This window comes from Dromaius novaehollandiae, chromosome 1 (genome assembly GCF_036370855.1).
Source record: "Dromaius novaehollandiae isolate bDroNov1 chromosome 1, bDroNov1.hap1, whole genome shotgun sequence".
NCBI lineage: Eukaryota > Metazoa > Chordata > Aves > Casuariiformes > Dromaiidae > Dromaius > Dromaius novaehollandiae.
The window spans coordinates 120,497,393-121,074,108 of NC_088098.1; the positions used below are offsets into that span (position 1 = coordinate 120,497,393).

At 39.3% G+C, this 576,716-nt stretch overlaps 1 protein-coding gene across 1 annotated transcript; it reads right to left on the minus strand.

Moving 5' to 3' along the window:
* Positions 1 to 12,184: 12,184 nt before the first annotated feature.
* On the minus strand, positions 12,185 to 401,754 carry DSCAM (DS cell adhesion molecule). Its single transcript, XM_064525230.1, has 31 exons — positions 401,613 to 401,754; positions 196,507 to 196,653; positions 192,328 to 192,606; positions 189,644 to 189,919; positions 186,827 to 187,123; positions 185,732 to 186,007; positions 173,396 to 173,674; positions 161,758 to 161,877; positions 157,566 to 157,739; positions 125,232 to 125,428; positions 121,897 to 121,993; positions 120,367 to 120,495; positions 113,475 to 113,642; positions 109,385 to 109,455; positions 102,001 to 102,241; positions 100,135 to 100,281; positions 98,147 to 98,302; positions 89,491 to 89,624; positions 74,598 to 74,751; positions 66,653 to 66,770; positions 65,651 to 65,814; positions 62,219 to 62,317; positions 61,458 to 61,646; positions 59,095 to 59,385; positions 53,549 to 53,725; positions 46,780 to 46,810; positions 40,986 to 41,101; positions 38,133 to 38,282; positions 33,849 to 34,046; positions 29,597 to 29,899; positions 12,185 to 13,206 (listed from the first exon to the last, which is right to left on the minus strand). The coding sequence occupies exons 1-31, from the start codon at positions 401,713 to 401,715 to the stop codon at positions 12,866 to 12,868; spliced, it is 5,622 nt and encodes a 1,873-aa protein (XP_064381300.1). The 5' UTR covers positions 401,716 to 401,754; the 3' UTR covers positions 12,185 to 12,865.
* Positions 401,755 to 576,716: the final 174,962 nt, after the last annotated feature.

Consider the following 576,716-nt stretch of genomic DNA (forward strand, 5'->3'; position numbering starts at 1 on the left):
TACTTGGATTACGCTATGGCCTCAATTTGCAAGCTGTACCACCACCAGTAATAAAAGAGAAATGGAAATGTCACAGAAGATTGTAACCTTTAAAATGTATGTGTATTAAAAAAAAGAAAAACATAACAAAACCACATCCATGCACCAGCCTCCAGCAGCTTTTTTTTAGCCTTTAGTGATTTTGCTTTTGCAGCATGCAGTCCTATAGCTCTGTAGTGCTACCTGCCTGGGGGAGGCAGTGGGTGCAGGGCAGCCAGCAGCAAAGCTCCTAGTGTTTCCCCAGAAGGGACCAGCAGGCACCACGGGAGCAGCTTGGCACTGCTGCCTTCACCTCCGTCTCTGGAGTACCAGCTAAAACCCAGCCCAGCAGATCCCTGAGCTCCCGGCATAGTTCACCAGGAGGATGAAATGATTCATGGAGCCATGCATGAAGGCAGCATGCTGAACCAAGTGCCTGCTGGAGCAATGGGACTGTGATGGGCACAGCAGTGAGGTGAACATCTGACCTCCTCTGAAATGTAAGCACTTCACTGGAATATGCCAGGAGGCAAAGCTGCTGTCCAGAGGATGGTCTTCAAGCAGCGAGGCTCTCCCACCTCTCCTTCCTTCCCCCTCCACTACACACATCCAGCTAGATTTCTACGTCTTCAAGCCTTAACGTGGGACCTGTTATTGTGCTGAGGCTGGGAGAACCCAGGCAGCCACCTGCTTGCCCACCCTGAACCCATCAGCTGACTGCATGGCCACCCCGATTATTTATAATGATAGATCATAATTACAGTTTTGTCTTAGTGATTGGAAAGCATTTTGGTTGCATGTGTCACAGAATTTTCCATATTTGTCCTTTTTGAATCTCCTTTTAAGGGACTGCTCAGCTGCCAGAAGAATTAAGGTTACACTTGAAGTTCTCAGACGTGGCCAATACTCTTACTTCATTAAAATTCTGGAATATTTTCTACATGCAAGGAAATGTTATTCTGAGAACAGAGAATGTTGGAATAAAGACATTTTAGAGTAAAAACCCACTGACCTTCTGGATATATACAGAGAGCATAAGAAAAGTCCCACACATGGAGTATAATGTCTGTAGGAACAATGTAACAAATACTGTAGTAGAAAAAGAGGGATGATTGGTAAATAACAAGTTTTTTCTAAATGTATACCAAAGATTTAAATTTTTATAAATCAAATAACTTTGCACGTTTCTCTCCATAGTAACATGTTCTGCTATTGGTAGTGGTCTTATTTTTTTTTCTTTTTTTGTAAACATCTATATGTATGTATTGATTCAGCAGATATTTCTAGCACTCTGGAGTATTTTGAGATGCAATTCAAATCTTTCATTGTAAACCTGCAAAGGTATTTTTTTTTAGACAGTTGACACTTCTTCAGAGAGAATATATTTAGGTTTGGACCCAAGGGTATCCTGTTGATAGAAAACATCAGCTATAAAAGTTATTTGAAAGTTATTAAAAACTCATACATGCTCTTTTCAGACAAGGTCATTGGTGAGCAAAGCTGCGGAAAGCTTCTGTACACAATATATCACATAAAAAATCACTGGTTTGCGAAGCCAACAGGCTGAAATTAGGAAATGCCAGAATTAGATACCCTAGCAATAGTAATGGTATTCACACTTCCTTGATTAAATGTGCTATGACACAGGCTTTGACTTCATAAGCGTATCACCACCCCCACCCCCTGGCCTATTCCTGTTTCTATGAACGGGAAATTAATCCGTATGTTCTTTTATACCAGCCATATTCTATTTAGAATCCACCATTCAGATGCTGAATTCAACATAAAATTATTTGTTGGCTCTCTGGAGATTTCAGGCTTTTCATTTCATCTCCCATACTCTGTCACCAGCGTCCAAATGCTCCACAAACATTTCTGAGTTTCTCTGCACAAGATCACGGTGAGATGGAGTAATTGCTGGCACCCTTTACCACAGGAAATCAAGGTGCCAAAGGAGGTCCACCTTTCATCTAATTTTTAGGAACTCCGCATACGACCAGATCTGGAACACATCTGGAGCATCCCATAGGCGTAAAGCAGAGCTGTGCTGCATCTGCATTGTGGCTAGGAGCCCTGAGCATGACGGTGGAGCCAAGAGGGAGCACAACCACAGACAGTGGGGCACTGCAAACCTGCGCGTGGCTCAGGAAGCGCAGGAAAAAGAAAAGGGCGAACCCTAGGAGGTGGCTGGGCAACAGGGCTCAGTTTCTTCCTTGCAGCAAGGCCCGCAGTCGGCCTGCTGTGACCCCGCGAGGCTGCCGCAAGCAGCAGCCACAAGCAGCCCTTGGCCGTCAGCGTGGCACTGCAGCCGGGCACTGCCCAGTGCCCCATGCACCACCAGCCTGTGCTGAACAAGGAGCAGGCTGTCCTGCACTTAGGGACAGGGTCGCAATGCCAGCAGCTGAGGGAAGGTTTATATCTAGCATTTCTCAACATGCGAGGGCTTAGTTTTGCACCCTGCATTTTGCTCAGGGGCACGTGTTGAGGTCAAAACAAGAGGCTTTCTCCTGAACCCCAGGAAGATGTGCAACTGAAGGCCAGGTTTTTCGTGGTGAGAGGAGAGAAAAGCTAGCGTGGCAAGCCATTACTAGCAAAGGAAAAGCTGATGTCTACAGCTCGGTCACTCAGGGTGCAATTCTGCTCTGGCAGTAAATTCTGTTTTGAAATCACAGAAAAATTTAGGGCAGAGGAGACTTAGGGGTCATGATCATCCCACTCCTGCTCACAGCAGGGCCATGGTAGCTCAGGTGGCTCAGGACTTGAGTTTGGAGTATCTCCAAGGATGGAAACAGCACGACCTCTCTGGGCAACCTGCCATTGAGCTTGGTTGAGCAGAATCGAGCCCTGCATGGAAACCAATGAAGGCTGAAATCTGTATCTACTGAATGACCTTGAAGAAAGCATCTGCATCTGATCCCTCCAACCTTCCTTTCCTCATAGGTATGATAGAGGGGATATTAAGGCTGCTGAGGTGTTTGGTTACACACATGATGTGTGCTGCAGAAGTGCTAATGAAAGATTATACTAGCAGCTTTCCCCACCCCATAGGATACGCAACTCATGATTCTGTAGTGTTAGAAATGTTGCCTGTACCCTGTTTAGAGGACAGAGCCCTGTTTTCTCAGCGGTAATAAGATTAAGTAATAAGAATAAGCTCAGAGACACTTTACTTTAAAATCTTTGAGGTTACATCATGTCACCATCAGATACACGATAATATTTGACATTGCTGCTGTTGCTAAATGCTTAAGTTTTCAGTTTTGATTAAAGCTGCAAAAGGTTGAACCTGTACTGTCAAGCATCATCTTGACACAGATACCAGCTATGGATAACTGTCTATGTACAAGATATGGTGAATTTAAAGCTGTGGCATATTTTGTGAAGGTGTTAGCTCTTGGTGTGTGCCATTTTTTCAGCTCTGAGCAGACTGCTTCCTTTCCTTATCGCAGACCTACCTGCCTGCTTCTCTTAAACCTCTACTAAAGTCTTTCGGACTTCATTGGCTGTAAAAACAGAGGAGAATCTGGCCTGTCTGAATTGAGTAAGTGTTTCACTGAGACTATGCAGAGTTTGGAGGCTGGTGTCTGTTGCTGAACCGTGTAAGAAACAAGTCAGTGTATTACTAGGACTAATAGAATAAGGTGTGAATGGGCAAGATTGCTCTTTCCTCATGTGGTCTAGTCTAAAGTTCTCAGCATACTTAGTGAGCTCTTCAGACTGCTTCAGAGTTCATATGCTCAAAATTGTTTTATTCACGTGCAGGTAACGTACTACCTTCTTTCAGGAACTGTCCTTTGTTAGTGTACTTGGAAATTGCCCTAGGGGATGTGATATATTCTGCTTCCCATGGATCTTGAGCTCTGTGACAAATTTCTTCGCTGGTTCAGCTCTCCAGTCAGTTGAGCAGTCACTAATTTACATGACAAAATTTTAAGCCTTTTTCAGGCCCAATTCACACAGCTAAAAGGTGCTACATGGGAGCCCTAGCTGAAGAGGTAGGCAAACTTTTTACAGTGTGCATTATATTGGCTAATTTTATCAAGTCTGCTGAGACCCAGTCCTTGTCCAGCTCCTCCATTTTTTAGAAAGTGAAGCAAAAGAAAACATGTCAAAGCGATAATCATTAGATAGGGACAAATAGCTTTCCACTCTTTGGATAATGTCAGAGCACTGAAAGCACTTTCATTTCTCTTCCAGGGCAGAAAAGGGAAATGTACTGCTTGCCAGGAGAATGGAAATTCTGAAATTTGCCTTTTCTTATTTTATAAGATTTAAAAAAGGCTAAATGTTTCCTTTCTATTTCCAGCCTATTGTGGCTGTAGAGCGTGGTTTGGGCAGCTTCCAGGCAATAGAGGAAAGCGGCCAAGGTCATCCAAAGTGTAGTGACCTCGCTAGCTATGGGGAAGAGACTCTCAAAGCCCCAAGACCATGGTCCAGCTGCAGGTTGAAATTCTCACCCAGAAGCCGAATCCCTGCAAACATCTGCTAGATCCTATATCCCAGAGAAGGAGGTTACCAACAGTGAGATGCTCTGGGAGACCTCCTGCCCTGATTTGGTATATGGTTGGATGCCCTCCATTATGATATTGTCAGTTTGGGCCCAAAGCTTCCTGGGTGTTCCTGAGAAGACAGACACTAACCATCTCAATATCTGCTCAGGGTGCCACATAGGGGAGCAGAGGTACTCATGCCGTACTGCATGAGGCGGGCTGTGCGTGAGGGATGGGACTGCACTGCATACGGTTCCCAGGGTCCTCCTGTGTGTACCAATGTCTGGAAAATGGTTCACAGCCTGTTAAGGGTGATCATGGGGTTGCTGTACTTTCAAGGTAGATGCTCTCTAGCATTCAGATCACATCCTACCTTTTTGCTTCTTTTCCAGTCTTAGTCGCATGTAAATGACACTCTGCATGTAAATGACACTCTGCACACTGACCTGAGCATTTGCCTCTGAAAGACTCTAACTCATACTGTTGTGCTGGAAAGATTAGGCAGCTCAACTTGTTGCTGTGAGGAGTTATATGAGATTATCTAAAATAAGCAGAAGGCATTGTCTCCTGAATAGGACAACATCTGCTAAAGCATGGGCCATAAATGGTTAATATTTGACAAGGCACCCACCCATAGCCAAGGCAAATGCTTGAAAGTGCTGTGGCTGATTGCTGTGGTTTCATGATGCTGTAGCATCTTTCCCTCCTCCCTTCCATAAAGTACAATGCAGTGGTAGTGAAGTGATTGTGATAGTTCTCACATCATCTTGTCGCTTTTGGTACAGTTGACAAAGAGCGTGTGTGCATGTCTGTGTGCTGTGATCATGGATAACCTACTCATCACACACATGACAGCTGCATCTGCAATGCCAGGTTGACCAGCAATGACTTGCCATCCCATTCGTTACCAACACACCAATTCCCTCTTTTTGATCTGGCAAACTGTGCCCAGCTTTGCTGTACACCTGCCCTGAGCTGGCATGCTGGCCGTGCACCACCAGAAAAACTCAGCCAAAATCCACAAAATATCCTGCATGTCTCAAGCCATGCACGGGAGCAAATGCACAATGCAACTATCATATCAACTCTTAACCACTGTGACCTGCACTGGAGTTCAAGCAAAGCTGGGGAGTTGTTTATTAGTGAGACGTAACAAATGCTGGGCCAGTGTGTTCAGTGTTGGCTGTCTGCAGGCCATCAGGGCTTCTGGCCAGCTGTCTCACTGCTGATGGAAACCTGGCCAAGTACTGAGACCAGGGTTTGGTTTTAGCTACCCATCTTTCAAAGTGTGGGTGTACAGGCTGGAAAAAGACCCTTGAATACACTCTGTTTTTCCAACTTAGAAGTCCGATTCCAGTTTTGCTACACCTACTAAAGCCCCAGGCTTCTCCAAGCCAAGGTTTCCCTGACACTTGCTTAACCTCGTTTTTTTTAAGTTCTGTCTTGGCTTTCTTTGAAATGAAGGGAAAACTGAACAGTTGTCTTTTACAGCACAGCATCAATTCTGTATTGCCCATTCCTTTCATTCACAGCTACTCCACATTAGGTGATTCTGCTTTAAATACTGTAAAGGGATCACCTTTAAGGATGATGATTTAATCAGAAGTGCAAAGAGCTATGGCCCAACATGCCGGAGAATAATGAGCGAGTTTTTGTGGTTGGTGGAGAGAGAGCTTGCCAAAGTATCAATTCACTTCTTTGGATGGAGGATGAAATGCAAGTGAAGCTGTTGTCATTAAAAAAATCTTGTTAAAGTCCAGGCAAGGATACCAGAATAAAATAAATGGCTTTTAATGCTTAATCTGTTTGTATGTACGTTCAGGTGTGATTATGCAGTCTGCCATCAACTTTAATTAAGCTTTCTCTTTGCTCCTGACCTTGGGGCTTAAATGTAATTTGTTCTATAGGCAAAACAGGTTGTATGAGCTCAGTACTTTAAAGTTCAAATTGATTTAGGTTACATTTAATTTAAATTTCCTCATGGAAGCATATAATTTCACTATTACTAATGTTGGAGTAATTACGCAGAGGTAGAGAAACAAGTATAGAGCAGAGCCTTAGAGCCCCTATAATGCTTTTCTTCAGCAGCTCAGGAACAAAAGTATCACTGCCTTGTGCTTTTAGGGTAACTTTGCTTACCTCCAGCACAGTCTCCACGAGTCCCCAGTTTCCCATGTGCTTCTGGTTGCTCAAACGGATGGGAGGTGATGGTCAGACTTAATTACCAACATTTGTGCGTGCAAAGGCTCCAGCGGGTCTGCTGCCGCCTGGGAACAGAGGTGAGCCCCTTAATACTACCTGCGTATTTAACCTTCTTAGTTCTTAGAGGAGCCCCTTTGGGATGTTCAAGCCCCCAGCATACCTCGCATGCTTTCATTGGGGAAAAGCAGCAGACACATCTCTAGCAAGGCTCTAGCTGGTTTAAGATCCTACCACAATCCATGTTCCAATGCATGCTTTTTATTTCCAAGCCCCAGGCTGCAATGCTCCCTTCACTCCCTGCTCTCCCCAAGGCCTCCAGCTCACTAAAAATAGCACAGAAACCACTACTTTCAGCTTCTGAATCAGGATAATTTTGTTATCCCACTAGGACTGGAGCTGTTGAAAAACATACTGGTATGTGCAAAGATGTAGCTTAATCAGACTTGGATGATATTCCAAAATCATATTACTGTATGTTACAGTTTTGATGGCAAATGCCCTTAATGACTGAATTTCTCTGGATTTCTCACCTTGCTTTCCCAATGCATTGTGAGTTTCATGCTGTTGTGTGATGTCCTTTTATGAGACACATTTCTCTGCTTTAAATTAGGTAATAAGAATCCAGAAGTTTGAACTGTTTTGTTTTATATTTTCTGATTGAGACTCAAATAACAAAAAGTTGACAATTTCAGTGTAAAACCTGTGGCTTCCACAATTTATCTCAAAGAACATTTTCTTTTTTGGTACTCTGATAAATTGGTTTTGGCATTACTCTTCCATGGGCAAGGGAAATGATTGTTTTCTTTCACATTCAGTCCCAGAGATTTCAAAATCTTAGCTATAAATAAAACTATATTCTAATTATTATTATGTATGTAATTTTCCCATTAAAAAAATCATTGGCTAGAAATTTTGTTTGTTTTTAAACTACCAGTGTCAGAACAAATACCACCAGCAGCATTCCTCCTGAGAAGCATGAAAAGCACATCCCAGAAGGAAAGATGTTCATTTTAAGTTCAAACAATTACTCTTAAAGGTCAGGAAGCTGGTGGCCCTGTCTGTGGACCTGCCCCTCTCGCTGCAGCTGTATGTGGTCAGCTCTGTGCTCAGAGTCATTCCTGATGCTTGTCGCCTTGCCCACCTTCAGGCCTATGTAGTACCAAACACCTTCAGTGGTTGCCTGGGAGGGGAAAAACCATACATATTGGATGACTGAGTAATTAAAATATAGACAGGAGTAGGTTAGCGCAGCGTTAGAAGCCAGCATACAAATACTCCAGTTAGGAAGTCTTGCTGGAAAATTTACAGGCCTTTATAGACCATGAGAATATTTACAGATCTCTTTTTGTTTTATTTTTAGCTCCTTTGTGCCCAGAAAATAGCATGCAAAGGAGCACAACATTCATTTTAAAAAGAGGAGGAATAGTTTAGAAACTGTATTTAAAAAAAAAAAGTCATAGAAGTGCGCTGTATGACCCTCTGGCAGTGTTAGGTGTGTTCACTGGGCCTGTGCACTTCCTACAGAGGCATTTTCTTTCTGGGAAGATGGTGAGATATCCCTTGGGAGCCTCAGTCAAACCCAGAGAAAGTTAATGGTGAAAAGCATTTTCTTTTCCATGCTGGAATGCCTCACAGTCAGCCACAATAGTCCATTAAGCCACTGCTGTGACCTGAAGTAACTCAGAAAACACTAAAACTATGAATGGACTGTCCAAACTGTATGTTTGATTATTTTTCTTCCTTTCTTCCCTCTTTTAAAAGAGAGCTCCCTTCCATTCCTTCCCTCACAAATATCCCTTGGCTCTATTTTTTTAAGCCTAAGTATCCAGGTTAGCATTTTTGGCAGTATGAGCTGCCACAGTTTTGTTCCAGTCAATTGAGCAACTCCGATTTACACCGGGAAGAAGCTGCTCTGTTTCTGCCAATGAGGAAGCTGCATCCTGTGCTCAGGCTCTGTCTCCCTCCAGCCCTCTGCCACTCCCAGGGAAAAATGCCAATATCTGCACAGGTGCGGTGGCTCTAGTTTGAAGGAAGACGTGCACAGTGGCTTTTCAGAGTGGTCAGCGTAAGGTGCAGCAGCAGGTGCTCCTGGGGGAAATGAGGTGCTGGAGAAGTCCGCCTTTCCAGCTGCCCCCTTATCCCACCTGTTTGCCATTCATTTCTTCAGCGTAAAACAAACAAACAAACAAACAAAAAAACCCTACAAAAACACAGGGTTGTCCAGGAAAAGGTTGTCGAGAGTCCAAATCTGAAGCCATTTTTCCAGAAATCCCTTAAAACAGTAGCACTCAGGCACATGCAAATTTCCATCCACTCACCTGAGATGGCTAAAATCCCCCCATCACCTGGCAAAGTGGGAAACCTCTTTATACAAAGCTCCTCTGGACTCTCATTGTCCCAAGTAGCAGTCCAGGGGGCTTTTTTGTTTTTTTTTAATTTGTTTTCCAACTATATTATTTGGTCTAATAATGTCGCATCTTGCTTGTAATTCCTAACTCCTCATAGCTATAACAACATCACTATGGATCTTGCCCAGTTAAAAAAATAACCAACCAATAGACAAACTTTCAAATGTTCAAGACTTTCTTTGGTTCTGAATAGGAAAAGCAACCTTCAACCTAAAGACAAGCAGAGGGGAAAAAAACGTATCAAGTTTAATGTAATTGTGTTAATCAGACAATTTAAGAGCAACATTAATGGAATAAGGTATAAAAGGGTTCTTAGTAAAGGCAGGAGTGAGGGAGTTGCTAATCCATTTGACACAAAAAGGCAGTGTTAATTATTATCTGTGAATCATTAAAAGGTTAGCTGAGGTTGGGGTGCGGGGAAAAGTATTTTGTGCGAAAGAATTAGTCTCTCTGAGGAGCTATGGTTTTTAGTAGACAGGAGAGATGGAAGAATTTTAGTTTCTAAATTCATATTTTGCAAGTCTGCTATCACCCTCAGGTCTAAGATGGAGTCACTGTTTTCTGAATTATGTGCTTGCACTGGTAACTAGATGTTCCTGTGCTTTAGGGCCTGTCTTTTGACATCTCATGCTGGTGCCTCCTGGTTGTTTCATTTACATGACTGGTTTCCAAGAGGGCATGAGGTGCAACGGGGGCAGCATACCACCTGCTGGACGCAGACATACAGGATCCATGGATTTTGACGGCTCTGTTGCAGGGAAGTGTTCGCCATGGTGTTTGTAGGGATGCAGCAGCAAGTTTTCTGTTGTCTTGGCCCCATGAGCCAACCCAGCCTGGAAGGACTGGGCTGCTCTCAGCTGTATTAGTCTGATAAGAGAGATTACTTCCCCCTCCAAAGCTTGACTAGGTGAGGGGAGGACAGGCATTTCTTTAAAGGCTCTGCTACGTGTTTAACAACAGCTCCATTTCTGTTTTGAAAATTAAAAGCCAATAAAGCCCTGAAGCTAAGGGGACTGCGTGCATGTTTACAGTTAAGCGTGCTGAAGAGCTTGCTGGGTCCAGGGCAGGGAGCCAGCACCCTGCAGGCTGAGCCTCTGCTTGCTAAGCAACAGCCTGAGCCACTCTGATTTCAACCAGCAGGGCACTTGCCATGAATTTCTTTGAATGTGGGGCCCCCAAAGGCCTCTTCATTTTATAAGGAGGATGAATATTACCAGGCATATTGTATACAAATGAGGAGGAAGTCTCATTAAGTCAAGTGAAGTTGGCACTTTCCGGATCATCGGCCAAATGTAAATTTAGTGTGATATATGGAATATTTCCACTATCAGCAGTCACCAGGAGCTAAAAAGGTAAATATTCCCCCCCTGCGCCCCATGCTTGTTCTCATCTGTCACCGAACATAGGTTCACATGGGGAGCTCTGCCCCTGTCCCCATGCTACCCAGCCATGGGACCTGGGATCCCTGCACATGGGGCAGCAAAGAGCCACTGGAACAAATGGATGAAAAGTCAGTTTTGCCCCAAAGCTTTTCACCTTTCTTCAGAGGATGAGAAGGAAGCTGGAATGGAAGGTGAAAGTGGCTGGAGACTCAAAGTCCTGAATACTACCAAAAAAATCAATGTTGATATGCAAATGCGGTACTAATGCCCCATCCAGCTCAAGCTGAACACATTGGAAAGATTCTTGTGGGAGTCAGAAAGAGTTGGATTGCCCAGAAATGAAATCTCCAGTAGAATTTTCCATGGAGTTTTTTAATGAGAAATAGTAAAAGGAAGATTTTTCTTGTATGTATAAATTAGGTTCTTATTAACAAAATATCTCTCTATGGAAAAAATCCAAAGCAAATAAATAATTACATCTTTCTTCAGCATATGCATATTTTCGTTTTGTTAAAGAAAGGTTCATGGATAACTCCTAAATATAAATCGTTTTAAATTTTTTTTTAAGGAGGCAAAAGGTGTTTTTTAAAAAACTGCTTTAGCAATTACCAATATAGATGGGCTAAATAAGTAATTGACATGGGGAAATGGTTCCTTATATGACTGAGGTCTCAGCATTTTGCTCTAGGTCTGTAATAAGTACATACCTCAAGGATGTCTTCGTTTAGCTGCTTCTTCCAGGATTTCAGAGCTAAGGATTCAAGTGCAACATCACTCATTTCAAGACACTTAAGTACTTTGTTAAGCTAGTTCCTTTATAACTACTTAATTGCATTAATAATACTAATGAAACGATTACACATAACTGTGCATTTCTCTCTTTTAAAAGCACTTGAATTGAGCATGGTGCACAAATGTTTGAATTTGCAGTGCCCACACTGTCACCAGCTATGGAAATTGCATGAGTCTTACAGTGTGCTCAGGCTCATACCGTTCCATTGCTCTTAGACCCCAGTTAATATTTCCAGCCAGTGTCGAACAGTGTGCCCATATTAGCACTAATTTGGGATGCCCTGCACCATCCAGCAGAAAGTGGCGGCCAGAATAAAGAAAGCACAAGGAGGCACTTGGCAAGACGGTGCAAATGCTGTTGTGTTAAACCCACGAACTGGAGTGAGTATCCAATCACTTACATTTTGTATAAAACAATATTCTCTCATGTAATCAAAAGGTGCAATAAAGTAGTATGAGCTGACAACTCCCCCCCAAAAGATTTTTTTCATCTAAAGAAAGCCATGTTGATCTTAGAACTGGGATAACTTTTTATTCCCTTTTTCCTATTGTGGGAGAAGCTGGATTTTTTTCAATCCTTATGTAAGCAACTAATTTCTGTGAGTGCTGCTCCCAAATGGACTAACAGTCCATTGTTAAGAAATAAGTAAGGTAACGTCAACACATCTTTTGTTATATAAAGACTCTGATCCAAAAAATACTGAAGTCGAATGAAAGCCTTCTGCTTTCAGATTAAGGGAAAGCATGGAGTCTCAAATGTTCGATTGTGAACACATCTGTCTTTGCATCATTCTGACTCTCTTCCCTGTGGCGGCAAGAGAGGCTGTGAGTAGGTGAACCCCAATTATTTTCAAAAGCATGACCCCCACTCCTCTTCTCTGATCAAGATGCAGCAATACATTATTCAGAGTATGGTACTAACATAGCTATTACACTTTGAGAAAATCAAGCACAGCAGAAGGCGATAGAAGCAGACCTCACAAATAAAGGCAGAAGACCCTTTTATTTCGCATAGACAAAATGCAAAGAGTGTCTCATTAAATTAATATTAAAAAAAAACCAAACTGATCCCCTCACTCCACTGACAGCACTCATCCTAATTAACAACAAAAAAAGAACAATCAAGGACCCATTTTCTAATTTAAAAAAAAAGTGCAAACATGACAAAAGACTTTTTGTTTTCCCAAATCAATGTTCCTGTTGAATTCACAAATAGGTGATTTTTCCCCCCCTTTTTAATCTTGTCTGATGGAACTTCCAGTTAAAATGTTTTAGTTAAGTCTCCATGCACTTCGTACAAAATCAGTAAAAACACAAACGCTTGTGAAGATCAGAAAACTGGACTCTTTTACCCAAAAATTCAGATGTCCAGTCAGATGAAGCTCACACTCAGACAGAAAAAAAGCAAGAGAGTCTTTGCACTGTCTGTCATTCATATTTTTTTTTTGTCAAATATTTTGGCAATCTTCTTCTTTAATTATAAATATTGGAATTCAATAAAAAAAAGGTAGCTTTCATTGGATTTTTTTTCATTGTAAGTATTTACAGCCACTGTCCAGCCATGCTCTTTTTGTTATACCAGGGTGTAAGATTTTGCGTAGGGATTGTTGCCTTTCAAGTGGCCCCGGGAGTCCAGCAGGGATTCTTGGGAGCTGCTCATTTTTGCTGCCTGTCCTAGCTCAGCTCCTTCTCGCTGAGGTAAGGTTGCCACAGCACCAGGTTGCCACGACTGTACTTCCCTTGTGGAGGATGTCTCCATCGGTATTGGCTCCAGGACCGTGGGGCGCTTCAAGGTTCGGCTTTTCTGCGGCTCCAGGCAGGCTTGCCCCAAACCCAGGTCTCTGCTCGCACCCTGCACGCCACGGTTTAGTAAAAAGTCCATTCTAAGATAGGGTGGCAAATGCATGAGATCACCTGGGGAGGCAAAAGCAAAAAACAAATCCTCACTTAAAATTGTGCGCTATGCTAAACTTGCCTACTGGCTGGGGGATTCAAGAGGATGGGTTCAGCCAACAAATATGGTTCCAAAGCAGAATATCTGTAATCCAAGTGCAGCATTTATCACAGATATATTGCTTGTTGGCTGTTTACTACACTGTGATCTTACAGAATCAAAGTTAATGGGTCAAGGAGCTTCTTTCGGGCTTGTTCCTAAGAACTGTATTAGGATTAATATTACCTATCATAAGAGAATGACAATAACAACTGCAATTTATTTACATGCACTCACAGCATGAAGAAGACAAACTGAAAAGTCTAGGGAGTTTTTCTCAAAAGCTTAAAACAAAAGGTCTTGATTTTCATTTGTCAAACCTGGATAATGCGGAGGCTTGGTACATTTCTTATTTTCCCTTTTAAATGAAAACATTCATAATTACATTACTGGCTCCCAATCTAGAGTAGAACGACTGAATTAATAAAAAAAGCATGGACGGGTGTTAAGGCTACAGATTTAGAGATACTTCTAAATAAAACAGAAAAGCATTCTTATCCTAATATAAAACACTTACCTGCCATCCATCAAAGTTGTATTTAAACCACCTAATGATTTTCTACCCCTGACAGTCTATGGCTAGCAAGGTGCTGCTGTTTCCATTCGTAAGCAGGAAATTGAGACAAAGAGAGACAGGGAACATTTTGTGGCAACAAAATGTGCTGGGGATGGCACCCTAACTCTTGTACCAACCTTTCTCCTTTCTGTCAAGAAGCCCTTGACAACAGGCATATACTGGTGTGCACATGAAAAACAGACCATGCGTGCAAGAGTCAGTTAGCCTTACAGGACCCCTAATTTGTCATTTCCCCTGATTCCTGGGCATTTCGCATAGCAGTCTGCTCAGTCCAGAGGATTTATCATTGCAAAGATCTTACAGTCCTTTCCCCAGCACCACATAACCCCTCCTAGCTACTGACTACAAACTGGTGCCTCGGACCTGCTGTCTGTAATTAGTTAGGGGTGAGCATTACCTTCCACATATCTCTACATACATTAGACCTGCTACACAAATCAGATTAACTTAGTTATATAAGTTAGTTAAATATAGTTATATATAAAGTTAGTTATATATAAAGGTGCCTCAGGAAAATTAGGGGCAATCAGGAACATACTGGTATTCCCTTCCAAAAATATTTGATGGTGTATCCTCACATGTATATGAAAAAGTACTGCTACAGGTGCATTCAAGAATAATTTTCATTTCTCTACCGAACTCGGCAAATGTATAGCTTCCTTCTTATGGCTGTTATCAAAACCATACAGATGGGATGCATCCCAAGTGTTTCAAATAGAAGCCTCTTGCAGCAGTAGAAATAAAGGCTGATCTGTGCCAGTAGTATAAACAGTAGACCAAGAAAGCACTTCTGGATACAAGGTCATGTTAAAACAATGTACTACAAAGATTTCATTTTTCCTAACCAAGCTAAAAGCTGCCCAATACATTAAAATAAAACAGGTCTTTTGCTTTCTCATGTAAGTCAAGGCACTGCAATTCTTACCTAAAAGACTAACAGCTTGTGCTCTGTCCCTGATTTCAGGTCACAGACAGAGAATTGCCAAGCAGTTACATTTGGGCAGAATCACTGTTTATTGCTGCAGAACTCCCCCAGGCCCTGTCTGACACCATATGTTTTATTCTAGTTCCATCTCCAACACAGATGCACGGTATACTCTATTTAACCCCCACACAGCAAGATGTGCGTATCTCAAGATTAGGCCGACATATGTACCATAGCAACATTTATGTAAGGCTGGAGAGAGAGGGGGAAGTTTGTGCTTATAATCCTGCCGATTATCACTTGAAAAATGAATTAGGATAACATCAATTGGTCTTACTCATTTACCCCATTTTCCTGTGGTACCCTTCATGCCAAAAACATTATGCATATAGGACTTTCTTCAGCTGAGACAGCAATGTACCTACCACTCGTGTAAAGTACATAGCGATATAGGCACACAAACTGGCAGACACAGCTAGGCGCAGATTCATTCCCCTTAATTATAGGCATCTAACTGAGCTGCCCAAGGGAATGTCTAGGCTGTCCAAAAGCTCAGCTGCACAGTGTGCACCTGCATCCTGATCCCCTGACAGCCCCCGCTGCACATAAGTTATTTTGCTTCTGGATTTCCTTTTGGAGTGAGTCCTTCCAAAACGCAGCCGTGGGGCTAGTTTGCTCCAAAGACCTTTCTCTATAGTCTGCACAGAGGAGGTGGTAAAAGAAGGGGAGCAGCCCTCAGCAGCGAGGATGGGAAGCATTTTTCATTGTTTGGTGTTGCTCCCTGTGGCATAAGTCTTTGGCAGCACAGACATATCCTAAATTAGGAGCCTTATTGCTACCCATGCCCCAGAGTCAGTGGAGAAGGACAAATGCAGGAGGGGTGGACGGGCCCTCCTGTGTAGCCCTCTCAGTCTGCTAATGAAGGTGATTAGGGCCTTTGCTTGGTGCCTCTGGCAGGTGTTTATAACCATGTGGGCCCCAGTGAAGGCGAACAGCAAAGAACGTTTCTGAATGGGTTTAGTAGGTAGAAAATTTTATGACTAGCTATACACCAAAGTAGTATCTTTCCTCTTGTCCGAGGAGCCAACAGATACTTTGGGGCTGCCAGGTTTAGAGAGGGGGGGTTTCTCTTGTGCTCTGATGGTTGCCCACTTGGCAGCACAGGGGGTCCGTCAGCCCTGGCAGAAGAGTACCACTTTTCGGCACTGAGTCTCCATCCATATCTCCCACACCAACAGGCATTTTCCTCAAGGTCTCCGTCATCCTAATCCCGGTTGTGAGAGGCTGTGCCAGATGGTGTAACATGCATTGCTTTATTAAGATTAGCCAGGTCGTACACATTCCCTCTTACTGCTTCATTTCATGTTTTACAGTCTGCTTTCGGCAGAGGAACTGATGCAGAGCAGACTCCAAAGCATGGCTCATTGGCAATCTCCAACTGTCATGCTGGATAGCCATTTCAGTATCTTGATGCATCACTATGTCTCGAGAGCAATGGGTATGCACAGACTGTGAAAAAAATAAGTGCTGAACCTTAAAGAGATGAAGGTTTGTCTGCAAGCTACTGCCTAGACATTTCTCACATGTATTTAAGAGCTTCAGGCCATAGGAAAAAAAGACCTTTTTTTCTCCCTAAATCCACATAAGAAGGCATAGTCAATAATCTGTGTAAACAATAGGCAGACATTTTACTGTAATTGTCTAAATGAGTAGGGGCAGGGTTTTAACAGGATTGTACTAATGAGAAACTGGAGAGTGTAACTTGTTCTCCAAAGCTAGATACACAGCGCACAAATATCTGACATCATTGCTTTACACAGAACACTGATTATTTGGTATGACATACACATTTTCATACCATAAAAAGTGCCAGTACTGTTTCTTATCTCCAAGAAGCATCTTTCCCTGCAACTGCTTATGAAATAACTGGATGATTAAAATCACTGGAAAAGAACAATTTTGAGAATGTAACTTTCTCTTCTTTGCTAGGATTGAAATGGTATCACAGGATGTGAAAATTATTTGATTTATATGAACTAATGTGTTTCTGACTAAAAACATATAGTCTTTGAAATATAACCACAGCGGTTCATTTTTGGCATTCCTACATCAATTCTGAAGGTATTTAAAGAAGATTAAAAGGCTCTCACCATAGCTGTGGAGTTACATGGAAAGATTTCAGTTCACATCCTTCTGGACACAGCAGAATAGACATTTTTCAGTTTCTTACTATTCTGCTAAAGGATAATTCAGCCAAATGATAAATTTTTCAGGCAAAGCATTATGAAGTTTCAGGATGGTTCATTGCCTTTGATGCTCTAATTACCTTTTTTCAGCGGTGTGTGTGCCTTATTAGTAATGAAAGCAAACCTTTCAACTGCATGAGCACTGCAAATGAGCATGTTTAATAATTCATGCTCTTAGGCTTAATTAGTACAAAAGCCATTCAAAAACTAAAGTTTTCTTATGCATTTTTTTAAAAGGAGAAATTTGCTGCATTTAGAAACACTGAGTTTGTACACAAATAATAATCATCCACTCAAATGAATGCAGTAATTTAAGACAGAGCTACCTCATTCTTTTTTTTCTGACTGGCCAACCCCCTAAATAAATATTTAACAATTAAAAAGTACATTTTAAAAAAGTTTTATCTTCAATACATGTTTGTAAACACATGCTAAAAGTCAGTTACTGTTATATTTACCATAAACAACACACTCTACCAGAAAGAGTGCATTTTCTAAGTTTATGCAGCACTGGGCAAAAATGTCGAGCCTTTATTTCTGTACAGCTAAGCTGATGTAAAAAAGCTTTGCAGAAACAATGTATATTTTTATCTCTCTTTTGGAGGACAGCTCCAGGTGTAGGAAGGTTTGGGATGAGTCTGGCAGGTTACATTGAAGAAAAAAATACCAGTGCTCATCTTTACTAAGGTTTTATTCAAGATAGCTATCTTGTTTGCAGAACTAAACGAAACTGAGATGCGCTCCATTTTCACTGAAGATTTACCTTATATCTCTTTCAAATGCCAGAAAGTTTGCATGGGTTTCTGTTTCCATCTACTCTGGAAAAGCTAAGCATTTCTACTATATTCAATACAGGGATCATCACAGACTGCAAAAAAAGATACTCTTACCAAGTTGTCATGTGATAGCTATATGCATTTTTTCATGACTCATAACTCCTACCAAAACGAAAGCAAATTTTCTCCACTATGCTCCAACACAGATACCCCCAGTGATGATGACTGCCTGATGATTTTCAAATTTTGATTGTCATGTGAAGAAAATTCCATGTTAATTTGAAAGATTATTTTAGAAAAGTTTATAAGGTAGGACTTGTGAATATGGCAGAATATTTTACCAGAAGTAAGAAGATAGGGAAAAGACGGCATTTACCCTACTAACTTGAAAAGGGGAATGGGCAAAAAAAGATCTTAAAGCATCTCCTTGATTGCTATGAGTAATATGGAGCATACAGGAACATTCGTGCTGCAACACCTGCGATCATGCCACAGCTGAATCCCTTTATCTGTGGTAGCACAGACAAAGTGCCATGTCAATGCATGCTGGTTTGGGATCCGAACACATAACTCTTCACAACACTGTGCAGTGTTGGGTGCATGTACAAGCACTGGGCTGGGCATCTCTTGCCATGTTCTGTGTTGGGAAGTGGAAGCACTCTGTACCTCACGGGACATTGTGTTTTCATCTGAAAGTAAGGAAAGAAGGAGAGTAGCTGTTGATAGCTAGCTTTAAGTTCAGGTTTATGCTAATTAAAAGAAAAGTTTAGTGGGGCTTTCTAACTCACCAGCACAGTAAATAAATCAGTGTAGTAGCTGCTGATACATGTAGGCTGGTTTGTCACGAAAAGACTGCCAATAGAAGAAGCTAATTTTAGAAATCAGGACAGGACAGAGGGTTTGCAAGGCCAGGGTGAGAAGTCTGATGGAACAAACAGCACCAGTGACATCCAGAGATCTTTGTCACTTCACAAATGACACCCCACTGAAAGGCAGCAAGTGAGACTTTCTTAGCCAACCGCAGCTTGAGCTAAAGCCGGACTGATAGCAGCAATAACATATTTACAATTTCTGCTGTCAGTGCTTGAAACCAGCTCTTGCTCCCTCCCTGTCCATCTTCTGTCGCTGTATCCCGCACTGAACCCACAAAATAGACTGTGGTGCATCGCAAGCATTTCCATAGCAACAGGCTAAGAATCTCAAAGCACACTGCCAAATCAAATATAAGCACTCTAAAAGAGTGATAAAGCCTTTATTAACACACCAATTGCTTGGCCAGCTTTTTCCTGTGCCCTGCTCAGCCAAGCACAATACTAAAAAGGGTCAGTCCAAAAATCCTGGCTTGGCTGACACATGTCTCAGCCTGGTGCTACCTCAGGGAGGACCTAAGACCTCAGCTTGAGCTCTGCCGTGCTGCCTTTTTGGCCTGGGTAAGTGACCGGCCGCAAGAGGGAAGCAAGCTGCTCCCTTCCAAGAGCTGCACTCCTTCCTGCCCTGTGCATGTGAGGTGCATGGGGCAAGAGACAGCTGCTACTGGAACCATGGGTTGGGGTGCATCCCCTTACTCAGCACTAAGGTGAAGGTTCAGTTCAAAACTTGGAGGATAATGAAATGTAAAGATCCAAAAGAGTAGGCAGGCTTTTACTGAGGCCTGCTTTTTCTTTTTTTCACAGGATCCATCCACCATGGAACTGCCTTCCCCATGCCCTTTATTTTTAGTAATCATTATTTTCTCAGAAATGTTGTAGCGAAATACAGTCACCACATAATGACAAAGTTCTGAAGGATGTTTTAAACAACAGGGACTCGCTCTCTGGAGCTAGCATTGATCAGTAGCTGAAATGCAAGGGAAATTTCCCCATGCAAATTGCTGATGCTTCAACTGGGACCTTCTGCTCCCTCTCAGCCCACAGGAGCCCACCATGAGCAAGTTCAGGAGACCACAGACTTCTGAGTCCATTGGTAAGCTTCAGTAGGAAAACCAGATTTAATAAATTCTGCAGCCCTCCCAAATGCCATAAGAGGCAAAAGGTCCAAGTGTTTGCTTAAATTATAGCTTCAGTGGACAGCCAAACAGCAGAAGAAACAGGAAGGAGAAAGGAGGCAGGACACAGCTTTCTGGTTAGAGAAGAAGCTATAGTGAAAACAGGCACACACTCATTGCTTCTTCATAATATCTTCCGCTTTTGCTCAGCTACCCAAGAAAAATGATCAAAGTGCTCAACTTTCAGGATATATTTTTAAGCTAACTAAATGCATAATGTTGAACAAGGCCAACAAGGTGTCTGGATGCATTCTTGTTGTTAACTTGCAGCTGGCTAGCGGCTTGTCAGGTTCTCTTTTCCGTGCGGGTAATCACCGCAGGCTCGTGCTTCATGGCTTTATGACTCACTCCATTACATATTTTGTGCTTCTCACAGTGTTTAGGCAGATGGAATAAAATCACATTGTTATCTTGCACAAGTGTGTGATCCTGTAGATAGGAAACAGCCGGAACCCTTTAGCAAAATATGCAAAGTTTCCCATTTCTAGACTGAGAAATCAGAACTCCTTACCACTTCTTCAAGACTGTATTTTATAACTGGAAAGTTTCGTTTTTCTTTCTATATGAAAATTGCACCCTCATAGATGATACGAAGACCTTTAATAGTTAGTTGCATGTGGCAATCTGCTAAAACTGTCATTTTCATAAAAGCAGTAAAAAATACCAGTTAAGTTTCACACAACAAAATAAAAATAACAGCTGCTGTTCACTACAATCATTGCAGTTACCTGTTAAGAAACATCAGGATGTCAGTAAAGCTGTAGTTCAGGAGCCAGATTTTCTACTGGCATAAGTCAGAGTAGCTATATTGATTTCAGAAAGACTATAAATTGATTTATACTTACTAGAGATTAGGTTTAAGTGACTGAAAATGAGAATTCTAACTAATGTGGATTTTTTTTTAAAGATGATTCATTTTGTTATTTAGGTTTAAGCCTTCTAATTCCATGAAGAAGTTCTCAATCAATGTGTCTTCAAGCAAAAAGCATGACTACTATAATTTAACTGAGTTCATACATTTAATATATCAGGGTAACACACTTTAAAATGGCTCATTTGTCTGACTAAATGCCAGGAGACCTGATTACTTATATTGTTGCCTGGTTTTGAAACTTCTAATAAAACAGGAAATGACGCAGCACATTTTTGTTTCTTATTTTGATAAGCAGAACTTTGGCCTTACATACAGTGCTGCACTTCTAAATGACTCTTTAGATGCTTTGTACCTTTCAGAAGTCGAACTAACTTCAATATTTAAGGCAAAGCTGACATTTTTACAGGCCTCCGCATTGCTGAACCAGTGATATAAGTAAGGAAGAACTGATTAACTCCAGGGATTGGATAGATTTAGACCCTACAGAGATGCCATGTGGATGTTGAGTTTGACAGCACTAGTGCAACTATAGATTTGAGGCCTTTCTGTTTCAATTGTAACACCTAAGTTATAAAAATTTGTAAAATGAACCACTCCATGTAAATCAATAGGCACTACAAAACAGAAACTTAGAAAAAATATCTATAAATAATGAAAAGGTGATAGAAAAGCAAAGTATGGGAGTTCTCTGTTCTCATCTTCAGCTTGTCACGCAAGCCACTTCATACATTTTTAAGGACACTCTAAGACAGTGCTCTCCTGTCCACTTGCTGAGCTAGAAAAGATGCACCATCACTCAGGTGCCTATAGTTAGTAACACTGGAGTTTGAAGACCAGTTGACCAGTTTGCTGATCACGGGTGCAGTGAATGGAAAGTGTTTAATTATGCATCACTTCAGCTGAGGTTTAAATCAGTTGTGACATTATGGAAACTGGCATTCTTCATGGGTTTATTCCTGGGATAGCCTTGGAGCCCAGACTCAGCACAGAAGCTGGAGAGGTGAATAGTTGGAACCTGACCCAGAGCTCCCTGAAATCTGTAAGAGCCACTCTGTTGACCTCAACCTGCATCATGCTCATGTGATTTGCAGCTAAAACTGAAAATTTAGAATTCTAAACATTGAGGTTCTGACTGTAAGAACATGAAAGTAACTGAAAATTTAATCATAAATGTAATCCTTGCTTTAGGCATAAAACACTACACTAAGTAGAGTTGAACCCAATACCTCCAAACCTATAAAAAACATTTGATTGTTACATCTGAGGAAAAAGCCAACAAACACCAAGAAGCAAATAATCAGCTTTAGAAAATTAAATGAAATTCAAATTAAAAAAAAATCTCACTTTTAATAACCCAGAATTTGTTGGTACTACAAAGATAGGGAATGGGCATTCTTGAAAAGGGTTTTCCCTTAGTATGCAACTTCTAATCTAGAAGAAAGCAAAAAGTATTACGAACGAGCACAGTTTGGAACAATGTACTTTTCCAAAGTCACCATTAACTTTCAAATCAAAAACACAAAAAAATTAGGGAACAACAGGAAAGGATAATTGTGCTGTTAGACACTCCTGCTAGAATCCTTGAAGAAGGCACCAGTTGTTTCTTTCCTGTAATTAAAAAAAAATCAAATAAACCTTCCTTACACCAGTATCACTACTTCATCCATGAGAGCTGCAAATATAATTTAAATTATTTTTATTATCACTGAATTAAGTTTAGCTTTCAGGCACCTTATATGCCACTTAAAATGGAATTTTCACATTACAATTGCATGGAAACTTTGTATTTGTAACTAAACAGCTGCCCTATTTAAACTGAGGATGTACACCAATGTATTTTTCCTTTTTGATCTCATAGCAGTTTAGCTTCTGATCTGATCCTGCTGAGGTTCAATTTTACTGTAGCAGCAAGGTTACAAAAACTTGCAAAATGAACCTTCCTCTGTAAATCCACCAGAATAATAATGCAAATCAATGACCTTAAGTATGTAGTCATGTCAAATTAAATGCATAATTAAATGATTTCATATCTGCAGAACATTTAGCTTTTCATAGCTGAAGGAAGAAAAAGCTCCTGGTATTCTACAGAAAGAAAAGCTGAGAGAGGATGAAGAAAATTTATTCTCATCATTGATGTGCCCTTTCTGTGATAAGAAGCAAGCAGCACAGTCTGTCTCTACATGAAATATTACCAGTTTTCCAGTAGTGCAATACAAGCTTAAACCAAGGGGTATTCTAGGCACAGGAAAATCTATCAAGACAAAATTTGAGATGCTGATCTAGGGGAGTAAACTCAGAAACAGATGATATGTATTCATATCACATATATATTAAGAGTATATGCTAAAATTAAAAAGGTAGGCAAGAAGTTATTTCTCCCATTTACAGCTGTTCTGCCTATTTTTCTATTTGCCTGCCTGCCTACTTTGATTAGTTCCTTTAAGCTGTTTTCTGAGTGCTGGACCTCGGCCTCCAGCTGTGGAGCCAGGCTGATGAGTTCGATGGTCTGTATACACAGTACATACAGTATGTGTATATACATACATGTATATATATTCTATTGTATTTGAAAGGATACAGCACAAGTGGAGACTTGAAAAAGAAAATAACCCATACATTATCCTTTTTATACTTTGCTGCTGGCTTCCTGAACAAAAAATGTCAAATGTAGGTCTCAGGTATCTTCAAGAAATTCAGTTTGGGTCTGGAAACTGCAGATCTGTACAATTCTATTTTCAGTCAGTGCAGAATAAAATAATAGGCCAGGGAAAAGGAGGTAGAAGGTACATTGGAGGCCCTAAACCAAGAGTCCCAACCATTAGTGAATCCCCAGTGGCTGAATTCATATAGGATTCAGTTACGGCCGCAGCTTATGGAGTGCTGTCAGCAACATTTCAGGAGAAAGGTAAGTCTCTAAATAGATTCCATCACTATGTTGCACTTGTCTTCATCAGGTAGAAGAGAAAAACAACTCCTTCACCTTGAACTCATGTATCAGTGGAAAAAAGTTCACACTTTTTTTTCTCAGGTTACAGAGCTGATGTAGGAAATATACTGTGCTTACTGTGTACTTCATATTTTCCTTATTGTGCTAAGCAGCTTATTTTTAGCTGTAGTGCCTCAATACTGGAAAAGAAGATTTGTTCCTTGATCATAAATTTTACCTTGCCGTTTGGTGTTTAACACAACATTCATGTACTGCAGGTGATGACTAGCCTCTATTTTAAGGGATTCTTGTAAACAATTATTTAACAAAGTATTTGTATTCTGTAGCTAAAGGCTTCTCTGTAAGCCAAGACTTTGTCACTCAAATCTTCAGGATTAGTCAAATCAGCAACAAATTTGCAAATTGGGTCAACAGTGCTAATTAAGGCACCTTAATACTGAAAGAACAGTATCATTGTTAGTACTTTATTTCTTGTAAATGTGCAGGGAGCTGGGGAGACCATATCTACTCTATCAGCAAAGCCATAGAGGTTTGTGTCTTTTGTAGTAAATGTGCAATAGGCTTGGGGAGAGACTCAGGCTGTTGACTTAGATGCCCACGTGAAAAAATCCTAAATCAAAAATGTGCCTTATATAGTGGTATTTATACAGTCTTTGGGCCTCTCTGGGTAACAGCTGGTCTGCGCTGCCTAATACTTTCTCCTTTAGGCAGTAGGTCAGTGAGAGGTATGTTTCTGCAAATTGTAAGAGACCTGACTGAAGTTTGTAGATATTTCCTATTCAAGCACCAGTGCTATATTATTTCTTCCAAGAATGAATTCCATTGTCAGAGGATGCAGGTAAATGGTTTGTCTACTAAATCGATCGAGCACTTGGGAAGCACAGCATTATTAAAATATCGCCCAATTAATAACTATTCTTTTCTCAGGTCCAATAGTTTAGGAGGAAAGGGAGCAAAAAAAGAGGCATTTTAGCTGAGGCTATTACCAAGATTTAAAATTATAATAACAGAAATCTATTTTTAATAAAGTCTGCTACTGTAATGTTTATTGCAGTTAAGAATAATTGTTATGATAATTCAATTTGTGGCTAATATTTTTGAAACAAGAGAAACCTTATTAGAAAATTTTTTCAACTTCTACAATTACCTATTGTTATCTTACATTGCAAACTCTTTTATGGCACAGTGGGAGGTAGGAACAGGGTATATTTCTTTCTAATTTTTGTCCCACCCAGTTTCTGAATGCAAGATTTGAGTGACAGTTTTGGAGGACAAAGGACTGACTCATTTATCATCTTATCAGGTAAACCTTGGGTAACAATTGTTGAAACTTCTGAATATTAATACGACAATGTGCCTCAATCTTGATCTGAAAGGACCTAGTCTACTGTTGAGATGATTACCCAGCACACCAATCCCTTGAGGACTTGATCTTGCTAAACAAACTCCCAGTTAGTGACAACTGCGGTGATGGGAACAATAGTAATAAAATAATTGTCCCAAACTTTTTGGAGCTTTGATGTTGAGAAAGATATTAGATGCAATGCTAACAATACATTGATATGACTTTTATACCATGAAGAACATTAACACTGCAGCGATTTTAGGAACTGGACACTTTCTTTTCTAAAGGGTCTGATTCATCCCCATTGTTTAAAATACTACTGTACTATCTCTGCTTCTCCAGTTTTCTCTTCAAGATGCTTCCTAGGTCACATCACCATCCTAGTGGCTTACTGAGCAGGGTCATCCATCTCCAGCGGGTCACCTGCAAGACCTGCTGAGATCGGGTCTGCCAGCTCAGTGAAGTCCACAAAAATCTGCATGCTGCTCTTTGCCTGTAGATCTGCAGGAAGTCATGTTTTCCAGTGCAGTGAGGGGCAGGGAGATTCCACTAGCCTCCACCTTCATGCCTTCCTGTAGATGGATCTCCATCCATGCCTTCGCATTTGGGAAGCTAAGGAAAAGATGTTGTTAGGCAGCAATTTTATTTTGATCTGCCATTCAAAACGTGTGATTCACAGTTATTATAAAAGTAAAATAATGATGATTCCATTGATGCAGAAACAAAAACCTACAAATAATCTGATCTCTTTCCAAAAATCTGGCTATGGTGTTGTAAAGATCAGAAAATGATACTGCTTAAGACATACTTTAAAAACACTGAATCTGAGAATCCATATAAATCTTATTTCTCCCCTTCCATTTCTGGTAGCTGTGACTTTTCAAAAGTTGAAGAACAATGCAACTCCTGAAACTCCTTGAATATTTTGTGTTGCAGACTCTCTAATACCACCTTCTCTATATACTTGAAAGTGTTGGCCTGGGTCAAGACAATGATGCAGTAACTTCAACTGAGATGTACAGATGTGTACTACAACATAATATGTTTGGCAGTCTGAATTTTAGAATAATAACCGTGCCAAATATTCAGATGATTCTGAAGTGCTGGTCCATGTCTCAGATTTAGTATGCCAAAATCAGTTTGTTTCCGCATTTTCTAGTTGCTGTTATATTAGGTATAATTGGTCTTTTTTTCTTTCTAGAAGTGTCATTATACTTCTAGTTTTCATAGTTTTCATGGCAAAATCCTTGCTTTCTTTTGCATCCACGTTTGAGGTGACTTCATGAAACTGCTTCTTGTGTAGACTACATTTCAGGAAAAAGATAGAAGAAGAAATCCAGAAAAAGTCAGAAGCAGTTCTAAATGCCACCTCAATGAGTATCTGCGATACAAGCTGACTGGGTGGGAAAAGGACTATTAAAAGACTTACAGTGGGCTAGAATATGAGGCGGTCATCTACTATGCATTATTAATTACAGAATTAGGGCTGTATGCAATATATAGAAGTTCTGAAAAGACAGTCCTAATTCATAGTTATAGTACTAGAAATCATCAATTTCTAAGCTTGCCTAGACATCTGATGAACCATCCAAATTTAATTCCAGCTGATGAGGTGGCTAAAGACACAAATGTTTTTATTCTATTTCTGAATGAAAGTGAGAGGGAAGTTGGGAACATTACATCAGGTTGATTTCACCCCCCAGAATACAAGTCATTGAATCTGGATGACAACTTTTTTCCTCCAACCAAAAAGTACTCAGATTCCCTACTCCTAATCAGTAACTACCTCAGTGTGGAGTAACCTGAAGTCTCAAATGCTACCTTTTGGATAAAGCAGATAATTCAATTGGCAGGCTTGACCCTACAGATGCAAAACAGTCCTGTGAGATGCTAAGGAAAAGCGAGGAAACTGTCAAGTAACACAAGTCAGGAAGACCTCAGAAGCTCATAGGAAGGCCTTCTGAAAGCAGGCTTCAGCTGGTCTAACATTTTGCTTGCTTATAGGCAAACCATTATGGTAGCAACAAGCTGTGGCCTTACCTTTGGGTAGTCCCATTTTTCCAAATGTCTCATTTTTCCAAATAAATCTTTGTTACAATCTATCTGAGACTCTTTTATGATTGTTGGGGATCAGTTTTGAAAAATAAATACTATTTTTTGTAGACTCCTAAACCTTTATTGCAACCACAGAAGTTACAGCAGATAGCATTAAGGAAGCTAGATTTAAAAGTGAGGTCAGAAATTAGATAGGAGGAGGCATAGATTATTGAAAGTGACATTATACAAGAAAGAGATCGAGCAGGGGAAAAGAAGAGACAGGCACCGTGAAAACAGACAGGTAAAAGTGTCTTGAAAAAAAACCCTGAATTCAAAGAAGAATAAAGACAGGCTGAAGAAGCACAGTCAGTCTATCTTAGATGTTCTCATCTGCTTCATCTAAATGGTTTAACTTTATTATTTCTTCTCTATATTCCCAGATGTACAGATAACTTTGAATTATTATATTTGAATTATTAATAACTTCTATAGAATTTCAGAAGTTGTGGGTAAAAGAAGAAATATGCCCCTTAAGTCTTTCCTCACTGATTTGAACACTAATAATACTGGTTTGTCTGCTAATACTGAAGATTATTTCTACCCATATGGTTTTTTTTAAAGCTCTCCAAAAAGTATCCTTTAAGAACATATCACTCAAAATTTATGGGCCAACATTCAAGTTGCTCCACTGGAACATTAAATTTTCTTCCAAGATATTGAAACTATTTATTAGGTTCATGGTATAGTTCATCTCCTTACTGCAAAGAGAAGTTAAAGCCAATCAGGAGGAACAGGTACAAATTCAAGCCATTTTAACTAACAGAGCTAAAGATGGCTACAAATCTGCAATTTGCTAAAGGGGCTATGATGATGTCCTAATCCCAGGAGCTTTTAAGCTAAGAGCAGAGATTGAATTAAGTGCTGTATGCTTTCAAGATCATCATTATATCAAATATATTAGAATATAATCAAATACTACATAAGCATAAATAATGTATTTGGGAGCATCAAAGAAAGAGAGTAACCTATTTGTTTAAGAAATAGTAAAAAACATTTGTTGACTAACTGGAAGGAGATGACTGCAATTTTGACTTACCTGTCAATATGGATGCTTCCTTTTAGCAGAGCAAGTACAAATATTCACCTTACTTTTTTAGAGATAGAGATGAAAATTATTTCTATCTGTATCTATTTCTACAGCTCCTGGGTTTGTGATTCTATTCTGTGACTACCCAGGAATCAGTCATATCTCTCACTGTATTATTTCCTACTTATTTTCCCCCTTATCTATCTGTGTGGTGAAGTAATTTCCTGCCTTGTCTATTATAACTTTCTACCTTCTGCATGGCCTTGATCTTTTCATGTTCTTCTTTTAGCCTTTTCTTGCGAAATCCTTTATACCTTTTTTCAATGTTGGGTCCTGCTTTTGAATGACCTTTTCCGATACCACTGGCTATCTTCCATTCCTCTGTGCTCAGAACAACCATTTTTCCACTGATGCTGTATATTAAACAAAAGACCATGCTCCACTCGCTACTGTTTTTTACATATATAAGTAGTGCTGACTGTTTTCTGTGTATATAAGTAGCCCCACACACTGTGGCAAATGTATGTACTAGATATAAAAATTTATCATAATAAACTGTATCACGTTTACAGCAAGCAAACATAGTTGTGTCTTTTTCCTATTTGAATACTTCTCCACAATGTCATATCATGTATTCTCTAATACAGAATGGCAAATCTTCTGAGAAGAGTTTATAACACATTTGTACTCAGAGCCTCACAAATAATCTATTTATGCTATTGGATATAAGAGTATCACTAGAAATAGCATTCTTTGGGAACCAGAAATTTGATTGACCCAAAAGGTGAAATGTCCCTCAAGCATCTTCAGTAAATAAGAAGCTGGGGTGGATTTAGATTTGTTTAAAGGTAGAATGCTCCACACCCTTTGAACTACTGTATTGTTCTATTTTTCTCCATTTTTATCTCCACCCTGCCCTGGTAATCCTATCTTGATATTCGGAGATGTCAAAGACAGAACATACAACTCAACAACATCACTAAAAGGATATTACATCTTCTACAAGCTACAAAGCAGAAAGGATAGTACGTTTTCTACAACTTGTCTTCATGAAGCATTCTGCTAGTAAGCCTTTGCTCTCAGGCAGAAAGTATTGCTGTAAGACAGATTTTGTTAGTGGGTGGCTTGAGTTGGAGACGGGCATATGTATCCCCATATGGTCCTATTTAGCCCAAAAGGGTCTATTACCCGATGGCTGCAGAGGAATAGATTTGATGGCCTAAGTGGTTCCTTTCTGTTCTTAAATTTCAAGTTCTTTCTCTTTCTGTGTATGGGAGAATAGACTTACTCAACTACAGTATAAGCTAGGATGAAAGACAGCTATCACTGTTAGTAGTTACAGGATACACTGAGCACCTTCTTTCTTCCTTGTGATATTCCCTCTCCTGTTAACTAACTAACATGGTGCAAAAAGTTCACCCCAAAGATCAAAATGTTACCTCTATCTTCTTACCTGGCCGATGAGCCTTTGGAACTGCCATGTTCATCACTCGCCCTCCATCCTGAGGTTTGGGGGGGGATGCAGTAAACCTGCAAATCCCTGATTCTGATGGCGTACTTGAGGTCAGACTGTCTGTGTAGTCATTAGTCCCTGCCGTTAACTGTTCCGACGACGTGTCTGATATGAAGCATTCAGTAATGGTGAACTTGGCATGTCTCAGCTGCTCTTCCATTTTTGCATGCTCATATGCTCTTGCTAGCTCTTCGTATGTTGAGGAGGCACTTTCTGTGGAGACCATGCTGCTTCTTGCTCGATCTAAATACAGACATAAGTAATGGAAGAAAGAAAAAACCTGCACAATCCTTTTTGGAAGAAAAGCTATGAATGTGACAGTGTTTCTTAATGATATGCAGGAATCTTGAAATTACCAAGGTGATTTAAATGAATCTGCTTCACTATAGATGCTTGCAAAACTTTTAGTTTGGTCAGTTACTTGATAATTATGGATAATCTAAAGTACAGTCCTATTCTGCTAGCAGTGTTAAGTGACTCAGCATTAACTTGGGTTTTTACAAGAAATAACCTTTAATCCATGAAAAAATGTGACTACTTCTTACAAAAAAAATCATTTTCTTAAAAACAAAATGCTTTTAAAATGTTAGAAACCCACAAAACAGATTTAGCAAAAACAGAAACAGCTTCTTTACATTGTCCTGTTAATGCATCTCAGACATATTTCTGAGAGGTGACCTCCAGGGGAAAAAGGAGCGTCCATTTTCTGTATCTGTTCGATCTTATACCTTTCTGTTGAGAAAGCCCTGAGAATAAAAGTCAAATATAAAGGCAGTGCCTCTGAGACACTGATGTCTGGTCTAGACGCTGGGCAAAATACTAACTCATTTCATATGGAACAAATAGTCATAAGAAAGGAATATTTTTTAGCAGCTACCAGCCTGCTGTTATTCAGGTGCTTTTTGCAACGCTGCTGAAGCTAATGGGGGCTTCTTATCTGACACATAGGCTATTTTGACCTACAAACTGTTCTTTTCTGATGATGACTTTCTGAGAACGTCAATATGCCTTAAACAACTATTGTTATTCTTGAAGATGAAAATGGACACTGGTACATTAAAAAGTGTCCTGGAAATACAGCAGTGGTTTCTACACAGTTAAGGGGAAAAAGCACCGCGCTGTTACACCTGTCACACTTCTACTTCAAGGGACTGGAAGAGTGGAAGACTTTCAAAAATTCCTCAGGCAAGGGTCATGTTTCCTTACAAGATTGGTACAATTCCAGATATTATTGGTGATGTACAATAAACAGGCACACTCTAATAGCTAATTCATAAAAATTGAAATCCTATAGCAGCCAGAGGCAATTCTGTTGTTATTGCTAATCTTTATCATTTTTATTGTGTGCTAGAATCCTTGTTTCAGTTTTCATTGCACACAAAGAACAATACCCCTGCCACTTGTAAACAGGACCATGCATTATTTAAAATGACAAGTATTCCTACAGTATGCCATAACTTGCGTAAGATTTTGAGCTGGCCAAGACTTGAGCACAGTGTTTGTTCACAGGAAACATCTGTAAATCAGACCAAGACACTGTCTTTCCAAACTTCTGGTGAACTGGAAACTCCTGGAAAGCTGCATCTGCTCAGTGCTGTAAAGTGGTATCTGTAGATTTCATGGACATGCAGAGGTCCCAGTTTGCTTCATGAACCTCAGGATCTGCAGCTCCTCAGATCCCATGCCCTGGGGAGACCAGGAAGGATCTACTTGAAGACCTTAGAACTGGTGAAGGTTCATCTAAGTCCAGGATGAACTTGATGAAATCTAGTCTCATCAGAAAATTTCTAACAGCCTCTAGTTAGAACATTTGAACTTAGTTACAGCTATGAATGGCTGCAATACATTTCTAGTATGCTCAAAAACTATTGCTTTGTAACCCTCATACACTTTTGCTAAGAGATGCCAAGTTCTGCCACATATCAACCACATCAACTAGATTGAGAAATCTGAACCCCATACTATACACTTTATACCCCAAAATACACACTTTAGTTTGATTGATTCTTGGACATGTAACTTGGCTACATCTATTATGGTTGTTAGCTGGAAATTACAAACTTCTGAAGTACTTAGATTATATTGACTAGCAATCAAGTAGCATAGTATAGCTACCTTTTTGCCACAAGAAATCCTATCCTGAGCATCTTTCCATGATATAAAGCATGATATAAATATCACTTACATTAATCAGTGTGTGTCAAAGGGCAGACAGAGAGTAGGAAAATAGCTGTATTAAAATATAGGTTATGAAGCCTGCCTAAAAATTATATGTAGTTTGTCTATTAAATCACATAGCAAATCTAATTCCCTGCCCTTTCCAGTGCTCACTGGAGAATGAGAAATATAACCCCAGTGATACTTGTCTGTGAAATAAAATAACCTTGGGTGAACAAATGTTGGAACACATGCAAGTGCACCTGAAATGTAGACTGGCCATAACAAGGGTTTCTGAGATAACACTTGCTATTCATATCTGCATAGCTATCAGAGTTAACCCTTAGGGCTTCATGATCTTTATATCTAAAGAAATCAGGCCTGTCCAGCAGCATGAAGCTGGACAGAAGTATTTCTTGAGTGGCACCACTCTATGGAGACAACATGAGGAGTCTGCATCCAGCTCTGTATGGACCACTTTTTGTTCAAGCAAGGATGTATATATACTGCTCTATTTTTCCAGCTCTCCTAATTATCACTGGTTTATAACAGGATCATCTGGACTTTTCTGGAGCTTCCCAAAACTCCTATCCATACGCCATCACTGTCATTTTTTGGAGGGGGAAGGGGGCAGGGGGAGGGGATTGAATCTGTTCCTTATTGGACACAATGTTCTTTCCAAGGAACAGCAAACATCATTATCCGTAATGCTGACTATACACATATGAATCCATTATAACAGAAGAAACAGCACTTGATTCCTAATTCAATAACTTACACTAATCTTTATATTCTGTGTTCACTCATCCAGTGATGTAAGTTTCACATGATTTGATTTTACTTATTTAGTGCTGTAGTTACAATAATGAAAGCAAAGTTAGGCAGGTTCTGACACAACGTGCTACATAGTGCATGTTAAGTGATGGTTAGATGCCACTGCAATTTTAAAAGGATGAGTTCTGAAAAGATGAGAACTTCAATGTATAAATTATTGGGTGTAAGGGAAGTCAGATGCCTGTTCTTATAGAGAGAATAAACACAGTCATATTAGTTTTCGTATCAGAAGGCTAATCACACCTATTGCTTTGGCAGTTCATGTAAGTTAAGGCATAGCTTTCCCATGGGATCTCTGCTTCCCAGCCCCCCCATCAGGATAGAATACAGGCAGTTCCTCCTGATGTCAGCCAGGATTTGCTTCTGTCAGGTGTACCTTTGAATAAGATTTTACCTTTCTTCAGATTTAACCTTTACTAGATTGGCTTTGTGACTATTCCTCTGCTTAATCATTTAGTCATTTGTGTGCCATGTATTTTTTTGTCACTTGTTCAGAGTAGGACAGAAAGAGAAAGCTTTATTTTTCAGTTACAATTGCACTTATAATGTGAAGACATCAAGAACAGTCTAACGCTGAAGGCAGAAGGTATATTCAGTGTTTCTGCAGTTACCATCTAGAGGAATAAAGCCCATGTTATTTCTCAGGAAACTCGAAGCTATCTGCTACGGTATTCAGCAATATGAATGGATTTGGGCTCGAACCCTGATCCCAGATTTTCCCCTCTCTTTTTTTCTGGTTAGAAAAAACTCTTACGAACATATATTACACCATTGGGAAAAAGGAGAAGCTTACCTCATGTAGCTCAAAGCTTAAAACTGCTCTACCTTTGACTCAGGCATATTCCTGGTTGCTAATACTGCCCCTTCCTGGTCAATGCCATTTCATACAACGAATTCTCCTACCTTTTCCTTCAGATTCAGGAAGTACAGAACTTCAGCTACTAGAAAATTATGAACATATCCTTCAAAGGACTCCAGAATGCGTGTCCGGTGTGAGAAACCAAAGGCACGATATTTGTTATCATTAGAACTGTATGTACTTGTGGAGTCCCTTACAAACTGTGTATTTAAAAACTTTCCAGCAAGGAATAAATAACAGCACCTAATTTGAGAACCAAAGGAAGTAAATCAGGGAATGAGAATGTTTTTGCAGCTACCGCTGTCCCGTTTGTGCAGTGCAGCTCTGCAGAGAGCACCATACCTGTGTCCTGCGAGGGGCTGACGCTGTAGCTGTCGCTTTCCTTATCTACTGATCCTGTAGGTCTGGGGGTGGGCAGCCTCCAGTCTGTGGTGAGAGTATGAGCTGATATGGTGGGGTGAGGTCTGTTGAGGGTCCACTGACTAGCATAGCGGTTGCGAGCTGTGGGTCCGTTTTTTGCACTCCTCCTTGTGGTAGGATCTGTGATGGGTAACAGAGAGGTTCTTTGCCGCTAGGCTCTTGAACAGACAATGAAAGAAGTCCTGTAGCCACTGAAATCATTGCCAAAAAAAACTCTCCAAACATTAAAGAGCAAAAGCCAAAAACTTTGTGAAAAAAATTGAAAGGTGAAAGTGTGGTTTAGTACAAAACAGCTAGCACTTCTTTGAAATATCCTCTTTCTAATAAAACCATACATTTTAAAAAGAGTGCAAGCGAAGAGCTGAGAGACCCAGCCAACTTCTCATTGACATGTAATCCTTGCTGGTTCATTATCCCTATACTCCAAACATAACCAGTTCTCTAGCACCAAAACCACCTCAAGATCCAAAAGAGCACAAAGCGGGTAGGCCTGATCAGGGATTTCACACCACATTCCACACTATTTAGAACCTAAATTAGCAGTCTAGATGTGCCCTCAGAAACTTCTTACACCACTCACCTGCTCTCAATTTGTAAAAATACATGGGAGAGAGAGACAATAGATTGCTCAGAAATGTGTGGGTATAATTTCCTATTCTGGGCTTTTTACCAATAATTTTACCATATTAGGATATTAATCAGCTACAGATTCTGTATTTAGTTCGGCAGGTAGCCAAGATGTAAGATATAACCTATATTAGTGCCCTTAGAGTTTCAATAGTAACAGGTCTCTAATGATTTGACAGTTAGATTTTAAAAAGTTTGTAAATAAATTAAATCCCGTCAGCATTAATAAATCACCTGCTACTCAGCAATATGTTCTTTATTCCCTTAGAGATGATCTGGTGACCAAGGAAGTGAAAGTGAACTATCTACCAAAACTGACCTCTCTGATTTTGTTAATGATTAGTAATTCTTCTGTAAAAGTGAGGCTTGAATTCCCTAATAAAGCTGGTAGAATAGGAAAATCATTATTTGGCAAATAGAAAGTGACTAAAACAGCACTGAAAGATTTCTCTTCAAAGTTTCTAAAAGTATACTATTAACAACAGAGAATAAGAGCACTAGAAAGAAAAATTTCAAATCTATTCAAATGTTCTTTCACATTCAAATGGTGACATTGTCACTCTTTGAAGTGAGAGACTTTAGTAGAAGTAATTTAAAGAGAAAACAATACCTAGATAATGACTCTGAGCATTACTTCTGCATAAGCATTCCCTGTTAAGTATTCGTATCCTGTTGCTTTGAAGGAACAAGTTATTTATTTACAGATAGCAGCTATGGCCTGTTCCCTCTCCTATTTCACATCTGCCCACCACAGCAGTGGAAAAATATGAACTCAATGTCATGAATAATTGATCCTGTGAGTAGTGCAACAGACAGCAGTATCACATGAGTAAGATCCAAAAAAGCACTTGGCACAAAGTTACCAGTCTGTCAGTATAAACTGCTGATTGTACCAACTGTGGAAAGCTGGAAAGTGGCTTTGGGAATCCAGAAGTGAGCCTGCTTACCTGCCTGGAAGGAAGACAAAAAGGACAGAAAGAGGATACCGGTAGGAAAACTCAGGGCACAGTGCTGCTTCCCTTGCTGCTGCACAGTGCAGGAGGCAATGCACCTGCATGTAGACAATGCTTTTCCATAGTGTCCCCATGCCTACTTGCAGAATAGGTGCCATTGCATATGTACAACATTTACTCTTCCTGCTATACAGCAGTCGCAGTGGTTCAAACTGCCAGCAGCCTCCTAGGCAAAGGGGCTGGGCCGAAGGCTGGCCAGCCCACAAAATCCACTGCTCTGTAGTGTCCACAGCTTTTTAGGCACTGTAGCAGAGTCCAGAGGAGACTTCTGCTGCTTGAGTGGCCCCACTTTCTATGATGTTCAATCCACCCTCCTGCAGCATGCAGGAGCAGCATCCTGCAGGGGCAGGTCCAAGCTCAAACTTGTAGGGCATCACCACCTCCTTCTAGGCCAGAGACTTTCCATTCTCCAGCTTCCTAGCTTCCTTCCTTCCACTTTCCTTTTTTCTGGAAAGTGAGCTAGAACTTTGGCTCACATTTTTGATCTCACCTAGTCGAGAAGAAATTTGTTGGTCTTATTTCTAGAACATTCTTCCTTCTGATTGTTTGGAGAGGATGGCTGGACTCCAGGAGAACCTTAGGATAGTGAGTCACGAGGCTTCCACTCACAGTTTGAAAGACAACCAGGGAGCCTTCTGTCAGGACACAGGTCAGTGCTAGCCCCGCCGAGCATGTGCTGATGAGATCTACATCAGCTGTACTGCACTTGCATAAAGAACTCTATACCACATACTCCGAGAGCTCTGCTGCCCATAAGATGGAAAACAGCACACACATGGTGCCCTTGTTATTAGGGCAGCACTGCTAAAATGAAACATAGGCTTAGAGAGCTGAGGCGAACAAGAGGAAGGTGCATTCGGCACACCTCTCCTATAAATAAATATAAAATGATTAGATGACATCTTAGGGCTGTTGGGTCAATTTGACAATCCCAGGGTGCGAGAGCACTCAGAGACCCTTGGGGTGAGGTAGGGGGGGATGGGCATTTCCCCAGCCTCTGAGCCACGAGTCCCCCACAAGCAGCTGGGCATTACTTCCCTCTTAACAGAAAATAGTAGACCTTGACAAAATCCCATAGCCCAGCTTCTATTAAAAAATTAAGGTCTTAAATTCAGCGAACATTACCTAAGAGTCTTCAACCCGGCCCTGTGCCCTGTTGCAATCAGATCTTTACTGAATAGTAACATGAACGGTGGATTTGCTGTCTCCAAAGCCAGGCTGGACACAGATCATACTCTTAGACCCCAGTTTAATGTGAGGAAAGTCTATCATTGACTTCAGTGGGCTGAAGCACAGAACTGCACACAGAAAAGGGATTTGGAATGGAATATGCTGGTTCACTGAAACGCTGTCATACAGGACAACCAGGCAATTTTGTGGTGCTACCTCTTTCCTTAATAAATAGATAGGGTTTGAAAACAACAGAGTCCACTGTTTACTCAGATAACCTCAATCTACCAATATGATAAAAAGCCAGGTGATATTTTTGCTCTCACCAGGCAGGCTAGCCAGTATTTGCATGAACTGAAGGAAGGAGTAAAGAACAGTACCAGAGAGAAAACAAGTGTTGTATCTTGACTCTTCTAATTCAAATGCCATAACTGTCCATAGATGAGAAAGGCAATACATATGATGGTCATAACCCAGTCTTCAAAAAACAACTAACCATAACTTAAAACTCTCCCGGAATTAGGAAAGCAGCAAGGTCAGGACTTGAACAGCTAGTATTTAAAAAGACTAGGTGAAAATCAAGATAAAATGAAGATTTTTCAAATAATCTGTATTCCAGGTGATGCACTACTTAGCTTTCAGCATTTACATTCACTAGACTCACCAAGTAAACAACTTCTGAAACTGTCATGGAACAGAGATAATCTGATAGAGCTTAGAAATTGCAGTGAACTACAGAAAGTTAGAAAGTTAGTGAACTACACTCCTGTAATATTCCTACCTCGTAAGTATTCCTTAGATTTGGTGAATTTCTTTTCCATTTATAAAGATATGGCACATATTCATGAGAGAAATTAAGAAGAATGGATTGCATCAGTATATTTATTATAGCATTTTAATCATTACAAGAATAACTCAGCAGGAAGATATCTGGGAAAAGTAATTTACCATAATAACTAAAACTAGAAATACAACTTTTTCAGAAAAGCAATAATCAGAAATGTATTTCTGTACTGATGGAGGAGTAAGGATAGAAGACATTTTGAAATACAATAAAGATTAACCACTGAGAAAAAAATATTAGACATTAAAAGCCATTAAGCTAATTTACTCAATAAATTACAGAAATTAAAATCTAGCATGCATTTCCTGTAATGAAAGTTGAGTATGAATTATTTCAAATTACACCCACATTTCAGATGCATATGCAATTTTTTACCATATTGAATCAGTAAATGCAATTGTATAAGAAAATATTCTCTGCTGACTTAAATAGATTTCTCACAACTTTCAGACTGAAGAAAAAAAAAACATGAGAATGTAAATGCAGGAGTAGAATATTCTTTTTTTTTATAGCTTTCTCCTCTGCAGATAACATATTCACTTATATGCTTACTTGTTCCCGGACGGGCATCAGAAACATCCACCAGTGGTCCTGTAGCCTGTGACACAGATTGGTAATGTACTGTATGAGTGACAGTTAGTGACTTTTGCTTAGACGTCTCTCCAAAGTCAGCATCGGTTAGTAGAACCGTTGATCTGTCATCTATAAGTAGTAAAAAAACCCAGATATTGAGTAACAAATTTCATTTTTGTCTTCACAACATAAAATAAGTCCCCAGACTTTATTTTTAGCTGGGTTCCACCATGACAGTGGCAATCTCACAGTTTGGGAACTTCTGGTTCATTTTCCAAGTTCACAGAAAACTAAGGAATGACTGTATCTTTCATGTCTTTATTTCGTCTTATAGATCTACAACAGAGACAGGCCATTCAGTGTCCTTCCAAAAAACTCAATTGTGCATAATTATTTTTGGCCCTAACTACATCCTTCTTTTCCATTGTTTGAAAATTACCTTCTCCCCCTTCATTTTCATGGAGCTTAGCTATGCTCCTCAGCAACATACTCAATTCTTTTCTTTTTATTAGCATAATTAGTGATGTACTCAGTGATACCACCCACATCCTCCCAAAAGGAGGCTATTAGGTAATGTCTGTATCCTTCACTAGTTAGCTTTTTCCCCCACAGTCAGAACATTGCAGAATGATAGCCAAGACCCCAGAGTATTCTTAAGGACCTACTTAATTTTAAGCACCTGAGTACTCCTAGTGACAACAGTGGATTTATTCTTGTGGAACAACTAAGCCTAAGTTTAGTGCTTGCTGTTCTAGAAGCTAAAGGCTAAGTCCTACCAGCTCTCTCTGCACCAAAGAGTCCATCCTGCAACAAACCTCACCATATTAAGAAGCTCTGGGAAGCCTTATGCAAGTGATAAAAGTTTCTTGCAAACTAGTCAGTTCTGCTGATTGTGGGCTTTCCTCCAACTGCAGAAGAACAGCAGGAGATGAAACTGGACCTTGGAAAAGACTGGAAAGAAAAGGTGAGCAGTGACTCTTACTGCTGCATGGCTTTGCTGCCTATTGCTTCCCTTCAGAGTAGGATATATTCACCAAATTTCTGCACAGACCTTGCTCCCTGCGGCAAGCCAGGGCACTACCGCGTTTACTTTTTTTCAGCTGGAATCCCAGTGTTGTATTTCTTTCTCTCCAAAAAGGGATCTAGAGAGAGTATGTGGCCCACTTGACTGTAGGAGGTTTAACAGCAATAAATCTTCCACTGATTTTGTGCTAGAGAACAATTAGTTGCATGCTATCAGACTTTCTTTTGCATTCTTTGCAGTTTTTTTCATCTATTTGCGATAGCAATAAAAGCCACAAGAACTTTCCGCTATGCTATCCTGTATAGCTTTGAAATGTATTTCTAAGGGACTGGCATAAATGGGGCTTCTGCACATTTACTAGTCAGCAGAGGCTGATCCACTTCTTCTAAGCATTCCATTTTTTGTGACTTGACAAGAGACCATTAATGTGAACAGTTCTGCACAATAACATAACTAGCATTTTTTACCCAAAGAAGGCCATAAATAGAATGAGCATTATGAAATCAAATTAGTCTGTCTCTGGCAAAAGATGAGCCCTTATTCAGGTTGAGAATAAAGCCTCTTGGCAGTAAACTATGTCAAAGCCTGCCAAAGTGCCTGCTTACTCTGACTGGCTTTGTGTAGTGCAGGCTATTACCAAGGCACTGATCACATTGCTATAGTTAAGGCACTAATGGTATTTCCACTATAAACCCCTATTGCCCAGCAACTATAACTCAAAAGTAAAAACTGTCTTGAGGATGAAGCTTGGCACAAAAGACTGCATCACAGAAGCAAACTTTAGGAAGCTTGAAGCAGGATTAAAGTAAAACTGTCTGTTCTTCAGGTGAAGTGTAAGTCTCTCCTTCAAATTCACTGCTATAAACTGTGAATTGCATCCTGTGAGGCCGCCTGGCAGCAGGCGTGACAGCATAGGGGGCGAATGCAGCATGTTCCTCCCCAGTCACTGACATGGCCAGGGACCCAGAGATGCTCTGTGCTCCTCCTGGCTTGCCAAGGCTGCACCAGCCACAACTTCTCTGGGACGCTAGGTATGTTCTCCACCATCAAAGGCTGCTTCTACGCAGATTTTGATTGAAAAAAAGTCAGAAGTATAACTAGATCAATCATCCTGGAAAGTCTTGCTGCAGTGTGCACCAACATAGTCACCAGATCAGCTTATATTTTTATTCTGTTGAGATTTCAGCCATCTTGTGTTGAAATTTTTTGAAACAAACAAACCAACCCATTTTCATGACATTTCAGCTATGTGCCAGCCACACAAGAAATCTAGTTATCTGGCATATGCAATGTTTTCAATTTGAATTTTGCATAGATGCACAAAAGTTAGAAACAGACCAAACTGTTAAAATACAGAATATAATTTGAAATAAACAGGTGGATAGGATATGTAACATGTAAGTTTTAGAGGATGGCTGTTGCAAATCCTTAAATACTAAAGTTGTAGCTTCAAAATTTCATTTTCCTTTTAAATAATACTAATGATCAAACCATCGAGTCAAAGCCAATAAAGAAATCAAAATGAAAATCATAAAACTACCAGTCTTCATTTACATTTTCATCAAGCTGCTCTTTCTACCAAGTTCATTTTCCTGATGTCCTGCATTATTTTAAATATCGCACTTAGATTACTTAAGGAGGAAAATGATCCAAAAGGGAGGAAAAAAAATTCACTTTTCAAATGTGACAAATTACTTCATAGCTCTTTTTCTTGGTGTGTGAGGTGGGGGGAAAGTGGTGAAGTAAAAGAAGCCCACATAAAGTTCCTTCTACATAAATCAATGAAAATAAGCCCAGTGAGAGTTTACCAATGGTCTCCATCGTGTCCCTCTCCTCAATCAGGAGCTGTGCTCTGGGAATGTCTATGTGCATCCGCAGTGTTTGCTGCTGCTTATTAAGTGTATCTGATGTCCTGGTATTCTTGCTAAAAACAACAAAAAAAAGCAAACATTAAAATTCACCGTGGATGAAAAAGTACTTGAACACCTCTTCATTTCAAATCCATCCAGCTCAATCTAAAAATAAAATCAGAATAATCAGCAAAATTCTCATAGATTTTATTTTCCCCTCTCCAGAACAAATACATGGTATTAATTTATAGCACATTACAAGGCAGATAGATGAAGGCAGAGTGTTAGGTCTAATTCTTTTTCTGTAGGGATCTGCTGAAAATTTCTTGTGGTTTTCTTCAAGCATTGTCACATAATGAAATTGATAAAAATGCTTTGTAAGTCTGGTCTCTTCTTTCATTCCACTTGAATGTGAGTAAAGAAATATGTAATAAATGAATAAATAAATAAAAGAGGTTGGTAGGAAAATGATGTCTTGCAGTAATTTACTGTAGTCACTATTTTTTATCGGATAAATTCCAAATATCAGTGACATCGATAAATTAAAAAACAAATTAACAACTACGGATTCCATTAATACTAATAAATTGCATAAAAATAAATAAAGCTTTTAGTTCCACTGGCCTTGCAAGAGCAAGAAATTGAAAGTCTTGTTTACATTCATGGATTATTTCTAATTGATTGATGTAATATTCCAAAAAAGGAATATAAAACAATTACTGTACCATCATGCAAATTGAAACAATTTCATTTTGAAGTTTGTGTACCAGAAAATTACTTCTTAAATGAGCTGTCTACAAAAAGCAAATGGAAACAGATAGTAAAACTGAGTGCTACAATCATTTCCAGTATAGAGCTTTTACCAAAAAATCTTCAGACTGCACTAAAATTACAGGAACTTTTTGCCCCTTCACATGTAATTACTCTTTGGAAGAGATAAAATAATTACTCTTTAGAGGAGATAAAATATTTGCAAATACATGTTTATGCAGGGAGGCTAAGGAAAGTTAAGGCAAATCAGTTAATGGTCTGATCTCAATATTCACACATCAAAGAGCTTTAAAATCCAAATGGAGGTTCATTTTCTAGTGTAAAGTAGCTGTAGATCATTCAGTTTAATCCTCCTTTGGCAATGAATTATTGTTATTAATGGAATCATCAGAGGACTATTAAGCTGCTTGAGGATAAGTTCACTTCTTTCCTGAGTGAGGACCACTGCACAGCAGTTTAATGCACTTTGATGCATGTATGTTGAGACCACGTCTAGATAATTTGCCTTAGTGGACGTCTCCATGCAATCAAGACCTAAGGACCCCAGGTTTGGGAGTTCTCCTAGAGCCCCTTTTAAGAGGAATCTCCTTGTCACACAATGGTCAGCAATCCTGCCCCAAATCCAAGAGAGCCAGTAAGATCAACAAGGCACACAGGTACACCTATCTGGCAGATTCACACCTTCCGTCTTCCCCTGCACTTGCGGTCCCCAGCAGTACCGCATCTGTGCCTCTCATAGACTTTAAAGTCCCTGTCTTTACCTAGAATGTCAGGCAGTACTGTTGCCCTGATAGTACAGATGGATAGCTAAAACACATTCAAACAGCCTACAGCTGGTGCCTTGTTTAATCATTATGAAAGCAAAATATCAGGAGAGCTACCCAGGGTTGCCAGACTTGTCTCCATATACAATCAGTGGAGAGCAGTGGTCAACGTGTCTTATTAATTACATAAATTTTCAAAGACATTTAGGATCCTAAAATGCAGATAAATTCTGCAAAACCGACTTTCTTGAAGTCTCTGCACAGGTTAGATGCCACTCTTCTGTTGGTTTCCATGCAAGTTGCTGAAATGTTAAGAGAATCACAAATTGATAAGTTATATGCATCTGATATATGCCTCAACACAGACCCTCGAACAGTCAGGGTGCACTGGACTTGCCCAAGATCATACAGCAAATCTGTGATCAAATAGGAAACTGAATTTGTGGAGATCAATTAATAGTCAATAAGCCAATAGTTGTTGGATATATGCAATCACGTATGCATACAATATGTGCAATACAGAATTGAGTCCAATAACTATGCCTTTGCATCTCCTCTTCTACTCACCAGGGATGAAGGAGACGGAGTGATCACATTACATAGTTTGCTCAGAGAATTCAAACCCCAGAATCCTGGTTAGAGCTAGAAGTTTTTCTGCAGTATGAACATTCTGTATTCTTACTACTGCAAAGTATTCAACTGTACAGAAAAATTATTACGACACAGAGAGCAAGAGGACGGTTCCCTGAGTTTGTGATTGTATTACTCACCTGCAAAGACAGAATTTTGAATTCCAGTCTTTGCTCCAAGAACGGTTTAATGCAAAATATATGAAAAATCCTTCAAGGCAGAACTGAACTGCAGAACTCTGTATTCAGGAAAATTCCCTGCTAAGTCTGAGAGTTTTACTTTGTCTTGTATGATATCACTCCTCCTTCCTACTGGCCTAATTAATTATCTGCACAGCAGCATAGTGACATGGAGTGTCCAAACACAGAATAGGCACTGGCAGTAGCAAGCAGGCTGCAGCTTATTAGAATGCTATCTCTTTCTGGCTCAATGAATTTTGAATTATTTTCTGCAGACTACAATAGCTCAACTTTAAGGTGAAAGAGCCTAAAGTGCCAACAGTAATTAAGTGCCTCTTGGACTTAGCAGTGAAGCAGAGGTTTTTAGGACTGCAGTTTTGAAGTTTGGTGTCCAAGAATTTTCTAACCTAGGAAAATCCAGGCACATAAAAATATGTTGGATGAGAATTCCAATCATTAATTTTTTAAAAGGAGAAAACACGCCCACCTATATTTTCCTTAACCTACAGACAAAATTCTAAGACTTAATTAAACGTGTGCTATGGCTGCTTTTTACCCATCAGACTTTGTAACGATCTGTGTATAATATAGCTCATTCCCTATGGCTCAATAAATCTCTCAGATCCAAATTGTTAGAGACTGGCAGCCTGTCTGGGGAATGAGTCAGTATATGCTTGCTGTAGTCTTTTACTCTACCCAGGTGTCTGGTTTTGGCCACTGTGAGAGACAGATACTGGGCTATATAGACTTTTGGGTCTGACTGAGTAGAGCTTTTATTCATAGTCTGTAGATAAATATATCTTTTTTTTCCTAAAGCAAGTACAGTGTATAATGCATTTTGGAAGAGTGTGCATAGTTAAAAGAATACCCCTCTCTTTAAATAATCTTTCTAGATCTTTCATAAAAAATAAAGTTAAACCTACCAAGATGGTTATGTAAAGGGATTAAACATGGTGCCCTGTAAATCCAAAGTCATTCTGAGGGCTTGGCAGAGAGTCAGACCACCTCATTACTTCCTGATGTCTAAGCTGGTAAAAACATATGGAAGACTACATCTTGTAAATAATAGGCCAGGCAGAGGGTTATTCATGGAGAAAAGATTCCTCACCCTGTGTTCAAAATTAGAAAGCTGAGTCAATTGCTATACTAATTCACAATGAGCTATCACAAAGAAGTTAGCTGGATCTGTGCTTTGACCCAAAAGAAATATCAGAAAGCTGAACTCATACCGCAGTAGGGATTTTTATTTGCTAATTTAAGGTATCAGCAACAAGTTGTGCAGTTCCCACTAAACTGCTAACAACTGGGGCTTACCCTGCTCCCCAGACATTTGACTTGAACAGCTGAAGCCAGGGACTTTCAAAGCAAAGACTGAAGCTCCATTCTTAATCCTCTTTACACACACTCATAAAAATCTCCTTAAAGGGGAAGTTATACAAAGTTCTCCCCCTTCCCTCATTGGCTCCCTACTAAGCAGGGAATCGTATCTTTTCTGCTTTCTGTCCAATGTTTAAATGACAAGGCACAGCCTAAAACATACCCTCTTTCTTGGTATTTATATCAGCAGATTTCAGTAAAATCTAAAAGATATAAAGTATCAGGAGCTTTATATTACTATGACTTTGGAGCGGGCTTATTATCCTTTGATTATTAACATGCTAAATCTTCAGGAACATCTAGACATCCAGAGATGGCGGATGGCTGAGGTTTTGGCTGATGATATTTCACAGGTTTATCAGAAGTAACTGAGCATTTAGCCTCTGGAAAGCAGGCTCCCAAAAACAGCATCACTTTGAGACCTTTGAGGCTTCTGAAAATGTAGACCTGTATTGCCTATTTCCTCCAAAGCCCTATTTTAATAATAACTTGCCTTTTTCCTCACTTTTAGAAAAGAAATATGAAATATGAGTATTTAAAAAAACAGCAAGATATTTTGTTAAATAAATGAGAATGGGGGAAACTGACTTCATTAAATTTCAATGCTCATGAAATGAAAAGCTAAAATAAACAGTTGCAGATGAATTACCTAGAAAACCAGCTCACAGCTAAAGGCTGGGACTGCTCAGGCAGGGGTGGGGAAGGGAGCTCTTTTGAAGGACAGCATTGGCAGAGGAACAAATGTGCCAAAACCAGCCACTTATGTCAGTTTGATAGAGTTTTCTAACGGTCAGAGTACTGAGATTCTGCAATGGCTTTCCAGTGGCTGTGATAAGACCAGTAAAGTTAACCAGGCTTAGGACACTTTAAACTTCACCGGTTTTGTGTAGGTGTGTGGTGGTTACCAGAAGAGGGACTGAATATGGTGATCCAGGAATTTCATTCCAGGTCGTACTGCATTTCTTTAAAGAACAGACTTACCACATATGTTAAACTGTGCCATTTTCTGTGACATGAAAAGATATCAGAGAGTATCTTCTTGAGTTTGTTTATAACTGCAACCTACTGCTAGCAGGGGTTTCTAACCCAGAGATACGAACACTATGACTTGATCTGGATCACCAGTCTTGCTAAAATCAGTGGGACTATTCCAATGTATCTGCATACTGGTAATTTAGAGCTGAGTTTACACTAAATTCATCTGTCACTATGTCTTGGATAAGTATAGTTTTACAATAGCAAGTGAAGTTTACCATGGGTGAGGAGGTTTAGAGTCTAGTTCAGTTGGTAAAATACCTATAACTTTCTCAGATTTGTTGCTTAAAAATGAAGAGATTTTCTAGCAAACCAAGGTTCATTTGATCTTAGAAATAACCCCTTGGTGATCCCATTTTCAAATAAATGCAGCGGTTTTAAAGTTCAATATTTTCCCCAGACAAAACAATAAACATTGAAGTTATGAAATTTCCATCTTTGAAAGAATTGTGATGCCAGAATAGTCATTCTTTTGCGATTCAACAACAGAATTAGATTTCTGGATGATGATCTGATGGAACAAACCTGAAAAATAATAAATGGATTTTCCTGCTCTCACATACCTTAGGGTAAAAGCAGCTAGCAATAGTGAATTACAAAAATATAACTATAAAGTTTACAGATATTTGCTTCCAGGCACTCATTGCTTTCAATCAGAAGATCTCTGAAGAGCAATTACTTTGGTACATATTATGAAAACATTTTTGTGAATAGGAAAAATGTCCAAATGGACCTACATATGTTCTGTAATTTAATCTACTAATATAAGAGTTCTCAGTTTTTTATCGTTGTATTCCCTCACAGATACTGTCTCACAAATTGTCTCATTTCTCCCATTTCCAACCAGTGATGTGTCCCAATTCTTAACAAATAGTCAAATGGTGTGCTTTGAGAAAGGATGTAGGAATAGGAGGTTTTGTCCCTATGATCATTTTTAAATATGATGCCATAATTGACACACAGTTTTCAATTTAAAAATATTAAATTTATTCTTACCTCATAAGCATTTCAGCCAAACTCTTTGCATCTAAAAGAAAATGGAATAAATGTCAAGAGTTGGTATTGTCTGAGTTATAAATGAAATTCTGTTTGATAGATGGATTATTAGGAAGCAAGTGATTTGAATCAGACATGCATAAAAGACTACTGTCATTTCTCAGATCAGTAGCAAAGATAAAATAGTCTCTAAAAGTCCCTACTTTTGTTGAAACTGCGTTTGACTACATTATATCTTTCTGCCCCAGAGAGCCCTGATCAGTTCCCCAGTAGCACCAAAAATGCTTAGAGGCATATAAACTACTCTTGGCTTTGAATAAAAGTCATCATGGAATAAGACAGAACCTGAAAAAGCTACAGAAACTCCCTAGAAGTGAGAGAGACAGTGTAACAAATAATAGGACTCTGTTCCTTCAACACCATAGTTATCAAGTGAGTGAGCAAGGAAGGAAAAATACAAAAGAATACAAAAAGATGGCATCCATCTCTGAGCAGGAACAGAACCAGAGCTGGAGAAGCCACTGCCAACCTGCCATTTCTAAACCAAACCTGAAGTCTCCAAGGAGTCAGCTTGCTTGGCTCCTGTGAAATATGAATGCTTTTCCACTAGCAATAATGCAAAAATACTTTTGGGTCTCCAGAGGAAAGTCTATATACAAAACAGGAGGTAGCTTATTCCCATATGGATCAGCCTTGCAAAGCGAGGCACTATGGAAGGAAAAATATTCCTGTTGTTGTTCTTGTTGTCATTACTGTTATTATTAACACAGAGTCCTTTTGGGATATCATTATTCTGGCAAATATCAGATTAAAGGACACAGGTGAAGGCTGGTAGATCAACCTGGTTCTTCAGGTAGCTCTTTTAAACCTTTATCAACATAAATCATTTCTGTGGGATTATTCAGCAAAAATAGACAGCTATACCTTGTCTTCCTGCAGTCCCCCCTAAACAAACTCATTGAAGAATGCTGAGTCCGAAGTCCTTAAGTATGCAACACGGCACACAAAGCACAGCAACAAAACAACTTTTTGTGTAATCAAGTGAAGCAAATCTGAGCAGAAAACAACTCCAAGTTTCAAGTCTTCAAGGAACTCTCCTATTACGTGGAACTTTAAATTTCTTCTCGTATCTTCTGTTTGTAAATCTACTGGCATCTAGGACATTTACTGAATTTGTCTTTATCTCCTCTGTGTCACTTCTGAAACCCTTTTCATTTCTTAATCACCTCTTGGGTCTCCTACAACTACTAAAGTTTCCTTGCTTGTGATCTTATTAAATATCTTGTCTTTAAATTCAGCAAATGTAGGCAGAAACAAACCACCATCTTAATGTGTCACTCTGGCTACATCTGTATTCATTTTAAAAGGAATGGACGAAGGGCTCTTTTTATTTGTAAAAAATACTTCCAAGGACTTTCTACATTTTGTTTCTCTGAAATTCTGCCAACTTGTCTGTCTTAGGCTTTGTTCCTCTCCTCTCACAATCTGAAATTTTGTGCCTCCTCTGAGTCTGTTTGTTCCACTCCTTCAGTTTTAATCTTCCCCCTACACTTTTCAATGCAAATCACAGCATATTGCTAGTGGAGGGAAGGATTCTTCATTTGAGATGTCCCATCTAATCCAAACAAAGTTCTATATAGACACTGAGCCATTCTATTTTTCACTCAGTTTGGGACTGGCTTTTGAACAGTCTTGTAACTGGCACTGCATAATAATATTATGTCAAGATGACAATGTCTTATCTTCCACCATAAACTAAACTAACAGTATATTCCTGCTCTCAGGTGACATCAGTGATAGTTTTCGCTACTGATTTGTAAGGATCCAGGAAGGGACTTAGCTATTGTCAAGAATACCACAAAAATGAAGTTTTGGTTCAAAGTCATGGGTTTTTTTCAGTAAATATTTTGATGCTACTTGTTATTCTCGCAGCACCAGGATCACGAAGAGACTCAATGCACACATTGTCCTTCCGGCACACTTAATAATGGTGATTTAACATCCACCTATTTCTTTCACCGTGGTTGCAGCTTTTGTAAAGCAATGATTACCTCCTTAAGTGAAGACTAGCGATACTTGAGCAAGTAGCTCAGCACTCACGAAAAGTTATGTGGACACAGTTGAAGGCTGATTGACCCAGTGTCTTTCAGTTTGTTCTTTTGTATTTGTTTACCAGAATAAAATAACAATCTTCATGGGATTTTTCAGCCAAAAATGCTGTGAAATGCTGGGAGCCCTAAGTTCTTAAATGTATCACACAGCAAGAGACTGACTTGTGTAATCAGGTAATCATTTAATCCTTCCTTCCCCTTTTATTTTTGATGCACTTTTCCTACCCCTTTACAACATAGACTTCATCTCAGCTACCCTGTGCCAATCATTTGAAATGGGCACCTGTTATCAACGAATCAAAGACTGGGTGCCCTCAGAGTAGATACTTTTTCCCCCCAAACTCCCTTTATCATCAGCTAATATCTAGTCAACAGTGAAGGAGTATAGGACATGATTCATCTGACCAAATGAAGGTATTTACTCAGGCTGGGGTGAATCCTGCCCAGCACTCCACTGACTGTATTGACTAGATTACCAGAGTGCCTTGGATGACCAGCTCAGATGCATGTATTTAGTTTGATGAATCTCATCCCAGGATGTATCACACACAGATACTCACTCTTGTGCCTTTTCCCTACAGTTCAAATAACGCCCCCCCCCCCCCATGTTCTCAGGCATTGCACAGCATATTGTGATGTTCCATGCTACATCTAGAAAAAATACTACTTTCTCATCATTAAACACATGTGGCTTCATGTTCAAAAGCACATTTACATATCCTGTAGGTGGAAGAGATGCAAAGCAGAGAGTTTGCACATCTTCAGCAAAAACACCATGAGTGATGATGTGTTGTGTCAAAAGGTGAGTGAGAAAGTACTGCAGAAAATAAAGTAATTGCAGCATCAGGGTTTAACATACCAGTTCATCAAACAGTTTGTTACAATGGACAATAGCATTACTATAACAAATGATAGCTGTACTGAGCACACAGTTTAGTATATGACTGGACCAAAATAAACATCCTGGGAAAATAAAGTATCATATGCATCTGTTAAAGCAAAAGCCAGAAGTCTAAGGTAACTGAATATGACAACAGTGTGTCCAAAACATATCTACAGAAGAAATGCTAGTTTCACAAACTAATGAGTATAGACTGCCAATTCCAGTGTGCATTTTGTACATAACACTTTTCATCACTGAATTGAGAGTACTTCATAAAATAAGTCAGATTCCCAAGCAGTGTCCTATTTCCCAGCTTTCTGGTGGAGAAAACTGGCTAAGAATGACATAGTAAAGATGACCGTCATCTGCCATGGCCAGGCACACATCCTTTAGTGAAAAGACAAGCTTCCCTTCACAGTGGCTTTGACACATGATTGCACAGAGGGATACAGACCCAGAGACAGCCCTCACTTTCATTTGCTGGTGTAGCCTTCTTTAAAATTCTTAACACATTTGGCTTGCCACCTGGGAAATCAGAGGCTGTGCTCCAGTTTTAAATTGCATGCTGCCACTTTTGAACTATCGAGCCGTATTAATACTTTCTGCTTGGGTTAAGGTGAGTTGAAGTTAAAAACAAAGGGAATGCTATTTCAGTTGTAGAGGAGCTAGGTTAATAGTGGAGAGAAAGAGTGGTAAGTCATCAGATTTCTTTGTTCTAATACACACTGACCTACCGAATCGCTGTGTGAACACCAGCAGTCAATTGTCCTCCTTGTGCCTCACCAGTAGAACTACTAAATTGGGCAAAGATCAGGGCTCTGCTGAAAACTATGCTGTCCTTCTAAATAGAGTATTCCTGGAGAAATAAATCATACTAGGTATGACATGGAAGGAAGACAAATGGTTAGCTGTCTCTACACACTAAATCAAGCAGTAAAATGACTAAGAATGGACAGCATGCTGCTCTGCTCCTACATTTGCCTCACAGAAACTGGAACCATGTTCTCATTGTCTACAAACATAGATCCAAATGTTTACATGCAGAATGGACTGCAGATAAGTCTACAAGTCTCACTCTTCTTTCTCAAGCAAGTTCAATGAAAACACATCTCCTGGGGCCACAAGAGGAAGAATTACATTGGTACTTGTATAAAATCATTTAGAAGGTTCCACTATGGGAACTATTATTTCCTAGACTACAGAAAAGTCACTAATGGCTTTAGAATCACGATCTAGGAAAAATGTGTCTTCTGGAAAAAAAAAACAAAACAGGTAATATATATATATCATAACATGTAATAATGACAGTATAGTTTCCCTTTCAAAACTAATTCAGAAGAATGTTGAACACAGCAACAAGTACAGCAAAGCACATTTTTATTTGGAAAACTTTCATATAAGGGCTTTTTAGAGAACTTACTAAGGAGGTCTCCAGAACAGTAATACTGATTGTCAAGACTTTTAGAACATGAAGTAATCTCCACAAGAGCATAAAATAGTTGGCATCGGACCAGTCTTTAAAAAAGTTTAACAAAAAGAATCTGAATTACTACTAGCCACAAGCTAGCAATATATATATACTTTTTAATGTAAGGTCATACACCAAGAAACACAGAATACAAGCCACAGTTCCACAATGGGGAACATTATCTTGTACTGCAGTGAGAGAATTCTCAAGGGATCTCAATGGATAAGAAGTTAAACACGAACTCTTAATATAATGCTGTAGCCAAAAAGGTGAACCTCACAGGTTTGAGCAGAACATGAAGAAGAAGATGAAAGTCTGTAACCTCTCTATCCGAGACGGCTGTGTCTACTGCTGGCATACTAAGTTCATTTCTACAATACACAGGTCAGGGGAGCTAGATTGCAAAGGGCCCAGAGAAAAGCCATCAAATGAATGAAGGACGGGAAATTTACAGTGAAAAATTCAAGAAGATGCATTTGTTTAGTTTACCAATGAAAACACTAAGTAATGACTTGGTCAGTGCCATATAAGAGAGAAATGTGATACAAAAAAAGAACTTCTTCCCCTGTACGGCAGACAGAGGTATAACAGGACCAAATGACTGGGATTTTAAAATTTGACAAATTCTGAAAAGACATGAAATGCAATTTTTTGCAGAAACAATAACCACCAATGACTTTTATCAAAAGTAGTGATAAATTTTTTGTCATTGCATATGTTCAAGTGAAGATCAGATATTTTTCCAGAGTCCTGTGATCTGACAGGAACTAATTCAGAGAAGTCTTACGTTATGCAAAGGTCACAGTAGCCAGTGATCATCAGTATTCCTTAGGACGTTATAACTCAAGAATCTACAAATACTTGTAAATTAACAATAAAAACACTAGAGGTGCACAACCAAGATTTCCTCAAGCCAAGGAGCTCAAAATAATCCTGCTCATTACTGTAGGGAATTCCACAATATTTCTGAGATTATGAGATAATCACACTTTTTTAACCTTGAATCACACTTTCACCTTCAACCACCACTTTTTTGATGATAAAAAAAACAAGTGCAGAGGGTTAAATGACTTAACAGACCTTGAATGAGAAAGTTAGTATACAGCAACCTACAGAATACAGAGGTCTTGATTTCCAGAGCTGTCTCTGAACCATTAAGTCTAGCTGTCCTCTTCGACCTGTGAGTCTACCCATGCCTAAGGGCCCTGTACCTCTGTCTTTGTCTCATAAACATCCAAGGTATCATTATATAAAGACAAACGAGATCCAAAAGAGAACAGAACAGATACTAAGGTGAAAAGAAACTGTACTGAAGGAAATGCATACACAAGGATGGCCCTGGTTTTAATATCAGGATCATCCTTTGGTTAAAATATAAATAAATAATCATTTAGGTAGGTCTTGGAAACTATCAGACACATTTTTGTGGATGACAAATTGTCTTGCTATTATTATTCAGTGTGTGATGTGAAAGGCTTTTTTATCTAAATACCTTCAAAGAGGGGCCTGCTATCATATACTATCAACTCAGGCATAGTGGAAAAGCTGCAGGACCAACTGCAAAGTGGCAGAGTGGCAAGGGACCAAAACCTTGTTGTGGCTCAGCTAGAGCATGTACTAGAAGGCCAATAAAGCTGAATAAATTCACAGATCTAAAACTCGCTCACATAGCAAACACCTGAATTTCAATAAAGATTAGAGAAAAAGACAGGTTAGCAACAAAGCAAATGAGATAAAGACTTGAATAGATGATTTGAAAACCTTTTCATTTGCAGTGAACAATGAAACATCATTGTGATAGTTCCGCTATAATGCATCATAGGGAAAAAGATATGGTAACACATCTGAGAATATCTGGATGCATTTTCTACCCTACTAAAATTTGGCTACTTTCATTTTATAACTTTAGAATCAGGATTTGCATCTACTTGAAAGCAGAAATCCCCCCATCTTCAGAACATCTGATTTAGCCCTTTGAAAAAATAATGATTTTAGGTTGTTGAGACCATTCACAGGGAGAAAAAAAAAACCAAAAGCGAACAAACAAACAGCAACACGAGAGCTATTTTCTTTTCTCTTGTGCAAAATCAGAACAGAACGCATAAGACATTTTTAGAAACTTATTACAAAATGAAAAAGAAGGAATTTCTGTAAAAAATACATATGCTTTACCTCATGTCTGTAAAGTACTACAGGAAAATGATGTCAGCTGGTGTTTAAACCATTTTCTTGTGTGCAGCCCCACTTGCCCTTTCATGTTAGGGGAGTATGCATATGTAGGAATAAGTGCCATAGTTCTCCTCTTACCTCGCAGCCTCTTCAGTCTCTGCTCCCTCCTCCTCCTCCGCACAATCAGCAGCATCACAAAAAGCAGCAAGACCCCAACCAAGATACAGGAAATGGTCACCAGCATCTTTAGCCCTTCGTTGGTTGCCAGCCCTTCCTCACTTTGCACAACTGATTTAATGAGTGGAGGGATTGTACCTGGAAACAGTGTCATGATATTAGATGCCTATTAACGAAGACAAAAGATTGAGTTCTCAGGGACAATAGCATGTTACCTGTTTCAACCACATGCAAAACATTAAGAAGGATTTGTCCTGTTCAGGGTGGATGCTATATTTGTATGTGTAATGGCCATGCACAAATAATCAGTCACGCTGATAACAAGCCACTGATTGCAAAGAGTCGCAAATTATCAGAAATTGAGAACACATGCATTTATTGAACATGCTCTATTTTGAAGGGGCAAAATCTGGGAGGGAAAGCCATGGCCATTACATAGTCAAATACTACCATTACTTTTAAATCATATTAAATCATTATAAAGCTGTAAGAGATCTCAGACCTACTATCTATTTAAATTACTCTCTACTATAGAAAATAGCACTGCTGCAACAGATTTATGCTCTCTGCTGGGCTGTTCTTTTTAAGGAATATATTTGACAATGTACATTTTGTGCTACATATATCAGATGAATCCTTTCTACAGAAACATTTTTATATTATGTCTCAAGGATGCAGCAGTGATATTAATCTTAAATTCAGATATCCAATCTGATGCTAATTCGCTAAAGGCTGTCTGACATTATACTCATCAGTAAAACAGAAGAGTAACACTGGATGGAAATGATCAGATTTTGAGAGTGAAATGAGGGAAATGAATCTACAAAGTACTGCCATTGGAAGGCAGCTCACTTTTTCATTTTGAGACATATTTGCATTTTGAATATACCTGGCTTCCTGGTGATATGTAATACTTGAACTTTTCTATTCCTTTTTTCTTTCCTTCCAAAGGACATGAGAAGAATATAGTACTTTCTTTGGAAGGCTGTTTAGTTATGGAAGGCTTCTCACTCATTTCCTGATTACTATTAAACTGCTGCATGCAATCACAAATGAGGCTATAAAATGCAGATTTCTTTGAAATGAGTAGAAATATGCAAGTATTGTGAACTGTGATGACTATTGATGGAAGCTATTCAATTTTAACCAGCTACTGAAACATAAAAGTGGCTACTTACTTGCTAAAAGGATAGGAAGGTGAGATAGAAAAACATGCACATCCTTTTTTACATTTTAATTGCTGTATTGTTTGATAGAGTTATACCTCATTATACAGCATACAGTATCAGAAAAAAATTAGGATACGATGCAGTGCAATGTAAGTGCCGTAACCACCGTGAAAATGTATAATTCTATGCTATATATTTTCAAAAGAGCTACTTGAGTTGCATGTAATGAGAAGAATATTTCCCTAAGGAGACTGAGATAAGCAAAAAAGTTATAACTATCGAAAGCTATCTCAGGTACTTCAGAACATTTATTTTCCTAGAATTGCATTTTGAATCTTTTTCTAATTTTCCATTGCATTTTTTCCCACAATTTTCCATCTTTTTCTAATTTTCCATTGCAGGTTCATATAAATACACAGCAGTATTTTTTTCTTCTGTTTTAACTCAGCTACTGTTTTTGCAGTAGATGAAGAAATGGAAAGAACTGCAAACTCCCGAAGGAAATGCTAATAACCTTCTCTAAATCCTCCTAAATACTGAAGTACTGAATTTTGCTCTCAGTTAAAGGTACATAGACCATTGGCTAAGGACATTTAGCTTCAATCTGACCTAAAATTATGCCTTGCTCTCCATCACATTTTGATGCAAGTCAAATTAAAAGAGTAGCCTCATTTTTGTTAAATCATAAGTGTTTAGGTAAATGATTATCATTTTCCATAGCTCTTGCAAGTAAAGTGTAAACTTCATAACACCACATATCAGCACTGTACATTTAATTAAAAAAAACATACTGAAAGTTTCATGCAGTTATGTATCCTTCACATTATTCATGTGTGGATATTCAGCAATTAGCAATTATCAAAACCTAAATGTGTTATCCACTGAGAAAATATTATTTAAACATTTGCTGTCATTCTAAGTTGTGGTTATGAGTGGAAAAGTCAAAGCTTTCCCAAGAACAAAGTCCCAAACAATCTGGAAAGGTTTTATTTCAGGCCAATGCACCACTAACCTGTGGTGCCCTGAAACACACTGGTATTCAATCCTTCATAGGATTTTGAGCATCTCTGACTCATTTTTCCCCTGTGGTGCAGTCCATCCAGCATCTCCCATTACACATGGTGATTTTAGGACTGTTGAGTGTTTTCCTCTGTTTTAACTGTTCTTCAAGGTAAGAAGTTCCTTTGTGGACTAGAATCAATTAGCACAGTTCAGAGATGCTACCACACTGATTTGATTTAATGTCAGGGCTATTAAGGAGCTGATCTCAGAGTCAGGAAGCTCCTCTGCAGCACTACCTACTACAGCTGTACATAGCTAAAAATATCTCCCTAAGTACTGAGTGCAAATGTTCTGAAAAACAAGGGGCAGGAAGGTCACAAATTTCTGCAAGCTTAAAGTGGTTAGCTGAAATATGGAACGCAAAGAGTTGCACGTAGATCTGCCATTAACCTTTTGACCTAACTCACCATGAAGAGATTTAAGATAGAGGATTCTTAACCACCATATTTCTCAGGAACAAATCAGTTATTGCAGTTCAAATAAAACAATTGACAGACCACAAAACTCAAGGTTTTCTACTAGATTTACAAAGGATTTATCTTAAGACTATTAATACTGCTAAGCTTGTTCTTAGCATTTTGTACCTAGAACTTTTATATAAGTATTATCAAATCTTCAAAAAGTTATCATTATATTTATTTTACCCTAAAGGGCAGCTGGAACCCCAAGAAGCTGGAAGGGACAAATCTCACATCACACAGGGAATTAATGGTAGAGGTACAGTTAGCATTCAAAAGCAGAGATGGTCAGAAGCTTTTCATTGCCATGGTAAATGAAAAATTGGTAAATTAAAAATTGGTAATTTAAAAATTTACTCCCTACAAAAGCAAAAAAATTGCAGGAAGTATTGATAGAATATGTTGATTTCTAATCAGAAACTATTTTTCAATGCTGAAGCACCTTTAAATCTGCAAAGCCTACTACTGAATGAATGAGGAACTGACTGTGTAGGGATAGCTTTTGTTCAGAAGCATTCAGATAGCTCTTCTGTGAAATCCTTTGTGTGGAAATACACTGCAGTTTCGATTTCACTGATGATAATAATAATCAGTTTTTGGTTTTAGTTCTCCATCAAATGTAACAAATTCAGAAAACCTGAAAACTGACATGTGTTTTTCCAGCCATATTTTCCACTCTCACTCTTGCAGTCAATATTTGAGACCATGCTGCCTCTCTAAGGTACAATCTAGTTTTGGGAAAGGTCACTTGACAAACAAAACCATCAATGACATAGGTGAGAAATTTTCTAGCTGACCAGAAGCAGTGGCCCAGTAAATTTAATACTATAAACATTTTTACTGCTTCATTTTCTCACTTTTAAAGATGTCATACAGCAACACACAAAATCAAATGGCATGCAGGTCACAGTATGTGAAATCAAGTTATGTATCATCACCTAACCAAAAAGCAGAGTCTGACAACATTTAAAATCAGTTCTTTATAAGAATATACTTGAGAATATATTTGATTTCACTGCTATAAGTAGGAGTTTAAGGCTCTTGACCTGCATTTTCATATCATCCCATTTCAAGATATGACTTAAGACTGCTTGCCCCAGCCATGTATATTAATATATAACAATAATTGTGAATGTCAAAAAGAAAGGATCACTGAAAGTTGGATGCTGTCTGTAGAAAGATACTGATGAGGATGAGCTAAGTAAAGTGCCAAGAACTTAAATCATAGTACTTGAACAAGTTATTATTGACAATGTCTATACTGCTCAATAAAACAAGCCTGAGGACAATTCTCAGGCCTTACGGCCATCTGGCAAGACCTGACAGCATTCACACAGTAACTACTTGGGTCTTGGTTTCCTATGGGCCTCTGTAGTGCTAAGACAAAATCTTTTTCTTAACTTTTTGGAGTTAAATAGTAAATGGAGTGAAATAACATGAGGACTGTGTAGCAGCTCACCAAGATGGTAATTTCACAGCCCAAACCTGAGGGCACGTGCTGTTTGCAAAAGTGTGGGCCATGAGGACATACGTTTCTAGTTATCTGCAAGAACTGATGGATATCTATCTACTGCAAAGGCGAGGATAGCACTGGAGGATGTGTAAAATGGAGGGATTTAAATCTTGCCTGTTTCCTAATCTGCACTGGTGACTGCGAATGGTCCCTTGTTGCCTGCTCTTCCCTGAGCCATACATAGGTGTTGTCTTGGAGAGTGCTGGTTTACATGGATCGAAACCTTGCCAGGGAGATGTGTTAACAATACAGAATCATGAATGAATAGTAATTTGGTGCTTTAGCTGGGCAATTGTCAGTTCAGTGTTTCAACTTGCTCACTAATCCTGTTGTTTTATTTACCTGTATAAAGGTAACTAATTGATTGCACAATACAGCACAATATCCTTGGCAACACAACAACATATTACACTGGATGTCTCCAGAAAAGCTCTGGCAATTCACGTTAGAGAAATTTAAGAGACTGCCATCTGAAGCCATCTGTCCCACCTTTTTGCCAGAAATACTGCCATTTCCCACCACAGAGTCAGCAGAAAAACACATGTGCCACCATCAGTTTCAATAAACAGTATACGAGCTACAGTGGCTGACAAATTGGTGTATTTGCTCTTGCCCTCTTATTCTGGCTTTTGCAGGGGTAGGCAGTAACCTCTGGCAGAAGGGCAGGATGTAACAACTCCTTCAACCCCCTGCGTCCTACTGCTGGGTATGACAGAGCCATCTGTCACAACCATTAGTTTCACTCTTCCCTATGTGTAAAAAGGAATAATAGCATTGCCATTGCTTTGCCTTTGGAGGATGCTGTCCTGAGGCTCTCCTGCAAGACAAACTAGTTAGCTGCTCCGTTGTGTCATGTAAAGGGTTTTGAATTGTGTCACAAGGACATCACATGGAATAGCAATGAGGCCAGTCACATTCGTGAATGGCTACAGGAACCAATTGTAAGGACGACAAAAATTTCATGGAAGAGATGCATGAAATACTAGCAAATGCTTCTCTGAGCACTGCAACTAATGAAACCTGGTTTCCTATAGTTACTTGTCTCATGCTTGACTGACTTTGATGTGGGACTTCTCATCAGTGAGGCCAAAGATATGATTCCTCTTTTCTACCTTGCTGCCTATTGTCATGAAATCTGTAGGCATTTTACATTTTTGAGACTCTTACCGCTCTATCAGCATGGCTAGCAGTGTCAAAAAAGGGTTTTGTGGAAAAATATAAAGACAGAAAGACATGAGTAGCACAGTCATGCAGTAAACAACCAAAAACTGTATCTCAAACAAGTAAATTCAAAGGTATACTTACTGCCATCATAATTGAGTGTTGCAAATTTAGCTTGTTTTTCTGCACAGCCAGCGCTGTTGCATACTCTCATTTGCAGTTCATACCACGTTGCCTCCTGGAGGTCATATAGTATGTAGGACTTTGAAAGGGATGTCCGCTGAGCAGTTGTCCAGACCGTTGTCCCGAATGGCCGGTATTCCAGAGTGAAAGAGGTGATGGGACAGCCACCATCATTCCAGCCTATAAGGTTGAGTCTCACTCTTGTGGTGTTGATACTGGCAAAGAGCTCTTGTTCTTTAGAAAACTGTGGCTCTGAAAACAATGACATATTTTAAATGAAATGCTTCTGTATTCATAGATATCAGACTCTCAGAGGTATAAATTCAAGAGAATAATTGCTAGGACAGTTCTAATTTCATTTTAAATTTCACATCTTGCTAGTCAATATATTCTATGCCTTTTTCTACCCCTTCCTAAATGCTTCTTTGTACTTTGTACTTTGTGCCAGACTCATATCCAGATTTCCAAATCTATATGTAGAAAAATATCCATTCACCTTTGCATGGACCTGACCCATTCTCATGGACTTGCATGAGTCAGCTTGAAAATCTAGAGCAGACACCTTATACTGGCAAAAGTCCCTGCTCGTTGCTATGCAGGAAAGAAAGGATTCAGAAGGGTGTGTAAAAATAACATACAAGACAAGTAAATTTGCAGGTAACATGAATTGTCCAATAGTGTCCTAGCCTTCTTTTGAAGTGGATTTGGACACTATTTGTTTGAGAGTACATAGGCTTTCATTTGGGGAAAAATGTCAATTTTGAGGAAAACACAAAGAAAAATCAAAATTGTTGAAACATTAATATACTGAAATTAAATGTGTTATATTTGAAAATACTTTTACATATATAGAGTTTTGCATTTATGAATTAAGATATTTTCATTCAGAAAGGGGTCGATGTTTCAACATCCTTTTCCTGCTTTGGGATCAAATGTTGGTTTCTGCTGATATATACATTAAAATTTTTTTGACAGTTCTACTTAATACAGGGATAATGATAGCAGGACTGACATCTTAGAACTGAAGAGCTGATAGTGCAACTCTCATATGAATATGAATAATTTGTAATATTCTAAAACACACAAAACCTAGTTCGGTCTGTAAACCTTACAGTGGTGGTTTCCAGGCATATATATCAAGTCCCAGAGAAACTCAAAAGGTTAGGAGAATTGCTTTCCCATGAAGCATGTTACCTGAAGCATGTGTAAGCCTCCCCTCATCCCTACATTTCACGCAAAGAAAACCAGAACATTCACATCTCCTCTAAACATCCCTTTCTGTAAAGTCAACAAATCATCCTCCCTGACCACCAATAATCTCAGCACGCACGCCAGTGATCTGCAGGCCTCCTGAGCTTCAGCAAGTCACACCAATCACATCTACTGCACACCAGGGCTTCCTTATGCCACTGAGTGTCAGATAAGACGTCCACACTGCTGCGATACTTTGGAGATCAGCAGTGGGACAGGTCTGATGAAGAACATGAAGAAGGACAGACATACCTACCACAATAAACTGTCTTTATTATGATAGAGCTCCCAAATCAGAGCATTTCTTGCAACCAGGGTGAAGAGATGCAAGATGAGGTAACCTTTAGGGCATTATGCAAAGCTTCTCTGCTCTGTGGACTTACTGGTGAGACTTTCAAAAATGCCTCTTTAAGTCTCTTGCCAAATTTGTTCAGAACTGTGACACATATACACACTGTGGAACTGTACCCTCAGCAACCAGCACGACAGGAGCCACTAAAAGTGCAGAGGATTCGTGATTCTATGCCACTGCATTCCTTATGAATCCTGCAAATTTTTGTTGCTTTTCCTTGCTGAACTTTATGCAATTGTTTCCTTTATTTTTAGCAGTTATCCTGTTCAAAGTGTGCTACTTGTATGGCTCCTGCAGTACTAGCTTGGAGGGGAAATGAGATATTGGCTCTATTTGCACCATGCATGAATGTACTCCCCATCTTCTTCAGCATTCAGACAAATAAAACGCTACATTTTTATATCAGGAGAGGAAAACAGTTCCTCCTGGCAACAGCGGTAGTGGGAATTGCTATAACCTGTAACAGTAAAGACCTCAGCTTCCTGCCTCGAGTATCTATCAACCTATCTTAGAACAAAATTATTAGAGAAATAAGGAAAAGATAACAACTGGTTTGCACTCTGAGTCCCACAGAGACAGCTTCTTCTGTCATCATATAGAAACAATCGAAATGCTTTTAAAGCCAGTATTAAAATAGCCAAACCCATATTCTAACCAAGCCAAGATATATAGCAGAGTGCATGAACTTTAGGCGGGAAAAAGAGGATGGAAATCAACATACCTTTTCCAAGGGTTTTGGCCTCAATGATCTCACTGATGCGTCCTGGCCCCACTCCATTCTGAGCAGTTAACGTAAACTTGTACCAAGTGCCACATTTCAACGTTTCTAAACGGTAGGACCGCTCACTAGGGCTAATGGGAAAACTACCCCACTGCTCACTGTTATCTTCAGAGTACTGCAAAATATAACCTGCAGGAAAAGCACAGATGGCAACGATAAACCAGATGCAAACTACAAATTCTACAGGTAATATGACAAGTCATTTTAAAGACCTCGTAAAAACAGAAAAGTCCTGTGCAGAGGAAGAAATACAGCTCTCCCCTGACTAAAACATACCAAGCAATACATATAATGCCTACCCTTACAACAGCTTAAATACCATCTTTATGATAACTTCAAAGGAAAAAGAAAGGGATAGACATTTCTAAATGCCTTTCAATCAGCAGCAAAGACCAAATGATGAACCTGGACCCTCAAAAAATGCCTGGTTAGAGATTACATGTCTAGAAAATCAGCCAGAGTAACTGTCATAACAACTGAGGGTACGCTGGAAAAAACGTGATTAAATCTGTGATTAAACCACAACAAAGAGAAACTGCAATTTCCTGAAAGCTATTATCACCATGATAGTACACATTAGGTGCTGTCAGCAATACAGATTGCTTTGTTTCTCTTTTTTTGTAGCCATACATAATTATATATTAATCCTATCAACATATGATAATTTAGTACGAAGTTGCAATTAACCTGAATTCTATTACCTCGGATAGAACTGCCACCATTGTCTCCAGGTATCCAGGAAAGAGTGATAGAGGAAGATGTAGTTTTGGATACAGTAAGTCTAGGCTGGTCTGGTGGAACTAGATGGGAAATAGTTAAAAAGAGAGAATAGATCCAAATGATTATGCGAGATCTTAATCCCTTCTAACAATCATTTATCAAATAATTGTTTTGAGTTGCAAAAAATGCAAATGATTTCTGTCAAAGTGTCTGTTTAGCTGACATCCTTGGTTACAACAGAGCAGACAAGTTCTCATTTTTATATTTCAATTTCTACACAATTTTGTCTTTCAGTTCTTATCTGTTGCTTTTTTCTGAAATTTGATAGTCTGACCTACCAAATCTCCTTCTAAATGACATACTGAGCTACCCAGCCATTGTTTTCCACTATTTTTCATGTCTGTTTTGAGAAAGCAAGCTAAATTTTCAGTGGTGGGAAACGGATGTCCACTTGCAAAGGAATGCCATACTCGTGTGGCATTTACACTCTTATGGGAAAAGCAAACATATAAGTGCATAAAGACAGTTTGTGCAAGTGTAACTGTGAGTGTTAGTAAGTCACTCAGATCTGTGATCAGAAACAGAGCCATCGCTCCTCCAGATTACACCATCCATTCACTGAGGCTATCGGCATAAAGAAGACACAATTCTATCATCAGGAGCTGAACAAAACCGGAAAAACTTCAGTTCTGTTGCTTCCTATAAACATTGGGGTTATATATAATTTGTGGGACATAAGAACCTCACAGTTCCCAGGACCAGCTTCTGAGTGCAGAGATAACACACAGGTCTTATCTCCTATCCTTTGCCCAGTGCCTGGTTTCCTTTGGAAGAAAATCCAGCATGAAAGGGCAGAGAAGGAGCAATGCTATGTTCCAGCAAGTCCACTAGACCTGGGAGAACTGCGTGTCAGTGAACTGGAACTGAGAGGAGCTCAGTGTACAGTTTAGACTCAGCATAAGGGACCCCATATTGCATCAAGATATAGCAGCTGAGTTTGCAGAGCTTGGTGCTCAGGGGTACAACCATGGAAAAGTAGCCAGCCTTCTTTTCACTGTGACAAAAATACCTTGAGTCTATCATATAAATGATGTCTACTGGGTCACTATCATAATGTTCTATTTAAATTCAGGAGAGATCATATTGACTTCTACCTGAATTGTTCAGCTAGTCCTGTAGTACTAATGAGGGAACCAGAATCATGTCACAAAACCAGTAGGGCAGCGGAGGTTAACGTTGTTTGTTAATAGGCAAAGAGGTGATTGACAGAAGAAATTCTAAGGGGCTAGTCAAATTAGTGTTACAGCCTGCCAAAAGGGTAAATATTTACTCAGAGTTTACCCAAGTGCTTTATGTCTGCAATTCTAGATTCAGAAGTTGAGAGAAGTTCCTATTTCAAATCCTTTACACTGTTCTGGCAATACACAGCAGCACTAGATCTGGCTTGTCTTGCGGATTGTTTTCATAACAAATGTTACCAGAGATCTCTGAGCTTCTCAGAAATGTAGAGAAGATTGAGTTTTGCTGCCTCAAGAGCAAGGAGCAAGGCATGGAACATGACCATCATGGGAATGGGATCCAAGCTGAGCTGGTAGGAAAGCCAGGGCAAAGAGACTCCAAAACAGTCACACTTACTGCTGTTCCTGACACCTCATGTGTGGGAATAGATGGCGGGTGTTGGTGGATGCTGATGACAAAAACAGCCATTTCCCTTCCCATGTTACTGCTCTACGGACTCCAGCCCCACTTGCAGCTCTTCAGGCCTGGGGCATAGGCAAGGCAGCACAGAGGTCACAAATGTTTTGTCATGTGTAGCAGCCTGCTGCCAGAGGAAACTGCCTACTTTTCCTATGTTTAGAGGAAGCTTTTTCAACAGAGTATAATTCAGAAGAGCTCTTAGCCTCTGCTCACATTCAAGTCATCAGATTGTAAAATAATGAGTGCAGCTGTTAAGCCGAGGCTCTTGCTTTACAGCTAAGGACTAGTTCAAAGAGATGTTGATTCTACTACACTTACAGGGTTAAATAATGGTGAAGAAAACAACAAAGACACTTTCTATTTTCAAGGAAAATTCCCTGCATGAGATGGATTTATACCATTATTCTGACTGGCTTGGTTGATTTCATGCAGAGAGACTGCACAAACTACACTGTAAAAGATTTATTGTAAAACCTTTCATCGGAGCTTCATCTTACCCACATAAGATGATGGTCCCATATATTAAATGCCAGTCTTGCTCTGTCCCGCAGGGAAGTAATATTGATCTGCTTTTAGTTACTGTAGTTCAATAACAGCAAGAGTATGTGATTATGAAAGTACTTAGTGAACTATAAATATAAGATTTCCATTTGATAGTGTTTCTCTCCTTACTTCCTGTTGTGGTCATGCTTCAGACATTGCAAATGAGCATCTTTAGGCTCTCTGTTGGATTTTAGATAAGCTAATATACACTGTGACATTGTTTCAAGGCTCAGTGGATTGGTTTATGCAGAGAGAGTTACACTGTGGTTGAGATCATCTCCTTCTGTATTCAAAATGCAGGGCTGCTTGCTCTGAAAATTTAGATTGCCTGTCTAGGGACAGGAGAGAGACTGGCCACAGAATGGCCCACATTCTCAACTCAGTTGTTTGCTTCCCTTTGGCATGACAATTTGCTGACAATTGAAGCATGTTTAGGGTCTGAGTATTTGTTCAAGTCTTGCTATAGTACAGTGAGCAAGAAAACCTAGTGAGTCATGAATTCTTTTTATGTAAATGCACATGCTCTGGTTCACATTATTTTTAATATGCATTCCTATATTGTCATTGCTTTTATACATGTCAACACCAGAAGAGATATATTATATACATTCCACAATGCATATGAAAAGTAGCTGGTACAACCAGCTAGTTGAAGTTGTACCGATACTATTTTAAATGCTTCCTCACATGTACCATCAATAAAATTCTGCTCTTGCAGAATGAAATTTTTGTCCAAGGTCTCAGTAGAGAGGCAAATTTCTGTTGATAGCTTCTTGGAAGTTAAAGAAAAGGCCTTCAGTTCTTTCTGAATTTTACAAAATGTAAATGAATACAGGTACTTTTTACATGGAAAAGGCCTAGGATGCTATTTTCTGTGTGAAAAAATGGAAAATAACTGAATGCAAAGACTCAGTTCCCAATCTTGCAAAAACTTACATACAGACTTAACTGAAAGTGTGCAAACTGTTCCACTAAAAGCAAATATTTACTATATCATAAAATATTGATAACTGAGTCAGAATGACCAGCATAATCTTTTTTTATTTATTAAATTGGAATCATTAAAGTTATATTAATACACATTAATATTTTACATATACCTGCAAACACATGTACGCATTACTAACTCATATCAATTAATAACAATTATGAGATATGTCAAAAAATCTTACCTTGTACTTGCAAATTCAAAATTATTTCATCTGATCCCCAGTTGTTACTGGCCACACAGCTGTAATATCCAGAGTCTTCTGCTTTCACAGTTCGAATGACAAAGCTGCCATTGCTAAAGATGCTTCTTCGCCCATCAATCATCACTAGACTGGGTGTCCCGTTACTACCTCACAGGAAACAAAGTGCATACATTAAAGAAGTTACAATCAAAATTACTCAGAATTGGGTTACTTTCAAGCAACTAAGAATGGAAATGAAGAAAGAAAGGAAAGAGAATGGGGGTCCTGTTTAATTAAGATAGTATAGGAACATTTTCTGCTGGTAAACAGCCGCCATTTGCTTAAAGAAGGCATATGCCCCAGCCCCAATTTGAGTGGAAATGAGAACTCACTCCTTCCTTAACTATCTGCTATTTCTTAAGAGTACCAATATCAGGGTAAAATGTAGTCTTTGGCTGCAATGTCCATCCCTATAAAATAATAGCTATGGGCATCAATGCACAAGGTAGCCTCATAGCACTGCAGTATCACTGTTGATCCACCACTTGGATGAAAATTTTTGTCCATGTGTTTCCAACCGCCTCTGTCCAACTGTGAAACTAAAGATCAAAACAGAATCATGCAAAACAAGATATGTGCAAGAGACTTGCCTATATTCTGCACTCTACTGCAGGATTAAAACACATCACACATTTTGCTTTCCTGGACTAAAACTATTTTGTGGGCTTAAAGTTAAAGCAGAAATGACTCCTAGATTTAACATTTTGAATATTTACCTTTCCTCTTCCTAATTTTTCGTGCTTTTTGATACTTTCTAATCTTGACAGCCAATCAATTTTAGTTCAAGATTTTTTGAACTCCTTCTTTACTGTGACTGTGTGCAGTCCTTGCAAACAACTCTTCTCCTTCCTGACACAACCATTCAGGATCAAAGGCACTGCCACCTTCAGGTTTTTAACCAAATGGGTTAACCAGATATTTGAGCTATGAGGTGCTGGTTACCTATCCTTCATCCATTTGACTGTCGGAGCTGGGTCTCCAACGGCTTTGCAAGGGAGGACAATGTCCTTCATCCAGGGAGTTGTGACCGTGCCACTGAATGTCAAAATTCTGGCAGGAGCTGAGCAAGAGACACAGAAAGACTGAAATGAAGTGCTCATTCATACAGACCTTGCAAGGGAAACATAGACATCCAACGTTAAATATTGAAAACGAAACCAATCTGCTTCAAGCTGTGCTTTTAGGAAACTAATTCCTTTTAACTCATAATATCAGCTACTCATTCCAGCACAAATATTACATTTTTAGTGTCTGGAAGACAAGTAACTGAAAGAGAGACTAGGAGCAGGACTGGAAGAGTCCTTCTGGGGAAAAAGGTAAAAAGAGAAATTGATCTTTTTTACTGATCTTCATATAACTCTCAGTAGAAATTATGCACTAAAATTACATCAAAGGGATACTTCTCTCCAAACAAACTTCTAGCATGAAATATCCACAGCAGACAGCTATCTTACGAAAGCTAAATTATTGATATATTGCTCTTGCTATGTTAAGGCTTGGATTCACTTAACAAAAGCTTACACACTTGAGGTGAAAGTTACATGTTTTGTTCTCAATTTCTTAATTGGGTTTTGGTAATTTGGATAACCTCTTTAATGATGAATCTGTGCTTCCATTGGCTCAGTAGCTACCTTCCATTGGCTCAGTAGCTACCTTTGTTTTAAAATCCCCTCTCCTCTAAAATATGCAACATCTAAAAAGCTCTTTCCATGCCTCTGTTATAATCTTGCAGTCATAGCTTCTCCTGTTCTCTGCTGTACTTCTGGATGATTCTGGTTACCTACAATCATGGACTATATCAGGCTCTTTGGAAGTGCTCTTTGCCATCTCCAGTCCAAACTGGTCATTATTCATGAAAAAACAGACATTACCATGAATGATATGATGCCATCCTACAGTCCAGTACATATTATCTCCAGCCACAGGGTGGTGGATGTCAACATGTGAGACTAAAATTACAGATAATCTATTGTGCCAGCTACAGGCTGGGACAGAAAGGTTATCATAGAGTTTATTGGGCTGGTGTAACCGTGATTACAAAGAAAAGATCCAAACTGCACTAGCATATTTTCCAGCTCATTTTTTGGACAAGATGGCTCTTTTTCACCATTTTGGGCAGGGTGTGGATCTGGCAATGAATATTCAGCTTTTATTTGCAATGAAAAATTAGAGCCATCCTGACAGCTGGGGATTACCAGAAATGAGCATGACTCTGGTTACAGAGCAGCTTATATAATGCTCCAAAATATTGGATTGAATATGTAAAGAAGTTTTTAGATGCCTGAGAATTCATTCATATGAGAGTGTAAATATGTCCTCAGAATGATAAAAGCAATCACACTCAGTGATTTTTGAAGACTTTACTGTTTTTCACACCAGTTTGGACCCATTAAGTTTGTACTGGGCTTCAAAAGAGAACTCCAAATTAATATTTCTGTACATTATCTGTCAGGTATTTTTGTAGAGACTAAGCTATACGAGAACACTGAGTTCTAATGTGGAAAGTAGAGTGAGCTCTCTTTGGAAAATGTGCTATGAAAGACCTCACTGTAGAAGGTACAGATCATTGCATATTTTTCACTTAAGACTTCTATATTCAGTGAGTTCAATACAGGTCAATAAAAGGTTCTTTTGTATTTTGCCAGGAAGCGCAGATCTAACATACTGCCTGGAAATAGTCTTTTCTTTTTTATTGAGAAAGCTCAATTTATTTTTAAGTACCAAAACATGGTGAGATTTTGCTCATTTTTAATACATCCCTTAAGTGCTCCAGAATTCAGAACTATTCTTTTGAGTATGACATTTTCTAACTAATTGTAAGAGGGACAGGCTTTTTACAATAGCTAGGGAATTAAGCAAAATAAACTTACATGGACTAACATGTTAGTACATTGCAAAGAGCCTATCTGGAATCCACAAATGGGAACAAACTCTTAAGTCAGTTCTATTCCTATCAGCACTCACTTCACTTAAATATAGGAACAAAAATGTCCTGTAGTTTCAGTGCACCAGTAAGATCATGTTAGAGCTTCAATGTACTGTATTACTCGAGAATGACCCTTGATAGAATTAGAATTCTTATTGGCCTTTAATTATACATTTCAGAGGCACAAATGGAATGCAGATACACCAAATGCTGTATTTTTAATCCTGATCTACTTCAGTTATGCACGTTGATCAGAATGCACACTCAGAAATCCATTTTGCACCAATTAGAAAAACATGAAAATGAGAGCCAGCATCAAATATAACTGGGACATTTCATCCCAATGGCTTTTTATCCTCTACAAACACTATTTAAAATAAAGTCATGCATAAAAGAACAAGCCTTGAAGAGTGACGGGAAATTACTTCAGTGGGCTGCAGCGGGACTTGAGATAGTCATAAAAAGAGATGATTCCATACATTATACAATCAGTTTGGATTGCATTTCCTACGTTCTCTTTAAGTGTTGTGGAAGACTAAGCTTCTCAAGAGATTTTCCCTGGTTAAAATTTTAATTGAAAACACAAGAAATAGCTGTTGTAGTGATTTAGGGTAACAGACAAAGTCAAGGTTAGGTCATGGGACAACACTACTTTCCTAACAGTGAAAAACTGAAGTGTCCATTCCTAGCTAAACAGCAGCTAAACACTACTTGCTCCCTCCTGGGAGGTCTGACGATTAACTGTGGCAGGAGGGTGCTCACAGCTTTGCTTCCTTGAGGAGGTGGTACAGCAGAAAGGCGCAAAGACACTAGTCGCTCATTACGTCTAACGATACAATCTTATTTTCCACTGCAGCATTCTTAAGGGCATACGTTCTGGAAAAGATCTACGTAGGCCTATAATGCCACAAGCCATGGACTAATTAAACTAACTGAAACAGAAAAGTGCTCAGTCTATCCAAGGATTGCACATACAGTGTGAAACACTGACTCCACTGAAGTCAGGGTTAGAAGGCTCATTTGTTTTCAGTGGTGCCAGGATTTCTTTGCAGGAGATTTTTAATGCTACTCATGCCATCTTTAAAAGCAGCAAGAGATGCTGTCAGCTATGACTGTCTACAAAACACATCTGTAAGCACCTGGACTGCTCCTAGTACCAGCGGCACTTTCTGAATAATGGTGGTTAGAAACGTTAATTTCTGTTCCATGCAGTGTCTTTAAAAACATGGATCAAAACAAAATGAAATACGAAATGCAGACATTTGCTCCATAATATGTAGTCTGAAATCTTATCTAAAATGAGCTAGTAACCCTTTTCTCCCTGGCTCACCCACCTCTCCAGTATTGCTCAAAAGGTTCGGCTATTTCCAACTGCTGCCAGTTACCTTAAGAAAATTTTTTTTTACTGTAGGAGTCCTACTGAAGCCTTCAGCATGACATGGCATCATTATTGCCAAACATTCTGTGATTTCCCTTTATTTTTAATAGTTATCTCAACAGTGAACTCTTCCTTATGTTATAGGCTGGATACCAGATCTCCAGAGTACAGTATTTCTGTTGCAGTTCTTACAGAGCATGGTTTTTAACATTCTGTGTGTTTCATTTTCCCATGATGTGCAGAAGTAACACAAACTTCACAGACGCATAAGCCAGTGGTCACAGAACACAACTCAGAAGTGCGTATTACAAAAGCATACAGCATTTTTGTGAAAGTACCCACAGCTTTCTTTCCATTATCTGTTCCTTTCATGTACCGAGTGCTTGTAAAAGAGTTGGTAAAATAGCATGAAAATTCTTAACATCAATTTGCCGTATACTTTAACTTCTACTACTCTTCTGAGACTGGTAACAAGTACACAAGCAAAAGAAAAGAAAACTAGAAACAAATTAAATCCTAAGTGAAATTCATTTGAAAGCAATAGGTTTGAAATGCTAATAGGCATTCAGGAAGTTAAATACCTTGAGTCTCACATACCTCTCCCTTTTGAGCCAAGAGAGCTTTACACAGCATGTAGGCAATTCAGCTACAGGACTTTACGTCATCATTATCAAAACTCCCCAAATGTCTACAGGCTACCTACCATCCTTATGTTGGATGGCATGGCACTGGATTAGGACTATGTCTGCTCCTATATACTGCAGATTAACCAGTCACTAATTGAAGATAAAAAGGTACCTTCACTGAACAGCACACTTTCTCATGCTAATGTGGTTTTCTGCATGTTTGTTTGCTTAAATTATGAATCCTATTAACTACACCCACTGCCAGAACAGCCAGAACTTCTTAGCACGAGGCCATCACACACTTGATCTTTTTTTCTGGAGGACAGAATCAAATTTTAAAGGTAAACCATACAAGGAAATTCCGAACAAGGGCTATGGCAGTTCACTGCAGCTCAACTTAATCAGAATACAAGAGCTGTCACTGAATACCATGGCTCAGGAGTTTCTTTCACTTACTGTCTGACAGAAGAATATAGAGTGTACTCCAGCATGATGAATCATTAAAGAAACAGACTGAGGGTGTGTGCATGGTATCATGTTAGACCCATGTGTTTTTTAAAATCATCAAATACATAAAACACCATAGACTAGGAGGCAAGTCTGTTCAACATTAATGTTCAAACAGGCAACAAGAGCCGGGGAAACTCAACATTAAAGCAAAGTCAAAGCGTTCTCCCAAAAGGATCAGATGACCATAGGCCTAATTCTGTTGTCTTCATGTCACTGGCAAATGCCATTCTCCATTAGTTGTGGTCAGTAAATAAGAGGAGCAAAGTGCATGTAAGATTTCCTGTCTTTTAGACATATTTGATAGGCTAAAAACAAACATTCCAAGTCAACAATGAAGTGTGATTCAGTGATGCAGAGCGTGCTGACATCATAGAGGCTGAATTTTGCTTGCTGTGCTTACTTCTTTTTCTTTTTTCTTTTTTTTTTTTTTTTTGCTTACTTTTGTCAGTTAAATACAGGGAATCACAATATGTTCTAAGATATGGAGATACTAAAGAAAGAAATGTTAACCTGGATTAAGCTTTAATTTAAATTGGACTAGCCATTTTATATCAAACGCCTATCTAGACATTCTCATTGAGGGTTATAATTACGTTGACATAATTCAGTTCCAAGTTAACTCTCATTAGCTGTCATGGTGGTATCACTACATGGACAGTTACTGTGAAGTAAGTGGAAAAGAAAGGAAACAAACACTTCACGGTAACAGTCCATAGGATGCTTTTGCACTGGGGACTTCTTCCCCCTGTAAAACAGCTTTTTGTGTTTCTTGGGGCAAAATCAGGCTTTAACTGCTTCTAACCCTGTGATGTGTTACATGTTTTAGATGTTTTGGAGAGAAAGGTCTTCAAGACTACTAACTCTGTCTCTGTGATGAGATTCTTCATCTATGTGTCCACTGTCCTTATCACTGCTCACCGCTTTCTCCTAGTTCTCTAAAAGGTTCAGTTGTGCACTCATACAGGAAATCTGATACACAATATAATAACTTCTAACCTGGCTATATCCAAGGTTCATAAAATTGCTAGGTATCCATATTCCTAGTGTCGATCACAATTTCCACAAACGGATTATTCATTACTTTTTCAGTCCAAAGAGTATGCCTGTAACAGGCTTGTCTTGAGCATTATCTAATGCAGATTTTATACTGGAGCATCATTACTAGCTCTAATATTGGCTGGATACATTCTGTTGTCCTTTAGAATAAAATCTTGTGTACACTGACTTGTCCATATTGAAGTAATTAGTTACTTTTCCTTAAAGTCCCCCAGTCTTTTCATACAAGATATTTTTAAGTTGATTTATTTGGCATCATGGATCATATTAGTAAGCTTTGCTGGGGCAGGTTTAATTCCAGCTTGTAGAAGGCTTGTCCAGTTTAGGTATATGTGGATCAATTTGTAACTTCTCTATTTTTGGCAGTCCTCGAGCTATCATATCCTGCATTTCTTCACAACCAGATCAACTCATCTGGATATCTGTGAACTTTGCACTGGTCTGTAGTCATCTTGTTTGAACACTTTCTTTCCTTTTAAATACATAGGAGATGGAGAAAGTGAACTTCTGGTGCTTTATGCGCTGGGGTCCCTGCACAGTACGAGGACTGTCTATGTCCCTAATCTATTAGTATTACACCATATTATTGTCTAACTTTTTCTGATTTTATTCAAGCATCAATGTATTATGTCTACTTTTGTTGACTCCTATATGAATGCATCACAAATTCATTACACATAAGTAACTGCCAGCCTCGAAAGAGAAGCATGTTGAAACCTTTGCCCTGTTTCTTTGAGGCATTTTTCAGAGGCTTCCCTTTCAGATGTCCCTTATGCTCCCTATCCACCTTTTAACACCCCAACTTTGGTCTCACAGATGTTCAAAATGCAGTAGGCAGTTATCCTGTGAGGAATATAACAATGGAAAACCTGCAGACTTTTCATAAGGTCACTACACTAATGTTGTGTAGCCACAAAGAAAAAAGCTCTTCTGAAAGATGCCAGATGTTAAAAGAAGCAGAAACTAAAGGTGAGTCTACCCAGTTGACAAAAAGAGACTGTCATGAGGAGCAAACATTCCCCTGTTTGTTCCCACTGAGGCCAATTTACCTTGCTACACCCTCCCCACATTAACGCTGATAAATCTTCTACTGTGAGCCAAAGTAGTAACATCATAGTTACTACAAGTTCCCTGTAGTAATGCTGAAAAATACTCATCCCATATGACAAAATCTTTGACCTACAGGAGAGGCAAAGAAAAGGCATGGAAGTCCCCATCACAAGCCTAATGAATCCTGCCTGCAACTCCTACACATTAGAAAGCTATTTCACATGTTAAAATTGTATCTTCCAAATACCATCACCTGATAGTTTACCATCAAACTGGCTAGCTACCATTTAGGTAGCTAGGAACAGCATGTATCCCCATGGTAATGGTATATGCTTCTCCATGCAGAAAATGCATGTTTTTCGTGTTGGTGGTGTTTGGCTGAAATTCTGCAATGCTTTTTAAGAAAGTATCTGTCATCATAAAGCACTAGACGCTTTCTTTTACATTACCACATTATTAGCCACATGATTGAAGCAGCAGCAGCCTTGTGAAACTGTAAAGTCAATCAAATGGATCTACCTTCGCAACTCCAGGGACAAGTGCACTAAACCATTCATATTGGCAACTGCTGTGGTAAATAAATTTGAGTGGAAAAAAAAAAGATCATTTATGAAGACCCCATGCAGAAACTGATTACTGATGAGATTCACCTTGCCTTGCTATCTAAAAAGTTAGGTGTCTATTTCCAAGCTAAGGTGATAGAGTCTTGTAAGTATGATGTCTAATGGTACAGGTAAGGCAGAATGTATGGGCCCAAGTAATATTTTTTATTAGGACAACTAATATAGGTGGAAAAAAATACACAAGATTTCAGGCACATTATCCCTTCTTAAGATCTGAAATAGAAGCAGCAAACTTCAAAGCTAATGCAAGTTGAGAACAATTGCTCAGAGTTTAGATATGTTAATCAGGTCATTTGATACAGAAGATAGTACCTGTGGAGTACACAAGAGAGATCAGTAAGGAGAGGAATGATAAAGAAGTTATCTTGCATGGCAAAAAAAGAGAGATACACTCTGCAGGGGAGGGCATCACCTAAAATCTCTCTGTATCCAATAAAAGAAGATAAAAATTGCTCCAAAAAGCAATTTATTTCCTTCTAAGGTAGGTGGGATGAATTACCCCCTAGAGGAGTACATCATTCTTTCTCTCTCTGCTGACTACAGCAAAACCTTGGGCAATTAGCAAAGATCTGGTATCTAACTTTTGGAAACAACTGAAGTTACTCCTGACAAATCCCACTCTTAGTAAGCAATGAGATATAAAGAAACCACATGCCAATTATAACAGTGATTAGCATTCTAAAGTTTTGGATTACTTTAAAAAGTGCTGTCATCATACCTTTAGCTAGCGGTTCTACAGTGATAATTTCACTGCTGTTGCCTCTTCCTGCAGCAGTCACTGCCACCACCCAGATGCTGTACTGTCGATTCCGACTTAGGTTAGGAATTCTGTAGGAAAATGAGTCGGGAGAGGCTTCAAACTCGCTGATTACCTGTGATGAGAGAGACAAATGTTTCCAAACTAAAATAAACAGTAGCTGGAGAAAGACTGTTAAGTGTAGTGCTACAAAGCCTATCACTTCAGGGTACTTTGAATGAGTATCAATTACTTCAAACAGATGGCAAATGGCAATAAACAGAGCAGACACAATAACTTGTTGTGATCAATTTATATTCAGTGAATTTGGGCCTATATGTTGTTTACAAATTGTTTTTATTCAGATTAGAATTTTTATGAGTCTGTTTATTTTTACAGGCTTGGTAAATGAACATATTTGACAAATCTGTACCATGCATAGTTCTGACATCCAATTTTATTTTAGACAGATTTTCCCAACAGAGGATTCAGTCCTGTGTCTGATATGAAATCTGGAGTTTATTACTTTAGATTTGTCATTGGTCACCTAAAACCTTTGTGGTGGTGGTCCTTATCCCTGGGTTGGGTGGTTTATTCCTTTAGTAAATGGAACGAGTCAAGGATAAAATTTTATTATTTTAATAGACTACTAAACTCACCTCTGAGACTAGCTTTGTTTAATCACAAAATTATTTTCATTCAAAGGTTCCCTGCAGAAGGCCATCTCAGCTATTTAGCTGTGTTAGCGTGGCATGACAAGCATTGCAGGAAATGTCAGTTCAGTCTATTCTGGCACTGCCACTTACGTGCCTTGGCTGTGGGCTGCAACTAAGCCGACAAGCTGCTAAGCAAGACAACTGCTTAGTGGTGAGACATTATGCAGTGTGCTTAAAGTGACCTATGCAAGGAAAAGTGGAAAGGAATATATAGATTCCTCCATGCGACATAGACTTTGTGCCCTTCAGCACATACTCTACAGGAAGCTTTACTCCCTGGAGGATGAGAAGGGAAACTTCATCAGTCTTGACCAATATTACAATATTCAGCATAGCCAGTTTTATTTCTGACACAGGCTCTGTGAACTTGTACGTAAAAATAGTGAGGAAACTAACCATTAGAATGAATAATGAACATTAGCTTCTCTGTACAATACTAAGCATGGCAATGGCTAACTAATACTAGGCTAAAAATAATAAAACATTAAGTACACAGAAAACATGATTTTACTGGGAATCTACATTAAAAATACATCAGTGTAATCTAAACTTGATTTAGATTGACAGAAGGGGTGCAAGAAAGCTCTTTGATATACAAGTATCTGCTGATTCTTTCAGTTGATTAGCATTTCAAAAGGTAGTGAACCTGAAAGCATTTTGATATACAGTCCTTCAAACTGAATTCCAAATAAATAAGGGTTGTTTCTTCGGTATCATTAAACACCTCTCCAGTATGAACTGTTAGCCGGTCTCAGCTACTGGATGGGCCACTGCACTTCTCTGTTCTTGAGCTGGCATTTCCTACAGCAGGAAAGATGATGGGGAGGGGGGAGTTCCTCTCATTTCACTTTTGAACTCTACAGTGAAGATATCTGTGTCTAAGCTAGTCACCTTGACTCCCTTCAGAGACCATGAAAAGAAATGGTCACTTCTAAGGCAAGGTTCATCAGCCTATATATGGGACACATGCAGTACAGTGGGATGAATCATGCCCTAGAAATACTTGTATTTCTCCACAAGCTATGAAAGTGTTCAGGTGACTAGCTCAGGCATAGATGTCTACTGGAGACATCTAAAATTAAGTAAGCTAATTAACAGCTTAATCCATTAAGAGATGGAGCTAACTCCATCACATTAATGCACTTGTTGACTAAAATACGTAACTCTCTGCTATATAGAAATGTGTGTTACAAGCAGATTACCAGTCTAGTTAATTTGAGGGTCCTAGCTGATATTTTTAAATGCAACTTTGCCTTGTCTTGACCTCATGTTGACCATACTGTGTTAACTTATATACTTTTTTAAAAAGGTTATATTTTCCAGGTTAGATATGCCATGATGATATCAATAACAAAAGCATCAGTAACAATAATGAAATGCTCTTATATGAAAGCATTGCTAGGTTAGTCTTTTGTTCTGCAGGAGAGTTCATTCCTCCAAAGAAGACCTCTATATCAGTGGTACTCAACCAACGATATATGGGGCAATTCTGATTTATAAAACAGCAGGAAATGATCCATTAAAAAATGCAAATCAGTGACTCAACCCTACGAAGTCCCACCCATTCCCATCTAACACTAATGGGCAGTGAGATGTTCCATTGTTTCTTTCTGTCCTCAGAAGATCAGTAGTCCTTGAAGCAAAAGGGACAAACGACCTCTCCTGGAAATTAACCTGGCTAATCTGCCAGGCTGTAGTTCATCCAGCATAAATCCCTCTCTATCTGCTTCTAAATACATCCTGTGTCTTCCACGGAGACTAACTCTCTTGGGGGACTGACTGGGGGACAGCTAACACTTATCTTGGCTCAACACAAGCCCACATAGGGGCCTCCCTGTACGTTCTAGCCAATCTCATTTCTACTGTCATAATGCTAAGTCAGTTTGTCCCATTTAGCAAGCATTTGCCTGGGTTTACATTGCTGATACACAGAGGTCAGTGCAGGCAGACACTTCCATTATTATGTGAAATATTACGGAGAGCTTTGAGAACCATCTGTCTTGACATTTACACAAGAATATTGGACAAATGCCCATGGCTTGACAGGCTGGATCTTGGTGAGGTCACACATAAAAATTAATATATTGATCATAGCACAGGAGGCTGAATTTTAATATTCATGAGGTAGCATTTCTGAGGATTAATTTGAAAGTCGCACAGGCTAGACTGCCTTTGGCACTTTGGCTCTACTTATTAATATAGCTATCAAGGCAATCTATTTCTAAAACACCTACTAACATGGAATGGGGATACAGCATTTAGGAACAGCAAACCATCATAGACCTCCTTATTGCTCAATGATCAGAAATAGCCAAGATTTCTTTCCAGTGAACACAAATCCAGTTAAATTTACAATGACTTTTCCAAGCCTCCCATGGTCAATGAAAGAAATACACAGCTGCCTTTGGGAGCCATTCCAAATACTGCAGATCTGCTGGAAGTGCCTCAACTGTTCAGCTCTGCAATGGCAGTGTCTGGGACAGTCAGGCACTGACATACAGCTTCAGCATTTATCACCAAACACAGCTGGGGCACTCTGGTTTGAGATCGTATGGTTGGGATAGAGTGAGCAGCTGAGCAGAAGACAAAAGCCTCAGCCTTGAAGCTGCAGCATTGGCATTAAGCCCTCCTGCTCTGAAGACGAAAGCTGAAAACAAAACCAAAAAACAACCAGTTCTCCAAAATTCCTCTGGTTGCAATGTGTTCCTCTCTTTCTCCCACAGAGAGTCAGCATTATTCATACATTTGCAACTGTAGCTATTTCAAATATAAATTCAATTATTCATTGAATGTATTTATTAATTTGATCTGGTAAACATATCTTCACTCAATTAGTGCTTCTTATTTTCTTAAGGCAAAGTGCTATAGCAAAAGATTTTGGTTTCTGACTGGTTAACACACAACTCCTGTTTCCTCAGCTAACATTTCCTTTCAAACACTTAGGGATGCTCCAGTGACAAAGAATCAATTTTACTTTTAACTTTTGCCTGTCATTTCAATTAGACAACATGCCAGAGATTTTCATTACACAAGGGGAAAAAAGGGGAGCTTTGTCAGCAAAGAGAAGGTTAAACAATTGAAATAAGAAATATTTGAAAGTAATGACACCTTGTAACATATTGGTCTTTGCATGTGCCAGTATAAAACACTTTCTGCTGCTTTATCCCAAAAGCAGTAACATACTTGCTCAAGGGCTTTTTTTCAACTGTTTTTTTATTCATCTTATAGATGATGGGTTAATTTTTCTTCTCTCTTTAGCTCATTGTCTAAGAAGCACAGACAGGGCCAAGACTCTAAAAAGCCAGCAAGGGCCGCATAGAATAAAATGAAATCAAAGGCTCTTCTTAGCATGCAGTCAATCTGCTTCACAGAACCAGATAAGGGCAAAAGATACTGAGGAACAGCCACTCCAAGTAGGATCATTTTTCTTGATGCAACTTCAGCTCTATTGATGTATATTGCTTTAAATGCTTTGAAACAGTGTGCTACCTCCTGGTATTTCTGACTCCTTTAGAGAACAATTAGATAGATGAGGTGCACAAATTCAGAACCCTCAGGCTGATTTTTGTTTGTTTGCTGTTTTTTAACCCAGGCTGGAAAAACTTCAGAAGGATCCTTTAGAAGAAAAGTATGTTTGTAACAGTTTTCCAGGCAATCAGGGAGTTAAGGTAATGGGCAGCTGTATCCAGCTGTGAACTGGAAGATGATTGGCTTTCTTATCCCACCTAGAACTGCATCTATGTAATCTCTGAGATAAGACAGCTGCACTGAAAATCTCTATCTCCTGGTTCTCTGCAAGTTGTGAGGAAACTTGGAGGTCAGCAGAGAAGGCCATATAAAGACTTTAATGACAAGAATGAAAAGCAAGATACACTTTAGATTTATGGTCTGTATAGTGAAGTAAGAGAGGATACAGGATGGCTACGTCATATCATGTGTCTCAGCTTGAAAATTAAAAAAACTATTTTAGCTAGAGTGATATGTATATTTTCACTATGAATTTGGGTGTAAAATATGACCATAGAATCATCTAAAAACAGGACTGGAAAGACACTGAGAGTCGACCAAAGTTTATCCTCCTTCTCCAAGCCATGTTCAACTATGTCAGCACAATTTCAGATATATGTTTCTCCAGCTTGATCTTAAAGACCTGTAATAAATGGAGATTCTGCAACTCCTTAGGCTGCACAGCCTATTCCAACGCTTAACTAATCTTACCATTAGAAAGCTTTCTTAAAGTCTAACTTGAGCATTTCATGCTGCAGTTTAAACCCATATCTTCTTTTCCACTCTGCTAGAAACGTGGAAAATAGATTACTACTTTCATCTTTGCACCAATCTTTAATCTGCATGAAGAGTTCTCTCTCCTTTTCCCACTCCAGTGCCCTTAACTTTTTCAGACTTAACAACAACGCTTTCTACTTTTCCTAGAAATCATGTTTTCTCTAACAGTTTCTCTAATAATATCTGTTGCTATCCTTCGGACTGCCTACAATGGGTCCACAGTGTTCCTGAATGCAATTTCCAAACCTGTATTGAATAATCCCAGAGTGTGGCGTTTGTTTTTTTTTTTACAATAGGATTATAAACTAATTTATATTCATCTTGGGATAAACAATAACCCCAAATCCTCTTCTTAAGAATCTAGGCAATTTTTCTCTACCCTGTATCCGAGCAGCCCATTATTCATAGTATTCGTCTCCTTGCACTTATCCATACTAAATTTTATCTGACTTTTTCCGGACTACTTTTTCAGTTTGTTGGGATCACTCTGAATTCTAGTTCTGTCCCCAATGTAACTGAAATCCTTACCTTGTGTCTGCTGCAAATTTAATAGGCACACTCATGCTTTCATTTTCCAGACCACTAATGAAAACACTGAGCAAAAGTGGACTTAAGAGAGATACCTACACTTCTCCTTCCCACCCACAACAATGAACTACTAGTTTCATAGCCTCCCACAGAGTAGCTATCAGTTTTGTATTTATCCTGAACTGTCTCAGTGAAATGATGCTTGATGAACTAGTTCTCTTTCAATAAGCATGTTCCCGATAGGCTTATCTACACTGCTAAGTAGGAGAGAGCCAGGAAGTATATTGAACTCTCTGCCCCAGATGGTGCACATTGCTTTTTAGTTTAATTTCCAATTTAGTTTTGAACTATTCTAAATAACTCTTTGCAAAGCAAACCTGCTTTAGAGCAGCTTGTACTAAGCAGTATGGACATGAGTCAGCTAATTTTAGGAGAGCCAGCTCCCTGCCTTTCCACCTGTGCAGTTCTCCAGGTAGCCCATGTAGTCAAGAAGGTCAGGAACAACCCAGGTAAACAGCCTGCTCCTCCATTTGGAACAACCCACAGGAGCCAGAGAGTCCATCAGTCTTCCAGGGCTCATGATGAAGGAAGCAGCGTGTGGGGTCATAGGCAGATTACCATGGGAAGTCAGACCAGCAGACTATCAGCTGGGCTGCCAGCTGGCCCTCCTGGCTCCTTTGCTGTCCCCAAGTCATCAGGCTTTTACATAGCATTTGAGTAAAATCACAGATTGTGCAACCCCATCTAGTCTCTTATACCATACAGAAGGGAATGTGATGAATCCACATCTGCTGAAATACACTGAAACCAACGCCAACGACTTAACTCCTAGACTATATTGATATACCTACACATGAAACGAGGTTGTGAGACAAGACCAGAGTTTTATGAAAAAATCAATACCAAATGGGTTTTAGTAAAGCTTTATGGGGAGACCTTTTAAAAATTATATCAAACAGCACATCAGCAGCACCAAATTTATATCCTTCACTTAAAACTTCTCTTAGAGATCTGTACCATGACAAAAAGAAGAAAAGCAAAAATGTAAAGTTGACAAAGCAATTAAAAGAATGAATCTGCTACATTTTGGAGCCAGTAATAAAGCTGTGAAATATCTATGAAAAAGCTATAAAGAGTACAATTGTGGCATATTAAAAAGGACATATTTTAAATACCATTCAAAATAAGTTTTTCAAATAACAAAAAAGACTATAAAATAGTTCTGTGCTATATAAAGAACAAGAATTCATAAACATAAATATCCTCATGCTGTAAAAATTACTGTATAAGCAAAGTGATAAATACTATCTGTAGTACTGAATCAATGAACATAGATTTTAAACTCTCAGCCTTACAGATTCTGCTGACTCTAAAGAGCCTTCCATTCAATGGTAACTTTATTGGCTTAGCCCACTTCTAATAGTTACCTTTTCCACTCTTCTGAGAGACTTTCAGCATACCTTTAATCACTGAAGTCTCTACAATGCAACAAAAACCCAGTTCCTACTTACAATTATAAGCTTTCGCACCATTTTCCATGAGTTTCATTCAAGTCTTTAAAAGTGGAGAGAGATTGGGGACCAGAGAATGTGATGCAAAGCCTCCTTACATTGAGCAAAAATTTGGGCAGATCCTGTGCAAAACCAAGACAAAACTTGAGTCTGTCTGAAAAAACTGCTTGGAAAATATCTGGATGCTGGAAATTGATGTCCGCTAATTCTGGTTGTTTAAAGATTAGATATCTAGTTCAAGACAACTGCATACACTGTCTCCAGAGTGAACAGAGAGAAGAGACACTTTTGGAAGAAGATACATCTGGCTTCTCTCAGATAGACTAGGTATATCTCTCTGAGATGGCTGAAGTCAGCTGAGGTGAATCCCACCTTCAGCGTACAAGCTGGAGAGAGAGTGAAAAGATGATTTTCTTCTTCACAGGGCAACCACCAGAGTGTACTGCGTATGCTTTTGATAGGATATCAATAATAAGTGGCAGTGAATGTCCTTCTGGTGTTTTGTGGGATAAGATCTCATTGAGATTATGAAGACATGGTGGGATAGCTCTCATGGTAAGTGTGCTGCAATGCAGCGATACAGGCTGTTCAGGAAAGATGGTTAGGAAGATGGGAAGGACAGGTTACACTGTAAGTAAAGGAGTGGCTTGAATGCATGGAGCTTTGCCCTAGGGCATGAGACAAACCAGTAGAGAGCTTGTGGGTAAGGATCAGAGGACAGACCAACACTGGTGATGTTGAAACACGTGTCTGATATGACCTCCTGATCAAGAAGAGGAGGCAGATGAAGTCTTTAGGGAGCTAGAGAAAGCATCACAAGCACAAGCTTTGGTACTCATGCATAACTTTACCACACTGATATCTGCTGGAACAGCAATATGGCTGGGCACAAGAATCATAGGAGATTTCTGGAAAGTATTGAAGACAATTCTCTGACTATGGGAGATGCTCTGTTGGACCTGATACTCACAAACAAGGAAGAACAGGCTGAAGATGTGAAGGTCAAGGATAGCCTTGGCTGTGGCAACCATGAGACTGTGGAGTTTAAGATCCTGAGGGAAGTGAGCGAGACAAACAGCAGAATTACAACCCTGGACTTCTGAAGAGCAGTTTTTGGCTTGTTCAGGGACCTATGTGGCAGGATTCCATGGGAAACTGCCCTAGAAGGAAAAGCAGTCCAGAAGGGCTGGCTAATCTCCAACAGCATCCTCAGAGTACAAGAATGGTCTGCTGCAACATATGGAAAGTTGAACAAGCACAGCAGAAGGCATTAACAGGTGAACACGGAGCTCCTCACTGAGCTCAAACACCAAAAGGAAACACACAGAAAGTGGAAGCAGGGACAGGCTACTTGGGAGGAATACGAAGACATTGCCCACACTTGTAGAAATGGAGTTAGGAAAACCAAAGCTCAGCTGGAGTTGAAACTAGCAAGGGAGGTAAAGGGCAATAAGAAAGGTTTCTGTAAGTACTCTTGCATCAAAACAAAGGCTAAGGGGAGTGGGGGCCCATTGGTCAATAAGGCAGGTGACTTAGTGACAAGGAACATGGAGAAGGCTGAGATACTCAGTATCTTTTTTTGCCTCAGTTTTCACTGGTAAGGTTTGTCCTCAGGCTTCCCAGGTTCCTAAGCCTCCTAGCAGAGTATGTGGGAATGAATCTGTACTCACGGATGAGGAAGACTCAGGGAGCACCTAAGAATGATTTAATTAGATATACACAAATCCATAGGACCAGATGGGATGCATATGATTGTGCTGAAGATGCTGGCTGATGTCATTGCGAGGATGATTTCTGTCATCTTTTAAAGGCCATGGCAATGGGGAAGGTTTCTGATAACTAGAAAAAGGCAAACACCACACCCATCTTCAAGAAAGGCAAGGAGGAGGATCCAGATAACTACAGGCTGGTCAGCCTAGTTTCAGACTCTGAAAAGATTATGGAGCAAATCCTATTAGAAATCATTTTAACCATATGAAGGAGAGGAAGGAACAGCCAATATGGATTTATCAAGAGCAAACCATGCCTGACCAACCTGATTGCTTTCTATGAGGCGATGACTGGTGCTGTGGACAAGGGTAGACCAGTGGATATTGTATACCTTGGTTTTAGCGAGGTCTTTGACCTGGTCTCCCATAGTCTCCCTACCAAGGTATGGGCTGAATAAGTGGATAAACATGGAAACTTGGCCAGAATGCAAGGCTCAGAGAGTTGTGTTTAGTGGTGCAAATTTCAGCTGAGACTAGTAACAAGTGGCATCTCTCAGGGATCATTATTGGGACCAATACTATTTAATGTCTTCATTAATGACCTGGCGGAGAGGACAGAGGGCACTCTCAGTGAGTCTGTGGATGGCCCCAAATTGTGGGGAGCAGTTAATACACTAGAGGGCAGGGCTGCTGTTCAGAAGGACCTGGACAAGCTGGAGAAAAGGGCTGATTGAAATCTCATGAAGTTCAAAAAGAGCAAATATAAAGTTCTACATGTGGGATGGAATAACCCACATACCACTAGAGGCTGAGAGTCAGCTGTCTAGGAAGCAGCTCTCCAGAAAAGCAGCTCTGTATTAGCAGCACGGCACTAGCAAGAGTGTTTCCAGAAGGTCCAGGGAGGTGATCTTTATCCTCTATTCTGCACTTCTGAGACCACACCTGGAGTACTGTGTCCAGTTTTGAGCTCCCCAGTACAAGAGAGAGAGTGACATACTGGAGCGAGCCCAGCACAGGGCTATCAGGATGGTCAGAAGGCTGAAGCAAGGACACAATGCAAGGAGAGGCTGAGAGAGCTGAATCTGTCAGCCTTAAGGAGAGAATGCTCAGGAGAAACTTTTTATTGCCATGTATATACATTTGATGAGACAGTACAGAGAAGGTGGAGCTAAGCTTTTCTCAGAGGTCCACAGTGAAAAGAGGCAATAGGCACAAGTTGCAACACAGGAAATTCTGATTAGATACTAGAAAAAACAATTTTACCACGATACCATGATCAAACATTGGAACTAGGGACCAGAGAGGCTGTGGGATCTCCCTCCTTGGAGTTGCTCAAGACTGAACTAGACATGGCCATGAGCAACCTGATGTGATCAGACTTGCTTCGAGCAGGTGATTGGTCTAGATAACTTCTGTAAGTACCTTCCAACCTGTATGATTCTATGAAAGTTTAAAAATGGAAAACTATCTAGTCAAAATATGCCTACAACAATTGAAACCAAACACTGGTATAGCTAATGTGCACCTCACAGAGAAAAACAAACGTGTTAGAATATCATCAAGATTTTTCCTTAGTTAGACAGGGGGAAAGACTCCAATAAAATTCCTAAGACATTTTAAGCCACTGGCAGAATTGTATGTCTTTCACATCTCAACACTTTCTATGCACATTTGCCCAAATGAGTTCTGCTTTTAGCTTTCACTATCAGGAAATCAGAGAGCGATAGCGAGGTCATCTTATTCCACATCTTAATATGAGTGGAATGAAGACAAGAACCAACTGACAATATCCTGAAAAGGAAAATCACTGAGGAAAGTGTTCTCCATTTATTATCCTTATATAGTGCAGGTTTACTCACATGACTCCTTTCTATTAATCTCCAGTCATTACATAGAGAAAGCAGATGACTGATACACAGTTTAATGACCTGCTTCATCAGAAACAGCAGGATAAGCTGTTTTAATGTTTGCTCCTGTCAGGGAATGACTGGCTGACCAATGGATCACTGCTTGTTTAACACTTCCTGCTCTGCCTGCAAATACTCCAACAACAACTGCACTTTTCTAATCAAGAAAGCAAAACAGATTTTAACGTGTATTGCTGACTGAGTGACACCATCCTGTTCACTGACACTTGAATGATGTAGTTGCTCTACCTTTCCTCATGTCTGAACCTCTCACTGTGCTTTCCCTACTAGTTCTAATGCTTTCTCAGCCCTTCATGTGGCAGGAAATCCTGCTTCTTAACCTTCATTCTCATACCTTCAGGACACACTGTGTTTTTTTCTGTGTTGCTTTTTACCTGTCCTCAGATTACAGTTTCCAGATTGGCAAACCATTGGATGCTTGGTGTCATAGTGACCTATTCCAGGCACTTACATAGTATACTTACCTGAACGCAACAAGAAGTTCCTTTTCAGGAATCATCTAAACCTCATATTCTACAGCCCTTTTAAAAGTCCTGGCAATATACATTTACAACCTAAGGCAGATGGTGCTGGAGCATCTGCCAAAGAAGGCAGCTCCCCCGAGCGCCAGGTAGGAGCTAAACTACTCTACCATCTTTAGCAGGAGTCAAACCATGAGTAGATACAGCCCCACTGGTCCCTGGAAAAACCTATGTTGCTGGGATGGGAAGTTCACGCTGTAGCAGCTAGCGCTGCCCATTGCCTTCATCAGGCCTGAGCAGAGTGACTGTAGCAAGTGTCCTGTAGGCATGTCCTATATCAGGTTTGTGTTGATGAACAGCACATATATGATAAGTACACCCAGAGGGAAGCAACTTGTGGACCATCATGGGCAGCCATGAGGAGCTGGGTCATGCACGGAGTTGGACATGGATGTAGGAAGAAGTGGGGTCATGTACAGTGGGAAAGTGGGTTATGAGTTGGCTCAGAGGATGATTTTTTTAACTTCAATTATGGTATGTTTTCTTTTATTTATTTGAAGAAGGACCAATTAAGTTCACTCTTTTTTCAGACCAAGATTGGAAAGAGAAATTTCAACTAGTACTTTGGACTAGCTGACAGGTAGTCAGCTTTTCAGTGAATGTGTCAGTACCCACATTTCTGTATTTTTTTCTGTATTTGCAGAATAAAAAAGAGAAAGTTCTGCACATAACATAGGCACCGCAATTAAACATTATGGCAATGGATCCTCGCCCTCTATCTTGCTTAGAGAATATATGTCAGTGGAGAACCATTTGTCTTTTTTCACACGTTAATCATATTTGCATATTTGCATTTTGCTTGAAATATCTCAGCCAGATACTGTCCTTGGGAACTGAAGCAGTTAAGCCAGAAATGACAGTATCCTTCTGTCCAGGATCAGAAGTTTTCCCAGATTCTGCCTTTGCAAAGCAAACAGAACTGTGCAACAAGCAGCAAATCTTCATCTCAGAATATCTCAGGTTCATAGGAAGGTTGTGCTTTGTAGTAAAAATGTGTACAACATGAACGACAGAGTTAATTTGTCTTCCTGTTGATGACTTACTACACTTTTAAATACCATAACAGTGTCCTCATAAAAAGGAACTCTGCCTTGTTCGCTTAAGAGCATTGTCTAAAATGCACTGTATTGAATTCTTCTCAGTATACACATACTGCTTGTAAAATGCAATCTGCAAAGAAAATAGCCACCAATAAGTTTACCTTCACCACTCTCCTTTTCTCTTTCTTCTCACTGATGTTTAAAAACTCAGTTTTATTCTTAATTGTTAAATGGCAGATTTTTAGCAAAATTATTTTGCAACAAGGGCTTTGAGTGTAGGAAGTTTGAAGTCTTTTCAGGAAGTTTATATGGCTCCATACCTCCAACCAGTTACAACTTATGGTGGCAGAAGAATTGATAAAGACAGAGCTTTTCTATTTATTCCCCTTCCCCTCCCTAATTTAAAACCATTTTCTCTGCCAACTGCTTGCCTGTGCCAACAGTGAATCATACAAGAACTTGCCTGAGATATGCAGAATGTATCTGCACAGGAGTATTATCATTCAAGCACTTCTGCGACAGATTTCTTTCACCGCAAAACTAGCTCTGAATAAAATAACTTTCTATTTAATCATTCTTTTATGGATAAAAGATAGCAATGCATTTTGTTAGAAAAAAAGTACTGGGGTTCCTATGTTGACATGGTCCTGCAGTCTTGCACTTATCTAGAGATACCCAACCTAGCTTCTGGAAACTGATAAATTAGTGTGGTCACTGTTTTGCTCAAGACACAAAACGGATACAGAAGACATGTTCTGTAAGCTATAATTAATATTGATCTGCAAAAGACTATGGAGAAGTGGTACAGAGCCTGTCCTCATGGAGCTATACATGCATATATACATATGTATATATGTATATATGTATACATGTGTATATGTATATGTACACATACACACACACACCACACATAAACCCCCTTCATGAACACAGGTAACAACAGAATAAATATATATGTATACATTAACAATTCATAGAAAACACGATCACTCCAAGTGCTTCTGCCTTGGGCTAAGGTATATGGTGATATCTTCACCTCATGCTACAATGAATTTCACAAAAATATAGCAGTCAAATTCAGCACAGACCAACACCAGCAAACAAGTAATTGCTTGTCTATCACAATAGTTATTTTTTTACAAGGAACTCTAAAATGTACCTATGCAATAAGCAGCCACGAAAAGATAGTTTTGTGTATGAAAGAGCAGCATATTAGTGAGAAACTTGTGTAACAGTGGATGTTTATTTTCCTGCTGATATAAACACACAAAAAATGTTTATAGGAAAGAAGCCTGGAGAGGAAATACTGCAGCTTTGTGCATGATAAGTAAATAGAAAGAGCCAGCAGCACCACCTGGTGTTCCTTCCAAACCCCCAGAGAAGCACTTTGTCCCCACTTTCTCCGGAGAACTGCACTGCTCACCAAAGCCATAACTGCAAGGTTTAGTTCTGTTGAATTCAAACTTCTTAGGAAATAATAAACCCACTGTGTTCCATAGGAATATATGGTCCATGATGAAAAATCTCCATCCAGTTTATATTTAAAGAGTATTGTCAAGATATTTTGCTTTGCATGGCTACGATTATTAAATTGAAACAGGAGTCACAGTCCCAAAGCATAAAAGAAGCAAAGAGCTCCAACCCCCAGTTTCAGATGTGACTAATAAATTCTGCTTAGAGCAGGATGTATCAGTTTGGGCTTAGGTATCAGTGGACACATGGCTTTTGTCCCGTCCCCCCTTAAGTATGTGCAGAATTAGCTCATTTGCTACAACAGTGGGTTAGGTGAGTCTGTCTGCTTTTGAAACAGTCTGAGGTTTGTTTGGAAATCTCCCTATCAACCTCCTCCTATTTCTGGAACAATATTTTCCTTGCATATTAAACTAAGATTGCATTTTGCAACTTGAGATCCTACCTTTGATGGGAAGCCCTATTTAAAAACTAAATCAAACCTTGGGATAAAAAAAAATAAAACCATTTTCATTGTATATTAGAAAAATATGCATTGGCATTTAAAAAGAACAGTTGGCCCTTGTGTTTAAAAATAGCTTTCTAGAAATAGATTTCTTCACAGCTCAGAGAGAAGGATATCTAATGTTCAATTCAATTTTTCTCTTGTCACATTCTCAGCAAGTCATAGCATGTAGACCTAGAGTGGGCAAATGCTCTTGGCACAAATGTGCTTCTTCACAAGCAAATAGGCCTGTTCATAAGTCATTTTGCTTCTTCACATATGAATATTCATATGTGAATGTTAGATCAAAACACAAGTTAGATTCAGCAAACAGATGCAGGAATACCTGCTTCCAGCTACAACAGAGCTGTAGAGAGCTTGCAACTGGTCCTGTAAAAGGCAGCTGTGCAAATTCTTAACAACCGCGACTTTAGAGACACTCACTCTGGATTGTGGGTTTTGAAATGATTTATAAGCCAGCACTCTGCAATAGGTTTTAAGTACTGTAGAAGTTTGATAGGTGGGAAGAAAAGAAAAGAAACCTCAGCCAACCCCTTAGTCCCAGAATCCCCCTTTAAATGGCAAGAAACACAGGGAGAGCATTAAGCATTAGGCATCTGCAAATACACAGTTTGAGTTTTGAGAACCAATGCTGTCCTTCTGCAGTTGTGTTGTAGGACTTACTGTGGGATATGGGTGCGAGCAGAACACAGTATATTTCCGGATGATGCCATTTAACTTAAGAGGAGGGAGCCAGGACACAAAGACAGTGGAGGCTGAAGCCGCAGCTGCTTTAACACCAGCGGGAGGACCTGGAACTGGAAAAGCAACATGGGTAACGGTTAAAGTGGACTAAAGAAGATGCCTCGTCATCCTAGTGCAATGGAGGAACAAAAAAGAAAAGACAAGCCTGCTGCTGTGGTAACCCAGGCCTCTTTGGAACAAGACAGAAAACCTGCATTAGGAGGAATGAGATCTTTTGGAGAGGGTCTGGAGGGCTGTGCTCCCATCTGCAGCAGGAGAAAGGCTCCACTTCAGAAGGTCCCAAAGTAGCTATGACTGACTGAATGGTGCTCCCCAGTTAAACTTTCATGAAAAATCACCCACAGCCTGTGTGCATGAAAATATGTCAGCTGTGGCCAGTGAAAATAGTCAAACAATAAATTATAAATGTTAGACTGATTTTGAAGATGTAACATGAGCCAAATGGTAATTCTCTGTATAAATAATATGCATTCAAACAGTTTAATGAACATACACAGTACAGCTGTGAATTTCATGAACTGGAGAGCAAATGAGCTGTAGCCCCATGCAATTAGCACTGCCTGATGTGACCCAGGTATTCCTAGTAGTGTGATGTGTGAGGAGACATATGGCTGCACAGTCTCCTTCCCCCCAGCCTTGCCCTCAACAGCTCAGAGCTGTATCTGGCACTGCAGTATATGAACACATATTTATTTCTCTAATTACAGTAGCTATTTATATAAGCTATCAAAAACTGTCACAGAAAAAGAGAGAAAAAAAAATCTTTAAAACCACATGGAAAAAAACTTAAGCCAGGAAATGCTAAAATCTTGGTACATGAACTTAGCTGTATTTCTTCATGCACTTGCACCTTGAGAAAGACTTTAATTACATGAGCATATGTTATTTTTCAGACACACATTATACTGTATAATGTTGTCCAACTTTGGAGGTGGTTTTTTTACTAACATGAAAAAATTCCTGCATGCTAGATTATCCACAAAGTATCTCAAACACTTAAGCTTGTTCTTAGACAGAAAAGCATGGGCTAATTTCAGCATTAGACTATGCTTGTTTAAAGTTTCCTGAAGAACCAAATTTTGTCAACAGCAAAAATCTTCAGAGATAGGGTAATTTAAAAACACATAAATAAAAATATTTGAAAGTTATTTGCAATATTGTACATGGAGAATATTTCTGTTATATTATTACAGTCTCCATAGATATGCTGTATTAAAAATGACTATGGTATTAAAGGCAAAATGAAATATTTTGATGGATTCTGTTCTGTGCAGAACTTTTGGTTCATGAGGAATTTCGTGTTTTTTTCTAATTTCAAGGAAAAACCATCAAAAATGTTAGAATTTCCAGTAAAATGATAGTTCCAGTGCTTTTGCAGCTCTCTTAACTTCCACAGAAAACTTTCATTGCTTAATACATACAGACAAACCCTTGTCCAGCAAACTGATCTTCATAGATGGATCCTTAATCTTAGTTCTACCTCATTTAAATAGGTAGATATTATGGTGGTACAAGAATCGGCCTATAAAGAGAAGCCAGACAGTCTGGGACCTAAACTTGCTTAGCTTTATAGCTAACTACTTCAGACGGAAAAAGCATCTATGGAGAACTTCAATTTTGCATCTGTACAGATAGTACTGGAAGATGTAAGAAAACTGATAGATAAGCATCACTAAGTGCAACATTTTTGAATACACATTTTCTATTTATAGTGTGTTGAGAAAGCTAATAAGGCATCAAGTGAGAGTGTCATGATTATAATTGCACGCAAACCCCGCCCCTTGCTGCAAAGCAGCTAATTCAGTTAGCAAGTGCTATCCAGTGAAGAGTAAATATTGATGCTTGATAGCATTCAGCTTGTTATTTATATCCAACTCATTAGAAACACTATTTGTTACTGCCGCTGAACAGTGAAAGCTAGCTCTCCAGGGTAATTACTTAACTGACAGGAGGATTCCTTTACAGTTTTCTGGAAATCACTGCAAATAGATGTATGAGGTTAAAGTAATTTATTGTTAAATTAGGGTGTTCTCTATAGGGGCAGATTCTGAGGGTAACTGGTCATGGCTGTCAACTGTTGAGGGATTAACTCAGAATTCATCTAGTGTTTTCCAGTCAATGGACATATGTGGAAAATCTTACTTGTCATTGGACTGCTGTATTTCTGTCCAGTATATAGACCAGCAGAGAGAGGGACTAAAATGGAAGTCAAGAAGTCATCTAGTCAAATTTCTGAATATTTTTTAATCCAGGGACCCCATGACGTTTTCGGTGGGGGGAGGCAAAATTAGGCAACATCTTTTGCAGTGCTACCAAAATGATTCTTAATGTCCATTTACTGCTTTTCTTTTTGCTACATTGCCTTTGTTTACTGGGTTGCATATGTGGAAATGAATGTGTGTGAGGAAGTATTTACATTTTCTTGGCAAGAATTATGCACTGTCATCTGATGTCAGACCACCACTGTCCTATGTCCAGAGGGTAAATACATTGGCTCAAATTCATTCCCTGGACCAAGACAAGATTATTCTAACTTATCTCAGTATTAACTGGAACATTTATTGCTAAACATGGGTTCCTCGAATATTCTTAAGAAGTTTGGGGGGGGGACAGACAAGGCAATGTGGTGCCTGCCTTATCTTGGCAAGGAAAGATCTCAGTCTGACCATGCTGGCACAAGATAGCTACAAAATATACGTATCTTCCACTGTCATCACATTCTGTAGCCTTACAAGCTTCAGTTATTACATGACACCAATATCACAAGAACTGTATTGTCTTGCTGAATTCTCCAGGCATTTTACTTAGAACACTGATTACTACAGATCTTCATAAAGACAAATAAACATGCACTATTTCATAGAGTCTTTTTTTCCATGATCATCAGTGCTACGACAATGGTAAGAAGCTTGAGGAAAACCAAGGCTGAACACAGAGAAGCTGAGAACTGCTTCTAGTAGTCTTTGGGACTTTCTAGGGATCAGATTCGGCAAATTTAAGATCAAAGATGGCCTCATTCTCCAGCTAGCAAGGCTTTAAAGGATACAGAAATAGCATGCTGCTTTCATGTAGAGGAGAACACTTTGTATTCTTGACACTGTAAATGAAATGCTAACATGGAGAAGGCACTGATATGACTAGTCTGGGAAATGGCATTTAGAAGTGCGGGATCGTGGGGAGGAGCTCTATGAACTTCCTTGTTTCCTTTTTCATAAGCAGCGAGATTATCACCATTTTTCTTCACAGCACTGAACAGTAGGGAGGCAAATGCACTGAGTGTTGTACATTTAAAAGCAGTATCACCTATACATCAGAAAACAGAACCCTGCTCCACAACAGGTTTTCAATTCTGCACTGTACAAGACTATTCTATTGACAGGTACATTTATGAAAAACAACAGAAAATAAACCCCTGACCATTGCCAGTGATGCCTTTGTTCATGTAAATGTCCCATCTGCAATTTAGACCTATGCTAGCCATAATACATTTACAGGAAGTGTCCACCCATAATTCACATCAAGCTGGCCTCCTGTTAATTAGATAATTTCTACCAAATCCTGCCACGTTCACGTGGGGAACATTTTTTCTTCGGAATCTTCTCCACTTATTTGAAAAGGTAAAATTGGAGATCCATGACAAATAAAATGTTTTAAGGGTCACCAAGGGCAATTTGCCAACATAGCATCCAGGTTTAAGCCATACAAATCTTTCAGGACAGAAATGAACTACACAGCCATTCTTACCACTTGAAAGAGCCCAAGCAGAGCTCTACTCCAAACCTTACTGAACACACTCTTGGTTGAATTTATGCTCATTGGTTTTAGAATAAACATAAAGCTTGGTCAGATGGTATCTGTATATCTATCCTTCCCATGCCAATCACCAGGAAGCTTGGAGTCCAGGGAGAGAAAAGAGAGGAGGAAAACCTTTCTGGATTCAGGCACAGTCTTACAATGAGGCTGGGAAAGGGGGTTAGTGTTCCTGCTTCCTCCCTCCAGCTAGTCCCCTCCTGTTTCCTTGCTGCAGCTTTCCCCATGCTCTGAAAGCCTAAGGAGAGCTGGAAAATCAGCATGGCTGCGCTGAGTAGGAGAAGTCTTCTTCTGTGATATACGAACAGCATTTTGTGTGTAAGAACGGATTTTCTAAGAAGAATCTAAAATGAGAGAGAAATACAATTTCCTGCATCATATGAGCCCCAGAAATCTCTGCCAGTTGCTAAGTAAAAGCAGCCACACCAGGCCAAATCGCTGAGAGATAGAAAGCTTTCCCTGAAAGCAGGGCCCAAGCAGCTGCATCCTCAGCTAGTCAGTTCTGCCGAAGACCAGGGGCGCTGCCACCAGCCAAGGTGCTGGGTAGTGTGTCTGGCTTGTGAGGGGAGCAGATTCATTGTCTCAATTACAGTTTTATAATATCGCATTTCCAGCACAGAAACAGAGGGGGAATACATAAACCCCAATTGCTACCAAGTGATGCAGCTTTTGAAATTGTACTTGGAACCCAGCAAGCAAGAGAATTTGAAGAATGATTTTAATTTGTAATGATTACTAAAATGAGTCCTCAGGTAAAGAAGAGAATCAGCTTATAAGAAACTCTATGTAAAGTGGAAAGGATAGGGGACAAAAAACACAATGAATTCTTAAAACTGAATGTTCCTGCTTCACTTATCTTTCTGCCAAAGGGACCATTGAGAGGAGCAGTTTCTTTTTCTGAAGGCTCATTGAAAAAAAAAAGGCTAAGTTAAAACCCTAAATGTGATCACTTTGAAAGGAAAATTCATTTTCTATTATTTGCTAGCACTGCTCCTCTTTCCTAAGCTGAACAGCAGTGGTGTCTGACCTCTGGTGTCTAAAATCAGTATTAAACATTACAAGAAATTGAAGTATCAGCTCATTTCATCCAGGAAGATTGCTTTACTCCATGGGATGCTGTTTTCTTTTGTCACATTGGAGACAAAAGTTTTGCTTACTTCAGGCCTGCTAAAGAAATTTTGGGCTGATGTCTCTGAGCTGAACACCAACAGGGACATGACAGGACACCATCTGCCTTTCAACGGTGATAATAGAACACGCTGCACCATTGATTTTGCAAAGAAAAGTTTCTGCTAATGCAAAAGAAATGAAAAAAAGAAGAAATCAATGGCATGGTACGGTCCCATAGTAATAATGATGTGGAGGGCTTGGCAGCCATTTAAAAATATCTCAGATTTTATAACGGGAGAGAGGAATACCTAGCATCATAATTTTAACTAGTGAAGCTCTGGGAGCAGGATATGAGGTATCCAGATCAAAGCTCTGTTAAGATTGTAAGTATTTGTATTCCACTTGCTGGGAGGGTATTCAAACTAACTTTATAGCAGGATCTTTTAGCTGCACTGAAACTAGGTGTACTGAATTATCTTCTGTAGGACCCTCTTTTCCTTATAAGATTACAGAAGAAATGTCTCTTCTTTCTGAGGAATGAGACACCTTTTAGATGCATACAGTTTGGCAATGTGAATACCCTTTTCCAGTCTAATGTCTATTGCCTTCAGATTTAGACCTGGGACTTTGGTTTGGGCTTATTTTTAACTGCAGCCCTTTATGTATTCCACTCCAAACCTTTAATGCCCTTAATAAAAAGTTGTGAAGCTGGTTTGAAACATGAAATCATTGTATTTTCTGGAAATAGCTTTCAGTTTAGTTTTCTGGACAAAAGATTTAATCAGTGGGACTACTGCAAGGCATCACAAAACGTCTGGAAAAGTTAGTTGCACTGTCTCAGGGTGAGTTATTGCTGAACTGCTCTGTGGCTTCATTGCCAGGAAGATTAAAGATGACAGATGAGCCTTTGCACAGCAGCCAAACACAGTCAGAGCCTATGTGTTTCCTAGATGTCAGGGCCTGTCTGGTCTCAGAAACAGGGAGAGCAGAAGAGCCACCAAGAATTAGGGAGAAGCAAATGAGGCAGAAGTAGGTTGGGGCGGGGGGGGGGGAGATTTGGGGCTTTCAGTATTTCAGAACGGATGCAAGTTGGAGAAAGGCCGGAGGAAATGTGAGTGTACATGTGGTAGGGGTAGGGAGCAACGAACACAGTAACCCCTCAAATAGGAAACAGTGTTAGCAGCAAGTGATCCATTGATCTCCCTGTCCAGTGGCAGCAGGGTAGATGAAAACACCCAGCCCACTTGGCAGCAAAGAAGACTGCATTATGGTGGATCCTTAAACACTGGTACACATTACCTAGGGAGGCTACAGAGTCCCCATCCCTGGATGTTTTGGAGAAAAAGTTAGCAAACATCAGCCGACAATGGCCTAGACATATCTGATTCCCTTTAGATCAGGAAGATAGGTTTGGTCAGGTGTCAGCACTCTTTCAGGAGCAGTACACGGGTATTTTGCTGTCCCTAGTGAGAGACAGATGTACTGCTGGCATGGCTTCTACCATCTGATCAATCCCAAAACTGAAGGAACCTCACACAGAGACAAGATGTCATCTGCATCCAGGCAAGTTTCATTAGCTTATGGCTCCCTTGAAGTTTTTGACTGAGGAGGAACCTGGACATGACATTCCCAAATAGCCCTCATGACTTCTTTGGCATGCATGCCATTAGGCACTGACCCTGGGGGTCAGGGGAAATCTCTGCAGCTCGGCTTTTGGAGGATTTCTCGGAGTGCATTGCTGATTGTTCCTGGTGATTCGGCACTGGCTGCATGCTGTGCAAAGGCTTAGACCAGCAAACACATTCTTGCCATCATTGGAGATGCTCTGACATTTCTGCCTTCCCGAGACTGGACTGCTCCTGAGTTTCTGGAGCAGTGTGGGACAATCTCCCTGTCTGCCTATAGTTTAACTCCCAAGTGCAAATGCTCTGGGGTGACAGCCATTGTATCCAGAGTATTCAGAGAAAACTAGCCACGTTGGGATCTACATGCAAAAAGTAATTTGAAAGTGCAGCAGGTGATCTTGCAATTCTCCATGATTTTTTAGGTTTTTCTTTGAGATAAAACCACCGTAGCTCCAGGCACTGGGTGTTTCAAGAGCATCTGACTCAAGCTTCAGGTAGTCCAAAGTAGTTAAAAGACATCAGGGTAGATCTGCACAACCGGTATGATTCAGTGTTTAGGATACATATGTCTATGGCTGAGCTCATTGTCCTTGGCAGCTTCAGAATGGGTGCAGTATCTTGAGACAGGTTTAGACAGAGCAATTATTGCAAGTTGATTCAGGATCTCAGTGATTCGTACTTCTACTGAGCTCTAGAAGCAGACCTACATTCACTCACATTACTATATGCCTAAATTTCCTCACATTTCTTAGTTATAAGGCATTCATTTATTTTTTTTGTTGTGAATACAACTTTGATCAAAGTAATGGCAAGTATTAAGAACCGTTTTGAAAACATAACAAACAACAAATAGGACAATAGATACTGTGAGAAAAAAGCTTTGAAGTCCTATTCTCATTTACACTGCATTCCCTGGGCACAACTACAGCTGTGGCCAGGTGGCCTTACAACGGATGTAAATTTTAGAATGAGTCCCTTAATATTTTATTGTGAAAAAATCATAACATTCATCAAGTCAGTTAATCCACTGAACCAACTCCCTTAGGCACTTTTGTAAATCTCATTACAAATGAAAAAATTGACAATATATTCATATATTCATGAGTGACCTGTAAACTGGATGAGTAACAAAGACAAATCCATTGATTAATTTCCTTGAAAAAATATTGCATAATTCACAGGAGAATTTACTAATCAAACATTATTCATGTAACTCCATTCCTAAGACTGTGGAAATTTTTATTTCTGCCAAGAAACTTAACTATTGAACTACTAGCATACAGATTTTCAAAAGTGTTTAGGGATTTAAAGATGCAGTTGGGCATCTTGTTTTAAAGGCATCTCATGAGGTTTTCAAAGGCATCTAAACATGTTAGGGACAAAACACCCACTGAATTTGAAATTCTGGTTCTTGAAAACTAGATCAATATGTGGCATCCTACTAAGACAGCCTGAAGTGATTCCCACAGTTGAAGTTATAAAAAAGTGCTTATGAAACCCTTTTTCTCTTCACGTGATTGAAAGTTTCTTAAACTTTCTGCACTAGGGCTTAAATTTTCCATGCTTGGTCTGTGACCAAAGGCAAGAGATTTCTGTTGTCATTTTCTTTTTGAAGGAAGAGCTCTTTGGAGAATTCTTTTTTCACACTGAAGAAAATCTTCTTAGAAACATACAAGTTATAAAAGAGCATCCTGAAGTTCTCTCTCCTCTTTTCCCTATTTTCAATCACTTTGAAAGAATTAACCCAAAAACTCTCAAATAAGATCCTGAAGTATTTGAAAACAAAAATGAAAAAAAGACAAACTGGATTGATCATTAGAGTTACCTACAAACTTCCAGACTAACCAGAATTAGAGTCTTGGAAACACACAGATTATTTCAAAGCTGTGGGCATGCACTCCTCTCCATGTGCTCCTAATGTAAGGCCTTCAGACAGAAATCTCACTTTGTATGCTCATGTACAGTATTTGAAAATCTGAGACAAACAAGGGTCTTGTGGAAGTGGGAATGGAAAATATTTTACTCCTTACCATCTTCTTTCGTGCGGGTGAAAATTTGTTCACTTCTCACTCCATCCCCAGCTCGTGTGAAAGCCAACACCTGAATGCTGTAGTTGGTGTATTTTTCCAGGCCATCAAGCTCTAGTGATGGTTGGGTAGTAGTGACATTTTTTATCTCTCCCAGCTCTATGAAATAAAAACAAAATTAAGTTACTGGCAAGGTCAGTCTTTTTGCAGCTATCAGTGCCTACTGTGGAAATCTTGGGAATTAAAGAGTGTATCAGAGAAAAAAAAGTTGTTATAAAATAATGATACATGTACTAATACTGAAATATAGAATTAGAATAAAATTAAAATAGATTTCTTTGTGTTCCAATTTTTTACAGCTCAAAGTCAACCTTGTTTTCAATTTCACACTTTTTTTGCAAATTTTTTAAAAACAGAGCATAGAATTGAAATATTCTATAAAAGTTATAAGATTTTTGATAAAGAACAGAGAACAAGAAGATATTATTATAAAAAACTCCTTAAAGCAAAAGGAAAAAAAAAAGTCAGGAAAGTCAGTTAATTATCTTCATAAAGATTTTCACTTTTTGAGAAAGATCATTTCTCATACGAAAAAACAAAAACCTCTTTGTTTTCAGAAGCGCAGCAAGTGCTGCTGCAAAGCACTTGATGGCAGTAATGCCAGCTAACAACAGATTTAAACATAGTAAAACCAGATTTACTTGCAGAGTGATATACATCATATGAATCCTTTTGCAGCAAGCTAGGAAGTATCATACAGAATCCATACAGAAAAAATGCTTAAAACAGATTTAGAGCAGAAAATAAAGCCAAGCCAATGAAAAAAATCTCAGTTTTAAGCACTGCATATCTATGAACATCATCCCATGAACATCATCTCATGTAGTAGGACAATACATAGGAGCTTAGAAGAGCACAGATAATATTCACATAAAGGCACCATGAAAACATTTAATTTTATGTCAGTCAGGCCTACATTTTTAAATTTGTTTCTCATACATTTTTTTATCTTTATTTTTAAAAATTACAAAGGAATTGAAGTTTTTCTTTTCCCCAAATGTTTTCGACTCAGTCATCACCAGCAGTAACAATGGGCCTCAGGGTTATATTTCTGCTTTCAGATACACCTGGCCACACTAACAGAGGCCAGGATTTGCAAGACAGTTGCACATTAGAGTGTACTATGATGCCAAAGGATGAATAAACAAGAAGAGAGACAACACATTGCCATAGAGCTGTGAAAGTTCAACTGGGCTAATAACAATGAGGGTATGTGCATATCAAACTTACTAGTATTTAATTTTACAAGAAAGGACCATATGTAGGATTATCATCATATAATAAGTTGCAGATTAGTAAAGTATGTCAGTTCTTCTCTGATCATTTCATTCATTCATTCACTGCCCAGGATTCTATTTCCCTAGTAATTAGCTAATGGTTCAAAACATAAGCACAACAGAAGAGGTTAGCATTAAAATAGCAAGTCTGTTTCAAAAGTGTTTCCTTCTTTTGCCCTCAATGGTGGAGATAAAATTCATGCTATCAAAAAAAAATCAAATACCTCTCAACCAGCCAACCAGCTGACCAAACAGATAATCAACCAAACTAAAATAAGACATAGGAAGCAAAATTATTGGGCAGATAAGTTCTAGGTTTATATTGTTATTCTTTGGAAAAGACCAGATATGCTTTGTTACTGAGATGAAATATGTTCAAGTCATTTTGGACAGGGGCCAGTCTACAAAGTGTTGCAAATTCAAGCTGGAAGCCTTCCCCCAACACCCCTTCAGCTGCTCTAGCAGAAATCCATAATCAGTTTTGCAATGCCCACTACTGTGATAAACCTCTAAGCAAAATAGTTGCCTGACAGGTAGGTGAAGCATTCTCTAGACCAATGAGGAAAGGAAGTATAATGCCTTCACAGAGGCGTAAATGATACACATGGCACAAATTGCTTGTTACTTGGTGATAGCTTGAATAAATTCTCTTACCTCCATCCAAGAGATTAGCCCAGTAGATAACCCTGAATCCCTGCAGAATCCCATTCAGGGCTTCTTTTGCCAATGTTGACCAGGAAATAGAGATAGTTTCTGGTGATGTGGCAGTGGCTTGCACATTCCCTGGAGGGCAACTGGGCACTGAAACAAGATATTCACCAGTTTTAACTTGATGAATAAAACTGAATGTTTATCATGTGCATCTATGCCATTTAGTAGCAATATAGACAAAAGAACACTCTTCCACACTTTTCAGAAGACTCCCCTTCAGCTACACTTTCCACTTCCAGTGCTATTCCACCACCCTTTATATGAGTTAGCATTTACACACAGTTAACAATGGAAAGCCTTTTTTCTTGCTACACTCCTCATGTTTCCCTTGGTGTAGCTGACTTCCCCAGAATGACTTTTGACATACTCCTTTCCCTCTTGCTAACTAGTCTTTCAATAGGCTTTGCTCTCTTCTACTGATAGAGAAATACATCCTAGGGCTGAAATACGCAGAACATATTCTGTAAGCATTTTAAATACATTTTTATAAATGTGCAGCCAAATTGCCATCTTTCTGAACAATTCGAACCTCCCTCTAAAATGGGAGAGGGGAAAAGCAGGCATTTCTTGAAAAAAAATGGAAAAAATGTTCACAAAATCTTTGCACAGGCAATTAGAAAAATGAGAAAAAGTCAGCCAAATCTGACGCATTTTCTGTTGGCCATTTAGTGACAAAGGCAATAACTGCAGTACTATTTTCTGGAGTTGCTTTTAAATTCATGACATCTTTAATTCTGGTAATGACCCAAAACTAAACAATGACCTAAAAAATGTTGCCAAAAAAAGCATCTAAGCATGCCAGATTCTGAAGAAAAAAACATTATGCTTGTTATAATACAAAATATATGCATGTTTGAGTGTACTGTCTTCTGACATCTTGCAGTGATCTGTCTAGGCCCAGAAACATTTAGAGTAAATGAAAAACACCAGTTTCATGAAGCATAGGCCTCAAAATCTGTAGCTCTCAAGAGTTTTAGATGTGTGCTACTCCATTTCCCACACACAAAAAGTCAGATTCCTAGCTGGCAGGGGCTTCAAAACTTTACAGTAGCTGAAAATCTGACCTACAATATCTTTCAGGATCATGTTAGAATTTGGTGTTATACTTCTCTAAATTATAGAACTGTTTTTTGGATATGGAGTCATTCTTTCTTCCACTAGAGGACTCCCTCTCATTGTTTGAGAAGTGCTTTTTATGCAGTTTGGAAAAAAAATAATTCTGACTTGTTCCTCTGATTAGACAGGTTGAGTTTGGTGTGAAATAACAATGATTTCTCTCTCATTAGTTTGGATATCCTTGGAAAAACACACATCTCATTTTAGGCTGACAGGATAAAGGACTGTGTAATAAAAGAGCTCGAGGTTTCACAGCACATTCATTTAAAAACAAAACAAAGCCAACAAGATTAACAGTATGACTTCAGCTTTCAAAGTTTTTCTTCTTAACATCTCAAAGTGCACTACAAAATTATCATGAGATCATAAAATTTGCAAATATATCAACATTACAGCAATAGGCTTCTTCATGAAAGCTATAGCTTCAGTCAGTATCATTCACACTAGGATATATCACACCAGTATATTTATATTTATTTACTTGCATAATACTGCCTCTCTTGCAATGAAAATTGTACATGCCCACTGACCAACCTCTTCCCATCCAGCTGTCTACTATATCTAACATCTGTAAAGTCTGGTCTTCAATTATCCCCTCTACAATAATCATTAATTAAGCAGTAAATGTAACAAGGTAAAAAGAAATAAAGAAATAATAATGTGTCCCATGACAGCTGTTCGCCAAGGACCTACCATCCTCTAGGGTAGTAGTGATGATTTCCTGAGAAGAAGGTCCTATTCCAGCCCGGTTACAAGCCTGGACTACCATGCCATACTGGGTGAATTTTTTCAGGTTATTCAGGGTATAAACTTCACTGTCCCCAGTGGTATCAATACTGATGATGTTGAACTGGAAATTGCCCCCTGCACTGTACTCCCGATAACCTATCTGGTATCCACGAATAATTCCATTTTGCAAGTGCTTCTTTGGAGCCTAAACGGGATATGAAAGATTACACATTAAGCATATATCTCCAAAGTCAAGTAGTTCCCCTTAAAAATTTTGAAATATACAAAAATTCAACACTTTTTTCTTACTGAATACAATTCTGTTCTGGGGTAACAATTCAGAGATACTCCTTGCCACATGAAGTGTTAATTTTTATCATGATATATAAATTTAAGGGCAGGTTGTTTTAATAGTGCATTCCTGTGCTAAAAGAAAAACCTTAAATGGTTCTTACACAGAAAAATCTAATAAGGAAATATTTTTGAGATGTAATTTAGATTTATAATGTTTTGTTCTTCTTTCAGTTGAACCAAACAAAGTTGAGTTGATAAGGGTATGTCTGCATTACAGGCCTACCATATACTGCTAATAGCATTCTTGCCAGAAACCCCTGTTGTTCACTCCCTAAATCTTTAGTAAGGCATTTACTGATCTGTTGAAGGCAGTCACAGTTTATTCAGCTAGATGTATTAGGAAAATTTTACACTGTGCTTTAAAATGTGGTTCTGTTCAGTGTCTAGTGTGGAAAGATGATTAGATGAGTGCTGAAGGCAACAATGAATTGAAAAGCAGAGATTTGCATACTGAATAGCTACTAAAACAAGGTGTACAATATCTAGCATTCAAAAATACGGACATTACAAAATTGGTGGCCATAATTATGTATCATAGTTCTCAGTCTCAGTACAAGATTCCCTGAGCTTTGACTTGTGGAAATCATTCAATCCTTTGTACTCTGCAATATAAAATATAGTCTAAATTAAAAACAAAGATTGGCAACTCAGGGAGAGAGCCCATTATTGACAGAAATACCTGTTATGATTCCATCTAAACTGTACCAGACTAATTTAACTACGTGAATCTGTTCCTGTCTATTTTTCTACGTACATGAGGTATAGCTAGTTTTCAAACACAATTTATAATCCACAGAGAAAAAGCTCTTTCCAATCCTCCGAAACAGTTTCAAATTCCAAACAGATGCCCCCTAGCTCTTCTATTTCACTGGCCCATAAAAAAATCTTTGTGATACAGTTTATTGGCTAGTAGCTTTAGACCCACTAAACAGGCACAGGCAAAATTTCTATTTTTACCATACCCTGCCAAATCTCAAGAAGCATAGTCTTTTCTGTCACAGAATCTGTCCATTTCAGCAAGAGTTTGTCATCTACTGGACCAAAGCCTTACTGGAACTAATAAAATCCGTATGGAATTTGCCTATCATCCACTACGAACAAATTATTGATCTGTGAAAACCAGCACCCTCTTTATATTTAAAACATATAACTGGATGGCCTGAATGACTGATTTTTCTTTTAAGATTATTTATTTTCTTTCACTCCATTGTCTTCAGAAAAGAAGGCAAAACCTGAAGCAAAAATACAATGTCAGGAACATACTGCAGGTCCTCTAGTACTAGCAAGTTTTCTGCAAGAGTAGTGCTGTCCAGTCAGATGTAGATGTCTAAACTAGGATTTAGCATGCAAAAAACTTCACATTTAGGGCTGGAACTCCTTCTAAGGCACACTACAGGGATCAGTACTGTGTTTTTAGAATCTTTTTATTTTTGGTTCTTCTCTGAATATTTCTGTGTTTTGTAGTAAAAAAAAAATCTTTTAAAACATGTAGGTCCTTTATTACCAAAACACTTCAGTTGTCAGTGCATTATCTATTCTAAACAATCCCACAGTTTAATAATCTCTGTATGATTGCCAAAGCTTGTATTTTACAGCTGCACTGTAGGATAGAAACTGAGGGTAGAATTTTTTTGTTTGAGAGTCAGATTTCTTTATCAGAATGCAGCTATTTTATCCCATCTGAGAAGAAAATTTCTTCATCAAATTGAAATCAATAAATATTTCAGTTGTGAACGGTTTCATTTGTTGAAGGATTTCAAATTTTGTTACTAACCATAGCATTTTGCATAACTCATACATTTTTGTACGTGTCATCAGTGTTAATGGAAACAAGCAAAAAGACTGAACTAGCATCATCTAGACATTTCAAATTGACTAAAAGACAAACAGTTTGGACAAGGCAGCGGACAATTCAAACAGTGTTATTAGAGAGGGGAGCGCTTTCAGGCAATGTTGCAAGTTGCCATCTTCTTTCTAAATGAGCAAAAGTCTGGAGGCACCAGTTTAATCATTGCAGGATATCACTTCTCTCCATCAGTGCTGGATTCCACCACAGCTCAGAAAATCCTTAAGAGTCTGTGCGGAGATTTCTTGTCTCAACCATCAGCGCGTGCTCTGCTGCTGATCTCAAGATCTAAAGCATTGTCTAATTAAAGGTGGCTACTGGAACACTCCAGAGAGTTACCGCGGGGGACTTTGGAGCAAAAGTCATTGTCACAAACACACCTTGCACACTGAAACCACAAACAACATGCATAACACACATGTGCTATACAATGAAGTACATTTATTATTTTGTGAATGGTATACACTGCCTACTGCCACATACAGCACACATTAAAATACTGTATGCACACACACTATATACCATAAGGCATACACTGCATACCAAGAAAAGTGAGCATACATTTTGTGCATAATAGTTTACAGAAACATACGGCACATATATTTGAACACATATATCATATTGTAAAACAGATGGAACATAATTATAAAACTGAATTATACATTTACTATATACTGAAATGTTCTGAGAGCAGGACTACAACCAGAAAACCCTCATCACTGGGAATTCTGTAAGCATATACTTTTTCATTGCGAAATGGAATAAAATGGCAAATTTTGCATTTTTCCATAAAATATTTTTATAATTGTTTCAGGTCAAGAGAATTTTTTAAATAAATATAGACATTTTACTTCAATTTTCTTTTTTTTTCCCACTTTGAAACATATTATACAATATAAAACAAAACAAGCTGAAACTCACTTCACAATGAAGCACTGAAACGTTCTGCTCCACAAAACTTCAAATGTTTCTCTTTAGTATTATCTAAATATTTCATTTTGGATGGACTTTTTGCACACATAAATCATATGTGATATATGCACCTTATTATATATAGACCCCCTTTCTGCAGAAAGTTCAATGAAGCAACATTTGTTCATGGAAAAATGTTCATGGGAAAATATATTGTTAACCTTCTCAGTAGTCATAGAACATTATGAAAAAGTAAGTTTCAGTCCATGATCTTAGCTGCCTGTCTCATAAAATCCATTTTTCTGTAGAATAAGGTACCAATGACTTTTGTAAAGTATGACATTTTGTAATTGCATGCATGTGTGTGTGCATAAAGAAGAGAAGGAATTTTTCCCATGCCTAAATTTAATGAGTTCATTTACCTTGTAAAGTACGCCAAGAAAAAATAATGAATATTATCATGATTTTTCTAAATGAGAATTCCTGTTTAATTCCTCTTCTCTCTGCACCACTTTAAAACATCAGATTTGCTGAATGTTATTTAAAAATTGAATCTGATACCCAATCTTCTATGTGGACACATAGAAATAGGATTAAATAGATCACAGACCTATAAATCTTTGTTTAACTGGGATTGTCAACAAGTGGGCTAAAAAGAAACTCTAAAGGAAGATTAATGAATGTAGCAAGCTGCAGAAATAGAACTTAGTACAATATAAAAGATGACTGATCTGTTATTCTTGGCTCCTTTTCCTGTTAATGACAATGTCTATATTTAAACAAGGTTTGTCAACTTTAAACATATCTGTGGTTCTCAACACAATTGCTTTTATATGATGTCATCATATGTTTTCATGGCAAAAATTCCCCATGCCTCCAAAATAAAAACAATCAAGATTTATTGGGTTTATTTTCCTCCTTTTTTGCCTCCATGACAATATAGGATTTATCTCATGGGAATATTTCTTTATTCTTAAGGTCTGTTCACACAAGGCACCAAGGAGAGCCTCCTGCACAGCACTGCTACTCCCCACTACACCGCATCACAAGAACCTACCCAAAACCCAGGATTCAGCATGGGACCATACTGCAGTATCTCAGTGGGACCTGCTTAAAGTACCTTGCTGAGTAATGGACTAAAACTGCTTTGCCCTGGGAGAGTTCAAACGATTAAAGGGAAATGAATGGCTCACTCCTAGTCTTGGACTTCTCAGTTAGGGGACAGTTATTACAAATTGTCATTCAGAAAATAATTTTTGCAGTAAAGGTAGGGCCACATGAGCATTCACCCTTCAGGAAGATAGCTCAATGACTCCACCTTTGGCTACAAGGAAGATTCCAAGGCAAGGAAAAGAATTTTGTTTCAGTTATGTCCAGCACCTCAGAGAAACTTAGCACCTGTCAGATGAGCTACTCTACCAGCAACAGTAGAACAATGATTGCAAATCAAGGCAAACTGCTTTCAAGATGAGCATGCAGGGACTTCAGAGCACAAAGATCACAATGAGCAGAATTTCAGTGAAGTGCAAACTCTGTCTTTCACAGTCTGTCCTTTCACTCGCAGACCTCCTGAGTTTCCTCTGCTTGTGAAACAGCACCTCACGGGGTCCTGTGGCATGATGGGGCCATAGGCTATAGCTGGCTAGATCAAGTGCCTTCCTAGCCCTTTGCTAGAGGACACGCTATTGAGAGCAGCTAACTGTCACAGTGCCTCTCATGCTGCTTGACCACACTTCAGACATGGCTGATCAATCAATTACATTAAGATCTGCCATCTTCCTCTATCTGGCAAAGGAAGAGACACTGTGGCGCTGCATTGTGAACCCATGGCCCAAGTTGTGAAAGAGCAAGAGGCAGGTGGCAATTACGTGCAAGCTCAGATTTAACAAAAACTAGGTCAATGGAGATCAGATCTTGAAGGCTCCCAGGACACTGGATGTTCTTTGGAGACTCGGTGTGCAAGCTGGCATGCTGTTCACAGCAAACCCCAAATGTCTAGCCAGCATCTGCACAGTATGTGGCACCAGGCTGGCTTTGGACTGCTCAGTTCTGGGAGCTTGAACCCATCTTTTCTGGCCTAGATAGGGTCACACATGGGCACAAGTAGGGATTTCCAAGCCATGGGCAGCTCACACCTTAACTGACCTGACTCCAGCTGTGTGACTCCACCTCTACACTCAGCACATGAGACTTGTCAGGGCAATGGAGTGTATATTTAATATATAGCTCATTTCTGTGATTATTTTGGTATATGAGGCACTGGCCATTACTTGGCAAGTGTTCACAAACCAGGTGAATTCCAAACATGAAAATTATTTATACAAAAATACAACTCCAGCTGCTCTTTTTATACACTTTTACTCCTCAGACAATACCTAGACACCAGGACACTAGGCTGGACCTGAAGTGGCCTGGAAGTATGAATTTGCACCTGCAAGATTTTAGGCAAACTTTTTGAAATGTAGGTGTGGAAATTTCATTTTCATAGCTTTCATAGCTATTCACACACATCTTCATCTATGAAATTTAATGGCTAATTTTCAGAATCACAAATGGCAGCTATAAACTCCCACAGTAAACCAATGATCTTCTCTTGTTGCTTTTGAAAATCTTCCCCAAAGTGAACTTTTAAAAAACAAACGAAGCCTTTAAATCTGCCTAACCACATGCACAAAAGAAAAAGGGAATCTATACACTGTAGAATAAGCTGACATTAGGAACTTGGAAGTTGTAGCTGACTGGATCTGATGGGAATGACACTTTCTGAATCCTTTAAAAGCAGCAACACACTAAGCATCTCTTTTGGTTGTTCAGAATCACTGTACACTCTATGTTACTTCACTGGCCACTTCATTTGGTCTAATACCTGTATGCTGTATTTTAGTCAGTGCTTCATGTATCCCGTTTATAAGTATGTTCTTGTGTTTCACCTTATCTACCAGGTAAGCCTGTGGCAAGTAACAAACTTTTGGGTTTTGGAAACCATTTGATGAAAACCAATGTTGATATAAACTTAAGATGTGAAAGAGGTATCAGCACTGTACTTAGGACCTTTACATAAGATGCCTGATAGAGATGACTACTTTTGGAGCTTAATACTGAACTGTTTCATGGAGACAGGATTTTTAATGCACTGTTTTTAAAACACCATTTAACTACTCAAGAACGGAGGTTCGCTGAGGTCCCCCAACAAACTATTTGGCCATCTCAGTAGTTATATGTCCACCTGCACTGTACAGAGATTATGCTCTGTAGAAACTGGTCCTTTCGGGGCCTGACTCAAGACTACCACTAGATTGTGATGCTGTCATAAAGATTTAGCAGCCCACAGTTACTGTCCTTACTTTCTGGAGGGTTCATATCATGGGGCACAATACATATTAGCAGCATTTGCTGGAATTAAGCAGTATCACTCTAGAAATTAGTGACTCTAATGCCACCAGCCTGCTCCAGCACTTAATACTACATATTTCAGAATTTAAAATACAGGAAATTATCAGTATAATTTGGAAACCAACATTCATACTGAGATTACACTACTGTAATTAGACAGCTTTATTCTGTCCGCTATTATGTACAAGCACTATATAACACAAAACTGTTTAAAACATGGTTTAAGTAGCCCCCGATATCATACTAAAAGCATTTAAAACATTCTGTGGTTATCAGAACACTGAGCAAAATCTAGACAAAATGAACCACATCATAAGACTTGCCAGATTTTTTTAATAATAACAGTTGCTGATATTTTTAAATCAGTTCTGTGAGTCATCAAGTCTCATGAACTCTATTGAGACACCATCTTACTAAAACCATTCCAGCCTCTCTCTGTGCAGACATTCCTGCAGTAAGGCTCTGCCCCAAAGCCTAATGCAAAGGAAAACCACAGGCTCCAAAAGTTTGGGAGAATTTTGGCCAAAACCACACTGAAATTCTGTGAGTGTTCATTTTCCAAGCAGATAGCCTTATCTCTGAATTTAGAAGGAAATGGAAAATGTTATTCCCACCGGTAGAAGCAAGCATCTGCTGCTATTACTCTCCATGGAATCTTCTTCCATTGAATAATGCCCCAGCCTTAATGGCAAATATTATAAAATCTGTTGGCAAAGACATTTGCAGAGTTTCTCCCAATTAAAATAACTCTGCTCTACAGTTGTTATAATATTCCTCTCAAGGAAATTCTCTGAATGCACAAAAATACTGCCAAGGTCTATATTCTTGGCTGTGTGTATTTACCTTCCAGGTGACCCTAATGCTTTGTGAGGATATAGGCTCAAGCTGAACATCCTGAGGTGGGCCATCAGGAGCTGGAAAGACAGAAGAGATGAATATCAAAACAGACCATCACAGTACACAGAATTCAGCACTTCATATGGTATTTCAACATCTTAACCCACTGGCGTAACATAAAGATTTGTGTTGATTTAACGTCATATGAGAAGCTGAAGATAGCACTTCGATCAAAAAAAACCCAGAGCCTAGAACCTTCCTTATTCAATCATCATCTCTGACCAACAGTGAAGTACAACACGTGCCGAAATTTAGCAACCTGGCAAACAAAATAAGAGTGAATTATGGCAACTTTTCTTCTTTACTGATAGCTCACAATACTGTTTCCCTTTTGTAAATATGCAAGATGTATTTTAAGCAGTCATAACCCCCTGCAGGTAGCAGCAAGAAAGGCAGCAGAACCCTTTTAAAAGTAGGTAACACAGGAGCTCTTCAGCCAGCCTTCAGCATAGCGCACAGTTTCCTGTGGGCTCCCCTTTGTTCATTGGAGACTGAACACATTCAGTCAAATATTGAACATACTGTATGTAAAAAAACCCTCACACTTTAAAGTCCCTCTCCCCTGCCCACCATGTATGTATCCCAGCCTGCAAATGGACAAAAATAACTGGAAAGAGCATGCTACAGCTCCTGGTGAGGAAAGAGGAGTTTCATTTACTACTTATAAACTGCCAAGGGTGTGCAGAATGCTTTAAAGGGAAAGAAAAAAAGAAGGCCCTGAGTCTAGAGGAACTTACTTGTCAGCTGGACAGCTAACTACAAAGCAGATAGGTTAGAACTGAATGGAGAGTTGTAAAGTAAATTACTTTCTAAGCAAGGTAAATCATTGTAAAGGAAAGATCTGAACAAAGAAATGGAGTATTCTTCAGCTGTTGTGGGGAATTCCCTAGATGCAGAATATGGCCTCAATAAAAGGTACTAAATTAAATTTAATAACATGACAAAGGAAGTAAAGCAATAAAAAAGGTGAGATGGAGCTGCTAGAGGTGGAGCAGCAGTAAATGACAGCTGCAGTGAAAGGAACCAGAACATTTTGCTTACACTGATGAAAGCAGAGAGACCCAGAATACAGCTTATAATATGTTTAAGTTATTAAATATGCCCTATACTGTGCCATTCTTGACTGTCATTCATAGCAGAAATTTTCAAATGTTGAAAGAACTTTATTTCCATTTCCCTTGCAGTAATGTACAGGAAAGAGAAAAGAGTAAGACCAGTGGCAAAAATGGGGTCTCCATGAATTTTCTGAATCCTGTCCTTGATTCTGTCCCCTTATTTACAAACATGAATGTCATTTCTCCAGGTACATTATTATGTAGTGGAATTTGAGCAAAGCATTTTATCCTTAAAATAAGCTTTAAAATATGGTTCTTAAAACCTTGGCTTTTCATTGAAAGATCCAAAAAGCTTTTATAGACCTGTGTGGTTAACCATTCCTAGCATACTAGTGTGAAATGTTAATGCTGTTATTCCTGTTGTACTGGCAAAGAAACCGATGAATAGATGGGATAAATAAGTCATTTATTTTACATACTTAATGTTGTACAGAGTTTGTGACAAAGACATAAAGAAAAGCCAGATATCCCAGCTTCCTCTATTGATTTCAGTATTAAACAACAGCTATATTGCTTTTGTTTTCCTGACAAGCATTGATGCAACTGGATACTTATAGTCTATTTTCCAACACAGGAACTAATTGGGGTTGTATGGAAGTAAAGGCAGAATCTGCAAAAGCTCTGAAATCAGTCCTAGCTGTGTGTAAAAATACAAAACTACATGCTTGATTATCCTTTTGCCATAGGGACCATTTAGTCTCCTTTCTGATAGCTAGTGCTGGCCTGTTCAGGTTACAGTAAACTGTGATATGTAATCTGAGCCCTTGCCAATGGGATGGTTTGGGTTGTTCAGTTTTTACATTGCCTTTCTTGGTCCTTTATTTTGCTCTCTTTTCATTACCACCTCCCTCATTCCCTGCACCCCACACTGTTTTCCATTTCCTATAGTAAAAGCAATAAACAACAGCAAACAACAACCAAAAAATGAAACTCCTGTACATTGGCCACCACCTGAAATCAAAACCCAGGAAACAAATGTCATATACTTTGCCTAAACCTGACCTTCCCTCTTCCAGTGAATTGTTCCCAAAGTAAATCAGTGACTTTTGAATGCAGTTCCACATTGTTGACCTTTCTCTCCTAATAGACAGCTCCTTAAGATAACAAAGAAAGGATCAATTATTCTGAAACTAGGTTACAAAGAACTGAATAAAATGTGACATTAAGGTTCCACCCTGTTAATGGGGAAGCTGGTTTTTATTTCAAGGTCAGCTGCTGATCCTGACAATTTAATTAGCAGTCAGGATAAAGTCAGCAAGCAAGGAATATTCCAAGCATGGGGAATAAGAGAGGTTGAGTGAGTGGATCCAAGATCCACCCCACTACTTTGATGATTAGGGACAAGGAACAATGTGCATGTTGGGCATATAGATGATTCAGTCTGGGAGAATGGATAATCTGTTCACCCTAGTGATTTCATATTTTCATTGAATAAAGAGAAAAACCATGATCAAATGATAAGTATTTTGCAAACAAACTATTCATCCTTAATAAAGCTCTTCACTGAAGGCCCATAAAAAATGTGAATTCTCTTCACTCCCTCCCTCCCACTAGGAGGAAAAAACACACCTGGTGAAAAAAGAAATGCAGCTCATGTTGTCTTCTCTTTATTCCGCTTTGCACTGTGAGCTCTTGTGTCCTATTCTTACTCAAAAAGTCCCTTGGAAGAAAAAAACATGCTCTCCTGAGAGGCAGCAAATTTTCACTGTAGTAATTTCCCCCACAGTGAAAATGAGTGGGAATTACATATTTGTATTCATAAGAACTAGACTGAAAATTCAAGTGTTTGAAGTCTAGGCCAACATGGATCTTCAAAAAAAAGTAGGGTTTTCACTGCCAGGACACTGTCACCCAGATACTTGCGTTATGCTTTTCCTCTCAAAAATCTAAATCTCCAAGGAGGTAAGCATTAATGACTTCACATAAGAAAATAGGAAAAGTTAAATTATCAAGATAAAAATATGATTTCAAATACAAATTGGCCAGTTCCTGTCTCGTGATGATTTTTCAAAGAAACTCCACCCAGTTTCAGTGGCCTAATGGTGTTGAACCTGACTGGGTTACTTTTAAATGTACAGCTATGCTGGATATATCTGGGGGACATATTTACAGCCACTCAACATTTTCATTCTTAATTGCTGAAACAGAGAGAGCTGCAGTCCTCCTCCTTTCACCTCTAAATCTTGTTTGGTGTCACATGAAACATTCAGGACTTGTGGCATGGTAGCATGCAGGAGGCTATGCAGCCCTTATCCCTGCTGCCACATCTGCTAGCCCTGAGAAATAAAGATAAGAGGGCACTGAAGACATCAATTAGAGTGAAGAGTGGCTCCAGCCATTAATGTGAAAATGCTGGCACAGCCCTCCTGCTACAGAAACCTCTAATGATGATGTAGAAGACTACATGGAAACAAAAAAGCATGTGGATGACACTAATTAATGACAGCCAACTGACTTACAGGGTAATCAGAAAACTAAATGCTGCATGGTTTGGGGGGTGGAATAGTCAACAGATTTGATTAATGTAGATCAATATTCTCAAATAGGGGCAGATTAAATTAGTTACTTATACTAATACTTGGGCATCTAAAGAAAGACACAAGACCCACAGGGGCTGAACCACCACTAGAAATAGGATGCTGTTGATTGAAATGCCTAATTGTAGGTGTATGTGTGCAGTTTCCGGTAGTCTAGGCTGAAAATTTGGGGCATAATGTCTTCTTTGACCACTAGATGCCACTGAACAGCTTTAATTACAGGCCTGTATGATGAAGTTGCAAAAGTAGCAATATTTTCATGGAATATTTAGCATTTTCTTTGATGCAACTGCAGCAACATAAGCAGCATTTCAAGTAGAGATTCCATGTGTCAAAGCATGTCAATTCCCTGTAAGATTTAGACATTGCAAAATTGGAACATACCTGCTTCATCAGTAGTGATGGTGAGCTCATTGCTGGCCTCGCTCTTGCCAATGCGATTCTTGGCATACATGCGAATGTTGTAAGTTGAGGAAGGGTGGAGGTCAATGATAGTGGCTTGGTTTAGCTGAGGGGAAACATCTTTGGTTCTCTGAACAGAATCCCAAGAGTCTATTTAATAAGATTAAAATAAAATGGACAAATAAAAAACAATATTAGTGTTGCTAATGCAAATATTTTATTAAACCATTCCATAGAAAAAGATACTGCCTTTGTAGAATTAGCCCAAATAACACTTGCTACTACAAGCAAATTGATTAATCACTTTTCTTAACAGCACTCCTGACTGCTCAAAATGTGGTGCTGTTGAGCACAGGACCTCAGCCATCAATGGTCATCAATGATTCTCAGACAATAGCTGCTCCTCTGCCTTTTCTGAGAGGGGTGGAGAGCATGGGAAAGATTCTCCAGCTTTGTGCATGTATGTGTTTGTTTTTTCTTATTGTTATGTTGGAACAACTGTGAAAAAGGCATGAGCTGCTGCCCCAAAGGAATTCTTCCTCAGAGAGCAGGCTGGTTAATCTCACAGGAAAGGGTGGACAGGAAGTTCATAAATACGAATTAGCAGGGACGAGACAGCAAGTTTGATCCCAAACTGCAGGAGCTCACGTGCAGGGCACTGTGGGAGCATTGCTAGAGCCCCTGGTGAACAAGAATTTTGAAAGCTCTGATGGCTTGGACCTGACACTCAGCACCTGCCCGGTCTGATGCTATTTCCCTGACTTGTGTTAGGATACAGGAGCAGTTTAATATAAGAGGACATAAGGATCCTTCTAGTTGTTTGTATATATCTGTAAACGCAGGAGCACATTGTTATTTTTCAGTTATCACTCATCTGCCCATTACATTTAAAAAAAATCATCATCCAGACATATAATAGGAAAAGGGATGGAAACTGGCTATATACAAATCCCTCATAACCCCCTACATAACCCCTCCTTTTCATAGTAACATTCAATCACTGCAAGAAAATAATAGCATCTATTTGTTTAAAGCATCTTGATATCTCTTACGAGTTGCCATCCATCATCTCTTTCTTGCTGCATCCTATGTTCCTTCTTTAACCTCTGCAGCATCCTATGGGGGATGTCACTGGGGGCTCTGCAGTAGTGTTTTACAGCATGGGTCACTGTAGGCAGGACATTGGAAAGCTCAACAGACAAAAAAGGCTAGTTTAAAAATAGAAAGCTCACTGGGATACAAAATATTTGCAGATACTGTTTAAATCTTTTTATAAGTAGCTTGTTAAAAGATGTGCAAGCTGTCACAATGACATCTGCAGCTTGACTGGTAACAGGGCCTTTTTTGTTTGTGTGGCTCCATTTTCCCAGAAAACCTTTAGGAATCAAATGTACTTGAATTTATTTTCCCTTTGTAAATGACTTTGCCACAACTCCCTTTGCAGGAGTTCTGTCAGATGTTCTAAAGGAGTTATCTGCATGCAGTCCTGGTAGAATTTGCTCTCTTAAACTTTACCAAATTTCTCAAATGTCCTAATGGTCATGTATTGCCAATATCCAATATTAGAACACATAGTGGCTGACACTCTTCTTTAAAATGTCACTTACAAAGTGCCATAATAAACCACTTGCTCATTTAGTTGGTCACACCTGAGACTTCTCAAAGCCAAAAGCTTCACAGCATAGAACAAAACCTCCACATTGCACCAAAACAAGAAGATTTCAGACAATATTTGATCTAAGCATTACGCAGAAATGAGATGATCTCTACTGATATTGCTGGTGAATTTTACATCTCTGCAGATCCTAGGAAATGGGAGAACCTGCAAGGAGGTGATAAAGCTGGTCTAGGGTGCAGTGGTGCCCAGAGGCTCTCCTCAGCTGTCAAGAGAGACCTAGAGCTAGCTGATGCGTGGCAAAGAAAGCAGGGACCAGGAAAAGATTTAGGGAATGTTGAACCCAGTCAGCAAAGCTGCAATAAAAGGATATGGTCTCAACTGCAGCAGTGGTAGTAACACTGATTATTTTTATTTCTGTAGCGCTGGGGAATCTTGACCAAAAGTTAGCCTCATTGTGTTAAACGTTATACAAATACAGAAGATCACAGTGTCTATTTCAATGTACCAGGCCATAAAGGACTTTAAAAAAAAGACTCATTTGTTGTGAAGAATGAGTTAAATTTCTCTTGATGTGGATGATAATTTTCTTTAATATACTTCATATATTAACAAATTGTTTTTACTTGCTTGCGTGAAACACCGATCTCACTGACAGAACTCTTTATTACATGTTAACTGCTGAAACCAAATAGACAAATCTGAAAAATCCTTGTGATTCTTAGTAGATTAAATAATGACATACCATGGAGGAGAGAGATTAAAAATTAAAACTCACAATCTTCCGTACTAATTGTACGTTTCCAATGTAAAGTTATGACTAATACATAGACTTCAGGGTTATATTTTGATACATGTTTATGAAGGAGAAAACAAACCAATGAGAGCAATCCCCCCAAAAGGGAGCCACTCCAGAGAGAAATTAATCAGTTTCCATCCCAAACTGTTTTCAGTAGGGATAAGAAAAATTAAGTGTTCATTTGTGTTCTTCTGGCAAATCCTAAAAATAAATGCTCTTATGCAGGTGGTAAGTAATCATTAAGAGATATTAAAATTGACTATTAGCTCTTCCATTTTTTATTGCCATTCTGGAGTTTTTTTTAATCTATTTACTTAGCAGGATTAAAAAAGTATAGAAAACAAGTAGCAATAGTCTATCAAAAATGTTAAAAAAAAAAAGCCTGGAGTTTTTATTGTATTCTTTATTCCACTCACAAACTGTTACATCCAGGCACTTCTTGGTGTTATACAAAATGTACACTGACAAAGTAACCTATGGAAAACAGCTACATTTTCACAGACATTTCACCAGTTCCTAAAATATTGTCTGAACCTTTGGGCTTAGCCTATAGTGCATGGTTGGGCCGCCCAGTTGCCCGGGTCAGATCTGAGGAGGTGTCAGCCCAGGGCCCTGGCCCAGGTGACAACCAGTCTGCCTTGGCGTGTGGTGCCATCTCGTGACACAACCTAATGCTAGACCCCAGCAGCACCCTGTGCTGGTTTCGGGCAGTTTGGGGTAAAACCCCCACTTCTGCAGAGGCATCCACACGCTGAAGGTAACAGGAGTTTACATGTGAGCACACGAAAGCACAAAACACGGCATTCTGTCTTCAGATTGGGACGTAAAGTGTTTCCTCCTAAACTTTCCCTAATTACATCAAAATGAAAAGGATGGAGAGCCTAAGGAGACATCTATGCCTCATTCCTGTGTTCAAACCTCTCTGTAGACCTCAGATGGAAAAGTCTGCTGACTACTCATCACTGGTTTCTATGAAAGGCCAGTCTGTGTGCCACAGGTACATTTCTACACAGACAGGAATTATAACCAAGTGTTGAAATGGCCTGAAAGGCTGAGCTCCCAATATTCACATTGCTCCTGCAGGGCAACTAAACCCTACAAATCCCATCTACCCACACAACAGGCAACACCATGCTCCTTCTAGAGACAACTGAATGTGTCTTTTTGGTCTGATGACATTGCAGGGGTAGATGGGATAGATGAGGGCAGCCCAGTGTAGCAAAGGAGCTGGCCATGCATAGATGACATATGTTCACTTAAACATTCTCTGAAATGGAAAATTTTTGCAGTTTTCCTTCTTGAGAGGTCTAGGAGGTGTATTGTGCTGTAAAGCCATTTCTGAGTCCTCAGAGCAAGCAAAAGAGTTAGATGGAGAATTTATGATTAGGCCTAGCCTTGAAAGCTGCTCATTAACAATGAACCTGTAATTGTTTAAAACAACAGAAATTTCAAATCTGGAAAACTTCTGAGGCAATGAATGAATGGGACGTTTACTAGAGGCCAATAAATGGATTGAAACAGCTTGCTTCACAAACATTTGAAGCTATTTTGATCATGCAGGAGAAAGCAGTGAGCTTGGCTGTTCTTTGAGATGAGTTGGGTTCAGCAGGGCCGAGAGAGTTCACTGGAAGAAACATAGGCTTCATCCTTTGTTCACACAGGATTCATCCCAAACAGTGCTTCACAATGCCAGTGCTTCCCAGTCTTGCTCCTCATGTCTCAATTTATAAGGCCCAGTATGCGCCCTGTCCAGAATCATGCTCATAGTGAAATAATAGCAAAGTGAATAAAAAAGGTTAAAAATGTTACACTGGACTGGAACTGAGTAATTACTGCTCTTTAAATTAGATCGTGAAATTCTCTTAAGAATAACACAGTCAGAAAAGACTAATACATACATTCATACTGGAAATAACATGTATGACCAGAAACTACAGGCAGAAACAGTATCCTCAAATGTTTCTGTGAGTTACCTTTAATGCAGGAATACAGGAAAAGGAGGCAAAAGGACGATTTCTTCAATGTTTGAGTCACTGAATCTATCCTGTACAATTATCAGAACCCATATGGATCACCATGACCAGTTGGCATATGTCCCAGTAACATGAAATACTCTTTCAAAAATATCTGATTCTCACTGAACACAACTGTTCATATTACAGTTTCACTTTGGCCTTGACAGGACATTGCCTGAGCTTACCATCTGGACTGTGGATGTTTTGCCTATGTTACCTTTTGTCCCTTTTAATATCTGAAAACTTCAGTGACAAATCATAATTCCCTTTTCTCCAGCCTAACTTCCCCCAACTACCCAGTGCAAGTTCTTTAGTAACTGTCTTTGGCCAGTCTATCTTCTTCATGATACAATTATGACAAAAAATGTGTGCAAGAATTCAAGTAACTGATCCTAGTTTCTCATAACATTCAGCCTCAGATTCTGAAAAACAATGTTTCTGTTGTTTGCAGTGAGACAAGAATAATCTGTTCTTTATAGGACATGATCTTCAGTATTTGTCTTCATGTACAGACAAAGAAGTATTTTTCCTACTCCAAATCTGCCACCCACTATTTTTTCTTTCTTTCCATTTTTTGAACCTTTTTCATTATGTTGTGTCCTGATCTTTTCATTCAATCTGATGGTGTCTCATATGCTGTCTTGTTATTGATTTATCATGCAATATTATGGAGATGTAACTTCACAATACAAGTTCACAGTGATTACCTTAATCTTTGCCTGCATTCAGTATTATCACTTGAGAACATTGAACTAAATCTAACAAAGATGTTTTAGAGCTTTGAAGTGCCTTTCCAGAGCTCCTCCAATCTTAGAGCAAAATAAAGCAGCTAAATCTTTGTTGCCAGAGGTTATGATGAGTTATACGCTTCCTTGAGAAGCGTAAGTGCTGTTTTAGGGTCAGAAAGTAGCCTAACAGGCAAGAATGACTTTCAAAAAAGATTCTGGAACCAGTGGGCAGTTGTCAAGAAAGGAAAAGGCTGAAAGAGAAAACAAAGAGGCGTCCTTGCCTAGTCTGTATCTCCAAAGCTGTGATTCCTGACCAGAAGATCAATGGAGAATTTTACCTTTAATCTTGCAGGTATTGTGTTCACTTGTACATTACCAATGTCATTTAAAAAGCTAGTGCAAAAAGGTGATGAATGAGTTAACAGCCTTGAGTGTATTATATCTAATAATAAAAACAAAACACTATTTTTGCCTAACAATTAAAGTGCAAAGGAAATACACCATGTAGACAAATGAAGATAGGAAAGATGTGTAGTAGTAGAATACATATATTTTTTAATTTGGTAAATTTTAGAATTTTATGAACAGGTATATTCTTACATCTCAGAATTAAAGGGAGAAGGATATAAAAATACTATAGCTGGTTTCATCAACAGAATGCTTTCACTGATAATCTCCCATAGAGCATACCTATTAGTGGACTATGTCCCTTTACAAATAGTGTAACGAACTCCAACATAAAGCAATACAATATGATTTCTCAGTGCCTTTTTTCATGTTTAAAATATGAAAATATCATTCAATTGTAATTTCTTTTCTAATCCCTTCTCAAACCATGGTTCAAGGACAGTGCTTATCTATGTATTTCATTTTCAGTATGATCTTATGTCACAAACACAGTTCAACCGTGCAACTAGAATATTTTTAGATTTCAATAGACAGTAAAAATTTCTGGGCATAAGAAGAAATTATTTTTTAAACAGCTTTTAGAATACCTTTAGAATACCAAGAACATACAACTGCCTAATTCAGGAAAATACTCTTGTGCCTTGGCTTTGCTTATTAGATGCTCGTTGATATGACTATATGGTGACCTAGCAGAAAAATATCTGCTTGCGTTGGCCTGCCAGTATGTGCCAAAAGTCTTTTCCCTTGGAGCCTTTCCAATAGGTTACTGAAAACTCATGGTACTTCAGCAAATTACCACACAGCTTTCTTTATCTAGAACTTCTTGTGACTACTGCTTTGGCTCCTAACTTTCTGGGGAAGATGCCATATACTCTAATAACAATAGAAAAGAACTTCTAAAAATAAGCACTACAGAAAAAATAACTTGTAAAGGCAGCTATTCTTCTATAGAGAAAAATGGAAAATGAGAAGAAAAAAATCAAAATGGAGAAAAAGGTAAAAACAGGACGAAGAATCAGCTAGTAAAATCATCAAAACAGCTATCATACGGAATGGTTCACTTTACAACCAAATCCGTCTTTCTTACTTGCAGGCATCTCAGGTAAAAGGGAAAAGCAGCAACCGCTAAACATAATATTGTTACCTCAAAAATACCCCAGCAAATGAAGACAGATCTTACTGTGAAATATTAAATAAACTGTGGTAAAAATTTTCATCAGGAAGTTTCTTTTACAATAGAAATTCCATGATGAATGACTAGAAGAGAGTTATGAGACAGCGATTGCTTCAGAGGAAGATTATTTCTTACCCGACTTGTTCTTGCATTCAATATCGTAGCCTGTGATTGGGCTATTTCCATCAAATCCCATGGTCCATCTGAGGGCAATACTGCGTGCCCTCACCTCTCGGATTTCTATTTCAGGAGGGTCAGGGGGCTCTGAATAAACACACACACTCAGTTTTAGTCAAAAGAAAGCCCATATTGTTAATAAGATACATTAATGAGCATGGCACTAACGTGACTTACTGGTGGTAAGCTCTCACACTGTTTTCTCCAGTCACTCATTAATATCCAGAGTCATTTAATCACTCATTGAAGAACACTCAATAGAGGAAGGACAAGTCACTTTTAAACTAAGAGTCACTTATGTGATCTTGAATAACTAACTTCTCTTTAACCTTCATGTATACAACATATCCTTAAAAACATTCCAGATAGATTGATGCATTCATGCTAGGGGAGATTTTTGCACTGAAATGCAATGATGGTAGAAACATGAAAACTAAACTTACAAGAGCTAAATTTGGTGGGAGGAGGGAGTAAGAATTCTATCTATCTCTTTGAGTATGTATATAGAAAAGAACAGTTAGAAAGTCTTAATTACACTAAGGCCTCTTTATGCCTCTAGAAAATTAAGGATGTAAATAAATAGCATTTATACCACTTTAAATTGTCAGTGCAGTTTAAAGGAGCATTGGTGTAATTGAGAACCTGAGAACTGTCACCAAACTCCACCTGAATTTCTTGACAGGGCTGCTTTAGGCACTCACTGAAATCTGCAGTTTTGTGAAATCAAGGGGAGAGAGAAAGAATTTTGCAAGTCCTAGAAATTTGTTATGTGCACGCTCAAAGGCATACAAGCACTGGAACAAGCATCACATAAAAATAAGCAGTGGCCAGCGGCTGAGTCCTGCCTCTGCTCTGCATCTCAAATACTGTCATCACAACAACTCCCAAATTTGCTGCTGTCTGCTTGAGTGAAACCCTGAGGGAGGGGAACCCCAGCCCCAGGTAATACAGGCTCCTAGAGTTTGGATTGAACAAGCATATTATGGTTTATTTTGACTGATTAAACTTGAAATATTTTGTTTACAGATACACATTAGGTTTAATTTTGCTCTAGAAAAAAGGTCAGATTGCTTTTGCTTTATTTCAGACTTTGGTTTTAAGCATGTTCATTCTTTAAAAAGAAATGCAATCTCTTCCCTCCTTCCCTAAAAAAAAAAACTTACCTCCCCTCTTATCCACTGTTCCTACTAAAGATATTACTGTTAAGTCTGTTTAGTAGACTGTCAGCTAGCATATTTAAGAAAAACTCTCCTTATTCATTTGCACAGCACTAGAAGGACTCTGGAGATTGTCCTTCATTTTGATTTAATTTGTGATGCCGGAAAATAAGCGCTTGAGCATCTTAATGAAGCTTCTCATTTCTTTGACAACTAGGAACACGTTAAATTAGGACCTAGAACCTCCCTCCCCCAACAGATTTCTGAGCATGGCATACACTTACTGTACTACAATAGCTGTGTTTTTTTCCTTATGTTGTCCTCTTCCTACCTTGCACAGTGAGCTGAATTATTCCGCGATCCTCCCCATAGGAATTGATGGCATGGCAGGAAAAGAAGCCAGAATCTTCACGCACAGTTGGCAAAATCTATAGGTGGTTTGAAAAGAAGTGACTGATTGAACAGCATGCGGAGAAAATAAACAAACAGCTTTTCTGTATTGTGCAAGAAAAATTACACTAACTGCTTTACTTGACAGTAATAAATAGACATTGCATGTTATACATATAACTACACATAGTCTACATAGTAAAACATCCAAAATACAGAGATTTATCAAGACTAGAAACACCTGGGTTGAGGAAGCAGGCTACATGTGTAGTCAGGAGTTGGAGCACCACCTATTCCTGCAGTTTCTCATTAGGAGCCTTGCTTCCAGTTACTCGTAAGTTTGCCAAGTATTTAACAGTTGGCTGAAATTTTCCATACAAAACGGTGCCCCTGCTGCCTCCAAATTTTTCCAGTTATTTCTGAAAATAATTCAAATGGCGGAAGTCTGTGTGGAGGAAATAAAGGTTCAAACACTGGTGATGAACCCCGTAGTACTTAGCATGATGCCTCATAATAAATTTTTGTGCTTTTTCTTTTCAATTTTCTATTTAGTAACATATAAAATTAGACACAGTCTTTAAGTACATGGTCATAATGATATTTTTCTACAGGACCACTGCTTCATTCAATGTACAAGAGGGAGAGGGATTTTTTAAAAGAGCAGATATTCAAAATACAGTTTTCCTCTCATCGTTCAGTGTGCTGCTCCACACTTTATTTACTGCACACAGTTCAAACTGTGCCCTGAAGACAGACTTACTCATTTCCTTATAGCCTTTTCTGTGGCATTCACCTATGCAATACCCATTTCAGAAACATTACTGAATTTATTTTCATAAACCCTGACATCATGAGGAATATTACTACCATTTCATATGGGGAGTTAAGGAACCAGACATATGATAATGTTAGTGGCTGCCTGCAAGTTGCCACATGTTAGCTAAGCCATGGTAACTCTGTGTGCTCTTTAGTCCTCAGCAAATGCAAGGTAAGATGAGCATAACTCTCATTCACCACCAGAAAAGATAAATAGATTTATTTCGCACTTGCCACAAGCTACAAGCATATTGGAGAGGCGCCATCTGAGACATGGTAACCTGTCAAGCTGTGGTAAGTTGCACATGGTGCTGAGCTTTAAGATAGAAAGAGTAAGACAAAAAATTTCAGAGCCCAATTTGATACATCTAAGGCCTTCTTTCCCCCCTCAGAGTCCTTAGCAATAAACATTTCATGTTTCATAACATAGCTTCCATTGAGTTAAGCTGCAGCTATGAGGGCTTAGTACTTCTGCAAATCAGACCCCAAGGGCTCAAGGCAAGTACCTAGAAAACAAAGAACACACAATTATTGGCCACCTGTGAAAAGTTTAGTTTCAATGATCAGCCTTGCATCACACAGTGTCTTTCATTACTCAACCCTAATTCAACTCCAGAGAAATTCCAAGTCATGCCTGACTGAGGCAGGGGTCCTGCAGAAAAAATAAAAGCTGAGTATATGACTAAAGATTACATCATCATGCATGCATGCAAAAGGCTTGACTTAAAAGCTTAAGAGACAGCCTTAAACCTGGCATTTTCTAATTTTTTGAGCACTTTATCTCTCAAAAGTCCCAATTTTTATATGCAACATACATATGGATGTAGAATTCCACTACTGTATCCAACTGCTTCAGAACATAATTCTCCGAGCAGGCCTTCAGCCTTCCAAACAGAAATACTATTGTGCATCCAGACACTATCTTATTAAAGTCAGTAAGACAACTGAGGGCAGAGAGGTCTAGGGATCTATCCTATGAGTAAATATTATTCATAACACAAATATGCTAGTACGCACAAATTCACACGTAGAACCTATCCTTCCTCTGAGAAGTCAATGACAAAGCTCTCTTATAGGAAGTGAAACCAAATTTTTACTGGATATCATCCAATATAATTTTTGGCTAGTGAATAAAGATATATACTTTAAGATTTATATTAGAATATAGTCAGAATTGCCACAGAGATAGAGAATTATTTCCCTAGGCCTGATAAAAACATATGTTCAGTGTGAATGAAAAATGGAAATCAAAATTTCTGAGTGAGAATCCATGTGATTTTTTATTTTAATTTCTTTTAGATTTCCTAAAGGCACATGCAAAAATATAAAGGAGTGGACTGGTAGCTTTTTCTTATTGACGAATTTTAGATTTGAGTGGAAAAGAGTGGAAAAAGCTACATCTTCATACAGCGAGGGCAACATCATAGTGCCACCCATTTTAGATGAAACCAGAACAGCATGAGGTTCCTGGGCTTCCATGGTGTCTGGGGGATATTGAAGTGCCCAAAATAGCAATGCCAGTCATGTAGCGCCTCAATCTAATCCAGGTCAGCCACTTTGGAGTTAACTGAACCCCACATACTGATTTGCTAGGCAAACCAAGATGCGTGGCTGTCGCACCGCCAGACCACTGCCTGTCACAGAAGTAAAAGTGAAGATGCAGGCCATGACTACCAGCCAGATGGCTAGGTGACTTCTGTTGCAATATACGGTGTTTCAAATGCTACTGGATGCTGTAGATATACTATTTATGTGTCTACATGTGCTCTTTCCTTATACCTCACTTTGAATCTGGTGACTAATCTGACTTTGTAAAATGGTCTGCATATGACTCACAAGCACCAGTGAAAGGGAGGGAGGAAAAGTACTTTAAAATACAGCATTTTTCCATTAAAATTGCTTACTAACTTTGATGCAGTTAAGCCTGACTCACAGCACACCTATGGGTTAGATATTCACTCAACACTTATCACCGGCATACTCAAAACTGAGCCATGCTGCCCCAGCAATGACAGGCCAAGGCATGAGCCTGAGACAAAACAAAACAGTGGAGGGGAAGAGAGGCAGGCTTGAGATGAGAGGCAGGCTCAAGACAAAATGAAACAGTGGATGGCATGAGAGGAAGGCCCACTTGCTGTCTCAGGGGCGTGGGAAGATGGAGAGGGTGAATGCTTTTTGTGGGAGGGAGAGGCAGAGGTTTCCTCTACCTCCTCTTGGTGGCAACAGCAGCCAGCCCAGCTCTCTGGGGCTGTGCAGCAGTGGTGGGGCTCTGGCCTCCTGCCACCTCCGGTCTGCTCTGTTAGGTAAGTGCTGCTTTGCCAAAGCCTTGCCCTAGCCCAGGCTGCACATAGTGATGTTGGGATCAGGAAACATAGGCGGGGTGGTTGGACACCCTTACCAAAACCAAACAACGCCACGCTCACACATGTAGCTGAGTTGTGGGTCACTCTGTCTTCTTACCTGCAGAGTAGAGATCACTTCGTCTCCCACTTCCTTGGTGGAAACAAGATAACGGGACATTTCGGGGTTAATGATGCGGTCTTCTTTTTCCCAGCGGACTATGATGGGTTTCTCTCCATGGGCTGTGCAGCTCATCTCCTTCTTTTGACCCTGTGTTGCCAAGGTGGTGTTTGGATAGGAAGTTATCATAGCTGGGACTAGAAACAGACAAAACAACAAAGACCATTCTTCAGTGAGATGACTACTCTGACGGCCAGCCGGCCTTCAAATCTGGAACTAATTCAGTCTGCTCCTATTTGACCAGATAGCTAAAAATGTGGGAAATAAATACATTTTCATTTTTATCTCAGAGGATCTTCTTAGGAGTGAGGATGGACCTCAAGGGGAACTTAGCAGTGAGAAGCTGGGACCAAGCAGCATGGTTTTAGAGGCAGAAGGTGCAAATCCACCAGAAGCCTGTCTCCATTTGCTTTGCTGCACACAGCACAACTTTTAACATAAATAAAATATGCACAGACACGTAAAGGTACTGTAAGCAATAAAAATTCAGCTATGGGACCAGTAAGGAACTGATAGACATCTTTTATTCTTTCTGATAAGCTAGTCATCAGATCATATATTCATCAGACACATGCACAAAGCTAACAGAAAGTGCTTTTACGTGCTTTATTTGCTGACAGATAAATGCTCTACCATTGTGTATGATAGTAATGGCCTATCAAAATGAAGGCCCCATTAAACCAGGAGCTGTACAAAATTAAAAGAAAGCCTCTGCACTGAAAAGCTTACAGTACATGCATGTGCCGAATGTACAATTAAACTGTACTGAACTGAAAGTATAATTAAATTGACAATAAACATAGTTTGATTTGTGTTTAAGATATTCAATAAGTAGGTGCAGAATGCTTTGACTGTAATTGTCAACCTCTTTATTAATTATTCAGGACAAAAAAAAATAAAAATTGAAAAAAACCCTCTCCTGCTAACAAGAATTGGCTGAGAAGCCAAGCATTTTCACATTTTAGCATGAACATTTTCTGAAAAGAGAAATAAAAATTCCTCACTGTGTTTTATTGCAAAAACCCAGAAACACAGCATTTTTGGTGTCCTCAGTAGTCAGTCTTTTCCTTTGCTGTATGATTTGTCCACCAATGAATAGTTAATGGGAAGAATCAAAGTGTGTAAGGCTGTCTTTCAGTTATGGCCACTTCCCTACTTGGGAAAAGCTGGAAAGCCCTGGAGAGCCTACAGAACTGCTGTCTGAATCAGTCCACTCCTTTCAAAGCATATGAGGTGGCAATAAAGAGTTCCTTTGCTAAGCTTTTACACTCCAGGGCTGCCTCCTGCAATTGTCCCTTCTCCTCATTTTTATGCATGAGCACTTGCCTCTTCTTATCAGAACAACTTACTCACTCCATTTGAACTTCTCTGGGCCTCAATTTTAAGAAGATGACATTGGCACAGAACCTGGTTTGAGGCCTTCTCAGTCTTTTCTTCCACAGAGATTGCATCTATTGCTATCGGACAACAAAAAAATCCTTATTTAAATGAATTACTATGATTGCTATTTTGAAATGTTAATGTTTGGTGGCATGACCTTTTCACATGTCAGAGCTATTGATGCTTGGATATGACAATATGTCAGGATGCAGCCCTTTCTGTTCAAAGGATTCCTGAACCATAACAAACTGATTTGAAAATTAACAGGGTTGGGGAGCTGTGGGTTAGAATTACCAATGGGATCTAATTACAGAAACAATTCTTAGAAAGGTCTTGTGTGAGACATGAAGCTCTTCAAGCACCGATATGCATTAGTGACGATGTACGTCTTGTTTAACTATTTGGATATCAGATAGCGATGAGTTTTGTCACAGGGAAATATTCAAAGAGAAGAAATGATGAATAACAGGAATAGAAAATTAGGATGAGTCATATTCCAACTTCTAGAAAATGAAAATTGGTTCAGCTTTATCTGGAGTCTTTTCAGGTACTGAGACCTGAAATCCCTCCAGCCTCCCAAGTTACCTAATTGTCTCTTCAACTGCAGTCCTCTTTCCCATCAGTATCTCCTATTTCAAATTTCCTTTCACCCTCCAGTGACAGAGAGAGCATGCATTTTGTCCACCCAGGAGCTGAAAGATAGCATGTGCTTCCCTATGAGGTGCTTGACTGCTCTGGGTGCACATGCCTCCAGGTTGGAGGGCTCAGTAGTCAGAGCATGTGAGCCTAGTGGCTGGGATGTCTACCCTCCTCCTGCTTTGCTGTGTATCAGCACATAGTGTACATCCACATACAATAGGAAGTTTGGATTTGAAGTTAAATCCACAGATCTCAAGGAGTCTGTCTCAGAGACTCCTTCCTAGTTTTTGCTGTCCTAACAAATATCTACCAAGAGTCCCCTGATGGGTAACAGCGTCAAATACCGTGAGCATCTTTGCTTCCTTTCTAAAAGCAGGGGCTAGCTTATAAAGCTCAAATTTTCCAACAAACTTTCTTAATAAGAGCAGTATAAAACTGTGTAAAGGAAGATGACTTTATTCTGCAGATATAGCTTTATCCCTGCTTATCCTTCCTTTCCTCTCACATAATCTTCCACACTGATTCCCTATTGCCATAGCAATGCCTCACAGCTAAATATTTCCCCTTCCTCCAGAGCTGATTCTTTACTCTTCACAATTCATCTGCAATTATCCTAAACCATAAGCTCTTCTTTTTATCTTCCTTTATGTCATAAGATTTCTGGCAACAAAGTCACATTCCCAAGGATATTGTAGGGACTGTATTTCTTCATCCTCTATTTTTAATCAAATTACTGATGCAAATAGCTGAGTTAAATATACTGGCTCTTTACTGACAAAATAACCTGGAAAACTGTATATAAACTGAATATATACTACATATACATATAAGATGTTCTCTTAGGATGCCCTGAAGACTAAAATTCAACAAGATTCAAGCAAAGGCATTTAGAAGTATATCAAGATCACTCAGATGTCATAAGAAGTGTATGTATCCTCTTATATCCCTTCAAATATGCATTATATGTACACACACATTAAAATATATTTATAAAGGTGCATTTTGTAAGGGATGAGCATGTTGCTGTGCATGTTCAAGGAACACACAGCATCATGCTCCAGGATTTAGGAGCAGGCTTTCCTGTCAGACAAATGAATACACATCTCTTTCCTGTAGAGTTCTCCACATCTTTCTGTGAAGCATGTCATGTAGAGCTTGCCAATGTCAAAGGCAGCATATTGGACAAAATGGTAGCTACAGTATGTAGATTATGGCAATTTCCATTTCCAAGGAATGAGTAGTGCTGCCAGCAGCATTAAACTAGGAAATTTCTCTGTTTAAAGTTGGGCTTCCACTTGGAAAGCTGATTTGTTTACTTCTTTTCCCAGGCCAACCCATTATTTTCCCCTTTCTTCATGTTAATCCTGTAGGGAGTAACTTCATTGCTCTATACAATTTTATTAACAACTTCACCCTTAAAAATCAAAGTGAAAAATTCAATAGTGGAGGTTACTCTTAGGAATCATGGAACTGATTCAGACAAAATAATCTTTCATCTCACTCTTAAGGAAAGCTGAACCTGTACCTTTCCTGAGATTCAGTAAAAATTAGTTAATTTGGCTTTCTTTGCTCTGCTCCTGCTGAATATTCCATCAGGAACTGAGTGCAAACAGAAATGAAAATACTTTAATTATCTTGACGAAACTAGTCTCATTATCCAGACTAGGGAAGCATAGATGAAGCTTGAGCAAACTAAGAGAAACTTAAGAATTCTTTTAGAATAACCCTCCATAAATTACTAGTAAATAGCATCACAAATTACTAGTAAATGGCAATTCACCTATGAAAATCTCTAAAAATAATTTGAAGGACATTTGCAAATCTTTCTCTCTCTCTTTTTCTTCCTCCCTCCCTCCCTCCCTTGCTTCTTTCCTTCCTGTTTGAGATTATGTAGGGAGCAAGGGGGATGGAATCAGTAACTTTTCTCTCTTTTGGCTCATAGATTGAAACTACAGATGGCAAAAAACCAAAGGGTTCTACATTTTTGAACTTGTAATTAAACTCTAAATATCCATGTAGATCCTTAAATGATTCTAGGACTAACTGAAGTTCTCAATATGGTTAAGAACTACTACTATCTGTAGTCACTAAATGATATTTTCCTAGCAACCTGGCTCTGGTGAGAAGAAAGGAATAGACACTACCCAGCCAATAACACTATTGATGGGGAGATGCCACACAACGCTGTACAATGTGTTTCAAGCTGTGTTAAAAGTTAGACTGTTGATCATATCCAAACATTAAAACAGATTTAAATTGCTCTTGGGAAATAGAGTGGAAAAGATGCAGCACAGAAACAAACCCAATGATTTAATGACATGGAGATAACTAAACACCATGAGGATTTGAGAGTGTGCTCGATATCAGAAATATTCTGGCATGTGTCAGTGGTGCATCTCCAGACATGTCCCTTCAGCTCTCCATGTCTTCACCTCCCTTGGTCTGAAGATCTCTGCCCTGGCAGAGTGTTGTTCTAGCGTGACTTGTCTCCTTGACTGGAACAAGCTTGAACAGACCAGTTTGGGGCTGCCTGTACACACTGCGTAGCAGATATAGGCCCTGCTCTGCAGTGCGGGAAATGCCTGTCACTATGGGTGGACCTCACCTTGCAGGCATCTAATACCCAAGCTAGGCATCATAGACTTCCTCCCTAGAAAGACAGCAAGACTGTCTTTTCTGGCAAGATTGTGACCTGTCTAGCAGGTGAAAATATTGCTCTTAGTCCTCATGTGTTCCTATTATCAACTGCTCAGGAGATGCCGCAGACTAGAAAACAAAGAGTACTACATGTCTCAAAGGCTGAAAGCTAGCACATTAAGTATCCCATTTTTAGAAACACAAGTTCTTCTCACAGAAACAAGAGATATATAATTAACTTATTTCCTCCTGTTTTTCTTTAACTTCTGTTATCCCTAATGGAATAATGAAAACTAGCAAAGCAAGTAATGAAAAATATTTTCTATCAACATTCACTAATTTTGAAAATGAACTTCATGTTTGCGATCCACTCGTTCATTTATTGTGAACCTTCTCACAGGAACATTCTTTTAGGATAAATAGTTTAAAAATCAGTATCTCAAATATTTAAATATTTCATTAAATGAATTCTGAATGCATATTTTACTGTATTGCTTGGAATTAATAATAAATTTGTTATGTAAGCAATGCAATTGTCAACTAGAAACAATACTGGATGACTTGTATAACTAATCAATGTGGTATGAATTTCAAGTTCAAAAAGCAAATTTTTTGAAATTAATTGCTACCAAGGTTCCAAACTAGGGAAATAATTTCAAACCTATAAACCTGAGAAGAGAAGAGAAGCATCTTTATAATTTTATTTAGTGAAGAGTCACATCCATGACAATTATGGCATATAAATAATGGAGAGAAAGTAAATACAAACAGGATCAGTTAGTGTCCCAGCTAAGTTCACCTTATAAACCCATATCAAAACCTGAGAGTCAGGACATCCATACATGGTAATGTTTGAAAAAAACTTCTTTTTAAAAGAAATCATCTACTGGGAACGAATAAGTATTCTGTATGCTCTAAAATACCATCTCAGCTACCTATTCCACTGATATAAATGAAGTTACTTTGATTAGAAGTATTATTCAGACACGTGTTTCCAAGCTAGAACAGGCCTTGTTTGATGCTAAGCTTTAATAAGAATGACAGTGTCTTGAGTATTTGGCAGCTTCACCAGCGCCTCATGATCTGATTGAATATGTCAGGGTAAAGGCTGTGAACATTTAGGGTTCATATCTTATTCACTCAGAAGTGGTTTCAGGTCACATTGTAGGGAAAGAAGTTGATTTATTTTGCATGACAACTACGAATTTTAACCAAAAGACACATTAATAAAATAAAAAAGGTCTTTTTTTCAATTCGCAAAGGCAATTCTTTCCCTCTTCCTGAGCTCTTTTCTTGCTTTAGGTTTATGTTTGTACAGTGCAAACTGCTGTCTTCAGATGATTCATGTGAGACCAGCAGCTGCTTATATTTCTTGGTCTTTCTTTTGACTTCGACGTGGTTCTGAAATGAATATGACTTTCTTTTGCATTGCCGTGCAGCTTCAATTCCCATTTTGTCTAACTGAACCTCCTAATAACCAAGAGAAAGAAAATGGAAAATGATAAGCTGACAGTTTTGTTCCCTGCAGTCAGTTATAGTAAAAGCCTGTGGAAATTTGTGACAAACTACAGTAACTCACATGAGGCACTGGAAAATCAGTATCATCAGTTTGGCTAATTGTCAGTAGGAAAAATAAGTGATCAAAGATCTATAAAAAATTATAAATACATTAGCATCTGTATTATTGTGATTTATTAAGACTTAGACAAAGATCACTTTCTACAAGAAATTAATGGACAGTATTACTGTTATTAGCTGTTATTAGCACATTGCTGAAAAGTTTAAACGCCTAAAAATTAGTATTAGAAATGTGTACCCATAAAGTACAAATTTCTTGGGCCACTTTCTTTTCCAAATCAATTACTATCTTTCTTCACTCTGTATAAAAGTCAAGCTGGACTGCTATAATAGTTTAAACTAGCAATATATAATTTTAGATATCTCCTCCTATGCTTTGATCTTAAATTGAATTCAGTCTGCCATCAAGACAGCATCAAGTTTTAATGCTAAATGAGAGGATTACTGCTATCATAATTGTAAAGTACAGTGTTCTAATTTTTTGTGACTTACTGAATGCAAATCAGTGAAAATCAAAGACTATGGAATCATATGGGAGAGTGCTCATTTTCTTACAGGTTTTTATTCTTTACATTTTCTATTTGTGCCCTTTGATTAAAAATACTCAGATTATTTACTCTTTTTTTTTTAAAAAAAGTGTAGAAATTCATTGAAAAACACAACCTTTAATCAGGATATATTTTATGACCCTGCAGTTCTCGTGGATCTTTTAGATTTTGGAGGCTGTGAAATGACATGTGTAAATGTCCCTCCCAGGGGAAGAGAAGCAAGCACTAATTGAGGTATTGACGGGTTTAAATGAAGCAGAAACACACTAAGAAACCCTGGCTACAACAAAAATGAGTATTGGTGAGCAGTGCATGCTGGGACATTAATGGTTTTCATTCGCTGCTCATTCATGCAAGTAAGTATACTTTTAAGCTGGGTGACTTGGGTCTATAACAGCACAGTTCTGAGCTAAAAAGCCATGAAATAGGATCTGCTGATGTGTAAGAAGTAGAGCTCTGGTAGAACTAGTCTAGTCTAGCCTTTTCAGTGTGAATTATAGTTTTATTGTCTAGATAGATGCAGATAGAACAATAGCATCTGATGCTCTGATGATGGGACCAGAACTCAAATATATTAGACTCAGCAAGATAAAACTATCTATATATATTTATGTAGGTATTTGCTATATAAATACATTTACACAAAACAAATACATGTTTTCTGCATATTAATACTAGCTTAAAAGTGCTATTGTACTGTATATACACAAAAAAGCATTCATGTGAGAAGACGGAACCAGACAGTGGCATTCATCTCCACCTAACTTCAGATGGCTAAAAATTAGTCATCTAAGCCTTCAGCTAGTCAGATTAGGACTTCTCCTGCAGTGGTCTTTGGAGGGAAGCTAGAACTTCCAGGGGGCTATTTATCTTTCCTTGAATAGTATGAATGATGTTTATTGATTACAAACGGAGCATAGGCTGAACAGCTTAGACTCTTACTACAACCTGTAGAAGTCTGACAATGTCAGATGAATCCAATATTAAGGGTCTAATCTTAAATTCCACATTCTCTAAACTGAAGAGATTTGGGATGTAAATATATGTTACTATTTCAGAAAAGACAGGAAAGGAGGCTCAACTTACAAGAATAAGAACCTAATAAAAAACTCTGAATACATTTATTTTAATGGACATTAATCTGGTTTCTCCAGTCAAAATCCTAATACTTGTTCCTTGTCCCACAAACCATCTGGGGATGGTCTGACCATCTGTTGAGTATTAGCTCCATTTTTTTCTGAAGAACAACAGACTTGAATCCTGATCTACTCCACCTTTTATTTTCTCTTACGAGCCCTGTTTTCTACTTTGGCTGCTCAGCATGCCAGCAGTTTCTGTGAGGAGAAATGTCACTGAAGTTGATGGGTAAAAAGAGAAGATTTCTAGAAGAGTGGAGAACTGTCTTAGAGACTGCTCACTCTAGAAATAGCTAATAAGTAATTTATTTGCTTAACCACATTCTTTTGAATACATGTCTGATAGGAGGAGGGAAAATCACACATTAAATTATTAGCCATAACAAACAAAGAGAGCTTAGATAAACACAATATTTGTAGAGTAATGGTCTGCAGTATAATAATTCTGAGTTATATGTACCCATAAATAAGCAGCAGCTCTGAAAGCAGAAGATCACGAAGGAAAATCCTCACTAATTTTGAGTAACTATAAAATTAGGGCCCTACTTGGGAGTTTTTTTGTGCTTTGTAAATTTATTTCTATCATGTCTATCACTCTATTTGTGCAGTGTTTTATCAAGTCTAAAGACTAGGCCTTCAACGCACTGAGTATTTGGGGGCTATTACACTAAACAATTAATAACGCTTCATGACAAGAGAACGGCTGGCCACTTGCACTCTCAGGTAGTATTCCTACATGGTTTTGACCCTTGGCTCTAGTATCCAAATGCCTGAGGCCAGAGGGAGTGGATCCAAGTGGTCCCAGTGGACCAGTGTTATGGCTGTTCTGACTCATTCAGAGGGACCAGTATGCTCATCCAGTCATGAACCAGAGAACAGCTACAAAGGAGTATAAATTCACATTTTACACTGCTGTTCCTGATCTGCCAAGCCTCCTTCTATATTATTTGGGTCAAGGGCTGTCTGTGTGCGCTTGCATGTGTGTGTGAGAGCGAGTCAGAGAAAAAAATGAGTTATTTTACAGAGAGTCAGATAACCAGGAGATATATTTTGATTATCTGGAAAAGAAGACAAAAGAACCCTCATCACCTCCTTGCCTTGACCTTCAGCTATCCTGTAGATTTTGCTTTTCAATACACTCTTAAAAAAATGTTTCTGTTTCTCTGGAGACCGAGTTTACCCCTTGGCCAGGGAAAGGCATCATAAATATTAGTGTTTCAGGCAAGAGTAAATTATAGCCATCCATCTCATGAACAAAGCACATGGCAAGGGGCTGGAGGTCACTTCACCCGCCCAGCACCTTCCCACAGCACAAACCTTATAAAGACTTCAAGGTGCTTGGTTTAATTTTTTCCTTTAAAATTCTGTTTCAATGAATAGGAACTCCCATTCCCCCTTGCACATAAAGAGTAAACATCAAATAAAAGAGGCCAAAATGGCAGTGATAATGTAACCACCAGCAAAGTAAGAGGAAAGTCATGCCTCTGAGTATGGTTTAACATTGTATACAACAGGCACTGGATATCATAAATGAAATTGCTAGTTACAGGGACAATATGAAAATATTGTAGTTTGATTTTTTTACCAAAAGTTGTCAAACATTTCTGTTTTAATTACAGCCATAAAATACATCAACAAAATCTGCACTTAGATCTAACTTTGCTAACTAAATTATTAAATTCATTATCTTCATACAAAGAGTTTTCCTTTAGAAAAGCCAAGAGTTTTAAAGTGCAAATTTGTTGTCTTTTTTAATTATATTGCTTTATGAAATAAATAATCAATTACAAAGGAATAGTGTGGGTTTATGCACTATATAACAATGTTCCTAGTCACTTACAGAGCGAGGTCTTATGTCCAGGTTTTATTGGGGTGGTCTTGCTCTTTCTATAATGCATTTCAGGGTGTCTTGTAAGTTAGAAGGAAACTTCTCAGCACCATTCCTATTGGGGTTTGGACTTTCATTTATTTGTCAGAGAACAGCTGATTTATTCAACCCAGAACTTCTTATTGGAATGTGCTAGCTCTGACAAAAAGAATTACTGAAAAGGGTATATTAGGCTCAGCATTCGATTGCTGAGAAAAAATATGAGAAAAATAGAAATATGAGAAATAGACACCAAAAGCACTCAGGGTAGGTAATATTGTTAAGATTACTGCCCATTTTGGAATACAACCTTGATGCTTCAGCTATTCCTTCCCTGTTCTCTGCTTTTCTAGCATGACAGATATTTAACTATCTATACAAATTTGGATAAGGTCAACAACAAAAGATTGAAAGAAGCTAGAATAAATCTATTAGCTCATTATCTTCAATCATTTTAATTAATATTTTCTGATATCTGCAAAATGAAACGCTTTCAATAACAGAGGCTAAGCAATACTCATCCCACTATAGCTTATAACTTGGGCATAAAGAGACCAGGAGGTAAGAATGGCTGAGCAAGGCTTTGGATTTAATTTCTCTGCATTGGAAGTGATTGCTCCAACCACTATATCTAGGTCCCTGAAAACTGGACAATGCTGTAGGCTGGTGGCTCAGGCTCAGAGAGGAGTGATCAGGGCTTTCATGTTCCCAGCTATGAAAGTAGGATGCCCTGAGTTTTCTTGGTTCCACAAGAGGTAACCTGAATACTGAAAATCCAGGCTTAAATGAAGGCTCTGATGACTTCCAAGCTCCTCGCTATGCAGCTGAGGACCTGAAATCTAGCTGTGGTTTCACGCCACAGATGGGATCACCCTCCTACCTCCACAACAACTGGTTCAGCCTTTACTAACGTCCTCCTGAGATGTCTGGGAGGATTTCTAGTCAGCCATGACTGAGTCTGGTCCTTCAGATCTGGGTTCCCAGATCTTATTTTATTTGTGAAATCTGCTGGTGGGGAGGGAATGGATTGAACTTTTCTTTTTAATTTCTTTTTAATTTTTTTCTGTTCAAATATCTAACATTTTATTTTTCTGTCCACATTCACATTTGAAATTACACAAAGATATGAAATCATAATTTTTAACAAGCTGTAATTATTATTCCCTTATGATGCAGAAATCTTCTATTTATTTTATTCATAAACAAATGCAGCATCTATCAGCTGCTGTGCAAGCTTCCCTTCATGCTAATCTGGCTGTACTACAAAACTGGATTGAGAGTACCCAACACTTGTTAGACACTAGTGGTTCTTCATTCACCATAAATCCAGACAGATCCCAAATAACATCTAGGAGGCAAGACACTGCTTTCCACTATCGGCTCCAAAGACTATTCCATTCCTTGCATGACTTGACTACTCAGACACATGGCCAATGGCTTAACCACTTAGATAAGCCTGTCTTTTTTAATTGTAGAAACCGTCTATTAAGCAATATTGATTACCAAATAAAAGCTGTTTATCTTACAAAGATGATGATATAAGCAGTGAAATGGTACCAATTTGGTTTAAAACTCTGTACTGTGGCTTCACCTGCTCCAGGAGCTAAAAAGGAACATAGCTTTCACCAAGCAAGATAACTCTGCCTCCTAGCTAGAGACAACTGTAAAATTGTGAATGCAACAGAAGACAAAAAAATATGTATTACAGTTTTGAAGCTGTCCAAAAATCAGGCCAATAGGCTTACAAAAATCTTCAAATGCAAATTTTGAAAAAATCTTTAAAAAATTGAAAATTTATCAAAATCCTCAAAAATGAAACTTTTCTTAGCCAAACACAACACTAGTATAATAGCTCAAACTCATAAAACTAATATCATTTTCAGGAAAATGTTTTTCCTGGTAGTCAGCTAGGAGCACATTCTTGACTTTTTTCTTTCCACCTATGAGGGACAGAAAACTTAGTTTTGCAAAGTGAAATATAACGCACAATGATGTCACGGTATTATTGAGTCGGTGGCAAAATTTCTCTTTTCTACAGTGGAGTCGTTTTCACTAATTTCTGGTCAACTTCTAGTCCTCTTCTGGTTTAATAAATTTTCACAAGGATAAATGCCTCTGGGTTTCTTGCTAAGAACAGATTGCATGACTGATGGGCAGAACACAATCTAGCATTGTATCCACATGTACTTCTCCTCTGCAAATAATCACTCAAACCCAGCTTCTTTTGGTAGCTGCTTGTAATGAAAGATTTATCATATTACCTCAGATCCCATCAAAAACATCCTGAGACTTTGTCTTGAGAAGCTCTTGCACTTCTGTGCTCTGCTAATTGATAGACCATCTGGCTGTTCTTTGAAATTTGGCAGGAAAAAGTCTTATTGCTAAAGAAGTGCTACATCTTTGTCCCATAATATTTCATTAAGATTTAGCAGTTAAAAGATGCTGAAAAATGGCATCTCCTTTTCATCAGTGTTGTTACTAGTAAGATAAATAAAAATGATGACAATATCAGCATGATGCCAAAATAATAACTGAACATGAATGTTCTAAATAGCTAGGTGCTGCCACTGTCAAAACAGTTGCAACTACAGTACTAAACTGGGACAAGAGCATAGATTCCCATGTCATCTGAACTATTTATGCAAGGAAAGGGGTAATAAAAGCAGGTGGCTCATCCACCCCAATTTCTTTTTCTTTTTTTCCAGTAAATGGATCCCTGATCACGTTGCATGTCTTGGGGACACCTTGGTGACAACAGTTTCTCTCAATTCATGGGAAAGAGAAAGGGGGAGTATCCAACCAGGCTGCCTTCTCTAAGTCTCCAGATCTAGCAGTTGGCTGGAGAAAGACTTTACTCCATCTTCTGTTAGTAGTTAGTCCTGCAACTTGAACGACAGAGGTCTATTTTAAAGATTAAGTACTCAGACTACTGATGGCTGATTTTAATAATACCTAACTTTAAAATATATATATAGAAAATAAAAAATTCTCTCTGGATTCATTTTGTACAGATTTTGAAAGAACTTTTTAAAATGGCAAACTCAAGCACCCAAGATTTCAATAAATGGAAAAACTGAAACTTCAAAAGCATTTTTAACTCACAGTCTCCAACTTTGTTCTGATTATGTTTCATGATATAGTCTTTAATTACAAAAACATTACTTTCCCACAAGATCTAACATCCTTTAGTACAGGGGGTACACAGTGCTCAGGGCTATGCAGTCAGTGAATGATGCTACTTCTCCAACTTCTGCCTTACTTTTGCCAATGAGCTTGATTAGAGAATAGTAAATGAAATGAGAAACATTAAGAAAGCAGACTGGTCTTTTGGCTAAGCCTGGTGAATGCCACATAGGATAATTTAATTTAATTCCATTTGCTCTGACAAAATTCCAGTTTCTTAGAAAGTGACTTCCCACAGTCTTTGACAAATATTGATATGCTCCTTTATATCTAGGTGTTTGTGTTGCTTTGCAAAATTGCTGAACATTCATGAATGCAACTGAAGTCTTCCTAAAAAGATGCCCTGATTATCTAGACAGTGAAGTATTTCTACAGGCCATCTGGAGAGAGACATATGTTTGCTTCTTTTGAAGTAGTTACACAACTAGCAAAGAAAAGATTCAAACTCAGATTTAATAAAGTTTTTCCAGGGAGAACTTGCAGACTTCTTGAAGTTGCTTAGTGCCTCAAATGTATTTATACGGTGTGTTTGACTCAGTTATTCTGTATGAGCGGCATCAACCAAGAGACAGAGTCCAAAACTAGTCTTACAACGAACAGCTCATTAGGATGCTGAACTCTAGTGAACTGTGGAAAAAAAATGCAGTCATATCTGCAGCATGGAAGAAAGTAGAAGCCTTCTCAGCCCTGTGTCAGTTAAATACATTTTTAATACTGCTGCTAACAAATAATAATTCTTTGATTTTCTTTCCGAAAGCTTTCAAAGTTGCTGGCAGCTCCAGTAACTCTTTCAGTTGCTATTGTCAGCTCTGCCAGTCTCTCCTAAATCTCACTACTCTCTTACATCTTTCTATCCAGAGCTTATATTTCTTGCCTTGGATTTGCCGTAAAATATGCCTACAATGTCACATAGGATTTTTTTTTCCCCCAAATCTACCCTCCTGTCTGAGCAGGCCCCTGTTGTGTTTTCTAATTAGGTAGTGTCCTTTGTAGAGAACTGGACTTTGAGGTAAAGGGGTGAAAAAAGGGTCACTGGTAATTTATTGCATGTATCAGGGCTGAGCTAGCTGGTAACTGTAAGACTGTAAACCTGAATAATTAGTTCTGTAGGAAACATCAGACGATTTGGTACTTCAATTCAGGTAGAAAGACAGAGGAATCTGAATCATTATCTCAATCTTATCCAACCCTCTCAGGGAGGAAGTGTTATAAAAACAGGTCATCTGTCAAAAATTCCCATGCCATTAATACTGGTAAGGAAAAGCATAATTCAAGAGCAGTCTCTGAGGTGGTTTTCTCTTCCTCTTTTGGGTTCACCTAAAATGATAGACTACAAAAATATAAACTAAAATGTTCCTTCAGAGACTAACCTTTCAACTTTAAATTTTCCAAAAGATTTGCTTGTCAGTTACCTTGGACTTGCTCCAACCAGATTGGTTCATTCATATGTATTTTCCTTACAAAATAGCATCAGTGTCATGAGTTCATTTATTGTCATGAGTTTCATTTATTGAAATCCGAAGTTTAGAGAAAGCAGATGGAGGGACAAAGTTTGGGTAACTCCCTTCATCTCTGTTGTTACTGAAAACTAGTTACTGAAGTGACTAACAAATACAACACTATTGTTATCATCAGAGTATCTAAAGTCACAATCCCATGTACAAAAAATCCATGCCTCTGGAAGATGATGACATGAACAGCTTTTCTGCAGAGCTGTTTGTCAGCAGGTCTCACATAACCCTACAGAGGAGACCAGCGCATTATGGAAGAAGTGCTACCAACAGCCCTGTAACAAGCATCCTGTGCAGCCTGGGGAAAATCATTCAATTTTTCTGTGCCTGGTGAACCAATAGTTCCAGGGAATTTTGCACAGCTTACTTCCTGAAGGAGAATACTGATGTTTCTCAGTTCGGTAAAAGAAAAACAGAAAAATCAAAAATATACAACTCAATAAATTGCAACATTACAGTTCAGAAGGAAAACTTGAAAAGGCAGTAACATAGTAAAAGTACACAGATAACAAAAAGAAAGTGTTCAGTCTCTCATTGAACTAGGCTGTGCAAAGGGAAACAGCAAGCATTTAGGATTGCCAGTCCACCATGCAGAGAGAGTTATCTCACCTGACTGCAGACATCTGCAAGTGAGGGTAGTCTTGTGGAGTCCCAGTACAGACTGAGGAAGACACCACCATTGTGCAATTCATCACAGCAGAGTTAGACACCTTTCTTGCAACAGGATGACGCTCCACTGACCGTAGGAAGACCCTAATGACTAGCTGAGATTAGCCTGAAGCCTGGTGAGCTTTATCAACTCTGGTTATGCTGTCCATAGACAACTCCTCGATGGAGCCAGTTTCCTCACCCAGTCCACAACTGTTTCCAGGGACTTACTGGCATAGGTACAGGGCTGTGTGCATGCCCCCTCTCAGTTCAGATCCAGCACCACCTCTCAAAGTGCTGAGTGTGCTAAAGTGGAGGCAGAGACTTCTACTAACTCTGCAGGAAATGTCTTGGGTCCAGCAAGACCAACACCAAGCTGGAGCTATCAGCCTGCTAAAGCTAAACCAGTGCTGTGCAGAAGCACTGAGGCATCTCTGAACTTTCTAGGCTGCAGGAGAACATAGTTAAGTGCTGTGGGACCCTTGCTGGCCTCGCTGCCTCAGGTAATGGAGCCAGCTCTGCTCCCACCATTGTCAACAGGAAAGACCACCTGCCTACCATGGGCTTAAAATTGTTGGTGAATCAGGGCCCCAATGCAGGGGTGAGACTGCTTACACTTTTAGAGCTCCTTAGACCACTTGGGTGAAATTTTGGTTTTGGAGAAGTCCAGCAGAGCATTGTTACGGATTTTTACACAACCACGATTTCATTTGCTGAAATAAGAGTTATACTGGAAACTTTCCTACAATCTTACTGCTCAGTCATCATGAAAGCTAAAATAAAGGTGCTAAATCTTAACTAAACTGTAGAATATTTAAAAAGTTAATTCTTTTCTGTATATGTTTAACAAAAACAAGGGAAAAAATCTCCCAGCTCCTTAATATTACCTATTACTATGCATATCTTCAATTCATGACTAACGTATTCTGATTCAATCACAGGGCATGTTTTAAACAATTCACTGCTGCATTATGTGCTGCACTTAAGATGTTCAAGATCTTAATTGTTTGTTCTCTTCAGTATTCCACACCCAAGAAGCTAATGAAAAATTCAGTCATGATGATATTGTTTATGACATATATAGCGGTGACACATGATAATTTCACAATCATTTCAAGACACGATGTGGTTTCTTTTGACATTTTGTGACAGGCTGTGTTATCAAGCACAACTGTTTGCATAGGAAACAACTGTAACATGTGGTCCTTGGGATATTATGTTATCTTCTGATAATGATGTCATTTACATGTGTACGCTATAATTAAAGACTATGAGAGTGATTCATTTGAGTAAGACTTATGAATCCCTTTCATCTAAAAAGGACAAGAAAACCTATAATCATTTGGGCACAGATCCTGAAAGCTACTTACAACCTACTGCAACTACACTGGGTGACCCATTAATTGAGGCATATGAACCAAGAAGCATTTATTTCTCAATAATATTACAGAAGCTTCACTTAAAATCATTATAATAATGATTGTTCTCATAGACATCAATGAGAGAAACAGGAATCTAGCAGTGCTCCAAAACCCTTTGTCACCCTGTCTCCTACTGATAGCATCCAGAAAACAATTACATTTCACCTGTCTACTTGACTAACCTAATGAAGCTGAAGACATGTAGACAGCAAAACCACCCCAGTTAATGCAATTCCCCCCCCCCCCCCCCGCCCTTTCTCCTAAAAGGCAAAAGACAGAAAAATATACTTCTAACATCCCGGCCTGCACGCCACAGGCATTATGAAGCAAACTGTCTTAAAGGCAGTCTCAGACACATGAACCTTTCTACATAACTGCAACAGTTTCTACCCCGCACTCTCTTATAATGGGCATTCTCTTGACCAGGTAAAATATAACCTAAAAATTACAAGATCATTACATTTTTGTCAGTGTTTTTCATTGTTGGAGACTTTGATATTAGCCATACTGCAGTTTTAGTATATCTGCTGTGCTTTTTTTGCAATCTCTATTCTATTTTCCACTGCTTATAGCTTCCTGAAAATGATACATTCAGACTCTCCCAAACTTGTTTTCAAGCCCAATGTTTCACTGCCCTCCCTTAAGTCTAGCAAAATCCCACAGAGACATTTTTGATTTACTTGAATTTTCAGAAGAATGTGTTTGGGCGCAGAGATTATTTTTGCAGAGATATTTGCATTGAGAAACAGCTACACAAAAATAGCTGGGAGTGAGGGACAGTTCCAACCTGCCACAGATGCAGTCCTCAGGAAAACTGCCTACGCTATGTCTAAAGAGATTAGAATTAGACTAGGTCCCACTGAAGACATTTGAAAACAAGCTGTTTGCATAAGCTAGAACTGATAAAGGCTGGGCAATTCTGAATTCTCCTAATGGAAGAAAACTCAGGGCAGCTACATGTAGCTACAAAGGCATAGAAATGAAGAGGAAATTCTGACTTCACATACGCCCTGCTGGCCCCTTCTTCTGTCTCTGCTCCAGAGACCCCCAGAATTGCCCTCTTTGAAGCAAATCAATGCGGCTTCGCAGCTGCTCCGGGCACGGGGGGTGGCGGCAGGACAGGAGGGAGCTGGGGAACCATGAGCGGGGCCATTGCCTGCCTATCCCTGCAGCCCCTAAAGCACAATTTCTGAACTGGACTTGGCAAAGCACTAGCTAGGCTTTTCTAGAATCAGAGCGGAAGGATATGTCCCTGCAAAACAGAACTGATAAACTGTTTTTTTGAGAAATACCACTGCCTTCAAATGATTCATTTTCTCTTCATGTGGAATTGGGAAACGAGTTTGGGAGTCCTGACCATACCTCTCCCATCCAACCACTTCAAACCTATACAAGGTCAATCTCATTAATTTTTCTGCTGCCTCTAATATATTGTTTTCATACAGTGACTATACACATTGTATACATATATTGCATAAGTAATGATTTATACACATCATTAACTTTGCTCTGAGGCTTGTAACACTGAATATGTATGCGCTAGCCCTTCTTACTCTGTAGCTCTGGAATAAACATCCCTGAACCTATTTCAGTGTTTTACATTTCCCCTATTTCATTGTGCACTGTAATTTTTTTAAGTGGAAGTGAATAAAATAACAATATATATTTGGATGGTGTAAACAGCAAAATGCACCAAAAGTCAAGAAATTCAAAATTAGAATTCCTAGAACTAGGGCAGTTTTAGCACCTATTAACATGAGACACTTAATTAAGGAGCCTACTTTAGGAAGTCATTCTCTCTACCTAATAAAAGTTTTATATCTATAGTCGTACAAATATATACCTAACCGTATCACTGCACTTCCATAGTTCATATATTGTTGTATTTCAAAAATATTATTGTGATTGTGTTAAAAATAAGCAATATACAATTGTTCCTCCTAGGCAAATCTCCTGATTCAGAAGAGAACACAGTCACATTAGCCACAGAACACATTAATATGAATCATATTAATTGTAAAGCCCTTACTATTGATCTACAGGAAAATTTTACAAGTCAAAGTCTATAATCTACATGTTATTCATCTAACCTATTTGAAATATTTTTAATAATTATTGATTATATCAATCCTTATCAAAACATTTTAAAAGAAAACACTTCCGGGAAGAAAAATAAAGTCTATATATCCACACCAAAACCACTGGAGCTGTAGAAGCAATCACTTATTACTTCCACAATATTTCAGTTATGAAGTATTATACCAAGTATTTCAAATGCAAGTAGATCACAGACTTAATTCTGAAAAAGCAAAAGCAAATGAAAAATTGTCACATTGTAAAAACGAAGATGTCAGAGTTTATTGTAAATTTGCAACCTTCACTTGACTCAGCAGTTTGAGGCAAACATGCTGATAAAGTTTTATTCCCAGCACATGAGATCTATGCCTTATAAAAGTTCTGCAGATGGGCTTAGCATTTAACACTGTACAAAATTTAGCTGAAAAACATATTTTTCCTGAAAATAATCAATAAAAACAATATGTCAAGTGGTGCTATAAAGTTACTTTTACATTCAGTATTCATGTTTATGTATGTGCATGCATGTGGATATTAGTTTTATACATATACAGAGAGAGTGCATGCATGCATACATATGACAATAAGAGACACCCAAATTTAAACATTTGTTTACCCACACACTTTGCACAATCATGCTGTCTTCTTCAACACAGAAAATCTGTGAATGTACAAATACTGATTTTTTTCTCCCTTGGTCTCCCTGTGGAAGGGACATATAACGTGGGTTTCTAATGTATTAAAAAAAACTTTTGCCTTTAAAGGAATAGTATGAAATGCCAAATAAATCAGATTTACAGCAAACAAATAATTTTTCCTGGAAAAATATCACAAGGTACACATATAGCATGCCAGATTTAATGCAATTACATGACTTGCATGAATGCTCTGAAAACGTCTCACTTACTATCTTGCTAAAACATACAACAATGTAAATTAAGTGGATACAGAATCCACATCTTAAACTTCTTGGGAGTATAAGAATTAAAGAAACTTCCCTACCTTCCCAAATCATTATCTCACCAATGACAAATTCTTCCAGCTAGGTATCTGAAGGATTCTTGAGAGAAAAATACCTCCACTGGGTTTATGGAAAGAGGCAGGGAGCAGAGCATCAAAAAGAGTACAGAACCTCCCTGAACCAGTTAGATGATTTAACACATTCCATATAGTGTGGCACTCTTGTTTCTGGGCACATTCCCACATTCATACAAGTAAAGTATTCTGGCATAAGGTAAGCAGAGAGAATCTGAAACGCATAAGTATTCCAGTATAGTTCCCCTCGAGGTCACTCTCATTTCAGCATAAACATAATTTTCACTAGGTTAGCTTCTGTCTCGTTGTGTGAAGAACAGGTTAATTCAGCGGCGAGTCAAGCTGTCTTGCCATAAGGAAGCTGGAAGTACATGATGTATCCCCTAAAAGTACTACAACTCCTGCTTGGTCCAGGCTAAAGTATCCCTGGATGACTCTGGGTTAAATCTGTTGTGCTTTCAAGTTCCTATGTTTCATACATACAGCTTCCTCATTCATATGCAGGAGCCAGGGCATTGCTTATTTCAAGCTTATGCTTTGGCCTTCATCTGTCCATTCTTGTGTTCTCTCCCTTTTAAAGTAATTTTAACTAAACTGCAAAAAGTCACTCTTTGTCCAGAAAAAGTGTCTGCATGAGAGAAGTATTGTAACACAGATAAGTAATGTTACTATTAGAATATACTAGAATAATTAGCAAAACCAGAAATAATCTTGAATATGGACAAGATACTTACTGGGAATTACAGAAGACAGCATTCATATATATTGGTATATACATGCAAGTACATAAGCACACAGTCTAATTATAGTGGCTGAAGAACTTACTGTGTATGAGCTAAGCCATGCTAACCGCCCAGGTTCATATGCCTGCCCACAGCTAATGGGAGGAAATTTAACCTCTCAAACTGTTGAGCAATAGCTTTACATTTGTCCCATGCTAGGCGCACACATGGATACCCACCACAGCTCAGCAGACGCCAAGCCACTTGCTCATCCATGCTAACCTGACTGCGTGTTCCAGCCCCTTCTTCCAGAAGGGAGCCTGATTTATTCTGTTACGGTACTTTAACAGGTGAAATAACTGGAGAGCAATGGCTTAGAGCAGATCACGGCAGCAAAAGGAGCCCAGTCATCCCAGTCAAGCTAAACAGAGAGTGGTGCCAGATGGTTATTCCTTCTGGCTAGGTTGCTTCTCTCCTTTCTTGTTATTTGAATTCCACTTTAAGTGCTTTGGGAGTTCTACCAGCTTCCTAGTAAAGGACCTAAGACCAGAAAGTGAGAACTGTGCACAATAGCACCTCTGTGCAATGTGTTATTCTGCTGGGAATCTCTAAATCAGGTCAATCCAGAAAGGCAAGGACACTATAAATATTCAAAACTCCGAACTCTTATTCGCATCAGTCAATCCACTGGTATGTTCCTCAAAAGATGGCTGAGAACAGACACAAATGCTACCTGTAGTCAGCAAAAATCCTGAGGGCACCCAGGATCATTATGCACTCCTCTAATGGTCTTCACCATTTAAATGCATGCTGACTTTTCTTAAAAGCTAGGAACTTCATTTAACTATTATTTAAGTCTCAGAGATCAGCATTTAGCAAACAGTAATTGGATTTTCAACAGCAATATGCAACCACTTATGAAAAGTCTGTTCTTTATTTCAGCTTGGCAAGTCACCACTTAAAAAACTGATAGCAGGAGTTTTTCCTTGATGAAAGTATGGGTTTCTGGTGTTAAGTGCATGGCAAGGAGCCAACTTTTACCAGTAGCAGGTGCAACAGTGATATGCTGCATCGCAAAGACAAAAATAGCAGAACAATGCTTTCTAGTGGAACATTTACAGTAATAGGCAGTCATTTAAAAAGACAGTTTCAAGATAAGACCAGAAATGAAATCTTGCTGCACTATTGCGTATGTGCATGTGTGCAATTACCAAAACCAATGACTAGTAATTAAAAGTCAGGAAAAAATACCTGTCTATGAGATGATCTTTCTACTGCTCTGAAGAGATGCAACAAAATGTATTTATGTACTAACTTCGTTGCAGTAATTTCTGTCTGTCTGTCTGTCTGTCTCTTTCACTTTTTGGTCACAATTTTATATCAGCTAACTTTCAGAAAAGATATTTCATCCTTTGAAAACCTTTGTCCTTCATGAGGAGAGAGACAGAGGCAAGAGGAGGGTTGTTTCTCAGGTACTTGCAGCTCAAAACTGTACATCACTTAGCAGAAAAATGTTTTTCAGTTGCTGTCAATATGACTTAGGAATGTATTTTAGCTAATTCAAAAAAATTTCAGAAGGGGAAGATTGGACTAAAAAGAATTTGCAGCACTGACTGAATGCCAGACTACTGATCTTAACTGGTGTTTTACTATTTGTTTATAAAGATTAACTACAACATTTGTTAAGCACATTCTAGTAACACTGGAGCTCGATTACACGTACTTACAGAGTATGGCATAAAACATATATGCATAAACTTTTCCTTAAAAGTTTAAGCCAAGTTTAAAAATAACAACAAAACCAAACCCAAAAGCAACTCCTCCCATCATATGCCGAAATACATAGATGTTGGTAATTGAAATCATTAATTTACATAAGTCAAAAAGAGAAAGATAGCTCACTGGACTTTTACAGGGTAATGGCATCACACGACATTTTGCAAAACACAGTTTGGAAACATCTGGCAAAAGTTTCAATTGTAAGAGCTTAACCTCTTTGCCAATACTCACCTATGCTGGGCAACTTCCCTGATTACCCTAGAACATACACATCTGCTTGCATAAGGAAATACATCATGGTGAAGACTCACAGCTTCCACAGTTAAAACAATTTCATAATAGGAATCATATGTACCCACTTCTACTGCACAAACTGCTCCGTTTTAATGTCTTGATAAATGTGTACAATAGGCAACTTTCATAAACATCTGAATTCCTAACTGATAACATTGTTTACTCTTTCACAAAGTCACCAGTAATGTTTCCAAATTTCAAAGTAAGGTAAACACTTTAATGGAAAATGCTATTCCACAAGTCAAAAACAGCCTTCACCATCTTTAGTGAAAGATTTGGAATACAAGCATTTATTTTCTCACTGAAAAATCATTTTTCTTTTGTAAATTGGGTTGTGTGTATCTACATCCATACATTTACATGATTCTGCTTCCTCAGGGGCTACCAAGAATTTGCCAGATGGAAGTTAAATGCTGAATAAATGATGCTACAGAAAATAAAATGAATTTCATAATGTTGTACATAATGCTGGGAGAACACACTTTCTACAAAGTAAATGGAAACAGTCAATTTTCTAACACAGGATGGAAATGAAAAAGAAAAGTGAATGTAAGACTAATTATTCTGTGGAGACAGTTAAAAAAATTGATTGGGTTAGATTAATTATAAGTAATTAGGATAACAGCAAGAGCGCATTCTTTCATTAACTCCTGGTTGGACAGACCTAATCGATTCATTCCTTAACCCTGCAGGCTCCTAATAAGATTTATCTAAAAATGGAGGCATGATTCTTTAGTTGTCTATACTGTGAAGACTCACCAAAATCAATTGCTGTGGTCAGAAGTGGACACAGAGATTTCTTTTTCCTTAAGGAATGTAAAAGCGACAGATTAAGATATGTTCAGGCATCACATATTGAAAAAGTATCTGAAAGAAGGGTACGAATGAAAGCTCACATGCTGATGCAGAGGTGAAATCCTAATGGTTAGGAATATAATTTAGGGCCAAGGAAACCTATTTCCCCGAAAGCAAATACATCTAGGCTGCTGAAAGAAAATCTGCATTTGCAAATCTTTCAATCTGATTGTATCTGATGAATTCACAGCAAGAAGGAGTATAAGAAAAAATGCCTTAAATTCTTTTGTGTACAGCATCTTCAGGTTGTTGACAGCTCTTCTTTCTACCTTGAATTTTCTGTTCCTTTTGTGTGCCTCCAAATGTGAACTTAGTTTTTGTTTTTATGTTGATTATCACAGAATCTACCCACAGTATTTATACTGAATATCATCATAGGATTTTCGAGGAGAGTTATGATCAAAACTACCATGTAATTCTTGAAAAACTATTTTTTGAAGAGAAAAAGAAAGTACTACAAAAATGACACTTTTCTTATATTTCACTTCTCTTGAAGACAAAATTGCCTCCTTTAAAAGAAGCTTGAAATTGCTCTGATGGAAGCAGTTGTATGAGATTGTCTTTGGCTAATAGTGACATTTGATGTGATATTTAAAAAGAAATACACTCTTCTCACCGAAAGCATAAAATATTTGCATATAAACTACCATTTTTACATTTTCCTTTTGCTACAGGAGAATTACACAGCAAAATATATGTAACTGATTTGGTATCTGTGTCACTTGATACTCAAACCAAGTATATATCCTATGAATTTGTTTAAGATACTGCAAATTTCTTAAATTTCCGTCTTACAACTCAATGGCTCTTTCTTTCCTTTTTTAGGCAAAAATTAATTTTTACACTAAATTGAAGCCATGGATAAATAATCAGCTATGGAGGAAAGATACTAATACAGATATTAATTAAAGAACAAAACCACAATATTTGATGGAGAATAAAACAAAAATCTTATTAATGATCCTAAATTCAAAATAAATTAACTAAAATAAGTATTGCAGTTCTGGTTCTAGGACAACACACAATAATCAAGAATAGCCAATAACCTTCTGAAACATAAGTCTTGTGCTGAAAAAGACTGTGGTTAGTTCATTCAAAGTACAGAAGAAATTTAATAATTTAAGCCTCTGACCATTATTGTTGCTCTTTAAATAGCATTCTGCAAATCCTGAAAACATCTAAGAATAAAAATGGAGAGCTCTAAAATGGACAGGGAGCTGTAAGAGCATCCAGCTAGAATATGGTTACAAAGATAAATGACACATGCCCTAAAGTTAGCATGGCTAAACACAGAGAAAAGAAATGAGCTGAAATGGAAGAGAAAAGAGAAAGGGAAAGGAAACATAGGACTATAACAGCTAGCTTTTCTGAAGTGGAAATAGTCACGTACACTGTACCTACCTGCTAAATTAATTTGTGTCCTGCTATTGCTTTACAATGCTCTCTTGATTTAAGTATATTTAATCTTTGTTAGAAAGCTAGCCCCAACTCATGATGACATTGCTAATATAAAAATAAGAATGATACCTCATGAGTGCATTTCCTCTTTTCAGAATGGATAATCCACTAGAAGCCAACTTTATACCCAGCAAATGCTCTGCACGCACACGCCCTCTCCCCCAACAAAACTAACATATTCACAGCTTCACCTATATTTTTAAATATTACTCAGTAAAATTGTTCAGTTTAGTAAAACGGGGTCACAGAAATCCAGGGACTTAACCTCTTAAAGTAAATATTCAAGAAAAATAAACCTGTGTACCTATATATGTGCTGCATTTGAAATCCATCCGACTCTGTGTAAATCAGTAAACACCACTACTGAATTATGGGCATGGGTAGTGATTAGCCATTATTCCTCTACCACAGGGATTAAAAAAAAGAAAGAAGCTACCAGAACACTGTCATGACACTATTTGTGTTAAGACACACTACGGTGTAGCTCACTTTGAAGAGAATTTAAAACCACTCTGTAATTTGCCTGGTTTACTATTTTAAGCAAACATCAGAAAAGTGTCTTTGCTGTATAAGTGTGGTGCATTTTGACGAGAATTTCTCAGATAAATGCTCAGATTTAATTACTGTGCCTACTCATTTCTCTCCCCATCTTCAGATTCCACATTCATTTGATAAACATCACTAGAACCACTAACTCCCATTACATCCAGTTCCAGACGCTTGGGACTTCACATCTGCTACAGAGATGCTTATCTGCTTCTGAACACCGCTTTTCTGACTTTGCCATTGCTCCCGAAGGAGCCAGCTGGGCTGGTGCCAGCGGGCCAGCCCCTCTTGCTCCAGGGGTATCTCCCCACTCTCCGAAGCAGGCTATGTGAGAATAATTTCCAAAATATTTCCTTTAAGAGAACAGCCTTTCAGGATTACCGGTTTATTATATTCTAACACTGCAAAGTTTGCAGTATTGTGGCAAATACCAAACACCGAAATATGAGGTCTTACTAGCTTGATGAAGGTTGTTATGAATGGAATAGCTGTGTAGCTTGTATCTACCACTGTAACACCAGCATCTCCAGTGGAGGAGGAGAGTGGAGCAGAAGTAAATTTCTATTCTTGTTTCAGCAGCTCCTAAACATTCAAAGGCAAAGGAGCTGCAATCCTTGATCCGAAATGAGCTCTGCTGCTCGGAGGTCTCCTGACCACAGTTGGCCAAACCTGAATGTGAGTTCATTGCAATCTGAGAGCCACATAACACCTTCTCTGAATAAACTGGTAATTTAATAGAACACAAGATGTATTAAGATGGAGGAAGGAGGGCATGCCGTTAAAATATCTATAGTTGTTATCTGGTCACTGTAAAGCTGAGAGAGGCAAGAGAGGGAACTATCCTGAGACAATAATAAATATGATACTATTGATACAAATGGAAAAGATTCAGCAGGGCCTATGTGCACCTTCTATCTGCCTGGCTATCTGGAGAGACATTTATGTTTCACCTTCCTGCTAGCAACATTGCTCTGCAGCTGGCCTGCAAGGCAAGAAAAAGGGCTGCTATTTTCTTTTCCTCCTTACATCCAATTAGAAAAAGGTTCTTAAAAAAAAAAGAGAGACAGAGACAGAGCGAGGGAAGTCCTTCCTCACCTCCCTTTTCTTAAGTGAGAGTATTGCAAAGATTTGCATACAAAAGCACTTGAATATTTGTACTGCAGTGCATCTGGCAATTATCTTACAAGAGAGAGCATTCGTTTTAGCCAGTTGCCACAGGCTTGGCATTACTGAGAGAAGTAGAGAGCATTTGAATGTACAGGAAAAAAGAGGGATATTCCAGCTTTCTACCAGCTACCTTGAACATACTTCACGTTTAATTTCACCCTGTTGCCACAGGCGCTGTGTTGTTATGACAGCTGATCTGCCATTGAATAGCTGTAAAGGAAAATCAACAAAGGATCGCTTCAGCGATTTTCAGTGCAATTTATTGGAGCTTGTATCTTGCGGCTGCTGCCGCCTGTCGGGGTAATGACACATGATGGGTGATTAAAGTGCAAGTCCTTAAATCAAAGCTGTGCCAATGGTCTGAAAAGGCAGAAAACAGCATTCAAACCTTGTTCATTTCTCATAGTGGGAGGACCTCATCAGGAAAAAAATGCGCTGTTATACTAACAAGAGAAAGTACTTGTGTCTAGGGAACATTTTCATGTTTCCGAGATTTACTGTAGCTTTCCTACAGCTTCTTTTAGACTGTGCATTTAAGGAAAATAAGTAAGTAATTAAAACAGATAGAGGGTATTACCATCCATCACCACTGACTTGGAAATTAGAACAGAGCTGTACTGCAGTTTGTTCATATTCTCATCATTTAACAAGGATTTTGTCTTTGTTTGCTAAGAAATAGGTGATAAAAGAGAGAGCTGCCTGTGATGGGAGTAAGGGCAAAAATAGGTAAGGGCATTTGGCCAGCTCATGAGAAAGACTTTGGGATATACGAGCACTTTTGGTTCACTGAGCTTATTTTTGTTATTCTGTACCTTTACCTACCCCTTAATTCTTATCAGATATGCAAGTAATCCAGCTAGAAATTTTTGCCCAATTCACCCATGGGCAAAAATGCAGTCTACCTGTGGCAGCTGTAAAGTAGTAGTGAATAAGTAAATAAATAAAAAAGCCCTTTGTTTAAAGATGAGAGAATGTTACAAGAAGAAAATAGTAAAACAGATTACACAATCAGACTAGGGGATTTGTTTTGTTTTGCTGTGGAAAACAGTATTTACAGACCATGGGACTGTGAAAAAAGGAACATGGCCATATTAAGGAGTATCAAAATAGCTGGGCTCAGGTGAATTTGACACAGTATGATTGCTGTTCTTCCTACAAGCATTTTCTGAAGGTGTTAGGGATGGTGAGTTTTATCTTCTTTTACAACATATCACAGGTAATCTATCTCTGCAAATGCAAAACAGGCAAAACTACCCTTGTCCATGTCTGGTGGGATATATGCCTTTTGGATGAGAAACTGGACATAAATGAAAGGCCAGCATCTACATATAAATGCTATTCTTTTCTTGCACAAGGAAAAGCAACAATTGGTCAGATCTTGACATTCTTGTATTTTTACCCAGGAATTATGTTCCCAAACACTCGGATGAGTATTTAGAACCACCCTGCTGAGCCAAGCACACAAGTTCTCCATCAAGGTGCACTGGCATTGCTGCAGGCATTGCGGGTAAAGCAACTTCGTTTAACCAGCCACCTGGGAAGTGCACCTTTATCGAGCTCAGAGAGTTTCACAAGAGGAAGTCACACATAGACTCCTATCCATTTTAATAAATAAATACTGCAGGGCTTCAATAATGTGGTGAAACAACTGTTAGCTAGCAGTGGAAGAAGCAGCTTCGCTACATTCAAAATGTCCCTTCATAAGCATCTTCCTTGGGATTTTGTTTGTGTTTATAATTACTATTATCTTTTATTTCTTGTGCAGCAGTAGCCACTTTTACAATCAGGGCCCCATTGTTCCATGAGTTGTATGAAGATGGAGAGCAACAAATCCCGCCTGGAGGAAGTCATGATCTAAACAGACAAGAGGGATGAGGGGAGGCAGAGGCAGCGGAGACACAGTGGGGCGAATTGCCTCAGTGGAGACCCAGGGCAGCGGCAGCAACACAGCACTAGGCTCCCTTTTGCACTGTAACCAGGCTTCCTTTCCCAGACAGCTTTTTTTCGGTTATTCTACCAAGCTCTTGTCATAGCTAACATTTTAAAAGAGGGTTTTTTTTTTAAATGTGAAAGTGGTAAAATTTATCATTAAAAGTATTAGCTGGGATTGCTATGTTCCTGCTGGAAGGAGATGTGGGTCTGACTGAAGCATATAGCTTTAGGTTTATGTATTAATCATGTATAATGCAAATAGTTAAGAAGTATACTTGAGAGGAAAGTGAATGAAGCAACTCTGTTTTATTGGCAGACAGGATTTGTTGGAAATGTTTTGGTGATCAGATTAAAACTTCTCAGTCTCCATCCTGACATGGAAATAAGTGATGGATTCAGGAAGTGGCAGGACTACCATGACTGCCCCCAATGGATTATTTACATAGGAACATAACAGACCTTACTGAAAGCTTGCTTTTCATGAGGGAATTTTTTCACAATACTGTTTTATCATATTATATATAGCCTGTAAAGTGGAATTAGGAAGTGTGACGTTTATTCAGATGAAGGCAGGCAGGCAGTCCATTTTAAGGAGACATCTCTTCCCCTGTGACTCCCAGGCAGCCTTTGAATAATTTTAGATCTTCCCTTCATGTTAAAGGCTCATTATCTTTTATAGGAATTCTTTAGAAGTCTTCTGATCCCAAACATCAGGAGTCATTTCTCAAGACAGCACTAGATTTCTTATTCCAGGTCTCTCTCATGGTTTTCTAATATTCTGTGTCTTGCTGAATATGGTATTCAAGAATTGTGTATCTTTTGTTCAGAATAAAAGAAAAAAATCACCAATCATGATCTTTATGTCCATTTCTTACAAGAAAAGGAGAAGGATAACAACCGCTAAGTGCCGATTCTCTGGTTTCATGGCTCCTGTTCTAGCACTGTGGTTCCTGATTCAGCATTGACTCCGGCAATTCTTTCTCTTCACATTTCTTTTAGTATTCACATCTCTGTCTTTCATCTTTTTCCTTTGTCCTCCCTCCTCAAATAATCTCTGATGAGCAAAAAGTTGGAGCATTTCTCTGAGGTGAAGGTGTCATGAAACAACACCATTCTGAGACACTAAATAAAGGTATAGTTGGAATTACTACCATTTCCTTCATAGCTTTGAGTCTTAGTAAGTAAGCTAAGTTGTTTTTTTTAGCTTGGATGAGCTGCATTTATATTCAGAAAAAGTCAGTTAGTTTTAGAGGCAGAAAGTCATGCAAGTATGCTAGGCCAGTGTTTATTCTTGCCACCCCTGAACTACCAATAAAAAGTAATCTGTCCTCTTTTGACAACAAAGGTAAATAGCTTTTCATTTAACATATAGAGGGTACTGGAAATGCAAGAAGGGTAAGGCCACCAGTCTAATTTAAGAGAAGATTTATCACAGAAACTATGGAAAGCAGAAATTTATCCAGCACTGTTACCAATAGAGTAGGTAGAATCTTTCTTTAAGCATGGAGGAAAAGAATCACCTGCACATAAAAGTGTTCATTTTAAGTTGATAGTAATGCCATCAGTGGTGAGCATCTGTATACAGGAAATATCAGTGTTACAAGGGATGGTTAACAGCTGGAGAAGAGGGTTTTAAGCAGACTGCAGTCATGTCTTTCTTACTGGAGAGGCAACCTAGTTTCAAGACCAGTGACTAAGTCTGTCTAAGCCACTAACTTTTTTTTCAAGTGATTTGAGCTACTGCTGTATGGCCTGTGCATGGACAATCTACACATAGACCGAAGGAAGACAGGAGGCCAATATATCACTAGGAAGTCACAACGACTTATTTATGTCAATCTTCGTTATATTTTGGAAGGCTGTTTCTTACCAACTTTGTCACCTAGGAACAACTGCCTGGGGTAGATTTCATCACCTTCTGCCTCTGAGAAAAGGGGGCATTTGGGTTGACCTTGTGGAGCAAAGCAGCACGTTATGCAGGATCAATTAATTGCTAACACTGTGACTTTCACAGAGGAAGCCTGAGGCTTTTATCTGGCAGTAGGGCTATCCCTGAGGGCTATCCCTGAGGATGAGTCTAGAAACCAGCTTGTGAGAGAGAGGGAAAGGCAGCCACTGAGAAAAAGAAAATAACAAACAATAGAGCTCATGATACAGTATTGGGGAGAATAAAGGCAGGTACAGGCCCGTAGTTTGGAGTCACTTCACCTGCTTAAATGCCAGTCATAAAAATGCTACCAGAACTGAGGATCAAGCTATACCAGAAGCCTACCATGGCCCTCTTCTGCTCAAGTCATTCCCCAAAGCAGCTCGTCTTTAATGCGTGCTTGATTAAGGCTAAGGCTATGCCTCTTCTATGCACACCTCAACACCCCAATAGCATTTGCTCTAATAGCTATGCTGACAGCAGTACGTGTGTTAGTGTGGATGTACGAGAGTACACATACACGTGTGCCCGCTATCTCAGAGCCAGAGGGGTTTTCATTAGATTCAAACAGCAACAGACTCTCCAGGGAAGCTCCTGCTCTTATTTGATAAGGGATGCTCTTTCATCACACATGAAACTGCATGCAGTGATCAGACAGGCACTGTGCATAGCTGCCAACAAGAGGAAAGCTGTTTTTCTGTAGCATATTACAGCAGCGTGTCACTGCTGCAATTGAAAACTGGTCCGAAAACGGTCAGTTATGGAAGCCACAGAAACTGGTACTTTTCCTGATCCACTAAAAATCTGCAATTATTCATTTGCTAGAGAGATTTTGAATATCATGTTATTTTTGAGAAGATCGAGCCAGTTATGGTAGATCAGAGTGGAGAAGACATTTTTGCTACTGGAGCTCACAAATCTAATACAGGTGACACTCTTCCTTTCAAAGAACTTCCAGTCATTCATTCTCTGACATTAAAACAAACAAGTGAACAACACCTGTAAACACAAATGTTAGTGGTCTAAAATACAGCTCTCCAAAGAGAGTAAGTTGGATTTTCCTTCCTTTTAGAGAAAAAATGTCTTTTTACTTTCAAGGGCAAACCTTTGCCAAGTTAACTGACATCCCAAAACTTCAAAGCACTCAGTCAATCTGCAAAAATCCTACAGGCATGAAAGTGCATGGCTTGGTGACCTCTGTCAGCACTGGTCTAAAAAGCCACCCAGGCACATCTGGTGTGCTGGCATGTCAATAGTCTCTTCTTCACTTTCTAGTGAGAAATTACATCATCTCTATGGCTTCTTTCATAACGCTTTCTCTATATTCTCTACTATGTTCACATTTGGGGGAGCTGTAGCTAACACACACCTTAAAACTGAATTGTTTTGTCTCTTGAGTCTAGAAAGTAAAGAAGACAGGTTGCGTTTGTGTATACATCCCAGATCCAACAGAATTAGGAGATGTGTTTTGTGAAAGTTATCTGCCAGTTGCCAAGTTAAAGTGACTACTGTAATTGCAACTTAGAGTATCTTGAGACTTGATTAAGGGATTTTTTATCCATATTTTACTCCACTTCTGGGATTTTTTAACAGATGCTGGTGGTATTTCTCTTTTGTTAGTTGTTTTTTGACCTTGACCAAAGAATTTTCTTACTTCCCCTTCATTACTGAACTGTAGCTCATAAACATGGTAAAAATATTTGACACTAGATGTTAACCCTTTTCATCTTTAAGTCATCTTTTCTCTCTCTCCTAAACAACATTTTTTATTAACCATACTGACTTTCCAGGCACTATGACATGCAGCTGAATGCCAATATTAAATTAAAAACAACAAAAAAACAACCTTCCCCCCTCCAAACTAGGGAGGCAGTAGACAAGCCTTTTTCACTCAGTGGTAATGTCTGGATCACAGAGAAGTGTTTTAGTTCTTACTTTTAACAGTGAGGTACATGGACTTGCTGACGTCTGCTCCCACATCATTGCTGACCTTGCAGAGGTAGTATCCACTGTCTTCTTCCAACACATGTTTAATCAGCAAGGAGCCATTTGTGAGAAGCTGGATACGACCATTCAATGCAATCGGCTGGAACTGAGGAACCCCGGCACCTGGAACAGGACCCCCACAAAAACAGGATAGTAAGGAAGGAAAGGGTCTCATTTTTTTTTTGTAAATAAGGCAGAATCAATAGCTTCCTATTCTTAGAGGCTTGATTCAGCTAAAATGCAGTTTGTTTCTGGGATCACTAGAACAAATGGTATGGTCCTTGCCAAACCTGAATTCATTAAATGGAAAGAAAAGAAGACTTACTGAACATAATGGTAGAAATAATTTGCCCATTTTGTTAAGGAACAGAGATAAAGGGGCAAAAGAAGTATGAAGTGGAAGTGGAGGAACCAGGAAGGGAGAAAGAGAGAATGAAAGAGATTTATGAACAGCTCATGGGTAAAAAGGCACATTTGTTGTACATTTAGAGGTTGATAAATTATTGACAATTACAACTGAACAGTCACAGAACTATGCATCCCTTATGCATACACCAAATTAATTTCTTATGACTAAGAGGGATGTCTGTTGTAGTAAACATAGAATACTCAAGGGACCTCTAGGACCTTGTTTACTAAACTCTGGGTAACGTCGAAAAACACATCAGGGACTGTGTTGCCTGTTTCCTCCTACAGCTGACTGACTGATGACACATAAAATCTCTGTTCTGCCATGTCTGGGGCCAGTATTCATTCAGACTGATTTAAAAAAAATTAAAAGAAAGAAAAAAAACAAACAGAAAGCTCAAAACACTAATCAAGCATAGGTGCCACATTTCATAATAATTGAAATTCTATAAAAACACAGGAAGCCAAAGGTTTCTGCATCAACTTTAGTTTTCAGGAAAAAAAATCGTAACACAAATTTAAGATTGAAACAACCTTTTAAACTCCATGAATCATACACATGTAGACACACACCCAAACTTCTTAAAATACAGAATTTCGGCAGAAATGGCAGCTCGATGGACACAGCCACATGGAACTGGCATATTTGTTTTCTCTCACATGTTCACAGACGACTGATTTACAAGTGTATTAGGCACCACCTTTTTCCTCCATCCTAGAAGAAGGTTCAGTCATGGGATGAGTCTTCAGTTTCCTCCCATCCCTGCTTGCATAAAGTAGGTACGAAATAGAAATACAGAGAGTGGCCATTTTATCCTTTAATATTGTAGCTGGATGCACTGTTCCTTTCCACCACAGAAAACAAGCGGAGCAATACTCATTCAGTGGAGTTACCAGACATAGTATCTGATGATTCTTGAATTACTGTTGGAACATTAATCATAATCCAAACACAAAAGATCCCAGTCTCTGTGCCAAACGGTTGTGTTAAAGCTACTTTTACTTAGAATAGAGCCACTAGGTGATCTAGGGAATAAGGGAGAGCTTTTATTCAGCTAGCTTATCATAGTAGTATAATGCTTACATTGTCATACTGTCCAGCGGTCCACCACAAGTTCAGGTTCTTCTAGCATTAGGAATTCTCCTAATGTATATTAAGATACAGTTCTTGCAACAGGGATTTTACAACACAGTTTGGCAGCAGGAGAGGGGATTTTTCAGAGAAATCATAAGGGATTCTTCAAGGGAACTCTCTTTTACTGCTTTCTGTACATGAAGTTGATATCTGTCAGCATTAATTACTATATGCAGTTGGCTGAGTCAGCCCAGGAGGAAATACAATGAATAAATACTATGGGGAATGATTTAGTATAAAATAGCAAGCTATAACAACCTATGAATATAACATCTGGAATATTAAAAAAAGACTTGACATGCATAGTAAAATTCTTCTAGTCCTAAAAGAATTTGCTTTGGGGACTGACAGCTACACTGAAAGTTCCCAAGGCTGATACTGTGAACTTAGAAATATTAGAGATAATGTTTTCAGAAAAATCAGCTGCAAAAATTATCTGATTTTTCAGCTATTTTAGTCACATGCATAGCACCCCTCCTCTTTATTTATTTATTTTTTACTTTTTTACTTTAACTCTTTAGTCATTTTCTGTCATTTAGTAGGAAGGCATAATTATGTTTCACTAATTTTACCTGTCTGCAATAGAGGGGCCAAACAGTCTAATACAAACACTCACTTTTATTTCTCCACACAAAAAAGTTTTGGGACAATTTAGTGTTCAAAGAAAGGAAAGGACCACTTGTCCTGTGCATAGGCAGGATTTTGCCTATCCTATGGATAGTTCTACGGATGGGCAAAATGTGGCACAAAAGTTTGCAAAGGCATCTTATTCCTTATGCGCACCTTTTCTGATATTACAGCCAAAGTCCTTCTGGAGCAGTGACAGCCACTAATCACCAGCAACTGCATGGAGGATTCTGTGAGGTGACTACATGCTCATAAAAGACTAAAACAACACATTCTTACTGATTAGGGGGTCTCTGTATTGATCTGTGTCATTATTTTTCAGAGACAACATGTCTGTTACGCGTCTATCCCAATGCACAAGAAAGCAGACTCTCCTTTTCCTCTTTTTCACTAACATTAAAAGCCTAACTGCCTTGCAGGTGTACAGATGCCCTTTCCACTCTGTTGTGGCATCTACAAATGAGATAGGACCTAATTGCTCCACTCCTGCTGACCTAACCGCAATAATTATTTCAGAATTTGGTACAAACCTGGCCCCTAAAGCAATTACACAATGTGTCTCCTTAAGGCAAGATGGACCATATAGCGCACAGATATGTACAGCATTTTAGTTAGACTAGCTATCGAAACTGAAGGCATGCATTAGCAAAATGCAGAGACAGAATAAAAATACTGACCTTTTTCACCTAGAGTTATTTTGACCGAAAACTGAAAGTGCAATTTGACAGCTTTGCCTATATCAAGTGCCTAAAACTTTCTCTGACTTACAAACCTCAGAGCTGTTAAGAAAAAACCTTTAAAAAATGCCACTTGAGAGCAAAGTATCCCTGAAATCAAACCACTGTCCTTTTCTCCTTTACTAACGTGGGCTGCTTGTCTCATCACGGTTAACTACAACTCAGCTAGCCTGACTTGGCCTCTTCCTTCAACACGCAAACAGAATAAAATAGAACTGCTTCTTTGTGACCTACATTCGCAATTAAAATCCCATGTACCACTGAGATCAATGGGATGTGGAGTGCTGCACCCTTCTTGCCACAAAACAGAATGTATCAATGAAAGCAATAATAGCCTTTAAAACGAACATTTCTCTTCCCCTCTCTTTTTCTCCAAACGTAACTTAGACTTATCCTAAGGAAACTGAAAATGACATGAAGCATTAGATAAGGATTTATTCTCAACAGCACCTGTTTTTGTGCTTGTCCGTATGTCATTTGGGGCACATTTAAAGATCTCTAAAGAGCTGACTCATGTGCACAGGATAAAGAGTTCGGAGAGTTTGGTTTTTTTTTGATAACACCAGCTAGAAGATAACTGGCTAGAAGACACAATCTAGCAACCAGCATATTTTAATTACAAAGCTGTCAATTTCATATGGTTAGTTAGGGTCTAGTGGGGCCAGTTTTAATGCTCTGTTACATGAGAAGAAAATGTTAAAACATTATGTAAAGTGCATACTGAATTACTGCTTATGCTAATGCTACCTGACCTTTCTTCTTTGCTGAAAAGATATGATTGGCCATGTTATCATGGATTTTGAAGGAAAAAAAGGCAGCCAACTGCTACCAGTGAACCTTGTTCTAAGGTTGTCTCAATTAAAGCAGCATTTCTTTTCTCTCAGGCTTACATTTCATCACTAGTCCCACTGAGAGCATATCTAGCACACACACACATGCGCGCGCACACACACACACACATGCGCGCGCACACACACACACACACATTCACAACTCCAGGAAGCATACTAAGCTAAACCAAAGTTCATCTAGCTCAGCCTTGTACCTGTCGCAGTGGCCAATACCACACGCTAGGGAGAAACTATAGAAGAACAGTGGAAACATAACTGATATATCCCTTGCTGTATGCTGCTAGCTTCTGACAACCTGAAATTTTAACCAGTAACTTACTGGTACGTAAGCTATTACTAAACCACAATTAATCCCTCCCCAGTGATCACAGGAGGAACCATACCTTTTGAATACTTCCAGACAATGGTAGGAACAGGATAACCCTCGGCAGAGCAGTTGAGAATTACAGCTTTTCCGTATATGCCATCCTGGTCACTCGGCTGAACCACAAATCTAGGGGGTACTGCGGGAGGAAGAAGATGAAGCCGTGAGAATTTGTGCAGCTGATCAGATAGTTCAAAATGGCAGAACAATCAAAGGGAAAATAAGAAGGCATGACATTTCATAATCAAAAGAAAAACTGAAAACAACTTTTTAAGGATGCAATCATATTGTGAAGATGATTTTATGTGATTTTTTAACTTACTGTGCACAAACTTTATGTATATCTTACCAGGGACAATAAAAGCACTGGTCTTGACGGGATATAAAAATAAGGTAATAGAAATCTCTCCATGGGAGAGGTTACAAAATAGATTGAAAAATAAACAAAACTGTCATGGTCAGAAAAGAAATTCCTGCTTACAAAGTGAAAGGATTAACAGGTGTCTAAGAACGTCTAAATATTTCTGTGTTTCTTTGTTTTTTGTAACAGTGAGCATATATACTAGCAGGTTACAGAAAAAGGAGATTTAAAAAAAGATATGTACCCTATATAACCTTAAAATAACCACAGTTCTTAATTGGATCATTTCATATTTAAACAATGGTGTCTGAACCATATTCTGACAGGATTTATCATTCCAAATACAGCCATGGAAAGTTTCAACACATTTTGTTAGTATCAGAGGTCTTACTGGAAACAGATGTATGTGCAACAATACATATATATTAATAGAGTTATTCCAAGGCATCATAAAACAACTGCAGAGACTCTTCCAGATACATGCAAGTACATATATAAAACAAAAGCTGTACATGTAAAGCTGTACATGTTCCAAATACAAATACACAGCAAAGAAAACAACTTCTTGTGACAATACTAGACCAACAGTTGACAACAAAGGACAGATACTAAAAGTCAACAATAAAACCTGTAGATTTGACAGAAGTTCAAATGAAAAGCTGAAAACCGTGAAGACCTTTCAAAGAGCCACAAAAATTACAAAAAATAAGAAGGGTGCTTAACAAGGTTATGGCCTTATCAAAAAGTCCATTAAAGTCAGAGGTTTTCATCAATCTCCTGTGCTTTGGTTCACAGCTTGAATAAGTAAACACTTGAAAAAAAGAATTATTTGTGCCCTCAGTCCATAAACTCTTCTTTTTGTGGTTTCTTAGAGTGCTACATAGAAAACGTAGTAAGGTGACCAAGCTTCTGAAAGACTTTTTCCCCCCCTCAAGCTCAGTACGGTAAGAAGCTCAGATTTAACACAGTAAGGAGAGATACTAACAGGTCCTTCCTTTCCTTGGTCCACTGCAGCATATGCACACTGGGACACATGCATGTTCATGGATTCACAACTTCCTGTTTGACCGAACTGGAAAGTCTGTGCTGAATTTGTCTGCAGGTACAGATGCTGAAAGTCGGAGCCTTCAAGAACAGAGGGCCCAGAGAACCCTCCCCGCTCTGATGCAACCCTTCGTCCCAAGTGCCCATCCAGCCTCATCATCTACCTCTCAAGGAGTGCCAGAAATGAGAAAAGGAAGCATGAGAGAGGGCTGTAACACAAGGAAACATAAGGCAGCATAGAAAGGGATCATCAGTACTGAGATGGACTATTCTATTTTCCCTAGGATATGAAACAGCTCTTAGGGAGTACAGTACTATGTATATACCTGAAACTTCAGCTGTCAATGATGGGAACAGCCAAGGACTGCTCAAAGCTGGAGATACCTAAAGAAATTTGCTCCCACTGCAGAGAACCCTCCTCACAATGGCTTGAGCCTTCTTTCCTCTGCCTCCATAATCCAGTGCTCCCCTACCACCTTTTTCTTTCCACCTTCACAGCTACAACTAACTTTTAGAAGATGAGTCAGCAGTAACTGGAACAACCTTATAGTGAGCAAATGATCTCTTTAACTGGACCTTTTGCTCATTCAACTCTAAAGCTATAATGTAAAGCTGTTTATTAACTAAATGCATACTGAGAAGTTTTACTTCTGTTTGGAACATGGTTACAAGTAACACAGGGAACCATCAGCAAGGGAGGAAAGTGCCACTTTTGCTCTAGGAGAGATCTTGCTTCTCCTCCTTCTGTAATGGACACCTTTACTATATTTATTGCTGTCAAACTTTTCAGCTTTCTAAACGAATGCCACACTGACAAGTTTAGATCATATGTTGTGTTAATTCATGATAGGTATGCCCCAAACACTCAACCCTGGCAACAGCAGTCTTGGGCAACTATACACCCTGTTCTAATTATCTACACATTGGAAACATTTACTTCATTAGTTCAGTTCCAACTGTTCTATGTTCATTTTGTCACCAGATGCAAAAGAAGTCCTAAATACTTATTTTCCAAAACAGGCGAAAAATATAAGTAGTTGCACAGACATGTTTGATTTCCTACCACTCACAGTTCATGAGCTTGTTTCACCTGGAGAACTGTAAATAAATTTATCTTCACATCTTCCAACAAATCAATTATGAGCTGCTTAGCTTCTAAAGAGAATAGACCAAAAAAAAAAAAAAAAAAAAAAAGCCCAAATTATGGGAAAAAACACTGTCATTAAAAGATATTATCTAAATAAAAATATTTGAGTTTACGGTCTACGGGAAGTTCAGAGAGACAACACATGCTCAGAGGAGGACAGATATGAGAACGGACATGTTTTTGCTAAGGAACAGAAAGTGCATTAGCACTAGCAAGAACTGTCCTACTGGGTCAGACCGATTGTCCATCTAGCCCAGTATGCTGGCTCTGGCCATGGCAAAGGACATAGTAGTTACAGAGAAGGTGTGGGGCTGGCCCCTTTCTGCAAGCCCGTTTCCTTCACACTCTCACAGCTTTTGCATGAGGTGAACCCTAAGAAACACGCCTGATCAGGATGCATTGAAAGACCTCTTGTTTACTGATTCACCTCATCACCTTTTAAACCTGCTGATGCAGACTACCTTCAAAACCTCCTTGGGCAGCAAGCTCCAGAAGTTCACTACCTTCTGTGCAAAGAAGAATTCTCTTTTATGTGTTTTAACAAGCCCTCTCATTAGGTTAATTGTGTGCCTCCCAGTTCCCGTAATGTGGGATTTGGTGAAGAACTGCTCCATGCTCATCTTATCCACCACCTTCTTGATACTACAAATCATACTACACACCTCGGTGTTGTCTAGGAGTGAATGCAAATATGCAATATTCAGACAGAAAGTTACAGAGATTAGATTATAGCCAGCGGATAATGGCTCAATCCAACAGTAGAAGGGTATTCAGAAACTAAAATTCTAGGCAATATATGCAGTTTCTTCACCTGGGATTATGCAAAGGAAAGATTACTGTATCATCCACATACTGATAATGTAATTATAAAGATACGACTTCATAAAATTGCTCAAGTTGAATAAAAATCTAGCCTCCCCTGAAACTGGAAGGACCCATGCTTTTACCCATCTCCTCTATCCTGAATAATTCACCTCAGTTGTACTGGTCTTACAAATGATGCAATGAAATGATTGATAATTACTGGGCTCCTTTGCCACTGAAAAGCATGAAGAGTATAATGTCTCTTATAAATATCTCTTACAGTACAAAAGTTTTGTAATTTATTTGTTTAATTTCCTTTCTCTTTTATAACATTTTCTTTAGATTCTCCAGAATTCTCTTAGAATCTCTTTTTATATTGCTCTAGATGATACTAACAAGAACATTAACAAGAACTGATGATTTTCCAGGAAATAATTTGCCACTGTTGTATCAATGGGCAGGCATATGTAGAAAGTTCTGGATAAGTTAGGCAAGATTGCCCATTATGTAATAAAAGCAAGCAACCTTTCAAATACTATTTGCATTTAAGTTATCTATAAAAATAACACATTTATCCAATCCCTTTAGACACACACAAAAAAAAACCCATATGGTTGTCATGTATAAACTTTGTTTGACCCTTTCTAGGGAAACATCTCCTTCTATGTCTTTTATGCAGACAGTATATATATCCTTGATGCATTGTGCCCTGATCGCTGACAAGCTCTGAACTGGGCTTTGTATCGTATCGATTTCACTGTATTTTCAGTATATGTAAAACACATGGTTTAGGCTCAGATATTCTTGGCCATGATTTTTCCTGCTTAGGCAATGACCAGTTCAGTGGTTCTATACACAAAAATAATTTTCTATCCCAGTTAAGACCACTGGCCCTTTCCAGTCCAGTGTCCTTCCTCAGACAACAATATTTCATGAATGTGATACTTAAAAAGACACAGGGGAGTCAGGAATCAGCAAATAGCTGGCTAAGTGTGTATAAGATGTGGTGTGCAAGGGAAATATATGAAACCTTCAATAATCACTTGATGGTTTGGGGCATGATATGTGATCATTCAGGTTGGGAAACAGTGGAATCATTTTCTAAAGTGGTTTGAAAATCTTCAGGTGCTTGTATCTGCTCCTTTAATTTATGGTATTATCATTTTTTAATCATTGCTCTTATTACAGAATTTGATATCAGAATGGTAACCCTGGAAATTGAATTCACGTCCAGAACAAGTGTATGATTAGCAACCATACAAACATAAACAGAATATGTTCCAACCTTACTTGGCAAAGACTCTGCCCACATGCGGTAACAGAAACAATTTCTATGTTCACTGAGACTTCAGCCTTCCTTTAGGACTACTTATAAAAGTGCCAACTGCTGCTGTGATTTTTGAGAACATGACTTCCTGGCTCTTAGTCTTAAGATTGCCATTAGAAACCAGAAGTGATGCTACAGCAAAACAAAATTACTCATTCAATGATCTTTCAAATGTTTCTATATTGTTGGCTAGGTAAAACCACGTGATTTTTCTTTTTATAGAAATGATTGGAAAGTAAACAGAGGACACCTTTCCTCCACCCCCCCACTTGTAGTTTACTTCTCAGTTTTATTTCAAATGAATGAATTCTTCAGTGCTATATGCTACCATATTTTGGAAGACAATGCAGTTGACTACTCAATCTAGATTTTGATATTTAGATTCAGACTATAAAGCTACATTCACTTTTTCATTATCTTTAAATAATTCATTAGCCCTTAAACAAAATTTGCTTAGTAAGAACTTCTCCAAGTTCATTTGTCTGATGTGCTTAAGTAGAGTTAATGGAGAAGAGAAAGCAATTAGTTTTCCTCCTCTCTCTGTAGCTATAAAGGTGTGGGCCATCCTATGCCCCTTTATAAATGAAACACCCTGAAATAGCTCATGAATATGACTGAACAGTTCTTCTCTTATTATCACCTTTGTTTCAGTAGCACAGTCCCTTGAGCCTATAAAGGAGGGCATTTAAAATTGCTTTAACAGTAAGTTTCTTTCAGGCTCTCTCATTTAATGCAGCCCACGGATCTGCGATGAGAAATGAGCTGTTGAATTGTTTAGTTTAACAGCAATAAGTTGACAGATGCAAACTATTTAATGGTTGAACTCAAAGGACCTAAAAAAGGTATTTTCTCTCAATATTATGACTAGCAGTCTCAGGCTTTCATGAAGGGAAAACAAAGGATGAGGGAAATCAGAATAGGGTGCTGAAGATAACATGAATGCCACGGTGACATTTTAAAGGATAGAAAATGCTTTTATTATCTAGTTCTGTGAAACAATCCTGAGAAGAGGAGAAAAGATGAGAAAAGATGAGTTGGTAGCCTAACAAGATGCCCCTTACCAGTGTCATCACTGTTGACAACAATGGACTTTACAAGATATTATTAAAATTAATTCGTAAGTGCATTCTAATGTTCCCTAATTTAATTTTGTTTTACGTAAATCCAAGAATCCTTTCTGACTCTGTTTCAGGCCAGAGACCAGATGACAAATTCAAACATTCCTTGCCGGTCTTAAAATCTCTGGAAGTGCCTCTGGCTCCCAAGTATAGTGATTAGTACATTACACTAGAGAGTAATTCTGAAGGCTCCTAACACGAGCTCCTCTGGTGGGCTACTGGAGTGAGTTAAGAAATAATCTATGACATTGGCCCAGAATACAATGTTTCATTTTTACATGGAATATTTGTACTTTACATTTAGATCATACTGTCAAAATGATGGAAGAAATTTAATCAGCCAAAGCAACCACTGATGTATTAATGAATGAGATCATTAAAGACTGTACTTTAGCAGAGATGAATAGTTATTAAATTTGGTCATTGGACCTAAGGGGTCGATTTAGCTGGTTTAGTGAAACCATTTGCTATGCAGTTCAAGAAAAAAAGATGTACTTTTAGAAAATGAGAAAGTGCCCAGTGGTTTGTGTTGATCAGGTTTGCCTAATGAGAACGTTAAATAGGAAGCAAATCATTCAAGAATAACCTTCAAAGCCAGAGTGTAAACACCAGCAAAGAAAGTAAATGGGTTTTGACACCAACTGTGACCATAAACCTTTTCCCCCCACTTTTCTATCACAGACTGCATTTACTGCATCACACCACCACCACAACCAGACGCCAGAGAGCAGAGAAGAGAGATACTTCCTGGAAGATTCAAGGCTCGGGGGCTCTTCATTGGGTACTTAACTATCTAACGATATAAGACATACCTGGCAAGCACAAAACGAAAACACATTTACACTAAATGCATTAAGGGGGGTTATTAGGTATTTAAAGACCTTATCTCAATTTAAACACATGATGTGTTCACTAAAAGGAATTTTAAAATCATGATTTATGCACCCACTGTTATCTTTGAATTCTCTGTTCTCATAGTGTCTGAGAATTTTGAACTCATAATACATTCATGAGCTTTTTCCTTTTGGTTACCAATTAAAATCTTTTTCACCACTCTTTATTTCATAATTATTTCATTCCAATCTTAGGAAACTCTATCAAAATGAATAATACATGATAAAGTGTCTATAGATTTTTAATCACTCTTTAGAAGACAGCCTTAATTAATAAAGCTTTAATTAATTCCATACGGTGATATAAGGATTTGATATAAGGATTTGACAGAAAAGATATTCTACAGTTTTCATTACAGGATCCTATTCTTTCCTTTCTGTTAAAGACATTGCTAGCGTGTTTCCTTAACAGAAAGGATGCCTATCTAATCGTGAGTGCAACAAGAAATAAAATAATCAAAATAATAACAATTTATGGGTTTTTGAGAAACCTCTCTCTCTCTCTCTCTCTTTTTTTTTTTTTTTTTTTTTTTTTTTTATGCATTTCCAGAGGAACTGCAAGGAGCCAGTGCAGCACAAGCTTCCAAAGTGAAAGCTCCGTTTTCACTCACCTGGAATGCCTACCTGCAGTCCCTGGATGCAGTAAAGAGAGGATGGCCTTCTCCTTAAGTAATGACCTCTTTTAAAAGATATTCCATAAACATTAGGACTAACCAAGCCTCTTTTTCTGTGGATTTGTATTTCATGGCTGAGTACAAACTCCAGTTGGAGCATTTCTTGTGTTTGCAGAAAGGTTCACCAGAGTAGATTCTCTGGTGTCTAGCATGCTGTTTTCTGTTGTTTCTAAACAGTCTACTCTTTTTGTTAACTTTTTCGGCTTTCGGTTCCACTTGAGGCATTTTCACCTCTTCAGATTTATCTGAATTGGCCAGTAAGTGGTGGAGAAGAGAAGTACTAGCAGACCTATGTCTAGGGCATGTGACTACAAAGTCTCATCTCCAGCTCCTTACCAAGAAACCTATGACAGGAAAACCACCAGAACTGGGACTGCTCTGAGAGCTTCCTACCCAGGGCTGTGCAACTCCTCAGAAGCTTTCTGCTCTCATTTTCTTTCTCTCAGCAGGCCCTTTCCATCTCCTGTGCGATGTTCCTCTGTGAGGAAGCTCTGTGGAAGCAGGTCATCTTCCTTTGCTACATCAGGCAAATTCCAGCATTGCTTGCCAGGTATTTTTAGGACTCCTTATTACCATTTGGTTGCTTTTATACAGCCCAAATTAACAGGAACAACAGTGAGGATGTACTGTAATGTGCCTACAAATTTTAAGAGACCAGTGTTTGTTTTTCTTTTGCCATTTTATACTCCTTATTTTGGAAACATGATAGTCTTCATTATTTTTAAATCTACTTTTAAAAAGGAAACAGTATAAATAGAAAAAAAGGAACTTCGTGGGGAACAGTCATATTTGCTTTACTTTCCTCTCTCACTCACTGTCTATTGTCATATCAAAACCCACACACTTCATATAAGACATTCCCAGAACCCATTCCCTGACATTTAGAAAAGCCAATGTTTACATTTAGAGCACACTGCTGAGAAACCATCACACAATGTGGATTAGAAACAAGAGGAACTTAAGCACCATTTAGTCTCCCTTCATTTAGAGGAAAACTCCTTAGCTGACTTAGAAAAATACTGTATTTCAGTTATATGGCATTCATAATAGGAACTGGTGAGGAGGAATCAGAAAGCTCAGAGAAGAAACAGAGAGCAGGAAATCTGCTCTTTACTTAAATGAGGTCATGTTGGATGCAGATTAGCAGTGACCAAAAGTAGCCCTCTAATAGCTGTCTTCTGACCTATGTGGAATGAGATATTTGAAGCAGTTCAATGTGAGGGGAAGAGATCAGTTCCACGTTGGGCAGAAAATTCAGGTCTAATATCAGATTTTATTTCCCCCCTCCCCTCGAGGGAGAGCTATTATCCCAGATGCAGAACGAAAACTGATTAAGTTATTACCATTTAAATTGACAGAGATAAGAGAGGAGAGGAGCTTAAAGAAGGCTGCTGCAGAGCAATAGTCATGGCAGGAGGGTAAGTATGAGGGGGGAAAATGAAGTAGCCCTCATAGCCTTGTAAAACTTCGCAGCACTAGGACTCCAGAAAGCTTTTCCTGGCCTCAGGGGAAGTAGTGTGAGAAGCTACCCTCTATCAGGCCCATGGGCTTTCTAAGGACTCACTCTAGGCATGCACATTCAACAGCAGTCACCCCTCCACCAACTGGGGCAGGGCTTTCAGCAGGAAGGGCAATTAGGGCAGCAAGGCACCTGGGGAAATCAGCCTTCGGCATCAGCAGCATGAAAGTGTCAGCTAGAGCAAGCTCCCTGAAAGCCCTCGCTTGGAAGGGGAGATAAGGGAGAAGGCAGAAAAAAGTGCAGGGGAAACCACGTTAAGGCCAAATAGTGGCAGGAGGAGAGCAAGGGGAAGGGCCTGCCTGTTGCAGGTAGGCTGACTAACCCCAGCAAGGCTCACCCCTATCAGTGGGGCACAGAGCAGAAATACCTGCACTTGGGCTCACACAAGCTTTTATCACCTCATGGTTCTTGGTCCTGAAAACAGGATAGCCAATGTCTGCAGCGGAAGAGTTTTCAGTGATACAACCTGTGTCAACTTCTTATTTTGAAGATCACCCTACCATCTATGTTTTGATGAAATGCCTACAGGAACTCATGCAGAGTTGCTAAAATGATTCTTTCCCATCACTTGCAAAACTTTGCAGCACTGAGTACAACTGCAAATCAGGTAGTAACTCGGCTGTATTAGGTGGGGCATCTCTGCACAGGGCAGACATATTCAGTGTATTTTCTGCTATGACAGGAGGTTCCCTTGCCCAGGAAAAGAGAAGGTGAGGAAATTCTTCTTTTACTATTAGAATGATCAATAGGGTTAAAAGCCAACAGAATGGTGTAGGAAAAAATAATTAAGCACATGCAGTTAGTTAAACTACTTCACTTAAGAATTACTGGATAGGTGGGGAAAGTAATAAATGTCTATACTGAGTAATGCTTAAAAAGCAGTTAAAAGTAGTGAAAAATTAAAAACAATCATTAAAGTAATATTCATATCAAAACTAGTGAAAAAGCAATAGGCCCATTTGCAGCTGAGTTGTGGGAATACCAGCATAATGAAAGTCAGCATACAAATTCTGTAAGTGCAAAACTAGGAATATTTCATTAACGATGGTCCTAGGACAATGTGCAGATTTGACCTAAAAGGATTCAGAATGTTTTGCCTCAAACGAGTTTTTGAAAAAAGACCTGGCAGAGGTGGCAAAAAGCCCTAAGTGGTTTTAAGAATTATCTTGGTAAACTTATGGAAGGGTATATAAGATGTAGTGGTCTGCAACAGCCACAAATAACTAGGGTGCCTTGCAGTATTATATCTCCAGTATGCTCCCTCTTTCTCTGAGCAGTCTAATGGCTTGGTAGCAAAAAGGAGATGGTGGGGAGGGAAGAGTATTGCAATCTTATTTAAAACACTTTGAAAAATTTTCAGAAGAAAGAATTTTTTTGGTAAAGTTTTTCACAATAATTTTGAACATACATCCCAAGGCATAAATAATCCCATGATGATCCTAGGGAAGAGTCTTGGCTAAGGTGTGATTGAAAAGGCAAAAGCTAATGGAGATGAGGTATCTCTCTAACAGGTCTTGTCCACATAAAATGTTTCCTTATGGAAAGTCTATATTCAAATCTGTTTCAAGGCAAAATGTGATGAACTAAGCATGAGCAAATGAATCATGCTAATTGAGTAAAAAACAAATTAAAAAACAACAACAAAAGAACAGGAGAGTATCTTTTTCCTATGAAGAAAACATCAGTGCGTTCTTTTTTGCTGATATTATATGAGAGGATGTTCTAAATTAAAAACAGGGATAATCAAACTAGAACAGTAACAGAGAGGAATTTGATACCATTTGTAAGAGACCATTAAGGACATGCGAGTTGTTAATGTCTCAAACATCGTCACAAGACAAATTTCAGCAAACAACTTCTGCATGGCAATGACAAACCATAAAGGAAACGTGCAAAAAACCACAGCACGGGCTGCCCCCGCCCGGGAGAAGCTTCTGGAACCTGGCAGCAGCAGCACAGCACAGGACGGTGTGTGTGGGGGGGTGCCGTAGGGCGCACAGTCTCGCTTTCTGATTGGCCCTGACATCGCAACGGTGGGGGCGGAGACCAGCAGAGACCCCGAGAAGCCCCTAGACCGTTTCTGGAAGGTTCCAGGAGGGTGCACTGCACATGACAGCTAACTTGCATAAGAAGCGAGGAAGCGCTCTCACAGAAGCAGGGCAAGAGCCTATAAAAACCGCAGACTTCGTGACGCACGCGTGCACACCACTGAAGGATTGCCATGCCCATCATCGAAACCAGGGGATCCAAGGGTGGTGGCTATCTCTTCCTCTATCTTTCACCCCTCTTCTCTGTTTCTTCTCATAAACATTTCAATAGAACCCATTGCCGACCATTTACACTTTCCAGGTTCAGGTAATGTTGTTTCTAAGTTCATGTTAATGAATAAAGCAAGTAACGGATCATTTGGTTTCACCTTAATTTAGCCCAAGGGAATCACAAAACTTGGATCTCTATCACCCTGGGTTGTACCACCATTTCAAAGGCTTGATCCCAAAGGATGAGTGAGCTTGTACCTCACAAAATTTTCCAGAAAGTAAGTCCTGTGGCTCCCTCACCTGCCCTGTGCATTCCAGGTTGTTATGTTCAAGGTTCACTACTTTCAGATAGAAAAGTCTTATTGGTTTCTGTGCTCTCTCGTTCTGTGTGTTCTTCGAGAGGGATTAACATGTTTTCTGGTATTTTATACTTCCCATCAAACAGATGTCATTAGAAAATACTGATGAATTCTGCTCAGTTGGTGCCCTTCAAACTAATTACATCTACTTACCTCTCACAATTAATTGGCTTTGGTGCTCCACAGCTGCTGCATCATTTCTAGCTATACAGGTATAATTCCCATTGTGCATCAGTGAAAGATTAGAAATCCTTAAGGAGCTGGTGAAGTCAATGTTGTCAATCGTCACCCCAAGACTAGCTGGAATAGGTCTGCCATCCTTCTGCCAGGTGATTGTGATGGGCAAATCCCCAGAGACCACAACGCAGGGAATGAAGACTCGCTGGCCGATGGAGAACCTCGGGAACTCAAAAGGTTGAATAAAAGGAGGAACTGAAACAGAAGAGAAAAAAGGAGTTATTGCAGATACAGACTCATTTCTGCAAATAATGTAATGGAGCAGATATTTAGCATGTGCCATGCTGAATATGCAACAGTAACACCTTTGATAGCTATAGGGAATCTTTTAGCTAAAAATCACATCCCTTACAAATACCTTTCTGGTTATTTTTCTCAGCGACCAGATGCATAAGTGGAGAGGACAAGCAGTGAAATCCCCGGTTTCCAGAGATACCAAATGCCACCGATTCCTGCAAGAATTCAGCACCTCTTAAAAAAAAAAAGCACAAAATGCTAGCTCTTGATTCTTCAGATCTTTTACAAGAGAGATTGCCTGGAGAGTCCAGGAAGAGCTCAGCAGCTTTCAGGATCTGCTCTGAGGGCCTCGCTTAGGATCATAGAATAAATATGGAAGAGTGTTCCAGCCGTGAGACACCTTTGTCTCTGGGACAGGATGAAATAGAGTAAAAGCTTGTAGAACTAGTCCTGAAACTTTTTTCTTAGAGTTTCAAGGCACAATTTTCAAAAAGATTATTCAGAGGTATGAAGTCAAGGGCATACATAGTATTGTGAATATCAAACTTATGGTAAAACTGATTTCTAAGTAGAGGCCCAGTACAAGACATGAACTTCCAAGCTGGTCTCATTCAATTCCTGCTAATGATTTGGAGGACTTTTTCTTTATTTGGCCAATAGTCTCTCTTTTTTTAACTTATTCTGTGGCTTACCCAACACACAGTGGAAAGAAATGCTTTCCATTTCTGCCATAAACAAAAATTCCACTTTTAATAAAACTTTTGAAAACAAAGTGAACAGTAGACTGGTTTCAATAAAAAGTGCAGGAAGTAATGGGGGTGCCTCAATTTCACCCAGTTAGAGCTGGAACATTTACTGACAATGCAGCAGATTGAGAATCATACACCTACCCCAGTTGAAGGAATTTAAATCTTCTCCCCTTCTCAGGGGACTCTAACAACCATGGCATTGATCCAAGATTAGTTTCTATCCATCACTCCTGAAAGGACTATAAAACCAACTTTGCAAGCAATACTCATTTATTAATGTTCATTTTTTCATTTATCAGAAGAGATAAACAAAGGCTAATCAAAAGAGATAACCAGAAGAGGTTATGTACTTCAGAAACAAGAGTGCATTTTTCCATTCTTGCCTATAAGAGCACTTAAATATTGTCTACAGTACGTCTGAACACCGCCAACAGGAAAGATCGAAGGAGATCCATGGCAGAACATTCATATTAGCTTCATATGTTAGTGTATATTAGCTTCAGGAGAAAATGGAGCTGCTGGTTTTATCTGTGTTTCTTTTGACCTCTCTCCCTTTAACAAACCAAAAGTTGGTTGTTCCTCAAAACTGAGTGCCAACAAGCAAAAAGAATTCTTCAAGATGGTTTCAATGTGTGCCAGCCCACTGATTTCCTTAGTGGTATTTTTACTCCCTCACCAGTGTCTTATTTCTGGATTGCAAGGACAGGTATCATGATAGTTAATAAGTCAGTTTAATGCATTTCTTTTTATTGTTGCACATGTTGACTGCTCTTGTATCAGGATTGAGAAAGTTGATCTTTAAGGAAGTAATACCGACCCTTTCCTAAGGGCAAAGGCATTGGTCAAAGGTATAATTTTGTCTACACGCGCATCCCGGAGCGAGAGGGAGAGACAAACCAGGTATGAAGTCCCCTGTTTTCGGAATAGCCATTATGCCATTTTATGAGGAGAATTCACAATGAGCAGCTGTCACAGAAAAGTACCATCAGGCCACAGATATAATGATGCAGGATAGAACAACTCATTCTTGCAGGCTTTCTGGTGCTTCTTTCGAGATTGGCTAGCTGTATACAGTTGTGAAAAGTGCCGCTGCAATCAATTTTTCTCACACTCTGTAATGTCTTTTCCCGACTGCTATCTCTCAAATTGGTAAAATCTGTCTTGTTGCATTTTGAAAGTCTAGTAGATCAGGCATACAGAAAAAAAGAAATTCAGTGTATATTACTGTGTTTATTTGAACTTTGAGCACTGGAAATTAACCACTTTTCCACTTGGGAACTAATGGCACAAAATGAGGCAAAATGTCTGCCAACCTCTTCTAATTATCTTAGTGCAGCTAAGACAGTCACATGAGATATTTTGAATTCTTTGAGTGTCAATAGAAAAAGGCCAAATTTCTCTTAGCATTTATTGACGCACAGTTTATAATGTAAGTGGGAACGAGAAATTTTTAGGAGACTGTGAAAAAGTTTTGACATAACCTTTCCCCTTGATGAATGCATATATCTGCTAAATGCCAAATGGAAGCCACATACTTAATGTGTTGGCTAACACATTTATTCTCAAACCCTTCTCTTAGTCTGAGGCAGCATTACAGAAACATACGCTAAAATTCAGAACAACGTGGCAAATTGCTTCTGTATTTTCTGCCGAGGACGTAAGAGATTTGAAACTAATCATCTAGCGACAAAATGATATAAACAAATCAGACAATATATTGCTCTGAGGATTATCAAATGCATCCTCACTCTCCACCTCCTTGACAAAGAAAACAGGGAGTAATATCAGTAGGTCCTACTGAAGCATTTTTCACAAAATATTGATTTGCAAGGCTGAATTTACCATTTCTAATATTTAAGTAGCAGCCTGCAGAGCACCTCAGAGATTGTCTAAAATACTTACAGACAGCACATTTATCCTCTACTCAGGTTTTTAAGATATGGAGGAAACCAGCATTTATTTTGTACTTCACAAAGTATAATGTATATTCAACCTGAAGCAGCTTGCAGTCCTGACAAGGAGCTTAATTTAAAAAGCAACATGTAATTTAAAATCAGTGCTTTAAAAAAGTCAATAGTCTACCAATAACTTGAAGGTGTCGAAAAATGTTTTTGAGCTACAATATTTAGCAGTTTGTGCTGCTAAAGACAGTTCCCAGTGACCTAACATAGCAGGTAAATTATCTCCCTGTTAGCCCAGAGAAAAGAAGGGAACAACTACCAAAAATCACTTATTAAAAACTTAGGAACAGAGTAAAACAAAGCTGAAATCAAGCTAATCATTTATGAAATGCAAAAATTTCCACATATATTTCTGAAGTTCAAAGTTGACATATTCCCAACAGAAGAAAATAGCAAGCTTGACTGACTAACATGGGTTTTTTTGGTCCAGCAATGGTACAGCTTTAGCTTACAGCACTAAAAGAGTAAGAGAGATGTATACTGCTATAAAACTGATAGAAAGGTTATAATAGGACAGATGTAGTCAAAATCTGCTTTAAATACTTCAATATGTATTACAGTATTTTCCTTCTCTAGAAACAGCTTTGGTTTGATCAGACTTCAGAGCTCATATTTATTTTTTGTTATGTTATGCTATTTTATACATAAAATATTACATGTCATATATATAGAGAAAGGGCGTAAGTGTGTATGCATGCATGCGTGCATACATGGAAGGGATGTTTCTCCCTCTACCCACAATGGGCTAGACAGTGAAAATCTCTGCTCTATGCTGTAAAATACAATGGCTTGGGAATGCTTGATCGATGAGTGCTTCTTGAATTAAGTGTCTCTTTAAGAAGAGGATCATGGGCCAGTCTCATTAGTGCTAATGTAGGAAGACTTAAATTATGTTTTCTTGCCCTAGCAAGGTCTTCTGTACCTCTGGGAGATTATTGTAAAGGAGGACAAGGAGGGCTTCCACACTGCTCTCATTAGCAGAGGAACATCTTTAATTTCTTGCCCTCTGTTCCATGGGAGTTACATTGGAAGAAACTGCTGAGGCGATTCACTAAAACAGCATTGTGCAGGTACCTTGTCTTCTTCAGCAGCTCTGTGAACACAAAACAATGCTGCTCTCCTGTGGCTCCCCTAGTAAAATGAAAGTTTTCCCCTTTTTTTCTCATTGGACACTGTGGATTTTCCTGCAATGACGCTGTTGCAGGAACTGTGCCAACATTGTAAAATACTTTTAGCAAGGAATACATAAAGTCCATAACCAGTGAAGAATTTTGTAGGTACCAAGGAATTGTTGCCATGCTTGCACAACACAGATCCATTGGCTTACACAGAGTAATAACTACCAAACTACGTAGCCTCTTGAAGAAGCCGAGTGACACCAGGTTTCATGTACTGAGAGTGAAATGGCCAAAACTATTTTGTCTTTGCACAGACCCTAGCCACAAGCTAGCGATTTGTGCATTTTCTGATCCATCTATTGATTGTTTCTCCTAAACAGTTCCACTACTTTGGATGATGGTCTGAACAATTCCACATAGCCACTGAAGCACTCACTTTTTCTGCTTCTTTCTTCTCTGTATTGAGCCTTATCACTAGGGCATGTCATTCATTGAACTATCCATTAATGACATTTACTAGTCTGAGCCACAGGCCCTGCTGCCTTGTTGTGTGCTAATGCATCCCGTCCTGAAAAGAGAATACTGTTATATTCTTCAGACTTTTCTAAGTGCATGAATTGAAAAGAAAAGAAACAAACTAATCGCTGTAATGCCTCTGCTGCCGCAGAACATTTCCATCTACTTGTAAGCTCATTAGTTGCCAAAATAAAGCTTATACTCAAAGAATTTTGAAGTCTCATGACAACAAGCAATGGTATTTTATTAGTAATTCTGCCACTGAGTGTGGCAGAGCAAATGCTCTGGTGCATAGTAACCAGGCAAGCTTATGAGATTTTACTTTCCACCTCAGTCCCCACTCCCCCTTCCTCCAATACAACACTGGCAGCTCACAGGCTCTCTGATACTATACTGGAAGCTCCTCCAAAATCAGAGATGACTTAAAATGTCATGTAGAAACCAGGAGTGATTTTCTGTCATGTCACATCCATCTATTGAACTGCCTCCTTTCAACCTCCATTGTGAGGGAAAAAGTGCATGCCCTTATCATACGAATCACCATGCAAACATAGGACGGAGGGAAGCTCAGCTCCCTTCCCAGGAGGATGCATTTGCCTCTGCTTTTTACAGAAAAATCATTCCTGATTCAAAGATAAGATAGCAGCTGCAAGAGGTATATTAACAAAGCAACAGTTACCTTCATTGTTAAAGTGTTGCATGATAAAATGCCTAACTTGCATGTATCCAGAAGCATTCTCCCAATTGATTACATAGCCTTTGGAACTTGGTCCTCAAATTCTGTCCCGCAAATTCTGTGGTAACCTTGAGTTGTTGTGTGTTGAACGGTGAGCAGTTTACACAGACCTATCAAGTCTCGCATACTGAGTGCCAAACAGACTGTTTTAAACCCTTCTTCAGGCAACTCCCACCAATTAGGTGCTGTGGTTTTCACATGGGAAATATCACTGTCAAAGTGCATATTTCCTCAAGGCAGCCTCCTGCCACTGCCTGCTCCCTGTAGCAAGTCCCAATTATGTGACCCCAGAATAACTATTCAGGGTCTTTTTGCAGGATCTTTCACAAGACAGGTCACCTGTTCTCAACACATGGCCCATACATAATTGTTGCATAGGACAATTCCAGTCAGTGTGGCAGGGCTGAATATTTCTTCCTGGAGGAGTTGCAACTGGCTTGGAGAGCTCCGAAAAGATACTTCATGGGAGCATGAGAGAAGATAGGCAGGAAGAGATGTTAATTAAAGAAGTATCTGAAGGTTCCATCAAAGCCAGAAGATTTTTCTCACTCAAATCCTTGGCAACATTCATTCAGTAGGACTAATTAGAAGTCAAGTATTACATACATGCATGAAACTAAATTCATACTTGCTTTAATCCATACCACAGATTGAAACGAGCATAAAAGAATCAGCACATTGTTTGATCACAGCATGCAGCATGGTCCACAGAGCCCTTGAAAGAGTCTCCTTGAAAGTTTTCTCCTTCTGTGCCTGCATAGTTTTCAGTATCTAAAACAGCCCACCTTGAGCTGATCTGCAATGCGACTCCATGAATAGTATTTTTTATATTAGAAGAAGCTAGATACTTCCCAGAAAAAGCAGAAGAGTGTCTATTTAAATAGTTGCAAGTAGTCCCTGTTTGTTTACGTAATTTCTACAGAGAAACAGGAATTTCTAAAAAGCAAAAGGATGGCAAAATTCTTTTATCCTGTTCACAAGGGGTGAAGGGCTATCATTTCAGGATAAGGTAACAAGAAGTCTTCTAAATCAATGAGATACATAAGATCTTCTACAAGATCAGAGACAGGCCTTTTGAACACTGCACTTCTTTTTTTAATGATACTGCACCCTTCCCTGTCTGGGGCTCCTTTTTCAATTAATTTCTGTAGGAAAAGTGTGAATAGCAGCAGGCTGTTTACATGAGAAGTGTGTCCCATGAGACTGATGGAAAGAAAATCATCACTTAGTACTGATGGCTTTTACAGTAGCTGAGAAAACTATTACTATAAATTACATAATAAAAAAATGAGATAATGACTCAATCCTGTTTTAAAAATGCTTTGCAATCTACTAAAATGCTGTAGAGAAGAAGTTGCTATTATTATTTTACCACCTTGATACTTGAAGGTTTGTTTTTCAATGGAAATATGGAACTTACAGATGGGGTGGATAATACAGTCTCTTACTTTGTTTGCCAACACTTCCATTATAAGCTTAGTTTCATTTGCTTACAGTTTGACTTTTGTTTGGATAGTATTTTTCCAGGCCAGGTGTCTGCCTCAGGCAGAATCATTTCAGCTGGATAGTTTCAGTTACAACTGTTTGGCCATTTCCAAGAATAGGCGGGGAGGGTGGAAGAACAGGGACATAGTAGGTTTTGCTCCTACTATAAAGGAAAAAAAGCGTTATGAGACTCTGAGAGGTTCCATCAGCACTATGATTAGCAACATGGATTTCAAGTTTGGCAGGTGATGGCACTAGTATCAGGCATTCTTCTTGCTGTTCCAGTCATCACAAGGCTGCCCCAATTCTGTATTTTTTTTCTGTATTTTGAGCAAAAATGAATCAATAAATAAACAAACCACAGTTATCCTCAGAATACATTTTTCAGGGATTAAACCTAAAAGCTCCCATGACTCAAGCTGCACCGAACGCATCCTAGTACTCCCTCTAGTGGCTGAGTCCATTACAGCTACGGGGGGCAGCTGCAGTCCTGCAGAGATGCCAGAAATAAAAGTGGACAGAATTTGCCTCTCTAGTGTTCATAGTGCTCCTCATGTTTGCCCCAGAATGCATGGAGAAGAAAGTGATTTGAATGCAGAGAGAAAGAAAGGAGATAGCAGGGCCAAGGGAACAAAGTGGGAGAATCAGCCTATGTTGCTGGATGTGCAGACAGCAGCAGCGAGTGGTGGAATAGGAACTGGAACTGGTGCCCAGAAGGACAAAAGAGAATCATAGCATTGGGTTTAGGGGCAGTGGAGGAAAGTTACAGGTTGGGAGCAGGCTAGCAGTAGGAATGCAGAGGTGATGGGGAGGTAAAGTAGGATTAGGAAACTGGCTAGGGGTGCGAGACTAGGACAAATGAGCAGTGGGATGGGATACAGCCTGACTCTGAGTGAGGAACCATGTGAAGGGCACAGGGACTGAAAGCCAGTGGAGATGGGCAACCTGAAGAGGGGCAGAAAAGGAGGAGTGTAATTGGAGGCTGGGAGGAAGGTCGAGAGCTCTGAATGGGAAGACTGGTTCTGAGTCATGAGAGCAAGACACCATGGAAATAAGGACTGAGGTAGGAAAGGCCTGGAGCACAGATTAGTTTTGGAATTCTAAGCAGAAGAGCCAGAACTAGGGCAAGGATGAGCTGGAGAAGACAAGAGAAGAGGTCATACTTTGGAGAAATGAACACAAGAGACTCTACCTTCTAAAGAATATTCTTGTCCTGAATCTAGGATGTCTGACTTTTACTAGTCCTCTGCTGTGAGCAGATGCATGTGAACCCCATTGGCAAATCACTAGAGCTGGGTCAAATACAGAATAAGAACCTAGTGCTGCTAAGATTAATACTGTTTTTGGCAAGGTCCTTAACAAGGCTAATCTTGATGATTACTTATGTGGATGACAGTAAATGCTGTTTGCATTTTGCAGGAGTGGGAGGAAAGTGGGTTCAGTTTGCTTTAGAAAAAAGGTAAAAGTAAATTGCACTTAAAACAGGCCAAGGCAAAACATGTTGAGAGAACGCTACTAGAGTTGTGAAGGCAAGCATTCATCAGGCATAAAGTACCAGAAATTAAGCATGAAAGCACAGTCATTGCTTGTCCCTATGTTATGTATGCGTTACAGGGTGGCTAGATTTCATGGCTGTTGTCAGAACTGTCCAATTCATTTGTCTAAATGCAAAAAAAAATTTGCCAAGATGGCTGCATTTCAAAAAAGCTCAGTCAGAACTCAGGCACGGTTCCAACAGAGGTATGTCTGCCAAACAGAAACCTGCTTATTTTCCTGCCAGCTTATCCGCTCAGCTTTTCAGCAGCCAGCTTAGGGGACAGTTAGCTTCAAAGATCCAGAGCCTGAGACAGAGACAAGGGACAGGCAAGGGATGTTTGGGGGTGCTGTGCCACATCTCCGTGGGCCAGGGTCATTGGGATCTGCAGAATTCTGAAGTAGGTGGCTGGGCAGACAAGGACATCAGCTCTTCCTAAAAGCGAGGCAACTGATTTCACATGTTGCTTGATTCCTCTGACCAACAACACAAGGAAGTTGCTGGCTCGAAGTCACATAACATATAGATGCCCAGTTCCCAAGCTTTTGGCTTCCTGACAGCCTGCCAGGTGGGATGCTGCCCAGCAAGGCTCTAAAAGTCCCACTCGGGTTCTCTGACAACCAGGATTTCCTTCTGAAGTTATTGCCAAGAGACATTCAGTTCTGCTATCTAAAATCTTATAGAGATTTCTGGAGAAAGCCCTCAAGATTTTGCTTTCATTTGAATATTCAGAAATCTTAAAATACTCTACAGAATGGGCAGCCCTCTTGTATTTAATTACATGTTTGAGCTGTTGCATATCTTTATTTGGATGTTACATTTCACACGTCCTCATTCAAGATTGAACAAGGATGCTTCACGTATTGAGGAGAAAGGAAAGTGGACAGTCAATGAGGCAGAAGATTGAAAAAGAGAAAGACCAGTTTTATGGGTAATGCAGATAAATGCTGCCCTGTAGAGCCAAATTCTGTACCTACCTTTGGCATAGATCTCTCAGTTAATACTAATTCAATGGCTTAAATCTCTTTCCCAGGGGGTTGCTAATCTGGGTAATGTGACTAATTTGTGGAAGGACATAGCACTCTCAGATGCAACTTCATTTCAATGGCAGAAATGCTCTGAACATACAAATGATATATAACAGCAGATGAACTAGAAAAATCAAGCTGTAGGTTTCTGAATAGAACAGATAAAAATTTGTGGATACTTTTAAGTTTAGTCTTTCTGTGCCTTACTCACCATTTGCCAAAGAGCTCCTGATCACCCAGGTGGGTTTTGAGAATGAACTCATAGTTTCTGAAAACACTCTGATACCACAGAGATTATCATCTCAAAAAAGCTCATGAGGAAATTGATAATTATGTCTTCAGAACAGAATATGGAAACAAAATACCAAATAGCAGCTCATAAAGTACAATCTATTCTGAATCACTGTTCAGATGGCTGGTTTGAGGTCGCCTGGGAAGCCTGCAGCAGAACTGAGAACAAACTAAAGGACACATGATGTTGGATACGGGCACTAATCACAAACCCTCCCTCTGTTTCTCTGGCAAATAAATAGTGGACTGATTGTATGAGAAACTGAACTATAAATAAGGAGATTCAAGCACTGATATTAAGTCCCTTTATGATGTCGTATGTCAGGGTACTCTTAGCTTCAGTATGCAAGCTGGGACATATTTTATATTTCTAAGAATCAAACATAAGGAAAAAAGGCAGGACAAACATTAACAGTATTTTAAAACAACAGGCCACTATTGACTATCCTCTCACTACTAACTCTCCAAGAGACTATCCATAGTATGCTGGATAAAACTTCTATGTAGTTACAGAACAAAACAACATATAGCCATCTAGAAACACAGTGTGGCCTTGCTGACCTCCAGCTAAGATAGCATAACCATGGGAATTGTTCAGGTCTGACATACAAAGCTCAACTTTGACATTTTGGGCTTAACATATGAGGACAGAATATGAACCTTTTTTTCAAGTAACAATCTCTTGTCAAGGCCAGGGTGTTCTGAAGTGGCTAGGACACTTTCTCTGCAGTCAACACTGGCACTTCCAAAACGATGACTACGACGACACATCTACTTTGCACATGCACTGGGTCATCATTCATACCGCAACTTGCACAGCTCCGATGCATCTGCCTTGCTGAGCGTATGCAGGGCGATGTTGTATCACAGGCACAGGAGGGGCATCTGAGCCCCCTGGCACTCCTCAAGTGCACCACGTGTTTATGGCAGTCATGCAGAGCATATGCAATCATCGTTTGTCTGAAATTTCTGACCAGTCAATGGCCCCAGCAGCTGAATATCCAGAAATATAGCAGCATACTTTCAAGCCATAAGATTTCAATTTATCGATAAAAACTACAGTTCATAATCAAAATTCGTAGGGATGACAAATCTGCTTTCTGGGGCAGGAATTGTCAAGTTTGAAATCTGTAATCTGTTGGAAGGAAAAACAATATTGCGCATGAGGTATTGGCTACCATTCAAAGTGGCCATTAATGTTTTGGCCTAAATGCTTGAGTTTTAAGGACAGACTGCTGGATTTTTTGTCTGGTTACATTCATTTTCCTAATCTTGAAGAGTGGTATCATTTAAGAGGTAGCATTCCCCAACAGATTTACCACAGCAAACAGTTACTGCAGTAGCAACACAATTACTAATTTGCCGTTCGTTGCCTAAACTGTGTCAACATATCTGCGATATTATTGTGACATCAAACAAGGTACCACATATGTAAAAAGAAAAAAAACATGCTGAAATTAGCTTTTTATTTCGCATCACATAAACAGTGCCACTTCTGGTCTCAGGAGTGTGAGACGTCATGCCTTTCAGAGTCTAAATTGCTAGTGGCTTAAAGCTAATCCCCTAACCTCTTGAAATAATAAGCAATTACTTCACTCTCGAATGAAAACAAGAAGGTGCTAAACAAACAGAACAGAAAGAAGATAAAAGATCAAATGTGTGTAAAAAGTCATTTTACCTCAGTATTCTCTGTATCTTATCCAAGAACACACACAGAAATCAACTCTCCTTCCTTCCTCACTTCCCCCCACCAAAAAGCCGAGGAAAAGTTTCTAAGGACATCAGGGAAGGTGAAATTTTATTTCAGTTCTTCCTACAGGCTCACATGAAGTGCATTGGTTAATGGCTGCATTGCTCAAAACTAGATGCTACTGCAATCAGGTTTTCTGTCTTTTGTGTCCTTGTGAATGGGTCTGAATATCAGCAATACAATGCTAGAAAATTCCTATCCTCATCTATTGCTGAAGTCTTTCAGGTCCATCTGAACATCCTTGTTTGGTATTATTTGCATTGATTTTAAACATACTGTTAAAATTTCAAGTCACCTTTATTTATAGTTCATTTTAGTGCTACCTTTTTAAAGCACCAGGAACACTCAGAAAAGAATACTTAAAAATAATAAAGCAAGGCTAATGCATTTAGCTGCTGTCTCTGCCTATTGACAGAAAGGCATACTTTAAAATTCTCATTTTATTTGTTAAAAGCTGAGAAGTCACGGGCTAATGAACATGTGGATTTAGCCATCCAGCAGAGATACAATCAGCTGTGAAACTTAGGTGACAATTCATCCACTCACTGAGTGTGCGTAGTAAAAACAGGGCTCTGGAGTCAGCTCATAAAAAGCTTGTTTTTGCAAGGCTTCTTTTTAGAAAGGAATACTTTGCTTTGCTAATTGAATGAAGTAGACTACAAGTCAAGAAAGCACAAGACACAGTGTATGATTATTACCTATACTGTCATTAAAAATAAACAAAAATCTGGATTAGCGTTCTTAGAGTTCATTTACTGATGGCCAGTACAATTCTATGTGTGTAATTCTGCATTTCTACAAGCCCCACAGCCATTAGCTTGGCTTTTGTTTTCCACGTGAACCTTACCTTTTACTGTCACATGAACACTCTGGCTGGTAGACAGCTGGGGTTGAACTAGGACGTTGCATGTGTACTCGCCCTCATCCACTTCCTTCTGCACGTCTGAAAGCTTCAATGTCCCATTGTTTTCAAATGCCACTTGGCGATGGTTAAAGGGTAACAGGTTTGAGTTCTTGTACCACTTGATGGAGTAATATGGGTAGCCAATTACACGGCAATGGATGTAGGTGTCCCGGCCGGCTATTGCTGTGATGTTTTTCATTGGTCGAATGCTTGCTGGCCCTACAAAGGTAAACAGAAACTCTTGAAAATAATTTAAAGGCACATTTGCTTGAGGAAATATGCATATATATTTTCAGAATATACAAACATTAACAACATTTAGAGATGCAGACTGCATGACGCTTCTTCTCAGTACCTGACAGTTTTTGCTTTTAAGAACCACTTAAGCAGACTCCCTAATCTTTATATGCTCTAGTTTTTCCTCACCCTACAGCATACATACTAATTAGGTGGGGGTATATATTTGTATTATCAAACACTTGCCTGATAAAATCTTTTCTGCATTCCAAATTAACGGCTGAGGATGATTTAATTAATGTGGAATACTAAAACTGATACTAAGCTAGAATCCTGTTACACATGAGAACACTGAAAAAGTTAGCATTTATTTTGACATATATAAAGTGTAATACCATGAGGATGGGTATTATGCCATGTACAGCTAGAAATGCAAGCTAAAGTACTGTATACATGAATAATTACAATGAATGTTGAACAAGTAAAAGAGTAAAGGAAAAGAAAATAAAAACCATGCACAGCAGGACTAAAGTAAAGAAACAATGAAGTAATAGAGATGAGTATAGGAAAAAAGACTGCAGAACACAAGCCAAAGGTTATCTTCCAACGTTTAACCATACCATACACTTTCTAGATGGGGCTCAAGAGGCAGGGTGGGAAGGGGCCGGGGGGGAGGAAAAGGAGAAGAAAAACAGTAAGTTGGTTTTGGCATTCCAAGACTCAGTTCAACACATGCAACAATCTCCTTCTCCACTACAATGAGTTATGTGTGTTTTTTTGAGGAGCTGATTTGACAAGCACCTCTTACGTTTATTCGAGCCTGGTACAGGACGACTCCGGCAGAGTTGTTGGCAGTACAGCGATAAACTCCACCATCTCGGACCTGAGTGTTAGAGATATTCAGGTAACTGACCACATTCCCTTCAGAGGTGATAATCTGGCTGATACGATGACTGCCATCCTTTACTATGGGATCTTCATCCAGCGTCCAAGTGATTGTAGGCAGAGGAGTCCCCTTCACATTGCACATAAGGGAGACCGGCTCTCCTGGACTCACCACTTTCTCACTGAAAGCAGAAATGATTTTGGGAGTTCCATCTGCCAAGGGAAAGAAAAGCAAGAGAATAGTATATACGTGCCATAAAGCTGTTCCCTCTATCTTTGCCTATGACATGAGCCAGGAGTTTCTTAGAAGAGATAAAAACAACTGTACTCCAGGTGAGGGAGGGAAATAAATTTTCCTTGTAGACTGCTTAATTGATGTTTTCCTTTCTGCAGGTTTTTTTTTTTTTCATCTTCTAGGAAATCTGTTACTGACCCCTACTGAAGAAAGAGCACTTGAATGGATGGGCCATGGCTCTGCAATATTAACTCTCAGGTTCCTGTGGAACATAGACTATGCACAATTCATCACTAAAGACATACAGCAAAACCTTATCACATTTGGAATTTTACTTCTGGTACATTTCAGCTCGTTTGAAAGTTAGGGATGGGTTCTGTTGGCAAGAGCCAGGCATAACTTGCACAGGCTAATTTCACACAGCTGTGCCAATTCAGTGTCACCCTGACCTGCACTACCCCTTTTAGAAAAGTACTAAATTAAGCTTTTTCCTGAATACAGAATTGCCAGTAATAGTGGTGATGCCAATTTCTTTCTGTGGTCATTTTGTACTGCAGATAAATATCCCTCTGGGATGAGAGCACTCAAACACTTTCTATTGTGATCCATGTCATAATTTACTCAGCCTCTACCAAGCGAGCGAATAAAGAGAATGGATGGAGACACAAACTTCGAGATTTTCAGCAGGGAGTAGAATTAAATAATTACCTACCCAGAGAGTTCAGAGGGGTAATGTTTAGGAATGCTGACACTCTGCTATTAGTAAGAAAGTTCTTTCTGAGATCATGCAATGCCTGGTTGTTCTTCTTTGAAAATTATACTTTCAAAGCTGTATCTAGAATGGATTTCAGTATAATTGGGAGTAAAAGTGCAATAGGCTATACATCAAGAGCAGCATGCAAAATAGAGAAAGTAATCCAGTCAGAAGTTTGGGAAACAATGCTGTAGGCTACTGTCTGATTTTTAAAGAACCAAGTGGCAAGTGAACTAACTTCAGTGTTCCTACAGTAACAGTGCCCATAAGAAACAGAAAAAAATTGCTCTGTGTGACATGGAGAAGGGCTACAGACATCTGAAAACTCCTCACCTTGTGGATGGAACCCTTTAAGGACAAGTCCTTTCAGTTTCATATAGGAGAGAGGAAGTTAGCAGAGGACTGACAAGTCTCATGCTCTGTGCTGTGTACTATCTGTTCAAGGACACTACGTACTTTCTCTGCATGTACACTGGGCTATAAGTACCCACAGCTTAGGGAGGCTTCAACCACAATGATCCCCCTGGAAATCAATATTCTTACATTGCAATTTCAGTGCAGCATCACCCAGGAGACTGGTGAAAATGGCACAATGTATACAAGACCCCCCACAAAATGTGCTGAATCATAGCAGGGTCAAAAAATAGGGCTGTAATGTTCTCTCTCTTGTCACATAATCAGAAACATATGGCACTGCCATTCCCAGAATGCTGAAAGCCCTCAGCATCCCAAGAGGGGCATTCAATTTGATTTCATAATTTTCTCCTCTTCCCCCATCTCCCCTTCATTTCTGTCCCACTGGCTGTGTGACAGAGTTCTAAAATATTTATTTATTTTCACCTTTGAATTCCCTTCATTTCCTGTGTATTTAGTGTTGTCATCTGTCAGAAAACAAAACAACAACAACAAAAAAGGGCTTTTTATCCTGAAAGGAAACTGACACAGGACCAATATATCTGTGGGTGTGTACAGTGTGTACCTCGGCCACTCCCCCGCTCCTTTTTTTCTTAATTCAAGTGACAGGCTTTTTTTGGAGATGAAAGCAGATGTTATTTTCCCAGCGAGACCCAAGTGTCTTTGAAATCTTTCCTGCTGTTGCTCTCTGATAACCTGCACTCTCTTGACATCATGATAGATTATCAATATGCTTTTTAGGCTTTCTTAGTTGCAGGAGATGGTTGCCGAGGTAACTAGGTCCAAGCAGGTAATCGCCTCTTTTTCTATGAAGACTCTAAAAATAGTGTCCATGCTGCAACCACGCTACAGCCTCATTAGTGAACTGGCTCTGTACAAATTGATTATTTTCCCCACTTGATTATCACGTGGAACAGTGTGCCAGTTACTTAATATGGTCTCCAGGCCTTCAGCCAATACGTCCAACCAGAAAAGCCATGCCAAGAGGAGGTATTTGGAGCTGAATAGAGACATCTTCTCTCTTGTCCTGCGGAAAAGCTGATGTAAAAAATCAGCACTCAAAAAAAAAAAAAAAAAAAAAAAAAACCAAAAACCGGAAGGACTGCTCAGGAAGAATATTTTTTTGAAATGATTTTTTTCCTTCCATTAGCTTTTCTTCACTGTGGGAAGGCACAATAAATCCCACTGAAACCTTATCAGAACCCTCTTTTGTTGTTTAGGGTCCTCTATACCTCACTTTACAACAATGACACCAAAGACAACATATACATTATGGAGCTATCATACTACTTCACAAAAAACAGAACTGCGAAAACAGGTGGTGACTGACCTTCTAGTACCACCTGAACATAGTCTTGAGCGGACATCTTGTCTTTGCGCACAAAGCACTGATATGCGCCACCATCACTCTTGGCCATGCCATCCATAATTAGGTTTTCCCGGTTGACTCCAGTGATCCGGACATTGTTACCAGGGTTGATGATTTCACCATTACGGTACCAGGAGAGCTCCTGGTCCTCAGTTCCTGTCACACTGCAGGACAAGGACACTTGACTACCAACACTGCTTTTTACTTTCCGTGGACTGATTGTGGCTTTTAGTGGTTCTGAAGATTTAAAACAAAAAGAAGGAAGGAAAAGGAAAGGGAAGTAGAGAATGTTAAGTATAGATGTACATTTATGTGTGAGTAAAAAATTAACTCTCAACTATGGAAAACAACATAAATCACACCCATACACCTGAAAAAAACCAGATGGCTGTGTTTGATTTATCAAGGATTTCCCCCATCAGCATTCATGATACAATGCTTAGATCTATAGGAATAACCCTTTCATCACATGGTATAATCTTCTAGACTATGCCTAAATGAATAGTAGCAGAAGACCTACAGAGTAAAATGTTTGGTGCTGAGGGCATACCATCAGCACTACACACGTTTTGGGAAGGTGGGACATTGCTTCAGGTTAGTTTAGCCTGGATCTTTGAGGTGCATTAGAGGCATTCCTGAAGCTCATCTTCTGGTTCAGTTTCATCCAAAAGGAATCTAGTTCACATGTTCCAAAATCACTCCCTGATGTGAACATGTGCAGCGAATGCCTATTGCCAGGAGATGTACTACTACAGAGTGAAAGATCCGCACTAAAATGTTAAGATAGATGAACCCATAGACATCAGTGGAATCTGTCCACACGTAACAGTTTCCTTGTGTGGGCTCACTAAATTTTCTGTCCCAACATAATAGCACTACAGTATTTTCAAGTCAGCCTTAAGAAACAAGATATAGGTTCCTAAAAAAAAAAAAAAAGGAAAATTTTTAATTGCAAAAAAAAAAAAAAAAAAAAAAAAGAATACACAGCGTGGAAAAAAAGTAATAAAGATAAATGCAAATAAAACAATCTTTATCCTGTGACCTAACAGTTACTGGCATTACCGGATGCAGACCTCCATCCACACTTTGTTTGTTTTGATTTGGCTTCGTTATAAAGATAATGGATTACTTTGAAGTGTACATTCAGACTGGATTCTGATGCAGGTTCAATACTGCCTCTACCAATAAGGACAAAAGGCATAATACATTTCCTTGTCTATAACCAACACTGATACCATTTCTGGTACTAAATACATTGTGTTCTATCCTATTTACTTCTTACTAACTTACATACACACATATACGTACATCCAGATGCATAAAAACTTCCTCAATTAAGTCATTCACTATGTAGAACATTTTATAACACAATTGTTGGAAGAAATCTTTACTGCTTCTCCACTACATTGCCAAAAATTACTAGCCCACTGGGGACAGAGGCCTGGGGAAGAAAATAGGTCAGTGGCTCCAGTCATTCCAGATCACAGATATTTTATGTAATATACTTCCTTCAAAATGGTCCAGAGTAATATTTAATCTATGCTCAAATGCATACTACAAGTCATTGAACATCTCCAAGTTTCCTATACAAAAGACCACAAAGGCTCAAAACTGGCAATGACCCATTAAACAAAAAAAGGCATACCCAAGGGCACCACCAGTATCTCAGAGCCAAGATGATTCAAGAAAGTGGACCACAACCTCCACTACAGAGGAGGGTAAAAGTCATCCCAACTGTTGCTTGCTGCCAATCTGATCCAGAAGAAATCTACTGGCCAGATGATCACTGTGTCCATAAGTAAAACATATTGCCAAGCACTGGGAATACTTTTGATATCACTAGAAATATTACACCTTCTCTCTGCGAGTTTTGACTTTGTATCATATATAGTAGATTGAATTCAACTAATTTTTAAAAATGTATTTAAAAAGCAAAGGTCCTCTCTGTTATAATTCAAAAATTATTGACCTATGATCTCTGTTTTATTTTGCCCAAATCTTCTGTTGTGTGTAGTTAATGGCAAAGAAATTTTTATGGCCTGAACTGTTCACAGACTTCTCCCTTTTGCAGTGTGTGAGTCGTGCGGTATAGACGAAAACGTTAGCTCACTAAGGATTATTTCTATTCTGGGAAATCTTTTTTTCTTTTCTTTTTCTTTTTAAAAACAATAGGAGAATAACTCTTTTCCAGCGCAGAGCTTCTGAGTAATAATTACCTTTGCTAGAATTTGTGAAACATTCAGAATATTCACACATGAATACTCAACTTAGCAGAGGCATGAGTATTCAATATTACTGAACAGCATGAGTCATAGCAACGAGAGTTTGGCAGCTTTATTCATGAGAACATTTGCAATTTCTTTCTAAGCACTCAATTCAAGCTTCTAAATTACATATCCTCTATGTGATAAATTATATAGCCACATTATAAATTGCATCTATTTGCACTTCTGATCGCTCAGTTGTCTAACTAACCCATCTCCGTAGAGTCTACTTTCTGATGTTGCACAACTTTGAGAAGTTTAAGCATTGCTAATGTTCAAGTAACAAAATGAAAGGTATAGTAAGGCACGACGATTTTTTTCCCAGGTGCAAATGACCCTGCAAGAAGTGGACCAAGAACTTAACTTAGTCCAAGGACTTACGTTTTACATATAATCGCCCTATCATCTCAGCAGTACCATAGTTGTTCCACACCTCGCAGACATAGTTGCCTGTGTCCGAGGGACGCGTGTTCTCTATCAGCAGACCTGTAACAGTCTGCCGAAACCTGCTGTCAGGCTCCCAGGGAACATTGTCCTTCAGCCAACGATACTTTGGTGCGGGGTGCCCTGATGCTTTGCAAGGCAGCTCCACTTGCTGTCCTGCCATGGCTTTACGATGGTCAAACCCATCTAGAACAGATGGAGCTGAATTCGCTGGATCTGAAAAAGCAAACAGAGGGTTTCAATAGGAGCATTAAAATTATTTCATTCACTGAGAAATATGCCAATATTTATTCTCCTCTGTTGTTTGACTTGCTACCCAGTGTTTTATATACTACAGTTTCCTACTGTGCCCCAGCCATTAGTCTGTAATATCTCAGTAGTGGTGGCTGAGATCCAGTAGCATGTACTAATGAAATATCTCATGACTACTTGGAAACTCTCCCACTGGATTTTTCCCAGGTGGCAACCATTTCTCTGATCATCCTTCAGGTCTCCCTTTAGAGAAATGGAGAGCCAGAAATGTGTTGCCTTAACAATTATTACTGCTGTCCCTACACTACTCGACTAGATATTCTTCATGTTTCTCAGTGGTCAGAAGGTTTTGAATTAAGAGTGATTTATTCCCTGGTCAGAAAAGAAATGGATAAAGACATGGGAATCACTATCTGTAGACTACCCAGCAGACAGGCCTTTTCTTCTCTGGAAAAAGAACTTGAGGTGGCAAGAGCAATTTACAACTTAATACTCCAACTTTCTGTGCTCAACTTACTGAAAAAAGCAGCTCTCAGCTAAACACACTTATGTAGCAGCCAGGATGTATGTGTCTCACAGAAATCTGGCAGAGTCCCTTCACCAGAGGCGTGTGTACCTCACTAAAGATAGTAAACTATTTGCGAGGCTGGGTCTTTTAGTTTGAAAATGCTTGGGGAAAGAGACTGATATGATTTAGTTCTGTGCAGCATTCAGCGCAGTGGAAGCCCATCCAGTTAAGACATCTTGGAGCTACTGCAACATAAGTACTAAATAATAAGTCAAAGAATTGTTGATAAATAAATAAGTAAATGATAAATATATCAAAAAACTATTTCAATAGTTATTCATCATACATCTTAACCCACTTCGCTAAGATTCCTGTCTCACAGAGAAAATTCACATGATGATCAACTCCTTTTACTTCTGTCTAATACATTGGTCTCATTTGGGGTATATTGACATGGTAGTTGACTAGATGTAGGTGTGATTGCAACCACTTGGACATTATTAGGTGGGTTTTAAATTAGTTAGTTCAGGTACTGCTCACAAGGCAGCTGCAGCAGCTCCCTGCCATTAACTGGAAAATATTAAAATGAGCAGTCTGTGCTAAATTGAAGCTACTCAAGTTACAATGTAACCAGTATCTGAGTTACTTGGCTTAAAACTATCTTAGATGTATCTTCATAAACTACTGTCACACCTGGAAGGATACACTTGAGAGCAAAATAGGTGTTCTGTGTTAGCTAGAGGCCCTATGTAAGTTATACTATCAATCCTAAAACAAAAATTTTGTTTCTAAACAAATGGAATAAGTGGCCAGTCCAGTAACTTTTGTGTCAATATCTAAATGCCAAGTTCAATGGAAGATGACCACAGAATTTTTTCTGCTCTGTACACACCAGCAAAGTTGAGCCATTGAAGGCAACAACACATTCTTTTTACAGCAGCTTACTGTCTGTCTCATTAGAAACACATCAGCCAGTAGCTAAACAAATGATTTTGCATGAACTGATAAACAATAATGAATATTCACCACCAAACACTTCATCCCCAGGTAAGCAAAGACTATTTAATGATGTAAAAGGCAAGCAAAAAGTGCATGTAAAATGTATGTAGACCTTTCACAGCTATATTCATGGATTCTCTGATCTCAGTTCTTAGAGGACTCACTATTCTTAGATACAGAAAGATCCGCTAAAGGAAAAGAAAACCTGTTAGAGAAACATTTAGAGACGAACTCTGTCCATAACTGCGATGCTTGTTCAGTAGCCTCACAGGACTGGAAATGAGAGCACAGTATAGCTCCATGAGAGAACAATTAACTCCACAAAATTCAAAAATGCCAGCTATTGCACACTGGGGCAGGAAAAATTTTCTACTCTGATTTGGTCTGTGGAGGAAAATAGAAGAGGAAACTCCACATAGGGCACATCTTTTAGGGTGCTTGCCATGAACTATGGAAGAGACAGAGCTTTCATTTTTTCCCCCTTTTTCAGTGCAATAACTAGAAATTTTCCTGTGGTAACCAAGATACAAGCCCAATTTTATTTATATTACCACTGGCTCAGCCTTAGCATGATTTCATACGGAAACAGACCATAAAATTGAGCCAGCTAGAAGGATAAGAGCCTGCCTTTCCTTGTAAGACTAAAGCAGGCAGGTTATTGTGCAGGAATAATATTTCTTCATCTGGCTGGGAAAAGCAGAGGCACGAGTTTTACCCACAGGGGACACATATCAAAGGAAGAAGCTCCTGGATCTGACTGGTAAGTAATTCTAACCTGAACAATCACACTATTTTTAGCATTAGTATATTTAAGTACTAATTTGTGTGTTCAGAAGGCTTCAAAATCCTTCAGCAATGCTCATACTGGGCAAGAAGTATGTTGCTAATGCAGATCTTTGTGCTTACTTCTGTCTCCCTTACAGCTCTCAAAGAGAGGATGGGGAATTGAGATCTAATCACTAATTTTTTCTGATAAAAAGACTGAAAGACAAAAGCACAAGGACAAGACAAGACAAGAATGATACCTCTGACTGTTAGCTTGTAATGGTCACCATACCCTGAGGGATCTTTAGGGCTAGGGTTACATGGCAACTTAGTAAGAGTGAAAAGGAGAAAAAGGTCCATAGGGTATTCAATGGGTAGGCGGACATGCCTTCTGTAAGGCAAGGACACAGTGTGGGAAAGCAGAAAGTCTGGGATATGCTGTCAGCTAATTCTACTCATTTGGGAGCACAATCATAGATGTGTATACATTGAAACATAGAGCGCAGTTACAGGCATCCAGCAAATGTGGGAGGGGAGGAGAAATGGGGACGGGCTAATCCTGTACAGAAGTGTTCAAGAACAAGCTCAAAACCCAGACCTAGAGTCTGTTCCTCCTTCTCATCTCACCCACAATTGCCACCTCCTTTCCCTGACGCAAAATGGGGAGAAGAGGCAATTGGAGAAATACAGTACTGAAAACCCCCAAGTGTTGGGGCTGAGGGGAGGAGGTCAACAATCCAGGACACACACTACAATCATGAGATGATCTGCAAATAGAAAGAAAAGTGAAAACACCCCACCTACTTGCTGCCTTACAGTTTTCATACCTGCTGTACAAGGCCATTTGCCCCACGACTGGTAGATCTGCCCATGGGCAGCAGCCTGCTAACCCTCCTGCCTACCTGCAGCACCCTTAGTGGCCTGGGCCTGGTCACATACCCTTTCCTGTCTGGAGCACCCCTCCTGTAAGCAGGGGAAAACACTCTTTACCCTAGGGAAGGAGTGTGGTGAATGAAAAGTAAGACTGAAATGCACCTCAGCTAATTTAAGGCTCCTGCAGTGGAAGTATCTACAGCTGAGCTAAATGCCCTGGACTTCTGCTAGAGTTAGCAGAGAGAAATAGGCACCACAGAGCAATTCATCTCACCCCAAAGTAGGCAGCTGAAATAGGTCAGATAAACTACCCCTAAAAATGTCTGTTCCCCTCCACTGATTATAGAGAAACTAAGGTGACTAGACACTTTCTCTGCAAATGTCTACTTTTAATGAAATGAATCCCAGCCAGAGTCCTTTTATAAAGCACTCTATACCTACTAAAAATCACTGGAATAAATGCCAAAACCAGGCCAAGCACCTTGCAGGTTCTCTGGAAATATCTAATAGGAGGAGAATAACAGAAAAAAAGCAATTTAAAATGGGGACATTTTACTTTGCAGTAGCAGCAGTAAGCTCACAGCCGACCACTCCTACCGTCCATTTGACAGAGGAGTTGATCATTAGTGCCTCTGGACACAAGCTCCTGCCTCATCAGTTCAGCACACCAGAGACAGCCATTCGCAGTACTTAGTTCAAAATTATATATAAAGAAGCACCTGATACAAAAAGTCTTGCGCTGTTGCTTTGTCGTGTTTCTCCAGTGTATCTGTGCCTTGTGATACATCGGTAGTTGTACAGTCCATCCTCATTCTGTACGTCTAAAATATACAAGGCTCCCGTGGATGTGATGAGAAATCTAGCTCCTGAAAGACACAAGAAATTGCAGTGTTTAAAATATCTGCAGGTTTTTACTGTATTCTGCTTTCCGAGGCTTAGAGATGGAGGAAGCAGGCTGGAGGGTCCTGAAGATTTTATTGCCAGAGTTTAGAAGCTGACAGTTACAAGTTTACAAAGGGCAAATGCATATAAAGATATTAACTCATGTTCACTTCTTATAAAAAAGATAGAGATCTATTCAGAAAATGTGTGCAAGGAAGGAAAGGAAGGTTTCATGGTCGACATCACAATCACCAATATACAAGAAGTACCTGCAATAAAATACATGGTAAATTGCTAATGCAGAATTTAATCCAGTTTAATTCAACATTAGAATGTGATATGACACTAATTCACCTGCAGAGTTGTACACATTAGAAGGACTGTCTGGGATGACATGCGTAATAAAACAGTATTAACCAAAATGGCATTCATTGCCCAGGTGTATCAGAAAACAGAGCAAAAAGGATCCAAAAAGTAGAACTAAAGAGATCAGTGAAGATGAGGGAAACTCACAAAAGCAGGAAACCTTTGCCCAAGGATATCGGGACTATTTGCCAAAGAACACTAGAGATGAGAACCACAGACCTGCTCCATAGACTATTTCAGGTGTGACTGCAAAAGAGAAAACAAGGACAGAAAAACCTGACACCAGTGGAGTTGTACATACTTGAGCTAGCCGTAGAGACCATGAGTGTCAGAAACAGTCTCACCTCCCTCCGTCCATGTTTCCTGTGTGCTAATGTACTGCAGTCCTCAGCAGGATGGGCTGGGCTCTTTGGAGCTCAGTACTAATAGACCTGGTCTGCTATGGACATTGGCTGTTTATAATATTGCAGTCTGCAACTGGAGAAGTATAATGTGAGCAGGTGCACAGCCACTGTGTCTAAATGAAGGGCTTAAATAAGGTTTTAACTTTAAGAGGTTTTTTCTACAATGAAAAGTTCACTTCAGGAAGAAAAATAAGTCCAGCAAAGTATTTTTAAAATTAATTTTAGAATACGTACAAAATGTCATGGCATATATGTACACACAAGCAATTTTGATTATTTGACACTGCACAGGTTCATCTGTTCTGTAAATGTATGTTCTAAGACCAAGGACACAGAAATGCTAATATCTACATATTACATGTTTATTCTCAAATTTTTCCCATATTAGAATAAATGGAAAATAATGTGGTTAGAATGGATTGCAAACTTGAGTCTCACAAGAGTGGCCACTTTTTTCAAAAGAAATACTGCTGACTGACCTACGAATACTTTACTAAAATTTTTACATTGGAGAAAAAAATAAAAGATAGTGTCTGGTGGTTCCTACAACATGCACATCTTTATGCGTGTATTATAAAATACATCTGACTCCCAAATTTTAAGGGAAAGAATACACAAAAATGAAAGCCATTATGAACTAGGATCCAGTAATAAGCAATAAGAAATATTTCATCTTCTTCAGAGCTAGATCTGAGCAATGACTTTCTAATAATTAACAGTAGTCAGGGTGCTTGCTCACAAATGTGTCAATGTGCAAGCAATCCAGCAGAGAAAAGACAGAAAGGAAATAGTATCACTACAGAGGGCAATCTCCTTTAAACCACAGTCTAAAAGAAATGAACCAAAAAAATTTTTGAAACACTTACTTACTTTAGGCTACCATTTCTTAGGGAGGCAGTTTCATGTTGATTCACAAATAAGTGGTACTTCCTGTTGGTCAGAGAATACTTTTTTTAAAGCTGATTTTCACACTATAGCCCCTAGCTACAGTGTCATATCCTCTACTAAATATTTCTTCCTTTTAACCTTTACAGTCCCCAAAAGCTCACACATAATCACTTGACCCATTCCACCTATCTCCTCCTCATCACGTAGGCACTCAATGTCTGTGTATCTGTTAAAAACGTTTATCTACTTTCATCCCTAATTCTAGGCTAGAGGGATATTTAGAGTTTTGGTGTGGAAACCCCTGGAATGTTTGTCTCCTGAGTCAGATGCAAATTCCGTACTGAAATATTCATAAAGCAAATCTTCCTTTGCAAAGAAACATGTTACATGAACTACAGGTAATTAAAGCCCAGCTATCTGCCTTGGTCTGCAAGCAGCATGAAACAACAGCTTCAAGAGACATGAATCACATTTAAGGACTTCAATTAGGGTTAATGATGGATATGGAGGCAAAGGCAACCTCTTCCTGCTTCTGTTTCCAGCTGTGTGACCACAGGCCCACTCTGTATTACAGCCAGGGTAGCCGATTAGTCATGTGCTAGCCCACAGCAATGCCATGTGGCTAGCAGGGCCTCCAGGCTGCTGAGCTGGAGCTCTGAGCTCCATATAGACACATCCTCTGGAGCCTGATCAGGGCTTGCACCAGACTTTTTAAGCAATGTATGTACACAGCAAGAGATGCAATTCCATCACCAAATCATGTTGGGGCGGATGTCAGTGGAGAGGCTGCTCAGCTGCTATCGCATCACGAGCCCAGGAGTGCACGTGAGCATCAGAAGATGTTAATGGGGTGGCTGTGACCGTTGTGATCCCACCAGTAAATCTGCACATGCTGTGCATTTGTGTCAAGCAACTGGACATCTGAACAGCCAATGGGCAGGAATGGTACTCACTGTACAAGGGCTTCACATAGCTTTCTTTTCTGGGAACTTGCGACTTTGCTAATCATGCATAACCCCAGTTCGACAAAGAGTCACACTACTAGAGATTACTAGTATGTGCAAGTTTAAGATCATACAAACACATCCAAAGTTTTAAAATGAATTCCATTTTCCATGCTTTTCTAAAGCTTTCACTATTTTCAGTAGGTCCTTTGAGAAGTAAGTGCAATTTTGAGCCATGAACAATACAGGCCATCATTAATAATTACATTTATCTCTCTTCCTACGATAAGCATGAAGTAACTGTCACAGGAATTAATTAGAGATCAAATCCATAGCTTCCCTTCAAAGCGCTAAAAGCTCACTTCCTCAATATTTCTACCTTGTGCACTTTATTCCCAATAATATTTACACTGGAATCGAAACTGGGAAGTATATGGAGTGCCTACTGCCAAGCTGAAGGCTATGTATAGGTATGTGGGTTATTTTCAGATCACATAGTACTGCCTTGCATTTGCAGGTGAAACCTCTCTTCAGCTCTGGCAGCAAGTTTTCTCCAATGTACTTATACATCTGGGTCAAACACAGTCAGTACATTTATTAAAAGCTTTCCATTTATTAAAAGAGCTTTATGAAAGCTATACAGAGCCAAGAAATTGCTCAGTGTTATCTTGTTGTCCTGTTTTCTACAGAAGTTATGAACACACTTGAGCTATCTAACACTGTTTAGATCATCTTCCTGTTGGAGATTTCTCAGGCAATTGTATAATAAAACCTTCACTTAATGTATTATCTAGAGACTTTTGCCTCACCCTCTTTAAAGATAACTAAAAATAAATAGTTATTGCCACACATCAGATGTTATCCCACAGCATACATTTCTCACCAACACATATTGTGTATAATTGCAGGGCTAAAGCTTTTTCTTTTCCTCTCTTCTTCTTAATATATTTTGCATACTTATGTAATGCTTTAATAACCAGCTCCTCCTTCTACTGTAAAAATGCTAGACAGAAAAGGTGACAGAAAAATAAAAGGGGAAGTGCATGTAATTTCTGTCATCTTCTAAATGGAGAGCATTTTCATTAAAACCGACAGGCTGTCAACTGTGACAAAGCCAAAGCGTTGAGTGTTCTCTGTTCAGTACTTCAAAAAGTGTTTAGAAATGCACCAGGATGGGGATCAACAAGGTTTTATTACCCTGTTGATCTAGGGGAGGGTTCTATTCTTGAGGCGCATTTAATTTAATCGCTCTTGCTTTGCTGCAACAAAGTCTAATTTTTTTGACTCACCTACTTAATATGCCACATTAGTAATTTTTTTAACAGAACATCCTTTCAGAGGAACTGAAGCTTTTTGTTTGTTTGGCTGTTAGCATGCTTCAAGGGAGGAAGGCAGAGAAGCCTCCTTCACAACAATTAAAAAGAACACTGTCAAAATATGTTTCACAATTCCCATTTATTATTCCTCCTCAGTAGTGTTTGTATTAATCCCTTGAATACTTGATTATAATAATTTTGGCATTTGATTTTCAGAGACATTGAATGCTCACATCTTTTACTTGTTTCCTCAGTTTCAGATTTTAATGCTTGATGCCTTTGCAAATCTGGCCCAACATCTGTATTAGGTCTTTCACTGAAAAAATTCAAGGGATGTTATGAACCCTTATTACTCTCTGCCTTGGTGAGGTAGGCAAATATACTAACAATTATTATTTTAACTGTTTTACAATGGGGTTTACTGAGGTACATGGATTGATGTGCAGAAGTCAGTGGAAAAACATGGGAATAGAAGTCATAATTCTTTCTCCAGCTCCCTATCTGCCAGTAATACATAAGGTTGCCTCATCTGAGACTGAACTAGATATAGATCCAAGGACTAGAAAGAACCATTAGGATCATTTATTCTGACCTTCCACACTTCACCCATTGATTCCTGTGTCAAGTCCAAATCTGAAAGTTAAGCTATGGCTTTGAAAAAAAGACATTAGTCATGATTAAAGACTTCTTGCAGTGGCAAGTATATGATACCCCTGGGTAAATTATTCCAATGGTTAATTACTCTCGCTTTTAAAATTTAGTGCATTGTTTCTGATCTCAGTATATCTGGCTTTGACTTCAGCTATTGCATCTTATTGTGCCCATGTTTATAAAGATTTTTCCTCTAGTCAGAAATCTGCCCACTTCAGTACAGTACTTACAGAACATGACTCTTAAACTATTTATCTCTTTAATAAAAGTTAAATAGATTGAACTTCCTAGCTCATTTACTGTGAATTATTCATACTTTGAAGTATTCTTGTGGTTTTTGCCCAACACCTTACCAAATTTTTAAAGTTCTTTCTAAGTCTGCATCACGCTACTGGACACAACTGCTCAGTAACAGCTCTGGTAATATTGAATACAGAATGTCACCACTCTCTTCTATGCAAAACTTCCCTCCATTTATGTATCCAGGAATTGCATAGTCCTCTTATCCATACTAGGTTGCTTTGGTTATTCACCACAAATTATGATGTCCTTTCAGAGTCACAGTCTTACAGAATAGATTTCCCTCATTCTGTAGATTAAATCTATTGTCTTTTTTTTTCTTGACATTAGAATTGGCTGTATTAAAAACTACATGTTCAAATGAAATGTCTTTATCACACAGCCCAAATCTCTCTACACAACTCACCCCGCCATATAATGATTTACCATTCCACCCATGTTGGAATAATTTGTATGTTTTACCAGCATATGTGTTTCCTTATGTGTTTCCAATCTTCATTCATTATTTGAAACTTTAAATTTATTTTTTTCTTCTGAGGTATTACTGACCCATTTGTTCTGAAGACACATATATCATAGTAATAAGACTGTGGAGAGAACAAATGGGGAAGAGGAGGAGGAGGAGCTAGGTCAAATCTAGGCTTGACCAACCTTAACTAAGGGCCCAAAATCCCATAGATGACATCTTAGAAGCACACCCTTCATTTTACTGTCTTCTGACTACTGCCCTAAATAATCCAGTGACTTCATTAAAGTTTAGCTGCATTGGCAAATCTTGTATTCATTTCTCTAAGTGAGAAGAGGTCACATTAACAATTATGAAATTGCTCTTATGTAAGGTTTTTAATGCTTTCCATTAGACTGTATAATATCAGAGATTAAAATAAAATTTTACAGGTCTTGGTAATAAGTTAAAATAATTCTGTTTAGGTTTCCTATGTGAAATTGTTCTCATGTATAATTCATATGAAAATGTGAACACTTTCCTGTGGAATTAGTGTAAAGTATTCTTGTATGAAAATGAGAATATTTTAAAACTGTAACATTAATTATTCTTTTATCAAGCCTTTTTCCTCCAGCATGCTTTTAGTCTTTAAATAGGGGTGATGTTATTCTCAAGATGGTTTTAAAAAAATCATATTTGATTTTGATTTTGTCATAAATGCACCTTATGACATTATGTTATTGCAGTCTAAATTGGGCTGATAGAAATTGAAAGAACAGATGGCTGTTCTAATCACGTGCCAAATGATAATACAGAACAAGTAAACTTTTATCAGCTGTACTTGTCACCTCTGCCGGACAGAAGTGCTTTTGCTAGCTAGATTTCAGTGTGGGTTCCTTGACCCGTGCATGCAAGGGCAGAAACCTCCCTGCAGAGCCAAAGTAGAGAATAACCGATAACTCAGTTTTATTGCACTGTTACAACATCATTCTCAAAGCAAAACAATCTGCTGCTCTGGACATGAAAAATGTGCTTGAAGCAGCCATGCTTAAACTGTGCCCTTAAGTCACAGGCCTGCAAATGCTTTTCATATACAAACCAGATATCAGATGAGGAAGGAGAATGGTGGTAAGGAAGGAGGAAGGCAATGATTTCACTCTTCCAAGCTCTGCTTGTATAATATATGCCTCCAATGTGAAAGACCTAGGGTGTTCCTCACAGTAGGTGGTGCAGATAGTCAAAAGATGACTATACTCCTTCGAGCAGCACAGTCTCCTCCTCTTGGGATGTGGTCAAGCTCACAGGCCCTGATAGCAGACCTGACAGAGAGTAACACTGATTGTTCTGGCCTCTCCTATCCTCTCAGCTCTAGGGTCCATCAATTGCATCTTTGGAGTGTGCTGCCACCACCCCTCTTCCTGTTGCCTGCACCTGACTTTGAGGAGAACAGGAGCAGGAGGGACGCCATGGCACTGCCCTGCACCCTAGGGGCAACAAACTTCTTCAGTCAATTAAACTTAAATTGCTTTAAATCTAACATTTTAACTAAACTTAAATTTCCCAGCAGCAGCAGTACCCATGGGCTCTCCCTTGTTTTATGACCTACGCCCTTCAGAAGGTACACCTGCTAAGGCAGCAAATACCTATTTGCATTGCTTGGTCTGGTCCTTTACTCTCATAGATCTGGATTTTGATAACCGGAGAGGCCTCCATTCTGGGAGAAAAATTCAGCATGAAGCATGTCAAGTGCCCCTGAAGTGAGGTGTCACTCATGGGGAATTGAGGGATCTTTGATCTTCACAATTTTTCCTGACATAAGGAAAAAGACAACTAGAAATGCCATGGGAAGTGGCAGTCTGAGGCAAAGAGGCTGCTGGCACATCTGAGCTATTGTTCCAGGCTCCCTGAAGCTCACAGAGAGGCATCTCTATTGATTAGACTGAGCTTGCAGGTCTGAAGTTTTCTTCAGTACCACAGCAGCCAGGGTTTTTCCTTCTCTTTCTTTCTATTCCCTGAAATAAATTTAAGAATTCATAGAACAAGCCAGCACCCTCAGATGAGGTATTCTGCTTTTCTATATGGACACATAATTTCTTTAGAGTTATAAAAACTGTTATTTCTGTGCAAAAAAATTAAGGTCATACATAAGCATTTTCAAACCTATGGCCTGACATGGTTCCAGTTGTAACCTAGATGCAGTCTATTCTGTGTATACCTGACAGCTCAAAATGAAGTCAGAAGATTATTTTCTTATGCCATTACTTTTTATCTCCCTTTCCCCACCTCACCTCTCCAGTCTTCAGTCAGGTCCCTCCTCAGGAAGGACTTCTATTTCAATGACAGCTTAGTCTACACCAGTGGATGCTGGTAAATCAGCTGCAGTTCTACTGCTACGTGCTGCCCCTTGGACAGAGGAGCTCAGAGCTGTTCAAAGGTCCAACTTCAACCATCATCACCATCTCTTTAAAAGCTTATGAGATGAACAGAGCAAGGCCACTAAATATCTTCCACAGAATCCTTGAACAGTCCTTAGCTAAAAGGCTTTCTGTGGAAAAATAGAAAAGCACACCGAGGAAAATAGTTAACATGCAAGTATTATTTTGGCATCTACATCTCAGGAATATTATGGATCAATCAAGTCTCTCAGCATCTCCCAGAGAAAATGGTTTTAGTCAAATCTAGATACCATGGTGTGTGTTTGCCTCTGCATTCCAGTATGGTTTACTGTCTCTTATAGTTGAGATTTCACCCTGCCTACAGTTTCCGGATTTCCCTTAATGCTTTGCATGCAACTTTATTATGCTAAGAACAACAACAAACCTGCCTATATTTGCATCTAGAACCATAAGGTGAATAAAATTTAAAAAAAAGGAAAGAAAAGGCTTTATAAATTGCGATGAGATAAAAGATCATCTGCTGACTGAGTTACAATATTACCATAAGAGCAAGGTTTGTGGCACCATGTTGGATTCAAACTCAGACAGGATGAGGCCTGAACACAATGCTCAAGAATCCAGCAGGTTCTGAAAGCTGGCGATATCTGTGTTTGTGGTTTTAGCTGCTTGGAGTCCAACTGCAATATGAGCTCATTCTGTGTTTCTGAATAAGGAATAGCACAGAATAAGGAAGGACATAGGAGCATTAGTGCTATGATATGCACAGTGCTATCAGTTTCCAAATAATTTCAGATACTATGACAATGGGCATTCTGAAAACCAGTGTTAGACGAATTACACAAATTGGAGCTGATCATTTTTACTGCGCCCCCCCCCCCTCCATGTTTTTCAGGCTGCAAAAATATATTTCATGCCAACTGTCAGTACCGGTTTCACTTACATTATGTATAGTGTAATCAAGCTTTATAAAGCAGGAATAAACATGCTCTTTTTTTAAAGCATAAGTAGTTCCAGGAGCTTATTTTTGTGTATGGACTGTTATGTTAATTGTTACCACTTTATTTTTTAGGATTGGATGGTATAAACAGGACTAATCACATAATATTTGTATTTAATTGGTCACCCTCTTAATCTGTTATGAATATATTACGCATGAGCAGCTACAGTTCTCCAGCCATTGTTAACTGTCAGCCCTTCAGGATATTAAATAAAACTGTCATTATCTTTAATACTGCAGTTTTAGATAATTTGGGCCCTTGCACACATTGCTGTGCAAGCTGCTTCCTTATTTCAGCTAGAAGAAAAGCAGGAAATTTTAGATCACTAGCTAGTTTTAGGGGCTCTGATTAAACAGGATTCAACTTTTCCCATGACACACTGAGCTGTCTGGAGGACTGAAATTTCTTCTTTCAAGCTTTTGCTTGGGCATCCTAAACATATAAATGGCCTGCAGCTGATCAGTGTCTTAGCACAGATAAACTTACGCTTTGTTCTTTGCAACATCAAGGAACATAACCCATCTCTCCTTATATCAGCATGTAAATTTAAACACAAGCGAGACATTACTTATTATGTAAAGGGAGGATCTGCATCTCCTCTGATTTGTGACCATCCTCAAATGTGCACCTTAATAGCTTATAGCTTCAGAGTCATTGTATATGCAGAAGACATACAGTTATAGACAATACGATCACAATACATCATAGCCTTGCATACAAAGAATTACAAGTGCCAGTATCAGCAGCATTATTTTAACTAACTGCAAATAATCAATACTATGCTACATTAATTAGAGTTGCTGCAGCTCGGTGGCCCCACATGTTTAACCACATTTATTCTGCAAGTAACTGAGAAGGTAATGAAGCATCTCAAGCTGGAGGAACAGCCTTACGAGAAACTTTGAATAGTACCCACTTCCTTCATGAAAAGCTATTAAGAGTTTCACAAGACATCTGAGTACTGAGAAATTTCATGTATGGTGGATGGAGTAACTAACAGGAAAAGTCACATGTGGTGCATTCTAATGTAGTATTTTCACCTAATGTCTGACTTTGTGAGTATAAAATTGCTGAAACCTAAAAAAGTCAATTTGATTTTAGGGTAATGACTTAAGAAGGAGTTATTTTCTTTCTCTCTCAGTTTGGCAAGTAAGCCTATGTTGTCCATTGAATAAATATTACTCAAAGTATTCACTGTTGAAGGAGGTAACTCCACTAGGAAGTAAAACTAAAGTAAATAATTGCTTCTTGAGAATTCCAGTCCCTTGGGGACAACAGTGCAGTACTCACTGAATAATTTTAAAAGGAGGAAAAGAGCAATTTATTACGTACCTTTCCATCTCTGTGAACAGGAAGAAAGTGTTAACTCTATGACACTGCTTTTCAGCATCTTTTTAAAATTCAAAGTATTAAAAAAAAATTCCCCTGGACCATTAGCTAAATACTCCTTTTCCTCTAGAAACTTCTCCTCCCTCATACATTTGGATTTCCCCATTGAACATACCCAGTTGTGGAATAGCATGGGAACATACTTCTCCTTTCACTGATTTTTCTTTCCACAGACCGCTGGTGAGGCACAAAGCTGCATTTCATACATTTCATGTTTTTAGGTTCTTTCAGCTCTGAGTACCACACAGATGGCTACCATTTTGCAAAAAGCCTCCTGCTAAGCTGCTCCCGTCTTTTAGGACTTGATATATCTTTTCCTTGGTATGGAAAGATACAGAATCTTAATCAGATCCCTATGAAGCATAACATCATCATACTTGATGAAGCAGTGTTTTAAACAGAAGAGCTATAGCATCAGGAACACAAAAATAGGAATATAAATATGTAAAGAATGGTCTGTATTGTATTCTGAAACAAAATAATTCCTGCTGACTGATCCAATGAAATTATTTCATAAAGGAATATTAGAAAAATAGCAGATAGATATTATACATGATAAGCCACACATATACTCAACCTTGCAGGCACAAAAGCCCCCACGGATTTTATATTGAAATAACTGCAGACAATTTCTGAGAATTTGCTTCCAGATTGTGTTGCATCATCGTATGGGGATTTAACATGCGCACAGCCCTTATTTTTGCTGGTTACAAAGTTTCATAATTCTTATAACATTGCTATAATCAGAAACACTTTAAATCTGAATTATATTATAATGTTGTAAGTAGATACGGTTATCATTCTGTTCATTTTCTGTACTTTGTCAAGTAAGACTCTTTGCTGTTGAGGCTGACATCTTAGGCAAACTAACTTCTTAACAACAAAAGGGTTCAGTAAACATAACCCTTCAGCATGGATTAAATTCATGGCATGATTTATGCTGAGAATCAACTCAAGGTTTATAGAGTATTTCAATCCAACTTGATTTCAAAGGTATATGTGAGATAAAACTAGGAAGGAGGTGCAGTTCTCAACCTTCTCATAAAGATTACTTTGATTCTGTAATATTACCTTCCTTAGATAGGCAGCACAAGGAAAAATATAATTATAAGCACAACAAGCATCACTCTTTTAGAATAAACATAAATATTTAAGGGTTCTTTATTGTCTTCATATATATTTATGAACTGCTCAGAGAATCATGACTCGGAAGCCTTTCCAGATATCAGAAAGATTATGCAAATATGCCCAAACCCATCTCTGAGGTAATTTTCATCATTTGTACTTTTTTAATCAATTGGGAAATTGAGGCACAGTAAAGCTGATTGATTTGCCCAATAGCATGTTTTTGACAGATTCGGGAATCCTGTATCCAGGTCCTGGGCTTTAAGCATAAAAGCATCTTTTCTCACTTCCTATTTTACATGCTGTTCCTGAAGAACTGCCAGACACTATTCAACGCTTTGTGTAGGTACACAACAAGGACACAGTTTGAATATGTGAAGCCCTATATGTGACCTAAATGTTACTACTATTTCAATTGTCAGAGTGTTTGCAAGTACACTGGACTCTTTTTGTTTGCATAGTTCTCCATTTTGCATGAAGAGCTCAAAACAAATTATTTTGAAAATATAGCCTTTCGTCAGGCTACTATGTTTCAGGCAAGCCTGTCTTAAACATTCTCCTGCTTTTCCTGATCTTTTCCTATACTCACAGATAAAGACAGAATTCATACTACAAGTAATGAAAAAAATCTGTTTTGTTAACCATTACAGTTCTGCCTTAGAGTTGCCATTTATTAAACAACAAAAGCCAATGTAACATGATATATTCTATTTTTTAAATGATGAATGCTAGGAAAATAATGGTATTTTGTCCAAATTCTTACAAGCTCACATTTAAATATTAGACTTCAGCTGAAAGTCATACAAAGCATTAATTTTAAACCCTGTTTTTGACAAAGCATAATATTACATTAAAAAAATACAAGATAAAAAAGCCAAAGCAGAGAGAAACTAACATTGCCTGGCCCATAAACAGTTTTCTTGAGCAGTCATTTTCTCTTTCCTTAACTCCAAAAGCCATTAAACAACACACTGAGTTACAGAGTGGCCTTCCTGTAGCAACATCATATGACATTAGCACAGATGGCCAGGGCCTTCTGCCGATACTTGAGGACTTCAGGCTTTTCCACAGGAAGATATGACCAATGAAGGAAGACAATGCAGCTCAGCCGGGGCATTCTTACCATGAGATCTCCCTTTCCCTTCCTTCCACAGATCCTGCCTTGGAAGAGGATGGGAACATGGCCACTGTTGGGGGGTATATATAATATCCTGATATTTTTGCCTTTGGCAATTTCCTTGTTCTTACAGACTATGTGCTTCCTCAGCAATAACATTTATGCATGAAGATCTAAGAAACGGACATTTTTTACATTTACAGAAAACCTGAGCAGCAGATATGCTGCCTAAACAGGACTGACTTAGCAGAAATGTAGAGCACGTTCAGTTGATCCAGGATGAGCAGAATGTAAAGTGCATACTTTGCACTGATGATGGGTATAGTATATCTGTAGCATGCATAGTATGTCAAACACATCCATGACGTGTCAGCCAACTGCACACATGCAATTTGTTCTTAAAGGATTGACACATTTGGATAGAATGTACCTTTAAGTAGAACAGCATTACGAAACCTGTGAACCATATAATATGCGTGTCTCATTTAAGCCATCAGAATGGGCCTTAAAAGGGATTTAAAGTGATGTATTTGTGGCCTGTTGTTCTTTATGCAGGCATGACAGTTACCCCAAAAGAAATCTGACTCTATACATAGTGCTTTAAATGCATAAGGTCTAAAAGTACTCTTTTTCAGGCAAATTAATATAATGTAGGGATATTCACCCAATTTGCTTTAATGTACTTTTCTTGCAAAAACATGGTGCAGTTTTTGGGACTTGACATTTTATGTGATCCTATTAAAAATGCTAATGTCCTTATACAGGAACATTTAAAAATAATTATCCCTGTTTTTCAAAATTAGGCAGCATAAAAGTACTAAAGAAAAAAGCTCTGGACTAAAACTATTTTTGTTCTCTTTTCTTGATATTCAACTTTAATCTGAGAACACTCTTATGCAACCAATGGCTTAGGGATGTGAACAGCCATAAATGAATCTTATAAAAAGAAAATTAATATAGCAAAATCTGACAGCTGTATGGCATTTATTCTAAGCAAATTCTGCACTGGTTCAGTCTCTTGAGCAACTGCTATTTGGGTCAACATTATTACTTTCATAGTTCACAGTCTTTATCTCCCAGGAGAAAGTCAATTTTTCTTCACTAAAATTCTTTTAGGCAGAGTCCCAAGAGTTTGCAACACTGACCCTAGGATTTGCATTCAACACCATGTCCACAGTCAAGACACTATTTCCCTCCCTGGAGCATTTGCATTAAAAAGGTATAACTTCTATGCAACTCCTGTAATTTGAGCCTTGTTGACTTACGTTCTTTTAGGAGCACAGGGAGCACTGTACAAAGCCCAGCACCTTGCAGAGCAAAGAAGGTGGAAGATAGGGGAAAAATTAAATAAATAATGCCCGCCCCCCCCCCCCCCCCCGCTCCTGATCCAAAAGTCAATATACCATGCTTCATTTCTTTTTTCTTTCTGACAAGAGCATCGGCCCCAGAGTCTAGTAAGGAGCAGTTCAATAATAACGATTTAAGGCTGATCTTCAATAGAGACTCAACAGCTGACAGCTTTTCTGTTCAAACCAACAAGAACACAAAGAAAGGCTTGAATAATTAATTGTAAGCGGTTGGATGGGATCTGATTGTGTGACCAACCTGTTATATTGGCTTCCTTTGACCTTATCTTTCAAAATGAGATATTTAAACTCAAACTCTTCTGCACTTCCTTCCCATTAACTTGGCTAGCTCTTCTTCTGTGGAATAGTCTGCAGAGTAGACCCATGAGATGGTAACTGGCAAAGGAGAGACCTGACTTCATTTGGGTAACTAGGACTGTGGGCTATAGGACTACCTGGTGTCTACAGAAACTATTTTTTAAATTCTATTATGCAGATGCATCCACCTGAAAACAGGGATGCGGAAAGAGAGTGACATTACCAAAGGTAACAGCTGTTCCCTAATGACTATCCTCCTACCTTGAAAAATGGCTGAATGAAAAGCTACCTCTCTCACTTAATGTCTGAGAACCTCTTTAGCTAATGTTTCCAAGAATCAGTTCCCATTTAAGTAGAAGCTCTGAGTACCTGAGCATTCATGGACAAGGCTATGCAATGAGACCCATTTCAAACATCATCTGGACTTGCTTGTTTTAGGATTGTAATAACTCAAAATGGAAGACTTCCACCAGCATTGTCTTCTAGCTCAGCTGCTGCTTTTTCTGCATCAGCAACCCTCAACTCAAGCACTGGTGGCACAATAAGCCTTTTTAAACCACCGCTCACCATACTTGGATGACAGAAAGAGCAGGTACCCAGTCATTTCTGATTGCTAGAGTTCATATAGGCCTTTCCATCAGAGAAGGAGAGGTCACTCTTATAGGCTGGTCAAGGTCTAAGCAGTGTACTCAAATCCTGCTTTTCTGCTCTCAAAAGGTATTTGCTACCATTAACTGGTAAATGCCTGTATCTCAGAAACTGCTGCTCTTTCAGTGGTGAGTAACAAACATTTTCTCAGACAAAATTCTGACTGAACTTTACTGTGGGCAGGAAGGCTGATGAAGGACTGCATATTTTAAAGTTAGTTCGATAGCTTGTCTTCTGAACATCAAACACTGCTTAAATGAAAGACAACAGGATTGTCCAGGACAGTTCTGGTCATTTCACTGTGTTGTAGTCTCAGCTTAATGCTGCACCACGTTGCATAGTATACAAAATTGAAAGTCTCCAGTGCCTAGTGATTTTAAAACAGTCCTTTCTCCTTTATAATATGACTTATGTTTCATGCCTGTATCAGTTCTTAAAAGATAACAAATTCTGAAGAAGAAGTTGGAATACATGGAATTAGAACACATCTTTATTCTCTTAAGATGACAACATTTGAAACGATCTCCACAGTTCCTCGCATTTAAAATGGAACTCTATGGAGAGGCATAATTTCCTAACCTGCTTCTCACTGGGGTGTACACTGTGGTACATACTAAAGATATTGAAAAAAATAATTTCCAAAACTTTTAGGAGCAATCTTTGCTTAGACGATAACCTCGGTTAAGTATTTATACATTAATAAGACTATGCAAGAAAATATCCCATACATGCATGTGTGCACATGAATGTCCTCATATAGGTAATAAATAATAGAAAGTCCCTCTTTAGGATAAATTATAGATGACATGTATTATATATGAACAAAAGACAGGCAAAATCATTCACACACAAGAAGCTGGGGGGCAGAATTCAGTGAAGTCCCACTACCTGCTGAAGAGAGGCAGCACACAAAATTTTAGTCTAAAACGAGCTCTGAAGATTTCATAAGTGTGCAATTTGCTCTTCTTCTTTTGTGTAAACACTTAGTATAAAAGCGACCGGAAGAAAGAAATATGATAAAGGTAAATCTCTCATTACTGTAAAAATGGCAGGATTCAGTGAAGAGCTACAAGAATGATTCAGGATCTGGAAGCCCACGTTTACAGCGGTAGCCTTATGAGCCAAGGACCACAGGTTGTCAAAAAGGAGCTTATTAAAGAGACTTGATCACAGTCAATAAGCAGCCGCAGAGAAGGAACACTTCTGATCTATTAATCTTTAGTAAAAAGATCTTTCAATTTAGCAGGTCAAGACGTAACAGCATATGGTATCAGAAAGTTGAAACTAATTTGATTGACAATAGATAAATATGTAAAATTTAAGTTCATCCAGAAATTATGAAACCAATATAGGAATTCCAAGGTAAAATTCCAGGGTATTACATTAGTTATGTACAGTCAAAATGGTTTAAAAGACTGTTTGGAAAAAAAACAGAACACCTATTTTTCCCATGAGAATATGCAGATGTGTAGGAAAGCGACCCTTCACAGAGGCAGAGTTACAATGAGCTACCACTGAAACTCTGCCCCATCACCTCCCATTCAGCAGCCCTCATGGAAGACAGCTGGTGAGTGCAGCATTATGGGGCCTTCCCTCATAAAACCCAGTTCTGAGTATGATGCTGGGTAATCTTTCTAAGAGGCATGTCTTTGGCTTCTAATTTGAATTAACCAAAACTTCATAATGGAATTACCTTTCTGCACATAGCTGTACATAAGTTTGTCCTTCCGCACCAAAAAACCTTTGAGTAAAGAGACTCCCAGCATGCATGAGCAACCCTTTCTCTGACTTAATCATTATGTGTGGGTTCCTGACCAGACTGAATGTATTGCATTCACACAAGAGTATCAGAACTGCTCATACTGAAATGATGAGGCAGATACATGGCTTGAAAGAAGTAGCACCTTTCCGGAATCAAGAAATGAACAGAATAAATATTAAAAATGCATATAGTGATGAAGCTGTTCACACAGAGCAAGAATTGTAGCTCCTGGTTTCTGGCTGGACTAGGACCTAATTTAGGCTACCAAGTTAGTACATACACTTGTGATTTCCTAATACTCATTCTGCTTCAATTATAATTTCAGCAAGGTAGCTACTTTCTCTACCAAATTATGAAAGCATGCATTTTCTTATCTTTTCAATTTAAAGGTGGTTTTCATGCTAAGACAAAGCCAGATTTTGCTCAGAAACCAACCTGATATTTTTCAAAGGTTGGTCCATTTCCCATTTTCTCTGGAAAGTAAACACAGATGCCTCTGAAAGAACATGTGAAATAATGCATGAAAATACCATGTGCTTAATTTATATTCTCAAGAAATATCCTTGAAGTTTGTTATCAATATTAATTTCTAGCATTGAGCCTGGATGTGGAGAAGCTTTACTTTTAAACTATGAAAGCAATTCATATATTTTTCATCCTTGTTGTTATATAGCAAACCTGAGAATGAAAACATTTTGTAATATGATTTCCAACCCAGCACTTTTCTATGCTCCCAGAAGTTAAAATGAGATTGAAAGTAGGAACTGAATATGTGGACATTTAATTGTACTCTTTTGACTTGAAGTCATTTCTGTTATATCCAGGGAAGTTGCATGTAACAGTGAATTTCTGAACAGTTCTGATTAACAGCGCCAGGTATCCACACTGCAATCTTATATCAGTATCAGCTTTATAAAAGTGGTATTCAACTCAAACAGGAGGCATAAATGTGCTATCACCTTCCTCAAAGTTACTTACAAAGGCTGTCAAGAGAATAGACTACATGTATCCATCCCCATCCATCTTGTCTGTGCTCCCTTCCATCAGTTTTAAGAGCACATTATCTTCAGTTCAATTTGAAGAGGACAAGGGCATCATTCAGGAATAACAGGAGAAATCTGTAAGTGGAGTGGGTAACTAGAAAATGACCATTTTTGCAATGAGATAGAGGTCCATCAACTTGAAGGAACAGAGAAAGAGAGGGATATAGGTGTATTAATGGACAATAGGACAACTGTGAGTTGCCAATGACACGCAGCCATAAAACAACCTAATATGATTCTAAGATTAATCATGTAAGGGGTTTTGGTAGACATAGAGAAACAGGAGTACCATTAAGGTATAGATAAGAACTGATTTAGAATATTATCTGTAATTCAAGTTGGTTTTGTTCACACAGGACATATCAAACTTAAACAAAAGCAAAAAAATGGCTACATAAGTGCCTAAGGGAACAGAGAACCTATTCAGTTAAAAGTTATTTTAAAAAGTTGGTTTGTTTATGTTATTAAAATAAAGGTAATAATAAATATGTTAATATTACAGCAAAAATAACAAAGTAAATATGTTTGCAGGCATATACCAGGGAAAGAAAGAGAATTATTCAATTCGAAGAGCATTACTGGAATAAGATTTAATGGCTTTGACTTAGCCATGAATACAACTTTGTTGTTGGGACAAGATTAAAAAGCCCAAGATGAACAGAGAACCTCCCAAACAGAGCAGTAAGGAAAACCTTCTTCTTTCAGGATAGAGCCTGAGGAGGTGATGCAAGTGACTACATGGCATGATCTGAGAGTCTGGAAACTAAAGTTTGTGAAGCAAAGCTCTGAGCATTCAGTTTGTAAATACCTCCGGCAGGGAGCTAGGAAGGAAACAACTGACATTCATTGATATTGTCAGCACCATATACTATCACATTTTGTTCATCCTATGATTCAGATCTCATCATTATCGGCTTGGTTCAGGAAGATTTCATCCCCCAGACCCTTCTTTGATGAATCTCTTCTGAGTACAGCAAGGGTTGTTTCCCTTTGATGCACAGTGAGGGGATATGGGGCAGAAAACACCCGCGTTCCAAGTGGAAACACTTAAAAAAAACCTAAAGTGTTTGGTTAGCATCCATTGCTTGCATGCTCAGGATTAAAATCAGCCTCCTGATTTGGGGTCAGTAAAGAATTATCATCCCAACTAGACTGGCGAGGCCCTCTGGGCTTTTTACTTTCCTCTGCGTCACTTGAAGATTTTTATATGAGGAATGTCCTGCTGCTGGAGGGTTGTAGGACACCAACTTTTCATCCCTCCTGTTCATTCCTTGTGTAGGACTGTATCTTTTTTCCTAATATTAGATTTTATATGCCAAAGGTTTTAAGATCATTTTAGGGAGTGCCTTCAGTTTGTTGTATTTCTGAGGGATTAAGAATAGATGTTCTTTGAACTCTTCAGTATTATGTATTTATGTTTGTGGAACTGAACTTGATGACACAGGTCACTCTTTTCCTAAATTCTAATGGCAGCCACAGTTATATTTTGCTATTATGCCCCTATTTCAACAGAATTTCTGGCCATGGAATGTTTCACAGCTGGGAATAAAGCACAAAATCAATTTTTTATTTTTTTTCCAGCTCTGTACAAGGAGTTACAAGGACAAAACCTTTTTTGGCTGATGGAAACTTAGTCAAGGAGCTTCACTTTCTAACAGAAAAATGTCTCAATGTCTAATTTAACACAGCTCTTGCATTTATTTCCAATAAGTTAACAGCAAAGCACTCAGAAAACAGAAAATTAGACTATCTGATACTTCATAAAAAAAAGTATATGATCTTCCCATTTCTGAAGCTTATATTTTAAGGTGCAAGGAGGCAGAGGGGTATAATGAATATCTCTACTCCTGCACTACGTCATACTTAGAAAAATCAGCAGAGTTTGTCAAATCCACCAAAAGAGCCAACACACAGTGAAAGCCCGTTTCTCTTCCAACTTACAATTTGGATACTGTGACTACTTTTGCTACAGTTTCATTGAAAAAATAGCCACCAGAATATTTCAGCTGGACAGGTATGCATGTCTCTGTTGTTAACAAAGTTGTCTTGGTGTATGTACAGTAATTTGAATAAAGCATAAGTAATTGCAAGTTATGCATATGTAAAGAAGACTAAGATCCAGGGCTGTCCTTGAAGAAATCTAACATATATACATATAAAAACCTTTATACCCCCAACCTCTTCAAAAAATAGAAGAAGAATAGAAGAATAGAATAGAAGAAGAATAGAAGAATAGAAGAAGAAGGGGTACAATATTAGTATTTTTATAAATAACCATAACAACAGTAACAGAACCACCAATAAATTAATGAAAGTTACAAGCCTTTGCAGATCCAAGTCACATAAAATGAATATACTCTGACGTGGTGGCTTTGTTGTTATAAAGGGCAATGGAGAAGTGTGGAAGATGAAAGAAAAAAGCTTAGTATTTATTTTGCATCACAGAATGGAAGGGAAATTCTGATGGGGTGCCAGGTGTTAGGTGGGCAAGTAGGGCAGGAGCTCAATTCCCAGGAGCCAAAAATTACATGGGGTAAAGTGGTATAGATCTTTGGGGTACACTGGTATAATAGCAGCTTAAACTAGCTGAAGATCTGCCTTTAGGGTAACAGGGAATACTTTGATGAATGGCTATTTGTACTAGCTCTGTCAGCAAACAAACTCTAAGGGTTCTTCCTTCTCTGATTTTTCACTATAGCTCTCTCTCTATAAAATATCATCCCAGAAAACAGGACCCAAACCACTCACAGAAGTCAAGGGTAAGAATAACTTTCTCATGACCTTAAGACCTTGTGCTTCATGCTATTAAGAAAAAAATATGGAAAGCAAAAGCAGCATTATTTAAAACAATCAGTTTTACCACTAGATAAAGTTAGCACATATTTTCAATCTATTCACCACCCTTCTATTAACAGCTATTGATTAGTAATAATTAATGCCATTACACCCACTGGAAACTCAGGCAAACATGAGACTGAGCAGAAGCCAGAGTGCATGCATCTCATCTTTATCAGCACATAAACATGAACCTAAGTAAAATATGAATAAAGCAAAACAGAAGGTTGTTCTTCAGGTTTTCTTGGAACTGCAGAGATATAGAACATGTAGAAAGAGACTGTAAAATATCCTATCTATTCAGTCAAACCAGCAACATGTACTGCTGAAATGAATGATTCTGAAGTTTCCTAAGGGATTCTTGGACAACACTGGTTCTTTCTGTCTGTCACCCAAAATACATCCACAATCAATTCTCTAGACTAAATTATGCAGTGATTGGCACCCTCAGTTATTTACCAGGTTCAGAGAAACATTTTGGAGTAAAAAAATAGAAGTGACCTGTTTCTACCAAGAGGAAAAAGAAACACAGAAGTCAAATATGTGCCTAAACTGCACAGCTTGTGAAGTGGAACAATTTTGCATAAAGTAAGTGAAACTGGGGAGCAGTGTATCTATAAAAATTTTTTAGATGAATTAGTAAGTCTCACATGTAAAGAGTTGGAAAGAAGATGAATAATCCTGCTTCATATTCAAAGTGTACTCAAGAATTTGGCTCAGGTTTTCACTATTCTACTGGAAGAGAACACAAATGCCTTCTCTTAGGAATAGAAGATCAAAAGAAAGACTGAAAAATCCCTGGTACTGTGGAAACTGGGGCTATAGTTTGATACAAATTTATATGTATAGTTTCATACTTGAAAGCATGTGAAACAAAACGGATTGAAAGCCACACTGGGTCCTTCCTATTTCGGTTTTGGGAAAAAGGCATTTCGTTTGGGGGCTTCCCTCTGGAAGAAGACATTCTTTTAATCTTAAAATCAGGTGAACAAAGTTGTAAACCCTGCAAAATGGATGGCCATATGAGTTGCAAGTCAAAATTAATAAGTAATGCCTCATCAGTCCATCATCTAAATAAGCTGGGGACAATAGCTCACAAAGCTAGACTGTCTCTTACTGATTTTTAAAGAAAGTGAATGGACTCCACAGTTCACATGTGGGTAATATACCTTGTTTAACTGCAGTACTCTAATGTGCTAATTATTGCTCCTTGGAAGAAAAACATAAGAAAATTATCTACTTTCTATACATCAGAAGAAAATGTTATTACATATTGTTTAGAATACATAGATCTACTGTGCTGCGTGCATTACAGTACTGTTCCCAAACCCATTCCTCACAGGTAATACAATGCCCCAAAGTCTTTCTAATGTTACTCTTGGCAACACGAAAATTATACAGTTAAAAACAAGGCTGTGAGAGCAGAGCATGGGAAATCATCAAGATACAGACAACTGATTTGATCTCCTCTTGAGCATTATGATTTCTGAAAATTTTGAGGTACTACAAGTCATCCTGAAGTGGAGGAATTAAAAAATTCCTAGTGTTTTAAATAATCTGGACATTGGATCTGCTGAAGAACTGACTGACGTAGTTTGCATTCGATTCTCAGATACACCAGTAAGTTTTGCTCAGAAAGTAGCTGAAAGCAAAAAAAGAGAGAAAACTCTTGCCAGATCTCATGAGAGGGAATAGAAAGGGCGTAGATCCTACTTTTAAGGGGCCATGGTCATCCACTAGGTCTACCACTTCCTCCTAGAGGAGACGGGGATGAAAAAACCTGGGAAGTTTGCATCCATATCCAGACAGGAAGCAAAAACTGGAGCCTTTGCTCCTCAGTGCCTTTTTACTGGCTAACTCTGCTTTGATCATGACTTCTTTAATATCGGTGCATTATGTTAGTTATACAACAAGTGCTAGTCATGAGTCTGGATCTGGTAGGTTCTAAGACTTACCACATTACAACCAGAAACAGAAAATGGATCCTAGAAGAATCTGTAAGTAGAATCCAAATCTCAAGTAAAAATTACAGTTATTACTTGTCTATATAAAGCTTATTCCTTAAATCCTTTTTTTTTTTTTTTTTCTGGATACTGTGATTCTCTTAACTAAGCACGCAATTTTGCACTTCCCTTCATTTTATTTTTGTTTCATGCTCTGACCTTACTGGGAGGGGGAAATGAATATTGGCATCTATAAAGCGATTGACTGTGCAGCCTGATCATTTGCTAAGCATTATTAAAAGCTCCCTGAAATCACTCTAGTGCATTGCCCTTTACAAGCCATCAGCCATCAATTCAGACCATCAAATGCGATTACCAGCACTCTTCCTGAAGCCACTTCCAAGCCATTAGTCTGATCGAAAAGCTGTGTCTTTCTTTCCCAAGTGTACGTAAATCTACTATACCAGTGCTTCTGTGTTTATGTGGTGACTCATTACACTTCTGAAGAGCATTTATGGTGTTCAGTCTCTAAGATAAGATAAAATTTGTTAACTTTTTAAAGTCACCCTTACTTAAGGAAACATTTTCAAAGGTATGCTTACATTTACATCTCTCCTATATACATCTGTCCATTATGTATTTCAAATGTAGTTGTTTTGCTAGCATGTGCAATAGAAAGATTTATTGGTAGTTGCTTGGAAAAATTCAGTTAGGCTGGAACCAAACAGACTACTAGTATCTAGCAAACTTCCTGCAGTTACGGTTGCAACTACTTTTGCATTTCTGTCTGCCCAGGAGCAGATGAGATAAATCCTAAACAACACCAGGGCTGTACGAAGTACTTTGTAGAGTAGCTGTAAACACTGCATATTTGCCACTTGTCATACATTGTTTCTGGGGAATCAGACTGTGTGTGTGCAGAATTTTCTGCACAAAATTATAATTGAACCTAGATGTTGATTCTCCACCCAGCCCAGCCTTCACACCAAACACAAAAAAGGTTATAAATACAAACAATTCACACAGGAACATCAACAGGAACTGAGCTGAAGCAGTCAGGACTGGCCACCAAACCTAAAATGTGCTTTTTTTCCAGTTTCTTGGTTACCTGGCCATCTCATGCTTAGATTTTTCAGCACAAGCCATCTTGAGTCTTTGCTAGAAAAATATAAAGAGACGAAAAGAAGTACAGGATGGCTTTATGTAGTTTTCCCTCTTCAAGAGAGGTAGTGAAATATCATGCCTATACTCCTCCCTCTGACAGTTCTTCTGCAAACAAAATGGCTATTATCAGCACAGCTTCAGGGCAGATCAGAGTGCTCTATTCTTCAAAAAACGTATTTCATTTAATCAAGCAATTGATATATGTTTCCACACACAAATTTGACACCTTGCTATAGTTCATATTTCTTCATCATCCTACAGCAAACATGACCAATGGAGCTGTCCTGCTGTGTTCACGGTCCAGAGTCAAAAGATGACCCTTGGGGTACCTTGAGCTATGTGTTGCTATGTAGAAGCTGACATCTGAATACACGATTTTGAAGAGTGACAGTATTACAGTTACCATGGAAACTGTATAGGCTCATCACTTCTGAAGTCATGGACATTGGATTTAGGTGCCTGGCTACCCAGGCCTGTAAATACCCCTGGACGTATCTCCAGGATGTATTGAGAGACTCATTCACAAAGTGGAGAAAACAAGCAGCCCCCACTTGCCTAATTTCTTCTTGACTAAGTAGGAACCTGATTGGATTACAGACACTTCATGATCATTTTTATAGAAATTCAGCTCCCATCCCCATTATAGTCTCCCCCTATTACTCAACTCAGCAACTGACCAGCTTTTCATTTATCTGTAAAGGCAATGCCTTTCATTTAATTTTTAAATCTATAATTGGAACATAATATGCCAAGATTATTTATCTTCACCGGGTTGAGAAAGCAGAACAAATCTCCACAAAATGAAGAGGTCCTTTAGCAACAACAGCAGAAGAAATCATTATAAATGCAAGACAGCAAGACAGACAGGTAACTAGAAAATGCACCATTCACCACAAATAATTTATAACAAATCATTTATTTATCCAATTTCACTGTTTTTTTTGGGTTCACAATGCGTTAGCAAGATCACACAGCCCTAGAATTGACTCTTCACTTGAAATTATTCATGATTTTCCCCTTTAAAGATAAAAAGGTTTTTCTCCATCCTTCTCTTTCAAAAAGATTTTTACCAGGTTTGAAATTGGGATGTAGGATTAGATTTAAACCAGACAACTTTATCCGAGCTTTGGAGTGCTGAAAACTGGATCTAGATCTCAGTTTTGTGGCCTAATTATTCTTAAGTGCATTTTTTCAAAGGATGCTTCTCCAAACTACACACTTCAGTAAATGGTATGTAAGTATTTAACATTTAACATTTATTCCACTCTTTTTTAAAGAAACTTTAGCATCTACATAGTACATATCACTAAGAAAAAGTAAAACCACTGATCAATGGGTATCTCTTATATTTTTCTTTCAGTTTAAAGTTCTTTTATTCCTTTCCAGTTTGTTCATTAGCATGCACTTTCCACAGTTCACATCATATGTACCTCTATATAATGGGTTGCTTACAGAGAAATGGTGAACAAGGTCTTTGTCCTCACACAGGGTCACCCCTTCCTGCGAGCTGGCTTCACTCTAGCTCAGCAGATAATAGCAGAATATTCTACCAGCACAGTCAACCAAAGATGTCTGTAAGAAGTGCCCATAGCTTTTAAGAGCACAGGCATAGATAGAAATAATCTCCCACAAACACAAAATTAGAAATGCATTTTTCCCTTTTAGCAGCTGATTTAATTTTCGCTTTTGCTGCTGATTTAACGAGAAGCTTCTCTTCTTTACCAAATTTCTTTTCTACCATGAACCAAAATTGCTCCCACATACAGACTTTCCCTTGAACAAAGGAAAAAAACCTGAGAAATCCAGTAGCTTGGTGTCTTGCATTCAGTTCCACAGCACAGCCATTCCCCTAAAATGCAGTATTTCAAATAAGTATGAATCCATCTTAGGATCATTTGGAAAGGCTGTGGACATTAACCATGAGGAGTGCAGTTCAGCATTGCTGTTCTTACTTAGGCATATAGTGTCATATTTGGGTTGCATATCATAGGTGTCTAAATCAAGCAGCAGACCTGATTCTTTCCAGGTGACTGCCCGGAGAGCCAGGTTTCACCAGCCTGATATAGGTAACTTGCTTCAGCTGCTTAGTGTCAGTACCTAACTTAGACATGCTAGTAGGTACCACATCTAAATTAGGCAATGGCAGTACGAATATAGAAACTGGAAATTTAGTACTTAAAAACTCATTTAAACACATCCCTTTATGTCAACAGTCATCAGAGCTGAACAGTGACACAGGGCCCAGAGCAGGCTATGCTGAGCCTAAAGCAAAAGAAACCTGCTCTTCGAAAAACCTAGAGGGCTACACAGCAAAAAATGACAGGGCCTGAGGATCTCTAGCAAAAGCTTAGTTAATTAATTAATTAATTTTGTGAAGCACTGTTAAAAGCTGTTGCAATATTAATCATTCTAGTTTCCCAACAATAGAATATCTTTATATGGCCATGGCATAAAATACTACCTTTAACTTTTTGACTTCTCATCAGTAACAGAATACATATTTAAAGACACATATAAAATTCATAATATACGGAATCCTTATAGAAAGCACAGCACCATACATATCAGCCATTTTGTCAATGCAGATGACAAGAAAGCACATTCAGAATGCTTTCTTATTTATTCATTTTTTTAATTCACACTCAATGTTTTCATTTTTATTACATCTATTAAGCTACATATATTTTGTAAAAGACATTTGCCAAACATTTGCCAAACATAGTGCCGTTTCCTCAGAAACACTGCTTGTAAGGAGAAAGTGCACTAAGTATGTATTAAATCAACATACGCTGCCAAAGGGAAACAGAAGAGGAAAAACAGCACGTGTTCTGAATTTTTACAATCCTCCATAATTTTGTCAATCATAGGTACGAAGATGATATGGTTTTATAAATAAACTAACCGTTGCTACAATGGTTAATACGTACTGTACAGGGATTGCCTTTTTTAGAATTGGTACCCAAATTCACTTACATTTGTATCATCAAAGGACAGTCAAATAGCAGGGCTGTTTTAAAACCCATTCCTGAAAATCAGCACCAAAGAAGTGTAGAATGACTCACCTTTTTTGCTTTTACCTCCTTCTGTCAAAAATACCATTATCTTCCAAGCAAACTAACTTGCAGTCAGAGACTAAAACACTCAACAAACCTCAGCAATCTTAGACTGCAATAGTTCAGCAGGAAAATATTAGAAATGTGATACTGTGGGGATTCCAGATGTTTAATATTTTAATTACAGAAAGCTTATTTTTTGGTACAAATATTCTTGAAGCCACTGGGCTAATAGAAAGATTGAAGTATTAATATGGCACAACTAGACACTCACTTTCTGTATTGAGAAGAAAAATAAATGAATTAATTGATTATATTTTGCAAAAGGCTCAAGCTAGTATTTATATGATGCTTTAATTTCACATGTCCATAGCAACACAGTATTTCCATCAATATTCAAAGTCATGGGGGAATGAAAGAATTTGCTTAAGCTCAGTGCTTAATCTACTTGTGGTTTTAAAACCAAACCCCATAATAATTAGCTTACTGAAGTCCTACACTGTACATCTTTTCTGCCATTTCATTGCGAGTCAGCTGAAATTCTCTTCCACAGTGAGTCTTCACAGTATCAATATGGTTCTGAAATGTTATTATAGAGCAAAATTTTCTTTTATACAGAAGATTTTATATCACAGGGTATCTCAAGGATGCTGAGAAAGTAGATGCATGCTATTTTATGCTTCAAGATCCTGATCTAGCTTCTGTTCAGTGGCAAACCACTGGGGTCAAGGGGAAGCTGACAACAGCAGGCACTCGGGTATCGCCTTGATTTGGAGCCAATGCTGGTCAGGGCACGCACCTGGACACAGGAGCTCAGAAATACTCTTTGATTACAATTTAGACATAACCTGAGAGTATTTTCAAAAAATCAACAGAATACGGACAGCTGGATTTCAGTGATAAGCTAAACTATTCCCTGTGTGAGTCACAGACAGAAAAGGCAACCTTATGTGGGTTGCCTGTGCACGTACGTGCAATGCAGATGGGATGCCTGTATCAAAAGGCTACTGAAGCATTTCCCTGCTACATAGAGCTTATCAAACATTTACCTTTCAAGGCTTTCACCACCTTAAGAAAAGTCTGTATCTTTTCTTCTAAGGCCAACTTCAGCCTTGCAAGGAAAAGTCAGAATCTGAGATGTGGGGGGTGCATAAATGTTAAATCCATGAAAGAGTCCTACAGCAGGGTGCACAGATGTACTGAGGTGGTGCTGTTCAGCACAGAGCTACCCAAAAGGCTCAGTGACTAGGAAGCAAATTTCAAGAACAGCCCAGAGGCAGCAACGGGAGAGCAGTGCGCTAGGTATATGTGGTCCTCTTAGGAGAAACACAGGCAGCGTAAAGATTCCAGAAGAGCTAAGCTGTCAGGTAGGTACTCTGTTGATCACCTGCAGAAATTATGGTGCTATGCCTTGCAATTTATTTCTAGGTACCTGCTTCCGCAGGTAGAGCACAGAGCTGTCTATGTAATAACACACATGACACTAAAACAGTTACAGGGTGAAAAGTACAAGCAACATTAGAGATGACCACTACTGATGCAGATAATTTTGGTTGCTCTCCCTCTTTTATATCAATGAATGTCAAATTCTCATTATGAAAGAGACACTTTTCTCCAGAAAGTTAGTATTTGTACTTGTATTCAGACTAGGCAAAATTTGGTGGGAGCTGATCTTAGAGGTTTCCCACAGCCAGGGTAAGTGCTCTGACCACTGAGCACCTGCACGAAGGAGAAGAGAAGCATTCTCTGCAGCTGTAATGTGGATCAAAAGTGGCCCTGGTTGTTATGTGTTCGTACAGAGTTCAAATGCCCAAACCACGTCTCAAAGCTCCGTCTTCAGGTGAGGTCTTTGAAAGGCTCAGGTGCAGCAGAGGAGCCAGAAGACTGTTAAATGGGAGGTAATTTTGGACATATACGCAACCAGAAGTTTGGATGTTTACAGAACCTACTGGTGAAAATGTAAGGATCTTGCTTACTTAAGGTAGCTAAAGAATTAGGCAAGACAATTTTGCCCTGTTTCATTGTAGTTGCCAAAATGCCTGCATAAAGCTGGACCAGTTTCTTTTCCAATTTTGTCTAAGGCCTTGACACAATTGCTACTTTGTGACTTTAAGTACCCCTGTGTAGATTGCATGTTTCCATGAGGGACTTGTGCTCTCTTTGAACCAGTAGCTGTGTAATTTTGCTGAGCCCAAATATGCAGTTTTGCTGAATGGTTAAGTATTTTAGATTAGACTCAGCATTATGTGAACACAGTGGGTGGCTGGCTTACATATAAGAGCTGCCTTGCATGCTGCCCAAAGCACAGAAAAAGCTGGCTTTTTACATGCAATTCAGTTTAGACAAATAGATATTCTAAACATTAGAGTGGGCCAAGTCCTGAGGTCCTTTCTGCTCTAGCCAAGCTCCTTCTTTTCTCCAGTGTAAATTCTATTCCAGGCAGGACTTTGGGATTCACTCATTTGAAATGAAGTTAATCTCTGTCTTGAGAAATACCGTAAAGAAAGTTGCTTTATCAGGCTATTTATACAATTTCAGTATGCAAAGCCACATAGCTTGCTTTCTTACCCAAGTCATTTTTTTGCATACTTGCAGGTTCATATCACATTCCAGTGATTAAAACAAGTCCTCTAAGCATGTAAGAGGCTACACAAGAATGCATCTACGTAGACGGAACAGCGTACATTGAATTCCCTGTAATCTCATTCATAATTCTAGCTGACACAACTAGTGTTCTTAGGTTGATGTATTTCTGATTAATGAGGCATTAGTTCTATACCAGGTAGCAATTTCAGAATAGTCTATTTCCAATGAGTTATGAATATGACTTGATTATTACCAGTTGACCTACTCTTGTGTTGAGATGATTTGTGGCTGTGTTTTCCCAAAGGACCGACCAAATGTCATTGCCTTGAAATACCACTGTTATGTTCCAGTAATTAAATGAAGATAAAAAAAATTGCATGGTAGGCATGGAATCTATGTATGCTATGCAGCAATCTGAAATAGTTGCACACATACAGGAGAACTTCCTTAACATGAATGAAAATCAGCCATATAAAAATTAGGCAAGTATTGATCTAATACAAAATACAGTTGCTTCCATCTTCCAGACATTTGAAAACATCCCAGACTCTCTCCCTCACCTGACTTGCAGCAGCTTAATTCAGAATGCACTGCAGTTCCTGGGATTCAGGTGCTTGGCTTCAATGGGCTTCATATATGGCCTACAGTTAGTGCTACAACATCCCACCCAACTCCTGTGTAATAAAAGAAAAAAAACCCAAACTGAAAACTTAACTCCTAGCATATCTTAAGCTACTTGTTTTGTAAATATTAAAATAATAGAAAAGATTTATAGTAAGAGGACTTACCAAATAATTTAAAAAGAAATGTTTACTTTTTGGAACTGATGAAGCTCAAAGCCAACAGAGGAGAAAAGGAACTGACAGCTGGCGAAAGATAAAACTATGTGAGAAAATGAGAAGAACTCTAAGCAAAGGGCCTAGAAATTACTCTCATATTTGTGAATTGATTATTACCTATTGCTAGAGAATCTATATGAATCTTGCTCAGAGAGCTACAGCAAAATAAAACAGCAACTGGAAAAATATGTCTGATATATAGAAAATGAGGTTTAGAAGGAGAAGTTGAGTTGAAAGCAGTTCCTGGGGAAAAGGTTTTTGCTGACCTTATGGAATTTGTATAGAGGAGCTACACATACTGTTCATACTCCTTTGAACAGAGCTCCAAGATAATGTATCAACTGGTCATACTGCAGTTTCACATTACATGAGTAATTCTGTTAATAGTCTGAAAAGAATTTAGTCAACAAAATCAAACACTTCAAAACTTTGTGTTATTGGCTAGACTTCAAAAGACACTAAAATCCTTACAACTATCTATAGTTCTTCTTTGACATAAACAGATTATAGTTGTATACCCCCACATTATTTTCAAAATTAAATGTGAATCAGATTATGGTCACAAGTGTAAATCTTAAAAATTTCATTCAGTTGTAAAAAACTACATCATACCAGAAGACATCACCTGTGTTTTTCAAACTCATTTTTCACTCAGTAAAAAAACACATTTTCTCCCAATATCTAAATTCTTATAATGTCCCTCATGCAATTCACTAGGTGGGAAAGTAGACCAGAAAATTACATAAATCCAGCAGTTTGTGTTCTCCAAAAACTGGATATAACTTTATTTTCTCAGCCAGCTTATGTAAGAAATATAACCTGAGTTTTAGTTTATTCAGTTCGGAAACAACTTGAACTAAAATCTCTGTGTTTTAGCTAAAAGATAAATAAGGAGGAAAGAGTCACTGATATGAAAAGCATTATAATATCAGTTATTCAAACACTTAAGAGTTTAACAAAGACCAAAAAAAAAGTTTTACTCTGACTGACTTGGAAAATTCTTGATTACCAAGTTTTTTGGTAGCACTACTTTTTCTGCCTTACTGTCCATCAAATGAACACATAAATAGCTTCTTCTTAATTATTTTTGCATGCATTTATGGAATTTAGCATATCAGTTGTGTTTGTTTTTCTTCAAAACTAAAAAAAAACACTAAAAAAATGCTGTAAACATTCCATTCCTAAATATAATTTATAAGTCTAATTTCAGAATCATTTCCTAATTTTCATTATAAATTCTTTGCATATACATTACCTAATACATTAGAATTCAGTCTAGCAGAGAAGACAAGAAGACGGCTATGGAATTACTAAAACTCGATATAAAATTAAAAAAAATTTAAAGATGATATCACTGGTATCATCTGATATCACTTTAACCTTTAAATGGCTATTGGACACAGACAATTTATCATCCTCAGCCCAACTAAACACTTTTCCATTGCTACAAAATGTAACTTTGCTAAAACGACTCTGATAAAGGTTGATATGAGCAATGTTGCATTTATAGATGCCCTTCAGTATGTCCCACATATTGCTAACTGTGTCCAAAACTAGTTGCCACAGAATTTTAAATTTGCCATCATTCTACTTAAGACTTTCTCTTTTTCATAATAATACTGTGAATGGATTTGGCATTACTTCATTTAACAACAAAATGAACATTATTATCCCTTAAACAGACATGCATTTGCTGTGGAAAGCAAAGAAAAAGAAGAGTCTCACCTGATTTTGTCATTTAAGGAGATGACTAAACAATAGTACTACAAATAATCATGAAGTTTTATTATAATGTGAAAGTGATAACTTTATGAAAAATAATAGCTATACATATGTTGCCCAGTGACCTATGTAAAAGAGAAGTAATTCTCATTTTAAAGACTGTGGCAGCAATGATGGACATTCTTATTTTAAAATTCTCTCTCTCCTGTGAGATGCTGTGCTACTTGTCAGACTATATTAAGACTTGTTTCTTTCAAAACAGTTTCTGAATTTAAGTGCTAATATCACTGCTACTTAGATTTCCTTTTTCCCCCTGTTTTACTTTAAAACAAAAGGCCATTCTTTTTTAAAGGCCTATTCTATGTTCTCCTTTTCTTATTCTAAAGCAAAAGGTCATCATACTAAAACCTGCCATCCCATCTTCAGAAAAGAAAGGTGAATCTGCAAGCCAGAAAGAAACAGTTGCATCAACATCACCTCAAAGAGCAGGAAAACCATGACAGCAACCTAAATTTGAAAGGTGTGCGGGGCAGAGCACATCTATTCAAGTTTATATGGGACAAGGGGGTCCTGATCTGAGTGGAGCATCCTGATGTCCTGCAAAGCACGATCTCCTCTGCAGAGGACTACCCATTGCCCTTGCAAACTGGAGCGCACGCTGTGTGGAAAAATCACACCCAGGATGCCAGCATCAGTCCCATGCCTGTGGCAGAGACTAGCCTGCACCCTCCGGATTTCCAGTCCAAACTTCTCTCTGGGTCATTTTCTATGCTTTATACAAATTCAGTAACATAAGTCTTTTAGTGACTCAGGAACATTAAGTGGTGTAACACGAGTATAACTGCCACTTGTGCTTTCTACTAAATACAGCAACCTTAACCTAAATTATGCTACTTTCCACAAACAAGTATTTTTGTAAAAGGGACTGTGCAGTTTCATATGGACTTAGCAGATTTGCGTCATGAGTGCTGAAAGTCTGCCTTTCATCTTTTTGTATATATTAAAAACATAAAAATGAGAGGCAGCCTGTTGCTGATTATCTACACTGTCCATAATCTATGTAAAAAATCACAGCTCTCGAGTGGGGCACACACCCTGAAGCCAGCAAAACACGCCATCAAAAGTCAGAAAAAACTCAAAAAGTGATAAGCTTCAGCATGAGACGAGGCAATGAGTAAGGAGTGCTGTCATTTAATAAGGTCTGTTCTCAGTAATTACAGCGACACAATTTGATCAGCCAGGACTAAGTATCTTCATCTGAAAGGGATCGGATGAAATTAGTGCTGATGTAATAAGTACCATTTGTCACTATTAGCGAGAGAGGTGTTGAGAGGTCCCTGCCGTTGCCATAGTAACACTGCAGTGCTATTTCTCCTTGTGTGGGCTTAAACTCTAGCAAGTTATAAAAGTCTAGCAGGTACAGAAGATATTGCCACGGTAACTGAATTATACTCTCTTCTAACTCGGGTCGCTTAGGATCATCTGCTGTTATCAAAGTTGGGATTGCTGAAGTTTGGTCATGTTTCTGGTTGGGTGGATGCTTACGTTGTCACTTTTGGCTGGGGCAGGCAAGCCCGTGGCTTGCAACCTCATTCAGATTCACTGCTACTGAAGATTTCAAGCCTTGCCACAGTTTGGCTTTGGTTGTTAACCAGCGCCGACTGCAGTTAGTATTCTGGTGCCCAGGCTGCAGGTGGAAACCATGGATCAAGGGGGTCAGGCCTCAGCTTTGCTGAAAGCAAAAAGCCTGACCCTTGATTTCCATCCCAATTTGCGACAGAGATGTGAAAAAAAACCACCTGTGAATTTTCCCACGACGTGCCTCCACGCAGCACTGCGCTGCTGGCTGCGTGCATGAGAAACCAGCCCCACAACAGGGCTGCTCCACCAGAGCCCGCTCGCGTCCTGCCAGCAGCACCCGCATCTCTGCGCGCCTCCCCAGGGACGGCCCTCAGCCCCTCAGGTAACACCGCTCCCTGCGTGGCACCCGCGTTCATGTGAGTCTTTCACCCAAGTCTGCTTGCAGTCACTTTTTATATGGACTCTGGGCATACAGAACATCCTGCATTTTTTGGTTATTTTGACAGCATCTCCATACATCTGCCAGGTTGGCTGCTTTCTCCCATACAAGCTTAATGCAAGGTTTAGGAGCACAGAAGGCTTTGTCTTGGCCTAATTAGGATTAAAAATTGCACTCTTCAGAAGACCACTTTCCGCTAGGCAGCCCCATAAAGGAAATTTCCATTTTAAACATAAGTATAGCTCTCGCTGACAGCAAAACTCCAGTCACATGCAGCAAGATTATTCAGTTAAATTACATATTGTTACAATATTTTCCTCTGAAACATTCCATGACGTGAAAAAAAAGGCAAGATTTGCTCTTAGCAGAGTAAAATACTAAGTGTGAAACAGTGCCTGAAAGAAAATGAAAGATTCTCTTGATCAGAGACTCATAATCAATGCATATAGCCAAAACAATCTTAATTACTATCAGTGGGTGGAAGTATCTTGAATGTTAAATTACCTGCAGCAATTACAAAGTACTGAGTAACCTGTTTACAGCTTCCTGAAATTATCATCACATAATTTGGCAATCTGCCATATTTTATTTCATTAAAAACTTAATGTACCATAACATAATAGCAATAATAAAGCTGTCAAGGGCCACTCATTGCTATTTACTTAGATATCATCTGTTTATTATCACTCGAGAACAACAGCTAAACAGAAAAGAAACCTGGAGACTAACAGATCACATGAGAAACAAAGAGTATAAAGAGCTCCATCATTCTCCTGTATATCCCAAAAACTCATATCCATCCCATTTGTCTCAGGGTCAAAATTATGCACAGAGAGCACCTAATAACCTGTTTCTGAGTACCTTAACTGCTTTCTAAAGTATGATATATTAAGGTGGGACAAAGAATAACTTGCCAGTACCAAACAATAATCAGTAATATCTTATACTATATATACTACATTTCAGCTGGAAGAAGCATTTCTCGTGTCGGGAAGCATTTGAAGGAATTGTAGCTAGCTGAATCTGTTACAAAATCAAAAAATAACTGACTATTTGTCACAAAACCCAAGGCTATCGGACTACTGCCAGTTAATCCCTCCAATTAAAGCCCCACAGAAGCAGCCAAACCGGGGTCAGGTAGTAGCTGTGCTACCAGAAGGCTTTGCTTTCTCAAAGTTTTCATCATTTTGATGGGATGCAGGTCTAAAACCGCAAGTTTTTAAGTGTCATCTATAAAACCACTTAGAGCAGAAGTGTCAGTTTTCTTCAGCAGCTACCTGCTCAACTACTGACATGCTCTAAGCCTGCTCAAATTTTGAAGGAGGTGAAGTGAGAAGAGATGCAGATTTTTGGAAGCAACAAGCTGGTACTGCTGCATACAGGTTTAGGTGGAACTACAGTACCAAGCTGTACGATGAAGGGTCCATGCCCAAATGTGGTAGAAATGCCACAGCACTAGAGGATCTGAGATACCAGGAAAACCCCCCCCACACTGGGGCTTGTGGATTTAATCCACTAATCTCTCCTGCGCTGCTGACAAATGCTCAAGCAGTTTAACATGCTTATTCTTATATTAAAATAGTCTTACTGAGTAGCACATTAGATAGTATATTTTGCCTGCTTGGGATTTCTCTTTGCTTAGGTATCAAGAAAATTGATAAAATGACTTTATATTATGTTTTTGTGCATCACTAAGTTATTGAAATCACAATGACAGAGCATTTTATTTGCAAAACATTCAACGACAATTTCACAAATGGGGCAAATAAACCAAGACGTGATGCATTAAGTTTTCAGCTAGTGAGGGATAAATTAACACCATGTTTCACTGCTCATAGACTGCAAAAATAAGCAGTAGTTGATATTATTTAGGTAATTCAGAGCTTTAATCTTAGAGCTTTCCCATAAGGGAGGAACTGCTGGATATATTCCATTTACATGCAGTATCTTTCTGAGTTTTATATTAGTATGTCAAACAGAAGACAATCAATCAGGTACGTGTGTGTGCGTGTGTGTGTGTGTGTGTGTGTGTGCGCGTGCACTAATGAACTCTGAGTGGAACCTATAGGAAAATAAAACCCTTTCAGACAAAAAGTGTTTTTGAATAAAACAATTCTGCTGATGCTATTTTTCCTATGAGTTGGACATTAACCATAAAGCTGATTTACAATGAACATTTCTTCTGGTTACAAATGCTGTGTAAGTACACCAGCACGCATTTCCAAGTGTAAGCAGGCAAACTGGTACAGTTTTCTCAATTTCAAGCTAGGAACAACTGTTCGCACTAGAGCAGCTTCAGCATGGAAGAAATAGTAGAAAAAAATAAAACTAAAACAAATAATAATTTGACATTCAAAATAACACCCAAATAAATTCTCCAAGCAAAAAAAAATATCCTTACAATAATTATACCAAGATCTCCACACTATTTCACATATACTATCAGATCCACATTATTCATTTACCAGACCACAGGTGCAGATTCCCCCACTTTGCCTGTACGTGTAACTGTAAAGTGCAAAGGAAGAGGGAGGAGAAGATGCTGCCCTCCTGCTTTAGAAGTATCCTGCAGAGACGCTACATAACCAGCGGCAGTGGAATCAAAATTTTTAAGTCCTACTCCTGAATTGGGGAACCGTATCTGAGAAGTAATGTTCATGTTTTAAGCTACACAAAGTTGTAGATCAAAGTGAGGGTAAGAGGGAGCTGAAATCCCAGTTCTCATCCAGAGTCAATGGCATTACGGAACGACCCTAATTCAATTGAATGGGTTTGAAATTAGAAAAGTTGTCATGTTACACTAGTGGGTATTAGACAATGATGCTATTTTATCATGGTTGAATCTAGTTACTAACTTACAGTTTTGACTTCAAAACACAGTGTCAAAACTGAAACTTAACTGTCCTATATTAGAGGCCTAAATTCTGTCACTCATTTTATCTCCTCCTCCTTCTGCCTATGTGGACATGCTGCAGCCACTCTGCTGCTGTGTCCGTAACAATGCATCCATACATGGTCTCCACATTTAGTAAAAAGATTTCTTGGATAGTAAGAGCATGTCTAGACTACTGAATATTCTGCCATGTACATTTCCCCGAACTAATCCAGATATTAGAAAGGGTACTGACCAAGAGAAGGAGGATAAATTTGTCCAGGCCAAGTGCTGAGCTCATAAGTCTGTAACATTTCCAGTATCTAGACTAGCTCACCTATCTCCATATGCCACTGAACTGGACAATGTAGACTTACCCTTACAGGCTGTGACATAAACAGAATTATGAGTGGCGAATCAGCTGGAGAGCTGGCAGTAGACTCCATGAGTTCTTCATGTGTCATTCACTACATCTCTCATGAAATCTTAATGAAAGATGATTTACTAGCTGTGTGGGAAGGCATGCAGGCCTGCAAATGCTTGAGTGCCATCAGATATGCATGACAATTGCTGCCCCAACCTTAATTTCTCTGCTTTGTATTTGTCATTGCAATGGCGCCATGAATAACTGCATTCTCTAATGGGTTGTCACCAAAATACATTTTCAAAATTTGTTTTATTATTTTCAGCTAACATTTTTTTAAAAAAGATTTATAAGCTACTTATTAAAATGCACCGCTCAGAGACAGTTCAAGAACGATTACATCCTTCCATCCTTCACACTGGTATCATTAGTAGGGCTGTGCTATCATTAGAGTCTGAAATTTCTGAAAAGGCTTTTTAAAAAACAAAAAACAGAAGCACATCAACATTTATGAACATGCTTTCGTAATAATTTTGGCTTTTACAAAGGCTTAATTTAATCTGAAATTTGTACTTAAAAGGAGAAGGCTCAAAATAGTAGCTGCTCACAGCAGAACAGATGGTCCAGACAATAAAAAAGGCAGAACTATTTGAGGAACGTGAGTTGTTCAGAGACACAGTATAGAGCTGGATAAGAACTCTGCAGGGAAAACAGTATTTCACTGGAGTATAGTAATTTGTAAAACAAACTTTAAAACCTTGATTTGGATTAATTTTTAGGGTTCTTTTCCCTAAAAAAAAAGATGTTCTGAACCTGTCCAGATGGCATACCTGGTACTTTTTTAAACAGAAATTTTTCATTCAAAATTGTATTTCATTTTTAAATCTAAGCTAATTATAGCTATTTTTTTTAAATATTGTGAGAGAAAAACTTGGACTGACACACACACAAACAAATAACATATCCTACTGATACCTTATTTCAGGCCGAGGGAAAAAAAATAAGTTCTAATTTTTCTCAGACAGAAAAATTATTTCCTACCAAAATCCATTCCAAATGAATGGATCATGTAGCCAAGGAATGAGAAAAGATAAGCATGACAAAAAACAACAGATATCTAATCAGAAAATCCTATTTTTATAGGATACAAGGCTATGAATGCTGATTTATACCAATCAGTGTCAATAAGTCATTTAGAAAGCCTCCTCAGGATGGAAATACTTGAAGGACAGCATAGCTTTGGAATAGCTATAGAGAAGTCTTACTAATTTATACTGCAATAAACTGCATCTTCCACGTTTCCAACTCTCTTTCCATTACTTTAACTGGTAATTTATCTTTTGCCCATTTATCATATTCTCTCTTGCAGTTAAAATGAAGAAAATACCTTATTTGACCCAAAATACCTTTTGGTCACTACAGGACACTTGCATTCTGTTCATGCAACTTTTTTTTAAAGATTGTTCAGAAGAACATGGAAGTAGAAGGGACTTTTTTTGTACCCTTCACAATTTCTGCTCTAGGAGGCAAAAACAATATATAATCGCCTTCCTAGACTGAGGAAATACAGATACTAAAGACAGATATGTTTCTTCTCTACACTGTTTTTTCTTTAAAGACTGTTTCAGAATTTTGCTTCTGCTGATGCCTGGAAGCCTTCTTCTAGTTTCCAGAATAAATGTATTTGTGATCAGTTTGTACCAATGTTTACCTCTGGTTTAAATATTTTTTTCCCTTTGTGATGTTTTCACATTTATCTATCTAGAGAGGGCAATTGTATTTCCCCCTACCCCGCCATTTTTATTCTAATAAATTAAACTAACCACACTCTTTTAACATTATTTCCTAAGAGATATTCTTTATCCTGCAGTCCTGCTAATAGGCCTTCTCTACACTTACTGCAGTTTGAATTTATTCCTGGGGATGACCAACCCTGACACAATATTCCAGATGAAATTGTACATTGCTTTGCATTAATGCTTCCAGCTCTATTTTGAAAATACAGCCTCTGCCAATTACTATCTCTGCTTTGAATGGTGATCTACCGGTTTTCTGAAAGTCTACCTTATGGTGTTGAAAGGTCTTATCCCATTAGAAACCTAGAAATTCCCTAGAATTTCAGAGGAAGCTTCAGCATTCCATGGCTCCTAAGCTTTTGCTAGCAGGTAAAATATAGGATAATTCTTTCTGCCTATTGAGAAAGCAATCACCAGGACAAGGAATTTTGGTCACTTCCACATTAATGGCTACCATTATATGCTAATAACATTTTACTTGCCAACCAGCCATACCCAAAAAAGAACAGGCTACAACAGCAGAAAATAAAATTTATGAAGCAGAAGTTTAGCACTCCTTTTATGTTTAATTTCTAATAGTTACTGTCTGTCTGACCTTCCTCTGTGTGAAGTACGTACACAGGGCTCAGGGTCCTTGGAACAGGTCATTCCATAAAAATCAGTCTGAGAAATATTTCACTTTCCAGTGAGCCTAGGTCAAAACTGTGGCTTTTCATGCCCCCGGTCAGCAGAAAGGTTTGGAATGGGTTCAAAAATTGGTCTTCCCTATTGCTCTCAACTTAAGTTGCCCAAGGTTGTCTGTGTCCAACTGTGCTTGTTGATCTCAGTCATTCGGCCAAATTAATGGCACTACACAGCTTCCACATCTGAGTCAGCTTGGTGAAGCACAGGCTAATTAACTTTGGCACAGTACCAGTGTAACTCGGCCGTACAGTTTCCAGTAGTAAGATAAGGACCAAGAAATTCACATCTCTGTGCTTTGGAAAGCCTGAGAAAACCTGTCTATCTCAGTGGTGCTGAAGAAATTTTCAGGAGAACAAAGGAAAACAAAAAAACAAAACAATGACTGCTTTCCTTTCTACCCTGGCATCTGAATGCTTGAAACCTCCTGTGGCCCACACACAGAAAGCCTTGACGGGGTTTTTAATTGCATGTACATCTGTCCTGTTAGCAAGCTCAGAAACCTTATTTCTGCTTAAATGCTGGGCAGGATGTGATGGAGAATGGTGGTTAGTGGAGAGGCATGTGGGCAGCACAGCCCTCTGGCCCCTCAGGAGAGGGCAGAAGCAATACAGGACACGCAAGCCTGCAGGAAGATGCTAAAGTGGGGTGCTGGGAAGGCAGAGGTTAACATCACTGGTTGTACAGGTGGGCATCTGGCCTATGGGTTGCTCATTCCCAACCACTTTAAAGCAAACAATAGTAGAATAACTCAAATGTTTTACAGGAAACAGGAATAGACTGGTAAAAGGGAATCCCAGTTGATACATTTCTTTACCTTTGAGTCAACAGTTCCCCTTTTGATCTCTAATTTTGTAATTTGTTATATGCATCTAATATGTACTCTTCCAACAGAAGATAGATTTTCTAAGTCCTGCTGCTCCTGCCACTGCTGATTGAAAGACTTCCCTTACTCCAAGAATATGATTACTGTTTTCAAATTGAAACAATTCCCAAATTTAACTGCTGTAACAGTTAGTAGTACTAAAAATCATTTTCAAAGAGGCAAGTCTGTGGACAGACAGCAGTTGAGCTATCAGTTTTTTTGCTAATTTTCTAGGCTGCCTATAATTTAAAATACTGCTTTGCAGAACAACTGAAACTAAATCAACACGAAAAATACCAAATGCCAACTTTATATGTTATTGTGATATGAAAGCACGTACTATCCAAAATACTGATGTCTTAAACTATCAGTTCCTATAGCTTCACTTATGACTGTAGTAGTTCTTAAATAACAGCTTTATGAAGCATAAATATAGCACCTCTGCCTGTAACCTTCACCTGGCAATTGTCAGCAGATGAGCATCTCATCTCACTCATTAATTTGGTGGCGGTTCAGTGAGAGGTTTCTAGCTTCTACGAATGAAAAAGGCAGTTAACCCTCACCAACAATGGACACGTTATGGCAAAGCAACAGAACTACAGAAAACAACTATTGCATGTATTTACAAGGAGAGAAACATGCATTCTTAGGTATTAGGAGTTAAGTCAGAGCCCAAGAGAGAGTGCTCCCTTCAGCTTTCATTGATGGGTTGTTGTTTGCACACTTGTATTTACATGTTGCATTTGCATAGCATTTCCAGGTTCAGCTGTGCTGGAAGGGGACATAAAAAATTATTCTGGTCCTACATTAAAGAACTAACCAAGTCGTAATTTCACTTGTGAGCTGTCCACCTCCTGTCTCTCTGATTCTTACTGGCATCTAGTGGTACAGTACTGTTTTTGTGTGAAATATAGGGTTCTTTACTGGACAAGAAAAGAATTGCCCACTAGTAAAATGCAGCTTCTGGACTCCAGAGGGTTAAAAGAACTGGAGTTAAGCCTGAGTTTATAGGTCTGATAGTGTCACTAGGCAACAAGTAACTTGCTGCAGCCAGCTCTTTTCAACCTCCTTGCTTCCTAATGAAGCCTGGTCTTCAATTGGTTTAGAGACAATAATAAAACAGAGACTATTATTCCCTCCCTTTCTCACTCCACCAAAAAACAAAACAAAACCAAATAATGGTGATGCTGCAGTTTCAGGTAACCAATTAGGAAGGTAAGGAGTTGAAACACATAGGTTTTGTATAATGAGCACCATGTCAGTGAGCAATCATGTTTTAAGAGCTAAACTCAGGAAAAGGCAATACTGCAGCTGTAAATCCCCCCCTCTCCCCCCTCCAAAAAAAGGAGAGAGAGAGAGAGAGAAGAAAAAGGAAAAAAACAGAAACTACCTACCATTCTATTTTGAACAGTTTTGAGTTTGTAATTATATCACAGTGCTTTTCCAAAGACCCACTAAAAACACGAATCAAAGCACTTCACATCTTTTTTAAACTGGTAATTTTGTCATGTTACGTCTCTGCAGCCTGGTTGATTGCGTCTCTTACTCCTACCTCTTCTAAGGGATTAAAACATGAGTCCAATTTAAACAGTTAATTCTTTAAAGTTGTCTTGTAGATGCTATATTATTTGCAGTTCCACAGAAATATTAAAGACATTGTGATAAATTCAAGCAAATACTGCGGAGTCTCATGATAGCCTGTTTTGCAAAACATTTGTTTAACTACACAGAAACTCATACAAACAAGAAGAGAACAAATGACCTTTAAATTCTATAGGAATTTTTCAGAATCTGAATACAAGGCAATGAAATAAATGAGTGCTATTTAAGCACCAAGGCATACTTTGTTTTTTGCATTTAAGCAAAATAATATCACGTGCACCTTTCATTTGTGTGGTCCAAAGGCTTATATGTTCTTGCATTCAATATTTCCAACTCTTTATCATAAATCTGCATTCCACCAGCATAAATACAGCACCCCAAGCATCCATAAAATCCTATAAGGTTTTGACAATGTAAGATATTTATTTTACTTGAAGACAGCTTCTTGTGTATTCAATAGAGTTGGTATCTCACAGTAAGTACAAAAATATGAGCATATTGCATTACATATTGTCAGAACAGCAATCCTACGTAGTTATGAATGCACACAGGATGACCTGTGCCCTACTAGCTTGCAATTGCAGCACGTTTTCCCTAAAGGTAAAATTTGGACCCACTAAAGCTAATTTGACGCTTTATGTGAGTGATATAAAGCTAGTCACTCTGCTGTCCTGACTGAGATACAGCATGTCTCTCTTTGCTCTTTACAAAACATATTGTAGATGTAATGAATATGGCCTCTCTCTGAACAGAGATTGAAAGTTATCTCCATGGAGGTCCTCATTCTGCACACTGTTCAGTGCTTCCTGTAGGTGTTAAGCTTAAGAGTAAGCTTAGCACTGCTGGTATTTACTGAAAGCAGGTTTCCATTTTTGCAAACAATAAGCTTAATTTCCTCCCTTGAAATACCTGCTTATTTAGCCAGCCTACATTCATGCACACTTCTTCACGCACTCTAAGTGTCCCAGACTTAGAGCCCTCCCTTCTTATGCTGGACAAGCAGCAAGTTCTTAATCTTTCATGCAGCAATAGGTTGCACTCACTTCAGAGCTTAGAAAAGCAGAGAGCACAAAGGAGGAGTAAGGACGCAAGTACTATGCTCAGGTAAAACTAGATTCTGTGCTTGTGGAGCTGAAATGAATTTCAGCCACAAAGAAGAACGTATTTGCAGCTTGGTGATCTCTCTTTATAGACTGAAAACAAGTAACCAGGTTCACACAGAAGGAATGGCTGCACTAGTTTAGTAATGTTTACAAACAGTTCACCATCCCCTCTTGAAGATCAAGGGAGAGGGGCAAGTCAAATAAGAGCGTTCCAGATCATTCACCATGTAAAAAACTGGGATAAGTCCTCGAGCACCATCTAGAAAAGAGGAGAAATCTAACATTTTCTTAGAGATACAGTCTGTAGGCAGGCATACCTCACCCAGGAAGCAGGCCAGTGACTCTCACACAAGCAGAAAGCCTCTCAATGGCCATCATTAAGTTTATGCCCAAGGAAAGCATGTTATCATATTGTAAGCTGGAGGCATTAAAGTTGCAAGGAATGGTAGCAATCTCCCACATGCCCACACTGGATGGAAAGGTTTTTGCTCTAGCAAGGACTGTAAGAACTCCAACAACAGAGACTATGGAGACCCATCATGTTTCAGGCTCAACGGGTTCACCTCCAGTGGGGCCTCTGGCTTGGACAGCCACTAGGAAACCATAGAATTAGCCTCAGAGTAAGGAAAGTAGAGTCAGGATAACATTACTATATTAACAGCTAAGCTGTCTGGTCTCCCCATGACATTTACCTATCCCTTGAAAAGGAGAGATGCAACCCCTCACACCCAATATACTGTCTGCATACGGTATGCGAAAACCAGCCTGGTTTGAGGAAGGAGCTAAGCCTCTCAGACAGAAAGTTCATAGTATACATGTAAATCTTGTATTGAGAATGGGTGCTTGCATAGCAAATATTGTGAAAGAGGACGGTGGTATTTTTTTAACTGTTTGCAACATAAGACATCGCTCACTTTTCTTATATGTAATCACAGGGCTGAAAACTTATCTGGTGCAGCAGCATCCCTCCATGTGAAGGAAGTCGAGAGCAGAAGAAGCATGCCACAGGCCATTCCATTTTCCTCCTCAGCACAATTAGGAAACAACTGTCTTTTCTTCTCAGCACACTCCTTTTATCTTGTCTTATTTCTGAGTGATTTCCCCCACACACACCCCTTCTCTTTCACACTTCAGCATGGGCTCTGAATGTTAATGAGACACTTTGTGTAACTCCAGGTAGCTACTTAGGTACTTCAGGTATGAAGAATACCTAACCCACAAACATTCAGGAACTAAGTCAATCTTGTAATCTGAAACAGCCCCATGTGCTGTGTTGGAGCTGCCTGGATCACAAAAAAACCCTGCACACATGCACACAAACAAATATAACCTCTATGCAGGTGGCTGGGAGGAAAAAAAACAAAATCACAGTTTCTAACTGAACAAAGACTAAGGGAAGATACTTGCTTTCAAAATGCAATGTCTCTTGCTTGCTTTTCAGAGGCCTACAGTAATTAAAGATAAATAGCAACTTAAAGATATTTTGTTTTATTTGCAACACTGAAAGCTTCAATTTTCTTTCACTGAGGGAGAACAATGTGTTTCTTTCCAGTAGGAAGAAAATTGTGCTGTGATTATAATGACATCATGCTGCCTCTCATGGATTGTTGCAAGTCTAAGAGCTTGAGAAAGAGGCAAGAGTGCATAAAATACAGCATAGCTCTTCAATTTGTTTAAGTAAAAATTCCTGTACATATACAAAAAGTAAGGAGTAAACAAACTTTCTTTCCTTTGACTCTGAACCCCCTTTCCCTTAGCCAAAACCCTTCTAAAATTCGGAACTGGTAGAAATATAGGTGATTTTTAGTTTGATGGAAAATCAGAATTCTTATATTCACTACGCTTTACGACTTTATTAGTAAGGTCTATTTACATTTTAGGATCTTTGGGACCAGGACCATAATGCTCATATATTTTGGGTCCCCTTTAGACTTAATGGAGAGAAGCAGCCATTCATAATGTAGCCTAAGGAGTAACTACAGGATGCTGCTGATGGTCAGGTTGGAGCATACCAGGAAGTCACTTGCAGCAGAAAGAGGAAGCAGTGCACCTACCCTGTCCTCTCTGTCTCCTCCCCTGGGGCAGCAAGCACTCTCCTGAGGTCCTTTGCCCCTTCCTTCTACCTGTTTCCGTCCTAAGGTTCAAGTCCTCCATCTTTAGGGCAGCACAATTCAATTTTATGTGCTTTATCGAGATGCCCTAAGCTTAATCCAAGCTAGCCAAAACACAAAGGAGTGACTGCTTTGAGCTCTTTTCAGACGGCCTTTTTCTGAGGGTCTAGCAGCCTTGCTGTCATTCTCAAATTTGGAACATGTAACTCCTTTACAAAAGACAGAAGCAAAGCCTCAACCACAAAGAAATTTCTGGATATCATTAGTCAAAACAACACTGCAGAAATCAGTGCATGGCTTCTTTGCAAATCACTGTTATTTTGAAAGTGCTTTTATTACAGAGAAATGGCATACTATACATGTATTTCATGGAACTCTGCTTTTGAAGTAGCAGAAAGGTTGCTTTCGTGTCTGAAGTTTTAACACCTGTAAGAAAAAGAGTTTTGTCAGCTAGTAGTCAAAATATTATCCTATCACTTATGGCTAAAGGAAAACAGTTTTATAGAGATTTCCCTAGAGCATGGTAAAGTTATTGGTCAAAAATTGATTCACAGGACTCATAATGCAAAGATGCACTATATTTATTTACTTTAATTTCTATCACAAGATTTACAACTGCGCAGATTGTCATAGTAAGAATCCCGGACATACTATAAGATACTATCTGAGACTACCTTCCTTCTCTAGCTCCTCCTTATACAAACTCAGAAGTGTGCCAAGGGAAGAGCTGAACTTTATAAATTGTAAGGCCAATATATCAGTGTTATGTTCAAGTGAAGGGGGAAGCTGAGGAATAGCCACCGATAACACCCTATCAGCAGTTTCCACCTTTTTATATTCAATGGCCTTACACATTTCAGTGAATTACAGCTGAGCTGGTATCACCAGGAGAAAGCAGTAACCCCTCAAATCACCAAGAAACAAACAATTTTGCATGTGGCAGATTTGAAATGGCAAAAAACGGAAACAGATTGGGGCTAACACAAACCCTGGAGAAATGGTATTGCATCCTCCGTGCATGGTAACTCACCCACAAGCAGGAGGCTCCATCTCCTGCAGCCACCTGAGGTTCCAGGTAGCGTGATCAGCAGCCCCACACAAAGAAATTACAAAATTCAGGTCCTGAGCCAACAGAAGCTTAGATGACCTTTGAAAACCTGAACTGGGGGGGAAAGTCAGATCCTTCCCACCTGGCACTGGTATGAGGGCCCCATGTAAGCTGCAACTGCAACTGGTTCTTCTAAGAGCAGCCCAAGGTATAATAAAACTCTGAAGTTGCCAACCTGACAGTGCAGATGTGCTTCTACATAAAAGGGTATAAATACCTTTTCAGTGCTGCCACTGGTCTCTTCTGCAGGTTACCACGGTTGTTGGTATCACCTGCTCTAACACTCAGTTTGCTCACCTTCAGTCTCACCCATATTCAGATGTCACAGAGGTAACAAGCAAATCCAAGCAGGGCAACTTCTTACCGAATTGGTGGTGATATAAAATGTAAGATCTATTTAATACTTATGTCAAGGAGCTGATGAAAATGAGCTGAGAGGGGCATTTTTTGACTATGTGAACTAATTGCAGATAGTAATGTAAATACACATGAAAAAACAGTATTTCTGCACCCTGTCCTACAGATACCCAAATTCAGAGCATGGACAGCTGCAAAGGGTGGGATAAGAATTCCTGGACTGGTTACGTGATCATCCTGACAGGCATGAAAATCCATAATAAACCAGAGAAAACATACCTGTGGACACTCAAAATATTAAATTCTATCAGCTTTTCTGTGTTCACTGTTGCCAGCACAGGAAGAAAAAGAAATTAGCTCAGGAAGATATTCCTGCCAATCAGTACCACCAATCTTTTCCCATCCGCAGCTCAGACTGAAACATCCAATGGACTGAGATCAATCAGTTCACTAAGATCTGTCTTCAGGATTCCAGCACATTTCTTCTTGAGATTAAATTTTTAAAAGCACATCCAGCCTTCTTTGGTGACTGCTGGCTGAACCATATACTATCAGATAATTTCCATTTGATGCATAGTTTTAAAAAGTGTGGACCAGAGATGTGAAAATAAAACAATCTTTACTATAATGTAGGTATTAAAGGGAAAACATAGACAAACAAGCAACATGATTTAACAACTGTATCTATCAGAGTCTAATTCTCTTTTGAGTTTTTGAATCATATTTAAATCATGGGAAAATACTAAATTCTCATAAAACTACCCAAATTCATGATTGTTTCCAAGTTTTTCTTTGTAAACTGTGATATCTAAGTTTGAATTTCAATCAAGATCATTAAATCATCTCCTTTAAAGTCTGGAAATTATTTGCTACACATAGAAGGGGTGTGTGTGTTTTTTTTAAGCTCCTACATTGAGTTTGCTGTAATTACAGGATGAATAAGGATAAACATGTCGGAAGGCACCCCTGCTCATAAATCAGCTGGAAGCCAGTTGTTGTGATTGAAAACATTTTCATGCTTCTGTTTTAGCAATGTGTAAGCATTAAATACATCCCAAAATGCTAATTGGGGAGGGAAGTGACAGCAGATAAAAGGAACAGAGAATGACAATTTCAATAAAAGAACTAGTGAAGAGAAAACAGCATGATTGTACACCTAGGAGAGATACTTGGAAAGTTTTGGCCTTTTCACTCCCAGCTGTAGCTATAACTTGGTCATCATAACTTGGCAGATGAAAAACCAAATCCCCTCTCCTCTCTCCTCAAATAAAAAATAAAAAATAATAATAAAAAAAAACTGAGAGGAGGGAGAAGTTGGGCCTGAGAGAAAGTTTTTTGGATAAAAAAGTTAAAATAAATTTCTTAATACTATTTTGAACATAAATCAATGCTATGTATTGAACTTGGTAATTTTGTACCTTTTTGCTACTTGTATACCTTATTCATATTAACAGTTGCTGGGCTCCAGTTTTCTCCTCTAGAGTCATGATGATATCAGCTTGATTTCCATGAGCTTTAATTAAGACATATATCATCAATGTGTTTTTCCAAACAAACAAAACACAAAACAAGTAGATTCAGGGGGAAGAGAAATTACATACTAGCCTGCTTTTCTTTTTTCTCCCTTATCCCATTGGATCTGGCAGGATCATCAAGATACGGAGACCATGCCCAGCTTCTCTGACAATCGTTAAGAAGCAGTCAGCGCCCAGGTCTCTGGGTTCCCTCCTCTGCTGTTCCTGAGGGGTCTGTGCCTTCAGAAGGTAATGATTAATCTGCACTGCCTCATTATGTGATATGCAATTGGTATAAGATTAATTTTATTGCTTTTATTGAAGCCCCCCATAATGAAAGTCTCCTTTGTCTCTGCCCTCAAAGAACATAATACCATGACACAAGGGAGTGTTCCTACAACTACATAATCCTTTAAGGTATTTAAGGAACACAGCCTTGAACTTGAACCGTTTCACAGAAATATCAAGATCCAGGCTTTCAATAAGAAGCTCCAGCTGGTAATCTAAGTCATCTGAGAACACGGCATTTCTGGCTTTAGAGGAGGAAAAGAAAAAAAGTATGTTCTACTTGAAACAGGAAATCTACCCAATCCTAGAGCTGACAATTTGTTGCATGAGCAGTGAATATAATGAAACCAAGTTTCTTGCTTGTGCTGCAGAGCAGGTTTCTCTGGTGCACAACAGAGCATGAACATTGACTGAAGCTCTTCCTGCCGTTGGGGCATTCAGAGAAGCTTTTTCCCATTTAGATCCTTGGGAATCTAATAAAAGTTAAACTCATGTTGTACTCTTTCCCATAGCAGGAGCACAGAGTATGGCTGCTGCCTCTGTTTCTATTTCCTGAAGACTTGTAGGAACATACATCATCTCTGGGGTCTTTTGTATTTGTCAAATATAGCTGAACCTATTGGTGAGCAGGTTCAAACGCTGCTGGGGCTGGAAAGGAGAGCTAGGAGAATATGGGTACAGATAAAAACATGGGCAATAAGGTCAGATAAGTCTTGTTTTCTTTGGACACTAGTCTTTACATAATTCCTTTGGCTGGCTGGATTTTTCTCTTTGTGAGAGATATTCCTTTAATAGTATAAGCTAAGTTTAGGAAAGAGTAACAAACTATATTAAGTATGATATCTCTGCTGTATCTGGTTATATTCAAATATGTGACATCAAATATAATACGCATCTGTGTACAAATTATGAACAATATTTACAATAACTAAAGAACTCGTCATACATGTGGTATAGCAATCATGGATAAAACTGACTATCTGCCTGTTACATTTAGAATAGGTAAAATCTGTGTTAACTTTATTTGTAACTGTGTTCCACAGTGTGTTTACAATGAGGTGAGTAATATGAAAAATTAAGTACCAAATCAAAGATATTTTTCATACCATATTTTTAGTCTTGCTATTTTAAATGCAACAATAAAAAAAGATCTGAATGATCACTAATAGCAGTTTTTAAAATCTTTATGTTTTGATGCCAAAAACAGGACATACAAAAGCTGGTTTCCACATTTTATGATAAAGTTAGCCTTATTGTGTGTCTGGGATTGACTTTGCTGTTTTTCTTTCTAACAATGAAAAATGGATGTTATTTGCACAGGCCATGTCTCTTGCTGTTTGCACAGTCACCATCTGCAAACTGGAGCTGGAATTAGGCATTTTCATTTAGCAGCCATTTGTTAGATGTGCAGTGAGAACTGCACAGAGAATCTGAGTGACATTCTAAACCAGCTTTGACATTTCAAGTTTGTTCTTGTCACCTAATGTTAAAGCATCACGATGCACGATGGCTTTGCCGGTTGATTTTAATTTTATCATGAGTTTCTTTAAAAAATATACATAACACACAAGCAGTTTTGCCAGGTGACCTTTCTCTTTATCGTGGCCATCGAATCATCAAGCAATGAATATACTATACCGTCTTCTTCTTTAGGATGCAAACATTTTGGAGAAGGCGAAGGGGAAACATTAGAAAAGCTTGGCTCTGTCCTGTCATGTTGTCTTAGTGTGACATGAAATTCTCTGACATGTGACATTAAAAAAGGTCACTTTGACAACCTGACTACTAGAATGCCAGCATATTTTTCACTACTGCTGGCAAATGAATGGCAAATTATGTGATGTCTGCAACTAACAATAAAAATATTTTCTTCTTTTTGGCACTTCATGAAGTGTTTTGTACTTTACGGAACTTTATAACTTTATGGAGCTTGTTGATTTTTGCCACTATTCTCATTTTTCCTAGTTGCAAGAAAGTTTGTTTTGTTTATTTTTAAATGATTTAGTTTATTTGTGAATGATTTTGCTGTTCCTTTTTACTACACTGGAGAGAGGAAGAAACAATATGACATTTTTAGTATAATGTTTCAAATCTGGAAAAGGAAGGAGTCTGTGCAAGAGATGTAAAACAACACCGAATGTTACCTTTACAGAATGATCAGCATTTTTGTAGAATAGCTGGGAGACTCCAGCCTCACACCAATATGACAGAGGCTCCAATTGGTACCACAGCAATTAATTCCCCTTATAATGATGTTTTAGCGATTAAAAAAGAAGGGCATTCTTAAAGATTGAAGAGACTGTTCCCAACCAATACCTAAAACCCACGGTGGGGGCAGAACAAGGAGGAATCTGATGAAGCTTTGTTGAATACCAAAACTGGTCTCTAATTTTCTTGGTATTCTTAAAATAATTTCAGTTGCTTAGTAATGTATCACTTAAAAAAAAAAAGAAAAGACTGTGGTTCATATTTATCTTCTCATTGCCTTGTACTTATTATCAGGACACCGTGCCAGGTCACTGAAGTATGTGGTCTGTCAGCTTTTTCAATTTTAAGCATTGTTCTCATGGGCTTATTACTTGTCTGTTCTATTATACTTCACACAGTGCCCATGGGTTGTTGAGATTTTGAAATTTCTTTTCAGCCTGCCAACTGCTTGTTTTAAAGAGAAAGGTAAAACATTGGGTGTTATGCATGTTTTTCTCTTACAAATAAAAAGCAATGAACTTGGAAAACTGAGTTTATGATACAATGACCTGAGACAAGGACTGGCCTCCATCAACACTTTAAAAATGAAAAAGCTATTTTTTTTCTTCTTTTTTCCCAGCTCCCACTGCTCTGACACTGCACCTACCGTGCTGATCAATAACCTTTCCCTGTGTCCTCCTTCTCCCCATCTGTCCATAACCATCAGCTCTGCCTGGTCTCACATGGCTGTCTTCTTGCTCTGAATTTATACAGAGCCTCAGAGAAGCAAAGATTTGAAGGAGATGTAATATCTTTTATTAGATGGACTGAAACAAATGGGAGAAGTGGGCAAGCTTTTGGATACTTCTGCAGGTCTATCCTTTTTTTTTTCTGGCTGCACCATTTGATCTAAAACACCCCAAACACTTCCTCTTTTTACAAATCTCATCCATCTTATACTCTTAAACACAGGCAGTTGAAACATCACCACTCTTACTGCATGGGGTCTATCACAACGGGCTCCTAAGCCCTGAAAAGAGCTCCTAGACTCTACTGGGACGTTAATCATTAACAACAAAAATGAAGCAAAACCCTAAGCAGGCAAATATGCCCTTAGGTTGCAAATCTCACACAGTCAACAAAAAATACGTGTTCACATCTTGAAAAAAATAGTGCAGTTCGCAAAAAAAAATGTTTTTAAATAAATTAATGGCTATTTTTTGCAAACTTGTTTAAAGAAGCATCTGTCATGTTTGAGGAGACCCACTACCTCCGGTTTCTGAGTAAAATTAGCATGATTAGACAGGCAGGGTGAAGTCGGACCCTACAGTATGACACCAGAGTAACAGCTTATCCACAAAAGGAGGTCAGGATAGTCTCGGCAGTTCTAGCAACTCCACCTTTAGCTCTCTGTTCCTGATGATCCCAGTGAAGACTGTGAACATGTGACAGGAGTATTAACTGCGGGAGAATTCCCTTCAATGTTATAGAGTTTCCAGCAAAGTATTTTTACAAGCAAGAATCAATTTACCATGACATACTAGATGTACTAAGTTAGAAGATGTATGAATTATCAAAGGGTTGCCAAATAAGGAGACTGAACAGCTGACTGAAATAAATACTGCAGCCATGGCTCACTACTTTCTCTTTGCAACTGGAACTCAGTCAGAATATGCAACTGCTGAACAGTTATTATACAAAGCAAAACAAGAGAAATACCATTGATGTTTTTATTTTTCTCATAATGTTAATCATTTCTCAGCATCCTCCTGGGGTCTATCCCAATCTTGTTTATTTACTACCTACAAGATAGGTTGCTTGAGAGTTACATAAATTAACACTTCAATTTACATATTATTGTCATTTTTTCCCCAGTCAGGAAAAAAACAAAACAAAACATGCTATTTAAGTATACCCACATATGGCATGCAAGAGGAGAGATAAACCCAAAGAAGCTCTTCCTGCATAAAGGGAAATAAAATCCACAGATTATTGTCAAGTGAGAAAGCTGTTACCAGCAATTTGCTTAATGCGTTCTGGATTGCAATTTTATTCTATTCTTCGAGGACAGGTAGTGGCAATAAAATAATAGTACACTTGCATAACTGGCATTTCAGTTTTGTCATGAACTTTATCGGAAGCCCATAAAAACCCAAAGCTTGTAGGGTCAGACTAAACAATAACTCTGTCCAGCTTTCACACCACAAACAAAACTTAAAGCCATGTACAGACTGAATATCAGACATCAGGGTGAATGAAGAGTTGCATAATATTTGACATGCTCAAAATCAAAGTACTTTGGAGTTCTTCAAAAATTCTGGTTATTAATTATCTTAACTGTTTTTCCAGAGATGCAAAACAGAAAAAGAGTGATACTCAGCTACCATTCTAGTTAATGAATTTAACAATTTCACTGCATCCCTTGTGTTCAGAAAGCAAACTGAGTGAAGAGTCTACACTAAAATATCTCCTAGAAGGGACATTTCTGAAAGACTTAAGCCAAATGGCTACATAAACCCCAAAAAGGCAAAAGCTTGCTGAATTCCAGAATCTCTTCATCATGTTTATATTCAGCTCAATGCACCAGGGTATTTTTTCTGTTCCTTAGACTTTTACCAAGACAATTCATAATTGTTAACATAACTGCCTAAAGGCTTTTAGGTATAAATCAGTAAGCAATGAAGTGAGGTGGAAAAGTAGCTTCCCTCTGACAGATGTGTGCCTGAAAATGAGGCGATAATAGGTAAAATGGTATTAAGAAGACTAATGACATACAATAACAAGCCTGTCTAATTGTGAAGATTTAATTAAAGCAGAGCTGCTGCGATGCTGATGTAATTATTAAAAGCATATCTGGATTTCTGTATCAAATCAAACTGCTATTTCAAGAATAGAAGTCTTTTTTAAAAAAAGTCTAGGTCCTAGCAAGTCATATAAATATTTTAATCTACTTAATTACTTTGGGTTCAGAGTATATCAGTGGAATTGGGCAAAAAAACTGGCATTTTTGAGATACATCAGAAGTCCTTGCCATTCTGTAACACACTTATAACAGTGCCTGACATTTTTATAATCAAAATTGTATGAACAAGAAAAACGTGGATGAATGACAAACGACAGGACAAATGACAATGCTTTATTATATTATTATTAATATGAGGTTATGTGGCTTGTGACAAATCTAAAGGTGCTTTCTCTCAGCTCTTTCCCACTGAATGATATTTGTAACTGCAGCCAGCATAGTATGCTATTTGGTATTAGGCGATGTATGCTAGACACTAGAAACTGACCTTCAGAGGCTTAACATATGAAGCAAATTTCTCCTTACGTTCCTTACACCACCAGTAAAAAGCTACACATTCCCTTCAGGTGGTAATTTAGAGCAGGAGCCTAGCTTATCTTGAGAAGCCCTGATCTAGACAGTTAAAGTAGCTGGTGAGAATTCCTCATTGCTCCTCCTTCCACTCTAGCCCAACGTCCAGCTTTTCTTAGGGTCTCCAGTGTAAGGCATGGGTATAGAAGGAGATGTACATGCCTGGCCTTGATTCTCAGACATTTTCACTTGAAAACTTCTAGCTAATTCAAATGAAGCATTTTTAGTGCATCCACTGTGACCTTGATACATTCTCATGCTGTCCTGTATGCCCACTTCAGCATTTGCTTTTTATTCACTTTCCAAAGTCCATTTATTGCCTTGGTTTCCATCTACTGTTGACCTTAATAGCTGCTGTGTTCTAGAAACTTGATCAGTATCTCTCTGCAGAAAGCCTTAGAACATGTAAGAGCTACTTGCTGGAACATGACTCAGGGTCCTTACGTAATCCTTTCCTTCACCCGCACTGATTTTCTCATTCATAAGGAGTAAATTATTGCATCCTATCTAACCTCATCAATACCTTTATGCTGTGTGGAATTTTGACTGTCAATGAAATCCACGTTCAAGCTTGGTTTGAAAAGCAGACTCACCTGTTATGCAAGAACACAGACACACTGGGTGCTGTTTTCCCTCCACTGGGAATGCCTCTGGAACAGGACAGTCCAAATGTACTTGGTATCTCACTATAGGTTTGAAATCTCATGTCATCTGGGCAGATCAGTGGTGTACAAGACATACTACAGGTCAGCTTAGCACCACATTTTCTGTGTTTGACGCTCTTAGAAATGATATGTTCACCTTCAGGTTGCACTACAGATGGATTGGCATCCAACAATATGGAGAGAAAGCAGAATCATGGGTTATAGTGTGTCTGAGCCCACACACAAGTCTGCTATCCACCTTGCAAGACAGGAATATCTTTTCTATCTACATTGCAGTATTGCCATTGAGTAGCCCAAAGGCTTTAAGGAAAAGATGGGACTTTATAAAAGCATCTCAGACAGACTGATTTAACATATCCTAACTGCAACTACTTAAGACGTAACATGAATTCTATCATTGTCTAATTCAAATTAAGCAAAATTTCCCAGTGGAGGGAAAAATTGTCTTCCCTTGGTCCCTGTGCAAAGCCATAACAAAAATTAACAGCAGATGGTACATGATCTATTAAACCTTTGGATAGTCAAAGTTTATTTATATCCTTTCAAATGCAATTTCCATTTTTTTTCCTTCCAGTCATAGCTATACCTACTGGCAGAATAATATCTTTCCTAGTTATTTCACCCTTCCAGTTAAAAAGCAGTAGCAAATATATAACTGAAGTCCTGATTTTTAAAGAAGGTTTGGTTCAAATCTGATACTATCAATACTATCATATTTGTAGCCGATGAGGGAAAGGGACAAAAAGGACATTTTACATAGGCCAGTGAAATCAGTGAGAAGTGATTTTCAATCACTAGAGTTATGGATTTGAGGCAGTACCCTACAGGCAACGGGATTCATATCTCCTAACCACAAATTACCTGGTGATTCCAACCCAACAAGCTACTTTGATGGTTTCGGTTTGTTCTAGGTTTTGGATTAATTGATCCAACACATTAGGAAGAAGAACATCCCCCTAGGGTTTCCTCCATTTCCAGCCTGTCAAACATTGTTCTGCCTTCACACATTGTCTTTCAAACATAACTCATGTATTTTACTCTCCTCACCCCTTCAACACTTTACACAGGACCTGTACACCCAGATTTATTCTAGCACTGTGTTATGTTAAGACATCTTGTTTTCTGCATCAACATCTGTAATGATAGCTCCAGGAATACTATGATTTAAAGGCTGCTGTTGAGCACAAAAAGATTGCACAAATTAAGTTTCATGAGTTTCAGAAAAACAGTGGAGAGTCTTCTCCTTTATAATTTTCAGAATTGGTTTTCACCAGTTGATTTAAATAGAAATGACAAAAAAGAAATCTTTAATTTTTCATATTTTACAAAAACTTACCCTTTCACTTCTTATCATCTTTTAAACACTCACATTCTAAAGTTGACTGATATCTATTCTGCCCCAAACTGTCCTACTTCACGTTGCTTTTCCCCTTTCTAGTTCACTTGTTATTATGTCTACAAGCAGAACAAAGAGACTTTGCTCTCAGTACTGCAATTCTTCCTAGCTCGCTAAAGCCGAGCAAAAAATGTGTCTGTGGGGGCTTCTAAGCTCTAGAGATGGCCATACAGGTTGCCGGCTGCAAGCTCCTGCCCCAGCAATCAGACCATACCACGTTGAATGCCACCACAATTGATCAGGCATGATTGCTGGTGGAATGAGCAAAAGATTAGGGCTTGGCAGTGACAAAGAACTTCCTGTAAGATCCTGGCTTGATATGTCATAGTTAAGGAAGGGCTGGCTGATCTGCTGATGATATGAGATGGGGTACTAAAGATTTGCTCTAAAGCTGCCCCAGGATACTTGACACAAGTGGAGCATCAGGGGAAAAAAAAAAAAAAAAAAAAAAAGTACTGGCCTGCTTTCCTGGGGTTCATAGGTGAGCCAATGAGGAAACACACTTTGCCAATTTAACTAAATTTTGATTTCTATTCCTCTAAGCACTTCTCTGCTGAACAAAGCCAAAATCCATTTGCTTTCCTAACTAACTAACTATCTGGTTGAAAATTCTAAAACCTATCAAAATTCCCAGATAACACAACTGGTAAACTGCAGTGCTACAAGGGGCTTGAGGATTCACAGAGACCTCATGTTTGGAGACAGAGGGTATCACAGATTCTTGGACATCTTTTGCTTTAAAGGGAAGCAATTTTCCCCTATAGAAGTTGAGGAGGAGAGCCAGTCATAACCTGCTTAAACAAAGAAAAATGGGAAACTCTTAGAAAACTTCTGTTTACTTCTCTTGTATTGCAAAGTGAAGAAGTGTTAAAGAAAACATGTTCTGCTTCCAGATCAAATCACAGTGAAATTTAAAATTTCAGGAAGAAATCAAAATGAAAAACTACTTTTGCCTTTCAGAAGACTGAAAAACAGATTCCTGCCACTTTACCTCCCTGGTCCATACGTAATTAATTGTATTTTAATATCTAGAGGAAAAAAGAGGAAGTAATCAATTCCATATAGTCTGCAAGTGCCCTCATCCTTGAAGCTATTCAAGCAAACAGACCTGCTACATGGAAAAGAGCCATGATGAAAGAACTCACATGACCAGTTCCAATTTAAATAGTTTCTAAATGCCAATGTAAACTTCCTGTCTATCCAAGGTAGCACTGTCACATAGAAAATGAAAAGATAAAATTAGGGAGATGGAAATATATCTGTACACAGAAAAGTCAACAAAAGATGTAAAATAAACTAATGAGGAAACTGCAGTTGTATTATTTTTTGTTACATGAAGTGAATTCCTTGGTTTCACCATGGGATAACTTGTCGAAGTACAATCTATATGTTATCTCTGATACCAAATTCATCACACTGCTTTCTCTCTATGTAAAACAACTGGCATGAACAGGACATGCTTGTGCTGACAACTACTTCTAGAAGCAAGGTAAAAACATCGCCCCATGGAAATCGATGACAAAACTGCTACTAAATTTAATAGGACAAACTTTCATCCAGCATCTTAGTGGTTCTCAGTATTCAGCTGTAGTTAAACTAATGGCCTGATCCCGCAAATTTTTATGCAGATGAGCAATACTCACTGTTAAAACATTTTACCACACCAAATATAAGATCTCTCACAGATAAGCAATAGTCACATCTGTAGTGTTGCAAGCAACTGTTAAGAAACAAACAGACAAATTGCAGCTTGGGGCAAGCATTAGTATGGTAGCAGATCATCGTACTCCTTTGTAGGACTTGGGAGCTTTCCAGAGCTTTCCAGTCACTGTGCCGTGACTGACATTTGACCTGGAAGACCGCTCTGCTCCACACGGCAACCCCTGGGGATCCTGCATGGAAGCAGTGCTGCTGTGTGCACAGAATGCACGGGAGGAGAGAAAGCTCTGCATGCATTCGCAGTTCTCGGTTGTCTTTGGGGCTGAGAGTCGACTGGGATCTTTGCCATGCGGTCAACCAATGGCAAAATTCAAACTTTGTTTCCCGGGAATCGCGCGGATGTCCCACATCCTTGCGAATGCTAGGTACTGCTTAATTGGATCATGTTAGACATAGCTCATTAAACTACTGATGACTACAATGCACTGGCCCTTTACTTCTATGTAGCACAAATACTCTGTGATTTTCTTTCCTTCTTCTCGCCCTATGGTGAACCTATCCATAAGCTATGACTAAGGTAAAATTAACTGCTCACACAATTTACTGCAAAATTAAACTGTAAACCAATCCTGATTGCAAAGATCTATTATTCAGTACTGTGCATTTTTGTTTGTAAAGGACTAAAGTGAGAACAGAGACTCCAAATGTAAAAATATGTACTTGAAAAGGTATCAGGTGCATTAAAGAAACAGTTTATACAAGCTCTAATTTTCTTCCAACATTTTTTAATGTACTGATGACTACATTGCATGTTACTGAATTAAATCCAGCTAATGGAAAGAAAATTAAAATAATTTATTGCCTATTAAAATTCAAGAGTTCAAGAAATACAACAATTTAAGTTTTAGAAATGTGAATTCCTTCTTTAAAATACTTTTAAAATGATTTTAAAATCACACAAAAATCAATCTCTTTATACAACTGCGACTCCTTATGTTCACAGCCCTTGAAATCCTCAAACTGGAAGCATAGTCAGCAGTGATAATGAACTGCTACTCTGTCCATGGAAGAACCACCAGAGAAAGATGACAGACACTTTGCCACTGCCTTTTACAATGGCAAGCAGGACATTTAGACATCAGGACTGTTACTTTTAAGTCCTTTTTCCGTCTGGACTGTTTATCTTGCTTTGCAGACGTGAATCAGCAAGCCCAGTTCCCTCAGCCTCTCCTCACCTCTTCTGTGCCCTGGGCTTCTGACTGTCCTGTTGCTCTTCGGTGGAGCCCCTGCAGTTTCTCCACATCCCTCCAGAGCTGGGTACCCCAGACAGGATGCCGTGATCTCAGCTGTGACCTCACCAGCCCCGGATGTGTCTGCTCTTTGCTGCCAGGGCACGCTGTGGGCTCACGTCCAGCTTCCTGCCCACCATGACCCCCAGGGCCTTTCCCACAGAGCTGCTCCCCAGCCAGGCCATGGCTCCCTCCTTCCCGGAGCAGGGCTTTGCATTTGTTGATTTTCAGTGAAGTCATTCCTTCCTTAGGAAAAAGAATTCAATATGAGGATAGTGCAGCACTGGAACAGACTGCCCAGGAAGGTTGTGAAATCCCAGTATTCAGTTACAATTTATTCTTTTGGAAAACTACCTTTAGGATTCTTTGTGGTAAGCATAATACTAATAATTTCAGTTTCTTATAAGTCTGTAAGATTGCCTTTTACGGCACAGAAAAACTCAATGTTCAACAACTATTTTGTAGAAAAGTAATTAAAAGTAATTTGCAATTATATTTTGTCCCCGTATTGCCATACAAGATTACACTTAGGAAGACGAATAGAACAGAGCAAACTATAAATTTCCTTCCTCATTATGAATGATGAGGATCCTGTAAAGGCATTATGCCAGACATAAATATGTGAAATATGGTCTTTCACTAGTGAATTTAAGTTTGGTTTAAAAAGAGGCAAAGCTGAAAAAATCTCAGCGAGCACGGAAGATTTCAAGTCCTGCTGTGAGAGAGAAAATGGACAAGATGGCAAAAAGAGTAAGTAACAATACTTCTTGAGAGGTATTGCTAATCAGCTTGAGTCCTGAAAGGATTAGAAGAAAGCTCTGCAAAGACAAGCATATTTCATGCTTGTTAATATTTCTGCCTTTCTTCTCCTTTTTTCTTCCCCAAATGAAGGGAAATAAAACATGTCACAGGAGCATTTGCATTAACAACAAAAATAATTATAGCCTCTAGAACATTTTTAAATTGAGGTAATTGCTTTGTATGACCTGCTGCTAACTGTGATTCTGCTCAAGTTTTGCTATTTTTTTTCCTCAAAATATTTTGCTACTCAGTTATGATTTTTTTTGGTTCAACCAACATGTCAAAAATATCAAGCAGTGTTATTTTATAAATGTTGCAGCCTGGAGCCTGATAAAACTAATGTAACATTTTGTACTGCTGGATTTTAATTTCTTCTGTACTATATTATTTTCTGTTACTAGTGTTCCATCCCTGGCTTCATCATACCATTTTGAAAGTTCTGTTCCTCTAAAAAGGAAACAAAAATTCTTCTTTTCCAAAGTTTAATGGACTTAGAAATAACAGAATCATATTGCACACTACAGTGTTATTCTATTGTCCACCAAAGCAGAAAGCTGTCTTGTGCAATGGGATAACCCACAGCTTTCGATGGCTGCTTTGTGTGTGATGCTGATCAATCACTGTGCTGGAGCACTTTCATTGTTAATATGAATAAACATCACTTTAGTATTAAAATTGCTCAGCAGCATTAGACCACCTCTAGAACACTTTCTTAATTCAGTGATAAAAAGTTAATCATTATTACAGCAGCTTATGTTGAGGACACTACTAAAGTAGGAATACTGATACATTCTTTTACCTCTTTTCTAAGTGAAGATTTAAGCTGAGCAACTTTCCTCCTCTTCCTCTGCAAAAGGCTATTCTAGCAGTGTTACTTTCAAAGAGGACACTGAGGTTCATACACATCAGCTTAACAAAAACTTCCCTTTGGACAAATCTTACAAGTATTTTCCAAACCAGGCAAAGTTCAAAACACCTATAAAAGGGATATGTTAGAGAGAGACATCCATACTTCCTAGCTAAAACAACTGGCATTTTTTTCCCTGTTGTAAAAAGAAAGCAGGGTCATCCCTTCTATACATAGGCAGCATATGTTTGCCACTGAAGAAACCATTTAACTTACTCATCTCCTTGAAATATCCATCTAAAGGCTGAGCTACTGTACAATTCTAGCTTGACTGAAACTTATGTAAAGGAGTTTTGTTACCTATATCACTGAAGCCAGAATTTCATAATTCACCAATAAATTATGAAATGAAGAAGAATTAAAAGAATACCAAAGGGTATAGGACCTCATTCTACATAGGGGACTAGAAGATCTTATGCTGCCAGCTTTTCATATACTGCAGGTGCATCAAGTAATGCAAGAATGCATGCCATGACCTTTAAGTCTGCCATGTGCCCTTCTTTTTCTCTCCCTCCCTTAAACATCATTAACCTGGGGCCTCAAAAAAACTATTCTATCCTATTTATTCTATCCCTATTTTTCAATACATTCAGCACAATTTCTCTAAAGCAGCTTTTCAGCAAAAATATCAGCTCACACTTTTGGAAATGCTAAGACCCATGGCATAAGAAAACAAAAGGATTATTATTTATAACAGGGTAGCTGCTAGGCATTGCAGTAGCAGGGCAGTGCTATCATACATGTATAAATATATGCACAATCTGCTGCAAAACCTTCTCCAGAGAGTTTGCAATTTAAACGGACAAGACAGAGAAGGAAATGGAGAGAAAACTGAGGTGCTCAGAATGACAACTTATCCAAGGTAACACCACAGTTGTCTAATGTCACTGTGCTGACACAAAGGAGCCACTACTTGCACCGCTACTAAAAGTTTCCATGGTTTTTAAGCCTTAGCCTACAGCTCTATTCATACGACCATGTTGCTAAACAACTTTCAAATGCATCGAAAGTAGCAACGTAGGGTTAGTTATTGGAATGGAAAATAGGAGGTCTCTGGTAATTTAAGTATTATTACTCCAGTCTGACAAGTTACCGACTTTCACAGAGTATTAACAGTCTTCCAGAGTTGTAGCCAACATTTGCAAAATCTCGTTACTGGCCTTCTCTTCCCTTAATACAACTGTATTCATAACTGCTCTGAAAAAAGGTGCAAAAGAATGAAAAGAGTAAGAATAAGTAGTAAAAGTATTTCCATCTCCCCAAGCTAATGGTGAAAACAGTGAAACATGCAAAACACCACAATATACTGCAAGAGAGCTGAAAGCAATTGCAACATGAAAGAAAGCTGCAGGAATGTGTAATGTGGTTTATTATTCTATTATTATAATCATCAAAGAAGAGATTCAGAACTCTACTCAACCCAGTTTTAGATGGAATATAATTTCTGGCAAAATACTGCTGCAAAATCAGGTTGAAATGAGACAATTAAACAGAGGAGAAGAACCAGAAATTCTTTGCTACAACAGTCAAAAAGGGACTTTGACGTGATTGCTTTTAACAGATTGTATTATTTATCTAAGGAAAAAGATGAAAATGTGGATTATAAAACACAATTTACTCCTTGAAGTCTATATAAGTAAGAGGAAACAACACCAGCTCTGTGTTTTTAGATAAAACTATGCAATATAGGCATGTGAAGCAGTAATAGTTTGAGAAAGGGTAAAGAATTTCATCTGCTGCCTGGAAAAATTACCGCCAACATAAAAGTTCAGGCATAAAACAGCAATGATAATTTTAAGAATTTGAATTTTTGCCACAGACCAAAAAAAATGAGCAGGGATGGAAAACCCTGCAGTTTATGCAAGGCAGTAGATAAAGTTCATTTACGTGTGCTGATTTAAGATAGAGAATCCAAGCTCTGAATGAAAGGAGTGGCCTTCTTGATACAATTCAGTTCTAATAGGTGTCATATGAGCTTTGGAATACTAAAATCATGAATAGCTTTACTTCAATTTCTGAAAAAGCTTCAACTCCCCCATCACTCTATCTGAGTTCAAGCCTACCACATTCCATTTCTGGATATTATACCATGAAATGCAGCTTCACTTTCACCGAAAGAAAAGAATGCATCAGAAGGAGAATTTATGTTTACAATTATTTGCATTTCTATAGGCTGTTGAGACTGCATTTCAGGTCAATTGCTGGATATAATTTTCAGAATGAAATACAGCTCAAAAATGTCCACTCATATAAAACAGTTACAACTGTAAATCATAGTTCATCTAGAAGCCCCAGTCCACAGTAGTTATTTTCTAAAGAGACATTTTTTCCCTTAGGAGAACAGCAACCCTACATGAAGAAATCCAAGCATCCTGAGAATGCAATGCAGATGTAGATGCCATCATTTCAACAATATAGTAGAGTGAGGTATTGGAAAATTACTAGTGAAAAGGAGTTCATTTCAAACACATTGCACAGCGAACATGGGAATAAAAATGAAGGCCAACAATTAATAAGACACGGCTGGCAGCCAAACATAACTTCTATTTTGACACCTACTCTTTCACCGTAACCTAGGAAATGTATAATTTTAAGTTTCAGGAGGTTATTTTTCCATTTCAAACCCACTGATTTCCCCCAGGGACTGACATTAGGGCACTACTGACTCATTGCCCTTATATGGTTGGTCATTAGTTTCTTGCTGATATCCCTAAAATGTGTTCAACAAGGATCAACACATCCCAAAGTTCCTGTCATGCAAGTCCATTGCATACAGCTGCAATTCTTCGTTCCCTCTCTTTTATTTTGCCCTTCCTCTGCAGTTCCCATCTTCCTTTCTTTCAGATGGCTATGGGTATGGGCCCATCCACCCATGTTTTCATCAGGCTGAGGCAGACCCAGGTACAGTTTGGAGGATGTATCCTCATATCAAGTGGAGTGCCATGCTCAAAGCAATCTTCCCTCCCTCTCAGCAGAGCTTATCCCGAGCTCTACAGATAAGCCACGCTGGCTCCACAACTTCCAAGCTGGATCTGCATGCAGCCTGTTCGAACCATGGGCAAAGGGGCTCACTTCTGCAATCCCCTGCAGAGACCCGTCCTTAGACACAGTTATACTCTATGTGTCCTATCCTGATCTGTTAACATCTTTCACATAACCATTATGGCCTAGAATATGATACTTGTTGGAAAATAATGTAGTTTAAAAGCATGCATGTAGATACTAGAATCAAGAGCTTCTGGTTTCTAAACCTGGAAATTACTTTCTGTGCAGATCTCTTTACCATGTTATGTAGTCTTATGTATCAAATGGAAAGCAGACTTTGAAAATAGAGCTGTGTCAAAGGCATGTTTTGAAAAAATGTCTCTGCAATAGGTTGACTGTAGAGTGCCCAAGTCTGGGCTCATAAAAACTGCCAGAGCTTCGCAACAGCTCAAGAATTTAGAACGGCAGAGAATTTAGTCCATCTAGAGCTACATAAATGCTAAGGATTGACAAGCTATTACTCATAATTTCCACTTCTTTGAATGTGGAGAGGTTTGTTGCTTCTCAGTGTAAAAAAAAAAAGGTGCTTCCAACAACAATCATGATTCTGAATATCTCAGAATCTTACTAGAGCTACATAGAATAAATTGAACTACAGTAACTTTTCTGCATGGCTTAATATCCACTACTATTTGTGCTACTCTCTTCCATTAACCCTCCTTCCAAAACCATAATATTGTTCCAACCATCCACAGAGCAATGCCACATACAAAATACTAGACAGCCTAAAATATCTTATGCAGAAGTATGTCATCTTCCCAGTAGGGAATACTTAGTGCAGGACATCGCTAGTAAGATAATGTCTTAAGCATCACTTCAAAGGAAATATTTATTTTGCTTCTTGATCCTATGACCATATGTAAAAGCCACATCTTCCAAAAAGGAATTAGATCACCTGTTTTCTGTTTTCTCTTTATCCTCTTTCTACAACAGCCTAATGACTTGTTTGTATTGTTTGCTACCGCTGTGCACTGTCTTGATTATTTCAGTGACTTCTCTACAATAATCAACAATTTCTTTCCTCACCAGTGTACTGGATGATTGGTTTCTTCTTCCCAGACTAATTATTTTACATATTTCTATAGCACACTGCATTTACCATCTGCTGACCCAATTACCTAAATGATCCAAATCCTCTTCAGTCTGGTGGCAGTTTCTCATTATTTACTTTAACTTCCATTTCAGTAACATCTATAAGCCATGAAGGCTTATTTTCCAATCTACGACCATGTATCAGTAGCTCTTAAGACTGCAAGTCCCATAACAAAACTGGAGGATCAGATCTGATCCCACAGCAGTATGTTCTGAATCAGATACAGCATGCACAATTATTTCTTCAAAGGGTACAAAAGATGATAATAACCAATATATATGAAACTTCTGGCTTACTTTCAAATTTAGGTCCAAATGTTCATTCATCTGCCAACCTCACTTTTAAGGATTTCAGAGATATTTTTGAAGAAGTATGTAGCTATCATTGTAGCCATCAGCATTTTTCTTCTCAGCTTTGCTGGATTCGTCTAAGACTTTTTATTAATTAACTAAAAGAAGGTTAACACACAACTGGCTGCTCATGTCCTCAGGTGCAACTGACAACATGAGCTGCTTTACTGATATACTGCAAGGATTAGGCATTACACTAACTACAGATTAAGTAGAGTTTCCAAAGCATAACAGACAGTCTGTATGGGAATGCCTGTGATATCAAGTCTAAATGCCACAGTAAAACTTCAGTAAGCGGTAGTGATTTTGAATTTTATGACAGAAGAAATTAATACAGTTTCTTTCTTTCCGAGAAGGAGTGGAGTGGAGGAAGGTTTCTAAGAAAAGATAAAAAATCTTTTCTCACTGTGATTTTTAAATAAATGGGAGAAATCAGAAGGGAATGGTATTTGCACTGAGAGAGTTAAAAGGCTGGAGGGTTTTTAGGGAGAGGGATTTGGAGTTTGCTCTAATTGCCTGCTTATTCCTTCATTATGGTTGAAGGCTTCTGGTAATTCACCATTATTAAATATTCAAGGACTGGTCTGGAGGAAGCATTCTTTGGGGATTGCTCTCATCACTCCAGTGCCAGTTGAAAATCCAGCTTTGTGCCTGCTCATGTGTGCAAATAAAGCTCTGCTTTTCCCTTTTTATTGACTGCCTTTACTAAAAAAGCTTCAAGCATTGTGGTAATGTGAGATTATTTAGCAAATTAATGCTTGTGAATCTTTCATGGAACTTTCTTCATATTAGTAAGAGCAGAATGCTTACATTTTGGAAGCAGAGAGTAAAAATGTTCCTCCCCCAGAGGAGAGCCTTTATATGTCCACACTCCTCCACTCCCACCGCTCTAGTATAGCCTTCCGTACCTGCACTTTCCTCACCTACAGGCCACTTAACATGAAAAGGCCAATCCCTCACTTCCTTGTCAAGGTGACCAGCCTAAAATATAACAGCCATAAATTACACACTAAAGTGCCTCATGGAATAAATAGTCAGCTGTGCTAGGGGAATACTGCGCTACCGGAAAGGTGCCATCAATACCAGTACCCTATCATATTAGGGAGTATTCACACATATAGTAATGGAGCATCCTTTCTTCAAGAGTCTTCAAAACACAGAGGCACAAAAATCTTCTGCTGAGTAGGGATAAACAGCACCTACCACTGAGAAGACTACCGGGCCATCGGGCAGCACTGGGAACTGGCGCAGAGGTTAATCTTATTTCTAGGTTAAGTTTTTCACTAAGGTCTGAGTTCTACAGTGGGAGTAACAGCAAAAGTCCTTTACATGGTCTACAAATATCACAACTGTAATTATATCGTAGAAATGGGAGGTCACTAGCAGGCTAGAGAGCCACCCTTGGAATTACCATGGCACCATGGTCACATCTTTGCAGCACTGAAGTCCAGCTTCCCCTTGGCTCTGTACACCAGGTGCTTGCTTCAGGCTAGCACTTCCTAGGGAACACATAAAATACTTCCATATTCAAATACAGTGTGATAGTACACAGAAAACTGAATACAAAAAAATGGTATCAATTTTCTCAACAGATCCTTGTGTATGATTCCATTTATATCAACTTAATTTGGCAGGAACTGCCAAACTGTACTGGAATTTGCACAGTTCAACTTTAGAGCACCAACAAAGCTACAGCAAACGTCCTAGATTATATTCAGGTTTGTTCATCAAAAATTATATTTAATTTATCTTTCGACTGTGAAGCCAGCTTCTGCTTTCATTTATAATTTGATAGCCTATGGCAGCATCTGAACATAATGAAAATGCGAAACCTTACACTGGTCATACACAAGCAAACAAAGACAACCCTTAATGAATGTGATGACAGAATTCAGCCTGTGGAATCATTATTACAAGCGACAGCATATAATTTTGAGGATTACTCACTTTTGTTGTTTAAAGCTTTGAAAATTTTAGATGCTAGGGAAATTCACTATATTGCTATTACAATTATATCAGAGTTGTACACAGCTTTGTTTCAGAACTTTGTCAAAATTTGGGGAAGTTTAAACTTTTTTCTCTATTTTTAATGAAATAACCGAGATCCTCTCTTCTTGGAACCATGTAATAGAAAAAATATATAGATTCCAAACAGACCTAAGCAAGGATGTTCTGAAAATAGTATATTTACGAAAAAATGCAATTCAGTCCAACTCAAACTGATGTGACTTTGGCTGAAATTCACTAAATATTTTCAGCTAAGGAGTGTTGTGGACTGATTTTCACAAAACTATGGTTCGGTGGTTTGAGCACTTCAGTACATGGATGATCAATTTCTTCCTTTGACGGAAGAAGCTCAAAACACACATCTTCACCTGCTTTGTTCACACTAGTCTTAAAATATTGAAGTAGGAACTGAAGCAAAGAGAGAGACAAGGAAAGTGACTCCTTGGCCAGGTAGTTTCAAAACTCAATGAGGAGAGTATCAAGGTTCCAGAATTTGCACTACTGAGCATTTACTTATTTATATAAGGTGAAAGTGTCAAGAGGAGAGACTGAGAACACACCTTCCTTTGAACCTAAGTAACTTAGAGCTATGTGACTGCTGTACTCCTCATGAATAGGTAGACAATATGAGTTTGGATACTATCTGACCAGAAAACAATTTGAACCGATGTCTTCTGTATTTTTCATATCTGATCGACTGGGTAACAGGGCACGTTCTTTTTCAAAAGTTTTGCAAAAATTTTGCATTTCATAAAAGTAGCTGGACTGGATCAGACCACTTTCTCTCTGACAGCAATCTGTAGTGGATGGCCTATGACCATAAGAACAGGGCAAGCATATACTGATATTTCAGAAGAATACCTTCCCAGTTTCTAACAGTCTGTGACTTAGGGACCTTCCGATCTTCCGATGGCATCTTTGTATTTAATAGTCCTTGATGGGATGTTTCCTGCTATGAATTTGTCCAATAGCTTTTTAAATCCTTATAAATTTGCAGCACCTGTGACATTCTGTACAGTAAGTTTCTCAGGTAATTATGCAAGATGTGAGGAAATACTTGCCTTTGCTCATCCAAACCCATCACCAGATAATTTAGGCTGATGGCTTCTTCTTCTTACAGGGGGAGAGAGAGAGAACAATCCTTCACTATGCACGTCTTCCATAGCATTCATGATTTTATAGTCTTCTGTCATATGCCCCCTCAGCTGTCTTTTTCCCAGACTGAAGTCTTACTCTATGTAATCATTTTGTATGCAGAAGCTGATGCATACCAATTCTGTCACCTCTCTCTGAATCTTCTGTGATTCTACTGCCTCTTTATTGAGATGAAAGTGAACAGATCTACACACAGCAATCAGGTACAGCATGGATTTCTATACACATAAACCAGAGATTTACACAGCAGCATAGTAATGGCTGTTTTTGCCCTCTAATCCTTTCCTAATCCCTAAAATTTAGTTTGCTTTTCACCTGAAAAAAATGAGTTGACATTTTCTAAACTACTGTACCTCAAGAGCTTATAACTGAAGAGTAAGTCAGTGCATACCCTAATATACTACGAATACCTACATTACTTTGTATTTATTTTACTTTATATATACTGAATTTTGCCTGCCACTTTGTCACACAGTTATTTAACTCCTCAAAGTCAGCTCTTACCTGTGTTATCCAGAATAACGTCATATTGTCAGCAACCTCTGCCACCTCCTTGTTCTCACCCTTTCACACCTTTGCTGCTGCCTTCCCAATGGAGGTCTCTTAAAACTTTTTTCTCCTCTTCGCTCATGTTTTTATGTATACATGTGAGGACATATTCCCTTCTCCATCAACAATTTAACTTTTAACTTGGTAGGGTTTTTTTTTCATTTTTTAATTTATTTTTAAGGGTTTTCAAGTAAATATTGTCTGGTGCTGGTAATTTGCTACCAGTCATTTTGTCCATTTGTTCCATAAGCCTCTCCTTTGGCAAAGCTCCTTTAATTTTTTTGCTACGGTCTTATCTTCTCTTAGCACTCCTTTCATACATTCCTAATCTATTGGCCCTCTGCATACTCTGGCAGACTTTCTGCTTCTGTTGTGTCTGAAAGTAGATTTATCATTTCTTGATACCTTTTCAAGTTGCTGCTAAAACTCTTTTTAGCCTGACATGTTATGGCTTTACACAATAAAAACTGCAAGAGGTTAAGTTATTTCCTATTTTTCTCTTTTAGACAAGACATTAAATTTCTGAAGGATGCGTTCTTCTGTCAGCCTCCCTTACCATCTCATTTAACCATGGCATCTTCAGTAGTCTTTCTAAAGCCTTTTTAATAGATAGCATTGTCTCCAATATGTTGTCTCTCAGTAGTCGCCAGGCCACCTGCAAAGATTTCATGCTTTCACCTGCCCCTTCTAGTTTCCCTTTTTAAGAACCTTCCTCATTTTTCATGGCGCTCCCTTGCTGACATCAAGCACAAGCAGAGCGACTGCTGGTCTCTGCTGCTCCTGCCTCTGAGTACAGCAGTACCTCTGGGCCTGGTCAGGACCAAGTCAAGACTTACTTTTCCTCTCCTGGGTTTCTCTGACTACCTGCTTCCACGAAGTAGCTGTTTATGGTGAGTAAAGATACAGTCACACCAGGGTGTTACGCTGGTACCCTCGGCCACAGCCTGCAGCACATAGAGGAGCGTCTGTTGTCTCCTGTCACCGTTGTGTTTCCCACCCTCTTGGCTTCCCTGATGTCCCCCGGTGTATGGCCACCACCACGCCTCCCAGCCCTGCAGGCTCCCGGAGAGCCCTGCTGTTCCCGTTCAGGTCCGAGATTTCAGTCCGGGGGGTTCGCTGTTGCCTGTTCATTCAGTTGCCTCACTGCTGTGGATTAACTCTCAGCTTTCTTTAACATACACCACCACTTCTAAACAACGTGACCCACTCTGTGATACGAGGCTTCAAAGTATACCGCAAAGACAAGGTCTTCCTTTTCTCTGTCCGCTATTCCAGCATGTGCCCAACATAACCATTTTCTGAGTTTCATTTTGGAGGAGGGGGGGAAGGGGGTGGCAGGAGAGACAGAGAATTTTTTTGAACTAAGCCTTTTTTTTCCCCCTCTTCCATTTTTCCATTTTGCAGCCAAGCCAAGAAGCAACCCCAACCCTAATTTCAGAACTCGCCATAGAAGAAATACTATAATTTCTCCTCATTTCAGTGTTTTTTCAGTTGACCATTATTTATTGATGTAAGTTAGATTTCAGTATATTTGCATAACTGTATTTAATGACTTAGAAAATGTAAATTAAAAGTTAATTACACTGAAATATGAGGGGAAATAAAATTATTATCTCGCCATGAATAGTGTCAAGGCAACATATTTCAATACTTGAGTTGAACTGTGTAGTTATTGAGATCTGCATTAAATTACATGGCTTATGCTATCCATAAGGGCAAACTAGATTATCGTTTATTCCTTCTGCATTTAGTATTTCTGAAAACATACAAGCATTTGACATGGTGTAACAACTGGATTGCTTTTTTGTTTTTTGTTTTACCTGAAGGCTTATGTCAGAACACCAGTAATTGAAATTACTACAACAAGTTATTTTGATTCACTCTACCTTTGCTTTACTGCTGGCACATCAGACTGGGCTAGGATTATAACTTGGAAACACAAATTCCAGTTACTTACGTGTTCAGTTGTTCTGAATTACCAAAGGAAAACTATTAATAAATTTCTGACATGAAAATACTGTCTCCTGTCACTGTCATGCAATAACTAGAAAAAGCAAGTAAGCAAGTGTTCATTTTTCCACAGAGCTGACATACGTCTTCAGTCCTACCCACACCAGGTTTTGATACTTACAGTGTGTCACATACCTACAAGAACTATGAAAATAAAAATTGAAAACTTTTCCAAAGCAAGCGCCAGTTCAGTTTTAAACCCTACGATGTTCTCATTCCTGCAATGAGAACATCGTAGGGTTTAAAACTGAACTGGCACTTAGTTCTGTCCTTTCAGAAAAGGCATTTAGAGGTTGCATGTACCCTGTAGGTGAAAGCTGTAGGACAAGGAACCTTTTTCCATTGAACCTCCTCTTCTTTTCCTTACAGCTCAAACCGCCCAAAGCTCATCAGACCTTAAGACATCACCATTCAGACAAAACCAGTGTCAGGAAATGAATTTCCCCAGTGACTTCAGCGCAGATACCGTCAAGTACCTCTCTACTTCCCTAAGTTTATTTCTGTAGGTAGTCTCATGTAAGCCTGCTTTTTACCAGAATGATTTCTTCTTCAGTCTAATTCAAAGACTCTGTCTCACTTTGGGTGAATACCTTATGTGGCTAAGGGAGAGGAAGGCAAATACTTATTTTTAATAACATGGGGGCACTGTCTGTCTTTCACTGTCTTATCTTTCTCAAATCTCCTCACTCCTAATTTCCAAAATGTCTCTCTTTCATCCAGCTACAGACTACAAGTGCTTTCATGTTACAGCAAAAAATTTTCTCTGTCATGTCCTTGATGAATATGATAACAAGTTATACTTGCGCATGCAGAAGTCCCCTAAATATTGTCACTAGCAACAGAGCTGATATGGTATTAGCCTTGGTGGGTATTTTTATAAAGTCTCTGCTCTAGGAAGGCATTTGGAAAGATGTCACAGCTTTTTTGTTTTCATTATTGCTAAAATACACTTTTATGTTTATAATTACTGGTGATAAGCACAGGTTTGAGTACATAACACCAATGATTGAATGATTCAGCATTCTTTTTGAAATGATTCTCTTTTCAAAAGAAGAAAAATATGCTTTGAGTAAAAAATTATTTCTTCTCTGGTGTTGCATTTTTTATCTTTTTATTTAAGTTAGGTGGAGGGGTTTGGATGGCATTAGCAAGCCAAATCCCTTAGAAATCTTTGAAGATGTTGAACTTTAATTGCAGTTCCTACACTGCATCGTGGAGATTTCACCATTTCCATAAGGCAATTTAGGAACAAAAGCTGCTGGATTTTTAAAAATTGCTTACTGTTACAATACTTTGCACAAATCCTTTGGGTTCAGAGAAGTAGTAGCTGATTCCCAAATCTGTTAATGAATTTCACGCTAAATACTTTGTTATCTTTAGAAACAAGGGACTCAACCTAAATTGCTTTTCTATCCTTTGACAATATGGGAGTCTTCTTGATGGTAACATCTACTTTTCTTATTGGTGCTCTAATTCACAACTGTGAGCTCTGCCCATAATACATTCTCCTGGTTGAATGTGCTTCATTTCATACCTGGCTAGAGTAATTGCAGTAGCCTACCCTGATGAGCGACCAGGGTTATGCACAGATGGTGGTCAGAGAGGTACGTCCAGTTTCAAGTACTCCAGTTAAACTATTCCCCTAAGCCTTCTGCTCGCAAAACAAGGTCACTTGGGGCCTGCTCAGTGACAGTGATAAACACTGCTTATAATTAAAAAAAAAAAGGAAAAAAAACACCAGTAGTGCTGCTTGCAGTCTCTCAGTGGCCAGTGAGAAAGATATTCTGGACTCACACTTTATTGATAATTATGAAATAAACATGTCTTTTTAATTAATGAACATGGAGGAATCATAAATATTTGGCCTCAATTTCATTCATGCGAATGGCAACATAAGATCATACAAATGAGGCATACCAGTTACAGTCCCTCACAGTGAGGAGAAACAATCTCACTCAGCCAACTTGTGCTGCTGCAAAGCATCTCTACAGGCTACTGGAGAAACATTCATTACAACAAACCACGCTTACGTTTCATAAATACAGAGCCAATGCATAGAGCTGCTCCCTTCATCTTCAAGACTAATGACTACTGTCGGAGCTTTGTTACAGACTTATCTCTACCCCCAACACTCGTGCACTGAGACAATAAGAGCAAACACTACATTCGGTGGTGAGTGAGGTAATAAACAATGAATATTCCACGTAATTAAAGATACTCAATTTAGGCAGCTGATCTCATTTTCCGGGAGCTGGTACTGTAGCTGCCATTAATGAGTCATTGCAAGTACCAAAAAGTAGGGCTAACCTACAAATTTTTAACCTGCAGGAAGGCAAATTAATGATACTATGTGATTGGGGTCTTTTTACCAGTTTCTTTAGCTTCTTTCTTTCACCCAGAGATAAATCTACCAAAAGTTCAAGAGATAAAAAGGTCAAAGATCAAGAAAGATTCAGCTGTAATTAACTTTTAAATGCATTGCTCTGCAGAGACCTTGGTTTAGTGACCACACACAGATGTCTGGATTTTTTTTTTTTTAGGTCGATTCCTGATAAGATCTGATTAATGTGTACCTAAGGTGACGGCTCAGGAAATCAGCAAAATGGGAAAGGAAAGTCACACAGACTTCACTTGAGTTGCTGTGATCGCCTCGTTACATACTTGCACTTGTCTGGTTTAGTCTCTGTAGAGGGAAGTGTCAAGTTACAGCTCAGGGTGGGCTGGGCAAAACCCAAAATGGGCTACGTTCAACTACACGGACACCAAGTTCATTTAGATCCCAGGTTCCCTCTGCTAACAAGCTGAGACTGTAGGGAACTGAGGCTTCAGAGAACAGAAAGTTTCCCACCCTACGAGTCCAGCCTTGGGTCTTAGTGAGCAGAAGTTATCAACCTCTCGCAGAATGTCATCTAATGCTATAGGGCACAATTTTAATGGGGCTTGCATGTCTGCCTCACAAGATGTAGACCCTTGGTGACCATCTCGTTAACTAAGCACTTGGAGCATTCGGTGAATTGGATGCAAGAAAGGCAGGCTGCATTGTTTTAGGAAGTCACAAATTACTGAGATAGGTATTTTATAAAAGAAAGAGACCTTTTCACTTTTCCTCCAGTAAAAAAGAATAGAAAAATAGTTCCAAAAGAAATTCAATTTCATTCTGTTATGAAAATGAAGACTATATTGGGAATTGTATTAAACAGAAACATAACATTAAATCAGAAATGAAAACTATTTTATTCCTGTAACGCCAATATATTACTGCAATTACTTCTTCGATTCTTCCAGAAATGTCTGTTTTCTCGTAAGAATGAGTGCTGTAATTAATGATTTATACTTTATCTTTCACATGACCATTCTTTCAATGTTTAAATTAAACTGTGCTCTTAATTGTTTGGGGGAATGTATGTCATTATCACGAACATGATATTATTATTTTATTAGATTCCATGGGAGAAATGTGGTGAGTAAGTTCTGCAACCAACCAGGCTATCTCTGCAAAAAAAATATTCAATTTTGCAAAAAATAACAGTCAAAATGAAATGTTTTCTGAAGGTAAAAGAGAGGGCTGGTGGGGAGTGGACTACAGAACTCTTCACCAGGTATTTGGGGATCCTGTGGCTAACATACTTATGTTCACTATTTGGGCTTATTTCCTAAGTTAATGACACCTTTCCTGGGGCAGCAGTATACTCAGGAGCAGCAGAAATATTCTATAGAAAGAAATCCTTCAAGGCACAAGCTTTTAAAAATCTCTGTTTATAGGTCTGGACTACCAGATTCCACAAAGCCTAACTGAAGTAATGCAAATTACATGTGAATTTCACTTAAATCCACTTTCTGTCATGCATATTCTGTGTCTACTTTCATATTACCTGGCATAAAATTATATTTTCATTTATTGCTAAATGTACCTCATTACCCTGCACTTAAACCTCATTTCTAATCCATGAACTCCATTGAAACAATTTGCATGTTTTAAAGTACTCTGATTTGGGATATTTATTTTCTTGTCTGCATTCAGAAGAGACAGAATAGTGTAGTGGCAGGGGAAGAAGGAGGGAAAAAATGGCTTTGAAAATTTGTGATTTAAAGATTAGAGAAATTCAGACTGACATTCTGCCTCAAAGAGGAAGGGATCTGTAGACTTGGGAAAGAAAATGCAGCTACAGCCTTTAAGCCATACTATACAGAAAAATCCACATGAAAAGCTGGGTCAGTCTCTCACTAAAGATTGTAAACTGCTCAATAGTAGTAGTAATGTATATTTGGTATTTGTACGAGAGAGAGGCAGGAGGAGACCCTCACTTCACACCAAGACAACACCGTGCACTCCCCAGATATCCAGGGAAGCACGTCACAGATGGACCTCCTTTTCCATCTCACCCACTGCCACAATAATCGGTCACTTCTTCCCCTCTCTCATAAAACCACAAGCCATGAAAAGGGTGGTGTTAAGAGCAGGGGAGTGTTAAGAGCAGGGACTCCCCTGTGTAGCTGCGCCGTTGACCACCTATGCTGGACGTTCATCCACAGTACTAGGGAAGCTGAGGTCTCACACTTCTCGGGGCATGCAGTAAAGGAGGCCACGCCAGGCAGGACTGCAATAAGGCAGAGAAGGATCACACACAAACACATGCAGCCCTCCCAGCTGCTACACAATATAATTTCTTCCCTCTTGCTTTCCCAGAGACAGGAAAACTCCACAGCACCTCAGAGTAATTGGCAATGTTTGAGCAGCCAACACCACAGCAAAAAAAAAATAGAGGTGATGATGGCAGAATACATGTGGGGGTAGTTATAGGGGCTGAACCTCCAGTAGACTCCTCACTTCTGAGTAATCCATTTGAGGATGGCTTCCAACTGGTTTCCCTCTCATTTATTTCACAGCCACGACTAGCAACTGCTAGTCTCTTGTACGCATTTTACTATCTGCAGCTGACTACCATGTTGAATTGCTTAAAGATTTATTAAGAAAATTAATCATTCCCATGGATTTTCCCAGCTTTGTTTATGGCAAGGAACTGTCTCTTTTGAAGAGCACAAGAAACATGGCCTGTGGGTACATGCTCCACATCCTTCCATGTCTCTGCTTCCTCCACTGCATCAACAGACTTCTGCTCTCTGCCTTTCATATCTTTCTTTTATCATTCAGCTATTAATTTACCAAGCTGGTCACCCCTAATCGCACTGCCAGTCAGCCACAGTTGTATTGTCCTTCAAGTCTTCCTCCAGCCTCTCAGGAATGAGAAGAAACAGAGGAAACATAAAGGTTAAGTCCATGATGAGAATGTCTGCTGCAGGATGACTCAGTGGGGCTGCCTCTCTCCATCAGTAGGGGGACATGGGGAGACTGCCCTTTTTAGCACAAAGCCAGCCTTTGTCAGTACCCGACAAAGTCCCATCAAAGCGTTATGAAGTTGTAATCTTGAAACCTTTTTGGTGAGCTTACCTAACTTCTAACTTCCCTCTGTGACTTTTTCCATACTTCCATGACAGCTGGTCTTCATCCCCACAGCCCTGCCTGTCATGGACTGCTTCATTCAGTTGTGGACCTTGTCTGCTGGCATGGCCTGAGCTCCATGGAAAACACTGGCCCTTCAAAATACACTTATATGTACAGTGCACAGCATAGCACAAAATTTTATTGAGACTCATATTCTGCTAAAATGCTATGACAGCAAAGTTGTTGCTGATTAAATTATTTAATAACCCTGCTTAATTAGCTAGACTCACGAATGGCAGGATTTGCTGATTAGTGACCTATCTTCGCAGAAGACAGCTGGACAGCATACCTGAGGCAGTTTCAAACAAGCTAGCATGGAGCATCATGCTGCTAGATTGTCCCTGGCTCTATCAAACATATCTCAAAAGAAAACTTCTAAAGGTAGCACCTCTATGCTGCATTGAGGTGTGCACCATCAATACGCGACTGTGCGTGATGAAGTACTACTAACATTTCTCATTTGGTATATGCAATGGGAGAGACAGAGAAAACATGGGAGTGTGGACTAAAAAAGAGCTGCAGAGGAATATCAAGGTATGAGTATGCAAAAGTGAGAATCAAGAGTTCAATTTTTGACTTTGTATATGCTCGCTCTTTTACCTTTCCACTCTCTGTGCCTGTTTCACATCTGTTAGAGAGTGTGACATCTCACCTTTACTTCTCAAAGAATTGGAAAGCTAAATATCAGTGCTCAATACACAAAATGTGGTAAGGTACCTCAGATGCTATTGATAAATAGGATCATAAATGTTCCAACGGAAAACAGCAAAGGCACAGCACCTAGGTTAGGAAATACAAAGATTCTGTTTTCAAAGAAACTGGAAAGGGAGGCTGTATTATTTCTGACCACCCTGTACAATTCAAGTTATTTTTACTTAATGAATGAGATACCAGAACTTTAATTGATAAAGATATTTTTATTCAGAGTAACCGGAGAAATAGTGCGTTTTCTTTCCTAATGAAAATGAGGTGAGTGGATGGTCCTCTTGTTCTCGATGTTATTCTTTTTCTGCATTTTAACAGTGCGTTACCAAAATGTGAACTGCTTTGTCCAACTTTCTCCTGTATCTACAGATACCATTAAAAGCAGCCAGGTTGCACTGATGTGCATTCTAATGGCTTGTGGTAGTATCTAATGGTGTGAACAAGATGGAAAATACCTGATGTTCCTTTAAATGACAGGAGAGTGGTACATTACAGGTCATGGAAGTAACACACACTGCCATCAGTAAGGATCCCCTGGAAATGTTTATGCCTTCTTCACATATTATTCTCACATGCCATGTTTGTAGATTTGATAAAAGCTAATCATCCTCGCCTAATGCGAACAGCAGTCCAAGCATATCTATGTGGATTGCCCACTAGGTGTCATACTAGAAGGCCTGTGTTTAATGCACACTTGTGAGTCACCTCATGTTCAAACAAAGCACATATCAAACACGTCCTCTATAAGACAGGCCATAAATAAAACAACCCCCCAGTGCCCCAAAAGCAGGAGGGAGAAATGGTCATTTCATGCATTAGCTCTTAAAACAAAACAAGCACACTAATATTCCTAGAAGCACTCCCAAGGCGTATCAAGAAGTATTTCGAAAGTAGTATTCCTAAAGAAACAAAATAACTGAGAATTTTCCCAGTACAGAAGATTCCCAGGAGAATCTAATTATGTGGCAACATTAGTACATTACATCTTACTATTTTAAAATGTCAGTGAGGTTCCTACTTTTGGCTGTCTTACAGGAAGAAGTTAAAAATTAAAGAAAACACATTAGCTATTATTACTTATCAAAATATTCTTAAGCAGTTCAACGGTTGCGGTGAAAAATATGACCATAAATACATTTCTCTGCTATATTAAAAGTCACTTGTAGCATTTTAAATACTTTGTACAATATCAAAATATCATCTGCCCAGCAGCGATGAATGTATAAAACAGAAAATTAACATGAGGCTAATTTGAGGGGGAGGAGGGTGTAAACAATCTTTTCTTCTGAAGGTGTAGGAAATTTCACTATCTGAATATAGTCTTCTAACTATAAGGACATGCCCATGATGGGCATGGTTAGAATTTAAAGCAGCAGCTCAGGATGATCTGTAAATCTGCTAACGTGGCGGCCAGGGAGGTTTGAAAACCCTGATTCCAACATATCCTAAATTAGGCCAGCTGCAGCGGTGTAAATCTAACTCATGTACAAATCTAACTCATATGGCAGCTCAATGACATCCTAAAGCAGTAGTCCACCAATAGGCTGGCAGGTCTAGAGAACTTTGGAGCTAAATGAAGGCAAAATCCTTCACGAAAACACCATCATTAAATGAAATTATTTGTTTCCCAAAATGTTCACAAAAGTAGGAATATTTTAACAACTTACTTCTAGGAATCTTTTCATTTCTGTCTATTTTTAAACTATATAATGCCCACTTTTTCTCTGGCAAGAGTTAATTTTGAGAACCCTGTAGTCACTTTCCCAAGACAGCCATTAAACAAATGTCATGCATGTTGTTCTTGAGGATAGCCTATTTGCACAGTTTTCAAAAATGCTACTCAGGATTGTCTATCACAGTTTTAATTTAGTTAATTGGATGTAATTACAGGTCTAAATACTAGCTACGCACTTGCCAAAAAAAGCCTTACATTTTTTCTTACTGCCTTATATTTAATACTCTTATGGAGCACTCACACAACAACTGTTCCACATTAAAAGCTGCTCAGGACAGGTAACAGTGATACCAATTTTAGTATCATCTGGTAATATCTAATCACAGAACTTTATTATACAATGGCTATGAAAGAAGTAATGTTATATCTGCCTCAGAAAATGCCACTAAAAAGTCCAGGTCTGACTAGGAGAAACTGATTTAACTTCCATTAGAATTCATTTTAAATAACTGCCTAGTTTTATCATTATAACTTCAAAAAATGCTAATTAATTCTAAATCAGAATGTATGTAATTATAATAGTTTCTGCTGCAAAACAAATTACCTGGTGCCTTTGGGGTGAACTAGATGGAATATATTTCATATTCCTTTCAACAACATAAATATTTTATCTTTTAGGCCATGAAAATGATGTGCCAACCATAAACAATTTTTTTCCTCTTAAATGTTTAGAGGGACTGTTTTCTTCCTCTAAGCATGAAGACACTAAACGAGTTGACAGTCTGCTTGCCAGTCAGTTTAATCTCACTCTCTCTGTGGGTTTGTGGGAAAACTGTGGCATGCCAAGTTATTTTTGGCCAAATATTACAGTATAAAGAGCCTTCAGGAGGTTTCTTTTGGTGAGTGGACTAACTGGCAGCTGTTGTACCTGCAGAATGTGAATTGATGTTGCCATGGAAATAGAATAACTGTTTTTGTTCTGTTTTTACATATTTGGATTTGCTCTTGTACATAAGTCAGGTTAGGAAGATTCTACAAGAACTGAATGAAAGACAAAAAGGTCTATCATCTGAGAAAAATCAGAAATTGCATTAACAATCTATTTCAGATGATGGTCATTTATGAACAGCCCACTTGGGCTTCTCCTAAATTGGAAATGGGTGAAAAAATAAAAATCCACATTTCATCCATGTCTTTTGACTAATGCATATTTTCAAATACATTTGTTATAGTGACCAAACTTCACTGAAAGGCGGGGGGCTGGGGAGGGAGCCTCCTTCTGTTCTTTAGCACAGTCTCTGTTAGAACAAAATATAATTAAATGCACATAAGGCCTACAGCATCCTAACAGAGGAAAATATTCTTTTGCATAAGATCCAGAGCCATAGAGCTATGTAAAGGCAGAAACTCCAACTGCATGAGGAAAGTAGCCTTAGAAGCAAAATTTATGTGTCTCAAGATTGTTCAGCTCCAAGAAAGACCTCCCCAGCCCAGCCTGTCTCCATCTTTAAAAAAAGTCAGGGAGACACTTCCACACAGTAATAAAATCATCATCATTTTACTAGACAGTATGTTAACCTTATACTCTTAGGATCATTTAAGATCATTTAAGTATGATGTCACTAAAACTGTTGCAAATCATATTTTCTCTGAGGGAGGATTTCAGAAAAAGGACATAAGGTTGACACTGTTAATAATGTTTATTCTCCATATTAGTCTAAAGAGTTCAATGGAAAGCAAAGGAGCTGTAAACATCAGAACTTAACGAAGTTTGACAAAAAGCCAAGAACTAACCACGTCCGCAGAATATTACCAGTCTCATAAATACTGACAGAGCACAAGGAGAAGTTAAAAATGCTTGCATTAAGTAAAAGTGGTTACCATATTTTCACTGCGCTAAGATAAATACATTTCATGCACATCTGTTTGGGGGGAAAAGGCAGCATGGTGAGAGACATCCACAACAGGTTGGGATTTTCATCTAAACAGATTAGAAGCACAAATCTTACCACAAGCCAAAGGACTTATGTCCTTCTTGTGGGAACTTAAAAACTGATAAGCACTTTGTGCCACATTAAATGGGATTTTTTTTTTTTTTGAGTGCAGCTGAGATCCCACTGTTTTTCCTATTGCAGCAATTTTATCTCTCACTCAAATCTCGGGAGAAGCAAGGTCTTCCAATATACTCGCTGTCAGCACATTAACAGCTACAAACTGATCAAGGAGGGAAAATGAGGCTTTTTCTTGTTCCTGAAATATTCTTTCAGGATTTAGAAAGATAAATTTAAACACTGTTGCCCCTCCAGGTCTTTGCATTTTCTTCACTATTCTTCATTTAGTTCCACATCTACTTTAATAAATATTTAACTACATGCACCAGCACTTCCCATTTACTCTCTTCTTAACTTAAAGATTAATGTAGATAGCTGAAGAAACATCTTAGCTTAAAACCAGGGGAAAAAATCATTTTGTTCATACATGCATTTAGACACAACCATGTTTACCTGATTTGCTGAATGGCAGAGAAGATTTCACAACTGTGTATTAGCCTAAGAGCCAAAATATTGAAAGAAAGAAGAGGAAAGGGTATTTCTTTGTGAAAAATTCTCATGGGCTTATTTACAGCTTTGAAGGAAATCTGTTCCCCACTGAAATCAACACTAAAACTACCATGGTCTCCAGCAGAATCAGAATTTCATTCCTGCTTTCCCCGCCCCCCCCCCCCCATAAGTGAGCATACTTGCTGTGTTCCAATAATTTTCTTTTACATTCCCAGTGCAAAGGATGAAATCACTGTCCAATATACAAATGAGACCTAAATTCTCTATCAGTCAGACACATCGAGGACAAAGAAGGTGCTGCACACACATTGTCTCTATGCACAACTTAAAGCCTGACCGCAGTATGCTCAAGCGTGGTTGATATGGGCTGTAATCTATCTAACTGGGGCACTGGTATCCATGAAACCCTAGGAGAATAAAGGTCTGCAGGTCTGAGATCTGCAATATTTAAGAATAAAGTTGTAAATTCAGTTGGTTGTCACTTGAGGAAGACTGACTGAAGTCAGCTCAGGTATACGTCTAATTTAAATACAAATTCAGCTTGTTTATTGAACTGGAGGTGTGCCTGTCTGAAAGGTATATACAAGAGCCATTGCCATTCACACTTTAGGTTTCAAACCTATTCAAGTTACCTGCATATCTTATAGATTAAAAAAGAGTGTTTTTAAAGCCATCAGAGTTGTTCTCTTATCTAATAATACAAATAGAGGTTTTGCTCTCGGAAAAGGCTAAGTGACATATTTAAAACCACTGCTGATCATATACGTTCCAGGATCCTGGGCCATTTCAGCATGGCATTTATAACAAGAAATATATTATTTATCGCTGTTATGTAATATTCAAATTCTTTCAGGCTTTGACAGCAGCCATATTATCTCAGATTTATTTGTTGACAAGGTCACTCTTTCCCCAGATCAGCATGAATGTTTTTGCTTTGTTTCTAGAGTTGTGACCTAAAAACACGAACTGACATTCACCAACACCTCTTGTTGCTTTTGACTGATTATGGTAAATTCATCAGTTTCTGTGGAGTTCCACAGTGAGGAACTTGATTCCAAGCTTCCGTATTTAACACGATTTTAACATGAAGGAGTCATGAATAGAAATCTCTAAAAGTAAACTGCATTTCAAATTTCCTACTTCTACTTAATGTTTCCTAGCACTGTATTTTAAAATGGCGCTATATTTAGGCAGTGCTATTGCATCCATAAATATAATGTGGTGTCAATAAATATTTCTCTGTTGACATGCAATGCAGAATTCTCAATGTTCCCATACATCAACATACTTTCTGTCAAGCTACCAGTCTGTCTGACTAGAACCTAATATATCTGTTTCTGCTTGCCTTTTTAACCTTAGAAAAGTCCAGCCTGGACTAGCTTTCCTAACTACTATGGAATATCTAACACCATTCCACAGGCTTGATTCAAAGCCAGTGAAGTCTATACACAGCCATTGTTTTTAATGACCAGAGGCTCCTTTCATTTGCATATCTGTGCACTTTTTTAGCCCAAGAAGGTATCCAGATATGGAGGATTAAACAGCAATCATCTCCAGCTGAGAATAGAGCAGATTCCAAATCCCACTCTTTTAGGTTTTTCTGCGGCTATGTTCAGGCTTTGTAGATGTAATGCCAAAAGCAGAGCATCTGATTGCAGTGACCTCATTATTGCTATAAAGATCCTTCAGTCAGTGGACAGTAAATGTGATGAGCTCCTAAATAATTGATTATTTCAAGAACTTAATGTTGAGTGCTTTTCACGCATCAGTATAATGTACTATTTTATAGGTGTTGGTGTGTCAGCAAAACCCTGAACCACTCACCTACAGTTCTCGCTGAGTAGAAAAAAAGGAAAGAAATGGGAGTCAGAGGCAGTTCCCTTGAAAGCTGAAAAGCATCGTTTGCCATCAGCGTCTCCAAAATTGAAGTGCAGTAAAGTTTTGGTTCAGTTTTTTACACTTAAATGCAAACTTCTAATATTAGTGTTGCTGAAGAGATGTTATTTGTTTATGGCAATAAAACAGCAAAATTTCATATGCTTGGGAGCTTTTAATGGAAAATTTCCCAGCAGGTACAAATCTTTACTCCACCCACACACAGCTTACTGTTTTGAGGGAACAGATACTACTCCCAGACGTGGGCTGGGATAATGCACCATGTCTTAAAACTCTTCTTCCCAGATGATCCTGTAGCTTGCCAGATAAATTAAGGTTAAGAGAGCTGCCCAGTGTGTCAGGGAGGATGACAGAAATATACCACAGTCAGAAGAGAAGTAAACACTCCATGCATGAAGCCTTACATAGATCATGGGTACCGATAAAGTTCATACAATGGGTGTCATATGGTGCTGCAGCCTGACTAAGCCCTGTGAACCAATATGCCCAATAGAGCTGGTTGATAGATCAAAGGATCCACTAAGCAGCTGTAACTGGGACATCAGGTCACAGAGAAGACAGAAGTAGGGCACAGTGCTACCACATTGTAAATGCTTAATATATACCCTATCTGGGGAGATGGAAGACAAGTTGTGATAGTTGCACTACTAATGCAAAAGATGTTCAGCTCTGCTACATGGTGAGAGGCATAGACAAAGCAGGGAAAACTCCACGTAAGGCTTCATATCTCAGGTTGCTCCTGTGGCTTTGCACTCCCTCAATATTCCAAGGGTGCGATAAATGCTGCCAGCTGTGACAAGCCAGGAAGACACAGAGCATGGAGGTAAAGCTGTCGGGGGTCCCTGTTAACTCCCTTGGGCATATCCCAGTGCTCCAAGGCAGTAGGCTAACTGGAGATAGATAATATAAAGCTATCTTGAGATGTCCTGAGAGAGGTTCTTTCTCCCCAGAGTTCACACACCACATAAGACGTTGCTTCTGTGTAATTAGAGTGACATAGTGCAACAAATCAGGCCATGAAATTGGTCTTCATCCACAATATCCTGCAGCTACAAAGAAACAAAAAGCTGCAGAAAACAATTCAATAGTTTGCAGAAGCATACATTTGCTTTGTATCCCATTCCTTCCAAACAGTAAAGGGCTTCCTGACACACCCAGAGGGACTTTAATTTTGCCTGGAAAGCTAATGAAGACCTTCATAAGGATCAGAGTATAAATGGAATGATATCTACAGTTTGACCAAACACAGAGCCTATGTTTTTTGTTCTACCTTACAAAAACAGGATCTAAGATTAAAAGTTCTAGATTTATACTGAAAATTTCTCTGGTCAGAATTCACAGAATATATTTTATTAACTTTTTTTGATGACTAGCAGTTGAAGCGGCCTGAACTTCTCAGTGCTAAGTTTTAAGACAACCTGATTTATGAAAAGCAAGTGCTCTACCCTTGCTGGAGGTCAGGCCTCTCTTTTTAGAGGCGACAAACCCAACATCACCATTTGCTTTTCAAAAAGGGACCCATGGTGTGCCCCTGCAGCAAAGAAGGCCAGCCATATCCTGGGTTGCATTAGTAAAAGGTTATTAAAAAAAGAGAGAGAGAGAGAGAGAGAGAGAGAGAGAGAGAGAGAGAAAGAGAGAGAGAAGAGAGAGAGAAGAGAGAGAAATAGTAGCCAGCAGGTCAGGGAAGTGATCCATCCCTTCTATTCGGCACCTGTAAGATTGCATCTGGAGTGCTGTGTCTAGTTCTGGGCTCCCCAGTACAAGAAGGACACTGACATACTGGAGGGCATCCTACAGAGGTTGGAGGGCTGGAGAACATGACATATGAGGAAAGGTTGAGAGAACTGGGTACACTCAGCTTGGAGAAGAGAGACAAAGGTGAGACCTTACTGCTGTCTGGACCTACCTGAGAAGAGAATACAGAGAAGATGGAGCCAGACTCCTCTTGAAAGAGCATGATGACAGGAGGAGAGGCAGTGGACACAGGTGGAAACATGGGAAATTCCTATCAGATATTATGAAAAAAATTTTACCATGAGGGGCCCAGAGAGTCTGTGGGATCTCTGTCCTTGGAGCTATTCAAGACTTGACCAAATCCAGCTCTGAGCAACCTGATCTAATTAGACCTATTCTGAGCAGGGGATTGGACTAAATGATTTCTGGAGGTCCCTTCCAAAATAAATTATGATTCAGTGAGACACGAGAAGGAGAAAGAGAGAAGACTCAGCACCTGTAAATTAATTTCCACAGATAATACAAAATATTACTCCTCTAAAATATATCCATTGGATCACTGTGAAACAGCCTGTGGTTCAAATTCAGAGCTGTTGTGCATATTAGCATTCCTTTTAGGGACTAAAACATAAAACTATCTTGACGACTTCTGATCAAATGAACAAACAAAAATTCAAATTAAATCTGAACAGGAAATTAAGGAATAAATAAGTAATTGACCAGCTCAGAGGGCTTACCCCCTCATCTCCGGCCATGTTTACTTGTACCAGACCCAAGGGAAGTGTGCACATCCTCTGGAGTAAGCCTCATTTCTCCTAAAATACCATCATATCCAGAAGGTATTTAGGAACATCCTGAAGCCATATGCATTCACAAGTGAAAGAGAAAAAATAATGGTGACAACCGAACTGTGAACAGCTATTTACATCTTTGGAGGTTGTGACCTATCTACAGAGCAGGCAGAATAAGAATATGTTTTGTTTCAGTTATCTAATTGTTCACAGTTTTTCCTTGATTCTGACAGTTTTTCACCCAAGTGAGATGACTTGCCTCTGAATAAAGGTTGTATTTTAAGTATCCATAGTAAATGCATTGGTTTTGGCTCCCATTAAAATTTAACATTTAAAATGGAAATCAGAGTTAAATTAGATGAATGAGGAAATCCATCTAGAGTACTCTAATAAAAGCATCTTGGAGATCCAGGTGCAAAACTCAACCTTGGTGCAAATTAATTATCAAAATTTACACTACAGATTTACTGACATGAATCATTTGCCTTTTTAATGCTCCGTCCTGACTACTTTCTTCGACTCCCCTTCACTTGACATCCCTATTTATTTAATATGACTGGATGGCCCAAAATGATAGTTACTCTGACAACCAAAGAAAATTAGAGCAGCATGACATCAGCGACTACAACAGAATGCATGAATAAAGGGAATAAAATGGAAGAACACAAGATTCGGTCCAACTCTCTCTCTCTCTTTTCTGCACCATAATACATCAGAGCTTATGAAGAGGATATGTGAGAGACTGATGTATTAGGGTGGTGTATATGCAACAGAAAAGCAAGAGATTTTTCTGCATTTTTTTCTTGTGTGCTGGTCACATGTCCTTACCAATATGCAAGCAAATCCATAGCAGCAGTGTCACAAGAAAACGTCTTATTAAGGTCCCCAAACCAATCAGGCTAGCAGAAGCTGGACAATGCTAGAGGTGAAATAACTGGTAATCTGGGGGGTTCTTTCTTCTTTCTTCATCTCCCCCAAGTTCTCCAGCACCATTAAATGCTACTGTACTTATGTCTTCTCCTTGCCTTAAGCAATTCCCTTCTCATTGCATACCAGAAACAACACCTGCAGCTCTAGGCAAGACTGCAAGCAGAAATAACTGGATCTAGCAAGCATTAGATGAAAAGCAACACGACATGTATTATCTCTTCTAAGGATGGTTGCCAAAGTTGGAGGAAAGGCTAGGCATAACCAAAAAGTAAAAGCCTGGGGTAATCAATAACAAACTTGGGGCAATACCTTACGACCGTATCAGTGGATTTCTGTAACACCTCAAGCAAGTTGCAGGGAAACACGAGAGAGTATTGTCTGTAGACTGGGTCATTGCAAAGGCTTAGGGTGTTTGAGGCATAGTCAGTGCAAATGGATGTTCTCATTTTCTCTTAGCAGCAAGCATCTAACAAGTTCTGCAGAGCAGAACATCTACTGCAAACAGAAAATTTTACAGATTATGACTCAGCCAATTCTGAATAGACTTTCATTAAGAAATCAAAAGGAACTTCTTTGATTTCATGATTATCTCCCTGCCTCTTCTACCAACATGAAGACATTACGTACTCTTCTAAGTGTGTTCAAAACACTCTTAGGTCTTTGTATACAAGACAGAAGCTAGGTCACCTTGCAAGCCACTGAAGGGCTCCCAGAGGCTCCATCAGTTCAGACCACAAATTTCAGATATTACACCGTTCCATGTGAGCAATACTACTAAATAAGCAGGTAACTGAACTGCACATTTGCTGTGATTTCTAGAAAATCATTGGGCATCACACTTTGCAGAGCAAAAAAAGCTTATGCTTTACAGCGCTCAGTAATATGCATGTATTTCTTCCACCATCCACTATTTTCTGTAAGTGTTAGTGGCATTGTGCATTTGGAAGAAGTTGGTCTGTGGATGCTGATAATGTGTTTCATTTAAATGTAAAAAAGGGCAGGTTTTATGTTTTCTTTTTTTCAATGTTAATCCCATTGATTGATATAGCAATGGTCTCCGTGCTCTGTACTTTCTTTTATTGCCTCCTGTAAGTAGTGAAACTCCATTTAAAAGAGCCTTGATATAAGACCGTGGTAACATAGTAGAGAATGAAGAATCTGCAAATAAAATCCTAGCTCCAGGAAAGTTTCTGGGAGTTTTTGATTCCTGTGTGACTACAATTTCAATCTATTACAGTCGTTCCTGATAGTAATTCCACTATATTCCAACATTTGTCATTGTGCAACATAAAATAAGGTTGATTCTCATTTTAATGAAGAAATCTTGGATATTAGATAAAGTCAAATATTTCTTCAATATTAAGAGTAATATTAGGTGTTATCAGTAAGATGAGATAAAGAATAAGATTTGAAAAGTAAGATTTTTTTTCCAGAAACATATTTTAATTTCCTCTTTATTTTACATACAAATGTATGTATACACATACTACGTATATCTGGAACTCTTTTATTTGATAGTTTCATAGAAAACTCATGTGATTCCTGGCAAAGATCTAGAAATTCAGGAATTAATGTACATGCTTATCTGAGTTTACCTGAGATTCTACATAACATTTTTGCTATTGAAACAGATTCTTTAAAGCCCTTAAAAGAGTTTTTATATTCCACTCCTCCCGTCCCATTTATTATTTAAATTTGTGGGTTAAATGTTCTATATTTGTTGGCATTTCATTTTATTTTGTGCCAAGGTCATTCCAAAAAGATGCTCTAATTGTAATTTCTCTCCTCTTTACATAATCAGTATTTACCATTTAGTCAGCCTTTTTAAAGACCAAGATATATTCAACCTTTTTAAAGACCAAGATATATCTGTGATTTTCCAGTGGACTCTATAGAGAAATTTTCTGACTGTCAAATAATTTGAGACAGAACAATCATTCTGAAAAAGAATCTATAAGAACTCAACGGGTTATCCCTCTCAAGAAACAGCTGAAAACTAATTAGATTCATGCCATATTTGAACAGTTTCTTGGAATTATGAAGAATTTTTTGGCAGTGAATGTTTATTCTACATTACTGCTGCAGATACTGAAATTCCATTACCATGCAATCAGTGGAAATGTCAGGAAGGAACTTCTATCTATCTAAAACTGCCATGATTTAGGGACAAGATCCAAGGCCCAGCTCCAGCTTAGGTGGCCCATCAGGCTACTCTGATGGAGTTATAACAATACCTGTGGTCACTGGAAGATAAACTTTTTCCAAACATGACTTAAATAAGTGTGAAATAAAAGCATCTCCCAACAGTGGGGAAGAGCTGGCAGACCTATAAATGTCAGGAATACAAACAGATAAAATTCCATCATCAATAAAGTTAGTTGCAAAAAAATGTATATAGTCTTATTCCCACAATATCCTCCTGGCATCAAATGGATTATGGGTCTAGTGAAGCAGGATTTCCAAGAAGACAGTAATTCAAAAGAGATGGAAGAAAATTGTATTTGTTGTATACAAAAAACAAAACAGAAACTACAAGTAAAAATGGTGATTTTTGAAATTTAAAAGGGGAAGAGATCTCTTTACTTACTAAGTCATAAGATTCTCATCCTTTATTTCCTTTTCACCAAGCAGGAACTTTTGGTTTTAAAGATCAGAACTAGGCAATGAAAAGATATCCAAATACTTGTCCTTTTTGTGTTGTTTACTTTTCCTGACTGCAGAGAATCACCCTAAAAAAGTTACTTAGCATTTGAAGGTACTACAGATCCATGGGTAATGACTCTTAGAACCAAATTTTCAAACTCAGGAGCCTGCATTGGACATATAAAATGTTTTTGTGCATTGACTTGACAGGAACACTTTAGATACCTGTTTGAAAATATCATCCCAGCTAAAAGCTAGATGAAACACTGGCTCTGTAATCAGACAGTAGGGAATAATTTAGCTATTGCACTCCCGAGAAGCTCCAATGTAGAACTGCTGCTCTGAAAGCTAATGGTCCAAAGCCTATTCAGCTCAATGGGAGACTTTTCAATGACTCCATTAGATTTTTGGATTGGGCCCAAAAAGCTTAATTTAAAGGTCTTTCATGACAGAATTTCACTCTAGTGACAGCACTATCCCAAATTCTGCTGTTCCCAAAAGCAACAACCAGATATTCGTTTAAGCGTCTGAGTTAATGTCACTGCTACAAATTCCAGCTCCAAAATAAAGGGAATGTCCCACCTGGTAAATGCTGATTGTTATGATTCTCTCATTTCCAAAGAAAAGCTCTATATCCAGAAAGGCAAAACAGTTCTTTTCCCATTGATTATCGAGTCACAGTAATTACATTTCATGTGGGAAATGTTTTATATCTAATTCAGTATGTGAACAATTATGCACACAATGCCAATTATTACTTAACATGTGCATCAGACATCCAGCTCCCAATGTATCACACAGTTAATGTAGAAATATTTAATATGAAAAAAATGAAATCTAGCAAAAGTAGCTCACTACTGTCAGTAGAATTTCCAGCTCATCAGAAATTATCACATTTCAGCTAAAACCTGTCATATTGGTGTTCTTCATTGAACAGGCATTCATGGAAAACGGCCTCAAATTCTGAAAAAAGTCACTTTAAAATTCTAATCAAAATGAAACATTTCAGTATTCCCAAAACTACTCTTTTTAATGACACTACATTCTTTATTTTCTGTTTGTTCAAAAAGAAGCATAGGCATTATGGAAACTGAGATTTGGATCATTATATCATATATTTTGCACTTAGAGGCCAGCTCCTTAAAGACTTGCACTTCCCATAGGTAATGTAGTTTTCCATCCAGCAGGTCCCACCTGTTGCCTTGTGGGAACTGAAATTTGAGAGCTGAATAGCATTATTATTTCCTATGGGCAGAGCTTTCTAATCCAGCTGTATCTCCTGCAAACCATACAGTGTCAGTCAGCTCTATACTATACCAAACAGCTGACCAAGATAAATCTCTGCTGTCTTCTGAGAAATATGGTTGCTCAACAAGCCTGGCCCATACGGGGGCATCCAAGCTGTAACTCCAACAACGCAATGCAGAGCTAGGGAACTGTGCTTCTATGGTTTGTTGAACTGGTTTGAAACAAAATATTTCTGGGAAAATAATAGAATTTAACCAGAAATTATTTTAGTGGAACCAGCCTGGAAAGGAAATCTGCACATGGAAGTTTAGGGGAAAAAAAAATCCTGAGATCTGCTCACAAGCTGTATCCATTATTTAGGCCAACAGTCAGGGCCATAACCATACCTCTAGGTTGTGGCCGAGCATGCTGTGCAGCTGAGAAATGCAGAAATGAGAGAAAGCTCGTCTTTATATTTCCCTTCCTTGGTCCAGTTTGCCAGTGTAAGTTAGATCATTCTCTGATGACAGATGGCTATAACCCCCAGGGGGCCAAAAACCCTAGCTGAAAGTTCAAGAAAGTCCACATGAGGGTTTGCAGTGGCATCACATGCTCCTAGTCCAGGCACCTAAACACCAGAGAGATGCAGAGGGTGAGAGAAAAGTGCTGCCCTTCATACAGCAGCTTGAAAGAGCTGTAGGTTGCAGAGCAGCCTTCTCTAGGAGAGATGCAAAGCATTTACACTGCCTCCCCAAATCTGGTCTGAAAATGAGCTCTAGCAATCCAGAAGTAATCCAGGAAAAAATGCAAGAGGAAGATGGCCAAAGGAAGGCGCATGCATTTCCATATACTGATTGCCACCCTGTTACCCAGTCTAGACCTATGGGTAAATTGAATCTAAAATATTTAAGTCCAAGTCTGATGTCTTATCTAGAGATATTTTTTCTGTCTTGTATATGTTCTACATCGTGTTCAGTTTATTTCTAGTAGCTCACAGTGCAAATGATTAAAAGCATGAAAAATTAATGGTTTGGGGCAGTGGAAGTAGATTGACTAGATCTGGGGCAGATCTCTAAGGAAACAGAAGCAGCAAGCAGAAGGATGTCTGTGACTAGGATTCATGTCAAATAGGTAGTCAGTCCATTGTTTCTAAAGGCTATAACAATTTTATTGCTACTATTCCCAGGAACTTTTATCCAATGGCAGTACTTTTAGTCTAACACTATATCATCTGGCAATGCTGACTGGCCAAAATCAACATCCACACAGAAATACCAAATACCCCCCTAAAGTCAACAATTACAGTAATTCATAAAAAGTGTGGCAAAAGCACTACTTCAGACAGGTACATACCTACAGGAATCCATTTGGATCAACTATTTCTCACCCTTTTGGGTGATGAACTATTTTCTCTCCCTTGCAACTATACACAAACTGTACTATATGGTCCAATAGCTAGAGGATGCTGAGAGGAATTACCTTAAAATCTTTAAAAGAAGAAAATACAGTATTTCATCATTTAAAAAAATATGTATAGCAAAAGGAGTAGCTCAACAGAATACATAGTGTAAAATCTACTAAAGGAAATCTCCTGATGTTTAACTCTCAGTGCAATAATGATATAATTTACATTTGCTTTTTAATATCATGCACTCATGTAAACACAGCATGTTCTTGGCCAAGTATAGAAGTATGCTGAGAATAAAAGTACATCTGGTTTCCTGATAAATTAGAAGAATAAGGAGTTCCTTTAGGAAAAAAAAAAAAAAAGAGAAGAAAAGAAAAAAGACCTTGCAGTCACTCTTAGATGTCAAATACCATTAAATACAACTTTGTCTGTTGCTAGAGAAGATAAAAGCTGTATTTAAAAGCCTTGCCAAAAATGTCCTTTTCAGTACCAATTAGCATCAATGGTCAAAGCTGCTAGAGCAAAAGAAGAACAGAGAGAGGGAGGACAAGAGAAATAAGTACCATCACTGACACTAACAGGATTTTTTTAAGCTTTGCCTCATGATACATTAAAAGAAAAATTTTCTTTTAATATAATGTCCTACACTTACAAGTGCTATGAGCAGATGCCCTTCTCAATCTGCTCTAAAATCAAGTCCAACTGCATACAAAGAAAAGGCACATGCACACTCTTTCTAGAGTTTTCCCAGGCAAGAAATTAGCAGTTACATAGCAGAAAATGAAGCACAAACCTCCTTGTCATGTCTAAGGGCACTTTTGGTTCCTACTCCAGGACTGTTCAGCCCCCACCCCAGATCCTCACTGGGTCTTTAAAGTGCCACTACTTGCACCTTCATCTCCAGAAACTCTCCTCCTTCTTCCCCAGCCTCTCCTGAAAGTGGACGATGCTAGTGAGTTATCAGCCTGTTTCACCCAGGAAGATCCAAAGTGTTTTAGAAGCTCAACTTCAACTGCCATGGGAAAAAGATTAAAAACACAGAACAATTAAAGAACCTTGCCAAAAGACTGAGTCCACTCTACTGTGTGGCTTTTGTCTCCACCCTCCTCACAGTCACTTCAGCTTTAAAGATTCATGAAATGCAGAACCACATTCATTGGGAGTTGCAATAGATATATTTTTGTTTGTTTGTTCCAGCTTTCAATGTGCAAAGCAGACCCATGTTAATACACTAGAGTGCTATACAATGAAGGATGATGGGGTTTCTCATGTTTCAGAGTGCAAAGCAGGTCATCAGGTCTGCTCTAACTTGTTGCCAAAAAACAACTTGATCTTGTATTTTGGGGAGGTAGTGGTCAGTCTGTGCACTTGTCTTCCCTTTCCCTGCTACTTCCAATGCATTTGGCACAGTTTCAACAAAAAAACTTTCACTAGCATCATCACCTGCATTTCATTGTCATGCCTTTCCACAGTTTAGTTTCAAAAAGATACAGAGTCTGGTTAACTTCTCACTCGTACAGAGTTAAGTCTGCAGCAATTGTGGATCAGTGCAGTTAGATGGGTATAACAGAACATGAGAATTCCTGTATTTTGTAATTACTGCTAACTCAAAATATGGGTCAATGCCTAAAAACTGATTAGCCCTTTGAGCCTTTCATGTCTCTTCTTGTCAAGAGCGGTATGACAGGGAAGGAAGAATAAACAAGCCTTCCCCCTCACACTCAGCATACAGGCAGCCTGGGGCACTGAAACCCTCTATGCAGAGACTAGAAAAAGCATTGGCATGATAGCCACACCAGCTTTCCAAATCTAACCTGTCATTGTGTTTCAGTACTCTTTATGAGGGGATCTGCTTTCCCTTTCCTTTCAGACTGACTTAATGCCCCAAATTCTCTGAATTAGTGCTAAATGCCTCAACCAGCCTTCCCAAAGGTGAAAGTTTAGTTTGTCCTCAACACCCTGCCAGTATTTGGTTTTATTACTGGGACTATCATCAAGAGCACCTGCCACGTAGCTGACATGAGATATAGATATCCTGTCATTATGGACTATAACTACATGACAATTTTAGACAGCTCACCTAGCACTGAACCAATGGAAATGGCTTTACTCACTATCAGCCTTGTATGAGAATCAATGATTTAATGGTGAATGTCTCCAGACATCGTTGTTCAACTATTGAATCACGTTGTGTTTGAAATGTCAGCTGCATGGATGTTCACACCAACAAAAAAGTGCTTTTCATTGTATTTTGAAACAGGATCTTCCAAAGATCCTGTCTTTAGGAAATGATCATCAGTATATGCCCTGCAACAAAGTCAGCCTCCTTCCATGCAACAAAAACCAGAAGTGACCAACTTCAGCATTTCCACAGTGGACAAGTGCAGTGATTGCTCATGAAGCCCAGCATGTGAACAGGCATGAGTCTGCTAGGATGCATCCAAAATAATTTGCAGTCTGGACTGAGCCATCTAGCAAGGCAACAACTGAGCAGCTCAGGTCTGTATTAAACTCTACACAATACTAGATGGTACTGCTATCACTTCATAGGGTACAGTTCACAATAATGGTGGTAATCCAGAGTGAAGGATGCCAAGGCTCCACAGGCTAATTTCTAGAATAATCACCAGCATATCTGATGTGAAGGTAAGACTCAAGACAGCCTTGCATTTTACCAAATCTGTAAACTCATTTAAAAAAAACAAGCCAACTAAAATATGAAGATGATGCTATATTTCTTCAGTTCTGAAATACAGGTAGAACACCTCTCTGGTATATTGAAATGTCACATTAAAATAAGTTTCTGAGGAACTCAATGTGTACTTATTCATATATTACACATACCAATCACATCTTCCACTCAACATCAGATATGAAAATCACAAAGGTAAGAAAGAAAATCAGGGTTGTTTTGCTGAGATAGAAAAACTCAATTCTATCTCAGATCAAAAATTCACCGCATGTACCGTTTGTGGTATTATTTATTTCCTTTAAGCAATTGAGTTCTGCAACAGGTATGACAGTAAATCATACTACTGTTTGATATTTGTTTTCTTTTCATTATTATTTTCATTCCATTGGGTGCCTCCTCCCTGTCCCAGGAGACATAACTACCTGCAATTCAAACTGCTGCTAAGTAAAGCAAATGCACTCATCCATATCCCTATGGAAATCAAGTCAGCTCAGACTTCTCCATAGGAACTAGGACCCTGGTGTGCTGAAGATTAATCTGCATAACTGAGGCCACCCTACATGGAAGCAAGGAGGAGATGAAGGACAACAAAGAATATCCAGCTCTTTCTCTCTGACAGTACTTTACTTCAAGTCTAAAATTCTCACTAGGAAGGGCTTGATGCAACACAAGAAGGAATAGGAAGGCAGGATTTTTCTTTCCAGCATGTTTCATGCAGTCTCAGAAATGCCTTTTGACGGCACCTCATGTGTTGAAGAAGAATTCTTCAATGTGCAATCAGCAAGGGGGTCTCTGTAGATGTAGGTTGGCATATGGTATCTCAAATTTCTCTGTGACAAGTGGCATGTTAGCAGAGCAACAGAGTAGCAGGGAAAAAGACATTTTGCTAATCACTCCCTGTTGCCCACACCCTCAGGCAGAATAATATTGCTTTATGCAGATGAGCTCATAACAGTTTCTTCAATTTAGCTTTTATATAAAAAAGTGCCAGCTCCTAACACTATGTCAACAGGCACCCGAGGGCCTACCACTTTACATTGCGAGTGCATTACTATTTAAAGATGAGCTTTTAGCTTAACATCATTGCTCGCCTTCAGAGTTTAATTACCGCCCTCCCCATGAGGCCCAATGAGCCATCTACTCCTCCCACGGGAGTTCTGCTTGGCAATGATCTTTAACTAAATAAGTAAATGCCAAATAAGCACTTCTTAAAGATGCAGTGTCTTGTTTTCTGCCTGGCTTTGAAGCCTGCAGAAGCCAGGCTCTAATTTGCATCTAACTGGCAGCAAGCCATGTTGAATTTAGAGATCTCAGTTATAAAACTCATCTCTGATATAAGCTAGAAAGAGAATTAAAAAAAAAAAAGAAATCAAACTTTTTTTTCTTTTGCTGTTTCTTATGCTCAATTATCCCATATCATTACCTACAGGCAGACATAAATCACTGAAACAAGAACCTTGTACCCAGTTGTATTGTCTGTAAGTGTCTTACACAGCTGCAACAGCTCTAGTTAGCCTGCCTTTGCTGCAGTACTCCTCCAAAGTGTCTTCCCATATTTCTTTCTACCACCTCTATCTATAATAGAACAGTAATATTACAAAACAACTCACTCCTCTGCAATAAATATCTAAGATTCAAAACAAGGGTCAACACAGATGTTCTTAATTCTGTAACAAGTCAAGCTACTGGGCAAGATACAGAGGCTAACAAACTGAACTGTGCACAGAAAAAGGAATTTAAACTGACTTCTCATTTAAAGGAGGAAATAACAAAAACTGGCACAAGCAGTTATTATTTCTGGGACATGGTGGTATTACAAAGCAGCCAGAGAGAGAAAGATGATCCACTTTCCTAGTTCTTGGAATTCTATACCCAAATAACAGTGGCATCCAGCACACACACAAAAAAAAAAAGGCCAGCAAGAGATGAATGAACAAAAACATAGGACCCAGCTGTTATCCTTGCAAGTGCCAGTCAGTCAGAGCACAGAGAATCAGAGAAGAAATATAGCGCTGCAAAGCAGAAAAAAGCTGTTGCAAGCATTGGGAAAGAGAGGTGAGGCATCCCCTCCTTTTACTATCTAGACTTCAAAGCCATACACACAGCCCTTGGCATGGAAACACCACCGGATCTGTTTTACCTTCCTTCTCTCCTAGCAGGAAAATAACCCACTTTTGGCATATCCTAACTGAATATGAATCATGACAGTTCATTATTTCAAAAGGCTTGGACATTGGCTGTGCTTTCTACTGTACTGCTCAGCAAACATGGCAAATGATATTGTGAACGTCTTTGTGGGACTTGCGCCTGCCTTTGGAAACAAGACTGAGGCTCTAAGGCATTCTGGTTTTAAAGATGAATGAGTCTTAATCTGAGACGTTTCAGCATCTATTCATAACAATGTAATGAGCTTTTTATAACAGTTGCAAAAAACGGAAACCTCCAAGAAAGCATGCCAGTGCAAAATTGCTAGTCACAATGTTCTACATTAAACAAAACAATTTCTATTTAATATAGAGAGGGGGAAATATTATTTTGTTTGTGCATCAAGTTGGCAAAAACAAGCCAGCTTCCAAGCAAAGGGAGTTCACAACAGATTCACCTATTTCAGAAGAAAGCAGAAAGCTACAGGTTTTTGCAGGTTTCCTATGAATTATGGATGTGTGGTTATTGTGGTAGCAGGCCTCCAGCAACATTTTGCTGTAATGTTAATTTTACTTTTTTTGTTTTTCTATTATTTGTCTTTATAAGGAAAGCCGCAGAGTATCAAAATCTAAGAAAGTCCTTAAAATAGTTACCAGCTCTTAAAAGGTGTGAACTGTGGCTGAGTGAAATTCATTCTTCCTCATCCTTAAACTTTTATTTTTCTATTGCTCCTCACCAGAGTCTCTGAGTATTTGATAAACATGATCATTCCTTCCTTTTAAATCACAAACAAATATGGAAACCAAGCATATGTTTCTTCACCTATCACCCTTTCCAGGCGTGTTGCAGGGTTTGTTTAGCTGATGTGGCAAAGCTGAGCCAGACAAGAGTGAATTTCATTTTTTTCCCCTCTAACAAAATCATTCATGCTTACTTCTGTGCAAGGACATAGCTGCATCTTTCCATATGAAGTCTTTACTCTGATTCACCATTTCAGAACAACATCAATGCAGACACACATTCTGCCCATTCATGTGAGGAGCTTCTTCACTGTTTCCAACAGAGATTTGGAGAACGGCGTCATAATGGGAATTCTGCTGCCAGTACATTTTTTGAGCCAGATAACCAATAGTGACAAAAATATTCCAGGTGCATCCTGTACACAATCAGCCATTGCTTCTGTCCTCCATGGTACACAGCTTTTGAATACCAAATCTAAAAAGCATATCAGTCTTCTAGTGGTGTGTGCCATTTCAGGTTTGCAGCTGATTTCATTACCAGAGGGACTAACTTGCACCAGCATTACCTCTTAGCCTGCCCATGGCTAAACAGCATGGCATCTCCTATGTAAGCTAGCACTCCTACCACCACAAGGGAGCAAGGCAAGAGTAAAAGGTTGGAAAAATGCCGGAAGTGGATAAATAGAGGCTTGGGATATGCTTGTGGGGACAGACAGGAAGAGAGAACTCTCTGTAATGATTATGAAGGGAAAGGTGACTTTCTTCACTTTGTGGGTGATTGTCCCTAGAGGTAAGGGCGGCAGCACTGCAGCTAGCAGGAATGCTCAAAGCAGAGTGCGGAAGCCAGCAAGAGACCCTGAGCCAACCAACCTGGAAGGACAGGAAGGTAGAAAGAGAGTGTGCAACACATGATTGCTACTGGAGAACACCAGAGATAACTTCCATATTTCCTGTACCTTAAGCACCTGTCAGTGTGGCAAGCTTCCGGGAGAGAGGCAGGGAGTAGACAATGGTCTTGGTTGAGTTGCTGCTTATCTGCAGACTATTCTTGGCTGACTCTTTCCCTACACCACTTTCTGGTCCGCTCATCCAGAAGCAGTCAAAGGGCTCTCACATGTTGGATCTCACATGTTATTAAAATGTTGATTTGAAATAGTGTTTGGAAGAGCATCATCAAAACTCCCAATATTTGAATGTGACGGGTTAATAAAAACAAGTAAATGATCAAATAGTCAATGAATAATAAATAACATTATAGTCTTCAGCTCAAAGAGCTACATCAGTTTGCTCCACAGAGAAGATGGTCCTTAACACTACTACCAAAAGGCAAGCGTGCATCTCACCAATAATGTGAAATAATAATAATGTGTTTCAAACATGGGAACTAATCAGCTCTGACCATCTTAGATTTTTACACCTCCTCATATGACATTCATCAGGCCCAGGCCAAACACAATCTCGAGCAAGTTCTGTTGAACACATATTTAAAGTCTTACCAACACAGCAGCATTGATGTGGTTCCTTCTGACACAACAGCTCTAGTCTTGCAAAAAGTTTCATAGAGCTTAGGGCTTAAAGTAGAAACAGTGACTGACACTGTATGGCTGCTGTAAAACATAGCCCAGTCAGTCACAATTCACACAGTGGTGATTACTCACATATGTTTTAAAATGATGATTCTCTCCCTGTGTTTATACAGTTATTTCATCAGGGCTGGGGAAGCTACCTCTACTAAATATTCAACTATGGGATCATTTTCTTTTAGGAAAGTTAGTTCCATAATTGCTCTCTATTGATCCCTATCTTACCATCCCAAGTCTTCAGCATTCCTCAGGAATCTCTAACATCTGTTTCCATATTCCACACTATGTTAAAATTAGCTAGATTTTATTCCAGTAATAATTCAACTAGGAGCTAAAAAGTTAAAAATTCATAGAGCAATGTAAGGTCCAACATGGATAAAAATATAAGGTGCTTGCTTGAGGCTTCCGTTCCTCCTCCCTGCTAACTTTAGGCACCTAACATTGGGAACAAATGCCTTCAAGCATCAGTGAAAAGCAAAAGATGCAGCCAAACTGCAGGGCATATGTTAGGTGGTATGATTTGCTTGCTTAAAACACTCTCATTTCTCTAACAGCTTAGCTCCTTATGAAGGCCATGGTAAACTGTATTTGTGGGAAGAGGGGCAGGGGGTGGGGAGAGAGAGGCTGTCTACAGTTAGAGAAAAAAATAGCTACGGAGCAGATTTCTTTTAACTTAAAATTTTTATCTTACAGACTCGTGGCAAAGCTGACATTTGAAACCAGTTGGGTGTTCCCATCCTGCATTTTTTGTACCAACTAAAGTATTACAAAGCCTTAGGATTCATACATTTGTCCACGTCTATGTTTTAAGAAGAGAAAGACAGAATTTCCTGAAAGGATTTTGGCAGGTGAATTACTCTGGGAGTCTCTAGCTATTTTCTCCACATTAAATAGCTATACTGAAGAGTTTCCCACATATTTTCAAATTACTCGATAGTGGTTTTGCATCTCTAAAATCAAACCTCCTTTGTGTTAGAAACTCTTTTTAGCATGGTTAAATGGAACAGTGAATTACACCACATGTACCACAGACTGAAGAGTTGGATGCTAGTACAGAGCCTTCTTACAAGATTTACTCCTTTATTAAATATTATAATGGTATTATTTTCTATACCTATTGTAGTCACTGAAATATGTCAGCTATCTGTAAACGAGCATTAAACATCAGATGAAAACAGATTTCTTATGTTTCAGACATGGATTACTGTTAAAATCCAACCCGGAAATTGAAGCAATCCTAAGCATCTTTGTTTACCAGCATTACCGCTCCAAACCATCTGTACTTAATTGTAAAACAACAAATTGTCTAAAAACCAGTGAGGATTAAAAGGACAAAGCTTCTTATGGACAGTTTATATTAAAGAAATTCAAAGACTGCTAAGATCACAGCACTCCTCGTGTAGTTGTTTTATTTCAGTCAAGTCCCAATGTTTGTGTTCTTCTATAATGGAAATGCATGCAGCATGTTGATTGTCGCCAGAGCATCACTAAGAGATTTATCAGGGCCTTAAACTTTGATGATAAATCCTTTGCTATGTTAAGAGCTTGCTGACATTTACTCCCACAGTTCATGCAGGGCAAAGAGACCAACTGCTGACCTCCAGTGCTCCACTGACTCCCAGAACTGGAGAAACTGGGCCAGTAGAGTAGGGTGGGAGGCATCTTGCTTGCCTTGCTGAAAGTATAGGAAAGAAATTATTTCACTTACTTCGAATGAAGAAGAGAGATGTGGTTACAGCTGGTTGGAAGGGGCAAAACTTAGAAGTCAGTCACCACATGGAAGCACAGATTCTTCGGAGTGACTGGAATTATGTATGTTTGCTCCTCAAGAATATCTGCGGTACACTGAGCAGCTCCAAAAATTTTTTCAGTGACGGGCCTATTCAGCTATGCTCATGTCTTTTTTAATTTATTCTATTTGCCAGCCATGATTTGTTTCAATCACTGGATAGGAAGTAATATTATGAATTAAATAACAATTCATATGAGATGAATCACCAACATCGACGAGCCAAAGTCAGCAATTTGCCTATAAGCCAACTCCACTGCTATTCATTAAAACATCACTTGGTATATTCCTCCAAGTCTGTATCTGCAGAGGAGAAAAATTAATTGCACATCTGTCAACAGCAACTTCCTTTTTGGGTTCTTTCCTCATGTCATTCCTATTTCAGATTCAGCTATCTCAGCTGACTGTGGTATTTTTCACCCCTGCTGCTGCTTACCTTCTCCCCATGCATTTTTTAATGTTCTGTGTAATTCTTTTCATAAAAAAGAAATGCTGTAAAACTGGGAAAGGGAACAGGAAGCCCACTGCAACAATCAAGACCTTTACAGCATCTTACAAAATTATTTCAAATAGATCATTATTTTGGAAAAAAATTCCTTAGAAAAAAGGAAATTCACGCATTCATTCTGTAAAACACATCAGAAATTCAGACAAAGCTTTAAGTGGCAGTGCCTCCTGGGATCCCTTATGCAGTAAGTGAAATCAATTTGCTTTAAAAATAACTGGTAAAATATTTAAAGATGAATAAGAAGTTACACATAAATAATCTACTATGTAAAATATATGCACACATTTTTAATGTAGTAGTAAATATTTGTTTGCTTAGCATACAGACTATTATAAATGGGTTTTGAATCTTACAAAGCCTTTATACTATTGGCTGAGTCCAGATTACAACTTTGTCTTCATTACATTTTCTTTTATGTGTTAACTTGCTGCTTTTAACTCAAAAATATCAAGTATCATCTAGGAGAGACAGTAAGCATCATCATCCATACATTTTCTCAGTTAAGAGTTATATTTAATGTCACTTAACTTTAGATTTATTCAAGTGGTAGACATGTCCTAATTTTTTTAAAACGACAAAAGGCTTTTTCTCCATCCTCAAGGACTTTCCTTACCAATCATTTCTGACAACTGGATTTTCATTTTAGGTGCATGCCTTTTCAATAACCTCGAAATGGTTTCACTCTACTACTAACTGGGTGGATGTCCAACTAACTTTCCCAACTCATAGGTCCAATTAAAATTTCAGACTTCATTTTAAAAGCTAAAGAATCAATGTGTAAATCTATAAAGCAACTCATCCTCCAGGTCAAATGTCTGGCATTGTACCTCTTTGTCTCAAACAGAGATGTTTGATTTGAATTTTTTTGTGCTCATTATATGTACACACACTCCAAACCAGTCTGAAAAACCATATTTTTAAGGCAAATTTTTATAGGTATGTTTAAAAAGACCATTATGTCCATACCTCCTGGGGAAGACTGAACTTTCTGCAGGGGGTAGTTAAGTAGAATCACACCAATTTTTAAAATGACCACAATCCTGAATTTGCACTTCCATACCTTTAAACCAGATGCTATCCTTCAATTAATAGAGAAGATGAAGTCTACATACTTAGAAGTATTTACAACAAATACATTAAAAAGAGCTGTTTTTTCTTTAGGAAATTAAAAAAAGAACTTTTAATTCCTATTAAAATATGTGAGTACCAAAAGAGAAAAAGTAATTTTTACTCAAGTATTTCTTCTATTTCTTGTTCCACTGTATACCTCTAGCTACTTGACATTCATTGACATGTTTTAGTCTATTATTCAGTCTATTATTTTAGACAAAAAACATCTCTTTAAAATGAAGGGATTTTTAATTGTTTTTTAATAAAAATTCTTCCTGATTTTTTTACATTTTGTTTTCATTTGGAATTATAAGAGACCCTGCTTATATGATTTAGTTTAAAAATATTAATGTCTGCTTAATAAAACACAGCTAACAAATTCATACATACAGCTGATATAAACCCAAACAATTTCAGCAAATTCACTCTTGTCCATATGCTAAGGCATGTTCTACATAGATCATACCAGCTAACGTTGCAGTTCCCATATGTGCACACAACACTTCTATCAATGAAACTGTTGCAACCCACGGAAAAATAAAACGTGAGAGCCACAGTGCCAAACTGAGTTTGGTTTCCAACCTCTAACTGCTGCAATTCCTTTGGCCTTGTCTCTCAATCCCTGAGGAAAATTCATTAAAAGTATCAGTAAATGTGTGTCCTGCATAAATTCATCTGCTCAGCCTCAAGGAGCTTCCAAACTTTCTAGGTGGCCTAAAGCAGGATCTCTTCTGGTCATGGACTCCAGGAATGACTGTCTACTCCCAGCTTCATCCTTAAAATTTCTCTGGGATTTCTCTGTGAATGCTAGCCACAGTGACTACTTAAAAAAATTCCCATTTCTTCATGAAGAATTACTCTAGGCTGCCAGAGATCTTTGAAAATCTTGATGAACATTTGGTTACCATCAAAGACTGGAAAATAAAGCAGACTGGAAAACAGAAAGCTTTCTGGCAAAAAAAGGGGGATCAGAATACTTCCATTCATTGAAGCTCCTCAAAATGACGATTGTTGACCCTAAGTTCACATCTTCCATCAGAAAAAAATCCTAAGTCAACTGAAATATTTAGGTTTGTCAAACGTAAGTAGTAAATGCTTTGCCCAGGGTGTGCTGGAGTTGCACGGCAAGACAGGTCAGGGTTTTTCATGCCTCTTATTTCCCTTACAAGCCAAGGATTTGCAGCCAGGATCCATCTCACACAAGATGCCATGCTCTCCCTTGCCAACTCATGACAACGTTTTACAGCCTGGCCCTATAAAAGATACCACTCAGAGAGGAAAGCTGGTCCACAAAGATGGCAGTGAGACACTAACATGGGATTTTAAAAGGATTAACTTATTAAAGTTAAATCTTTATAATAACTAAGTATTGTTATAATCTTATAATCTTTATAATAACTAAGTGTGCCAGCAGGATCCTATTTTGTTTACTGCTGTACAAAGACACGTGGACAATCAAGGTCATAAAATGACTGATCTTGTAGGTCTAAGTTGATAAAAACATGAACAAAGATGTTTATATTGTAGTCTTTCTAACCCCACCCCTTACGTTCTGCAAATGAATGTAATGGGGCAATTAAGTTGGTCTTTATAAAAACTAAAAGATTAGGAATCTGTTTCCATGGCTATGAATCAGAAACTATCATGAAATAACACAAAAAACTGAAATATTAACTGCACATCAGAAACATATAGCTCATCCTTTTAACAAGTATTAAGAACAAAGATTACCTGCTTATAGTGCTATTACAATGTAAACTCCTCCTGAACAGCTGCCATTAACTCCTAATCTGAATTTACAGTCCCTAAACACTACCTGGGATTTTTTCATGAGCCTTGACTTATTCTCTAATATCACCTCTGCGCTCCCAGGAAAAAATAAAAAGGTTTCTGATTTATGCAAGTCATCATTATCTCCTGACTGGATTAAAACAACACAATCAACCTAGAAATAAAACTATCAGCCTGGAGGAAGCCAGAGCCTGGACATAATGCATCTGTCCTCTGCTCTCTAAATTGGCTCCCTCCTGGATATCACCTCAAGTGTAAGAGCTCAGTCTGCACTTCAAGGTGCTTAATGATCAGCAACTGGGATCCCGAAAAGACTGCCAAAAGCTTGAGGACTGCCTTTGACTACTCAGATATTCTGACACTACGGAGAGTCAGAGGCACAGACACTTCTGCTCTTGTCTAGGGAAGTTTTAATAGTGTTTTGTCAGACACTGAAATGCTGCAGCTCACAAAATAAAGATTTCAAGTTATTGTAAAATGCTGGCATTACCTGCTCTAGCCAATTAGAACATCACCTTTTAATTTCATTCACTTCTCCTTTCCCTTTAGTATGTATTTTGTTGAGCCTTCCCTCCCTTTTAAGGGATATTTTACCTTTACATTAGTTTCCCCCTAGTTTAGGGACTGATATCATCATCCCTCTACTCTCATTTCCCCGAAGATGCTTCTCCTCCTTAAAAGTCTGTTCCTTTCCTCAGCTACCCATTCTGGTCTAATTTACCTTGGATTTTGTTTTCTCTCTTTTCAGTTTTTCCCAAATCATGTCCCAATCCCATTCTTTTTCAACTCATTCAGTGCCACCCATTCTGCCCTACATTCCCCCATTTTCTCCCACAGCACTGAATTCCCCCTCCCAACATGCACACTCACAACCCTGCTCCCAATAACTCCTTCCCTGTAGGTTGGACCCCTACCCCATCACAGCTGTCAATCAAATTAAATCTTATTCCCTGAATATGCCTGTTCTGGGAGCAGGGAACCAGTGCTGGCCCGTTCTGCTGCCATTCGTATTCTCCTCATTCCTAATCCAGAGGTGTTTGTTACTGAGATGGGGAAGCAAAGGGGAATCTGTTCTTCCCCAGTGCTTTCTATCCACCTGCAAGAAAAAGCACATAACCAAAGGTATCTTTAATTTTCATATGCAAAATCAAAGAGAAGAGACATAAGAGAAGAGGCATACCTAACTGCTCTAAGCAGGATTGAGGACCGCAATGACACAGACCAAGTGACAGGAAGTTCACTTTGCCTGATCAAGTGAAACAAAAAGAAATGGTTCCCTCATCAAGGCTAGTCTAGGAGCACACCACTTCTAGCTATACCGACTCACAAAAGATCAGTGAAGTGGTTCAAAGACAGACCAAAGTCTTCCAACTGCACTCTTCTAGCCACTGCTCTGCCCGTTTCTTATGTAGCTTCATCACTGCTTTATGCAATCACATCAGAGAACCACCTCAAAAACACGCAAATCTAAAATGAGATTTACCTCATGTGACTTTAGCAATCTAAGATAATCAGGTAGGGACCCTCTAATCCCTGGAGAGAGCATGACTTTTCCACAAGGGCTGTATTCTGTCCTCAGACAGGTGCCTTAGGCAGAGAAAGGAAATACCTCACCTACCTCTATAGTTTACTAGAGAGAGAACTAAGATAGCTATTTTTGACTAGACTGCCAAAGAAGAGAAGAGGAACCCTTTTCATGACTGACAGTGCACCACATCCTGCTTTGAAACACTACATAGGTATAGCAAGCACTCCTACCTTCCAATGTTTCCAAGCGAAACAAGAAATAGTTAAACTAGGGCGGAAAAATATGCTGTGGAACACATTAGAAAAACTTACATTCTGTTTGGATGCAATAAAACTCCAAACAATGCCTATGAGGACTCTCCTAGGTTTGATTTAAGCTGCTGAGGATTTTGTAAGACAGTGAACTTCTGGGGGGAGTCAGTCCTATCTGGCCAGGTTTTAACTGCATTCTTAAAAAGCCTCGTATTTGGAGTTAGAGCAACATGGCTTTATGGAATCCAAATTGACACATTACTTAGAATCCTGATTTAGAGGCGGTCATAACTGCTCCAGGAAAGTAGTTTCTGCACTGCAGTAAACCACGTTTATTGGGTAGTTGTCTAGTAATCAGTCTGCAGTATGATTATTATTATTTATTGTCACCTGACTTCACTCTCTACTTAGCAATGATTAAAAGACAAAAAAATTTCCAGAAGACTTTTCTCTCTCTCTCTCTGTGAAAATAATTTCTAGAACTCCAGAAGCATTAATTTTTCTTGCACAAACATATATATTTATAAACATACGCATACACAGACACAGTTTGATGTTTTACCTCAGAAGACATCAGAGAAGAGGACAAGATTCATTTAAGCTCAATCTACTTTGGTTTAACTGTTCCAATCAGCTCTCCCCTGTTAATTCTGATGCCTGCAATTGTTTGTTTCATAATTCACCATGTGAGTGCCTGCTGCAAGTGATTTTAATACCTGATTGCTCTTGGCTTCAAGGAATGTCCTTCATCAGGGACAATAGGATGGGGTTCGTGAGAATTTATGAGCCAATGGCTAGAAGTGACTACTGAGCAGAAATCATTTTTATTACGTGCATAAAATGGTGTTTGGATTAAAGGACAACTACATTTCTCAAGATGACAACCAATCCAACACCTCAGACAAGAGACTAATGCCCACAGTTTGGCATTTGCTTTTAGTGGCTTTTATGTAGGTTTTCACTTTGCCTCACTGAAAAATGTGAATAACTGACACACAATTGGGTATTTTGTTTTTCTTTTTCATAAAAAGGCAAATTAGATAAAAAATACTTTCTGAAAAATAAACATTGAAAGCTACTTGGGATAGAAAGATTAGACCTTTAAATAACCTAAACAGATGTGAGCCAAAAATGTTTTCTTGATAACTTTCTTTTGATCATGTTTCTGAGGGTAATCAAGGTGATCTCAAAGGTGCTCTTACTACAGGCTTTTAAAAAGACAACTGATGATTTCTGTCAAAATATAGGCTGCTAGTAGCAATTAATGGACCTTGTTGTTGCCTTAAGAATATGGTTTGAGACATCAGAACTTGATGCATCTATCTTATAGTATTCTACTCTTTTAATTCTCATACATATTTATTCATGAACAAACGCAGCCACGAGGGTTTTTTTTTCCATAATTATTTTACAACCTCAAATTATGAAGAATAGAGAGGAAGATAACAATGAAGGCTCACATCGCACAATACCTTTTTCAAAGAGAGGCAATTTGGGAGATTTTAGGAAAACCACAAACTCTCCCAGCAAGGGAAAAAAACAGATGACCTGGAAGCTCGAAACTTTGACACTTCCTTCATTGCAGCACATCAGACTCCATTCCATAGCTGCAGTCCCACATCAAAACTCCTTTTTTTGGTAGATGCAGTTTAGGAGAACCTCCCTATCAGAAGGCTTTATCCTCTCCCTCTTGTGTCCATGAGGGTTCTACTGACTATCACATCCCAAAACAAAGCAAGACCAAAACGAGTCTTTTTTATTATTGTTTAAAATGGAACATTTCATATTTACAGTCTTGTCATGATCACACAACAGAGCTAGCCATATCCTCCCACAGAATGAAAGGAGTGATTGGCTGAGAGAAGAATCCTAACCTAAAAGCACAGGCTTAGATACTTTAATGGGTCAATTTACTATTCAGATCTTAGCAATCATATGAGAGAAACAGTTACAGTGGTGGTAACCTCCTATTGAGGTGACAAATCGCCCTGGGGAGAGCAGAAAGAAGGCTGAATAGGAAACTCTTATTCCTAATTTGCTGTTGAAGGATTAGTAACTATACAGAAATGGAGAACAAGGACTCTGATGAGTGGAGGTGGCTTACTTCAAAAGGCAGGACCAATTCCTGTCCCAGTGCCTAAGTCTTGGACACTTGATCCCACTGCAGGGTGGTTCCACTGCAGCATATAGCATGGTGCCTTAAACCAGCTTAGAACAATCCTGCCATGGGGCAGGAAACTCAAGAGACACAAGGTAGACACCTAGAGCTACAGCTCCCTTGCTGGTCAGGCAAAGCTCTCAGCCACACTGACTTGATCGACTGAAAGCAACCGTCCTGCAAAATGAGGCTCCCGTAACCAGCAGTGATTTGATTAGCACCCAGAATGACAGGATTAGCATTGGATGAGCTACGGTCATCTGGAGCTTCTCTGTTCTTGCTGCATTACCAGCTTTGGTTGAGCAGCCTTTCCCCACTGAGACAATAATCTCCTTTTCCTAAATCACCAAGCAATTCAAAAGAAATTATTTGTGTCGGGGGGGGGGGGGAGGGGGTAGACTTGAAATGTAGCTTGAACCCAAATATTTAGTGAGGGCAAGGACAATAATGTGGAAATGTAGTCTGAGAAGATTAGACTGGCTGCAATTATTTCAGTCTTACCAGCAAGTGCTTTCCTTCCACACATAGCTCCTTTTTCTACCCTTCTCCTAACAGTTGAAGGGCCATATAAAAGAAAATTTTTTGCAGAACAAAAATCACTACTGTCTGCCCAAAGTGTCCACTGGAAAAAATAGCTATCTGTGTGTAGGAAACAACTGGGAGCAGAGGAGAGAAGAACAAAGTGCCATATCTGTAGAGGTATTGAGACATCAGAGATATAGCTAAGTAAGATACAGTTAAGTAGTTCTGAAAATACCACTTTGCTCAAATCATTTACACACCTACACAAATCTCTCCCACAGTCTCAGTGTTGCTAAGATTTCACTTGAGAGCATTATCCATTTCAGTCGCACAATTCTCCTGCTGAAAGAGTATATAATGTGTGTTTTAGGGTAGGCAGAAAGGTCATGATATGTCTAAAAGGTATCTGATGGTACTTAAACTCAGCTTACTGATGGTAGCTTAAACTGTGAATAGCTTCAATGAAATAAATAGAACTAGTCTGGTGTAAAAAGAAATAGGGAGAACAAAACTATAACAGCTGGTCTTTGCCTTACGTTCCTCTGCTACTAGACCTGTAGTAGAGTTGTTTATTATTAATGGGTAGATATTTATTGAAACCAAAAATTCATATCATAACTATTCAGTTGGCTACTCAGAACGGATTTAGACAAAGTCACAGAGAATTTTTTTTGACTGCTTTTTCTCGGCTCTAGTGAAAAAAACACCTTGTAATTTATTTATTTCAGGTTTTTTGCAACAAATACATTTTAGTATAGAAAGATTTCTCATCATATGTAATCGAATACCTTCCGCTTTAATAGAAGATACTAGACCTTCTTTTATTGCTGCTGCTGTTCCCCTCCTAGACTTTATTACCCAGGGATTTAGATGCTGTTTAACGACTGGTCCTTACCTCCGTACTGCTATTCTGTCTAATTAAATGAGACTCTAGTTTAACATTATTATTATTATATACTCCCTCCATTCCCCAATCAATAACCCCTCACAGATTAAGTGGTTCAGACAAGACACTTGCTGTAGATTTCAAAGAAAACTTTCCAGCCAAAGGTAGACAACTAAGAAGCAAACTAGAGTTATCACAGATAAAACTGTCTGTTGAGAAGACAGTGGGGAAGGGGGCTAAAATATATTTATTATGTGCATATATGTAAGCATACAACTAGACACATGTTCATGAAATAGGATTTGATAGGATTTCTAATTCTCTTATACAGTTAACTCTCTTATATAATCTCGTTTCAGTAGATATTTTGCTTTGGAAATGCAAGGAAAAACACGGGAAGCTGGAATACAGAGAGAACAGGCATAACATCGGATTTACATTCCACGACGGTTCTTAGCAGGCAACACAAAGAAAACTGATGAAAGCTGACCAGGAAGCTGACACTGTACACGAACTCAGCAGAGGTGCAAGATTTCAGTTAAACCTCCAATGGATTTGCTATTCAAGATGGAAAGTAATCTGGTCACTTACTGTAAGGAACTAGTGATTTAAAGGTAGCATAAGCTATATTGGCGAGGGCATTTTACTGCAAGTTCTGTTTTGACCACTACCTAATGTTAAAAGTATAATACTAAATCAATTAGAGAAGAACAGTATATTAGACAAAAAGGCCAACAACATCACTTGAGTCCGTTCATCTGATAGGAAAGGACTATAAACCTTTCTTTGTGATCCTTGAGCCAATTTGTTGGAACATATCTCAGGGTTTAAAACCATGGCATTTCAATGACCTTTCAAAAAATTCTATTAAGATTTCTTTAATAAAGGACACACAATTCTTTGAAGACTGTTCAGTCACTAATTTTCTAACTCCACTCAAAATTTCCTACTTGTACGAAACAGCTTGCTCTCTATGTATCTTTCCTGTTTATTGTTCACATTTTTTCGCATCTCCTGCTAAGGTTCTGCCCACCTGGAGAACTTCCTTGAAAGTGCTTTTACAAAAACAACTTAGTTTTTATACACTACAATTCTCTCACACCTATCTAGTATCACAAACCCTAAGAAGAATAATATCCTGGATTTATTCTTCAAAAACAGTTATTAACATATAGAAGTACCTGTCCATTCTCTAGTGTTTTAAAAAAATTGTATGAGAGTCACTAAAGTGATTTGTTCAACCCTTTACTGCCTTCAAAGTCTACCAATATGTATCTCATCTGTATTTTTGAAAATGAAACATTACAAAAATTGAAAATAAAAAATCACCATTTAAAAGGAAATATATAAGTTTAGGGATGAATATGTACATTGCTCCTGTGAGAATTTCAGCTGTTATATCCCCATTTAAATCCCCCAAGATTAATTTGTTCAATATGTGTATCAAAGAAATTAATAAAACAAGGGCTCCGTGAAGCAAACATCTTTAAACTCCACTTTTACAGCTCTATTCATCATTAAAAATTCTCAGTGTTTCTAACATTTTTATAAATGTTGCCCAATTTCATTCTTCTTAACTTGAGTGGTCTGCAATAACGTGTTGCATTTTTTGTCTAATTAATAATGGGAGGCTTTATAGAAAATACCGTAACAAAAAACTGCTATATGTATCTGAAATATACTATGCACCTAATGGTATAACTGCAACAAACATAAATTCTCCCTCCTGCCTATTTGACCAATATGATATAGTTTTTATTCTCTGGCTTTACAGTGTACTAGTAACTCTATAGATTACGTCAAAGCAATGAGGACTCAGGAATGAGTTCCTGCAAAAAAAACTGCTTACCTAACCTTTTCTAGCAGGTACAGAAGAGAATAGCAATGTGTCTATAACATTATGGGGTCATTAGAAAAAGCTTGTAGTTTACAGTTTTGCCTAACTGTAGACCAAAACTGTAGATACACCTGATTCATTCTTGTATGTATGCCCCAGATGAATACACTTCTTGAAGTGCTTCATTAGCTTAACCATCTAAAATCATCCATACTTTACTTCTTTCATTTATTAACAAAACTATTTTCACTATAGCATTTATTTTTCCTCTGGCACACTTGCGCATGTAATGTAAACAATTTTGATTCTGTAGGACATACTTCTGTACTTATAGGTTTCTAAAACATGGTAATTTTTCTTCAATCTTTTTCTCTCCCCTTGATGCTTTTTCGTACCACTAAACTTTACTCCATTTTTCCTCTGTAAGAGTTTAAATCCATTAATTTCTGTTTTGTTTTCACGTTTCTCTATTTCTTGCCTGCTTTATCCTTTGATTTCAAAACAGCACTTCATAAAGTTACTTTATTACTTCCTTGTTTTTGAATTTTTCTTTTGCAGTAACACCACTGACTACACTGTAGACAGCTCTAGCTTGCTGTAACATTTGCTTTTTTTCCATTACTTCACACTCCCTCCACTCATTCATTTCACCTATTCAAATTCTTGAAAGTTTAGGCTGTATTACTGTGATATTGTAGGTGGTCTTGCTTAGAGCATTACATTTAATGAACTTACAGCTATTGTTATTATAATTTTTCATTCCTAACTAGCTCTTTTGTTAACAAGTTGCAGATCTAAGACAGTTCCAACCTCTGGTTAAAATCTCTTCTGTTCGGGTCATGATTACATCCCCTTTATAAGCATAAGAAAAGAGGTGTCTGATTTCACATGTTTAAGTCATCATTGCATTGTTAGTCCCATTTACAAGGTTCTCCATGGTCCTCAGCTCTCTGTAGCCAATCTGAGCACTTTAAACCGTATTTTAATTTTAAAGCTGTAGAAATAATAACAGGCTTTCGTCACATTTTGACTTACATTGCTTTATACTGTGTTTCTTCCATTGCTAGTTAGACTCAAGGTGATTATTTTCGAAAGGTATTTCAAGGAGGAAGATGATAGGATAATTCAAGTTGGAAGGGACCTCAGGAAGTCTCCAGGCTAACCTTCTGCTCAAAGTGGGTAAGCGATGAGGCCAGACCAGGCTGCTCAGGGCTTCATCCAGCTGGGTCTGGAAGACCTCCCAGGATGGAACCTGCACAACCTTGCTGGGCAACCTGCTCCAGCACCCCACTGTCCTCATCGGGACAAAATTTTTCCTTATAGCCTTATAGTCTGAAACTCTCCTTTCAATTCATGCCTGTTGCCTCTCATCCTCCCAGCACGCACCCCTGGGAAGAGCCTGGCCCCCTGTTCTCAGTAACCTGCTCTGAGGTCCCAGCACCACCATCCATACCCGGCTGAGTGAGCCCCATGCCCCCAGCTTCTCCTCGTAGAGTGAGGGCTCCGGCCTCTGACCATCCTGGTGGCCCTCCCTGAACTTACCACAGTTTGTCAATGTCTTTCTCGTACTGGGGGCCCAAAACTGGACACAGTACCCAGGCAAGGTATAACGAGCGCTGAGCAGAGCAAGACAGTCGCTTCCCTCACTCTCCTGGTGGCGCATCTGTTCATACAGCCCAGGACACGACTGCTCATTGCTGCTATGACATGCTGCGGGCTCACGGCCAACTCGCTGTCCACCACAACCCCCGGGACCTTTTCTGCAGAGCTTCTCCCCAGCCAGGAAGTAGGCAAGGACAAGCGGAGGGAGGTGGCTTCACTGGGTTTGGATGCCCCGGACAGGACACATGGCTCTCATAGGTCACATAAGCTGAATTGCACAATACCGTGCATACTGGTGAGGCAGCAGTTCTGAAGTTTGCTCCTTCCGCATGCATACACGCATACACACACACCCCTAATCCTCTTTTTTATCATGGGTTTCAATCAAACAAACAAACAAAAAAGCAGCAAAGCTTTGATGTCTGAGTTTGCAGCTTCCTTTCTTAGAGAAAAACACAAGGACAGAAAAGATGCCTGAATTTGGCACCTTTAGGATTTGCCACCGACCTACAGTCCCACGCTGAGGCAGACTGAAGCTCACTAATCACGGTGGTTTCCAGCCAAGAAAAGCACCGTTATCAGCCACATGCAGGCTGTGACCCCCAAAGGCTGCCTATTGTGCAGCAGGCCAGCAGCATCTTGGGCCGCCAGCAAGGACAATAGATTGACCTGCTCAGCCTTTGCAAATTGAAGCTGCTGAAAAAAAGCAGGTTTAATACCACTAGCTGGCTGAGTTAGAATTAAAAAGAAAAAAAAAAAAACACATGCACACAAAACCAGGAGGAATCTTCATCTATCATTGGCAGAACTAGATACCTGCAATGAATCTGATCTAGACAGGAAGGAGTCATATTTCAGCACAGAACAATTGAATGTATTTAGCCAAATAAGAATGCTACCGTTTTAGATGGCATATATTTTATTTTCAAATAAATGGAAGAGTGAGACAAGAAACCACAGAATCATTTGAATGAAGCAGAGGTGCTGCAATGAATATGCAGCAAGTGTAAAAATTAGAGAAAAACTGACACACTAGAAGAGGAGAAAATGCAGCAGCAGTCCAAATTTTTTAAAGCTAGAAAAAAAAATATTGCTCACAAGCAGATTTACTTTGCCGAAGGACATTCTCCTAGTAGAGATGACCTGACTTTCTGAAACATCCCTTGTTCTGTTACCTATGTTAAAAGATTAATCACACTGATATCACTACGAAAAAAAATTTTCAGCAACACAAAAGCTAAATGTTTTCAACTGTGTCATGAACTCCATTCATATTGTGTTTCCATGAAGGGATTTGTTTATACATCTCTAATGTACAAAGCCCATTAATGGCAATTATACACATACAGAGAGCAGAATATACAAAAAGCAAGAAGTAACAGTAATAATTTAATTTCTACCAAGCAACAATTTCACAGGCACATATTCCCCTCATTTTTTAAATAGCCTTATATATATTGCGCAATACTCAGGAACTGGTATTTGAGCATTCAACTGTGCAAAAAAAATCTCTTTCCAATTCTGAAAAAAAAAAATGTTTTGGTTCTCAGAACTTGATGTTTATTATTAAAAGTTCCTCATAGCTTTGCTTATACAACAACCAAACTAGCATTCTAAAATCACTGCAGTGTCATGAAGCCAAACAGCTACAACATCTCCAGTACTGGACCCAGCAGAGTTCTTTGCACTGATCACTCTCTGAAATTTATGAATTTCTTTTTCTGAAGCCAAAGGTCGTCAAATATTTGAGTTCGGCCCTGGTCACATGAAATTAAGTTTACATTTCTTAACTCATATTAAAATCTAATTCCTTGCCAAGCAAGTGATTTACATTCTGTCTGCTCCCTGCTTGTTGGCGATACCTGCACTTTTCTGTTCACATTTTTGCAACTAGCTCCCACAAGGAAGTCAAAAACCAAGCCAAACTGCTATCATTAGGAAGGCAATGCACTACAGAATATGTGCAGAAAGATTAAAAATTCTTGCAAGGACACAGATGTGCCAAGGGGCTTGGCAGGGCCTGACAATTTTATACTACTACCTTTGCTCATGTATTGACCCTGCATACATAGAGACTGCAGCAACCCAAATATACCTGCAAGCAATAGCTTACTGGGTGTTTGAAAATACGCCTGCAATGAAGTCCCCCCTCTCCGGGCCCTGCACAGCTGCCACCCCCTCGCGCCCAGGCTGGACCGCCATGCAATCACCCCCTTCTTGCAGAGCCAGGTAAGGCCCTCTGGGGAAAGCAGGAATTCAGAAGTTAAAAAGGAAGTTGTTCCTGTGTAGGGATGAATTCCTCCCCGCGTGAGGAAAACTGCATCTGACTTCAGTGCTAACTTGCCCAGCACCCCTCTCTGTTTGCACTTCTCCACACTTTCCAGGCCTCTTTGAAGACTGGAGACCTCATCCAATGGCTCTTAGGGGAAAAATACATATTTAGAGGAATAGTCCAGGAGATGCAAGTATAGAAACATTAACTTAATAAATGATAGTGTTCACTAGCAAATACCATTTGGCTTTAAATCATACATTTCTGTATATTTAAAATGACCAGGCAGAATACATTCGGAGAGGAAACTTCCTGACCTGAGACATAATCATCACTTCCTTACCATCTTTTCTTACACTAACAACAGGAAAATATTTTGACTAGTTAGCGCAAGGTTCTTAAAGCAAAAAAAGTATTTCTCTTCTCAAATGAAAACAGCACACCCTGCAGACTTCCAAGATAGTAGAGAGAAATATGCCCGATATCATACCCCAAAACACTTTTTCAGGTAAAATTCAATGGCAGCCAAATCTCATGACCATTTTCTGATTCCTTTGTATCCTTTAGATGCTGGATAAAAGGGGAATTTTGTTATGGCTAAAATCCATTCACATCTGTGATTTTGCATTAAAATCATCCTTCCTGAACTTCAGGTAACGCTTCCGGAGTTAACAACCACTCCCCCCCCCAATGTAATAATTATATTCCTGATATTGCAAAATCAACCTTCAAAAGGCATAATAAACTTTCATTTAGGCAACATTACACACTGCAGGTTTCAAAGTTATACATCATGCTCATCATACATCATGCTCATTCAGATAGAAAATCAGTGGAACTTTAAATCCCATTTACTAATCTCCTATAAATATATGCAAAAAAAAAAAAAAAAAAAAAGGCACAGCTCAGGTTGTTATGCCTCATACTGATAATTACCTGATTCTGTATGCTAGAATTTATTATCATGCATTTATCTTCCTTTCTGGGAGTCACCTAGGTAATTACCTTAGAAAGTAGTCACTGTGGTTTCAGAATAAGATGACGATGAATTTTTGACAGGTCACCATTGGAAACAATTAAAATCGGCTGCTTCTAGCAGTCGGGGTTACACTGGTATGCTGGTTTCATACAAACTATACAATCAATCCATACTGTAAATATCTTTTGAGGACGGAGTTAATGTTTGACTGAATGAACTCGGACCTTTTGCAAGTTGGCGCAAGAGAGGTACTTAGAGTTACCTAACAAATACAAATTTAAATAACGACAAGGATGTGAACACAAAAGCCCGAAAGGAGCTGGGTAGTTCAAAGCAAAGGATGGCACGACTATCTGCAGTTTACATCAAATTTTCTTTTTTAAACAAAAAGCCACAGGCAGTAGAAGGTAGCAGGGAGAGGAAATAACAGTGAATACCTGTTCACAGCTCAATTCTGGATAGTGTGGGTCCCCAGTCCCACAAGCCCCAGCAGATGGTCTGGCCCTAGGCACAGCCCCAGTCTGACCAGAAGGGCCAGGGTGCCCGAGGAAGCTAAGCCCATCTGGCAAACCTGTGACGAATGCCAAGGAATAAAGCGAAGCTGGGTTTACAGATTTACCAGGCTGCAGGATAAGGGGCTTCTTCCCTATCTTCCAGGCCTTGGCTGCTCCGCTGCCACCGCTTGCATCCCCAGCATGATGCCCCAGCCGCCCTGCGGTCCCTTAAGCCCATGCGCCAGAAGCAGCAAGCAAGAGGGGAGAGGCAGCACAGAGCAACCCCGGCTGCATCCCCTCGTGGGGCGCAGGCAGAGGCCCACTTGTTCCATCTGTGGCAGGGCTGCCTCCTCCCCTCACTCAACAAATCCAGTAAAACTAGGGCACCACAATTCACAGAAAGCCCACACAGAACAAACAAAAACTGAGGGGGTCTTACTCTCCATCGACCCATTTTGGGTTCATATCTTTGCATTTACCGTGCTACAGAATCCAGGCAAGTGAATCGAAAATCAGGTTCACGTTACATGAAAAAAACTCAAACATGAACACAGTTCATTCTACTTCATACAAGCTATTCAGAAAAGTAACACGGTATTCCCCAATCTGACCTGCCACCCTACCAAACTCTCAGTATTGCTAATTACTATGATGCCTAGGGTATAAATAGGCCCCCAGTTCTTAAGTTCACCACACAGAGTGGTTAGCATTAAACAGTAGAAAGCAGTAGTAGTAAACCGTAGTGAGAATAGATCCAAAGCTGTGATTTCCAGACAGTGGTTTCTCCACAATCTAGTATATTAACATACAAGATTTCAGCTTGAAACATTTACAAATATATTGCCTCAAATGTAAAATCTGACAGGCTGAGTACAATTTGCAACAGGGACCTCAAGACTGGTGTCTAAAGGATGGCACTGATATGCCACCTCTAAACACTGGAATGTTTTAGTTAGATACATGCACAAAACAAGATGTTAAAAGATGAAACTTAAAAGATAAGAGCTGAAAGTTTAATTTTGTGACTGAGGCATAACAAGGATGTGCTCCCCCAAAGACAGGCTTGCAGAAGTCATCTTTGAAAGCAGCCAGATCTGCAGAGATAAAACACCACAGACCCTGTTGTGGCAAAACCCTACTGTAATCCAGCAATATCCAGGAAGAAAAACCCTTTTGTCAATAGAGCTTGTTTGGGGAACTAGTTAAAACAGCTTTTTTGCTGGCTTGACCTACATGTCTGTGCTAGGAAGCGTGTGATGGAGTCACTAGACCCACGTAACCCTGCCTCAAACCTCAGGTAGAGGCAGATACACCTGTACTTGGATGACGTGATCAAAAGGGCCAGCTGGGAAACCACACGAGCCTAGTAAACACCTCGCTGTGGTGAGAGCGATCAGCTGGGCTGTGGTCCCTGTGCACTGATCTTGCCTTGCTATCATCACTCCTCTAGGAGCATCCCCAAGAGCATGGCTGGGCTCCCTGCAGCCTTCGGACACAGACACAGGCTCCCACACAGAGCCCAGCTCAGCTGAAGATCTCTTCTAGGAGGGACCTTGAACCATTCAAGGTCAAGAGCTTGCCTAAAAAAAAACTACATCAGAAAACATCTTAGATTCAGCAAGCCCTCATTTTATTTCCCCAGTCTTGAGCATCTGGACTGGTAACATTATCTGTCTCTCATCTTTCACAGGCTGGAAGAGAAGGGGGCACGAATGGCGAACAATGCACATTCACCTTAGCTATCATTTCACCACTTTCATAAGACAACTTGAATAAATAATCAGATTTGGTTTGATCCCGTAAACTTCTAATGTTGGTGTGCATTTGATTTTAATCCAAGCTAAATCACTTTACCTTAATAAAAGCCTCATGTAACAGTTTTTAAGGAAGGGAACTATGCAGCAGTTTAGGTACAGCTGGATATAGACTGACATGTTAATCTCGTCTGTATCAAGTACAGTACATTTGGATGCACCTGTAATCTGTGCTCTTTCTCCTCTATTAGGAAAAGACATAAGACAGGAGGCTATTCAGATTCAAACTATGTTGTACAGGTCTCTGCGCAAAGTTAACTGGCTCTGGCACTTCATGCTATGGTGTGCAGCTTCTTTACCCACAGCCAAAATCATGCAGACAAACAAACTCAAGAACATGTTTTCATACTATTGCTAAAACATCTAGCACCAGAAGCATCCAGCAAGAGGCATGAGAGATCTTGCAGAAATGACAGCGTTACAAACACCCTTCTTTGTAGCTCTTGCTTACCAAAGCCTCAATCCTCAGAGTCCTGAGGGGGAGAACATAAGGGAAGACGGAAAAAAAAAAATTTGTTTGGGGAAGAAAACGTCATCTTCATACACAATATCAGAGGATTTATTTCCATCAGCTACAGCAGCAAATCTGAGATGAATATGGTGTGGAAGTGGCGTGAAGTGAATTGAATCAGAAAATGTGGGGATATGAGGAGAGGAACAACAACAAGAAAGATCCAGCCTCAGTGATACGAAAAACACGTACAGATATTCAAAGTGCATTACCCACTTGTTCCCCACTGTTGTAACTTAAGCAAGATGTTGATGGGCACAATTTGAATGGAAAAAAGAATGTAAGATCTGTTCATATTGTGATTGCAAAGGATTTGTCCATTACAAAGAGTATTAAATATTCAGTACCATCAATATCAAAATTCCTTGAGAATCTCCAGTATTCATGTTCATGTATGTGTTAAAAGGAAAGAAATAAAAAGCTTTATTTAATGGCTTGCATTGCACTGAGAAACAAAGAAAGCTGTGTGCATTTTATTGTGTTAAAATGCTCCTGTGTCATGCAGGATTAATGGTAACAGCCCTCAAAGATAAAAGTAAAACTTTCATCCAGAAAATCCTTTCTGTGCAGTTTTGTGGGAGTTTCATAGTTTTATATGCAGTATTTGCCCACCTGCTCTGAGCACTAGCAATTTTTCAGAGCCGTATTTATTTTTAGGCTATTTGCAAAAGCTGGCTGTCCAACCCCAAAAGCAAAAGCTTCACTTTAGTCAGACTCCCTTCTATGGATACATCAGAGAAGTCTTCAAGTCACAGCATATTTTAAAATCTTCCATTCATCCACTGATGCAGTGCTTAAGGGGTCTCTCATACAGAGTCTACTGTGGGTTTCGTTTAAATTCTAGTGCAGTCATCTAGGCCAAGAATCTCAGCTTTGGGATTCTTTGCTCGTCACCTTCAATATGTGTTACTATGGGTACTGGAAAGCCTATTACTGTACACAGAGAAGAGCTACAGGAAAGAAAAGGCACACAGATTTATAGCACCAACAAAATAAAACAGCAAAGGGGAAAAAATTCACAGACACAAGTAGGATATATTTTTGTATAAAATCTTTCTCTCAGAGAGGCTGAAAATCTCAATAGAGTTAGAACGAAAGAAAAAATGAAGGAGAGGTCAGTATTTCCTATCTCATAGCATTATATAGAACATACACTATGCACCGTCATTCCTATACTTCTGACCTCCACTGCAAAATTATGGCAAGTAAATATTATTCACCTAAGAACAGCACTCTGTCAACAAGTCTTTTTTACCACTGAAATAATCAATGAAGAAACAGCAATCTGCCCTGCAGCCTTCTGCACTCTCTAACATCTACAATAAGATTTTTACATGTTGGCAGTCAATACGGTTCAATTAATGTTTAATTCATGTTTTCTTCCTGAAGCAAGATGAAAAGACAGAACATTTATCAGTAGCAGAGCTGCAGCAGAAACAAACACTTTTTGTTCCAATATTACTATTTTTTTTTTGAGATGTGAGGCACTATAGCTGAGAAAAGCCAAAATGTCATCAGCCTTTTATTTTACAGAGCTGGATTAAGTTCTGCAGATTATTAAATAAAATATCAGTGTAAAAGTGAAGGGAATTCTGCAGCCAATGCAGCAGTCAAACTGAAGCAGAACATAGCTGTTTGTTATTTTCATCAGAAATATTCTGGAAACTAGACAAAACCTCCTCACATTTGACCACATATCATCTGAAAAATCAGCCTTGCTAAAAATCTTCTTCCCTGTCCTGATTATTTCTGATTATCAGATAGATTGCTGGTCATCCAAGTGAATGCTGACTGCTTGTAGGAGGCTGGGCAATGAATTCCCTGCTGAACTGCCATGATACCTCTCTGTACAGCAAGCATCTGTCTTGCTGAAGATACAGAGTGCTTTATCTCCATGGCAGGCTTGACTCAAACACCCAAGGCTCTAAAATTATGAGTTTAAATCTAATTCACACCTATGGCCCACCTAATCACCCAGCCGGCTTCAGTAGATGCTTTTTCATTGTTTCCTTTGTAGCTTCCTCTGCTTAAGAGGCAGATACGGTTATTCACAGTGCAGTAACACATTAACCTCTTGGACCCCAACTTGAAACCAAGTCATCACAGGAAGACTACTGAAGAGAGAGTGTAACGTTAGTTCAAACCAGGGCTATCTTATATGATGAGCATCTTCAATATTTCCACCAGCTCTGATGGTTTAGTACAAAGCATGTTTCTGCCCGTTATCTTGGAAGTTCTCATATCAAAATATTGGAGAATTCAAAGAGGGAGAATGAAAATGCTTTATATTAGGTGCTGGACCAGACGGAATGAGGGAAGAAAGGCAGGCAACATCTTTACATACTTCTCAAAATACTAGGCAAGGTATTTATGTAATAATTCTGTACTGAAGACATTTACTCTGTAGCACATGGCAAGAGACTGAAATACCACTAACCAGTTCGATTAGAGCAGGAGGTAGCAGGTGAAGTTTTGCTTAGCTATCACCACCCTAGAAAGAAAATGTTTGTTCAGCAGCATAGCATCAGCAGTTCTGTAATGAGGTATACAACAAGCACAAGCAACAGCATTCAGCTGGGTATGGATTTGAGTTAGTTGCATATCAGGGTTTGGGGACACCATTGGAAATAACTGCAGGCATTAATAAGCACATTGGTCTCTTTCACCTCTTTTCCTGAAGACATACCTAAATTTGGGCACACCTCCTGTAAACTTGTTAATGAAATGCTGAGAGAACTGATCGAGATCAACAAGTATCTAATACATCAAGCACAACATGATGCTCTGGACAAGAGTAATGAAAAAGTTAGAAAGTCTAGAAGACAGGACATAAGAAGAAAGGCTGAAGGTGTGGATGTTGTTCAGTCTAAAAAAAGAAAATACTTCAAAAGACAAAACAGTAGTTTTCAAATTTATAAAATGTGCAAAAGGCAGATAGAAAGAGGAATATCTAAAATTTCTGCCACATCCACCATAGGCTTGACATGAACTAGTGGGGTTAAATTGCACCAGTGTAGATTTAGGTTCAGGTTGGGGAGAACAATCCAACAGGGAAGAAGGCGCACGGGGCAGGAACAGGCAGCCCAAGGCTGCTGTGGTATTGCCTTCACCTTAACAACACGTTGGACTAACATCTCTTAGAAATGGCATAGACTTAAGTGATCCTACCCTCAGGCAGGGGGATGGGCCAGATGATTTCCCCAGACCCCTTCCAGGCTATTTCTAGTCCCAGGATTGTACAGACCATTAACAAGAAGGGATGACGGTTTAGCCCCCTGGGTGAAGAAGCCCTTGGCGTAGGCTGAAGAGCGCGGGATCAAGTATGTTGCCTGGATACTTATGTCAAATGTAGCAATAGAAGAGAAAAAATCAGAGAAATAGCTGCGTGTGTAAAAAGCATGAGCACACTGGTTGCATACAACTGACTTTGCCAGGGCCACTCACATGCCCAACAGACCTGTTCCCTGGGCATCACCAGGCAGCAGCCTGTTTCCTGCAAAAGGATGAACCTGACACATAAGGCCACATGTTAAGGAACAGAGCCATGCCACTCACCTGGTCCTCACAGTCCTGTAGCTCACAACATACTTCAAGAGCCAACAGCTAAAAGGGCTGGACATGGTAAGCACGCCTTCTAGAGTGAGTGGGATCACAACCACATCTTTAAAAAAAAACCCCATTCCAGGGAAAATGCTTAAAAGGAAATATATGAAAGAGTCATTTAAAAGTAGTCCATGTACTTGAAGATATGAAGACCTAGAAGACCTAGAAGACATCAAACAGTATGGGGCATCTCTCACTCACAGGGGAAAGACCAGTCAGATTCAAGTAAAAAAACTCCTAAGGAAAATACTGGCTAGGCAGCTGTAAAACTGAAAGCTCAGTAAGACAGTAAATGATACTTCTCCACATCAAGTGATGGATTTTGATTCTTTCACTTTTTATCAGATTATGTTGAGTACAGGAGAAAATAAAAGCAGAAAGGATGTTTCTTGTCTCATAGGCACAGTTCAGATAAGGATAAGAAGGAAAGTTGTGCTTCCCTTTCAAAAGGCAATGGACTGAGGAGGTATTGTTATTCAGCTGCCAAGAGCTCTCCCTTATGTATAGACATCAAGTGTTTTCTCTGAGATATTGTCTGATATCTTAATTGGAGGCTACCTTTCCCATATGCCCATAGAGAAGTGAGGCACTGTGATTCACTTTCTTGCTGGGAAAAACACTGCCATAGTCTCTGGCAGAGCAAATACTGCCTGGAAGGAGGGGCCACAGCATTAATATACACAGCCTTCTGCACTGATCAGCTATGTTTTCCACTGTCACTTTTATCCTATCCTGGATTCTTATGGCATGAAAATTAGCCACAGTTCCAAGGGAAACCCACTGCACCTTCCATCACTTGGGATTTCCTAAAGCAGCAGGACTTGCAAAAGCTGAAGGAGTCACATCTGGCAAAGTGAAGACAAACTAAAAAGAATCCTACTGAATTCTGGCCAGAGAAGCACTTCTAGTAACTCTGCAGTAATGCATCACATGGAGAAAAGACAGAGAGTCCTGTGCTCATCTACTGTGAAAGCAGCCACTCCAGTTACTTTTTTTTTTATGTTATATCTACAATCCTAAAATTATCCTGCTCTAGTTATGGCAAAATTGAAGAATCTTGAACTAACTCTGTACTAACTTGGCATCTTCAACTTACTCTCTAACCTCATCACTTCAATATTGCCTTTCTGTGCTCTAGTCTATAAAGATATTAAGAAATTTAATTTAATAACAGAATCTTTACTGCCTCAACTGAGCTCTTCTGTACAGAAGACTCTCCATGAAAATTGGTTGTTTGGGGGGAAAAAAGTCACATATATTTTACCTCTGTCCAGATCTATAATTACCTAACTTGACAACTGTCACCTTAAAATGTCAGTCAACTGAAATGACTGCTGTTTGCAAACACAGGAGCAGCGAGATCCTACTCACGAGCAAATCCCCCACCATAGACTTCATTTCCACCATGGTAGGCAGCTATACAAGCAAACATGTACAGTTTAAACAACAGTGTTAACATGGGATTCACCTACCAAATTAAAAGTCCGATAAATACTCAGAATTTTTATCAATAGTTCAGCAGTTTTGGTTAGGTAAATCTGCCAGTATCCAACATTTTGCTATATTGCTTTTCTTTAATTGATTAATTACTAAGTTTGGAGGGGTTATTCTTGTCTCTCTGTCTGCTTTTTCCCCCGAAGGATGTAAAATGGCATTTGTAATTGCATATTCTGCAGCCAGAGAATGAGGTGCTTGTAGTGAAATGATTGCTATGGAAAAGATAATCCATAAAAAAGGAACATTGCAGGTTTCTTTCAGTTTTAATAACACAGAATAATCCAATTCACCTTTAATCTTGACCAACCAAATGGTTGTTTAGACACCTGCTAGGTGAAATGCTTTTCAACATTTAGCTCACCAATTCAGCTAATGTTTAATTCATTTCCTTGCCTGCTAGCTAGATTAAAAGAAAGAACATTTATCAACAGGAGGGAGCCAGCAAAAATCCAGCTTCACAATCCAGTCTTAATTTACAAGACTACCCAGTTCCAATTTCTTGATAAAAGATGTCTTTGAAGGGAGGCCTAAGTTGTGACTGCAACCCATAAAGAAACTACTGGGACATGGACATCACTGCTGATAAATCCTTTAGCAAAGTCAAATTTATGATCTAGTTAAAACAGAATATCCTGGCATCTAATGTCATCACAGCACTAATGGGATAGATCTGTTGCAACAAACTGCTTTCTCTCATAACATACATTATTTTCTTATTTTCCTGTTTCTCAGCTTGCCTCTAGTTTTACTCTAGGCAGGAAGCAATAACAGAGCATACAGCAGGTGAGTCTTTTTTCCTAGATGCTTTGCAGACTTCATGCATTCACTACCACTATAAAATAGCAGGGAATATGTATTAACTAACAGAAAACACAGTACTGATAAAATATACTGACTTGCATATTCTGCAGACACCTAAAGAGAAAGGGGAAGAGTAGAGGAAAAGGCTTTTTACTTTTCAGCAAGTTGTATTTATTTTTGAGCCATGAGAAAAGCAGCAATTAATCACAGCCCGGTGTCATGGGACAGGTCATGCAGTGCCGCGTGGGTGTGAAGGGTAGGCATCGCGAGCAGAACCCCCAATCCCACCTTGCCTAACTGGTGATCCCTTTCTACCAAAATGCAGGACATACTGACTGTGCTCACCTCGAGACCCATGATTTCTATCGTAATAATTCAGAGCTCTGACAGCGCTATAAGAAGCTGAGAATCCCCAGATTCTGGTTTATTCCTCGGATGTCTACCCATTCCAAAAATACATTGATTTTTATAGGTATGACAAGCTGGTTCAATTCATCTCTATGTGAAGCAATCTTTCATATCTGTAGATGAATACTAGAAGATATTTTGAGCACACCAGAAAGGGTAACAATTGCAAACTGCTGTAGGCTCACATATCTGGCAGGATGACATCTAGAAAACTGCAGAACTGCTGCAATTTCTACAATATAATGACATTGCATCAGATAATATACTACCTGATGGAAACAGCTCAAAAACATATAAAGAAAGCATACGGAGAGAGAGAAAACAAATGTGTGCAGGAATAAATACAACTACTGGCCTTCTGTTTGTTTTCATTTATTCCCCTGCCCAAGCTGTTTTGATTTTAGTGTAGTGGAGTCTTTGCTGGTATTGCAGCATGAAAATGGAAGCGGGGGAAGGGGGGGGAATAAACCCTAACAGGAAAGAGAAACCTTTGCAGATTTCATTTATTCCTAGTTCTTCAGACTAATACATTTGCAAGTCAATCTTACCAAAAAAGAGATGGACTCTTTATTGAAATGTTCCAGAAAAAAAATAGTCACACTGAACAATCACTATAGCTAGAAGAATTCAAATACAGATTTTTTTTTTCTCTCTGCATTCCCCCACAGCATGCTTACTGGTTGCAACTTATGAACCATTCATTTCCAGAAGAACTTTTCAATTCAATTAAACATTATAAACATTTGAGCGTTTAAGAAGGAAGAAGCCTGTGTATCCATTTAGGTTCAACCCTCAAGAAAATTAAGGAAGATAAATAAAGGAGTTCTTTTTAGTCTCAGGACTCAGCACCTCTTTCTTTTCTTTGGCTCTTCCCAAAAAGCAAGCACAAGCTCATAGATGTTGTATGTTCGGACCCACACTCACAGAACTTGCTTCTGAGTCTTTCCCATATAGAAGTACTGCCTCTAAAGCTATAAAGCTTCATTATTTAATAATTTTCTAACCTGTGAGCTTAGCCTTGAAAATGAAACCTGAATATAAACTCAGGCAGTGACATTTTGTGAGCTTGCCGCACAAAAACAAAATAAGGCTGCAACGTTATAGATAATACAAAAAAATACTAATGATATTGTGGAAGTCAATATGTTAACAGAAATCTTGGTCTGCTCAGGTTTGTATCACCTTAGTATGAATAGCCACATGACCAGTTATTTGTGTCAGTGAGGTGCCAATTCCAAACAGCAAGGAAGACAGTGAAGTGCCAGGTTTGTTAAATCATCACGGATTATCTGTTTTTACAAAAGCACAGGTAACGTGCTTATTCATAAACTCAGAACCGTTCTCAGGTCTCCCCAGTTACCCAAAGCCCTGACTTCCCAATCTCCAGATTTCTCTCAAGGTTTCATAGGACTCCACTGTGTATTCGCAACAGACAAGACTCAGTAGAGTGTCGAGACTTGAAATTATGAAATCCTAACCCAAGGACTGGAATCAAATATACAAGGTATCACGGGGCTATGGGCAAGATGTTGCTGCTCCCTTTCCCATACAATTCCCCTGAACCCTCTATTTTATTTAAGGTAAAATAAACTGCTGGCAAAATCCCACACCTGAGGCCCCAGTAATACAGGAAGCTTTATGCAGGTCTTAGGTCCTGCTTGCTCCCAAGCATACCATGCACCAGATAAACTGCTTCCTCTCCTTTCCTGTAAGGATGCAAAAGAATTAAAAGCAATGGCTAATGGGGCTCATATTCCACCGCCTTCCAAGCAGGCCTTCATGGCAGCTAGGGCAGTTTCTGCCAGCTTTTCAAAATGAGGGCTTCTTCTGCCAACTTCATCAGGCTTATTTTTACAGTACATCATTCCCCTGCTTACCATCAACTCCTCCTGTAACGAAATGCCCACCTGAATACCGGCTGGGCCAAGAACGTTCAGAGTATCTGTACGCTGAATCTCGTGGTATTGCCAATCATTCTGAAAAGTTATGAACATCAGGATGTGCTGCTGATCATCCAAAGAGGGGGTTTTGGCTGGTTTTAATTTTAACTCTTTCTTTTTCCCATTCAGGGGAGAGGGATCAAGGTTAAGAAAATATATATCGATAAATAAGTTTGAGGAGGAAAGTCCAAGCATCCAACTGATTTACTGATGCCTACCAATGCTACGAAATGGTAGTAAACACTGCGTAACTTTTCTGTCTAAGCTCAGTTTTCTCTTGCATTTTGTAAGCATCAACCTTGTGCCATTCTGGATGGCAGTTCTTTGTGTCTCTGTTGCTTCCCTTCCTAATACCTGTCACAACCATCACGCAACTGAGAGCCTCGTCACAGGTTTTAGTTAACCCACTGATCCATGCAGAAGCAGATTCGGGAGCGTGCAGAAATGTTTGCTTACTGAAACCTCTTTTGCTTCTAGTTTGCCTAAAAAAACCTGTGTTTGTCTATATTTTGGGTCCTATATTTGCTTTATCTTTTTAAGAAGAAAGCAGCGAGCTACAAGCTCAGCTGCGGTAATAGGTTAGCAACATAAGTTAACAACATCGAAATTTTAACAGTCTTGCATAATAAAATATCCCTAGAGATTTCAGAGGGTGGAAGGGAAGACTCAAAAGCATATCAAATTAAACATCTGAGTCCTCAGGGATCAAGTCAGAGGGGGGAGGGAAAAATTGTGGTTTAATTTCTCCCATCAGTACTGCCTGCAGATGCAGGTTAGGAAGCAGGCCTTCTGTGGAGAACAGCGATCCATTTGTTAAAATGCTCTTTCCTTCATATTCCGCTCCCCTTTCTTTCTTAGTGCTCTTTACCATCATTTCCTGCATTTTTATAATATGCCTAATGTTTTGGGTTTTTTTTAAAAAACAAAGTCCTCTGAAATATTAATTCAAATGCTTTTCAACAGAGTCTGAATCATTAATTCAGACCATTAATTTAGGCAAGCTCTCTTTTTTCTCCTCTTTTTTCAAGTAAACAATTGCACTCTACCAATAATTAAGTGAAATTAGATTTAAAAAAAAAAAGCAATGGAGGTATCAGAATCTGTCAATAATTAATTAAGGTATTAAATTGATCAACTAGGGGTGACAACACAGGTGTCCTACGCTGGTGATTTGTCACGCTCTCTGATAGCTAGTATTGCATGTTGGAAGGTCTGAAGGTTGCAAAGTATGGGTTCTGCTCCCAAATAAGGGTCTGCAGGAAAGCTCAGGGTATAGATTGGCTAGCTGTTAATTAATTGTCAAAATGAAATTTCTGTCTCTTCCCATCTTTGTACTGGGTGACCTTCCTTTCCCCTCCCTCTTTCAGAAATAAAATAAGTTCCCTTGCCAAGTGACACTGTTCACCTCCTCTAGGTTCTTCCCATCAACATGATGACACACTGTTTTCTGATACATTGCGACCCTCATCCATAACTTTCAGTACAGAAATGATGACACCAAGAGCAACTGATGTTTATTTAGGACACAGACTGTGATAAAGCTTTAGGATTTTCTCAGATGCTATAAACCGCATTACTATTTGCAGTTACACACCAGTTACACACCTCCCAAGCCATAATGTCCTAGTCTGTAACCTTTCCTAGGGTTGCTCAAAACACACAGCTACAGCCCTCTTCTTGTCTACTTTAAGACCCCTACAGGCTTACAGCCAACACATGGGGGACGGTGATAATTGTAGAGAGTCCAGCTTCGTGGCGAAAACTATTAAATACAACCGGGAAAAAGAAAAAGGAAGATGAAATAAATATCCACGAATGGCTGCTGTGTTGCACGGCCTCTGACAAGCCCAGAGCAGCTCGCCACGTTGCTCCGGCTTAACCCGGTAGCAGAGCGCACCCGAAGTGCTCGCCACCGCCGAAAGCCTGCAATTCAGTCACGGTAGGAATCACAGCTGCGGTAGCAGCAGTGAGTAGAAGAGACAGAAAGAGGGGAGGGTGAGAGCCAGGGGAGGTTAGGGCAGTCCTCAGAGGGAAGCTGGCGAGGCCGGCTTTTGGATTTTCGCAATGGTGACTTTGGACCGGTGCCCGGCGATGAGTCAGTGTTTGTCACTAACAGGGCTCTGTAATGGGGAAATCTACTCTGGGCTGACAGCCTGTCACCACCAGCCAAGTAAGATGGCACGGCGGAGTTAATGAGCCAGGGAGACCGTAAACACAAAGAAACCAAAAAAGAGAGTAAGGAGCAACACAAAGAGATAAACAGCAAAATACGCGGGGACCCCTCCGCATATGATGCACCATGCATTTCTGCACATGGAGCTGGCCTTTGTGCTTGTTCATTTTTAAACTTGACATCCCCATATTTTAGGAAAGAAGCTTTAAATTGCACTCAGCTACCCCCAAAAATAAGCACACGCATACCATACCCCAAGGGCAAGGTGCACACACACACGCTTATGCCAATGCCTAGCTTTATATAGTCGTTTCTTCAGCCTGCTAACAGCATGGAGCAACCACATGCTGGTTTGTGCCTGCACAGGGATGGAGGGACTCCTGGATGGAAAGGGAGACATTGAAGGGCAGGTAGGACCCTGCCATAAGGGCATTACTGCAGGAAGGAAATGAGGAGGGAGATCTTGGTAGGGCATGGAAATCTGGCCCTGTCTCGACAACCTGGATTCTCTTTGGCCACCTACTCTTTTGAGCTGGGTATCCCTGACATAAATAAATCACAGACTGAAAGTGGCAAATACCACACAGAAAATTGTCTGAAATTTCAAACATTGTTTTTCCAGCACTGTATATCTATTTAAAGGTTCAGAGATAAGAAAAAGCTTGTATTTAATGAGTAAATCAGAATGTGTCACTTGGCCCTCAGCGAAGACAGCCAGCTTGAATGCTTAGACTATATGTCCTCAATTCCCTACTGATTCCTCTGCAACTAAATGCACATAGATGCAGCAGCTCTTCCCTCCCTTATCTCCTCAAATTCAGCTTTTGAATGAGTGACCTCTTTTCTTCTTACTTTGACTCCCTCTGCAGCTGGACACTTTTTATATTTTGGATATACCCAAATTCTAGAGATGTCCAGAAAAAAATGGCCAGTTAAGCCATCTGAATCCCTGAGCATAGTTAAGATTCACTTACAGCATGAAAAGAGCTAAACACCTTCCTGATGCTTACCATTTATGCAATATTTCTGCCAACTATATTAAATCATGCCAGAAAAGGAAATTCCAAAGTGAGCATTATGTCCATTCCTAAGCCTTGCTAACTTAATTAACTATCGCTTAAATGTGCACTGATCTTAGACCAAGAGCATGTTTGATGAGGTATTTTTCATTAGGCAAGAGAAAGATTTTGAAATTTGCCAACCATTTGTAACAACAAAAAGGACTTCCCTCATAAAACTGTGTGCTGTGCACACTCAGTTCATGGTCAGTGAAGGTTTATATTGTATTTGTACACTGTTATGCTCTTGTCAGTTTTACGCAGATCATGAAACATCATTCGAGCAACAGTACCCACCAAAAATGAAAGATAATATTCTGTGTTGTCAGTACCATTTAAAATGCAAGACCAAGTAATTTGAAAAATGATTAAACCATTCAGTAACAGCTGTATTTAACCTGTGTTGCCACACACTCGAGGGCCTACTCAGTGAAATTATCAGAGGCACAAGTCCAGGTACGCGGATCTCTGTAGCAAGCGGGCATACAGCCATTTCTAAAAATAAATAAAAAGCAGGGAAGGGGCTTATCATTCTTAGCAGAGCTGTAGCGGTTTTAACAAACACAGATACACACCAGAAGCAACTAGAAGACGGTGCACTTCACTAGCCACTAATAACCTTGTTGCTTTCAAATCGATTATTATCTCAGAATGATTTGCTGTTTTTCAAAAAATAAAACCATAGAACTGGATGTGACACACACAAATGCAGAGATTACAAGCTGCTAGAGGAAAATAATCTGGCTATCCCCCAAAGCGGTGCCATTAAAACGAGTTAATTTAATTATTTGATTTAAATTACCACAAGCAACAGGCATGCCCAGCTGCCAGAACAGGTAGTGAAATGGGATGAGGACTCTCTGCCCTATCGTAGAACTGGTGCCACAGAAAGTTTGTTGCCCACAGCATCCGGTGCGTTGTAAGAGGCAGCTTTTAAAAATCAGAGCTGGAAAAGTCTGTCCTCCTTTCTTCACAAAAACTGAATTCGGAAGCGTATTCTAAACCACCCAAAGAAGCAAAACACTGTATGAATCTGATGCCACCCACATGGTGCTTCTCGCTCATGTATTGCTTCAAAACAATACACAAGTGTACAAAATTTATGAATAAACACAGGGCACAAGAAAGGTATATACTGATATATATATATATACTGATATACTGAAACACATGAATACAGGGCACAATATAGGTTAAAGTATAAGAGTCAGACACCATGAGAGGGTCACAGATAAGTTTGTCAAGTTGAACAGTTACATCCTATGACTACAGACTGTATTTCATATGGCCAGTCAGCTGTCAGCACAGTACTATTCCCTAGGTTTCCTGGATGTTAAACTAAGAAGAAATACTTCTCTGACACTCTTGAAAGAGAAACATTCAGACTACAGATGGTTATACCATCTCTAACTTATAACATCAGCGAGTCCAGAAAGGCTCCTAACAGCGTTTTGATTTCTGTTTCTTCTTTGTCTTTGTAAGAGGCAGACCCAGTGGTGCCCCCAGTGTGGGGCTTCTTTCCACTGCGGTTTCCTTCGACGCACAATTCCTTCCACCCCATCACTGACTTCATCTCAATATCCCCTGCTCACGGAACTTCTGTTCATTGAGGATTCCCCATGCTCTCAAATGGCCCCATCAGGTTTATGCAGCACTTTCTGAATACAGAAGTCCTCCTGCCCCACAAAGTGCTACTGCTGCCTCTCATGCCAGTTCTGCTCCTTTTGTTTATATTCTCTAGTTATCAACATTCCTAGTGTAGATATTTTATAGATGTATTAGCACATTTTTTATCAGCATCTGGTCAAAAGTTACTCTTATTTGCTTAATAAAATATACCAACATGGTCTATCTTTCCTGCAGCTCAGCACCACTAGATACTCGCTCTTTACTCATCCATTACAATTTCCTTTCATATATTACACAGTACTTCAAAGTAACCCTTTGAACTCAAATAGGAGTACAACCTTCATCCATACAGCTTAATTCTGCGTACTGGAAGGTGTTTGGTTTAGCATGAAGTCAATTTGCATGCTGATAGATCTCTTCCCTTCCAGTCACAATATAAAAAGTTAACGCGATTCTGTAACAATTCAGTGTACATCAAATCTGATTTCTTTTGATGAATTCGGCCACCTACCGTCACTTTAATGCCTTTTTCTGGCACATGCACATACACTGTTTCATGTGAAAACATTTATGCTGGCACTCAATTCAATTAATTTTTTCCTCAAAAGTTGAAAAATTCAGAGATGTATTCATCTCTTCAAAAGAATCATCATTTTCAAGTCAGGGAAAGGGAGAAAGAAGAGCTATTCCATTTCTACAATATTTGAGTCACCAATTGTTTTATACTGAAGCTGCAAAATTAACCAGTCATTTGTTTATTTTTCTTGCATTAGCATCTACTCCACACAGGGAAAAGCACACGGCTGCCCAAAATTTACCATAGAAAGAATAAGACCAAGAAAAAGAAATGAAAAGGTGTGGGGAGTACATGGTTATTCACCAGAGCAGAGAACCTTGCTCATCCTCTCTGTATAGGAAATAGTCAGAGTACATTTCTGCCAGAGAAAAGGAAGGAAGGAAGGAAGGAAGGAAGGAAGGAAGGAAGGAGGGAGGAAGTTGCACTTAGGGGGAAAAAATCATGTATAAATGTGTGCTGTTTATATGCCACCTTGCCCAAGCTCATGGCCAAAGAGCCACTATCATTATTTCCTTTAGGTTGGAGGAGAGGAAATTTATATAAATAAAAACACCTATCTGACTTTTTGCAAAAGTATGTTTTCATTTTTGTAGCACGTTTTTTTACACGTTAATTTACAAACGCTATATTGTTCTCTCTCACACAACTAATTTTCTACATTTTCTGGCTATTATTTATGTGCTGGCTATTATTTATGTGTTTACAGCACAGACAAAGTCTGCCATTTAAATATTAAATAGATACTTCAGTATCTCCGCTACTATCTGATGACTTATTGTCATCAGATAACCCATGCTTTACTATACAGGTGCCTTATATTGCATTACTGCTTACCTAAAGATTATTTGAATTGGTATTTTTTCAGAAAGATGCCTCTTTCTGAATGATGATGTAGTAGCCTTCCCATTTTGCAACTCACTGAATAGGCATACATGCTAAATACATACCCATCCTCCTGCATGTTCTTCCAAATCACTTTGAATGGCAAAAAAAAAAAAAAAAGAAAAAGAAAGAAAGAAAGAACTGAGGAAAAGAGGAGAGGAATAAGATGTTGAGGATGCTGTCATTTAATTTCACTGAATGTTCAAGGTATTAAGCACAGAGGCTGTTGTCCTCCTTTTACAAAGCTTTTGAGACTGTTCTGCCGGATAAACTAGTGCTGAGAAGTTTGTTTACCCAAATCTGCTTCCACTCATCGCAGAACACGGGAAGAGAGCTGGCAAAGATACGACATGCTCTTTCCAATTTTGTCTCCCTACTGGCGTTATCATTAAGGCCGAATCTGTGAGTAGGGAATATCACCCATGCTAGCAGTGCACAGAGGTTCGTTAAATTCGTTGTCACTGCGTCACTGATTGATTTTGTTTCTCCCATTTCTAGGTCAGTGAATTCTTACGTGGCAATTTTCCAGGCAAGTATTAACTGTAGCAGAACTCTGGCTATTAATTCAGTGTATTTCAGCTTGGGAAATGAAAACAGAACAGAAATTCATACAGAATCTCTGTTGTTTGCACTTTTGTGTGTGTGCACACAAATGTGCACATTGCACTCAACTTCCAAATTTTATTCTTGGATGCGAAAATATTCCCTTCAATAAAGAAATTGTTAGGAACTCTGAAACATATTCTCATTATATTTACTTATTTTTGACCTTGAGCTCTATCCTTCATTTCCAATAAACGTTTTTTTATGTGGTTGAAAGGCAGAGGTATACTAATTGTACAATATATTCATCCATGAAAAGAACGTGTTAAAGCAGTTAAAAAATGGGACTGTCTCAGGATTTTGTATATTCATCAATACACTTTTTTCCCCAACACTAAAAGTCTGCTAGGGATAGTGAAATTGTCTCAAATCCTCTGAGTTACTTTTTTTGTTTGTTTCTTTGGAAATTTGTTTGCAAACCTGCTTAACATTTCAAATGAGGTATTTCAGGTTCACCACTTGCCACAAAACATGAATTTAGAAAAGACTGCACATGCCTTAAACAGTTATCAGAGGTACAAATGAAGTCATCTGTGAAGTAAAAGAGCAACTCCACTGCCCACTTTCCATCAGGTACTCGATTCTGCTATTTACAGAAATGATTCATTCTGCCTTTTTTCTTTAGTGTTGATTTCTAGAACTGCTATTTCACACAGAAGAAAAAAAGGCACAAACAGAGGGAAAAAATCAAGTTGCTATAAGAGAGATATTAACAGTGCTTTGCAAGCAAAGAACATGCTAAACTGACTGTAGGTAACTCTCTGAAGTCATGGGGTAGTTCTCCTGATACCGCCTGCCTCACAGACATACTTTGTTAAGAATTGTATCGCTTCTCTGGTTCTTTTATCTAGCAAGAAGTGACTCCGCAAGGAGATAAGGCAGGAACAATGCTGAACAAACACAAATATGCTATTTGCCTGTCTGCTTCCTTGAACTGGCCTAGCCATCTGTATGCCAACAGGCAAGCAAGGAGGCTGAATTTTGCAGTATGGGGCTGAGACACTTAGAGGGCTGTATCAGGGCAGCACTTCGGGCAAGTGAAACACACAACACTTTTTTAGAGAGCAAGAGCAGCTGAGTGCACGGGGCTCCTGCAGGACTTGATTGCTATAACACGTGTTATATACCAGGAAGAAGGAAGGTCCAGTTGCATGAGGTAAAGTTGCCTTTACAAAAGCAAGCTGCCCTTTCCCTGAAAGTTTACAAAACTGCCCCTTCAGTAGGAGCATCAGCTACCAGCACACAACACCCAATCATAGCCGAAGGGATATTGCAAGGATCACCAAGCCACACTGAGCCAAGCATCAGGGAATACGCCAGAACACACAAGCCTCGCTCTACCACGGCCCCAGCTTTGGGTAAGAAGGTTTGAAAATAAGTCCTTCTGATCACAGGATCACACACAAGTGACAAAACAAATGAAAAACACCACTGAAATACAAATAGAGACAAAGGTGCTTCCCTTAAAGCCTCTGGACAGCTCTAGCTTTAGAAACTCAGCACTGCTGGTAAAATCCATCAGTAGGACATGAGCTGGCAAAGCACACGAAGAACTGCTGCTACTCTGCCAACCAGCCATGTTCCACCTGTCCCAGCAGCCACATCTAGACATGTTTCCTATCAAAATAACACAAGACCTTTTCTTTTTTTAAAAAACTTTTTCCACAGTCCACTCTACTGTATAGGTACTAAATGACAAATGGGATTTGGTGGATCAAATACAAAATTAGATTTCTCACACACCTACTTTCTGCACACTATCAGAAGTCCACTAGCCCTTATACCTTCAGCACATAGGGGATTACAGCTTGAACAAACAGTGGACTCTGCAGGTGTCTTTGGTGGTGGGGACATGAACTGAAGCAACAGTCTGGGCATGAGGAGGTCACAGATGACTATGTCTATACTGGCAAATATAACAGGGCCAGGGACCATGCTCTGGCTCTTTAGTCAAATGGCAAAGCCTGAGTGCATCCATGCTACAAAGGACTTATCCCTGGTCTCCTCCAGGTCCTGCAGGATTTTCCTATGGCTGAAGCCAACTTTTTTTCTCAGTGCATTTTTTTCCCCAGTTCAAACACGCATGAAACGCTGTGTGAAGGCTGTGTACTGCCCATCCGAGTGGCGTTCTCAAAACTGAGGAGACATGTTGTGTGATACTCAACATGGCAGAGTTTGAGAGTGTGATCCTTGCAGGATACAGAAGGAGGACAGGATAAGATGGAGAGAGCCAACCCTTGGTGCAGTCTTGTCCATACTGCCTGCTCAGGAAGGGGCTCTACTACACACTCTCCTCTGAGCCCTGCAGGGCCACAGTCTCTGGCTGGCACTGATCAAAAGCATGCCCAAGTGCCCACTAACAGCTAGGCAGTGTTTGCACAATCAGCACTGGACACTCTGGTATTCCAGCTTGCTCCATAGTCCTGTTTTATTTATCTGTACAAGATGTGGCCACTGAGCCCTATCTAACATCCATTTAAGATAGCTGCAATCATTCTCTTCTCTTTAATGCAGTTCAAATGACTTCAAGTAGAGTGGAAAAGGGCCAAGAGGAGTCAGGGACATTCTCACCCTTGTTTTAAGAAAGACATTAATCTACGTAAGAACATTCTGCAGGTACGTTATCTTCATCTAACCTCATCACTGCTATCCCAGTGCACAAAATTTTTGCCTCAGTGATTTCTGCATTCTGCTCAGTATCTTCTAGCTGACCCAATACTAACGTTTTAAAAGACTACGCAAGGAGTGGACTGAAAGACGAGAGGATAGGGAGATGACCACAACATTTTGCAACATGTTCCAATTGTTATATCACCCGTGGCCGCAACTGAAGTAGGAGATACACTAAAAATTAACAAATGTAAATATTCTAACAAGTCTGCAGTTTCAGGATTTTATCACACTTTTGTCAAATTAAGAATCTCTGCACTAGTAGATAGTTTCTCACTGAGTACGTATACATATCATGCTAAAATTATTCCTGAAAACTAAACACTGCCTTTGGTAAGCAAAATAGATCTGGCTCCTTAAGTTATTCACAATAAGGCATATTTTCACAAGTTAGGTTATTTCTGAGCTTTCTTAGAGTTTTTTTCTGAGCTCTTGTCTTTCAACATCCTTTTTAGCATAGAAAATTGAGCGAGACACAATTTCAGCACTGGTGCGATTACCAGTGCTACTTGCAGAATACTGCTGCTTGATATAACATAGGAACAACTTAAGAACAATAATAATTCTTTCTGTCACAGGTTTGCAATGGAAATGCACGCTTAATATAGATCTGGAAAATTTTCCACTTACACGAGAAATCAGCAGTGAGACTTACAGACTCTGAGAATGACAACAAAGTCTCCAGTTATACTCGCAGTGTGTGCTCAGTGTCCTTTGATACCCCAGTCCCTCCTGAGCACCCAGAGCTTTGTAACCTCTTGGGTCCTGGTCCTCTTGGCACTCACAGTCACTCTGTGGATCATACCACCTTCCAGCCTCCCGGCAAGTATCACACATCAGTCAGAAGACCTAACTTTTCCTTGAACTCCTCTTTTCTGCCCTCCCTGCCTCGCTCCCTCTCTCAGTTAACACACACACTTGAAACTCTACTTAACATTCCCATTGTATTTCCAAGCAGTAGCACACATGCATAAACATTCCTTATCATTTGTAACCTGATCAGACATAGCACTATTTTCAGCTGTCAGAACAAAAACAACAGTAGTTTTGCAAAAGCAAGATAAAGTTGCCTTAACCCATCTCAAATTCCAATGGGAAATGCTCAGGATTTTCTGCATGGTTCAAGCAGTGAAAAAAATAAACAAGATGGTGAAGCAGAAGAAATCCAACATCTTAAAAGAAATAATAATAAAGAACTAGAACATAAGCACTGCTGGCCTTTAGAATGCAGTGGTCCATTCATTAATTGGATGAGTTGATTTCCAAAGTCAATGAACCCCTCTACTTTGAAGGACTCTGTTTCAGAAACATTTGTAAAAGTAATGTTTCAGTCTCTGACAGGTGAAAGAGTACAAGCAGGTCTATTGCTCAAAACATGATAAGGATACCATGCATCTTTAAAAAGTACACCCTTCTGATCAATAACTTTCTCATAAACTACACCAGTTTAATACAAATGTTCAGGGAAGTAGTTCTTAAAGTTGAACACTGATTTTGTTTTGTTTGTTTGTTTTTGTTCTTATGTGAGAGCTAACCTAGAAACTGCCTAGATCCTAAGATGATGAACAATACACTGGACTAGCTTAGGTAGGTGGATGTGTAGATATAGAATGCAAAAGAATAGATAACATTTTCAGCATAAGGATTTGAGAGAAAACAGATCTTTGCTCCTAGTAACTGCCAAAGGTGAGACAGAATCTACAAAACATATAATGATCTTAAAATATTTAGGAATAAAGAAATATCAAAAGAATTATCTCAAGAAAAATACCTATTTGATAGAACTGAATAACTAGTAACTGTATGTAGAACTATTTTGAGTGATTTCAATCTTATATTTGATGCTTTCACATTTCCCTCTCACCTACAGACAAATATGGTAGCTTTCTAAAGCACTTACCAATGTTTGCACAGAAAACTCATATCCATTTTGTCTCCTTTACAGATCTCTTATCAAGCTAATCACAACAATAGGCGCCTTCGATGAAAAGATGGATAAACCCTCCATGCCCAAAACATCAGCAATATAGGGTGATCAATCTCTGTTCTAGTCAAAAAAGAGAGATGAAGACAAGTGGGCCTTTGGTACTGCAATGCAAGCATAGGCTACACACAGCAGACAAGACTAAGCCTGTCCAACTAGTGAATAATTACCTTCTCCATATACTTAAAAGGTAATTTCCTGCTAATCACTGACCAAAACAGTCTGGTAAATGAGCACATGTTATACTGCCAGTTTGCAAAACCATCAAAACATGTGCCGGTTTTCTGCAGCTATGGTTGCACAGTGGCTAGCTTTCTCGCTTCAGCACTCAAATTTGCATTCCATCCAGCTAAGGAACAGTTATCTGCAGAGCTCTGGAATTAGATAACAAGATGTCCTTCTCTGCTATTCTTGCATAGTTAAAGAGAATAATCTCTAAAGGCTAACTGGCAAAAAGCCATCAACTACCCAAAAGATTAAGTTTTTGTAAATACTTTTAAATATATCTCCAGAGATCAAGGACAAATTATTTTCAGTCAAATAAAGAAAAACTCTGCTGCTGAAGAGCTGTCACCAGTCCAGAAATAAAAATCCTCCCTCAGATACAACAGTAGTTGTCTTCATTTTGTCTATACATCTTAATCCAGTTTAGTAAAGCAACATGCTAGAAGAAAATAGATCGTAATTATTTTAGAAGAAAAAGAATTATCAAGGGGACAGAAACTGGCAATATTTTTCTGCTGCACTGAAAAGTACTGACTTGATAACATCAAAATGCTCTGGGCTTGCACTCTTTAGGCCATATTTTCCTCAGTAAATAAATAAATAAACAACCAGTTTCAATACTACTATTCATAGAATAAGATTTAATAGTGGAAAGATTTGCCAGCCCTGCTTTGAGTGGGGAGTTGGACTAGAAGACCTCCGAAGGTCCCTTCCAACCTTAGCTATTTTATGATTCTATGAATAAAGCTCCTGTCTTCTTCAGAAATTGTTCCCAGCTATCTTATTTTGGCATATGGTATCAATTACCATAATACTCCAGTTCTTTGCAATCTTTAATATATTTATTCTCACAATCCTTTTGAGAGGTGAGGAAGTCTATTATCCCTGTTATATAGATAGAAGACTCAGGCACTGAAATGTAAATGGATTCTGTTAAATATTTTTATTCTATTTTGCATGCTCAAGGTTCCTTGGATGTTGCATATATGTGGACATTTATGCATAAAATACTAAAAATACCCTTCTGGGTAATTTCATTTTCATAATTTCATACCTGGTAACTTCAATAATTACACAACACTAGAAAGCTCCAGCTTTGATACTTTAATTCAACTATCTGAATAAACTTAAAACTCATGTCAAGACAACACCTTCTGACTTAATATCCCAGCTTACCCTGGACACTGCCAAAGCCAAGCACTTAAATAAGTACCATGGTCATTTGCCTGGTCTGGTAAATGCATAGTCAAGTTGTAGATAGTATTTCATAGACCTCACATGGATATAAAGTTTGCTGCTAGCATCACACTGATGGTTAGCAACTCTACTCAGAGAGAGGTGTGGAAGTGACAAGCTCTGCAATGAGTGCAGTTAGCAAGGGAATGAAAAGTACACAGTAGCGCACACAAATTACAACACAGTAGTTTAAACAGGTCCTGCACAGACCATAAGATTTCCATTCACAAGGCTCATCTAAGTAATTCAAGGCTGGTTCTTCAAGACTGTGATCCACTAAGGATGTTAGTGGGTTGCTTGGTAAAATAACAACAACAACAAAAGCAAAATCCCTCCCCAGAAAATTTCGTAAAACTTCATCAGATAGAAATTTTGATCCACACTTCAATGCAATAACCTGCCTATCTATTGTCAAAACTAGGCATCTATATAACAAGGAAGAGTTCAGGCAGCAGTCAAAAACACTGTGAATCAAGAGTGAGCCAAGGCCAACAAAGCCCATGACATTTAAGTTTAATTACAGATATTCTGCATGGTTCTAGCAATTTATATATAGAGGCATATATTCATATTTAACGCTTACAATGCCTCAAACTTATACTACTAATACATCATAAAAATAATATGTAAATAGTAAATGTGGATAGGTCAGCAGGAAATAATCCCCACAACTGAACCTGGTACAAGATCAGTAATATTTTCTCATCTGGGTTTACTGAAATCTTAATCACAACCCCTCACTAAGATTATATCTCCAGGAGCCATATTCTTTTGCGTTAGTATATGCTGTTCTCTTTGTGCCAGATTGTTTTAAAAATATTGTAAAGGAGACACTCAGCGTGCAGTTAAGACTCTTTCTATCAAAGGCTGAACAACAGAGTTCTCTATAGAAAGGGCTCACTCCATTTCGTGTTCAATCTCCTGAGTAGTGTGAATTTATTAACCACTTTGAAGTGGTAAAAATGTGATGTGTGTGTGTACAGATGATCCAAACAGTATAAAAACCAGCCAGGAAATCAATAAAGCAGCTTTTTAACAAATGCATTTCCAACCGATCAAAAGAATAGCCTAACAGCTACATAAGGCTGATCTAACACTCATTACATTATCATTTCAAGGAAACATCTTTTGCAACTGAAAGGTGAAGTCTTTCTGTAATGAGCTCCGTCTGAGTCAGCAACAAGACCCTTTTTTATAATGATGAGACAAAATAAATATGTGGCAAACACCGGGGAGGAATTATTCTCCGCACACAAATGCTTTTCTGTATGCAAGGGCGCTTGCTTTGAATTGGAATGCTGCTTAAAAGCAGTGAAATGTAGGGAGAAGAGGATCTTTAATGTAGGACCTTTTCATTCAAGGAAGAGAAATGTAGCTCATAGGCAGCTGCCTCTGAGGGACAGGTATGGGGAAGGGGGAAATGTGTTCCATCTGGCATTAGCAGATTCAGATATCTGCTGAATGCAGAACAGTATTTGAGCTGGCCCTGGAGAAGTTCTCTGATGTTTTCCACAGGCCTCACAACTGGAAAAATGTTTTCCTCACTGGCAGTATCAAAACCAAATGCATTTTCCAAATTAAGGAGATGCAAATCTGAAACAAAAGGCTTTGTTTAGATTTTAAGAGACAATAAAAGGTACAGGTCACAGACAGCATAAATTAGCAAAGCTCTGCTGAGTCACTAATTACATCAGCTGATGGACTGGCCCTAACTCTGCAAGTGGGTCTTTTTATTTGTTTGTGTGCTGTTTTATGTAGAATAACTGGTAGGGAAAAGAGAGGCAAATGTTGTTCATTTCTGTAGTAGGGCCCATTTAGTTGGTTGACCCAGCAATAACTGACAGCAGTGATAGATTAGGACACAGGACACATTGCATCCATTTTCTCCCTTCCTTTTTATTCAAATACTTACAAATAAAACTTCTCTTACAAATAAAACTGTGTTCTAAAAATTACTACTAAGGAAACAAGCAGCTGCTATGAATAACCACAATGCACCACACATTTTCTGGGAATGGGATTTTTTTTTTTTTTTTAAGTAAAAGGTAGTGGCATAGGGCCACTGCATTGCCCCATAGATCATTTTAAAATAGCAGATTCCACACTCAAATACAAAGAAAGTACTAGTTCACAAAGTATTACTGCTTCTACCTCCACCAGTTAAAATCACCTATAGCCATTTCCTAAATCTATGCAGGCAAGGTAGACTTGTGCATCTCCGAGCAAGGGTGCAGTATGGGAGACAAAATATTTTTCCAGAGTGCTCATTAGGGGACTACTGATGCAGCAAGTTACTGATGGAAGGGCAGGCAGGCTGAGACTGAGACACCTCTGTTTTCCTCAGCTCCTTGTTTGTCTGGAGTAACGTAGTTTGCCATACAGAAGTTATGGGCAGTAGTGCACAAGAGGGTTCCCAGGGGCACCAGGAAGACAATCTGAAACTCCTGTCCCATCATCTTCCCTCACAAGGCTTCAAGGAGCATCACTTTCTGATGAGGAGCCCGCTGATCACTGAGCACTATAATCACGACTCCTCAGAACTAGACACAAAAGTAGGATTGGTCTCTTCTAATGTTAGATGTCTTCACTGTTAATGTCTGTGTCTGAAGCTGTTCAGTTTAGGCTTGCTTTATACCAAATGGATAAAAATAGATGCTTTTAGGGCAATGATTTCTTTGACCAAACATAAATGTCTACCTCTAGCAAAGATGAATGACTCCCTAGAAATGTCTGCTTCTCTTGTCTCTTAATCAGAACATAAGATGACTAGCTCAAAGACAGACACACTGTAGATGTTTATATGTGATGAGCTAAATCCCACCCTGACAGTCCAAAGAGGTATCCTACTTTACAGATTGCTGCTTTTTTTGGTGACATGACATCTGTGCACCAGCTCCTGAAATTCTCTGTAGAATCAAACAGCTTTAAAAAGAAAAGAAAATAGAAAAGAAAATCCCTTCTTATTAAATTAATAAATTGGGAGGGGGAAAAGAATCTCCTTAAATCCTTCCTTCTTTTTTTCCTCCCTTGTCTGCTTGAAAACTGACATTTCACTTCATGTGGCATGTGTGTGCGCGTATACACATGCACATGTCTCCATAACTTCTCAGAAGAGCAAAACATTTGGATACCAGATTTCCCTTCAACTTCCAGTAGGAATTGCACATTTTCACCCATTTTTGGCTCTAGTAATATCAATCCTCATGTTTTTGTTGACATGGAAGACCAGCTTACAGGTTTATTTCTTTTTCTAGTCACCTCTTTTTAACTTGTCTTGCATGCTCCCTTTTCTTTCTTCTATTGCTACCATTTTACCATCAGCCTTCAGTTGCTTTAAACGGTTTCAGAGGATGCTGGAGGAAAAGAAGCAGTAACCCAATGTAAAAACATGAAGAGAGGTAGAGGGGAAAAAAACAAGGTGAGAGTTTTACACTGCTGCTGTCCCTAAAGCACAAGGCTGCCCTTTTACCCTTTCCCTAGAGATCTGGAGCACTCCAGTTGCTTTAATCAGCTATATAAAGTACAAATTAAAAAAAGCAAACCAAATGAATAATTTGAAATTTCCTCTTGTTCATACCAGAAAATTAATGTCAGGGGCACAAATTGTGCATTAAAGTTCCTGTGGCTTACAAGGAACAGAGGAAGATCCTTTGGCCACCAAATGCTTTGTTGTAAAATAAAAACATTCCTTGCACTGCTGCTCACTGCTCAATGCCTGTTCTTACTCTGCTGTTTTCAGAAAGGTTTGGGTTTTCTAAGGAAATTCAATGTTAAACTAAAAAAAAAGAAAAGAAAAACCTCTTAATAAAAAAGCCTTTTAATACAAGGACAGTAAGTTGAACCACAGTGCAAACAAGTTACTGATTTGCTTGTCCAGAAAGCACAAACTACTAACTCAGTGGCTTTTAGTAGAGTAAAATGTTAGTACTGTCCTGAGCCACTCTCAGGACAAAAGTCTTTTACCTCTTATATTTACAAGCAAAGGAGTAATCACTAAGGTGATGCAAGCTATCCTTTACAGTTTCCTTCCATACTTTATTTCTTTTCAAGGTTACTGACAGAGGAATACATCCTCTTTCCAAAACCCCAGCTCAGATTATTCTAAATTCAGGGATACATCAGTACCCAAAATGTGGGTTTAACTGCTACAGCCTGCATATCTTGTTTTGAAGATTGTATTTTTTAATATTTTATAATCTACAGTATGGTCCTTCACCAGCTAAATATCTATTAGATTTTCATTCTCCACTTGCCATTAGGACATTTGAATGCCTTTCAAAGGGAATATTTATGCTGTCATTTTCTACGGATGGTAGATGATTTATAAAATGTTAACAACTGGGCAAAAATGACCAAAACCTTTATAATTTGACCTCCCCAACTGCTGCCTTCCCAAAAGTGTAGCTAATACATGTGGTAGCTGAAAAGAAATGGAAAATTTTGGAGCTTCCCTACAAGATTGTGTGTGGGGAAAATACTGGCTAATATTTTTCAAGCATTAAAGTCAGAGTAAGTCTATTTTAACTTAATAAAGTTAAATAAACTAAACTTAAGTTTAACATAATTTAAACCACTGTAAGTCAGGGCATATTCAAAGCATACTTCTGTGAATGTTGGATATACCAGCTGACTGGATTGCAGTAGTGCTTTCTGTGCTTTTAGTAACCGAAAATGTATGAACGTGTTAAAATATTCAATGTCCAATAATAATTATTATGATAGTAAAGAAACTCTTGATATACAGATTAAGCTCCAGATAAGGTAAGCCAGTGATAAACACTGACTTCCTTCTAAATAAAATTATAAAGGTAGCGTGAAAGAAATAGACCATTAATGAAGAACATTGAGTCCTCGGCCTGGCTTTTCTTTTATTACATTGTTTTTTTGCGAAGTGGGCATTTTTTTATTTGATGCTATAGATCAGTAATCGCACAATGAGTCCAGCCTCTTAATTTCCAGTGCAATTTCCAAGACCCAAACTTCCTGAGCACATCTGCTGTTGACAAACACCATGGAAAGTAAAGCAAATACAATTGAAAGGTTGTAGTTATTGCTGCCGTTAAGAGTATTTGCTCTTCCCTCACTGATCACCTGCCATCTTACTCTATGCAGATGGCACCCCAGCTGCTATGTGACCATCCAAAAATGGTCAGTTTACACACAGGTCAACAAGGGACATACTGTCAGCACAGCAGAAAATACACCTTCTCCTCCAGCTGTAAAAGAAGGGTCCTCAAATTAGCTAAGTACAAACTGGATATAGAGTTCTCTCTGTAAAACCTCCTGTGTCATGTCAATATAAATTTTGCAGGCCACAGTCTTCTGTGTTATCCTGCATTTTTATCCTATACTCATTTCCAATTTATTATCTTAATAAAGTATTTATTCATGTGTTTGGCCTGTGCCCTCTACGTGATTTGTATGTTCACAGCCCGTTTGCAATTGGCACTAATAGTCAGTGAGGGCAAAACCATTATATCTGCTGCTTAATGGTGCAAAATGGTGATCAATATATGATCAAAATCACTTCACTCAGACCTAATAGAGAAGTGCAGAGAAGTGGCAGAATGTAGCCAAATTTGCTCAGTGAGTGCAGGTCAGTGGTTCCTCCAAGGGCACCCAGCTCCCAGGCTTGCTCTCGGATCAGAAAGCAAGGGAAAGGGACATGCTCTCTCACCCAACACTCACCTGGCAATACTAAAGCAAACTACGTATCGACTCCTGGTAACCCAGGCAGGTGATCCCTCTTGAAGTAGTGTGATGTATTTAACAACAGTGAAGTCCATATTTACTGTTTTCTTTTTTTTTTTTTTTTCTTTTTTTTTTTTTTGAGGGGTATCAGCACTCGCACCAGGTGAAGTTATCACAGGGAGCTCACACCACCTTGAAAAAGATCCTCAGGTATTGCGAACTGAAGGCAATACCGCTCCCCTGCTATCTGCACCCAGGGCAACTAGATTACACTAACAAATATAAGGAAATATGTAGTGAAACCAACCCCTCCTTATTTTTGCAGTGTAGGCAGAATCTCAGACCAACAGTAAAATGAGCACAGACTGAATGATAAGAGAAAGACCATCTCTCACATATTCTTAGCTACAAGACTTCAATTTAGAAAGACAGAAGCATTTCTGTCTTCATAAAATCTCTTCCTAATTAGAGCTTTTCCCATTAAAAAAATAAAAAGTAAAAAACTAGATAAGATGTTTGGAACCAGGATCTTAAAATACCATTTTGTCTTAACATATGAAATATGCTCTTTACCAAAATAATTTTCTATTTTACTTAGAAACAATAAGAAACTAGGCCCTAAACATGTTTCTATCTAGAACTCACTTACAGTTAACCAGAATAGATAATGAAGATGAATTTTTCAACAATAAGAGATGCATAGAGATTTAAAGAAAGATATGGATTATAAACAAGAAATTTTGAAAGGTACAAATATTGTACAGAGTTTGCTAGAAGATAACATTTCTTTCTCCATTTATTTACTAACTAAAAGAGTTTATAAAGATTGATGTTTATATACTGTATACATTCATAATTCTTTACATCACTTTGAAACCAAAGAAATACTCCAAATTTCTGAAAATCTGATTTAAACAAACAAAAAATTAAAGTAGCCTTCAACTACAATGAATGGATCATTTCTTCCAAGAAAATTTTAGAATTTAAAAGGATATCTTCAGAAGCCAAACTATAAAAATAATGCTCTCAGAATCAAAGCTATTTAGTCTTGTTTTCCTATAGCACAGTAAAAATTTCCACCAAGACATGAACCTCAAAACGCTTCTAAGTTGTTTCGAGCTCTCATCTGTGCATCAGTGGAGTTGCTCCCACCAACACCTGTTAGCCCCTTTTCCAATATTAACCTCCAGGACTATGAATTACAGAAGGTAGATATGCAGCCTGCACTATTTCTAAATGAGCTTTGTGCAGGTAAAGTCTGCCTCCTGTGCACACAGGTTTAACTAGTTGACAAATAGATACGCAAGTATCAGCAAGTGCAAACCTTGGGTGTACAAACAGACCACGTTTTGAGTATCCGCCATTCACCTAAGTAACCAACGTAACATACCTCTGAAGCTGGAATTGCCTAAAGCTGCAGTCTTTCTTCACTATTCTTCTGCATTATATACTGTGTGAGGCGCATTTCACTGTAACCTTTCCCTGCAAACTTGCAGCTGCCGAAGCAAGAGACCTGCAACGGGGCAAGGGAATTAAGCCGTCTGCGGAGTCCACTGTATCTTCACCACCTTCAGTTATCAGCTGGAGGCCTTATGTATTGCCTTAGGTATTGCCGATTTATGGCCCCGGGCTGGGTGGAATTCAGACATGGAGATTTAAGTGCCACGATTTCATGCTAACCATGCCACTATCAGCCAGTATTCCTGCTCTACCCCCGGCACTCAGGTACTTTGGTGTGTGTATCAGAGATGTTTCCAATCAGAGATGTTTCCAGCAGTGGCTCCATCATTTGGAGAGAGCTTTTGAGCAGAGGGGTTTACTGTCTCATAACGTATTGCAAGCAGGATGAATGCTTGTCACTGCTCTTGCAGTGAAGATGACATTGGGGAGGAGGAAGGTGGCAACATCCTCTGCCTATGACAGAATGACAGTCACTTTCGGAAGTGCAGTCACTTCCAAAGCAAGGATTACTGCTGTTCAACAGCTTTTTCAGCTGAACTACCGAATATGACTGAGTGCACAAACCAGGCAGGGTTATGCTTTCAGGTGATTCACCCCACCGATTGGGCTGGAACGACAGCTACCAACAATATTTTACTGTCAGCAAAAACAGTTCACCTCTAGCATACAGAGAAATCTGTTATTTTCTCAGTTACACTGCAGTGACCTACCATTTAATCCAAACACAAGTGACAATGCTCTACAGTGGAAGAAATGGTCAAAAATCTACCTGATGTTCAAAACATTTATTGAAGACAAATCAGATTGTTTCCTTAAATTAAAACAAACAAAAATAAACTTAAGCCCTCAACTTCTCTTTCATCTCTTCAGCTGGCTTATCAAACTGTGGTCAGGTAGGAATTACTGGTCCTGTCACGCAGCTTCTGATCATGCAAAAAAGCCCAACAGGCAGAATTTCAGGAGGATTTGCTCTGTTTATACAATCCCTTCTGTTCTGCAATAAGAAATTGAGTAAAACGGTAGGCACAGAAGACTGTACAAAGATGCTTAATATACAACTGTTCTAGGACTGTGGACATGACAGGGCACCATAATGGCCTGGTGCTATTTCTTAATTCTTTTGGTCTGAGCCCTGCTGCACCCACATTCATTCTGCTGTGAGCTATTCCTTAGTTTACATGCTTTACAGAACATATGCAACAGCTACTTATCTGCTGCAATTCAGGACAGAATTTTTCTGGATTTTATGACAGCACTGCTTCACATTAACTACTCCCTATTTTTCTACCAGCCAGCTAATCACCATACTGCTTGTTCTATTACTGGGTAATCAAAAAATTAACAGCAATCACGCTATAATGGTGATTCTGTGTCATTACATTAGACAGCTTCCTCTGTCCCAAGCTGCTCTTATGCAAATTACTCCTTTTTTAATAATTGAATCTATTTTTTATACTCTCAAGTATCTCTCACATTTTGATCCTGACCTGTAATGATTGGTGCAGGTAAATTATTTCCACAGCTAGTTGCATTCAAAAAAATCTCATTTCTAAACAGATTTCTTTTACCTAGAAAATTTGATTTGTAGTAAAATTTTCTTTGGGGCATCCAGGCTTTTCGGGGGGGGAGGGGAGGATTAAGTTGCCCTTTCTCTGGCGTATTTGCTTTTTCCAAAATATTCTCAAGTACTCTTCAAACTAGTGCTGTGGAGATTACCATCGTAAAGCTCCTTCTGCACACAGTTAACCCAGCATTCACACAACTTCACATTGCAGACTAGATACACAGGAGACTTTACATCAATATTTCTAAAAAATTGCAGCTAATCCCAGAGCAGGGTCCAGTTAGAACAATACAGTAGTCTTCTGTACATAGCAGACATTCATAGACCTGTAACTTAATTCAAACAAAAGCTAATGAAGGAAGCTGACACAAGAGCTTTCTCCCAATATTGATACAGCTCCACAGCTCCACCTCATCTCCCTTGAGATTTCTCAGGCACTGCATGCATGATGCACTGCCAGTGTCTGTCCTTCTTGTATCTTTGTCCAAGTCACTGACTAAAGCTTTATATTATATTACTAAGTGGCTCATAAAAAGTGTTTGTAGACACAGCACCTAAAAGAGTAGACTCTTCACTGGTGGCTCCAGATTTTTCCATAGCGCATGTAAATGAGAACGTCTACATCCTCCAAAGAGATGCCTGATCCATTTTCTCACTACCAGGCAAGCACATAAACTCCAGCAGTCCAACAGGTTTTTAAACAACTGCTCTGGTGACCCTGACACACTAGGAAAAAAATCACCTTTGTCAGACCAGTATGAGCGCATGGAAGTGTCTTTCCACTGACATAAGTAAATGATCAAAGGGAACAGAGCACTTCTGAATGCCGTATATACAGCGTTTCAGACCATAACAGAAACAGATGGGGAAAACACTGCCTGCAATAGCACTGGAGAGCCAGAAACTTTGGACACCAGAGAGGATGGAGCTGATGACTTATCTTCTGGTACAAAAATCTCCTGCTTTCAAGTGGTACTGCAGCTCTAAAATATACTTTTTATTCTGTTTTTGAAATGCCACACTAAGAACAAACAGCTCAGCAGCAAGCCAGGGCAACCTGGGATTCCCGGGTTGCTGGCAGGCAAAATAGTACCACAGTTCATAGAAGAGGAGTCTTATCCCCCCCAGTAGTGGTGGGTTATCCTGCTGCCAGGACTCAGCTTGGGCAAGTAACGGCCTCTGACCTCAGAAAGCAGCACTGGCACCGCACTGGGGTATGAGGCTTTTGTATGGAGCAACCTCTGAAACCAGTGACAAAACCAAAGCAGGCAGCTGTGTCCCCGGGCCGCGCTGAACCTCTGTGTTACCAATGGCCTTCACAGGGCAGGCTCAAAATATGCCTGCTCTCTTACAGCTTTCTCTGCGAGGTAAGCCAGCAGCAATAAGTATCTCGGGAACACAGGGAATAAGCACTCAGCAGAGCTAGCAGGGAACAGCCAGAAATCTTCCCTAGGGTACAAGAAATATGGGATTTTAGGTCCCTCATCAGACACCAAAGGCAGTTTCTGAGGTCCTTCTGGGGTTCGGAGGCTGCCAACATTTTCAAGCTGAAGTGAAAGTAAGGTGAATATAGCCTTAGCTCTAGGCTAACTTTTCAGCAAACAACCTAATATCTTAAAGTAAGCTTATTTGCCTGGCCACCCATCAGGTTCCTGAAGCTCTTCCATTGTAAAGGGAAGGACTGAGGCAGTGAGAAGCTGCACTGCCATGGACATGCATGTTTTCAAAAGGCTATCATGCATCAATAAGCAATTCAGATTCACCTACGATATTAAGATGCACCCCATATGAAAGAGCAAATATGCACAGGCCTTCTCCAATTTTCTCAGACACCCTTTTTATGTTCCTCCTCTTTTTGCATGCTTCCTTTCAGCTGGGAACTTCTGTTGTCTTCAAAGTAGCCACTCCACAGGGAAGAGTTTCTGCTGAGTGCAGTATACAGTAAAATCACTTTGAAGGTTCGTCCAAAGTCAAAATCTCTGCTGATCAGCCCTGTCTATAAAACACAAATCATCGGGCAAATACTATTGCTACAGAAAATACTGAAAAGCAGAAATTGTTATTCACTTCTATCATTTTTATCTTGTTTAGGAAGCTATATGGTATGTTTGTTGTTCAATAAGTCATTGCATCGCAGTACAAAACATCCTTCTTTCACTCATCTACTTTGTGAATTAAGTAATTGAAGTACCAAGACAACAGAGAGTTCATTTGTTTTTAAGTCTCAGCCAAGATACATTCATGCCCCTGTCAGCAGAAACAGAGACAAGGTATGCTTAGCATGACATAGCAACATGCCAATATTTTAGGAAAGACATGTCTTGGACATTTGGAGAAAAGAAGAGACTTCAATAAAAACATATTTCTATGTTCTTAATTTCCATCACACGAGTAACATAAAACTATCATAAACTGAAGCAAACATATATTTTAATTCTTGACTAAAAATGCATGCTTTATTACTCTAGTTTCTTATTAAAGATGTATAGTAGGTAGAAGTATTTACAATCATTCATAAAAGCAAAGTTGAATTAAAGAATGAAGGCTCTAGTGCAGAAAGGCATTTAAGCATGTACTTAGCAGTCTGTAGTGACTAGGGCTGCTTCCCTTAATCAGAATCTATGTCTTGAACAGACAGAGCTTTTTTTTTTCTACTTAGAGCCTATCAGTATTCTGTGTAGACAGAGAGAACACAGATCCTGCTGTATACCTGACAGCTTTCTTTGCCATTTCCAAATTACATCTAATGATGTGACAAATGGTGTGTAATATCTGTGAGAATGATTTTAAAGTTTTGCTTAGTACTTCCATTATCTTGATTAGGGTTTGGTGATAAGCATCTTTTTAAAATCTTATTTCCTTCTGGTTTTTCCTTTGTAGTTTCTTTGCTCTGACTTATTCTGAATTGAACTGCATGCACCATCTTTTTGCCACAGCCTCTGACTTAATTCAAGTAATTTTGAATGTTATTGTCCCCTTGCCATCCCCAGATGTGTGCTTGCAGATTTCACTGCCTTGTTGGATATGCTTTCTCCTAGGTCATTGCTGGGTGAGGACAGATTCACTGCAGTAATTAAAGGGTCATATTCTAGCTCCTCCAGTCTTAAAAAGAAAATAAGAGGTCTGTCTACAGTCAAGTGCAAAAACAAAATTAAATTAAAATGTATATTTCTAGTGATAGTCTCTAAGGATAGATTTGATCCTATCTTATTGCTCCTCCATGCTGGAGAGTAGTGTCTACTTCTGCTGCAGCCAGGTAATGCATAGCTATATATCAGTGTATACCACACTCCTGAGAAAATGTGAAATCATGCAAGACCTTGAGAGCCTCCCTCTGAAGGATCCTGATGGCAGTAGGTACATGAAGACTGCAGCACTCCTACTCACAGAAATATCAGAGCTTTCACACCAAAGTTACAGTGGCAAAATGGACGGCAGCGCCTCCCTGAGAGCACTGGGGCCTGGAAAGGACACGACAGCCTTCTCTGCCGAGTCCACCAGGGATGGGGTAGCTGCCTCCCAGCCAGCCAGGAACAGGTCTGGGAGCACAGTCACCCCCTATCTGTGGCATTTTTCTCATCCTAACAAAAGGGAAAAAACAGAGACACTGTTTCCAAACTACTGAATCCTATTTCACAGTTACAAGTGGATCCCTATTTCCCATCTTGAACTTTGTCAGCACCTAGGGTGTCAACATTTGCTCCAAAAGGCAAGACCTGTAGCAACGGTTCATGCTAAAAATCATTCTAGCGACCGAGGCAGGAGGAAAGAACAGCAACAACAACAAACTGTCAACTCACATCACCTGATGGAAGTGCACCAGGAGACTTTTGAAAGGCAGCAAGGAACTCCTCCAACACAGCATTGCACACGAGTGCCCTCGGCAAGCGCTCAGGCCTCCTTCAAGGACAGGCGCTGCTGGCCCTGCCCAGGACTGCCAGCTGCGAAGGGCAGTCCTTAGCAAAGGGGTGTCAGGAAAAAGGGAGCGGAGGGAAAGAAAAAAGAAAAAAAAAAAGACAGATAAGTCACCACAGGGAACGATGCTAGACAACCTCCAGCTGCACTCTGTATCTGCAGTTATTTAAGCTACCACAGATGAACGGAGAGGTAAATCTGCATCCCACACAGGAAGCAAACACCTGCCGTCTTCTTAAATACCTAATTAGCTAGTTGTAGGATTATATTTTCGTCACTGAGACATCCTGTGTGCACAAGGTATATGGAATGCCAACACACCATTCTCCAGGAATAATCAGTCACCACAGCAGTTCAGGCACTATATACCATGCACCTGATTTTCGGCTGTTCTCCCCCTGGGAAGAGTGAGCACAGACCCTTTGGAAAACACGTGATCTGTGACGGGGTTTCAGGTGGGGGCTCTTCAGTGCCAAGCTCATCTGGAAAATCTAGCCCATACTAGTCCGAACTAAAGTTTTCAGGGGAGGAGCACGGCTTACTTGGCAATGTTAGTTACTGCTTGAAACTGAGCTTTCTGAAAGTGGAAACATTCAACAGAAAAGCAAAAATCAAAAAACACCTCCAGATCTACTGATACAACTGTATCAGGTGCTGAAAACAGCACTCTCTCTGCCGCGGCGGTAGCCATCCCTGCGCAGGCTCAGAGGACTCAGGAGGATGATGTCTGTAGGCTACACACGACTTGCGGAGAGTGGTTTACATTCCAGCTAAGCCAGCCAGCTGAGACGAGGATGACCTTTCTACTGTAACCACTGCTCCCCTCACAAATAATTTCTCCAGAGCTATATTTCTCTGCTTTATCTTAGCAGATGATACTGTTGCTGCTGCCAATGCTACTCTAAAATTCCTTTCATCTATTTTCTAGCTGTTATGTGCCTAATAATTATAATGTAAATGTGCTTTCATAGCTACTGGGCAATTCTTGTTTTTTTCTCTTCATAATAAATTACTCTTATTAAATTACAAACAGCAGCCTAAAGCTATAGATTTGATACCCAGAGGCTATTAAAAACTTTCAACCTCATGTCTGACAACTGGGGAATTAAACAAACATCCTGACATATGTTACAGTTATAATAAAAGTGATAGTTATCTTGTATTATAAAGGATGTTAACCATCCCACAGATTTATTTTTCTTCAAATTTTATGAGAACACAAAGCTGCATTTTATAGCTTTTATTATTGTTTTCAATACTGTATGGTTTGTAACACCATCTCACAAGCCTGAAAATAACATTTATTTTTTGTAAATTTTTTCCTTTTTTTAAAGTTAGCAAAGAAACAACCATTTCCTCTAAATTCCTCACTCTTCATCAGTCTCTAGTAGTGCTGGAAATATTGCAGGTGTTTTCAGTGTTCCCTTCTCAGTGGATGATATCATCTTAGGGCTTTTTTTATATTTGTTATTATCATTATTATTTCATATCAGTGTATTTAAACTAATGCAAAGGTTGTGAGTATGCATACAAGTTTAAGTCAGACTCCTTTTGTTTGCATTCAAAGTGATCAAGAACCACATCAAACCTAAGACAAAAATAAAAACATTTCAAATCATCTTAAGCACCACATAAGCCAATTGGCATAAAAATGCTTAATGTTAAGATAAATGCAATTTTATTGGGCAGACAAAACTATAGCTTGTGGACAGATTAACCATGGCAAATCAAGTGGGTGCAAGAAAGCTGTAGAGTCCATGATGTAGCTCTTGAAAGCAAGGAAGGACTACTCCAATGGAGATGAGTCAGGCAATTATTTCTTGCTTCCAAGCACCCTGTTTGCAATGCTTACCCAGCTCAGCTGTGCACAAAAACACCACAGTGCCATTTATGGAAGATCTGTACATGCACCCCCAGCTCTCCAAAGCCTCAACAAAGCTCCTGCAAAGCCAACAGATATGAAATGCATTTAGCATTTGAAAGTAGATCTATTCTGATGGCAAATGATACTTAATGAATGGCCAGATCAGTTTTAGTAACACGTAGCAATCTTTAAAGCAATTTAAAGCAATGATCTTTAAAGAATTTAAGCGATTAAGGAGCTGTTGGATTTAAAACATTTAGAGATAACTAAAAAGCACCTAACACACCTTTTTATTGTTATTTTCTGGGGAATATACACATTTACATGTATATGCATATATGTATATGTGGCATTTATATGCCACAACATAGTATTTAAAGGCACCATAGATTATAGTGAAGATTAATGAATAATGTTCTGAGGAAAGCAACGAAAAATATTTTGTCCTTATTTATCCATAATGCAGTCTTATCAGTGCACCAGAAAAGAGTTTGAACTCTTTTTTATTAAAGAAACATCTGTGAGATAGATAAGTTTTGATTTAGTACTGAATATTTACACTACTATATTGGATATTTACACTGTAAATATTAGATATTTATATTGCAAGCATAGACCCTAGATAGATCCTAAACATTAGAAGATTCATTTTTTTCTTACACGGAAGAACAGCTGTCTCTCAATTGCTAGTTTTCATTCAGTGTAGCCCTGACTCAAAATTAAACTGTGTTCTGAATACAGCAGAGAAAAATATCTCTCTCTGCTATTTAATTTTGATCGTAATTACTTGGAGGCGGTGAACAAAGGAACCAAAATATGGAACAGAATGTTTTTGGTGATGGACAACAAAAATAAAGACCTTTACACAAATAGTTCTTATTGTATGGAAGCAGCCTAAGGATAGTGGGGATTACATATCTGCATAATAGTCACACAATCCTATCTATCTCTCTTCTTTGCGATTCAGCAGAGGAAGGGGTCTTCTCTTCCAGGCAAAACATGACAAACAGTTCACCAAAGAACAAAAGGTCATATATATTGATTAGAAAGGAAAGAATATTTGGAAGCACAATATCTATGACAAAGTAAAATAACTCTGAGCTAATTTAAAAGAAAAGCTTTAATCTTTCCCTGTGGTTCTGCAGGACAAGAATGAGCCTACAGTGTTTAAAACTGCAGTTATTCTTCTGAAATAAAATGTTCTTAAAAATAAGTATAAAGCAGTATAAATCTGTTAGACCGAGAGAGAAAAACCAAAATGCATATGGTCAGAAGAAAAAAGCAGTATTTTTCCCTTAATATTTCCCTAATAGCTTATTCCAAACATGCTAAGCTGCTTTCAAGAAATCTAGGTGACTCTAGAAAGATTATGCAAATAATTATTTCATTTCTACTCTTTTTTGGTGAAGCATCTCCACCATTTTTAAAGTACTGAAGTCCCAACAGCCCCTATCTCTACCACACAGCTGGCAAGTATATCTAAAGGATTATGTATAATATGCATGTGAGTCCGTGAAGCAAATACATTTATTCAGAGCTGAAAAGAAGTAGAAAACCTTCAGTTCTCTAGCCACAGAGTAGAAGTGCTTAAATAAATTTTCATTATTCTTCCATTCCTCTCCTCAAATCTAAACCTCTCACCACCTGCACCTCTGTTCTCATGACAAGGTTAAAGCATCACCAAAACTACTCTGCTCCCTGCCAAAACAGTGTATATTTAAAAAGGGTTTTTTGTGGTTCCTGGATTTTTTTGTTTCTTAGAACTAGATGGACATGCAGAATCCTTACTCTCCTCCTCTTCAGGTAAGCTTTTGTCACTGAAATTTGTGCGCATTACACATGCGCTGTGTCTCTACATCTGCCTGCCTCTAAGAGAATAGTTCCTTCTCCTCACATTCATTCATGGGCAGGGAAAGGTTCAAACGCTATTCTAAAGTCAGAAGCTACAGCTAAAGCAAAAAAGAAATGCTGCTGGCTTTTCTTCAACTGCTTATCCCAGGCAATTAATACTTTGCATTATTCACTGCTGTTTTTAAAATACCATTACCACTGCTAGGACAAACCCTTAAACATAGTGCCCAAACTCTCGCTTTCATGATGTGTAGTTTCCCTTAAATATTTCACTTCATTATTAAAAGCCCTCAATGAATGTGGGTTTTTCTTCCTTCACCCCTCTGTAGAAACAGATGGCTTCTTTTGAAAGATCAGGACTAAAAATTCTGCAAGAAATCTTGTATTGAGGCACAGCAGCTGGGTTTTCTTTTTTCATATTTTATACTGTCTGGATTCCTCACAGAGTTTAGCTCACACCTTGTTCACCAGCAACAACACTAGCTAGAGAAAGGCAAGTTTTTATTCTATGGGCATATTCAAACAGGAGGCTTTAGTGGCTCAGGTGCTGATAGCACTCAAGCCAAGGCAACGTGAAGCATGCACAACTACTCAGTTTCTCAAGGGGATTTTGCAATGTGCATTGAAGTCCCTTCTACCACAGCCAGGATATCCCTGGTGTCCAAGCTGGCTAGGGACATCTAAACTCCCCTGCAGTTGCAGCCAATCCACTCAGATGCTCTGCTGGTAGGACTAAACATCGTGCTTTTAAAGCAGAAGATTTCTCCCCTAAACCATATCAGCACAGAGATCACACAGAAAGATGAAATCTGTGCTGTTACCCCTTTATGGCACATTTTGATAGCATATAGTTTCATAATTGTATCTGTGTCTTCTTCTTGCTTTCCAGCACCAACATCCAACAAGACAGCAAGTGGCTAAAGGCTTGCTACCAGAGCCTAGCACACTGGTTTTCAGTGTTTGCCAATTTGTGAATCCCTAAATATCTCCTAATAGTAGCGTGAATCCCATGCTGTGAATTTCAGTCTACTGGCTAGTGAGTTTGCCTCACCTTGTTTCCCTGCTCGAATCCCTTTGATGTGGTCCACAAACCTCTAGGTTAACAGCCTTGTCGTGTAGCTTCCTCAATCTTCCTTAATCTTTTTGCTATTCTCATTTTGCATTTTTTACTATTAAAAGTTGGCATCACATGCAATAACAGTATCTCCAGACCTTTGCAAATGAACAAACCAGGTCTGTTTTCTGCCTTACACCTCTCACTTTGCACTGCCTACTAACAACGTACGTTACCCTCATGGACTTCAGATCTCCTGCAGCTGGACTGCTTCTGACACCTGACTGAGGCAAAGATGGCATATGACTCTGTGACCACGTATCTGTCACCTCAAGAACACCCTGGCTCTAAATGAGTTATCCTAAGGAGAGTAGACAAAGATGGCTTAGCGATCTCAGCACTGAAGTGCAGACTGAAGCATAGACACACACTCATCTGACCCACTTTGAGAGAATAGATCCAAAAAAAGCACAAAGTGAAGCAAGTATTCCTAACTCGTGGCTATCATTCACCTTTGCTTCTTCACTGGAGATGCTGCGCTTGACCTACCATCCAATTCAGAACATTCTTTAATCTTCTTTAAATTAGAAATTAAATTGTAGGCTTGCAAAGAAAAAAAAAAGAGAGAGAAAAATAAAGGGAGGTGATAATTTCACTGAGAGAAATCTTCAGCTGATAAAACTAGATGCCGATTTCTATCAGCCAAGGATCTGACCTGTGAGCCTAAAACTGAAAAGATGCTTTTACCAGAGGGATTAATTCAGACAAGTCTTTTAAAATGCAAATTTTCTGCTTTTTGCTTTTCTTGATTTCAAGCACAGCAAAGCAGGGGCTGTAATTATAGAATGGGTAGTCGGCACTGTTCACCAGTTGTGCGTAAGCTTTAAACTAATAACTCAGCAATTAGAAGAAAAATGAGCAGTAATTACACACATTTTACTCACTGCTAGACAGATGGAACATTTTCTGCTCGTTATTGGCAAACTGTCACTGCGTTTATTTCATTTTTAGTGTTTACTGTTTGTTGTAGTTTGATTAGGAATAATTAGAGGCTAGGAAAAATATGAAAGAAATGAACAGCCTTTTTATTTTTAATGTTTTTAAAGGAATACAACCATTTGCTCCCTGAGTATACCCAAGATGACCATACCCTCTTTTTAGGTATTATTAAAGGCAGGCTGCACCTTACAGAGCCTGGTAAGAAAGTGGGGTAAGACAAGACAGGAAAGGCTGCTCTCTCCAGAAGGGCTGGCTCAAACACTGTTGGGCTAGCAGGCAGCTTCCCTATTGGGCATGGCTCCATATTGCTAAGCAATAGCACAAATTGGTTTATATTTATTGCAGTTACTCAGCTTCAATCAAAAGCAGCAGCTGAGCTGGATCAGAAGGCACAGGACGTGAGCTGCGGAGAGCCGTCGGTGCTGATACACCAGTCAAGCAGGGAGGGAAAATAAAAGAAGCTGGAAGCCAGACCTTCTTTACGTCAGGTTGTTAAAGTTTGCTTCCTCGTCCCCTACCATCCAAAGGTGGATTTTTTTAGCCTGTATGTTGCCCAGATCTTGCCTTACTCCCAATCTCTGGGGGGAGTGTGGGTGAAGGCGGCTGGGTGGATGTCATTTGCGTGTGAACTGCGCTGTACAGCCAAGTAACCACAATGGAAACTGGGAACTCGGGGAGACTTCTGTGTATGGTTATCTCTGAGCTGCAAATCATCACCTTCAGATTTTAATTCCGTTCATAAGATTTTCTAAGACCTTATCCAAAACTTGTACAGAAAAACAGAGAAGTGTTCAGGTCACAGCTTGCTCACTTACCCACAGAATCCTAGCTGCAGAGGAGGGCTGGGCTGCATCACCACAATGCTTGCACAGTCCTTGCCTGTCCTGTACCAGTCTCCTGCGTATTGCTAATAATAGTATTTTTTAATGGAGTAATGAATGAAAAAAATACAAATGTGTTCATATCAACATACACTTTTGATATTACAGACTTAGCACATCTTGTAACAAGGTGCTAAGGAGTATGTGGATCAAACCTGCTTTGCCTCAGGATTGTAACCAATGATTTAATAGGTCTAAGGGCCACAGTTCAAATGTCCATTTATGTGAAGACATCCTCTGTTTTCCTTCAACTATTTCTAGCACAACTTCTTTCATCAACCCTCCAACCATCCCTTCCTTCCTCCAATCTTTTTATTTATTTTTTTTAATAAAGGAGTCCAAATAACAAACCTGGAAAACATGCTGATGAATTTCCCAGCAATTAGCACCTAGTTTGAATGTTGGAGATGAGGTGCAATTATAATTGCTTTAAATTTGCTGATAGTGATCCATACAATCCTACAGCTCAAAGAACTAATGATGCTAGTTAAGCCCTAAGAAAATCTAAACTGGTCCCATTATAAAATATGCCTGCTGACTTTCCATGAAGCAGCAGTGCACAGTCTTCCCTTTCCTTTAGAAGTGCAACTGTAATATCTCAGAAAAGTTTCCTCTCTTTAAGGCAATGACTCTAGAATGATAAAATTTCTTTAAAATCAGCATGACTCATAAATCCAATATTAGCAGGGTAGCACGGACAAAGAAACATTGCAGTTTGAAAGGGTTTCCTAGTGCCAGTCTATCTGGCTGGCACAAAGCTGCTAGACACAGTATCTACATCTCCCTTTCACAACTCATAGCGAGTGATTTTCCCAGCAGCTGAAAAAGAAAATGTGTTCTTTATCATGCCACAGAAGTAAACTGTATGTGCATAACTACAGCATATAGCATCACATGAAGCAGTATTCGCAAGGCCTCAAACACAGTCACCATGAGACAAGCTTCCCTGCAGAAAGTGAGACTAGCTTCAAAGATATGTGGGTTTTTTTTAATTATGACTTTAAACAAATCTTTTGTCTTCTGAGTATCTATTAGTTATATCTTCAAGTCTTTCTCTATAGTACTGAGCACTAGATACTTACCCTCTTCCATGCTGCTATCCAAAAGACCAAAGAGAAATTCTAAAAACCACAGAGGCTGAGATGGTAAGGGGAAAAAAAAGCCGCTACTGCAAGATTTGTAAGAAAATTATGAGAGCATGCATAATAGGCAGTTTTGAGGCATCTATGAATGGTCATCATGGGAGAGCTTCGTGCAGACTGCAATATCAGTAGTTAATACAGCTTAAGGAGATATAACGAGAGGAATAGTAACTATGAAAGTCATACACAGAGGCCTAACAGTCCCATTTCAAGCTACGCATGAAACCTAAGACCATCAATACATTGATTTTAGAGGGCCTGTGGGTAAGTGGGACGTGACGGGTTTCCTACAGACCCAGGTTTATGTTCCAGCTGGTCCCGACAGGAGGGAAGACCATCTTCAAAAGCGCACTCTGGGCAGCCAGTCAGCGATGGGCAAGCAAAGCCTTCACCACAGCAGCAAGGCAGGACTGTAGCCTGCTGGAGCATTAGAAGGCAACAAAATAGTAATGGAGAAGAAATGGAAAGCATGAAAAATGGCTGAAAAAGCAAATCCAGTGTCTCAAGAGGACTGCAAAAATACGGCAAGGTTGTAACTGCAAGGTGCTGTCACCTTCATTTATTTTAGCAAGTGCTACATATGCGGCTATTATGGAATTAGAAATTTTTACGCAAAGAGAAGAAGGGTGCAGAAGCAGGGTTATTTTTATTCAGTATTACAATGGAAAGCTACTTAATCAGGTGGGGAACTGGAAGCTAACTGTCCATTATTTCTGCAGTTGAAATGTGTTCCAGTGGAGCTGAGACACTAAATCAGGTCAGGCTTCTTTCTAGCAAACAGCAACTGGAACTTGTCCTTGCAATATTATACACTACCTGAACACTTGGGAGCACCTTCTGCCAGGTATGAGGTATGTTACCAAGGTCAGGGCAGCATATTTTTTTAGAATACATTCCTAACTACTGCAGATGATGTTTCACTCTAGCCACGCTTTTAAAAGAATAAAATAAAACTGCTAGCGGCTTCACTGATCTCACTTTTGACAGGATCTGGAAAAAAGTTTTTCCTCATGGTAACGTAAGAGTAGGAACTTCTGTGTAGTTGTAAAGCTGTGCTGTTAAGGATATTTAATTACACAAGCTTAATTACACCTGGCACTATCATTGTCTCCTAAGAATTTTCCTAGCCAAATGATTAATGCACAGAAAGTAAGTGCAGAAAACTTCTAAGCTTGGGCCTTGAGAGTTTCTTAACCTTGGTACTGATGTATGGCAAACTGCAGCATCTGCACATCTGTACCTGTGCTTCATTTCTTTATTGTATGGTATCAAGACAATGTCATGCTGATAACACAGATACATTACACAGAGGGATAAAAGAGAGCTCTAATTATTCTTGTGTCCCGTGAAATTTGCTTCAGATTTTTTTCCCCCTTAATTAAAGTTTTGTATGAGGACTGCAGGCTGAAACACAGATTTCAGACACTGTTCATTGGATCTACGTAGTGATAGTTTAATAAAAATCGCATTTTGCTCAACAAGCTTAAGTAACTATGACAAACTTCTTTTGGGCAGGCAGATCCCAAAGGCACCTCTCTTGTCTACATTTTCAGATTACAACACTCTAATTTCTATTTTGCTCCAGGATGTAGTAGTTCAGCAAAGGGAGATGTTCAGAGCATCAGAATTCTGTTTCATCACTGCCTGCACAGGAGCCTGCATTATTAATTACATGCTACATAACATTTGAATAGTATTCCTGAATGGCTTTCAGAGCAACTTTTAGAATATCCCAACTATGTCCAGAAGGATAAACTTGAATTTTAGAAGCCCATAAGCAATAACCCTGTTTTTCTGACCAGAAGCTCTTTGTTTCAAACACAGTGCTCACAGGACAGAAAAGTTGATACACATAATGCAAAGGCAACAACAGGATGACCTTAGAGAAAGATTTTGCAGTAACAGATTTTGCAGTAACAGCACAATGTAACAGAAAGTTGATCAGTAGAGTACGAATCTCCTCTCTGAGATGCATGAGTTTTGTGCTGCTCAACTCTTGCATTTGAGTGGCATGAGATAAAATGCAATTTACATTCTAATGTTGGGGTTCACCAAATAACATCCCATGCTTTTATAAAGGTAATTTTATGTGTGTTTTGAAGCTAAATGGTAGCCAAAACTATTTTTTCTTTTGTTCCATCCGATCTCCACCTGCATCAGTAGTCACAGAATCTCACTGGCAAGGAAAAAAAAAAGCTGTCTGACAGGATCTGCTCAATGAATAAACCATCTGGGAAAAAAAGCAGTCACCGTCTGGTTTCTTCACAAGAATTTCAGCAATGTATTTCAGCTTACAAAAGTGAAAACACAGCACTTTTACTTTCATTATAGAAGTTCTACACATACAGTTTATAGTCTTACCACTATAAACAGTACTACACATCAAACATAACCTTTGAGAAACCAAAATGACTCCATGGCAAACAAACTGGACGTTATGGCATACAAATTGATACTTTAGTTTAACACATAAAGGAATTTTATTTTAATTATTTTAATTATTTTAAGCACATGAAGAGCAAAAATAAAGCTAATGCATGGATAAACTATGAACACGAATATGCAATAAAACCTTTGCTTACAGTCCAATAGACTTGTTAGATATTTGGTAACTTTTAAAGACCAGTGTGAACATAGTTTATTTCACCTTTTCTGACTGGACTATTTATGCATACACAGCCTGTATTCCCAACTATCCCAAACTATCAAAACGTAACTGGTTATCTCATTTCCAAATATGTCAAAACATGCTTGAAATGCCATGAAAACATGAATGAATTTGTTAAGGGAGAAAAGCAGGACCAGAGAAAAGAGGAGGTCACTGACCAAGTGGAATTCACAAATAAATATTATTTCAGTGGAAGCATAGCACAGTTTTAAATTTCCCTTTAATTTTCCCTTGTAAGCACCACTCTCAGACTCAACCTGAATATTTATGTACTGAATATTGCTGACTGGGCTAGGACATTAACTCCTTTGCTGAGCAAACTAAACAAACTGTTCCTCCAAGATTAAAGCATATACTCCCTTTCCCGGTTCTGACTCAGCTGTGTGTGAAGTAATTTTTGTGATGATTAGAGAGAGAGATGACCAATGTAATTTCACTGCCAACTTCTCTTCTTTCAAGGATTGATCCAAGGTAACACTGTTAAAGGTTTGTTTTATTAATGTGCTTTCTCAACTTTCATTATTAACCATTATCTCATGAAGACTGTGTCCTAAGGGTATTGAAGTTAAAAGGTATTCAAGTTTTCCTCTTAAAATTAAAATGAAGCCAATGGGAGGAATGGTTATTACAGATCTGTGGAAGATGCTGGGAAATCCATGCTGAAGTCTCCCTCACAGCTTTCGTGGGTGCCAAGATACCTCTGCCTGCCAGTGATCACTCAGTGTTGTCTGGCTCACGCTCTCCTGAACCCCTCACAGCAGGGTCACCTACCCCCAACCCCAATCCCAGCCTTGCGTCTCCTCCTCGCTGTTACCCACCACAACCACCCCTGCACTGTTCACCTGCTGTGAACGTTTGCGCAGCTCTGTGGTGAACTGAAATGAGGAGCTGACCTGTCTGAAAAAGAGACAGAAATGTCAGTCATGTGTTTTTGTGACTCGGGTAGCTCTCTAGTCCTGCCAACACTTGCTCCTGGAGAGTCTGGGGGGCTCCATGGAGGAGGCAGCAAAGCCATCACAGATAGGTTTTGTCTGTGGCACCACCAGTTTTGACACCCCACCCAATTAAAGCAAGAGAACGAGAAACAGAGAAGCAGTATAATTTTTTTTTTAAATTATCATTGTAAGAGTAGAATTCCTTGTTGAAGAAATTCATACATGCATTTCTCAAAGCTCTGGCTGATGCTTAGGTATGCTTACTGACTGAGGAAATTGTAATTCTTCTATATCTGTTTCTTCCATTTTATGCCAAGCAATTACAGGGGAGAAGGATCTTCCTTCTTGGAACATATACTTAATTGCAAGTAGCGCTACAATGAGCTACTCAGATGCACTTTGTAGCCAAAATGGGTTTGTTACTGCTAGTCTTAGCTTTCAAACTCTGCTGTTCATCCCAAATAAAAGCTCTAGCCCTAAATATTTCAACATGTGATAAGAAGATTGCTGGTGAAGATTTTCAACAGCTAAAACTTTTCTCTTTTTTTTTTTTAACAGAGAATTGTACAGGCAAGATGACTAGATGAAGGTGAAAGTTAAGCTAAACAGATGCTGCCTTGCCAACTGACTATTGTAATAGCTGCTCTAAACCAGACACCAGTATAACGGGTAATATAAAGTTATTGATGTTACTAATTGTACAGTGTCGCATATTGTGCCACTATTCTGTCAGGTTCCTGAGGAAATTTCTGACAAATACAGTACTTACATTTTTCAGCCAGCTAGTAGCATTTTAACATGCCATTCTCAGGAAAAATTGTCAAAATCTAAAGTATTTTGAAAAATTTGCTTCATTATAAACTAGTCCACTGTCATACACAAGAGCATTTCATTCCCCAGTCTACGATCAGAAAAGAAAAAGAAATAATTAGACATAGGGAAAAATGTAAAACAGAGGCATTTTTTGTTCCACTTATTAGTAGCTATTACTAGTATGACAGTAATAGATAAAAACACTGAAGAGAGATCAGCCACTTGGTGGTGGCCAACACTTTCAGGAACACTGTCATATTTTGCATCTAGAAATATAAGCAGGCACCCAGCAAGGTTTCCAAAATAGCTGAAGGGCAATCAGGCACCTGTGTCCCATTTATTTAATGGCCTACCTATAGGTCATAGAGAAGACCTGTAGAAAAGCTGAGAACTGAACTCGGATCTTCTGAGTTGCTCTAAACCAGATGATGACTCTTCGTATGTTTTACCTGTGATCAGCATTTCACACTGTTCACGGCCATGAAATACAGCTGAATATTAAAGGTCACTTAATTTTTTGTAGAGATTATAAGCAGAATTGTTCTTAGATAAAGAAAAACAACTTGCTACTTTTGCCTTGGAGCACAAAAGCAACCTGAGAAGAGAGTTTTCTAGCATGATTAAATAAAATAAGGTCGTTTACAAAAGGTGCAGCATCTATTCCAGGAAGAGCTGAAGCAAGTTTCTGCTGATTCACTTGCTGCCTATCAAGACTGAATTATGAGCCCTGTCTCAGAAAAAAGAAATTATCATCAGATGCTTCTCATGGAGATTTTTCATGGAGATATTTTTTCTTTGGCTCATTCTCTCTTCAAGGTTAAAACAAATAATTGTGGGTGAACATATACCTTGCTTGGCAAGTACAAACAGAATTTTAGTCACACTTTCTGTTCAAAAGAGTTGGAAGGCAAAGTCAGTGCCCTGCTCAAATTAAGATTTAAACTTTGATCTCTAATTGCAGCATCCTCCTCTAAATAGGAGTGCACAAGAAATTCACAGCCATAATTTCTGCTGGTTGGTGTCACAGCCTTATTACCAAAAGGCATCCACACCACCATCTTACCACTGCCTGAATGCCACAGGAGGGCTTGTTTTTTGGAGAGGAGTAAAAGAGGGAATATGCTGTTACACAGGTTATGTAGCTTGCAACTAATCTGGTAAGGCTGCAGTGAAAAAAATCAATTTCTGGCAATAAAGTTTGCTAGCACAGACCAGGTCTAAAGCAGATAAAGAAGGGAGAACTCACATCCTTCACAGGCCTTAACAGAAAATTGAAAACAAGGATGGATCCTTGAATCAGCAAAGCCCCACAATAGCTATTTATCTGGTACTTCTAAATGACTAGCAGTGTTCTCTAACATCTGAAAATTGGTATATTCATGCTTTACCTCGTAAATATGGCAGGTCTGGGCATAAGCCAACTTACACTTGCAGTGCCCTGTTAATTAGTAGGGGCAGATACAAATAGGCGTCTGAAGAAACATAACAACAGCCAATCTAAACAAAGTCTACTTCAAAGGGCAAAGTGTTTTCCATATTCTACACAGGGCTGGTGTAGAATAAATAGAAAGGGCGGTGTTAGATAAAGACACCAAATTGGGAAAGAATTCTTAGCTTCAAAGGCAATGGGTGCCTGAGAAATTGAACACAGAGACTGGATTACGTGGCTGGGGACTCAGCTGAACAGTCCACAGAATCTGAAAATTGTCTTTCCTTTGATTATTGATGTACATGGCTAATTTATTAAAAGGATCTTGATGACACATGGAATTGGAGCCTCCATATACTCCCAATCCACTACAGAATAAATCAGCTTTCAAATATACTTTAGGTAGAAAGAGTTGAGTAAGATGGACAAGGTTAACTGGAGGGAAAAAAAACAAACTGACTATCAGGTAAATAATGCTCACTGACTGAACTGATGGTAGAAAATAAGAGTGTTGTGGATTTATGGTGTGATTTTATTTATGGGTGAATTTATGCAAGTATTTGTCAGCAAGAGTGAATTTGGTTGACTTCCCACAAATATCACAATACGAAACCAGAGATCTGTTAGCCTTCTAACATTAATATGCCATCAGGGACAATTATTTGTGACTTCATTATCCTAGTACAGGAAAAGGGGGAAAAAGTGGACCAAGTACTGCATGCCCATATGAGGAGCACCAAGCCCCTACCTCTGCAAGACACGTTCCAAAACTTTATCTGACAGAGTCAAACCCACCTGCCATACGGTTCCAAACCACATCCTTCACCCCGTACTCCTTACCCCCTTCTGCCCCCCACACATCAACTTTGCACCTCTCCAAAGCAGCCCCCCACGACCCTCCTCCTGCATGTGTCCCTCCATCTCCCTGAGCCAGGGAGCCTGCCCTTGGCCTCCTCACTCACCTTCCTAAAATCCTTCCAGCGCTGACCCCCGAGAGCGGCAGAGGAGGGTGGGCTGCACGCTCACCATGAAGCCACATTTGAGCCACCTGTGAGCCATCGCCCCCACCCCTGCCCAACCCAGCATATTTGGCACAATACAGTTCTCGCTGACACCAGTGATAAAGTTCAGTGTCTTGAATGATGAAGAGCCAGCTTTATGAAGATCGGTTACTATTAACAATTCAGCATACGCCCTGTGTCACTAGAAGGGTGCGGACATTTATTTCCTACAATAAATTCTGAGGAAAGTGAAGTACATCTGAAGCAACTAAATTTTAAATATTGGGAAATTCTGTGCCTCCCTATGGCAGACACTACATCTTCAAACAATTGCATTTCTTTCAGGCAGTTGCTTTTAGCCAAGGTTTTTTCAAGACTGACAGACCTTTTCTATTAGTGCAGTATACTAGCAAGAATGTGATAAGACATCTGACACAGTTAAGGTTTCAGTGGTGGCCGTCTTAAGAACAATTAGAGAGAGTTCTCATTTAAGCCTATCAATTAAATGCTACTGAACCCCCATCAGCACACATGAACTTCCAGCTTATATTTTATATTTATATTCAAGGTATTATATCAGAACATCTGCAGGGACAAAGGTTTAAATATGGATCTACACGCAAATCCAAAGCTCCTATCACTTCAGTGACCTCATGTATTTAATACAATGACAAAAAGGCTTGGCACAGTGCATATATAACCTATCATTTCCAGCAAAGAACAAGGATCCACTTTGCTTAAAGACTGTGCAGTGCGTGTAGACTTTCAGGGAGTATTTATGCATTCCTAACACTGAGCAATGCAAACTATTCTTTAATGCACTTTAGAGATTTGTTAGGGTTGTAACCAGATCATAGGAGTTTTTCAGTATCAAACTCCATGGCAATGTGTTGAGAGCATGGTAGAGAGGGAGTATTAATATTCTTAGGAATGAACTGAAACGTAAGCTACATATTGATGCCTGATCGGCATTATTGCAAAACATCTATAAAAGCTCTCTAGTCCAATTCACACGGATATCAAATACATTTGGAAAGTTTCAGAAGAATAAGCTAGTTCAGAAAAAAATCTGCTTTTGGTCTGTGACATATTCCCACCTAGTCTACGCTTTATTTTTAGAAAAGCTAGACTGTCTCCAAGCTATATCAAGCCTGTTCATCCAACTCTTCCATTTTGATGGATGTATTTAGGTCTATGTGACTAAACTTTGCCCCTTTCATCCAAGGAAGAAGGAAAATGACACTATTTAGGTACCCGAGTCTGACCGAATCTGTCACATTCACATATCAAGTCTTGAATAGAACTCAGTGCACATTTGTATGCTGAGTTTAATAAATATCATGAAACCAAGATCTGGATCCTAAGCTACCCTGTTGGCTCAAAGGGTTAATATGAATAGTAAAATCCCTTGAAATTTTTATGTCAAAATTCTAGTACTGCAATTTGTAGCAACAGCTTTTAAATTCAGTTCTCTATTCTTCCGAGGGAAAATGGTTGCTTTCTTTAAGTCCATACGAAAAAAAACCCAAGCCAGCAACATACGAAAATATCTTCATTAAGCTGTAGATTCCTAAGCTCGGCAAGTAAGATGTCAGCTTATCAAATTTTTTATTTCACTATTATTCTGAACTGTATCCACAACTACTGGCTGTCTAAACCAGTTAGATGAAACTTGGGCCACTAAATCATGTCCCCATGCTGTTGGTCATTTGTAATCCAAACCCACAGTTAATATATATGAATACAAACAGATTATTTGTCACTCATTCCATGTAGCTAAAGAATGCTAATTGGGAACCTTGCCACATTATAAACCCCAGCAAAGTACATGATCATATCCAAGCAGGAAAATGGAAGTCTTAATGTTTCCTTATTTTATAGGGTTTTTTTAGTTTTAATTATTTTCTTTGTCATTATTTTATTGGCCTAAGTCTACTTGCCCCATTTATCTCTCAGCGACACTACCAGTTCCTTCAGCTCCCCAACCCACTTGATACCACTACATTTCCATCCATTTTCACAAAGTTTCTAGGCACTCCCTGGTGTGCATTGAGCAAAAAGCTATTGTCACTTACTCTGTCAGTCACTGGGCTGTCAAACAAGCTGGAGGTGCATTATTTTTTTAATATCTCCTCCAGCTGACAAGATTGAACTAAATTGCTTTATTATGTACTTCAGTGCAAAAAGACGGACTGAATGATTCCTGCAGTTTCCCACACACGCTTTTTCATAGAACAGGGCAGTTTATTTTTACAATATCACTACTATCAATTGCCTGTATCTTTCTTCTAGCCTGATTGCTTCAGTAAAGCTAATTGTGATATTAAATACAGTCTTTCTGCCTGTCTGTCCTTGGGCTAAAGAAAAGTGGAGAATGAAGCCTGGGATTACAATTAAGCTTGACACATGAATCGAGCATGACCTTCTCTGGGCTCTCAGACATTGTGACTTCCCAAATCAAGGAGAGAAGGCAAAGTTGAAAGGTGAACATAAGCAAAATAAACAAAATTACTATTGTCCCAAGAGGACACATGCAAATTAACTACAGAACTGCAGAAAACTTGTATTCTGTAACACTCTGTAGAGTTAATTCTGCATTCTGACTTAAATATAGAAATTTCTGTTTGAGAGGGATATTTTCAGGGACACTTCTGAAATCCAGCTTAGAATTTACTTTCACATGGGTGGGATGAGTATAACAGTCTCAACTCTACCCCTCCAGAACACCAGCTCATATTACAAAAAGAACTATTTCTAATATAGCATAACAGATCGAACAATCTCTCCTCTACAAAGCTTTCTTTTCAGTTGACATGGATAATATATCAAAATCAGCCCTTGAGAGGTTGTTTACTCTAGGATAGGCATAAGACTATTATTTAGAAATTAATTTTTGCACAATGTATGCATCTTGCCAAGCTTGGCCAAAGCATAGATGAACAGTTACACAGAAGCAAATATCCTAACTTGTGGGAGAAGGGGGACAGGGGTTTCACAACAAAGAAAACTTTCACAAAAGCTAACCCACTAACACTAACCCGCTGTGAGCAGGTATAAAAAATTCATATAAAACTATTATTTTATCAGTGTGCACTTCCCCTGTATTAAGTTGACCTTTATTTTAAGTTTTTAAATAAGAACTTTCCTATTGCATGACAAAAATGTCTTGAATATTCCAGGACCCTGGACAGCAGATGCACAGCAACAGGGTTTTGTTGTTGTTGTCGTGTTTTGTAAGAGACATCCATAGATCTTAAGATCAGAAATTACCACCTGTCAGCAGAGTCCATAGCTTTACCCCAGTGACTCAAGCTCATAATTTTTGGTTGCGCTAGAGCACATCTTCCTGCATGTCATTCCACCTTCACATCAGCACTAATTGTTAAAGGATTATGTTCATTTTTAAAAGCTTGCATTTATCTCTGATCTCAGTGTAACCAGCTTCAGCCATTGCATTTTATCATTACAGACCTTCTACCCATGGAAATGCTCACTAGCTGTGAAGAAGTAATTTCTGCCTACATAATCAGGAAGAAGCTGAAGAAAGAGCTCCTTTAGTCTCTCATTTTTGGATAGTTTTTCAGACTCCAGATGATTTTCTAAACTCTCTCAGACATTTCAGCAACCAGAATACAGAATTCAGTTGCACATTTCACCAAAGGTGCATGCAAAATTTATTACCAATTCCTCAGTCCTACTGACTATTCACTTAATCCAGTGGCCCCTTAATCACTAGTGCAATGCAGGTTGCATGCAGACTGCCCCAAAGTACCTGCCACCGAGACCCTGTTCCAGCCTATATGTTTGATGCACATCCTTTGCTCCTAACAGCATGACCTTGCATTCAGTTACATTAAAGCATCCAAAACAAAGAAGTCTATTTTATTAATATGAACATAGCACTCTGCATAATTTGGATCACCACTGTTATTCCATCTTCCAAATGTTGTCAGTTTGATGGCTGGTAGTAGTGCAAGTCTGGCCAGTCTTCACCAATTTCCATTCACCGGGCTTTCCTACAACACGAAGCAGAGAGCAGACACTGCAGCTCCTCCTCTCCCTACTTGAGATTTTCCCAACCGACAGAGAAATATAGCATTGCCCGTTAACCGTAGTTGGGACTTTCTTCCTCTTCGGTAATACTTGTCCACAGCACGTCCTGTGTTACCCAGCACCACCCTGTCAGGACAAGACTGCCCTTCTTCACTCTCTAGGATGCAAGCTGTCATGCTGCCCAAGCAGTTTACCAGAACCATTTCATGTTTTCTTCCACATAATGGATACATTTATTGACAGACACTGGGTCAAAAGGAGATCCACATGAGATACATACTAGTTTTGAGGTGTATCATGTGGCCTGGGGGCTCTTTTTGTAATCTATTTAAGAAAGCTCTATGTAGTTTTTCTACACTGATTAATTTTTTCTAATTACTTTCATGGCAGTAAGTTAATTACTTAATGTTACAGTCCATTATTACACTACTCCCTTTCTAGCATATTTTTAAATCTTAAAAGGTTTTTCCCCCCTAAAAAAGGAAAAGAGATCAAGTTTTCTGACAAGACCTAGTTTCCATAAAACTGAAAATGATGTTGCCATCTTTCATGCTGTTTTTTCTTTAATCCTAAATCAGCCTTTCTGTGATTCTGAGTGGGATTGGTGCTTGGCTAATACATTTTGAAGTAGCATGAAATTAATGTTCTGTACTATATTTTGAGGGAACAAGTAAATCTGATTAGTATGAGACCTCAATATCGTATACCGCAATTGCATTTTGCTGAAAGCTAGAACTGTATCTGGAATATAAACCAGCTGAAAGTAATAAAACTGATCAGCAAGTTAACCAGAATAATATATAATTAGCACTTAACTAGTTACAACAATATTTGCATTCAGAAGTATTACTGAGAGGAAAAAATAAGCAAACAGGCTGGCCAGTGAATGGCAAAAGGTTTCCTCAGAATAATATATAATTAGCACTTAACTAGTTACAACAATATTTGCATTCAGAAGTATTACTGAGAGGAAAAAATAAGCAAACAGGCTGGCCAGTGAATGGCAAAAGGTTTCCTATTCGTACTCTGGTTAATTTTGGAGGGTCAAAGGCAATCACTAAAGGCCAAGTTAAGAAGTTGCAAAATCTGTTTGGAAAACCAGGATGAAAAGAATTTCACCATTCCATTTTCATATATACAGTATATCTTCAAAAATTTATGTATAAATACATAAATTTAATATGTGGACTTCGATATAAAATGCAATGCTGTTCCTTCCTCTTACCTGATTTTATAATTTTAAAGCTATTTCTCAATGCCCTCCTTCTTCATTGCTATATTTTCATTGCAAGTTTGGAAGAGGGAAAACATCTTTTTTATAAGTCAATAAAATGCCATTCAAACTTTTGCTTGGGGTTTGTCTCATTCCTGTGCAGAGGATGAACTAATCAACATATTAAGAAATGCCCCAGGACCTGAATGCATTTGGAATCTCTCTCAGTAAAACAAACAAAACAAGCCTTTGTCACATAAGTCATTAGCTAAGTAAAGCTAAAATACTGTTCTTAATACACAGCCCAAGTTTGAGTCAGCAACATGAGAGGATCATTTTGCAAAGCACTGAGTGTTGCAATGCTTTAGTTTTTCAAGTCAGAGTTTACCATAGGCATTAATACATTACAAGGAGAGTAAGTTGCAAAGCAAATTTTGCAGAGGTAAAGGAATATAGCAAAGAACAAAGATAATCATATATTTTAGCATCAACAAGAGTCTAGCAAGAGATGCTGGAGGCTAGAGGTCTTCAATATGGTCTTCAATTAGCACTGTGTCCAGTTTGTTTAAGTTTATTTCTATTTAGCCTTCTGCTGTAGCCACTGAACTAATTACTATTCCAACATACAGAAAGCACGCAACCACTTTTACGAGCATACTCTCAGTTTTCCAGTATTATTTCCAGCATTTGCATAACAGTGATGCCTAAAAGCTGGCTGAGGTTGGAGTCCACTGCACTACATGCTCTACACACATGTAATGAAAGGCAGTACCAGCTCTGAAAATCTTATACTCTAAAAAGAGAGGAGAAATAGGGAAAGAGCAGAGTGAAGCTGAGGCCAAAGGCAAAGAGACATAAAGGTCCTCACCCCAAATCAATCACACAGAAAGCCAGGGACAGTCCTAGAAACACAATCAAGTCTGAAAACTTCCAGACAAGGGCTTTGTTTAATAAACTACACTATTTCATGTTATAGGCTTTATTAAATCCCAGACTCATGCTAAGTTTGTACATAAATGACTTTCAGGCTTTCTTCAACCCCTTTTTCTCCCTTTCTCTACCACCCTCCTGCAAACACTCATCACAGTCCACTCACGTAGGCTTAAAAATAAAAACAAAAAATAACAAATACAGTCTGCATTTCTGAGAATCAAAATGATGTTGCAAAAATGACATGATAATAGGTCACAGTGAGATCAGACAAAATCTTATTGCTAAACCTAACCATAGGAAACCATGGGAATACTACATGAATCTTCATATTCATGAAGCTTAATTACAGCAAAATAGCCAATCTGTAAAATACGGCTACATTCAAGTACTGATTTCAAGACTAAAACAAGAACAAAGAGAAGATGTTTCCCATGAGATGCCTCTACAAGATATGCACAGGCACAAATGCAAGCAAAAAATCAAAAAAGAGAGATCAACAGACACTGTACCTGGAAGAATTGAAGCAGCAACCAAGGAAAGAATTAACATACATTTGGGAATTAAGATAGTTTAAAATATCATAACATGGACCTCACATGCATAGCATAAGAGGTCCACAACTGTAGAACATGTCATCTGACTACAGCAAAAAGTGTAATGTGAAATGCAAAACAGAAAGATTGCAAAGCACAAGTGCTCAAAGAACATGTGTTTATTTGCCAGGAATAAGAGCAAATAGGTGCAAGCTTCTCATAAGTCAAATCTGCTAAAACAGTGGTCAAACAGGGCATAAAATGTTATTCCAAATACATTCATCAATTTGTAACATTGCTTCCGAGGCTGCCAATGTTAGCTGTAAGACCATGAAGGTCCCACACTGGGGGTATCATTTCAGCCTGAAGACAAATGATTAAATCAGTTGCCCAGGTGCAACTGCCCAGGTGGGCCATTACTCTCATTACCACTCAGGACCTTGGAAACACATGCAGCAAGGTGTAGATTATAGCTGAATATTGGAGATGCGGTAGCAAAGGGCTTCACAGCAACACAGCCAGATGTGAACCTGTGTTGATGCCCCTGTGAATGGCAGTGAGCTCAATTCAGGATCCAGGCACTTGATCTGAAGTTAGTGACACAACAACACAGGAAGTTGAGAGATAAATGGCAACATGAACTAAACCTGCACGATTAAAGGTGACCAACATTGGTGGTATTGAAAGTTATGTGAACACCTATATTTAGCCTATGAAAACTTCAACAGACAATAATAAAATATCCTGCAAAGTACTTGTAGGAAGAATGGGGTGCCAGAGGAGGGAGTGAATTAGTTCATGATACTTCTCCTTTCACCCAGTACTGAACAATGGCGAGGAGGATGCCAGAAAGGAGCATTCCCCTGGCAGGACTCTCTTTCATGTAGAACAGAAAACCGTGGTCACCTTCAGAGTGATTGCAAGTAAAAGTTGCCTAGTGAGAATGCACAGTTAGCTGCAAAGGTTGATAATTGGCCCATGGCCAAAAAAGTTTAGGCTCAGTTTCTCCACAGTAACTAGTAAAAATTCTGATTCCGTAGTTCTATTTTTCCTAACAGCAAATGATTTTAAATAACAAATAGCTAAATAATCTGTTCAAGGCTCTTCAGGTCCAAGAACTGAGCAGGGGCTATATGATTTGCATCTGGATTTCATTAACCTTTGGTTTAGAATGAATCAAATTCAGTGTTCCCCAAAGGGACTCTTTCCACTTCGATTTGTGTTGAACATGCAGTTCCTCACCTGTCTTCCCAAGCAAATCCTTCAGGCAGATTAACTTAAAAAGTGAATATCTACCAAAAAACTTAACAAATATTTAGAGCTACTTGTCTATACCTATGAATAAAAACCTAATAATTTAAAATGTAGCTAGTGGTCTATTTATTACACTATAGATAAAGCAATTTCTGAAAAGAATTACATATTAGATCACACCTTTGAATGAATAAACAAAATCAAATGCCAACACATCAGAAAGACAGCTTGTAAGAACTAGCCATAAATCCTATAATTTCAGAAGGGACTGGCACTAATGCCAGTAAGATCCAGCTGCTGATAAGGTGTCTGCAAAGTGCATCCTTATACTCTCTCATTTCAAAAAGCACATAAACAGGAACAAGAAAATGGAAGGTTAGTTAAAAGAAATCTTTGAAGTTTATTTGTCCTACAAGTTTAAGATATAAAACATACACCTTGTTACCAGTAATTCTTAAAATATAACTGTAGAAATGAAGGGAGAATATGGGTGTTGTCTCAGAGTTAGCTATAGCAAGGGCGGAAGAATGGTTCCACAAGGCAAAAAGAAGGATTTCAATCTTCAGTCCTCTGTAGGGCATTGAACTTTTTAGTAAACCTTGCTTTCTACTGTACATGATGAAATTTTTCCTAATGAAACATAGTTCCTTTCAGCTTTCCTACACACATACACACACAAAAGATGTTGCCTTCTAGATCCAGATAGCTTTTGTTGCAAGGAAACCTTAAGAAATGCCTTCACTAAAAATTCAAAGATTTAAATGCCCAAATGTGTTCATATCTTTCTTGGCTCATATTTGTACTTAATGGTAAACATAAGTCAGGAGCAATATTTGTTTCCATGAACGTTTCTGAAGATACCAATTTCAATGTAGGAGCAGCCCTCAGAAAAGTCTGTCAAATATATGTCCATAAGCACACTCCATGGTGTCTGCACCTGTATACCTTTATTTGTACCCATCTCTATCAAAATAAACAGAACTTATAAGCTTTGGCAACAGTGCTTCATTATAAAAGGATGCCTGCCTGAAGGCCATCTATATCATTAACCTTTGCACATCTATTTTACTGTGGTGATCCCACCATAGTAGTATACTTACCCCATAATGCTATAATTTTGAACAAGGAGTCATTTTTCATGGAGACAAGAATTTCTAAGGTCACAAAAGAAGGACTGTCTAATTGCCTCCAATTACTGCAGTGTGGCAGGAGTTTTACAAAGCACAGAAAATACTGAATTTTGGGAAGGCAAGATAGTGGAAACTGTTTGTTTTTCTTATTTTGAATGCATTAAAATACTCACCCTCTGTCCATCCACTGTGTGTTGGAGCACAAGTCTAGCTTTTAAAATTATAGTTAATGACCTGTAGTTCCTTCACATCACCTACCATTTTATGAAATCCCACGTCCTCATGCTCTCTCAAGCCAGAGACCTTTTCACCCCAAAGCTCTCCAAACACACTGTTTACAGTCCTGGCTGGAGCTTCCCTCTCCCTATCCCATCTCAGACACTGTCCCAGCTACCTTTGCCCCTTTCATCCCACTGAACTTGCTTTGATTAGTGACTAACAACCTCTCTCATCCAAAGCTCACAGCTAATTTTCGTGCTTCAACTTTCTTGCCCTGCCAGACATCATCAAGTCAAACACCGTGATCTTGCAGGAGTCTTGTCCTCCCATGGGCTCTGCAATCCTTTTTGACCTAACCACTGCTTCCACAGATCCTTCAGGGAGTCCTCCTCACCTTGACAAACACAGAGGTTCACAGAGAAGTCTGCTTTAGGTGATCACTTGTTCTTCTCTTGAAACCTAAACTGCTGCCACAGTGCTTGAATTGGCTAACTCAAGGCAAGATGGGATCAAGTAACAACATTACAATCTGCAGTCAGACCTAGCTAATACTCCCATCTACTCCCCTCTTTAGGGACCAGAAATTTTAGTATTTTCTTTCTGTTCAGTGTTTGTGTTGTATCCAAGCCAAACAGATCCTGCCTCCTGACCAGAGCACTACACTAATCAGTGATGACAGATATCCTATAGATTTCAGTAACGACTGGGATCTTCTTGCCAAGGAGTCTCAAAATTAGTAGACCTTTCTAAAACATCAGTTTGTTACTAATAAGGTCACCCACTTTGTCCTTCAGTTCCATGTGAATATTTTGCACAAGTCTCAGAGAATCACACAAAGAAGTAGTTGGATGATAGAAGATAAAACTGTGAAACTATGGATGCAAATTATAAACAAGCGGCAGCACCAAGCCTCTGGATAAACAGATCTGGATAAAACAGACTATTTGTGCAGTTGAAAAAGAGATGAAGTCAATTCTGTGTGGACACCTACCACTCGGCATGGCATAAAAATGGATTACAGGACATGTTCTTTGCACCTACCTACACAAAGGTTAACAGAGAAGTTCCCGTATTTAGTTTGAACATTTTTGTAGGGTTTTTTAAGGGCCTGTGGGACAGAAGGCAACAAAGAATACTGCTACTAATACACCTTCATCTGGCTTCCTCTTATTTTCTTTTTTCACTCCATCTTTCCTCATTCCTCTTGCTATTCTACTTCTATTTTTTTAAAGTTTCTTTTCTCTAGTTCCTGTTCCTCATATTTTTGCAAAGTGAGAGAAAAGAAAATTTTGTTGTAAAGGACAAGGGTTTCTCAAGCAAGAATCTAATCCTTTAGCTATGTAAGAAAGGTTGTTTAAAAGTCCGAAGCTAGTGTATGTTTTGGACAGCCCTTGGGAGCATGTTATCCTGCCTTGTCAGGCAGAGCTACCTTGCACCATATGGCAAGCAGATGCCCAACAGTATGGTTTAAAAAATAGCAATAGTTTATCCTATTTCTTGTCTTAATCAAGTTGATATATATAAAAACATATAAACAGTCTCATCTTCTTCATCACTTTATTCTTTTCAACTCCTGCCTGCTGTGAGTTTTTTATTGTGTTTCGTCTCCAGAGAGTGAGCCCCAAGTCCTGCAATCGGCAGTGCGCAGATGAACTAATTCATCAGCCCTTCATCAGAAACCACCCCACCTGTCAGATGTAGAACTGAGGCCTCAAGCTGAATAACCTATAAAAAGTAAAGTTAGCCCCATCCTCTGCTGGAGCATACTGGGAGCACAACTTTTTGTAGTCAGCACCTGACTACAAAAAAGCCCTCTCTTGTGAGGATGTTGATCAGTTTGGCGTGAGCTTACACACGTTGATCAATGGTTCAGGAAAAGACCTTCCTTCCTAACCCAATACATTAAGATTGAGTGACTCAGGTGTCTCTGTCATGCTACCGCAGTCACAGAGCGTCAGGAGGACTCTGCTAAGCATATACCCATACACCTAAGAGATCTGTAACGTTCAGGATGCGCCTTCTGGTTCCTGGAGGTCCCAGCTCTTACTACCATTGCTGCAATGAAACTGTGAGTGGCCACTGTCATAGTAATCAGCTGTGCATTCGAAACAACACTTACGTGTGAACCACCTCTAAGATTTTTATATTTATTACAAACATATTAAATATTTCTATTTCTGAGTTCCCAGAAGAGTAGTTAGGTATTAGTAGCTTGCAAGCTACTTTTGATTAAATAAGTAACACAAGACAGAAACATGTTTGCCCTTGAAAATGACATATCTTTAATTTATTCAGAAATTCTTCAATTCCTACTATCCAACCCAATGACTTCCCTAGACTGACCTAGAGTTTGCAGGTTTCTAAGCAGCAAGTGGAATTTTATTCGTAAGAAGTCATTTAATTCAGTCCAGGATATATTACTGAGGCTAGACTTTATTTATACAGCTACTCTAATGGCATATTCTTATCTTTGCATTTTCCATTTTTTTCAGCTGGAGGGTTTTCTCTTCACTCCTGTATAAATGCATTATGTTAAAAAAAAGTCCTCCAAAACCAGCCACCAACAACCCCCACACACCTGTATTCCTGTATGTAATTCAGCATCATCTTTTTACAGTCAAACAACATTCTAAGCAATGCAAAAGCTGAACTTTCAGCAGCTTAAACCTCGATGTGCAAAACACATGAACTATGTATACTTTAAAACATCTTATTATTAAAATCATGCTTCTTTCAATAAATAAGAGTGGGAAAACCTATGACTTCATCATGTACATGAAGTAGCAATGCTTTTGGATGCTTCCGATACATATTTTCTGACCTTCGAGATATTAGTTCTGTAACTTGAGACATTGGAAAAAGGCAGCCCAGCCTTCTGAGCAACACCACCTGTTATTGAAATGGTAACCTCCATTTAAATATAAAAGAAATGAATACTTTGTAACATTTGCATTTAAACTGTACCAATTAAGTTCTGGAGGACCAGAAATTAAGTTATTTATCTTTGGTGGGATTTTATAAATCCCTGTCACCATAGAAAATTAGAGCTGAACTGAAACAAAACTGATTGCTTCTGGTCCTTGCTTATTTTAACTTTTGCATCTGCAAAGTGGAGAATATAATAGTTATGATTATAAAACTGTCCCCATAACAGACAGTGCTAGGTGCTCACTGCAATACAAATGGAAAAGAATGAACGGTCCCATCGGTGCTACAAAAACAGAAAAAAAGAGAGACCAACAGACAGACATCTGCCTAAGGAGCCTGCCACCTACTGCAAAGAAACCAAGTTAGGCATATGGTTCAAAAGAGCATTAGGTTCCAACTAGGTTCCAGTTAGGAAGGCTCTTGCTCATAACATTTTTGGGAGGGACTGGCAAAGGAAGAAGTGCAATCCTGAAGAGTATTGTTACTATATTCTGTGTCTTAAATACCAAGGTCAATCAATTGTGTTCAAATCTATTCCTTTCTAGTTTATTGCCTTAGCTAAAAATACATTGATAAGGCAAATAAAGGTTCTGCTTCAGAGTGAATGAAATACTTTGTGCTACCAGGAAGCATTCGATCCCTTCCAGCCCCCAGCCAGGGCAAAAATGGGAAAAAGGCCATTTTGATTCAAATTGTAAACAACAAAAAAAGTTATTTATTTGGTCATTATTTATTTGAGCCAAATGTAATTATTCACGCAGTTGCAGTAAAAGCCTCAGTTACAGGTTTGTTTTACCTGTCACTAAAAAAAGCAGTCATCACTGACATAACTGGTTCTATTAAATGTGCAATTACAAACTTGTATGTGCCCTTTCCAGCAAGATATAGACAGAATGAAAACAAATTCTAGCAGTAAAAACTGAATTCCCTTTGAACAGGTAGATCTTCAGACCTAAAATGCACCTGTTGTGGACTGGACAAGCTTGGCACTGAAGGTTTCAGCTTCAGGAGAAAATTTTCACTTAGGTATTCAGACATACTTTTAGGGCTAAATTTTTACAATAAAATCTTTTTTAAAACAAGTGACACCCATTTCTGATGCAGCCTTCCTTGCCACAGCATGAACAGACCACAGAAGGCCGTATGCAAGTCAGTTGATCCCATCATGTACTTCACATTAGCTCTAACAGGACATCACCACTGCAGGAAAAGTAGCACTGATCAGTATGTCCACAAGAACAACTCCTGACCTCAAAACTCACTTACCTATGTAGCAAAGAGATTCTGGACAACAGCATGGACAACATGCAGAGGGCGTTTCCAGAAAGTCAGTACTGCAAATTACTTGGTTTTCAGTCTAAAAGAGGTTACATATGCCTCTTTAGCAATGCCTAGTGAATACACAAACTGAAATGGGCTTTATGCATTTGTATCTTTGCTTTAGACCCACAAGGTTATTAAGAGCTAGCCTAGTGGCACCTTTTGAATGTAACAGATCTCTCATTTTCCCTTAGCATAATGGTCAGCAATTCCTGGATGAGCAAATCCAGCTAGTAATTGAGCAAGTGAAGCTATGCCTGCCCACCGGTGCACAGTGCTGGGAGCAGCAGCTCTCCAGAAGGTGGCATTTGATATCCTCCTCCAGTGGCTCCACTCCCAAAGGAGTGGTAGTTGCCCCAAGTCTTCTCCCGACCTCTTGGATAGGTGGTAACCTTGGTTTTAGCTCCCGACCACCACAGAAACAAGGATTACGGACCTTGGCTTTAACCATTGGGAGTAACTGCTTTAGCTCTAATCCATTAGAAGCAGAACCTCTAAAGGCAGGACCATTTTAGGTTTATTAGTGAGTCATGCCATTTAAAAAGCAATCAAACCACTTCTCTTCCCAAAGCACAGACCTTAGTTCTATTTGACAAACTCTCTTTTTTTGTTGTTTTAAAGGATCAATTTGTTGCTACTGTTGGTCTTCCTAAAAATAATATCTACTTTTATATTTTCCTCTTTCATATCTTTAATCCCAATAGTAAAATTACCATAATTTTTCTCAAAGACTTATTTCAGATTTCACAGATAGAAATCAAGCTTAACACTATAAGCTTAATAACTGAAAAATAAAAATTTTTGAATCTTTAAATGAAAACCTCCATTCACAAGCATTTGTTAGGTATCAGAGTTGAAAAGTGCTAAAAACAAAGAGTCTTCGGTATTCCAAAACAGCCACCTCTTTGTTTGCCCAAATTCTGTTCCTCATACTGTACTTGTTCCACAATAATCTGACCAACTCTCTAGTCAGTAGAGGGATAGTATAGATAAGTCCATGTTTCTATTAAAAAAGGATCAAAGGAAGTTAACAGCTGTCCTTTATAAACTAAAACATTCTATTTCTTGAAATTTCCTTTCAAACAAGGAATGCAAAGCATGCTGTGATAAGCAACTCTATGAAATAAATCAGGAACATTAGAAGAGATTTAGAGGAGAAAACAGAAAGTCTGTTCTAAAGGTATTCTTAATTTGAAGAGTAAAGAGAAGAAAAAACAACCCAAGTGCAAGACAACATTTTTGGTGCCAAAAGACTAATTTAAAAGGGATATAACTAACGTAACCTGAAAGAACTGTCATGATGTAGCATGTTACCCTACTACTTTGTGAAGAAAAAAAAAAAAAAGAAAAATGATTATTCAGAATCCATTTTCCATTTAAAAACTTAAAAACTTAGAAATCTGTGTGAATTGACTGTGTGGCAAACAGCAGAAAGCTAGGAAATCATAAAGTTTAGTAAGGCATGATTCTATAAAGTAGCCTTTAATTTCCATTGGTTCTTATTTTCAATGGGATTAGCAACACTATACAAATATTGTGAGTTCATCAGTAATACAGTACTGACTATAAATCATAAGCAAGCGAGACTGACATTCTGACCCCTGTTGTAATCTAGGCGAGCTTTGTCAGTATCTCTGAATGCAAGTAATGTGTTTTTATCCTTCAGAATATTTTCAAATATTCACAAGAAGGAACTTATCAGTTAAAGCATCTTCTGTAATATAAAACTAGAATAATATTAGTAAATATTATTCGAACATTCTTAATGTTCAAATTATTTTAATTATGTTATCTTTTGGGAACTATCATGTAATTAGCTTCATAGGCAGTGTCCACAAACAGTGAACACAGCAAATACAATTAAAAGTGACTCGAAGAGAAAAAACAACACAAAAAAACAACAACTTCAGCTCCTGTGTTTTGAAAAAACAGTCTGCTATCTCTCCTGTCCTCCCTCCCCCTCCCAAAACAGAGAGATGTCAAACTCAAATATCTCTTGCTCTAGGCAATACACTGATGGATGGTATAACCAGATGTCCTTTGCTTATCATTAGATGAGATGCATATTTCTCTAACCTCCACACAGAAATAAGCTCCAAATTTTGTTTTCTCTAAAAGCAAAATTTAAAGATCTCTGTGTTATGTGAAACCTATATGCCTTTATATACCTATGCCTTTATACATGTTCTGTCTGTACAATTCATCCAGTATGTCCACTTTAAGTATAGATACACAAGAGAGATATTTTCCATTTTTAGACAACTGTTTGGAAGGTACAACCTTCTGCTTACAAGCAGAACATGCTAGTGACAGTAAACGACAGCCAGAAGGCAATAATCCATTTACAAAGGGCACCGTAAAGACCATATTGTCCCCATTCATATTTTGTTGCAATCACCTATTTTTGAAATATCTCTCCAGGTAGACTTTGTTCAGCAAAGAGGAACAGGAGCAATTAATAGGAACATTCTCCCATTCATCTTTTCTCTCCTCTGCCTTCCCTTTACCTGTACGCATATACACACACACGTCTGCATGTGCAGGTCACAGTCACATGGTACTCAATCTTTAGCAGGGAATGCTACTAGGTAATTTTTCTCAAGGTCTACTCAGGAGAAAGCAAAACAACAGCTCCCTTCCTGAAGGGCAGGCAGTTGCTGTGCTCAGAGCTGCAGTGGCTTGCTGTATTTGCTCCTCAGAGGTAGGACGAAGAAATACAGGATTCCCAAAGGAACTGCAGAAGACATCACATCTGAAACCTCGGCAAAGTCCAGAGAAATTGCTCTCATGGTCCTGATCCAGGCCATCCTGCCACACAACGGCACCTGGAGTGGCCACTGTTATGGAAACAATAAAAAGCAAACATCATACTGCAGATCCCCAGTGCGAGACCTGATGGTGGAACGCAAACTGTCGCTATGCCCCCAAGATTCACCTATGCTGAGGGAAAATAGGGTACGTGACCAAGGACATTTTGCCCTTGCTGGTAGTCTCTGCCCTGGGCAACTGCCTCTTTCGACAAAGCCTAGAGACTGACTTGTCTACATCAGCACACTGTAGTGAATAATAATACATGCCCTCACGCTTACTACAGGAAGAAAATACTGCTGGAATTATTTTCACTGCATGACAGAATCATCGAGAAACCTTAAAATGAAATAACTCTGTTCATTTCTGCATTGATTAATAACCATGGTTTTAATACAAATGTTAAGAACCTGAAGAGGTCTTCCAATATATCTTTTTTGATGAAACTGGATAAAAATAGTTGGACAAAAATAACTACCCTGACTCTTACACAGGAGGAAATGTTTGACATTTCATTAAGGGAGTTACATGGTTATCATAATGACTACATCAAGGTTATATCTGCACGACTTTGCACCCAGACAAGGCAGGTACTGTAGTATGTCACTGCAATGTGCAGTACATATAATCCTATTGGTTTTGTGTGCCCTCCTCTTCCCTCTCACATGCAACTAATGCAAATTTTCCTACCAATGTGAACTCTGAACTTACTAAATTTTGCTTGTGCACAAACTACAGTGCAACATACTCTGTAAAAAGGTAGAAACACACACATTGGTGGAAGAGGAAGTAGTAGTAGCAGCTCTGAATCTGGATGTTTCTGTCTTTCCAAAAGAAACGATTAGAGAGGTCAAGTGTATCCTTCCCTTTTAAAACAGAAATTATCCATCCTTTGAGGTAAAAGAAAAGAAGTATGTCTTTGCATAAAATAGGACCTCTACAATACCTGCTTTGGTTCATAACAGGAAAGTCAGCTAGCATATTATGTGACAGCTACAACATTTTTCCAAACTTTCATCATTTCATTTTTTTAACTATCATTCTTCAGAACAAGTCATATTTCTTGAAATGGGTAATAACTGAAAACATAATAGAGCAGTCAGTGGTGACAGTCCAATGAAAAGAGGCTTCCATTAAAGAGCAACTCGCTTTTCAAAACAGCCATAGACAGCAGAATAGCTAACTGCTTTACATCAGCAGCCTTGAATACACTTTTTCAGTGACCTCTGACACTTACTAAAGTACTTACTTTCCTTTGTTTTCAGAGTCTTAATCAGCTCTGTCAACAGGTATGATATTATAGTGCTTTTTATAGTCCTGTCTAGTCACAACATTTTCATAAATTAGATATGAAATCAAGACAACTAAATCTATTAGATTAGGAACACTATAGATAAAAATGTCAAGCTCCCTAACTGCCATCAGCCGAGTTTCTTTAAAAGCCTTACCAAACAATGGTTACGCAATACCTATAGTTAAAGAAACATAGTGCCATTTATGACTTCCCATGTGCATAAACTGGCAATATTACCTGAGGAATAAACTGCCTACCACCCAGTTCAGGCCCACTTTTCTAAACTTGTCTTTCTCCTTTCCTATTCCACATCTTTGTATTTGTAAGGAAAGAAGGTTCTTTCCACAGACAGCAGTAACATCCTTGGCACATCATCCAGACAGACAGTCAACACAGAACAAAGTACGTAAAGAGGAAAATCCAACTCAATCGGGCAGTTTTCTTCACTATAGCTTTCTGACCTAGCTGCTTGCCACTTGAAAGAGGTAAGATAGGGTTCTGAAGCTCACTTCACAGAAGTTAGTTTCATCTGTCATCACAGGAATTTCTGAGGAAAAGACTTGCACGTGTCTATAGAGACACAGTTTGACCTCAGTTATGCAAGAATCCCCCAAGGGCTCCTTTTTCTTCACTGAAGGAACATGCTGCTTTTGCTCAGATAGGTGGATTACCACAAAAAAGGGGCCAAACTCCCCAAAGCAAGCAACTATGTTATCCCCTTAGAAAAGCAGGGCCAATGCCAAACTGCTGTAGCCTGAAATATTGCCATTTGCTGATCTATGCATTGTGAATCATCAATCTGCAGCCGGGATAACTCTATTTAGGATCTTTAACATGTGGCAGGCTAATCAAAACATCTGATTTATTGTCTTTATTTATATTAGAGGCTAATGTTCTTGCAAAAGTAGGGGCATCTGTAGTCTAATTGTTTCAGCTAAACTGGATGCCACTATTCATGGTTTCTACAATGTCAAAAAATATGCAACACCATTTATACATAGACAAGACATCAGCATCAGATATTTACCAAATTGCAAGAAGTTTAAATTGCAGATGTTTCTTCTGCAATGCTTCCAATTAGTTTTGTAAAGTGTTTATTTTTACAAATCCAAATCATTTCAGTCTCTTAAATCCTCTTTGTCTATGTTTTTTCACAACACTTCAAGTCTTACACATTCCTGGTCAGACTATCCTCTTTCTCTAAATCATACAGAATCAACTGGAAAGGTCTGTCTTGGTTAAAAAAAAATAGAGGGGCACTCATTAGACTATAAGTTGCTCTTTTATGCCTTCTGTTCTTGTTCATTTTGAATATTATGAGGCTTAAAAAAAGGTGTGTGAGGAGGAGCTTCGGGCCAAAAGTCCAATTTCAAATACATTAAATAGCTTCAAGCTTGTCTCTGTCAGTCTACTGCTTCCTAAAACAGGTTTCAGGCTACAGTTCACAGCCAAATGGAGTCATTAGGAACCAGTGGTTATTCATCTTTACAGAGTATAGTGCTGATAAAACGTGAGAGTCACCCCTTGCCTGAAAGAGCTCAGGATCTTTCCACAGTGTTCACAAAATCTTGAAACATGGATTTAATTGTATCATTTTTCAAATTAAATAAAGAGATGGCAAAAATCAGTGTATCTCTACTTTTTCCTTAATTTGCCCAGCTCCTCTGCTCCTCAGTTAAGCTTTTGTTTTATACTTCCTTGCTTTGGTTGTATTGCACTTTGCAATGTTTAGGTAGATGGCTGAAGAGTATAAGAATTTATAAGGGAGAGGAAGTGATTATGAAGATAAAACATATAATTTCCTACTGTTACGTGTCTTAAAGTATGAAAAATAAAGTCCCAAAGGGTCAAAATAAAGAGAGCCCTACGGAATCACATATAAAATACACAGAAGCTCACTGAGAGGAACATTTTGAATATGTCATCTAAAGTTTGTACCATGTGGGGCAAAGACGATGCCTAAGTACAGAACTTTAAATCTAGTGAAAGCTGTGAGACAGATTTGATGTTTGTGCAGTGTCTCAGCTTCTGTATTTGTAAAATGCAGATAGTAAATATTAAATTACTACTTACTGCATAAGAAGAGATTTATTTAGGAAAACCGTAAAGCCTTATGCAAGATATAAATATCATTAATCATTCACTGCAGTACAGCAATATTCTAACTTTCCTAATTCCTAGACATAATTATCTGTTTTTCCCACAGTTTGCAAAGTGTATCCTCTAAGACAGGAATCAAGAATGAGCTGCTGATTTGCTTCACTGTGACATTTCAATATCCTTTGGGCCACTGAAAGATGCTTGTGATTTATCAAAACAGCATTTTCACACTTCTGCAAATCCAGCTTTCTATACATACAAGGACTCATCTGCACCAGTTCTAACGGAGAGAGGGCCTGATTGCTTTTTATCTTCATAAAGTGTCCTGAGATAACTGTACAGTCACCCTTTTAATTCAAACATTTCAAATGAAGAAGTCTGCTTATTAACGTGAGTTTTCATAACTGTGTAGCGACCTCATACAGAGCTCCCTCAGTAGTTCTCCTTCCCCTCAGTTAGCTCCCTACCATCCAACAAAGATTGCATAGGTTTTGCTTGTGGCCTGGGGTGCCTTGCAGGCAGGCCTGCCTTACAGAAAGCTCCTGATATGCATCTGCCTCTTCAGTCATTTTTTTCACACAGATCTCCATGGCTGAACCCTCTCACACTCTCGCCACCCCAAAATTCCTCATGCAGTTTGTCTCCAAGGACATAAGCGACTCCAAACCTCATGTCCTAACCTTGCGCCCTCTAGATGCAGCTTTTGCTTGAGGCCCAGGCTGCTAGGCCTGCAGAAGGGAAATATGCTTTGCTCAAGAAGTTGTATGGCTTTATGCAGGAGTGAGTTGGAGATGATCTCAAGCCGCACTGCAACCTTTAAAACCAAAACCAACAAGAGCAGAAAGGTTCAGCAACAACCCACTGCAGAGAACCACCATGAGGGAGGAGAGCAAACCAATAACCAAAGGAACAAGCAGCACTTGGATGGATACACATTTTAGCAAGGGCAATATTAGAAGAACGGAGTGATGCTCACTGCCCTTACCTGCAGGCCCAAGAGGCATCTAAGACACTCATGAAGCACAAAAGCAGTACCTGAATTTGAAGCTCCTTAGTTATTTTGGATCTTGGCAAGGGTCCAAAAACAACAGACATAGGATCTCACCTGTCAGATGCATCTAACCGGCCTGATCTCTCCTACTTCTAGGCAGAGGAATATCTATATTTTGGCCAACACAAGCCACTTCTGAGGCTTGTCCTAGTTGTTGCTTAACTGAGCTACAGTTGCTCCGTTGCAGTGCTCTTCAGCAAGTAGGGCCTTCTTTCATTAGCACTGGCATACCTCTTCACTGAAATTTGTTCCACCTCTTTGCTCTTCACATTATAAAGGCATTTCCCAAAGTTTAGCCAGGTGTTCAGAGATGCAGACTTCAGCTGAATCCATCAGCAAGAAATCAATGAAAAGGATTCATTTGAAATGACTTACTCGGTATTTACCAGTGCAACTCTGTCTAACATGAGGGATAAGAGAAAGTCATAAGTCAACGTTATGGGAAGCAAATAGTCAATTGTGACAGATGCCAAATTGTGTTGTGCTATGCCCCCTTTTTCCTGCCCTGTTCCTACGGGAGCTCTAGAGGGGCTATGCCACAGATAGGCATTCCTCCAAGGACAGTGCACACTTCCCAAGGCTGCAGTATAAACACCATCTTACTATCCATAAATTATGCATATATTCGAGTTTAACATTCCTCAAATAAGTACCTTTTTTTTTTAAGATCTGAAGTTTACCAGAGTAGCAATTAAAGCAATCCAGAGGGCAAATCTGAATGCAAACCATACATTTTATCACGTGCTAGGCCCTCAAAGACAGCAGGTGATATACTTGTCAAAGGCACACTCTTCACAGTCACTTCATCTCCCTGCCTGCAAGAACTAAGCAAACAGAAAGCAGAAGGTATTCCTGCACAGGGCCTAAGTCCTAGGTAGTTTTTATGTCCACATGGGACTATGTTGATTCTGCTCAGAGACCTGGGCCGGATATTCCCAAAAGGCAAACCCTCCAGGAGGCAGCTGAAGACATCTTTCGGAGAGCAAGCGGATGTCCTCTCTGAAAGGTCTGGGAGCAGTAGTGCTGAAAAAGGACACAGTGGAGAGAGAACTGAAACCTGCTGTATAGTCCGCAGTGTGGGTTATTGGTTTGCAGTGATCAGTAGGTAGGGTTTCACATGGGTCTCTGGAACGTTTCTTATGCTTAATGATGTTAACCACCTTTCCCCCTAAACACTAATGATGATTTCCAGTGCCTGACTAATTAGAGCTTTATGAATAGCAACAACAGTGTTATCAATGCTCTCCAAGTGATAAAGGTCACAATGACTAAAGGAAGACCAAACCAACATACTTTATCAGTTTGAGCCTTATTGATAAAATATGGTGGTTCAACAAAGTAGCAAGCAAGCAGTATTGTTTTGAATTGGCTTTTTAAAGTGCTTTGACAGAGCTCAAGACTCTATTGCACTAGTGTATGCTGTTTAAGCAACCTAGTATTTTGGGGGATGTACTGGTTTCAATGGTTCTTTTTTACTGAATTTTATTATGCTGAGAATTTTTAAATAGAGGGCATACTGGTCACTTTTGATTTAAAGTTGCCAATGAATGGGACAGAACCTTATGTTTGGCTCCTCCTTTTCCATCTCCTGCTGACTGGGGATCACGTCCTAAAGCCATTGTCTAGGAATTATACAATAGGGATAGAAGATTTTCCAAATGGTTAACCCCAGATAGCACAAACTGACACCGTACAGCAACAGTATAGGGTTACCAGAGATCACTCAAGGAATAATTCACAGAAACCTCTCCTCAGCCCCTGACCACCTCTTTCACTCTCCCTCTCTCCCACAACACACGCACAAAGGGAGATGATTTGGATAACTTGCTGATTTTGTCTCAATTTCCCCTTCCAACTTTCAGCTACTGAATGCAACAGAATATGTCTAGTGTTTATCCTTCCCACTCTTCTTCCTTTTGCAGACATCATCCAGATGGAAATCACAAAAAAAGCCTTTGTTTCGTGTCACACTGCTGTGGTAACAAACCAGGTAAATAAAATTGTGGGAGAGGAGAGAAAAATGAGGTGGGGAATTCTTTTTTTTTTTTTTTTTTAATTAATGTGAAATGTTAAATGCAAGACTTTTCACTGGCCTGAAAAGCTATTGTTTTTCAATCCCCCCATTTCTCCGAATTGATCCATTTTGATCTCCCCACGATGTTTTAAAAGTGGAGTGAAACATTCTCTCTTCTTTCTGGGAACAGATGGACTAAGTGTCAGGGGCAGCTGCTTAGTCTGAGACCTGACCTAATCACTTTCTCCTTATTCTCCCCCAGATGTGCCTCCTGTGACATTACAGAAAACTAATGAGATACATATTGTGTTACCACAGCGTGAGAAACACAAAGTCGCCTGATTTTTGCTTGCAGTATATCAGCTTGTATCTCTTCTACACATTTTGCCACGGCTCTGTTTCCCCTTTTTCCTTCTGAACCTTATTGCTCTATTCCTTGTTTTAAAAAAGCTTCCCAAATCAGAATAAATCTAAACAACTTCTTTTTTATATCCTGCTATTCTAGTTTCCCTCTGTGTCCTATTCATATAGCATACAGTCATGTTTTCTCTTTCCTAAAGTGCTTTGCGATTCCTATTCCTATCAACTTGAAAGGCAGTAAATCTTCAACAGCCTAATAGACTGTTCATCATTCAAATTAAAATAATGTGGAGCCAAGTTTCAACCCAGAATTTATTTTTGTGGCCATCTATGAACTTCAGAAGACAACAGTTCTGAGCAGAATCATTAAACAATGCTCCGTAATAACTGTCAAGTAGACAAAGAGATACTGGCTGTAGTATTCGAGAGGGAAGGGCTTAAATTATCCTTCAGATTAGAATCTCGCATGCGACACAGCACATCAACAAAGTATGTCCAAATCCAGTAACCAAGTTGCCAAGATGCAGGATCATGTATTTCAGTGCTCCTCTTTAATACGCTGGATTGATTCCAGTACTGACTTGCCCTGAAATGTCTCTGAGGTTAAAAATGCCTATGTACTTAACTTAATAGGTTCCCATTAGGGAAATGCAAAAATAGCATTGATTTTGTTTAAGAACAGCAGCTCAGATAAATGGTGTAGTTAAATGGTTACATGCAAAACTTCTCTGAACTCTAGCAATTTTGTTTCAGAGAAAATATCCTACATGGATGTTATGGAGGAGTTTGTTAGCATCCATATGTTACTTTCATTGACCCAAAATATTCACTACTCCCTTCCCCAAACAGAAATTCATGAAGGAAAATTAAAAATGAGCAGCACATCAGCAAATCACTGCTAAGATTGATAGTGGAACCAAGCAACCAGCCAAAAATCATGCAGTTTTTTTCACCCTAAGATTTTATATATATATATATATATTTCTATAAAAATACAGGGGGAGTTTTCAGACAATTTTCACTTCAAAATGAAGAAGTCAAAATGCATCATTTTGAAAATACAGAAAATGAAAACTTCCAGCATTTTCTCCATCCATTTCAGGCTTTAACTTGTTTGTTTTGGCTGAAACAGGACATTTTTCAACAGGAAAACATCATTTTTAGCCAACGCAAATACACTGTTTCCCCAACAAAATAACTGACAGAAAAAAATTGTCCAACTGCAACACAGATACATCTTAAACTCCACAAGTCTTCTGCAAAGGACATCAATCATGACAAAGAAAAAAAAAGAACTTCTTTGAGATAGGAAAGAGGAAGGCATTTCCAATTCTAAATGCAATTCATTTTCATTGATTAAAACCACATAAAGTCTTTTTTCTTTTTGACACATTTAGGACATTTAATTTTATGGTCCTGTGTTCCTGTGGCTTCCTTATAACAATTTATTATTAGGTATCAGATGTCGTAAGAAAATAAAACTAAATAAAAGTGACACACCAAAGCCAAAATATTTTCGTCTGCTTTTAACTGACTACATTTGCCAGCAATGATTTCCAATCTCACCTCTCCCACTGAGCTTCACCTTCTAGATCCTCACACAGTGAACTCCAGTCCAAGGCAATAAGAGCTCCATAATCGGAAATCTGAGGACATGCAGTACTGGATTTACTAAAGAGACTATAAAGCATTCCCATCAAAGTATCACAGCCTCTTTCATGCTTAATCTATGCATTTTGCTATTCTAGTACTTGGGAAGAAATGGAAACTATGGGTCAAAGTAAAGGATTATGCTTTAGGAGATGCAGCCCAAGTGTTTGCTACAGCCCCCAGGAGAAATAGGAAATCCTGAAGTTTCCCTCTGCCTAAGAGAGAGTAATAATTTAATTAACTCAAAGGGACTCTAGGCTTGTCATGAAGGAAAAGAGATTCCAGAACAGGTAGGAATATATGTTTTCCTGATTTTCTCCAGGGCTCATGATCCCTAATTTCCTTAGTACTTTCAAAAAATCAGCTCCAGAGAGTGCTAAAACAGACTGTTGATATGGCAGCAAAACTGAATTTCAAAGCAGTACTATCAATAAACAGAGCTCATGTAACAAGCAAGAGCACATATGAAAGAAGGAATGCAAAATCTAGTGAATAAGTTCTTTTTCTTAAATCCCTTTTGAAAACGAACAGCACATCTCAGAAAATCTCTTTGGGGATCTGACATTTAGAATCTCACTCATTCTATAATACTGCTGAATGTATGCTGTGACGTCTTATCTATGGGTGCGTTTTTGCTTCCCAGCTCTGAAATTGCTTTTTAGCAAGTAACACACTTCCACTTTGAAAAGCAGCTCAGTTTTGTTTCTCTTGCTCTACCAGAATTTTCCAAAGAAATCCATGCTTTGTTTGTTTTCATAAAAAATTCAAGATATTCAGTATATTTATGAACTCAAAAAACATTTAAGCAGAACAAAAAGGATTACATAGATCATTAATCCCCTTATTTTTCTAGATTCTTCCACACAACATTCACATTTAAATATAATATAACTACTTGTTTTTGTCCTATTTTTTCCGCTATTTTTCTCCTAACCTCGCTCCTCTCATCAGTAGTTACTTATGTATTTTATTATAGTTCTGAATGAATTGCATAATGTTTCAGATAAATCCATCACGATCTCAAAATGTTCTAATTCTTGTTGCATATACGTGCAAAAATTGTTAAGATTGTTGAGTGTATTGCATCTAAATTTCATATAGATCATTTATTTTACTGGAGTGATTTGATTTCAGAACAAGTTGACTATAATGAGAATTTATTTGTATGAAATATTTCTGTGTTGTTTTATCCTTTTTTATCTAAATCTCCATACTATTTTGTACATTTAAGTTTTACTTGCAGGATAGTCGTGGATTTTCGGCTAATTCAGTTGGTGCCAATTTTTTCTTTTTATCTTAAAAATGCTTTCCTGTTTTTAAATAAATGCTTTCCTTGTCAGCATTGTGTGAAAAACCCTCATAAATCAGAAGACAAAATGGAGTACATGGAGAAACTCTCAGTCCTCGGTATAGACAAAACACTGCTACAGACACAAAACAAATGAAGTCTAAAAATCAGAGACAAATATTTTTCCACCATTGTCACGCAGGTATTGCCTGGAGGACCACTTGCAAGAAAAATACTAGGAGCAAAAAAATATGTTACTTTCATATGGGTTATGTCCTTTTAAATGATAAAATATGTGGGTTTACTAGACAACAGAATTTAACTAGACACAGTTGTACAGGCTATTTTACAAAAGGATGTCAGTAAAAAAATTTCTCTGCCCCTAGGAAATTATAGCCTGTTTGTCTTTTTGATAGTTCAAAATTTTTTTTAACTCGGCTTCTCAGCTGAACTCAGATGTATATTCTGAGCGTGTCAGGAATTTGATGTTCTCTTTTAATGGAGAAGGAGGGAATACATTTAGATTTTTTTTCCTTAGGTGTGCAATCGAAAGTGCCAGCTCTGTTTTTCCTGCAGGAATACACAGTCCCTGGACAGCACTGCCCTGACCTTCCACAAGTAGTGAGGTGATTGTTCTCAGGGATTTTATGAAGATGGCTATCTATTTGAAAAGAAATCCATGGATAAAAAGGGAAAATGAATTTGAACTTGCAGTGTAAGTGAGCATCCCGTGCTGGGCTCGCCCCCAGCTGGAAGAGAGCCAGGCTCGATCCCCGGGCAGAGCGCCGAGGAGACAGCCTTGTGATGCACCACGAGGAGGTTCTCCATCTGCAGAGACATACTGTGCGCGGAGGAGACACGGGAGGGCATCTCCTTCAGAGCAGGCGAAGATTTACAGACAGCAGGGCATTAATTTCAGCAGCTTTCCGCACTACCAGACTCAGAAGCAGGGCAGCAGTAAAACACCAAAGTTTTGCTCGGGGAAGACCTACAGCACAATCCCTCCAAAAGCAGGGCAGCACGACGAAGGGTAAATCCTTCGGAAGAGGAGGAGCAGAGAATGAAACAGAAGCGTAGAGCTGAAACCACAAAGACATACAGAAAGGTTGTGTCTCTTAATTCATAATTGCTCGTGGTCCTCTCAGCCACGTCCCTAGTGTCAAATTACTCCCTCCTGAGCTGCCCTCTCAGCTCTCCGCGGTCGCATCCGCCTGCCGTCCAGCTTTGGAAAGCAGGGCTCAAAGCACTCCCTCTTAGGAAGGAGGTTTATCAACCGTGGCTGCCTGCGAGGCACAGGTGGGGCCCAGCCACGGGGAGGGGGAGCTGGCCCGGAGGTCGGGCCCGGCATGGGTTTGCCCCCAGAGATGGCAAGGCCCCCACCCCGCCGCCGCAGCACTGCAGAAGCACTCAGTGAGGACAGCCGCTCACCTGAGACAGCGGCAGCGCACGCATGAATTTTTAACTCCCCTGTTCAGCGAAGCAGCAGTTGTTTTCAGTCCAATTCACTGCACAAGATGTGCAATCTTAGTTTTATGTGGAGGTGAAATGCCCGTACTAATTCATAGTGAGTGTGCATGAAAGTCAGAGCGAAAAGTGGCAGCACAGTGAAAGAAAAGTAAGAGGGATTTCTGTGATCCATATTGAATTGGTTGCTTTAAAATGATCAGTGAGTATCCCGCGAAGGTATCAGAATGCATGCAGGACCCTTCAGATGGGGGGTAGGGGAGAGAGAACTTGCAGACAGAAAAAGAAAAGGACACAATGAGGTAGAAAGGAGTAAGTTGCCACAGATATATACCTACATCCTTCATTTCATGCACCCATAATTCTCTCTGGCAGATGCATGATTAATTCAAAGATTTATTGATTTTTTTTCTTGCTCAATCCTGCTGACCTGCTTTTGTTGACAGGTCTGTGTGGATCACACTCCTCCGCCCGTTGAAAGCATGGCATCATGTTGGTCTCCATGGCCTGCAGTAAACATTGCAACTCATTCAACGCTAGCAGCGTTTGAGCGTGTGGTAAAAACTTGCACACTTTATTCCAAACCACACAAAATATGACCTAGCAAACCAGTAGCCATTTTTTTGCAGTAAAAAAATATCTGCAATTGTAATTGCAACTATTTTGATGGGGAGGAAGATGGCGGGGGGAACTTAGGCAGTTCAATCTTTCTTTTCCTGTATTCTCACTTTTATAAGAATTTCACTCGCTTCATGTTTTCTAGCAACACCAAAGACCGTTTCCTACAGCCACTGCTTATATCCGAAATGTTTAGCCCTTGGATGTCCCACCCTTTCAGCAGGAGGACAGAGCGTTCCCCACCATGCTGCAGTTGTGCAGCCAGAGTTCACTGGCAGATTGATTCTAACTAAAGTATCACCTGGCCTTCACCATAACCTTCCCCGGAAGAAAAAGCACACCTATTATTAAAATATGCCCCTACAGTTTAGAGATCCAGGTGAAGCAACGGAGATATGACACTGATGTCACAGCAAATGAAACGAAGATCTACCAGATATGTATTTCAAATTCCTTCTAATGAGTCATTCTTCTAATGAACCTTTCAGTTAAAATTTGACTCTCAAGAGGGGAAGACAAATTCGAATGAGCATGTGTATGGCTTCTAAAGCTCTAGAAATGCGCAGGCTTACCATAGCAATAGCGCTCTACACAATAATGACATTTTATTTAAAATCAGTTAATTAGTTAGTTCAACACACACCACTGGAAAATACTATTTCCTCCACATGTCACCTGTTAGGAGTATCCTCAATGTGTTAACAATTATATAGGCCAGTCCCTGTGGCTAGTGAAGATTTTTACATGCTACCCCTCTCAGAGCAACAGCTAAACACTATACACAGGCAAAAGCTCCATAGTATAACAGGTTCCAGGCAGTACGGCACCCACTCATTAAAATGAACCTCATGCATTGGTTTCGTCCCTGCATATCAAAACTGTCAGAGCTCGTTGGCTGTTTGCTGAGGTTAGAAGTGGAGTTTTGTTGGACAATCCCAAGCATACAGTGCTTAATTTGTTCATCTATTTACTCACTACCAGCAGGAAGGTGACAAGATCACAAGCCACTAGCAAAACATATTATAAAGACGAAAACTATGCAATGATCACTATTTCAAAAAATAAAAATGGAAATAAAAGAATTAGACCTAAAGTCAGCGCACTGATTCACTCAAGTACGTTCCTGTTCCTAGCTCATTGGTATCAAAGCTGGTAGCACTGGGCTTTGTCATCTACAAATCAGACAAAAAATAATCCTCCACGTCAGACCACGTTGATAAAAATATTGCTTCAAAGATTTCATTCAAGCAAAGTTATATGAATCAAAAACTGTCTGCAGAATTGCAAATAAAGAACAATGACAAAACGGAAAAAAGTTGAGTCAATGCCTGTGAAGGTTAGCAATCAATCTGCTCCTATTTCATCTTTAATAAAGATCTGGTAAACATCACATTAATTAAAGGGCAGGCTGTATTTATTTGGAGGTTTTACAAACCCCAGAGAGGACTAATATTACAGGAACTGAGGAGGCTAGAAAAAGCTGGCCAGACAATAAAATGGGATTCACCCTTGGAAAATGAAAGAAACTTCAAGTACATCTGGAGGAAAAATAATGTGACACAGATATTTCCAGTGAGAGACTAACTGTGCCACTGAATGCAACTGTGCTGAAAGAAACCTCTTCATGACTGGCAACATCAATAACAAGGTGGTAAAACAGAACAGTTAGGGCATCAGATCTGATAATGTTATGCATGGTCCAGCAGACCCTTAGGCCTGTACAGAGCCATGATGAATGTCCTTATATAAACTCACAGATACAGAGAGAGAAAGACAGAAATGTGTATGACCAAAAAAAAAAAAAAAAATCCAAATATTTGGAGCCCCTAATGCAGAAAGAAGAATTACAATCTCTCTCTCTCTTTCTATTTCTCTCTCTCTCTTTCTCTCTATCCATTTAATTCTCAAGAGCACAAGAAGCAATTCTGAAGGGGGCCTGAGGCCAACCACGTTTTTCATGCTCATTAATTGTGTAAGTAGAGAAAGAAAAATTAAAGGGTTGAGCAAAAAAGGAGAGAAAGAGGATTCAGTGATTGGGGGTTATTGGCTTTTTGTTTGTTTTTTAAGGTGAGGACAGGGAAATGATTCCCCCAATTGACAGAAATAGAGGGCTATCCAAAACAGAGTGGCAATAGAAGGAAAAAAGATTAAAATGTACTTATCTGCCAGACACACTTCATTACTGACATGCCAGTAATACTGCCACTGTTTGTGAACCCTATTAGCATTAAATTTGCTGGAAGTAGCAAGTCACAGAGCAAATTTTGGCTTTGTGTGCTTCAGGCACCAAGACATCCCACTCAAATATATTTTTCTCTTCTGTCTCTTCCCAACAAAGACCGATGTTCTATGCCCCAAAAGCATGCAAAATGTCCAGTCACCCCTAGTAAGATCTGCGAATTCCTTCTACAGGGAAACAAGAGTCTCTCTGACACTAACCTAAGTTTCACATGCATGTGTCACTGTGCTAATTAAATAATCAGCAAGCCAATCCTTCACTTAAAATCTTATCGCTTGCCTTTTTCTGTGTTACCAAAACATGATTTTATGACATGTAGATCAGATGCTGTCCATCTTGATCCCTCCAAGTCACTCTAAACATCTGCTTCTCACAAAGCCATTGAAAATCTTGCATCTAATCCTGCTATAATTTTAGAATGATTAGTCTGATCAAAACACTCCAGTGTAACGTAATGGGGAGCAGAGCTGGAGTACAAACTGCAGAGGATCCAGAGGAAAGGCCCTCCAATGAATAGCTGAGTGCATTGCTTTGCTCAGTTACAATTTTGGCTTGCATTGAGTCCAAGGAAAGCATAACAAATGTTTGCACAACCAGGCAGTGTTAGATTTTTACCATTTCCAATTTCTAGGGTTGTGAGACCCTTAAAAAAACCCACCACCACCAACAAAAAACAGTGCTATCAGGAAAAATGCAGGTGACCAGGTGTCTCAAATAGTGTTTCTCAAATAATGTAGTAAATGACTTTTTCTTAGTCCCTTAGGAAAATAATCTTGTTCAAAGAAAAAGTGAGGAAGCAATACACTGTCTTTAGAGATGGGCAAGTGTACTTTACAAGCCTTTGAGAAGCTTAAAAAACCACATTACTGTGACAGCAGACCTACAGTCTGACCTGACCATTGCTGAATGCTATTCACATTAGCTTCCTGGGGAGTCGAGGGAGCTCAGCTGATGTAAGGATCTGACTGATTAATTTTCTGTTGCTATCACTATTTTGAATAGCGGATTTAAATTGCACTGCCATATTTCTGATAGAAGGCAATTTACACTCTGACTTTTTTTTTAATTTCATATATACTGTCAATATTTAACCCTAGCAATTTGTTCTCTTCATCCCACTATACCTGCATTAGGTAAAACACTTGCATCTAGAGCATTCAGTGGCACAGGTTAAGTGTCTGCTGAATACTTGCTGGTTGGCAACCATGATTCAGCCCTGACATCAAAACAAGAAAGATCATGGCTCCGCTCTCCTAGACACAGCCTCGATCAAATGGCTTGACGTAATCCCTCTCATCAGCAGCAGTAATCTAATTCTGAACATGGGACTCAGCATATGGGACCACTCTCTATAAAGACTTTTTTTCACCATGTACATGAATGTTCTCATGACCGAAAAAACAATGATCGCTGTATGTAAACTGAATTGCTGCTGTAATCTCCAAACCCCAGCACAAATGAAAACTGCAGTGCTGTATTTTAGATGCCACCACGTGATAACTACTGGCAAACATTGACTGCTTATTGTCAATCACAGCAATTCAGAAAGCCCTCTGTGTAGCGAGAGACCCAAGAGCCCTTGAGCCTTTTAAAGACAAGACTTGAGGAACGGTGTGTAAATAAATAATGCAATTCATTACATTAAATGTAGGTCATTGTACATCAGTGACACTTCTCAAGCCGTGGTCCAATGTGTCTAATTTATGGCCCATGGAAAGGATTCTGGCTCGAAGACTCATCAGCTGTCATCTGCACGTCAATCAAAGCCCTTCAGGGAATTGTGTTCCATTCATGTTTACACACCTTTCGCTCAAAGCTGCTATTCCTTCTGTGCTGATTTAAATATGCCATTGTGCATAGCTGTTATTATCTGTCTCTCTCCTTTTCTACCTTTTTTTCAGCAGTCGCATTCTGTGTATAAATCGGACAGATTCTTGCAAGGTATGTCATTAGACAGGAAAACGGGAGTTCAGAAAGGTCAGGGCATGAACCTATTCATCATCCTGCTCTTGGCACTAAGCTACTGAAATACACGAAAAACTAAAAACTGCTCATAGTTATCAGCATCAGGATAGGAGGCATTCATAACAGAAATACAGCATGCAGTGACAGAACAAGATTTATTCTTCTGCCTTTCTCTCTGCTTCCTTCTGCTCCTCATTCTCCTCCCTTCTGTCCCTGTGCTGATACCCTATGCTAACCTTCATTTTTAATAATCGCTTTCTGCCCTCCTTCCCCTATCGCCACACCCCTCCTTCACTCACGCTGCGGCTAATTAACACATGAAGGGGCTCTGGGCAGCTCTTTGCTTTCGCCCAGAGAGAGCAGAAGCAGCAGTTATTTTGCCTTTGCCTTCTTCTCTCGTCCAGCTTTACTGGTTTGTGTGTGAAGAACAAATGCTACGAGCCGAGCACTAGGCTCCCACCTGCCTCATGGATGCTCAACGGCAGCGGAAGCAGGAGCACATCAGCAGCACGGCACATTTCGGTACTGTCACTGCTTGTTTTTATGGCTGTTGCTACAAAAAAACACTTCACTGCCTCCTTTGGTCCTGCAGGGCCTAAAGTGTTTTCAGTGGCTACAGGGTCAACACAGAGCCAATTCCAGTAGTCTCTTTCTTTGGGAATGGATTGTAAAGGAGAACAGTAAGAAGGAAAGGAAACTTGACCTTTGAGCAAGCTGTATGCAGCTACCAGTCATACGACATTAGCAGATTATTTAAGCTTTCGTGTTTAGTGTCATCTAGTGAAAATGCCTGAGAACTGGTTACTGATGCAAATACAAGAAAGAAAACTGTACATCATTACATTATTTATTATAATTCAGACAAATGTCAGGCTCATTTTCAAGTCAATTGGCAATACATAATTCTTCAGAAAAGAGGGATCTTCAGAAAAGAGATCTTGAAGGTATAGTTGTCGAGTTTTGTAAAACAGCAACCTGCACTTTGCGAGCCCCTTAAAACTTCTCAGAATTACCATTGGTTCTTCTATTTTGCCCACGTTTTAGAGAGTGTTAGGCAAGATCCCTCTGGAAAGCTTGGTTGTTTTCACTAGGAGATACAGGATGCGCAAATAATGTAAGATATACATCATGCATTTGTAGCACACTGACAATTGCAGAAGTCTGCTGCTGTCTTTAACTGTGCCTATCATGAAAGTTTGTAAAAAGCTGTATCTATTAGAGATGATTGAATATTTCATCTAACAAGTATTATTCAAAATGGATCTTTCTAATATGAAAAGATTTCTGTGTACTTATTGTTGTTTCTTATTTTTCCCAAAAATAGATTTAACAAAAAATTGTATTTGCCTGGCTTTTTTAAAACTCTTTTTCCTTCACCCCAAAAAGACATCCCCAAAAAACTTTTTAGCTTCAGATTAAGTTACCCTGAAAAAGAAAGGGTAGGAGCAAAACCCCAGTGTTACGTGGCTGTTTACGTGACAGACAGACAGGCACAGACACACAGCTCTCCAGCTCATAGCTGTCCTTGCACAAGGAAAGGTCATTGTATTCAGTATTTTTGGCTCCAAACACTGCACCTTCCCCTTTCTTGAACGGGGAATCTGACACATCTGGACAGTCTTTGGAAATACTCTCACACCAACCTCCATAAAAGATGCTTTGGCCAGCCATTTTTATTACACACTTTGATTACTATGGACAGCACTGTGCTCTCTGGTAACCAACCAAAAGCAAATACATCCAATAGGGTACACTGCTGTAATAGCAAAAAATCTGTCTTAATCAAGGAATATGCCCCTTAAATGCTCTTTCTAAAAGCTAGATTTTTATCATTATACTAAATGAAAACACTTTCACTGTTTTTTTCCCTTTAAAATGCTCGATTTACATAAAAAGAGAAATGATATCTAGAACAGTACGTAACAGGTGGAAGGATTCTGGTTTGTCTATAAATTTCTTTATCCTGGTAGTCAGAAAGCGACTCCAGATACATAAGTCTATGAAATATTTACTCTACATTATACTTGGAAGAATTGCAACAGGGTCAAAGTCTTTTAGAACAGAAATCTTCTCTGCTGGACCACTCACATATGGAGCTCCCCTACTGAAGAGCCATCTTCTTTCCTTTCATAGGGAGTCTCTCATTTCCTTCTCTGGATTTAAGCCAGGTACATCATCTCAGGGAAAATGTCCTTCTCATCTTTTCCTCTCTCTCTTTCTTTCTCTCCCATTCGCTTTTTTTTTTTTTAAGTGGATACTACCTAGTTTTCCCACAAAAGCTTTGTCTACCTCAAACAATGATAATCATCACTCTTCTGTGAGTATATATCTTTTTATATGCTGGCTCTTTCATAGGAGAGGTTTCGACTTGGCATAGCTCTCATTTCTGCTGATGTTAATGAGTCACCTGTTAATCAGTTACTTTAAAAAACAAGACCAAAACAAATCAGAACTTCATGCTCTGCAATAATAAATGGTGAGACACAAAATATACTAGCGAAGCTGATCTGGCGCACACATTAAAAATGGTGCTAGTAATGGCCATATAAGTAAGCATATGTATTTCCTCAGAGTATTGATCATTAGTGGAAACAAGTTCAATAACCCTTTTGTGTCTTGCGTCCTACTCATCAGCACTGGCATTCTAAGAAGGCAAGTTTGATCAATATCTACCATTTGAGTTCATGGCCAAATTATTGCAAAATTGACTATGGGTAAAACTCAAGGCAAATGTCTTTTGAAATGTGCATGGGTTGTGGTTTTTAAATGTTCCCACTATTAAGCTGCAGCTAAAGTCCTAAGAGTATAAATGGTGAGTAAACTGGAGTGATATTTCTCTGCCTCACTTTTGCCCTGGCACAACAGATAGCATAGACCTTTATTCCAACCTGTGATTTCATCTCTGAAACAGAATCTTTTCCATGACATGGTCAGATAGACTAAAGAGAGACTTTTAATGAGCATCAGTTTTAATTAATTGTATTTTGTTTCAATTTAGATTTCTTACTGTGGAATTGAGGAATTGTGAGCTAATTAGAAACTGTTCTTTAAGTGTTAGAATTTGTAATAGGTTTTTAATGATTGCAGCCTACTCAGTCACAGTCAGAAGATGCATTATGAGAAAAGATGAAATTTAGGCTCAAACAGTCAAATATTATTACACACTTTCAGCCCTCAAAAGTTTGAAGGATGAAATGAAGACAGACTAACCACTTCCTTCCAGAAAGAGGAGGATGCAGAAACCTGTGCACCCCACTCCCAATTCTGGAGTGAAGGGTGGGATTGAGCCACTCAAAGATATTACATAGGGACTAGGTACTAATATCAATTCAAAAAATCAGACTGAAGGGACATAATCTATGTTGATGTAGAAAATAGTCATGTTTTTCTGATGATAATGCAGAATGAATGAACTTTAATATTAAACTAATTAACAATGCAAGTATACACATTCTTTTCTGTCAACCAATACTCACAGGTACAGATGTATATGCATCGTGTAATAGCCTATTTTAAGATCAAGCAAAGTAAACAAATCCATCCAGCTATGTATTAGATAATCTTAATGATAGTTCTATATCATTTTAAATGGAATAATGGAAAGCTTATTTATATATTGAACTACAAATCAGACCTAATTTTATTAGCTGAGAAGTTTGTGGAAAAACATTCAGTGTCAATTCCCCAGTGACTAAAATCCTATGCCAGCTCAAAATCCAAGGGCATAACTAAAAACAAGGATGGAGATTTACCAAGCTTAACAAGTATGCCAATAGGATAGGACAATTGATCATGAATTATATGTTACTTAAACACCTATCAAATCATTAGCAAGCTATTTGAAATATATCAAAAATAGGACAAGCTTGTATAAGTGATCAATAAACTACACAGAGAAATAAAATCAAAAGCATGAAACACAGAAACAGATATAGAATGTAGAAACACAGATATTTCCATTAAACCCTCATTTATCAGAAAGATTAATAATTTACTGAGGAGAAGATGAAAAAGTATTTCCATATATGCAGCACATTCTTAAATATACTCTGCAGCAAATCAACTCAGATTATTTTTTCCATTCTGTATTACTCTGGAACAATATATTTGAAATTCCTACACATGCAAATCATTATATGTGTAACAGCAGATGCATTGTGTGCAATATATAATTTAGGTATGTACCAAACTGAAAATATTTTGCCCACACACACTTTCTGCTATGAATTTCTTACAATGTTTAATGCTTTAAAATGTTGAATACTCTTTGCCTGAATTCCTTGTACTTTTTGAACAATACCTCACAATTCCTCACATTGTCAGTAAATAGATTAATGCATATAACTCTTTCAGAATATATTGCTTCACTTCAATATGTCTGGCTTACAGCACATTTTACAGTGTTCTTAAGCCTCCAGTGTCATCTATAAAGATATCTGAGATAAAAATATTATGAAAGTATGAATACCAGGCACATACCTCATTTAAACATAACCAAACAAATTTAAACTCAGGATTTCTTCTAGTCCATAATTAACATCACTACTGGAAAACAACTGCAACCCAACACATGCATTATGACACTGAAATTTCTCTGGCACATAGGGTTTTCTTATCAAAGTTAAAACATGAACCCATTGCCACAGCACCAGGAAGCTAATTTTATGTCTGGTGTAAAACAAAAAACATGTTATTTCCCCCTCAAGCATGCTGGGAAAAGCAGGGCTGTCTAAAACCTTCATGTCACATGCAGTCATAGGGATGCAGCAATGCTAATGTGAAATACGTTACAGGAAAGATGAAACACCATTCAGCTATAATCAACTCAAAGCAAACATCAGGCATTATGGGAAAAACAGGAACTATAGCTGCCACCTCCAAGAAAAGAAAGCCATAACAGCCTACCTGAGACAAGCGAGACTGTGTCTTTCTCCCATGAGACAACAGTGATGTATGCCTCCACAGAGGAGGGGATAATGCACTTGAACACTGCTACGTTGCCTCTCATGGCTTTCTGGTCCTCCACACGGACTGTATAGGGTTCCCGTAAAACTGAAGACAGAAGAACACATTTCGTCAAACAAGTCATAATCACACAGCCCAGCCACTTTTTAGGTTACCCATGCAAAGTTCACCCAAGAAGATTACTTGCATTATGAATTTTTTATCAGGGTAAATGATACAGTTTTGCAAGGCTAACTGCAAGTGAAGATGAGAATATTCCAAGATCTTTTTGCTTCCTGGAAATCTGCATTTCACAGTGTTTCTGCGTTTCTCTTCCCTAATTCTTAGGGCAAAGAGAAAAGAGTTTTGCAGGAACTGCACATTTTATATGGGTAAATGACGTTATGTCTTCTGTTACTTGTCTAGTTTCTCATGCCGCACTTCCCCTCACAAATTGTTTTCTGCTCTATCAAAGGGTACAAAGTACATATAACTACTGCATGTGAATACGACATCCAGAGGGTAGGAAAGAAGGTCAGTGTCATTTAGGATTTTGAAGAAATGAGAACTGAAAAAGAAAATCGATGAAGGTGACAGCCAGAGAAAAAGCAAGGTGTCCTGGAGCCACAGAGGAACAGTAGCAGATAAGGTAAAAGCTACAGTCAATTGGCCAGCACTGAAGGAAATGAGTTAGCAATCAGAAAACAGAAACTGTGATTGGGAGCTGTGCGGGGAAGCACTGAGATCCACGATATAATTCTTCTAGCAGCTACAAGAATTAAATTAATGGCTGAAAAGGAAAGAGAAGATGCAGAACTGAACAAATCTTTCATGCCAGACGAAGGTTGCTGGGATGTGATGAGGTTGTCTAGGGTGGGAGACTGGAAAGCAGGAAAATCCTGGCACTGAAACAATGCAATGAAGAATGAGGGGTGAAAATCCTGTGAACAATAGCTAATAGAGAAGAAAGCAGAGCAGCAAAGAAACAGATGTTATTTACTACAAGAACAGGTAAATGAGTAAGACAAAAAGGACAGGCAGAAGCTCCACAGGAGCACAAGGTCAAAGAGAAAGAAAAACCACCACAGACCAATATAGTTATATACTTTGTGGTGGTGGTGAAGTGAGGAACAGTTTCAGTCAGTGCAGGGATGACTGTAGTGTAAGATGACATGCATGTCTGAGGCATTGTGTATGTGTGTATGTGTGAGGCATACGTTTAAGGGTAAAAATTGTTGGCAAGAACAATCCTAGTGCACCAATGCAACCAAGTCAGCAATGCAGAAGTATCATGTTACAGCAACATTTCTTGCCCACATATCCTGCCCACAAACCTCTACCAATTACAACATTTAACTACATTCATTACAGACTGAAGTGTCTGTAAATCCTTTGCAGTGTTTGTGCTTATATTTCCATATACCAGGAGCACTGGAATTTTTAAATGTCAACCCCATTCACAATGTCTTTAAAGAAAAAAAAGCGAGTGTGCTGAAATGTGACTGTAGTTGTCACAAATACAAACAGTAGTGGCACTGGACCTGAAAACTAACCACTGCAAAAAGGCGACTGAAGTTCTTAATTCCAAACAAGACTGTAGCGATATATCAGTTAGAAACTCTAACCAAAAATAAACAAACTTAATGATAAATTAAGTATCTTAAACAATTAAGACAAATCCATCTTCCATAATAAGATAAACACCACTAGCTTAAAAAAAGTCTTTCTTTTTATCTAAAAAATTAAGTTCTTTGACCCTGTTATTAGGCTACTTTTGGCGAGCTGATAGTAGTATAAGCACCCTTAATGCAGCGACTTTACAACATTGGCTGCCCTGTGATGAAGCAGCCCCTAATCTTGTTCCACACTCGAGGGAATGGCTCCAGTGGACATAGATCATCTTTATGAGGCTGACTCTTGTCTAATGCTCATGCTCCAACCATCATTTATAGGCAAGGGCTGTTTTGCAGCAATATCTTAACACAGTGCTAAAAATAAGGCAAGATTAAGCTTCTTGGTATTTTTTCGGAACTGTCTGAAAATCTGCTGTATCATTTTATAGCTTACTGTCCCATTGACTGTTTCAGTAAACAACCACAGAAACTGTCTGTGGAGCACACAAACTGGAAGGAGGTTTATTCATTTCCTTGCTTAAAAAATTTACATTATTGTGATTTCAGGGGCTCCTCAGTGATTTCCAGATCACGATTTTGCCAGCTCCCATGAATGATTTGCTGATTTATTTTTTTTTAAATCCCAGTTCCCTGAGTCATGAATTTATGAGAGAATATCAGCCTTTGCTAAAAAATATTCATCCCCCCATAACTGCACAGGAAAGCTTGAATGTGAAATGGAAATATGCACCTTCATTTCCATGGAGGATTGGTCTGGAAGAGATTTGAGTCTTTGTTGCTTTTCTTTGGGGTAGAGGAAAGGGGCAGGGCAGGGGGTGTTTTTAATCTGTATTACATGCAAAATTATATGCAAAAATGCAATTCAAATAATTTCTGAGCTTGAACCCTCATATCTGCTACTCATATTCTTGGGGTAACAGATATGTCAGCTTCAGGCTTTCCCAAGCTGGTTGTGAGAATAGGCACACCTGTGCTAGTCTTTGCATAGCTGTGCTATAGTCAGATGCTCCACTGATGGCTTGTGTATTGCTAGGAAACCCTAGCGCTATTGGAGGGAATTGAAAGAACAGGAGGAGGAAAAGGAGAAGGAGAAGAAAAGGGATTAGGAAAGGACCCAAAACATCATGCTAATCAGGGCCAAACTGGAGCCATGTACAAATCTTCACATGAATGGCAATGTGATTGAAGGTAAGATATAGATAAATAAAGTTTATTACTTTATATATGTGAGCAACACAGGGTTTATTTACTTCTCCTGTCCCATTTGAACATAAAATATACTTAGGGCTATGCATGGGAGATTTTGTTAAAAATTGTATTTTCCTATGACTGGGAGATTACACAAGTCTCTGGAAAGGAGACTCACTAATAGCTATTGTCTGCTATCAGGCACAATGACAGCTCTAATGCACAAGACATAATCATGGGAAGGAAAAGGGACTTAGTTAACTTGTTATCCAAGCCTCATGTTAAATGAGAAGTGGTAAAAAGCAAAAAAGTAAGGGAGAGGGGATAAAAAAAGTCATTTGGTCCAAAGAAAATGGTTAGCTTGTGAGCCAAGCAGCTATAACCAGCCATTGCAAAGCCTTTCTTTTCATGCCCTTCTTCCATTTGGGAAGTTTATTGCTAAAGCAGAATAGATAGATCTATGCCACAAGACATTCCTAGCATATAATGGAGTTTTCTTCTGGGGTTCTTTGAATAAAAGAATCAATGCCGAGCAATGGGCATAGCCACATACTGGCATCTACATCATATGGTTTTACTATTAAATGAATATCAGTTCAGAGCCTTAGCTAACAAGGTCACAGGTTTTACTTTTAGCCTTCTTTAAACCATCACTTTAATTAATTTACAAAATAAAAAAGGTGGCAACTAATATGGAAAAAAAATCTGCCTAAAAGATCCTCAAAATTGAGATACAAATCCACATAGGACAACAAATATAATGTTCTCTCTAAATAGTCTGATACTTTGTCCAGAAGTCTGTTAAACTAAAAACAAAATCAGGGGAAAAAATGGCCACATATGCTCCAAATGCAAAATGGGTTTCTACGTATTCTTGGGCACCAGCAGTTTTCCAACTTTTTTGATCTGTGGACAAATAAGCATTTTTCAGAGGAAGCATAGACTGTTACAGTAATTTCTGCACCTGTAATGTACGGACTTGCTTCTTCTCATCACTTCTTGCATAAAACACTGTTTTAGACTATAATTTAGATAAGACACACACATTTCTTGAAAATTTGGGTTTTAGTCTTGCCTTCTGATTATCAAACTATGAATTTCTGAACATTAATTTACCATTAAGAGGAGCTGAGTGCATTCTTTTGTTTAAGAAGAGAGTCCAAGACAACTCTAACTATTTGCTGACTGTTTACAATTTCTCCAACATAAGTCCTGTAAAGGCATACCTCCAAAAGAAAGATATTTCTCTTCTGAAAAAAGACTATCATAGCTCCACTGGCACCAAAGAGCTATGAGGATTTGCATTAGCCAAGGGTCAGCCCCCAGACTAGCTTTTGTTTGTTTGTCTGAATATTTCAATTAACTGAAGTAGGTAGACAAAACCTTCAAAAACTATGCAATTGTATTCATGTGTTGTGATAAAAGGACTGATTTTGATCTCACTTTACCTCTCTACTGGTTAAGCCAGTCTGTACACAGTCAGTACAGAAAACAGTTGCACAACTTAAACCAAAAGCATTTCCTATGTACCAACATCAGTTGCTCAATTATTATATAGGATACAAGTTTCTCTCTCAAAACAAGGCACAACTAAATATAAACAACTGAGAAGGGATGTGATTAGGCAAAGATTTCACCTTTTTTCCAGCCCCTAAATGAAACTCAAAGACTATACCCTTTTCTCTCACAGCTCTCCAATGCATACGGTCCGATTAATGGTTTCATTATCAGTTCATTTTTCCTTATACATGTTCAGAATTTCAGGTGATTGATGATCTTTGAAAAGCTAATGTTTCACCTCCAAAATCAAATCAAATCAGGGAGAAGAGGAGGAGGAATCCATTATTGCTCTTAACTTTGTGAAGAACACAGGGGTTACTCTTCTGGTCTATCGCCTTTGATTCACGACAGCTACTACGCTTTGTCCAAAACGCCCACGTTTCTTCCCTCCTTAATCCCATCCAAGGCAGGTAAAAGACCATACTTACCGGCCTTAATGTGGACATCCTGACTTCTGATTTTCCCTGAAGGATTTTCAGCTGTGCAATAGTAAGTGTTATCATGGATTAAGTTATTAAAGCTTGAAGGAGGGAAGGGGAAAATTTGGAGAGTGCCATTGGGGTGGACGTGGCGGATCCCTGGGACATCGTAGATCTCCTCTCCCGTTGCTAGGTACCATCTGAGCGTCACAGGAGGGATCCCTGCTGCCGGACAGGGTACCAATGTCCCTGTGGTGCTAGCAAACACTACCTCTTGCAAAGATGCATTGACAAAATATAGACTGGCATGTAGATCTTCACTGAAAACTGCAAGACAAAAAGGAAAAAATAGACCTTGATCAGATAAGAAATTTCAGCTGTACACAGAATAATTTGACTGTTACCTGCAATAAAATCAAATATGAACTGCTATGATGCCTACTGAAGGTAATTAGAACATTTGGATCTTAATGCAAGCTCTAATGTTTCTCATTTTTAGAAGAAAATATCACCAGATTAAATCCATTTGGTAGTTTGGCTCTGAAAATAAAATGGGAATATCTCTTACTTTGCACTGTGAACAGAAACAGATTTGATCACTTTTGCATTTGCCGATGCAGCATTCTTTATAAGGCCAGCCAGAATCTAGCAGTAATCTATTTCCATGAATTTTCTAGTAACTAACTTTCTGCCTGTAACACAGGCAGTTTCTGTTAGCATTTATAAATTTATTTTTACAGTCTTTCCACAGCAACATAATTTATAATGTAGTAAGAACTGAGCAAATAATTTTTAAAACTCTGTAATTCCTTAATAATAATACATACCTATATTTAACACAAATATAATTTAATAAATACATTATATAATTTGGCCTGCTCTTTCTAACAAAGACTTTGAAACCTAAGTGCAGAGAACATTTATGGTAACCTTGGCTCTATGATCCGTGCAGCTACAGTTCCCCCCAACCTTAAGTAGCAGACTCCAGCACACTGAAAAAAGTCAGTATTGGTCAGAACACAAGATTATCCCACTGCTGCCATGAGTTCTTCACCTGTTACCTAGATGGCCTGAAGGCTCCAGATGGCTCAAAGGTTCCCCAACATTTCATCCAAAATACCTTCCTAACACTTTCCATTTGAGACTATAGCAGCAAAAGCCATATTTTTTTGTGTTTTTCGATAAACTGTAGGAGACATTGCCAATAATACCACTCTATTGTACATTTGCATATAGAGCTCACCATAAAAGCTTGCCTATTTTGCTTGACACAAACAAAAAAACTTGCATATTTCACTGTATCTTGAACGAAGTGAATTCTAGCACAATTATCTGAAGCAAGTCAGGTAAGAAGTAAGTTTTTTAAAAGGTGGTCATAATGCATCAGGCCCAAGTAAGCATCGGTAAGACAGATTTCAAGGTTAGACTTCATCTGCACAAGACAGGTGTTACCGTCCTGCAGAAATAGTTAGCAACCCCAATGCTAAGGCATGAATACAGCATCTACTTCTGCCACTTAGTCTTACGGTAGCTGGGAACACCAAATGGAGTATTTTTTTCCCTTATCTTTCCTGACAGCTTGAGGCGAGGAGATATAAGGTGGGAAGGGATTCTTTTCTAAATACAATCTTGGCACTGACCATCAGCCAAATGCTCCCCAAAAGAGATTGGGATTGGCTCTGGGAATCCCTAAAAAGGAAGGAGTAAGAGAGACCCTCCTAAAGGAAAGGACTTCAGGGAAAGACTTCTGGCATGCAGGAGGCAGCTAGATAAATGGGCTTCACAGAGTGAGATGAAAGGCACTTGGAGATTTAGAAATAAGAAACTTCAGGCACTGGAGCTGATGAGGCCCTGCATAAACATGAGGCAGGTGCTACTTCAGAATAAGTCCCTTGTAAGAAACACTTTCTTCCTGGTTGGCTCAGCCCAAGTAGAAACTTGGGTTTCTGGAAAGCAAAAACAGACATAATAGGACTATGCACAGGAAAAAGCGGGGCTGAATAAGATGGTGGCATTTTTACATAATCCCATTTCTAATTATAGTCATACTATCAAGCAGAGAACAGAATTGCTGGTAACATAATAGAAAATTAAAAAAAATTTTTTGGCATTGTTCATCTGCTACACAAGCTTTTCTTTACAAATACAAGTGAAACAATCAACAGGGCATTTTAATTTCCATTGGCAAAGACAACTATCATATAAAAGTAATAAATACAGCTCACATTTGCCAACTTTTATTATACTCTGCTATTTCTCGACAGACATTCAGGTAAAAACAGTAGATTTTCTGGCTGAGGATAAAGAGCTAGATACCAAATTACAAATGTCATAAAAATAGAGAATATCAAGCTCTAGGTTTGACACCTTCATAGAATCTAACTTTCTAAGCAAAATGCAGCTCAGCCGAACTAGAGACTCATACTGGCAGCACATAACAATGAATTTTTCCGGCTGCACTGTATCCCTATAGAAGCTTTCACTACTTTTGATGAACTTTCCATCTGCCAACCTATACAATAGTGCTTCATTTTAAACTAGCATCTGGTACACATTCATCTCAATGGCAGACACAAACACACTAGAATCCCTGGAAAATAACTGCAGTGCTATAATACACACACATATACACAATGCTGACAATCCAGATGTATTTTGTGGTGGAAAACAATGCGTAAGCTACTTGGATACATTTGACAGCAAGAATGGGATTTCATACAGCATCTTTTATTAAAAAGATATTTCTCTGTAATGTTCCATAGGAAGAAAGTGATTAGCTCAATAACAGAACAACTGATATATAAAAAGTGAATTGAAACTGAGACAAGTCAAAGACAATATGTAATTATATGTTACTTTATCTTAATGATAAAATATGATCTGACTAACCACCATATTGTACGGTAAGCAGCAATAGGCTCAGACTAGAAGCTGCAAGGAAGAGCAGCAGGGAAAGTTGATGAATGTTAGAGATATAAAGCAATAATAAGAAATATCTGAAGAACAAAATACGCTAGGAACTAAAGGAAAAATAAAAAACAGACTGGTTCTACTAGCTGCCTGCATGCTATTCTGAAAACAAAGCTTGTATCCAGAACAACAACTAAAATTGTGAGGGCCCAAGAAAACAAGTGTAGGCCTATCTCCAAAACCTATTCTGCAAGAGTGGACCTCTACCACACCTCTAAGCCAAAACCAAAGTGACTTGCAGCTGAATTTGACTACACGTGGCCTTGACAAAGAAACAGCATTTTCAAAAAGATGGCAGCAGTCAGCAGTCCAAGGGAAGGAAAGGCAAAGATTCCTCCTGAATGAAGTTTATTTATTACTGAATATCAATAACATCTGAGGGAAATAGGAGCAAGCCTGCATCTCAATGGATGTCCCAACTGAAATTACAAAGTAAAAAGCAGCCTCTAACTGTAAGGGCTTCAGGGCAAGAATGCCTATAGAAAACCTGTGTGCTTAACCATGTGGTTAGAGGAGGGCATAAACAGATTATCAGATCAATAGACAGAAGACAAGAGAAACTTCTTCAATCTCAGGTTAAATAGATACCATGATCATATTCACATAACAAGAATGGGAAGGAAGGAAGGATGTGTTTTTTGTAAATTTAATCAAAATACCTTAGACTCAGCTACTTGAAGTGGTAAGGGGAACTGACAAAATATAATACGCAAGGAAATTTCTCCTGCTTTTCAGGGGAGACAGTGCTGCCACATTGTGCCAAGCAAAGTGCTGAATCTGTCAACTGGATATAAAATTTCTTTTAGCACTTGAGAAATCTCCTGTCAAGTAAATGGGCTTATCTCATGACAGGCTGGACGGTGGGGCTGCAAGTCGAGCACACTCAGAAACAAAAAGTAGAGTGAGCACTGCATAGCGAGTCTGGGTAGATACAGTGGTAAAGATCTAGACTGGGCCTTGCCTTCACTAGATCCAAACCTATTGGCATGAATGAGACTGGATTCATTTTTCTGGTCTGTACAGAGGTTACCTTTTTTCCTATCTGGCATGTCACTCCTTCCTTGAGGTCTCCAGGACACTGAAGCTGCTGCATATACTGCAGCTCCTACATATACATATACTGTGTATTTGGAGGTCTTATAGTAGGGCCTGGCAAATAACACTTCTGCTATTTCTGCTTACAAGGGTCTCATTTATCAAGGCTTCATTATACATTACACAAGATAAAATAGGCTGAAAGCAGTGTTTCATGATGCCCTTTTTTAATGGGAAGAAGAAGGAGTCACTAAGACATAAGAGAGATGATGATACATTTAAATTATCATCCTGGGTCAGGCTCCAGCTTGTTCAATATAGGATTTAGTGTCCTGGAGGGATCAGCACCAGCTGCAACACAGTGATGAAAGAAGATATGCAATAGAGAACTGTGAAACTATCTGTCCAAAGTAGATCATCATCTTCCCTTCCTCCAGCATTCTTTGTTTATTCCCCCCTCAAACTACTTCATATTTAAAAACCCTTTCTGTAATGACTCCAGAAATGAAAACTTTCGGACTTTTCAGAGTTTAGGTGTAATAGAGCAAGTAAACTTTGAATCTGTAAAACTCAGTGCTGGAACATATTACACAGTCTCTGTGTTGTGCATTTCCTTTTAATCATATTCTCTTTCAGGTTTTCCTAAGTTAAAATAATATATTTGTGATCTTCATAGCTATCTTTTCAAAATCCCAAAGCCCTCCTTGCATATTCTGTAACTGACCACTTAAAGCCCCTGTTTTCTTATCATGAAAGAACTGAGCTACCTTTGGGCAACAGACAGGTCATGGTTCTGCCTATAGGAATGTCGCACAGCACCCACGGACCAACGCTCCTTTACTTGCATGTATTAGAAATTTCAAATTGGAGTTCAGTACTCAGCATATTCAAAAATATTAACAAAATATCTATGAGCAATAATTTATATTTAAATTACCTTCCCTGTCTCAGTCATAGGCTAAATTCTATTCCTGTATTGTTTATGCAAGGGTAAAGTTTGGCCCTAAATGAATAAAATTTTCAAAACAAAGAAAAAATATTTCTCATTATTCCTTTGATTAATCAAATCCAGCATGAAATATTTATACAGATAAAATAAAATATATGAATCAAAATGAAAGTCTGGAGCAAATAGGCCACTGAGATTATTTAGACAAAAATCAAAGTAGAAGAGACTGCGTAATTAAGCAGTTGACTGCTCTCTTGCACTGCAGCAGGTTTATAGCAATAGATTTTGAAACTGTTTTCCATTGGAATATCATGTTTGTCACAGGCCTGGACATTAATATTTGCTCACCTTTTCTCCCCAGTGACATTGTGATCAGCGAACTGGGCAATAATCAAATATTTTCTCTAGATTTAATAGATTGCATAAGGTGTTGCCTTAAAATTTAAGAATATCTTGCTGTTAAATACCAGCAACTCAAACACAAGAAACCCAGAAGCAAACCCAAAGAGTATAATAAAAATATAAAAAATAAAAGCAAAGGCAGCATAGAATAAAATCAAAACTTTGCCTCCATTGGAAATCAGCCCATCAAGAACAGTTTTTTTCAGAAAACTCCTTCCCAGTGCTGAATCTGGCAGTCTGCACCTGGGAAAGCAGCCAGCTGGGACTATTTCATACCACAATGGGAGAATGCAGTCCAGTAAAAAGTGACAGTTGGGGACATCTGCTGCAGGCATCTTCTCAGCCCCAAAGTGGCAGGGACAAAGGAGGATGAGACCATCTTAACCATCCCTTGGGCTGTTAAGGAACTAGGAGCCCAGGCAGTCTTATCAACACATCCAGCACCAATCGAAATTTCAAAAAGAATATATCAGCAGCCTGTGGGCCTTCTGGAGGGCTGCCTTTCCCCAGAAGACCCCATGTGTCATGCCTAGATCAGAAGAGTACCCATCTGGAGCCTCCAGTATAGCTGATGGAGAATGACAAGCACAGTCTAAAGGCAGTTCAGACCTCACTTTGGTGGGACAAACTATTCACTTGACCTGCTCCTTTGTCTCCACTGATTAGAGAGAGATTAATGTAACCCTGTGTCTTTCTTGGAGACCTCAGTTAGCTGGAGAAGTCCAGGCTTGCTTGCCTGCCTCAGTTTTTTTAGTTTCTTACTGGATGTTTGCTGCCTACAGTCACAGGCCTTTCCACTGCAAGCCCAGTCTGTCTGGCACATGCGTTATTCTAAAAGCGTCACATCCTACCCCAGTCCTCACCCCAGCAACTGCACAAAATATCTCCAAGTTTTAGAAAATTTAAAAATTAAGCTATTTTGGGCAGGGGGAGTTGGTAGATAAAAAGCAACAGTAGAATCACAGCAAGAAAAGACAAAACGGATGTTCCTTCTCCCCTGTGGCTGGAGGGTGGGGTGGGGGAGAGAGAGTGAGAGAGGCACAGAAGAGAGATTATCTACAAAAATGGAAGGGAAAGAAGGCAAAAGCTAACAAGACCTTGTGGAAGTCAGGACATTAACACTCAGTGAGGGATTTTTAAGGGAACTCCTCAGCACCCCAGATTTCATGAGATCCAGCATCAGTGACAGAGTTCCTCTCTCGCTGGACTGAACTCAGAGTAGGAAGCAGGCATGAAAATATTGTCTTGAATATAACCTTTTTTAAAAAATGGCTATTAGGCAGAGTTTATCTTTCCTTTGGATGTTTCAGCATCTCATTTTCACTAAAGCTAATAGAAAAATATGCACATCTGAACTTGAATATTCCACACTGAGCTTTAGGAAATACGTATTGGCTTTTCAGGGGTCAGATTTTTCTCTGTGAAATTTTGGAACCCAAACATAAGAAAACAATTGAGAAATTCAATGAACAGATCTTCAGCACAATTTTCCACATAGCCAATAAAAAGTATTCAAATCCTCACCACTTGAGGAAAATAACAAATACTTTCTGACAGAGTTAAATGAAATTTGGGTACAAAGTAATTAGAAATGAAATACTTGTAAGAAAGTTGCTGAAAACCTCTAAACATTACATTTTGGTTAAAGAAATTCAACTATTAGGCTCATACTGTAGGTTAAAAATCCCCTCCACACCCGAACAACATAGTGTGGCAGGATGATTTTTTTTGCATAAACATACACAGAGAACTGATAATTGAAACATTTCAGAGTGCATTGCTGTGTCTTTCAAACCAGGAATGGAATTAATACAAACGCAACCACAAATATGCAAAAGATTATTTGGTGCAGAGCACAACTGGAGAAGGACAGTCTGGGTGGGCGGCAGAGTGTGATGGTTACTGAGCTGTGTCGCTATTCGGGGTGAAATTTTTTCAAGATGCCTTGATACTACCATGGTTGAGATGTTAAAGAAATAAGCTTGATAGACAAAACCTTCCTGTCCCTTCCCCTTTTCTCCAACACCTCTCCCCTCCTCTAAATAAATAAATACTTTACAAGGAAAATGAACTGTTTGGACACCTACAAATATTGACAACGTTATCATCACTACTCAATTATCAAGTAACAAGACTATGCAGGGACCTACAGAAATTATTTCAGCTATTGTGAAAAGATTAGAGTGATAGGGAAATACAATAATCTATCTGTGGTCATGTCTCCCTCTAGGGGTTTGCCTTAATGACTAATGGATGGGTATAAGAGTGATGAACATTACAAATTTTATTAGAGCAAGGGTAAATGAATGACCTTTTATAATTTTTGGCTTTGATTCTGACCCTGACATAAATTTCATATGCCTCCCTAAATTGATAAGGACTGGATAGTCTCCTTTATTTGGGAGGAGGAGAAGTGAAAACAGAGCTCACACAAGGAATAAAATAAAGGTAGAGGCACAGCAGGCATCTTCAAGAATGGGAAAAAACAAAACAGCACTGGATGAAGATGCTATGACCAGACCCCAAAGTACAGTTTCCTAAAAAGAACTAAAAGAATGAACGAAAGAAAAGGGGACACTAAAGAAAAACCATGAAAGAATGCTACAATCATCACAAAATAGTTTTAATACTGAAAAAAGTGAAATCAATCGCACAAATTGCCTTGAGATTAAAATATAGTTAACAAACGGATGAGTATATTAAATTACTACACTAGTATAAATAAATACAAAAGCACCAATTAAACTGCACCACACACAAATTTAAGTCAAGTCAACAAAGGAGTCAAGGGGAAAACATTTATTTGCTATAAGCCCATGTGATCTCCTGGATCAATGCTACTTTCTTGCAAACTGCTGAGAAAAGCAAAAAAGGAAAAAAAAAAAGTCTGCGTTTGTCATCCCCTACGAAAAAGAAGATAGCTTCTGTGCTCTGCCCTCGCCAGATTACAGGTGCTCACGAGAACAATTGGCAAAAAACCTTTTTTCCAGAAAAATATACCTTCTAGTGATGAATGCTGAAGCATCCATTGCTCTAACAAAATAAATTTCTCTGATGCTTCTTACAGAGGCTTGAAAAGGCCTTCTAAACAGAGAACAAGCAAAAGTGAGAAGAATCTTTTTGGCCAATATTTCAATGAGAAAATGTCAATTTGTCAAAAAGGAAACTTTGCATGGGTGAGCCACTAGCAGTCCTGGAAATGCTGCCCTGCTGTGCTCCAAGTTCGCAGCAGCACTTGCTGGGGCTTCAATCAGCATGGGGAAAGGGCAGAGACCCAGCGCACCTTTAGGCTTTAAAGCCTAAAAAGTCTCTGAATTTGGTTAAAACATGTCTTGCGTTTTCCTCTGGTGGTTATCAGAGACCCCCAAAGACGACAGATAGCAATGCGAGTCCCCATCATTCCCCACTGGGAGCTCCTACCAGACCAAGGAGAAAGGAGACAGGGAGGGCTGGGAGAGGGAATATGGAGATTAAAGGGGGGTTGGGGGTAGAGGCCGTCCCTCCGCGCCGGACCTCTCCGCTCACCTCCTGGAGGACAGCAGTAGGGAAGAAAGGACGGGCAATGCAGCGAGGCTGGGGAGCCAGGAGGAAGCCCTGGAGAGCAGCACTTAGCACTTCTCGCTGCTCCTGCTGTCAGGTGGCAACCACCGCTTGTGCCTGCCACCGCTAAGAAGCGGGGGCCACGTGCCAGCAGTCATCCCTCCACCCGCTGCAGGGTGCAGGCAGATGTCCAGCTGGACCTGCCAGGGCCAGCACACTTCAGAACCAGCAAAGTTGTCACTGTGATGGTTTCTGCAGTCTTCTGCCTGAGCCAGCTGCCTGCTTTGACCCATGCATTGACCTTGGCCTGCTTCGTGCACCATCTATCACAGTGCCAAGAAGAAACAATGAGAGAATTTAATCAAAATAAAAGGCAGTAGGTTGAAGGGAGAGGTTTCCAGGGAGAAACACCTTGCACTGGTATTAAGATTGGACATGCCCTTTATCAAGTATTTCTATATTCCTCATATAAAGAAAGATGCTGAGGGAATGGGGAGCATGTCACTTTGCAAAATGCAACATTCCCAAACTCTTCTATACAAAAAAAAAAAAAAGAAAATCAACTAACTTCATTGTAGCAGGTGCACACTTTCAGTTCGCATCATGGAGACTTGCTTTAACATACGATAAAAGAAAAAATTAAAGTTAAAGCACTTCTTGGATGTTTGATTTTTTGAAGTTCACATAGCCTTGCAAATCATGGTGATTGGTATTGCACTATGAAGCAATGAAAATATCAAAAGAAGAATATGGCATAAAGCAAGTACAGATGAGCTGATTAATTTTTGTACTATTTTAATTTATATAATTATGTAATTGATATCATTCAAAAAGCGAGATTTCTTTACATAGTATATAATCTCTAAATGCAAGGCAGCTCCCCACGTACTGTGTTCTGTAATGCTAGCCCACATTTTAAGGCTAAAGGGTATACAAGTACAATGTGTCCAAAAGGAACAAAAAACAAAATATGCTTTTTCAAAATGCTACTCTGCTTCAATGTGCTAGTGCTCAACCTTTTATTCTAAAGGGATATTCATTTGAATCAACTTCAAAATCAGAACCCCTAATGAGGATAATTAAGTATGCAATTGTTTTTGCCTACCAAAAAAAACACTACAGAAAAAGCATGCAGTTTTACATTATCATTCTCGCAGGACAGCAACTTCCATTAAATCAAAGCAGGCTTCCACAATTAAAATAAAAGGTCCTCAGGTCAAACCATAAAAAGAAGTGGAACTCACAAATGAGTTGCATCTCTGGAAGCAGAAGTGTGGTTTTTGGTGGAGTGCACTGTGGGGACCTGAGCACACAAACATGCTGAATGAAAGCCAGAACAGCTGCAAGTCATGGGATCCTCTAATCAGCTAAAGAAGTGTAATTTGCTTGTCATTTAGATGCTTTCTTTTAATTGTTTGTTCTATAATGGATTAAATGAAAGAACAGAAATTCATGTGGGATAGGTATTCCAGCACTTGTTTAGGTTATAAATTAACAGAGTAAGCTGCGTGGGTTAAGGTTATTTTCTCCTATTTAAAAAATACAGAGAGAAACTGCGGAAAAAAGTAAATAGAGAATTGTCAACTCGGAAGGGGCACAAAAATGTGCATCATTGCTTCTTGAAGCAAGAGGTCATTCACAAGTTCAAATCCACTCATTCCTAACATAAAGGATATACAGTAAGAACATCAAAAGCAACCAGACAGAAATGAGAGAAAAGTCTTGCATTTATTTTCTGTCTCCCAAAGCAATAGGAAAAAAGATAATTAGCTGTGTCACAGAGTTCTGAAAAACTGAACTCATCAATATTTGTATAGTTTTTATTTTGACTGATTTACAAATTTATCCCTTTTTTCATAAGTCAGTCATTACTTACAAGGACTCTTTGACTAACAACTTTCAGTCTGGGGCTTGTCTGCAAGTGCTGCAGCTGACCTAATGCTTTCGCATAGTGTCCTGCTGGTCACCTCTACTACTTCTGATAGGACGACAGACTTCTACTACTGAGTAATAGCAAACAAATGGCAGCATACTTCTCCCTGGACCAGTGTAGGAAAGAGTCAAAATGTCAAAAAATCTCTTCCACACAAGGATGGGAGTAAAACATAAAAATTTTCAGAGAAAGTAACTGAGCAATGAGGATGCTCCACAACAGTGTATGTTGGACTAGAGCACTCATCTACAGTATGAGAGTCCCACAATCCAGTTACTTCTCTGTCATCTTTCCTGAATCCTAGGTGAATGCTCTAACACTCTGGTGAGAGCTTGCAAGAGCTTTCATCTGGATGCAGGAAATAGCCAAGACGCTCTTCTGGGATGGCCCCTCTTCTCTTTTTTTTTCATGTGGGTGACTTCCACTTTGCATGAGTGAATACTGCCTAGAGAAAGACTTGGCCTTAAGTCTCCCATAGACCAGGCAAGCTTTCCAACCACGAAGATGTAAGAAACTACAGAAGAAAAAAGCCCAACATGTCAAGTGAGCTGTAACCCCCAACCTCTCAGCCCCATTACTCCATATCACATGTTATTACCAAGTATCCTAGAAAGCAGGCCCCAAAAGCTAATTCAGCTAAATTTTACTCTCCTAACAGAGAGGGAAAACTGAGGAAAACTCTTGATGCCCAGCTGTATTTCCTCCCTTCTCGACACTCAGAGAAAAGTATGGGAGAAAAGTATGTTCTCCTCAGGAGGGCTCAACATTGGGAGAAAGAATATTTCCCCAAAGGAAAGATATGACTGGGCTTAGGCTGGGCCTGCAGAGTTTTTCACCCAGACACTTCCAGTGAGCTCATCCAGTAAATACAAGCATGGGAATCTGAAATACATGCTGGCAGTCATCAGCATATGAGGCACAAGGTTTTATTAAACGAAGTAACAGAGAAACACTGCTAAATACATTTGCATTAAACTGCAGAAAGTTTTAGGTCCAAGTTTGGGTGGTACACCAGTTCCAGCCTCGACACTGTTGTGCTCAGTTGCCAGTCCACGCCTGAGGAAGGTGCGGAGTCTGCCCACAGGGCACAGGGATCAGCGGAGCAGTAAATGCAGCACTGCCTAAAAAGCATGCAGTTCTTCAAACGCAGTAGCAGTACTGAACTCTACTATACATCCTAATTCAGAAATACCGTACAAAACTTGTAGTCTTAATGGTCCCAATCATCACCATAGCCACCGATGCATCAAGGACAAGATGCAGCATCATGTGCATCATACGTCATATGGTATTGTGGTATAGGCGCATTTCTATTCAGGAAGCATGAGTTAATTGCCTCTCACTTCACCTCAGAGATACCTCCCCCTTCACTTCAGACTTAAATGCAAGTAACCCTCTATTTCCATTTAACCTTGAAAAGGTCCTTGGTCAACAGATCTGCAGATGGAGAACAAGCCAAGGCACCTAAAAATTTAGAAATGGAAAAAATTCCCGAGTCACTGGCAAGACAATACATATCATTGTGAATGGCTTTGGAAGGGACAAATACTTGGCTCTAAAAAGGGCTCTGTGGAGCAAACCCTATATGGGGTAAGGAACCACTTATGAATACGGCCACTTGGCTTTTGGACTTCCCGGCCTGCTGTGCATTTCCAAGCCACTGTACAACATGCAGCATATCTAAAGCGTTTTGTTGCACTAATGCTAATTCACAATTGTGCTAGATTTTTCCACCTGTGAAGACAAGATCTCCATTTGACTGCATTCGTTTTGACAGTTTGCCCTTCATATTAGCTGAGGCTCCTTGGGCTGAGTCACAGCAACATCCCGCCTGCAGAACAAGAGCAGCTCTTCCCCATCCACCACACACAGCACCAAGAGAGAAACAGGGAATTGCCTATTTAAGGCAGGAAGTAAAGGGAACGCAGCTGCCTATCTCACTCAAGGGACAGCTCTCAAGTAATGTGCAGTTCAAGCAAAGGGGAGGGAGTAAAAAAAAAAAAAAAGAAAGGAAAAGAAAAAAAACACAAAACCAATAAGCACAAAACAACAATTATTTCTGGTCAGTGCAAACAGCCAGTACCAATATCTCAGCAAATAACCACACTTCTGCAAAGAGAACAGAAGATGTATATAATATTGACTATATTTATAATGAAATTGTCAAAAGGTTCCTAAAGTGATTTGGCATTAGTAAGCATCAAAATAAAACCAGTAATTACGTAGGCACTAAGCAGCTCAAATACTACAACACCACTAGGCATAATGAAGAAAAGAAGCCTCATTAGCATTTAGTTATTGCTCACAATTTTCCTAAACTGCTTTTGATATCATCATGAAGAACTCACTTTTGTTTAGATCTCACTTAGTGAGAAGAAAGCAAAATGGATTGGCTTTTCTGGCTACTTCTGTAGAAGATTATAGTGACAATAAATTGCTAAAAAAAAAAAAAAAAAAAAGCCCCAAAACAAAACTAGATTTATGCTCTGCCTATCATTTGACAAAAAAAAAAAAAAAAAAAGGAGCAGATCTGAAACACAGTCTCAGCATTTAGTTTTGTTTCTTACTAAAAATAAACAAAAACAAAAATTTCTCCTGGAATGCCCAATCCTGCAGCAAATGTAGTCTAGAACTCTCTTTGCTATAGGTTTACTACGTAACTTATACATTACAGCATGCACAGAAAATATTAATATTTCATATTACATACAATCTAGCTGAAGGGGAGCATTATATTTCTTTTACCCAATGAGCCCAAGAGGCTGGGTTTTGTTGAAGAAGAAAAGCTTGTAAGAAGAAGAAATAAAATATATCTAAAATAAAAATAGGGAGATGCTGTTATTTTAATTTATATCACATCTAAAACTGAGAAAAGAGAGACAAACAGAAAAATAACAGTAATTTAACATTCCGAATGACCCCAAGACAATATTCAGTCTTTGGAAATGGAAAGTTGTGCATGCTGAACAGTTGAGGAAAAGAAATATATAAAAGTAGTATAATGATGGGCATTTTTTACTACATTGTTATAAGTCCAGTCTAAACAAACCTGTCCCCTTCTTATCTAGCAGAATACTTTACAAGAACCATGCCTTAGAACAGCTGCACTGACTTACTTATTTTGTTATCACTATTAGCAATAGGATGGCCATGTTCTACATAAAACTATCTGTTTTAGTGAAAAGAAGAGGATTTTTACATCTACAATTCTTAAAAAAAAAAAAAAAAAAAAAAAAATTTTGGACAAGAGTAGCATGAGCCCTTAGCCCAAATGACCACCTACTCATCATCCCATCTCCAATAGTGGCTAATAAAGGATGCTTAGGAAACAGTCCGTCACAATCCTTTCCTAGAGGTGACAGCTAATTTTTTTTAGTGTCCAATATTATGCACCTAACTAGAATTACTTTTTCTGTTTGCAGTATTCTGCATGTATTTCATTCCCCACATGTCATTTTATTCCCCAATATCACATGATCTCTAATTCTTTCCAGCTCCTTACATGTAGTTAGGCTATCCTGAATACTCTGTTTCATTAAAAGACTTTCTCACTTTACTATTTATGCCCTTTTTCAGTTCAGCTATGTATATTTTGAACAACCCATACCTTAGCACAGATCCCTGGTGTTCCCTGACAGTGATTTCTCTTCAGGCTGAAAATCAGCTACTTGTTTCCTATTTCTTTTTTTAGTCTATCATTAATCTACAAGAGGACCTCTCTTACCCCATGGCAACTTCCTTTCCTTCAAATTATTTGCTATGACACTTTGATGAACTCTTTTTGAAGATCCAAGTATATCATACTGACCACACTCTCCTTGTCCACCTGCCTGCTGACTCCCTCAAAAACATTGTAATAATCTGCAGGGCATAACTTTCCTTCGCTAAGGCCATGTCAGACTTCTGCCCCCAGTATATTACATTTACCTATGTTTCCTAATAATTTTGTTCTTTATTAAGTTGATGTAAGAAAGACTTACTAGCTGGTAATTCTACAACTGCAAAGTCCTTTAAAACAAAAAACCCGGATGTTAAGTATCCAAAGAAAAACAGCAAATCTAAGTCAATTTAAGCAAAAGGTTACAGTAGTCACCATTTCCCCAGGCAACTATATATTTAATTTTATTTAGAACTCTTGAAGGAATCTCACCCAGGGCTGGTGATTCATTGGCATTCAGTGGATTAATTTCTTTTAAAATTTCTTCCACTTGCGCTGCAGTTTTAGATCATTCCTCAAAATTGCCTTCCAAAGAGAATGAGAGCCGTGGGGGTGTGGCCTCACTACCACTTGAGGCACAAAGTGCAGAGAGAGATTTGGAATTTTCTAGTTCAGCTGTGCAGCAAGACTGGGCACACTTGTCCTGTCAATGGACTAAAATACTGCTCCTGTGAAACCTATCCATGTGCAGGTAGTTTAGCTCTTGCAAATTGCCTGTGCACACAGATTGTGTAATTCACATGCAGTAGGTCTGACAGATCGAGTTTTGCACCTTCTGCACACTACCTGTGGGATTACATTTAAATCAGAGATCAACAACTCCAACACTAAAACATCTCTGCTGGTGGGAATATCATAACTAAGAAACTCAAAGAGAAAGTCAGTGCAGGGAATTCACATGGCTTTTCCGCAGTGGCTTCCTGAATGCTTCCTTTGCTCCTTCATCAGCCTTACCAGATCTTTTATGCCTTTACGAAGCTTCTTCTCAAAATCTGTTTTGGCCTGCTTCATTGAAATCAGCCATTTCACTTGGTAAGGTTTAATTTCTTTTTTTCTTTCACATTTGGACATGACACCTGGTTTTTGAAGGATGCTGGTTTGCTTCTAATACCTTTGCATTCTTTCCTGCTTAATGACATTGTGATGGATTGTGCAGGAAGGAGTACATCTTATGTCTGGCCCATTTAGAAGTTTTAAATTTATTTGTAATTATCTTTCTAGCACCAGTTCCTTAGCGATTGAGTTACTTTGGCCCAGAAGCCCATTTCTGCATACTTTATTTGGGAATTTCTCACTATTTTTCATCTTGACTTTATCACCATTTGCCCAAGGTTGAAGGCTAGAACAGCAACAATCTTAAGGATTTCAGCCCTGGAAGGCAAATGCTCACAAACCATGTGTTCTTTCACATCTGCCAGCTTTCCCTCCTTTCAGTTTCAAATCATCTCAGTTTCCTCATTCTGTTTTGTTTTAGGTTGCCCCCAACTTACCCTTAGAGATTTCCCTTTCTTCCCATAAATCTTACTCCTTCCTTTCAACACCATTTTTTTTGAGTGCTATATTGAGGCTGAGTAGAAGATGCAAGAGCATTCAAGAGAAGGCTAGTATGGAGGTCCTTCCATTCAGTCTTTCATCAAAAGAGTCTACTTCCAGGAAATCTTTCCCTGTCACTTCCTGTGTTGGTGGTACTTATTTTACCCATAATGCTACAGCTGCAGCTCCTACTCCCTGTGCTGGACCAGAGCAAAGCCAGTAAGGATGCACCTTCCCTAGCAGCTCTGGGCCACGGCTATTCCATAACACAACAGTACACAACTTTTACCCCTCAGTTTGATGGACTCCGTTTAGATTGGTGCAACCAAGCAAACTCTAACAAGCTGCAAATACACCTTTTCATTCATCAACCACATTAAATCATAATATTTAAGGCTTAATAAAGCAAATGTGTTTGGCAAAATAGCTTCTCCCACATGCACTCTTGCTTCTAATCAGTGTTAATTAAGTATCTGCATCATATAAATTGACAGCAGTGTAGATTCTGAAGCTGACTTAAAGTGTAAATAATCATGAGATAAAAGATATCTTTTGAGCAAAATCAAAGTATCAAGTAGTCATTATGTGTAATCACTATCACAGTTTAATGATATTTTGTACTGGAACAGGAATATGAACAAGGATTAAAGTATCTAATACATTACTTTGTTTTTTACTTCTGTTTGTCCCAACTGGATAGCAAAATGTCAGCTGCTGCTTGTAGCTCCAGCAGGGTCAGACTAGTGCAAATACAGTATCCAAGACAACTACAGCAGTAAGGAACAAAAGATGCAAGGAAGCCACGTGGGAAGGATTCTAATATTTATCCTTTTAAAGTTTCTGTACCTGTCAGTAATAAAGTTAAGATATGAAAGCCACAAAAGGAGTTGTCTTTCCCATCACACAAGTAAATATACATCTAATATACTTGGGTAGCCACAAGTAGACAGAGTACTCACAAATACTGCTTGGAGGTAAAGGTGTGGCAGAGGAAGAAAGAATAAGTCCTCTTAGCAGACACATGCACATTTGCATGAGACAGCAACTGCTGAAAACATATTTAATCGTATATAGACAAAGCCCAGGCTATGTGCAGAAAAAAAAAATCCGTGCAAATGATGACCAAGGGTAGAAGAAACCAAGGAGAAATTTTAGCTGTTTTTAAATTTCTTGTATATGTGCAAATGCTTTTATTGTATGATCAGCTCAAAGCATTAATAAGAGAGGAGCTCACTCTCCAAGCATCACTGCCTTAGCAGGCACTCGGTTTGTAACCAAAAGTTCATTGACTGGAACAGGTTTCTGGATAATAAGTATTTTTATGACTAGTAGTTCTCATGGGATCAGGTCCTAGAAGTCACATTACTAATATTTCCATACATCATGGAGAAGACAGCGTTAGAAGAAATGGGTAAGTAAAAGAGAAGCCCAGGAAAACTGAATGACAGAAGTACTGACTTGCAAGCTGTCATTTTGCCCAAAACTTCAGGTGAAGGAGAAGTCCCTCACAAAGCCAGAATACACAGGGAAGGTATTAAGTAAAAAGGACTTTATGTAATCTTTAAACACAGAAGACGATAGCAGCATCAGGAGAGTTCAAACTCATGACCTCCCTACTTGCTAGTTATGCAGACAAAAACAGGCATTACGGATAGATGGTTCAGGTTGAGGAGTACATTTTTTTTAATCAATCAAGTAATATTTTAAACTTTATCCTTCTTCTGTCATATCAAAGACAAGGTATTGACTAATATCACAGGTATCCCCAGGGCTTGTTTGCATGTCATTAAACAGAGCTCGCAATGTACAAAGAGCACACTTCAGTTTTGAGTGTCAAAACAAAGCAATGTTATTCCATCTGTCCCTTTCTCTCTCCTTTCTTCATCCAGAACTTTCAGAAAATTCACCTCTTTCCCCACATGTGGGAGCGAGGAAAAAAAAAGAAATCCAAGCGTACTCTTTTCCCCAACTCCCCCCAGAACACGCTTCTCGAAACAGAAAGACAATGCCTGCTATTCCTCCCATTTCAGGAGGTGAATGGTGGGAATATATTGGCATTGTTTGTTATGATCACCTTAAGCCATTCCCTTGCATGAAAGAAAACATGGATAAGAGGAAACTGACTGGTAAATTTTAAAAAGAGAAAATCATAGTATTCTCCCTTAGTGACAGTACTGTTGAGGAAAGAGGAATAGAAAAAACAAACAGTTAAATTTTCTCATCAAAAAGTCTGAAATTTTTCATTTTGTTGTGTCACCTGTAAAGGTGTACATTCAAAACCCCTGTCATATTTAAACAGGTAAATTAATGGCCAAATGCACAGTCCTTGGTAATATAAGTTAGATCAGACTGATAGCTCACCTGCAGTGCTGCACAGCTAGAGATGACAGTGCAGGAGACCACAGACATCCAGGTGCATAATAATCATTCCTCTACAAAGGTCTTAACCCTATTTCTCTCTCTGCAGTTAAACCATAACTGAATGGGAAGGTTACATTCCCTCCATAATTTGTTTGCACTAGCCACAATAGCTTAGGATATTCTGGCTTCTGATACAGAATTCTAGTCTCTCTTTGGTTGTTCTAAAATTACCAGCCTTAAAATAAAAATAATTAAAAAAAGACAACCAAATCAACCCATCCCACCCACACCCTACATACTCCACATCCAAAATTCTCCCTTTAAAAATAATCTCAATTAAACATTCTCAGCTTCACATGTCAGACACTACTGCATATAATCAGCTAGTTTAATGATCTTATCATTAAAATTCTGCACATTTTGGTTTGCTTTATTATTCCATACTGAAACTAAACACTTGGCTTAAGCTTGTACCTGTTTTAAATGGCCTGTGTTCACTCTCCCATTGATCTGTTGTCATGTATAATCAAGAAGACAAAAAAAAAGTAGCAACTAGCATAAGCTTCAAGTACTGCACATTTAATTACATTAAGGGCTGGGTGGGGAGGAAGGGAAGAAGTTGACCTTCGTATCAGTTTCCATGAGCTCCGATGTCCTTTTAGCTTCACAGAATGTTAACCCTGAAAGGGGGGAAATAAAGTGATCCTATATTTGGACTGAACAAAATGCTACTGTGGAGAATGGTACTATTTTTACATATAGTTTTCTCTAGAACAGTGCTATCCAACAAAAAATAGAGTAAGTATTTCAGAATATAGGCAGCCACAAAAGGGCAGAATAAGAACAGAGGCAAGCACGCACTTCTTTTCTTTTTCAAGTCAATGATTTACCAGCACAGCACCCCCCCACGCTAAGTAAGCACACGAACACAGATACAGAAAAATTTCTTCACTTTACCAAACAAAAATAAAAGTCAACAAGATGTATGATATCCTGCAGATATATTGTATATAGAAAGCTGATACTTTGACGATTCTGGGGATATGACAGTTTCAACAGGGATTTCAACAGGGTTTTAAATTCTATATTTCTTATCGTTAAGAAGCTTGGAAATGATTTCTTTCTTCCATATTCTAGCCTTTGGGATCTTTACTCTGTAAATATATCTCACTAATAAACAAATATGATTGATCTGGTGGGAAAACAACAAGCAAATCATACTACATAAATCACAAGCACTTCACCAAATGCATATTTTAACTGAATGCTGCTGTTAAAAGCACAACGAGCTTTTCTTTTTAAAAAATAAATGAAATATCAGATGACTACTATGACTCCTTCTGGGACCTTATATAAGCCCCATTTTGTGGCTCCCAGCGACCTCTCCTCCGATGTTATCATCAGCCTCTTCTTCATCTGGTATGTCATCCTGGAAAACAGATCCTAGACATACGAAACTAAAAATGATCGGCATGACAATAACCTGCTTCTCCCAGTGAGACCTGTGCAAAGAGGAAAAGCTCCAAGTAGCCTGTATTTTGTTGATCTGTAAGCACAGTTTTGCAGTATGCAGTAATGATCTCTGAGATGCGTTCCTAACGGTAGTGTTTATGTGGCTGAAATTTGGATTTATCCTGATATAGCAAGCAAAGGTAACATTTGTAACAGAAAGCAAGGGTATACAATGACTGCTCACATAGATTTCAGAATATTGTTAAAACAGCAGATTTAGCATCTACTTTCTGCCAATCCTCTGCAAATTCTGTACAGACTTTCTGCAAAGCATGTACATGTTAATTTTCATTAGAACACTAGGATGATTCATTAACTATTTAATGGACAAGAATATAATTGATGTTAAAACTGGGGGCAAAGAAAGAGGGTAGGATATATGAAAAAGTCTCAATTTGGAGACTCTTAGGTGGTTTGCTGTAGACCTCATTATTAAAGAAAATGTATCATCACAGAATAATTCTGTATTACAGCACACTATTTACTACAATTGCAATTACATATATTAATCATGTAAGAGGAGGATTCCCTGTGGAGGATAAAGACCCACCCAGACATAACATCTTTCTGCAGTAGACACCAGAAAGTTCCTAGACAAGAAGCAGTCTATCAGCAACCAGCTAAGTGCAAAAAATAAACTCAGAAGAAACACTGTTTTCAGGTCTATTTAAAGATTCTAGAGTTGGCGTAAAGGATGGGAAAAGGAGGCAGATGGGAAAAGCTATTTAGAATTATTTGAAGATTCACTGGATAGGCTAAAGCAGCTGCAAACTCCACTCCAGGCACTGTCCAGTCCAACACAAACACACATCTCTAGGCATTCAAGAGAATAAAGAGGTGCAGCTCCCTGCCTCCTAGGTCAGGGCTGCATTGGCCTTTGCAAAGCATAAGCATAGCATAGCTGTTTACCTACACTGCAGTCACTGCTGCAACCACGGCTTGGTCCAGGCACACGCAAAACTCCTTGTAAGCCATCTCACTTATAATCAGCAGGAGTTTTGCTGCGGCACAACCATCTGTGCAGCTTGCATGGATGCTCAAGCAGGTTTAGGTGCTCTGAGCTCCATGCTCTTGTGGTTACTGTGCTACCACTGTTCCACTCCGTTCACAGGTAAACTATTTTAAAGATTACTTTGCTATGACTACACTGGCTCACTACTTAACTTCAGGTGTGCCTTTCCTCCAGAGAGCTCAACCACCATCCCTTTCTGGTGGCAACTCATGCAAGATCTGTCTTGTCAAGCCAGTAATGAAATTTTTCTCCTTTATTCTCATTCAGCACCAATAAGAAAAATTATTTGCCTGTGTATGTAACTGATGTGCTGCAGGTGAAGTAATTTAAAAGCTACTTATACAAACCACGTATATTTAATTTATTAGCATGCTTACCTAAGGCATGATCTAAACTTTATTTAACATTAAAAGCTAGCCTGAGAGTTTAACTGTACTGTACTTAGACCTTTGTACAAAAAGCATCATGCAAATGCTATTGCAAGTAAAAATGTGAGACTGAATACAGAGAAGGGTCAAAGGACAGAAGAAAGAAAATAAAACCAGAAGCAGACATTGCAAAAAAGGCACAAAACAAGCATCCCAGAGGCTAAAAATGGCTGAATATCACCATCAACTCACATCCTCATGAATACTAGCCTAGCATTTTAGGCAGGTGGATTCTTTAGAGACCACTCTCTAATTTGAATTACAGATATATAAAATATAAATATATAAATAAATTGGGGTGCTAGAGCTAAAAAAAAAGATCCAAATGACTTCAGTCCTCAATAGGAAAGCAGGGATTTTGATCACTGAACAAAACATGGGGTTACGGACTGTGTTTCCCTATACATTGTGCAGGTATCACCTGGCCTGCTCTCAGGAGCTCCACACCCACACGCAGGAAGAACTCCTTGGCTCCTCCAGGAAAACTCTCCAGGGACGAGCTGCACATTGTTGTCGGTGTAACACCAATTTGCCAAAGGGGCATGCGTCACACACGCAAAGTTGATCCTTCACATCTGCAGACAGTAGCAGAACCCCTACATTTTAGGGGATTTCCTAAATAAACTGAATATGAGGTGATTTCTCACTATCTGTCTTTACTCAAATTTAAAGACCAGATATCTCTGCCAAGTAAGTGCAAACCATAATTTGATGAATTAGACACAAAAAAAGCAAGATATATTTCTTTCTTTATACTTGTCTTTTTTCACCTATCTATATCTACGCTTGGTTCTTTTTGTCAATCTTATTTTCTATTTCTGGAATCTTCCCTGTCAGATAACAGCTAACACCTCTGAGAAGCGAGTAACCCTTGTAACAAACAGACATGTAATAGAGTTCCTTCAGAAAGAGAGTCCTCTCATTTAGAAAAAGCTCAGATTGGTATCCACTTAATATCCCTGTAGTTAAAAGCATGGACGATGAGAGTGTTTTCCATCCATCCACTCAGAAAACAAAGATAGATTTCACAACCTCACATAACCCTTCATTTTGACATAATTCTTTCAACCAGCTCTCCAGCTTATAAAAATAGCTCTTCTTGTTTTGTATCTGCTAAACTCTCACTCCACAGTATTTTGTGGTTGTGAATTGAGCGAGCTGTATACTGTGGGACAAGGTAGTTCTTTTACGTTTCATTCAGTATCCTATTGTTCTTCACTCTTAAGAAAACGCAATCCACTTTATCTTCTCCATGCTATATGTTTGCTACATCTTTCACTTCAGTCATGTCACCTGTTCAACTAAACTTCAACTTTAATCATACCATTGTCGCTCCAGCAACAATTGGGAATCTCTTTTCATTTCCAATCATTTGTATTCTGTCTCTGGACTTCTTTTAGAGAGAGCATAAACAAAACTTACTGTTAGATGAATCCTTGGCTCAATGAAGTCAAGTAGGAATTCTGCCACTGATTTCACAAGTGCTAGGATATCATTCAGTATTTATACAGTCTCATTTCTACATGTCATTTACTCTTCACACTTTTTTGAATATACCTTAGCATAGTATGTGCTCATCAGACAGCATCCGACAGCACACAGTCCTTCTGCTCCTGTTGTCAACCTCCATTTGGCTCCCTTTGCTCTTACTACTACCACTGTTTTAATACTATCACTTCTCACACACTTCGTGTTTCTCCACTTGGATCCTACTTCATGATCCTGAGCAGGAAGCCATTTTTCTTCTGTCATGGCAACACCTGTAGACTACTAGGGGTTCCTGAGTAGAGGAGAACAGGCCAGCACTTTAATATGCAGCACACTAAATACAGTCAATGATCCTACATGTGGAACTGGTTTCTCCAGGAGCTACCAGAAGGAGGGCCATTCCCCAAAAGAACAGTTTGACTTCTCTTTCATTTCTCCACTACCTCTCAAGCTAGTCTAACCTACCAGTAGTAGGGCTCCCTGTGTGCAGGCAGCAGGCATCAATACCATGTACTTGCCAGGCAAGCTTTAGGCATGAGCAAAGATGGCAGTTGCCCAAGATGGCAGAAAAACAGGGGCTGCAAATACGTGGTGTTAAATAGGAGGCACACTCTGTTCTGCAGCAAGACTCTGCCTGACCAGCGCTGGTTTACCCAGCAGTGCCAGCCAGCCTGCCCTCACACCACTGCCCTTGTAGGGCTTGCAGTAGGGCCAGGTGGGCCCCCACCCACCACATGCTCACCTCCGCTCGGTCTCCCTGGCTCCATCCCATCTAGAGCTAGGAGAAGAGATAATGCCAAAATGGGACGTGCTGGCAGAGAGGAGGGAGAAAGGAGAAAGCATACGAGGAGAAGAGAGGCTAGTTGTGCTCCTCTGGCCCGGCACTGCTGCACTGTATTGCTATTTGGCCTGTGCCCTGTGCTAGGCAGGGGAGATTGCGGTGGAGGTAAAAACAGAACAGGAGCACAGGGAGTCATAGGTGCCGACTGAGGACAGGGAGGTCACTCACGCTGGGCAGCTTGAGCCACTTAGGGATACCTGAGAGACACTGTAATACAAAAGTGAATTTTGCTGCCTGAAGAGGGAGGACTTAAAAGATTTCAGTTTTTCCTGTGCTGCTGAGGAACTCTTACTTTCCTCTATGAACTGCACTGAAAAGCTGCGACACAAACAGTGGGAGCTGAAAAATTAAAAAGTTAAAAGTTTAAGTTCCTGGCTTTTGCAGGCCCTTTTAAGTGTGCTTAAAGACCCTTGACTTTTCCTTCTTTACCTATCAGCTCTTTGTGTATGTACAGACAACTCTCATTTATGGAGTGCTCTTGCCTACATTCCTGGCTTTTGAAGGGCCTTTTAACATAGGTATAATGCAAATGCAGCACTGCTAGCTTGATGCATTCAAGACTCGAGCCTCAGAAGCTCAGGTTCCTTTGTGTATTTAAGATGTAAAACCACCATAAACTAACACTTTCCATACACAAAAGAATTGTTACTTTTAAATACATTAGACGTTTCTTCAGAAAGACATTTTGACTTTAAAAAACATACATTTTTACAAATAGATCATTCTTAAAGGATGTGTGCTGTCTACCTGGAACACACAGTTTGATTTGTACACAGCTGACCCTTAAATCCGTTGTTACGGTTAGCTTCCCCTTCCGAGCACGTGCGTGCGCGCACACACACACACTTCTTTTTTCCTGGTCTTAGTATCTCAGTGTATAGGACTTCCTCGGGCTTATTTGGCATAATGAGTAGAAAATGCCTTGAAACCAAATGAGGGGAAGAAAATAATAAGGCTACACACATTATGCTTTTACTAACTTTAACAGCAATTAGGCAAAGAAATGATCTGCCTAGGGAGGGAATTGAGGGACTGTCATTAGAGGTGTTAAGAATACGATCAATACAATACTTGAGGGACCAGCAGAAGGTGGGATGGGGGGAATAGAAAAAAGACCAACAGAACAGAAAACACACATTTTGCTCCATTTGAAGGACAGACCACATGACTCAGGAGAAGAACAGGCTCTAGGCCCAGAATCTAAAACTATAAAGCAGCATTTTGACCTAGCTACAGGGAAGAAACAAAATAAAAAGCCAAAAAACAATAACCATTTTTTTAACTGCAGCTCACCTGGTGTTTAAGGCAGAAAGCAGCAGCTATTTTTGTTTTTCTAAAACCCCCTTAATGCATTTTCTAGTAGTTCATCCTCTAGCAGTATGCTTTCATGCACTGTACTTCAAGTGACTCCACTTAAATAATAAGGTATTTGAACCGACCTTGTAAAAATCTTTCCTTAGAAATGTATAGATAGAAACGAACTTTAAAGGTCAGCCTTGTAGGGGAGAAAAAAAATCTGGTCTCCAAGCTGCGGCTTATATGTGCAGGTAAGAGGTGGCTGTCTTGCTCTCAAATGAGAACTATGAAATGGAAGCAGACTGATTTCCATTTTAGATAAGGAAATCTGAACTAAAAATCAGCACTAATCCTCCCAATAGACTCTTTATCCCTTTGCCACAAACAGACTTTCCTAGATGAACAGCCCACTGGAATCAGCTTTTGGGCCAAATCAGTCATTTCAGAGGCACATGCAAAGCTGGCACTGACTTAGCGAGAGGATAGCAAAAGCACTTTACCTCCAAAAACCTGAATCATGTCCTACATGGCATCTCTCAGCGCATCACCTACAGCACTGCCTACGCCCAGCCTTCCTGCGGGACTGTTTGCACAGGCTGGTCCTAGTCATACAAAACGAAAAAAGTGGTCTGCAAAGCAAGGACACAACTTCTCTACCGCGGGCCACAGCCTGTACACAAGAGAGGGGCAGGGACGCCTTTTCCTTGCCTCGTGGCACAGCCGGCGCAGGGGTCGCCAGCGCCTCGCAGCAGGCCACCGGAGCGGCTGGGGAGGCGGAGGGCCATCGTGGCCACGCCGCACCTTTCCCACCCACTGCCATATCCGTCCTCCTCTCAAATGTCATTGGCCCAATTGAGGAGAAAAATAATTAGTTTCACTCTACTTCCTGCTAATTACGGAGTGTGTAATTTGCCAAACGATGTACATGCTCATGTTGGCTGTGGCCTGCTGCCTCCCCCTGCTATTGCAGACATAGTCACTCTGAGGCAGGCAGCGAATGGCTTACCAGTGACAGCTGGCAAACCAGCCTCTGGGAATAAAACATTTTAGCACTTCATAAATTTCTAACAAGGTTTCAAATTGCTTCAGTTTCCCTCCTCTCAGCTCCATCAGCCTAGTAAAGGAGTTGGGGGGGGGGGGTGAACACTAATTAAATCTGCAGTGGAAAAGTACAACGAGGAAGATAGTTCATTATTTTTAATAAGCAGCAATTAGACCACAACTCCAAGGAAAGTTGGAGTCTTCCTGCAACCCATGGGCAGCCTGGGAAAGCCGAAACAAATTCTTCTGCCTCGTCTTTTGTAACCTACAAACAAGCAAAGCACTTTTAAGTGCAGCTGCATAACATGTTTAAACTTAATGGAAGGTGACACAATGCACTAAAAACTTGAAGGGAACATGTAGCCTGGTTGGTGTTAACATATCAAAGGTTTCATAACATAGGTTTCATATCACTATTCATATAACAAATGGTTTCCAAATTCCTCCATGGGATTGCCATCAGGATAAAAAGCTGTATTATTATTATTGATTAGACAACATATTACATTACAATGAATCTGACATCCTGCCCATAGGAATATAGCTAGGATAAAAGTAATGGGATGCAAATGACTATTGATCATATTTATGGCACACTATCTCACAGGTGTAAGTCAGCAACACTCCTTTCATTGTGAATATAAAAAACAGAGGGACTTGTCTAGAGGCCAAGTGCCCCAGAAAAGATTTTTTTTTTTTTATTTGACAGTAGAGAAGAGTTGTAGAAGATGGGAGATTTTGCATGGAAAGCAGTATTATGGGAAAGAGGCAAATAAACACCACAGGGGAATAATAGTGCCACACTGTTACAGCTGTAATACTTCTTTGGCCAAAACTGATCCTGTAGTACATGCATTCCAATTTCATTAGTAGTACTAGTAAACTAAAAAACAGTATCTCTGGGCAGATGATTGATTCGATTTCACTATCACGATTTTAGTTAGTGCTGCAATGTCAGAACAGCACTGCTTTCCACCCGGAGAGAGAAAAGAGCAGGAAGGGCAGAAAGGTACCAAATCTGAGCTGTGTCCTCTAACAGTTTTCCAATAGACAGCAAACTCCCACAGGAGGGAAACAAAGGCAACCCCTCCCCCCCAAAAAACAAAACCAAAAACAGACCCCCAAAACTAAACAAAAAAAAATAAATGTGAAGTAGAGCACATGCTTTTATTTTGCAAGAAGAAAGAATTTGCCATCAGGACCACCACTTGTTGTGTCCTCTTCTCAGCAGAATCTCTAAATACAGGTATCTTTTCCAGAAAAAGACATTTGCCAGAATACGTTTACTTTTAAATGAAAGCTTAATACCTATGAAAAAGACATGCTGTCAAAAATTTGGGCACCTTTATTAGCCCTTTAGTGTGTAATAGGGATACCTATGTATGGCTAAACAATGTACACATGTAAAAATGCACCAGAACTGCTGTTCAGCTTTCAAAAATAAATAGACTTTTAATCCAACGATGTCTGAACTTCCCTCAGAAGCATCTGCATGCTGCTACCTCTTTTTACTGGGAGCTTCAGTAAAAAGTGACCGACTCACATCAGGTTACCCCGCTTTTTGTAAGTGTACCTTCAGCCGTCAATGCTGGCTCTCCAGCACTCAACACTTGTTGAGGGGACACCCGCCGTAGGCGGAGGTTGGGAGAGCAGAGCGGACTGACCTGGGCCTCAAGGCTGATGAGGTTGATGTAGTTCACATCTCCCTCACTGAGCTGTCAAGCGCCCTTAGTACAGTGCCAGGGGCCCCTTTTGTTTTGGAGGGGGAGTTCACAAGCTTAGGTCAAGCACTGCAAGGAGTTTTGCTAGGGGAAGAGGGATGAAGACAGGAAAATGTTCTAAAAGCACTGAAAATATTTTAGGTCTTATGTTAAAATGCTGGAAGGCTCATTTCAACATTTCCTAAATAAAATGGTGGCTTTTGTTTCAAAATAGCATTCTTCATTATTAAAAAGGCTTTTTTTAAGTTGAAAAATAGAAGATTTAAATAACTTTTCACTCCTCTCCCTGTCCCCCCTAAGTACACAAGAATGTTTTGTTTCAAGTTTAAGATGACATTTGAGTTAAATAAAATGACATTTTTTCCTTTTCATCTGTAAATTAATTTCATCTTTTTCTTAACGCAAAAGCTCATCCACAAAAGTAAAACTTTTCTTCCCCTGCTTCTAAAATTTAGTTTAATATAAATAATTTGCTGCTCATCCAAATTGATTACATTGCTACTCCATCAGAGATTGATATAAGCAAAAGGGATGTTAACAGGCAGAGAAGAGGCAAGGAAGAAGGCCAAAGAGATAACAGGAAGGGAGGAAGGGAAGAAAAGAAGAGGATGGTGAAGGGGGGAATAAATGAACAGAGGACAAGAGAATAATTGTCATGAAAATGCATAAAAAATTTCGATCAGATTTGAATTCTACGAGATCAGAATTCCAGACTTAGGCCATCAGCTGAACTAAATCCAAAAACTGTATTTCATGTTGCATTCCCATTTCTCAAGTATAAACCTACGATCCCTCAAAAAGACACCTTCTGCAAAACAAGGCTATGACCAAGCATGACCTCACTGTTTTGCTGAGAAAGCGAATAGCAAACATATTTTAATCTCACTTTTACTCTTAAATTGTCATCTTACCAAGAAGAGATTGCTCAAGCAAAAAAAAATGGTGACATTCAGTGCTCAGTTGTGATGGAGACCTAACTGCCTCCCTGTAAGTTTTCTAGCTGCAGGATTTCATGCAAAGCAGATGCAAGTCATTTTAGCCATAGTACTGAATGCTGAAGTCAGCAAAATTCAAACAGGAAATAGGATACATTAAAAAAACTACAGAGGATCATTAGCCATTGGGACAGTGTGCCAAGGGGATTACTTAACTATTAATCACTTGGAGTCTTTAAATCAAGACTGGTTTTGTATGTAAGTTGAGCCACTAACAATCAAGCAGTTACTGTGTAGAAGGGAAAAAAGTTGGCAAGGGGGAACAAATATATATTATAAAAAAAATTACAGAAGACCTGCAGCTGGTCAGAAAACAAGCCTTCAGTACTGTTAAATAATGGAAGTGGTAATAAGAATTTATAAACTCCCCTTCCTCTCTATAAATCAGAGTACACAGACAAAGTTTTATTTTGTTCACAAATAGAAAGGTCATTCAGAACATTTTTTTTTAATCTTACAAAAAAAAAGATCATATTTAAAACATGGCACAATGGAACTCGCTAAACTTCATTCTGAAAGCCCTGGTAAGAGTTCCACTGCTTTCATTTTTATTATAGTTTTAAAACAAATAATATAAAAAACAAATGCAACTTTACTGAAAATATTAAATCAGAAGTTTGTTTTTAACGTGGAAAACTATCCTGACAAAGCACTTTCTGATGATTCAACCTACACCAGGGACAAGTCTCAACAGCAAAAACAACTAGACAAGGAAAGGGATAGTATTTTAGCACAGGTAAAAACAAAATTTGATTTTGGTTCAAAAGGGACAGGATTTTCTTTTCTCCAACTTTTGCTTCAGCTACTACACTAAAAAAAGGGGGTCGGGGGAAGAAAGAAACAAAACAAACGAAAAAAACACCTCACAGAATTAAGGTCCTGCAAGGTTAATTACTGAGTTTTGAGGAAGGAAGTCCAAACTCGTCCCGCTCAAATACCACCGACCACGGGAGGGATAGCTCCAACATCAGTGCTGGCAGCAACTTCCAGCCATACAAGGGGGCAGAGGGAGGTCTCCCCACTTCTTCCCATCCCGCCCCCCTTGTGCACCTCACACTGGGCACCCTGCTCACATCCTAGCCCTCCTTGATGCCTCTGCACATGTGCACATGCCTTCTCCACCTCCCCACCTCTGTGCATATCCCAGCATCGCCCACCTCCAAGCACAGGGCACACCGGGGCCCCTCTCCTCACCCATCACCCCCGGGCTTGCCCCAGCTCCACCCAAACTGTCACCACATCCTCAGCTGGAAATGCGGGTCTGGGCTCAGCAGACCCCACAGGGAGACTGGGGCATTGCCGTGCCCAGCCTCACGTCCCTCTCGGCCCCTGGCTGGTTGTCAACTCACCAGATGGATGCCTTTACGCTCCCCGTGCCGCAGGGTAAGGGGCTGCTGCCCCCAGGCCACCCACGTAGCCCAGGGGTGCAGGCGCCTCAGCTTGGGAACCCCCAGCCTAAACCAAGCGCAAATGCTACATGTGTCCTTACAGCTTGCATTGCCTCCTCTCTATGCTAAATTGAACAGGTTCACAAACAAGTACGGGTTTGGTTTCAGCCTATTTCTTTTCCCTTTTGGAAACAGATTTTGCTCGAGAGAGGTTTTCTTCTTATGGATGACAGCAAAGTTTCTTTTTATATGCAAGGAGTCAGTAGAGATGTTACAGGTTAACACCAGCCAAAGCTCAGAGATAATTCACCTTTACCTGACTTCTCCTATCATTGGATAAGGTCACATAAAGTATTTCTGGGTCAGTCCAAAGCTTTTTATTCATCCCAGAACACATGCTGCTTCTAATCCCTGGGCTTCTTATAGCCAGCAACACATACATAGGCTTAAGTAACCTGCATTACATAATCAGGGAGATACTGTCCTAATAACTCCCCACAAAAGCGCTGAGGAAATGCACCCGTTAAGAACGAGGAACACGCACCATCTCATCCTCAGAGCAAATTAAATAGCGGGACAATGTGTAACAGACAATATTTTGTGTAGCAGAGCTGGAACAAAAATACAGTTGTGTCTCTTGCCTCATCCTCCCAGGGCAAGGAGCAGTATTCTCTAGTGTGAGCCCCACATGTGCGAGGATGGCTCCAGTCCCCGAGGCAGAATTTGACTTTCGCGTTTGACAGGCGATGAGGCAGAGCAGATAAGGAGTCCATCTGGGGGCTCCCCAGTTGCCAGCACTGCCTGCGTGGGAGCGCTGGTACATGGCAGGCTCCTGCCCACCCCGAGCCACCCTCCCCTCCTCCCCCTTTGCCCATCTCCCTCCTACGAAGGCCGACACCAGCAGAGCGACTGCTTCAGACCCGTGAGGCCAGTGCTGGCGCAAGGCCCCAGCCCATCACGCCTCGCAGGCTGCAATGGAGGGAAGAGGGTGGACGACAGGCAGCTAGCCCATACATCTGGCTCGTGGGGCCACGGGCAAGAACGGTGCTGCCACGCTGCACCGAATCGTGGTGTGCTGCTCCCTCAGAAGGAGCTGGGACAATCAGTCCGGGTTCCCAGCACAGCTGAGTACCTCAGCTTCGTACTTACGTATGTATTGTACATCCTGGTGAATTGTTCACCAGGACGGAAAAAAATCAGCGGAGGAAAGCAGTATGGCTGAGGCCAGTGCCTAACAGTAACATACGACAGGCATCAATCTCAGATCGGTTACTGCACCTATACGTCAAAAACACAGAATGCAGTATTCAACCCAAAAAGGTACCTTGTTTTCCCTTTCTTGTAGAAACCAGCTGCTTTGCTGGTCCTGGCTTTCTACTGCTGCAAAACACATTCTTGCCCTGGGTGCTTTGGCTTTCAAATGCCCTGCCCTGACTAGAAGTTCCTCTTCACTACATAATGTTGTATTCCATCTGGTTTTTATTGTCTATAATAATCTTTTAATTTCTTGACCTTTCCTTAGTCCAAATTTTCCAGATCCCAAATCTAATTTCTTACAAATCATTAGCTTAGTAAATCAGAGTGCTTTCCCATCAAAAATATTAACAGATCTTTCTGCTAGCTGCTAAAAATATAGCAAACCCTTCTTCAGTGCATAGATTCAGGCAACGGGCTAACATCTGTAGAAATTCTCCTAAAGTTTAGCCAAACTCTACAAAAAAGTCTAACAGCTTATATCATCGACAAAATGAAACGCAAAACCTTTCATCACCTACAGGTTATCAGAATAAACATGCAATAGAGTATATTTTTACCAGGTTGAGCCCACTTAGAGCTGCTCCCCTTCTAAGGGACATTTTCCTCCTCACCCCTAATGTTACATGTACCAAGCTCTGGCTAAAGGACAGGGACCAAGTTGCTTAAGCCCAGATAAATTCTTTGTGACTCCCATAAATCTACATACCTAGCCTCTCACTGTGCCATCAAATATTAATAAATGCTTTTAGGTTAATCCTAGAGCAGACACAAAGATTTAGAAGTATAAAACTACTAAAAGATACTCATTTAAAAAGCTTTCTTTCTGATTCTCTTATGCCACATGAATTCCTGCCACTGGGAGGGACTCAGGACTCGAATACTACATGCATATCTAAACCAGAAAAATGACTAACCTTAATAATATATGCTTGATCAGTGCCTTCACATTCCATGGGCAATCCCAGCAAAGTACAGGCCAATGGGTGAAGAGGGCAGATGTGTAGTAAAAGAAACTTGATTATCAGGGAGAAGGACCCACATATAGGTCACCCAAAAAATCATATACAGTGAGAAATATTCATATACCCAAAACAAACATCTACTCATTGTAATTGATTACATACATATGTTATTAGAGATGTTAGATACATTACTACTATTTATAGAATATTATTATAACATTATTATGTTGTTAGCCTCTGAAGGTGAAGTAAGTGTTATGTCATATTATTATATAATGACTATGTCATGACAAACACATCTTATTAGGGAGTCTCAAACAGGCTTATTGCTTTGAATTGCCACAGTCTCGCTAATGTTAGTATGAATATAATAGAATTAACCTGAAATTCACCAAAATTAACTTCAGTTTAATGCAGGATGTGGACCAAAATTCTTTAAGCTAAAAAGCACCTGAAAACAATACACACAGGTGACTTGGCCTAAGAATATTAAAAGTTTTAACATTCATTTAAGTAGAGCTTACAGGTTTTTTCCTGATCTTAATGATCAGTGCTAGTGATGTTTTAGAATACAATATTTTGCCCTGATGAGTACATACATTAAAGACAGACTTTAAGGGGGATATTAAAATACTATTTACTGCTATTTTAAAACTAAAGTTGAGAGACGGGAGAATGGAGAAGGATGACAGGGTGCTTCCAAGATGTAAAAGGATCTCACCAGGACAGTTTTAAAATCTCTATTTAATTTTATGCATTCATGAACATTTCCACAGACTCCTGCAGTATTTGCACCCTTAAAAGGATGCAAGCAGAAGGCAGAGAATATCCCATGTTCTCGCAGTGTACAACAAATGGTGATATCAGAGACAGTGCAACTACAAAATGGTGGAGTGCTGAGAAGGAAACAAATGCAGCTGTCAAGCTGGGAATATTTTAAGGTAAAATTCAGCCACTACCTCAATACGCACTGATGAACTACTTATGTGATTAGAACGTCACACGATACCATGATGGAGACAAATTTTCCACCCTATTTCCTGAGGTTATGTATTTATTCCTGCACTAAAAAGGTGAGCGCAAATTCCAGGAAAAGCATTACAAGGGCACTGTCAGATACCTTTGTAAACCAAAACAAGACATTTACATACCACTAGATGAAAAAACAGCAATTTTCTTTGCATTTGGAAACAGATATTTGAAAAGGGATGTTAATTGCTACAAACACAAACAGAAAATTCATTGGCTTTAAAAAGGTATGACTGAAAGAAAACAGACAAGAACGGTATTTTGTCAAAAAAAATCACATATATTTCCAAATCTAGTTAAAAAAAAACAAAACAAATTGAATGTCAAATTGAATGTCAAAAGATGCAGGACAAATCCTACACAGGATTTAAATGCCCAATCATTCATATTTTACTATGATACCCTCTGGGAGAAAATGTATCTAATTTTGATCAATTATGTCTGTATTTTATACCTAATGCAAAGAAGTTAATAGAGACATATAAACATTGTCCTCCTTCAAGTTTAATTATAACAGAGAGGTGTACAATGAAGAAGTAGAAGAGATTTTAAGTATAGTATTGATAAGACAATGCATGTCTATAAGGTTGCTGTGAAGATATCTGGGGTGGAAATTAGAAGACCGTCTTAAAGCCAAAATAAAGCAAGTTCTTCCAGTACAACTAGGAGGGACAAACAACCCAACTAGTAAATTTAAGAGGAAGATTCTGTAATTTTCCTCTGATGATGATATGATTGCCTGCTGTCACAGAGGACTGGAGCTGAACTTACAGAAATTCCATCCAGTCTCACACACTTACATAATACAGGAATATGAAACTAAAGTCACAAATGAAACAACGAAACACCAGCTAACTAATGTACTTCCATACTTAATTCAAACTACAGGGTCCTTTTTAAAATTCATTAAGTCCAAGGATGAAACTTTTGGAGGTAAGGACAAAGTCCATATAGCTGTATACCAAGGGAGTCAAACATTTCATACTTCATGACATACTTCTCCAGAGGAAAACAAACAAACACAAATCCAGGCAAAGAACACCTTTCAGCTCCAAGATCCCAAAAGGTTAATGTGATGAGTGCTGTGTTGAACTTATTTCTGAATATGCAATAGCACACAATCAATATGCAGTATCTCCTAGACTGCAGCTAGAACCCGCGCAACCACTTGCTATAAATCTGGCCAACATCTAACAATCTCACCTTAAAGCTGTGCGCAAAATTACTTGCGAAGCATTAGGAGCTCCACTGACTGCCTACAGAAGAGCCCCAAACCAGAAAGCAAAGCCTCTCAAAGCATTTATGTTGCTGGAAGGCCTGAGATCAACCACAGGGGAACTAACATACCAACTTTAGCTAGCATTTAGGAGATAAACATCTATTTTTTCAATAAAGTATAGAGCTGGAGTCTTGGCTAGGATTTAAAGCTTCTCTCCCATGCAGTTATGCTATCTGCCCTACTATTAGCAGTCAGCTCTCCCATTTGGTCCAGCAGCTCTCATGGATGCAACCACTGCACTACATTCCTTGGGGACAAGCTGAATGGAATATGCTTTTACCAAGGTATTCAGAGGTCATCCCACCCCTTCATAAACAGAACATGGTTTTAAGACAAAACATAATGGAGATGGAAGTTATAGCAGTGATTAGAAGCTGAGCTATAAACTTTAATAAAGGTCTTCAATACCTCCAGGCATTCAAGTTTTCTTTATATAATATTTGACCTATACTAACAGATAAGGCGAGAGAATAAAAAGGTAAAATGTTATTGTTAGGCAATTCTTCTGAACATCTGAAATCTTCATAGCATTCTGATTATTCTTACATTTATCTCCAGCTTTCTAAGTAGTTTGATTTAATTTGAATTTTGGTCAGATCTTCATCCATTCTTATTTTATCCAGTCCACATAACCTACCTGGTAGTAGTCTAGGCCAAGATCTTTTCTAAGTAACTACATAGTTTGTAAACTCTCTTCTGAAACACATTTTTGTCTGTTTTCCCTCCCCACTTTCAAGTTGCTGGTTCAAGTCCAGTAGAAAAAAAAAATTCCTTTGGAGACCTCTCTGAATTCTGTCCTGGCCTGTCAGTCTGTCTCAGTGTAACTAGCACTGCAGCTTCTCTTTCAGTGTTCTGCAAGTTTCTCCTATGAACTTTAGCATTATCACAGTGTTTCTTATTAATAGCAAGATGTCAACATATGCTACAAATCACTTGTTATGCTGCAGTTTGAAAATATTCCACTTTGAGACTTGCCATATTGAATCTACTTAACTAGATTTGCAAGACTGGTAAGTATTACTGTGTGTACACTACCAGCTGAAGCTCATTTTCAAATAGAGCTAATCAGGAATTATTGCAGAACCAAAGGGTTAGAGACCAGCTCTGTAACTGGGCTACTAACCAGGGCTGCAAAAAAACCCCAATCAGCTCAAATTCAGAACAAACAGTTCAATTTCAAGATTTTGTATCCTATACAGGTTATTCTTTAATGAAGATTGCTTTCTCTTTAATTTTTTATTGCCAATTAAAAAAAAAAGCCTTCCCATCATGCAGTCAGAAGAATTATTTTACAAAGGGAAAACACTTCTCCAACCAGCTTTTATCACATAATAAAAATGGCATCGCAGTGCAGCCTGCTGATATGCAGGCCATCGAACAGTCAACCTGAAGTGGCGCTACCTCTCAAGGGATGCTTCTGCAGCTTTTCATGGACTAACTACTAAAAGGGGCTAATATAATCGTTACAGGGCATTAGAGCAGCTGTTGAACAAGACAAATGTACAGGGTAACTTAACCATAGGTGACATTTGCTTTACTATCCACCAAACATTTGTAACATTAATATGTGATCCCTGAGTTTGTAATATAGCCCCGGAAAACCACTGAAATCTCAGAACTCCAAGTAACAAAATAAGCCCTTGGAATTAAAAACCTCAATAGATCAGATAAGAGTTGAAGGAAGCCTAAGAGCAAAGAGCTTTTATTCTTTAGCACTTCTCCCCCAGTACACCTTTAGCCTCAATTTAATTCTAAAACTGTATTTCCTCCCCCACTCCCCATTCCCTGCCTGACTCTTTTATAAATTGAAAATTAGGCTTTCCAGATCTGCACAAAAATGTACTTTGAATAAGGAAGAAAAAAATTCACAATGCTTTTCCATCAACTGCTTCATCAGAAATGCATACTCACGAGCTCTTCTCAGGAAATGCAGAACAGAAGAAGGTGGAAGAGGGTTATCAAATCATTAAACATAGATGTGCACATCTGGCCTATTGGGCATCAGGACTTTCACATACCATAACGAGACAGCACTTAATTCAAATGAAAACTGGAAGATTAAAAAACTTTGCATGAAGTCTTTTGTTTCTAAGAGTTATAGCAAAATGATAATAAAACCATTGTAGAGAATACTGAAAATCCTTGATACACTTAAACAGATCTCAGTGTTTTGTAAGGTCATACAATACTGAACTAATGGCTGAGTTACTTAGTCTTGCTTGCTAAACTACCATCCCCAAAAAGCAGAGGGTAACTGATCTGTTAACATACCTGCAAAAGTACTGAAAGTGAAGTTAAAATGTACATTTGGAATACGGACTGCAGCTAGTGCAAGGCCTCTGGAGACTGAAGGAAAACTTTGCAACCTCAGACCGAGTCCAACATGTCAGAGCAGGCTGGAAACATCCCAAGTCTTTCTCTCAAACATGTAAAGTCTTCACTTGGGAGGCTAGTACCAGAGACTTCTGTTATACCAAAAAACATATCATTCTTTGAGTGGAGATTCAATTTATGATTAAGATACCAAAATCCAAAAGTCTTAACTTTCATTATAGCCTATCAACTATTTCAGTCAGCTTGCCAGTGCATCTAGAAGGAGATCCAGCTGACCTTTTGGTGATGGGGAGGAGAGATGGAGATGGGGAAGGGACTCAGTTACCTAAAGGTTGTCATCTGGCACTGTACGAGACACCTACACAGAGCTGGCAGGTAACTATAGGACCTGCAGAAGGACCCATCCCTTCCAAGGGCAGCTCTTCATGGCCAGGTGGGATACCCCGCAAAACTCAACAGGACACTAACCAGCTCAGTTTAGGCAAACAAACCCCAAATTTAGGATCTACTTCAGGATGACCTGGGTTGCTCTCTAAACCCCACTGGCTGTAATGACTAGCTGTCCACAGACTACAATCAGAGTTTGCCACCTAACTAGCAAGCAGGTAACTGCACATATATACACACCTAAATGAATGTAGTTTGAACTCAGATTGAATCCCACCTCTTCCATACTGTAGGCTTCATTTAGTCAAACAGCTATTTAACTGAATAGTCTACAGAACATTAGCTAACTTTTAAATTTGTGATCTTAATTAAATAAATACAGATGAAAAGGCAAAAATTCTATCCATCAGCCACTCTGTAGAAAAGGAATTTCCACCCTTCTGAAGCAATAGAAAAACAACTGCCTATTTCTCTGGTGCTAAAATTTCACCTGAGGTACAGGTATGTATATCAACAATTCACTGCCCTTAAGATAGCTGTATAAGTACCTTCCTCTTGCCTTCCTAGGTATCCCAGTTATGCATGCCTACCTGTTCAATAATGATTGGCAGATGCTGCTGCTTTCATTCCATTACTGCTAATTTTGACTTCCTCTTTGATTTTACCCCTGCTCCTTTCATAATTATTTACAAGCTACCCCAGCATATATGCAACATCCTTTTAAGACTTCTGATGTGCTGATTCCTGCCTGATTAATGTGATTTCCTAGTCCTATTTTTGCTCTGCTGGTGTCTGTCCAACCATAAACAGTATTTGCATTGTGCATGAGATCTTACTTCTCTGTAATCTTTAATATCTGGGAATCACTCCATCTGATTAGCTGGCCATTTTCAGTACAATGTGAAACCTTTCTCTTTCCTCTAGAAACTGTTAATGTTCTCCAATACCCTCCAGAAAAAAATAGGAGGTAATGCTGATATATAGCACGCCTGAAAGGGAAGGATACCCATGGAATACACTGCAAGATCATATGCTAAACTATCACATTTTACCTGCCATTTTGACTCTTAGCCCAATTTCTCTGGAATTTCAAAAGTAACATGGAAGTAGGACATGGCAGGATATTAAGCGTCTGCAAATACTTATTAGCAGGTCAAAGTTAGCCTAAATAAAACATTCACACCAAGCTTAACTTTGGCTCTAATAAAATGTTTCACACCAGATTCAGTATTTCTCACTTGAAACTGTCCACAGATATAAGCATGCATGTATTTCACATATACGATAGTGGTAATTCCCAGTAGATAAGAAATTACATAGGAGAAACCAGAAAAACAGAAGACAAGAGAGGCTTTATTGACCGAAAGGAGCAGCAGTAATTTGGAGCACTCAGACCATATTTTGTGCTTGAGAAGAAAAGCATCAACATATATATACACCAGGCATATCTGTTTAAGTTTGAGGAAAGTAAATAGAAAGGCATAAATACAAAAATCCATGCAGAAATAAACATAGTCCTAACTGCAGCACCCTTGAGATTATAAAAAGCAAGGCAAACGGGCAGGGGGAGGGAAAATGAGCATCAGGGATTATTTTTATAGTTATAGACAACAGATAGATATCATCAAGGTTCAAGAATCTTCCAGCAGAGCCAACTAAGCTCAAATATGTTTCAATATTAAGGGTTGCATACAACCTGAAATCACAAAGTAGAGGAAAGTAGAGGGTACCAGCTCACTAGTTCTACGCTCTTGCCCTTAATCTGCCTGGTTCCCACTGCATCCATCATGATGGAGTCCAACATAAATACTTTCACAAGGTCAAAAATAAATGGAAAAAGCCCTCATCAGTAATATCAAGGAGCCTGTTAGGGCCAGGGGAAATGAATGAATCATCTTTTGTTACTCTTGCGGAAATGGAATATTATAATTAATGGAAAAACCTGCATCTATTTCATGCATATAACATGAATTCTAGGGGAACCAAGACATATTTGACAAATTGGGCATCACACATAACATGCTTATTAATTCATAAATTAAAAATACATTCTGTTACCCTGTCAAAGGAAACTTTGCTTGTTATTGTCTCCCTCAGTAATCATTTTTTTAATCACCCAAGCTGTAAAGAGCCTCACATTTTAGAAGGAAAATCATAAAGCGCTTCGCATCCATCTTGAACCATCATGCCTCTCTGCATTTCAGATTGAGTTGAAATTCCTAATTGAAATGATTTTTCATGAGTTAAACTATAAAGGAGAAATAAGTGATACATTTAAATTATTTATTCAGCTTATTTATAATTAATTAGGTTTTTCTCTGTGCATAGTCAGGCTATACTAGAGTGTTTGATTTTTAAAACCTTCTCTATCATCAGGCAACAATGGATGACTGCTTTTCTCATGTCACTCTTGTTTTAGTTTGCTCTAGAGATTCAGATGACTCCCATTCACATCTTGGTTGACTTTAGTGTATTAACTCTTTCAAGTCACAAATGTTGGCTAGAATTTTTTAGTGAGGGACATTAAGCAAAACTATGTGGCAGACTGCATATGTACAAGCTGTTCTAGGTGGAGAGGTGAGGAGGTCAAAGCTGGGATCAACCCCAGCTGAACACAAGTCTTTTCTTCTCCTCTCCGCTGAAGGACAAGGGGAAGAGACAATTTCTTACCCAATGCACAATCCCCAGACCATTTCTGGTTTGGAGCAAGATGAGCAATTTCTTTTCTTCACAGGAGGAGCACATAAAGGAAAGAGGAATAACTGACTACGAAACTCAGCATGGAAGGTAGCAAAACAGGAAAAAGAAGGTTTTCCAGACCCTTCTCGCCCCAAGAGGAAGCCCCGGCAGTGGCTCCTTCTCATGCTTCATGCACTGACAGAAGCAGCAGAGCCGTCAGCCACAGTGCGCGTGGGCCTCGGCAGGCAGCCACGAGGCTGCTCCTCACAAGGGCCCACAACAGACTGCGCTAAACTGCCTTCAGCACAGCCCCAGCACTGGCTACCTAGCATCTTAGTGTAATTTTCCTAGATGGAAAAAAATAGGGAGAACTGTTGTTTTGGCACAGTGGAGACGAGAGAGTAACTGGAGAAAAAAAAAAATCTTAATTCCAAGAGGGCATTTTAAAAAACACTAAGAATTTTTAAAATTTTCCAGTTTACCTTCTCCTCCCAGTTAAAAAGATTACCTTTAAAATCACAGACAAGAAAGTTAATGTTTTTACTCTTAAAAACAAAAGATTGTGTTTTTATACTTTGTTGTCTGGCCTCAAGGGTCAGAAACATCCCTCCTCTTGTTTAAACCAAGGCTGTCAGCCTTACATAATCATGTGGCTCCACACGTGGGCCTTCCAAGGAAGGGAAAAAGCATTAAGCTGTGCAACAAAATCCAAGACAGGTTAAAAAAATGTATTATAAGACAGAATTAAGAGGTTATGGAACTAGAGAAATGTTTCCAAAAAAAATTAGGACTAGATAACTTTCACAAACATACCATTTTTAAAGAAGGGTTTAGAAATGATTTTAACTGTCGGTTTCTCCTGAGGTGTCTTGTAGCAATGCAACAGAGGCAAAAGTTCTCCTGTAAAAATCGCTAAGCTCAGGGTTATTCCCAGAAAGTGATAAATACTGAAAAACTTGCAAGATCTTAGAATGCAGTAACACCAGTTTTCATAGAAAGATACTTTAAAATTCCCTAACACTCATAATACCATGCTTGGATTTTTACAATTTACTTAAAACTAGTAAGTTTTTAAAGTGAAGACGGATCAAAAGGTGTATTAAAATCTCCACTGTTGAACTTCGGGTGGGGGGGGAAAAAAACAGAATTTTATGATAACAGTTAAAAAATAAAAAAAGTAACCATGTCTTACAGAAACTAGACCTGGGTAAACCTCAGAAAATACTAAGTTTTACGGAACAGCTTTTTTGATATTCCTTTGCAGAGCTGGCCCCTTAAAAGGATACTTTTACACACTGAAGTTTGCTGCTTTACTGAGTCTCCTATGCAGCATTTGAATCAGGACAGTCGTTTCTGAGCCTATCTGCACTATCATGAGATAGGGCAGTTTACCTTCTAGGCAAGGAGTTCAGGCTGTGGGGCTATAAAGAAGAGGTGGAGAGAAGAGGCAGTGAGGCTGGGCAAGTCCCAAGGAGCTCCCTGGTCAGGGGCCTGCCATTTCCCTGCTGGCACCAGAAGGTGAGCCAAGCACGCTACTGCTCTGAAGAAATAAAACTACCAATCTTGAAATACTAGTGCAAAATTAATGCAGGACTTGCAATGGCGGGAGCAATAGCCTCCGTTGCAAGCACCTTGGCTGTATACCCCCGGTCAGCCAATACGACCGTAGCATACAGGACGTTACCCTGCTGCAAAGAAAGAAAGCAGAAGAGGGACTGAGCTTCTCGACCCCAAATCAGCCAAGCAGAGGGGAAAGCAGCAGCATCCTTATGCACTCTCTGCTCTGCCCTTGTTCGAGGCCAGCCAGAGGCAGGTATCTTAATGCAGCAGGAAGGGCTCCCTCATGGCCCCAAATAGCACGCTGAGCTCCGGAGGAGAGCGCTTTACACAGGAAGCGTAAAAGACAGAGCTCGGTTCAGTGGGCTCAGCCTTGCATTCGCCCTGCTGGCAGTCAGCCCAGAGGGACCATAGCAGTGCAAATCCAGGAAACAGTCACAATAACCTGAATATTCCCTATATCATGCCTGGGATTGGCTCCAGTTAGTATCTCTCCTGTGAGAAAACCACAGCTGACTCCTTTTTTGGCTGCTGGATTCAAATGTTAGCTCCCCCCACATAACACTTCTGTGTTCACTCCATAAAACCACACATCTCCAGTGCTCACCTCTGCCATATCCAACATCATTCCTGCAAGATCACTGTGGCTACAGACCGGAGCTAATAGGAAGTATTTCACAGCAAACCTCCTGCAGCCTCCTCTTTCACTGCTTGCCCTGCTCCCCACCACAGCCACGGCTCACGAGCATATCGTTTCTCATGCAAGTGCTCTCCATGGGAACTCCCAGCTCCCCAAAACGGGTAATCGCCATGGCCCACGAGGTTCAAAGCCCTGACTGTTGCTGTCCAAAAAGGCTCTACTGCGCCAGCATCACGCAAACACAAAGTACTCACCCCTGCCCAAAACACACACCCATACACACACATGTACACAGACAGCTCAACCATATACCTGCTGTCAACACCTTTTTAACATAGCTCCCAAACACAGGTGTGAGAAAAGATAATCAGTTAAGTATCAGGATGCTAAAAGCCAACAGCCAAACCAAGTACAAAACAAAGGACAACAGAAGTCAATTACTTGAGGTTTGGGGGCCATCTTTTCTCTGTAGCATGTGTTTTCTAGTCAGCCAGCTCAGAATTTTTAGCAGTCATGAAAACGTAAGCTGTGTGGGACGAGTAAATATGAACCCAAGGTGAGTGATGTACCATTTTGCCATATCTGAAATGCAAAAACAACTAGATTCTTCTTAAAGATCAGTCTGATTTTTCACCCTGCTATGTAAAGCTGCTATATTAGACTGTTTATTTCTACTGTGAAAGCTGTATAGAACTACGCACAGTTCTTCCCCTTAGGGGGGCTCTATTTCACCTTTTGATGTAATCTTGTTTGATGTTTCCCTTATCATATTAAATATGTTTTCAAAGCAGACAATCTGCTATTGAATCTCCTTCCTAAAATAAAAGCTTGTTATGGTTTATGCTTTATGTAGGTCAAGAATGGTTTTTACAGATCCTAGTGTAAATAAGGCTTGAAGAAAACAACCCATAGGGATTCCCATGCCCTCAGGTACTACAGTGTTTTAATTCAGTTGGTTATACAAATCCTACCTTTGCAAAAACAATTTTTGTTTTTCCTTTGTTAGAAGCACAAACTTTCTCATTGCATGGCCTAAGGGCTTCTTTTGTTTGTTTGTTTTGTTAAAAAGCTGCGGTTTTGGCTCTCTGCCTAGTGCTGGTGTACAGCACTGGAGAGATTTCAAGTGTTCTTCTATCATTTGCAGGTATTTTTATTGTTACACATTTAGAGCTTGATTCTGAAGCCCTGCTTTACTAGCGGCTGCAAGAAGTCATCCTGAAACATTACAGACCACCCACCCCATATTCATGGGCGGGGGGGAGAGTTATGCTTCCCTCTCTCATAGTGTCTTACAATCAGGCTCCCTGGCAAGTAGCCCTATACAGTGGATTAAGCTCTTATATCGACTTGTACATGATACACATAATCCTGTTGGTTACAGGGGGACAACTCAAGGTGATCGGTCACTCATGTTTGGCCTCCATAAAAAACAGGGGGAGAAGGCAGGAAGGAGAGAAAGGAAAGGAAGAAATTCCTCTTGTGATATTGGTAGCTGGCTTCAATTTATGCCACATTACATTTCTCAGCTTTTTTAAAAGAGACTTTGAAACAGAAATAGGCTGAAAGAACACCATGCCACTGAACAGTCACAAATGCTTGGAGATCATTTGTACAACGCCTTTCAGTGTCCAGAGATGGGTGGAGGCATCTCTGAAATGCAGAGAGCAAAATGCGCACTAGCAGCCGGGACAGGACAACGTAGTGCCCAGTGCTAATGCACTAAACAACACAGCAGCATTAACAACAGACTAATTAATATCCTAATGTAAACCATACTGCGAAAAAGAATTTTAAATCTTGCATAAGGCAGTTAACAAATATTTCACCCAGAAAGTTGCTTTTTTAAAAGATTTGGAAATGATGTTCTCGAATTGAGTTCCTGTGTCTGAACATCCTCCTCCGACTTTTACGGAGACACAACTCCTATTCAAATTAACAGGAAAATATTTCCCTTGGGTAAAGGAAGCAGAAGCAGGGGTGGAAATCAGTATTCTTTGGGCCAGAAAAGAAAGGCTCAGCCTCATCATTAGCTTTCGGTTTATGAAACTAAATTTGCAGGATACAGTCCAATGCCATTAAGAAACAAAACCACTTGTAGAAAGGAAGGCAAAGATCCCTCACGTTTGAGCAACTCATCCATCTGTCTGGAAGTTTTAACTAGAGAAGTTCAGAGAAAAACTTTTTTTTTTTTTTTTAATAACATCATACAGGTGACCTGCAGTCCAGATAGATACAGGCCACAGCTGGCAGTTTAGTCTTCTCACTGTCATGATTTTTAAGTGACGAAAAAAAAAAGAGATCCTCCACACTAGCTCTGATACTACTGTTATAAGGAAATGGAGGGGAAAGTGTCAGGGGAAGGAAGAGAAGGAAGGAGACCCTTCTCCCCAGTAAAATGCAGTATCTCTTCAGATTCCCCCCCCCCCCCCCCGATTTGAATAAAGTAAACTTCCCCCACTGCCCTCTTCTGGTCAAGAGCAGATTACTTGGTAAAAAAGGGTCTTTTAATCACCAGAGGCACTTTATCATTTGTCCTGCTGTTTAGGTTACCTTTGCAAAGGTGCATAAACTACAGGCTGGGTGAAGACCACAACTAATGTCTCAGAGCAGTGAGTTTCCACAACAAAGCAATAAAGTCAGTCCACTAAAAGTTAGAGTCTTAGAAAGCAGTAACTGGATATCATATTACAGGCTCCAGAAAAGCCACCCACCACTCCCCTATATGTCATTTTGACGTGATGCTGCCTCTACAAATAATATAATGTACACTTAAAACATTAAACTACTTAGATACATAAAACAGGGCCTATTCTTCCACTGATGGATATGTTTAGCTCATCAACTTTAACAGGAGCTTCAGACAACATAATGACAAAACATATATAATTTGGATTGGCCAACAGAAGAGCTATTGTGAACCAGAATTACTATTCAGTTTTACCCCATACTCCTCTTCTCCACAGCCATTCAAATGCACTCCTTGTGAATGGAAAGTATTTTTTACTGGTATAAACTTAAGCATATTTAGCTTTTTTAAAAATACAGTAAATACCAGCAACTTAAAAAAATATATCATTTCCTTAAAAGGACATAAACACTTCATTTTTTCAAAGTCTACCAAAAGACTTATTGAAAACAAGCATCACATGCAGGAAAACACTACATTAGCCAGTGCATACTTTTGAAATGTTCGTATTAAAACACAAGCACATTAGAAGAAAAAACAAGTGCACAAAGTGATCTAGATGTGTCCATTTTTATCCCGAGCAGATGAAAAGTTGACCTTGGAAGAAAACGTTGCATGTAAGCAATAGCACATACTTAGTTTTGTCGATGGCAGCGATGGCTGCCACTTCCCATCTAGCTGGGAGCAGTCACATTATGGTTTGCATCTCAGCACGGCAGAGAGGGCAGCCAGCTGGTGCAGCCTGTCTCCTTGCAGTCTCAGCCTACGCGCTCAGGCTGGATCATCACCGACTAACCTGGTAACCCAGATGAGGTCGGCCAGCCAAGCGGCGGGCATCACAGCAATTGCTTGCGTGACTCCCACTTCCCAGAACTGGTAAGTGGGTCAGCTCCGCATTTGCTGCTTAGGTGCTAAGTAGGTGGGTGCAAGTTATATTGGGTTTGTAGGTCAATACTGATGATCCAATCATATAAGTGTAGTGGCAGACAAAGAGGACGGAGTTAAAGACCCAATAACATGCACAGATCATGGAGTACCATTTCAAGACTAAGGCACCATCACCTCTCACTTTGTAGGCATTGAGGATTATCATGGCTTAAAGTTCATGATGGAGCCTTTCCAGTTCTAAAGATTATATTCGTCCATTTTGACTAATATATAACCAGAGTTTACACTTAGCTCATTCACTAGCCTAGAAGTCCACATAAGCCTCCCCTACATCCATCTTCAAGGCTTTTTTCCCACACACACACCCAGGAGTGGGGAGAGCTGAAAGGAAGGAAGTACAAGGAAGGGAGGGAGGAAAAAAAATAACTCTTTCGATAAAGAATAAAAACTCATGAGAAGTATATTTTTAAAAACAAGAAGACAGTTTCATTGGAAATGCATATGCCCCTGAAACCAGAGTTTTAAGTATAATAACCCTCATCTTAACCATAACTATGATTAAAATAGACAACAAATAAGTAAAATTCATCAATAATGGATAAAATTGCCTAGTCCTTGCAGACAATGCAGAACACTAAGATTTCCATGCAAGTAAATAAATGAAGGATTAGCCCTATTTGTGGAGAAACTATTCCAGCAAGAAATAGATTCAGAAATCTCCAAAGGTCAGTTCCTCCCCTACCCTGTCACAGCATTTGTCTGAGGAAGTAGTGCATCCAAATACTTATATTCAGAGAGACAGCTTTCTCCCCTTGCTTTCCTCATGTTAAAAATATTTTGCTCAGATTGGCAATCTGGACATGATCAGACATGCTTGGCAAAGCTACCCATTTTTCTTCCCCAACAAAATCTTCTACCTTTTCAATTATGTCTTAACATGGCTCCATGGTTTATTCATCAGAGGCTACTGTGCTCATAAGCTATTGCTACTGGATTAACAGCACTTAATTTTCTTCCATATTAACTGCATAGGTGATAAGTCAGAAGGGAGGGTAAATCTTAATACCAAAAAAATGTTTGCATGCAAAGGAAGACCTACCTTCTGTAAAGAGTTTATAAACCTCAATAAATGGCACCGGATTCAGATTTGACAAACCACCAAGCGTAAGTCAACCATGAATTCTGTCATTGTCAAATTTAATAGAATCTCAGCAATGGTAAAATCATCATTCTATGCTGCAAACATTCAAAGTCACAGCCTGCTGCTCATTTCTTAATTATGTAAAAACCTATTTAATGCTTGTGCTCAGTATACTATTTTCATCTGACTAAACAAACTTTTAGGAAGTATTCCTTAAATGGAGGAAGATGGTTTGCATTCAAGAACTAGAGACACCTGGAAACTTTATTATGCACACCCCAAAAAGCTCCTAACTAAATCAAAAGAGGAAAAAAGTGCCAGGAATTGTCCAAATGAGCTTCTTCTATCTCTTTTTCTTTTTTAATTACTAAAGAAAAGGCAAATTCTGTGAACATGTTTCTTTAATTAAAAAGAAATGAATACTCTTTCTTCAATCCCCATTTCCAGTCTCATTCTCCCAAATTGTGCTCAACACAGGCAGACTCTGAAAAAAAGCTGTTTAACATAAGGTAAAAAGGGAAGAAGAATGCACTGGAATTTATTTTTTCCTAACTGATTAGAGAAAGTACAAACACAACAGTTTGTAAGCAACCAAAAAAAACACACAAGGAGCCTTTCTCAATTATTAAAATGAAATATGCTAGTCCACAAAGTAATTTGAGAAAGTTATAAGGGTTAAAAAGAGAATCTGAGTCTTGATATGAGATTTTATCTTTGGCTACTACTTGCACCTCTTTCCAATGTCAACCTGAATATCACACAGAAGTGATAGCTTGGATGGTAACATGCCATGTTAATACTCAGTCTAAATACTAAGAATTTTTTTTTTCTAGTATACATTTCTACTAAATCTTGTAACAACAACAACACAGGTCACCCAGTACTAGAAATATGCTGTGCCTCATTATGTATTTTAACTCTCTTTTCTTCTTTTCTTACACAGAGAAGACATATCTTGTGTAGGCTCACTCTTCTTAGTTCTATTATACAAAACTATAGCAGTTTTACAGTGTCATATGCCAGATAACATTTCTGAAGGCAAATAAAAATGATATAGCTCTTTGTAAAACATTTTAATACAATCAGCTTGCTCTAACTCCCACAGAAGCTGATTGAAAGAATCCCATGACTTCAGTGGGACTGAGACCAAAGTAACAAGGCACATGTGTTGCTGTGTTGTTTATTCAAATTTGAGCGTGTCTAGCACATCCTAGTTGCACTTTCTTCCAAGGCTCCTTGCAGTCTAAAAAACACATCTAAACAGCAGGAGCACAGTGGAGTGGGAGCAGTTCTTCCTGTAAATGAGCAAAGGTTTTTGATAGTATCAACATTTACTTTGGTTCACCTGGCAGTGCCTGAAAAAAAAAAATACGGATTTAATAGGGCTTAGGCTTTGTACAAGACACATTGAGAACAATAACCTCAAACTAAGTGAAGTATGTTACAGTTGAGCGACCCTCTGCGGAAGTCACCAAAAGGTAACAAACACCACTACTGTTGAAAAGGGTAGTGGATGGGAATCCCTTCATCCATGTGATAGGAGGCATTTTAGTTGCAGTATTGTCCAGAAACTTTCCCTCTATTAATGTTGTTGCACTGGCATTCAAAGACAGGTTTTGAATTGAATATACAGTTATGTCAGAAAAACTGCCTACTCATATAGTTCAACATGAAGTCTGACTACATTTAAGTATGCTGGTCTGTTATTAGAAGTGGAGGGAGGGGGACAGGATTCAAACATCCATGTCTCGGATTGGGAAGTTGAGAGAAAAGAGGAAGAGTAAGGAAAATAAATCTCTTCAGAGACTTGTACAAGAAAGAGGAGACATCACACAGCAAGCCCAGACTTCTGCTTTTCCTTAAGCTGAGTCAGTACCATTGAATTGCTTCTCTGTATTCCAGAACAGAGGGTCTGCAAGATTGGGGCAGGACAACTGATGCCTCCCAGAGTTAGGGAGAAGGAACCAAAATTGGCTAGATTATGCAGCCATACCGTTGGCCTAGCCTTCCCATACAATAGCTCTGTATTCTTCTTTTTACCCCCCAAAATTTCTCTGTCCATCCCCAGTATGGAGATCAATGGCCATAGGATCCTTCTTTTCTCCTGCAGGAACTCAGGACAACAGAACTGCAGGGAGAAGCAAAGCAGACTCTGCTTTGCCTCTGACAGGTAATTCTAGCTTTTCTGCTCTCTTCTTGGATCTCTCAAAATGTCCTCTGGCATTCTTGGAAGATAGGTTTCCTTCCTCCTGCTCGCATGTTCTCCAGCAAAAAAGGAAGGTTACCTGTGTACGTGCACCTGGCCAGGTTAAACCACATACATCTCAGCTACACACTGCTTGCTCATCCAACCTGCTTGGGAGACAGTCCACTACAGCACAAGTGACAGTCCATCCTAGCACACATGAGAATTTTAGGAACAACCTGCAGTACAATCTGCATCTTCTGGCAGCGCACTGGTTTTGAGCAGCAGGGAAATGATGCAAGGAAAGACCAGAAGCAACACCATAGTTAAAAATCTTGCTGCTGAATTTTTTTTTTCTCCAACTATGAACCTGCTCTTCCCATGAAGACATTTCTGAGAAATTCTGGCATAGCAACATGCAGGGACAAGGGAGATAGAGTGAGAAGGGGAAACATAGCACTTGAGTCAAAGCAAACAAAATGAAAACTAAGACAGTTTTCTTCACCCTGTTGTCTAGCCTGTAATCTCTACTCCTACTTCCTTTTCTTCTCTCGGGGTATGTAGGAGTCCGGAAGAGAAGACTATAGAGCAATGCACAAATGTTTAAGCAAAGATCTTCTGTAAGCTGCAGGGCACTTTGACACAAAGGAAGGCAAGGGCAGAGCAAGAGGCTATAGCTGTGGGACGTGGTAGGAAACTTCAGTAGAACAACCAAGCAAAGACCTTGTATGGAGAATGTAGGGAAAATTATATGAATGAAGGTTTCAAAAGCCTGCATTAAGCAAAATAAATGGAGATGGAAAGAAAGCATCATCATCTGTGACCCAACAGTGGGGTGGAAATTGCCAAGAGCTCAACACATAAGCTGACATGACAGAGGCTCTTCCAAATACCCCAAGCATAGAATAGGGCTGTTACTGATTTAAAATACATGAGAGGAAAAATGGACATTAGCATTTGCACAAAGTCTGTAAGCAGGGGATAACAGGGTCTTAGAGGTGGCTTTTTTGCTAGCCCAGCATCGGGGAGACCAGATGCAAACGTGTGGGTCCTGCCCAGCGTGGAGCTATACTTCCACTTGCCGCCCTGGTTGTGAAAAAAGGAACTGCATGAGCATATCTTTCTACATCTTTGCAGTAGGACAACAGGGATTCTTCAGAGGGCGCAAGTGGTGAGATTTTACGTCCAACATCTACTGCTGAGGAACAACACCAAAACATAACACCAAAGATAAAACTTTCCCATTAAAAATGAACAGTGTATGCAGGAGGGTGGAGAGGAGGGGAGGTAACTATCTTTCTATAATCAGAAAGTTGGGGGAAAAAAAATCCAAGAATAGAGGATATAGAAGAAAAGAACAATCCAAATTAACTTTAATATCACATAGCAAAATCCCCACCCTGTACCCTCCAACTTCAGCCTGGAGGTAGATTTTGGTTCCTGGCTGCAGAAGGTGAGGTGCCGATGCCCCTGGCTGAGCTGCAACCCTTTCTCAGATACGAGAATATATATTTATAGCTCAAGCTTGGTCAGTAAAGATGATGCCATCCTCCCTCTAATATAATGCGTTCCTCAGCAGCAGCCCATGTAGCACTGAAACAGCCTTTAAAACGGTATGCATAGAGGGAGAAGGGAACAATTTCTTCATTTAAAAAAGCAGGGTACAACTGCCAGCCAATTAATTCAGTTGGGGGGTGAGGGAGAGACTTTCCTGATAAGTATCACAGGAAACAAATGCAATTGCCAGCTGTCTGTGGATCACTGAGCAATATCTTCTTTAATGCCCACAATGACACTGAAATTTCATTTCCCCAGCCCTCAAATATGAAATATTGTATTCTACTTGCCTTCTGGGGAAGTACAGTAATTTTTTTTTAATCCATTGCCTGCTGTGACTCCTTAAATATCTACTCAGACAAACCAGCCTTTCTCTCTCTCTCTCTCTCTTGATTTTTACAGGATACAGCCTAGGCAATGTCATGACTATTAAAAAATAAGCTTTATTAAAGAAGAAATTAATGCACAATTCTCCCCTTCATTCTTCTTCTATCTATTCAAAACCTAAATATCAGCCTGGTTTCAAGGGAGGAGCCAATGTTTTTCTGCTGGGTGGAAAAAAAAGAAGAAAAAGCCGCTCCAGCACTCGAGCTATTGTATCCCATCAGCTCTTTAATCAGTCCCACTACCAATGTATTTTTCAGTAGTGTGCGTGCCTGGGTTGGGAAAACAAGTTGCAGAAAGCAGATTCTGAGCCTCACCAGTCATTTGCTGCTGATTTCAATGGAAGCAGGGTCAAATACTCCCAGATTTAAGACAGCAAGAGCCACGTTCCATAATTCTTCACTTTAAAACATGTTTGTTATCCTGTTTACCAGCAGGCACCTTTGGAAAAAAGGTGACTTTGCCTTGATGAGACCTCGCAGCTAATCATTAGTGTGCTTCCAAAGTGCCTTTTTAAGTTTTCTTATCCTCTGGTTTCCAGTTAAGGCAGTACTGACATTTCTTAGAAGCGGAATATGACATCATAAGAAGGTTTTGCAGAAGCTCTCACTGTACGTCCATTTATATTAGTCTCATCATCCATAACAAGTGTTTAAAAAGCGGAAAAACAACCATGATGCATAATGCATTGTGTCATGATGCATAATAATTAAAACCCCTCCCCCAGCTCCTGAGGTTTAAAATCTATCCAAGTAAGCTTTTCACCATAAAAGCTTTGACAAAAACGCCATTTAGGGACTTTCAAATTTACGGCTACACAATTTGTCATCATTTGTATTGGAAAGAAGGTTTAACATAAAAACAACAACAAAGAAAAGAAGATAATACAATGCAATTCTGCACTTGATGAATCTCCTGTTGACTAAAAATCCGTATGTCTGGCAGTCAGAAAAGTTATTAACCTGCCAAATTACAGATTGAACTCGTGTATTTTTTCTCCTAGAATTCTTTAAACAGAACAATATTGAGTATCCCATGTTCAAGTATTAGCAAAGGTTACTTGCCTTTGGAATATTGATTAGCACAACCCTTGTGGGAATTACTTCACTTTTCAAAAGCAAATTAAAGATCTGAAAAGCAATTCTCAACTTAAGTTCAAATGCAGTTATTTAAAAATGGATGATTAACGCAATTACTAACTGGCACAGAGAGCATGGCTCTACAGAGGCAGCCAGTGGAATTCACAGTTAATGCTGAAATCAGATTACCTTGAAAGAACTCCCTTGATCCAGGGAAGAAAAAATAAAACTGATACCTGGGAGCTGATTTCTCACTTGAATAACACATATGTCCTTCTGTGTCACAGACTGTATTGAAATTTGATATGCATGTATCTAGCTTGGGTTTTTCAAATTTTTCAGACTTAAGCACAAGGATGCAAGTTACTGACTTGCATCCCTATGAAGCGCTCTTCATTCACCCCCCAAGGTTTCCCAAGTGCCTGCTGAACAATGCTAATATTGCTTAGAATAAGCATTTCTGTGGCTGCTGTCTTTAGTAATGATTTACCCAACAGTAAACTCACTTGTTTTCTGTTTTTCTCTCAGGCTTCTATGCAGCACCCAACAGCACAGTGTACACACGTCATAGTATTGAGCATGTTTATGCTAATAGCTTTTGAGGAAGAACATCCTCTTATTTGAATGGTGAGGAACCAAGACCCATAAAAGTCAGTGAATTCCCTGACATCCCATCTGAAAACATGTAGCCAAGCAGGGATATGAGCTTAGGTTTAAGTCTAAGTTCTAGACTAAAGCCTAGCCACCGTAACACTGCTCTCTGCTTAGTTATGGAGCCATTAAGATCAAATACACTTTTAAAACCAATGCAGAAATATTTCCACTAAAACTTCATATCAATTACTACTCAGTTTTATAACACCCGTACAAACCTCTGCTAAAATAAGGATTTGATAACCCTAGTAATACACATTTCAGAGGTAATTATTTTAGTCACATTTTTTCCTACTTCAGGTTCTAAAAATGTACCAGTTTTAAATCTTTACCAGATAGCATAAGTGATAATGAGCTGTAAATCCACAGAACTAAAACGTTGCTGGGAGCACTACTTAGGACTTGTCAATCAGTATGTTGTCTAAGAGTATATCAGTAGTCTATGAAGATTTTTGCATTTCTTCAGTTACATAAATGAGACCACAGACTGTGAACACAGATACTGCAAAATCCTATATGCCTTTTTTAATAGTTCTATAGAATGATCACACAGTACCTTCTGGGGGATGGGAGGGTGGTTTTTTTGGTTTATTGACCAAACATGATGACTCAAGGTTCACTTTTTACTTTTTCTTTTCTTAATGAAGAGAAGGGCAGGCTAGCAATGTAAGCCCTTGGTCGATAACTGTATTGTGCTGTTTTCATATTCCAATCAATTTTGTAATGAATTGGGCAACTGTATACTGGCAAATACAAATGTTAGCCAGATCCAAAAGAAAGGAGCTATGGTCAAGAAGAAGCAATTACTTGTTACATATACTAGAAAATGCAGGACTGTTCTGTAAGGCAACCATCTACAAAAATCAAATACCTCTGTTAGTGTTTATTACTTAGTAAGATCTCAGGAGGTTATGATGCAGCACCTAATCTTGTTGCCAGGGTTCTGGAGCACAAAGCTTTTTATTACATGGAGCAGTGCACCGCCCACTCGAGGAAGAGGGAATTACGACCTATGACAGCTCAACAGTGAAAATTCACATGTGAAGAGGACTCAGAAAGCTTTTCCTGTTCCATTTATTGCTTAGAGAAAATGCATATAGAGCTCTTTTTCCAGAATGAGATACATGTCCTTCAGGCGTTAATATCTGCTATCACATCATCAGAAAGAAGTCTTGACTTTGCACCAGCAGAGTTCATTATTTGTGGCTATGACTTTCTTTTTCTGGATTAAACCCCAGAAGATCAGTTAGATACATAAGAAGGTGTACACTGGATCACCACCAACCTGCTCATATCCAACATGTACAGAGCAACTGTGTTATGCCTAAACGGCTATGACAGAGGTAGACAGGGTAAGAGGAGACTCTCTAGGAGCAGATTCCTCAGGTGGTTTAGATCAACTTGTGCCAAGCTTTACAACTAAACCAGCCATTTTTAATCAGAGTTAATAAGTTGGCTAGAGTCCCATAAATGAGAAGAATAAAATGGTGATGAAACATTTTGATACCCTGACAAGGAAAAAGAATTCAGCTAAGAGGCACGTTTTCACTGTTTTACTAATGCATCACTGTTGACATGACTTGTCCCTTGAGATCTTTAGTTGTGAAAAGACCTGTTTTTTCACACATTTGCACATTATAATCATGTACCACAACACAGGTAATTAAACACCACTTCACTAGCACCCATATTTGTTATAGTCTGTCTTGATCAGAAGATGTTCAGGTAAGTGGGTTTTCAGAAATACATATGTTCATTTTGAAATTGCATGACTGTTTTTGTGGTTTTACACAATTATTTTTCTACGATATTTTCCTCAAATAGAGTATCCAATGAAACATAACTGGTCCCAGATGTAAGATTTGTGTCTGGTAAAATTAAATCACTCCATTTCTGTTTTCTGTGGGAATTTCATTGATCTGATCTGTGATCTCTTTCTTTGGCAGAAAGCATTTTGCTGAATATTCTTTTCAACTATTCTTCCACACAAACACCAACCTGATAAAAGTATGGGCAGAACTTGAAAGAAATACTGACTTGTGGAAGTACATTTATTTTGATTAAGTTAGCTATTTCCAAGAGGGAATAAAAGTAAGTCACTCCAGGTGTTTGAATCCAAGCTTCTTTCTGGCAGAACTAAAATAAAATTTCTTATTCAATTTTAGTCAACTCTGAGAATGGATCATGTCTGAATATTTACATTTCTGGTGTGACTAGGGAAGAAAAGAAAGCAGAGTGACTGGAGAAAAATTAGTTAAAGCACAGGTGAACTGCTGTCCTAACTCTCAAACCAATGTGTTGAGATTGACAACTGCTACTGGGCCAAGGGGGAGGACAGAAGGAAGAGGTAGACTGCATAGCAGCCCTTACCTCCCAAGGTGCAAGTTAGTACTGCACTAGCTATTGCTAATGCGAAAGGTAAGGGCAAAAGGCAGGAAAATTTAAATTCCTGCACCCTCCAGCTACAGAAATCTCCTCTACATGGTGGTCCAGAGTTTAAGCGCATATAGTAGGTGAACAGTTTTGATTCACTAATCCCTCTTTGAAAACATAGCATATGGGTTTTCTACTGCTTCCCCCCACCCCAAGACAATCCGATTTATGCTCTGCTTAGCTGTTGTGTCTAGGCATTACTAATTATCATATATGGCAAGCGTAGTCAGCTGCTCATGGACCCAGATCCAAGAATTTGTTGCAGGCTTTCTTATAAGATAAGATTTTTGCTTGAAGACCATTTTCTCATTCTAGCCCCCTCTTGGTCCCAGTCTCTCTTGAGACATAGAGAATAGTTCTTGCAGAGAACGGACACGCCTGCAAGACGCATGAAGTTTCCAGACAGGAAGACTGGACAGAACTCCAGCTGCATACACTTCTTCTGGACTATGAGTTTTCAGGAGTGGGAGGCAGGAAGGAAAGGGAGAAGCAAAAATCCGTGAGGATCTAAGAGGCATACAGAAGATGCTTCCTCTCACAGAAAAATACTCAGAATTAATAAATCTTTTAAAAATGAAGACACAAAGATTAAGTTTTAAAAGTTACAGTCAAAAATGCCTTAGAAAGTAGCTGTAACCTTCATTAACTTCTCGTGTTCCTTCAGACATGCCTGGAGAAGAAGGAAACTGGACTCAACTCACCTCCCACTTCTTGCTGTGCCCTGCCTGCAGCTCTACTGCCCAGCTCCTTTCTCTCTACAAGAGAAGCAGCCAATCACACAAGACTGGTGTGAAGCAGGGACACCTGTAATATAGGAAATCCTACCTACATACTACTTTACGGGTGGGGGGAGGCCAAGCTACTCTTCTGCTAGCTCAGCTCCTTGAAGCAGCTCACTGCGGGGTGCGAGCACTGCTGGAGCTAGCCGAAAGGCAGTGGCACACATGGCATGCTTCTCAGGCCAACAAGGCCCATCTAAAAACTAGTCTTGTGAATGTTCACCGAGTTTACCTGAAGCTGCACCTCATACAAACCACACCTGCAAGTAAAAACAGGACAGGGAGAAGCCTGGTAATACTTTACCAAGTATACCACGTGCACCATGTTGTAACACAGGAGAAGCAATTTTTGTTAAAAATAGTAAGTTCTGAGCAGTCACTGATCCAAACTAGACACAGACAGATTGGCGAGTAGGACAAGGATAACTTTACCGGGAAGAAGTCTCAGGGGCAATGATCTCTCCAGTGTTAGCACAACTATGTATGCCACGGACTTCAGGCCTCGTGACAGGGTAGTGGCTGCACCAGCATTTGGACTTTCTTTCCTCCTCCCTTTCAGTTGCAACTGTATGCAGCCCTGACTGTGGGACCACAACTCTGACAACTATAAAGAACAACCCTGCCTGAAGCAACCAGGCAGATACTAACTTTACATCAGCACACTCCATTTTAAACAAACAAACAAACAAACAAACCTCAAATACACTGAGAAAGTGAGAAGCTCAGGTAGAGAAGTGGGGAGAGTGAAAAAGAAAGATTTATATCCATTAAAACTGGTAAAGGAAGTTTGACTTAAAAGTTTGACATCTTATCCAGAAAAGATGATAGGTGCGTAAGGCAGAATACCACCGGTCTGAGAAATTTACACTAGCGCTAAGTGTCGTTTCAGCACGTCCCTGAAACAAAGAATATGAAGCCATTTAATGTGAAGTTTAAAAAGGAAGAGAAATTTCACCTAATTTCTGTGCAAGATTCAGGGCTGTAGCTGAGGTCAGAATTGTATGCCCCCCCAAGACAGACCCTCTTCAGAATCTGTTTATATATTTGTACCTACATGATGGTGGGAAGTCAAAATATTGACAGCCAGTCCAGATACTTTTGAAGCAGAACTCAATACATTTAGGAGGTGATCATACACCTACAATAGCAATGGCTGGACTTGAGGACCTGGGAGGTCTTATCCTATCTGCTGTTACCAATTCTTATATAAGAACATCACAAGAAAACATGTCTTAAAAAGGGACTACCATTAGCAAAGAAGGTGCTTGTGTTTTTGGATAGGGCAGGTTTGGAGAGACTGTCCCTTCCTCCTTAGCTGAGATTTGCTCTTCCAATACAAACCAGTACTGACCTCTGCTGCTAGACTATCAGCATGCATTTCCATAAATATTTATAGGAAAAAAAGAACAGTGGCTACACAATAACACAGGGATGGCATTTTTGAAAGGGTATTCAAGGGGCTCCCACTGCTGCAGAATCTGAATTTCTCTAAGTCTAGAACTCAAAAGACCTAAGCATCTTTATGCTACCCAGAGGAGTGCTTGTCAGCTGTATAGAAGTTGTCCTCATTATACATAAGGAGCTGAAGTACAGACAAGGGGAAAGAGCTTGGAGTATTTAGTCCTCCACAGCCATTTTGCAATCCTACCTGGATATCCTTACCTTGCTCTAAGATCACCTTTACACAGGTCACCTTTGTCTGCTGTGGAAGACCATACAAAGGACATTTTCCATAATGAAAAAGAGCAGACATACACATAGGTCACATATGCTTCCAACTCGCATTTCAGCTTATTCTGCAGTAACATCCTCAGGTCATGAGCTTAAGTAGCTTACCCAAGGCTACGCAGAGTCTGAGGTCTTGCTCACATGGGGATACTCAGGAAATGAATCTGAAATTAAACTTTAAAAGAGAATGAGCTAAGCAGCATCCTAAGCTAGCACTTTCATTTAGAATTAGAGCCTTAATTCAGCTTAGCCTAATTCTTTCAGTTCTAAAATGGAGATGTTGACACAGGAGTGCTTCCAGATCTATTTATCTGAACTGGTTGAAGGCACTACTGCCTCCAGCTAGTCATCACTGCTTTCCACATAGAAGTTTCTACCAGCAGGTGATTCATGTGAGTGGTCCTGCTTCAGACAGCTATAGCAGCTGCAGTTTAAAAGAGGAGGTTGCATTAATCTAGCCTGTTATTCAAAGGGATCAGTAAACACTCACACAAACCACTACTGTAGAAGAAACCTGCAGGAGCAATATCCCCTCCTAGCCAGGTAGTAGTAGATGGCCGTAGGCAGGAACGTCTTAAATGTGCACAGATGTTTACAGAATGAACATCTGCCTGTAACCTGGTTGGAGGGATGGGCAAATGGGACAATTGCCTGGGATACCCACTTGAATAACCAAGGCAAAAGTGCAAATCAGTGAGCCAAGGAAAGGCTAATGGGGTTGGGTCCCTAGCAAAGGGCAAGGCTGAATTCATTGACAAGCTGCACATTTTCTTACAGGAAAGCTTGATGAGATCTCAAAATCCAGTCCCTGCTACATGACTGCTCTGGGAAGATCAATGGTATGACGATGCTTTTGGCCTTTATGACCTTAATTATGGAGGCTCATCCACACCATGTTGTTTTATAGCTGATAATAGATTGCAACATGTCAGTCTCCTTGCAAGTAAAATTGTTTCCTAGATAGCCTGAAAGAAGTGAAATAAGATGTTACAGGAGCTCTATGAACCTCTGACAGCTTTTAAGGTAAATGAAGGGAGGGTGAAAGAAGAGAAAGCATACCTTACATCCCTATTCCCTTGCTCTACCTTCCCACACCTGGGGTACAGCAAAGCAAAATCCCTCTAGACAGGTCTTGGCAATCCTGTGTTCAATCTGTCTCACACTTCCCCTGAGAAGAAGTTTGGGGGAGGGAGGTTGCTCCATGATGGTTTTGTTTTGGTTGGGGTTTTTTGCATTTTTGTTTTTTGGGGTTTTTTGCACTGTAGAATGGAAATAAACCAAAAGCTTTAAATTTAGCATGCTCTCTCTGAACTCAGGACACTCATTACTATCAAAAGCCCCTGACAGAAGAAGCCATTGGTATTCAGAGATATTATTGTACCTCAGCAAAGATGGAGAAGAAAAAGTCAGTTAATATAGATGACTTTTAGCACCTAGTTATATTTAATACTCAAAGCCAAAGTACCCCCTCTTGAAAAGCTTTTCTTTTTTTAATTGGTAGGACCTAGTCACATGAAATAAGATAGCCTACAAAGCTAAGGATCTCAAAGAAGAAGAAAGCAACAATGCAGCAAAGCATCAATCTTTTAACTGCACCAAGGTTATAAATTCAATGTGTTTTGCATTCTACACTCTTGCTGGATATTACCTCCTACAGATGACAGGCAAAAATAAACCTGTATGAAAAGGGGAGGGAGAGCAGGCAGCAGGAGGAGAAACTACCTTCTCTCTCTTTCTCTCTCTCTCACACACACATACTCGCACTAGAAGAACAATTTGTTCTGCAAAGAAGAGAGTCTTCTGGACCAAAATATATTTCAGCTTTGAAAAGGGAAGAATTACTAGGGGCAAGTAAAACTTAGGATGCTACACATAGAAGATTTAGCCATATCACAGTTCTTTGCCTTAGTAACTTATGAATGGGACATGAGTTTGTGTATTAATATAAAGAAAGCTGGTTTCCCCCTCCACTCCCCCTGCCCCGCCCAGTATATTTAGTTCAGCTAGAGGGAACCTACATATTTCTGATTCTATTCAGTAGGGTGGGAAACAAAAAGCCCTTTTCTCTGTTTACCACTATTTCCTAATGCCAAAGGGAACTATAGTGCTTTTAAAATACAAAACCCATTAGTTACTGGAAAAGGCAAAAGCTTCATATCTGGCTGCAAACAGGAGCGCTTAAGCACAAGGCATTCAGGCGATGGAAATGCATTCAGAGCGTTTAGCACACAGAATTAATCGAATTATAATTTAATCATCTGATCAAACACTAATTAGCATAATCACTTGAGGGGAAAAGCTTCTAGAGGAACAGATGAAGAAACACCTCAGGCACCCAGCACATTTTAATGACGCAAGATCATGCACAGATGATTTTTTTTGGGGGGGGGGAATAAAATAAAACAGAAATTGAGGTTTTTAGTGTTGGAGAAGCAGTTTAAATATTCTCATCCTAGACTGCATACCATTCCATCTCTAGGACGGAAGACTTGAAGCTGGGTCTGCTTAACTACAGTTCATTCAGTTTCAAGAAAGAGCTCTGAAAACTGCAGAAACACTACAACACCCTGGTTTGCCACAGAAAGATCTGAGCATGAGCATGCATTTTAGCTCACAGTGTTTCCATCATAACCAATCCTTACTGTTTCCCCAAAAGTCTCCCACATGAATGTTTAACTGTAGATACTTAGATGACCTTCACGGACACAGCAAAGCATCTTTTTTACAAACTGCATTTGAAGTAATTAGTCTAAATCAGCACTACTGGGTTTTTTGGCTCGGGGCGGGGGAGAATATGAAAGGAAGCAATATTAAGGCAGCTTTTCTGTGTAATATTGTCTAGATTTTCTGGTAAAGTCAAGTCATTTGTCAAAAGCAGTAAACTGAAGAGACCAGAAAATCACCCTTGATATTTATCTGAATAATCAAATGACACTCGTGTCTGGAGAGTGGGCAGAAAAAGAGACAAATGGATAGAAGGAAGCTTGAAAGAGTGTGTGGGAAGAAGGAAAGGGAGAAGCTGGGTGTCGAGAGGAGAGAATCTTGGGAGGTGCCTTTTGTTTGAGTTTTTACACAAAATAAAGTAACTGAAATAATTTTAAAAATAATTGTTTAGTTTTTCAAATGAATTATTCTTCTGGACGCTAAAAACATTTAGATATAATTAACTGCAACATTAATAGATAAGATTTGCACTGGAAGAAAGTTTCCTACAATATTATACAAGGAAGCAAAATTAGCTGCTTACCTACATTTTAAAAATACCAGATCATACAGGCTCAACTGTGAGCTAATTTAAGTTGATTATATCCCTATTACAGAGCTGTACTAATAATCCTTTAGGCGTCTCAGAATGACTGTACATTAATAAAATAAGGCAACCAATTACAGCATAGGGTCAGTTTACCCCAGGATTTCTCCCTGCTGAGCACAATGCTTTGTGCAATCATTATGTGCAGTCTGGGAACTCCCATAAGCATATAGTGTGCAACTCTCCACTGGAGATGACAATCTCAAAAAACACAGCCAAATCTTCCCATTTTTAAGAAGATATCTGTCTGCTAGATAAACTAATAAAAGTCAACATATTAGTTTCTCACTAGCAGAAGGGTGAAACCACCATCTTGCAAGCATACATGAAGTCCATTTAATTAAAAAATAATTTTAAATAAATTAAAAGTAATTTCATTTAAAAATAAAATGCTATGTGATTTTAAAATATCTTGCTAGGATGTTTTTATTTAGCTTCAAATTCTTGCCTATCTATTTCTAAATAAAAACTTAAAAGCAGAGACAGGAGACTTTATATCACCTCACAAAATCCATATATGATCCATATATGATCATATATGGTGGGAGGGGATCAGGAAACAGCTGAGTCTGCTTGAGACTGCCATGGTCAGAGTTAGCACAGGACACAAGACACCAACCACCATCACCCAAAGCCCCTTCCCCAAACCTTTTTTCTCTTAGCGCCCTCTGAGTGTGCAGCAGTCCTTAGCCAGATGGCAGCATTCCCTGTCGGTATCAGTAGTGTGGCTCTCCATCTATTCCACTTTCTAACCAAGTGACAGTACCAGCACTGTGCCATGCTGTAATTCACTTATTTTCCACTGCCTAGCTATTTAATACATGCTACTTATTTTAAATAAAATTCTCCGAGCACAGGCCAAATGCTCAGGCCTTAGGAAATGCCTGGGTTAAGGTGCTCGACCAACCTTGATGCCCAGCTCCAGTACATTTCCATGCCAGGGACTGAAAGTAGCAGAGACTATGTGGAGAAGAATAACTGCATTACATAGCGGTCAAACAAGGCTAATATCTTTGAACATGGCTGAGACATAAACATGATGTACTGACCCAGAAAGGTTCTCAAAACTTCTCAAAATGAAATAGAGGTCAGACTTATTATTTAGCAGGGGAAAACATTTTTAAAAAATTCACTAATTCCCTTTGTAATTACTAAAAATCAACATTCTTTTCTTCTACAGAAATGTATTTTGAGATGTGGTATGAATGCTGTAATTGCTTTTATCCACTAGGGACTAACATTTTAACATAATAAATATGCACTGAACTTCTATAGCTACAATATCTTCAGACAGGCATTTTTTTCCACTGCATTGCCTTCACATGTGCCACTGGTTAAGACATTCAAAAAGGCCTCTATCTCTATCACTAGTGAAGCAAATGTAGCTTGAGTGGATGTAGCACTTTAACAGGAAATTCACATCTCTTCAGTGCTGCACTGCCCCTTCTCAAACATTAACACGCTAGCTGAAGGAAAGCCAAAAGAGCAAAGAAAGGAAGAGATCAGACAGGATTTTCTTCCAGGCCAGTATAGGAGGAAAGAGCAGGATTTAGGTTTACAAGTGAGTGGTTTACTCATTTGTAAACTTAAATCTTCCTCTCTACCCCAGAAAAAGAAAATGCAGGAGAAAAATCTCCATTCCTTGCTTAGGGCTGTGATCCAGTATATCTGTGCAGTCTTCCTCAATACGTGCTAAGCAAGCAGTTTTCCTATTTGTTATAGAAACAAAGAGTTTCTCTTCTGGCTGGGCAAAAACCCAGCGCGTGAGAGATGACCTCCTCTGCTCAGCAGTGCTCTCGGGCTGCAGCCTCTGAGGAGGGCCAAGCAGCAGGGCCAGGATGTCTACGTACACACACACTGAGTACGGACCCCAGTGCACCAAACCTGTCAGTTCTAGTCCCCCAAAGCTGAGCAACAAATCATGACTGCCGGCGCTTCTCTGAAAGCCTGACAGCTCAGCCTCTTTTCTGAGAATTAATTATCTCCCTCCTGTCCAATAAAGAGGTTCAGCTCCTTCCTTTTTCACTCAAACAAGGGACTTGTACATCCTACCCTATCGCTTCACTGACATTCATTGGACTGCTTGATGTCCTTGATCCTCCTTCCCTCCTCAGATCCATTTGAGGTTTTAGGGAACAAGCTTTTAGGGATGGGAAGAATATTTCTGCTACCAAAATAAATAAATACGAATATTTCTGCTACCAAAATAAATAAATACAAATATCTGTAAGAGTAAGGTGGAGAGATGAGGGGTTGTAGGCCTCAAACTAGGCACATATCATATTTCAAATAATATGAGCAGACACAAATGAAAAAAAAAAAAAAGCTGAATACAGAAAGGTTGAGGACAAGGACAGTCAGGAATTTCAGCTCTCCCCTTGCGGGCCAAGAGGGATTCATGCAGAGCACCAGCTTCTCCCTGGCAGAGACTAGCAGCCAGAACAGGATCACAGAGACCTGCAATGAGGAGTCCCAAAGCCACATGCTGTTTTGTTCCTGACCCACAGCTCCCATGACAGGTCCACAAGGGAGCAGGCTCAGCCTTGCCTTCCCCATAGCAAAATCCAAGCCCAGGGACCATAGGGCCTCCTGCCATAAGCTATCCAGCTCAGAGTTGGCCTCTGGACACTGTCTTCCTGCTGTCCCACAGGGTTTTGTGCTCCTTGAGTGCCTTTCCTCTTCTCATCTTACCTCTGCACTGCTGTCTAGACACCTATGCAATTTGAAACTCTTCTTTTTCTCTCCCACACCCTCCTGACCAAAAATCCTGTTCATACCCCTTTCCTTCCCTGTTGTCTAAAAATTTGTTTTGTAGTTTTTAAAACTAATATATGAAAAGCCAAGAACGAAATACTCCAACCATAGCAAATGCTGCAAAGAACAGGGCAAGCATCTCCCATCACTCAGTCCCGTAATGAGATGAGCCTTATTCTCTGTTCTTCCCTTTCTTCCCTGACATGATAAAAAGCTGGTTTGTAGAAACCCTACACAACAGAGCTATGAAAAAGGATGTCAAAGTGGAAGACAAATCAAGTCACACAACAAAACTAGGACAAAAGGTACAAAAGAAAGTTTCCTAAATATATACGGCTAAAAGCATGAACTAGTATGATGCAAATCATTACTCTAGACATCTGGGAACCCCCTTATTAAGCCAGAAAAGGTCTACATCAAATGTCTACAGACATATGTAGATGACATGCACTTGAGTGACAGTCTCCCAAACTAATTACTTCATATCATGATATAGCGATGCCTGGTTTCATGCTTTACAACTTCAGTTGCAACCCAAACTATGGCTTATCTGTCTAGAAGGACCAAATGAACTGTCTTTAACACTGTCCCACAGAGAAGCCACATACTGGGAGGACAAAGGTCAGCTGGAGAGTGTGCAGTGCATGCAGGACCTTTTGAAGAACAAGCCACAAAAGGCTGTTTCTGTTTAAACCAGGTCAACCTGAAGCCTGGTTTGCTTGAAAAACTACTTTTCCACCAAGATAAGGAACATCACGATCAGCTGTCCATAACATAAAGGATTCTGTCAAGGATTTCCTCTGTCCTTAGTTTAAGCCAAAAAATGGTCTAATATGATGTCACATGCTCACCTCTTACTTTTCAAAAATTGATTTTATGCATTCAGGATAGAGCCACAACCCTGAATAACAACAGAAAACCCCAAAGACTTCCTGCATGTGTTTGGTTTCAGAAAGTAATACTGCAAAAAAGGAGACAAACACAGCGATTTCTGATAGATGAAACAGTCATGCAAGAGAATTCAGCAAGAGCCAGAGCTTGCATTTTATGCATTGCCTTTCCACAGTCTCAAAAAAAAGCCGATAACCCCCAGCATTTCATTGCATTTAAATCCTACTGATGATTTGTCCAGTCCAGTACACACTTTAACAACAACATATGGGTTGCTCCAAGTTTGCACATTTCACTTTCCCAGCTAGCCTTCTCAGTCAGTTTAAACAAGATGCACATGTCAAAGACTTATATTTAGCATTTGAACTCTATACTACTAAACCTCTAGGAGATTCTAGTTAACTACAACACGTTATCACAGAGATGCTTCTACAGAGCAGCACTGAGAACATGTGAGGAATGTTAAACTCTTCCTTCTGAGACAACTTCCATCAAGTCCTTTAATTCACACCAAGAGAAATTTAGATAGACAGAACAGCCCTAAAATCTTATCCATTGAATCACCGTGAGTTGATTACATGGATAACGGACTATCCAAAGCTATAGTGAAACCTAATTTTATTCTAGTAGTACTGGGGAGGGGTGGAGAGAATGGGGAGGCAGCTCCTTAAAACTTTTCAAGAAATTATTTTAGAGGACAGTAAATTAGTGAGAATAACTTTTAACCTAGTATAAATCTTAAGCCATGAATCTCCTGCCTGAGATTACTGTATAATTAATTGAAAGAAAACAGCATTGCTATACTTGGACAGCAGAGCAAGTGTCAGATTTTCCACAGAGAGCAGCCTTTAAGCAATCACAAGCTACATATCTGTTTATATATTTATATGTATATATATGTTGCAGAAGAAACTATATTTCTGACACACTAGATTAAAAGCCACATGAGCATGATGCTTGGTCTTCAGCTTACACGGTGGTGTACACATAGAGGCTCTGAATATTAATCAGTCAAATAATTTCTCAGGTGATGCACTTCCATTTCCTCGCATCCGCCTTTGTATCTGCCATTTCACCATGCACAGGGGTGCTGTTTTTGGACACACTCCGGGGCTTCACGGGGGCCCGTGCTCCTGCGCTCGAGCAGGGTCTGCCCTTCTGGAAGGTTCGGCAGAGATGCAGCAGTGATTCAGCTCAGGTCGCCAGGCTGCTCTCTCCCTGAATTACTAGGAAGCTCCAGGGAGCCTGGTGTTTAGTATGGAGGTGACTCTCCTTCTCAAAGCCTTTGCATTTAAAAATGGCTTTCTATAAATAGGATTGCTGGCTCACTCCTAAATCTTACTCCCTGCCTTCTAAGCAAAAATAGCATAAATAGGAATGCTGGGAAGACCTGTTAATCTCTGCCATCCTGTCTGTCCGTCCATTTGCCTTTCTTCCTTTCCTCACACTGTACCGTAACACCTGCTGCCCACTCCACTATGGTAAATATATATTGATGTACCCTAGTATCACTTTTTCTGACGGGTAATCCAATACTCTAAAGAAAAAAATACTTACGAGGTAATAAGAATTTATTACTGAATGGCTATATAAAAAGAAAAGCAATGGCAAAAAAGCCCACAGTGTTAACAAGTACCTGAGCAATCTGTGGCTTGTCCTTAAAGAGGTTCTCCTCAGTGCTCTAGAATATCACCTGTGAAAGGCAAGAGCCTTTCAATAAAATACCACCCATTTTCTATTACCCTATTTTAGAAAATATCAATTGTTTGATGAAAAACATTGAAGAGACAGCAAGGTGAAACTGAGAAAATGGTGTTTCTTTGTAGAAAAACAAAGTTGTTATGAAATGAAGGAAATCAGGATTTCAAACAGGTTAGAGGAGAAAAAGAAGTGCTGATTAAAAAGGATTGTGGGAGAAAAAGAAGTGCTGAATAAAAGGATTGTGAAATATCTCAAACGATATTGTGAAACAAGTAATTTAACTGCACACACCTACTCATTCACCCTGAAATAATTAAGTATTCTGATCTACAGACTTGTATTGCTTAAATTGATTTTGTTACTACTTTTACAGTTTCAATGACTGAAAAGAACCAATGTTTTCAAAAATCAAATAATTGTACCTTGGAATAATTAGGATGAATATAATATTTTTCTGCCCTCTCCAGCCTTTAAACAGAAGCTGGAATTAGTGTCTTTTCCCACCACAAATTTGAAGGAGCCTTAGACAAATATATTGAGAAATGGCATATGCCAATTAAAATCAGTCTAAACGACTGGAACGTTCAAAGAGACTTGAGACGAAACATATGTTAACTTGTTAGCTAGATCAAATTTTAAGGGGAAAGGAGAGAGCTCCGCCTATCTATTTTCCTCCTTGATTCACAAATTCAACCCCCCTTCACAAAGATGTTTAGTTTCATAGGGTTTTTTTGCTTTTTTTCTCATTGCCATTTGTATTGAATAGGTAATGGAGGTTATTCTTCCCCCACAACCACCACCACTCCTGTGTATTGGTTAAAACACTCATCCGAGAAGTCAAAGACACAAAAGGCTGAGGTCCAAACCTGGCACAGCTACTGCTGTAATCAGCGCCTTTCGCAGCTCATGTGCCCAAGGAACTTTCTGGATGAGCTTCTCATTAAAGCCCACAAGAGGTTCCCAAAGAATTCCATATATTGGTGTATTAAATGGCAAAAGTTTACTCAAGATCAAACAAAATTAAAACCAACTGCTAAACTGTCCAGGATGCAGCATCACTGAAGAAACACCACTGAAATCAGCAAGAAAGAAAAAAGAACAGCACTGGAAGCTATTTAACAAGGTTTGGGGTTTTGTTCTTACTGTTTGTGGAAATCAACTTCACTTTAAACCATTACCAAACATATCTTCTTTGTCACATGTCTGTTATTCAGTGCTTATGGGAAGAAAATGCAGTGTCCGCCAATTGAGAAGTTGAGTGACCATACATACAAAAATGCAGACGAAACACCTCCTTCAGTCACCGTCTATTCCCACTGTTTTTCAGAAATGTTGCCAAACTTGTGTGGTTTGCTGCCCACTAGTGTCGGGTGGCACCGGCTCACCATCATACAGGAGATGCATCATGTTGCCCAATCCGGAGCGAGAAAACCACAGCCAGCCAGCCCCAAAGCCTAGGAATCGTTACACTCTGACACGTTACCCAGAGCACAAAAGGAGAAACATTTCTTTTAAAAATCGAAACAGAGATTTCCAGTGTACTCTGACTTCCTACTTATAACAAATTTCCCTATTTGTCATTTGGTGATGAATTAATAACTATTCATAGCTCAAGTAGCAACAGATAAAGACACGTCAGTTGTAGCCATCCACAAATATATACCTAAGCTAAATGCTGTCTGCATATGCAATAAAATTTCTAAGGCAAGGAATTTGGTTACACAAGTCATAATTGAACGCAAGGTATGCATGTATTCAAGAAGTTTCTACAAAGACTTTAGAGACGGTCTGCTCTTTTCCTTACATGTCTCATCTCCAACATTGAGAGCCACCATTTTCTCTGGGCAGTATCATCAGCACCACAGACACTTTCACTACCTATTCTCCACTCCAACCCCTGTTCTCAGTTCAGTGTGTTTCTTATTCTTCTTAGTCTTCTAATAGGCTACTAAAACCCGTGTTGATAGATACAGGTGGGAAACAGGCGGAAATGTGCACTCTGGACTTACAGATTCAAACAGGAAATCATTTTAATGGAAATTTATTTTTAGCGTCATCTGTACTGCTTTGGGTGCCTCCTGGTGCTCCACTGATTTCAGGAGAACATCTGTGGACAATAGGCACACGAGAAATGCAGCTGAACAGAAGCCTGGAAATGCGTTCAACATACCTTTGCCAGCTAATAAATGCTACCAAATAATACTCATTTCTGAAAACAGCAGTTCCTGTCCTAACTCTGAACTAAGTTTATCACAGTAATTACAATAAAAAGTCAGGATTTTGAAGCAGGTCATTCTCCCTTCCCAATTTCTCCTACCCTCTCCTTCCTCCCCCCGCCAATGAAATACACCCTTGCTGATTATGACCAGGCTACATCCAACTTTCTCCATAAGCACGTGTGCTTGCTTCCAGAATACTTAGATATAGTAACACGGAAGCTAGTATAGTAGCCCTGAAGGTAACTCAAAGTATTGCTCAGGGTTGTAACTGCATGACTCGTTTTCAAAGTGGTGAATTTAGCTGCATAGCTTCCATTGATGCATATATAGTCCCATGTGCTTACTGAGGCCACAATGCATGGCATTTATGGTTAATGGGACTTGTTACCTGTATTTCAAGAAACTCAAAGTGCTGAGATATTAAAGCCTTTACAAAATTCCAAAAACTTTAAGCAGGTATTTGGGAAGGTTTTGTTTCAGGTTTCAGAAATACTAATTGGATATAACAGCATGTCAGTATTTTATTGTCCCCAGAAGGAAGCTATTTTACAGACACAAAGCCTACCCAGTGGCACAGTTCATATCTAATTTGACAAAATGTATTTGTGCTGAGCGACTGTAGGGAAATATTGCGCCCAGTCCTGCCATTGTTATTCAGATGATTTCCATTACCTTCAACAGAAATTTAGCCCAAGACGACCACCACGGGTTTAAACCCATATTATGTGGATTTATTTTTCAGCTATTTCTCCCCTCAAAAAGAAAAAAAAACAAGGAATAAAAATATGAACAATCTTACATGGCAGATGTACTTTAAAGTTAGAATTAGAACGAGATATAACACATAATTGAATACCACTCATGCATGCGCTTGTGTTTCAGGTAGAGGTAGTATGGCTCCATAAGGAGTTTAGAAAAAGCAATAGCAGAAGTCAAGCATCAATGATCTTATCCCTATCCTCCCACCCCCCCCAAAAAAAAATAGTCATAAAAGGCTACCTCCCACACAATGGCACTCAGACAGAGTTATAGATAGACTAATGCAAATAAATGTATATGTGACATTTCTATTTATATATGCTGTTATTTCCTTCAAAGGGATACATATCTGATGAGAAAGATGCTGCACTGAAATCCGAAGTCCTTTAAAAATACTGTTCTCCAAGTCTGTGACTCTGATGTGATAGTCTAAATTAAATAAACGTTACTAATAAGGCTCAACAATTTGGGATGCTGCTAAGTATGAAGGTAGCTGCCATTTCAAAAATCTCCTTTTAAGACATACTATACAGATATGTATTTTGATGTTAAGTATGAAAAAAAACCCTACTTCTTAAGTTTGTAAAGAATCACTGAACCATCCTTTAGGTATTTCTACAATTCTTTTATCCTAAAAAACTTATCGTACCAAAAAAAAAAACTTTCTTTAGTTATTTAGATTTACAACTGTACAAACGTTCCTCTGTGGCAGAATCTATGCAGATGCATCTATCTGTTACATTTTATACTATTAAACGCAGAAAACTCTTTGGAATATAAATTCATGTTTGACTGTGATCCAAAACGCATGGTTATGGAAAGCGAAATTGCTACTGACTTCAAGGAATAAGTTAAAGTGATCTCAACCCCATAAAGCAAAAATTATTCTGTTCTTCAGAAAGTCTTGGGGAGGTAAACTGACTAACTTTGAACATACAGCTTGTATCAGTACAGTAGGTACAAAAATATATGCCTCTTTTTTTAAAAGGTGTAAGATTTCCAGAAAGCAACTGTGTTTTTCTTTTCTGTGCAAATCTAGGTATAACTGAACAGCAGCAGTAAGAGACTGTACTCTCACTGTGATTGTGTCTTACGAACAGCAAATCTCTCCCCCTAAGGTACCTGCAGAGGACGGAGAAAAAGGCACAGCAATGTCTGCCAAAAATAAATAAATAAATAAATAAATAAATTCTTAATGCTTGAACTTGTTGCAGTTGTATTACCGCTAAAAGAAATGCAAAATTTTAAAGCTTCGGGTCTGGGGTTTTTCAGTAATTTTGCATTCTCTGGTACTCAGAATATGAAAACATTTTAAGGTAGCCCTAAATGCATACTTAAGATTCATCTCCTAATTTATGATCTATCTGGCAATTCACATTGGACTGGCCATGCCTGTCAATGTATTTTCTCATCCAGCGTATACTTAAGTAGATGTGAAGGCACCCTCATCCAGCATTCATTCCGCACCCTCTGTTTAGACGTTCAATTATTTGTATCTTCCAGGAAAATCTTACACTTTCCCCTGTGCTTTTCTCTCATTTATTCAATACAGGAAACATTTTCCTATTCTACCTGCTTTGCCTATTTTGAAAATTGTGTGCTTAATCTTTCTGTTTTAACTGTCAGGATGTAATGCATTACAGGCAGCGCTATGTTCTCCAATCTGAGAAGAAGGAGGCAATATAACAGAACAGCTAGAATCACTTGCTACAGCATAATTTGTTTTCTGTCCTTAAAACCACAACATTCATGTACATTTTAACAAATGTAATTTAAACACACTTCCACATGACATAGTTTTCAGTCACATACATCTAAATGTTCCAAAATAAACCTTTATCCAGTATCAATAAAAACATCCAGGAAGTACAAAAAATGTTTCTCTGTCAAAGAGTTTGCAGAATGAAGAGAAAAAAAGAGAGGGGAAAAAAAAGGTTCATCCTTATTATATCTCCATTCAAATCTCCCCTTCCTAACTTTGTAATTGACTGAAAGTCTTCAACATTTTTCAGATGATGTAATGCTTATCCGTGCATATTTTTACATAAATGAGTGAGAAAAAATACATAGCTGGTACCTTTTAGAGGAACGATGAAAGAGAAGTAGTTTTAAAATACATTTTCTTAAAACAATTTTTTTTTTTTTTGTTAAAGCACAGTTCAAATAAAACCCAAATGGTGAGAGGAAAAAAAGAATCCACATGCAAAAGCTCGAGGTAAAAGCCCTTCCAATTATCTCAGTGTACTCAGATGGGTTTACACGGCACTTAGCAAAATTCTGTACTTTTCCAGCTTGGAAAGAAAGAAAGATCACCTCTACTGCTACCTCGTCAGGCACAGCCTTAACCTGAGCGAGACAGATCCGCGGTACCGCAGGTAGGCTGGGGACTGCCCCTCGGCGAGGCGAGCTGAGCTCGCCCCGCTGCTCGCCGCGCCGCCTCGCCCCTCGCCGCGGCCGCCCCCCGCGCAAAAGCCCGCAGCCCCCCGCAGGCCGGCCGCGCTCACCATGCGAGATGCTCTGGAGCAGGGCGACGGCCAACATCCACATGCCCCGGCTGCTGCCCGGCTCCCCGCGGCGGGCTGCGCTGCGCTGCGCCGCGCTCCGCCGGGCTCGCCCGCGCCCGCGCCGCCGCCGCCGCCGCCGCCGCCGCCGCGGGGCTGGAGCCGCGGGCTGCGAGGGCAGAGCGCTCCGGCCCGCCGGCCGCTGCCTGCTCGGCGGCTGCGGGGCGCCTCGCCCTCACGGCCGGCGCTCGGCCCCGGCGGGAGCGCCCCGGCTCCGCGGGCACTGGCGCCCCGGCGCTCCGGCGGCCGCGGCGCGGAAGGGAGGCGGCTGCTCGACGCCCAGGTGCGTCCCGGGCTCAGCGAGACGCCGGCGGGGCTGCGGCGGCGCGGCCACAGGTGCGGAAATCCCCCGGCGCCAGCACACGAGCATCCCTGGCGGGAGCCAGCCCCGAGCTGCGGGAAGCGGCTCCTCACACGCCGCCCTTCAGCCAGGCGGCGGGCGGGCGGGCGGGCAGGCACATCTCGCCGCTCCTACGGCTCTAATCGCATTGATCCCGCTGTAACCTCCTCTGCCTCCGCGCACGGCAGAGGCGAGCATTAACCCCAGCGCCAGCCGCGCTCAGCCGTAGCCCTCTGCAGTCTTAAAGCAGCAGAAAGTCTCCACAGCGGAAAAAGCCGAGACCGATAGAAGAACGCAGCCCGCAATCCTGCGTTTCGATAGTTGGGTGAACTGCGCCCGTTTGGCATCAGAGTTGTATATGATTAATGTGTTGACAAGTCGAGCGGGGGGACCGGAGGAGGGGGCCCTTCTGGAAGGTCACAGCCCAGATAGACAAGCGCGTGAAACGATTGACTGGGATTCTCTGCAAAACAGAAAAATCTACCTTTCCCACTGCTTACGCAGCTCCAAATACAGTATTTGTGCTTTCAAGTGTTCCTTTTTTGCGGTAACCAATTTTTGTCTCCTGTAATGAAACAGTAAACTGCAGTCTCTCTAACTAAAGGCAATTTCTGCATCTATTCTTTCTTTCGAGATGTGAAGGTTGGTCCAAAAAGAAAAAAAAAACAGAAAAAGGAAAAATATTAAATGAATACGGCCAAAAAAGATCAATATTATGAAATACATAACAGCATTAGGGCAACTCTGGATTTAAGCTATAAGATGAAAAGCAAACACAACAAAGCAATAAGGAATCTCAGCCTGCAGAATCCCATGTGGTACCAAACAGGATCACTTCACATCTGGGGGTCCTCACAGGACAATATGATTTTACAAATTTGCTTTACAGAGCCAGAAGTGATTGTCCTGCCAACGCCCAGCCTCAGCTGCTATAGCGAAACCCCAGAAGGGTTGTCCCCCAAAAAGACATTGGGATGAACATATGCAGAAACCTCAGCCACACGGCCAAACAGTAAAGAAATTGCATCTGGAGATGGTTCTAAAGACACAGAGAACAGGCCAAAATGTGGTTAAGAAGCATCGTATAAGGGCCCTTCACTCTAATTCTTAAGAAAACCTAAATCACAGCTGAAACACAGCAAATTCCATCACGCAAGTGCTTAGTTCTCTGCATCACATTTTGGCTGGGATATCAGCCAGAGGAGACTGAAGACCTCAAGTGACAGTAGGAGCAATGAGACTAATATTGCGCAGGGACTATTTGCTTATGGTTGCCCTTAAGAAAAAGAAGATGTGGGTAACTGGGGAAATTGTTCAGTGTAAAAGAATAGCTGATACTGCTAAAATTTGGGTGACTTCTTAATTAAATGTACAAATGTCTTGAGAGAGAAAAAAAGAAGGAAGTTTGCTTTTATGGGAAGTGAAATTCTGTTAGAAACAACATTTTAATCTCTTTGGAAGAGAGCTGGTGACTAGCATAAACGTATAAATATTCCTTCAAGCGTATTTTAGAGAAGTTCATGCCCGATTTGTTCAGATAGCTCTTTTAGAATGGTCTTGTTTTCCATTTTACACCCAATATGTATTGATACAATGTTATATCATATACAACAAGTATGTGCATATATTTACACACATATATACATATAAATGTATTCTTATGCCTTTCTACAATCCATCAACGTCCTTTACTCATCTACACAGCTCTAGAAGCCCTTGCCAAATTTCAGTTTAATTTGAAAAAATTGTTACAGAAAGTAAGTTTCTATGTTTCAATTTACTCTTCTAGTCTGCTACTGCTGCTGTTTTAAGTCTGTTCTTCTGTGACACTGTAACAAAAGAGATCAACATTCAGCAGGTATATAATCTTTTTGGCAACAGCCAGCCAACTAGTCAGCATAGCCATAGTTCTGAGATAGCTTTATGGTGGGAAGGGGAAGAAGGCAGGCACAATTTCACACAAAAAGAGGGCTCACTGGTTCTGCTGCTCATGGAATAATTAGACTGAAACCTAAATAAAACACTCTGTCAATATGGAGAAACCATATTATAGGATAACTTCCACACAGAGTAAATGAAATTGGTCAGAATGCTATCTTTCAAGTCTGAAAAATCAAGAATGACCTGACTTCCACCACAAGCAATGGTAGTTAAGGTCATCAGCCAAGAAGAATCCTGTTTTATGCTTTCCTGTCTATTTGTTTTATTAAAATAGAATGTTCTCAACGGAGTGGTTGGAAATATTTAATTCTTCCTAAAACAATTCGATCATTTTCCAGCAAGACATCCCAATTAGAATTTCCACATAATTATATCTTCTCCAGGGAAAAAAAAAATCATGCTATGCAACTGCTAATGCAACAGCAATTAAGGATTTAAAAGCTTAAACTGGGCTTAAATTAAGTGCTTAAACTGGGTTTAGAGCTTGTGCTGGTTGACTGTATCAGGTTGTTCATTCTTACTTTCTAGTTTTCTGCAGCTGCCACGCAGACCATGAGAAAGATCTCTGGAAGTCAACAGAGATACCACAATGGTATACACCAGCTGAAGATCACCCTAAATGTATCTTAAACACTTAGTTTACCAGATTATATTGTACTGCAGAAAACACAAGCAGAAGACCACAGTCTTGAGAAGTCACTAAGACCCTGAGGCATTTGAGCCAGCTGATTCCAGTGGAGCATCCAGAACATCAAAACACTTTCTGACAGTTCTGGCCACAAATATTCAAGATATGTTGTGTCCTGAGCCACCACCATAAAGCATGCAGAGAAAAAACACTAGCACATTCAATCTGAGAACCATCAGCCCAGCTATCAGCTTTCTATAGAGCAAACATGGAAAGGGTTAAACAGGAAGGTTTGCAAACTAATTTTGCAACATGTGCACATCATACTCTCATGTTTCATAAGAGCACAAACAACACATAACTACCACAGACCAATAAAGCTGATAAAATTATTTTTTTTAAGAAGATATAATGACCTGTCTACAGTAAGTCTGCACTGATATGGGCCTCAAAAACAAAGGAATCTTCGAAATATTGAAACTGGGCTGGGAGCAGCAGTCATAATTGGTTCTATTCAGATCATAGGCTTTGGGCTTTAGGGAACTCAATCAAGTATCTGCCATTGAAGCATTCAACAATTCAAGCAGAGCCCTTCATTGTCATTCAGGACGCAAAAATCTCATTTGCAATTTCAGCTTTGAAAATGGTTTTAAAAGTACCTGAGGGAAGAAAGAATGGGAGGGAAGCAGAGAGGAAGTGGAGAGAAAGCATGGTGAGAGAGGAAGTTGTCAACAGTCAGAAGACCTGGGAAAAAAAAGAAAAAAAATCGAACATGCATGAAACAAGCATCTAAATGACTGATCAGCCCAATTTCTGGAAAAAATTATTACCTTGGCTCAGTCATCTCTGCTTTTCTACATCATTTTGTGTCTCCCCATTAATGACCCCTTTCCTTGACTTTAGTGCAGTACATTCTTTCACAGTAGTTACTAGAAAGAAAAATATTGGCTATTAGTTTGTAAACTAGGTAAAGATAATTGCTAGAGGCTATAACTTAAGTAAACTGACTTCAATTGTAAATTTAGTTATGATTTTCTTTTTAATAAGATTTATCAACCTGTTTTCAGCTCTACTGAAAAGGGAGTTGTAGTCCCAGTTAGCTTAAAAACAAAAACAGAGCAGGAAGCATACCACCATGAGATGATAACAGTGAGGAAACAAAACTTGGAACATTTCAGTAAGCGAGTATTTTTCCCTTTTTAATGCAAATGTGTGAAGAGGAGTCTCGCAAAGGATTTGTGAATACTTGGCTAAAATAAATACCAGTCCAAATCATTCAGATCTCAACATTTTCCCAAATCAAATCTATTTTAACACAGAAGATTAGAAGTTTGAACAACTCTTCCCTAAATTTTCAGGTAATCCAAAGCTTTGTCACTGTAGCCATAATGGAGGAAGACACACTCAAAGGGTGGTAAAGGGACCGGGGTTACGAAGGGAAGAGAAGAGGAAATGGGAAAGCTTTTCAGTAGTTTCTATCAGTTTGGAAATAGGAGAATCAAAAGCCTTGTGAGAACAGGTTTTTTTCACAAGACTTCATGCCTGATTTGATGCTGCAAAGATTCAGATAAATGTTGAATGCTTGTCAAAACCAATCGCTAAACCTTCTGATATCCACTTGCTACCACGCTTAACGCTTATATCTATAAGCTCGCAGTCAGCCATTTTTATCAGAACAAGCTGAATTTAAGCAGCAAAAAATAAATATTTTCCACAAGACACTTAAGAACTTAAAAGAAATTTCTAGTTCTGTAAGTAGTTATGAGTGTACTAGTTGAAATGCCTTGTTTATTACTATGAAGCTAGGAATACTCAAGATGAGCAAATGAAGTCTAAACATCTGCATGCAATTATTTGCAAGAGAGTCCACATTACTGATGTCCTATCTTGGCTACCCTCCCAAGTATACGGGAATAAGTACAATTTACTTCCTAAGGTTCATCAGAAGCCGTTGACTACTCCACACTAATAATCCACATCTCTCTCTTCTCTGCCCAGGTGAACATCTATACACACAGAAATGCAAAGACTTATTACATTTTACTTACATCTCTCTGCCAAATTGATTGAAATTGGCCAGCAGGTTCAAGAGTTAGAGAGAGAAGAACTGACAAAGACATTTCTTAGACAACCATGCTAGAGGAATGCATGCATTAGGCATGGAAAAATCCAGTCTGTGGGAAGGATTTCAAAACTGTGTGCATGATTCATGTTTTCTTGAGAGAGTACCAGATTTTTCTATTTAAAATACCAATTTTGAAACATAGGGCAATGATTTTTTTGCACTGCAGCCTTCCTTTTGCATTGCACCTTGCAAATGAACAAGAAAAGTAAGATTCTTGGCTGTTAAAATAATTGACAGTAAACTAAAATAGAAATATTCCTTGTCACAGGGCAGAAACCAGAAGAAAATTTTGAAAACTTCGCATCTTCATACAGCCAAGTTCGTTCCTATGATAGAAAAGATGAGGGGAAAACACTTGTAAAATAGCTAAATGGTGGAAACACAGCACACAAGATATTAGAAAACTGTCTTGGGTGAAAAACTGGGCTTGCAGAAGGGCAGAAAGGCTTGTGTTGGTGGTAATTGGTTCTAATAACAGAAGGTAGTGTAAGATGACATAGAGCAGATATCCATTTAAAAGTCTCCAAGTAAAGATGAACGGAACCCTTTGTGTGTCTATGTATGTATAAAGATGAGACATTAAAGACCACAGCATGAAATGATTTTAATGCCAAGATGTGATGGAATGAATTACAAAAATTGAAATCATATCTATGCCATATAGTACATATCATGAGGTTGTAGCATGAAAAGGGTGAGTCAAGAGTACAATTACATTTCTAAATCCGACTTCCCATTATTTGGACTAAGAGACAACCCATATAGTGGTCAGAGCCTTTAACAAGAGATCTAGGGCTGCCCTGGGTTTGGATATATACATACATAGCTGCTTCTTTAAAAAAAAAAAAAAAAAAAAAAAAAAAAAAAAAAAAAGTTTGAAGGAACTTTGCAGCCTCCAGGTTTTTCTGAAAAATGAATGACGAAGCTCTGCAGACCTCTTTTTAATAATTGTTACAGTGCAGTCCATTAAGTACTGTAGTTATGTAGGAAGAAGGTTATCCCTGGTCCTGAGCCAAATTCTGCCCTCCATTACCTGCCTAGGACGCCACTGGCTTACACAGAATAGCAACCACATAAACAAAAGAAGAATTGAACTACTGGGAGCCAATACCCCCTGGTCAGAGTCAGTCCACAGAAGGAAACAGGAAGAGCAGAGTTTGCCGTGCCTCAGGAAAGACAGGGTGTCCTCTGTATTCTTGTCTTCCTCAGGTGGCTCCTACTTGCTTCAAAGCACTGCTGAAGAGGCAAGAACTCTGCTTGAAAATTGCTGGAAACACATATATGATCATGGCTCTTCCCAACTCCAGTGCAAATGTGGGGGCTGGGGGGGAGAAAAAACGCAGAGCAGCTGTGGAGCAAGGAGGCAGGGTTGCCAAGCAACAGCCTACTGGGGGGAGGGTGTTAAAAGGAGAAAAGGAAACATATAAATTGCATTTGCTCTTGTGGGGCGATGGTAGCCCTTCCATCTGCTTTTCCTCCTGCTTCCATTGAGTTATTGGTATGGATTTCATGAGAGAATTTGGCCACAAGTATTCCTTGCATCACAAGCTCCGGTCTGCTCCTAGAGAAGGTTACAGCGGGGAAAACCACGAGGAATACTTTCTTTGCCAACTGGTTGTCATGGGCAATGCTGTAAGAACAAAAGCAGTCTATCAGGTTCTCTGGACGGTCTGCCCCAAGAATCAGGAGCACTAAGCAAAACCAGACCTTCCTCATTCATGCATTTGCATGGGTGATGTTTCTTCTGGTATGCCATCATTTGTTTTAGATAGAAACATGCACAACATATGGGAAGTTTTTTTCCTTCACACTATATAGACTTTCTATGTAACAAGTGGAGCTCAGCCTCTGAAGATCTCTCTGCTTGTTGTTCTCATTTAAAGTTCTCATTCCCATTTTGTGACAAAGAGCCTTCTATGATGTCAAAAACATTTGAAAGCATGACATCATAGGAGGAGATCTTCGGGAAAGCTTTAGGCAGGAGAGAGGAATTCTGGTGAATGAGAACCACATAGAAGAGGGGACAGAAAATACAGAAGAAGAAAACCCTACCAACTAAGAGGGCCAGACCACATAACCTGGAGACTTTCACAGAGCTTGACCTTAGGGATCCCAAGCCCCTCTCTGAAGGGACAATTTACTTGCTAAGCCAGCTTCTCCCAGCTGGGCATCAGGCTACAGCTCTCTCACCAAATCTGGCCACTGGTTCCAGTTCCAAAGCCTTGCAGTGCTCTGCCTCTTCCTTGGGGCAACTGGTTGTTTTCAGGTGCAATCACTGAAACTAAGTGGGATCTTTTGTTAACCCTTTCTTGCCTGTCCTCACTTTATACACATTATCACAGACCATCAAGAAAATGCATACTTACACACCAAGGTACAATTACTTTTGACTCCATAATGCGTTTTCTATAACCTATCATTTTTTGCATTTAAAGACAAAAACAACTGAAACCTAGAGAGGGAACTGCGTTTGCATTTACTTTTGCAATAAATTTCTTGGAAGCAAATTGCTTACAGGTAAGACAGCAGATGGACACTGTTTCTTCATACCTTTCAGTCATGAAGTCATCCAAAGAAACACAGAAATTTATAAAGCAGACAACTCTCAGCCAGGTATGTAGGTCTCCCTGAATAGTCATAACAGATGATTTATCTCATCCTAAAGTGTGTGCCCAAATAGAATAGATAAATTGTACCGCAGAAGTCCCTGCTTACCTCCATTGACTATGCAGAGAAGCTAAAGTGACTAGCACCATGAGATGAGCAATGTCCATAGCAGCCAAGTGTTGCTGAGTTTAACAGTCAGCAAGCCCACAGGAAGGTTTTGAAGAAGGCTAATGGAGATGCTCTACAAGAAGTGCTTCCGAAAAAGGCAAGGGCAAATAAGTACTTGTTTGAAAATCTGGCAAACAAGTGGAAATTGGTATCTTATACTGGTTGGAGATGGAAGGTCACTCTCTGCTTAATGGGAGAAGTTTGGTATAAAAGACCTTGGCAGTTGAGTAAAGCAACATGCGACAAAGAAGCAATAGGACATCCTATACAGTGAAGGGTCTCACGACAAAATGAAAGGCTGGAAAAACACAACTGGAAGCAGTATGTTGGACCAGTATCAAAGGAGGAAAATCACAGTTGTCATGAGCAGAGAAACCACTGACTTCAGCCTCCACAAACAAGATGAGTTGGGTCCAACTCAGATTGGTGCTGTGGTACTTTTGGGTAGTTTTCTTTAGGTTTTGTTTTTTTAATGCAGCACCTGTCAAAAGTGGTCTCTTCCCCCCTTCCCCCACCTATTTTTAGATAATGATGGCTCATTTAAAAAGTCTGTGTTTGCTAGCAGTCACCACAGTTGGGTTTTCTCTATGTTTAAGTGTTTACAAAGTGGCTGCTAGTATAAGTAAACAGCATAAATAGTGTCTTTGCAGAAAAGGACAAAGAGTTTGTCTACCTTGCCTGGGAAACACTGAGGTAGACAGTAGGCTATAAATGCTCTATTTTCGCTACTCTAGAGTAGTTCTTCCAAAACTACATACAAAAAACAAAACAAAACACCTGCAACCCCAAACCTCAAGATACAGAAACAGCATGCAGTCATGTGGTGGGGAGGACTTAAGTGTTTGACGTAAGGCACAGAATGCCAATAGCTAGTTCTCCAGTTCTCCTATTTTGCAGAGCCAAAAGGGATGCCTGTTTTCTACATCCTGTTTTCTACATGGTCATCATGTCCTCGTCTTTGTTACACAGCAGTGTGAGAAAATAACTTCTTACTGTTTTGGTTTCCCTGCTTTGGCCTGAGACATAGATGCAAAACGGAAAGTTATGCTCAATTTGTGACAAGTCAACAAATGCATGAAGAAGATTTTCCATCAAAATAGGACCAGAGTTTATTTTAAAAATTAAACCAAAGGAAAAGCTAGGTGCTGACAGAAGGAAGTTTTCCTCAGTGGCAACATATGCATCAATGTTCCAGATACGATATGATATTAAAAAAAAAATGATTTCAGTTCAGTGGATGCTGTATTGTTTTCCTGGTCCGAGAGTACCACTTCAGTTACCGTTGCTAAAGTGTTTCAAGACTGATTCACTGAATTTCATTAAATTTCATATGTAGATATAAGGTTAAGGCTGATGAAAAAGTTATCTGATATAATACTTCCTCGCTGGAAAAAGCTGAATTCAGCATATTTGAAACATTCTGCATTACAGTGCAAAATTTGAACTACAGTTTCTTGACTAATGTATTCAAATTATAATGAAAACAGTTGTAATGATCTTCTTATTCTCAAACAACAATCTGATTGGTTTTTTTCCATGTGAAGTTTCAACTTTCTCCTTTGTCAGTTCAGAAAAAGAAAAGGAGAAAGGAAAATTTTAGCAGATTAGTATTTGTCATTTAATTGAAATTCTGTATTGCAAATAATTTTAATTAATGCGTGAAGGTCTTCATCTAGCACAGTAAAGACAGCTTTTCTAAGTATTAATTTCTGAATTTAGATCTCCTTCTGGACACATGTAAAAAGAAGTTTGGTGGTCTCACTTCCCTCCTCAACAGATAATTATCAGACCACTACACACTCAAATCTCTGTGCTCAGCAGAGGTTTGCAAAGTGATCAGCAGCTGTTTCAGGTCATGATTGATGGGTATTGGCAAAGCTTTGCAGGAAAATGGCAGAATGCCTACATGCACATGTCCAGCTGAAGTGTTATAAACTCTTAATATAAATAAGGATCAGATTCAGTCAAACAAGCTTTACAGTACATTGGGGGGGGGTAGAAAGAGCTCTCATTTCTCTTCAGAAGTTAATATTAAGAGACAAGTTCTTAAGATGTTAACACTGCTAAATCATGTAACAGATATTTCCTCCATGCCTTGGAAGTTTGCCCTAGTCATTTCTTGCACTCAATATACTTCCATGAATACAATAAACATTTTGAAAACCTGTTTCTAAATTAGTTCTAGGGAGACATATTTATGTAAGAATTAATGGGAAATTGTTATATATAAGCCAGTAGATATAACACAGTTATTACATATAACCTAGCAAAGCACAGGTCAGCACAAACAGTTTTAAACAAAGCAGTTCTCAATACCACATAGATCGTCTTTCTTCCCTATAAAGAATAACAAATGGCATAGAGTTAGCTATTTCTTCTTCTTCGGAAGAACTTGTTCTTTTTGTCAAATTGGGTGGGGAGGAAAGACCCCGTGGCGCCCCTCCCCCAGCAGGTTATTCCGATGTTAGCGGAAATATTGCTAAGTAAGGGGCTGCCCCTGAGCTCGTCCCACTGCCCGCCGCGCCGCCTCGCCCCTCGCCGCGGCCGCCACCCGCGCAAAAGCCCGCAGCCCCCCGCAGGCCGGCCGCGCTCACCATGCGAGATGCTCTGGAGCAGGGCGACGGCCAACATCCACATGCCCCGGCTGCTGCCCGGCTCCCCGCGGCGGGCTGCGCTGCGCTGCGCCGCGCTCCGCCGGGCTCGCCCGCGCCCGCGCCGCCGCCGCCGCCGCCGCCGCCGCCGCGGGGCTGGAGCCGCGGGCTGCGAGGGCAGAGCGCTCCGGCCCGCCGGCCGCTGCCTGCTCGGCGGCTGCGGGGCGCCTCGCCCTCACGGCCGGCGCTCGGCCCCGGCGGGAGCGCCCCGGCTCCGCGGGCACTGGCGCCCCGGCGCTCCGGCGGCCGCGGCGCGGAAGGGAGGCGGCTGCTCGACGCCCAGGTGCGTCCCGGGCTCAGCGAGACGCCGGCGGGGCTGCGGCGGCGCGGCCACAGGTGCGGAAATCCCCCGGCGCCAGCACACGAGCATCCCTGGCGGGAGCCAGCCCCGAGCTGCGGGAAGCGGCTCCTCACACGCCGCCCTTCAGCCAGGCGGCGGGCGGGCGGGCGGGCAGGCACATCTCGCCGCTCCTACGGCTCTAATCGCATTGATCCCGCTGTAACCTCCTCTGCCTCCGCGCACGGCAGAGGCGAGCATTAACCCCAGCGCCAGCCGCGCTCAGCCGTAGCCCTCTGCAGTCTTAAAGCAGCAGAAAGTCTCCACCGTGGGCGAAAAAGCAAGATCAAAAAAAATTTTTGAACCCTTTTTATGGCACTATATAAAGGTGTTATCAGCACCAACTGTACGTGTGCAGGGAGTGCACGCTCACTGTTAGCAATGCATTCTAGATGGCACTCTGGAGGGACCACTGGGAGAAAGCATTAAACTGACTTACTTGTAGCACAGTATTTACTTGCTTTCAAGAGCGTTTAATCAGTCTTACGAAATTGTATTTTTAAAGGAAGTATTTGACTGTTGACCTTTTCTACTTGCAATATCCTTGCTGAGTTGTAAATCTTTTAGCGAACAGAATAGCTTAATTTCCCACTTTAGAGTAAATGACAGAATGTGTTACAGCTCTCCAAAATGTCATATTTTGTCCTAGACAGGTGACAGTGCCTGTCTGGCTTGAGATCTAGACCACAGATCCTATTCCCAAGCCCTGCAGCCATTTAGCTCATTAGCCTCTTGGGACAAGTGAAACATCTCTTTGGGAGCTCCCAGCTGAGCAGCAGTTTCAGGTTAAGGGATAGTAAAAGTCGCTTTCCCTAGAACTGAACTGTAGCCACAATGGCAGCAAAGCAGAAGTAGGCCTTTAAGATGAACTCATAATGGTCCTAGGTCTTGGGAACATCATGATATGCAGAAGAGGCCGTATGAAAGAATACCTGAAGCATTTATATAATCAGCTGAGTAAGAAACCATGATAAAGATAAGGCATGAAACTCAATAAGATTGGATGGAAGATGTAGTGCTTGAACCAATGAATAAGAAGACAAATTAGTAGATGCAAAGTCCCTGAAGCATTTGATATATGGAATTAGTTCTCTCTTTAACTGCTGGACAGGTAAGGAATATTATCTCCTGGCACGCATTTCACAAGAAGTAAAGCCAAGTCAGTATGTGTATACTTGGGTGGCCAAAGAGTAGGCTATTGCAGTGTTAGAAATATCTGCAGTGGCGAACAAGACAAACAATTCGGTTATGACGATGTGGAATAAAGACAGTAGATCATGCATACGCTGAGTAAGAAGCAGCAAATTCTGCATACGTAAGGTGTGAGAAGAGGGAGCTGTCAAAAGCAAACTCCAAAGCATAGACCTGAGTAACTGAAAGCATGGAAATGTTGCTGGCAGTGACAGAGAAAGGGGATGGAAATAAGAGATAAGTGGAAAGATGGATATGGTCTTGATCTTAATACAAGTAGCTTTTCAAGAAGATATTTAGAGACTTAGCTAAGTGATTTATATATACTCCATATGTATTAGTAGCCCTACTAGCAAATATAACTCCTCACAACACCTGCTAAAGAATTTCTGGAAAAAGAAGAAACAGAAAAAGACAAAAATATCAATTTTCAAATTCAGGCCAACTACAAAAACACTGAATTAATTATCTGTTAGAATCTAACGATGGACTTAGCTTGATCTTTCCTCTTATGTCAAACAAATAAAGAAAAATACCAATAAGCCTTATACAGAACAGTATTATTTTCTCTATTATAGGATGGATAGCAAGAATCCTATATCTAGAAACATTCTCCTTGGAATTTTACGTATACTTTCCTCAAGAAGAAATAACAATCAATAGTGAGACAAATATTCCCCCCTTGGTTTGAAATGATCAGAATTGCTTGGGAAACCAGCAGAGGAAATAAACATGTCAGTTAGACTTATTATTGATTCCTATATTAATAAATACTTTATCTTTGATATCTTGAATCTATAATTTGGAGATTCTGTTGCAACTGCTTTAACATAGACAAGTAGTGAACATCTAGGAATGTATTTTAATGCTAAAACAAGATGATTCTGCACATTGTTTAATGAGGAGAGGATCTTCCCACGTTCTCACTGTCTTTCTACCATCACAGGTCATGGGAGCAACTTCCTAGTGGTCCAGGCTGGCACGCAGTCTGACCCTACAATAGCACTCTTGAAAACCTCATGATGAATAACATCTAAATATGTGGAATCAAGTTGCACAGGAAGTACTTCAGGCTTCCCAGGGTAGACAGACAACAGTTGTACCTCCGTTATGAAGAGATGTGATCTAGACTGTTCATCATGACTTACCTTAGCTAATTCTATTGATCTCTCACAACCATGTCTCAGGACTTGACAATCTTTAATGCATTTATTTTCCACAGCATCCCTGTGAGGTAGGACTGAGTTGTTTTGCCTCTATCACAGAAGAAAAACTGAAGCACAGGTACATCAAGGGCTAAACCACTGAAGGATTCAGTTGTTGCAATAGTCAGCATGGCAAAAGCCAAATTTTAAGTGGCTTGATACATATGCAAACACATAACCCTATGGTAGGCACCTAGCTTCCTGGTACTTCATATGGAAGGAGCAGGAACTGCAGAATGAGATTCAAGGAAAACTGGGATTCCACCTCAACTAATAACATGTAAGAGAGAGGTGTCTTAGTATGAACCGGGCAGTGGCCTCCCCTGGAACTGAGTGCTAACACCATACCAATCCTCCCTCAGGAAAAGCAGAGGAGGAGACAGTGGCTTTTGCCCTGTCCTACACCCAACAGCTGTGACTGACTTGGGTTCAAATCCTTCTCTGAGAAGTATTAAAGAAATCTAGTTACCCTTCCTCTTATGGTAGCTCACTTACCTAGGAGACATACATCCTGCTCCTTTTTTGACCCAAGTAGTACTCTTGAATACTCTCTTCAAGTAGCAAGAGCAAGGCCTACTTATAGGATACCATATAGCACCAGAGTAACCTAGGAAGCAAAAGACTTGGAATCCCTTCTCCAGAACAAGCAGGATGCATTGAATTTGGATCTCCCACTTTCAAAGTTTGCTAAGTACATGGATATGAGGTGCGTGGGCAAGAGAGAAGACACTTCCTCTACCTTGTTCCCATACTTCTGTTGGCAGAAGTGCAGCAGACCAGCACCTGTTGGGGAGTAAGTCAGGGCTTTCATGTTACTAACGAACTCAGGACTTGAGCATCTGCATGCACGCTCTGCATAGAAAACTAAGATGACAGCTGAGAAAGTGTTTCCAGGTTTTCAGAATACTTATATATTGTATTTAGGTGCCTACCTCTGTTTCTGGATTTTGACCCAAGGAGGTTGTACAAAATCAAGCAGGTAAACTGGGAAAGCCAGAAAGCAAATATAAGTGTATGTAGTCTGACAGTAGTACAATGCTGCTGAACTTCTTTTGCACAAGTCAATAGAGCAAGATAATAATATAACCTGAGAATTTATAGAGATTCTTCCATTCTCTGATTTTGTAAACTTAATGTTCAATATCTAATTCATGAAAATCTACAGTTATTTTGTTCTCAAGTCCTTCTGTTATCTGCCCAGCACTTTCTTCCTCTGAAAGTATCCAAGCCATTGCAAATGCAGGTATAACTGTATGTATCGCTCTAATGCTATATATATTGCTATGAAGATAGTTATAAGAGACAAAATTATTGAGGAATCTCATGAAAGATCTTCATGTGAAAACTATTTTTAATACCTTTCCAAAGGTAACCCAGGATCAGTTATCTTTCCTCTTCCTCCCAAGGCATTTGGACCTGGTTAAATGTGTCTGAGCATGTAACAAATCATACCTGGGCCTCTCCTCATATCCATGCTAGCCGAAGTTCCAAACAGTGTTCATGTTTAGCCCTGTCGTCCCACAATTGAGAAAGAAAAAGTGGTTCCACAGATGATAAAATGCAATCTTGTGAACAGCTTCTAACTAAACATGCACTAGGAGCAGGTGTAATTTTAGAAAGACCTGAGTTATAGACCTGAACAGCAAGTGGCAGGTGCACTCTCTCAGTCAGGGATGCTGATATAATTTCTGCCAAATCTTCCAGTTGTTTTCCTCAGTCTTCGTCAGACAGAGGATCAGTGAGCTGGCATTTATCCAAGCCCTAGCCTCACTCCCGCTCCAACCAAATTGCTTATTCTAAGTATCAGAGTTGGATTAGATGAACATCAAAGCTAGGTGTTGTAAGTAAGCTGAAAGTAGCACATCCTGTGCCTTTTTTTTACTCACCACCTTGGCTGTCTTAGCTGCACATTGAACATACGGGGTGGGGGCGGTCATTTCAGACCTGTGAATTCTCATCAAGCAGAGCCTCAGGGCAGGTGAGCAACTGCATAGTATCATTCCCTGAGATGCCACAAAGGGAAGCAAGAAGCCACTCCACAGCAGCAATATGATTTTTGCTAGCACTTCCTACAAAAAAAAAAAAAAAAAAAAAAAAAAGAAAGTAAGTCAGCATCAGCTGTACTAACCTGGGCCAAAAAGTATAAAAAAAAATTGCCCGCTGCCATCTGCCATGTATACCTGACCACTGCTGATAAACAGCTCAGTTTCAGGCTTTACCTAAGCCTGAAATCAGAATGACCAGTGTCTTTTGCAATAATGTCACTGACGTGCAAAAGTTAGGCAGCACTAGGCAGCACTAGCTGTCTTGTCACAAGGAACTGCTGCTACTCCTGCTATAAATTAAAATGCAGTGGACTTTTCTGAGGCATGCTCCAGTGCTGTTTTCCTTTATCATCTCAGAGAGCTCTTCAGGTGATTAGAGCTGTGCCTTACCACAGTATATCTGTGGAAAAAGAGAGAGAGAGACTCAGAATACAGCAAGACATTTTGGACAGAAGACACCTTCTTGAGCAGATGTTTAAATAAATGTTTCCTTAAAAAAAGACAGACCTCATTCTCCTGAAATAAAATACTAACTGTGTCAACTAAGAACAGATCCAGTGTTTTTATAGTGATTCTCGCCAACTGGAAACAGTAGGTGGTACCAATGAGGGAGCAGCATGACTTAACTTTTTCTAGTTTCCTTTGGCATGGCAATAACCCCAGATAAAACTGCTTTCTCTCCAAGGCAACAAAACTCATGACAGTACGGCATGTGGAGAACCCTTTGCTGGGGTTGATTGTTTTAAGCTTTCTGGATTTAAATTCAAAAAATCAACAAGTCAAGACTCCATGTAATAACAGCTCAATAGCAAATTGTTGATGGATGAATAACTGATTCATGAAAGAGGTCCACCCTCACAAGCACTACCTCTTTACAGTGCTGCTGTTAGTGTGCAAAGTTATCTCAGTGAATGCAAAGCATTTGGGATTACTCAAGAGAATGTGTTTCTCCACGGACAAATTGCTACCAGGCTTCTATTTCAGCTCCATTGGCCTTACAGCCAAGAGGGCTGTGGACAGACCGGCTCATATTTCCCTCGTCAGGTGGCTTCAGGTGAGGTAAACTGTTCAGTAGGCTGGCATCTCAAACTGATCAGCAAATAGTCAAAACATTCAAAACCACAAATGCACGTATATACACACACAAACCACAAAGGAAAACAATGCTGTGGGTCAACTTCAGATGAATACGTTCTTTAGTTGACTGGCCGAAATGTTGTTGGCAGGACTCCAGTCAGAACGATAGCTAATTTATAATGGCTATTGCCTGACGACCTTATAATGTCTGAGTGTGCCTGAACATGCCCAGGCAGGTCAATACCTACTGGCATGCCTTTACAGTCTGGCACCCCATGATGGATGTGAAGGAGCTTGCTTCTCATATGGTTCCCATGGAATGACAGATACTGCAATTTCGTCCACTGCATACTTCATGGAGACATGTTTGAGCACCTGAACCTTACCACAATCCTATTTACTAACAGGGGAAAGGGATCTGACTTCCAAATAAAAACGTTTGAGTGAGATGCATGGGACTGAAGCCCTAAGACAGGCTGGCATTATTGGCCCTCAGCCACACATTTCACATCTCCCAGTGGCTTCATTTGGAGAGCGGGAGGTGAACAATGCTTCTTTCTTTGTGAAACAGTGGAGCTCTCCTGATGGAAATGCCTAGGACATATAGGAAATGGTACAGGTTGAGACACACTGAAGATGAGAATGAAGGAGGGAAGCCTGCTGAGATCAAGTGATTGCTCAGACAGGAAGGCTTGCTAATGAAAGCACCCAGAATATTCTTGTCTTCCAGTTTTGTACAGATTTGAGAAAAGTTTTCTCTGGAGGTTTTATATCCTTCAGTTTTGAGAAGCCATGAAGATGAAGGCCATGACCAACAACTCTGGAATTTATAGAACAACATAAAACTTACTGTGATAGGGCTTTCATGCAGGCTTACCCAAGAACGTGGAACCAGCTCCTTAAGAAGTACCAACACAAACATTTTCATCTTCCCCTTTAAGCCCAAGGTGGATTTCTTTGCCTCTACCTTCTCTGAAATGAAAACAAAGCAACAAGCAGATATGTGCATGACACAGACTTGTAATATGCATTTAAAGAGAACTAACAGCATATGACAGATGTCGGTCGTGCCAAGGCAGCACTTACTCCAATAACAGGCATGGCCACAAGGATGCAGACCCAAAGGGGTTTTCTGTGTTTCTGGAGCACAGGTCTAAGCTACAGGACTGGAAGTACTGGACTGTGATACATGCACAAAAAATGCTTGTTAAGTACATGAAAGAAGTGTTTTTAGTCACCTCAGCTGCTGCAGTTTCCTGGCTGCAAGAGGGCCATGCTTTTTGTTTATGCTGTTTGGTATATCAGCCTCCTCAGTGAAGAACTAATAGAAGGTTCTTTTCTGTGACTTACTAGATAAAAATAGGTCTTCATATCTGCTGCCTCTGCATGACTCAGATTTCTAGCTGTCCTGTTAAGACCCACAGTAGTAATATTGTTTTAAAGCATCATCCAAGACTGAAACTTACCTCAGCAATAGCATCCATGAGGAGGGAGAGATATTTCTTTTTTCTGTTGCCTGACTGGAGCAAAACTGTTTATTAACCCTCATGGAATTATTGTTTTACCAACACTGCCACTGCAGTGTGTGTTCCTTGCTCCAGGTAGAAAATAATACCTTAAAAATTTATTGGTTAATAAATCAATGTCAGATTTTAATATTAATAGTCCCCTTGAAACTGATTCTCACCAGATTTCACTGTTAGAGGCTGCTTTGTTAACGTGTTAATGGGTCATTAACTAAAACCAGTCATTAACTGCTGCTGTTACAGTTTCCATAAGGATTTATTAAGGCAACTTTATGTATTATTAAAGAAAAGTTCATGGTTTTAATGTTCTAAAAGTTTGTCTCCCTCAGGCTTCCACTGTTACTGCTTCAAAGGTAGAAATATTTACCAAACACATAATTGTGTCACCCAGTTCTATTCTTCAGAATAATATTTCTTGTTCTTAAAATTCCCTTTTCCCATGTTCTCTCTTCTCTTCTCAAGGAGAAAGTGGCTGTGTATGAAAAATGCGAATGTGCTCTTTATTTCAAAAGAATAGCTTTCTGGCTTTCATATTTATTAAAGCATAAGGAGGTGGAACTAGCATATAAAAAAAAGGATGACTTAAGAAGCTGGGTCTGTGACTGATTAAAGCTACTAAGAGGAAATTCTCCCTCACACAACATGTTATTAAACTGTGAAACTCATTGACACTATAAGTCATTAAGGCCAAGATCGTATCAGGATTCAGCACAGAGTTCAAACTTTATACAGATTTCAGGAATCCTCCCATATGGGATACTCGCAAAAATGAAAATTGTCTTAAACTCTGGAGCATGAGGCTTAGAATTGCCTTAATGACTTCCTGAGGTAATTAATTCCGCATTTTAAATAAAATTTGTAATTATTAGGCACCAGGGTGACATACTTACTGGGAAAGTTGCAGTATATTTGCACCTTGTATGATTCTTGAACCTTTTTTTGGGTAACATGAATGGCAGGATACTGGACCAGACAAAGCTAAGGTCAACCCAGTATGAAAAGGCTTACATTCCTACATTTCCCTGATTTCATCTCTCTCTCTTTTTTTTTTTTTTTTTTTAGTGGATAGGTGTCAGAAAGCAAGAGTCTCACACTTACAGCTCATCTTATCCTTAGTGTCCTACCAACAGTTTAAAATATCCCCCCAGTAACAAGCAGTTTCTACACTGTGGCATGAGAAAAAAAAAAATTTCTTTCAGCACTTAAAATTCAAGGCAAGTCCATAACCAGCTGTGTGCTACCCTACCCCATGTCCCTGGGCACAACTGCTTTGACTTCACCAAGCTCCTGCTAAAAGGTGCAGAGGTGTGGGAAAGAAAGGGGAGGAAGAAGGAACTTTGCCTCACCTAAGTGCATTGCAAGAGCTGAGTTTTTGTGGCTACTCTTAACTTTTCTAGGAATTTCACGGTAACATGCCACTGGGGGAGACTGCTGTATGTTGGACGGTGCATGAGCGCAGGCTGTCAGCATGAAGAAGTGTTGAATACTCCGACTCCTTCAAAAAAAACACTTTAAAATTATATTGTCATGAATATTGGCAGATCTTATTCATTGTCATCTTATGAGAACCCAAACAAATCAAGCCATCAAGCCACAGTAATTTAAATCACCACAAAAATAAAACGCTGATTTACAGGCTGCTAAAGATTAGTAACCTGGTACTAAATGGTCCAAATTACATCCTGTATTGTTATCTGTGCATAAGCTGAAATTATTTATGAACGCTGTATTTTCTCCAAATGGCCTGGATTTATTTCATCTCTGCAAGGCAATGTTATAGAGATTCATCTAAGAGTATTGCAGTGATAATGTCTTAATTTATACCTCTTGGGGAAAAACAGAGAAACACAAGGCTTGTGAATGATATCTGATGATAAAACTTCATGACTTCCCTTTTTTGAGAAATCATCTGTGAAATGTTCTTATATATTAAAAAAAACCTTCAGTGCTATCCCTTAAGCACCTTTTCCCACTGAGGTTCCTATAGCTGAATACTGATTCATGAAAATGCCTGTGTTTGTGCCTGATTAATTATAATATTTATAGCTAGAGCTGAACTGTCTTTTTTTTTTCACCAGCAAATGCTAGTTAACTGAATAACTGGTTGCTCTCAAAATGTACTGCACCTTTGTAAAGCAAGAATTCATTTAAAAGAATTCATTTAAAAAAGAAGTGAGAGTGGTGTATACAATCATCAAACTTATGTGTAACTGCTTTTACATAAGACAATGGGTTTCTAGTGATAAAAATCACAGTCCTCCAGATCCAAGTGAACCTTGTAAATCAAAAAGGCTCATGCTTGATCATTAGAAGCACTCTCTAGTCTGGCAAGACTCAGATTTTTTCCTATGAGTAAAGAACAAAGGTGCTCCAGATCTAAAGGCTAGAAGAAATTCTGAACATATGTGCTTAAGATCATTTTTAACAAAGATAAAATTTACCATATAATATATTATGGAAATAAAAAAAATATGAATGGTGTTGGACTATGTGAAAAGATGTCTCACATAGGAGATGGGCAAAGATTTCAAGATTCACAACAAAAGTAGTCCTTAAGAGAAGAGTTTACTACCATGCTTCAACTAAGACAGGTCACAAAAGCCCAGTCTGCTTACATCCATTCACAACTCCCTAGCACAATAAAATAAGCTCCTTTTAATTTCCATTAAGAGCCTTAAATATGAAGCCACCTTCCCACTTCCATTCAGCAAACCATCAACCTCCAGTTTTCATGATCCCCAGGCATGCTGGTCTTATATATCCATTTCCATATCAAATGCCTCTATTTTTATTCTCATGCTGTCCTTTCTACATCAGAAAATTTACCCTTCAAAATTTTTGAAAACTATCCTCTGTTCAATCCTTTCTCAGGTCCTCTCTCTGCCATGATCTGCCATGATGATGTCATTATAATTTTTTATTCATTCAGTGAGAGAGAATCTGTAACTTCTGCTGAATTCTTTTCTAAGCATTCCTGTGCCTTCCCAAAATACCCTCATCCACTTTGTTTCTTTTGCCTACCAGCCCTACTCTGTCTGAAACGTGTTGTGTGCTTTCTGCAACAAAGAATATCACTTTTTTTAGATTTCTGTAATAAGCCTAATACAACATGTATGTGATTCTTAGGGCTCAAAAGTGGTATTATTAACCCCAAATGATTACGAGCCTACAGGAATTTACCTATACGGATGTGGAGTTTGAATTATGCTGATAATGGTAAAAGAAAGTGGGAATGAGTGATTAATGGGAAGAGCCTATACTGCTGCTCTACAGAATAAAATTGCATTCGATGCTTTTCATATAGGTAAGAACCTATCCCACCCTCTACTACTTTTTTTTTTTTTAATAAACAGTGGGAATTTCAGACCTCAGTGGATGCTGGAAGAATCACTAATAGAATATGGACTTTTTCATCAGACTCTTGCATTGATGCCGGTGGGCTATATTGGTACAGTACTGTTGATTTAGCCCGGGACCACCAATCTAAGCTTATGGGACAATTCTTCACTACTTTGTATCTTGCATAGGTCATTTGCACCTAAGCAACATGCACACTGACCATTCTATCTCACTCTGCAGAGCAGCTGAAAGTGGAAGACAAGAGGACAAAAACCAACTTTTACACATTACTGTTCCCTAACCATCTAACCAAGTAACTTAAATTAAAGGAGTAAAAAGCAAGGTGGAGCATTAGGAAAACTCATGGGATAAATCACAGCCTACCTATTTATCATTCAGGGATTCACTGCTAGTTGATAAAATGAGAACACTAAATCACATATATGCAAACTGCTAAAATTAAAAAGTTCAATTAACAAAATTGCATGTCTCTGTCTCTTCTCAAACAATGAGGATGTTAACATGGGTATTCTGTTCTTATTTATTATCCATACTATATTAGCACCTACAAGACTCAATTATAATCAATGGCCCTGTATCCTAGTAACCAGTCATCCTTGACTTCATTTGTTTACAACCTAAGAAGAGAGGCCTATCTACATGGCCTGATGCAGCCAGTTTCACATTAATTCTGCCAGTCCTCTGAGTTAGCCAGGTATCAGTCAGCTCCAGTCCAGAAGCCATAACGCCACATTAAAGAGGCACTGAGAGAAATGTCTTATCACCATGGGCTAATTACTGCACTAACAAGGCCAAGCTCTGATTCACATCTTGCAAGCTCTGAGTCTGGGTGCAATTACGCCTCCCTATATCAGAGAAGAGGTATGAGAAAAACTGTTAATACTACTAGGACTAATAAAACTTCTCTGCTGGAAATGGCTCTTTGCAGAAAAATGACAGTATAATAAAAATGGAAATTTCACAGAGAACATTCAGTTACATCAAATTTCAGTTTTGGATTGTACAGTATTGGGACAAGAGGCAGTGGCCACAAACTGAAATACAGGAAATTTCATCTGAACATAAGAAAAAACTTTTTTATTGTGATGGTGATCGAACACTGGATCAGGTTGTGGATTCTACATCAGATATTCAAAACCCAACTGAACATAGTCCTGAGCAACCTGCTCTAGTTGACCCTGCTTTGAGCAGGAGGCTTGGACTAGATGATCTCCAGACTCAACCTCAACTCTGTAGTTCTGTAATTCTTTTACATAAAACCTTTTTTAAATAAAATCCTTTTAAAGAAAAATTTTAAGTCACTGAAGAGAAACAGTCAAAATCAGAAGAAAATTCTTTCCATGCTAAGACAGAGATAAGGTAGATCACACGAGATGGAACTCCTCTCTCCAAAGCAAAGAAAGCTCAGCTATCTCTCACTTCAACATCCAAAATTACAAGAGATGAATCCCAGTCTTCTTAACCAATCATAGTCAGCACCCACATTGCCAATAAGGAGCAAAGCACACAGCAATTAAAGACATGCTGTCTGGCACAACACATCACCACACAAAAATCAACATCCAGAGCTAGCTAATTAGTCTGAGAGGAACACAATTCTAACAAGATAATATTGCTTTTGGCACCCACAATAACTCAAGTCTCTCTCTATGACAGGGCTTTTTTGCTGAGTGGCTATATCCCGAGTGATTTGCTCAGGTCTGTGACAAGCCAGGAATTGAACTCCATTGTAGGCAGTCCCACAATAGCAGCAAAAGCAGAGGACTTGGTGCTCTTTTCCTGTGTGCAAAGACTTAGGGAGATATTACTATGAGGTGTGAAGTGCTCCATGATGGTAGAATCCAATACCAGATCTACAGCTCCTCCCCACTTTTAAGGAGCTGTAGCTGTGCAAAGAGGGGGAACCGATCACCAGAGAGCCACCTTGCAAGATTCTTAACAACCAAATCCCAACTTGACTGTTAGAGAAAGATAGATGATCACGTTATCCACTGGCATGAGGAATCACACAGAGCAAAATCTGTGGTGGTTAGAACACAGCTATACGGCTCATCATGCTTGCATAATCGTATTAAAGATTTTCATTCATTTCTGCTTGTTAAAGTAATATGATGACTTCCTCTAGTTTCAAACATGGCAATGAAAGGAAGCTTTACTTTCCTCAGCCTGCTGTGCAGCTTTAGTGCCAAAGGCAACAGCTTTTTAATCCAAAGCAAGAGTTACAAGATGAAATACGTTTACCAGGGAAGGGGCGGGGGGAGAATAAATGAAAAAAAAGGAAATGGGCCCTTCTCACTTGTCCATGTATAACCATGTGAGCTAAAATAAAAACATACATTGTCAGCTGGAAACTCATTTGCGAGAACTGTTGGCAGATTTTGACAGCATACAGGTAGAGCAGGGCTACAGAGCTGCATATCTTTCTCTTCCTCTTGGCTGCTCAGTAGTATAGAAGCGAGAGTTGAGGAGCAATTTTACTGCAAGGCCAAAACAGCTTTTATGAAGGCAAGTCACAGCATTCAAAGGACAGTATGTAAAGGAGTGTCTGGTTTGGATTACATTTATAACACACAGCAGGACAGAACTAGACTTGGAAATAGAAGCCTGTGGCTCTCCCTCAGGGACTTGCCACAGAGTAAAGGAGGTGCCAATATGGAAACCCGAAGATTTAAAAGTAGCAATCATGAAAGGGCAGGCACCTTCTCCTCCAGCCCACTCGATCCTCTGTCATTTTAATAGACACAAAACAGTAGCATCAGTTCATTCCCCACTGCTGCCGGCTTTACATGGAGCACACAGAGACATGCATTGGGAGCACATGAATTAAAAGAACATGAATCGGCAATATCTATGTGGCTTAGTTCTGTGCCAATAAGATTAAAGAGACTTTTACCCAGTGACTTCAATAAAAGCAGAACCACAGCCTGAATATCAGTGTTTCAGGTCTTATTCCCTTGCTCTCCATGCTAAATGATATTTAAAAAGGCTCGAGCCATCGTTATAGTTTTTAATTCAGCTGGTCAACTCAGTTTCACTGTTTACATAATATTTTCAGTCTCTCCTCACCACTGTGGTAACACCTATGTCCATCTGTTATATGAGTCTCCTGAAAAAGCAGAACTTACTGTTTTCAGAGACAGTAGAGGGTAGCTCAGCCCTTCTCTCACAATGCCCCTCTACATATTACTAATTAGACAAAGAAAAAAACAGCTTTTGCCGTTCTAGGATTAAACTACTGAAATGACAGAGGGTTGTTTCTCACTTGAGAAAGACTACATTTGCTGCTACCTTCAGTGGTCTTCAGGAATAGGGAGTTATGCAGGATCAGGCAGGGATTGCTCCGACAGCTGCTGGTGCAATTCCTGCATAGGCTTCCAGCACCTGGTAATGTCTGCACTTCCTACAGCTTCTTGAACTGCTCCTTACAGCTGTCTGGAAACACTCTGCACAGGTTGCTAGTTGCTCTCATGACCATTCCTCACTTCACTTGATGGGTTTTTTCTTTTATAATTTTTTCCCCATTTTTGTTTTAGTTTCCCATAATAATGAAGCCAGAACAAATATTGTCTGCTTATTTTCCCGGAACTATTTTTAGACAAAAAGCAAAGAAAAATAAACTCATTGTTTCTATATTTGAATTAACTACTCTCCCCTTGCATGTGCTGTTCAGACTGTCAATTTGAATTGTATATTGCTGACTATTTGCAAGTCATTATCAGACCAATAAACCAAGCATAACAAACTCATAGTTCTTGGGTATATTTAGTGAATTTATTGAAGACATTTTAAAGAGGGGATTTTTCCTAGTGAATATTTTTCTTTGTTTCTTTCCTTAAAAATTTCAGTCTTTATCTCGAAAACTCAGTTGAGGTATCTCTGGGATTTGGTGCTAGCTCTTTTAGTTCTTCTTAACTGTAGTTTAAGACTTAAGTGAACATCTGATTAGAAGCTACAATTTTTTTGAGTAAGGATAGAGCGGAGAAGAGAATTGTGGTCACATGAAGAATGACTGATGGAAGCATCAATAGGTGACCAGAATTGATTTTTTGGCTTGCTTTTTAGCAAAGGTTTCTTTAAATGTGTGTGGGAATAGATGTTAGTATTTTACACAACAGGAACACACAATCTCTCAGACCTTTATGCACTGTTACAGCAAATAAAATGCACATGATTAAATTAATATTTAAATAATATATATAAAAGGATTTAACATAGCCACATACTGAAAAGATATACTACAATATTCACATCTTAAAAAAAAAACCCACTTACATTCTAGTGAAGAAATTGAGAATCTCTGCTTCATTTGCAAAGTACTGTAGGAGAGCGACAGATGAAGTGTTGTAGAAGAGGCAGGTATTACATATGACTAGTACTGCTAATATGGTTTAAGGATGTTTTTCTTACAAAAAGGGAAGAGAATGGACTAAAAGTGTATTCATGGACGGCACCAAAAAAATAAAATTACTTTTTTTAGGAACTGGCAAAATGATACATTTATCTACTAGTTCCTAGGTAAATTTCTCTTTCCTTCCCAACATAAGGTTCTTGTAGACAGTGCCAACATGCACTTGCAGAGGAGGAGGGAAATATTATTCTCAGACATGCAAAAGAAAATGCCAATGATATCCAGAACATTTAGCTTAAGTATAACACTGGTATTAGTGAGAAAAAGCTAAGCTGTGGCTTGCAGCTGCAACTGTTAGTTGACTGCATGTGCAATTAATTACCTTCCACAAAATTCAAGTCAGTATTTGTGACTAGAATATTTATCGGTAATTGCTGAGTAAGAAAGCAGCCCCTCACAACTGATCGACACACAAACACGTAGTCTCCAAAATGCCTAACTGCATTGACTTGTCACTTTTTTGTGATAATGGTGTGACAGAAGGCAAAGCTGAAAAAGCCAAAACCCAAAACATATACTACAGCAAACAGACAGAGGAAATCAGCGTCTTTCTACCTACATGTAGTAACCATATCTCTTCCTCTCTTTAAAAAAACACTAAAACAAGTACAAAAATAACTGCTGAACTACATAGCTATTCTTAACTGTGTCTTTTCTCCACTAATGCCTATGTTCCTCTCTTTATCTGTGTGCTTAGCCCGTATGAGTAAGACTACACATCTACACAAAGATTTAAAGGATCTGGGACCGCAGACTTCAGATGTTCATCAGTGGGATACAGGAACTAGAGATGCCACTCTGTGGCACAATTTTTACACTGTTACTTCAGTCTAGAAGGGATTAGACCACAGTTTGATTTCAGTGGGGCTACAGCAGCCAGGAGGATGCTGCAGTGTGTTTATACGGATACTCTAAAAAGTTGGTTCACTCTAACATGATTTGCCTAGACAGTACAATCAAGCACAAAGACATTTTGTGTTTTTGTGATCTTTTTTATGCATAGACAGTAATAATCTGCACACAGCCAATGAATGGAAGATGTCTTCCATGCAAAGACCACCTCCTAGACTAACTTTAAGGACTAATGCAGAAAACTTCAAAATGAAACCACTGATATCTGTAGCTGATAAACCTGGCCCTCAAGTTGAGCGCTACTGCAGTTCTGTATTTTCTTTGATAGCACAAAGAATGATACACATAGCATACACTGATCAGTGGTTTCCTAGGTCAAGTAGACAAAAAGCTTCCTCTGAGATCTGAGACAAACAGCAGTTCAAATCCCAACAGACTCCTCATATACCTTACATTTCCCCTATTAGACTCCCCCATACTCAGAGAACCTGTGCATGTCTCTCTGCAGGAGAAGAGATTCAAGGTACAGCCACACTGATATTTGGAGTTAATCTTGCAGCCACCCTCAACCAGGTCCAGTAAAATAAGCCACCCTTACTTCATGTGATTTGTGATGGATTAAGGTGTGGGATTAGATTGATCCTAACTATCAAAGCAGACATTGACAAAGACAGTGCTTCTCACTTTCTCAATGTATGTTATGTCTCCCTCTTAAGACTGCAGTGTACCTGAGGCGGCTGTGGATAAAAGCCGTAGTGTGTTTGCCCTGTCATGTGTAGCTATCCACTCCTGCAAGAAGTCCAAACAAAACCAGTATTTCTGTGACTGAGGAGACTGAATGAAGAATATCCAGATGGAAACTTTGAATAAATATTCCAGCTGAACGTGAGTTTGGACTCACATGCTCTGTGGTCAGGCACAAAGGAGAGGATGTAGCACTTACTGAACTGTGAATTACAGAAACTAATTTCCACATGTGACAATAAGGCCAAATACGTTATAATCACTGTCAACAATTCTTGGAACATCATTCCTTTTGGAGTGTCCAAAGAAAGTAGTGAAGCCAAAACCTGAGTCCCATATGGAAACAGTGAAATCTCCTGAACATTTCCTCTGTTGAACAGGAAATCACAGTTATAACGAATGTCTTGGTTCAATATGTCCTGCATTCCCAGTAGTAATGGTGAGTCAGACTGAATATTTTCTTTTCTGTCAGCTCTCCATCAGTTTAAGTGAATGCCTGATGGGAAGATCTTCATGAAAGGCCACAGGAAGACTGCCAATAGCAGGACTGGTGCGAGACCAGGACTTAAACTTAGGAGGACTGTACATGAGCATAGGAATCACATCTCTTGAAGTGTGTATTTCAGAAACACCTATCTGCTGCAATGGCACAAAAGGCAGTAGTAAACTTAATGTAGTAGAATAAACAATATAAACAGATACAAGTCCAGAAGTCCGAATCTTGCTCAAATCTCCAGCCCTGCTCAGATGTGAGGTTAAAGACTAGAGTCTCTCCAACTATAAAACTGTGATTTCACTTTGTATTCTAAACAAAACTTTTTAAATTTTCCCCTACTTAATAAATAAAGTGTTAAGAAATAATAACTATTTCTCCTTCAGTCTGTTGTAAAATGGAAGCTTCCAAAAGCTTGAACATCTTGAATATTTTTTTCTTGAAACAGATCAGGTTAATTGATCTAGAAACCTCTTTTGTTGCTTACTCCTCCTTCTAAAATAGCTTCTTTTTATAGCTTTACACTTTTTTTGCTTTTTATCAATAGTTTTGCACAAACTAAGATACTAAAAAGATATTTATTAATTATACTATCTGAAACCAGACAGGGAACATTTCCTTACAAATCTTAAAAAAAAAAGGGGGGGGGGGGAAGGTGCAGACATTTGCAATGTATTTAAGCAATGAACATTAAAATTCCCAGAGAACTTGGGAATTAGTTCACAGTTACCTATTAATTTACAATTCCACCTGGAAATCATGTGAAAATCTCAATTTTAATAGTTTATACAAATGAACTTTATCCTATTCTGACCAAGTTCCCATAGGAGTTCAAGACTTTTTGGATTAGAAATTTGTAAAGTGACAGAAAGGAGAAGATATATAAACTTCAGCAAAACCAATATTGTTTAGTGCAACAGTCTGTTAAGTAGCTGCTTTGCAAGTTTTCAGCATTTTATTTGTTCTTTATTTTTGAACTTTATTGAAAAAATAATCAAAGACATTTTCACCAAAAGGATACGATTTCACTGAAAGAAACAAGGCATCCAAAAGAAAGTACTAACACAAGATCAGAAAGATGTGCATCTTTATGAAATAAAAGCAAAACAGTGTTTTCCTGAAAGGGAAACTTTTAATGCCTCTTCAAGGGATGACAAGGATAAATGTCAAGAGACAGTATTCTATATTTATACTGAATATACCAAAGAAGAATATTTTATAATAGGGGTAGATGCAGTCATTTTCTTACCGACAGGAAAACTACACAATCTCTTTGCTGTTGTCTGATATGCAAATGCATTCTCAATATCTTGAATACAAACACACTCACACACATAAACACACACACATGCATACAGTCATACATACCAGAGAGAAAGTAAATAAAAGAAGTCCCAAAAGTGCATCCTCCAATAACAAGAATACATGACAAAGGAGGAGAGAGAGAACAAAACTTAGAACAAATATTAGGATGATTAATTTCATAATCACACATTTTACAAGAGATTTTTCTAAGATTAAAAACAAGGGAACACTGAAACATGATACTGAAATTTAGCAACTACTCAAACCAAAATTGTCACAGCACAAGTTTTCTATATTCTTCACTGTGGCAAGATACATTTCCAACAGAATTCCCCAGGCAGTTTACTGATTTTAATTCAAACTTTTGTAAATCAAGATGAATCCATGAGGAATTAAGTCAATGGAATCATTCTAGCATAAAACTGCAGTAATTGAGAAGAGACTCAGAATCAAGAGATGCAAGGTTACATGTGAAAAACTCTGGGTAAAGGGCAGCTGTACTTGCATGACGATATAAAAAATCAGAAATAGATACACTGCAAAGAACTTGTATCAAAGCTTACCATTCTACCTTTGAGCTAATCTTTTTTGCTGTTGTTGGTGATAAATCTATTTTCAACATAAAATTCATTTATATGCAGGCCAGATATCTGAAACAACAGTACATTTATCATTTTCGCAGTACTTAGCAAAGTTCAGCAATTACAGGCTTTACTAAACAACACTCAAATAGTCAAAACATAATAAGTAAATGATGAAGTAAAATAAAAATATTTGAGAGTAACATACCACATTTTCACAATAAATTTATGAGGATACAGTTATAAAAAATTCTTCGTGGTGGCATTACAATATAATATTGATGTCCTTTCCTCTGAAAAATAGACATCTATCTGGCTGTTGCACAGTGTGATACATACTAATAAAGTAGGTATAAACCTGTTAGCAAATCAACACAAAAATGTATCTCATCTCTATCTGGAGACACTGTATGTTGTATTTAAGCATAATTGGTGTCTGTCCTGGGACCCTGAACGCTATATTTGTTATTCAGAGCATTTATTTATGTTCTTAATTTCCTTAAATCAGATTTTACAATGCAAGTGCTAGCAAACCCTGAACTTTCATTTCACTACACCATATAAAATTACTACTCTTAAGGATTTAAACTCTAGTTAATACTACACAGTAATAATTTTAATATATATTCTAGGAAGTGCTCTCTTATGGATCTTAGAACATACATTAGAAGCAGGTCAGAAAAGTCAGTTTGTCTCAAATTTATATTATAGCACTTTGTTATCACCTTGAACCCTGGAAAATGATTTCCTCGAAGTAGTGTGCTTTATATCCCAATTAGCTAATTTGTCATTGCCAGGGTAACTCTAATATTAGCAACATCCAAATCATTAAATTTACCATCTGGTTATTTTGTTAATCCTGAAACATTCTCCAAAAGCCATGCAGGGTCAAGTTATGTCAAAACAACATCTAAGGAAGGAAGCTCTTGCACATCACAGCTCCATTTATATGCTCAAGAGATTCCTGAAGGTCAACTGCAAAGCTCTGACAAACAAGCACTCTTGAGATGCCAAAACAGTAAGGAAGCTGCATGAGTTGCCTTAAAGCTGCACATTAATATATTTTTAGTACTTTTGAAATCTTCCAGCCTTACATCTCAAGAGACAGAAGCTCTCTAGCTAGATAATAACACAAGCAGCATGAACCTCTCCACATTTGCACAACAGCATCCTACAGAGAGCCATAAGCAGACCCAGAGATGTGCATATTTTAGCCAAGAATATCAATATACCAGAAGTACAACTTTGCTGAGGTTTTTTTTTCAGGACCATAGAAGTAGAATTCTATCTGATACCCTACAACTGCTAAGTACTTGTTTAACTCCTGCTTCCACTAAGGATATGGGGAAAACTTCCATTTATTTCAAGGGAAATAAAGTTAAACCAAACCTGAGAGTGACTGAAATGCACTCTGAAGTCTGTAAATGCCCTGAGCCTCTCTGACTTTCTACATCAAATACATTTTATGTTAAAGCGTTTGAAAAATTAACTACATTGATCTGCCCTCACCTAATTTCAGAGGGTTTCATCTTTGTCCTCAGAGGTGATAACTTAACTAGCATCAAACCCAAGCTTTCAAGTGGCTGAGAAACCACTCTGAAGGACACCAAGAATTCTGAGTTTCAGGGAAGAGAAAGGAGTCACCTTGAAAACAGACTATTTTAGGCAATAAGTGACCTCAGCAACAGTTAACTGTAGACATGGCTCTGTTTAATGAACAAAAATCTTAAAATGTCTCCTGAAAAGCCACAGGAAAATCTAAATGCATACACACACCCTGTCAAATAACAGGCCAAGCCTGAATTCTTGTTGCACCATTTGCCGAGCTATAAAAAAAGCACAGGAAGAAAGGATCCTGCTTCCAACCACAGAGCTGAGAGGACGGCGATCTCCAACAGTTGCTCTAAGCCCTCCAAAGCAACTGGGAAAGCACTTACTGGCCTCAAAACAGCCTACCAGCTGGGCACACTCTTTCTCACATTTTCCACATGGCTTTTGTCCAGCTTTATGGGTGATCTCTCAGTCTCCTCATACCACCCAATGGCATAGGGAGAGCTGAGAGAACACTGGTCCTACTCTTCTCCTCCTCCCACCTTTGAGACTTGGCTGCTGTTGCTTCCATGTTGTACACCAGGGGAGGTGGGATATTCCCCTGCTGAATTTCCACAATGTAATAAATCAAAATGTATTTGCAAGATCAAAATGCAAGCACGATTGTTCACCTAGCCCAAAAGACCTATTTTTTTCAGGAGACTAAGGTTGCTGGGTCCAGCACAATGATGAATTGCAAGCTGCTCCACAAGCAGAGCTTTTCTGATTAATAAATTGTGTGCAACAATACACAGCAAGTAAGTCACCTTGGGTCTGCCTTCATTGGGGTTATTAACTGTGTCAGGATATGTTAGCTAAGATGATCATAATTTCTCCTACAGACTGGACGCAGCTGCATGTTCTGACATGGCTGAACACAGATTTAGAAGTTGCCTGCTTAAGGCCTCAAAAGGCAAATGAATTCACATCTGTAGTGTATAGTAAATTTTTGCTTCTTCCTAAGCATCTTGTGATCCAGAGCCTCTTCTCCATTAGTTTTCTCCCCCCTAGACTGGGTATGAAGCTTCCACAGACAGCTGTGCTTCAAGGGGAGTTCCAACTCAGAGCATCCTCAGAAATTACCCTACATTCATGTGCTCTGTTGCTTGATGATCGACCGACTCCAGAAAAGGCCTTGGATCAGTCTGTCACTCCCACACTACACTACCTTTGTTCACTATATTTTAAAGTAGCTCGTAGGGGAAACCTCACATTCAGCCAGGAAAAGTTGGATTTTTCCCCCTTCTCAGGGCAGGCTAGCTAACAGGAATCAAATAAATTTCATTAAGAACAGGAACTTTTCTTTCACAGGGAATCCCATACCTTTAATTTTATTTTTCTCCATTCCAAAATGGAATAATAATAATAAAAAAAGACAGAAATTGCCCTGCATAGCAAGATTAGGAAATATATTAGTTGAGGTTGATCCATATGTAATAAAAATAAGACACTGCAATGCTAAACAATATGTCAGATGAAACAAGGAATGTTTTTTCTATCCCGACATTTTCTGGAAAGATCAATAAGAAGTACTTCGAACAAATGATGATGGTGTTAGAGAAGGAACCTGCTTAGCTTTTAGTCTGAAATGAACTTTTATTAAAATAATTTCTACAGGAGCCTTTGTTTTCAACAAACAAGGAAAATAACCCATCAAAACATCTCTCACCATCACTAATTATCAGTTTGCTACTATTTTTAAGCCATTTTAATTTTCCAGAGGCTCAAGCTTTTACATCAAGACATCTGACTTTGATAACCTAACAAGTGATACTAAACTAAGTAATGTGGTGGATCCACAACAAAAAGCTCAAAGTGATTTAAAGACTCTTATGGCACAGACCTTCCCATTAGCTATGTGTAACCTCTTTCTGCTCTTAGCACACTTAACAATGTAAAAGGGCATCTTAAAGAGCAGACAATCATAAAAAATCACTTGTAAATGGATCTATCTACAGGACATTAAAAAAGATGATGACTACAGTATATTCTGGATGTGAATAAGATACATAGGTCCAGTAGAAGTTAACCTTTTTACATAGTAACAACCAACACAACATTCTAATTGAGAAAGATGGTGTATGCTATTAATCACAGAATAGCCAGGGTTGGAAGGGACCTCTGGAGATCACCTGGTCCAACCCTCCTGCACCAACAGGGTCAGCTAGAGCAGGTTGACCAAGACCGCATCCAATCGTTTTTCACGTTTCTCCAAGGATGGAGACTCCACAATCTCTCTGGGCAACCAGTTCCAGTGTTGCACTGTCCTCACAGTACAAAAGTATTTTCTTACGTTTGAGTGGAATTTCCTGCTTGTGCTCACTGCCTCTTGTCCTGCCACTGAGAAGAGTGTGACTGTCTTCTTTAAACCCTCCCATCAGGTATTTATACACATTGATAAGATACCCCTGAGCCTTCTGTTCTCCAAGCTGAACAGTCACAGCTCTCTCAGCCCAGGATACTCTTGGCCTTCTTTTCCACAAGGGCACATTGCTGGCTCATGTTCAGCTTGTCCATCAGGACCCCAGGTCCTTCTCTGCAAGGCTACTCTCCAGCTGGTCAGCCCCCCAGCATGTAGTAAAACACTGACTGGCCTTCTTTTACCCTTTTTATAAAATCTTGGAATAGCCATAGCACAGTCTATGTCATTCCTTGTTCTTTAGTTTACAGGAAGGATTACATGATAAGAACAGCTTCCTGAACCAGACCAAAGGTCCTTCTTCCTCAGAGTCCTGTCTAGGAAAGTAGCTAGTGGCAGATGCAGAGAAGCAATCCATGCATCAGGCTAGGCCTCCTTTGTACACCTCATCTTACTCCTGATAATTCATAGCTGAAAGACTTCCTACATTGGAAATTTGCTCTGGACTTTTACATTGCACCAAGAAATGGCAGCTGAGTGAAAACCCTGTTGGACAATGAGCTCTGGCTCTAGCTTCTCTACCAGAGAGTGAGAAATGCATTCTGAAAGAAATTTTTTTCTATGAGATTTGTGAGATCTGGATTCCAGAAACACATGTCACAGGCTGCTCTTGCTGCCACCTCCATGGTGTGCTTTTTCAGTGCACAGCTACATCCTGAAGCCATAACACATGCAGACAGGTTTCCTTGACTAGCTGAAAAACAATTCCAACAGTCAAATGACTTGTAGCTCCTTATCTTTAAAGAACTTTACAAAACCTTCCTACTTTAACAATTCATTCCCAAAATGTGTGACAAGGTTTTCATTCTGCACTAGACTCTGTTTCTCAGATTTTCTTTTGTCTGATGATTTAATGCTCTGAACATCTCCATTCATTGGGTCTCTCTTGGTCTCTCTTGCTCCCATGATATTTTATAAGACGATATACCTCGGCGTTAAAGCAGTCATACAGACACAGTTATGGATTTTATTCCAAATATTCAGAAGGTCAGGCATATATTGAAGAAGAAACATGAAAGAAGTATATAATAACAAAATTAAAATTACCCTTTAAGAATTGTTTATTTTATCTTTGGTAGAAACAAGAGAGATGTGCAATGCTACTTCAGCCACATAGCCAATAACGACTAAGAAATATGTACTCCTAGGGGTTTTCAAGTCCATCTCTGTTTATTTTTTCAGGAACTAACAGATTCACCAGCTAGCGAGTGTCAGTGACAAAGTGTGACCCATAAACAGTCATTTTCTGGGTCTGTTGCTTACCTTCCTGGTGTTACTTCCCCCACACACACTTCCTTCCTGCCCAGAACTGAGATTTGTCCTTTACTTGTATCATTTTAACGTAATTAATTTTTTCTTCTCAATTTACAGGTTAAACGAACAAACAGTTCTAACAGTTCACAGGCAGATTTTGCTCACAATGAGACACACATGCTTCCCTGGGGATTTGTATCCACCTTGTAGGTCTAAACCTTGCCATAAACACACTCATTCTGAGAAATTTTGCATATCTGCCTAGTCAAAAGGAACTTGGATGTTAAGAGCTTACACAAGAATTATCAAGTATGTAAAATGGGGAAATAACACAGATGTTGTTACAAAGGGATTTTCCTTTGGGTTCTGGGGTCAGAATGGTTTTCGCTTTTGTCTAAGCAAGCACTTAACAAACTGAACAAACAAAGTAAGGCAGGAAAAAAAAAACCTAATGAAAAAGTGCCATGGAACTAAATACAAATATTCTAGAGGACTGTCTAGCTGGCAGCCTGGGTTGCATGGCCACCTATGACTGTAACATGAAAGTGCAAAGAACTTTGCATTGCCATAAGAGATGTACTGCCAAGAGGGAACCGCACAGTCCTCGATCACCCAGGGAGGACTTGGCCACACAGGCAAGAGAACTGTTGCCTGAATAAGTTAATCAATCAGGTGACCACATTTTCAGTTTTCCAAATGACAGTCTTAGTCTCTTAAGTAAATTCTCTGCTTTGATATCTAAGCTGAAGTCAGCCTCTAAACTGAAGATCAGGGATAAAAAAAAAGTATTGTTAAACCAGTTTCAAAAAACTGCAGGGATTTTCCTCAAGTCAAACAGATAATACTAAACCTTTGGGCTTCTGTTCACACCAAGGAATTCAGGATACCTTGATTTCTTTGATCTGCAGACTTATAAACTGAGTTGCTGCCTCAATTTCCTTTGAAAAGCCCATTAGAGATAATGTCCCTTCTTGCAAGGGAAAGGCTGTTCTTCATGGCAAATTTAGTATATTTCAATATGATCAATTCTCACAGCACCCAAAAAAAAAGTATTCCAGTATATCCAGAGAAATCCTTATTTAGTCACAGTGATGAGAAGGCCAAAATATTTTATAAAGTCCAATAATTAGATATATTACTCAAGAATGTCACCAACGTTATCAAGTGGATTAATGATGACTGTGGATTCACTGAGTACAACACATTTACAGTCTTGAGTCAAGTTAATCTACAAAATAACCCTCAATTAAATTCCAGTTTATTTTCAGACTTATTTTACTATTTCCACTTCATTATAACCAAAATGAATTTCATAAGCATTGTAGATAATGACCTGTATCTCTCTCCTGATCATCTCAGTCTTGGGTCAGATAAGCTGTGTAAATGTTATTTATGACATTCTGTGGCATTATTTTATGGCCTTTTGCATTTTATTGTTGTATGTGACAGCATGATTGCATATAATTGATAGTTTGTTTCATACTGCGCAGAAAGAACTGGATAGGCAACACATATCCCCAATGATTTTTGTTGTTTGGGATATATCTTTTAAGCCATCTCAACCAAGTACTATTATGAAAAACCTATTATGTAGTTCTCAATGCAAGTGGCTATTTAAATATATGCTTTAATTGATTTATTACGAAAATAATTTTGCAACAAAGCAAATAACATGCATGGCAAAGCAGATTAATTTCCTCAGCTACTATTTTCTGATGTAGAAGGAACTTGAAGGAACAACATGCAAGATACCCATTTCCCTATATCTCCCTATATGTAGAAATACTATGACCTCAGGGCCCAGAAGTTGCTGCAGAAAAACACTGACTGCAAAATGTACACATTTCTTCATGAAATTTGATTTAGAGCTAGGATCAAACTAGGCACATCTAAATGAAAAGTTTAATGTCTTTGGTGAGGATCCCAAGCCCAGCTCCTGACATACGGTTCAGCTTTTCTTAAACCTAATCTGAAAACATGTTTGAAGGAGAAAATCTAGCTATTGAAAACAAGCAAAAGACCTCTCTCTACAACTACAAATTTGTAATCTGAATATTTATCACTGTTTCCAGATCAGGTAATTGAGAACAGGCAGTCTCTGCTTAACCAAACCAAAATCTTCAGCCTGCTTTCATCCCATGTCAACCTCAGGCATTTACCTGAGGTGTCTAAGTCAGGAGAATATTTGCCCTAGGCTCCTGCTAAAGTCAATGGCAAGATATAGGATAAACTGCCAGCTAGAAGTACCTATCTCTCTTTGACAGTCTTTGACAATCAAGCATGTCTAAACTCCTAACTCTACATCGTCTACATAATTAAGTGTCTTATGTTAGTTGGGAGGAATCCAGGCTTTCCAACATAAGGAAAAAGTGAAAAAAAAGGAATGTCAGTGTCTGATTCATCAAACTTCTCCCCACTGTGCAGATCAATCCTTAATTATACTGTCTGCTTGAGAACAATTTCAAATCTTGGCCTCAGGGCAACTTTCCTGAAAATAAAAATGTATTTATTTGAGAGGAACAATAAAAAAGCAGTCATGATCCCATGTACTTCATAAATGGGTAACAGTTGCAATGGATACAGTATGAAAATAAAAACATATCAGATAACATCTCTGCTATTTTTAATGATGGTTAATGTTTTTAAATCAAAAACATGCAATCCACAAACACATTTTAATATACCTTGTTAATTTCTTAGGGTTTTCTTTCTGAGAATTATGAATAACTATTTCACTTGACAGATTTTTCTGCAGTCTTCCCCATCATAAGAAAGTGCATGTTCTTTTAAGCCTCAGAGGCAAATAATGTTTTACAGCATTTGTACATGTAAAACAGCACAGTCTTACTATTGAAAATCAGATTCATCTGTGTTACTCAGCAACTTTTGAATCTTTAGACAAACCCATGGCTCTTTTAACATATCTCAGACTGAGGCAGTTAACAGTATGCCGAATTTCTATGATAGGGGCCAAGCCTGAGTCTTAACATTCTGCCCTTCACATGATGAGTAAGAGAGACTGAGAATGCTGCAGGGTTCACAATGGAAAACTGTTTGGATTCTGAACTTCTCTACATTGTTTAACTTCACTTAAACCAACACAAAAAATAAAACTGGAATCGTGGCCAGAGAGTGCATATTTACCCACAGCCTGAAAAGACAGTCAGCCCAATGCATGTCATCATGGAGATAGAGGAGAAAGAATTATCTTCCATGATGCTGCTGAATATGGGAAAAAATGCCATAGATACAACTGAATTCTTTAGAGCAATGGCTACCAAATGACCACGATGGTGAGTTATCCTTCCACGCACTATTTCTTTTTGAGAGTCCTTTAAATTTGAGACATATCTGTGGTTCTGCTGGTGAAAAAGATCATCGTTGTTCAATCCCAGGCTCTCAAAATGTAATAACAACATATTTTATAATGATAAATTAGTAGTCACCCAGCCACAATTCTATACTAATAAAACAGTCTGATTTGGTAGGATGCATTGTTTATGCTTTTTCTCTTTTATTCTGAATTAGTTTACATTAATACATGTAACAGCTATATTTGTCAAAGATAGGAAATGCAACTGAACCTGTCAGCTAAGCTCTAGCACAGTTGCTGGACAATAGCCAGGGGACACTTCAGTAAAACCTTCTGCAGTTGGTGGGATAACTGTCTCCTTGCCTCAGGGAACCTCAGCATTAAAGTTATTTAATAAAACAGCCGGCCTGGCAGTTGGCTATGAGAAGCAATTTATACCATTGTAAATGGATTAGCAAAATGTAATTTCTTTTAACGTTTCCGTTTCAATTATTTCAAATAGATGTGCAGTTATAAATGTTAAGGAATTGTTTAAATGTTTCTCACAATGGAAAAAGTAAATATATGTTAGAGCTTTGGACTCCCAGGTGAATTTTCTATGTTTTTCTGTTCTCTCTTTATATTAAGTCTTTTCGTGTACTGCTGTAAAAGTTGCCTGTTTGGAGATCAGGAGAAAAAATATTTGTGCTCCTGACAAAACAGGGTATTATACTAATCGGGAAAGTATAGATTTGAAATGTCTTGAGGAACAGAGGAAAGCCTACGGCTGTTCTTATCCTACATTCTCAGCTGGTATATTTTGACATCACGAGCCTGGAGCAGTGCATGAGATACCAAGAGAGAGACTATACCACATATCTGTTTGTGTGGGAAGGGGGGGAATCTCTCTTGAAAGTATGCCTCTGTAGATTTTCTCTGAGAAGGGTTAATTAATATACACAGCTGGCAGCTCGGAAACCATCATACTGTTTCAAAATTATTTCACCAATATCTTTTTTTTTTTTTTTTTTTTTGGTAAGATATTGCAATTAAGCAATAAGGGATAACAAGGAATATGACTACTGCCATGGGATAATCATGTCCCTGGGGTGTGATCAAGAATCAAGAACACACGAGTGCTTCTAAACCCCCATGGGTGCGATTACCTCATGATAGCCATATCCACCGGAGAAACTACATTGCTACCATGAATTGTTCGCTTTTATATTCAAACATATTATCTAGGCGAATGACCGTGCTTGTTTCAAACTGCCATTTTGTGTCAGACTGCTTAGAAGTGGGATGTAGACTGGTTGCAGCAGGCCCCCTCAACACACTGAAAACACTACGTGCTAGAGCTAGGAAAATTCCACCAGAAATTCTGCCGGGTGCACAAGCTTCCTGCTTTTAAAGAACGCTCTCCACAAGAGCCACACTTGCAAGCTGAATTAAAGTTGCTGTAGAGTTTAAAAGAGGGGGTGGCGAGGGCAAAAGTAGGGCAGCAAGAAATAACGGACAAGGCTAGCTCAGTTGAAAGCAGCCGTGGAGAAGCCTGAGGGCTAAGATGGCAGTCATCATCGATTCAGGGGAAGGGATATGTCAAGGACAGGGAATGTCAAGCGCGAAACAACAATAAGGCATCATAAGGGTGCTTAGCAGTGCCAAGTCTTCCAAAAACAGAACAAATAAAGCTACTGGACTGTTGTGATTGGTCTATTTGCTGCTGGATATCACAAGAAAAACGTAAGAAAGGATACATTTACAATGTACATCTGTCCTCTCCCTGCTGCCTACACAAAACTAATTAAAAATATTCTCTCCCTCTCATGTCCCCACCACCACCAATATCATCTTAAAATAGTCTTTATAAACAAAGTTAGATACAAGCAAATGCTCTATGTGGAACCAATTGTGTCAATACATAGATAAGCAGCAGCAACACATTGGCCCTGAAAGAATAATTAAATGCTAAAGGAAGAGCTACAAAAACACAAACACACTCCAATTTTCTGCAATCTGCAACATTATCTACAGTATATGTATTCCTGAAGCATTAGCACCTGCCTTTGTAGGTGACAATTTTATGGCACGAAATATATTTATCCAGTGGGTTTTTACACATATTTTATTGTGGCTTCCCACATAGGCGACAGAATGAATTATGTTTCTGCTGATGCTCACATACCAAACATTCTGATATTTTTCAGGTGGGCATACACACACATGCTTTTACACACACACACACACACACACACACACACACACACACACAGAGCAGCTTCAAGGCACATTGAAAATCAGGCCCCTAAGGTATCTGTTAAGTTGGACCACTGAATCTGTTGCTGCATAACTGATAATACCACAGGCAAAGGCAAATTAAATTTTGAAGATATTGAATAAATTGTAAATATTTTTGATGATCTCAAAATTTGATTTTATTCCACTCTGAACAATTTTAAATTATTCATAACATAGAAATAAGCCTCAGCACTGAGGCACATAGGCCACTGAGCTATACTGGAACCACAAAAACCCTGACAATCCCTGACTACAGAGGGAGTGATGGATGTGGAACTGTAGGATACTCTGGAGTTCCAGGCATGAAAATAAAGCGGAGCCAAAAGCTCTCTACATATTTATTGCACAGTGCTATGGAGTACTGTAGGAAACAAACAGGATTTCAAAATCTGCTTTGATTTCACTGCATTGTCTCTGAAATCAAGCTACATTTGTTCAACTGCAACTTCAGCGGAGAAACCTTCCAGTAGACTATTTCCAACTCAACTGATGGACTTGTCTCATCTTGCCACCTTAGAGGTGTATAGTATGTTCTTGACATATAGAATGTTCTTAGACAGAAACTATATAATGGAGTTATATATTCCTGGTATGTAGGTCTTTTTTTCTTCTTTTCAACTTCTGACATATCAAAATGCATGGTCCTTGCTAAAGAGGAAAATCCACTCTTCTGTAGTGCAGCTCATTTTTGACCATTCTAAGAATAGTGACTCTGTTTCACAGTAAACACAGCACAATTTTCACCCAAAATTTGCACTTACCTGGGACCCCTGTGACATTATTGCTCCTCAATTCTGGCACAGCAGTAAATTTCACTGTAGTAAATTGAATCAAAAGCAAAATCCTTCCTTTCACTTCTGGCTCCACCATGCATTTGATTTTCTGTATATCTAGAAAAAGGAAAACATTGCTATCTGAAAAATTCATTTCTTTAGTATGTCATCTAAAATGTATTGGGTGTTTCCCACAAATGCAATGAAGTATTATCCCTATTCTGCACAATCTTCAAATTTAAAGAGAGGAAAAGCATGGAAAAGTAGAGGACACGGGAGTACTTGGTTGTGTTCATTCTTTTAAGCGATGACCCTTTACTTATCAGAGATTAGTTTGGATACTTTTTGCCTGGAATTTGATAGGCTTAACAAACAAGACAGTCATATTCTTCAACAGACTTTGTATGCCAGAGCTAGAGTCTGTCAGTCAAACTCCCACACCAGATTACAGCTTAAAACTTCAGCAGTGAGCAGAGAGAAGGATTTGTGGAGCACCAAAGCTTACCTTTTTCTCAAGGATGACAACAGCAAAGAGAAGGCAGCTGTGGTCTCAGCTGAGGTAATTTTGAAGAATGACACTGTTGGCAAAGGTGAAGGCAGATAGAAGCTGCAGTCTCTTCATTGCCTTTTGATGAGTACCTTGGAAGGTATTTATGCCTGAAGTGTGTCCTCATAGACATGAAGATGCACAGGCAAGCAGCAGAGCTGGAAATAGCAGTGATGTACAGCAGCTATAAAGGAAGACAGCAGAAGGATTTCTGGTGACAACTTGCAAATTTCAAACACCAGTTGAATTAGAGAACCTAGACCTGCATGAGGAGTGTAACCTCTCAAGCTCCATAACCATGAGGAAAAGAGGTGAGTGTCAGGGTGCCGTGTGGGCCAGTGGCTCCCTGGGGCCAGTAGCCAGGAACCTCCCTATGGTGTCAGGGCAGGGCCTCACTGCCAGGACCCATCCCACCACCCTGCAAGGGAGCAGAGCAGCCAAGGGCAGTTGGGAGCAGCCGTGGGCATTGGGTACCATGGCAGGGATGCAGCTGGGCTGAGCAGTCGCTCACAGGTTGAGGTTCAGATCAGGTCCAGTGTGGGTACCCAGGGTCAGACACAGCCCAGTGACTGCCAGGCAGGTCCATAGCGATGAAGCCACACTGGGGCCAGGCCAGGAAGCCGGCCTGTGGGATCAGGGTCTGGGTCAACAGGACCCCTGGCCAGGTGGGACAGGGCTGCAGCTGTAGCTTGGGTGGGGGCGAGTGCTGGGCTTTCAACTGAAAACAGCTCCCACATCACAAGAGTCAGAGCCAGTGGGGGCTCCCTGGAACACCATGTGGGAGCCTCTCCCCACTATCACCTGAGGGAAGGGGGCTGTCATGGCCCAGCAGCCCTTGCTGTCCTTGCCCCTCCCCCCCCCCCAGTCCCCCTTCTCAGCCCAGCCCAGGGCCATCAGTCCCTGCCCCACAACACTAGAGCAGTGCCAGCTCCAGCCCTGTCATGGTCCCCTGACCCCCACCCTGACCTGCAGGCTACTGCCCAGCCCGGCCCCGGCCCTGCGGCAGTGGCCGACACCGGGGGCTGGGGCTGCCTCAGCTGCCCTTGGTGTGCTGCTCCCTCATGGGTGGTGGGACAGGCCCTGGCAGCGAGGGCCTGCCTGCTGCCTTGGGGAGCTCCCCTGGCTACTGGCCTCAGGGAGCCGCTGGCCCATGCAGCACCCTGACAGGGGCAACCCTCAGCTGCATTGTCAGTCGGCTCTGAGCTCCAGCAGCCAAACCTCTGGGGAGGGGATGCTCTCAGGGCCCCAAGTCTCGAGACACTGGGTATGGCCAGCAAAAAGGAAATAAAGCTGAGGATAAGGCTTACTGCATTAAACTAATTCTGCCAGCTCTCCATGGTGAGACAAATTCAACAGAACTATTCCAGGGCCAAAACCTCTTCTCAGATACAAATACATTGTTCTCTACAGAAGCACAATCTCACCTGAAACATGGATCCAGGGCATTTTGTCAAAGGGCATGCTTTTCTTCCTGTTTTCCTTCCCTTCTTTATTTCTCCACAACCCTCTTGTTTCCTTCCAGTATGCAATGCTGCTGAGGCACGGTTTCTGATGGAGCTTGTTCTCCAAGGCCTGTTGCAGCAAAGCATTGCGCACCCTCACTTCTCCCTGGCTGCACTGAGAGTTGAAGGGACTCTGCTTCTGGCAACAGCAGGACCTTTATTCCCAGTGGATTCTATTAATTTCTCATCCTAGCTCTGGCTTTCCATCTGTGTAGCTATTCATTTATCTTGCTATAACTAAGCAAGTAAGAAGCTCTGTGGGGTTGGCAGGTCTGGAGGCTGTTTGTCTTTTCTGTACAACTACAGACAAGTATCTGCAAAGTTTCAATATTTGTTCAAAATGAAATCTCTCCCAGCTAGAACACTATTTTAGGTAATATTGCTGGTGGGGACAAAATGTATCCCCTAAACCAAACAAAATACTTTGGGACACTGTTGCTACTAGTAACATAGGTGATAATTGCTCTTTCTTGGCCTAGTTTGAAACCATCTAAGTTTCATCTTTGATATTATTAACATAGAGTCTTACCTTGTACTTCAAGCTGTCACCACAATCTTAGCTAGACATAGATCAGTTATTATTAGATATGCTGAACATCTTTTTAAGCTACTGTGTGAATTTTAGGGATGAAGAAAGACAGAGTAGTTGTGGACACAGATGACAGCATCATAGGAAAATATGAGAGGAAAATATCAAAGGAACATGAGAGGTAATCCAGTTGATTGCCCCTATCCCAAAACAGGATCAATGTTAATATGTCATTACTAAAAGATATGCCTAATATGAATATTTCTTGTGGCAACATTAATTTGCTGTTTCTTACCTTCTCCAGTGTGGACATCCATCATGCACCCTTTCAACACTTTTACCTGCTTAGATGTTTGGCATCCACCCTCTTATGTTTACCCTCCAACAACTCCAATGTGACTTTTTAAGCCATAGAGTAGGGATAGTACAAGCCTCACCAAATATCACTGAAGAATCTCCATGCTGACCTGGAAGAATAATATCTAAGAGAGATTTCTATTTTTACTTTTAGGTTCAAATCTGCAAGTCAATGAGCTTCTCCCTACAACAGCAAACCTCAGCCTCTTCCACTGCAACCAGCAGCAAAAGCTTACATTTTCTGTGAAAGTGTATGTATACAGGAAACTAGAGAGACTGCTACACAGTTACACAGAAAGGGTAACAATTTTCAGTTTCTGGTTAAACCTGAGCATGATCTTGGCTAGCTATCTAGAGTTGAAAGTCTTTCTTTTACACTACCAAATCCCTAAGCAAGATATACTTAACCTCACCTTAACTGAAAGTAACTGAAACTTTTCCTCTTGGTCAGATTTTACATAGCCTCTTTCATCATGTAGTAGCTTAATTACTGGAATGGGAAGAAGCATTTCAGTTCTTTAATTACTGAAATTATTTTCAGTTTTCTTTATGCATCTTAACAGCTACGTTTGCTATACTATTATCATTAGTGCATGAGGACATCTTTCATTTAGCTGTCTAGAGAGTTGTACATAGAACTCCCAGAAGTGTGAGTCATCTTTTTGCTGAGTATAAAAGTTTTTTATTAGTGTTCTTATTTTGAACTTTATACTTTCTAAGCTCTTTGCATTCTGTTTGGTAACTAGGTTGAGTTTTGAATGTGTTACATCAATTTGGCTTCAGTTTGATGCCTCTCTAAGACACAGCCTGACTTAGAAGAGAAAGAAATGAATATGAACACCAACCATCCATTGGCACAATTAAGTAAAAAATCCACAGGTCTCAGGCAGTAACTGAGGAGGACTACCCCATAAGTGGGAATTAATTTATTTTTCATGAAATAATAGAAATATAAGTTGCCAATGATATAACAAGTCAGCAACATTAATTCAAGAAGAATTTAGACTAATCTGGGGGCAAGACAGTTACTCACTGTACTTCTAAGGACATAGAATAATTTCATGAACTGATGTAATCATTAAACAAATATTCACTCCTGAGAGGAAAATTAAATAAAACTAAACTAAGGTTAATGGGGACTGGTCCCAATAGATGTCTTTTATTCCTCAACGCTGTCTCATAGCCTTCAGATGTACTTGTGCTTCTATGCAAATGAACTGCTTACAAAATCCAACTCTTTCAAGTATGTTCTAAGCACTACAGTCTATGTCATTTTACAGTAAACACATTTTTGTTGCATAGCAATATGTTTCTTTTAGAATATGGGTAAATATGCAAAATGTTTCTGTGACTATTTGTCATATTTTTTTTGTCTATCCTCAGGCCTCTTTTATGTTCACTGTCTGTGAACATATGTGACAGAGCTCTCCCAACAAACACACTTAAAGGAATCAAAGTGCGAATTCATCTTCCACAAGCATTTGCATGAAAAATATACGGATAAGAGTAGTAGTTTATGGAGTAATGGAGTAGAAATATCGTACAAATTGTGACCAACTCTTACAGTTCCCAATCTTGCAGAAACCTATAAAGTTTCATTGATCCTCATCATGGTATTGTTCAACAATATAAAGATCTCGGAAAGCAAAGTGAGAAACGGCAACCAAAGTCCTTGTTAATATGTCAGTAATGAGATATCAATGAAACTCTCTCTCAGTTTCCTTGGAGTCACTCCAGATGCAATATTTGAAAAATGAAAATCTGCTCAAATCAGTGCACAAGCGAGGCTAGTATTCTGCAGAGAAAATACACGCATGCCAAAGGACTTGCCTCTTCTGCAACATCTCCTATTATTGAAGGCATCTATTCAGGGATCAGATCTTCAGGTTTAGAAACTCTTTGCACTTACTGCACTGAAAAAAGTCAGGATCTCTATTTTCTTGAGCCAGTGACAAGACAAATGCTGTAGTGGGCTCCTGCCTCAATAAGAAGCTCACCAGCCACAAACTCCTCAGGGTATGCTGGCGTTTTATTGCAAGTTTGGTATGGAAGCCTACCTTCCATAGTATGGTCACATCGCTGATGTTGGGCAAACAAAGCAGGACTCCAGTGGTATGCACCAAGAAGACAGATGAAATTTGTAGGCAGGCAAACCTCTGTCAGCCTGCATCATGCTACACTGTATCTTGTGATGTCTCTGTGTGTAGCCTTGGAGGACAGTAGGTTTTAATCTACCCAAATGTCCAAGATACAGCATGGACATAACCTGCAAAGTCATTGGAATAACACATTAACAGCTGCAAAATTGCTATGGAACAGGCTCCTGCGATGCCACTGGTACAGATGATTTTGGTGGGTATGAAATGTTGCCATTGGCTGGGTTCAGAACTACGAATTAGCTGTATTAGGAAACAGCTGGATCTGAACCATGTATGCCTCTACCTGACTGAACTGCATACACAGCTGTCCTTTTCATGTGAATGTTGGTATCACATCTGGATTGTTTTGTTTTTCCTGCAGCCTAAGCTACAGCCCTTAGAAGACAAGATTCAGAGAATTCTAGGAGCAATATATATTGTTGTCATATGCAAATAGTCACCTTTAAAATGTTCTAAAAGACAGGAAAGAAAGGATAATCTTTCACTTTTCTTTACATGTTTAAATTTCAACTTTGGCTGTTTAGGTGGCTGTGTTAGTGCATTAATACATTGACAAAATATAATGCATTAAAGATTCAGCTATAATTATTCTTAAAGTACAATCTCAAGAGCATCTTTTCAAGAGCTGTACAAAGAATGCTTTGATTCAAGAGTCTCTGTACCAAAATGAATGAGACCTTTTATGAGAGCTTACAAATGCACCCAGGAAGCTGCAAATGATGTCACTGGCCACAGGCATGCTTCAGAACTGATAGAAATTACTGAAACAAACAGTAATTCTACTTTATTTAGGGAAAAGTTTTTCCCTTCATGAACAAATCGACCAATCTGGCATTCTTTCCATCATTCAAAACACGTGCAAGGAAGTGCTGTTTTTTTGGAAGTTCCTGGATTGTGAGATTAGTGTGATAAACGCCCAAGTGTTTTTTTGTTCTACAATCATAGAACCATAGAGGCACAAACAGAGTTTGTATTAGGATACCTGATGACAATCCCAAATTCTGATCCTATAAGATCCATGTCCTAATATTGCTAGAAATCCTGCAAGCTGTATACAGGCATTCTTACCGATTTTACAATAACACTTACATGATTAAGTAGAGGATACAAAGTCTAAGCATGAAGATATCTTGCTATGGACAAACAGTTTCATTTTTATATTGAAGTCCACTGCCAGTCAGTCCTGTCATTCGTAGATACCTGTCATTTGGAATGAGGAGTTAGGACCACTAGTTGTGAGAACAGTCACATCACTCCCTTGTGTGCCTTTGGCCATAGAAAGTTGAATGTTTTTAGTCCCTCAGCAAGATGGGACCTTTCGACTGAAGTAAACATTGGTCTTTGAGGTGAAGTGATTAATACACATTTCAGCCTTAAAAATTTACTACTAAATATGGGAATGTTTATAAAGATGAAAAGTGAAAACTGAGAGTTTAAATTAGGAGATATTATTAGCAACATAAATAAGAACATTGCAGATATTTTTGAAGTTATCTAGGATAATGCCTAGAGTAAGTGGAACACTAACTTTTACAGTGAATTTAGAAGCTTTTCTTTGAAATTAGAATCAGTTTGTGGAATTAAGCTTTTCTACACTTTAAGTCAAAGTCAGATGAAGCCCTGTCAAACAGAAGGTAGGTATAGCTTTAAAAAGTGCTAGAATTGCAAGCAATCACTGTGTTATGATATTACAGTCAGGTCTTTTTCTATAGAAAACAAATTTCACTAATGGTATCTCAATCTTGACATAATTTAATTAGCAATACTAAATTAGATTTAAATGTATTACCATGAAAAGAAGAGTAATACATAAAAAGATTAACTTTTCTGAAACTTAGATGCCACCTAATGGATGGGCAGGTACTATGCACAACCACCTATTCTACCTAAATGGTGGATTCATTATCCAGAATCAAAACTGGGTTCACTGCTAAACTTTAAGAAAATAAGCAAGTATTAACATAAAAAGGCCTAAAGAAGGGCTATTTATTGATATAACTGCATTCTGACAAATTTTAGAAGTAATACAAGAACAAGTGAAAACACCCAATTTCATCACCTAAAGATCAAAAGGTTCCTGAGGTCAGAATTGTCCTGACTTGACAATGTCCTTGAACTGATACTTACTATAAATAAGAAGTGTTTAGTGATGCTCTTTTCCTAAGGAAGAGACACTTTCTTCAAATTCTTTGCAACAAGAACTATTTAGGATTCTAACAGAGTTAGGACTTTGAGGCTTTCCTGATAATCAGAGGTACCAACATAAACTGACAACCATATGACAAAATGCAAGGACAACTAAGGGTGGGACTACTGCAATTTACTTTAAAGGACAAAGAAAAGAAGAAATCAATACTTATTACTAAAAGACTCCATTGGGAATTTCTGTACTTCAAAAGAAGTCAACATTTGTCCTTGGAGAGTGAAAATACTGCTTTTCTAGAATAGTGACCTGACTGGAATTCAAATCTTTATTCCATAAATACAGACTCGTGCCAGGTTCTGATTTTAGGGATGTACAAAACACCCTTAGCATGCTTCCACAGATGTCTATGCAGAATTCTGGTTCCATATAGTATCTGAGAAGGTTATGTGAGAAGCAAATGAGAAAAGAGACTACTCTGAAGCAGTCTTCAGATTTTTAAATCTTTCTCTTAAAAAAATAAACTTGCCTTGGTAACTAATTTAATTGCCTCTGTTCACATGGAAAGTATCGCAACCATAAGAAGATATGGTTTGCATTTTGTGTTTTAAGCTGAATTTAATCATAGCCTAATTTATCAAGTTACCTTGTTTACTGGTCTTATTGCTGCTAAAATACATAGAGATCATAATTCTTGCAGTGCATTTACCTGACATTAATATGCAGGATATTAACCTCACATTAATACTTATTATGTCATATCTTTCTAAGTTTATTGTCTTAGCATTACCTTTCATTCTGAAGTTCAGAGAATTGTCATACTAGAAATCCTGCTAATATGACATTACCCATATTAAAAGTAACTACCCATTTAAATATAGCCAAGAATTTACTACTACTATCACCACCATTCTTCTGCTACGAGTTCTCCTTGGCTCATTCTCAGCCCCTCTTCTGTCCTGTGTTTGCAGAAAGAGAAAAATTGCTCTCTCCTTTTTATAACAGCTATCATCTGTGTGCTGGAGGGGCAAAAGAAGGAGAATTTTCTCATAATTCCTAGCCTTGCTTAAATCTTCATGAATGTGTTGAATAAAAACTAGATCTCATTTTTACACTCACTTTCCCTGTGTTCTATATTTCTAATTACGGAAGCCATTCTGTTTGTGCAAATACCACATTCTTTTGAATTCTGCCATATATCCACTCTGGCTCAGTAATTAAACATTTAGTGATTACCCTAAATACCGAGAGCTCTGAGTTTTTATATTTTTTCCCTTTTCTGTACCTCAAGTTGGTCAGCACATATTCCTTTCTGCCAAATGTGCTGTGCATTTGCCAGCCTTTTGGGAGAGCATCTCTCATCTCCAAAATAACACAGAGCACAAACAGCTCACTGCAATTACTGCAAGCATTTAATCAATCTTCATACTCATTAATTTCAACTTTCTCCTTATATAGTACTTAACTGGACTGATTTCTTACCTTCCGTTATTTTAACCCTGTAATAAATTGGAGCTCCTCTAGCCATTTTGACATTCACACAATACAGAGCTATTGTAACACAACGTTCTTGAAATGTATTCTGTCTTTTCTAAGACACACACATAAGGATTCTGCAGGCCCTTCAGCAGTGATTGGAAAGGGACCTTGGAAGCCCTTTCTAAATCCTATACTTTGATTTAGTAAACCCATTTCCTAAGAGGAACTATTAATTAATTTAACTATATTGTCCTATTCAATTAACTTATTTTTATTTTGTTTCTCTATTTTAAAGGACCTTTGATATGAGTTAAACAATAATATTGTTTGAGACAAGTTTTCTTCACTAAATAAGCATACAGTATTGAATTATCTCTTCAAGTCTGATTACTAAATTATGTTAATAATGATCTACTATTATCTTACAATTATGGAGTAAAAGTACCCTTTGATGTTTTCTGTGTTCTTAGTAATAGGCAGAGTAATGCCATGACTCTATCTTATTTCTTGTTACTTATTTCTTATTATTTTTACTAACTCATTACTAATTATTGCAGTGCCCAAGAGATCTAGTCATAGACCAGAATGCTTTGTACTATATGAATACTGAATAAACAATAGTTTGTTCTTTCAAATAGCTTGCAATAGAAGTACTGCTAAAACTAGTTACAGCCGTATTTCAAAAATAGGTATGGTTTCACTCCTTTACCTTTCATTTTATGAAGTGCAATTCATCTGCATATTTTTAGAGGTGCTGGGTTTATTTATTTAGTTATTTTTAATCACTTCAATAAATTCTGTTTTAAAGTTATAATTTATAGTTCTCTTTTTCTATTTTGGTCACCTCATTTAATACCTGAAAAGGGATGAGAGTTGAGTATTAGTCTCATGAGCACCATTTATCAATAATTCCATATGTTACATCTGTTTATGAATTAGTTTTGTGACAAACAATTGGTTAATTCCATCCTACTATTAATTTTGACAACATGACTTGTTTTCTTTTCCTTCTGGTACAATTAATGTTAAAATTAACTACTGAGTGGCACTTTGAAAAATTATCCCTGTGATTTCCAGTTTGTAGGGATCGTGTCAAATCACAAGCATCTTTAAGGTCATCTCCCAGCATCTCTAGCTTGAAGGCTGGCAGGCTTTGGCTTGCCTCTATACACTTCCTCAGGTATCTGAAATATATCCCAGTTCTGTACAGGTTCAAATACTGTGCTTGAGAGCGACATCAGCTGTGGCAGTGCCTCCCTGAGAGATTCATTCTGCCAGATAAGCAGGTCTGACACCATTTAAGAGTGTTTCCATCTCCCTGCTTGTGAGCTAAGGTCTTCTGCAGCATTATCGTGACCCCCTCCGCCACCACTGACTCCCCAGCCCTCTTCAGTAGCTTAGACAGAAACCTCTCCAGAGCTACAGCTGAAGTATGCACTCTGGACAACACACAACCCTTTTGGGGATTTTACAACAGTTAAAGCAAAGGCCAAATATGTTTTGCATAGAACTTTTACACTACATGTGCTTAGCTCACGGAAGAGCATGGGAGATTTACGGATCTTAAAATATTAACAAGTCTTCTTCCATTGCCATCTTCAGCTGGAAAGCCTTAGTGTGCCAGCAGCATTAAGGGCTCTCAGGATCCTTCAGCAATTTTTTTTAACTGGAAAAGCTTTCTCTACTGCTTCTAGGCTCAAGAGCCTCTCTAAACTCTTTCTAATATCTTATAATTTCCTGTCTTTCTTCTGAATCTTTTCCATCCTCCTGTCCTTCGATAGACTGCCACTTCCAGTCCTTTGTGCTCACTACAGTAAGGACCATACGCAAGTCAAATGTTTCTCCTGTTTGCGTAAAACTATTGAATCACTGATGGCCCCAATAGCTCTCCCCTTTAACTCAGTCTACCATGAAAAAACACAGTGGAAGCCACCATTAGGGCATTAATTACCCTGAGAATACTTAAAATCCAGGTGTGCTCCGTACAAACCCATAGACTGCCTGAACTATCAAAGCACATTCCTCTGCAAATTTTTATGAAGAGGGTAAGCATACAAGTGCTGAATAATTTTTACAAGAGACCCAAACCAAACAGCTGGAGTCAGCTGTGACAGTGCAGTGACAGGGATGAAAAGCTGATATGGCAGCTACCCTGTCAGAAGGCCCAAAGTGCGTGTCCTGCCAGCTGATCTAGCGGGACCATACCCCCTGCAGCCCTATAGGAAATCCTGTGCTCTGCAGCACAAACCTGAGGAGTTTCTATAGTGCCCAGGCATCATCACTTTAAAGTCTAAATGAAAAGCTCCTGGATTCTGTACGTTTTCCTCAGTGAAGGACACCATGTGCTTATGGATGAAGATTGGTGAAAATCATGGAGATTGTAGCACACAAAGGCTGACAGGGTATCAAGATGTCATCCTTTGTTCTCTGGTCCCAGACCAGCATATTTAGAATACTCCCAGCAAACGTCTGAGAGAGATGATTATTTTTTAATTCTCAGCACCAGGAAAAAGACTCCAGACAATGGCAAACCATTTTACACTACATACGCTTAGTTTACAGGGAAAAAGAACTGGTGACATAGAGTTTTTAAAAAAATGCAAAAAAAAATCTACAAAGCAATTAAAATACCAACGCAAACACCAAATGGATTTCATAAGAAAGGTGATCAAATAGATTGAAAGACTAAATGGAATCACATTTACATTTTATGCTAAGCTCTGCATTGGCAGAAGGGAACATTCCAATATATTTTTGACAGTTTAACTTTTTTTCTGCTTTAATTGACCTGATGTGTTTTTCATTTCACAGATATATGTTCTTGCCCCACTGACATAGCAAGTTGTTGACCACATGTGTGACAGAATGGCGTACTACTCATAAGAAATCTTGCCTACTGATAAATCTATTGTTGACAGATTTAAAAGTATGTTTTTCTCTAGAGAGTGATTCTGTACAAGAAACTGCACTGAGAGTTGCATGTTTACTGTCTTGCAGTCACTTGCAGATGCAGCCCACCCGGGTTACAGAGAGATTTGTTCTGGCTGTCACCCTGAAAACTCTGAGAGCCAGCTTTGCGGATTCTAGCACAGGCATCACACCAATAAATCTGACAACTGAAGTTTGTTATAATAAAGAGCAGCTGAGGTGTAAAAGTCTCTTTGTACAGTTTTTGAGGTGGAGATTCTGCAAGCAGAATTTAGTTCATAATTCCACAGACAATAGGCAAGTGAGAATAGAGTCCTGCTTGCTCTCTGTTGCCTGTACTCCCTCCTCAGCATTAGCAGAAATGGAAAGTAATTCAAAATATATTGTCAGAGAATTTAGCAGATGATATTCAAGAGGGAAAAAGCAGAGATGGGAGGTGGGGGAGAGGATTATGAATCACATGCGAGTAATAACACTTCATCCTAGTGAAGGGAAAAGCAGTTATGTCACAGACAGAAGCATGCAAATGATCAAACCTGTACCAAATATTTGTATGCAATATTTGCTGCTTTTCTTTTTACTTGAAGATTTGGGGAACTGAGAAAAGTAATTAAGAAACTACAGAAGTATACATATAAAAATTCTGTAAGAAACATTTTCTTGTGGAGTACTTGGTTTGAGCAAAATCTCAGAGAAGGTCACTTCCAAGAAAGCTGGTGGCTAATATGTTGCAGATTCTCAATTTTTCAAACTTTGGGGACCCATCTGGGCCTCTGAGTCACTGAATACTGACCCATCAAAACAAGGCAGTGGTGTGCTGCACACAGAGCAAGTTGTCTTTACCCAATAGGTGTTGCTTTGCCTATTAGTAAGAATTGCTATGGTCATTGTCTTGTGAAACTCCTGAGCTTATCCTACAACCCATGAGCAGAAGTAGGTCCTACACAGTCATATAAGGTAGAAAGCACGAGCTGCTCTTTGTGCACAGATGCAAGGCAAAGTGCGTCCTGACCACACAGACTGGTATAGCTTCCTCACAGGGTCCCAAAATGGGGGAACATGCACCAACTATAAATCCCAATTCTTCTGCCAAAAGCATGCTCTCCCCACATTTAACCAACACCTCCGGCACAGGCAGACATCATGTGTATGTTCTGGGGCAGAATACTGTAAAAGCACGGTGGAGAATAGCCAGCAAACCTCTCAGAGCTTTACGGCTTTGGGTAGATTCCAGTTTGCAAGTCCCTTTGGACTTCACCTGCTACACAGGTGGAGGGCCATGCTTTAAGAGAAAACTCCTCTTTCTGCATTGCTTGCATGCAGTGAAGCTCTTAAAGATCTAACTCTTTCCTGTTTAAGGTAGTCTTGTATTTGCTGTAACAACTCTTAGAAAACATGTTAGGAACAAAAGGCATGTTGTTGTACCAGGATTTTTAAGAAGTTATTCACTGCTAAACTTCGGTTGAGATCTGTGAAGAAACACATGCATCGTATTTTCAGAATGTGCTATGCCAGGTTACCCTAAGTCAAAATGTGTTTAAACAACCACTTTATTGTACCATCTGCTACATGATAGGTTTCTGATAAATATATGCCTGCTGCTTTGACTGTGGGAGGCATACAAGTATGGAAGCTGGATTTTGTCTGTGTCTCAAACAAACAACTTTGGCAATGTGCAGAGGCTTTCTGCAGGTAGGTGCAGCAGTAATCTTTCCCCTTAATTTTCCCTCTTCTCCCCTCCCTCCCTCCCCTCTCAAAAAACAGTGCCAGTACAGTGTAAGGTGAGTTCAGGTTATTTCTGTTAGTCAAAGAGATGACTTTAGCTCATACAAATGTACCCAAGTACAAGGCTGGAGTTAAGTATAGACAAAAACAGCATTTGCCTAGAGCAGCTGATTGCTGAGGACATCAGAGTCCCTGCTTTGGAGAAATGGAGGAGAGAAAGGGACTAGCATTTAAGCAACACATTCTGCCGACCCTCCATGTTCAACCTCCAGAGTCCTCCGTCACTGCTCTTCTGACATCTCCCATTTCACCTCTCCCCTTCTGCTTCTATCTGCCTTCCTCTGCTGCAGCGGAAGGCCTAGCCCTGCCCTGTCCCATTCCCTCCCTTCCCATACAGCAGCAACAGCTCGGGCAGGTAGAATCTCCTGCTGCAGAAGGGTAAAGTGGCTTTTTGCAGGGAGGCACTGGTACACAGTTGCCTGGGGCAGGAAGGAGAAGATCTGGTGCCAGAAGGGAAGCAGCTGTGGATAGAGAAGCAGGGGATTTCTCACCAGGAAAGAGCAGACTGAAGGATAAGGCAGAAGGAGAGAGTCCTGCCTGCAGCCTTCCAAAGTCTGTACAACCCCTCCAAGCCCCACAGGCCTCTCCCAGCCCCACAGAAACCCCAGGAAGCCCTCCTTCCTTTGTCCACAGCTCCTGAAGCCATTGACCTTTTCCAACCTTCCTCATCCATTTTTCCTCAGTGGTCCATCTCAGCCTTCCTCCGCACTTGACGGCCTGCAAATGTGATTCTTGTCTCCCTGAGGATGTCCCCATTCAGCTTTGCCAACACCACTGAGAAGCCTTGAGCTGTCTCCAAGCTTGCTCTGCTTTCCACAGGTCAAGGCAATATAGTTGCAGTAATACATTGCTCAGTGCAGGCTGCAAAACCTCCCCACAAAACTGGTAAATACTCAGATATTTAAGCTGTGAAAAGATGGAGCTGTGTGGTCAGCTGTGCAACACCAGACCCAAACTCACTTGTTTAAATAGGCTTTTCCCCAAGGTTTAGTCACACAATCTGGACAACAGTACTGGTATATATATTGAGTAAATAAGGACCTTTCTGGCTAGTGACTGCATCATTGGAAAATACATTATTGAGAATAACTCCATGTAATGCAAAATGGAACAGACAACGGGGGTCTCTTAACAAATCCCAACTTTATCACCTTTTTCATTCTTCTCACTCAGACATCAGATTCTGAGAATTTGCCTCCTAAAATCCTGCTCTAGATTTCAGTCTTGTCTTGTTATGTGAAGTTTTTTTAAAAAACTAAACCACTTAATAGTTAATCAATTTAGTGGTTGTCAAGTATATTATATAAAATATGATATGAACAACACAATCCCATTGCTGTCTACTTTTCAGAAAAATTGCTGTATCAGATCAGGCCAGTGCTCCATCTTGTCAGGGACGTCATCAGCATTGGCCAGTGTCTGACAGGGCTAAGGGAGAGCTTGAGCAAGAGCTATGAAGTACAGGCAATACATAGCTTTACGACCAAGATGAAAGCTAATTTGTATTCCCAGTTAATGAGTTCTTAACTTCTATCCTGAAGTACAGGGGTTGAGCTCTCATAGAACTGTATCCTTTGGAAAATAAGTAAGTGTTTCCATTTTCCTCTACTGCAGTTCTTCTTTGCAGTATCGTCAGCAAGTTGTTTTAATAATATCTTGTAGCAGTAAGTTCTATCAGTTATTTTATGCTGAATAAAATAAGGAAAAAGAGCCTGGCAGAAGTTTTAAAGTTGTTATTTACTTAGCATTCTATGGCTACCCAGCGCATGAACGTATAGTAAGACAATAAACAGAAGAGTCCGATCCATTTCTTCTGTCTAACGTTCTCTTACAGACATCTACGGCGTTTCCTGTTACACATTCTTCTAGAAACTAGCTACTTTTAGTTTGTTTAGTCTTCTCTCTCTTTGCATAACACTAATCATTTTCATCATCATTTCTGGGGTTTTCCTACTTCATCCTCATTGAGGTGAGACAAATAAAACTGAACAGTGGTTCAGGTTAGCACATTGTACTATTCATTTTTATTCGCTGAACATTGTTATCTGACCTTGGTAGAGCATTATGTTGTTCAGATTTGCACCTCTGTCTTTTCCTTAAGTAGTTACAGTTATTTGTGAACACAGAACCGCAGAGCTGTTCTCTCCAGCGCAAACTGCCTTGCTTTGCTGAAGGGAACATCTTGAACTCTTCATGTACGTTGCCTCATTATGACTGATGAAGTAGGATGCGACATCCCACTTGCAATTCCCCAGCATAAACATTTTCAACAGAATAAGAGCTCCCATCTGCCCTGCTCCCCCAAAACCGAAAACGAAATGAAGAACCAAAGTCATTCACATTTTCACTCAGAGAATAATATTAAAAAGCTAGAACATCCCCATTTTTCAGTGGATATCATGCTGAAGTTACATTAGTTTTATTCCAGGCCACTGCCAAACAGCAGTTCTCAAAGAGCAGCAGAATTCTTACTAGCTTTGGAGGAAAATATACATGAAGGGGACTTGCACCAGATACAATTTTATGTCTACCTGGAGATATTTTGTTCACAGGCTGGCTTAGGTTAGAGTCTTCCATACTGCATTTTGTTATCTGACAGTGCAAACCAAAATTTATCTAATATAAAAAGATGTGGTATGCTATTTCTTAGCACAACATGGATGTTATAATCATCTCTGGGGCTCACTGTCATTTTGGAATTCATCTCTTGACCTGATTTTCTCCTGTAATTAATGAACAGCATAACAGAGTTCACAGAAAGTCTCACTTGGACGACAGTGTATAGGAACCTTTTCTCAGGTTCCCCACTGTATCAGAATAAACTGTAATTTTTCTATTTCCTGTAGCTACTTCCAGACAGTGAATGCCACCAAGGACCTTAGTTACCAGGAATGGAAAAGTAATTTACGTCCAAAGCAACAGGGGAAAAAAGTCTATAAGAGTGAACCTGAAAATACTATTTTATGGTGATACATTTTAGGAAAAAAAGCCTCCAAAACTCAACTGAGATTTTTGTTATGTATGTCCAAAGTACTTTGAGATCTTTGATGGAAAAGATGTAAAGTATTATTTAAAATCAAATTCAAACACTATATAGTTCTACAAGAATTTTACCTAGTCTGTTTCATTTTATTATCACTACTTGATAAGTCTGGGACATTTCTAAGTTAGAGTAACTAGAAACCTTATGTGCTTTCACCTAAAATGAAATTACTAAAATTTTAAAAAATTCATTGCGAAATAAAATATCAAAATAAATTCAACCTTTTTTTTCCTTTAGTGGGAAACTTACTCTCAAAGAACAATTAGATACGAATTTCGGACCCTGGGTATTTCTGTACAAAACCATCAGCATAGAGACAGAGGCTAGTTCTGGAGCGATGCAGCATTGGAGCTGTATTAATGGAGTATTTGGCCCAGTCAGTTTAGCTTTGTTGAGAAAAACACGTATTAACCTGGATAGAGCAAAGCTGTAACTGCACCTCATAACATCAGAGGGTATATTAGAACAGCTAAACGGGACCAGTTCAAAAGTCCATGTAGCTTTAAAAGTCCCTGTAAATGTACATTGCAGTGCATTCTTGGGGAGGGAATATATACCAGTTCTTCCCTCGTATACTAGTCCAACAGATCAAGCAGTTCCTGGGCCATGGATGCATCTGAACTCCTTAACAGGGGTGTCTCCACAAATTTGCTGAATCCTGTTTTTCATCCAGTTGTGCTTTTTGAGCCCAGTTATGTTTTTAACCTCCACAACATCTTGTGACAATGAGTTCCACAACTTCAGTTTAACAGTGAGTGAAAACCTACTTCCTTTTATTTGTCTTAAATGCACTACCTAATCATTTCACTGGCTATCTTTCAGTTCTGGTGTTATAAGAAATAGCAAGAATTATTCCCCATTCACATTGTCTGCATCGTTCATGTTTTGTTAGCCCTTGTTAGTGCTCATCTCCTTTCCGAGATAAAGAATCAGAGCCTACTTTGACTACTCTCCCTCAGTCAGAATCCATTACCATATTACCAATTACCATAGCCTTGGTAATCTTTCTTTCCCTTCTCCATACCTTTTCTAGCTCAGTGAGTTTCCTTCTGAGATATCACAGCCAGAATTATAAAGTACTCAGGGTATACATGCACCAAGGAGTTCAGCACAGACATTAGGTTTTCATTTCCAATCTTTGTCCTTGCCTTTGTTCCTAAACCAGCTTGCCTTTTTGATCACTTCAGACAATGAGATGACACTTTCCTAGAATTATCCATAATGCCTTCACACAAGTACTCTTTCTTATCAGCTAATTTAGAGTCTATTGTTATGTTTGTATACTTAAAATTATTAGCCATATTGGGTACGATCCTATCCACTACTGCTTTGAGTAATAGGCTACAACTCTTACTAGTTATTTACTGCTCTTCCATTTCTTATCTACTTAATTTCTGGACAATATGCTGCAGCAGTAGATTGAGAGAGTATTTGCTAGCAACATCAGGCAGCATCCATGGCCCATGTATTAAGTGACTACTTTACATGCATAGGGAATCCAGCTTACTAACACATCTTACTGTCTATTCAGTTTTCTCTCACAATCTTAATCTGTCCCCTGTAGAGCTTTCAGCTAAGGTTCAGCTAAATTATTGTTCAATAACAGGATTTCCAGAATGGATCATATCATATCATATCTTCCCAGACATTTTATCTCTATATATTCATTTCCCTCACCTCAGACCCAATTTCCTAGTCACTGGCTGAACCACATATAGCAATTTATTATTTAGGTTTGAACATATTGTTCTTCATGGAAAGATGTGCAGGTATGCACAAAAAAGGTATGCACATGTAACACACACATGATATTAATCCTTATTTTAATACACAGATGCATTACTTTATGTCAAAAGGAAATCTCTTGTATAATTATAAATAGCTTGTTGTGGCAGACTATTGCATAATCCATTAAAATATATTTATTTATGCATTTAGATATTTATGGAAGCCTTTTTTTAATTAATCCTTTCAATACATTCTTCTATCCACTGGAGGCTTATTGAGAAGAGAAATTTAAAGCTGCTGAATGAATCTGTTTCAAAAGTATGACAGATCAAAATGGCTCTAGGAAGATGCTTAAGAAGCAATCAGTAACAAGTTTAAACTAACAACCCACTATAATGTTTTGTATGATTTGCCTGGAAAAACTTTTGTTCTGGGAGTAGGAAGCAGTTCTGACATTGCAGATTTAGCTTTGGTGAAGTGACGCAGGAAAGTACTAGGCTCAGGGAAAGTCTAAACTTCATGAGGATGTTTTCGGGTGGGGGGAGAGGTCCATCTGATTTCCTAACATTGAAAAGGTGTATTTTTAGGCATTTTTTTTAAGGGATAAGTGCTTCACAACCCAAACTCACAAGTCACTTCAGGAAACAAAACCTCTTAGCTTATTAAAAGAAGACAGATACAAGTGCTGGAGAAACCAGAGATCTGGGTCTATCACGCTGTATCACTGCCTACAAACACTCATGTAGACGTGTAGTTTTGTCTGAAATGTTTCAAGAGAAGCTTGATGCAGACACCCTGCATGGAAAATTTCAGCCCCAGCAGTTCATGCGCAAGCGTCTGCGACAGAAAGCCTGGTGTGCCAGCACTGAACGTGCTGGGCAGTCCTGCGGCTCCACTTGCAATGTCCAGGGACACCTGCACACAAGGGTGTGGGCAATGTTCAGCGTGTATGCTGGGAAAGCAGCTCCAAGAGGAAGCCTTTGAGCTCTCTGAAACGAGAACCTTGCTGACGTGGGGCTGACAGAGGTAGCCCTGATGGGAGGAAGACAGCATGGTCAAGAGGCACCGTTGCTATGGCAACACTGCTCGGGAGAGACAAAAGAGGAAACCTATGATTAAAAGGGAATGGCTGAAATACGGAGGGAAACCGGCCTACCTACGCTATGCCAGCACCGGTGACGGTGCGGGCTGTGACAGGCTGACATACACTCATCTCGTCAAATGCCTAAAGCTGTCAGTCATTTTGGCAAGTGATGATTTCACTTGGTCATTTGACCAAATGCCTAGTGCTCCTAGGTGGCCACGGACTGAAAATAAGTTTGGGCGGTTTGAATAAAGTCATCAAATCATTTTGCAAGGGCAAAGCGTACCCCAGGGTAGAGGGCCAAAACATTACAAAATAGCTTGAATGTTTGAATAGACCCAAATAGGACTCCAAAGCCTTTTGCAGGCCCCCAGCATAAGTTTTAGACAAAAAAAAAAGCCTCTGTTGAATAAAAATAAATAAAATAAAAATATTTTTTGCACCTAAAGGACTTAAACCTGGACAAAATACTCACAAACTCTCAAGCATTGTTTCTTACGTGCTTATGGTAGAAGCACTTGCAGCTTGAGTAGCCCTGACTGTTAGCAGTTTCACGGCACGACAGCAATTGCCAGGATTTTCTCTGTGAATGGATCCAGGCAGAAGAACTCCCTTAAAATCACCCATTTAACTAAACAGAAACTCGGAAGATACAAGCTCCTGCAAATTCCCTAGGTAAAGCTGAGTCATCTGCACAGAAACTCAAAACTAACATTAATCTGGTGTCCAGACCAGCTGGTAAAAAAAAGGATATATGATAGAACCTGATCTAAATTAAAACAATTTGCAAACCGATATTCCCCTGTCAAATGATCACATAGAGGGTGCCCAAGGCACTTAGCCTGCATTCTCCTTTCTACAGGAGTTTTTACTGTCTATGCACTGCTTCTAGACAGAAATGAAACCCAGTTTCCTTACACAGAAAAAATCTCCAATGTCATTAGTTCTCAGGACACTCTAGAGTAGTATAGGCTCCTCTATCAGTACTTACTATTAAAATCACAAACAAATGCATGGAAAAGAAAAGACAAAAAGGGGAGAAAGAAGGGTTATTAGCTATACAATTACATATAGCTCCCATCACTGTTTATTTTCTGAACTTTTTCCAAATCATTTTCACAACATTGTTGAAAAGAATGGAAAATAACAGCCCCATTTTATAGTATGGGATTGATATAGAGATTAAATGAATTACTGAAGATCACTCATGAAATTTGCGCTGGAGCAAATACTCGTATTTCTAGCCTTCCTGTTCTGCACCTATGGAAAAGGCCAGTGTTCCCTTAGGCACAGGTACTCTGCGGCATTGTAATATACATTGTGAAAATAGGGCTGCAGCAAGCACAGAGCATTACACAGAGAATGGGTTGATTTTTTTGTTGGTTTTGTTTTATGTTGGTCCCAATGCTCTTTCAGAGAGTAAAATAAGTTATTCAGGCCCTGCTTTTCCATAACCTCCAGGGTGCTTGGTGTGCGGATAAGCCATCGATTTTTGTTCTCAGTCTGTTACAGTCACATACATGCAGTAAAAGTAATTTCCTCGGGACTAATATCACTTGTTCTCCAGGGTTTTTTGCTTATGAAAACCGAATTTTGAACAATCCTTATGTAACCTTTGCTATTAAGGTTACAAAAGATTGAGATCCATTCTTGAGACGAGCAAGGTGTAAAATTTTGTTTCTGCAGAGTTTCCTGACAAAGTTCTTTATGTGAGGGAAAGGTTGAAGCTTTATGTATCTGAGAAAATTTCCAACTGAACCTAAAAAATCTGTTAAATTACCTCCCCTTTTGGTTTGGACATCCATTGCACTGAATCCTCTCTTTAATTTTGACTTGCACTCTAAAGTTATTAAAATTCAGATTTTAGAAGAACATGACTTTTCCCCTCTTAAAACAGTGTGAAAGGTTTCATTGTTATATGCTAAATCAGAGACAAAAATGGTCTTAAATGTAAATGTGTCGCTATCCTAGAGCTTGATAGAGGAGCATGCAGGAACACAAGCCTTTACCTGAGGAAAACTGGACTGAAACTTTAATTAACCAGACTGAAACTTTAATTAAATCATTAAAAAATATTTGCACATTTGGACTGTAGGCATTTGTCTGCATAGCTAAAGTGGTATGCAGGTAAATGGGGGGATAATTTCTTCTGATAGACTACTCTGACCCAAACAAACCATATAGCATAGTTCTAAGGAAAAGCTGACGGCTTCAGACTGCTGTTCTAAGATTTAATAAAGAAAGCCCACCCAACTCCAAGTGAAAAAAAGAGCAGAGCCCTCTCTCTCCCCCAGCCAGCTTGTAATGCTTTAGTACATCAGAAAGGAAAGTCTTGGGTAGGACATCTGACCTCGCTGAATATTGATCACCTACTTGTCAACTTTGCGTTGTTAGTGGTGAGATAGGTTTTCCTCATTAAGGGACTCTGGTCATTACAGTGTGCAACAACACTGTGATGTGACTACAAGGCACAAAAATCAGATGCCTGCTAACTGCTAAGTGGCAGACCTTTCTTTGCAGCCGGTCAGCTACAGTACATCCATACTGCTGTCGCCAGCTGAAGTGAACTTCTGAACAGCAAGGCCTGGGGCATAATATAAGAGGGAGTAGAGGACAGCTGATGGGCAGGAGCTGGTTGGAGTGCTGCTGTGTAGCCCATAACATGGCAGGATACATTTATTTTGAGGTGTCCAAAAGCAAGATTTCCTCAGAAATTTACTTTGTGTTTCTGTTGAACACGTTTAAAAAACAGGTAGAAGAAGAGCAGTATCTGGATCTTCCTGTCATTCACATTGAACAAGCTCTTCTCTGTTTGGAGATGCTACTTAAGGTCCTTGAAAGTTTGTATAAGCAGAAATAGATACATTATTATTGTCTGAAATGTGACTGCTAGTTCTCATTAAAAACAAAACAAAAACCAGAAAACCAATATCCTCCATTTCTGGAAGCCCCAAAACATCCCTGAGAAACACTATCCACTCCCATCAGTTCATGCAGCATCTCATTACGTCCCAGAAGGACAGCTCTGAAAGTGCTGTGGTGGTACTCAGGGTCAATCATCCCTCCCTATTTCCTGACCAAGGAACTGTGCCTGTGTCACTGACCAGGCTCAGTGATCAGATCACTGGGTTGCAGGTCCCCTCCCCAGTTCGGAGTGTCCCCAGGAGCCAGGCTGGCCCCTGTGCATTCGTACTGGGACCAGCACACTCCACATACCCTTACACCATCTCACGCTATCAGCGTGTCCCCCGAGACTCCGGAGCTCAATGGAAATATGGGTTTGTTACATCATTTTATGCCTGTGAAGGGCTTAGGACAGGGGAAGATAGTTCAAGTGCCCTGCTTTGTATACCCTAAACTTGCTTTCCGCCTCACCTTCATCTGCATGATTCCTAATAGCATGGAAAGCAGACAGAAATAGGAAAAAGGAGGCATTGCTATAGCCATTTGTGGGCTCCACTGTGGGAAGAGCGATATCTGTGTGTGACCAGGAGACATCCACTGAAAATTTTTACCTATTTTTCAGGAGAATGAATGTCCTATCCAAACTGCTTGCACATTCATCCAGCAGGACCAAGAACATCAGAAGAAAAAAGTACAGTATATTGTGAAACAGTTCTTTTCCCATAGGGAGCAAAACACATTCCCAAATTATATTGGTAACAATAAACCCCTGAAATAATACAGTACATCTCTCTCCAGTGAACAGCATCATTCCGTATTCTTTAGAGCTGGGTGGAATAAAACTGCACAGAACAAAGTTTTCAAGTTTCCTTTTTTTGATGCTCTCAGAACTGAGCAAAAATAATTAATTTCTCCACCTCCACAAAGGGTTTTGGCAGGTTTGCCATCAGTGGAACCCAGTAATTGTCAGCAAGAAGACAGACAATTTTCACAGAGAAACCAACATGTAAAGAAACCAAACGGCTCACATGAGAACACCTCCTCTCATTCATTTGAGATCCATTTGGGGACAGGAAACTGTTTTGTTTTACTTTTTAAAGTAACACTGGGCACAAGTCTTAACTCTCCTCACTATTGAAAGGGGTGTCTGAGGGTAGGAACATATCCCTGCTGCATGCAGTATGAGTTACAGGCCAGATCCTGCTGCTTTACACCGGGACTAGAAAGCTTTGGTCCTCTCTAGTCTGGCTATTGCTTCCTTCTGGCATACAAAAAGCAGTGAGGAATGCTCTTCCATGGCTGCAACGATTCAGGACAGTCCTGCCAAAGGTCGGCCTCCGCCTCCCTATAGAAGCCATAAAAGCCCCTCTAGCAGTGCTGCTAGTGATTTGGAAAACTGCAGCACATCCTGGATGCAGGCTGCTAACTCTGTATCAGAGGTAACAAAGATTTCCCAGTACTTTTCATTCTGAGACCCCGACTTTGAGCTGCTTGGGACTTTACCGAATTGTAACCTGCCAGACAACAGTCTTCACAGAGGGTATTGCCCTGAGGATGAGCCTACTAAGCAGAGGCTCAGCTAAAATATTTCAGACATTGCTCATCAAAATATATTGTACTGCCCACATAGAAAAAATCTTATAACTGTTTATTTGAGAACCTGTAAGTATTCTTGTACTGAACAACAGGAACCTGCAACATGACGGTGAGGTAGGGGGAGGTGGTACTGCTCTAGCACCAGACTATTGGGCTCAGTTTGGCTAAGGGCTAACCTCAACAGAAAAAGGAAAGTTTCAATTCTCTAACACAAAATCTCAAGTTCCTTGTTACATTTGGGCAGCTACAGCATCTGAGCTGAGCCTGCTCCATCTCTTTGTGGGTTCCCAATACCAACTAGAATAAATGCTTGCATTGCCACTGAACAAATGTCAGTGTATGGATGGAGGTGCTGAATGGTATTTCTGCCTAAAATTGCAGGTCCTGGCCACGAAAGACTACTGAAATACCAGGAGTGGGAGCAAAAGAAAGAGGGAATCTCTATTTTGTTCTCAAAACTTGATTTGGCTGGGGCCTCAACAGCTTGAGGAAGGGGACACATGCCAAATTCAAAGTCAGGGGGACGCGGACTCCCAGGAGACGGAAAGTGGGAATAAAGAAGTAGGCAGCAATAGGAAGTACAAGGAGCCATGAGGCAGGCAGGACTGAAGGCAGGCAGGGAAGAAGAAGAGTAGACTGATGATGTTTAGGACGAGCCCAGAAGGTGATGGCCACTACAGCAGGTTTACCGGAGGTCTCTGCTTCTCTTTGTTGTCCACTCAACACCTACGTCAAAGCATGCTCCTCCAGGCCCTCCCAGCACCAGGAACAAGAAGGTGCTAGTAGCCTTCCACTGAAAGGAGACTGCACCGTCGACGATAGACCTAACCCTGCAGCTGACCACTTGTGTATGGGAAAGGCAGAGGTCAGAGGAGGTCAATATATTTTCATAAGTTTATTTCATTTTTCAAATGCTAATTATTGTTCAGAAATACAACTAGGAAACCCCATTAAAACAAGCCAAATCAGAAAGAATTTCACCACTTTCCAAGAACTCTGCCTCTTATATGTGCTGAAGGCCACAGCCTGCCTACGGAAAAATTAGTATGCAGTCATGTAATTAAAGATTCTATCAATCTATATACAGAGGGGAACCTTATTCAAAATATGTACTGGTAGAACTTGATTCTGCCTTTCCCTAAGGTACGTGGGCTTGACTTCAGAGCCTTATAATTTTTCTAATATTTTGGACATGTGATTTTCTTATACATATATATGTATGTGTGAGTCTTTGTGTGTGTATATATATATTTATATATACACACATGCACCCAGGTACGTTTATGGGCCCTGCTACAGCCATGACAAAAAAAGAAACTGTAAGAAACAGTACTGCTCCCTAGCTTCTGCAGCAACTATGTTTTCATCCATGGTCAGCCTCTTTGCAAGGGGGCCTGCTTCTGTCCTGGATTTGCCATCAGATATTAGGATTCTCTGTGGAATGCATCTCATGCTCACTCAGCAAATCCCGTTATTTTTTTCTCAGGGAAGCTGCTCGTAGGTACTCCATCACTCTGACATTTTTCAGCCAGGATAATGATGGAGCAAACAAGCACAGTAGCTGACTCAGGAGAAAGGTGTAAAATTGCAAAGTGGCTGAGTACAGAAACTACTGTTTGCTTAAAAAAAAAAAAAGCAAAGGAAAAACAAAACACACACACACACTATAGAACATTTTTTGCATTATAAGCAACCACCTTTTCTAAAATTAGAAATGGCCTCAACACTGACCAAAGGATAGTATCCAAACCCACAAAAGCACATAGTGATCACTGAAAAGATGGCAGCAATGATGGCAGCAAGTCTTCTAGAGGTCGATGAGATGGCTAGGAGATAGCAGTAACTGGAGGATCAGACATGCTTAACTGTATATAGGTCAAGAGGAAAGGGTCATGTGGATTTTCAGAAAGGCTGCTTCTTTACATATTTGTCTGTATGCGGGAAACCTCCTATCTGAAATAGTAAACAATTAAATGCAAAAGCAAATAGTCTAGAAATGGGTCCCATAATGGTTAGATGAATACACCTTTTTTTTTTTTTTAAACCATAGGCTATTTTATTAATATATTTCATTTTATAAAAGTGACACATAGCTTTATGTAGGGATCATTTTTACTTTCCCTCTCTATGATACATAATATCTGCCATAACTTGAATACAAGCTTGCAGTCCCATTTTACGGATGGAAGTAAAGTCACAGTCTTCACCAAGTCTTTGTACTTCAAATTTTCCCATGTCATATTCTCCCCTCTCTGTCTCACAGGGTTTCCCAACTTCCAAACCAACTCATTATTTTGGCAACTGATACTTCTTTCATCATATTGATAGTTGTACTTTCTTTTGAACATTGAAACTGCTGTGATTTATTTTATACAACTGCAAATAGTAAAATAAGATTTTATTAAGACCTAGCATAGCTTATGGCATTTTGGTGTACTTTTCAGGTTCAGGTTTTCAGGTACAGGTTCCTTAATTTTGATTATTTTCTCATAGCTTCTACTATATTTCTTAGTCACTGTCTAAGAAATCTTAAAAAATACTTTTTAACAACCTCAGGACACCTCTCAATTGCACCAGTGCAACTCCAGCATCTTGGTATGACAGAGTAAATGAATGGGATGACAACTACAGTGTTACTGCTAATGTAACTCTACAAAGCAAAATTTTCAGAAGCACCTCTATGCTTTACAAATTTAAGTTACTTTTTGTATAAATAAAGTTTAATTGGGCCAAAAAGAGAGAAAAAAATGAAGAATTTGAATCCACAGCTTGTCAAGTAGATCATTCAGCTTTGGTTATGGAAGAGCAAGCCAAGTCCTTTCTCCCTCTCTCTAAGCACAGTTACAACAGCTATAATGAACCAAAGCAAACCATGACTTTCAATGTCCTGAAGCAAGAGAAAGTTTGATACTTATACCTGGCTGCAAACTGATCAGCTCTCTGTGTCAGCAGACGTTACACAGAGTCACATGTAACAACTCCCCAGAACCACAGAATAACAGAGGTAGGAAGGGACCTCAGGAGATCATCTACTACAATCCCAGGCTCAAGCCAGGTCCAATGTCTACATTAGATCAAGTTGCTCAGGATCTGGTACAGCTGAGTTTCAAATCTTAGAAATGTTACACTGCAAGTAGTTAGGAATGTTCAAAAATAATGATTTATCCCACTGTCCTAAATTATACTGCCAACTTTCAGCATAAGCAATATAGTAGGAAGGCCATTTTGGCATACAAGGCAACAGTTTGTAGTGGTCTTGAAATTTGTGCCACAGTGCTGGACTTCATTTACTGAAGTATCACATCAGAAAAGCTTTTTCCAAGGACAGTATCAGAGAGGAAACAATGATTTGAGGCAAAAAATCTGAGAGGTACCTTGGCAGAGTTCCTCACAAACTGGTGATTAAAACATATCTGGGAATCTAAGCTCAAGGAAGGTCAAAAGCGAAGCTCCTGCTAACTTCAATAAGTCACCAAAAGACCCTTTCAATTCAAGCCTACTCCCTGACATAAAAGGCAAAATTCTTGCTGACTTTGGTGACACAGGATCAGACCTTTCAAAAGCAACTTGGGTGCAGGGGAGGAGGAGTTCTATTCCTCCTTGTCTGTATAAGCACAGGTGTTTTAAATTTCACTTTGGAACAACTTTTTATGGCGAAATTTTAAATCCTTGAGAAATTAGCTTTCTAATGGAATCGCTGACAGACTGTTAAGTAGAATACCACAAACAGCACTGCTGTAATGATTAGCTGAACAGGCTGATTACACTGGGCTTGTCCACTCTCCACAATGGCAAAAACTCATTTTATTTTCAACACGGCAACCCTCTTGAATCAATATTTTGTATTACATATTCCATTCAAAGTAACTGTATAAGTAGTACAGTATTATTTTACTTTGGTGTTTTATTTTTAGAGCTCACATAATATAATTAAGTACATTTTAGCATAAAATTTCACTGTAGTTAGGATTTACCTGCTTGTGTTATAGTTAGATCTACAGTCAGATCTATATGTGTATGTATGCACATATGAGAATGAACATCTGTGTAACTGCAATTCCTGATATTTATCTCAAATATATGACCCATGATTCTGTGTGCCTTTTCCTTTTGGATGTCTACCCAGAGACACCTTAATGGGGACTGATTTTCAGGATGCACTGCTTGTTGTCTTTAGAGGTGTGCAGCTGTGGAGGTATTCAGGCTCAGCAGTCATTTTTTAAAGGTTAGGTCGTATCACAGATCTCTCTCAGTATCTTTCTCTTTCATTCTGCATCTCCTTGTGTATACTTACTGGTCTTCATGGGAAAAAAAAAAACAGGCATATAAAAGCTGAAACATGCTTCAGCTCCTCAAATTTAAAACAAACTTCTTTTTCTTCTTAGAATCAGCCTCACAATAATCGATCCAGCCCTATCTGCATTATGTCACTCAGGTCCCACAAAAATTGAAATCGCCATGACAGTGGAGAGTCTTCAGGTTCTTTAAAGCACAAATAATTCCTTCTTAAATAAATGATCTATTTTAGTCAAGGTAAACTGGCCAAAGAACTTCAGACAAGGTATCACACACAGAAGAAGCCTTTCAGAAACAAATCCCACCTCTGTATAGGTGGGTTGCATATTCCATCTACCTCTAAATCCTCTCACCCACCTCTCCTCAGTGAAAGAGAACTGCTCTCGCACATTCCCAATTTTCCTCTCTGGTAAACAGACATGCACTGGATCCTCACCTCACAGAGACACTTGTGGGGCTGCTAAAGCAACAACCCACCATGATCCAGCCCTGCCAGGGCTCATTACCTTAGGCTCACCCACCCAGGTCACTTTGTTTCCTCCCATGCCATATTCCCTCTTTCTCCCACCCTCACAGCTCAGTCCTGCACCCCTGAAAGTGCTGAAGAGCCTTCCCCCTCCCCTTCCTCCCCAGCTCCTCCTTCACCACACACAGCCGCAGCCAAGCCACAGGACTACAGAGCCAGAAGGCAGCTGTGCCCCTGAGCCATTATATGAGGATTTGCCCCTAAGAGGAGCCTTGCTAGAAAGCAATCCCTGCTGCACCCTGTCACTGGGGGTCTTCACACTGGGAAAGCATCACCTGCTTTCCATGGCCAGGGAATGAGTTGCATGCTGTCACTTGGCCCCATACAAGAGTTGAAAGCTGAAAGGCCTGAAATAGCATTGGTATCGGAAAAGTCCCGCAGCAGGTGCAAATGGTTGCCCATGCAGATCTGACTGCCAGATCTGTACCTAATTAAGGTCACCTGGGATGCAAAAGGCTCCCATAGATTCACAAGTCTATGTCTGGCACCGCTGTCTGGCTGAGTTTTACACAAGTGTATCAGAGCAGAATCTGCCCCAACAGACATCTTCTGACCTGTCCAGGCAGGAATGAAAGCCCTCTCATTCTTGTTCTTATTTTCATTTTCAAATAGCTGATGGTGTTATTAGCGCTGTGTAAAGCAGTAAGGAGAGCTGAGTTCACTGCTGTCTTATAAGTTTTGGTGACAACATTAAGTTCCAAGGTTGTAAATCATTTTTCAAGGAGAAGTGTTTCAGTACAGGCTTTCTCACACAGAGGCTCACAAACATATAAGAATTTTCATTTTGAGGAAATAGCATTAAGTTTATGAACATCACCCCAGAGCACAATATCTGAATACCTTATTTCCAAGAAACTCTTTGGTTGAATAAAATCCTGAATTCAGTGGGAGTTTTGCCACTGACTTCAAGAGTGGAGGATTTCAGCGGTTTTATCTCCCAAAAAGGAGAAAAAAGTAAAATGCAAGAACATAAGCCATCTAAATAGTGATTACCTAAAAACACTACATAAAAAACACTTGGCAAAAATCAAACAAAATTTTTGCATTACCAAATGGACTGAAAACTATTAAAGCAAATTCTCATGCCTGCTCATTTATACTGGGATCAGCTTACAGTTTTCTCCAGACAGTGATTAAACAAACTGCAGCTGTCCTCCATTTTCCTTGGCTGATGATAAACAAATGATGAGAGCATGGAGAAAAATACAAGGCAGAGAAAACAATCACAAGGGATATCTCTTAGCAAAAAAAGGACTAGATTCAGGACCCCACCGAAGCATGTGCTTTGAAACCTTGATGACTTCCTTTAGGTATCACCACATGCTTAAAATGCATACCAAACTGTGATTCCTGGATAGATAGGTTTTCCTAAATCAGGACCAAAAGCATTTTCAAAATATCTCCTCCAAGGATAACAGTAATAACAATCGGATTCAGGTTTTTGATGGTTAAATGTAAAAGCAAACTCAGTTTGGGGTTTTCACAGAAGCTTTGACGTATGACTGGAAAAGAAAATAAATAAGTATGAAATATTGCTGGGTGACAGTCTGAAAGTGCTGAAGGACTGCTAAAATCTCCAATCTGCTACAAAACATGAAGTTTTAAGTCAAGTTGGAGCTATGTGAATAGCAACAAGCTGATCAAGAGTTTTAATACCAGTAGCCATATGTTTTCTAAGCAATATATTCAGAAATATACTGTCATGTTACAGAAGTTCCTATCCCTGAGTCAAAAGGAGTATGGCAAGAACTTGCAGGAACCCAAAGCAAAAGCCCCCAAGCCCCCCCTTTTTTTCAGGTCTTCAGAGGAGAACCTGTAACACAGATGCTTCAAGTGAGCAAGAAGATGTACCTGGAAAGCTGTGTGAAAGCTCCCCACACACCAACACACAGTGGAGCTCCAGTCAGGGAGACCTGCAGGAGATCACTGACTGCTAAATTGGCAGACTGGCCTGGAAGAAACCCTCCAGGTTCTAGGTCTGAGAGCTGGCCTACAGGCAGCCCTTGGGAACCAGCCTGGGAATTTACGATGTTATAATCATAGAAACCAAACTGCTAATTGGCAGACCTTCCAGTTCTGAATCTCTCATAGATAGTCTTTTTGTGCGAGTCACAAAATCTCACTTTTGCTGCCAATCACTAGGTGGCACAGTCTATGTACACAATTTAACAGTGTAACGGTTGCCCAGGTTTCCTTTACAGACCTGGTATATCTGGCATGCTAGGGAGTACTGTAAAGATTGGCATGCTAGGGAGTACTGCAAAGATTAATCTTTTAATTTTTTTAATCAATCCCCACTGGGGAAAATTTTTACAATCCTCTGAGCATTGGTTTGGGATTTTTATAGATCTTGGGCAAACCAGAGGCTTGTTTTATTGTTTTCTGTGTCACTATAATGAGATTCTTCTGTTACCTGATCCTGTCAGCACATCTCAGAGCTGAGATGGTAGCTGCAAGTTAATACCTAGAAACTCACACAGGCAGGTGCAGGTCTCCCATGTCTGGAAGGAAGGGCCTTCAATTTTTGGGAACAAGAGATCCCAAGAGAAGGAACTAATGGGATGGTCAACATCCTGATGAAAGAGTGAAGTTCCTGAGGGGAAGGCACAGGCTGACCAGAGGACCTAGAAACTGCCAGGCCTGCAAAGAAGGCTGAGCTTTCCATGGGCCTTAGTAAGTCAAAAGGGACTTGTTCATGTAGCTTCATTTGACATGGGTGACAAATCCACAATATCTCCCTGTATCCTGTTCATGATACATATTTGAACTGAATGTTAATCTAGGGACAATTACAGAGTTTGAATTGCTAGGGAAACCTTTGTCTCTGACTTGTATTGTTATTAGTGCAGTTATACTCTTATTGACTAGCCTAATTATACTCCCTTGCCCACAGGGTAAAGGTTATTGAGATGTTGACCCAGTGCTCAAACCAAAGAATGGGGTCTTTACTGCACGATTAAGAGCAATGAGAGCTTTCTTCATAACTCAGCAGTAATCAGTCAACAGGCTGTCAACTGCAAAATAAATAGGCAAAAGGAATCCACTCTATCCCTTGCATAATACCAATGTGTCTAATGGTACCACCACAGGAGACAATGCTCCCAATGATAGGATAACCTAAAACATTTTTTGCTGTTGTTGTTTTCCTAGAAAAAGTAAGTATATTAATACTTAGCATAACTGAAATCACCCACTCATTCCAATGACACAGTGGTCTGCTGCTGATAATCACAAGGGAGCACAGAAGAAGGAGGACAGCTGGAGGAACTCCAATAATCTCACCAGAGCAAACAGAGCCCCCGGACATTGCCCAGCCTAGGGCCATTACAGGAGAGCCCTCGGCCCCGTGGTCTAGGGGTGACACCCATGAAGATAAGTGAATGGTAGCAGCTTTCCCTACCACCTTACAGAGGGCTACTGGACTCATTATGGGATACAGGGAAAGAGCATCTTCGAATTGCACAAGACTTACTAAGGGATGTTTAGGGAAAGGACCAAAGGCAGGAAAAGAAGGGATCAAGGTGGTTTGGGGTGGAACCAGCATGGGAAAACAGAGGCATAAAGGGATAAAAGGAGCTTGTTACACGTAAACAGGTTGCTGGTCAGTATGCACAGCCGTGCCATGCAGCTGATCATCGCAGTCCGTCCTGCCGTCTTATTAAACTCTATTTCTGATTATTTTCCTGAGTGAGGGCACTCTCCATCCTGTGTGCATGTGTGTGTAGAGAGGTCTAAGTGCCAGCAACTGGAGTGTGACCATGGATCATAGAGGCCTGTGTGTCTGGGGTGTCAGCAACTGGAGATATCAGCATGTGTGCATATTGTGTGGGTGTGTATGGTAGCTGCATGTAATCACTAGCAAATATCAAGCTGGATTAATTGGGGAGTAGGATAAGAGTCATGGGAGCCAGCTGCCAGAGCAGACAGTAGCCTGGACCAGCTAGATACTGAAGAGACCAGGGGATCCAAGCCAGCTACTGGAGATCATGGGGTCTGGAGGTAAGGCCATAGGTCTGGACCAGCTAGTGGAGAGACCCATTTGCATGTTTGTGTGTCCAAAGGCAAGGCAGTTGGGAGACCAGGGGATTCAAGGGCCAACTACTGGATAGACTGAGTTAGACTGGTAGACTAAAGACAGCTACTGGAGGGATCCATATGTTATATATGTACATGTATGTATATATTTTCCACTAGTGGGCTTTCATTTTGATCAGCCAGAGAGAGGAATGAGATGAGGCCATTGTTGCTGTTCATGTTTGCATAAGTACCATGTTTCTGTCTGTGCTGATCTGTGTGGCAGGCTGTGTATATACGTATTGTGTATTGTGTGTATGCATGCCTGTGTGCTCACTGGGAATACAAGCTCAGCATCACTAATGGCTGGACCTGTGGATATGAAGCTGGAGCAGCCTCGCCTCTCACCAAGCTACTGGATTTGGCAACTCCTAACATGAAGCATGGTCACTCCTGCCTCCAGCCCTACTAGAATTGGTCCCCAAAAATCAGGCCCAGAACAAGACTGAGGTGAGAGCACAACATCATCATCCTCACTTCACAGGACACAGCAATTCTGTCTGCACTACTACATTACTTCCAAAGATGTAAGTTCCCCAAAACCCAGAAGCTTCCAGCAAAGCTCAACTGCTACTACTACTACATGAGCACAGGAAACAGAAAGACTACAAGATGATGTGAAAGGCATGTCTTGCCAAGGGATGTCGGACCTGCAGGCTTTGGAGGCAGAAGCATTCTGCAGGCTCTGCTTCCTGTTCTTCATGGAAGGGGTTGCAGTCTCTTAGACCAGTCTGCAAAGGAAATTCAGAGGATGAATTTTCCTTGATTTTAATGCATTTACTATTTGCAGGTATCTTGTAAATATTCCCCCAGAGAGACATAAGAATATATGAATGGATGCACTGGGTCAGACCAAAGGCTTGTTTAGCACAGTATCCTGGTTCCAGGAGTCACCAATACTGATGCCTAGAGCACATAAAAAAGGCAAAGCAAATGCAACCAAACCATACTCTGAGCCTTTTCTGGTGCAGTCTCTGGTCTCTAGCAAATGGTGGTTCAGGAAGCATCTCTATCTTTTCCCTAACAACAAGACTTGCTTCAAAATCATGAGTTTAAAGAATCATCTTTGGATTAATTTATATTCTGAGCTTTTTGCCTTTGGGTGTTCACTGTCAGAGCCCTAAGTGCACTAACAGGCCTTATTGGCCCTGACCAGACTCCCCCATCCTGCCCAGGCCCAGGACCCCATTTCAGTCCAGTCCAGGGCCATCAGTCTGTGCCCAGCAGCACCGTAGTGGGTCCCCAGCCCTGCCACAGCCCTATCTCCTGGACGGACTTTGACCTCACATTGTAGCCTTATCTCCAGCCCTGGCCCTGGCCCTATCTCCTTTTGCTCCTGACCAGACCCCTTGGATGGCCCCCGGCCTGGTTCACCCCTGCACCGTGTTGAGGACTGTCTATGAAACCTGTTACTGGCTCCAGCTTTACCCGCTGTAGTCAGACACTGCAGGACAGCACCTGACAGCGAGGGCACGGCCCGTGCGGGGGTCACCCTCAGTGCCCGACATCCAGCCCTTAGGACTCAGCTGGCCCTCCCTATGCCCTGACATTCACATCTTTGAGCTTTTCTCCATACTCCTTGTGGCAAGAAATTTTCTTTACATACGAAAAGAAAACTAAGATTCTTATGTAACTTTTAAGAAAAAATAACAATTCTCAAGGCTTTAGATAAAACCTGAAGAGATAGCAACCTTGCAAAGAAATCTTTTGGTTCTATAGATTATGCTATGGGTAATTCTCAGAAATGTTAGGACAGTAAATCAATAGTAAACTCTGAGAGAGAGATTCTCAACTCATTATGTAGTGCTTCAGTTCTTAAATTTGTATTAACTTGAAGGACAGCTACACGGGTCTAGTCCCATGCAGTGAGTTGAAGATAAGTTGACAAAATGTGCATTTTTCTTACTTACACATAAATATTATTCAGAAGCCCTTAAAAATGTTCCAGATGAATACAGGACAGCAAAATCTTTTGTAATCCCTTCAGTTCTATTTTCACATGATTGTCAATGTTGAGACAGGAAGATAAGATGAAATGCTGCAAATTTGTCAATATGGGAGTGGTAATTAGAAACCTCACATGCTGTCCTTACTAAAAGAACAAAACAAGGAAAACTTACATCTCCTCCTAACTACTTTCTACTACACTTGCTGAGAGGAAAATGTGAAATCATGAGGAAAGGAAAACCATCACACAATGCAACTTCTCAGGAATTTTGAACACTGCCAGAAGAGATGTGCCGTGTATCTTAAATGCAAGACAGTTAAAATTAACAGGTTGGGTGCTGAGCTCCAGACTGCACACAGTCAGGCTATTCCTTGCATTGTGTTAGGTACTGAATTTGCTGTGGCTTAGGTAGAGGCTGACTTGTTGGGGGCACATCATTACACAGTAGAGCAAAACGGCGAATGGAAACTTGTTTAACCTCGTTCATCACAGGGCATCCAAAGGACAAGCACACCCACTTCACCCATCTCTACCTCCTGCTCAACCTCTACAGGAAAAGACCACCTCATTAACCAGCCCACATAAACATACAACAAAAAGCCCCATGTGCCGCTAACTTACTCAGAGCTAATAAGCTTCTAAAGTTACCTTGATTTAGCACAGCTCTTTTGCGTGAAAGGAATGTATAAAACCTCAGAGCAGACTACAGTTTCAGCATGGTGCTAGAGTAGAGGGTATTTGCTCACAAAATCACATTAACAGCCATGGAACTGGAGCACTTAATTCCCCATACATTGCTTTGAAAATGCAGCCTTAAAGCAGCCTTCTGTGGAGGATGGGGTTGGGGAAGGAAAGGCTTAGCCCGAGGAACAGCTTAAATTAAACTTGGTGAGCTTCTCCTAAAGCTTCCTAACTTTAATATGAATGCAGACCTTCCCTATCTCGTAGAGCTCATAGCAATTCAAATGATCGCACATACAGTGTCATTGTCCTTAAAACACGGAGAAATCCTCCTCTTGCTACATCAGGAGAAAACACAGAAGGTTACCAGAGGAATGAGCTGATGTATGTTTACCCAGAGGGGTTAGCTGGCTTGAGCCTCAAGAAAATTTTGCCGTTTTTCTTTATGCATTTTTAATCAATTCTAAGCTACTTACAAATATGTGCAATTACTTTCTGCACTTCACTTTGTAATAAGATTTAATGACTGTTCTGTAATCCTCTTGGTGAGCACTGATAATCAAATACTATGATTTAAATTTTAGATTTAACAGAGCAGTTTTCTAAGAAATGAGGAGAAGTATATTTTTAATCTTTTACTGGAAGTTGGGAATTTTTCAGCTTTCTTATATATAGTCATAAAATAAAAAGCAGGATGGGTTTTTTGACTATCTTTTTATAATGGATGCCAGAACACCATAGACCTTGCTTATTTTGTAGGAATTTTCTTTTCCTATGAAAATGTTTTATCTCCTAGAAATTTATGGTCCTATTTTCAGCATGCTTGGGCATCTCCTAGAGTTGATGAGTTATAAAATTGTGTATAGTTTCCACACAGAGAGATCCCAGATGTGAAATAACCATTTCTGTATATCAGTGCACCTATGAAAAGACTGGATTTTCTCATAAAATTTGTTTGCTCTTTTTTAAGGGAATTTAGTACCTGTGGAAAATACATGCAATGTGATGACAATGACTCAACCTGTGAATCCACCAAACCAACAGATGATCCTCTCGTTAGAAAATGCAGGACTCCCAAAACAAGATACCTTGTTGAGTCAAAGGGTCACAGGCTGAAGAGTGATTGGGTTATGGGGTCAGGAGAGACCTAAATAAGGGAAGGAGATACTTTTCTGAAAACAACTGTCAAAACTCCTATGAATGACTGCAGGGAACCAGGGGTACTGCCCACAGGCTGTACAGAAGTTAAAGGCAACCTCTTGGGTGATTTTGAACCATTAGCTCCTGGCTCTGGCCCCACATACTCCCTGTGTACCACTCCACCGAACTAATAATGCAGGACTGGTAGCAGCCCAGAATTACATCTCATTCCTCCCCCTAGACAGCTTCAGCCCAGGGAGCAGGTAAACCTGCTCCTCTGCAATAGCTAACAAATGACCTTACCTCCATCAGCTAGGGCAATTTCCAAGGCCATCTTCACTGCCAAGAACAGTGATGTGGGTAGCAAGAAGACTTACAGCCAAGTAGGCATTAGTTGTCTTTTGCAGAGTCCTGGTAGGATCAGCTTGACTGTGACACAGCATGGTACAGTTAACTCAGGGCTCTGCCCCCAAGCCCTCCATCACTTCTGTAGGGTTCAGCTTAGCTCACTGCACTGCGGTGAGAAGCAGAGCTCTTTACTAGGGGGTTACAAAGTGATTTATTTATTTTCCTGCTGTAAAAAGTATCCCTTTTTTAATAACCTGAACATGAGATGGCATCATCATCATCATCAACAGCTTTCTAAACATTTTCTCATTTATAAAGACAATGCTCTTCACATGCAACATTAAAATTTTAAGTTCACAACAACCCTGTGAACTACTACCAAAGCACCAGAGATGACTGCAATTTTATCCTGCTGCAGCAGGAGTCAAATTTCTAAGTTCACATGTACAAACACAAAGTCCCTCTGCTCTAGCACTGACAATTACTTGCCAACATCCCTCCCTAGAAATGCTAGTTATTGAGTTATTGACAACTCACTTGTGCTGGCAGATGACTCCTGATTGACCCAGGAGTACCTGGTCAAGAAGGTACCTTCCCAAGCACAGGGGAAGGGATCAAGAGCAATGAAAGTTCTTCAGTGGAAACTTTATGAACAGCAAGGTTTTAGTAGAAAGGTTAGGCTGAGATGTATTATTTGATTATCAGAGTAATGAATGAGTCAGTGAAGCTTCTTACAATGTAGTGTGTGTGCACTGCCTAGAGCCATTTATGTGCACACCAGTGAGGGGTTTTTTTTAAGTGTAAAAGGATCCAAGTAGCCTATTTTTCTAAGTGAAATGTGAGCCTACCACAAGAATCGATGCAGAAGATTGTTAACCCCAACTTTACAACTAAAAACATGTAGAAAAAGCAAATGTTTCAAACCTCCCAGTGACATATGTTACTGCCATTCCAGTTTTGATGCACTGTGTGACAGACAGGCCTTGTTATGTTCATGAAAAAGCTGAGAGGTGGCCTAGTCCGGTCAAATCAGGAACAAACAATGTCTTAACCCAGATCTAGTTAGGTAGGAAAATTTAGACCAAATCCAACAAATCTCCCACATTCACTGAAGTCCAGCTTGGAAACTCAATGCCTTTCTTTAAGCCCATAGACCTAAATTTGCTTCTGCACTTCCTAGCAGCAAAGTGCCCCAGCTGAACAGCCAAGCAAGAACTACTTCACCATATTCCATTTCTGCCATTTCCTCCCATGTCTCCATTTCCACACTCCAAACAGCTTCCTAATCTGGATGACTAGCGGGTGTGAACTTAAAAAATAAATACCAACAGAAAAACCACTATAATAAAGAGGGCTGGAGAGGGAGCAAAAAGTTCATCTCATCTGTTTCCTTGCTCCCATGCTGGATCAACTCAATCTGTGTAATTCCTGATTGGTGTCTGTCTGACCTTGTATATCTTAATGCTCCTTCCCTGCCCCAAGAGTAATGATTTTCCACCACTTTTCATTACTTAGCATATAATCTCTCTGAGTCAGAGCTGGTCTCCTACTGCTTGTTCACACAGTGCCTTCCAAAAGGGTACTGATTTAAATCTCTGGGTGTTGCAGTAATAATAACTGGTAATATTTTAACTAGAGCAGCTTGCATTATTTATCACGAAAACTCACGATGGTTATAAAATTAGCATATGTCATTATCATCAAATGCCAATACTTTTGCTCCTTACTGTTTCCCCCCTTGCCACACGATTTTTAAATTGTCTCCTTAAAGGGCTGAAACTTGATTTTCATGCCCATAGGCAAGGGTGGCAGATGGAGGCCCCAGGTCAGGGTGATTATGGCCTATTAGTGCCACCAGGACCCTGACATCTACCCGTAAAAGAAGAAGCTAGTTCATGCAGCAGAAGAATTCAGTCCATATTGAACAGTTATACTCACCTCCTCAAATGTGTTCGTGTAACACAGGCTTTTAAACCAGTTTTACTCACATTTTATCCACCTTATTTCTGGCATGAGAAAAAAATAGTATAAAGCAATATAAACTGCAAAAATGTGAACATGCATTGTCCTTCAGATGAGATATGTTCATTATCAAGTGAAGCACATTGTAGGGATATCTGATTTCAATTTTTGCAGTGAGTAGGGCTGTTGAGAAAGCTACTTTATCTGTAATTTCAGGAAGAGAACAGACACAGCAGGCTTCCAATATCTGAGTTACTTTTGAACTACTTCATCCAGTGTACCTCTCTTTAATTTAAAGAAAAACGCAAGCATAAGGAAAGATTAAGAAATGGGAACATAATATTACAAAACTGAGATGATAGATAGCTTGATTGTTTTTGTTGTTTTAATTTTACAGATATGAAAGCAGAGGAAATTCAGGCCTTAGACATTTGCTTGCTTCTTAAAAAAGGACATAAAGATTGGATATGTTTGTTTCACTTGAATGTTTTGGTTGCTTAGTAGGATTTTATTTGATTAGTACCGAAGTGCAAGCTGAAGTTACAAAAATAACAACATGGACAATATTGTACAGTAATAAGTGCTGATATACATTTGCCAAAAAAAATACATACCTTGTAAGAATTGTACCCTAGTGTATTAACCAGTGTGATTAAGAGTGGCTTAAAACATGGATAGATGAACTAGGTAAAATAAGATATAAACAGGGCTTGTTCAAAATGGTTCCTTGGGGCTTTCATCAGGCTGACATTTACGGATGCCATGTCACCTGCCAGACCCAGCATTACAAAGACCTCATCTCTGTAATATATGCAACACCAAAATTTGCCACCATGAGAATAAGGGACAAAACAACTGATTTTGTCCATATCACTATTGTTGACAAGATTTAGGGGTTTTTGTAATGAATGCAGAGAAAGATCCGATGTAGTAGAAAAGTTGAGAGGAAAGAGGGGATTTGGGTGATTTGGGAGAACCTGGGAGAAGCACAGTGAAAAGGAAAGTGGTGAGAGAGAGCTATCAAGGTTTTTGAGGGTTATTCCTATCATTTTCTTTCATTTTCTCTCTTTCCTGTTTCTGTTATTTTTCTCTCTTTCACTTCCTATTATTTTCTGTCTCTCACTAAATTCTTCTGTCTTTCCTCACAAGTACCTCACAAGCACATCAGCCCATATGGGCTGCACCAGCTTGCACCGCCACCTCCCTGCCATGGCTGAACCCATGAGAGCGGGGACAGAGAACAGGGAGGAGAGTGGTTCAGTTCCAGATCACCTTCAGGTTGTTCCTACTAGTCCCACTAGTCCCTCCTAGCAGGGGCACTAGGCAAGCGTAGCAGGGGACAGTGCCCTCCTCTTTCTTCTCTTCTCATTCTCTCAGCATCAGCAGGATGAAGGAACAGGAAGACTACAGAGTAGGCCCAGGCACTCACTTCTACCAGAAACCACCTACTTTGCTAATTTGTCAGCACCTAGAGCTGGCTTCTGCCTCTGGCTTCTGCCCAGCCATGGGAAGATAACAAAACAACAGGTTTGATTTTAGCAATAATATTATCTCTGCCCCCTGCTTACGTAAAGCTGTTACATTCTGTAATAATTCTGGTGTGAGAAGTTAGAAACAAGCACAGGTGGCAAATGGTGATGGAGCCCTATCTCAGTCCCATCTGGTGGCCAGCTGCCTCTGACCTTGACTTTGTTCCTGTCATTGACAAACATTTAGGTCTGTCTCTGAATGAATGTGACTAAGGTAAAAGGACTTTCCTCCCTTCCCTCCTCCTCCCTGCCATTTTATACATATACAGATATAGCTATATATTGATATAGATACGTACATACAAATACATGCATGCATACATGTGTGTGTGTGTGTATACACAGTCATCTATATATATTATACACTTAACAAAAGAAAACACAGCCAGTGATTGTTAAGAAAAGAAGGGATAAAGGTTTATAAGAATGTGAATTATTGGTTGTTTCCCATTTTGCTGCATTCCTATCTCACTCTGAAATAAATTTATGCTCTTACTCTTAGTACATGTTCAGAAAAAGCCTTTATAATATTTTCACTTAGCGAATGAAACTTATTTTTTATAATTAAAAGGGTAATCATGACAGCACTGAGATCCTTGCTGTCTCTCCTGGGAATCTAAGAGAAAGCTAGGGGAAAACAAAAAAAAATTTTTTAAATCAAAGCTGGAGAAGCCTGAATGGGAAGGAGGATGAATGGAGTCTTTTTGTATTTGCAGAAGTAAACAGTAAGTGGAATCCATGGCCACTGGATACATTATAAGGAAATTGTGGATTTGTGAACTATTAGGGGAACCAGAAATTTCTAGTTGGTAGGCACAGCATCTCCAAATAAGGTTCTCTACACCAACAATTATCAGCTTGAGTTTTCAGTGTTCAATACACAGAGTAGCTGTTTTGCAGTCTACTGTGCAAAAAGTGAAAGCTGATGATCCGTAGCACCACTGAATTGCAAATAAGAGAGTTGCTAGAAAGACAGAAAACGCTGTCACTTAAAATCATATCTCCAGCCTAAGTTTTCTTTCAATCAAAAAGTAAAGAATTCAAAACGAGCCCCCAGAGGGGACTGAATAACAGTTAGAAATGTTCACCAAAAGATAAAAAACGTTCTGGTGGTTTTTATTTCAAACTTTTGGAATTCAGTTATTGAAATACTTAAAATACCTGCCATTTCAAGTAGCTGTAGTGATTATATCACTGTATGAATGCATCCAGTTCAATATGCTTAAAGTTGAAAATGGTGATAGGAATGATAGGAGTTAAGTGTTGAAAATCCAAGTACTTCAATGCAGGATATGAACAATGTCAAAAATTAACTCTTGATGATATCTTTGTTGATGCTTAGTTAGTAATAACTTGTCCTCATCTAAAAAAAGGCAGAAAACACGTTCCTTTGGATTTTTCAGGATCCCATGTACCATGACTTGGTAGAACAGAATATTGATGGTGTATGATAGTAGAGCAAAGGAGACATCATCTTCCCCATCATCAAAACGTGGCCATAATGATAATTAAGGCTCCAGAACATTATTTTACAAACACCACTATCCTCAAGACAGGCTGATTGAAGGAAGAAGAATTAATGCATCAGTTTCCCTACAATACATAGTGGCGATCTCAGGAAGACTGTTGATATTTGCTTCTAAATACCAGAAGTATTTTGAAAATTGCAGTCAACTTAGACACAACCCAACGAGTCCATTAATCTTTTTTTAAGCACTTTCAGATTGGTCTGATTGAAATTTCAATCTAGATAATCTATTGAAACAGCAAAGGGCAGATGCAAAAGAATGAGAGCCTTGATGAGAGTTAGCAAACTGAGTGTTATGTTTCACTTAAAAAACTCATTTGGAACAAAATGTGCCATTTTATATTTTATGTATAGATATTCTACAAAAGAAATAATAGAGACTATTCTAAATTTCACTTAGTGAATTTGTGAATATTTTCACTTTTACAGCATTTGTTCCTCTAGAAATAAGATTTTAAGAAACTGTGACAGGCGTAAGTTTCTCTAATATCTGCTATCTACATAGTCTTCATTGCACCCCCTAAATCAAGCAAATCAATTCTACTGTGGAGCGGATCACCTAGTTCTTACTGGTGAAAAAACAACCTTTAGCTTCATCAGCATTTACTCCTAATTAGAAATTACAGGATCAAGGTCTGATGCAAAGCAGTTGTGAAAGTACACACACTGTTGCCTTCTGACTTTATTTCCTCAGCTTGCATTTCTTTCTACGGCAGCATGAGGCCATTTGTTAATGTGGGCATGAGAACAGGCTTCCCAGGTCACAGTTGTAGGCACTTGAAAATGACTGCAGAGTTTCCAAAGTTTACACATATGTTTATTACTGCTTCAAAATAGATACCAGCAGTGTTTTGGTAGAGTGATCATTGCTGTGTGGATTTGCAACCCAGCTGGAACTCCTGACATTATCAGAAATGGATCATGGGACAGTGCTGTGAAAATGTTAAAAACAGTCCCTATTTCCTTCTGTGTTGAACCATGACATTGCTGCCAGACATTTCAGGTTTCCCCTAAACAGAATAACATTAAAAAGGGGAGAAATATATATTTCACATTACCCTAAAATATTTTTTCAACAATATTTAAGTAATGTAGGTTCATACTCATAATGATCAGCATTTATTCCTTCATTTCTCATCTCAGAAGCCTGAGCCATATGAAAAAAATGACTTCTGTATTCTGGTGCTGCGTTTTTCATAACACCTTTGTACAGAGACCACTGTGTAGCATTTGTACCTCAGAATACAGTGTTGTAGAAGTATACAGCTTTTACTACTCAAAACATCAAAGCCAGAATTCACTGTTTGGATACAAACTGCATGTCAGGAAATGGAGATACAGAGAAAGAGCTGAGGTGGGAAGGATTTTGGATGGAAATTGGGTGTTTCCAACTGAGAGGAAGACTTCTAGACACATTGATCAGGGGAGGGGTGGGAAAGTAGATTTCCAATAGTAGACAAAGATAAGGGAGTGGGGGGATCACGCACACAGACTAGCTAAAGAAAGAAAAGGAGGGGCCAAGAGAAAGAAAGTGCTAAACACATAATTATGAAAAGTTACAGTGCCTATGGTAAGAAGAGAGCCCCCTAAATCTTTAATGAAAGCAATATGACTGATCTGTTTATTCATACAATATAATTCTCTTTCCATAATTTCAGTTTTCTCACAGGAATCAGCAATAATATGGAAACTGGCAGAAATGACAGACAGCTGACCCAGAAAGAAAACTATTTTCAGCTTTATTATACAACATGCTGTATCCAAAACAAAGACTTGATTAAAAAGGCTGTTGGTGATCTTTTTGTAGAATCACTAAAAGATCCACACTTTAAAAATTTTATGTTCAGACACCAAAAGCACATTACATTTTCTGACTGCAGAGGGCATTTCAGGCCAACGTAGGAGGGAATACAGGCACCAAACACTGAGCTCTCAGACATGCCATTAAACATTTTACCAATGCTTTAGTGAAGAAATCTGATCAATAGAGTGTATTTCCCACAGAACAATGGAGAAGCCATACATTGCTCACTAACGGCTTAATTTCCCAGGAGCTATTGATAGCACTAACATCTCTGCCTACGCAGACAGAGGACAGCTGGTTAAGGCCATTTGTTCCCTCAGTCCCTACATGGTGTGCAAGGCTAATGAACAGTCCTGAACACAGCAGTCAGAAACCTTGTGTTCCTCAAAGCAGAGCACCTATGAGCACAAAATGCTAGACTCTCAGGCACAGGAATACTACTGATGGTCTGGTTCAAGGGAGCATGACTTTCTGATGGAAGTCCAGGAGAAGTGGAACTTCTATCTTCTCCTCTTCCCCTTACCAGGTGAATACATCCATAATAGGGCTTTCTGGGCAGGGAAAATGAAGAAAATGAAAGAGACCTTGAGAAACTTGAAGTGAACAAAAAACCTCATGAGGTTCAACAAAGAGAAGCACAAAGCTCTGCAGTTGGGGGTGGAATCATCCTGTGGGTTGATACAGGCCAGGAAGCAACTGGCTCAGTAGCAGGAGAAAATGATTTATGTATTATGGTGGATACCAGGAATCCTCATCCCTTACTTGACTTGTCTAGTTCAGGGAGTCACTACATCCTTTAGCCAGCTTTCTTTGACCCTGTCTAATACCTCTGCTATGAAAACTCACCTTTTCAGTTTTCTCACACTCTTTATGCTTTTAGCACCACCACCTAGTTTCCCTGCTCTTCTTGCTGAGGAAATCCTACCGAGAGAGATGTTAAGAAAATCGGTTTCATATTGGAAGGAGCCTTACATGAGAATTGCAGCTGAGGTGGCAGAGATGTGACACCAGCTCTGATTTCATAATACACAGAGGATAAATACAGTATTTTTCTTTCTGGTCTCAATTTTTTCAAACTTTCAATATTTGAGTAGCACCAGGGTGAGGTGGATGTTATGCACTAAACTTTATAATGTAATATTTCAGTGTCATAAAGGCCCTTTCTGTGTGAGTGGGTACTTTCGGTATCTACAAGCTTGGATGGAGAAACAGTTACAGGAAAACAGCAGGCCAAAGAGCAGAAGAACATACGCTGTGAATTTAGTGAGTTTAGTGAGTGAAAGTTTCCAAAGAACCAATAAACCCTGGAGACTAATGTTCCTGTTAAATCTGCAAGAATTGATAAATCCAGGAACAAGAGTCTGCTACATTTGTTCAAGGTCACTAGCACACACAAGCATCAAACATGACTTGCATAACTCAGATTGCATCCAAGAGGGTGGCAGCTGCTATATGCAGACAAAGACTACAAGATCATACACATGTTGAAACAAAGGATCTTCTGAGGGAATTCCCCATAAAACTACCAAGAAACCACTAGCACATCGCTACAACCCTCCATTTCTGAGTAAAGGGTTGGGGTTGACCTCCCAGCTGTTGCTTCTGCCAGGTGACTCTAAGTAGTTTTGTTGGTGAACTGTGTGAGCAAGTAAGTGAATATGTTGTGTGAGCACTTATCTGCTATTAATAATAATAGCTTGTTTTTATGAGTAGTAACAGCTTAATGAATAAAAGGTGTTCTAAGAAATATTGCCTGTGATCTGTCTCCCCCTAACTCAGTTCCCTACCAGAGAAAAGGGAAGTTACTACATTAGAACGGCAGACTCATTTCAGCCTCTGAAAGCTTCACATAAAAGATAAATAGGGAGAAAAAATAAGGCACTTTTTTCTTACACTGAAATCAGTTGGAGGAAACCATAGAGCTTTACATAAAGACAGTAAAATAGTTGGAAGCCATTTGAAGAGGAGGGGAGTGGAAAGGGAAGAGGAGGAAGAGAGAAGACTGTACTTCCTAAATAAAGACAGATGGTGTCTGTGGTTTCTATCTTAGGTACATTCTGGCTTCCTTGGGTTCTTTTACAATCGCATACAGCTTGGTCACAGCCTGATGGGTTTGTTAAAAAAAAAAAAAAAAAAAAAAAAAAAAACTTTGCTTATTGGATTTCTGAACCCAGTGATTTCTGTTTGTTTTTTAAAAGGCTCCCAATCTATTGGGTAAATGAAAGAAACAGGCAAAACAGAGTCCACATCAGCAGTATGCCACAGTTCTGCAATGTAATTTCCTAAATCTTAGTTAGGAAATACATGTTTTCCAACATCCTCACCATCCCACCCTTTTGTCTCCCACATAGCACTGTGCTGTGTTCCTACTTATAGCACAACATATTCTTTTCATTCCATGTAATGAAGCTCAGAATATGAAAAGGGCCACCTGACACCACAGTTTAGCCCAATCTGTAGCAACAGTAAAACAAAAAGGGCTAGAGAAGTGAATATTAACAGCTAGCTCAATAGAATGAGAGATACAACTATGGTTATTTCTTGAATGACAAGATGTATCCGGATGCTTTTTTATAATAGCAAAATGATCAAAAACACTTGACAGCTTCTGCTTACAGGTACTCTGTGTCATGTCATCCTTCTCTCGGTATGATGTGCCTTCATTCACTGGAAATAGTTGTCTGTCTGATAAGGATTAAAAGAGAGGATTTAAGGCTCAGAGTGTGTGTGCATACCATCCTGTCCCGTTTCTCTCTGATCATCCAAAAAGAAAACTCCCAGGCTGCAATATTTGCAACACTTGCTTGATTCCGCATTGCGCTCTTCAGCCCTTAGTTTCCTATGGTTTTAGTCCATCTCTGTAATATGAGAGGACAGTATACTTGCTTCTCCCCTTTCAAGTTCTGGTTTTGATTCATAAGATATTTTATCAGGCCGACAGGAAGGTGATCTAAATTCTTCCAAAACAAACATCCAGCAAATTAATTTTCTCTTCACTTATTCCCGCATAACACTGAAAAAGCACATGGAAGATAACAAAGACACCCATGTTCATATCTTTGCTCATGGCCCCAGAGGAATGGGAAAGTTTCTAGGGCCATCGCTAAACAAATCCTATGTTTCTCACTAACAGTGGATCCAAAATGTCATATGTTCATATTCACTTCTGAGCTATGAGTCTCTGCCTTTCCAACAATTCCTGCATCTGCTCCGGGAGTTGCATTCTAAGCCAAGACACACTCAGTTCACTATTATGTGACTAATCTGAGTACAGCTACCAAGTGATGGACAGCCAATCTGGCCAAGGATCGCTTATTCTTGATGCAAATGCAACTGGAGAGCTTCAGAACAAGAACAAGTATGGAAGTAGTACCAGCATTACCTGCATTTTTCCACCTTTGGGAATATCGCAGCTCACTCAGTCCTTCAGATAAGGGAGATCTGTACCTTTTCACATATGGATGGTAGAGAAAGGCTCATATGTTCCCAGCTGCCCCTTCACATCCAGATGATTTTGACCAAAGTCAATGCCCCTCATGTAGAATTTCCTGTTACTTACAAATTTACCTTCGTTCTCAAGGAGATTTAGTTCCTCTCTAAGACTATAACTAAGGCTCTCCTGTAACTTTGTATGCTCAGCAAACTAGGCTAGAAATCTGCAGAAAGACTGTAAAATATCTTCCAGGGAAGAATCAGATAATCTCATTGGAAGGGGTTTTTTTAGGATTAAATATGAAAAAGCATAAAGTAATACAGCATCCACTGCATTATCTATATTACATTAAATTCTGTTTATTTATCCTGCTTTATATCTTCGGTGTTCTGCACAGTGCAGAATTTTGTTCTGAAAATGCAGAACTGCACATTTGGAAGTTGAAAGCAGAGGGGAGAAAAACAAAGCATTTAGTATCGAAGCACAGCATATTGGAGGCCCTTGAGAAAGTCCAGGGAAATGATTTAGGATTAAGACATAACTATATTAAATGGATGTTTCTGCTAAATTCATTAGCAGTGAAATCAGCTACATTAGCCTTTCTCAACTTTAGGTTTCAAGTTGACCCAAAAGATTAATTTGGGCAATTCATACATCTCATAGCTTCTGCTATTGCTGCTGTCTGATTGCTGCCTACAGAAGCTGTCACTGCACTGGTCAGACACTGTTCATGATACTTATTTATTTTTTTAAGCTCTCTGTGCAGCCACAGGGGTTAGAATTGCTGTGCTTGATTCAGCCATGCAGACCTAGGCGAAGTAAATGCTAAAAATGGTCTCTTGCTCATCTTGGGGGTGGCTGTTTCCTGAAGGGGGGGAATATTTCATAACTGCACAGCAGCCAATCGCTCCCGACAGCTGTGATTTCCTGCCCTGCCATACATTTCAGCAATGACTCACTGTGGATTGTGTGCTGCTGAATAAAGCCACTGAATGATGAAGTAACTTCTTTTACCTCTCCCAGAAAGGACCATTGTCCAGCATAAAACGTACTCAGCTGCATAGCCAGCTATGAAGCCAAAGCTAACATTTTGAATTGCACATGCTCTTCCTCAACACAATGCTGTCCACACATTTGAAGCTCCACTGCTCAGATCCCCCAGGCAGTTCATTTTGAGGTTATGACTAATGATTAACAGCAATAACTATTTCTATTTATGAGTATAACGATGATATTAAATACACCCTCACAAATTCAGCAATGTTGTACCATTAGAGGTTTGCTCTAGCAAAGTCTGGCAAGTGTAGCTCCAGCTAGAGTCTAGCAAGTAAAATACATGAACTAACATGGATCGATATAAATATACCATATCAAGCACTAATGCAAAGACACAAGGGCTTATGTGGGCACATGAAACATAGGTAGGAGAGAGTTAGGCCTTGCTTTCCAGAGATTCTTAGTAGTCTGCTAATGAGAAATCAATTAACTAACTCTTTGGCACTGCCTTTAGCAGAGAACTGGAAGTGTAGAGGCGCAGTTGGAGCCAGTTCATAGCACAAAGTGGGAACCCTATGCTAACCTGACTCAGGGCAAAATCTCTGTCTTCCACAGTCACAGTATACAGTCAGGGCACACTGATACTGGTAAGATAATCGGTAAAGCTTGTCTCAGAGCTTGTGAGATGCCATCAAGAAAGACCAAGTTGGGAGGTCCCCCATCAACTTACTAGTGCCCCTCACCTCCAACCTCGGAAGAGCTTTTCTCTCTGAATTGCAGCTAACTGTAGTCACTTTGTGCAGCTCCTTTTGCAATGGCTGATGAAAGCAAACACATCTTGTATTATGTTCTTTTGCATTTAACAGGCTGCATAAATACCCACAGGTATTTATGGGGACAATACTGGTACTTCCATGCTGTGACTCCGTTTGCCAAAGAAAACATCCATTCCCTAATCCAGATCAGTCAGAACTGTGACATTTCCCTGCCTCTTCATGCTGCAGCGCTAATACTGTTCTTGTCTTACGAAACGATCACTATAAAATGCTCATCATCTTTTGAAGAACCTGAGTTGTTTTTTTGGTGAAATAAAACTCAGATAATTACTCAGTCCAGGTATTCCCTTCAGCAGCATTTTCCTCACACTCCTAAATCAAAGAATATTCTAATGCAAAACAGCTCTGTGTTGCAGATTAGCTTCACAAGAAACATCACTTGAGCTTGAAGTGCAGGCCAGTAATCAGGAAGGTTAGATATAAAACATGTTTTACAAAATTGTTCAAACATAATAAATACCTTAGGCAAATTTTTCAAAACTGTCAACTGACTAAAAAATGATGTCCCATTAGGGGCTTCTGAAAATGTTACCCCTGTCGTTATTGCACTTTAGGAACCTTAATTGTTTCTCAAACTCAGAGCCACAGGAAACACAGCAACAAGCTGTACCTACATTCATCACTACCCTCCACATATGGATTAACATCATCCATTCCTCTCCCACCTTGACAATTTTAACTGTGCTCTCCAGGAAATTCTGGGAATTGGAAAGCAATGCCTATCTCTTACATAGGAAAGAATATCAAAATACTTCACTAGCAACAGAGCAAGAAGGTCAACAAAGCTCTGTTAAAAGGAAAACAATTGTGACAAAATCTTAGCTGCGGTGCTGCTACTCCTCTTTTATGTAGAGATGTATCCAGTTCAGCTAGGGTAATCTTAAAGAGATACAAACATTCATTAAAGTTATAGAAAATCATTCTCACTGGCATTGACAGATGAAGCTCAGGTTGAGGCATGGATGCATCTCCATCTACTCTACTACCATGCATCAGCACAGCTCCTCCCAGTGTTGCTCAACACTCACAGTAACTCTGTTCTTGCTATTGGGTGGAATTGTCTGGGTGGTTGTTGCTGGGGATGGTGGTGCTGTGAACTGGTTATTTTTGAAGTGGGGAATGGAGGAAGACACCAATAACTGCCACATAAATTATCAGTCTTGCTCTAACTGCTCATTTTAGCTGTCTTGCAATTGCACCATCTGCAGTGGCACAGATATGGGAGAAGACTATAATCTGTTATTATGAATTTTAATGTAATGCCTTATATTTATACACAAGCTATACTCCATAAAACTGAAATGAATTTCTAATGCTGTATTATTTGCTATTTTCCTTTCTGTTTGCCATTTCATTCAGATTTTCTTTAATAATGTATTTTTATAGGCCTGTACCTCAGCAAGTCTCCTCTGCCAGCTCAACTCTTCTGGTAACAGTAGCAATGCTTCACAAAGGCCTGTTATTTGAAGTGACCTTGGGACTACTCTTTTCCCTGTTCTCCCCAGGCTGATAAAAATCGTATCATTTGCTGAAAGCAGCCCTGAATTTCCTGGCTTTTGTTAGCTTACCTAGGATTCTCCTGACATGCATTTTTGATGCTTAATTTCTTTTGTATTTGACCACCTCTTTAAACTAAAAGGGGAGTGAAGCACCTCTTCCCCCAAAACAGCCAGAGCAACCACCTGCACATCAACAGAAAGTGTCTCACCACTGAACCTCCCAATCAGCGTTACCGTCACCTCATCAGTACAGTCGTCACGTACCTCCAATCTCTGTAACATTGCATAGATGAGGCTGCTAAAGGTTGCAAAGAGCAGCAAGTTTCTTGAAAGCACCCTGCTGCTGACTCCCTGCCTCATGACCAGCATGCTAATGATACCTTGTGTCAAGTGTCATTTCCTTACCTTCCTCCCCAGGCAGGTACCCTTCTAGCTCGTGGCATAGAGGGTTTCGCAAATTCAGAGCATCAGGCCATCCATGTCATCATTTCATCATCTTCCTGGGATTCCCCACTTCAGTTAAGCACCAGAATTGTTCTTCCTGTTATTGCCTTGCAAGTCTCCCTCTGTGTCTATGCTCTTCCCCCACCCTCCCCCCTTCTCCCCCTTCTTTTTACAGCAGTAGAACTGAATGCTAATGAACTGAAACTTGTTCCAGCCCCAGATGCTTCATTCTGCTAACAACCCCCAGTACGAGGCCCTATTCATCTCATATAAGGAGCTGAAAACACTTGGGAAGCAGGTGGGCCTTGTAGCTGCTTTGGCATATCAGCTAATACTGTTTAACTTGTGCTCTTTATATCCACATGCTGAGTTAACTTTTCTGAGTACCATATAGACAAGTCCTTGCTCAGGCTTGTATCACATATCCAGTATAAACAACCTCTTCCCTTCAAGAAAAATATACCTAATCTGGCCTGCTTTATCATCAGAGTCTATTCATTTACCAAAGGGCTGCAGAAGAAGACACCAAAATAAATTACTAAAATATGCTTTGACTTAAATTAAGAAAGGCGTCTATCTTTTCAGTAGTGACTCAGGAAGCAACTTAATCTTGTTGGCTTTACCTCACATAGTACTGAGTGCCTGTAAGTGCTTTTAAAGGCAAGCAAGTATCTAGGAGAGTTTCTGCAATACATCTGAAGCTGGTCTCAGACTTTGAAAGCATCTGTTTTGAGACACAATTGACTATCCATTATCACAACAAAACAAATGTCACAGATTAAAACAAAACATGTTTCTGAACCTACAAAATAGGGAAATAATGCACACAGAAATGGAAATATCTTTAACCACCTGGAATCTGTGTTTGCCATCAATATTAGATCCAGCAGTACTGAAGTTGGTGTTTTGCCACTGATTTCAGCTGGGCCAGGAATCATACACAGCCCACAAGTCTGTGGAATGCGACTTTCCAAAGTCACATTTGGAAATGGAAGCACTGGACAACTGAAAAAACTTACTTTCAGGAACTGTGAGGTTAGTGGAGCACAGTTGGCTGTGTGATGTTATTTCTTTGCATGCGTGATAATAAGGCAGGAAAAGGAGAAGAAAGAAGAGATTTTTTGCCTTGGATTTCTTCTTTAATTACTTTGGATAATTCTAAAACTCCTACCTGAAGATTGTTATTATATGTTATGTAAAATATATGCCTAAGCAAGCCGGAACAGGGATTGACAGGAACTGATTGCTTAAAATATATTATTTTGTAGCCTTTCATGCAAAAATCTGCATTTCATGCAAAATGCAAAACAAAATGTCTTCATTATGCAACATGTGGGCAGTGCAAGCAAGTGCATTCTTTCCTTATGACGGTCTGCCAGTTGGAATGGCCTAGATTTAACAAAGCATAAGTTTTACTAAACTACTAGTGCAGGCTCAAGTCTCATAAACTGCATAAGTTTTGTTGAGAGACAGGTGGTTTTTCTCCACTTTTGACACTTACTGCAGAATTCAGCTGCAAAAGGCAGTAGAGATCATTTAGTCACTATCTGAACCAGCTGCCTCACCAGAAAGCTGCGTGACTCTTCTAGGCTCTGCATCGTATCTATCAACTCTCAGCTGAAGTTCTGAATACCCTAGAGCGCCTCAAATGGCATTACCTGCCTGCAGTGGGGTGACACAATCACATCCTCTAATTCACTCCTTGACTAGAAATGGCCACAAAGAGAACGCCAGAAAACCTTTCCTTCAGGTCCTCTTTGCAATTTCTTAACCAAAAGGAAATCTGCACCACAAAACTCACAAGAAGCACATTTCTTTGAAGAGTGTCTATTGCCAGACACCAAAAAACCCACAATGCTAAATGAAATAGCATCATAGATTGGCTCCTACTCTTAAATCAGTTCATTAAAAACAGCCTAAATGTTTAAGATGATGGAATAGTATAGTGGCATGAAGGCAGGTGCGTACTCAAATGTTATTATACTTTCTACAGTGTTTTCAATATATGTGTGAGTGAGAGGTGGTACATGGCACACAGGCCCCACATACACATTGAAGCATGGAGAGGATAGCCCCACAGCAAGATGCACATGTGCTCCAGGGAAGCGTTCCCTGGTGGAGCTCAACAGTCAGAGTGACTAAAAATATACGGAAGAAGAGCGTGTGGGAAGGAGTCAAAAACAGAGGGGAGAAAAGCAAGGCACACTGAAAGGAGGGATTCTAGTGTGTGCAGTGAGCATGAAGGTGATAGAGAAAGACACCGCCTTCATGCAGCCTCTCTGCAAGCAGCTGCAGGCAGGCGGGACCTGGTGCTCCTGCAAAGCGCCACTGCAGTCAAAAAACTCAGCCTGAGGCCTAGGGTCCCATGCGCTCCAGGCAGCCTGAAGACCTCAGGTGATGAGAACAGGCTCCTTTGCAAGGGAAGAGTGAGGAGGGGTAAGAAATGAAAGGACAGAGATAGAGACAGGTAAATTTCACAAGGACAAAGTGCTTGAAATGGGTACAGCAGGTACAAAACAGTTGCTGGCGGAATTCCAAAAGTGGAGAAATGCAATATAAGCTTAGGGAGAATAGTAAGATATTTTTGCATTACTGTGGTTAAAATGACTCAGAGGAAGGAAAAGATCTAGGAAACTATGTCTTGCACAGGATAAGCAGTTAAGCTATACAAAAAGAGAGGAAGGGTCAAATATTAGATGTGGGGGTGAGGGGAGAGGAACAGCATGAATTCTTGTAAAGAGTTGTAATAATCAAAACATTGGCAGGGCCTTAACTAGGCAGCCCTGCTGGGTGCCCAGATAATACAGCTGATTTTAATTGCTGATGTGTGCATTTTATGTCATTTGCCTGATTCACAGCCCTTTTATGACCGTTCCGTTTGACCACAGATCAACAGACAGTCATAAAGCATCACACGAACGACCTCCTTCCTGAACAAGCTGTGTTATTTTTATTGATATTCAATATTAGATTTTAATGGAGATAGATGGATAGGCAGACACAAGGACAGCAGCAAGATGGGGGACAGAGAAACTGATTCGAAATGAACAGATTGACAAAACATAAAGGCAGGAAGCAAGAGACAGATGAATAGTCAGGGAGGGGCCTGCCACCAAGGTAGGCAGATATAATCTGGAGGCAGACTGCTTGGGAAAGGCTGACAAATGGCAAAACTGTCAGGCAACAGAGAAATATGAGTAAGAAATGAGGAAAGAAGGACCAAAGAGACTGAAAAGAAAAATCATTTCATACACAAATCCCATTATTTCACATTCCCCTTTTCTCTACCCCACTTCTCTACCCCCTCCCACCTCTCTCAGTTTACAAGTAGTGCAATATAAAAGGTTTGATTTCAGTTCTAGCATGCTTCATATTATCAGATGCAGCATTGTTAGCTGGAGGTCTACCGGAGGATGCATATTGCTTCTCTCCCACCTGCTGTTCATTTCATAAACTGCAATCAGTACACAGTCAGTCAACACCTCTCTTGTTTATTATGTGCTACAGCAGGAGATTTAGTTAGACCTTTAAAGTACTGGACCAAATTTCACACATCCTGAGCCATACCAGTGGGTGAGATAGACATGAGTACTGTGCAGCACCTGCACCCCGTTTGGCCCATAGATCTCAGTGACTGGTTTCTTCCTACTGCATTCACCTTTGAATTGCATTGCTTTGAATTACTTTGTGTTGCCTTGAATTACTGCTCCCACATTTGTCATTGATTCACAGTTAGCAGTACATGCTCTCCCTAGAACTAATGCAGAAAGAGACCAGAACAAGCATTCATTTCTGTAAAACAAGAACAAATGAATATTGCACTGTCAGGTATTTATCATATCTGTAGTATGACTTAGTAAGTAGATACTCATTCTCCCCAAGGAGGAGTTATCTCACTTCCAGCCTAGACTGCTTTGGATACAAGGTCAAAGCTGCAGGGCTGCCTACCACCCAATACCACCTAATGCTTCCAGCCTACCCTAGAAGCATCCACAACTTCTTTTGCACAACTTCATTTGCACAAGGCTAAGTTCCTTAGATTTTTACTCCTAAAAATCTTACAAACATCAACGGCACTGAGCACATTCATTTTCTCCACAGACCTTTCTATATAGCCAATGCGAAGACAGAGGTCTGGCAGAACACAGACTAAGGGCTTGTGCTAGGGCTACAACAATCTCTCTGTAGATCTGGCATATCCTGGAAAGACAACATATGTGCATGGCTTAGGGTGTGTCGCACACCCAACCTTCCAGAAAATATCAAAGTTCCTGCACAAGCCCAGAGTGAGAAAAAGACATGCCAGTGCTCTCTAAAAGTCCTAATGAAGCATGCAGGTTACACAACCACAGTGGGCTTGCATAGGTATCTGCGATATCTGAAGGTATGGTAGGGTCTGATGAAACATGTAGTCACTGCACAGAACATGTAGATACATTGGCCTCTCTTTTCATGAAGAGGGTACTACTGCTTAGAAATTCCAGGCAAACATATAGAAATTCCTCATTTGTCTGTATGTGATTTCCAGAAAAAGGAGAAAACATAGCACTGAAATCCAAGAGAACAGGTATTTTCACTGACTGATTAATGATCCTGTGCACTTCATAACTTTTACCACTGGTCAAGTGTCATTCCTCATGGGAGGAAGTAGGCTAACATCAACTTTTGCCCATTTTAGAGAGAGGATTGTTTGCAGGTTTTATATTTCACTCCATGCAGATGTGAAACTAGAACTTCAGCTGTAAGGTGGCAGACTCAGGTCTCTGCCAATGATTCATATTGTCTTTCTGCACGAATGTCCTAAGTTTACATGCTTGTCAGTGACATCTCCATTTAAGTTAGCACAGTCCCCAGTGCTAGAAATGAAACCTAAGAAATATCTTTCAAACATTTGTAGCTAGCATATAGTTTATTTATATATATATGTATGTGTATGCATATATATGTGCATATATACCTATTTATATATATATGTATATATACACACACACTAGCAACATCTGTGTTGCACACTTTTCTCATGGATATAGAAAAGACCTTTACTGCCCCCTGACAATCATGTGGCTCATGTGGTTGAGATTCAAACTGATTTACTCTGACCTATAAGCCCTTTCCAAATGTACAGGATGAGAAGACCAAGCACATGCTATGGTGAAAGCAGATTGCAGAAACTGCTTTTAGTCAGACTTTTCCAACCTTAGCACTCTTTTGATGTAAGATAATTGCTCACCTTGAATAGTGGGGAGGTTTGGAGTATGCTGACCAAGAGCGTGCCTGCCGCTGTTTCCACAGCTTCCTGTGTTCTCTTATCCACTGGAAAGCATGGCAATGCACTAACTTTTCCTGTCCTGGGGAAAATAAGATTTTGCGTAACCATCACATATCTTGGTTAGCATGAAATTGCTCATCAGGAGCTGGATCAAACTAGCTAACCAGGCAGTTAATGATGTAGGAAAGACAACACAGTATTGCTGACAAGATTTTTGCATGACCGGGATTTTTGCACAAATAATGTGGAACAAAGATACCATATGTGAGAAAGAAGGGTGAGGATTGATAACGTGGAAAGAGTGGAACTGAGATGAGGAAGAAAGTGCCATTTGCATTTTCTTCATGTGAAAAAGTTTTTAATGCAGGCAGGATAGTGGACATCATCAGGATGTTCATCTGAGGATGAAGGGTCTCCGTTCCCTTTCCCACTGAGGTGCCTAAGTGCAAGTGGGGAAGAGGAAAATCTACATACCAGATAAAAAGATACCTGCAACCAGACCTCAACCAGCACAGCTATCTGTTACTGGTACAGACCAGGAACAGATCATATCTCTTCCTTGAAGAAAACAAGCTGCTACAGAACTGCTTTTCTACTTCCAGGAAACAAGTAACTTCCACAGCTTCTGGAAGACTGGTTCTGAGGTCACTTAACATGCTAGATTTGACTATTTTCAATTATCATCTACATTTATCAGGATACAAACAATGCTCCATCAGCTCTATAGGTTAGTAATGCTTCTGAAGCACATGCTGCATTACAAGAAAAAAATGTGTTCTAATTTCCAGAGAAGTTTTAACCACTATGTTAGATGTTAAAGAATCAATTTTACTTACCAAATTGTTTTTGCTTGATTTTCTTTTCACGAAACTTGTCTTCGCAGCACAAAAAAGTGAAACATTACAGTGCTACTGAAATCTTAAGCTGTAACAAAACCCTAATAAATTCACTTCCTGCTTTA

Excerpts from the sequence above, each read along its gene's own strand:
- DSCAM (XM_064525230.1), bottom strand. The coding sequence starts at position 401,715 with ATGAGAGGCAACGTAGCAGTGTTCAAGTGCATTATCCCCTCCTCTGTG. Across the intron at positions 196,654-401,612 it reads CACAGTCTCGCTTGTCTCAG|GAGCTAGATTTCTCATCACA; the intron begins GTAGGCTGTTAT and ends TGTGTCTTTCAG. Across the intron at positions 62,318-65,650 it reads TTTGAATTTGCAAGTACAAG|TTCCACCAGACCAGCCTAGA; the intron begins GTAAGATTTTTT and ends TTTCCCATCTAG.